At 36.9% G+C, this 570,661-nt stretch overlaps 4 protein-coding genes, 3 long non-coding RNA genes, 1 other non-coding gene and 1 pseudogene across 16 annotated transcripts; 7 read left to right on the top strand and 2 right to left on the bottom strand.

Annotated features, from left to right (window-relative positions):
* The first annotated feature begins 39,981 nt into the window (after positions 1-39,981).
* LOC112926839 (U6 spliceosomal RNA) lies at positions 39,982-40,089 on the top strand. The gene has a single exon (XR_003236414.1). It is a non-coding gene; the product is annotated as a U6 spliceosomal RNA (small nuclear RNA).
* Positions 40,090-41,971: 1,882 nt separating this feature from the next.
* Positions 41,972-71,391, top strand: LOC112932787 (phospholipid scramblase 1-like). Of its 3 annotated transcripts, XM_072727082.1 has the most exons (9): positions 42,031-42,196; positions 46,287-46,312; positions 49,375-49,455; positions 53,772-54,121; positions 55,896-55,938; positions 58,776-58,996; positions 60,455-60,616; positions 66,545-66,706; positions 70,407-71,391. In XM_072727082.1, the coding sequence occupies exons 2-9, from the start codon at positions 46,300-46,302 to the stop codon at positions 70,443-70,445; spliced, it is 1,071 nt and encodes a 356-aa protein (XP_072583183.1). In that variant the 5' UTR covers positions 42,031-42,196; positions 46,287-46,299; the 3' UTR covers positions 70,446-71,391. The 3 variants fall into 3 exon arrangements, with proteins under 3 accessions (XP_072583182.1, XP_072583183.1, XP_072583184.1); XM_072727081.1 differs by lacking the exon at positions 53,772-54,121 and having other exon boundaries at positions 41,972-42,196; XM_072727083.1 differs by lacking the exons at positions 53,772-54,121; positions 55,896-55,938 and having other exon boundaries at positions 42,046-42,196.
* A 23,394-nt stretch (positions 71,392-94,785) lies between these two features.
* LOC112932823 (phospholipid scramblase 1-like) lies at positions 94,786-113,321 on the top strand. Its single transcript, XM_026015790.2, has 6 exons — positions 94,786-94,929; positions 97,345-97,387; positions 100,332-100,552; positions 102,456-102,617; positions 108,817-108,978; positions 113,292-113,321. The coding sequence occupies exons 1-6, from the start codon at positions 94,837-94,839 to the stop codon at positions 113,319-113,321; spliced, it is 711 nt and encodes a 236-aa protein (XP_025871575.2). The 5' UTR covers positions 94,786-94,836.
* Positions 113,322-246,164: 132,843 nt separating this feature from the next.
* Positions 246,165-287,637, top strand: PLSCR4 (phospholipid scramblase 4). 4 transcript variants are annotated; one of them, XM_072727077.1, is made up of 10 exons: positions 246,165-246,229; positions 265,734-265,970; positions 266,681-266,708; positions 267,785-267,895; positions 277,780-278,015; positions 279,571-279,613; positions 280,570-280,796; positions 283,087-283,248; positions 284,580-284,738; positions 285,383-287,637. In XM_072727077.1, the coding sequence occupies exons 3-10, from the start codon at positions 266,702-266,704 to the stop codon at positions 285,428-285,430; spliced, it is 993 nt and encodes a 330-aa protein (XP_072583178.1). In that variant the 5' UTR covers positions 246,165-246,229; positions 265,734-265,970; positions 266,681-266,701; the 3' UTR covers positions 285,431-287,637. The 4 variants fall into 4 exon arrangements, with proteins under 4 accessions (XP_072583178.1, XP_072583177.1, XP_072583179.1 ...); XM_072727076.1 differs by having other exon boundaries at positions 265,731-265,970; XM_072727078.1 differs by lacking the exon at positions 246,165-246,229 and adding an exon at positions 246,837-247,292 and having other exon boundaries at positions 265,731-265,970.
* A 3,590-nt stretch (positions 287,638-291,227) lies between these two features.
* LOC112909457 (uncharacterized) lies at positions 291,228-320,045 on the bottom strand. 3 transcript variants are annotated; one of them, XR_003233121.2, is made up of 3 exons: positions 319,786-320,045; positions 298,797-298,861; positions 291,228-291,856 (listed from the first exon to the last, which is right to left on the bottom strand). It is a non-coding gene; the product is annotated as an uncharacterized lncRNA (long non-coding RNA). The 3 variants fall into 3 exon arrangements; XR_003233120.2 differs by lacking the exon at positions 319,786-320,045 and adding an exon at positions 316,960-317,071 and having other exon boundaries at positions 291,503-291,856; XR_011995299.1 differs by lacking the exon at positions 319,786-320,045 and adding an exon at positions 319,549-319,634 and having other exon boundaries at positions 291,724-291,856.
* Positions 318,874-411,765, top strand: PLOD2 (procollagen-lysine,2-oxoglutarate 5-dioxygenase 2). 2 transcript variants are annotated; one of them, XM_072727075.1, is made up of 20 exons: positions 318,874-319,347; positions 361,326-361,417; positions 365,800-365,936; positions 375,465-375,628; positions 378,693-378,805; positions 381,004-381,067; positions 382,244-382,341; positions 387,411-387,512; positions 390,739-390,864; positions 392,502-392,623; positions 396,253-396,357; positions 399,998-400,123; positions 402,343-402,484; positions 403,629-403,691; positions 404,690-404,803; positions 407,429-407,494; positions 408,541-408,645; positions 409,796-409,942; positions 410,053-410,178; positions 410,341-411,765. In XM_072727075.1, exons 1-20 carry the CDS (start codon positions 319,212-319,214, stop codon positions 410,494-410,496), a joined length of 2,304 nt encoding a protein of 767 aa, XP_072583176.1. In that variant the 5' UTR covers positions 318,874-319,211; the 3' UTR covers positions 410,497-411,765. The 2 variants fall into 2 exon arrangements, with proteins under 2 accessions (XP_072583176.1, XP_072583175.1); XM_072727074.1 differs by lacking the exon at positions 403,629-403,691 and having other exon boundaries at positions 319,073-319,347.
* Positions 411,766-416,107: 4,342 nt separating this feature from the next.
* LOC140594532 (uncharacterized) lies at positions 416,108-455,912 on the bottom strand. The gene is made up of 2 exons (XR_011995395.1): positions 455,486-455,912; positions 416,108-417,181 (listed from the first exon to the last, which is right to left on the bottom strand). It is a non-coding gene; the product is annotated as an uncharacterized lncRNA (long non-coding RNA).
* Positions 455,913-456,059: 147 nt separating this feature from the next.
* Positions 456,060-544,453, top strand: LOC140594533 (uncharacterized). Its single transcript, XR_011995396.1, has 3 exons — positions 456,060-456,127; positions 539,462-539,533; positions 543,566-544,453. It is a non-coding gene; the product is annotated as an uncharacterized lncRNA (long non-coding RNA).
* Positions 544,454-564,843: 20,390 nt separating this feature from the next.
* The window catches only part of LOC112909448 (heat shock cognate 71 kDa protein pseudogene), a 16,557-nt pseudogene continuing 10,739 nt past the window's right edge, over positions 564,844-570,661 (top strand).

Genomic DNA, 570,661 nt, shown 5'->3' with positions numbered 1-570,661 from the left:
CAGTGGTTGAGCCATTGCCTTTGGCTCAGGGTGTGATCCTGGAGTACCGGGATTGGGTCCCACATCAGGCTCCCTGCATGGAGCCTGCTTCTCCCTCTGCCTGTGTCACTGCCTCTGTGTGTGTGTGTGTGTGTGTGTGTGTGTCTCATGAATAAATAAATAAAATCTTTTAAAAATAAATAAATAAATAAATAAATAAATAAATAAATAAATAAATAAAATCTTGAAAAGAAAAAAAAAAGAATGAAGAGGTCCCACAAGTTGAGGTTCACCTAATGAATCGAGGCCCTTCCAGAGAAATGAGGCCACCCTTCCCACTCAGCTGTGCTTGCAGCTGTCCTTCACTGGTATTGCTATATCATGATTCAAAGAATAGCTTCTCCTGGATGTGTTTTGTCTGTACTTGACCAAAGCATCCTCTAATGGCTTTGAAAATTGTTTAGAAACTAGATTGAACAAAACACTGAGTCCAAGTGAACCAACAGGTACTAGAGAAAAACAACAACAACAAAAAAATAAAACAAAACAAAAACCTTGAATATCCTTCCCTATTCATAACATCCTGGAGGAAAGAAATTAAACTCGTTAAATAAGTTACCCATATTTCCCTACAAAAGAGGGATTTTGTTAGGTCATCTGAAGAATCAGAGTATAGCCCAGCAGCATATATAGCAGTTCACTGAAATTCTAATTCATTGAGGTTTACATACATTTGTTTGTTATCAAAATGAGGATAAAACATAGGAAATAACATAAAATAGTAACACTTCACAACATACTCTTATCTTAACATTTTGTCATAGTTTCTTTAATTGATAAAATTAGGGGGAAAAGAACCTATCGTTTATAATATTTTGAGTTCTCAAGTTTAGCAATTTTTCTTTCTTCTAACATTTTGTTTTAGAATCTGTGCATTATCTTAAAAGGCTTTTTAGATAAAAATTCTCTGAATGCAAATGGATTTTTTAAATTTCTTATGCTATGACTTTTCTTTGTCATAAAAACAAGTGAGCATTGTACTTAATGACATGTATTGTCAACTGTTCAGGTGTTTGAGGTTTAAATAATTTAAGTTATGTAATTTAAGGAATCTATCATTCATTTTAAAGAGAAAAAATAAACTATAATCTTGTTAAGGAAAAAAGGATAATCTAGCTTTTGTTGACTGAGTCAGTATTTCTTGACATTCTGCCAAATACTATTATCAAAATAATTGAAAAATACATTTTCTGGGCATTTTCCACTTAATTATAAATATCAAGTTTTTAATGATCAATTACAATATAAATATAAGAGATTTAAAATATGAAAATTTGGTATTTTGCTCAAACAACACTAAACATGATGAAATGATTTGTTTCATGAATATATAAAAGCTAACAAAAAAAAAAAAAAAAAAAAAAGCTAACATTAATGAGCATGTTGTAGATATTATGCTAGACTTCTCACATGCAATTTCCAGTTAACTGCAATGCAACAACACAACAAAATGATTATTATAAGCACAAAGGCACAGGTGGGGAGATCAATGTTTGGAAATGTTAAATAACTTACATTCTTATAAGAAAGTTTCACAGTGCTCTTAACTTTTGTCTAGCTTCTAAGATGAGAATATGAGTGGATAAGAAATGGCAAAAGGACAAATTTTTAAAATACATAGGAAAAGAATTTAGAAACCTAGGAGAGAAATATTCTCATCCCCCTAAGGCCTCAATAAGTAATGTTTTCATCAACACTTGGTGCTATCACTGGGAAAGTAACATATACCCAACAACTCAAAATCTTTCATCCACTGACAATATATCTTTGGTATCCTCTTTGTGGATACCTGTATTACTAATATATATAACAATTAAGAAAGTAATGAATAAACCTGAAAGAAAAAAAATTTGTGAAAAAAAGTTTAAATTTTATTGGAGTGATTTCTATAAAACTTTGCTAAACATAGAAGATTTAGAAAATATTTCCTGGTATCAATGAATCATAAAGACTATTTTAATCTATCATTTATTTTTAAGGATTTTATTTATTTATTCATGAGAGACACAGAGAGAGAGAGAGGCGGAGACATAGGCAGAGGGAGAAGCAGGCTCCATGCAGGGAGCCCGACATAGGACTCAATTCCAGGACCCTGGGATCACGCCCTGGGCCAAAGGCAGGCGCTAAACCGCTGAGCCCCCCAGGCATCCCACTAATCTATCATTTAATTGCTTGTTCAAAATTAATTTCAGAATAATCAATCAAATATAATGTCAATATTCATTTTGGTACCTATATCATGTTCATACACCCTTCAAATGTTTTAAAATACATTACATTTTTAAGTATGTTTAAAGCTAGCAGAAAATACATAGAAAGACTAATAGAGAAATTAAACAGTTCTTACTTTTTTTATAAGCAAGTTGTTCAGAACCCAGTGACACACATATATGGAACATGCCTTTAATAAGTGTTTCATGCTGCAGATGGCAGCAGCACTTCACATTATCAGTTCTGTTTAGCTCTATCACCAGATGTATGGAAAGACCAATTTCTATTGAGTGCTCACTTTCTTCTTTCTGTAATCTTTAGAAAAAATGCACTGATTTTGTATATGGGAGGGTGAAACTTGATGTTATTTTTCTTATCAAACAAGAAATACACTGTTTTCATATATGCATTTTGTGCAACACTAAAGTTTAGTTACTGTTTTTCAAATTTTTTTAAAGATTTTTTTATTTATTTATTCATGAGAGACACACACACAGAGAGAGAGAGAGAGAGAGAGAGGCAGAGACACAGGCAGAGGGAGAAGCAGGCTCCATGCAGGAGCCCAATGTGGGACTCGATCCCAGGTCTCGAGGATCACACCCCAGGCTGAAGGTGATACTAAACCACTAAGCCATCGGGGCTCCCCTAGTTACTGTTTTTCATGAACAGACTGAATACATTTCCAATCAATTCAGTGAATGTATATATTCCTACATTTCCAAGGAAACTGAATAACATTCTCTTGTTAAGTGGTTAAATAAAGGTAACTATGAAGATTAAGCATATAATTGAAAGTAGATTCCTAAATCTGATTTGTTATTTCTGACTTAAAAGCTAAACAATCATTACATAATAATCTAAAATTATTTAGAATCATGCAGGAAACTCTTCACTTTGGTCACTTTAATGATGCATATTGATCATCCTCACAGGAAATGTATAGGCAAAGCCGTGGCACATACATGGAGTCAAATCTCTTCAAGCTTTGGTGATTCCAGATCATCAAGCAAGGGTGAGTAGGTCTGATCAGGGATGCCCCACCACATTTAAATATGCTTTTCAGAAAATAAAATGACAGGAGCACAAAATCTATAAGAATATTCTATCTAAAATAGTGCAAGGAGGGGGCATAGAAGTGGTAAAATGCAATGTAAAATACACAGAAACCAAACTTTATCCTATAAGGATGATTTTCAATCTAGTCTGAATGTACAAATCACATTTTTAAAAATACTAATGTGGAGAGATTTTTAAAGTACCAATGCCCAGGCCTCATTTCAGACCAATTAGATCAAAATCCCTAGGTGTGTCTTCTGGATAATGTATTCTTTATTAAAAATCTGCCCAGTAGTACAAATACACAAGCAGTGTTGCAAACAACTTCCTACTCAAAGCTAACAAAATGGTATAAGCTTTATTTTTATGTTCAAATCCCAAATGTGATATTCAAAATCTTCAGTAATCTGGCTGTGCTTTACTTATTATATGAACCTACCACTAGTCTGAGCCCCTTAGAGTACAGCTGTGTTTCTCTGGAATGTCTGAGCAGATCCCTGGTCTATTGTCTTAAATTCAAGTTTCCAATTCACTGAATGATTGCAAAATCACAATAACAGCAGTAGTACTATCTATATATTGGTAAAATTCTTTAGAGTATTTTAAAGCAATGCCACCCATATAAATGACCTGAACTGGGTCTCACAGGAAAACAGAGGGCTCTAGTGTTACACAACTTTAGAGATGACCAGTACAACTTCTCTATATCAAAATTATAGAAAATTAAAAGTAAAAAAAATTAAATGACTTTCTTCATTTCATGTCCACAAGTCTTTTTATCATACCAGATTTTACCTTAACAGACTATTAATAAATACGTAAAATGCTCAACAGTGATGAATTAATGTATTCTGGTTTGCACATAAAATGGAATTCTCTTTTCTTAAAATTAAGTTGTAAGTCTGATGAATGATAGAATATATAGATATATGGACAGATAGGATAGAAAATCTCTATATTATAGTAGGTGACAAAAAGCAAGTTACTTTGCAAAAGTATGCAGAATTCTGATCATTTTTTGTAAAATAAAAAATAATTATATGTGGGGTGTGTGTGAAAAGACAAAAGAGGGAGCAGTGCAAACGTTCGGTTTGCTATAGCAGAAGCATAGGTGTGCAGTCATAAAAGTCATATAAAATGTTTTTAGCCATTTGTTTAAAAAGCATGACAGCTAGAATGGAGTTCTCTCATATAGAACTATGTTTATTTAAGAATTAATTTTTAATAGTGATTATTTCAGAGTTGGGAGTGGCATAATGAGGGAATTAATTATTTCCTTATATACTTCTGAAATGTTTGAACAAAACTCATTATATGCATCATACACACACTTACCCCCCCCTATACACAAAATGATTAAAGTGCAACTCCCTTTAAAAGAAATTATTCAGGGCAGTCCGGGTGGCTCAGCGGTTTAGTGCCGCCTTCAGCCCAGGTTGTGACCCTGGAGCCCTGGGATCAAGTCCCACGTTGGGCTCCTTGCATGCAGCCTGCTTCTCCCTCCGCCTGTGTCTCTGCCTCTCTCCCTCTCTCTGTCTTGCTCTGTGTCTCTCATGAATAAGTATATAAAATCTTTAAAAATAAATAAGAATGCAAAATTAAAAAAAGAAAGTATTCAGATTTGCCTCATAAAAGAAAATTAGTGACATTTTTGAATTTATGCCACAAAAAAATTAAAGATTAAAATTAAGAGAAATAATGTCTTGCTTTTTTTTCCTTTATGACTACTCCTAATCTTTTCAGTAGTGTTCAAAATGAGTCCACCTTCTATGCATATCTATTTGGTTTTTGCATTGATTTATTTGTCATAATGTCCAACCTATAAATATATATCAGATATCTATGGCACTACCCAACATATTTAAATTCCAGCCTATCAATATTCCCCTTCACATAATTCAATAATAGTCTGACTTGTGATGACATTAATGATGTGAGCACTCAGTATAGGAAAAAATAAATATCCTTGGGTCAAAATATTAAATAGGACAAAACTTACACTCTGAAATAAGTTTGTATCTAATTTATCATTAGTATACATTATAATCTTTTTTGTTACTAGTTTATTTTCCATCCACATAAGAATGCAGTAAGAAGAGAAGTTATAACAGGAAGTTCATCTCTTACTGGATTAGTTTGGAGGTGATTATGGAACATCAAAGTGAAAAATACTGACAGGTATCTGTCAGGAGAAAGCTCTAATTCAAAGGTTTCTGTCTGGGACCAGAAGATGCTTGTGAAGATGGCTAAGTAGAAGGACTCTGAGCTCACCTTGTCCTACATTTATAGCTAGATATCACTCATATCTGAGGAAACAAATTAAAGAGTGATTCCAAGACTGGCAGGACAAACTCCACAACTAAATGTAGAGAAGAAGGTGCCTCAGAGAGTTTAGGAGGAGGAGAAATGGTGGGTGGGAGCTGCCTAAATTGGGGAGGAACTATAGTCATCAAGAGGGGAAAGCATCAGGGAGCCTGCATGGGAAAAATGAATCCCCATAATGTCTGGCCTTGAAAACCAGAGTAGCTGAATTCTGTGAGTTCATATAACATGCTGGACTTGGAACCTGGGGCTTTAAAAATCAGCTGACTCAGCCTTAGGTGAGCCTGGAACACCCTTGATAGCTGGGTCCCCACCCTTAAAGAGACAGCAGCCCAAGAAGAGGCAGCACAGAAGCTACAGCTTGCACAACAGAAGGTATATCTGTTTACACTGACTTCAGAGCACACTGGGGAGTTCTCCAGGAACAAAGGAGCTGGCAGGCGCCATTTCCTCTCCCCACCCCAAACAAAAACAAAAGGGGCACTTTTGCCAGGTAGCACTTGCTTCCTGACCTACTAGCGGTGCACGACACCCAACCAGGAGTTCTCCCCCTGGTCCTGGGCTCAGCACACATATTATTAACCCTACATATACACACACCCTGCATCCACCACACTTGAGGAGATCCAGCTTAGGAATAGTGGCACAGTGCAAATTTTGCAAACACCATCATCCTGCTGACGACCTCCCCTGCAATCCTGTGCCCTCTCAGAGCCAGCTGGCCTGAGTCTCACTAACATGACAGAGAGTGAGCATAGCCCACAACAGGCAGAGAATCTGTGCAGGTATCTAGTCTGAAAGGAAAAGTGACTCAGATATCATAGCTGAATGAAAACAATGCACATAGGGGACTCCCCTAAAGTGCTGGGTTCTGAGAACAGACGACACTGCACTGCAGGGCACCTCAGAACATCTTCTTCATGAAGTCATTATGTTCAAAAGCAGAAGATGTAACTTGTTTCCCTAACACACAGAAATAGACACAGAGAGCTAGAAAAAATGAGATAGAGAAATATGTCCCAAATGAAAGAACAAGACAAACTCACAGCAGGAGATGTAAGTGAAACAGAAATGAGTAATATCCCTGATAGAGAATTTAAAGTAATGATGATAAAGATACTCACTGGAGTTCAGAAAAGGTTGGAAGACACCAGTGAGACCCTTGACAAAGAGATAAAAAAAATAACATATCAGAGATGAAGACCATGATAAATGAAATTAAAGACACAATAGGGGATCCCTGGGTGGCGCAGCGGTTTGGCGCCTGCCTTTGGCCCAGGGTGCGATCCTGGAGACCCGGGATCGAATCCCACATCGGGCTCCCGGTGCATGGAGCCTGCTTCTCCCTCCGCCTGTGTCTCTGCCTCTCTCTCTCTCTCTCTGTGACTATCATAAATAAATAAAAAATTAAAAAAAATAAAATAAAAAAAAATAAAAAAAAATAAAGACACAATAGATGAAATAAATTGTAGGCTATAGGGAGCAGAGGAACCTATCAGTGACCTGAAGGATAGAGTTACAGAATCAAACTGAAAGGATGAGAGACAAACAAATACTGTATAAGGAGAAAGACATGGAAAACTCAGCGATTCCATCAAAGCATAATAACATTCACATTATAGGGATCCCAGAAAGAGAAAAGAGAGAAAGAAGGGCAGAAAATATATTTCAAAAAATAAGAGCTGAAAATTTCTTGAATCTGGGGAGGGAAACAGAGATCCAGACTTATAAGGTACAACAAATTCAACCCAACAAAGTCCACACCAAGACACATAGTAATTACAACAGCAAAGATAAGGGAAGGAAGGAAAGAAGGAAGGAAGGAGAAAGGAGGAAAGAGAAGAAAGAAAGAAAGAAAGAAAGAAAGAAAGAAAGAAAGAAAGAAAGACAAAAACTAGTGATAAAAAAATTTTTTAAGGTTACAAAAGAAGAGAAGACGGATACATAAAGGAAACCCCAAAAGGCTATCAGCTGATTTTTCAGCAGAAACTTTTTAGGCCAGAATGAAGTGCCACAGTATATTCAAAGTTCTGAAAGGGAAAAATCTGGAGTCAATAATATACTATCCAGCAAGGCTATCATTCAGAATAGAAGGAGAATAAGAGTCCCCAGGCAAGCAGATGTTAAAAGAATTCATGACCACTAGGTCCAGATCTATAAGAAATGTTAGGGGGACTCTGTGAGTAGAAAACAAAAGACATAAATAAGAGTAAGAAAAACAGGAAGCACAAAAGCAAAATAAAATTAAGTATATCCATAAAAATCAGTCAAAGGAGCACAAAATAAAAGGATGGAAAATATGATAACCAAATATCTGAAACATGGTGGGAGAGGAGTAAAGAATGAGTTCAAAATTAAGTGACCATTAACTTAATATAGAGTGCTATAATCATAAGATGTTATATATAAACTGAATGGTAACCACAAATCAAAAAACCAATAATAGATATGCAAAAAATAAAGAGTAAGGATCCAAGTATATCACTAATGAAAATCAGCAAACCATGAAAGAAAAAAAAGATCAGAGAAAACCTATAAAACAAGTAAAAAAAAAGGCAATAAATACATGCCCATCAATAATAACTTTGAATTTAAATGGACTAAATGATGCAATCAAAAGACACAGGGTGACAGAGTGGTTAAAAAAAAATAAGACCTGCAGCACCTGGGTGGCTAAGCAGGTTAAGCCTCTGACTTGGGCTCAGGTCATGATTTTGGGGCCCTGGGGATTAAGCCCCACATCAGGCTCTGCACTCAGCAGGGTATCTGATTCTTCCTCTCCCTTCCCTCTGACCTTTCCCCCATTCAGGCTCATGCTTGCTCTCTCTCTGTCTCAGATAAATAAATAAAATCTTTTGAAAAAGAAAAGACCTGTTTGTATGCTGCCTTTAAGAGACTCATTTCAGATGTAAACATAAATGCAGTGAAAGTGAAGGGTTGGAGAAACATTTATCATGCAAATATATGTCAAAAGAAAGCCAGAGTAGCAATACTGATACTGGACAAAATGAACTTTAAAACAAAATCTGCAAAAAGAGACAAAGAAGAACACTGTATAATAAGAAAGGGAGCAAGCCAACAAGAAGATACAGCTATTGTGTGTGGGAGCACCAAAATACATAAAACAGTTGATAATAAACATAAAGGAACTAATTGATAGTAATGCAATAATAGTAGGGGACTTTACATTGATGGACAGATCATCCAAACAAAATCATCAAGGAAACAGTGACTTTGAATGACACACTGGAACAGATATATTTAACAGATATATTCAGAATATTCCATCGTAAAACAGAATACGCATTAATTTTAAGTGCACATGAAACATTTTGCAGAATAGATCACATATTAAGCCACAAAACTAGCCTCAACAAATTCAAAAAGGGCAAAGTCATGCTATGCATCTTTTCTGACCACAACACTGTGAGACTAGAAATCAATCACAAGAAAAAATCTGGAAAGACCACTAATACATGGAGGTTAAACTAATGGGTCAACCAAGAAATCAAAGAATAAATCAAAAAGTACATGGAAACAAACAAAATGAAAACACAATATTTTAAAACCTTTGGGATGCAGCAAAAGTGGTTCAAAGAGGAAAGTTTATAACAATACAGACATATTTTAAGAAGCAAGAAAAATCTCAATCTTGCAGCTAAAGAAGCTAGAGAAAGAATAACAAACAAAACTTAAAACCACCATAAGGAAGGAAATAATAAGGATTAGAACAGAAATAAATGACATAGAAACCTTTCAAAACTGAAGCAATAAATGGCATAGAAACTCTCCAAAACTGAAGCAATTAGAAATGTAATAAGAAATGTAATAAGAATAAGAAATAAGAATAAGAAATGTAATAAGAATAAGAATAAGAAATGTAATAAGAAAATGTGAACAGATTGAAGGCTGGCAAGAAGATTTTATCAGTAATTTAAAAAACTACCAAAAAACACAAGTCCAGGACCAGATAGCTTCACAGGCAAATTCTACCAAACGTTTAGAAATTCATACCTGTTTTACTCAAACCATTCCAAAAATAGAAGTAAAACTTCCAAATTCATTCTATGAGATCAGTATCACCCTGATACCAAACCAAATAAAGACATCACAAAAAAAGAGAAGTACAGGCTGATATCTCTGATGAACATAGATGCAAAAATTTTTGGCAAAACACTAGCAAGCAGAACCCAACAATACATTTAAAAAAATCATTCATCATGATCAGGTGGGATATATTCCTGGGATGCAAGAATGGTTCGATATATGTAACTTGATCAACATGATACATCACATCAATAGGAAAAAAGATAGAAACTATATAATCATTTAATTAGATGCAGAAAAAGCTTTTGATGAATCACAGCATTCAAGATAAAAGCTCTCATCAAAGTAGATTTAGAGGGAAGAAACCTCAACATAATAAAGGCCATATATGAATAAAACACAGCGAACATCATACTCATGGGAAAAAACTGAGACCTTTCCCAGTAAGGTCAGGAATAAAAAAAGGATATTCATTCTCACCACTTTTATTCAACATCATACTGGAAGTCCTAGCCACAGCAATTAGATAAGAAAAAGAAATAAAAGGCATTCAAATTGGTAAGGAAGAAGTAATACTGGCACTATTTGCAGATGACATGATACTATATATAGAAAACTCAAAAAACTCCACCAAAATACCGCTGGAACTGATGAATGAACTTGATAAGGTCATAGTATATAAAATCAACATGCAGAAATTTACTGCATTTCTGTACACCAATAATGAAGCAGTAGAAACTGAAATTAAGGAATCAATCCCATTTACAACTGCACCAAAACCCATAAGATACCTAGGAATAAACCTAACCAAAGAGGTGAAAGACCTGTACCTTGAAAGCTATAAAACACCAATGAAATAAATTGAAGACAACAGAAAGAAATGGAAAGACATTCTATGATCATGGATTAGGAGAATAAATACCATTAAAATGTCAATACTACCCAATTCAATCTACACATTTAATGCAATACCTATCAAAATACTAACAGCATTTTTCACAGAGCTAGAACAAAAAAAAATCCTATAATTTACATGGAACCAAAAAAGACCCCAAATAGCCAAAGTAATCTTGTAAAAGAAAAGCAAAACTGGAGGCATCATAATTCCAGACTTCAATTTATATTACAAAGCTGTAATGATCAAAACAGCATGGTACTGGCACAAAACTAGACGCGTAAATCAATGGAACAGAATAGAAAACCTAGAAATAAACACAAGTATGTGGCCAATTGATTTTTGACAAAACAGGAAAGAATATTAAATGGGAAAAGATAGTCTCCTTAACAAATGGTGCTGGGAAAACTGACAAGCTACGTGCAAAAGAAAGATGGACCACTTTCTTATACTATGCAAAAAATAAACTCAAAATGGGTTGCAGACCTAAATGTGAGACCTGAAGGCATAAAATTCCTAGAAGAGAGAACAACAGGAAGCAATCTCTCTGACATCAGCTATAGCAACATTATTCTACATGTGTCTCCTGAGATAAGGGAAATAAAAGCAAAAATAAACTATTGGGACTATCTCAAAATAAAAAGCTTCTGAATAGTGATGGAAACAATAAAATTAAAAGAGAACCTACAGAATGGGAGAAGATATTTGCTTCAGAAGATATATTACTCAGCCATAAAAAGAATGAAGTCTTGCCATTTTCAACAACACAGACAAGCTATAGAGTATTATGCTAAGTGAAATAAGTCATAGAAAGACAACTTCTATATTATTTCACTTATATATGGAATTTAAGAAACAAAATGAATGGGGTGGGGGAAGAGGCAAACAAAGAAGTACACTTGTAGATTTACAGAACAAACTGATGGTTGCTAGAGGGGAGGTGGGAAGGGGGTGGGTAAAAGGAGTGATAGATATTAAGGAGAGCACTTAATATGATGAGCATTGTATGTAAGTGATAAATCGCTAAATTCTATACCCGAAACTAATATTATACCATACGTTGTATTGTATGTAAGTGATAAATCACTAAATTCTATACCCGAAACTAATATTATACCATATGTTGACTAACTACAATTTAAATCAAAACTTAGAAAAAAATACAATAGCCAAATTATGGAAGCAGTTCAAGTATCCATTGATAGAGAAATGGATAAAACAAGGCAGTATGTATATGTAATGGAATATTATTCAGCCATTAAAAAGAATGAAATCTTGCCATTTGCAATGACATGGATGAAGCTAGCGTATTATGCTAAGTGAAATAAGTCAATCAGAGAAAGACAAATTCCATATGATTTCACTCATGTGGAATTTAAGAAACAAAACAAGCAAAGGGGAAAAAAAGAGACACAAACAAACAAGCCAACTCTTAATGACAGAGAACAAACTGGTGGTTAGCAGAGGAGAGAGGGTAGGGGATGGGTGAAATAGGTGATGGGGATTAAGGAGTGTACTTCTGATGAGCACAGTGTTGTATGGAAGTGTTCAATCACTAAATTGTACACCTGAAACTAATATAATACTGTCTGTTAACTATACTGGAATTAAAATAAAATAGAAACATTATATAATATGTGCAGTCTAAGATTAAACCCCCAACGTTTAACTCTTTAAAAAATAAATTAATTAATTAATTTGGGAACTGAAGCCATGAGTGCATGACTTAACCCACGGAAACTATATTGCATGAAAAGAGGAGAGTGTTAAAAGTAGAGGAAAGCCTTGGGACACAATACTTTAAAACTGTAAAGAAAAGAAGAGACCACAGTGGACAGAGTGGAACTGCCTAGAGACCAGGAGGAAAACAAAAGAGTATGATGCTATAGAAAATCAAAGAGAAGAAATATTCCTATGAGCATGCTCAGTGCTACAGTGAGTTACAAAAACAAAAGACATGGTTTAGATAGTTTCTTTATATCTAATTCTTCAAGTATTATCAGGCCTTAGAGAAAGTAGTATTAAATGAATTCTGTTAAGGATTCTAATTTATGCATTTGGGCATAATGAAAATAAAGGAAGCAGAGAAAATGAGTGAACATTTTTTTAAAATGAAACAAAAGTAATTTAGAAGTTATATAGAGAGCAAATATCAGCAACTATGAGGATCTGGAAGAGGGTGGCAATGTCAGGTCTTTGAGACAGAGAATATTTTATTATAATACAGAAACATTACTGAAAGTAACAATGTAAGCAAAGCCCATAGAATAATACACCAGAAATAATATACCAGAAACAGGTAGATAAACTTCTTATTCTCATAAGAGTGAGGTAGTTCTTCCAGAATCAAAACCATAAATGCTTGAGTAATATGAGTTAAAAAGTTGAGCCCCAGATATTATTTTATGAAATTATAGGAAAAAAAAGATGAGGAGCAGTGAAAAATTAGATGATGGCTTCCTGCTTTTGAATGAATTGCCTCCATACTTTTTACATTTAAATCCAAATATCATAGCTTCATATTAGATTACAGAAAATATAATATATCAATTAAAGTCAGTAGATCAGATTTTAATTACTTAGAATCTAATTTTGATACAGTTAGAAAATAATTCTGGAGAGACATGTTGCCTGGAGTTCTACATATTGTTTTTATATGAAAATTATGTCTACTGGTCATGCAAAAGGAAGAAGTTATTTCTTTGTATGTATTCACAACAGCCAGTCACAAGCTAATTAGTCATGAAATGCTACAAATTCTATCTTCTTTTTACCTTTTACTTCTTTTCATCTCCATTTCTACTGTCACTTCTTTTATCTGAACCGACTTACTTATGTCCCTTATGTCAGCCTTTCCTTCCTACCATTCCTTCTCCATATAATAGATACATTGATTTTTTAAAAATAAGTGTCTCTAAATGTCTCTCTCAGTTCAAAACAACTAAAAATGAGAACTTACCTCTTCTTTCTCCTAAGTGTCTAATAAAATTCCAGCAAATGAAGATACTGGTGGAAAAAGAGAATAAGCAAAAGACAGCTCAGTGTACACATGAACCAGTCTACATGGGGAAAAGCCCATTTCTTACAGAGGTACCTGGCTCAAAGAGTTGTCATGGAAGGTGGGAGTAGAACCCCCTTAAAAAAAGAGCTAACTAAAAAAAAAAAAAAAAAAGAGCTAACTGAAAGTCTGTCTACTGAAATATTATACTAGTCAAGTGCCCCATGCTCGCTTCACTTCTAACCTATCCCTTTTTCCTATGCTCATTGAGCACTGCAGCCCAATATACTTTCGGGCATCCAAAAAACAGCATTCAAATAATTTTAATTAATCATAAGCATATGATTTCTAATATTGCTGTAATGGTTTCCAGTGCCACAAGTAAACTCTTCCTCATTTTAGCTTTCAAAGAGTAGTTTTCCCATCTGCTCACCCTAAGGGTGACAGGCATTATTTCAGATCTGAGCTTCCAATCCTAGTCCTCTAGGTAGGAGAAAGCTAGCAGAGAAACAGGCATACAAGAGCAGAGAAAAATGAAGTCAACAGTCTTCCATTCTTAAATATGAATAAACTAAGACTACTAGATACATAGCAAAACTGAAGACTAAGATAAATAAAAATTGTTGAACAAAGAGGAAACAAATATATGCCAGAAAATGAAGGAGAATTCTAAAACAAAACACCATGTACATTGAGGAATTAGAAAAATTCATATATCCACTAAAAACAGCAGGCTGAGAAAATAGATGAATGCTAAGAATTCTTGGAAAGTAACATTACTGCATTCCTGGCACCCCTGTGATTTAGCATCATAATCTAAAGAAACTCTGAATTTTTCTATTTGAACTAAGTTTTAACTTCCTTTCCAGGAAATATTTACTATAAGTTTTAATTAGGAGCATAATTAGCAAATTTTAAATATTAACTCTTAACTCTCAGATGAAGATAAATAACATCAATAATTATATCATTAGCCAAAGGGAAAAAAAGATAAGCAAAGGCATACAATGACTTGCTGAATTTTTTGTTTATATATGCTTAATAAATGTACCATTCTCTGTGCACTTTGGCACAAGACTTAGGAGCCACATTTGTGTATTTAAAAAAAATGGCTTAAGTGTTTTTCTGCATTATTTCATAGCATTAGAAAATAAGAAATTATAAATATATAATTATATGAATTATCCATATAATTAACAGACTTATTCTTTTCTTAGATTTTAATATTGCTATTTCTGAAAAAATGAAAAATTCTAATAAGTATATTATAAATGTTTTTAGTCTACAGAAAATTAATAAGTTCTTACCTACTTTTAAGAATCATTATGAATGAACTATGCAACTGTTACATGAGTCAAAAATGTAAAAACATTATCATATTGCTTTACATTATAATTAACATACATTTTTTACAACAGTGAATAGCAGGAATAAAGTATAATGTATAAAAATTGTGGATTAGGGACACCTGGGTGGCTCAGCAGTTGAATGTCTGCCTTCAGCTCTGGGCATGATCCCGGGTGTCCTGGGATCGAGTCCTACATCAGGCTCCCTACATGGAGCCTGCTTTTCCCTCTGCCTATGTCTCTTCTCTGCCTCTCTCTCTGTATCTCTCATGGATAAATGAATAAAATCTTAAAAAAAGAAAGAATAAATAAATAAATAAAATCTTTTTAAAAATTGTGAATTAATTAAAAAAAGAGATATGGGGGGGATCCCTGGGTGGCGCAGCGGTTTAGCGCCTGCCTTTGGCCCAGGGCGCGATCCTGGAGACCCGGGATCGAATCCCACATCGGGCTCCCAGTGCATGGAGCCTGCTTCTCCCTCTGCCTGTGTCTCTGCCTCTCTCTCTCTCTCTCTCTCTCTCTCTCTGTGACTATCATAAATAAATTTTAAAAAATAAAAAAAATAAATTAAAAAAAAGAGATATGGTGAATGACTCTCAAAGTAAATTCTATTCTACAAAATCTTATGACTTCATTGTGGGAAGTAAAACATATTCTCATTCTTGATATATACGTAATAATTCTATCCCTTTATTCTAATAAAGTAAGTTTGCTGCTTGCATGCATGCATCACTCACTGGTTTATGCCTCTTGTAGCCTCCAGAGTATGCCAAAATGTAAATCCTTTTGCATAATGGAATATTTCAATTCTCAAACAACAAATTGGGCAGTAGTGAAGGCAGAGGAAGCATCAAACATCACCACATTGGTGGCAGACTTTGATTTCTGCACTTCATACAGTTGTGGATAGTTACAAAAAACAAAAACACATAGCTTCACAAGGGAGGAAGGCAGTAAAATCTCATTGCTAAGAAGTTAAAACATTATTATGATGTTTTGATTATGTTGTATTTGATGTATTTGATATGTTCAAATTATGATTTGAAATTCTTCAAATTTAATTTTAGAGCAAAAAGAATAAAAATATAGATTTTACATAATCTTAGGCTGATGCCTTAAATTAAAATGTAGCCATGCTTGAAGCACTTCTATTTCCCTACATTTATTTATACTTTTCTCTCACTATGGCACATTTTCATATTTTTCTGTCTATCCAGTCACTCTTCATTTTTGAATATCATATTGTTTCTGTCTCAAGATATCTAATTTTTGCTGTTTACTTTTTCTATTCTCTTCATGTCAAGATATAATGGTAATATTATTATGCAAGTTAGCACTTTCTACTGTAAATATTAGGTATTTGTCTTCTGTTTATGATTCATATTATTTCCTAGAATACAAGCTCTGCTTGTGAACCATTCATGGCAGGCTCTGCTTTTGAACCATTTTTTGTATCTATTCTTGATGACACAAAAAACACTGTGCCTTGTATATAATTAATTTTAAAAAATTATTTTCTTATTTAGGGATAAATGAACATCTTAAACAGAAACATGTAATGGGTCAGACTTAATAAAAGTCCTCAAGAATTCAAAATGGATGGGATGGCTGGCTGGCTCAGTGGTTGAGCATCTGCCTTTGGCTCAGATCATGATCCCTGGGTCCTGGGATTGAGTCCTGCATTGGGCTCCCAGTGAGGAGCCTGCTTCTCCCTCTGCCTGTGTCTCTGCCTCTGTGTGTGTGTGTGTGTGTGTGTCTTGTAAATAAATAAAATCTTAAAAGAAAAGAATTCAAAATGGAGGTTGTATTAGCATTTCATATAAAAAATAATATTAAATACAAGCTCAAGTAACTTTTAAAAAGCCAAAGTTTTTAAAGATGAATTGATAGAAATATAATGTCCATAACAAAAGTGGTAGCTCTGGCATTATGTGGTGATAATCCTCTATCCTGGATACTATGAACACTATACTAACAGATTCCAAACTTTAAGAACACTGCAAATTTGGAGGACATCTGGAGAAGAATGATTAAAAAGATTAAGATTGAGGAGTTATGGTTCAAGATGATGACATAGGAGGCTCCTAAATTCACTTTCACCTACAAACATACCAAATCTACAGCTATATATGGAACAATTCCCTCTGAAAGAAATCCAGAAGATCATCGGGTGACTCCTACACATGAGAAACACACACACACACACACACACACACACTGGAACAGGTAAGAGGCTGAGACAGTCTTACCATAAACTCCATTCCAAGTGCAGGGACCAAAAAAAAACAAACAAACAAAAAAAAAAAAACCAGGAGGGAACTCCCAACTCCCAACTTTCCCCTGAGAAGTGAAGAGTTTGGACCCCACATCTAGCACTAAAACTTTTAATAGTTCTACCTCAAATATGGGACCCAAAACATCTAGTTTTAAAAGACAGTAGGAAGGGCAACAGGTAGTGCAGTGGGTTGTGACCAACTCTTGGTTTTGGCTCAGGGCGTGATCTCAGCGTCACAAGATTGAGCCCTGTCTCCAGCTCTGTGCTCAGCATAGAGTCTGATTAAGACTCTCTCTCCCTCTCCTTTTAGTTCTCTCTCTCTCTCTCTCTCTGAAATAATCTTTACAAAAATAAAAATAAAACCAGTAGGGCTTGCAGCCATGAAGCTCACAAGGCTGTAGTGAACTCAGAGACAATTGTTAAAAGGCTTCAATGACTCATCATGGCTAACTCCCCAGGGCATAGTGCAGAGAAAACAGACTGAAACTTGCCCAGTATTTCCACGAAAGAGAACAATTAACTTATCATAATAGCTGGGGTGAAAGGAGCAGGCTTCTATTTTAACACAGATCAAGAGGCAAACTGCAATGCTCTCCAGAGAGAGAGAGAGAGGCAGCAGGTGCCATTTTTAGGCTCTCCCTCTGCCTCACTCCAAGCCACCAGCATCCCATAAAGGAGTTTGTGCATATGTCTGACAACTCAGTTTTTGTCTATGCCCACATCAGACAAAATAGACTTCAAGACAAAGACTGCAGTGAGAGACAAAGAAAGCCATTATATAATGGCAAGGGAGTCAATTCAACAAGAAGATAAAATATTTGTAAATATTAATGTATCCAAAATAGAAGCAACTAAATATATACAGCAAATGTTAATAGACATAAAAGGAAAAGCATCAACACAATAAGAGTAGGGGACTTCAATACCCCACTTTCATCAATGGATAGACAATCAAGACAAAAAAATCAATAAGGAAATGTTGGACTGAGATCCCATATTAAACAAGATGAATTTAACAGATCTTTACAGACTATTCCATCCAAAATCAGCAGAATAAACATTTCTAAAGTGCATATGGAATATTCTCCAGGACAAAGCAAATGTTAGACTACAAAATAACTATTAATGAATTTAAGAAGGCTGAAATCATACCAAGCATCTTTTCTGACCATAATAGTATGAAATAGAAATCAATTACAAGAAAAAAATTGGAAAATCCACAAATACATAAACATTACACAATATGCTACTGAACAACCAATGGACCAAAGAAGAAATCAAAAGAGAAATTAAAAAAAAACCTTGAAACAAGTGAAAATAGAAATACAACGTACCTTATACATCATGAAAAAAAAATACAGCATACCAAAACTCATTGGATATAGCAAAACAGTTAAAAGAGGGGATTTCATGGCAATTCAGAAATAAGAAAGAACTCAAATAAATAACCTAAGTTTACACCTCAAGGAACTGGAAAAGGAAGAATACATTCATCCCCACATTAATATAAGGAAAGAAATTACAAAGATCAGCGTGAAAATAAATGAAACAGAAAGTACAAAAACAAAAGATCAGTGAAACAAAGAGCTAGTTCTTTGAAAACATAAACAAACTTAAATCTTTAACTAGACTAACCAAGAGAAAAAGAGAGGACTTAAATAAAATTGGAAATGAAAGATGAGACATTACAACTGATAGCACAAAAAAAAAACCCTGATAGCACAGATATACAAAAGATCATAAGAGACTACTGTGAACAATTATATTCCAACAAGATAAACAAACAACCTAGAAGAAATGGATAAATACCGAGAAGCATACAGCCTACCAGGATCGAATCATAATGAAATAGAAAATCCAAACAGACCAATTACTAGTAAAGAGATTCAATCAGCACTCAAAACTTCCCAAAAAACAAAAGTCCGGGACAGGATGGCTTCACTGGTAAATTCTACCAAACATTCAAAATATGAATATCAATCTTCTCATTCTCATTCAAAACAGAAGAGGAAGGAACTCTTCCAAACTCATTTTATGAGCCAGAATTATCCTTATACCACAACTAAACAAGGATGCTACAAGAAAATTATAGACTAATATACCTGATGAACATAGATGTAAACATCCCCAACAAAATATTAGCAAACTGAATTCAGTAATACACATAATGGATCATATACCATGACCAAGTGGGATTTATTTTAGTGAAGCAAGGATAGTTCAACATCCATAAAGCAATGTGATACACCACATTAGCAAAATTAAGGATAAAAATGTCATTATCTAAACAGATGTGCAAAAAGCAGTTGACAAAATTCAACATCAATTTATAACAAAACTCAAAATAAAGTGGGTGTAGAGGGAATACATCAAGAAACATGATATATGTTATACAGCTAACATCATACACAATGTTGATAAACTCAAAGCTTTTCCTTTAAGATCAGAAAGAAGACAAAGATGCCTACTATCACCACTTTTATTCTACATCATATTAGAAGTTCTAGCCAGAGAAATTAGGCAAGAAAAAGAAATAACAAGTATCTGAACTGGAATGGAAGAAGTAAAAGTGTCATTTGCAAATGACATGATATTATATAGAGAGAACCCTAAGGACTCCCTCAAGACATTATTAGAACTGACAAATTCAGTAAAGTCACAGGATACAAATCAGTATATAAACACCTATTGCATTTATATACACCAATAAGGAAACAGCAGGAAAAAAAGAAACCATCGAAAAGAAAAATTAAGAAAACAGTTCCATTTGCACGTGCATCAAAAAGAATAAAATACCTAAGAATAAATTTAACTAAGGAGATGAAAGATCTATATATGGAAACTACATCAGTGAAAAAAATTGAAGACACAAATAAATGGAAAGATATTCCATGCTCATGGATAAAAATAATCAATATTGTTAAAATTTCCATACTATTCAAAGCAATCTACAGATGCAGTACAGTCCCTTTCAAAATTCCAATGTCAATTTTCACCAAAAGAGAAAAATAATACCAAAATTTGTATGGAACCAGAAAAGAACTCAAATATCCAAGGTAGTTTTGAGTAAACAACAAACTTGTAGGCATCATGCTTACTGCCTTCCAACTATATTAATTAAAACAGTATGTTATTTGAAAAAACAGTATGGTATTGACATAAAAATAGACACATAGATCAATTGAATAGAATAGAGAGCCCAGAAATAAAGCCATGCATATAAAGCCAACTAATTTACAACAAAAGAGCCAAGAATCTGCATTGGGGAAAGAACAATCTCTTCAATAAACGGTCTTGAGAAAACTGGACAGTCACATACACAAGAATAAAACTCAACCATAAAAAAAAAAACTCAACCATTATTTTTGGCCATAAGCAAAAATTAATTCAAAATGGATTAATATGGGATCCCTGGGTGGCGCAGCGGTTTGGCGCCTGCCTTTGGCCCAGGGCGCGATCCTGGAGACCCGGGATCGAATCCCACATCGGGCTTCCGGTGCATGGAGCCTGCTTCTCCCTCTGCCTGTGTCTCTGCCTCTCTCTCTCTCTCCCTGTGTGACTATCATAAATAAATTAAAAAAAAAATTAAAAAAAAAAACAAAATGGATTAATAAGTTGAATGTAAAACCTAAAATTATGAAACTTTTTAAAAAATATTTATTTATTTATTTATTTATTTATTTATTTATTTATTCATTCATTCATTCATTCAAAAGACAGAGAGAGAGAAGAGGGGAAGAGGGGAAAGGAGAGAATTCTCAAACAGACTCCCCACTGAGTGCAGAACCCAGCACGGGCTCATCCCAGGACTCTTGAGATTAGGAACTGAGCCAAAATCAAGAGTCAGATGCTTAAGCAATTAAGCTATCCGGGGACCCTCTTTTTTTTTCAGATTTAAAATGATAAAGCTTTTAGGGAAAAAAAAAGCATAAGGAGTAAGTAAGCTCTTTGGGATAGGTTTTGGGTAATTTTTGAATCTGACAGCAAAAGCAAAAGCCACAAGAGCAAAAATAAATAAGTGGGACTACATCAAATTAAAAAGTTTCTGCACAAAAAAAGGAAACAATCAACAAAATGAAAAGGCAATAATCCTACTGAATGGAAGAAAATATTTGTAAGTTATATATCTGATAAGGGGTTAATTTCCAAAAATATAAAAAACTCATATAACTCAATAACAAAAAAAATCAAACAATCTGATTAAAAAGTTGAGCAAAGAATCTAAACAGACATTTTCCCAAAGAAGACAACCAACAGGTAGATGAAAAGTGTTCAACATCACTAGTCACTAGTGAAATGCAAATCAAAACCACAATGAAATATCCACTCACACCTGTAAGGTGGATTTTATAAAAATGACAAGAAATAACAAGTGTTGACAAGGATGGAGAGAAAAGGATTCCTTATGCACTATTAATGGAGATGTAAATTGGTGCAGGCACTATGGAAAAGAGTCTGGAGTTTCCTCAAAAAATTAAAAACTAGAACTACCATGTAATGCAGAAATTCTACTTTGAGTATTTATCTGAAGAGAACAAAAACATTAACTCAAAAAGATACATGCACACCCATGTTTATTGTGGCATTTTTTGTAATACCCAAGAAATGGAAACAACCTAAGTGTCTATTAATGAATGAATGGATAAAGACATTTGGTATATATATGTACAAGAGAACACTATTCAGCCATAAAAAAATGAAATCTTGCCATGTGCAACATGGACAGATCTCAAGGGAATTATGGTAAGCGAAATAAATCAGACATAGAGACACAAATACCATATGATCTCTCTTATGTGGAACCTAAAACAAACAATAACAAATAAGAAAACCAAGCTCAGAGATACAGAAAACAGATTTCTGGTTGTCAGAGTCAGGTGGTGGCGGTAGGGAAAGAAATAGGTGAAAGGAGTAAGAAGAAAAAAAGAAAGAAATTTTTAAAGAGAAAAAAAAGACAATGCTACTACTTGCTTGGTAAGTAAGGAACTTAATTGGAATGGAATTTTATTGAATGGATGTGCTGACTCTTGTCATGTATGTAGAGGAGTGTTAAACTACACGTAAGAGATTAATTCTCAGAGTGTTTCATGCTTGACACTAGAGAACAGTGTTATATCAGTGAACAGAAGTACTTCCCCTTGCATATATCTCTAAATGTGCTTCTTTCTTATCATGCTTAGAAAAGTGATATTTCACTGAATGGATGTGCTGATGATACTATAAAGCACACAGAAGAGTGTTTAAAGACATTTAATTAACATATTTCTAAGAATGTTACTAGCGACACAAGCTAAGACAAATGTTATTGTAGTGAACGGGATGACTTGTTCTGCATTTTATGTATTTAAGTGTTGAGGACCTGGACATACATATTCCAAAGAAGATATACAACCTAACACCTGGTATGTAAAAAGGTGTTCAATATCACTAATGATCAGGGAAATGCTAATCAAAACCACAAAGTGATATTATTTCACACCTGTTAGAATGACTATTATAAATAGACATTAAAACGAGCGCTGGTGAGGATGTGGAGAAAAGGAAGCAATAGCCACTAATGAAAATATTATAAACATTCCTCAAAATATTAAAAATATTACTGCCATCTGATCCAGAAATTCCTCTCCTGAGTATATATCCAAAGGAAATGAAATCACTATTTCAAAGAGATATCTCCACCCTCATATTCACTGCAGCAGTATTCATAATGCCAAGACCATGGAAACTACCATGGAAACTACCAAAGTGTCTGTTAAGTATGAATGAATAAAGAAAATGCAAAATACACACACACACACACAAACAAACACTCACACGGGAATATCATTCAGCCATGAAAAGATGGAAATTCTCTAGGTATGTCTATCCTGCATGGTGATGTCCTCATCATTATTCAGATGTGACTACACTGATCAGTCATGTCTTCCTGTTTCCCTAAATTTGTCTAATCTGATCTCAGAAAATAATGGAAAATGGTCACAGAGGAACAGAGAGGTTAAATAACCTCTTTAATGTCATGCTACAGAGCCAGGTAGCCTGGCTCTAGAATGGGGGCTCTTAACCACCTCAATATGTAGGTAACTTATTCTCTATACTTTTCCTATGTTTGAAATAGTTTATAATTGTTATTTTAAAGGATTAGAAGTAAATATGGCAAAATACTATAAGAAAGATTATCAAAGTATAATGGCCCACAAATGTCAAATATTTAATATATCTCTACCTGTAATTAATCCTGATTAAATACATTACATGATGCATGATTCATAATGTTCATATATATGAACATATACAATATGCAGTCTAATATATAAAGAATAGAATTTTAAAAAAAAGAATAGAATTTTTTTAAAACTACAAAGATTCCAAATCTAAGTAATGTGGATTAAACACAATGCATCATGTCTTTCCTACTTAATATCACTATAAAACCTGGATTGGACACAGAGCAGCTATTAAGGCCTCTGAAAATTTAACAATAGAAGGCAAATTCAGTGAAGATCCCAAAGAGCTTTCGATTATGTGGGTTTTATCCAGTGACATTTACCAGAATTAGAAATTAAAACAGAAACTGTTAAAAAAAAAAAAAAGCACAAGTTTACATTCCATTAGCTGTCAGAGTGGTGATGTTATCACCACATATCACAACCCCTGGAAATTTCCACTGTATAATCCTATGAGAGAGAGCGAAAAAGTAAAATAACATCTTAGTGATAGAGGAAATAGTTTTGACCACATTTTAAGAACTGCTGCCTATGTGCAACAAATAAAGAATAAATATTGTTTTGAAGCACACATGAAATATTCATCAAATTGTAACAAAAAGCATCTGGACAAATATTTTAAAAATTAATTTCATACTGAAAATAAGACATAAATGAGGGATGAGTGTTGGAATACCTTAACAAAAAAGTTAGAAAAATGTTTAGAATTTAAAAAGATGTTTCTAGGTAATACAGACACGTGTTTCTGGTGCCCTGGTTCCCAGCATTTACTTATTTAAGGCTCTCCGTTCACATAGGATCATGGCAGAGTTAAGAAGGATACCAAATTCATGCTCTACCACTACTTTTCTACACTTGCGCTTACAATGCCATTGAAAAGGAATTCATTTTAATACGTTGGGTATTTATATTAAAGAGACTCTCTACATCAAGCTCTCTTAATTTTTGGACCAAATTCAGTAATAGCAAGGCCGTTTTAGGAGTAGTGGAGTTGACCAATATCAGTACTCAAATATCCTTGAGAAGTCTCAACTCTTTAGTGTTCCAGAGAGAAAGCCTCTCTATTAAATCCCTTGCTATACAAGAAATACCCCAAATAAGGTAAATGTTCAGCATTCACCAAAGAACATCAATGAGAAGTTATCACATATTATACCTATTAAAAATGTTAGGCTTATGATGACCTATCTGAAAACTTTTGAAATCTGTAGGAAGGAAGAATGTTAGGTAGATTACTTTTGATTTTATAAGGTAGCATTAATTTCCAATATTTAAAAGACTTTCAGTAAAAATAATTTTCCTTACTTGGCTTTAAGAATGTCAGGGGTTAGGAAAAAGATTTGTTTTTTTCAAAGAAATTTTTACTTCAATAGAAAAATATTTAAACTGTGATTTTAGAATCTTAGAAAATATAAATAAACACAACACATGACAAACATAAAATGGGTCTGGGCAATATTAAAATGTGAATTTTAAGTGTGACTTAAAAATATCTTAAGATATTTTAGGCCTGACCATGAATTCTGGCACCAAGGGATAGGATAGTCTCTTTATAAATGATGTTGGGAAAACTGAACAGCTATATGGAAAATAATCAAGTTGGACCTTTATATTATACTACACAAAAATCAAGTCAAAATTGATAAAAAGAGTTAAATGTAAGACTCCAAACCATAAACCTCCTAGAGTAGAACATAAGGGAAAATCTTCTTGAGGCTAGTCTTAGGAATTATTTCTTAGATATGACATCAAAATCATAAGTAACAAGAGCAAAAATACGTAAGTAGGACTACATCAAACTACAACGCTTCTACACAGCAAAGGAAACTATCAACAAAACGAAAAGACAGCCTATATAGGAAAATATTTGCAAAATATATATCTGGTAAGGGGTTAATATCCAAGGTATATAAAGAACACATACAACTCAGTAGAAAAAAATCCAATTTAAAAATGAGTGAAGAAACTAAATAGATATTTTTCCAAAGAAGACATACAAGTGGCCAACCCACACATGAAAAGATGTTCAACATCACTAATCATCAGGGAAATGCAAACCAAAACTACAATAAGATATCATCTCACACCAATCAAGATGGTTACTATCAAAAAAAAAAAAGAGAGAAGAAAGAAAGAAAGAAAGAAAGAAAGAAAGAAAGAAAGGAAGAAAGAAAGAAAGAAAGAAAGAAAGAAAGAAAGAAAGAAAGAAAAGAAAAGAAAGCAAATGTTGGCCAGGATGTAGAGAGAAGAGAATTCTTGTACACTATTGATGGGAATGTAAATTGGTGCAGCCACTATGGAAAAAGTATGGAAAATCTTCAGGAAAAAATACATATATATTTATTATGTGACCCAGAAATCTCATTTCTGAAATATACCAAAGGAGCTGAAATCAGGATCTCAAAAATATATCATCACTCCCATGTTCAATGAAGCATTAACCACAATGGCTAAGACTTAGAAGCAACCTAAATGTCCACCGATGGATGAGATTGATAAAGAAACTGTGGTTTATGCATACAATGGAAAAATATTCAGCCTTAAAGAGAGGGAATTCCTGTTATTAGTGACAATGTGGATGAACCTATAGGACATTACAGTAAGTGAAATACGCTAGACACAGACGGATAAATACCATTTGACACCACTTACATGAGAAATCTAAACCTATAGAAGCACAAAATAGAACGATGGTTGCCAGAGCCTGAAAAGGGGGAAATGGGAAGTTATCAGTCAAAGGGTACAAGTTTCAGCAATACATGATGGATAAAAGTTCAGTACATCATAATGCCTATAGTTAACAATACTGTATTATATACTTAAAAACTGCTGAGGGAGTAGATCTTAAGTGTTCTTATAAAAAGTTATAAATAAAGAAGGCAGGAAGAAACTTTTGGAGGTGATAGATTTGTTTATGGCATTGATTGTGGTGATGGTTTCATGGATGTACACTTATGCCCAAACTCACCCAGCTAAATACATTTAATATGTACAGCTTTTTGCATTTCAATTATACCTCAATATATAAAAGTTTTCTTTTAAAAAATCTATTTTAACTACTCAGGTTTGTTTCTACTCCAGCAGATAATATGTTATTAGTACACCGTCATGTGGGAGGACTAAATGGTATGTACTCACTGATTTGGTGACATTTCCAAACGACAAGAAAAAATTTGGTAATATGTCTAGGGCTCTATTCTGACAAATAGGTAAATAATGGAGAAAAGAATGAAAACCCACCTACATTTCTTATCTTTGTTATTTTCACTGTCTTCAGTAAAGTAAGTCATATCCCTTTTGGTAACTTTTCTCCCATTTGTTAGTAACAATTGCCATAAAGCCAAATGCAGATAACCCTCAACATAATCTATTTTGCAATAAACCATTTTAGCTTGAATAAGGACCAAGACTGTCATGAGAAACTCTTTGGTCCATAATTTTTTATTTTCAGTAATATGATAAAATTATGACATTTCTAATTTCATTATATGTAGTTAAGATAGAATGTCTGGATGCCTGTTAAGACCAGTTAGCACTAGTGGAAGTAGTCAGAAAAAAAATAGTAGTAGCAGAAACAGGAGTCTTAATAGAAGTAGCAATTTAATTGTTGCCCTTTCACAAATCTACAGACTTAAATCATTATCTCTTTCACTCTCCAGTTAGCCGTGTCAAAGCACTGGAGTCTGAGGCAGGTCTTTTAAAGTGGGGAGAGGCATGTGTTTTCCTTATACTCAGAGGAAGATTTCTTAGGAATATGCAGGACAGAGGGAAGGCATTTGTGGGATGACAGCTCTCTAAAAATTTTACTGTGCAGGAGATGTTGGAGAGAGTCTGTTAGATAACCCTGGACCTGCTAAATGTCTGATAAAGGCTCATACTGGAGATACTTACATGTCCTAGAAAATGGGAGAATTTCATTTGTGGCTGCTCAGGATGAAGCACTCTGCGACTGAGGGTGTGTTCCTTGGTGGCTTTGTTTGGCTATGATTTCAATGATCAGAACCTATGGAGAAGTTAGTTTTTAGCCACTTTTTACTGTTACCTGCAGAAAGAGGTTAGTACCCTCTGAATTAGGTAGCCTAGTCTGTCAGTGAGTCCAAACCTGGTTGCAGTGGTTACTTCTTTTAATGAATGAGGTAAACCTGTGGTCCTCTCCTAACAGGATATCCAAATTCACTTTTCTCTTTCCTTTCCCTTCTTTCTTCCTCAGACTCTTCTCTCCTTTATATGATACATAATTTGGGCCTTCTAAATAGCTTTTCTCATCCAGGATGCAAGAAAGCTATAATAGTTTCACAATATGCAGATGGTCACAAAATTGTCAAAGGGTCAAAAAAAAAAAAAAAAAAAGAAAGAAAGAAAGAAAGAAAGAAAGAAAGAAAGAAAGAAAGAAACCAGACTTGGAGGGCACTTGAAAGAAAAAAAAATTGCAGCTTTCTACTCATTTGCCATTGCCATGCAGTGAAGCAAAGCAATCAGCAAGGCCTGCTGCTGAAATCTGTTATTTTACTCCCTCTGGTATGCATACAAGTGGGCTATCTAAATATCACCAGATATGTGGCGAGGGCCTCAGACAAGAGGGATAAAAACAAACAAAAGGAAAAGCAACACTTGGAAGAAACAGACACATTGCTGAAAAAAATAGCCAAAAAACCCCCACTTCAAACCCCAGAATTAATATCCTCTTAGACATAAAAAAAAAATCTACAAAACAAAAATAGAAAACTATAATAAGTAAGGACATTGTGGGGGCGAGGAGGATGTCAAGAGTTGAAAACACAATAGCAAAAGTGTAAATTAGGCTGGGGTATAAAAGATCAATTGAGAAAAATCCCAGAAATCTTAACAAACAAAAAATAAGGAGAAGGAAATAGGCAGAGAGGATGGAGGGAGAGAAAGAAAGAATCCAAATAAGAGAAAGGTGAATCTGAATACCCTATTAGGAGAGGGACACAGGTGTACCTTGGCCATTAAAAAGAGGAATAACATTTGCAACTGGTATTGGACTCATGGAAAAGGCTACTCCTGTCCAGAGGAAATTAATCTGAGCGGTTGTTCATTTCATTTTCCAAGAAGGGAGGAAGGGTAGAGGGCAGAGGTAACTGAAGCCTGTTTCCTGAATCTATGTGTTCCGTTTCACAATTTCACGAGTCCTCTTTTTTACATAAAATGATTCATCCCTTCTGCAAAGGATAATTTCAATTTGTCCTTGAAGTGTTACTTGCAAAGAATGGCTCAGCTTTAATTACAAACGGAGAGGAGCACCTGGGTGGCTCAATCAGGTAAGCGTCCGACACTCTTATTTCAGCTCAGGTTATGAGCTCAGGGTCTGGCCCAGCTGGAGTTGGGCTCTGCACTAAGTGGGAAGTCCGCTTGCTTGAGATTCTCTCTCTCTCTCTCTCAGGCGAAGGAGAAGATAATGCTCTTATTTTCAGAGATCTCTCTGTATCCCAAGCCCACTGAATTGATTTTATGGTTATTGAAGCCTCAGACTTCTCTGAAGACTGGATTCTGAATTTTCACTCTAATCAAAAGTAGGTCTTTCCACAGCACATCATACTGAGGCCTACTGCCGTCTCATTTGGAGCTAAAGCAAACCTGTACTTTTTATTGTCTGTGAGCCCAAGGATAAGTACCAAATAAACAAGCAGGTTTTCCCCAAATTATTTTCATAGGCATGACAGATGGTAATGTTTAGCTTGACTTATCCCTGAGAGGCTGTCCCCTCGGAGAGGGATTCAGCCTTGCGGAACCCCCGGTAGAGGTCCGATGGGAAATCAGGACTGGTCCACATGATAAAACAGCTGTAACTGCAGGGTTTGGACCCCAATATCCAGTCATGCAGGGGAATAGCTGGTGCTCCCTCAACCGGTAATAGTGGAGGAAGAGGGCTGACAGCCAAGGTTCTGACATAGTTCACTGTTATTAGCGTTAGATCGTATTCGGGAATTAAAACCAAAAGTATAATTGGCATGGCATGGGGTCTAAGCAATCCGAATAGCTGCTGGGGCCGATGGAATTCTAAAGATCTTTCCCCCAGTTTTCCATCTTCTGGTTACGTGATCAAACACTAGTCAAGGTACTGCTGTGCAGGTTATTAAGGTTACTGACCAGCTGACCTTAAGATGGAGATAGTCTCCGGGATTATCTGGGTGGGTCCAATGTAATCACACAAAGCCTAAAAAGTAGAAGAGGGAGACAGAAGAGGCAGTAAGAAAGGTGCAGCCGAGATGGAGGTCAAACAGATTCCAAGCATGAGGGGAGTTCAAGGAACAGTCGCTAGCTCTGAGGTATAGGGACCCCAGGGGAGGTGAGGGCAGGCCCGGAGCTGATAGCCAACAGGAAGCTGAAATCTGTCTATGGCCACAATGGATTCTGCCAAAAATTTGAATGAATTTGAAAGCGGATTATTTCCAGAACTTCCAGTTAAGAGCCCAGTTGGCAAAGACCTTGATTCAACCTTGTAAGACCCAGATCAGAGAACCCGGACAAGCCAACCCAGACTGCTGCCCTGCAGAACTCTGAGATCACAAAGCTTTGTTATTTTAAGCTGATAAATTTGTGGCAATTTGTTACAGCAGCAATAAAAATCTAATATGAATTCCCAACCTCTTAGTACAACTTGCATGCAGTCAAGTAACCACTGTCAGCACTGGCTATGCCATATGATGTTTTACCTGAAACTAGTGTTACTAGTTGAACTAATTGCTGAAATACAGAAAGTTGTGTGGTGCATATTTTCTCCTACACTGTATCTACAATTAGACAATGCAAACCTAAATGCCCAAATATTTTTTTTCTCCAGGCAGATTAGTCCCATTTCATACACATACTTATTACCAAGGACAACTAGCATTGCTACCTAATAATTTTAGATCTAGGATTGTAAGCATTCTGGAGGTTCACATGTTTGATTTAGGACATTGCTCACAGCATTACATATGTTAATGATAAATTATGGCACAATTATTACACGAAATATTATGCAACCCTTCCATAGATTTTTGAAGGAAAGCATTACTATATAGTAAATGAAAAGATACTAAATTTTATCAACTGAGTCTAATTTTATTATAAACACAAAATACCTGCACTACAAAAAGGCTAGAAACAAATATGTAAAGTTATAGTGCTCATTAGTGTGTGGTAGCTATTAGTAATTTTTACACATTTTTATATTTTTATAAAATGTCTACATATTGTTTATAATTTGACTTTTTAAAAGCAAACATTAATCTGTAGAATCGGTTTGCTATGTATACACATATTCCACTAATTCTATATATTGCTTTGCCAAATTAACCTTTTAGCATTTTGGTTTCCTCGTTTTCCAAAATAAATGGACCCAAAGGACCTAACATCTCTTTGAATACAAAACTTCTAAGAATATCTAAATATAGGGGTGTTAGGAAGACTCTAGGTTTATAAAATACCTCCCTAGAGCCATCACTTGGATTTGGTACTTTGCTGTTTTTCTCCTTCATGTCACTGTTGCATACATTCCTCATGAGCATTTTCTGAACACTGAGCATGTCATCTCTCTTTTTTTTTTTTTAAAGATTTTATTTATTTATTCATAAGAGACACACAGAGAGAGGCAGTGACACAGGCAGAGGGAGAAGCAGGCTCCATGCAAGGAGCCTGACTCAGGACTTGATCCTGGGAATCCAGATCAGGCCCTGAGCCAAAGGCAGACACTCAACCGCTGAGCGCCACCCCAACCCCACCCCCGATGTCTCTGAGCATGTCATCTCTTAAATCACAACAGATAATGTTTCTGTTTTTCATCTTACCACTATATAAGTTTTAAAGACAGTTGAGGTGGGAAAAACAAGAACACGAATCATTGGGAAATTGCTATCTTAATTTCTCTTTAGATTATTTTAAGTAGTATTCTTATGTAAATGACAACCATATAGAATGCTTTCTGGCTTTTCTTTTCAAAACATTTATGCTTTTATCATTGCCTTATAGTAACATTTAACATAACAAAATAAGGTTTGTAAGAAAGAATTTTTAATTGTATTCATTATTTTAATGATTATAGAGAGGGGCTACATTTATCAAAACTATTTTTATTTTTTTAAAGATCCTATTTATTTATTTGAGAGAGAGAGAGAGAGCAAATGGGAGGATGCTGGATGTCAGCAGGTGGGGCAGGGGTAAAGGGACAACAGACTCTCTGCTGAGCACAAAGCCCAAAATGGGGCTTGGTCCCAAGGCCCTGAGATCATGACTTGAGCTGAAATCAAGGGTTGTATGCTTAACCAATTGAGCTACTCAGGTGCCCTTATCAAAATTATTCTATATGATTAAAATTATATTTTAGCCTCTAACTTAAAGCTTAATAAACACTATGCATATCAGTTTTAACTTAGAAAATCTATTTTTTTAAAAAAATTTCATTCTGTAAATAAAAATAAAAATAAATGTTTAAACGAAACCAAATTTGGTACAACTCTTTTGGGAAGCTTTTTAGCAAGATATAAAAAGAATTAAAATGATCAAGCCTGTCGACCCTGAAATTTACCTAGTAATTTAACCTCGTAAAATGATTTAAAAGAGAAAGGGATAAATGAGTATGTAACTCCATTTTAAAAATTGTCTTTGAATATTAGTTTTAAAAAATCTAGCATCTATCCTAGATTGTTTGAATTGGTCACCTACACAACCCAGATCAAAACTAACTGCTAAAGCTCTAATGTACATTAACCCTGCAAGTCTATAAAATGAATTAGAAATTCAGTACTCAGTGAAGGAATGGCTTGGCATCTCATTACCAGCTTAGTAAGTACAAATTACATCCCTTAAAATATCCCTATAGTTAAGTTATCGCATATGGTTATGGAGATTTTTTCTTCACTATTATCTCCTTAAAGAGGAATATATGACTAAATAAATAAATACAATTCCTGCTCTGGCATGAATTTAAAAGATCACATTGCAAATGAATTTAGTTCACCATCCGAATTTACAAACCTAAACTGAGCGTCAAATAACAAGCAATTTCTTTTTTCCACAAAAGATATAACATCGTATTATTACTGGAAAGATCAAGTTTAAAGTGTTCTTCTGTTTAAAAGGTAGTTAAAATGTTGAATTACCACCAGTACTGAGCTAGTGAAAGCAGAACTAATCTCTAACAAAACCATGATCCAAAAAAAAAAAAAAAAAAAAAACCATGATACATCTTGGTTGCCATGCTGCTACTTGCTCTTAATGCTCATTCCACTGGCAACTTGATCGTAGGTGGGTGGTACATTTAAGTAGTAAAGTGACTGAAGAGAAAGTAAGCAGAAGGCAAACATGATACAGTGTAGTTAAGCAATTGAGGTTTTATCCGTTGACCTTTTTAAATATATAACCTATAATGCTGAATTCAGGCTGACAAAGAACATACCATAATGACTTACTGAGGAACTGAAGCCATTGTTGACCTTCTATGGGGTTTCTGTTTGTAATGTTTTACTTTGTTTTATTTACATTTGACACTCATAAAAAAGTATGACATGCAAGCTCTACCTCTGACTCAGTAACCAAATACTTGTACTTCATAAGCATGAACCCTTATAATCTGAATATTAAATTCTTCCATTAACAGGGTTTCAAATTGTTCCTAGAGTTTTGTAGAAGTGTCTCTTCTCTTGCTTTTGCTCGTGATACATCCAAAAAAGTTGATGCTTTCAAGTAACAAAGGTTTAGTCCAATGAACTTGATTCTCCTTCGGGTCTCATCATATCCTTGTTGTAAATAATCTTGATATTTGCTCATAATTACTTTTAAACATGGTTAGCAGTAATTGTAGTTTTTGTTATTTAAATCCTAAACTTACTGTTTATATTTTATTGCCTTCCTTTTTATTCTGCAAACCACTGAAATATGGTTTCCACCCTTACAGTTCCAATGAAGCTGCCCTTGCTAAGAATGGAAATGGCCTTTTAATTTTTAGACTCTATGAAAACTATTAAATTTTTAACTGAAAGCCAAAACAAACGTATATTTTAAAAACCTCTTTTGTGGTTAGATTTTCTGGCTTTTCCTCCTAAACGTAATAATAATTCTTGCTTTAGACAGCCATTTGATATTGGCTAAGTAAGTAGAAACTTTTAGGCCCTAAATGCAACCAATTTGTTTTGTTGGTTTGGAATTTAAGTAAAAATTGTTTGATGTGTGCAAAGTAAGAACTAAAATGGATACGCTTATCAGGTAGTGACTGATAAACCATAGCTACAACTGGTAAACCCTGTGAAAAGCTTCAGCTCTGTGAACCTCCCAGGGCAACCTGATACTGTGAACATGGTCACTCTCATTCTGCGGATTACAACACGGGGATCCCAACCCCCATCCCCACTCTCTGTCTCTGTCTGGTTTTTGCCTGAAAAAGGATGAGAACTACTACAATAGAAGGACCTGGAACCACAGGGTGAGATCCTACTTTCTTTCCACTCTGATTATATCCACCCATGAGGCTTCAGATTATGGCATAAGATTATGGGATGCTTTCTGTTTAGTGATCTTACTTTCCATTTAGAACTCGAGAGGTGGAAGGCACAATTATACATTGTGTTTAACCAGAAGGTATGTTTGCGCACTCCTTGTCATCATTGGTTATAAACCAAAGGTCATTATCTTATGACCTACATAGAGCACTTGGCCACAATAGCTGCAACGTCTTTTCCTTCCTGTAGCTTTTGACACCATTGACTACTTCCTTATTAAAAGTATCTTCCACTTCAGTTTTAGAAATGTTTAGAAATATTCTGGGTTTTTAAAAAATATTTTATTTATTTATTCATAAGAGACAGATACAGAGAGAGAGGCAGAGACACAGGCAGAGGGAGAAGTAGGCTCCATACAGGGAGCCTGACATGGGACTCGATCCGCAGTCTTTAGGATCACGCCCTGGGCTGAAGGTGGCACTAAACTGCTGAGCCACCCAGGCTGTCCAGAAATATTCTGTTTTACACATCCCTCTTTATCTACCCTTTTTTTCTTTTGCCAGGCAAAGGATTAAAAAAAAATGTTCTTTAAATATTGTGTCACTTATCTCCATTCCTGACCCATTCCTCATGCTGCAATTTCAATGGTGTGAGTCTACCTGTTTTGATAATTTGATTACTGTGCATATTTTGGTTTTTCTCAACAGGTAACTAGGGATATTTAAGTGGTCTCTATCCTAATCTCATTCTGTGATCCCTATCTATATGTGTGCACTACCATCTATCCAGTCATTCAAGATGAAAACAGTCTTGGTGTTTTTTTGTTTTTTTTTTTTTTAAGATTTATTTAGTTATTTGAGAAAGAGGGAGAGAGAGAGAGAGAATGCTGGGGAGAGGTGCAGAGGGAGAGGGTGGGAGAGTCTTTAGCAGACTCCATGCTGAGCACAGAGCTGGACATGACACTTGAGGCTGGATTTCACAACCCTGAGATCACAAACTAAGCTGAAACCATGAGTCAGATGCTTAACCAACTGTACCACCCAGGCAGCACGAAAACCTTCTTAAAGTAAATCTCTTCCCTTTCCCTACCCAAAATGTTACCATGTAGAATGTATTCTTTCTTTTTTTCACTTCTTTCTATCCCTGGAATACATTCCCTCCTTTCTAATTTCACTATATTTTTCAGTATTGTGATATTTTGTTTCTAGAATTGTTGCTAACGTGCTATCCTTATTTCTCTTATCCTACAAATCCACACTAATTTAGTTTTTCTAAAGCAGGAACCTAATATCGCCCTTTTCATACTTAAAATTAAGTCATCAACCCACCCCCCAATATCACATCCAATCTCTAGCATAGCGTATGAGCTTTTACCTGTGGTCTCTTCCTACCCTCTCCAGGATTGATTAGTTTAGATAATTATAACTGCTATAACACATTTCAATGGCTTTTCTTAATACAAGGCAATTTCTGGCTTACTTATCAAGGTGGGAGTTTCTAGTCTGTGGGTAGCTTTTATTCACATGGTGTTTCAGGGCCACAAGATCTTTCTGTTTTGTAGCTCCACCATTTCACAAGGTCTCATCAACTTCTACATCAAGAGGGAGGGAGGGAGGGAAAGAGCATAGTGAAGGCTCACCTACTTCTTAAGAACCTTGGCTTGCAGAACATGAGAGACTCCTAACTCTGGGAAATGAACTAGGGGTGGGGGAAGGGGAGGTGCCGGGGGATGGGGGTGACTAGGTGACAGGCACTGAGCGGGGCACTTGATGGGATGAGCACTGGGTGTTATTCTAAATGTTGGCAAATTGAACACCAATAAAAAATAAATTTATAATAAATAAATAAATAAATAATATTAAATCTAGGATAAGATTAAATTACTTTCATATTCTGTGGTTCCATTTTCGTGATAAAGTTCCAATCAAAACCTTTCAAAGAAAAAAAAAAAGGACCTTGGCTTGGAAATAATACATTTGTTCCCTTTCACATCTATTGGTTGCAATCCACCACATGGCCGCATGTTAGCTGAGTAATTACCAGCAACAATTCTATACTAAGAAAAAGAAAACACAAATTTTGTTGAACAGGTCATTGTCTTTGAATCAACATCAAGAGTTCAACTTCCTACCCCACCCCTTCTTACACCGTAGCATACTTAACCACTTATATTCCTGAAAGACACTCACTCATAGGCCTCACTTTGCCTATGTCCCGGCCTTGTGCTCATGGCTATCCTCTACTCTTCTTTCAAAATTTAGCTGAAAAATCTTTTTGGATAGAAAACCATTACAGAACTCTTATTTCTGGATAAGTATTCTCTCTATATGTTCTATATATTCCTGTTATAAGAGGTGCTTGGAAAAATCTTGATAGGCTCAGTTACATACATTTTTACTTTAAAAATACCCATTTTTCTTCTCAGGGGGACTGAAAAATAGCAGTATGGAAAATGAAACCTGACTCATTTGGAGTGAATCTTAGTACCAATTCCTGAAAATATTTTTGGTAAGGTAACACAATTTAAGATTTTATAAACAGTTGTGACCATACGTCTGACAACAAATAGTTTGTTAAAGAGGAACTTTTGGTTTGTTTTTATCTTTAGGAAAAACTTGTAGAAAATGATACAAAACTCTTTTGCTTAATAACAAATTCATTTCCTTATTTTTATAAGAAGACACCAGACAGCATCTCCCAGCTTGCTTCACATTTCAGTGTGGCCATTTAACTAAGTTCAAACCAAGGAAATGTTACAAGAAATGAGGTGTGTCAATTCCAGGAGTGGCCCATAAAAACCTCCCATCTACAACCAACTTCTTTCTTTTCTCTGCAGACTCAGTGTCAGAGTCCAGAAAAATCTTGGAAGCCATATACTAAAGATGTCAGTGCTTCCATTAGCCTGGGCCCTGTAGTCATGCTGTAAAACAGAGCTCCCACCCTACCAAAGGGGAACACTTCTATTTGGTTGTTCCATCGTATAAAAAGAAAAAAACTTTCTGTTGTGTCAGTAAAGTTTGGAGGGAGAGGTTGAAAATGCCACCAGCATTATCCCAAATAATATGACCCATTGTTGACAACTAAAGTATTTGTGTTTGGGAATCTAATTGGAAAATTAAAAACCTTTGCTAAGGTTAATATTTCAATACAAAAAGTTTTATCCTAATACAAATAACTTGAAGCACCCAGATGTCAAGACCTTCTTTTGCTGCTTCCACTGTATCAGTTCCACCTGGGAGCTGCGGGAGCTAATGTCTATAGCATTTAGGCAAGAAAAGAGAGATAAGAGCAACAAGGAGAATTTTAGAAAGAATACATTTAAGATCCGTAGTAGTATAATGCTTCTGACTAAAAATAACCTTAAATAGCTTAAATAAAAAGACTGAATCACAAAGAGCTACAACCAAGGTGTAATATTTTAAAATCCTACACACCACCATGCAGAAGAGGACAGCAGTGAAGAGGCTTGCTTATTTTGAGTATAAAATTGGACACAAAGCAAAAATAAGTATCCTTGGAGAGTCCATAACGACAAGCCAGCCTTCAGAGAACAAGTCATCTGGAGCTATAATAAGTCCAGGATCAGTGTTACAGGTCATCAGTGCCATCAAGTCCTTGAACTCTTTCCATGTTTCTATCATCCTCAAGACTTGTCCTCACATAGTCTCAAGACGGCTGTCACAATTCCACATAATCATTGTCATATATAGAGGAGAAGGAGGCATACACATACCTATATGTACATATGTGTGTGTACACGTACACATATTTATGTGTATAGAGTATGCGTATATGTGTACATATATGTATGTGTACGTGTGTTTACATACATATATGTACACATGCAAACATACATAAAGTTAAGCAGAAAGCACATTTTTAGAAGTCTTCTAGAAGATTTTCCCTTAGCCAAATCTGTGTAATATGCCCACATGTAAACCAATCACAAGGAAAGGAACTGATTTTCTAGTAATGAAAAATCATCCTTTGCTTTAGGACCCTCTTTCAATAAACATACTGTTCTCCAATACCTTATAAAAAGTAGGATTCCTTTCAGGTCCATTATTAACCAACTGATTCAGAAAAACTGAAGGCAGAGGGGATCCCTGGGTGGCTCAGTGGTTTGGCGCCTGCCTTTGGCCCAGGGCGTGATCCTGGAGTCCCGGGATCGGGTCCCGCGTCCCGCATCCGGCTCCCGGCATGGGGCCTGCTTCTCCCTCCTCCTGTGTCTCTGCCTCTCTTTCTCTCTATGTCTATCATAAATAAATAAATAAATCTTTAAAAAAAGAAAAGAAAAGAAAAACTGAAGGCAGACACTCACAAATTGAATTTTAGGAGAATTTCAGGTAGTTCTATTGCATGCTAAAATCTGAGAACTACTACTTGACCATGTAAAAGCAAATAGTAAGTTTTGGATAGACAACTCTTAGTTTATACCCTAGTTAAATATTTTCTAATTAAAGATGGTACTCTTCTTCAAAGACCATAATAAAATTAAATTGAAAACAGTTAAAACAAAAAGCACAAAAGCTGCAAAAACCACAAGGATTACAAAAAGATGATAATGTACAGGGGGAATAAGATTTCAATTAATTTAAGAAAATGGAAATAAGAGTCACATGTGGTAACTCTTTTATAAGATACAGGAAGTTATAAAATGTGTAAAGAAGGATGTAAGAATAAGGAGACTCAACTTACCTCCATAGAATCCCAGAGAGCCTGAGCACTTAGTGAAGCCAAATAAAGGGGAGGATAAAGTTGAAAATTAGAAATTAAAGTGAGGAATGCTTGAAAGCCTATATTCAGAAGCCATTCATCCATCCTTCTCCCCATTGAGAGAATGTGGAAATGATATGTACCAACCTAAGCAAGGTGTAGGAGACTTCTGCTTAAAACAGAATGGGGGGCAGCAGCCTGGTTGGCCCAGCAGTTTTAGTGCCGCCTTCAGCCCAGGGTGTGATCCTGGAGACCTGGGATCGAGTCTCATGTCGGGCTCCCTGCATGGAGCCTGCTTCTCCCTCTGCCTGCGTCTCTGCCTCTCTCTCTCTCTCTCTCCCTCTCTGTGTCCCTCATGAATAAATAAATAAAATCTTTAAAAAAAAAAAACAGAATGGGAATATCTAGGGATTCAAGAAAAATAATCATATAGGAAGAAAGTTTGAAAAATAACATTGAAAATGTAATCTAGTAGATTTCTACAGTTTTCCTGCCCCATCTATAGGAGAAGCTCAACAGTCAGGAAACTAAACTGTAAACAGATGCTTCTACAAGCCCTGGACTCTGGGCATCTACTCTGGCTACCATAAAAGTGTTAAAACCAAAGACATATTTAAGGCCAATTCAGGTGAATTCCCTACACCAAGAAGGCGGAAAGAACTAAGAGCCCCAGTAAAACCTGGGTTCGTAGAATTAGCACCTTAAAACATGACAGAGATGTAAACCCCACCATGTAGGAGGGAAGGGCACAGAGAAAACTTACCCTCTTGACCTTGGTGCTAGATATGAGAAAGATGTATCTATCCGTCATCGTAAAGTTCTCAAGTTATAATAACATCATTGATTTCAGACAAAATAGACTTTGAAGGAAAACTGTTACTAGAAATAAAGAGAAACACTTCATTATTGATAAAGGTTCAATTCACCAGGATAATATAACTACTTTTAGTTTTTGCTGATCATATAAGCATAAAATATTAGGAAAAAAGTCAGACAAGAAGAAATAGACAAATCTATCAATATGGTGAGAGATTTTAATATTCCTCTGAATAATTAGTAGAATAAGCAAAGTACCAGCTAAAGTAACAGCATAATTAAGAAATTGATCTAATACAAAAAAATATAATACCATATTCAACAATTGAAGAGTACACCTATTTTTCAAGTGTATTTAAAATATGTAAAAAAAATCTCAAATGGATGAAACCATTTATAGCATGTTCTTGGACCACAATACCATTATAAATAATAACTAGAGAATTCTAGCTTCTTCATAAGACATCAAGAAGGAATCATAATGGATGTCCTGGTGTACAGTAGGCTTTTTAAAATAAAATGTGAAGGCCAGAGATCAGAGGTGAAAACACAGGTGCTCACTTTGGTGGCACATAAATTAAATTGGAATGATAAAAAATATAAATAAATAAATAAATAAATAAATAAATAGGAATGATACTGAGAATATTAGCATGGCCACTGCGCAAGGATGGCACACAAATTCGTGAAGTGTCCCACATTTTTTTTAAAAAGATAAAAACACAGTAGAAGATGATTAAAAATGAAAGAGTTGTGAAAGCAACTTTAAATAGGATAAAATCCAGAGACCCACTAAACTAAAAAAAAACTCCCTCATTTAAAAAATGAGGGATTCAATCCACGAAATTAAAGAGCACAACAAATCAGCAACAGAAAACTCTGTACGAAATATTAGACCTATCATAGAGCATGGTAAAATATTCAGTAATTCTATGAAAGATTATTCTATATTACTTACAATCTGAATTAACATAAACAATAATAAGGTCATATGTACCAATCAGAATAGCAAACATTTAGAATTGATCCTCAAGAAGTGAAGACATGTAATGGGTGACAGGCACTGAGGGGGACACTTTACGGGATGAGCACTGGGTGTTTTTCTGTATGTTGGTAAATTGAACACCAATAAAAATTAATTTATTTAAAAAGAAAAAGAAGTGAGACATGTGATAAAACAAGCATTTCCATACTTTATTGACAGAAGAACAGAATGACGGGGTTTCTATAGTGTATACACACATAAGGATATGTGCAAGGTTGATGACTGTAGCATAATTTGTAATTATAGAACAGGAAATAAACTGCACCCAGATGATTAGATCGAGACCATTCTGTATCAGAGGCAAGGGGATTTCTAAGATGCGTCCTAAAGGAGAAAAAAACGTGCCCCAGATAACAGTCTGCATGAAACAATCTTCTTTATGTAAAGAAACACTACGTACATGTGTGTATATATGTTTGTATATATAATGATATTTATTCAGCGCTTACTCCTTAGCAGGCATCACTCTAAACTTCTTGCATATATTAACTTCTTCAATCCTCATAAAAATATTATGAGACGGATACTACTACTACCCTCACTTTACAGATCAAAAAAGAGGCACAGAGATTGTAATTTGCACAAAGTCACGGAGAATGAGAAGGGATTCAGATCTAAGTGGCAGGTCTCCCCCCTCCTTTTTACTTCTTTTCTCAATTTCATTTTCTATTGCTCTCCCTTCCCACCCCCTCTTCCTTCCTCCCGCCTACTTCCTCCCTTACTCTTCAAGTATCTGTTGCCAGGGTCGTGGGAAGAAAAGGAGAGGAGAGCTGCCCGAGACGCCTTTCGCTTTATTTATCCATATTCAGCTTTATTGTTTGGAAGATCCTGTATTACTTTTGTAAATAAAACACTTTAAGGAAAAAAAGAATCAATGAATCCTTCAGTTTAAGCAATATGAGTTCGTTTGTTTGTTTTGTTTTGTTTTTTTTCCAATATGAGTTTATTGAGCCTGTTTGCCAGTGGCGGGGGTGGGGGTAGATGGCAGAAAAATTAAACACTCTAAACACATCTAGTCAGTTGGACTCTTAAAAGTTAGCAGCCTTGGGGACCCCTGGGGGGCTCAGCGGTTTAGCATCTGCCTGCAGCCCAGGGCCTGATCCTGGGGTCCCGGGATAGAGTCCCACGTTGGGGTCCCTGCAGGGAGCCTGCTTCCCCCTCTGCCTGTGTCTCTGCCTCTCTCTCTCTCTCTCTCTCGAATAAATAAATAAAATCTTTAAAAAAAAAAAGTCAATGTGTAGTTTATAATAAATAAATAAATAAATGATAGATAGATAGATAGATAGATAAATAAATAAATAAAAGTTAGCGGCCTTTGGTGGAGAATGAGGGATGGCGGACAGAGGGAAAGACAGACAGACCGCGAGCCAAGACGGAGAGAGCTAACGAGCAGAAGCCCCATGAAGAAGAGCGAGCTCGACCCGGGCCGTCTGCACCGAAGCGGCGCTCCAGGCTCCGGGCCGCGGATCTCCCGGGAGGCCCGCCCCGCCCCCCCCGGCGGCCCCGCCCCCTCCGTGACTCCCGCGGCCCGGCTGCCCCCGCCTCCCAGCGCCTCCCTGCCCGGGGCCCCGGAACAGACGTCAGGGCCCGCAGGGCGCGGGGGGCGCGGGGGGCCCACGGCGAGCGCGCGCTCGGGCACCGGCAGGGGCGGGGACGCCGCCACCGGGAAACGAAACGGTCAGACCTCGGCGGCGCAGAGGTCGCTCCGAGGTTCCGGGGCCTCGCCCTTGGCAGCATCCGGGCAGCATCCGCAGGCGGCGGCCGCAGGTGGGCGGGCGGCGGGCTCCCCGCCAGGTGCACGGAGGGGGGCGGGGGGCTGTACCTGTGCGGGGCGCGCGGGCACAGGCTGGGGGCCGGGGTCTTGGAGCATCCGCACGCGGCGGCCACAGGTGGGCGGGCGGCGGGCTCCCCGCCAGGTGCGCGGGGGGGGGGGGAGCGGGGGGGGCTGTACCTGTGCGGGGCGCGCGGGCACAGGCTGGGGGCCGGGGTCTTGGAGCATCCGCACGCGGCGGCCACAGGTGGGCGGGCGGCGGGCTCCCCGCCAGGTGCGCGCGGGGGGGGGGTGGGGGGGCTGTACCTGTGCGGGGCGCGCGGGCACAGGCTGGAGGCCGGGGTCCTGGCGGCCCGGGGAGCGACCCCCGAGCAGCGACCCGCCTGCGGCCCCCACCCACCCCCCGGCCCGCCCCAGGGCTCAGGTGTGCCCGCGCCCCGTGGGTGCTGAAACACCTGTCCGCGGCGCTGACAGTCTGAGCTGCGGCTGCTGGCAGCAGTGGGGGGGTTAGAAGGGCGATTCGCAGGCCCCTCGGAGGTGCCGTTTAACGTGAGTATTCACCCGGGGGGGGGCTGGCCCCAAACTGTGCGAGCCACCTGGAGCTCCGCGCGCGTGGGCGGGAGGGAGGGAGGTGCTTTGCCGCCCACAGGCGGACCCTAGACCCGAGGCTCCCGAGTCCGTCCACCTGCCGGGGTGCACCCCCGCCTCGCTACTTAATTCCTGCGGACTCCGAACCCGTTTCTTCATCTCTGGGCCTTGCTGGCTCCATCTCTGAAATTGCGTCAAGGTCAAAAATGAGTTCCGAGAGTGAAGAGTAGGATACTTAACTAGTGTAAAAGCTGTTGTCGGAGCTGTGTCCCGCGCTGCAGAGAGTTCTCATTAGGGTTAGCTTTGGGTATTTTTTTTTTAAGATTTTATTTATTTATTCATGAGAGAGAGAGAGACAGAAGCAGGCGCCCTGCAAGGAGCCCCATGCGGGTCTCGATCCCGGATCCTGGGGTCACGCCCTGAGCCGAAGGCAGACGCTCCACTGCTGAGCCACTCAGGTGTCCCGCTTTTAGCATTTTTAATAGTCAAGTCCCTGCTTCTCCGAGATTATTATCTGGCTCCCGGGTGGTTTTATTTAGACAGCGATTCCTGGAAGTGGTAAAATAGCTACTAGGCAGCTCCAGGAACAGGCAGGTATTGTTTCTCCTGGTTTAGCAATTTGAGAAACAGGATTAGTACAAGTTTCACTTCCGTAGAGGAAATTGTCAAACGATTTATGATTCCCTTTATCATCCTTGAACTTTCTTAATAGCAGAACTTTCTCTTAATACCATGCTCGCCAGCCGGACAACTGCAGGGCTTTGAACACTGAATAAACGCAAGGAATGAAAATTAAGGAAAAGGGAAATGAGTGGATTTCTGCAGTTGGATAGAAAAGGTGCATGTAAAATAAATAAGTGGCTGAATCTGAGACAAAGCAGCCTTCACATTTGTACGGGAGCTGTTCTTTATGGGAAAGGAGGGAAATAAAACCCTACACATCTTGTTCAGTCAGCAAGCACCAGTTAAGTGCCTTGTCCTGCACAAGACAGTCCATACTCTGGCCTTTGAGAGCATAGAACGCAGGTAGAGAGAAACTACGTTAGAACTGTCCTACACTTCTCTATTCTTTTTTCTGATCTCTCGCCCTCTTTTTTTTTTTTTCCTGTAATCCACAAACCTTTCATTTCCTTGAATTAGTCAATCTCCCTCTAGCCACAGGACTTGTGCCAGTTGCCTCCGCAATGCTTCACTTCCCCAACCCCCATCCATGGCCTAGTTGATTTTAGACAGCCTTTGGCTCTCAGATTCAAAGCAGGTTAGGGACAAAGAGTTCTGTCATTGTCTTTATTTGCTAAAATAATTCAGAACATATATCCACATCGTGGGCCTCAGAAAAATGTTAACTGATTTGTTGTTAAACAATTAAGAAGTAAACATGGATCGATGATTCAAATATAGGTTATGCCTGGTTTATGTCTTAGGAGCTATCAAAACTAGGGATGCTTCCTTTGGGTTCCAGATTGTACATTAATATTTTTTTGAAAGCAATAAGAGAAACTTCAGGACCCCCAAGAGATGGGTCAAGGATTTCACTGTAATATGAGTTCTGGAGCCATGATTGATGTCACCTGCATTATTTCTCTTCCCTGATGGAAGACGTTTATAATTTTCAAAGAGCCCAGAGCAGCAATGGGTCTTATGGTATCTGATGGAATAATTTCACCAGAAATATACTTACATGAATATAGTATATGATGCACTAATCTCTCATTTAACTGAATTAGGAAGAAGGGTATAGGGCAGCCCAGGTGGCTCAGCAGTTTAGTGCCTTCAGCCCAGGGCGTGATCCTGGACACTCAGGATTGAGTCCCATGTCGGGCTCCCTGCATGGAGCCTGCTTCTCCCTCTGCCTGTGTCTCTGCCTCTCTCTCTCTCTCTCTCTTGTGAATAAATAAATAAAATCTTTTTTAAATAAAGGAAGAAGGGTATAGTATTCAGATTATAGTTTGAATTTATATATTTGTCCTGAAGTAATTAAGATTCCAGTGGTACAATATATATGACTTTCTTAGATTTTTTTTTTTTTAGTATAGTATAAATATGATGTTCTTTTCCTTGGAAGTTTTTCTAGGACTTGTTTCTTATTAAAAGTCGTGGGGGCATTATTAAAAAGTTATCATGCTAATTAATTAATTCACCCAGGACTCCGCCTTACTCATTTCCAAAACTGAGTGACATTACCTCTTGTTAATAGACCCTTAAGTTTGACAAAATCAAAAGATCTCTGAAACAGCAAACAAGACTAGACAGGGTGACATGGTGAGTATCATCTTTATTCTACAGGCACAAATACAGGCACGACTGTCCCTTAACATTTTGTACCAGAACTTAGGCTTAATTTTTTGCTTAATTGCAAAAATTCTAAAACCTACAGCACAGTGAGGACCCAGATTTTGTTCTGCAGCAGTTTTGCCACGAGGGAATCATTCTCACAAATCTATACTTTAAGATTCAAAATAATATGACCACATAGGAAAGAAAAGAGCACAGCAGGACAAACAAGCTCTGTGTTAGAGTCTGTTGTGTTTCCTTTCCTTGGATCTCTAGACAAGAAGTTTTGCCCGGGTTAAATGTAATTAGTAGGCATAAAGGGGGTTGGGATTTTTTTTTAAGATTTTATTTATTTATTCATGACAGACAGAGAGAGAGAGGCAGAGACACAGGCAGAGGGAGAACCAGGCTCCATGCAGGGAGCCCGACGTGGGACTCGATCCCGGGTCTCCAGGATCAGATCTTCCATCTCAGTCTTCCCGGGCTGAAGGCAGCGCCAAACCGCTGGGCCACCGGGGCTGCCCAGGGGTTGGGATTTAAAGTGGAGAAATCAGGGAAAAGGGGATCAAGGAACTGGAAGGTAGAAATACTGAGAGCATTTTTTTTAATTGTTATTTTCTGTAGAAATAACCAAACACAAAGTTTTGGTTGGATTGTCATGGCGCTACAACTATGCAACACCTGAGAGTGGGTTCTCTGGCTAAAAGTATATCTTGAAACATAGAACAAAGGATCAGGCCTTTTAAGATTTACTGCTCAAATTGGGAAGGATATACCCACAGAACCTGGAATCCAGAGCCATTTGCAGTAGTGTGATCTGATAGCTAACTTCACGTCTAGAGTCCAGCCCTAAGGCTGGGTGCTGGATCACACACTTCTTTTGTGGAGATTGGAAGGCTCCAGTTCTTAACTGAGTTGCAATGTGTCGTCTTAAGATCACAGTGTTTTCCTTTTGGCTTTATGCCTCATAGGACCCTCTCCTCCCAAAGGTTTGTAGGAAATGTCCATGATCCTGGGGGGACCCACAACTTTGTAAGCTGTACTCAAAACCACATCAGCGGGGAATGGGATCAAGGTCAAAGGGTTTAAATGAATGTTTCTGGTAGATTAGATGAATAGAAGAATATCCGATGTGTATGTATAGTTTCAGAATATCTTGTTTCAACAGTCATATTTAACCTATAAGTTTTAGACAATGTAGTAATATCAGGTCTTCTTTTTCAGAACTCTTTAAACCATGGAAAAACAAAGTAAGTGATTTAAGTGTTTACTTTCATTTTATAATGTTAAATTGTTGTTAATATGTTCTTTGTCATAATGTTTTATTCAGTTTCAAAGGATATAATTTGCTTTGTTTTGTTTATGCTCCAGAACCCAAATTCTAGTTCATTGCTTTGACTGTAGAGACAAAGTACACATATATCCACTACTACTAATTTTTTCTGTAAAAATAAAAAGTCTTAGGTAAGCCTAAGGAATTTTAGTCTTGCTGGGAAATATGTTATATAATTCGTATTATATTCTACCTATATCAGGTTTTCCCTCTTTATGTGCATTTTCTATACATAAACATTATTCAACTCATTAAATTAACAGATAATAAATTTAATATGTCAGTCCATTGTAATAAATCTTCAGATATAGCCTGCTATATATTTGATAACATACACATGTGAACAGGTTTAAATAAATACTAATCATTATACTCTGGCTTTTTTCTGCCAAGAGAATACTAAGGGCTCCTTGGTGGCACAGTTAGTTAAGCAGCAAACTCTGGATTTTGGCTCAGGTCATGATCTCAGAGTCATCGGATAAGTGGGCTCTGTGCTCAGCATGGAGTCTGCTTGTCCTCCTCCCTCTGCTGTCCCCACCCCCCCCTTTCACTCTATCTCTAAAATAAATAAATAAATAAATAAATAAATAAATAAATAAATAAATAAAAATATTTAAAAAAAAATTCTAAAGCAGATGGGCATTGACCAAGCATATAATAAAAGACTTTGTCTTTTTTTAAAATATAAAGTTCTGAAGAGTAAAACAATACATATAGGGAATGATATGAAGAAAAAAATGCTGTTTTGTGAGAAGATTTATATTCTTTTTATTTTTGTTTAGATACAAAAGAGACATTTGTCTTTCACCACAGTGTCAGCCTTGCTACATATATTAGATACTTTGTACAACTAGAAACCTCAGCTTTCCTTCATGAAGTTTCATGATCTTCTCTTAATGTTTGCTATATTAATTTACTTACAAAACTCAGGCTTTTTAAATGCAAATTGATACAATATTGCACTGTTATATTTGCCGCAAGCATTAGGATGCTTCAGATCACTTTAGAAAGGTTCTTTTGGCCAAGGTCACAGTCACCTTTTAACACTTCATCTTCATATATATAATTGTGTGTGTAAATGTATGTAAATAGGAATAAATATATAGAGAAGTAAAAATAAAGTTTCTTTATGATAATATGACAGTCCTATGATATCTATGAATTATTTTAAGTTCTACTTCATAAATGCAGAAATCCATTCATCATTCATATGCTCTTTGGTCTATTTGACCACTCCCCCGTTTGCTTGTTTTCCTTTTATATGAATTCCTGCTGAAATTCCTAAAACTAGGATCATACTCTGGAATCCAAACCCCAGAGATTAGGAGCTTCTAATTTCTTGAATCTATCAGCTCCTAGATAGGTATATGCACTGACTATTGCTCAAACAATAGTACCCAGCAAGAGGTGCCAAAATGTGACATATCATTCAAGAGCAGGTCTGTTAGTCACACTTGCAGTGTGTTTTCTTGAGATCTGGTCAGTGTGATTCAACTCAGGTTGGGAGTGGGGCTGTGGGCAGGGCCTCGAGAGCTAGAGAACTAGGAGATAGGCCCCCCTACTCAAAGCCAACAAACAAAGGAATGGTTGGAATGGAGTGACTTGTATTTCAGAGATCTGTAATAAATCAGGGTATGTTACACTATCTGTTCAGGGAAAAGCCCTGGAGGAAGTAGAGGATTCTTTGTTAATTACCTGAATTTGCAGTCTCCATAGACTCCATTCTGTTGAAGTTATTAGGAAGCCAATTGAATGGAGGAGGAGGGTGGCTCACAATCCAGCTTTCCTACTGAAACCACATGAGTTGAGTGGTCTTTGAAGGCCTATGGTTAAAAAAAAAAAAAAAAGTATATAGAAAATATATCAGATTTTGACTTTTTCTTCTGTATTAATGTCATGCCCTCATCATTCAATAGGAAACTATTTTGAATTTATAGTTAGCAAGCCATAGTGGAACAGAAGAGAAGGTGGTATAAGTGTAGTGTCCACTAGACCATAAATTGCATGAAGACAGAGCCAGTATAGCCTCAGAGCTCAACTCAGAGGCAATATAGGAGGTGCTCAACAAATATTTATTGTCTGACTGGGGTAGCTACTATATGAGTGACTAGAAAGCACAAATATGAAGAACTAGAAGGTCATTGAATATTAAAAATATTCAACAAAGTTTAATATGCTAGTTTATTGTAATTCAGTCAGTTATGATTTTTGTAGGTCATAATTAGTCAAATATTAGGAATTTCCTATGGTTCAACTTTATTGGGGTAGTTGCAGAGTAAGCATAAAAAGGACATTTAAATACTGAAATGTATGCATTATATTACATATTTTTTAACTATATTACATATTTTAAAAATAATTCTTCTAGCAATAATTATAGATATCTTTGAAATTATCCGTAACCTTTCCATTATGATCTCTACATCTTTCTTCACAGTCTGTATGTGGTTTTAAAACACTGTTTTCCGGGGATCCCTGGGTGGCTCAGTGGTTTGGCGCCTGCCTTTGGCCCACGGCACGATCCTGGAGTCCCGGCATGGAGCCTGCTTCTCCTCCTCCTGTGTCTCTGCCTCTTTCTCTCTCTCTCTCTCTCTGTCTATCATAAATATAAATAAATAAATATATCTTTTAAATAAATAAATAAATAAAACACTGTTTTCCTAATACCAACAGAATCAAAATATAGAAGTAAACATTAATCAGGCATATTAGAAAACTAGAAATTCAGTCCCAGTAACTCAGCTCATTTTATCTGAAAAAGAATTTCTTTGAAACAGGATTCTACTAAAAATTAAGTCTGAAAGCAAGCATAGCTTGTGTTGAGTGAAGAATTCACTTTATCAGTTTTAGTCAGCACAAGATCGTGTAAATGAAAATTATCTAGAGACAATGTATTTTTCTTTCTAAGGATAATGTAATTTTCTTTCTGATATATATTTTATTAAAGTAGATAGATGTTTACCCGCCCCTGTATTGCAGATGGGCAAATGGATGCTCCTCATCCAGGAACAAATCTACCATCTGGACATCCCCCTGAATATCCTTCAGCAGCATTCCAAGGTAAAATATTTATTTAAAGAATAAAATCCCCCAAATTTTAAATTATTGTTATTCCCCTAAAGTGTACGTATGTGTGTGTCTGCCTGTCTCTGTGTGTGTTTTGGTAGTGTCTCTTACTAAAAGTGCAATAATGAAATTGGAAGCCTATTGTTGATTTTTTTGGCTTGACTATGTATTACCATAAATATCATAAAAGTAATTTTTACTTATACAGGATAGTAAAGATGTAGAGTCAATAAAAATTTAGCAAATAAAGTTTGCACATAAACCCCAAAATAGACATTTTAAATAAAAGATTTAATTGATTCTCCACCTGTTCTGAAACACATTTAGGACATTTATCCCCAGTATTTTTGAGTCAGATATTAGCCAAGGGTAATTGTGTATAGTGAGAGTCACAGAAAAGAGATGACTACTTAAAACTGGAAACCCTAAGTAATAAAAATGTAGCTTCCTGGGTATCATTTTCATTTTCATTCCATAACATATATGAGAGCTTTGCATTTATATACATCCTAACTCATGCCTTCATCTAAGAAAAGCAGTTGAGTCATATCACTCCATACAAGGCAGTACCTTTTTTCCCTTTGAACCAATGAATAGGAGACTTCAGAGATTTTTATTTAGTCAAATGCAGTTATCAAAATAACTGGAACTTTTCTAAATGGCAAAGTTCATGGTGCACCCAGATTTGCAGGTAGTCCAACTACTCCCACCTTGAGAGACCATTCTGAAGATTTAGTTAGGACCAAAAGGAATCCGGTTTGGGCAGCAGGGCATATCCATTTTGTTTTCTGCTCTGAGCAAATAAATCTGCTTGAGAATTGAATTGTCTAGACAGAAATTTCCCAGTAGGGCCTGGATCTCATTCAGATGTTTGCAGTTAGTTATAAGGATGTGAACTAGAAAATCTCTAAGGTTATAGTTCTCAAGGGGGCCTGCACTGAAATATTATGTGGATGTTCTTAAAAACACTGTACCAGGGCATCATCCCAGAAAAATTTAAAAAGCTCAGGTAGTAGGACCCAGGGATTAGTAATATTTTTAATTCCCCAGGTAATTCTAATGTGCAACCACCAGAGCTAAGAACTACTGCTCTGAATTCTTATATGATGATTGTTTGAAAAATCATTAGCAAGCTGCAATATTCATCCAAGGCACTTGGAGAATGATTTAATCCACCTCACAGCTAATTAAAAGTAGGTGATACATAATTAAATTCAGTTATAATCAGACTTGGAAGCTTATGAGAAAAATAGCTTAATTTTATTTCTCAAGTCCAAGGCCACATATATAGTACAGGTCTTAATATGATAATGATGTAGTGATAGTTTAAAAATGAGACTTTACTGTGCATCATGTGTGATAACTCATTTAATTCTCAAGCTTATGAGGCAAATACTATCAATTATCCCCATTATTCAGGTGGGAAAAAGCATAGAGAGGCTGTATCAGGCTTTGGGTTATGGCTTCTGTACTTGATAGTTGTCCGATGGTTCAAATAAGTTGCTGTACCTCCAAGCCTCTGTTCTTATCTATAAAATGGGGATAATATTTTCCAATTCAGTTTTGTTTGGAGATTAAATGAAAACATATGTAAAATGCCTAGTACAATGATTTACAAATAATAAGTGACAAATATTTGTTGACTATTCTACTAATAATGCATTAAATCGATTGGACTTTATACAAATAAAAATATTTGTATTTTTACAAATTTCAGGTAGTTCTGTATGCTTAATCCATTAACTTGGGAAATAATCAACTATCCACTCTCTAGGAGTCTTGAGAAGATTGAAATAATGCTAATAACGTAACCTATTAACTCATATATCCCCATTGATTTGCTTGTGGTCTGATCTTTGCATTGTACCCAGTGATCTTTAAAAATGCTTACCTGTTCATATTACAGATAGCATTCAATGTGTACATCATTGGCTTTTCCTTGCTTTTAGGATAAAGACCAAAATGCTTATTTTGGTTCACTAGACCTGAAGGCTCCCGTGCATTCTCTTTAACTGTCTCTTAAGCCTGAGTCTCCGCTATTCAAGTCCATGTGCCTTTCTAAAGATTAGTAGACACCCTATTACTAACCCAGGGCTTCTCTCTGAAACATTTTCCTTGTGCCCCCTGGTCTACTCAACTCCTCCGCATCCTTTACATCTCAGCTGAAAGGAGGTCCTCAGGGAAGCTGTCCTAACTCTTCCTTTTCTCTCTCCCCATCCCAACACCTTCCTTTGGCATTTATAGTCATAAAAATCTGGGCCCTTCTTTCAAAGAGCTTGTCTTCAACCATAGTTAATAAATTGGTCATAATGGTGTTGTGGCTCCCTGGAGTAAAAGGATAAAGTATAAAGTTATCTTCCCCACAAGGCAATGAGGGCAGGGATTCCATCTGCATTTCTCATTTTAAATCCCAGTGCTCAGCACTCCTATAAACTTTGTAAGATATAAATCAGATTATGGAGCTCACTTGTCTGCTTAAAATCCTCAAAGGCCTATCCATCACACTTGGAATAAAATCTAAACTCCTTATGAAGTTCCTCGATGAGCTGCTGTTTCTTCACTGACCACAGTTTCTACTCTTCCTCTCTCCCTTATGAGGTTTTTCTTTTTCTCAAACATGCCAAATTCATTCCTAAGTAGAAGAGTTTTGCATTTGGTTTTCCTTCCTCCTGAACATTTCTTGCCGGATCTTTACACAGAGCTTTTCTGTTCTCATATTTTAGATCTCAACAGAAATTTTTTTTCTATCTAATGTAACGAATTGATACCTTTCCCTCTCCACCATGCATTTTCTCTATGAGTTCAATCTGAAATCTTTTAAATCAAAGAATTTATTTTCCCTTTCCCAAAAGTTGCCTGTAAGCTTCCTGAGGACAGGTTGCCTTATTGATAGCTGTGTCCTCTGATTCTAGAACAGAGCCAGTCACATTGTAGAATGTTGGTAAATATTTATTGTAAGAAGGAATGAATTATAAAAACTATATTTAAAATATGTTAGTATGAGATTTAGTCTCTTCTAAATCTTTTTAATGGTCTCTTCTAAATCTTTTTAATCTCTTTAAGATTTAAAATCTTTTTTAATCTTTTAGCTATTAAAATATTTGGAAGAGACTAAATCTCATACTAACATCTTTTAAATATAGTTTTTATAAAAAAAGTATTTTGCCTCAGTGATTTTTTAAGTACTTATAAATTACATAATCTAAGTATTAAATTTTATATAGCCTTTCCTGTTAAAATATTATGGAACACATTCCTTTGAAATTATATTCCGTTCCTGTGGGATTGCTACTCTGTGGACTACTCATTGAAGCTTATGAAGTTTCATTGCAATCACAAATTCACATGGAATACAGAATATACGCTTATTAAATTTCTTCCTCTCCTGTGCTTCTTAAATACTTAAGAGAAGATTGCCTATTGTAACTTTTTATCTTCCTTAGTTCTCAAATTATATTTTTCAGAGTGCTGTAAATTATAAAATTTAAATTTGTAATCATCATACTGGATGATTTTTTCATGTAGGAGGTTTTAGGATAGGAATGTACCATGCCTGAAAATTTCAGGCTGATTGTTCACCCAGATAAGCATCTGGACAATATTGGAAGTAACGACATGCTTTTACCTTTATGCCAAGGTTTCTCAACGGCAGCACTATAATATTTGGGGATGAATAGCTCTTTTTATTTTTCAGGGTACTATTCTAGCATTTCAGGAAGTATTTAGCAGCATCACTGGCCTCTGTTTACCAGATGCCAGTATCACCCTCCATTCCAGCTGAAACAACCAAAAATATACCCAAAATTTGCCACATATTCTTTGAGGGGGCAAAACCACCCCTAGTTCTATACATAAAGGAGATACTGTTTCCTACAGTTCCAGAATTATCATATTTTTATACAATACTTTGGTTTCAGAAATGCTGATTCCAAGCCTTTTTGGGCCTTTTACTCCGTGCCATCTCTCTTTTCTCTTAGGGCATTCCAGAATCTTTATGTAGGTGACTCTCGATCATTGTTGATTTCCTGTCACTTTCCTAGTTTTCAAGACTATTTTCAACTGAGTTTTGAGTGGTGGATAAGGCTTGGGCCAATCCTACTCCCAGCCCCGAGCCGTATAGGAGTGGATATGAAACCACAAATATTTCATTGAAAAATCGCTGAAAGATAAAAACACAACCTTTAAGCTTCATAAAAACGGGATTTCTGAGTTGAAATTTTAGTTTGTAGAGTTTTAGGAGTAATCCCAAAAGAATTCATGTTTCAAATTTTCTGTGCAGTTACAAATTATTTTACTTGTTTATATTTCAGGGCCTCCAGGACATATGGGCTACCCTGGCCCTCAGGTTGGCTATCCTGGCCCTCAGGTTGGCTATCCTGGCCCTCAGGTTGGCTATCCCGGCCCCCAGCCTGGCTATCCTGGCCCTCAGGCTGGCTATCCCGGCCCTCAGGCTGGCTATCTCGGCCCCCAGCCTGGCTATCCTGGCCCTCAGGCTGGCTACTCAATTCCACCAGCTGATTATTTAGGTGCTGGCCCAGTAGGCTTTCCTGTCCAACACCAGCCAGTGTATAATCAGCCAGGTGGACCTGCAGGGGTACCATGGATGCCAGCACCACCACCTCCATTAGACTGTCCACCTGGATTGGAATATTTAAGTCAGGTAATTCTAAATAAGTGAAACACTCATAAAAAATAAAATTGTGCATATCATTTGCTTAATGAAATTAACAAATGACTAATTCAGAATAGTCTGAAATGGTAAAACATTTTACACTAACAAATTACTACATCTTCTAGGTCAAGTTTACTTTCAAAGCAAAATATAAATGTCTCATGAAATTGTGTTTTCTATGATTTTGAATATACTCTGTGGCAATGGTCAATAGCAAACTTTAAGCACTATTTTCCAGTTTGTTCCTAAGTATAACACACGCATTAACTTATCTAATCCTTTAGAAGCTCTATGATACATAAGTGCTATAATTATCATCATTTTACAGAAGAGGAAACTGAGGTCCAGAGAGATTATATAATTGACTCAGGGTCAGAACATTAAGGAATGGCTTCTTAATTCTGGAAACTTGGTTCTAGATCTCGTTCTTTAATCTCAACACCGAATAACTTCCTGAGAGGTAAATAGAAACATTAAACTAAATTTAGTGCTGAGTGTCAAGGTGTCTGGGTGGCTCAGTTGGTTAAGTGTCTGCCTTCTGCTCAGGTCATTATCCCAGGTTCCTGGGATTGAACCCAGAGTCAAACTCCCTGCTCAGCAGAGTCTGCTTCTCCTTTCTCTGCCCCTCCCTCCAGCTTGTGCACTCTCTCTCTCATAAATAAACAAAAAAAAATCTTTTTAAAAAATTTAGTGTTGATATCAATAAGTGGTACCAAAAACTGAGAGTTAATATTTTCTGTATAACATGATTCACTTTTTATTATAATTAATAAAACTATATTTTATGATGCTTTGTCCTTTGGAAGAACCAATTTTATTAACACCACCAGTGAGGGAAAAAAAATCCTTTTTTTATCCTTGTCCATATCCTAGCAATGTGAAGGTTAGTATTTGCTTAGTGTTGGAAATCTGGTATGAAAACTGGGAATATGAAATTATTTGTGTCTAATCTATAAACAACTATTCCTGCAATAACTAATCAGTTTTAAGTAAATGAATTGGCTCTCTTTTACTCTCTGTACTAATTTAATTTCCCCCAATGCACTTGGGTGTTGTAAGATCTATTAGTAGTTCATACAATCCAAGAAATACCTTAAACAGATTCTTTTTAAAAATCAAGGCCTTACAAAATATATAGGGGAAGTTATTACCTGCTCCAAAAGATGATATCAAGCACACTTCAAATTTGTTTTTTAAATTTGGAAAGAAGCTCTTTAAATGGATAAGGAGTCTTAATATTTCTTAAGTCTTTTCAAGAAGGAACTTTTTTTTTTAATTTTTAGAGGGATTACAGTGTAAGTCAATTTTATTTGACCTGAATTTGCCCACATTAAGAGTGAACACATTCAATAGGTTGTTTTTCTTTTTCTTTTTTAAAGATTTTATTTGAGAAACAGAGAGCATGCATGCATGTGCATTCACGCAAAAACGGCAGGGATGGGTGGAGGAAAAGGGAGAAGCAGACTCCCCACTGAGTCAGGAGCCCAACTCCTGGCTGATCCCAGGACCCTGAGATCATGACCTGAGCCAAAACCAGCCACTTAACCAATTGAGCCACCCAGGTACCCCAGTAGATTGTTTTTAATTAAAGATCTATTAACTTTAATTTTATACCTTTAGGTATAAAAGTTTAGAAGTAAGACATGATATTAAATATTGATAAATATTGACTATTATATATGTTCCTTAAAATAGAAAACACAAATATTAATTTTGTTGGTGTAAAAAGAATGAAAATATTGTCTTTTTTTTACTATAATAGATAGATCAGATACTGATTCATCAGCAAATTGAGCTTCTGGAAGGTATGTATTCATTTTATTGACCATATTTCTAGAAAGAGAAGATGTTCTTACAGATAAAAGCATATCAGCAATCACAAATATAACACTTTCACTGATGTGGAACAGTTAAATCTGATTATTTACAAATGTCTTTCTTCATGATAATGAAATGATGGCAATTATCAGTGGCACATTTCTGGAAATTAGAAGTCAACTTGTAAAACACCATTATTCTGAGCATCCATCCTCATGCCAACTTAGAAGGAAGCCCATCAAAAGTTACTTTTGCTCCCACTTCTCTCTAGAAATCATTTCAGCTGTTTTCTCCAGCCTGGCATGATCTTGATGCTGACACAGAACCATATGCACTAGTTCAGTTACCTTGGTACATTTCTAAAGCCAGGAAAGTCCTTCAGTTTTGATGGGTATGTTTTGGAAAATGTATTCTTGCCAATAATTTTTATCAGGAGTTCATATGAACCTTGTAAGACCTTTGTTCTGTGGGCTGTGGATTATCACCTTGGGTGCAGGGCTAATGCATTGTTGGAGGATGCTGATCAGTAGGCTTGGAGGCCTGGCTTCTTAAAAGAGCACTCCTGCTCATGTGAATGGCAAATAAATATTTCCTTGGGTACAGCACTCCTGAGGTGCAAGGTAAACTTAAGAAGCCACCAGATGCTTCAAGACTCTTACCAAGGGAAAGAGAACCTAGATGGATTCATGAACCATGGTGTCTTTCTTCTAGATATAAAGACTAATGAACGCTCAGCTAGAGTTTATAATATATCTGTTAAGTCCTTCATCTCTCTGCAAAGTTCGTTTCCAATGGTAGAAATTATAACTATGAATAGTAAGAGCAGAATAATAGATTTAGTTTTGCCTGTTTTATTTAAATTGCTTATAATGAAAAAAAAGGAAAAAGTAATAAATTGCTTATAATGTACATTGTTAGATATTTATAATGTGCGTGTTTTTAGTTTGTTAATACTAAGTTTTCCCTGGAAAGGCGTTCTTTGTTGCTTGATAATTAGTACTTTGAATTTTTTAATGTTTTAAGAAATTTATTTTTGATGTCATAAAATCAAACCAAACCAGACACTGTACATCATACAGCACTCCATTTATAGTTATTAAATGTGTAAGTTTTATACATCTCATGAAAGGTAAAGTAAGTTCAAAATTTGTAGTTATTCTTCAGTTTTCTAATAGTGATGTCTTCAATTTTCTTCTTTTCTCTTCACCTCAATGAAAGTATATATTGTAAACATGATAGTATAAAGAGATGGAGATTATTCCATTTATTTTTACCATCTGAGTGTATGACAAGCACTTACACACTTCCCAATTCAAAACTTTATAGACAGTAATGATGACCATAGAAGTCTTATTTCATTCTCATTTTGTAACTAGAAGGTAACTTAGAGATTGTGTAAACCCATTCATCTCATTTTACAGATAAACTAGCTGAAGAATTTGAGATTAAGCTAGTTAATGAAACATTTAGATAACAGATTCCATGTTACGAATCAGTTTAATTTTTTTCTTACACGACACTTGACTGGCAGATGTTGAGGTCAAGGGTGGTTCTTTTAAAAATCCAAAGGCTGGCTGAAGCCAGCCAGAGCTAATATACTTAAGAGAGGCCATGATCATAGAATTTATGAAGGACATCTATATCTGACTAAGTCTATCCACACAGATATTAGAGAGTATTTTTTGTCTCCATACATATCTCTCTATCATTCATTATATATTGGTGGCTTTCTGGCATCTCATGACCCACGTTAATGAGGACTGTAGACTAGTAGGACTGTTAATGTTCCCCTGGCTCTAAGCAAGGAGAGGTTTGCAATGTGTGATTCAGTATAGGAGCCCATTGGTAAGATATCACATGGACATCAGCATTTAGCATACCTCTGTCCCCTTGTGAAAAGATTAGCCTCCTCCAGAGTACAGAATTTACGTAGGATGCCAGTGGTCTAGATATCCTATTGAGTTGCAGCCTTGGTTGCCAAGCACCTCTTCCCATTGTCTAATACCCATCACCCACTTCTGAACAACTACCGCTAAGCTAAACCATTTTTTTTTCCATTTTGGCAGCATTGCTACTCATATTTGGAAATTGCACCACTGATCAGAGCTGTGTTCCTTCATCCAACCCACTATTTTTAAAAAGGTTTAAGAAAAGAGTTCCTTAACAATTTAGACATTTTTCATAAATATGGAGATTTAAAAATGTGCAAAAAGGCCAGTAGAGCAAATCTTAAACCAGGGTGCTCTGGGCCCAATGTGATGCTCTAATTCACCCTCCATTTTAACCCCCTCCCTTTCTTAATGCACAAGTGTGCTTTAAGAGTAAGCCCTGTCATTACTTACCGTCACACAGTGCAAAAACATAAGCCATGAATATTATATATAAAAAAACTCAAGCCAATTTATTCAACAGAATATTTCATAGAGTATAAACATAGCAACCATCCTATATTCCCTTATATAATTGAATATTAGAAAACTATACCAAGCAAGTGGATATTTTCTGCATGCACAAAGCAAGCCAAGACCATCTACAGCACTGTACCATCCCTCAGAAGCAGTCTGTCTTTCTGACATGAGACTATGGAATTAAGAAGATAGGAGTTTTCTTTTCCCTGTCTTATACAGAGACTTTAATTTCTCTGTTCCTTAATACCTTCTCCTTCTTTTTTCCCTTTATCTTTTATCCTCTATCTAGATCATCTCTAAACACCTTTCCTTTTTGTTAAAGTATGATCTACAAATGGTAGGATATAGTATCTTAGGATAGATTCGATATTCTTTTAGTATAATGGTCATAATGATTCCCTCTCTTATGTTTTTAGTCATAACAGGTTTTGAAACTAATAACAAATATGAAATTAAGAACAGCTTTGGACAGAGGATTTACTTTGCAGCAGAGGATACGGATTTCTGTACCCGAAATTGCTGTGGGGCTTCTAGGCCTTTTACCATAAGGATTCTTGATAATATGGGCCAAGAAGTTATAACTCTGGAGAGACCACTAAGGTGTGGCAGCTGTTGTTGCCCTTGCTGCCTTCAGGAGGTCAGTGAGTAGTTCAGCAAGAATTGTTACCCTTTTATTGAATCTATGTAATCAAATGAGATTTAAAGGAAAATTGATCCATAAGCTTATTGGTTTATACTTGAGAATAAATTGTCCAAGAAGAAAGGCAGGTGAAAAACAATGAGCAGTTAGCCTCATGGCCATGAGTAGTGTGTCTCATGGGGTTGAGATCAGAGATCTGAGACCAGGCTTCTTGATCTTCATGGAGATCTGAGAAGGTAGGGCACCTTGGTCAAATCCCTTACCTAAAATAAATGTGAAAAGCCTAGCCAAAGCCAGAGCAGTGACAACCTAGAGAATATTCTAGAATATCCTACATGTGTTCATCTTACAATTTGGGCCAACCTATTATAGAATGAACCTAGGAGAGGCCCCACATCTGAAAAAACTTCAATGCCTGTGTTTTTATATATCCTTAAAAATTATTAATGTATTTGGGCCTCCTGTAAGAGGTATATACCAGCTATGTGTATACCATTAGCTCCATAAAGACCAGACTGTTTCATATTACTTGGCAGCCCACTAAGAGAGAATATATATTTCAGGGGAAATGCTGGGGCACAGAGAGTTTATAGGGAAGTTGATGTTTGCCTGTATCTTCATTGGCCTGAGACCAGCCCTGCCAGGGTCACTCAGTCACTCCATAGAGGTGGCTGTTCTAGCATGACAGACGCAGTTACAAGCACATGAATATTTGAAATCTAATACTGTATGTATTTTTTAAAAGATAACTGAAATCGTTCATAGTGAACTATTTTATTTTCATATCATTTAAGTTAGATATAGTAATATTTATCCAGGAATATCTAAGGGAAAACTGAGAGTTTGATGGAATATGCTCTACAATATAATGATGATACTACAACTATATATTATGCTAGTTGATGGTAAAAAATGGACCTAGGAAGTCATTTACTGATGAGCACACTGAGGCTCTTTAAAGGTCACCTAGCTAAGTAGCAGAGCCAAGATTCCACACTTCATTTTTTTTTTTTCCATTTTGGCAGCAGTGCTACTCATATTTGGAAATTGCACCACTGATCAGAGCTGTGTTCCTTCATCCAACCCACTATTTTTAAAAAGGTTTAAGAAAAGAGTTCCTTAACAATTTAGACATTTTTCATAAATATGGAGATTAAAAAATGTACAAAGGCCAGTAGAGCAAATCTTAATAGTGAAGACTATGCATGCAGCCTGCCCAAGTTTATACCTCATCTTTTCTACTTTGTAGTTAGGAATCTGCTGTAAGTTAATTAACATCTCTGCTCCTCAGTTACTTTCTCTATAAGTAGGCATAATTGTACCAAACTTGTAGGGATATGTTATGAATTAAGTGGTGCTTAAAATAGTGTCTGACACTTAGAAAGTATTCAATAAATGAGTTATTACTAGACATTATAATTATTATGATTTATATATATTCTTTTGTCTTTGTAGATAGAAATCCATGCTCCTCCTGGTGTACCTGTAGGTTATGTTAATCAGACCTGGCATCCATGCCTGCCAAAGTTTACAATTCAAAATGAGAGGAGAGAGGATGTGCTAAAAATTACTGGTCCGTGTCTTGTATGCAGCTGTTGTGCAGATGTTGATTTTGAGGTAAGAGATGTGATAATGTTTACAGGTCTTGCTTTCCTCATACAAGAATAATATAATTTGGTAGGATGTTACAAATAGAATACATTTGTGTGTCCTGATATTTCAAGAGGAAGACAGTGTGCTTATATATTTAACTTTGGTCAGGGAGGTGGTTAATGCTCTGATTAAGCATCAGGGTTGATTATACTTTTTAAAAAAGGAAAAGCAGAGCATTGTAGTCGAATAATAAGCAAAACATCCAACATTTGAACATGGTGGTTTCTGTGTGGACACTCCATATATTATCCATTTAAAATAAAATGTGAACCTCATCATCTAAGTCTGATTGCTAAAGCATATGAATTCTTCCTTAGTCCGAAGTACAGGTTGCCAGTGCTCTAGATCCTCTTCAGAAGTTATGACATTTTTGAATTCCTGCAAAAAGCTCACTTATGCAAAGGGAGTTTTAAGAAAGATACTGTAAGATGTACTTCCCAACTATGCTTCTCTTTATCCTTGTGTTAAATTTATTGACTGGAAACCATACTATATCTGTGTATTTACTACATGAAGGAATTTCATTATAGCAGTTTTCCCATAGATGGCCTAGCCTTGTAGCCCAAATTATTGAGTTGTAAATGTGTAAAAATAGGGAGATTTTATAACTTAATCTCATGGAAAATCATAAAATTTGTTAAGATGGACCAACATTTCCACAACAGGGGCAAAAATCTAAAACTAAGCAGGGCTGCCCCCTTATGATAAGATGTTTGAAGTCTGCCGCTGTCCCTTACTTCCTACAGTTTCCATTGTCCAGCTCCATTATTTTATACTATCTGCCTGACTTCTCTAATCATATGATTTTCAATTCCTTTGTTAGACCTGGTTATATAAAAATGAATCCTTCCTCCCCTCAGTGACTTCAGAGTCGAAGGAGAAAGGTAGGCAATTCTACGAAGATAGATAAAATAGAAACTTATAAAGACTCTTACAAAGGCATATACATAGCGTAAGGGGGAATTGAGGTGATGTATACTCTGCATGTGTAAAGACTTTATAGGTTTTTGTATAATAATAAGTTCTCTATAGAGAGGTCATCATTCCAGGAAAGACCCAAAGGACTGAGGGGTAATTGTTCTCTCAGGGAATATTAATAGAACTTTTGCTGACATATACTTTATTTGCAGAAATTAAGTACTGGTGTAACAAGTCAAGCTGGATTGCAAAACTTTTATATTTAATGCTAAGGAATTTAGAAATCTCCCAGCAACCTTTCTCAGTGAATACCTTAAAAGCATCTGTTATATGTTAATGAGTTAACTCTTCTCCTGTGCATCCAGAATGGTCTAACTAGGTAACAAACTCTTTGAGGGAACTAAGAAAGTAGTCCCTTGAATCATTTTCTGTAGGCTATAATGGAAAGTTTGAAAGCAGGAATTATCAGTACAAGGAACCACTATGGACATGGACTCCATCATAGTGTTAATGGTATGGAAACTTAGTAGAAAAGAGATAATGGCCTAAAACAGCAGGAGCCATTCTAAAGGAAGAAATAAGAGACATTTGATAAGCATGCCAAGTGGAATTTATTCATGGCTTTGATGTCAGTTGAGCATGAAAGAAAATTTGGAGATGATTCTGATGTCATACTGTTCTAATAACTGATGTTTAAGAAACTCAGTGAGGGGCACCTGAGTAACTCAGTTAAAGTGTCTAACTCTTGATTTCAGATCAGATCCTGATATCAGGGTTGTGAGATCAAGCCCCATAATGGGGGTTCCACACTTCAGATGGAGCCCACTTAAGATTCTCTCCCTTTCTCTCTGCCCTCTCTGTCCCTACTCTTTCAATCCCTCTCTCTCTCAAAAAAAAAAAAAAGAAAAAGAAAAAAGAAAAAAGAAAAAAAAAAACTGAATGAATAATGATGTCATTAGCCAGTTAGCCAAGTTAACAATCTTGGAGAAGAAACAATTGATTTGTGAGAACCTCTTAATTTATATTTGAGTTATGTTGGAATTTTAGTATGTAGAGAAAAAGTTTGGGATGTTTTCAGCATAAAGATCGTAGTTGAAGTCGTCAGATTATCCCAAGGGTAGTAGAAGAAAGACAAGTGTGGAGATGATAAGGAAATCTGTCTCCTTCCAGAATTTTTGGTAGGAGGAAAAAACATGAAGGTCTTTTTTTTTTTAAACATGAAGGTCTTAACGCATTATAGTCCCCTTTATGAGTCCAAAGTCTAAATTCATACCACTGTTATGGATCAAAACCTCATAACATAAAAATTGGTTCTGAGTGGTGATACAGATGACAGAATCGAATGCAAAAGCACACTAGAATATCACCAAAAATTGATCACCAAACCTTTTCTGTTCCTATAGAATAAGCTGATCTTCACATGAACCGATCAAAAATGACAAAATGTTCTAGGAATTAATCCACCACCAACAAACTGCATAAAACAGAACAGTCTGCAATCAGTCATATAAGAAATATTTAAATAAACATTAAAGAGGCTAAAGAAGAAACAAAGAAGGTCATAAGAGAAGAATAAGACTATTAAAGAAAGGACAGGAGAATCTGAAAACAAACCAAATAGAAATTCCAGAAATAAGGAACGCTCATTGATGAAACCTCATTGGAAGGTTGAGCTGAAAATTAGATGTAGGTGAGGAGGGAATTGATGAATTGGATGATCTATTTGAGAAAAATAAATGTGAAAGGGGAAAAGATAAATTTGAGGGGACCAAAAAAGTGTAAAGGGATGTGAAAGCTAGAATAAAATACTCTTGCATATGCCAAAGAGCAGTTACAGGGGTGGGGGGTAGGGGGGAAACGAATGCAGAGAATGTGCTGAGATAATATTCAAAGAGATAAATGGATAAGAATCATGCAGACTTGATGCCATGGATTCTCAGATTAAAAAAGGACAAGGAGTCCTGAGTAAGAAGAAATGACTCCCAGATACAACTTAAACTGCAAACTTCAAACTAAAAAGGAAATCTAAAATCAGCAAGTGGGTGGTGGGGGGGAAGGTTCTGTCTACTATGTAATTCCCTAACCATTAGGAATTATGAACATTTTACTCTGAGTTTACTAGCTACCTGTGTTTGCTCTCTTTGAATTGTCTATTCATTGCCTGTATTTTTATTGGGTTATTTTTTTCTTGTCAATTTATAAATGTAATTTGTATGTTGGAGATATTGACCCTGCATGCGTCCTCTGATCTGCAAATAGTTTCCACAAATCTGCTCTTTCTTTGCGGACCTTATATATTTATGTGTGTGTGTGTGTGTGTGTGTGTGTGTATAAATATATGTATGCATATGTATACATTTTTATTTGTTACATATAGTCACATATATCTATTTTAATATCTTCTGGTTCACCTGTCCTGATTATGATGAAGTTACCCCGTTATATTGTATTTACTCCTTTTTCAATCTTTTTATACTTCAATCTTTAACTAACCAGGAATTTTATTTGCACAAGATAGGATCAAACATTTTTTTCTTTCAGATGACTAGATGGCTATAACATCACAATTTATTGGATAAATTAGTCATTCCTTGCTGAACTGAAATACCATACATTAAATTCCCACAAATAATGGGATATATTTCTAGATTCTCCTATTTCACTGATAGAATAATCTGTTTTACAACAGTGCCTTATGATTCAATTATGGCAACTTAATGGTGTATTCTATAGCTAGTCAGAGCCAAACAGCCACTTAGTAATCTTCTTTATCATTTTTTGCTGTTATCAGATTTTCCTTTCCTGTGAATATTAAGGCTAAAAATGATTTAATCCTATTTACTTTTCAGTTGTAAATCATTATTCACATTTCTGAGCCTTTTTAAGACAAACTATATGTTCTACTTCTCCCATAAATTTTGGTAAATTTTTTATTTCTTATATAGGAATAAAAAGGAGAAATACCAGTATTTGTTAAATCTAGTGGTAGGATTGTGGTGGCTAAATTATCTGTTGTATATTTCATTTAAAAAACTGTAGAAATTAAAAATGACTAAATTTTTAAATATAAGGTTTTTATTATTAGCTTCAAATGCTGATGACAGCTATTAATATATAAAACACAGGTATGCAGAGCACCTAGGTGGTGCAGTCAGTTAAGCTTCCAACTCTTGTTTCAGCTCAGGCCATGATCTCAAGGTCCTGGGATCCAGCCTTGTGTCCATGCTCAGCATAGAATCTTCTTGAGATTTTCTCTCCTTCTCCTTCTGCCCCTCCTGCTCATGCTCTCTCTCTCAAATAAATAAATCTTTAAAAACAAACAAAAAATACAGGTATCCAAGAGGGATTTGTAGTAGTCTATTTAGCCACAATAGTATTGCATAACAACCCCTAAAGCTCAGTGGATTAAAACTACAGGGATTTATTCTCATGTGAATAGATATGCAAGTCAGTTGTGTCTCAGGGAATATATCCAAGCTTCACTAGATGGCTCTGATTTGAGCTGTAAGTTGGTCTCAGGTCTACTCCAGGTATGTTCATTCTGGAATGGTAGCAAATACAGCTATCTGGATCATGCATTTCTAGTCTGATCACTGGAGAGCAACAACTAGACCAAAGCACTTAGCCATGTTTTAGGCCTCTACTCATGTCACATCTCTTAACATTCCATTGGTCAATCAAGTCACATGGCCAACCCTACCTATCAATGAACAGGGGCATATACAAGACCTACAATTGATTGGGGAGGGTAGTGCATGAATATTTGCTGAACCGTAATCTTTGCTATCATAGTTATATTAGAAGTTAATTTCAGATTTTTAAACAACCCATCCACCCACACCAAAAGAAAATGAGTCAACTGTTTTCCGTTTCCCCACATTTTTAAAAAAATATTTTATTTATTTATTTGACAGAGGGAGAGCGTGAGAGCGCACAAGCGGGGCGGGGGGCAGCAGAGGGAGAGAGAGAAGCAGACCCCCTGCTGAGCAGGGAGCCTGACATGGGGCTCGTTTCTAGGACGCGGGGATCATGACCTGGGCCAAAAGCAGATGCTTAACTGACTGAGCCACCCAGATGCCCCCAGTTAATTCACATTTATTTTGCTCTCCTCAACCTGAGCTAGGGCTTAAGTAGTTGTTGCTAGGACTTGTGGTACCTTGTGCACATTTGAAAAGGATTCATCTCTTCCTGGTTTAACATACATAACTCTACATGCATGTACCAGGGTAAGTGTGGGCTGCATTCATCCCCACACATGCCTACTTGGTGAGGTGCATTTGTCCAGTCACCGTCTGTTCAACATTTTAAGATGGCTCTGGGCTTTCCTCAAGCAGAACTGTAAAATCAGAAAAAATTTACTTTGGAGCTCTTTTTATCATACATGCTTCTTTGTTGTTGACTGTCCATCCACCCTACTGTCTAGTGTTACCCCAACCCTTGACCTGGGGCACCCCATCAAGTTGCTTATTAGCTATTTTCTTGTACTCAATACTGCCAGTCTTCTTTTCCAGGCTCTTCACATTTCATATTTTCCTACTGATGGTAGTAATAAACCCTCCCATCATATTTAAACACTTAGCTTATATAAACCCTCTGTGCATCTCTTATAGAATGGGGTATTAGTTTAGTATCTTCCTCATGGCTTCTAGAGATTTCACCAAAGAAACAGATTTGTATCTTTTCCTACTTAAAGTTTATTTTAGGTCATTTGTTACTATCTTAATGTAGACTAGAAAATGTTAAATTTTTAGGCAAAACTACTTTCATGTAAGTTCACTGTAACAAAGAAACAGATATATTTTTTCATGCATCTAAAAGTAGATACAGGAATCTATATACATTTAATGAGTGATATTATGTGTTTATAGTTAAGTATTCCATGTAATTTTGATAGGGTATTTCATTTTATTTCAACTTTTAGTGTGTTACTAGTTTTCTAGAATTCTTTAAAAACGTATTTTTTTTTCATTTTAGATTAAATCTCTTGATGAAGAAAATGTGGTTGGCAAGATTTCCAAGCAGTGGACTGGTTTGGTGAGAGAGGCATTTACAGATACTGATAACTTTGGCATCCAGTTCCCTTTAGATCTTGATGTGAAAATGAAAGCTGTGATGCTCGGTGCATGTTTCCTCATCGTGAGTCTATTCTTGCTAATCTTGGGTTTAGAGGCTTTATGTAGTGTCATTCTGAAATGATTTAGTAAATTGTACATTTTTAAATGACCTTGTTAAATTTATAGGTTTTATTCCAAGGGGCTGCATTTAATTCTAGCTCCGAAATTTCATTTTCTCCTGGTATTCTGGGTTCACATGTGACTAATTTCTCTGGGAAGTCTATGCAGTTTCTTATGGTAACAAAAGGACCTCATATGTTACGGAGGAGTCCTGGTCTTTGGGGTTTTTATTTCAAAGTTGAAATCAGTGCTTTGGAAAAGAGTTTGAATTTGGGCTTACATGGATTAGACTCAGTAAAACTAGATTTTCATCCTGATTCAGTATTAAATCATCTAACACAGGAGTGTAAATTCCAATAAGAGTAAATAAACAACCAATTAAGCCATTAGGTAGAATTGCCATTTGAGAGGAATTACATGTAATAGAACAGTGGTTCCGAACTTATCTTCACATTAAATCAGCTAGGAAACTTTAAAAAAACCCAAGTATCAGGCTGTACCCCAATTTAACTAAATTAGAAGGTCAGAATTAGAAGTTTGGATAGCTCCCCAGGTAACTCCATATGCAGCCAAAGCCAATGACTCGTGGGACAGAGTAATAGTTTTCAACCCTAGCTGCAATAGAAATACCTGGATACCTTTCAAACTCCTTATGTCAGGACTACATCCAGAAAGTAAATCAAAATCTCTGCAGTTGGGACCAAGCCTGCAAGCTGTCAGGTGATTCCAATGTGCAAGCAAGGTTTGGAACCACTGGATGAAAATCTTAAACACTGACATGGTGATGCAGTTCCAAAATGAGAGAATACACAGAAAAAAGATCCAGTTACTTCAACAAATAAATGTCAGGAAATCTTTTTAAGATAAAAATAATGGAAAAAAAAGAGATACATCAACTTATTGCAGTTTGTAGACCATATTTAGATACTAATTGCAGAAATATAAAAAGACATTTAGAAGGAATTCAAAAAAAATTGAACATTGGCTATTGATGATATTAATAATTATTACTTTTTAAAAATGTTAGTAATACTGGGCTTATATAAAAGCAAAAGAGTCCAAATTTTTAGGGGCACACACTGAAGTGTTTCAGAATAAAATGGTATAATATCATAGATTTACTTTTCAATAATGAGGGTGAGGGCAGGGGAATCGAGGGGGTTAAGTAGTTAATGAACCAAGATTAGCCATGTTAATAATTATTAAAGCTCAATGAGTGGTCATTGGGATTTTATTTTGTTATTCTGTCTAATTTGGTTTAGGCTCAATATTTTCTATATAAAGTTTTTAATATAACCACAGTTCTGTTTAAAAACTGTGTTTTCACTGTTTATTTCACGTGAAAACTAAAATTAAACTTAACCTTAGGAGACTGTTTGACCAGAGGTACCACACACTATAAGCAAAGGCATATAAATGGAAGAGAAGATAGTCTGGGATGGTTGGATATATGAGAAATGGGATTGAGAGTTGTGGTAGGGTTATTAGGAAATTACTTGGGGTAGATTGGGCCTCTTCTAAAGGACTTTTAAAGATTGGACAACTTCTTGTAGATGTTGGGAAGATACTGAAAATTGTTTAATTGGTTGGCTTTAAACTAGGTATAAATAAAATACTAATAAATCCAAATCTCAGAAAGATAAATCCTGGTGACTATATGAGAAATGGATTGATGAGAGGTAAAATTACACTAATGCAACTGCAAGGGAATGATGATAAGAATTAAATTATTTCTTTGTGAACAAATAAAGGAAAATGATAGAAGTGAGAGAAAATCCATAAGATTTGATGAAAGTCATAGGGAAGAGGGTCTGGTTAGGCACTGATATAGTGAAGCAAGTTGGGAACACAGTGGACAAGTTTGAGACAGAAATCATAAAACTGAGCCAAAAAACAGGAAAGACTATCCAATGAAAAAAAGACAGTCTCTTCAATAAATGGTGCTGGAAAAACTAGCCACATGTAGAATGAAACTGGACCATCTTCTTGCATGATATACAAAGATAAAATACATGAAAGACCTAAATGTGAGACAGAAATCCATCAAAACCCTAGAAGAGAACACAGATAGCAACCTCTTCCACCCTAGGTGCAGCAACTTCTTGCTGGACATATCTCCAAAGGCAAGAGAAACAAAAGCAAAAATGAACTATTGGAACTTCATCAAGATAAAAGGCTTCTGCACAGTAAAACAATCAATCAATAAAACTAAAAGGCAACCTACAGAATAGGAGAAGATATTTGCAAATGACATATCAGAAAAATGGCTAGAATCCAGGATCTATAAAGAACTTAATAAACTGAACACCCAAAAAATAAATAATCCAATCAAGAAATGGGCAGAAGAAAAAAAAAAAAAAAAGAAATGAGCAGAAGACATTAACAGACTTTTCTCCAAAGAAGACATCCAAGTGGCCAACAGACACATGGAAAAATGCTCCACATTGCTTGCTATCCGGGAAATACAAACCAAAACCATAATGAGATACCACTTTACACCAGTGTGAATGGATAAAAATAACAAAACAGAAAATAAAAAATGTTGTCAAGGATGTGGGGAAAGGGGAACCCTCTTACACTGTTGATGGGAACACAAGCTAGCGTAGCCACTCTGGAAAACAGTCTGGAGGTTCCTCAAGAAGGTAAAAATGGTACTACCCTATGATCCAGCAATTGTACTACTAGGTATTTACCCCAAAGATACAAATGTAGTGAACCGAAGAGGCACCCGCACCCCAATGTTTATAGCAGCAATGTCCAGAATAGCCAAACTGTGGGAAGAGCCCAGATAGCCATCAACAGTTGAATGGATAAAGAAGATGTGGTGTATGTATACAATGGAATATTACTCAGCCATCAGAAAATACAAATACTTACCCTTTACATTGATGTGAATAGAACTGGAGAGTATTATGCTGAGTGAAATAAGTCAGAGAAAGACAATTATGATATGGTTTCACTCATTTGTGGAATATAAGAAATAGTACAGAGTATAATAGGTAAGGGAGGGAAAACTGAATGGGAAGTCATTAGAGAGGGAGAAAGACCATAAGAGACTCTTAACTATAGGAAACAAACTGAGGATTCAAGGAGGGGAGGTGGGTGGGGGAGATGGAGTAACTGGGTGATGGGCCTTAAGGAGGGCACGTGATGTAATGAGCACTGGGTGTTGTATGCAATTGGTAAATCATTGAACATTACATCTTAAACTAAGTATGTACTTTATGTTGGCTAATTGAATTTAAATAATAAAAAAACTGGCCAAAAATAATCTAAGATGGATGCTACCTATAAGACGCTGTCATTCTCCTGAAAAAAAAAATCTGAAAGTTGTACTTTGAATTCCAGTCTCAAAGAAGCTGTATTACTAGAGAAAGAGTACAAAAAGTTAAGGAAAAACAAAAAGAAACATTTTGAGTGGAAAAATTACAAAAAGTGATATTTAGAGAAATCACCAGATAATTAAATTCATGAAGGTAATCAGTAAGTGAATAAAATTACAGGATTTACTTGCTATTAAATTGGAAAGCTGCCAACTTTTCCCAGATCTACTTATTTTGTCTTTTTTTTCCTTAGCAGTTATATTATTGTTTCATCAGACCCCTTAACACTTATGATACCTGTTGCTGAAAACACATTTCTGTACTTCTGTTTTTATCTAGGACTTCATGTTTTTTGAAAAGAGTGGAAATAACGAATAAAAAGGAATGTGGCAGTGGATTAATGAAAGTCTCCTCAGAATGCATGAAGTCTGTATATTGATTGGGACTATGTAAAAGAAAAGCTCACTTTTTTCCTTTATTGAAATGAGTTATAGCACATGTGAATTATACTGTGATGCCTGAAGCTCTTGTTATATGACATGACTTTTCAAATTATGAATTGATTTTCTGTATCACTTACTGATAAATGTTTTTATGCATTTTCTTTTATTTCATACATGTTCTTTTTCTTTGTGCATTTTGGAGAAAGGACATGGGAATTTTTACATTTAATCATGAAACCGCTCATGGTAAATTGTTTTGAATTATGATCTCTTTTATTTTCATTTTTTGTAGAAAATTAAAGCCTTATTAAAGTAATTTTAATATAAAAGGTTACATTTTATTAAATATAGTTCCAATTTACTTCACGGGTATAACAACTAATGTTATTTTGCAAATACTGTATATTCACATAAGTTATAAATCAATATAATTTCAGTTTCCTTTAAAATTATGTTAAAATAATAATATTCATATTATCAAGGAACATAAAATGTATATTTGTGTTTTCAACAAATTACAGTATATTTAATTTCTAAGTTAATCTTCTACTATAAAAAGATTTTCATATTAACAAGACAATAAATTACTGACATTTCAGTGATTTCCAAGGAAAAAGATATATCCTTGAGAAGAACATATTTAAAGACTCACTATAAAACTGGAACATTGGGCAGCCCAGGTGGCTCAGCGGTTTAGCACCACCTTCAGCCCGGGGTGTGATCCTGGAGAACGGGATCGAGTCCCATGTCAGGCTCCCTGCATGGAGCCTGCTTCTCCCTCTGCCTGTGTCTGTGCCTCTCAATCTCTCTCTCTCTCTCTCTCTCTCTCTCTCTCTGTGTGTGTGTGTCATGAATAAATAAATAAAATCTTTTTAAAAAAACTAGAACATTTTTATAATTTTTGAAGTAATTATTAACACATTATATATCCTGTATTCATTTTCATTCACAGAGCATAATAGTTATGAGATCATTCAGGTATTAAATAGAATATATGTTCACCTGAGTAGAAACTTCAGTAATGGTCTGTTAGATTATTTATACCAACAATCAAATAACTGATTTAAATATTGATATATTTCGTTGCATATTTTATTTTTATTTTTAAACAAGCTGTGCATAATCCATTTAGATGGTATCCTGAACCTTACACATTCACCATCTTTTCCCTTTTGGATCACCTTTCAAAGGAGCAAAAGCATATAATGATCTTTATTAAATCCATACCAGTGGTGTAAAATAAGATTTCTACCTGTCAGAAACTTAAAGGCATTTTCATACTCTGTTTTATAGAAAAGACTGGATCGAGCAAGAGACGTCTAACCCACAGTTTAACTCATTAGCCTAAACAACTCCCCCATGCCAGATTCTAATAATTCAGGGTAACCAAAACACTCATGTGCAGTTTACGGTTGGCACAGACAGCATGCCAGGTCAAGCGAAGGTACTTGCATGGCTGTTTCCTAGTGGCTTTACTTATGCCAGGTCAAGAAAGGGAGGGCTTCCCTACTAGCTATCAGATAACACAACCAACCCCAAATGACGCTAGAGGTACTGGCATTATTCCTGGGACAGCTACATCTTACTTTCATTTTCCCTCTTCTCTCCCACTCCTCCCAGTTCTCCGCATAGAATGAGGGATCTCTGGTCAAGCAAAGTAAAACGACACACGATCTAAACAGTCCTTCCCTTCTCCAAGAAAGTGCAAGGAAGAGTTGAGCAGAAACTCACACGCTATCTGTAGAACCCATTTAAGTGCAAATACTAGAAAAATATGTTACCATGAAACATTAATAGAAAAATCATCACATGTGAAAAGTTAGAAATTTAAATGAGAAAATTGCTAGTTATTACAACAAATGTCCTGACATTTGTACACAAATTTATAACTTCGAGGAGATTTGAGGGAATGCTGCAGGTTTATTTCTGGAAAAGGCAGGAGAGAAAAATGAACATTCTTGTGAGACAAAATTTTAATGTTGAAAAATTTGACGACCACATTTTAAAGTATGACGGAGACACTAGGTTGCATAAAGTAGAAGGATAACGTGATAAAGTAAAAGAGATTTTTAGAAAGTCCAGGAAGTCAGATAAACTGAAAGGACAGAAAAGGTGATTCCTAGTAACAAATATACCGATTTTAATTGATACACAACAGGAATTTCAGAAGCAGAAATCAGATGAGGTCAAGAGAATACTATAAAAGTATAAGAAAATATATTTGCAATCAAAATGGACTGTAGTCTCTAGGTGTTTGGATTTACCACACAGCAGACAAAATTTATGGAAATAACATGATTATTCATAAAACAATTATTGTATGCCTGCACTATGGCAAGCATTGTTAGACTGTAGTAGAATGAATTCTGTGGCCTAACTTCTATGATATTCCCAGTCTTCTATATTCCCAGTATTCTTTAATTACAGCATTTTTAAAAAATATTTCACTCATTTATTTGACACAGAGCATAAGCAGAGGGATCAGCAGGCAGAGGGAGAAGGAGAAGCAGGCTTCCCACTAAGCAGGGAGCCCAATGTGGGGCTTGATCCTAGGAGCTTGAGATCATGACCTGAGCGGAAGTCAAACACTCAACCAGCTGAGCCACCCAGGTATCCCAAACACAAGCATTTTTAAAGGAACAAAGGATATGGGACAAAAAAGGTAAATCTTCTAAGGGTATTTGTGGCCTTGTCCTGTTTCCCTATGCCTGCCTTAGAGTGGAGACTATACCACTTCAGCGACTCTTTCCCTCAGAATACTGTGACCTATGGAGATATAGTGTCATGCACTCATTCAGAACAGGGGTTCTCGTTGCCTGTCTTTTACCCGGAAGAGAACAAAGGAAAAGTGTCACATCTCAGGTTTTCATTCTGTCGGCCAAGTTCTAAATTTGGCTTCTAAATACACTCTCCACTTGAACTGGGCTCTTTAAGAAATGGTTGATCCTAGAGTTGTGTCAGGGAAAAGAACAAGACAAACCTCAAACAACTTCTAGAAAAAGCAAGGAGGTGCTTGATGGGGCATGTCTAAAAGATAAAAGAACCACCTTGAAAGGACTCCTACCAACAAAATTAAAGACAATTTGAGCATCAAAATATTAATAGCAAGGCATTATTACTTAGTAAAATAGGATACCACACATTCCTGCAGATATACTTAGACATACATGTGTAAATTAAAAGTTTGATGAGAACTAAAAGACCTATAGTTTCAAGTCACTAGCCCACAAAATATTTTTAATTTTAACAGGGGAAGAGTAATTTTACAGCAAAGCCTAGCAGCCCCTACCAAAATCAAGTGATTGACACGATCATCATCAGAGATGGGGGGACCAAATGCAACTGAGTACCACCTGGCCAGATGCAGTAAGATGCAGCATCACAGGATCTATGTTGTATGGGAGAGCTCACAGTGATGGAAATTTTGTAATGCTCAGTGAGCTCACATTGGGTTGTGGTATGCCAGTTATCCAGTACTTGTGTTTATCTGGTCACAAACTGGGCTAAGTTTGCAGTTTGTTGTTATGCTTACTCTCAGGACACCTCCAGCTTCAAAGTCTTCCGGTATTCAAGATGTGAGTTAGTTTGCTAGAGGGTTTTACTAAATGTCTGCTCCTCAGAATCTGTCACTTGCAGCATTACCAGCTGTAATTCACTGTTCTTTTCACTTGGTGATTGTTAGCCTGGGAGTGGGGAATGGGGGACAGAATGTTCTCTGATGTTCAGTTTAATTGTCAATTTTCAGCAAATACTGTAAGTCTCCTGAGGCCATACCCCATACCCCAATTCCATGTAGTCTGAATTCATAAACTGTGGGGACTTGGCCAATTTATCTCTTTAATCATGTCATCATGCAGCAAGCACTCACAGAGAACCCAGGACTGGCTAGAAATCTCAGAGCTGTGTCTGGGTGTATTTATGGGAGGGGAGTTATTGCGTGATGGGGTGTCAGGGAGGAGTATTGATAAATTTTTTAAAGATTTTATTTATTTGAGAGAGAGCACAGGCAGGGAGGAGAAGGAGAAGCAGGCTCCCCACAAGTAGGGAGCCCAACGTAGGGCTCCATCCCAGGACCCTGGGACCATGACCTGAGCTGAAGGCAGATGCTCAACCAACTGAGTCACACAGGTGCCCTGAGTTGATAACATCTTTCAGTCAAAAGTACTCAAGTAGACAAACCTAATGATTCTAGTTAGAAACAGAATAAGGAATGTCATCCTAGTAAGTCAAGCTCAGTTAGCGTGTCTATCTTGATTCCCTTTGATAATTAATTAATCTGACAATGAAAACAATAATATGACCCCAGTAGCTAGAATAATAAGGCACTTTTTAAATATGATTCAACGCTCCCCAAGAACTATTATGCTCCAAAAAAAAAAAAAAGAAGGGAAGAGAAAGAAGGAAGGAAGGTTACTGTTTGCAGTAGAAGCCAACTAAAAAAAAAAAATGTACAAGAAATGATGGAATTAGAAAAATCACTATTTGCCAATTATCATCATAATTTGATTCCAGCAAGAAAACATTAATGGCTGCTAAAATCGGTGGTAAAAGTTTGAGGTACCCCTATATTACTATATCAGTAACACTGTATTACGCTGTCCCAAAGCAGCTGCCTATAAGATACCTATTAATTTAAAAAGAATAAGGTAGTGACTATAAAATTACTAGAGGATACAGTTCAGCTAAGCTTCTGATATTATCTAACAAATACCTTTTTCCTCTAGTTTCCAATGTTCTTCATTTTCATCTGGCCCTCACCTTAAATCCATATTTCTACCATCAGTCTATTCATGATGACGTAGATGTTCTCTAAAACAGCACATATTTTCCCTACCACGTTCCTCACTTCCTTCTGGGTACTGACAGCAGAGTCACTTATATCCATATTTCTGTGAACAGTTTACTTAAGGCAATCATAGCTTTTTCTATCATGCTCCTTAAAATTCTTCCAGTTTCTACCTATTCCCAAATCCCAAAACTACTTCTACATTTTTTTTAAAAGATTTTATTTATTTATTCATGAGAGACACAGAGAAAGAGAGAGAAGCAGAGACATAGGCAGAGAGAGAAGCAGGCTCCATGCAGGGAGCCCAATGTGGGACTCGATCCCGGAACTCGATCCTGGGACTCCAGGATCACACCCTGGGCTGAAGGCAGATGCTTAACCGCTGAGCCACCCAGGCATCCCTACTTCTACATTTTTAGGTATTGGTAGCACCCGACTCCCAGATCCCAAAATCTCTACCAGTTTACTAATGCTGCTATAACAAACCACTACAAACTTAGTGGCTTTAAACAATACAAATTTACTATTCCATAGTTCTGGAGGTCAAATGTCCTAAATGACTCCTACTAGGCATCATTAATTGAATATTTGTGTTTCCACAGAATCCATATGATGAACCCCTAACACCAAAGTAATTTAATTACTCTAAGGAAGCAAATAAGCTTAAATGAATATAAAGGGTGTAGCCCTTCCAATAGGGTTAGAGTCCTCTCTTCATGCACACAAACCAAGGAAAGGCCTATGAGGACGTACAAAAGGGGGCATCTACAAGTCAGAAATGGAGCTCTCATCTGACTGTGAGAATAAATTTCTGTGTTTAAGCCTTCTAGTCTGTGATATTTTGTTATGGTACTCTAAGCAGACTAATATACCAGATTAAAATAAAAATATTGAAAGAGTCTCATTCTTCCTTGGAGGCACTAGAGTACAATCCTTTCCCCTGACTTTTCCATCTTCACAGGCCACCTATGTTCCTTGACTTACAGCTTCTTTTCATCGCTAAAGCCAGCAAATGCTTCCACTGTAACATTTCTATCTCTGACTCCAATTCTGCTTTCTCTCCCACATTCAGAGGACCCTGGGGATTTATATTGAGCCATCCTGGATAATCAGGGATAATGTCTCTATTTTAAGTTTACCTGATTAGCAACTTTAATTCTATCTGCCACTTAATTCACCCTTGCTATGTAACATAACACAGGGTTTAGAATATGGATATTTTGCAGCCACTCTGGAAAACTGGGTGGAGGTTCCTCAAAGAGTTAAAAATAAACCTGCCCTACGACCCAGCAATTGCACTATTGGGGATTTACCCCAAAGATACAGATGCAGTGAAACACCGGGACACCTGCACCCCGATGTTTCTAGCAGCAATGGCCACAATAGCCAAACTGTGGAAGGAGCCTCGGTGTCCATCGAAAGATGAATGGATAAAGAAGATGTGGTTTATGTATACAATGGAATATTACTCAGCAATTAGAAATGACAAATACCCACCATTTGCTTCGATGTGGATGGAACTGGAGGGTATTATGCTGAGTGAAATAAGTCAGTCAGAGAAGGACAAACATTGTATGTTCTCATTCATTTGGGGAATATAAATAATAGTGAAAGGGAGTATAAGGGAAGGGAGAAGAAATGTGTGGGAAAGATCAGAAAGGGAGACAGAACATAAAGACTCCTAACTGTGGGAAACGAACTAGGGGTGGTGGAAGGGGAGGAGGGCAGGGGGTGGGGGTGAATGGGTGACAGGCACTGAGGGGGGCACTTGACGGGATGAGCACTGGGTGTTGTTCTGTATGTTGGCAAATTGAACACCAATAAAAAATAAATTTATTATAAAAAAAAGAATATGGATATTTTTGTGAGGCCATTATTCTTCCCATTGTATGTGTGGCTATCTATATAAACGTGTGTGTGTGTGTATAGTACATACATATATATTTTTCCATATGAATATCCATAAATAATATATAGTATTACATTTCATTTGCTTTAATAGTATATCAATAGCATCATACTATATATAGCTTCTGTAAATGTTTCATTTACTATTTATTATTTTGTACCTGTCTATGTTGATATTTGTGTCTCTAGTTTGCACATTTTTACAGTTATATATAGTACCCTTTCTTTATGACCATAGTACCATGTATTTACCTATTCTGTTCTGGATGGACATTTTCGTTGTTGCTAACTATGCTAGTTAATATGTTAATGTGGGTAGGCCTAGGTGCCCAGATATTTGGTCACATATTATCCTACATGATTCTTGTCTAAAAAATAGACAAGATTAACATTTAAAGTAGACTTTGACTAAAGCCAGTGACCCTCCATAATATTGGTGGGCCACATCCAACCAGTTGAAAACCTTAATTAAAAATGATTGACCTCCCTCAAAGAAAAGAGAAGTCTGCCAAATAGTGCTTTCACACTCAGACTGCAGCATCCTCTCTTCCCTGGTCTCCAATCTGTTGGCCTACCCTACAGATTTTGGACTTGCCAGCCTCTACAATCATGTGAGCTAATACCCTTAAAATCTCTCCTTTTTCCCCACTCTGACCCTCCCTTTTGCCTTTCCCCTCCATCATTCTATTTTTCTGGAGAATCCTAATACACTAATCTTTCTCTATAGTCAATATTCTAGATATTTCTGTGCATGATTCCTTATATGCATATAGAAGAGGTTCTCTGAAGCTATTTCTATAATTGGAATTGGTAGTTCTAAAAGTATTAGCATTTTCAATATCATGAGATATTGTAACATTGCTCTCCAAATCAGTTATACTAATTTATAGTTTCAACAGTAGCATATGAGCATTGCTATTGCTTTATATACCCACCACATCTTGATATGGTCAGTTTTGGTCAACTGATATTTTTAAAGGAATCTCATTGTTCTAATTTGCATTTCTGAGATTTCTAGGGAGGTTGAACATATTTTGATTTCTTTGTTGGTTGTTCCTATTTCCTCTAATACGAATTACCTTTTTACAAACTTGAATCTTTCTTTTTCTTTTGGTTTGCTTATCTCTTTACCCATCCATTTGCAGTTCTTTTTCAGGATACCAATCTTTTATAAATTATATGCATTGCAAATATTTTCTCCCAGATTGTGGCTTTTCTTTCATATTGTTTGTGATGTCTTTTTTTGTGCAGAATTTATTTTTTTGTTAAAAATCTTATTTATTTATTTATTTATTTATTTATTTAAGAGAGAGAAAGAGAGAAAGAGAGAGAGTAAGAGCAGGGGGAGGGGCAGTCAGAGAGGGAAAAGCAGACTCCCTGTTGAGCAGGGAGCCAGCAGGGCTGGACCCCAGGACCCTGAGATCATGACCTGAGCTGAAGGCAGAGGCTTAACAGACTGAGCCACCCAGGTGCCCATGTACAGAAACTTAAATACCCATATTTATCTATTCTTTTTCAGGATCTGAATTTTTGAGGTGTTTGTTTTTGTTTTGCAGGTTTGTGTTTCATAAGTCATTAATCCACTTGGAATTGATTTCTTTCTTTTTTTTTTTTTTTTTTTTTGGTATAGTGTGAGAGACACCTAATTTTATTTTACATAAATAAGCACTCTAATATCAATAAATTCTTTTCTTTTCCTAGGTGTGCAATGCTTACCTATACCAGAATCAACCTTCACAGATTTTTTTTACCTGTTTCTTGGCCTTCTCTCCTGATCCATATATATGTGAAAAAATGCTCAATATTTTTATATTAGTAATTCCCTTCAAATTTCCTTGACAGTGTATTTTCTCTTAAATATTATTTTGATTTGGTCCCTTTAAATATCTGCCTTTGAACCATGGACCATAGAGCAGGCAATGGAGAAGGGCATGCCACAGCAGGACATTTAATGGCTTATTAAAATGAATTAGTCTCTAGTAGTTTACCAGTTATCAATTATTTATCTTAGGTTTTTTCTTGGTTTTATTTCGGAAGTAAGTAAGCTAAATCATAGTAAGAAAGATACATTGTAGTAAAAATAAAACTCTAGAAGTTCGTCAAATTTTGTCATTTAAATAGGTTGCTTCAACATTATTTATTTTATATAAAATATTTTAGGATACACAATGTATATTTTTAAATTATTGAATATTACATCTTTTTATTAGAAAAAAATGATGGAAAGTAGAAGTTTTGAGGCTGAAGTATTTGTTGTGTGGACCTGATCAATGATGGCTATATGATTTGTAGAATAGTTTCATTTAATACTTACACCTCATGTAAGAGGAACCTAATTAAGTAATGTTTTGTTCTTTTTTAAATTAGTAATGTTTTAGAGATAGTATTAATGCAAGTGGTACTATGTGGATTATAAAATATGACATTGTATAAAACTAGGGATAGCTATTTTACTTACCAGTAAATTATTAAACTAATTAACCTAAGTTAATATTAAGTTCATTATGCATGAAAATGGATAATCATTAGCCAGAGAGTGAAGCAGAACAAGGAGAGAAAGGAGGCATAGCCCAAGAATGTTTGCAGCAGGGGTGTTAGAATGTAGTGAGAATCTAGCCATACTGGGGTCAGGTCTCATTCACACTGAATCTATATAAGCTTCACTCCCCCTGCTCCCCCCCCCCCCCCCCCCCCCCCCCCGCCGACCCTGGCAGTGGGGCACTCACCACATTATGTAACAGTGGCATTATGGTCAAGGAAACCCAAGTATTTAGAGGTATAGTCACCTGTGGACTTATTGGTATCCTACTAGAGGAGTCTTGGGAGAAAATTGTTTCAGAAATTAAAGGAGAAATAAAGAAAGTATCTGAAGTATGCAAAGTGCCTTGACTTGCAGGCCCACAAGTTTCTAAGCATCTCAAGCCTCTTGTTTCCCCTGCTGACTCAGGTCAGAATCAGTGTAGTTAACAAATCATGTACCGCATGACTGTTTGGGACTGTTCCAATAAACAGGGACTTGTTATCTAGTTTGTTCTACCAAAGGGAAAAACCCAGGCCTGGGTGTATATTTCCTGATGGCTGTGATAAGAGCAGTCACAGCAAGCTTTAATTAAATTGCTGCCCTTGTCCTTCTGTAATTACCAGGAGTTTCAGCCCCCTCTGGGTTTGGTGGGTGGAGAAGAGGAAGTCTCAGTGTAAATACTTAAAAAAGAATGGGGGGTGGGAGGAACATCCAACGGACATCATGGTAACTCTAGTTAACAATTCTGTCCTGTACACTTGAAAATTGTTGAGAGTAGATCTTAAATGTTATCACACACACACACACACACACACACACACACACACTAAATGGTAACTGTGAGGTGATGGATGTTTAAGTAGCCATATTATTGTAATCACTTAGATAGATATAGATCACATTGCACATCATTAACTTACACAATGTTATTTGTCAATTATATCTCAATAAAGCTGCAGAATAAAGAAACTAAAGAAGAAAACAAATATTAATTAATAAATACTCACTTACCCATCACCAAAAACAAACGAACAAAAATGCTTGTGATTTGCATCAGCTATGTTCACTGACTCATTCTTCAACCTGTGACTCAAAATAGAAAATACATACCCTGGAGACTTGAATGTTCAAGCAGCTTCTGCTGATTCCCATTTGTTTTCTTGCTCATTATTACTCATACCAGACCCCACTTAGGCATCCAGGGTGAAGAGAATGAAATTTCCACAGAGAAACTCCTCATGTGGACAGAGGTTACACCCAAACAAAGTAGCCTTCATCCCAGATGATGAATAAAGAGCAAACATTCCATCATTTGAGCTTGTGACTTTGAGAGGAGCTTTGTTTTAGGATTCAATTGACTAATCAATCAACCGAACCTCTCATTATTCAAATGCCTGCTAGTTCCAAGCAAGTAAGATAAATTCAAGGGGCTACAGATATAAGGCATCAAGGAGTAATGTAATGCAGGGGAATGGGGGAATTGGCAATACAGTCCAGCCAAAAATTTCTCAAATTAAACTACTTTCTGGTCAAATCCTCACCTGCAAGCTGAACTGATTAGTTCCAAATGCCCCCATTTGTACTGACCTACAAATAGGGTTGTCTCACCTATGCACTGCTTTTCAGAAGCAAATAGTCTATAAATAAAATTTAGGTACCTAACACAACTTATTACAAACATCAGCATTTTCTCATGATTAAAGGTGAGAAATGGGGCACCCAAGTGGCTCAGTTGGCTAAGCACCTGACTCTTCATCTCAGCTCAGGTCTTGATCTCAGGGTCATGAGTTCAAGCCCCACATTGGGCTCCATGCTGTGCATGGAGCCTACTTAAAAAAAAAAGTGAGAATATGGCAATATGCAATTAGAGGTAGTATCCCATGTCTGATGCTTGTTTACTCTGTGACTTGTTTTCTTCTATCACTTCTGTATTTTGGACAAATCATATAACCTTTCCATGTCTCAGTGTCTCCTATGTCCCAGTGAGCATATTAATAGGGGGAATCAGTTCATTCACTTGTGGCTACACCTCAAAATACTCTCAGTACACACCAGTGGATTGTTATGATGATTCAATAGGTTATTATATGGAAAGTTCCTAGAACCATGCCTGGCACATTGAGAGAAGAATCACAATGGTGTTACCTATTATTATGTTACCTTTTAAAGTGAGATACTATTTTTGGTTTGATATCTGAGACTGTTTATCATACTTACATAGTTCAGTTTTTCTGATTCAATTGCTTTGCTTTTAAAAAAATACTTAAAAATATAATTTCTAGTTCACGTTGGAACAAGCATACCCATTCTGCCTAACTTATCAGCTAAGGATCTTGTAACACAGTGATTGTCAAACATTAGCATGCATAAAAATTACCTAGAAAGTTTGATGAAATACAAATTGCTGGGCCCATTCTCAGAATTTCTGACTGGTGGAGCTCAGGCACTACCTGAGATTTGCATTCTAACACTTTCTAATGTGATATTGATGGTCTTCATCTGGGAACCAGACTTGAGAACCATAGCCTTAGCAAATGAAATGTAATATTTCATGGGGAAAGAAATTTGAAAATGTAAATAGTAAATTTACTTCTCTCTGTGTATATAGATAACTACACACATATAATTAACAGATATATAAGACTTATATAGGATTATAAGATGTTCAACATTTATTTAACATTTCTACCATTGTTTAGTTGACATTATTAGAATGTGTTTTAAATATATTATTTCATAAACATGGAGTTTTTATTTTCTCAAAATGACTAACCAATCAACTTGTCCTTATCGGATAAATCTTCACTGCTCATTCAGGGCAAGAAAGTATCCTAAATGTCCTTTTTGCCCATTTTCCCTTTTCTCAGTACATCTCCAATTAAAATAAATAAAAATTAAAAATACTTTTTCTTGCCTCCAAATATGATTTGTATTTGTACGTATGAGATTCTCCGAGATTTTCCTTCAAAAAGTGGTATTCCTTTTGAAAAAGTGTAATTATGAAGTGTGTTAAGCTATGTGATGTTGAATTCTCAATAAATATTGGTTGCATAATAGTAATAAATAATTTAAGGAAGAACAAGGCCAATTGAAACAATAGTGGGCTTGTATTTTATAAATGAATTTTGCCTATTTAAATTTGTGTCTATGTTAACAGGATAACACTGAAAAAAATTGCTCAGCCAGCTGTTATAAAAGTGGCTGTAGGTACTCATATGCAGGATACTGACTCTAATTTTACCATACCTGACATATTAGTAACCAGTGTTTATGATGCTTTTTATGAATGTAGGAGGGAAATAAGATTTGAAGTAAGCAAAACTGGATGTTTCCAGCAAAAAGAAACAGATTTAAACTGATAACTGATTTTATTACATTTTCTTATCTTGCTGAAAGGTTAATATATGTTATCACATCCTTAAGAGAAAGACTTTATTCTTATCACTCTTTGTTAATGTATATAGTGTCTAAGACATAAAATGACTTAGGTCTTCTCTCATGGTCAAATTATGGAACATAGCCTTTTGGAATTTTGCCAAAAGATCAGACAATGCTCCCAGCTCAGGTGACAGACTCAAGACTCAAGTCTCAGTCTTAAAGTAACAAAGCTCTGTAAACCCAATTTAGTGAGTAGTCTATTTCTCTCTTTTTTTTTTTTTCATGCTTGGTTTTGGCATTCTTCTGTTTTATTGGCTAGTTTACAAATCTCTATCTGTGATGGGTGGAACTGATGTAATTTTTAACCGAAGAAATTTGCTAGGTTCACCTCCATGCCTCTTCGGTTTTATGACAGTTGATATTTAGAGAATTAGTCGAACTACTTAATCAGTAGAAGTTTCTTAAATAATTGACTTCATGTAGCCTTAAGGAATTAAGAGTAATTGATAGATAATTAAATTCAATCATATGAGCAGGTAAGAAATAGGTAAAAACTATAGCAATTTGCTTATCAAATCAAAATATGATCAGGATTTGATTTCAGCTCCTGAATTTTCTAGCTGTGTGATTTTGGATAAAAATCTTAATGAGACTTCTCTAAACTTTGACTTCTTTATTTGTATAATTAAGTTAAAATTCCTTCTTTTTAAGATTTTTGTTAGGATTAAATAAACATCGTTTACAATCATTGCTATTATGTTTATTGTTAATGCATCATTGATTTGCAACTCAGATGATGTTACACCATAAGCATTTTTTATGACTTTCAGATATTGCAGAAGGTTATCTGAGAGACCTTTTTTTTTTTAAGAGTAATGTTATTCATCCCAGCATTGGGTATAGCTAGTGTTTTCCACACTGAGGAAATAAGTGCTCTCCTAAACTACACTGAATATTTGTGACAAAGTGTAGGTTTTGATATATGATTCAAACAATAATAATTATATGTGTGTGTATATTTACTAAATAACTTACACACTCCATAGTTTTGTTTTCCGATTTTTGTTTTCCAAATTTTAGTTTTCTTACAGTTTTATCTTAAATTGTGAACTCAATTTTAATTCAGCTTGATTTCTACATATCAGACATACTTGAATTTCCTTTAGTGTTCAAAAAGAAGTATTTGAGAATATATGTAGGAACTGGAAAACTGTATAACTAGATGAAACCTGAAAATATATTTTATAGGTAAGGAAATTGAGACTCTGTTTTTAATATGTTTAAGATACAGCTCATGGTATGAATATAACCCTTTAACAATTCTGGTTTTTGAGGTTTCTATATACCTTTTAATTTTGCATGAGTAGGAAACATAACTTGTTTTCAATGACTGAAAGAAAAATTAAGAGGGCAACTTTGGATAAAGAGGTTTGTAAAGCTTAACATGTCTCTTTCAAAACTCTGGAAATACTAGAATTTAAGTGAGACATGCTGTCTCTATATTTATTTTAATAGTTTATTCATTTCTATTTTTTGCAACTAATGACACAAGGTTACTAGAGCCAACAGGGTAGAGTTCTGGGATGACTCATTTGAACCTTCCTGATCCAGAAAATGAGGAGGTTTTTAATGTGCTAATCTGGATGAAGGCTTATGAAGGGGGGCTTCTCAAGAACACACCTTTGCACAAGGTGCAAAAAAGTAAACTAATATTGGGAGTGTAGGAGCCATATTGCAAGAGAATCATAGTTTTATATCCTAGTATACATGGAAGTATTCATAGAACTAATTTAGCTTCAAAGTTCTGAATGGAATGTTTCTTTGTCATGGCTGCTTGGGTATCCTAACTCTTCGTCATAACAACTTTGAGAGGCTGTGGATGTGGGCCAGATAGAGGATCAAGCCTCTCCTAATTCACCTTCCAGGTAACCATTTCACATGGAGCTTCCAGAGACTGATGTGTTCCAACTCTGAGTCACCATAAATGACTTCTGCCCTTTTTTATGTCTATGGTCCTCTTTGTGGCCTTTCTGATGGAGATTTTATAACTTTTATTAGGAAACTATAGTGTTTAGGCAAAAAGATCTATAAATTTGCAGAGGCTTTATTACTTCTATTCTGATATAAGTGATAAGCTGGCTGCCTTTTTGGAGAGGATGCCTGGGTTCCTGGATTTAGGACAAATCTCTGGGATCCCACTGAGCTTTCAGTAGCCAAAGGAGGAAGCAGTCATTGTCTCCAGCTGGAGACTACCTATTCCATGCCTTGATCCAATCCCTCTTTTCAGCAAACCTGGTTTCTCTTTCTAGCTCCTCTATTTATAAATCTAAATGACAACAAAACACTTCGAGGCTCTTTTTTTTTTTTTCTGTAAAACTGCAGAGTAACACCGTTAAGTGACAAAACTGGAGTATTCTACTAAATTCTTCCCCAAAGAAGACTGATTTTGACAGTCATCTCTACATGAGAGTGCCTTTGTGAAGTTCAGCAGTGCAGCAGAGATAGTCTAGCACACCTCTGGAGCAAAACATTATCAGAGAGTGTACACATTGAAGAGGGTGAGAGAAACAGCTTCACTTTACCTGCATCACCCTCCCCCAGGGCCGCAGAGCTCATTGCCAAGAGACACCTTTTTTGGTTCATGATTTCTGCACAGGAGAATGTTGAGCATGTAGGTGAGAGGCCAGCTTCCCCAGGTATGCAAAAGAGACCCACTTTTTTCTCACTCTATCCTGAATACTGAGTAGAACAAGGAGTAGCTTGGAGAATGGATGAAGGGCTCTGGGAGGGCATCAAAGGACGTGGATCCCACCAGCTCCGTCACAAACTCCATCTATAGCCCAGCCTATCTCTCCTGTAGATCCTCCCAACCGGCCCACAGGCACCCACAACACTCCATGTGCCTCACACAACACACATTCCTTCCTCATCACCATCTCCCTGTTCACACTCCCCAAAGTGGCAAAAGCTTTTTCAGATAGCTAGTGAGCACGAAGAAAGCAGGCCCAACTATGTGGAACTTGAAAAAAATCAAGCAAACTTGTGCAATCAGCACTGACCGAGGGAAAGCAAACAAGAGACTATCAGCATGTGGCCTAGCTTTGCAGCACCAAGAGAAGGCATACAACCTTAAGGATTACTACCAAGAAGGAAAAAGAAATGTGGAGCGGGTACAACCACAGAAAAGGTCTGAGAAAACCTCAGAATCTCCAACAGTGCTGACAGAAGTATAAGAAAGGAAGAAGAGGGCATAATACTTATTTAAAGTAATAATGGCCAAGAACTTCCCAAATCCAAGGATAGATTTGGACATCAGGTTCATAAAGCTCATCGGTTTCCCTAAAATTTTAATTCCAAATATTTTCTGCAAGACACATTACAATAAAACTGTCAAAAAAAATTAAGATAATAATAAAAATCACACACAAAAAAATCCTTCATTTACACGGGAACCCCCATATAAAGCTATCAGCAGCTTTTTCTGAAGAAACTTTGCAAGCCAGGAGAGAGTGGATGATATATTCAAAATGCAGAAAGAAAAAACTGCTAACCTAAAATATTTTACCTGGAAAAGTTGTCCTTCAAAAATGAAGGAGAAATAAAGACCTTCTCAAATAAATAAAAGCTAAGGGAGTTCATCACCAGTAGGCCTGTCTTTCAAGAAATGCTGAAAGGAGTTCTTCAAACTGAAATGAAAGAACACTAATTAGTAACATGAAAACTTATGAAAATATAAAACACATTGGTAAAAGTAAGTATATAATAAAATTCACAATATTCTCATACTGTAATATGATAGTGTGCTAATCACTTTAGTATAAAAATAAAGACAAAAAGATTAAAAATTACTATAATTTACTAATGAATACACAATATAAGCAGAGGTAAATTGTGATTTCAAAAACATAAAATGTGAGGGAGAGAAAAGTTTGGAGTTTTTGTATGCAATTTAAGTGGTTATCAGTTCTAAATGGACTGGTGTAGCTATAAGATGTTTTATGTAAGCCTCCTGGTAACAACAAAGCAAAAACCTATAGTAGATAGAGAAAAGATAAAGAAAAGGGAATAAAAGCATAGCACTATGGAAAATCATCAATTACAAAGGAAGATAGCAAGAGAAATATAAAATAGCCAGAAAACAATAAGATGGCATTAGAAATTCCTTGCCCGTCAATAATCAGTATAAATGTAAATGATTAAGGTGTCCAATCAAAAAGCATCCAGTGGCTAAATGGACAAAAATAAAACTCAACTATATGCTGCCTAAAAATAATTCACTTCAACTTTAAGGACAAGCCAGGACTCAGTGAAGGACTAGAAAAAGATATTCCATGAAAATGGAAAGCAGAGATAGCAATTACTCATATTAACAAAATAGATTTTAAGTAAAAAATGATAAACAAGAGACAGTAATTATATGACAAAAGGTTCTATTAATGAAGAAGGTAAAAACAATCATAAATATATATATATATGAACCCAACATCAGAGCAGCTATATATACATCAAACAAGTACAAACAACTCTGAGGGGAGAAATACAATACTAACAGGAGACATCAATACTCCATTTTTACCATTGAATAGGTCATCCAGATATAAAATCAAAAAGGAAACACTGAACTTGAACTATAATCAAACGACTCTAACGAACATATAGAAAACATTCTATCTAACAGCAGCAGAATACACATTCTTTGCAAGTACATATGGAACATTCTCCAAGATGGATCAAATTCTTAGCAAATTTAGGAAGACTGAACCTATACCAAATATCTCTTCTGATGACAATAGTATGAAAATAGAAATCAATAACAGGAGGAAAACTAGAAATTTTACAAATATATGAAAATTAAGCAAAACATTCCATTATAATCAAAGGGTCAAAAAACTAAGAGAGTTCAATAATATTTTAAAATAAATGAAATTGGGGATGCCTGGGTGGCTCAGCCGTTTAACGCCTGCCTTCAGCCCAGGGCGTGATCCTGGAGTCCCAGATCTAGTCCCACATCGGGCTCCCTGCATGGAGGCTGCCCCCCCCCCCTGCCTGTGTCTCTGCCTCTCTGTGTCTCTCATGAGTAAATAAATAAAATCTTTTTTTTAAAGATAAAAAATAAATGAAATGAAATTGTAAATACAACATACTAAAATTTATGAGATGCAGCAAAGCAGTTCTAATAGGGAGGTTATAGCAATAAGTAGCTACATTAAAAAGAAGGAAAATCTCAAACATCCTCACCATACACATAAATTAATAAAAAAGAAACTAAGCCCAAAGTTAGAAGAAGGAAATAAATAACAAAGATCAATGAGAAAAAAAAAAGATCAATAAGAAATAAGTAAAATAGAGAGCAGAAAAAAGAAATATCAACAAAACTGGGCTGATATTTTGAAAGGATAAACAAAATCAACAAACCTTTAGCTAAACTAAGAAAAAAAGTGAAGATAAATACATCAAATTAGAAATGAAGGAGACATTATAATTGACACCAGAGAATTATGAGACTACCATGAATGATGATATGCCATCAGTTAGATAACCTAAAATGGATAAATTCCTAGAAACATGCAACCTACCAAGACTGAATCATGATGAAATAGAAAATTTGAATTAGCCAATTCCTTGTAAGGAGATTGAGTCAGTAATCAAACAAATTTCAAAAAAGAAAAGCTCAGAATCAGATGGTTTCACTGGTAAATTCTGCCAAACATTTAAAAACTTAATGAAAATCCTTCTCAAACTTCCAAAAATTTGAAGAGCAGGGAACACTCCCAAACTCATTTTATAAGATAAGCATTATCTTGATACCAAAACCAGGCCAAGGACACTACAAAGAAAATTATAGGTCAATATCCGAGATGAATACAGATGCAAAAATCCTTAACAAGATATTAGCAAACCAAATTAAACAACATATTAAAATAATCATACACCACGATCAAATGAAATTCATCCCAGAGATGCAAGGGTGTTTCAACATGAGCAAATCAATAAATGTGATATGACCCTTTAGTAAAATAAAAATGAAAAATCATATGATCATGTCAATAGATGTAGAAAAGGTATTTGACAAAATCTGATATACTTTCATGATAAAAACTCTCAAGTAATTGGGTATAGAAGGAATGTATCTGGATGTTTTAAAAGCCATTTATGACGAGACCACAGCTAAGACATCATACTCAACAATGAACAGTTGAAAGCTTTTCCTCTAAGATCAGGAATAAGACAAGAGAGCCCAGTTTCACCAGTCCTATTCAACATAGTATTTGAACTAGTAACTACAGTAGTTAGGCAGGAAAAAGAGGTAAAAGGCATTCATACTGGAAACAGCAACAACAAGTAAAACTGTCTCTGTAAATGACATAATCTTATATATAAAAGATTTTAAAGACTCCTATAAAAAACTGTTAGAACTAATCAACAAATTCAGTAAAGCTGCAGAATATAAAATCAACATATAAAAACTAGTTCTGGGGGCACCTGGGTGGCTCAGCGGTTGAGCTCTGGCTTTCGCTCAGATCACGATCCCAGGGTCCTGGGATCAAGTTCCGCATCAGGCTTCCCATGGGAGCCTGCTTCTCCCTCTACCTATGTCTCCCTCTCTCCATGTCTCTCATGAATAAATAAATAAAATCTTTATACATAAATAAATAAAATTAGTTCTGTTTCTATACACTAACAAGGAACTATCTGAAAGAGAAATTAAGAGTGCAATTTCATTTACAATGGCATCAAGAAAAATAAAATACTCAAGAATAAATTTAACTGAGGAGGTGAAAAACCTTTACACTGAACACTGTAAGAGATTGATGAAAGAGATTGAAGAAGACAAAATAAATGGAAATATATCCCATATTCTTGGGTCAGATGAATTAATACTGTTAAATGTCCAGAATACCAAAGGCCATCTATAGATGCAATGCAACGCCTATAAAACATCAAAAACAACTTTCCACAAAGTTTTCAAAATCCTAAAATTCAAACTGAACCACAAAAAGACCCCTGATAGCCAAAGCAATCCTAAGAGAGAAAAACAAAAAAGAGAGGCATACTGGTTTTAAACTATACACAAAACCACACTAATCAAAACAATATGATATTGGAATAAAGGCAGACACATAGATGGAAAAGTATAAAGAGCCCAGAAATAAACCCATATATGCATATTTCGTCAATTAATTTTCAAGAAAGAAGAATGTATAATGGTACATGATAGTCTTTTCAATAAATGGTGCCAGGAAAAACTGGTAGTCACATGCAAAGGAATGAAACTGGACCATTATCTAACGTCATACATAAAATCAACTCAAAATCAATGAAAGACTTGAATGTAAAACCTTAAAAATCCTAAAAGAAAGCAAAGGGTTAAGCTTCTTAGCATTGGTCTTGGAAATGATTTTTTTGATTTGACACCAAAAGCAAAGGCAATCAAAGGAATAATCAACAAGTGGGATTACATGGAACTAAAAAGCTTCTGCCTGGCATAGGAAACCATCAGTAAAATGAAAAGGCAACCTACTGAATGGTAGAAAATAGAAAATATTTGGAAACCACACATCTGATAAAAGTTAACAACCAAAATATATAACAAACTCATACAACTCTATAACAGGAAAGAAAATCCCATTTTAAAAAGAACAGAGGAATTGAATAGATATTTTTTTTCCAAAGAAGAAATACAAATGGCCAACAAGTACATGAAAAGGTGCTCAACATGACTAATCATCAGGGAAATGCAAATCAAAACCAAAATGAGATACCATCTCACATCTGTTAGAACAGCTATTCTGAAATAAAAGATAACAAGTGCTGGAGAGGATGTGGAGGAGAGAACATTTATGTACTCTTTGTGGGAAGGTAAATGTATGCAAATAGTATGAAAAACAGGATAGTAGTTTCTCAAGAAATTAAAAATAGGACTACCATATGGTCCAGCAATCTTCCTTTTCGGTATGTATCCAAAGGAAATGAAACCATGACGTTGAAGACTCCCACATTAATTCCAGCATTATTCACAGCAGCCAAGGTATAGAAGCAACCTCTCTGTCAATGAATGATTGGGTCAAGAAAATATGGTATACACAAAAGAATTCTATTCAGTCTTAAAAATGAAGAAAATCCTGCCATTTTTAACAACATGCATAAACCTAGAGGGTAGTTATACTAAGTGAAATAAGCCAGACATAGGCAAATATTGCATGGTATACCTGTGTGCAGGATCTTAAAAAAAAAAGTTACATTCATAAGACATAGGGTAACAAAATAGTGGTTGCCAGGGCCTGGAGAGTAGGGAAAATAAAGGTAGTTTGGTAAAAGGGTATCAACTTCCTGTTATAAGACTAACAATTTCTGAGACTCTAATGTATAATGTGTAACTATAGTTGATAACATTGTATTATATAATTTAAATTTGATAAGAGAATAGAACTTAAATGTTCTCATTGGAAAAGCAAGTAAATATACAGGTGACAAGTGTATTAACTAATTGAAAGGAAGGAATCTTTTCACAATGTATACATATATCAAATCCTCACATTGTATACCTTAAATATCTTACATTTTTGTCAACTGTACCTCAAAAAAACAGTATGGTGAGGGCATAAAAACAGACACATAGGCAAATGGAACATAATTGAGAGCCCAGAAGTAAATCCAGATAAGATGAACTAATTTTTGATAAGGGAGCCATTAATACTCAGTGGTGAAAGGATAATCTGTATAGGCATATCTTGGAGATATTACAGGTTCCACTCTAGAACACTACAATAAAACTAATATCACAATAAAGTAAGGCAAATAAGGTTTTGATTTCCCAGTGCATATAAAAGCTTTCTTTACACTATACTCTGTTAGGTGTGTAATAGCATTATGTCTAAAAAACAATGTACCTATATTAATTTAAAAATACTTTATTGGGGATCCCTGGGTGGCGCAGCGGTTTAGCGCCTGCCTTTGGCCCAGGGCGCGATCCTGGAGACCTGGGATCGAATCCCACGTCGGGCTCCCGGTGCATGGAGCCTGCTTCTCCCTCTGCCAATGTCTGCCTCTCTCTCTCGCTCGCTCGCTCTCTCTCTCTCTCTCTGTGACTATCATAAATAAATAAAAATTAAAAAAAAATACTTTATTGCTAAAAAATGCCAATTTTCTGACCTTTCTAGTGAATCATGATCTTTTTGCTCGTGTATGGTCTTGCCTCAATGCTGACAAGTGCTAACTAATCAGGGTGGTACTTGCTGAAGGTTGGGATGGCTGGATGTGGCAATTTCTTAAAATGAGACATTAGGTTGCTGTAACAACCAACTCTTCCATTCATGAAGGCAGAATAAGAAAATAATTATAATACCATCAAAAAGAATAAAATATAATAAATTTTACAAGATGCACGAAATTCTGAAAATCAGAAAATATTGTTGAAAGACATTAAAGAAAATCTAAATAAATTTTGTAGATCCTTGTGAATTTGAAGTCTTGATATTTGTTAAGATGGCAATACTACCTAATGTGATCTACAGATTCAATTAATATCTATCAGAATTACAGGTAGTATTTTTGTAGAAACTTAAGTGACCCTAAAATTTGTTTGGAAACATAACGTGAAAACCAAAATATTCAAAACAATCTTGAAAAAAAATAACGTTGGAGGACTCACTCTTCTCTCTTTCTAAACTTTTTTTTAAAAGATTTATTTATTTATTTATGATAGACATAGAGAAAGAGAGAGAGAGAGAGAGAGGCAGAGACGCAGACAGAGGGAGAAGCAGGCCCATGCCGGGACCCCGACGCGGGACTCAATCCCAGGACTCCAGGATCGCGCCCTGGGCCAAAGGCAGGCGCCAAACCACTGAGCCACCAAGGATCCCCTCTTTCTACACTTCTACAAACTAAAGATGCTGTGGGCTTAGGAAAGATAGACCTATACAACGATGAAATAGAATGAGTCCAGAAATACACCTTTATATTTAAAGCCAATTGATTTTCAACAAGGGTGCCAAAATAACTCAATGAAAAAAAAAAAAAAAAACACACAATCTCTTCAACAAATGGTACTGGAATATCCACTGTATATCCACATGCAAAAGAGTAAAGTTGGGCCCTACCTCACAGTATATACAAAAATTAAAAGGGATCAAAGGCCTGAATATAATACCAGAACATTAACACTATTAGGAAAATCAGAAGAATAAGTCATTGTGACCTTGGATGAAGGAATGGTTTCTTAGATGTGACACAGCACAAAGGTAACAAAAATAGATAAATTGGACTACATCAAAAATTTAAACTTTTGTGTTTCCATGGCCATCATCAAGAAAGTAGAAAGACAATCCCCATAATGGAAGAAAAATATTTACACATCTTATAATGGGGCTTAATCCAAAACGTATAAAATCTCTCATAATTCATCAGTAAAAAAGACGAATAATAGATCAAAATGGGCAAAGGATTTAAAGACAGTGTTCTCCAAAAAAAATATATATATATATATGGTCAATAACACATAAAAAAGCTATTCATTAAAACTAGCCATTAGGGAAATGTAAATCAAAACTACTATAAGATATGTCTTCACACCCATTAGGGTATCCATAATTAAAAAGACTGACAATAAAAAGTGTTGACAAGAATGTTGAGAAATTAGAACTCTCATACATTGCCAGAGGTAATGTAAAATGCATTAGCCAGTTTGGAAAATATTTTTCAATTCCTTTAAAATTTAATCATAAAAATTCAAATAAACAGCTAAACTAAAAAGAAAAAAATCTCTTCAGTTTGCGTTTTTCTCTCTTCTGCTACCATCCTTTCTTCATTTCTCTTTATCTCAGCTCTCATGTCATAATATGATCATATGGAATGCAATCTATTTAAAACTCACTCTTGTATTCCCTAGCAAATATTTTTCCAAAACACATCCTTGTCTAATTATGATTGATGCTCATCTCTTGCATTTATGTTATCATTTCTTGTTTTTTTATTTTAATGTATCTGAATGACAGTAAATCTTACAATATTTGCCTCAAAACAATGTAATAAATTCCGTAATATTTTAAATGTGTTTATAAGCATGCAGAATCATCCTCCCAAATTTTGAGTTGGAAGCATGGATTTGTGCCTTTATTTCCTAAGTTTAATTCTAACACAACCTGAGGAAGATACAGAGAATAATGAGAATTTACTCAGGGCCAAAAAGAAAATTTTGATTCTATATGTATTTGTTCTGAGTTTGTTAGAATCAAGGCAATAGAGACAGGTAGTTCCCCAAATCTCAATTTTAAAATTTTTTATCTGCTCTTTATCCAGAACAAAATGTTGTCATATCCACAATAACACATCCTCAACATTGGAGGGAAAGAATCCATCTAGTCATTGTCAAATGGTTCAGAACCTAAAGATGTAAATGTATTTAAATAGATGAAGGGCCATGTAGGAATGTGTATAACAATTTACACAGTTTATGATACTGGCATTAACTGAGACTTCTTTATTTCTGTGTTTCCCTTTTGGTTTTAGTGAGAGTCAGTCTCCATAAATAAAACCTTCAATATTTCAGTTGAAAACAATTTAAAAATAGGTATGGATGATGGTTTATACCATTAAATAAAGAAAAATAGACCTGAAGTCTCCTGTCTCTAGCCAGGTTAATGTTTCTTTCATGTTAGATTTTACAGATACAAAAAGAAATCTCTTCAATCTGTCACATTCTTGAGAATTTATGTAATCTTGATTGCTTGATTGATGGCTTTTTCTAATCTTCAACCCACCATACATGAGATGAGAGCGCCAGGGACAATACCCAACTGTCCACCTGGACTGGAATATTTGAGTCAGGTATGGTAATGTTTCTTAACTTATTCAAGTGGTAATAATATGAATTTGATAGTCTCAAAATACAGTTTGTGTTATACGAAAAAATTCTAACTAGATTAAAATACTATCCCTATAACATTAAGATTTTTACATTTAATTTTAATTTTTGATTGTAAATAATATAACATTGTGGTTTACAAATGTATTTCCTGGGAAGTCCATTTTTAAATTAGGAAATTGGGGGCACCTGGGTGGCTCAGTCAGTTAATCATCTAACTCTTGCTCAGAGTTATCAGGTCATGATCCCAGGGTCCTGGGATGGAGCCCCATGTTAGGCTTCCTGCTCAGTGGGGAGTCTGCTTCTTCCTCTCCCTCTGCCCCTCACCCTCCCTATCACAGGCAGCCCCAGAAACTCTTTGTCAATTCAGTGTTTGCAGAGAAATGCAATTAAACTCTGGTAGTGTGGTATTTCTCACTCCTTCACACACTCACACCTCTCCCAGTGTTCAGGAAAAAGCTAGAAAACCAACAGTAAAACTAGAAAGGAACCAAAAGCTTTGAGGCCAATAGCCTCAATTTAGAAGATGCCTTTGACTCCATACCCATTGTATTCAATACAAAAAATATTTAAACTCTTCATGCACATATAATACCTGCTCCTGCTTCCATTGTTTTAGCTCATTTGTCTTTATGGTAGTCACGTTTGTCTTTGATAGCTACATGCTAAAAAGGCACTTTTATCAATAAGGTTTCTCAGAACATTTACAAAACTAGCTTTGAGGAAATCTAGATAGTTCTTTGCAGCAGCATTTGGATTAGTCATTGTCTTTTCTCACTATGATGTTGGTCTGTGTAAATAACCAATGAAGAAATTCTTCAGTTCATCATTTTTTTGTTTTGTTTTGTTTTTAGTATAGTTGATACACAATGTTATATGGATTTCAGATGTATAACTTAGTGATTTGACGAAGTTGTACATTGTGCTATGTTCACCCAAGTGTAGCTATCATTTGTCCTATTACAACCACTGCTATTATTATGTCATTGACTATATTCCTTATGCTGTGCCTTTTATTCCTGTGACTTATTCATTACATAACTGGAAGCCTGTATCTCCCATGCCCTTTTATGCATTTTTTAAAAGATTTTATTTATCTATTCATGAGAGAGAGAGAGAGGCAGAGACACAGGCAGAGGGAGAAGCAGGCTCCATGTAGGGAGTCCAATGCGAGACTCGATCCCAGGTCTCCAGGATCATGCCCTGGGCCGAAGGGCGACGCTAAACCACTGAGCCACCGGGCTGCCCTCCTTTTATGCATTTTGCCCAACTTCCCACACCCTACTCCTGTCAGGCAACCAATACAGTTCTCTGTATCTATAGGTCTGATTCTGCTTTTCATTTGTTTATTCATTTGTTTGGGGTTTTTTTTAGATTCCACTTATGAGTCAAATCATATGGTATTTGTCTTCCTCAGTCTGACTTATTTCACTTAGTAGAGAACCCTGTAGGTCCATCCATGTTGTCTCAAATGGCACAATTCCATCTTTTTTATGGCTGCATAATATTTCATTGTATATACAGATATATATCACATTTTCTTTACCCATTTGTCTATTGATGGACACTTAGGTTGCTTCCATATCTTGGCTATTATAAATAATGCTGCAATATGCATAAGGGTGCATATATATTGTTTTTATTTTTAGTCTCTGTGATCCACCAGTGGCAGAGGGTTCTAATCCCTCTCTTTTCTTTTTTCATTTCTCTATTCATAGGATTACCAAATAAAATACAGGACACTTAGTTACATATGAATTTCAAGTAAACAAATACTTTTTAGATTAAGCATGTTTCATGCATTATTTGACATATTTATAGGAATAATTATTCATTATTTAACTGAAATTCAAATTTAACTGAGCATTCTGGGCTTTTTGCTTTGTTTTGTTTTACTAAATGTGGCAACCTTATCAATTTGGTCACAGAAAATCACTTACAGCATGTAAGTTCTTCTAGTCTTCACTATCTTTCACATGGAATGGAAGACTGTTTTTCCCTCATTCTTTACTTTCCAAAAGAGAGCCTCAAAGAACTTTATCTGTTTGCCCATGAAAGGCTTGGATTTCTATTTAAGACATCTATATAATTATATTTAACCTATAGTTTTTCTTTGGCTAAATGTCTAACAGCACTTGTAATTGTTTAATATTACATAAAAATATTTTTAGAGTATACTGTGTATGGATAGCTTAAAAAACACTTCACACTTAAGACTAGTATATGACATTTGACAGGAGAAAAATAAGAGATGTTGATAATGGATCAATTATTTCAAATATCCTAAATATAGGCATCAATATATATGTGTATTGGTAGGTGCTTTAAGTTTAGTTTAACTACTTCATACCACCTATCTTTATTTTCTACTCTATTAGATAAATCAGTTACTAGTGTGTCAACGTTTTGATCTTCTGGAAGGTATGTGCCAAACACACTGATATATTCACTCTTGAATATTTCTTGTGCTATAGTTCAGTCACTCCTTATAAATTAAAGTGCTTCATGTGTCTGGGTAAAAATAAACCTTGAACTATGAACAGAATATATAGATACGTAGAATATATGACTCATAGTTGATGACAGGATAAATGCAATAATAATCTTCTCGTGGAAAAAGACAAAGATAATGGCTCCGGATCACTCTTGAAAATGTTATTCTGCATTTTTGTTTTGCTAAACAGTAGGTCTATTTCCTGAAAGGGTTTTCCCATCCTAAATTCCTCATATACAGGTATTTCAGAGAAGCAGTGGTTCCATATCCTTCAGGAATTCTGCTAGTAGAAGAATGCAAGTAAGTTTCTGGGCAGTCCAATTTCACTACCATTCTTTAGAATGCAACTGTTTACCTCTATCTCCTCAGTTTAATACAAGTATTTCTTTCATGTATATAAAGCTATAATACATGTAAATGAAATGAAATCAGAGTTTAGTTAAAAAATTGTTATCTCTATTGTGACATTGTATATATGCATTAGAAGATCTGAGACTAAAATAGACATTCATGGTTTGATTTAATTCATAAAAGCTTTTAACTTTAAGCATATTATAAATGAATGTTTTCTTCAGGTTTTTCCTGCTGCCCTACACTGAATTATTTATTTTATGAATAACCAGAATCCCCACTGAGTACCTATAATGGACAAGACATATGCTAGCAATTTTGAGAAAATCAAAGAATAATCAGACCTGGGCTTTCCCTGAAATAGAAGTGAATATACTTAAATAAACACACAGCATGAAGTCATAAAAGTCGTGGGAGAAGGAAAATAGCAAAAATATTGAGAAAAATCTAACTATCCATGTTATAGGGAACTAATTCTCCAAACCAGTTATTCTCAACGTATGGTTGCCAGACTGCCAGCATGAACATCACCTGGGAACATGTTGGAAATCAAATCCCAGGCTTCATCACAGACCCACTAAATCACAAAATCCAGAGGTGGAGTTCAACTATCCGTGTTTTATCAAGTCCTCCAGATGGTTCTGATGCAGGCTAAAAATTTAAGAACTACTGCTCCAAGTATTACTTTCACATAATTTAACATTGTGCATTTATTTAATAGAATGAGACAGCTCTGTAGAATTGTCAGGAACTCCAAGATATATTGCTAAGTATAAAAAGCAATTACAGAGTAGTACATATAAAAGTGGGTTTCTTTATATGTTTGTATATAATACATTCAGGCTTTGCATATGTTTGAGATATCTAGAGATATGTATCTAGAAGGATACATATAAAATTGAAGAAGAGAAAAATAGAGTAGGCCAGGAAGAAATAATTATTTTTAATTTTATACCTTCTTTTGCATTTTTTTAAAGATTTTATTTATTTACTCATGAGAGACACAGAGAGAAAGGCAGATACTTAGGCAGAGGGAGAAGCAGGCTCCCTGCGGGGAACCTGATGTGGGACTCAATCCCAGGACCCTGGGATCAGGACCTGAGCCAAAGGCAGACGCTCAACCGCTGAGCCACCCAGGTGCCCCTTCTTTTGCATTTTTAAATCTGTGTCATGTATACATGATTTCTACTCAAAAAAATGAATTAAGTTTAAAAGACAAAATATTTTTTCATAAATCTTGAATCATGGTTTATCTTTGAATATTAAATAAAAATGAATATCTTTCAGGGTATTGGGGTGGTTCAGTCGGTTAAGAGGCCAACTCTGGATTTCGGGTCAGGTCATGATCTTGAGTTCATGAGATAAAGCCATGAGTTGACCTCTGTGCTCAGTGGGGTGTCTGCTTGAGATTCTCTCTTTCCCTCTGCTCCTCTTGTCCTGCACGCACACACATTGTCTCTCTCTCAAATAAATAAGTCTTAAAAAATGAGTATCTTTCAAATATGTTTATATAATACAAAAACATAATTATGTTTATTGCCAAAAAATCATTAAAAATGAGGAAAGTCTGTAACTGTTTCAAAGGTTAACATTAAAACAAAATGGTAAATGTTATTACAGTAACATATTCATTAAACATACTCATTCAAGAACACCTAAAATTTTAAAAGAGTAGGAGAAAAATATCATCCATGTACAACTACCGATGCATTTCCTTTGAAAACATTTTTTAAAATATTTTTTGATGAATTTTTAAAAATCACTTTTAATCATTGTCCACACAATTTTTTATATTTATTCTCTTAATGTTTTTGTCATTTTTGTTATTTTTATTTATCTTAAACTGAATGTTTTAAATAGCAACACAATAATCCTCAAGGGGATACTACATATTGCTACTTTTTGGGTATTTACTTTGCTTCCAGTTTACTTTTTCTTTTCTAAGTAGTGCAGTAATGAATATAGGGTGTAGAAAACACCTTTTTAAAAAAAATTAGGACTAGTTTGTTTATATGATCACAGAAATAAAATTATTAAGATAAAATATATTTCCATTTGCTTGTAAAAGAGATGAATCTGATCATTATCTAATGTGGATAATATATGAGTGCTTATTGTCTCCCTCAATTTAGCATCAGTAAAATATTTTTTCTTGGTTTTTACTATCCAGATTAAATACCTAATGTCTTTTTCATGTCCTGAGGAAGAGAAAGATGAAGAAGAGGACTAAAATTTAACAAAACTCAAAACATTAATAGTAAATTGGGTTAATAACTCAGAAATTCAAAACTGATTCCAAAAACAGCTATGCATAGAATTTTAGCAATAAAAGGAACTAGAGAGTAACTAGCACATCTATTTTATTTTTTCCATAATGAGAAACTAGGATACCAGTGAAGATAAATGTCTTAAACCCAAGCAGTTTATTATCAAATGTACATTCCAAATTTGAAGATAACTTGATAGGCAATTTATATGTCTCACACCATTAATAGATGACCACTTTGTTTCATTCTTTAGTTCTCAGTTGTTTTGAAACTAGTAAGAAATATGAAGTCATGAACAACCAAGGACAGAGAATTTATTTTGCAGAAGACAGAAGTAATTGTTTCCTCAGATACCTCTGTGGACCTTCAAGATCTTTTACCATTACAATTTATGATAACATAGGCCGTGATGTCATAACTGTGCATAAAGCTCTAAGATGTAGCTGTTGCTGGAGAAACTGCTACCTACAAAAGGTCAGTAAATATTATTTCTACATGATTTAGAATGTATTTGAGTTCCTTCAAAAAAGCCTCAAAATTGTGCAGTATATTAAAATATTGGGCTTGCCAACAAAGAATTTTCTGGAATGAAATATGTTAGAGAGGAAATTATAATTTGTACCACATACCTGCAGAGTAAGAATACACAACACTGTAAATATTTTTCAGGTAATGAAGATCACAAGATCTTTGGAGTTTTAGAAGTTTTCTATCTGAAATATTGTGTTTTACATTTGCACTTGTCTGCAAGCGCTTCATAGCTGTCTGATGGAGTGCCAACAAACTAGAGGCTGTGAAGTCCCATCCCATTTTAAGCTGTGTTTCTCAGACTGGTCCTTTGAGCTTTCACTGAGTAGGATCCCTTTCTTTTCTTTCTTGTTAGTGATATCTGGATTCCCTGGATCTCAGGAATTTGTTGTTGTCATTTATTTCATTACACCTGCTTGTAGTTTGAAAAATGGAGCTATAATTTTTCCATCTACTTTTGATAATAAATTTGATAGTGGTTTTGTTTTATTTAGCTATCATACTTGTTCTGTCCTTTTTCATGAGAGTTTGGGGAAGATTCACAAACTGCATTACAACTGCCACCTGCTTAATTTCATAGTCTTCATTTATATTTTAAATGAACAATATAAATAAATAAATAAATAAATAAATAAATAAATAAATAAAATATGATGGAAAGAAGAAAGGAAGGTAAGAGGGGAAAAAGAAAGGAAAAAAGAGTGAGAAAGAAAGAAAAATATAGGAGAAACAGTGCCCCTCAAACTCTTGTTTCTTCGGCCTCCTAATATTCCTCTGCAGATGGAACTACTTTCATGAGTTTAAATATTCTCCCAGAATTATTCTACGAGTAGTTGTGTAATGCATACATATGTATGAAATACATGTGTCTTATAAACACAATTGGCAGATAATCTTTTACAATTTTTTTGGAGGGAAGGGGCAAAGGGAGAGGAGAGAGAGAATCTTAAACTGGGCTTAGAGCCTGACTCAGGGCTTGATCTCACAACTCTGAGATCATGGCTTGAGTTGAAACCACGCTTAACCAAATGAGAGCCACCCAGGTGCCCAGTTCTACCATTTTTTAACATATGCAATACAACTTGAAGATTAGATCAGTATGTCTTGGGCTTCTTCCATTCTTACAAACGGCTGGATAATAATCCATCATGTTTATGGTAGACTGTAATTTAAACAATCAATATCTGAACTAGGTTTTAAATCAAAAGTATTTCAGTGAAATCATATTTACATTTGCATAGAGGGACAAAACTTCCTGGCATATTGGTAATAAAATAATTGTTGGTAGGATCCCTGGGTGGCTCAGCGGTTTAGCACCTGCCTTTAGCCAGGGCGTGATCCTGGAGACCTGGGATCAAGTCCCACATCAGGCTCGCTGCATGGAGCCTGCTTCTCCCTCTGCCTGTCTCTGTTTCTCTCTCTCTTTCTCTGTATTTATCATAAATAAATAAATAAAATCTTTAAAAAAAATAAAAATAAAATAATTGTTGGTATGACTATAGTTTAAGGCATGTTTTATGGGCATAGCAATTTAAAAAATAATCTTCATAAGCACCTAAAAATATTATTATCCCCCATTTGCAAATATACAATGAATTTCAGAGGTTTAGTGATATGCCCACATTTCCTGTAGTTAGTGAGGAGCAGCATCAGGTCTCACCTCAGGGGTTTCAGTACCTAAATCCTGTGTGTTTTCATTTCCATGTCTACTCCTAAATATAGGGCATGCCTTAAACACAGAAAGTTCCATTCATATATGTACAAAAAGCTAATAGGTAACAACTAATTTGTTGCTCACAAATCAAACAGATCTCATTTGATCAATACTGCATTTCTCTATCTTTTGTAGCTAAAAGTTGAGGCTCCTCCTGGTGAAAAAATTGGATATGTGTACCAATACTTTCACCCATTTTGGCCAATGTTTAAAATTAAAAATGCAAATAAGGAGGATATAATGAAAATCAAAGGACCATGTGTGGTTTCCAGCTGTCTCAAGGCTCTAAATTTTAATGTGAGTAGTTATGTTTTAAGATAATCATGCTAAAAAAAAGATAATCATGCTCAAATTTGTTATTTGGTTATTTTGCAATACATTATTAACTTTGATTAAGATAAAATAAAAACATGTTATCATGATGTTATAAGTGTTTGACTACTTTTTAAATTGAATATCTAATATAGTATCCTTGCAACATTGAGTCCTACATGTTTATGCCACTTATAAGACATCTTTTTAAGCTATATTTCAAGTATATAGTCACCAAATAACAAATTTGGTATTTAATATTTCAAGGAATATTGAAAGAGAAAATGAAACTTTATTGCAGTGAACAATGACATACTTGGGCATTAATTATAAATATTAATGTTAATTTTTATAAAATCCTGAAACTTATGATACAATCTTATTAGATTATTTTTTAAATATTTTGTTTATTTATTTGAGAGAGAGCACATGCATGTACAAGTAGGAGGGAGAGAGGTAGACAGAGAGGGAGATGCAGACTCCCCACTGAGCAGGGACCCTGACTCAGGGCTTGATTCCAGGACCCTGAGATCATGACCCAAGCCAAAGGCAGACACTTAACCAATTAAGCCACTCAGGTGTCCCCAATTTTGTTATATTTTTATGTGCTTACTGACATAATTCTCAAATTATGGCCAATATTCAGATAATGATTTGGGAGATTAACTACTAAAAGTACTAAATATAGTTAATAAAACTAAACAAACCACTACACTTAGTTAAATATGGATTCCTCAGCAGCAGAGACTATTGTCTCAGTTTGATAAGATATTTGATTTGGAAAAAGTACTGTTTCTCAATCTTTTATTAAGAATGTGTTTGCTTTTTTTTTTTAATACCTGAAATGATTACCTGATTTTTTTCCTTCGCTAAAGCTATATTAATTCAGTTTTGTGATACTGATTCTGATTGGCACCTGCATGTACAATTAAGTAAAATATATTTAAGCAAATGAATTATGGCAATAATATAGTTAGTTTGAAAAAACTTGAATAAAACGAGCACACAAGACTACTCTTCTGTATTTGAAGCTGGAAACCAATGGAAGAGAGTGGCCTATGCATAAAACTCTGCTCGCCAAAGCTATCTTGGTTCATTATTAATGATATCAAAAAATAAAATGCTTTCTGTGTATTGTTTTATATCTCACATCATAATAAATCCTACTTTATTCAAAAATCTTCAGAACTTTCTCTGAGGTGTATAAAATACTTCCTATTCTAAGTTTGAAGCAAAGTCATTTCACAGCTGGCATTTTTGAGGAAGCTCTAAGAATGAGGAACAAAGGGAGCTAACAGTTCTGTGAAAAAGTCATCTTATGTCTGAATGTGGGCAACCCTTGCAATATTTTTGCTAATAAGGAAAGGGATAAAGCAGTAACTTGTTACAGGCAAACTATGGTAAAGGAAATAAACCATTCATCACAGGAACAAAATTTAAGAAAGCACAAAAAAACTTAATAATTAAGATAAATGATACTTGAATGTAATCTTTTTATTTATTTATTTATTTATTTATTTATTTATTTATTTATTTATTTTAGATATATACAGACTGGTGATCCAGTCTACCCCATCCAGAGGGTTAATTTTATTTTTTTTATAAATTAATTTTTTATTGGTGTTCAATTTACCAACATACAGAATAACACCCAGTGCTCATCCCGTCGTGTCCCCCTCAGTGCCCGTCACCCATTCACCCCCACCCCCCGCCTTCCTCTCCTTCCACCACCTCTAGTTCATTTCCCAGAGTTAGGAGTCTTTATGTTCTGTCTCCCTTTCTGATATTTCCCACACATTTCTTCTCCCTTCCCTTATATTCCCTTTCACTATTATTTATATTCCCCAAATGAATGAGAACATAGACTGTTTGTCCTTCTCCGGTTGACTTACTTCACTCAGCATAATACCCTCCAGTTCCATCCACGTTGAAGCAAATGGTGGGTATTTGTCATTTCTAATGGCTGAGGAATATCCCATTGTATACATAAACCACATCTTCTTTATCAATTCATCTTTCGATGGACACCGAGGCTCCTTCCACAGTTTGGCTATTGTGGACATTGCTGCTAGAAACATCGGGGTGCAGGTGTCCCGGCGTTTCATTGCATCTGAATCTTTGGGGTAAATCCCCAACAGTGCAATTGCAGGGTTGTAGGGTCAACCAGGAAATTAAGGAAGAATTAAAAAGATTCATGGAAACTAATGAGAATGAAGATACAACTGTTCAAAATCTTTGGGATGCAGCAAAAGCAGTCCTGAGGGGGAAATACATTGCAATACAAGCATCCATTCAAAAACTGGAAAGAACTCAAATACAAAAACTAACCTTACACATAAAGGAGCTAGAGAAAAAAACAGCAAATGGACCCTACGCCCAGCAGAAGAAGAGAGTTAATTAAAATTTGAGCAGAACTCAACGAAATCAAGACCAGAAGAACTGTGGAACAGATCAACAAAACCAGGAGTTGGTTCTTTTAAAGAATTAATAAGATAGATGAACCATTAGCCAGCCTTATTAAAAAGAAGAGAGAGAAGACTCAAATTAATAAAATCATGCATGAGAAAGGAGAGATCACCAAGGAAATACAATGATTTTAAAAACATATTATGAGCAGCTATACACCAATAAATTAGGCAATCTAGAAGAAATGGACACATTCCTGGAAAGCCACAAACTACCAAAACTGGAACACGAAGAAACAGAAAACCTGAACAGGTCAATAACCAGGGAGGAAATTGAAGCAGTCATCAAAAACCTCCCAAGACACAAGAGTCCAGGGCCAGATGGCTTCCCAGGGGAATTCTATCAAATGTTTAAAGAAGAAATCATACCTATTCTACTAAAGCTGTTTGGAAAGATAGAAAGAGATGGAGTACTTCCAAATTCGTTCTATGAGGCCAGCATCACCTTAATTCCAAAACCAGACAAAGACCCCACCAAAAAGGAGAATTACAGACCAATATCCCTGATGAACACAGTTGCAAAAATTCTCAACAAGATACTAGCCAATAGGATCCAACAACACATTAAGAAAATTATTCACCATGACCAAGTAGGATTTATCCCTGGGACACAAGGCTGGTTCAACACTCGTAAAACCATCAATGTGATTCATCATATCAGCAAGAGAAAAACCAAGAACCATATGATACTCTCATTAGATGCAGAAAAAGCATTTGACAAAATAGAGCATCCATTCCTGATCAAAACTCTTCAGAGTGTAGGGATAGAGGGAACTTTCCTCGACATCTTAAAAGCCATCTACGAAAAGCCCACAGCAAATATCATTCTCAATGGGGAAGCACTGGGAGCCTTTCCCCTAAGATCAGGAACAAGACAGGGATGTCCACTCTCACCACTGCTGTTCAACATAGTTCTGGAAGTCCTCGCCTCAGCAATCAGACAACAAAAAGACATTAAAGGCATTGAAATTGACAAAGAAGAAGTCAAACTCTCCCTCTTCGCCGATGACATGATGCTCTACATAGAAAACCCAAAAGCCTCCACCCCAAGATTGCTAGAACTCATACAGCAATTTGGTAGCGTGGCAGGATACAAAATCAATGCCCAGAAATCAATGGCATTTCTATACACTAACAATGAGACTGAAGAAAGAGAAATTAAGGAGTCAATCCCATTTACAATTGCACCCAAAAGCATAAGATACCTAGGAATGAACCTAACTAAAGAGGTAAAGGATCTATACCCTAAAAACTATAGAACACTTCTGAAAGAAATTGAGGAAGACACAAAGAGATGGAAAAATATTCCATGCTCATGGATTGGCAGAATTAATATTGTGAAAATGTCAATGTTACCCAGGGCAATTTACACGTTTAATGCAATCCCTATCAAAATACCATGGACTTTCTTCAGAGAGTTAGAACAAATTATTTTAAGATTTGTGTGGAATCAGAAGAGACCCCGAATAGCCAGAGGAATATTAAAAAAGAAAACCAGAGCTGGGGACATCACAATGCCAGATTTCAGGTTGTACTACAAAGCTGTGGTCATCAAGACAGTGTGGTACTCGCACAAAAACAGACACATAGATCAATGGAACAGAATAGAGAACCCAGAAGTGGACCCTGAACTTTATGGTCAACTAATATTCGATAAAGGAGGAAAGACTATCCATTGGAAGAAAGACAGTCTCTTCAATAAATGGTGCTGGGAAAATTGGACATCCACATGCAGAAGAATGAAACTAGACCACTCTCTTTCACAATACACAAAGAAGGTAATCTTTTTAAATCAAAACTAATGCAAATCCATTATGAACAGAATTTATTAAAAAAAATTTAAGTGAAGATAGAAACTAACTTTACACTTGTATGACTTGCCTCATTGTTTTACCCTACCCCTCTTCCTGGCTGAATGGGGCCACAGGTATTAAAAGATATTTTTATGAAATGTATGTTCTTAGTATGTTTTGATTTTAAATGAAAGGGGCCAAATGGGAGGGAAAATGTAGAGAAACTGCAGATGTCAAATATTTGATGAATCCTGTCTCTTGCTTGGTATGGGATTAACGCACATGTAGGAAATAACCTTCATATGAGTGCAGAAATAGTCCATTCATCATTAACAGGAAGGAAGTAGGAAGTGTTGGCATGGATACAACAGTATATACACATACACTAATATGTGTATTTTTTCAATAAATATACATACACTAATGTAAATACATTTTCTCTTATGACTTTGTTAACATGTTCTTTTCTCTCACTTCCTTTATTGTAAAAATATAGTATATGGTTCATATAACATACAAAATATGTGTTGATTGACTGTTTATGTTATTAAATACAATGACTTTCTAGGGTTAGCTTCTGGGATTTTAGCAAATTCCTGTCCAAGAGCTTCTATTATCTCTGCAATGTAAAATATAGGATCTTTTCCTAAGGATGAGGGAAAATGGTGTTGTCAGGTAAACACTGGAGAAATTTTGACAAAGTTACACAAAAGTACTTTCCCCAAATTCCTTAACACTATTTCCAAGGCTATGTATAATACATCACTGCATACCTCTCTCTTCTCACTCATTTTATGCCACTAGCTCCTTCCCTCACTTTGTTCCAGCTAAGTTCCTCCCAACTCAGGGCCTTTTCACATGTTGCTGACTCTCTCTAGGATGCTTTCACTCTCCCTACTCCTGTGGCCACTAATTCCTACTGATCCTCTAAGTCTCAGCTTAAATAGTGCTTTGCCCAAGAGGTTTCCTCTAAAATCATCCCACCTGTTTCTTTTGGTCTATTATCTCCCTATTGTATTCCATTATATCACCTAACTTTACCCTCATGGCATTTATTACCAGACAAGTGGTAGGATTTATCACAGGTTTGTGTCTTCTACCTACATGGGTATCTCCTATGTTGAGAAATAAATATTAGTTAGTAAGAGAAGTAACTAACTTAATATTAGTTAGTAAGGGAATTTAGATGAGTAGGGAGAAAATGAAAATTTCTTAAGAAAGAGTTTACTGTGTAAAAGAGCTGAAAAGCTAGTGGTTTTCATTTGTAATTAGGTTGATTTTCAGATCAAATTTAAGCAAATTATATTTATTAAGCATATATGTTATCATAATTTATATTTTATCATATATAAAATACCATATATGTAATATACAGTTGACCTTTGAACAAGTTTGAACTACACAGATCAACTTACATGCAGATTTTTTTCCAATAAGTATATATACAGCACTATAAAGATATTTTCTCTTCCTTGTGATTTTCTTAATAACATTTTCTTTACTCTAGCTTACTTTATTGTAAGAATATAGTACATAACACATATAATATATATCTATTAACTGACTATGTTATCAGTAAGACATTCTGGTCAACAGTGTGCTATTAGTGGTTAAGTTTGGGGGGAATCAACAGCTTTACACAGATTTTCAACTGCCCAGGGCTGTCAGCACTCCTAACCCCTGTGTTATTCAAGGGTGAACTGAATAATCAGTTGTATACCATCAATTTGAAAATCTCCTTTCAGGTAGATATTGTCTATAGGTGTTTTTCCAAGCTATTATGTGTCCATATTGCACATTCAATTTATTGCAGGATATAATCAGCATGATTATAATTCATATGTGTCATATTTAATTACTAAAATTGATATAGGAATACCTATTTTTCAGAGATTTTTCTCTAAGGTTATTATTTTTTTCTTTTAGTTATTGTCTCTGGATGAAGAAATAGTTATTGGTAAGATTTCAAATACATGGGCTGGATTTATTAGGGAACTATCTACCAATGCTGATAAATTTGGAGTCCAGTTTCCACTTGATCTTGATGTTAAGATAAAAGCACTGATGCTTGGAGCAAGTTTCCTCATTGTGAGTCTGTTTTTATTCTAGTTAGCATAAAATGGCATTTTCTGAGATTGCCATTGAACCTTTGCTGATATTTTTCCTAAAATCATCTACATTGACTGCAAATTGTGCTTTTTGGGTCTAGTTCTAAGCCCCCAAGATCATATCACAGTGTTCACATTGCAAAGGATGTAAAAACTAGAGTGTCCTGTAAATGTGATCACTAAAGTTGAAATCTTTTGCCTTGATGAAAAACAAGACTAAATTGCTGAAAAAAAAGAACAAAATGGTTTGTTCATTGTAACCTACTGTTATTTCCTACAATTTAAAATTTTATAAGTTTTTTTTTTTGCACATTTCACTTAAAAAGTAATCATCATTAATTTGGAAACTATGGCTAGGTAGACATTGTGAAAAGGAAAATATTACTCTTGATTATAATTGGGTTTTAGGGGAAAAAATGAACATAAGAATTACTTTCATTCTGTAAATATTATTAAATTACAGAAAATGGTAATAGATATATGCAGGGCTAGGTCAAACACTGTCTTGTAAATAGTATTAAAAATTTGGAGAAACAAAAATAAACAGATTAAATAGTAGATTGGAAATAGCTGAAGAAAAAGTAAACGAAGAGTTACAATTGAAAAAAAATGATTCATAATGTAGTAGAGACAGACAAAACAATATAAAAATCAAGAGTTCCAATACGATAGGATAGAGAACAGATAACTGCTAAAAAAAATTTCAGAGCCAAGAAATATGAATTCAATGGTGGTAAAGGACAAGTACCCTAAGAAATGCAATAAAAATTAACATCCATATAAATCAGAGTGAAACAGAATAGCAAAGGAACATAAGTAACCAGAAGGGAAAAGACAGATCACACATGAGTAATGAGACTGACAATTGATTTCTCAATAGAAACAGTAGAAGCCAGAAAACAAGATAGCTAAATCCTTCAAAATACTTATTAAAAAATAATCTTAACTCTTGAATTCTATTTTCTTCAAGACTATACCTTAAAGATAATAATAAAATAAACAAATTTGCATTTTAAGAAACCCACACTTTTACAATACATAGATTGTTGTAAAGTGTTTATAACACTTCAGGAAGAAGGAACATGGTCTGAGAAGGATCATCTGAGATTCAATAATATCAATGATATTATGAAATAAATATCTGAAATAAAATAAAATAAAATGCTAACCATATTTGTGAATGTAAACACATTCTAAAAAAATAAAATAATAGTAAATGTCTAATTTGTAAAGTCAAAAAAAGCAAAACAAAAATATTAGGAAACTTATTAGAATTAAAATATTCTAAGGTCTTTTTATTGTTCAGGAGATGAGTTAAGTTTAATGTGCATGTTAAAATGTCAATAGATAACAACTGAAATAACAAAAAGACTGTAAATTTCAAACTAATACAGAGGAAAAATGGGAATGAAAGACAAACATCACATAAACAAAAAAAAAAAAAAGGAGAAAAAAATCAGAAGAAGTGAGGCAAACAGAAATAGAAAATTAAAATGGTAGAAAGGATCCCTGGGTAGTTCAGTCAGTTAAGCATCCAATTGATTTGGTTTCAGTTTAGGTCATGATCTCATGGATCGTGGGATTGAGCCTTACATCAGGCCCTGCACTTAGCAGTTTGCTTGAGATTTTCTCCCTCTGCCCCTCCCCCCACTAGCATTTTCTCTCTCTCTCTCTCTCTTTCTCTCTAAAATGAATAGACCTTAAAAAAATAAAATAGTATAAAATATCAATTCAGTTGTATCAAGAAGTATCAAGAGGACTTTTTACAAAAAAAAAAAAAAGAGAGGACTTTTTACAATAACCACAATAAATGTAAATGAGAAAAACTTGCAAGTTAAAAAAAATGTTAAATTAGATTTTTAAATTACCTATAGGCTCTTAATAGGAAATAAATCCAAAATAATAACAAAAACTTGAAAGAAAGAAAAGATTGGTAAAAGTATAACAGAAAAATACTAACAATAAAAGCTAGTAAAGCTAAGTTGATACCAAAAAACATCAATTTTAAGTAAAAAAAAAAATTAGTAGGGACAGAGATAGAGAAGGTAACTACATGATGATAAAAATTCTATTCAGGGGCAGCCCAGGTGGCTCAGTGGTTTAGCACCGCCTTCAGTCCAGGGTGTGATCCTGGAGACCCAGCATCAAGTCCCAGGTCGGGCTCCCTGCATGGACCTGCTTCTCCTCTGCCTCTCTCCCTCTCTGTATCTCTCATGAATAAATAAATAAAATCTTCAAAAAATTCTATACAAAAGAAAATAGTAATTCTTGACTTGTGCGTACCTAAGATCAACCTAAAAATACAGAGAAAAATGTTACATAGTTAGAAAGTGGTAAACTCATTATCATAGTGGGAAATTTATGCACCCCTTTCAATTTTTTTCCTGTTGTAGGAGACAGAACCTTAGTAAAATTATTCAAAATTTGAACAAAAAAGTTAACAAGCTTGATTTAATGGATACATGTGGAACATTGCATTAAACAAGTAGATAATATAAGTTGTTCTCAAACAAAGGTTTTTACGAGACCTATTCCAATAATCGATCCAAGAAACAAGTCTCAATGAATATCAGGAATTGGTATCACTTGGACCTTGGTATCAGGGCAAATAACGTTATATTAGAAATTGATAAGGATAATTATTTTTAAATATTTTGTATATGTGGAAATGGATATATAATTCAGGGATAAAAAGTGCACAATAAAATTTTAAAATATATGTAATTGCATAATAACTAAAATATATCAAAGCTTTTGGAATGCAAGTAAAGTTAAACATCAATGTATAACTATAAATACTGATGAAAAGAAGAAAAGTGGAAAATTAATAAGCAAAATATTTATCTCTAGAAAGTTAGTAAAAAAAAAACAGAATAAACCCAAAGGAAGTATAAGGAAGGAGATACTGAATTATTAACCAAAGAGAAATGAAAAAACAGCATCCACCCCTAGTCTCTAGATGAAGAAGAACTTTTAAAGTAAGTAAATCACAAAGTAATAGGCTACTAAATTAGAATATTTTAAACTTCTTGTACCTTAAAAAAAAATAATATTAAATATTCAATAGTAAACAATAAAAGTAAGGAAATATATGCTTCAGATTTGGCCAAGGAATAATATCCTTGTATTAATATAAATTTTTTTAAGTGAGAAGAAAAATATCAAATTCCCAACCAAAATGTAAAATGAATATAAAAAAAGTAATTCATACATCCACAAAAGAGAGAATACAAATAACCCATAACAATAAGAAAACATTTTCAAAAACATATGAAGAAAAGAAAAAAAGAAAAAAATGGAATATCCCTTTTCATTTTTCCAATGACAAACTCACAATGCTCATGAGAGTTTAGGAAATCAGACAGACATGAGGTACAGGTACAATTTGGGAGGAACAAACTGAAAATATCCATTAAAGTTTTTAATGTTCATATTATTTCAGATGCATTACTTTCTTCTGAAAAACTGATACAGATGCAGACATATAATTAGGTTTACCCTAGTAAATAGCAATGTATACTCTATGTAGCAAATATCACTCTAATAAATTTTAAAAAGCTAAAACAACCTAAAATTTGAAGTATGAGATTAAACACTTTAGGACACAGTTCTAAAACAGAACATTAAAGACTCAAACTATATGTCACAAAAAATGAGGTTTTTTTTTTAAGATTTTATTTATTTATTCATGAGAGACACACAGAGAGAGAGGCAGAGACACAGGCAGAGGGAGAAGCAGGCTCCCTGCAGGGAGCCCGACGTGGGGCTCAATCCCAGGTCTCCAGGATCAGGCTCTGGGCTGAAGGCGGCGCTAAACCACTGAGCCACCCAGGCTGCCCAATAAATGAGCTTTAATGGCATGAATACCTCCGATATATTATGCAGTGAAAAGATTAGGATATAAGCATATTATAATACTAACTGTGTGTGTCTAGAAAGAATGCGAGTCAAATTATTAATGGTAGATTCTATGTGGATTGAAAATATAACTTTTTCCCTTCTCTATTCTTACACTTTTTTATATTGAGTATATATGATGAAAAATATATAAATAAAATGAAGTAGAATTAGCGGGTGTTCTCTAAGGGCCTTTATATTCCAATTTTTTATTTTAGTGTGTTTGAAAGTAGTCACACACAACCGATGGGGTTCCTCATAGGTCTGATCTTCAGCATTCTGCTTTAATATGTTTTATAAACATGTTATTATAATACAGGACCCCAAAATCATTCTCATGTCTTAGATCTACTATTAAACCAACCTAATTACATTTATTTTTCATTTTTATTCTAGGACTACATGTACTTTGAACTCTGGTCATGAGTTTCGCCAGCTTTCAGCAAAATTAAACAACTTTCACTGAGAATATTTAAATGAAGTTTTATTTCACTAAAATTATTTGTATAATTTTTTCTGAATAAACCACACCAAAATTTAGGAACTTAGAGTAATATTGTTTTTATCCTAGGATTCTGCTGTACAGTTCTCCATGGATCATACTCTTCCATGTGCAGTCAGTTAACAGATTGGCTGGGAACTGTATCATCCCAGATGGCCTACCTGTTGTCAGAGGCGATAGGAGCAACAAGTCACATATTTTTCATCATCTAGGAGGCTAGCCAAAGCTTCTACACATAACTATGTTACAAAGCATCAAGAAAACAAACTTACGTGTTCATTTCAAGCCTATGGTTCAGTTATACTCACTAATGTCCCACTGGCCAAAGCAAGTCACATAGCCAAGTCCAGATTCAATAATGGAAAAATAGACTCAACTTCTTTATGGACATCACTGCAAAATACTATGGCCTTTTTCAAATCTCCTCCCAATTGAACATTGGATAATGTCACAATTAATGTGACCATTAATAGTAATTGTCACAATTATTTCATCCTCTCCACATGCCAAATATCCTCTTGGGACTCCCAAAGGTCTCTTTCAATTATGGCATCAGACTTAAGTCCAGTATCAGATGATCTGCATCTTCTGTGAATCCAGGTGAGGTATATGCATCAGCTCCTCTTGATTCAAAGACTTAAAACTAAAAAGATACACCTACCATTCAATAGTGAGCCAAGATCAAAATAACCACAATAAAAAATGGAATTCTTATTCATAGCAGTCACTGGTCAAAAGCAACTTTAGCATTCAAATGGACATGAGTTGCCAGTTCCCCTTACTGTAGAGACAGAACATTCTGCCCTTTAGACAGTGGCTTTCTAATTTCTAGTTCATCGTTCTCCAAGGCTGTGTCCTCCGGGATTTTGGCTCTGTCTTCTGAGACATTTTTTTCCAAATGAAATGGCCATGTTTTTTTGTTTTTAAATTTTATTTATTTATTCATGAGAGACAGAGAGAGAGGCAGAGACACAGGCAGAGGGAGAAGCAGGCTCCATCCAGGGAGCCTGATGTGGAACTCAATCCCAGGACTCCAGGATCACACCGTGGGCTGAAGACAGGCACTTAACCACTGAGCCACCCAGCTGTCCCAAATGGCCATGTTTTTAACTGAGTAGAATTTGCAGCCTTTTGCCTACCTACAGAAAGTTGGAGACAGAAGTGTCTTTTCATTTTAAACTGTCTCAATCTCTTCTAGACTATACTTGTCCTACTCTCTTAAAAATTGTGTGGCTTTTCACATATAAGATCCCATCCATTTCACTGGAAAAAGCCACATCTACTTTTCTTTTTAAGAGAGGCCTCTGTGTCTTATTCATGGCTAGTCTAACTTCTTTAAATGATGGATGAGTTTCAAAAGTAGCCAGAGAACACATTCTTATGCACAAGCACTTTCCAAGCCTCTCATTGTAATGAGATTGTTAGCATCCCATTGGTTAATTTAAGACACACGGCTTAATCCACATTCAAAGGATGTTGAAAGAGATTTCACTCCTTAATGGAAGGTGCTGTGGACATTTCTTTACAATCTTCCACATTATTTGACAGGTGATTTTTCTTGATTTATGTTTGCTATAAACTGTTTGTGTCCCCCAAAATTCATATATTGAAACCTAATACCCAGTGTGACAACAGTATTTGAAGGTGGCCTTTGGGAAGTGATTAGGTCATGAGAGTGGAGCTCTCATGAAGGGCACTGGCACCCTTTCACAAGAGGCACCAGAGAGCTCCCTGGTCCTTTCACAGTGTAAAATTGTTGCAAGAAAACAGCCAAGTATGAATGAGGAAGTGATTCAGGCACTTCCTCACCAAGCACCGAAACTGCCAGTACCTTTCTCTTAGACTCGCCAGCCTTCAGAACTGTGAGATATACATCCCTGTTGCTCATATGCCACTCAGTTCATAGTATCTAACACCCTATACTAAGGCAGTGTTACCTATGAAACAGCTTTTCACATGTGATCTTATTTTTCAATTCTATCTCATTGTGTAATTAAGTAATCACTATTTATGATGCCTTTTAGATATGGCTGGTTTCAATGACAGCCAAGTTCCAAAGAACAGGCCATCCTACACCAGAACTACACAGATACTGTCCTAAGGGAAGCAAAAGAGATAAAGACTCAGTGAAATGTAATAAAATATGAGGCCTATTTCCATTCAAAGGTTACTTTTCTTCCTTACAAAAGTGTCTGAATAAAAAAAAAAAGTGTCTGAATAGAACAGCCCTTGTCACAAGGGCTTGCCATTTTATGTTATGGATAAATCCTATCCTAGTAATAAAGATCTCCGCCTGCAGAAGAAAATAGCAGGTTTTCATTCACAAAAGCCCATGCTTAGAGTGGCTGTTGAGTAGATCGTTCTAGAAAGATAGAATAAAAAATTTGAACAAGTCAGCAGTGGCTCATCTTGAGAGTCATGTACTGACTGCCCTTCAGTGATGCAGAGGTAAATAGACCCACGTGTACTCCTAAAGATGTATATTGGGTAACATCTGTGTAAAAGAGATTAACATATCAAACACCGTATTCTCCTGCCTTCCAGAGAACTACAGGATCTTAACCTGCGAACTTCTTCAGTTTTCTTTTCTTTTCTTTTTAAGATTTTATGTATTAGGGAGAGAGAGAGAGAGAGAGAGAGAGCATGAGCTGAGCCTGAGACTGACCCAGGGTTGAATCCCAGGACCCAAGGATCATGACCTGAGGCAAAGGCAGCCTCTTAACAGACTCAGCTACCCAGATACCACCCCTCCCCCCCCACCCCTAATTTTCTATACTTTGTTACATTCCCCAGGAATCTTAACAAACTTTCAGTAGGCGAATGGCCCACACATCCTCAGGTTAAAAAAAAAATGGTGAGGAAAGACTGGGAACCAAGTTAATTTAAAGAAGAAAATTAACATGATTTTTCACTCCCAAATTTTGTGGAGCAATTTCAATTACAAATTCTCTGTCTCATCCACAGTTCCTTCTGTGAAACTTATCAGTCTACAGCCCCTGGAAGACACACCGACTTTTCTCTCTCCATCCAGGTCTGATTGGATTAGGCTTTGACATCACTGGGGCAAGGTACTCAGCCCCTCTAAAGTTTATATGTGGTAAAACTACCTGTATGTTAAAAGTACCTGCTTAAAACACAGTTTGGAACATAAAATTAGGGAATTTTAGCACAATGCATGGTACATACTAAATGCTTAGTATATTAGACAGCACTATTACAGACACATTTAATCAAATGTTGATAGTTCATATAGTCACATATCCACAACGTAACATTAGTATATGGAGAATATTAATACACTATTCACAAACTGATATCATGTTTGTTTGACTCTGTTTATAGAGATATAAACTTTTTTTTGCACTTTCTTAGAGTTGTTAAGAGGATGTTAAAAGTGAGTATTTCTGCTTTTGTTTTGGTCAGGCTTCCAAAGTCTAAGCAAGTTCCTAAACTATTTAGATAGGATATGTTCCATTCCACTACAAGGTTCTAAACTATTTAGATAGGATATGTTGGAAAAAATAAACTTGTCTTCCGCTCACAACGTAACAAATGCATCTCATGCAATTAAACAGTTATAAGAGAAAGAAGATTAAGTATAAGCTATAGTATCTCTTTCTAGTTTTTTCTCCTTTATGCTTTGGGGGGTCAGAAGCTAAGAAGACACCACATGGGCATTTTGACACAGGTAAAATGGTTTCAGGGACAAAGTACAGCTCTATTTTTATAGATGATATGATGCTCTTCCAGCACCCTGAGGATTGGGAGTTCTGACAGCACCTACACCCAGTGTCTTTGGTATGAACATCAACATTCCCATAAAAGGTCATGGTATAGTTGAGGGTTCAGATGATTTTAGAGATAGAAATGAAGACAAGGGCACAAGAATCAGAGAAGAGCATACAATGGGGAAACTAACAGGGATAAATTAAATTGCCTTTTGAAAATACACAGAGTACCTCTAGGATATACTGTCTGGTGTGACTTGATGACATTATGAGGACTGACTGGGAGAGTAGTGATAGCCTGCTCACACCTGGTAGGAAGCTACTGAGCTAGCAGGTATTTGAGTTAAGTATTATTATAATTGTTATTGATACCCTAAAGAGTATTTGATTTCTATCAGTTATTGAAGCTACATGAACTGGAGTGGTTTGTTGTTGTATTTGTTTTCTGAATGTGAAGCTGCCAAGAAGCAGCATTAACTGGGTGCCTCATTTTTTTTTTCAATTATTGAGTTTGTGAATATCTGGGATCCACATATGCTCACAAAATTATCAGCCAGTGAATACATTTGATAGGGAGCAAATGAGATGTTCTAATTGCCTTACAGAACCAATCCAAAAGAGTTTTAGAACAAGCTGACAGGAATTTAAACATGTTCTTCAAAATAAGATGTTATTGTGTATAAAAATATATTACCTGTTAGTCTCACCAACTATGCATGTGGATATGACACCCTATCACTTTCTGAGAAAAGTAGATTATGTCAGAAGATATTTTCTAAGTCATCTACCAAAATAATCACTACAGATGAGTGCTGCCATTTTTGGGAAACCCCAGTGCTCCTGGCTGTTATGCTTCTGGCCATCCACTACAATAGTGGTCCTCAAACTTTAGCATGCATCAAAATCATCTGGAGGGATTATTATAACTCAGACCACTGCACCCCAGCCACAAAGTATCTGATTCTGTAAGTCTTGGTAATAATTTGCATTTCTAAGTTCCCAGGTGAAACTACGGATACTGCTGAGGGGAACTTTAAGAACTTTTTCAGTAGAATAAATTTCAGCTAGAATTCTGAGTTGCTAAAGGGACCAATTTGAGCAGATCATGAAGGCCTATTGTCCATTTTTAGAGCACCACTGGAATCATCCAAATGGCCCTATCTTTAAACATCATGGTTGGAGATCTTCAGGTATGTCCTATAGAATGCATCACTGATTTAATAAAATCATAACAATTATGTCAGCTCACAGGAACCAGCACTGGAAACTTTCCCATCTCTACCAAGAACTTCAGTATTTATTGCCTTTGAATGTGCATGTGAGATGTCAACTTTCCTGGCCCTTTCCATCACTGAATGACTGTGTTCTCAGAACTGTCTCACAACCATCATGTAGGAATCATCATTCCTAGCAATGTAATTGGATCAGTTGGCATCTGTTCCACAAGCAAATTTTACAGGATAATTTTGGACAATTATTAGTATTCAAACTACAAGATGACTAGAGAAGTTTGGGGTTTGGATTTGTTTGGGCTTGCATGGATTCCACTGGTTTATAACCAAAAGCTATTGAATGACCGTCATTTGTCTAAGCATTTTTGTGCAGATATTGGACACATTGGTAGTATAGCACTGCTTTCATGGTTTCTATGTGAAAAACAAATGCCAGAGTTAATATGGTTACACTTGTACATACTTCTTGAGCTAATATGTCCTGATTACATACATCAATGTAACCTAGATATTGTCCAGAACTTAATTTTGACACATCAGAAATTGCTGATGTCACTGCATGACTATGTACCTGTCAGGTAAATGTGACCATTCTATACCACTAGTACTAGCCTAAAATGCTTGAAGTCATCAAAGCAGACCTTCCTTAACTTCCCACTAATCCATCAACAAATTTATTTAAATCCATGTTCATACTTTCTTTTTTTCTCCTTGTCACAAAAGAAGAGGCACCTACCTCTCTTCCCATCAAAAAGGCAACCAAACTACCGGTGCTCCAGATGCTTTCACCCTCCCAAAGCATCTTGCCCACTTAATTACTCCTTTCTCTCTCTTATCTTCAATCATCCTCCCTAGAGCAGACTGACTGTTACTCAAAGTGCCATCTTTGAATGGCAACATTAACACAATCTGGGAGTCTTTTAAAAAGATAAATTCATGGGTCCCACCCTAGACTCCTGTTTTAACAAATTCTCACTTGAGAATTTGTTGTGAGAATTCTCACTTGACAAATTTTGTCACTCAAGTATGAGAAGCATTATAATAGTGCAATGGCCCTCAGACTTATCTACACCTTGAAATCACCTGGAAGCTTAAAAAAAACTACTGATGCTTTGGACTCACCCCCAGTGATTTATCTCATTCATCTAAAATACAGGCGGGGCACTGGATTTTTTAACAGATTTTTTTGAAGAGTAATTTTAGGTTCACAGCATAGAAATTTCCCGTGTGCCTTTTGCCCCCACATACTCACAGGAATTCTGAAAAGCTCTCCAGGTGATTCTCGTGTGCAGTCAAGTTTAGTAACTACTCTCAAAAATATTTTTCTTATCAGTATTTAAATAGAATTTTCTTATTTTCCTCAAATTCCCCTCAGTCATGTATCTACCTCTAAAATTCTTGTTCTTTCATATATAGACTTGAATTTTCTCTCTCTCTCTCCACTTCCTCATCTCCTATTTACCATCCAGTTCACAGTGATTTCTCCTGCATTTTCTCCATTCTCTTGTTTTCAGCAAAAGATATTTCTAGACCTTCCCTTACTTGACTTCTCTGGGCATTTAATGCTGACTCTTCCTTTTCATTGGTTTCCAGACAACCCAATCACTGGGGTTGATTCCCCACTTCTCACTCATTCTCAGTCTCTTAGATTTCCTCCTGTGCATATCCCTTAAATGCCAACATTCCCCAAGTTTACATCTCAGGCTATCTTCTGGACTTTATAGCTGTCGCAGAGCAGGAAGATTGGGAGCATGTGGAGTATTTTTTAATTAAATTTTAATGTATTAATGAATAATATGTGAAAAGTCTAAAACGCCAAACATAGCTGAAGACTTAGAGGTTTCTGTCTACTTTGCATTTTCCACAAAAACAAACAAAAATAACTTGATGGGATTTTTGTTTGGAATTTCATTGAATCTACAGATCAATTTGAGGAGAAATGATACTTTAACAATATTAAAACATCCAATCTGAAAACATGATATATTTCTCTTTTACATAGGTCTTTAATTTTTCAAGTGGGTTTTATAGTTACCAGAATAGAGATTTTACTCTTTTATCATTACCTTGTTTTATAAGATATTTGATATTTTGGTACTGTCACACATGACATCTTTTAAATTATATTTTCCAATTTTTGTTTCTAGTATATGGAAATATATATCATTTTGTTTATGTTGATTTGCACACTATCACCTTACTAAATTTGCTTATTAGTTCAAATAGTTTCTTTGTAGGGTCTTTTGAGTTTTTTTATACACACAATTGCCCCTGGCAAATAAAAATAATTATACTTCACAGTTCCAAATCTTTATGGATTTGCTTTTTTTTCTTGCTTTTTTGAATTAGATAGGCCTCCCAATATTATGTGAATAAAAGTATTCACCAGACATTCACCAGCAGAAGACATCTTTGCTTTGTTCCCAACTTTCTCTAAGGGAAATGTTTTTTGATATTTCATTCACATATGTTGTTAGTTCTAGGTTTTTGGTAGCTGCTCTTAGCCAGATTGAGAAAGTTTAACTCTATTTCTATATTGCAGAGATTTTTACCAACTTAAATTTAATTTTATGACTTTTATGCATCTGGTGATAAGGTAATATTTTTTTTTCCTTATTCTGATAGGCTATGAAACCGCATTATTGATTTTGGATGACATCAATCTAACATTTTGTTTTTGCTGAGTTGCATTTGCTGAGTTGATATTCTGTTAAAGATATTTACGTTTATGTTCATGAGTGATTTTAGTCTTTAATTTTCTTTTGTAATACTCCTGTTATAGAATCAAGATCAGAATCAGCAGTGTTCTGCTGATAGATGTCAAATCATCGGCTTTCCAGGGAAATAAAAGGCCTTAGTTTACAGTGATTGAAGATGACCTTGGTGAACATATTCCCACAACAGCTGATTTCAATCTATCAATATGATGTCACTGAATGCAGAGATGGGAAGAGATGCTCACAATTGTCTCTTGTTAGCCTATGCAAGCTGGCTCCCACATACCATTGTTCTGACCTAAAAAATAATAAGTTGGGAATTGTTCCATCATGCTTTATACTTTGAAGTAATTGGTATAATATTGGTATTTCTATGTCTGCCTTAAATTTTTGTTAGTGATAACAAGGTTTTGAGTAATTCATTTGATCTTATGACTCCTGAAATATATATTTTTTCCTTTTTCTTAATGTAAAAAATGCTCTTTTCTACAAAAAGCATATCCTCAGTTGCACTGTGTCTTTGAAAAGAAGCTCATATTTAGTATATAAATACCATATTGCCATATTCCAGGAAAAAGAAAATCAAATGAAGAAAAAGTAAAAAAGAGACTTTATAAGCCTACTACCTGACAAGTACATCTGTTGGCTAAATAATTGGCAGCGGATTTTGTCAAATGCTTTTGGAGAAAGATTTATGTTAATAATGATTCACTTTGTCTTATGCTAGGACACTAGTCTAATCAGTGGCTCACTCTCCCTTTAGCTGAAACATTAGCTGAATCACACTGGGAAAATAAAAGCCAGAGGTGGAAATTAATTGGAAACATGGCTTTTAGGTAATGAAGCACTTATGTATCCAATTGGAGAATTCATTAACTTTTAGTCTGGGGAAGTTTCCCCTCATCTAAAAAATGCATAATTGAGATTATGTGATTGAGACATACAATTGCCAAAATAGGACTACGAAGGAAATTTGGCTTTCATCACATCAAATATTCCATCAAAATTTGACTAAATTTTAAGGGTCCAAAAATAAAAAAGATGAACAACACTGTATTCCATCACTTAAGAAGCCTAGTAAGGGACAAACACATTTAAGCCAAAAGAACTCTAACAGGTGATAAGAGCAATTCACGAGATTTAAATAAAGTGCTATAGGAACACAAGGAGAGGTGGAGGAGGGCAAGAGGGCGGAAGAGTAGGGTCCCCAAGTCACCTGGCCCCACCAACTTACCTAGAGAACTTTCAAATCATCCTGAACACCTACGAATTCGGCCTGAGATTTAAAGAGAGAACAGCTGGAGTGCTACAGAGAGAAGAGTTCACGCTTCTATCAAGATAGGAAGACGGAAAAAAATAAAGAAATAGAAAAGCATCCAAGGGGGAGGGGCCCCAGGAGGAGCCGGGCTGAGGGGGGAGGTGAGAGCCCCCAGGACAGGAGAGCCCCCCCACCTTCGGAGAAGCAGGAGCTTCACCAACCTTCCCGGGGGGTGGGCAGCGCTGGCAGGGAGCTGGGGCAGGAGCCCAGGAGGGGCGGGGGTGCCCTCAGGCTCCCGGGGGCACGAACAGGGGGTGGGGGGAGCACCACACCCCGTGGCCGAGCTCCCTAAAGGGCTGTAGCGTGCCGGGCTGGGCCCGGGAGCAGCTCAGGCGGCAGCTCCACGGGGAGGGGGCTGCACAGCCCCAGGAGCAGCTCGGGAGGTGCAGGCCCCAGCGTAGGCCCCTCCAGTTTGGATTGCATCTCATTTAATTGATTTTTAATCTTGGCCTGATTAGATCTAAATTCCGCAGTCATGAAGTCTCTTGAATCCTTTACGCTTTTTTTTCCAGAGCTGCCAGTAGCTTTATAATTGTGCTTCTGAATTGGCTTTCTGACATCGAACTGTAATCCAAATTTACAGGATTTGGGGCCACAGCCCAAGATCCGGGGCTCCCCCAGAACAGGCAGAGCCGGGAGGACACAGGGCAGCAAGGATGCTCCTGGCCCCGGGCACCCCTGAGCTGTGCAGATCGGCACCCCCTGCCCTGGGAGCATCCAGGCCCCTGCACACTGGAAGCTGCGGTAGTTACTGTGGGAGCTGACTTCAGGGCTGGAGAGCTGGCCGCTGCCGCTGTCATTGTTCCGCCTGGCGTCACCTTGTACCTGGGACTGAGCAGGGGCCTCACAGGATAAACAGCTCCCACTGAGCTATACACCTGGCAGGGGGCTGGGCAGCTCCCCCAGGTGCACACACCTGAGAATCAAAACAGCAGACCCCTCCCTCAGAAGACGAGCTAAAAGGACAGGGGAAGAGCAAGTTCTTGACCAAGAAGCCCTGGAAAGTTCCAGGAGAAGTCTAGGGACTTACAGTATATAGAATCAGAGGATACCCTTCCTTGTTTTCTGTTTTCTATTCGTCCCCCCCCCCTTTTATGTCTCTCTCTCTTTTTCTCCTTTTTCCAGTACAACTTGTTTTTAGCCACTCTGCACTGAGTAAAATGACTAGAAAGAAGAACTCACCACAAAAGAAAGAATCAGAAACAGTACTCTCTCCCACAGAGTTACAGAATTTGGATTACAGTTCGATGTCAGAAAGCCAATTCAGAAGCACAATTACAAAGCTACTGGTAGCTATGGAAAAAAAGCGTAAAGGATTCAAGAGACTTCATGACTGCAGAATTTAGATCTAATCAGGCCAAGATTAAAAATCAATTAAATGATGCAATCCAAACTGGAGGTCCTAATGATGAGGTTTAATGAGGTGGAAGAAACAGTGAGTGATATTGAAGACAAGTTGATGGCAAGGAAGGAAGCTGAGGAAAAAAGAGAAAAACAATTAAAATACCATGAGGATAGGTTAAGGGAAATAAATGACAGCCTCAGAAGGAAAAAAATCTATGTTTAATTGGGGTTCCAGAGGGCATCTAAAGGGACAGAGGACCAGAAAGTGTATTTGAACAAATCATAGCTGAGAACTTCCCTAACCTGGGGAGGGAAACAGGCATTCAGATCCAGGAGACAGAGAGATCCCCCCTAAAATCAATAAAAACCATTCAACTTGAAACTTGCAAATTCCAAAGATAAAGAGAAGATCTTTAAAGCAGCAAGAGACAAGAGATCCCTAACTTATATGGGGAGAAGCATTAGGTTAACAGCAGACCTCTCCACAGAGACCTGGCAGGCCAGAAAGGGCTGGCAGGATATATTCAGGGTCCTAAATGAGAAGAACCTGCAGCCAAAAATACTTTATCCTGCAAGGCTCTCATTCAGAATAGGAGAGATAAAGAGCTTCCAAGATAGGCAGAAACTGAAAGAATATGTGACCACCAAACCAGCTCTGCAAGAAATATTAAGGGGGACTCTGTAAGAGAAAGAGGAAGTCCAAGGAAACAATCCACAAAAACGGGGACTAAATAGGTATCATGATGACACTAAATTCATATCTTTCAATAGTAACTCTGAATGTAAATGGGCTTAATGATCCCATCAAAAGGAACAGGGTTTCAGACCCATCTATTTGCTGTCTTCAAGAAACTCATTTTAGACGTAAGGACACCTACAACCTGAAAATAAAAGGTTGGAGAACCATTTACCATTCAAATGGTCCTCAAAAGAAAGCAGGGGTAGCAATCCCCATATCAGATAAATTGAAGTTTATTCCAAAGACTGTAGTAAGAGATGAAGAGGGACACTATATCATACTTAAAGGATCTATCCAACAAAAGGACCTAACAATCATGAATATTTATGCCCTGAATGTGGGAGTTGCCAAGTATATCAATCAATTAATAACCAAAGTTAAGACATACTTAGATAATAATGCACTTACTTGGAGATTTGAACACAGTGCTGTCTATAATCGATAGATCTTCTAAGCACAACATTTACAAAGAAACAAGAGCTTTAAATGATACACTGGACCAGATGGATTTCACAGATATTTACAGAACTTTACATCCAAATGCAAGTGAATACACATTCTTCTCAAGTGCACATGGAACTTTCTCCAGAATAGACCATATACTGGGTCACAAATCAGGTCTTAACTGATACTAAAAGATTGGGATCGTCCCCTGCATATTTTCAGACCATAATGCTTTGAAACTAGAACTAAACCGCAAGAAGTCTGGAAGGATTTCAAACATGTGGAGGTTAAGGACCATCCTGTTAAAAGATGAAAGGGTCAACCAGGAAATTAGAGAAGAATTAAAAAGATCATAGAAACTAATGAGAATGAAGAAACAACTGTTCAAAATCTTTGGGATACAGCAAAAGCAGTCCTGAGGGGAAAATACATCGCAATACAAGCATCCATCCCAAAACTGGAAAGATCTCAAATACAAAAGCTAACCTTGCACCTAAAGGAGCTGGAGAAGATAAAAAATAATAATAATACAATAAAAAATAAAAAATAAATTAAAAATAAAAAATAAAAAATGAGCTGGAGAAGAAACAGCAAATGAAACCCTCACCCAGCAGAAGAAGACAGTTAAAAAAGATTCGAGCAGAACTCAATGAAACAGAGACCAGAAGAACTGTGGAACAGATCAACAAAACCAGGAGTTGGTTCTTCTAAAGAATTAATAAGATAGATAAACCATCAGCTAGCCTTATTAAAAAGAAGAGAAAAAAGACTCAAATTAATAAAATCATGAATGAGAAAGGAGAGATCACCACCTTTACCAAGGAAATACAAACGATTTTAAAAACTTATTATGAGCAGCTATACGCCAATAAACTAGGCAATATAGAAGAAATTGACGCATTTCTGGAAAACCAGAAACTACCAAAACTGGAGCAGGAAGAAACAGAAAACCTGAACAGGCCAATAACCAGGGAGAAAATTGAAGCAGTCATCAAAAACCTCCCAAGACACAAGAGTCCAGGGCCAGATGGCTTCCCAGGGGAACTCTATCAAACGTATAAAGAAGAAACTATACCTATTCTACTAAAGCTGTTTGGAAAGATAGAAAGAGATGGAGTACTTCCAAACTCATTCTATGAGGCCACCATCACCTTAATTCCAAAACCAGACAAAGACCCCACTAAAAAGGAGAATTATAGACCATTATCCCTGATGAACACAGTTGCAAAAATTCTCAACAAGATACTAGCCAATAGGATCCAACAATACATTAAGAAGATTATTCACCATGACCAAGTGGGATTTATAACCGGGATGCAAGGCTGGTTCAATACTCATAAAGCAATCAATGTGATTGATCATATCAACAAGAGAAAAAATAAGAACCATATGATCCTCTCAAGAGATGCAGAGAAAGCATTTGACAAAATAGAGCATGCATTCCTGATCAAAACTCTTCAGAGTATAGGGATAGAGGGAACATTCCTCAGCATCTTAAAAGCCATCTATGAAAAGCCCACAGCAAATATCATTCTCAATGGGGAAACATGGGAGCCTTTCCCCTAAGGTCAGGAACAAGACAGGGATGTCCACTCTCACCACTGCTATTCAACATAGTACTGGAAGTCCTCGCCTCAGCAATCAGACAACAAAAAGAAATAAAAGGCATTCAAATTGGCCGAGAAGTCAAACTCTCCCTCTTTGCAGATGACATGATACTGTACATAGAAAACCCAAAAGACTCCACCCCAAGATTGCTAAAACTCATATAGCAATTTGACAGTGTGGCAGGATACAAAATCAATGCCCAGAAATCAGTGGCATTTCTATACACTAACAATGAGACTGAAGAAAGAGAAATTAAGGAGTTAATCCCATTTACAATTGCACACAAAAGCATAAGATACCTAGGAATAAACCTAACCAAAGAGGTAAAGGATCTTTACCCTAAAAACTACAGAACACTTCTGAAAGAAATTGAGGAAGACACAAAGAGATGGAAAAATATTCCATGCTCATGGATTGGCAGAATTAATATTGTGAAAATGTCAATGTTACCCAGGGCAATTTACACATTTAATGCAATCCCTATCAGAGAGTTGGAACGAATCATCTTAAGATTTGTGTGGAATCAGAAGAGACCCCGAATAGCCAGGGGAATATTAAAAAAGAAAACCAGAGCTGGGGGCATCACAATGCCAGATTTCAGGTTGTACTACAAAGCTGTGGTCATCAAGACAGTGTGGTACTGGCACAAAAACAGACACATAGATCAATGGAACAGAATAGAGAATCCAGAAGTAGACCCTCAACTTTATGGTCAACTAATATTCGACAAAGGAGGAAAGACTATCCATTGGAAGAAAGACAATCTCTTCAATAAATGGTGCTGGGAAAATTGGACAGCCACATGCAGAAGAATGAAACTAGACCACTCTCTTTTACCATGCACAAAGATAAACCCAAAATGGATGAAAGATCTAGATGTGAGACAAGATTCCATCAAAACCCTAGAGGAGAACAGAGGCAACACCCTTTTTGAACTTGGCCACAGTAACTTCTTGCAGGATACATCCATGAAGGCAAGAGAAACAAAAGCAAACATGAACTATTGGGACTTCATCAAGATAAGAAGCTTTTGCACAGCAAAGGATACAGTCAACAAAACTAAAAGACAACCTACAGAATGGGAGAAGATATTTGCAAATGACATATCAGATAAAGGGCTAATTTCCAAGATCTATAAAGAACTTATTAAACTCAACACCAAAGAAACAAACAATCCAATCATGAAGTGGGCAAAAGACATGAAGAGAAATCTCACAGAGGAAGACATGGACATGGCCAACAAGCACATGAGAAAATGCTCTGCATCACTTGCCATCAGGGAAATCAAAATCAAAACCACAATGAGATACCGCCTCACACCAGTGAGAATGGGGAAAATTAACAAGACAGGAAACAACAAACAACAAATGTTGGAGAGGATGCGGAGAAAGGGGAACCCTCTTACACTGTTGGTGGGAATGTGAGCTGGTGCAGCCACTCTGGAAAACTGTGTGGAGGTTCCTCAGAGTTAAAGATAGACCTGCCCTACGACCCAGCAATTGCACTGTTGGGGATTTACCCCAAAGACACAGATGCAGTGAAACACCAGGACACCTGCACCCCAATGTTTCTAGCAGCAATGTCCACAGTAGCCAAACTGTGGAAGGAGCCTCGGTGTCCATCAAAAGATGCATAGATAAAGAAGATGTGGCCTACGTATACAATGGAATATTCCTCAGCCATTAGAAACGACAAATACCCACCATTTGCTTCCACGTGGATGGAACTGGAGGGTGTTATGCTGAGTGAAATAAGTCAATCGGAAAAGGCCAAACATTATATGGTCTCATTCATTTGGGGAATATAAAAATTAGTGAAAGGAAATAAAGGGAAAGGAGAGAGGATGAGTGAAAATATCAGTGAGGGTGACAAAACATGAGAGACACCTAACTCTGGGAAACGAACAAGGGGTAGTGGAAGGGGAGATGGGCGGGGGATTGGGGTGACTGGGTGATGGGCACTGAGGGGGACACTTGGCGGGATGAGCACTGGGTGTTATACTAAATGTTGGCAAATTGAACTCCAACAAAAACTAAAAAAATAAAAAAACTAGGGTGGAAACTTCTGTGTATGATAATAGTGAGCTATGTATTGGAAGGAATGTTTAATTCAACTCTCTCTGTACCTGAGGTTAAAACACACACACAGGGATCCCTGGGTGGCGCAGCGGCTTGGCGCCTGCCTTTGGCCCAGGGCGCGATCCTGGAGACCCGGGATCGAATCCCACGTCGGGCTCCTGGTGCATGGAGCCTGCTTCTCCCTCTGCCTGTGTCTCTGCCTCTCTCTCTCTCTCTGTGTGTGACTATCATAAATAAATAAAAGTTTAAAATAAATAAATAAAACACACACACAGCCCTCTCTCCTTGCACAAGCTTACAATACAGTGAAGATTGGAGGTATCAATCTACTGTGATGAGGGCCATGGTAAGAGAAAGCATGGGGTAGCACAAGAACCCAGAAGAGAGACAGGTTAGCTGGCAAGTTCACAAAGGGATTCTGGAGGATAGGAGTGTTGGCAGGCAGGATAATTTAGAGTTTAAGTTTGGGACCTGAGGAGCACCTGGGTGGCTCAGTTGATTAAGCATCCAACTCTTGATTTTGGTTCAGGTCCGAGCTCAGTGGGGAGTCTGCTCAAGATTCTCCCTCTCCACCCCACCAACCCCCCTGACTAAAAATAAATAAATAAATAAATCTTTTTAAAATTTTTTTTTAAAAGGAACACAAGGAGAGAGCAATACATTCTCTCTAGGTGGCAAAGTCTATCGACAGTTATTGTCTATCTCTTGCTCTCTCCCCTATTGCCCCCATCCACAGATTTAGCATTTTGAAAATTAATTTTAAAAGGTGTCAAAGTATCCCTTCAGTAAACCAGAGGAAGTCACTTGTTCCAAGTACTATGGTTCACTAAGAAGTTTGCTCAAGTCAAATGAAGGGCATTCATTCCCAGTAGGATATCTTCCTTTGGAGAACTCCAGAAGCATCACCATTGGTGAAGAGCACTTCAGCAACAAGTGGACACAGCACATTCAGGGTAAATGAGTATCATTCTCATAGGAAAGAGAAAACAGATGTCTGAGAGGTGATGAGAGGAAATGAATCAGTCTCAAAATTGTCCAAAGAGATCTTGCTTATTGATTAGGGCAGGTTTTATTGTATCTTTAAACATGAAGAGTGTTAAGAGCTGAGATATCTCCCAGGAGCAGAACCAGCTACATGATCTACAAACTAAAAATGCAGAGTCACTTATTCAAATGCCAGTAAAATTTCAACATGGCAATAGCAGCATATTAAACCCAGCATGAGGCCTTTTATTGTTGCGTAGTTCCCAGGCCCATGAAGCCAGTCCTGACCAGAGGGCAGTATCACTTTATACACTGGAGCAAGCTAAATCTTTGTCATTTGGTCTAGAATGGGAAAACATAAGCTTTGAAATGTAGTAAATGAAGGTATGAATACCACTTCTACCACATTTTACCTACTGGATAGTGTACAAGTTACAAAATTTCCCATGTTCCTCACTACAATGTGGCCATACAAATTAAAACTTCCATTGCAAGTTCCAATAATATACATGACTATACATGTACATTTTCCTCTAGTGAGTTTACAAATAGTTAAAAGTATTTTTAAAAATAGTTTGTGCAAATTAGTGGCTTTACAATATTGTTGTTGGTATTAGAATTATAATAATGTTAAATTAATACAATCTATTCTTTTTTTTAATTTCTGTGTCCATTGATGACATCCTTTTAGTTGTGAGCTACCAATCACAAGTTAAATCACTATAAAAATCATTTTAAGATCAGATTATCGAGGGAAGGGAGGCAAGATGGTAGAAGAATAGGGGCTCTTTCCTTGTTACATCTGGTGCCCTAAACTTACCTAGATAACTTTCAAACCATTTTGAACACCTATGAATTCAACCTGAGGTGTAAAGAGATGTAGCTGGAATGTTACAGAGAAAAAAATGATTGCTTCTTACAAGGTAGGAGGGTGGAGAAGAGGAAGGGAGGGCATATAATGGGAGATAAATGGAGGGGAGGGCCTGGAAAGCCGCTCCAGGAAAGTGGCACAGCATACTTTTGGGAACTTTAGAAATCTGCTCCTGAGAGTCTTCCCCAACCAAAAAGTGCTCAGTGGGGAAACAGGACAGAATCACAGGAGGATTAGTGAAGTCTCAATATTCCCAGAGACACAGTAAGAATAAGGATGCCTGGGAGAAAACTCAACTGGTGCCATAAACCGAAACTGCTGTGGGATGGTGGTAAAGGACTGGAACCCAGTGACACCTCCCCCTGGGGCATCTGAGAGAGGTGAGTGGGTGTGTAGTCCAGCAGCTGAGCACTCTCTATCCCAGGACATGGCAGCAAAGAGAAGCAGGCTATCCTCCATTCCCTCCAGGACAGCAGAACCAGGGATCTGGCCGTTGCCATTTTTTTTTTCTTCTTTTACGTGGGAGAGGCTTAGCCTCTAAGGAGCAAAGGCCTCAAGGACAAACAGCTCTACAGGGAGCCTAGGCACCTGGCAAGGGGCAGGGCAACTCCACCTAGGCATAGACACCTGAGAATCAGTGCAGCAGGCCCCTCTCCTGGAAGAACAGGGGAAGAGCAAGTTTACTGAATAAGCAGCACTGGAAACCGCCAGGACTGAGGGAAAATAGTATATAGAATTCAAGTGTTTTTCTGTATGATTCATTTATCTTTCAGGTTAAAATTTTTCCAATATTTTTTTTCCTGCCTTAACTACAGTATCTTATCTACTCTTTGTTTTTAATTTTTTTCCTTTTTGACTTTCATAATTACATATCATAGATATAATTCTTCATTTTTGGATTCCTTTCAACATATTCAATTTAATTTCTGTTGATATATAAGTTATGGGTTTGTTAGTTTGTTTGTTTTGCCTTGTTTGGTTTTACAATTTTGGAATTTAGTACCTTCTAACATACAGACCAAAATACATTCAGAACCAAGTGGAGCACTGTGTTGGTCCACTATGTGAGATTATATTCTCTCCTCCTTCCCATTCTGCCCCCCTCTTTTCTCTTGTTTCTGTTTCTGTGTTTGCTGTTGTTTGTATAAGTTTTTTCTGGTTCATATAAATTTGGAATTTAGCACCCTCTAACATACAGAACAAAATATACTCAGAACCAAGAAGATCACCCTCTTAGTCCACTCTGTGAGACTATATTCTCTCTCCCCTACCTCTTCCTCTCCACCATTTTTAAAATTTTTTACTATTTTTTTAATTTGTTTTTCACTTTCACGGTCTTTTTTTTTCTTTCCTTTCTCTTTTCTTTTCTGCTCTCTGACCTCTTCAGAATTGTCTAGGGTGCATTTTACTTAGATTGTGGTTGATATATTTGTCTCTGCTTGTTCATACAACCATTTTGCACTGGACAAAATTACTAGAAGGAAGAATTCACGACAAAAGAAAGAACCAGAAGTAATATTCTCTGCCACAGATGTAGTGGATATGGATTTAAGTAGCATGTCAGAGATACGATTCAGGGTTACAATTATAAAATTACTGGTAGCTCTTGAAAAAAGTATACAGAACTCTAGATATTCTCTTACTATAGAACTGAGATTAAAAAAAAGAACTGAGATCTAACCAGGCCAAAATTAAAAATACTTTAATTGAGATGCAGTCTAAACTGGACACTCTGACTGCTATGGTTAATGAAGTGGAAGAGAGAATGAGTGACACAGAAGACAAGTTGATGGAAAGGAAGGAAGCTGAGGTAAAAAGAACTCACAAGGAAAGGCTTCAGGAAGTAAATGATAGCTTGAGAAGGAAAAATATTTCTATAGGATCAGAACACAACAGAGATGCCCACACTCACCACTGCTATTCAACATAGTACTAGAAGTCCTGGCCTCAGCAATCAGACAACAAAAAGAGATAAAAAGCATTCCAATTGGCAAAGAAGTAGTCAATCTCTCCGTCTTCACAGATGACATGATACTGTACACAGAAAACCCAAAAGACTCCACCCCAAGATTGCTAGAACTCATAACAGCAATTCGGCAATGTGGCAGGATATAAAATCAATGCAAAGAAATCAGTTGCATTTCTATCTACTAACAATGAGACTGAAGAAAGAGAAATTAAAGAATCAATCCCATTTACAATTGCACACAAAACCATAAGATACCTAGGAATAAACCTAACCAAAGAGGTAAAGGATCTATACACTAAAAACTACAGAACACTTATGAAAGAAATTAAGGAAGACACAACGAGATGGAAAAACATTTCATGCTTATGGATTAGAAGAATAAATATTGTGAAAATATCCATGCTACCCAGAGCAATTTACACATTCAATGAAATCCCTATCAAAATACCAGCACTATCTTCACAGAGTTGGAACAAATAATCTTAGGATTTGTATGGAACCAGAAAAGACCCCAAATACCCAGAGAAATGTTAAAAAAGAAAAACAAAGCTAGGGGCATCACAATGCCCGATTTCAAGCTGTATTACAAAGCTGTGATCATCAAGATAGTAAGTTACTGGCACAAAAACAAACACATAGATCAATGGAACAGAATAGAGAACCCAGAAATGGACCCTCAACTCTATGGTCAATTCATCTTCAACAAAGCAGGAAAGAAGGACACTGGAAATAAGACTGTCTCCTTAATAAATGGTGTTGGGAAAATTGGACAGCCACATCCAGAAGAATTAAACTGGACCATTCTCTTACACCATATACAAAGATAAACTGAAAATGGTTGAAAGATCTAAATGTGAGACAAGATTCCATCAAAATCCTAGAGGAGAACACAGGCGACACCCTTTTTTAATTTGGCCAAAGCAACTTCTTGCAAGACGCATCTATGAAGGCAAGGGAAACAAAAGCAAAAATGAACTATTGGGACTTCATCAAAATTAAACCTTCTACACAACAAAGGAAAGAGTCAACAAAACTAACAGACAACCTACAGAATGGGAGAAGATATTTGCAAATTACATATCAGATAAAGGGCTGGTATCCAAGATCTATAAAGAACTTATCAAACTCAACACCCAAGAAACAAGAAAACCCAGTCATGAAATGGGCAGAAGACATGAACAGATATTTCTCCAAAGAAGACATATACATGGCCCAGAAGCACATAAAAAATGTTCCACATCACTTGCCATCAGGATACAAATCAAAACCATAAGGAGATACCACCTTACACCAGTGAGAATGGCTAAAATTAACAAGACAGGAAACAACAAGTGTTGGCAAGGATGTGGCGAAAAGGGAACCCTCTTGCACTGTTGGTGGGAATGCAAGCTGGTACAGCCACTCTAGAAAACAGTGTGGAGGTTTCTGAAGAAGTTAAAAATAGAACTACCCTCTGACCCAGCAATTGCACTACTGGGATTTACCCCAAAGATACAGATGTAGCGAAACGATGGGACATCTGCACCCCAAAGTTTATAGCAGCAATGTCGACAATAACCAAACTGTGGAAGGAGCCACAATGTCCTTCGACAGATGAATGGATAAAGAAGATGTGGTGTATATATACAATGGAATATTACTCAGCCATTAGAAAGGAGGGATACCTACCATTTGCTTCAACGTGGATGGAAGTAGAGGGTATTATGCTGAATGAAATAAGTCACTCAGAGAAAGACAATTATGATATGGTTTCACTCACTTGTGGAATATAAGAAAGAGTGAAAGGGCTTATAATGGAAAAGAGGGAAACTGAGTAGGGAAAAATTAGAGAGGAAGACAAACCATGAGAGACTCCTAACTCAGGGAAACAAACAAAGGGTTACAGAAGGGGCGGTGGGTGGGGGGATTGGGTAAATGGTTGATGGGCACTAAGGAGGGCACTTGATGAGATGAGCATTGGGTGTTATACTATATGTCGGCAAATTGAATTTAAATAAAATATTTTTAATTAAAAAATAAAAATAACAAAATAATAAAATCAGTAAAATATGTTGAATTGATCAAAAAAGATCAGATTTTCAAATATTTGACTTAAATTACAGTTAGGATTTGAACATAATAGCATGTGAATCATATATATATTCTGCATATTACATTTATTATAACATTTCACCATTATTTTGGGTATCCATAGATTCATTTAATTTACACTGTATTCGACAGTGTATTTTTTTATTTGTTTTTAAAGATTTTATTTATTCATGAGAGTCATAGGGAGGCAGAGACATAAGCAGGGGGAGAAGCAGGCTTCCTGTGGGAAGGCTGATGCAAAACTTGATCCCAGAATCCCTGGATCAAGATTTGAGGCAAAGGCAGATCCTCAATCAGTGAGCTACCCAGGTGCCCCTGTATTCAACAATTTTAAAAAATCACTTAGTAAAACAGTATGGTACTGGCATAAAAGAGACACATAGTTCAATGGAACAGAATATAGAGCCCAGAAATAAATTCACACAAATAATGTCAATTAATTCAAGACAAAGAAACCAAGAATAAGCAATGGACAGTTTCTGCAATAAATGATGCTGGAAAAACTGGCCAGTTACATGAAAAAGAATAAAACTGGACCACTACCTTATACCAAACACAAAAACTAAATGAAGTTAAATTAATGACCTGAATATAAGACCTGAAACTGTAAAACTCCTGGAAGAAAACATTAGTGGTAAACTCTTTGACATTGATCTTGGTGTTGATTTTTTTTGGATTTGACACTGCAATAAAAAGCAAAAACAAACAAACAAAAAGAAACAAGTGGGACTGTATCAAACTACAAAGCTTCTTCATAGCAAAGGAAACCATCAACAAAATGAAAAAGCAACCTACCGAATGGGAGAAAATATTTACAAATCCTATATCTGATAAGAAATTAGATAGAAAGGGGGCAAAATAAGCCCTAGGGCAAGCAGAAATAAGAGGATGAAAAGGTGCAGACTGGGAGAAAGTATTTGCAAACCACGTATTCAACAAAAAACCACAGAATATATAGTCTCAAAACTCAACAGTAAAAAAAAAATAGAAAATGATAAGACATGAACCGATATTTCATTGAAGAAGATATACAGATGGCAAGTAAGTTTATAAAAAGACAGATGTGGGGCAGCCCGGGTGGCTCAGTGGTTTAGCACTGCCTTTGGCCCAGGGCCTGATCCTGGAGACCCAGGATCGAGTCCCACGTGGGGCTCCCTGCATGGAGCCTGCTTCTCCCTCTGCCTGTGTCTCTGCCTCTCTCTCTCTCTCTCTCTCTTTCTCTGTCTCTCATGAATAAATAAATAAAATCTTTTAAAAAAAGAAAAGACAGATGTTCAACATCATTAGCCATTGGGAAATGCAAATTAAAACTACCATGAGATTATTACTATATATCTATCAGAATGAAAACATCAAAATGGTTACCACATGAAATGTTGGAAAAGATCCACAGAAAATATATCGTTGATACATTTATAACACATGTAAAATGATATAGACACCCTGGAAAAATTTGGCAGGTTCTCATAAAACAAACCATGCAACTACAACAGTATCTCAAAAATCATAGCAGCTTTATTCATAACAGCCAAAAACTGAAAATAACTCAGATGTCCTTCAATATATGTGTAGTTAAGAGCAAACTGTGTGGTACATGCACAACATGTAATACTACTCAGCACTAAAAAGTACAAGCTATGGATGCATGTGCCTCTGATGGATTTCCAGGGAATTACATTGAGTAAAAACAAACAAACCCCAAAGGTCACATACTGCATGATTTCATTTACACAACACTTTCCAAATAACAAAGTTTTAGAAATGGAAGTCTGATTCCTGGCTTCTAGTGTCAGTGAGGGGGCAAAGGTATTGGCGCCACTGGACGGAGGTGAGCATGGTTATACAAGGCAATATGAGGGATACTTGTGAGAATGGCATGTTCAGTATCATGACTGTGGCACTGGATATACAAACCTACAATGGTGATAAAAGTATATACAACTAAGTCCCTCCCAACACACACACACACATACACACACACACACCAGTGTAAGGAAAGCTGGAGAAACCTAAGTAAGATCAACTGTATCAATGTCAAAAAAAAAATTTTTATTGTATTAATGTCAATATCCTGTATGTGGTATTATACTAGTTTTACAAAATGACTAGTAGGGGAACTGGGTGACACAATTAAGGATTTCTCTAAATTACTTTTTTACAACTGCGTGTGAATCTATTATTGCCTCAATAAAATTCATTTAAAATGAAAAAAAATTAAAAAATAAAAATGATTCATATAAATATTTCTCCTAGAATCTACTCCCGGAACCCTGAGATCAGCTTGGGCATCACATGGCTGCTAGAGAAATACTGTATAAAAAGTCTCACAGCCCAGTGCTACCTTCTAGCCACATTCAGTAACCCAACTAAACTGGGTTAAAACAATCTTATGAAAAACCATAACACCACTCTTAGGTGCAAGAGTTGAGATTCAGAAACATTATGCAGCTTTCCCCATGTTGCACAGTGATAGAGTTGAAATCTGAACTTGGCATCATCTAAACACAAAATCTAGGTTATCAAACTACACAATACTGCATTCTTATATAAGCAGCAGTAACATCACTCTGGATTTCACAGGGACAAACATTGTTTACAATTCTCCAGTAATTTTCTTAATTAGTTTTTAGTAGAGGAAGACTGTGGAAAAAAATTGTGTGCCTTACAATTAAATGCTTCAAATCCAGTTAATGTTTCTTAAATAAAGAGGTGTGTGTGTGTGTGTGTGTGTGTGTGTGTGTGTGTGAGTGAATGGGCTCATAATGGTGGTGTAATTCTCTTAGTTTAACAGTAGTCCCAAATTATGATATTTAGACCCATTATTAGTCAAGGTGTGTCAGATTCCCAAAAAGTTTCAGTGCACTGAAGTTGTCTACAAAGGGCTGCAGCTCTAACCGGCATGCACTGTTTATCATAGCAAAAATCTAGTGGTTTTGAGAAGTACAGACATTGTAGGAAGTGCTAATTTCCTGTGACGTGGCGACTTTTACTATGAATCGGCACAGACCAAACTGAAGTCAAAATGAGCTCTTTTTCCAATGCTTTTTGAAGAGACAGTGACAAAACCCTCCTCTCCTTTGACAAAAGGAGAGGTGATAAATCCAGAGATATGGGGGATAAAACACACCTGTTAACAACCAACCAACCAACCCCTCCCCCGCCAGAACATTACATTTGTTTGGTTTTTTTCCCTAACCGGTCGATTTGTAGCTTCAGAAGCTTTGAAAAGCTAAACACGAATACATTTTTGATGATGAGGAGAAAGTCAGAAATGACTAGTTTCAAGAATAGAAGGAAGCAGGTGATTACACTTAAAATCTGAGAAGCATCAACATCAAAGGTGATGAAATTCCTGCTTAACAATCAGTGAGTCTATTCTTAGAGAAGCTCTATGGCTCTTGTAGTTCTCTACCAGGTCATCAAGAAAAAAAAAAAAAACATGGTTCCATCACATTCACCTACCAATACTCCTGTACCTTCTCTTCCCTATCCTTTACCGCTCAGCCCCTTCCATCAGATAAACCGAGGTTCAAGAACATGACGGTTGCCACCAAGTGGCAGATACATACATCTGCACAAAAGAAGAAAAAAGTCTGTTCATTAAAACTAATAAACAGAGAATCGAGTCAATTTAAAGGAAAAACAATTTCATTATTAAAGTGAAAACATTCAATCACAAATATTACTTAAAAATGTAGTTAGAGAAGTTGTGTTGCAATGTCCTATTTCATGTGTCAGCATGGAAAAGAGAGGTAAGAGCCCTAGGTAATCCCTCTATAACTGGATGCTATAAGAATACCTGCTCCAGGCCCCTTTTTTCTAGAAACTGCATATCTATTCATGGACATGGACCACATTTCATCTAGAAGTTACTACAGAAGGAACCAGGCTTTTTTATAAGATGATCACCCCCTCACTCCATAGTCAGTTGGTTCAGGGACCATTTTCTGCCGGGTAAACTCAGGCAGAAAAAGCCAGCCTGTAATTAGAAAACAAATACCATTCAAAGAGGCAGGAGAGAGATGGGCAGAGGAGATATACTGATTCCATCAATATACTATAACTAGAAGCAGGAATTAATTTCTGGGCCCTACACCAGAATAATTAAGTCAGTCTCCTTGGGTAGAACACAGATTTTTGAAATTTCCCATCAGACTAAGGAAAGGGGCCGCTAGGTTTGAGAATCATGATTCTAAATAGATGTTGAGGCTCAAATGCACTTCCCACGTGGAGCTTGGAATATATCCCAGTATCCATCCAATAAATTACTTTTAACTAATTCAATTTCTTTGCCAAAATTTAAGAGTATATCATGAGTGCTGCAGAGAGAGATAGCATAGCAAAGAGCAAATATATACCTTTTTTTTTAATGAGCCAGCCAGCTCACCCTTAAAGGTATTTTTTTAATATTTTATTTATTTATTCATGAGAGACACAGAGAGAGAGAGGCACAGGCACAGGCAGAGGGAGAAGCAGGCTCCATGCAGGGAGCCCAACGTGGGACTTGATCCCGTGACTCCAGATCATGCCCTCGGCCGAAGGTAGGCGCTAAACCGCTGAGCCACCCAGGGATCCCCAAATATATACCATTTTAATGTAATGTTACATTTTAATAGCACTTATTAAAATGCTTTGTTACAAATGTAACAAAAAAGAAATTTGTCATACACCTATAGGATGATTCTTTGAACCAGAGGTTTTAAAAAATGAGAAAAAAGATCTTGTAGTCTTCGTTTTTATAAACAAAACCTTGCTTACAGAGTGTACGTTAATGGCAGAGTCCTAACAAAAACCCTTTTTACCATACTGGGCTGTTGTCAAATAAGTAGTTGGGGAAAGTGTTACATTATTTTTCACCTACATTTTTATCTGCCTTTTTATTCACTATACACATTATCTTAGAGATAATATTAAATGAGGAAAGAAAGAACTAAGAGGGGAATAAAAGAGAAATTAACATTTTCTTTGGTCCTTATTAGCTCAACAGAGAATTCAGCTTCAGATTACACTATGAAGAGTCCAAATTTATCTTGGCTCAATATATCTCCAAAATACCTTCACACATACTATTTTATTTGATCCAAATGCTTTAATAACGAAGTGTTTGTATCCCTCTTCCCTCTTCATTTAAATATATTTACAATATCTGGGATCCTAAATCTATTTTTCTTTCATCCCCCACCCTTTGCATCCATCCTTGTCTAGCTACAGAAATATTTTTCTCATTCCCTCTGAGCATCTGTTGCCAAGAAATTTCAACATAGATAACAAAGTTTGAGACTCTTCCCCTAATAACTTATTTCTGCTTTCTCCATGAGCATAAGACAATACATTTTCCAGGCTTCCTTCTCTAGAGACCAATGCCAACAGCTGCTTCTTAAGTGTGATTAGCTTTTCCCAGATGTTGATATGAAGCTCATGTTGTCACCAAATGTACCTATCCTATGTATGGGAACCAGGTGCACTCTCTTACGGTACACTTTAGTGGAAAATGAACATCAAAAATTTATTTTTAAGTGAACATTTTTTTTCTGAAAAGAATTATCTTCCAAGCTTTGACTTTGTTAGACCTACTTGAAAATTTCTTTTGGCTTATTTTTTCCCCTTTCAAGCCTTAGGCCAAATTTTTATCTTTTTCATTCCTTGACAAGCTTCTTATATTTCTTCTGGCATTTGCAGCAGTTTTTTGATAAACACTAGAGGATTTAATCAGTTTTGACAGGGTTTTTTTAACCTTATTTTTATACACTCCTTCTATTTAACTTGTTCCAGAATTCTCTACATCCAAAGTAGGAAGACACAGTATTGGATCACTCAGCTTTGTTATACACAGCTTCTCTTTTTCCCCTGCTGAAGCAGAATTATAGTCATACATTCAAAAGGCATCTTCACATAGTTCAAATTGTGCCTATGTCCACCAATTTGCTTGGTCAGGAAGATAATCATAGTGTTTAAAATCAATCTAACATTTTTTTAATACAAGCAATAAAACATATCACCATGCCTATATTCTTTAATGAATTTGCTAATTTTTCTCATGTTAAAGAAAGAAACCAGTTACTTTCTCCTTCAAGATCCTCTCTGTGTATCTATCTGTGCATCTACATGACTTAACAACTTTCACTAGACATGTTGGACCTTGAAATCAGAATCATCGCAATCGGTGGTTCTTTCTTAAAATATGGTTGTTGTACATTTTGTTTAGTTGGTTACTCTTTTTTTACAGCACATTTCAATTCTCTTGAATTTGCCATGAAGAACAGCAAAGGAAACTTTTTCTCTCAGTTCTCAAAGTTGCTTAGAACTCTTTAATGGCCTCATGCACCACGTTACTTTTCTTTTTTTTTTTTTTTTTCACCACGTTACTTTTCTTGTGAAAAATTCTCTAGCATACACCGCCTAAGGTTTTTGGTTTTGCTATTATTTAGTTTCATTGCCTCATTCTAATGGTTTATACCCTAAAAGGAATATCATTTTTTTCTGTCTTGTTTTTCCAACAGTTGAAATTTCTCTTTTGATGAAATTTTAATGTGTCAGCGGCTTTATGGTTTTCTGCAAACCTTTATTTGTTTATTTTCCAAGACCTTGGGAAGTAAACATTGACAGGTGGGGAATTCTTTCATCTTCTTATAGACAGATTCACTGTTTTCAAATAGCCTAGAATTTGCCCAAAATTTGTAGACAAGGAAAATTTTTAGTGTACTCTTCTTATACTGGAGGTAAAGTGCTTTGTTGATGTTACAAATTGTTGATTCTATTAGCTCAGAAATGATCACCAGGTAATCTAAGCAAAAGACAGAAGTAATCAAACTAGCAAGCTAGAAAAAATCAAAAAAAGAAAAGTGTTCTTTCCAATGTTACTTTAAAAAGCCTTTATTCAAATGACTATTCAATTGTGAAATATTCACTAAGTGCTTATTAATCATCTACTGTGCCAGAACTGTACTCATGGGACTTATAGCCCTTTCTCTTTTAATCTTCACAAAGATTCTCTGAAACATTAAAGTTGGCATTATTAGGCCAATAATACATAAGAATAATGTATTATGTATTAAGATTCAATATCTTGTCCATGGCCAAACTAGAACTCAAACCTCCATGTTCCTTTTGGAGCCTTTTTCTATATAAAAATGCAATTTTAATGTCATTTTTTAAAAGTCATCCTAGCAAGATATTAAGAATAAACCAAGAAAGAAAATAAAAGAAATGGAAACATTTGTTTTGTTTCCTTTCACTTGGATAATTTATACTCTGAATTAATATAACTCAATTGATTATTTCACAGCAATCTCTTCTCCAAGCAAAATATCCATTATTTCCCATTTAGATTCATCCTTTCATTCTTCAAATTAATTTAGTGCCCAATATGTACCATATAATATGCTTGGCTTCACTCCAACTTCTTCTAGGATAATAAAAGAATCAGCACAGACTTTCTGGAACCCAGTTAGATATTCTTCCCATTAAATCCTTTCCATTTTCATCTCGGTGCATCTGACAGTTACACTCCATCCAAACTAACCTGCACGTCATGAACTCCATTGGGTTTGCCTTTCCAAAGCTGTAGTGCTTCTAGTTCTGTGGCATTATCAACCTGCTTCTCAAGCATTAGGTCATATCTTCATTCTTTGGCCCAATATATCCTCTCCCTTGCAATTCCCTTGCAGAATTTTTACCCATCCACTTCAAAGCATCTTTCACATAATGTAATGAACACGTCAAAATATGAACCTGAGACTAATTTTCATGAAACTGAGTTCCATATTTACATTTTTGTGAACTGAATTACTCTTTACCTTCCAAGATATTTTAAGAGTCATAATGAAAGGATTAGATTTCCTAATTAGAATGCACCTATTACATTGCTATGGGTCCTATAGACACACAGAACAGGTCTGTATTGCCAGATGAACTTAATATTTTCAAACTAACCTGTCTTACATTGCGTCTTCATTCCTGACCTTCTCCCTTCCTTCTGTACCCTCAACATCTGGCAAGACTGAGAAGTGGTTGAAAAAAATGGATGGTAATCACAATCACAATTCTTTTATTTTCCCTTTCATATGTCAAGAATTTCCATCCTTTTGTTCCATACATGGTGGATTCATCCTGCACCTCAGTATGTGGGAAGCAAAGTAATAATGTGGAAGAGATGTGAAACTGGAAACTGATGGTGAGAGTAAAAGCTCCCAGAATATCAAGATGCAGTGGTGACAAACTCTCTCTTTGACCAAACCCTAGCCAGGCTCTTCTAAGTCCTCTTCTTGACTAGGCTGCAACCTTTACTTACAAAGAACAAAACACTAACATAGTTTCTAACAGCGTAAGACTATATACCTAGAATGCTCCTCACCCCCCTTAAAGTAACTGCCTGAGAAAACTCAAGGCTGCCAAAAGAATTAACTGTTTGTTCTAGCCAAGATCGGAAGATGGGGCTTTCCAGTTTCTGTGGGAGAGTAGAAGCCTAACTTCACAGGCACAGGTTACCAAACCCAAAGGAGTTTTACTGGACCAATCCCCTATCCCATTTTTTGTAATTTTTACTTCCCTGACTCACTGAGGCCCCACTCATTCTCTACCCTGTTTCCTCCTACTCCCTTTGAATCACTCAGTCACCTCTATACAAATTGAAGCTGAGTTAAAATCATGCTGAATTCTTTTTTCCCTGTTACAATAGTATATTACTAATAAAAATCTGATCTTATCATTTAAATTCTTTTTTTAAGATTTATTTATTTATTTCAGAGAGAGAGAGAGACAGTGAGTGAGTGAGTGAGTGAGTGCACACGTAGAGGGAAAGAGCAGAGGAGGATGGAGAAGGGGAAATCTTAAGAGGACTCCTGCCTGAGCATGGAGCCCAAAAGAGGGCTCAATTTCACAACCCTGAGATCATGACCTGAGCCAAAATTAAGAGCCTGATGCTTACCCAATTGAGCCACCCAAGTGCCCTTAATCTTACCATTTAAAGTAGTGTCCAGCTTTGTTTATCTTTAACAATGGGAAGCAGGTGATGGCTATCAGGGAGGTGGGTCAGCAACTATAGCTTATAGAATGTGTATCACTTGTACCCACCCAGAGCCTCCATTACTTAGATCTTCACACACGTAAGAGAGAGACCACATGCTACTGAGTCAGTTTTTGTTACTCACTTTTTTCAGATTCAAAATAAAAAAATTTTTTAAGCTTGTGCTTTCAAAAAGAACCTCTATTCACTATTCATCCTCACTGTGATGTCTAAGAAACCTAAACAGATGGCTCATAGTAGACATTTTTAAATATCTGGTGAATGAAATTATAATAGGTATTTGATATGCTTCAATGTCCTTATTCCATTTGAGCTCTAATTGCTGAATGTATCAACTATTCAAATTCTAAGATCTAGCTAATACTCTTAACTGTATGAATTCACTTTTGAGCTTTCCACAACTTTGGTTTCTTGTTCTAGATTCTTCCTCTTTGCAAAATACCCTACATACACATATCTTGTCCCCTGCTACAAAGTAATAGGTTTATATTGTATATAGTATAGTATTTAAGAACATACATAAGTGAAATATAAAATGTACATGAAATAAAGGATTCCAGGCTCAATTTAAAATCCAACTCTAGGGTGACTGGGTGACGGACACTGAGGGGAGCACTTGACAGGCTGAGCACTGGGTGTCATACTATATGTTGGCAAATCAAACTCCAATAAAAAAATATACCAAAAAAAGAAAGAAAATTTAAAAACTAAAATAAATAAAATCTGACTCTAAATACCACATTCAGAAAAGCAATCTGCAGAACAGATTTTAGGAATCACTTTAGGAATATCTAAGCCCACACTTTATTCTGAGGATAAACAAAAGATTAGGAGAGCACTAGCCTGGAGCTGCTGGGGAAAAGCCTAAAAATGGAATAAATTTGTCAAGTAAAGTATAAAGTAATAAAAATGTAAACCACAACTACAGTGAAATATAACATTTGCTTTTGCTGTCTTATCACCATAACCTATTATTTCACATAGTTATGGCCTAGCTGAAACCCAAACCAAACAAGACCTGTTTCACTTTACAGGGAATAAGTGATGATTATATAGTTAACCCTTGAACAGTTGAGGAATTAGGGACACCAACCTCCCACACAGCTGAAAATCCACATATAATTTTGACTCTCTCAAAACATAACTACTAATAGCCTACTCTTGACCAAAAGTCCTACCAAACACTCAATTAACATATATTTTATATGTATTATATATTGTATTCTTATGATAAAGTAAGCTAGAGAAAGGAAAATGTAAAAAATCATAAGAAAAATACATTTATAGTAACTGTATTTTGAAAAATACATATATAAGTAGACTCACACAGTTCAAACCCATCTTGTTTTAAGTTCAACTCTATTATTCAACTTTTAAGCCTTCTAATAGATTCCTGAGACATCTTCTAGTTCAAGAAATTGAAAAAGAAAATGGAAGGAAGAATAAAAATTATAAGAAAATGAAAGAAAATGTTTCTATAACTTTTTCACAGAAGACTTCGTTTTGAGAAATTGTTCACAAAGTAAGTTAGAAATGTGATTTAAAATCAGTTACTACCCAAGTCCATGAAAAAGTGCTGGAAATATTTGAAACACATGCTTCAAAGAAAGGCCACATTTTTTGCCTGCCCAGAGTAACCTACTGGGTTGCCTCCATTTCTGCCCCTAGATAAACCAAATAATGACAAAACTACACTAATAAAGATAAATGTTGAAGTTCATTTCTGATATATTTAAGTTGCCATTATGTGGACATATGAATGTGAAAGATGAATTAAATTATAAGTCAATATAACTGCATTTTGTTCAACTCTCTGAAACTTATCCAATTTCTATTAGTCAGGGTTCTCCAGAGAAATACAACCAACAATATATGTTAGAGATAGAAAAAGAGATAGAGAAAAAGATAGAGATAGAGGAAGAGAGTAGAGAGAGAGAGAGATTTATTCTGAGTCGCATGATTATGGAGGCTGAGAAGTACTATAATCTGCTGTCTACAAACTGGAGGCCCAGAAAAACTGGTGATGGATGTAATTCCACCCGAATACAAAGGCCTGAGAATGAAGTGAGCTGACTGAATAAATCCTAGTCTGAGGACAAAAAAGATGAAATGATATGTTCCAGCTCAAGTAATGAGGCAGGGGAAGAAAGGGGGGGAAATTCTCTTTGTTTTATTCAAGCCCTCAAAGGATTCGATGACACCCATTGAGGAGGACAATTTACCAAGGCCACCAATTTAACTCTAGTCTCATCTGGAAACATTCTCACAAACACACTCAGAAACATTTAATCTGGGCACCAGGGCTAGTCAAGCTGACACATATTATTAACCATAACACTTATATCCACACATCTTGATGAAAGATACATGCGTGCAAATATTCATTGCAATGTTCAGCTTTTAGTGTTCAGAGGCTTGCTGAGTTCCATGTGTTAGCAATTAAAGCTCACTGATCATCACCTTAAATATAATTACAAAACCACTGTACTATTTGGGTTTCAATAATGCATTTCTTTTTAAAAAAAGTAATACATGCAAGTGGTAGAAAATAAGGATGTCCATTCTTGTCACTTTTATTTAACAGAGTAGTGGGAATCCTTGCCAGAGCAATTAAACAAGAAAAGAAATAAAGGACATCCATATTAAGGAAGAAGCAAACTATCACTCTTTATGGATAAGATGATCATATGGAGAGAGAACTGTAAAAACTCCACCAAAAAAAAAAAAAACCTGGTTGAGCTATTAAAAAATTAGAAAAGTTACAGAGTACAAAATCAATATACAAAAATGTATTGCATTTTTATACACTAACAACAAACTATCAGAAAGAGAATTTCAGGAAACAACCCAATTATAGTTGAATTAAAAAAATAAAATATAGAGTCATAAATTTAACCAAGAGTGTCAAAGACCTATACTCTGAAAATTGTAAGACACTGATGAAAGAAATTGAAGATGAAAATAAGTAAAATCATATACTATGTTCATAAATTGGAAGAATTAATATTGTTAAAATGTCCATACCACCCTGAGCAATATACAGATTCAATGTAATCCCTATCAAAATTCCAGTGGCATTTTTCACAGAAATAGAACAAACAATCTGAAAATGTATTTGGAACCTAAAAATCCCAAATAACCTAAGCAATCTTGAGAAAGAAGAATAAAGCTGGAAGCATCACATTCCCTGATTTAAACTGTTTTACAAAACTATAGTATTCAAAATAGTGTGGTATTGGCATAAAAACAAACACATGGATCCATAGAACAGACAGAAAGTCCAAAAAAAAAAAAAAAACCCCAGAAAGTCCAGAAATCAACCTGAGTATATGTGGTCAATTAATTTATGACAGAGAGGCAAGAATATACAATGGGGGAAGAGAAAGTCTCTTCAATAAATGGTATAGAGAAAACTGGCATCCACATGCAAAAGAATGAAACTAGATCACTATCTTACAGAAAATACACAAAAAATTAATCCCAAATGTATTAAACGATATAAGACCAGAAACCATAAAACTGGATGAAAACATCTTACCTCTCTTGGTGGTGTGTGTGTTTTATAGGATCTAACACCACCAAAGGCAACAGTAACAAAAACAAAACAAAACAAAACAAAACAAAACCCACAAATGAGACTACGTGAAACTAAAAAGCTTCTGCACAGCAAAGGAAACCATTGACAAATTAAAAAGGTAATTTACCGGCTGGGAGAAGATATTTACAAATCATATAACTGTTAAGGGATTAATACCCAAATAACTTACACAACTCAACAACAACAACTCCAATCACAAAATGAACAGAGGATGTAAATTTAAATTCTATATTCAGTAAAGATGACCTTTAAAAACGAAGGCAAAATAAATATGTTTTCGGATTAATAAAAGCTGAAAGAATTTATTGCCAGCAAATCTGCACTTGAAGATTTCCAAAAGGAAACTCTTCACTCCGAGAGGAGGTGACGCTATGTAAAACTCAAATATCCAAGAAAGAATGAAATGCATGTGGAATGGTGCAAATAAGGGTAAATATAAAAGCTATCTAAATAAATGAATGAATGAATGAATGAATGAATAAATAAATAAATAAATAAATAAAAGCTATCTTCCCCCTTTTTAAAACATCTGTAAAAGAGTAACTCTGTGAGCCAAAATTCAAATAGTGTATACGGAATTTGTATCTTATAAATGTGTGAAGAGTGACACAAAGGATCGGGGAAACTGAAAAGTACTACTGCAGATTTCTTAATTTTGTACTAAGGTAATATAATGTGGATCACTTCAAGTGATTGTGACTTCAAGCGGATTGTGGCAATCTAAAAGCGATCAGTTACAAATAATAACAAATACAGGAAGATGTAGCTGAAAAGCATCAAGACAAGTCAAATATTTGTAAAAGCAATGCGGTTGTCACTGCCTGACTTCCTCACGTTGGAACATCAATGTGCCCTGCCTTTGAGATTTGAGTTTGGATCGCCAGAGCTTTGGCAGTTATTTCTTAGTGTCATCCTTTAACATGCTATTTCCCCCATTTGGGAAATGTCCTGTGCTAATGATACATACAATGGGATTCTTAAAATTCATTCTCGCACACATACTAGCAAACAGCAGGCCACGAAACTTGGCACTCCGCTGCCATATGCCTCCCCGGGGCCAAACTTCCCCCATGCTGGAGCGCCGCCAAGTACTCTTCAGAGCTTAACCTAATTTACTTCGGTCCAGTGTCTGATTTTTTTAAATTATTATTTTATTTATTCATGAGAGACACGGAGAGAGAGAAAGAGAGAGAGAGAGAGGCAGAGACGCAGAAAGAGGGAGAAGCAGGCCCCGTGCAGGGAGCCCCACGTGGGACTCGATCCCGGGACTCCAGGATCACGCCCTGGGCCCGAGGCGGCGCTGAACCTCTGAGCCCCCCAGGGATCCCCCAGTTCTGATTTTTTTATACCGTCGGGGGCCTTTAGACGCCCCGAGCTCCAGTCAGGGGATTGAGCTGCTCCCCAGGGCCCACCAGAGACCTGAACCCCAGGAGCTTGGAAAAGGCATTGGTGCCCAACAATGGCAATTAGCTAATGACCTTTCCTGTCCCCAGGTCAGCGACCTGGGCACCCCCGCTCTCCGCCCCGCTCTCCTGGGCTCCCTCCCGCCTGCATCCCAGGGGCCTCCAGCGACCAGCGGGGCGGGGGCACCCAATGGGCCTGGGCTCGCGCCTGTTGCCCGCTGGCCTGGCACGGCCGAGGCCAGTTCTCCAAGCCAAGGCGCGGGGGGGGGCGGGGCGCGGAGGGGGCGGGCAGAGGCAACTGCATCGGGCTCCTGCACAGGGCGGTTTCTCCCGGTCCTTCCCGCTCGGGCGTCTCCGGCAGCGGGTCGCCTCCCCCGTGCACCCCTCACCTGTCTCTGCCCTCGCGCTAGAGCCGCGGCACCTCGGCCCCCGCACCCCGGGCCCCGCCGCCCAGGCCCGCAGCCCCGCGCCCCCCGGGACCGCAGAGAGCCAGGCGCGGGGGGCGGGGCCCGAGGCCCAGGACACGCCCCCGGGCCCGCGATGCCCCGCCCCTCCGGGCGTGGATTGGCCATGCCTGCGGGAGGCCCGCCTCCGCCCGCCCTGCCACGCCCCCTGCCCCGCCCCCTGCCACGCCCCCCTGGGGCCGCTGTCGCCGCGTCCATCTGCAGGTGGGGACCATCTGAGCAGACTCCTCTTACAGGTGGGAATGAAAATTTAACTTGATAGCTCTTATTCTTCAGGATTGAGGAGACACGGTGAAAGCAACAATGGCTGAAATTTGACTACACGAAATCAAAATATTGCGTGGCAAATTTTAAGAAGTAAAGACCAACGGCACATGTCAAAAATATTTCAAGATATAATAAAGTTCTGCTGACCTTCTTTTTTTTTTTTTTAAGATTTTATTTATTTGTTCATGAGAGAACCAGAGAGAGAGAGACAGAGGCAGAGACACAGGCAGAGGGAGAAGTAGGCTCCATGCAGGGAGCTCGATGCAGGACTCGATCCCAGGTCTCCAGGAATCAGGCCCTGGGCTGAAGGCAGGTGCTCAGCCGCTGAGCCCCCCAGGTGCCCCTAAAAGTTTTATTTTATAGAAACAATGCAAATACATCCCTAATAAGTTATCTTTTTAAAAATATATATTTTATTTATTCATGAGAGACCCAGAGAGAGAGAAAGAGAAGCAGAGACACAGCAGAGGGAGAAGGAGAAGCAGACTCCATGCGGGGAGCCCGATGCGGGACTCGATCCCAGAACCTTGGGGTCATGACCTGAGCCAAAGGCAGCCGCTCAACCACTGAGCCACCCAGGCGTCCCCTCTGCTGACATTCCTATAAGGAATTCAAATTGAAAAGAAGAGAGGCTAACAGATAAAAATGGACAAATGGCAGTTTGTAAAAAAAAAAAAAAAAAAAAAAAAAAAAAAAAAAAAAAAGGAGATACAAATCACTTTCAAACACTAAGTTACTCAAACTCGTCAGTGAAAAGTAAAACAGTAAAACTACAAGTTTTCTTTGTGACACTGACAATGACAAAATTTTGATAAAAACTCTGGTAGGAAGCATATACATTACTGCATTACTGTCAGGATGATTTTTCTTTTTTGTTCTGTAATTCAACTACAGGTATTGAAATAAAAAGCATGAGACTTTGATGCAGCTGTTCTGCTTCCAGGAGTATATCCCGCAGAAATAAGTAGGTGTATATTTATTTGCACATTTTTTTGAAATAGCAGAAAGTTTGAAAGAATTTAAATTTCCATAAAGCGGCCTGTTCAAGAAAATATGTTGCAGTCATTAAAAAGGACAAGGTTTAAAAAAAAAAAAAAAAAAAAAAAAAAAAGGACAAGGTTTATATGAATTGAAATGTGATGAATGTGAAGACTTAAGTTTAAAAACAGGCACACAGACACCTATGGAAGACTGCCATTTGTATTATAAGGTGCTATAGATAATGTTTGTGTCCTTTCAGAATTGGTATGTTGAGTCCTATGCCCAATGTGATAATGTTGGGTGGTGGAACCTTTGGGAGGTGCTGAGTTCATGGGGATGATGCCCTAATGAATGGGATTAGTGCCCTTACAGAAGAGGCCAGGGAAAGATCCCATTGCGCTTCCATTATGTGAGATTACAATAAATCTGCATCTGGGCAGAAGGCCTTCACCACATCAGGCTGGAACCCTGATCTTGGATTTCTAGTCTCCAGAACTGTGAAAAATAAATGTTTGTTGTTTATGAGCCATTCAATTTATGGCATTTTTGTTATAGCAGTACAGATAGACTGAGACACAAGATGTACATATTACCTTGATTTTAGAATGTCTCCTGGAAAAAAAATCTGGTATCAGTGGGTACCTTTAAAGATCAAAAATGGGCTTTGAGGCAGAAGGAATCCTTACTTTTCATGATATGAGTACTCCATGACTGCTTGAATATTTTGTTATTGTGTTTGTTGGCAGATGACACCAATTCAAAAGAAGCCTATTTTTATAAATGTAAGATTTCTTGTCAAAATGATTTAATCATGGGCCACATGCTCTCCTGCTTTATTATAGTTTTCAATACCAGAAGACTAGACAGGTAATGATATAATAAGACATTACCTGTTAATAGTTCAGATATAATTTACATGATAATATTTCCTTGAATATATTCTATAAACCCATGAGAATATTGTTCTTCCAATATTTTTATACTCCAAAGTGACAAAAACAATTTTCCCAAAAGCTAAAATTGAGAGAGACCTGATAGTGTCTCTAAACTATTTAACCTGATTTAATAAAATTTATGGATTCACTATAGTTATCAGCTTGCTTCCATTCAGTTGCATGCTTCTATTTTAAAATAAAGCCAAAAGCTGACCTTTACAATCCCTAGCATTTGCTGAAAAGAAGAAAATATTCCTTCATATATCATTTGTTTGGAAGGTCATAGCATGAATAAAATAAGTATATTCATGCAGATGACAAAAATGATAATATAAAATCAATTAGATTTTGCCAAAATATCATTTGTTCATAGTGAAAAGCCTTCACTTCTCAAGTTTTTTGTATGATTGATTCCATGTTAATACATAATTAAATGTATACACTACATTTACAACTCTAATAATAAAAGATACCGTGAAAGTATGGATATCTGTGTATTTATGTTATCCCATAGTAATACATTTTTGCTTATCTTATTAATGCAAAGCATGTGTAGTGACTTGTGGGATAGGTTTTCTAATCCCAGCACATGAGACAGCAAACTATAAAAGTGCCAACCTGCTGAATAGGGGTGACTGAATCCATCATGGTAATTGGATTTGAATTCATATTGTGCCCACACAACTGTCCAGATCCAGATCAAGAAACTAATGAAACTAGTCAACATAGTATACTACAAGAGCCAATAATTAAAACCTACTAAGAGACTTAAATTTGGAAAAGTGTGCATAAACTATCTGGTGAAGCGAGAAGATCTTTTTACCTACAAATTCACTACAAAAGAGGACTTTGTCAGTTCTGGGTTTTTTTCCCCCTGGATTAATTAATATTCAATTTTTCAAGATCATCATAACATACACATTATTTTATGTTTTCATTTAGTGGAATTGAGAGTCTTTAAATAGGGGTATTTGCTGCTACTATAGATGACTTCAAATTACACTGATTCTTGGCTTCTTTTTTTTCTTCTCTTTGTTATATAACAAAATTTACCACTTTAACCATTTTTAAGTGTGTGATGCAGTGGCAGTTCTATTTTTATTATTTTTCAACTTATTCAGATTATTAAAATCTATTATGCATTTATTATAGAAAAGTTGAAGAGGAAATATTGCTTACATTTTAGTATCTCTGTAGGTTTTTTAGACTTTTAAAAAAGAAAATTATCCACATTATAATTATTCATATTATATTATAAACATTTAATGATTTTTACAAAAGTGTTTGTAACCATACTTCCTAAAGGTGGCAGTAAGATTGTATCAGGAGGTTTCATTATAGTGTGTTTACTGAACCGTTATGAAATATTTGCATTATTTTTCGTGTTTTAACATGATGAAAAATACACAGTGTTCGTACTATCGCAGAACAAACTCAACTATAATTATTTAAAAATATATTTAGCTATTTTATTTTTCTGAAATATTTTGGATAATATTTAAATGCTTGAGAAGGTAGGGAAGTGAACTAAACACCTTGGAGATATTTTCATTAAATTGATAAAAAGTTTAGGAGGGTGCACCCCAGGTGGCTCAGTCAGTTGAGTGTCTGCTTTCTGTTCAGATCATGACCCCAGGGTCCTGGGATCAAGCCCTGCATCAGGCTCCATGCTCAGGGGGAACTCGGCTTCTCCCTCTTCCTCTCCCTCTATCATCTCTCTCACTCTCACTCTCTCTTCAATAAATAAAATCTTAAAAAAAAAAAAGAATTTGGGGAGATAAGTCAGTCGCTTGTAGGAACACCGTATAGCCTGTTAATCATCCATTTAAAAAATATCTACTGGGCAGCCTGGGTGGCTCAGCGGTTTAGTGCTGCCTTCAGCCCAGGGCCTGATCCTGGAGACCTGGGATCGAGTCCCACATCAGGCTCTCTGCATGGAGCCTGCTTCTCCCTCTGCCTGTGTCTCTGCCTCCCTCTCTCTGTGTGTCTCTCATGAATAAAAATAAAAAAATAAAAATAAAAAAGTAAATAAATAAGTAAATATCTACTATTTCAGATACCCCAGAATAGCATTTTAACTACAGTTTAAAAATAAATCAATGTTATAATTTAAGAATATATATTTACTTAAAAAATCTTCAGCAACTTGATCTAATATAAAAATCACAATAAAGTTCCCCTTTTAAATTTTGCTATAGAAGGCTTTAATTTGTATTTCAATTTTATTCTCAATTATTTTTGTATTATTTTAATGTCAAAGATCTATATAGTTGTAAGTTTTTCAAAAAGTGCCCAGTAGAAAAGAAGTGATATTAAACTTGAACATGTCTTAGGGTGTTGGGATCATTTCCTTAGGTCATAATTGCTTGACTAAATGCTGTATGATTCTGTAATTGATTAATTACATGTACACAATAAAAAAGGTACTAATTCTTTTGTTAAAAACACAAGTTATACTTTTGTCTTAGGTTGGATTTTGATAGCAAATACAGGCTTTTGTCCAAGGAAGGAATGATAGGTATATTTGAACAAATGATGGCTTTAAAGGTGACAGAGGTAGGGTTTGGGGTGCCTACCATTGTTCATGGCATAGTTTGTTTTGTGATACATGTGCAGAGGCCTTAAGACCATCTATACAGTGTTTTTGCAGCACAATATATATTGTCTTGAGAAGATTTGATGCCATTATGACCTAGTATAAGGCCATTGTCAATAGCTAAATTTCATCCCAGCTAGGTATTCAACCCTGAATTAGATAAATTTACAATGGTATAATTTCATTTTAAAGAAAAAAAGGGAAACTTTCTGTTTATATTTTAAGGGTTCTTTAAATATAGATAGAAAATGTAAATCAGTTTGCAAGTAGAGAATAGAGTGTTGTCAGTGAGTATTTCAGTACTACCAGGAAGTTATTTTTATTGTAATTGGAGTATACCTATATAACATGAGGTCATTTTCAGGGATACTGCTGCATGAACGCCGCTGAATTGCTAAGATCTTTGAAAAATATACATACTCCTGGAGAATTCACCATAATTAAGACCTGTTATTTTTACCCATTTAAAAACATTGTCTAGTTCCCCGTGGATTATTTAGAAATACGTTATTTTATTTCTAAGTTTTTGGAGGTTTTTCAGTCATCCATGAGTTAGTGGTTCCTAGTTTAATTCCATTATGGTCAGAGAACAAACTTTGTGTAATAAAATATACATATTTAGTAATCAATATTCAAAAATCGAAACCCAAATAAACTAAAATTCATGAGCATTGGGGTATTAAATGATCAGCACGTAACTGCTACAGCTTTCTAACCACTCCTTATAAATATACTGTAAACTTGTGAAAAAAAGTATTTCAATCTTTCCCTTTTAAAAATCCTAATTTCTTTGTTCTTGTCACTGAAGTTAGTTTTAGCTTAATATTTAACAACAGCTATCTTTCAAGAATTTTGAAATATGACTGTTTTACCTACATTTTCCAGCCTTGTGGTTTGATATTGTAAATAATTTAATATATTTGGTTAACTCTACGTAGCAGTAGCATGCAGTAGATGCTGGTGTATAGGCAAGCAAATTATATTTGTAATTTGTCAAATATATATTTTGACAGAATAATATACTGTAATATAGATGAATGTAGTAGTGACAGAAATATGCTAAATTCAAGGTAACCATCCCCCACCTAAAGTAACTAATGATCCAAAAGCTCCTAAATAAAGAAATTTAAAAAGTATACAACCTCCTTTTCTCAGAGTAACTGATACACACAACCTGCATAAATCCTGTGGTCCATCGTGATCCAGGATCTGTGTAGAGTCATTTTCAAGGGAAACACAAATCTACCCCACAGACATGAAAGAATAATGCAAGTATTTGTGTAGGTTTTCTTAAAGAATGTAGCATAAGGCTTTACATAGCATACTTCCTTCTATATATGTTTATTGAGTACAAACCATGCACAGGCATATACAGTGTGAATACAGGAGTGGAAAAAATCTTAAAAATCTCTTCCCTCAGTAGTTTACATTCTAGTAAGGCCTGCCATGGTTTGCATGTTTGTGATTCCTCAAAAATCATATTGAAATCCTATCCACAAGGTGATTTTAGAAAGTGGGGCTTTTGGGAAATGATTAGGTCGTAGGACAGAGCCTGCATTGAAGGGACTGGTGAACATATCAAAGAGACCCCAAAGAAAATTCCTACTCCTTCCACCACGTGATGGTACAGTGAAAAGACAGTTGCCTATAAGCCAGGAAGTGGGCTCTCATCAGACACAAAATTTGCTGTTGCCTTAATCTTGGACTTCCCAGACTCCAGAATTATTGAGGAATAAATTTCTGTTGCTTATAAGCTATCTAGTTTCTGGTATTTTGTTAGAGCAGCCCAGGTGGACTAAGATAGGTGATTCCACCAAAATGTAATCATTTTTAAGACTCTTGCCTTTTCAAAAAATGTTTACTCTTGTAAACTTACCTACCTAAATTTACCTACTTTTGCCGCTGCTAATTCTCTTCCTGTTCTCTCTGACAAAGGCCCATTATCAGCAAGCTGTATCCCTTGCTTCCCCCACCTTCTTTCTTGCTGCTCCGTACAATACCACTTCCCAGCCAGAAAGGGGCAGATGTGTTTTCTTTTTGATCCAGCAAGTCTGTTGGACCATAGTAGAATGGCAGATCCCAGCACTTCCTTTCATAAACATGATTTCTCCTTGTTCAGTCTCTCTGGAAGGAAAGTTGGGGGAGAGTGTGAAAAGTATCTTCTTCATGAAATGTGTTTATGTCATGAGAATTCTTGCTGCAGAATTTTTTGTGAATTATTTGCTTACTTCATTGTTTTTATTAAAATATTAAACTGACTCAAGTTTAAAACTAGAGCTAACATTTTTAATATTCATGGTAATGTCACACATGAATTAGCCCCTCTATAATTCACAAAACTTTTGCTGAGCAAAAATACATGAAATAAAGGAAACACGTGTGAGATGATGGTGTAGGAAGACCCTGAGCTCACTTCTCACAGACACAACAAATCTACAGTTACGTATGGAAATATTTCCTCTAAAAGGGACTAGGAACTGGACAGAGCCTCTACAGCCAAAGATAGCCTGAGATGGGTAAAAGAGGCAGAGATATATTCTTGGTAAGGAAAAAAACACATCCCAAGTGTGGCCTTTCATTGTCAGAAGGGGTCACAAAGCTACAGAACTTCTTTCTGAAGAGCAGATTCAAGTTCCACATCAGGATCCCATCCCTTAGATTTTGCAGAGGAAAGATGAGCCCCCAAAACACCTGGCTTTGAAAACCAACAGAGAGTACATCCAAAAAAAAACTATAGAACTATATGGAAAGATAAATCTTCTCTTAAAGGGCTCAGGCACAGACTCACATAATCTGGTAACCAGTACAAAAAGGCCAGATCAAAAAGCACATAGACCATAGGTAAAGGAGCCCACCCATTAATCTTGGAGCACCTCCCAGAGAGGCAAGAGGTATCTGGGCCTCTCCCCAGGGACTGAGACATTAATGACAGACATTTCTGCTATCTTGTTCAGTGCTGATCCTGGTGCTTGCAGGCACCATTTTGGAATTCTCCCTCTAGCCTGCCAATGCCAGAATGCATTCCCCACTAAGAACCATATACAACCTGGCACCTTGAGTAGGCCTCATAGCCATCATGATGTTAGCCCTACTTATAAGTGGGCCCACAGCCGTCATGGCCAGGCATAGCAGCCAACTGGGCTAGTCCCAGCCCTGCCACAATAGGAGGGACCATACAGCCCACATAGGGGACATCTCTAGAGCACCTGGCTCTGGTTGCCAGGGTAAGTGTGCTTCTGGATTCCATGGGACATCTCCTATATAAGGCTACTCCTTAAAGGACTGGAAGACATGCCTAAAATGTAACTAATACATATAAAGAAACACAGAGAGCCAGGCAAAATGAATATGGCTCCTAACAAAAGAATATGTTCCTAACAAAAGAACAAGATAAAGCCCTCAGAAACAAACCTAAAGGAAAAGGAGATAACCAATGTACCCAATAAAATGTTCAAAGTAAGGGTCATTAATATCTTTACAAATTCCAGGAGAAGAACTTATGAACATAGAATGTCAATAAAGAGATAGAAAATATAAATAAGAAAGTATCAATCAAAGCTGAAGCATGCAATAATAGAAATGAAAAATACATTCGAGGGAATAAACAGGTTAGAGGATGCAGAAGAGATCTGAGAGACAATAGTGGAAATCACCCAAACTGAGCAGAAGAAAAAGAAAGAATTTAAGAAAATATAGTTGGTTAATTAATCTCTAAATATTCTTCTGGAAAACATGTATAAATCTGATTGATCGTATTTTTATAGGTAAAAAAACTCCAGACTTCAGATAAATATATATTTTTTTCAGTGTGCTTGCATGAGTGTTCTACTGGCATTTCAGAAAACAGAAGATGGAACTTAAAGTGAGTATACATACTCATCTCCACAAAAAATGTTTACATTGAAATTTGTTTTTTATCATGCTAATGTCATATATTTTTCAGCATGGAATGAAATAATTATAAATGTAAAAGAAAAATTAGGATAGTTTAAAAGGCCTCTTGGACAACATCAAGCATGCTAACATTTGCATTTCAGAGGTTCCAGAAAAAAAAGAGAGAAAGAATGAGGCAGAAAATTTATTTGAAGAAATAATAGCTGAAAACTTTTCTAACCTGGGGAAGAAAACAGACATCCAGGTCAAGGAAGCGTAGACATTCCCAAATGAGATGACCCAAAGATATCTACACCAAGACACATTATAATTTAAGTGTCAAATATTAAAGAGAACATCTTAAAACCAACAAGGGAAAAACAATATGTAATGAAACTCCTGTAAGATTATGATTTTTCAGCATAAACTTTGCAGGCCAGAAGGGAGTGGCATGATATATTCAAGGTGCTTAAAGGGGAAAAAAATGCAACCACAACTACCTGACAAGGTTATCATTCAGTATTAAAGGGGAGATAAAGAGTTTTCCAGAGGAGCACCTGGGTGGCTCAGTTGGTTAAGAGTCTACCTTTGGCTAAGGTCATGATCCCAGGGTCCTGGGATCAAGCCCCACATTGGGCTTCCTGTTCAGTGGGAAGCCTGTTTCTCCCTCTCCTGTTCCCCTTGCTTGTGCTCTCTCTCTCTCTCTCTCTCTCAAATAAATAAAATCTTTAAAAAATGTTTTCCAGACAAGCAAAAGATAAAGGTGTTCATGACCACTAACCTAGCTTTACTAGAAATATTAAAGAAATTTCTTTAAGCATAAAGGCCAATACTAGGAAAAAATATGAAGGAAAAATCTCACTGGAAAAGTAATATAGTAAAAGTAGTGGGTCAACCACTTATTAAGCTAGTATGAAAGTTAAAAGACAAAAGTAGTAAAATTAGTTAAGAGATACATAAAAAATACATAAATTATGGCATCAAAAACATAAAATAGGTGAGAAAAAATGTAGTACTTTTAGAATGCATTCGAACTTAAGCAACTATCAACCTAAATAGAGTGCATACAAAGGTAGATACATATGAACTTCATGGTAAACATAAACCAAAACCTTGTAATAGATACACCAAAAATAAAGAAAAAGGAATCCAAACACATTAAGTAACATCATCAAATCACAGGGGAAGAGAGCAAGAGAAGAAAGGAACAGAGAACTACAAAAGCAACCAGAGGGGGGAAAAATGAACAAAATGGCAATAAAAACACACCTATCAACAATTACTTTAAATGTAAAGGGACTAAATGCTCAAATCAAAAGATACAAGGTGGCTGAAAGGATAAAATAACAAGACCCATCTATATGCTGCCTAAAAGAGACTCACTTCAGCTTTAAAGACACACAGACTGAAAGTGAAGGGATGGAAAAAACATATTCCATGGAAATGGAAATGAAAAGAAACCTGTGGTAGCAATACATCAGAAAAAAATAGAACTTTAAGACAAAACCTGTAAAGAAACAAAGAAGGACATTGCATGAGAGAATCAAACCAACAAGAAGGTATAAAACTTGTAAATATTTATGCACATAACATAGAGGCACCTAAATATATAAAGCAAATATTAACATATCACAAAGGGAGAAATTGACAGAAATACAATAGTAGTAGGGAACTTTAACACCCTACTATCCATATCAATGGATCTATCAACCAGAAAACTAATAAAGAAGCATTGGCTTTAAATGGTATATTAGACCAAATGGATTTAACCAGATAAATACAGTATATTCCAACTGAAAAAAGAATACAGTTTCTTTTTCAAAGGTATATGGATCATTTTCCAGGATATATCATCTTAGGCCACAAAAAAATCTTAATACTTAAGATTGAAATTATATTCATTTTTCCCAACCACAATGGTACAAAATTAGAAATAAGTTAGAAGAAGAAAACTGGAAGAAACACAGATGTGAAGGCTAAACAACGTGCTGCTAAACAACCTGTGGGTCATTGAAAAAATTAAAAAGGAAATGAAAAAATACATATTGAGATAAATGAAAATGAAAACACAATGCTCCAAAATCTATGGAATGTAGCAAAAGCAGCTCAAGAGAAGTTTGTAGCAATATAGGCCTACGAAAGAAACAAGAGAAAGTTCAAATAAACAATCTCAATTTATACCTAACAGAACTAGAAAAAGAAGAACAAACAAAGCCCAGTTAGCAGAAGGAAGAAAATAATGACAGAAAGAAAATAAATTAAATTGATATACAATACACACACACAAAAGAAAAGATCAGTGAAACTAAGAGCTGGTTCTTTGCAAAGATAAACAAAGTTGGTAAACCTTTAGCCAGACTCCTCAAGAAAAAAGAGTGGGCTCAAATAAATAAAATCAGAAATGAAAGAAGTTAGAACTGACACCCGAGAAATACAGGGATCAAAAAAACCACTGTGAACAATTATATGCCAACAAATTGGACAACCTAGAAGAAATGGATGAATTCCTAAAAACATACAATTCTTCCAAGACTGAATTAGGAAGAAACAAAATCTGAACAGACCAAATACTAGTAAAGAAATTTAATCCGAAATTTAAAAAACTGCTAACAGAGTTCAGGGTTAGATGGCTTCACAGGCAAATTCTACCAAACATTTTAAAAAGAGTCAAAGGATACAAGGGATACCTGGGTGGCTCAGTGATTGAGCGTCTGCCTTCAGCCCAGGGCATGATCTGAGGCTCAGGGGATTGAGTCCCACATCCGGCTCCGTGCATGGAGCCTGCTTCTCCCTCTGCCTAGGTCACTGCCTCTCTGTGTGTCTCTCATGAATAAATAAATAAATAAATAAAATATTTTTAAAAATAAAAAAGAGTCAATACTTATCTTCTCAGTTATTACACAAAAAATTGAAGAGGAAGGAACATTTCCAAACTCATTTCATGAGGCTAGGATTACCCTAATATCAAAACCAGACAAAACACTACAAAAAAAAAAGAAAAGAAAGAAAAGAAAAGAAAGGAAGAAAAGAAAAGAAAAGAAAAGAAAAAAGAAAACTTAAGCCAATATCCCTGATGAACATAGGTGCAAAAATCCTTAACAAAATATTAGCAAACCAAATTCAACAATATATTAAAAGGATCATACACCATGATCAGGTGGTATTTATTCCAAGGATGCAAAGATGGTTGCAAATCAGTGTGACACAACACATTAACAAAATAAAAGATGAATATTATATGATTATCCCAATAGATGGAGAAAAAGCATTTGACAAAATTGAGAAAAACCATGCATTGATGATAAAAATTTTCAGCTAAGTGGGTAGAGTGAATGGACCACATTCTTATTTACATATAAAAATAAACTCAAAACTGATTAAAGATTTAAATGTAAGACCTGAAATCATACAAGTCCTAGAAGAAAACAAAGGTAATAAGCTTTTGACAAGAGTCTTAGTGATACTTTTGCATCAGTCTCAGCAGACAGGGACAACAAAAGCTAAAATAAGCAAATGGGACTAAATCAAACTGAAAAGCTTTTGCACAGTTGAGGAAACCACCAACAAAATGAAAAGACAACCTACTGAATGGTAGAAGATATTTGCAGTGACAGACCTGGAAAGGGGTTAACAACCAAACCATGAAGAACTCCTATAACTCAATATGAAAAAAAAAAATCTGACTAAAAACTGGGCAGAGGATACAAGGAGACATTTTTCTAGAGAACACATACAGATGGCCAACTGGCCCATGAAAAGATGTACAGTATCACTAACATCTGGAAAATGCGAATCAAAACTGCAATGAGGTATTACTTCACACCTGTCAGAATGGCTGTCACTGGAAAAGATCAGGAATAACAAGTATTTATGAGGATGTGAAGGAAAGAGAAGTCCTTGTGCACTGTTGGGGGTATAAATTGTTTTAGTCACTATTAAAACGGTATGGACTGAGAAGGAACAGAGTCTATATTTCTGGACATCCCTATCTAATCTGATTTATTTTTTTTAAGATTTTATTTATTTATTCATGAGAGAAAGAGACAGAGAGAAGCAGAGACACAGGCAGAGGGAGAAGCAGGCTCCATGCAGGGAGCCCGATGTGGGACTCGATCCAGGGACTCCAGGATCATGCGCTGGGCTGAAGGCAGGCACTAAACTGCTAAGCCACCCAGGGATGCCCTCTAATCTGATTTAAATCATTCCTTGTTACCAACTTCACTGTACCTGCACTGGAAAATGTATGATTCTTTTGATTCCTTCTCTTACAGAATGCTAGTAACTCAACTATGTTAATGTTCAATACAGAAATCCACAGGCTAGCTAAATGGAAATACATTGCATTTGTTATTTTTAACTTCCACTTGGGGAGACTGCTTATGTAGGGACCTATTACATTTCTATTTGTCCTTGTCTTGCCTCATTTGAAGAAATTAATAAAAAGCTATGTAGTTTTCAACTAGCAATAGATTAAAGTGTCCCTTACAAAAGAAAGAATCAGATCCTTTTGAATGTAAGATTAAAGTTACATACAGAGAGACTCCTAACTCTGGGAAACGAACAAGGGGTAGTGGAAGGGGAGGTGGGCAGGAGGTTGGGGTGACTGGGTGATGGGCACTAAGGGGGGCACTTGACAGAATGAGCACTGGGTGTTATACTATATGTTGGCAAATTGAACTCCAATTAAAAAATACAAAAAAAAAAGTCACATACAGTACTGGATACCTATTATTCTGCATTTTGTTTTTTTTTTAATTTATTAGGCAATATAAGTTAAATATTCTGTTTTAAGCAGTGTGTAACTAGTATTTTCTGTATTAGAAGGAATTAATTCTATTTAATGTTGTTGTAAAACAATAGCCATAATTTTCATGTAATAAATTGGCAATGAATAAGGGAAAATAATATTCAGTGCTAAGATATTCATCCATATATGATTTGGGCTTAAACAGAAACACCCTTACCAGAAAGAAAATGTATAGACAAAACATTTCCAAATTGTGAAAACTTTGACCTGTAAACCCAAAATCTTAACATAAATTATTTTGTACTAATGCAATAGACAATAACCATATGTACATACAAACACATGTAAAAGGATATGTTATAGTATTAATAAAAATACAAAAAAGATTGAAGTAATAATAATGTAATAGTTTGAATAAGTTAAGGCACAGCCATTAAAAGGTTGCTTTGTAGTCACTAAAGTTGATTTTAAAAAGATTTCTTACGTCCAAAATATATTCATTAATCATGTATGACTATAATCGGATCTTAACTTTATTATAATATATAATTCATTCCTCATACATACACATGGAAATTCACATACACACAAATGGATTGTGCCAACATTTTAAGGATGGTTACTTTGGGAAAGTAGGAACAAGGATGTAGCTCATTTCTTTTTTATGACTTTTTGCATTTCTTGATTTTCTATAGATAGCTTGTTACCCTGATGATTTTTTTAAAAAATGTGGTGTTGTATGTGTATGTTATTGTAATATTTAGATTGTTTAGATTATTTAGATTGTTTAGATTATTGTAATAATCTAAAATTTTCAGCATGCTAATGTTGGAAGAGGTCATCAAGAACATGTGACCACCAATTGACCTGTGAGCTGGACCCCAGCAATTGCAGCTCCTCAACCCCTCCCCTGTCCTTGGAATGTGCATTCTGCCTGCCTTCACCCAAGGACAGAGCCTTGTGATAGTATTACTGTGTTGAAACCTTATGGATGGTGTATGTGACAGCCTAGGTGAGGTCTCTGTATAAACGTTAAGATTCTGGTGGTGGATGTGGAGATCTACTCACAGCCTGCAGCCACCAAGACAAGCCTTGTAAGTTCCCTTGTTTATTAATCTTGCCATCTACCAACCAGGAGAGGTCTGCCTCTTTGTATGGTTTCCCCCTGTCATCTCTGTAAAGAGGCTAGTTTCAGATACACTTGGGAAGCTACTGGGTTGTGAACTAACATCTAATTTACCTATAACAACTAAAGTGGAATAGCCATCTACAGATATAGAAAAAAAAAACATCCTTTTACTGCAAAGACTAATAAATGATTCATTTTTAAGCACAGCATATTTACGTAGTTAGGATTATTAGCACATTAACTTGATGAACCCAGCCTGTATCCCTGTTGTGAAATATGAGGTTTATGAAATTTGAACAATGCAAAAGTATTGTTCCTATCTACTAAGAGCTTTATCAAGGCTCTCACATAAACAAACATAATTGTATAAATTATTATCACATGTTATACTGTAAAGCACTAGGGTAACATAGAGTGAAAATACTGTTTTTCATATTGCAGGGTTGCAGAAAAAAGACCTCAATATTTATATGTTAAGGATTTAAAGGATATTATATTTTCTGAATTTTCAGATGTTTTTAACACCATTTGCATTACCTGCTCTAAGTGTGTTGCTAAATAAATCCTTTCATCTGAATGATAGGACATGATGAAACTATCCTGAGCTAAAAGCAAAACCTACAGTCACTTAAGCTGTACTCTATCTCCTTTGTCTTTCATTTAGCTAGAAATGTCTTCATTTTAGTCCATTCCAGGGTTAAGTATAGTATAGACAATGATCATGAAACCCGACCTACAAGAATCATAAACAGTGGAGGTGAGGAAGAAGTTAGTGACGTCAGCTGGAAGCACAGCATAACATCTTACACGTGGGTGCTCAGTAATACATGTTAAATGGCTAAAAGGCTAACACTTTTTTTAATACTATACTTGAATGTAGACATTTATTCTTGGTCTCTTCATTAGTGTTTGTATGGTTTCTCTATTGAAATAATAGTAACACTGAAAATTTATTGAGGACTTGCTCTGTGCCAGGCACCATTTTAAATGCTTTCTAAATGGGATAGTTTTAATCTTTACAACAAGAGTTCTGTGAGGTGGATCCAAGGATGATCATACTCATGTTATACAGGATAACCCAAAACGATGAGGTCACCTGATTCAACCCCCATTAAGGACATCTCTGGAATTTGAACCCATACTCTGGACCACTGTCCATGCTGTCTGAAATGTGCCAGCAGCTGCTGTTTACCAGCCACCAACTCTCCTGTCCTCCTTCACGTATCCCATCTACTTTTCAAAGGATAGCATCCTCTAACACTTTCAAGTTAAACCCATAAACGAGGGGCACTTGGGTGGCTTAGTGGTTGAGCATCTGCTTTTGGCTCAGGGTGTGATTCCAGGGTCCTGGGATCGAGTCTCTCTTCAGTCCCCACAGGGAGCCTGCTTCTCCCTCTGTCTGTGTCTCTCATGAATAAATAAATAAAATCTTTTTTTTTTAAATCTATCCTTGCTAGGTAAAAAACAAAAGAAAACAAAACAAAACAACAACAACAAAAAAAAAACATAAAGGAGATGAGGGATTTTAGTAGCTGCAAAAGATTTGCAGAAATTATTTCTCCTGCCCCTGGGAAATACGACTTGGAAGGAATTGTCCAGACAATGACCTCCTGCTTTCTTTTCTCTCTTCTCACAGTTGAAAGCCCTGTGGAGACAGGCAGGACCCAGGGTTTTAGATTGCAATTGCAGGTTTCCAAACCTTGTGCCTTGAGAATTCTGAGGTTCCACAGGTCCAGCAGCTCCTAGGCCTAGAGGATAGGACACCTTTCCAGTACATACACAGCTGCAAAGGGCTGACCATTCTTCTAGTTTTGGGATTGAAGTTTTAGACGTCCGTGATGTGGGCTTGAGAGCTTGTGGTTTTATTGAGCTCTCCTACACGTCATGGTTTACCAAGGTGGAATTGAAGAGCAAGATACAGCGCAGCTGAGTGTTGGATGCAGCAAAGGTATCCATGTAAATGCTGCCTTGCTGTGGGATGCCATTTATGCTGTTGGGTCTGCCTTGCAAAGCAGCAAACCACAGCCTCACCAGCCTTGTCTTATGCAGCCCATGTCTCTTTTCCTTCTTTATTAGGTTCCAGTTGGCTTAGGTTCCCCTGTATGCAGCCTAAGCCGTGCCTGAAAATGCGGAAGACCTCTGCAATGAAGAGCTCTGGGGACCATATAAAGCAAACGTGTTATGAAATACAGCTTAGTTTTCTTTTAAAAAAAAGATTTCATTTATTTATTCATGAGAGAGGCAGAGACATAGAGAGAGAAGCAGGCTCCCCGTGGGAAGCCCAGTGTGGGACTCCATCCCAGGACCCGGGATCACGACCTGAGCCAAAGGCAGACACTCAGTTGAGCCACCCAGGCACCCAACAGCTTAGTTTTCTAATCTGAATTCCATCTCATGTAAAGCTAAAATTCAGTCTCTTTTCAATCTATGGTACTTTTTGTTATTACATTTATTTTATTTCTTGTAGGTTTAGGTTTTCATTTAAATTCCAGTTAGTTGACAGAGAGTATAGTATTAGTTTCAGAAATGGATTTGAGTGATTCATCACTTACATACAACATGTAATTTAACATGAAATTTCATGACAGTAAGTGCCTTCCTTAATACCTATCACCTCTTTTCCAGCAACCCTCTATAGTTGAGTCTGCTTTATGGTTTGCCTCTTTCTTTTTCCCCCTATGTTCATTCGTCTTTCTCTGACTTACTTCAGTTAGTATAATATACTCTAGCTCCATCTGTGTCATTGCAAATGGCAAGGTTTTATTCTTTTTATGCCTAATATTCCATTATATATATATACATATATTCCATTTTATTTATTTATTTAATTTCTTCCATACACACACACACACACACACACACACTACATTTTTTTTATCTATTCATCAGTCAGTGGACATTTGGGCTTTTTCCATAATTTGGCTATTATTGATAATGGTCCTATAAACATTGTGATGTATGTATCCCTTTGAATCAGAAGTTTTATATCCTTTGGGTAAATACCTAGTAGTGCAATTAATAGATCATAGGGTGTTCTATTTTTAACTTTTTGAAGAACCTCCAAACTGTTTTCTGGAATGGCTACACTAGTTTGCACACCCACCAACAGCATAAGAGGGTTCCCCTTCTCTGTATCCTCACCAACATCTGTTGTTTCTTGTGTCAATTTTAGCCATTCTGAAAGGTATGAGGTGATATCTCATTGTGGTTTTGATTATTTGTATTTCCCTAATGATGAGTGATGTTGAGCATCATTTCATGTGTCCATCAGCCATCTGAATGTCTCCTTTGAAAAAATGCCTATTCACATCTTCTGCCCATTTCTTAACTGGATTATTTGGGGGTTTTTTGGGTGTTGAATTTGGTAAGTTCTTTATAAATTTTAGATACTAATCCTTTATCAGATATGTCATTTGCAAGTGTCTTCTCCCATTCTCCTTTAGTTTTTTTTAAGATTTATTTATTTATTGATTGATTGATTGATTATTTCCTTTGCTGTGCAGAAGCTTTTTATCTTGATGAAGTCCTAGTAGTTCATTTTTATTTTTATTTACTTGCTTCATGATATATATTTAGTAAGAAGTTACTACAGCTGATATCAAAGATATTACTGCCTGTGTTCTCCTCTAGGATTTTGATGGTTTTCTGTCTCACATTTAGGTCTTTTATATATTTTGAATTTATTTTTGTGTATGGTGTAAGACAGTTTCATTCTTTTGCATTTTGATGTCCAGTTTTCTCAGTACCATTTGTTGAAGAGATATTATTTTTCCCATTGGATATTCTCTCCTGCTTTGTCGAAGATTAGTTGACCGTACAGTTGTGGGTCCATTTCTGGATTTTCTATTCTGTTCCATTGATCTGTTTGTCTGTTTTTGTACAGGACCATACTATCTTGATCACTATAGCTTTGTAATATAACTTGAAGTCTAGAATTGTGATGCCTTTAACTTTGCTTTCATTTTTCAAGATTGCTTTGACTATTTGGGATCCTTTATGGTTTCATACAAATTTTAGATAGTTTGTTCTAGCTCTGTGAAAATGCTGTTAGCATTTTGATAGGGACTGCATTAAATGTGTAGATTGCTTTGGGTAGTATAGACCTTTTTACAACATTTGCTCTTCCAATCCATAAGCATGAGATGTTTTTCCAGTACCTTGTGTCATCTTCAATTTCTTTCATAAATGTGCTATAGTTTTCAGAGTACAGCTCTTTTGCCTCTTTGGTTAGGTTTTTCCCTAGGTTATCATATGGTTTTTGGTGCAATTATAAATGGGATTGATTCATTGATTTCTCTTTCTGATACTTCATTATTGGTGAATAGAAATGCAACAGATTTCTGTACATTGATTTTGTATCTTGTGACTTTACTGAATTTGTGTGTCAGTTCTAGCAATTATTTGGTGTTCTTTTGGGTTTTCTTTGAAGAGAGTATCTTCCCCTGCAAAAAAGTGAAAGTTTGTCTTCTTCCTTGCAGAATTGGATGCCTTTTTTTTCTTTTGTTGTCTGATTGCTGAGACTAGGACTTCTAGTACTGTGTTAAATAATGGTGGTGAGTGCAGACATCCCTGTGTTGTTCCTGATTGTAGAGAATGAGCTCTCAGTTTTTCCCCATTGAGGGTGATATTAGCTGTGAGTCTTCCACAGATGGCCTTTATGATGTTGAGGTACATTCCCTCTATCTCTAATTTGTTGAGGATTTTTTTCACAATTGGATGCTGTACTTTGTCAAATTCGTTTTCTGCATCCATTGAGAGGAACTATGAGTTCATATCCTTTCTTTTATTAATATGGTTTATCATGTTGATTGATTTACAAATATTGAACCACCCTTGCAACATAGGAATAAATCCCACTTAATTATGGTGAATGATTCTTTTAATGAGCTGGTTGAATTTGATTTGCTAGTATTTTGTTGAGAATTTTTTGCATCCATGTATATCAAGCCTATAATTCTCTTTTTTAGGGTTCTTTTGTTTGGTTTTGGAATCAAGGTAATGCTGACCTCATAGAATGAATTTGGAAGTTCTCCTTCCATTTCTATTTTTTGGAACAGTTTAAGAAGAAGAGGTATCAACTCTTATTTAAATGTTTGGTAGATTTCCCCTGGGAAGCCATCTGGCCCTGGACTTTTGTTTGTGGGGACAGTTTTGATTACTGATTCAGTTTCTTTGCTGGCTATCGGTCTGTTCAAGTTTTCTATTTCTTTCTGTTTCAGTTTTGATAGTTTATATGTTCCTAGGAATTTACCCATCTCTTCCATATTGCCCAGATCATTGTGAAACAATCTTCCAGATTGTTGGCATATAGTTTTTCATAATATTCTCTTATAATTATTTGTATTTCTGTGGTATTGGTTGTGATCTCTCCTCTGTCAGTCATGATTTTATTTATTTGAGTCATTTCTCTTTTCATTGGGATAAGTCTAGCTAGGGGCCTATCAATTTTATTAATTTTTTCAAAGAACCAGGTCCTGATTTAATTGTTCTGTTCTATTGGGGATTTGTTTGTTTTATATCATTTATTTCTACTCTAATCTTTATTATTTCACTTCTTCTGCTGACTGTAGGATTCATTTGCTGTTCTTGTTCTAGGTCCTTTAGGTGTAAGATTAGGTTGCATATTTGAGATTTTTCTTGCTTCTTGAGGTAGGCCTATATTGCTATCTGTTTCCTTCTTATGACCACTTTTGTTGCATCCCAAAAGTTTTGGGCCACTATGGTTTCATTTTCATTTGCTTCCATGTATTTTTAATTTCTCCTTTAATTTCCTGGTTGACCCAGTCATTCTTTAGTAGGATATTCTTTAACCTCCATGCATTTGTGGTCTTTCCGAATTTTTTTTTTCTTGTAGGTGCCTTCAGTTTTCATAGTATTCTGATCAGAAAAGATGCATGGTATTATATCAGTCTTTTTTGTACTTGTTAAGGCCTGATTTGTGACCCAGTATGTGATCTATTCTGGAGAATATTCCACATGCACTCAAAAAGAATCTGTATTCTACATTCTAGGACAAAATGTTCTGAATGTATCTGTTAAGTCCATTTGGTCCAGTGTGTCATTCAAAGCCATTCTTTCCTTGGTGAGTTTTTGCTTAAATGATCTGTTCATTGCTATAAGTGGAGTGTTAAAGTCCCCTATTGTTATTTTATTATTATCAGTGAGTTTATGTTTGTTATTAACTGATTTATATAGTTAGGTGCTCCCAAGTAGGGCATAAATACTTATAATGGTTAGATCTTCTTGTTGGATAGACCCCTTTACTATGATATAGTGTCCTTCTTCATCTCTTGTTGCAGTATTTCAGCTTGCTTTTGATGCCCATTTGCATGATAAATGGTTCTCCAATCCCTCACACTCAATCTGCAGGTATCTTTAGGTGTAAAATGAGTCTCTCGTAGGCAGCATATAGAGGAGTCATTTTTTTATCCCTTCTGATACCCTGTATCTTTTGATTGAAGCATTTAGTTCATTTATATTAAGAGTAATTATTAATAGATATTAATTTAGTACCATTTTGTTACTTGTTTTGTCATTTTTTTTTAGAGATTTTCTCTGTTCCTTTCTAGTCTTTGTTGCTTGTGGTCTTTCTGTCCCACTCAAAGAGACCCCTTTAATATTTCTTGCAGGACTGATTTAATAGTCACAAACTTCTTTAGTTTTTATTTGTCTTAGAATCTCTGTATCTCTTCTTCTATTCTGAGTGATAGCCTTGCTGGATAGAGTATTCTTGGCTGCATACTTTTTCCATTAATCACATTGAATATCTCATACCACTCTTATCTGGTCTGCCAAGTTTCTAGGGAAAAATCTGCTGCTAATCTTATTTGTCTTCCTTTGTAAGTTAGGGACTTTCCTCTTTCTGCTTTTAGATTTTTTCCTTATCTCTATATTTCACAAATTTATCTACGCTGTCTTGTTGGCCGGCTTTTATTGATTTTGATGGGAATTCTCTGTGCCTCCAGGATTTGGATGTCTGTTTCCTTCCCAGGCTAGGGGAATTTTCAGCCATAATTTCCTCAAATAAACTCTCTTTTCCCTCTCTTCTTCTGGAACTCTTATATATTATATGAATGTTGTTATGCTTTATGGAGTCACTCTATTTCCTAAGTCTACATTTGTGATCCAGTATTTTTCTTTCCCTCTTATTTTAAGCATGTTTTTTATAATTTTATCTTCTATAACACATGTTCCTCTGCTTCTTCCATCCGTGTGGTCATTACATCTAGTCAGTTTCAAATCTCAGTTACTGCATTTTTCATTTTAGCCTGACTAATTTTTAGGTCTTTTATCTCTGTGGTAAGGATCATCCTGGTATCTTCTATGGTTTTCTCAAACCCAGCTAGTATCCTTATTATTGTTACTTTAAATTCTGAATCAAGCATATTACTTATATCTGTTTTGATTAGATTCCTGGATGTGACCTTTTCTTGTTGTTTCTTTTGAGATTGATTACTCCACCTTGGCATTTTGCCTACATTTCTGGTTTTTTTGTTGTTTTGTTTTTGTTTTTGTTTTTGTTTTTGTTTTTGTTTTCTGTGTGCTGGGAAAGCCTGTTTGTTTCCTGCTCCTGAGAGTAATTGTTTTATGAAGAAAAGGACATATACTTCCCAGGGCATGATGCTTCAGAAAGTATTTCTGGTGTATGCCATGTGCACTCTGCTGTTGTGTTTTAGCTACTCTTTCCCTCAGGTCAGTCCTTTGCAATTTCTCCTTGCCTGCAGTGGGGAGTGTTTGGACATTGGTCAAGTGTGGCAGGTTTTAACTAGATGTGCTCTAGTCTGCTTGTTAAAAGAGATCTGATGCTCTTCCCACTAGAGCTGAAGCTCTGCAGCACTCTATGGCCAAAGACATGGTGTGAGTGGGGGATTTGTACTGGTCTTCTGGTGAAGGGCCCCATTGCTCTCATTCTCAGACACACTTACCTAAGGAAAGCAACACTAGCAGAGCTCAGGGGGGTGGGGATTGTTGTAAGTGGTTTAGGCCACCACTGTTGGCACAGTGCTGCTTACTGAAGTTAGTTGATGCTAAGGGATGGGGGAGGAAAATGGCACCAGCCACCTCTCTAGTCCCTAGGGAGAGGAGAGTTCACACCTGCTGCTGTTCTGGAAGCCCTCCCAGAAGAGTGAACAATCTCCCCTCATGTGAACAGGGAACCCTTAGATTGCTACCTTCACCCTATCTGTGTCTGAGCCATGTCCCTACCCAGCAGCACAGTATACCCATGTTCTATCCCAGGGAGGCTGGTTCAGTTTTAAAACTCCAAACTTTGGGGACCTGGTGTGGTGGGAACATATACTGGTTCTCTGGGGGAGGGTCTCCCCATACTGAGATGAATACCAGTTGTCCTAGAAGGGTAGTCACACCAAAGTGCAGGGCCATGGAGTTTGGAGTAAAGCACAGCAAAGAGCCAGTGTCCATATTAGCTGCCCTCAGTATCTGTGCCTGTCCTGAGGGGTACGGGATGGAAATGGTGCCCACTGGCTCTTTTGTCCCAGGAGAGGCAGTGCCACCTTTCCCAGATGTGCTCCAAGAAAGGGGACTCTCTCTCCCAGTGCATCCCAGGGATCCTCAGATTGTGTTACCTGTCCCTGACTCTCTGCCCTCCTCCACAGAAGCACTGCAGCACCCTCAGGGATCATACTCATGCACCTCTAAATCTCGTTTTTAAGCCCTGCTGGTTGCAAATACTTAAGAAAGTCAGCCCCTGGGGGATATCTGGGTGGCTCAGCAGTTTAGCACCTTCCTTTGGCCCAGGGCGTGATCCTGGAGACCCAGGATGGAATCCCACGTCAAGCTCCCTTCACGGAGCCTGCTTCTCCCTCTGCCTATGTCTCTGCCTGTCTCTCTCTCTCTCTCTCTCTGTCTCATAAATAAATAAATAAATAAATAAATAAATAAATAAATAAATAAAATCTTTTAAAAAATCTTTCTTAAAAAAAAAAAAAAGAAAAGAAAAAGAAAGCCCCTCTCGTTTTTCCAGTCAATGGCTTTGGGGAAGTTTTTTTCCTTGTATAACCCCCAGTGCACTCCTCTCCCTATCTCTGCCTCTGTCTCTGCCTCTGTGACCAGGGCTCCCTCCCCTCCACTGTCCCCATGATCTATTTCTCCCCTAAACCAGGTCTCCACACCTCCTACCTTCCATGATATGGCCTCTTCTCTCCATCTCATTGTGCAATCTGTTCTGTCGGTCCTCAGATTGATTTCTTGGGTATTCAGAATGATTAGATATTTATCTAGCTGTGCTTGAGGGATGAGGCAAGCCTGCTGCCCTCCTGCTATTCCATCATTTTAGTTCCTCCATCTCTTTTCAACCTATGGCACTTTTTGCCCTTGCTGAATGATTGGGAATTCTGAAAACAATCCGCTGAATGTTAAAGAACAATTATGTTAACAATATTCTTACTTATATCAACTGGAAATTATTCAGCCTCATATAACATGCTAACTAAACAAAGATGTGTTGTTATAATTAGAGATAATATGCAAACTCCTAGATTACAAAAGAAAGAAATAGTGCATAAAAAAGAAATGAGGACACTGGGTGGTGGGGGAAAATTAGCATCTCAAAGGAGGGGCAAGTTAAAAAAATGAGCATTTGTAGCATATAAGGCAGTGGATTTAGGTATATTTTACTTTGTTTAAATTCATTGATACTAATTACTTTTTAAAACATCCTTATAGATTGATTTATTTTTCACTTGAATCAGATTTAAATTCTTATTTCTGACTGATATAATTAAGAGCTATTAATTTATGAGAACTATTACTTTTCTTTATCAGTCTCAAGCCTGATTAGAAGAATCATGTGGGTCTTTTATTAAAAGTACAGATTTCTGGGCTCATCCCCAGAGATACTACCTAAGGGGTAGAATACAGTACTCTGTCTTTTTTCTTAATATTTATTTTGAAAATTTTTTCAATCTGTATCTTTGTCTAGATTTACCAGTCGCTGGAATAATGGCAAATTACTGGGTATATGAATGGATGGATAGATAGAAATAGGCCCTAATAAGCTGTTGTAATAAATTTCATTATAAATTCCTAGCAGTTTGAAATTCCCAGACTTAATCTAGAGAGTAACAACAAACGTTTAGTTAGAAAACATTACTCTGAACATGTAGTTGCCAAATAGTTCTTGTTCCATGTGAAGTAATGTCATATATTTGAAAGTGTGTGTTTAAACATATACATATAATTTAAAGAGTAAAACTCCATCTTCCCTGTCCTTAAGCATTAGAATTTTAGCAGGAGGGATGCCTGGGTGGCTTTTTTGAAGGTCAGCCTTTAACTCAGGCTGTGATCTCGGAGTCTGGGGATCAAGTCTTGCATTGGGCTCCCTGCAAGGAGCCTGCTTCTTTCTCCCTCTGCCTATGTCTCTGCCTCTCTCTCTGTGTCTCTCATGAATAAATAAATAAAGTCTTAAAAAGAGAGAGAGAGAGAGAAGAATTTTAGCAGGAAATTAGTCCCTTTTTCCTCATCATTCCCCCACAGGTAATCATTGACTGGATATTGTGTTATTAATTCCCTAGTTTTCCTTTTGAGTTTTACTTTTATGTATGTATATATATATGAAAAAAATATTTAGTTTTCCTGCCTTTGTTTTTTTAAAGATTTTATTATCCATTAGTGGTAGACTAAATAAATTGTGGTTTAATCATACAACAGTACACTGCAGCTGAAACAAATCAGAAGAACCACAACGATCATCACAGATGAATCTAAAAATTCAATATTGGGGGCAAAAAATATAAGTCACTTTGGGCACCTGGGCAGCCTAGTGGGTGAAGCATCTGACTCTTGATTTCAGCTTAGGTCGTGATCTCATGAGTTGTGAGGTTAAGCACCACCTTGGGCTCCTCACTCAGCAGGGAGTCTGCTTAAAGTTTTTCTCCCTCAGTCTCTACCCCTACTTGTGTTTTCTCTCTCTCTCTCTCTCTCCAAGATAAATAAATAAATCTCAAAAAAGTCACTGAAAAGTATAGTATGATTTTATTTTTATGTTCAAAGGCAAGAAAACAGGGCACTTGGCTCAGTGGCTGAGCATCTGGCTTCAGCTCCAGTCACAGCTGAGGTCCTGGGATCGAGTCCCACATCAGACTCCCCACAGGGAGCCTGATTCTCCCTCTGCCTGTGTAGATGTTTGTGGCAACCCTGTGTTGAGCAAGTCTATTTGCGTCATTTTTCCAACAGTATTTGTTCACTTTATGTCTCTGTGCCACATTTTGGTAATTCTCATAATATTTCTTTTTTTTCATAATTATTTTATTTGAATTGCTGCAATCTCATGGTAAGATTTTAACAGATTAGGAGTTACTTCTTATGAAAGAGCAAAGAAACTGGTTCCTTAAGATGGAATCTACTTTTGATGAAGATGCTATGAAGACTGCTGAAATGACAAAGGATTAAAATATTACATAGGGTGCCTGGCTGCCTCAGTTGGTAGAGCATTCAGCTCTTAATCTCATGGTCATGAGTTCAAGCCCCATGTTGGGTATAGAGATTACTTAAAAATAAATAAATAAATAAATAAATAAATAAATAAATAAACAAACAAACTTTAAAAAATAAAATATAACTTAGTTGGTAAAGCAGTGGCAGGATTTGAGAGGATTGACGCTAATTTTGAAAGAAATTCTACTGTGGGTAAAATGCTATCACGCGGAATCATATGGTATAGAGAAATCATGTGTCAAAGGAAGAATCAATCGTTGGGTCAAACTTCATTATCTTAAGAAATTGCCACAGCCTCCTCAACCTTTAGCAACAGCCACCCTAATCAGTCAGCAGCCAACAGCAGCAAGCAAGGACCCTCCACCCGCAAAAATATTATGTTGGTCTTAATTTGTGAAGATGACTGACAACATGGAGAGGTTAATGCCTTTGAAAGGAAAGTAATGGTATGGCTCCCCTAGAAGTGAGAGGCATGGCACACAACGCAGGGCCACAGGAGGACAATACCACGTTTTGATAAGAAAGAAACAAAAGCTACAAGAGCCCTTAGGTCATGGCTTTTATTGGGGCTCACAGGGGCCATGGTGAAGGGGTGAAGGCAAGCCAGGGCAGGGCAAACAACTGAGGACTGGCTGGTTTGAATAATTTTGGCATGCTCTAAGCCATGGGAATACTTCCTAATTAACTGGTACCTGGCCCGGGGACGATTAAGGCAAAGAAATATTTCCTTGTATCTGGTGTATAGGCCAGATAAAGGAAGAGGTAGGGCTCCAGAGCAATTAGTTTGCATATCAAAGTCCTGCTTCTGTCAGAGCCCTTCCCTGTTTCTAAGAACTGACTAGCCCTGAGATGGGTTAGGTCTTTCCCCAGCCAGAAAAGTTTGTTTTTAAGATACAACGACATTTTTCATAATAAAAAATTAATAAATACACACAAACACAAACAATGTATTTTCTGTCAATTATTTATCTTCTTTTCACCTCTTCTTAAACAAAACATGCCTATTTTGAACTTTTGATCCCTACCTCCCCAGTCGCCACCATTTCCCCACCATCTTCCCCTCTACTTCAGTTAATGGCATTGTCATCAACGCCAGTACCCTGGCCTGAAAAGTGACACTCATCCTTGACTCGTCTCTTTTCCTTTGTCCATCAGCAGCTCCTGTAGGTTCTGTTCCTGACCACACGTCACCCTCCACAGGGTTACCTCCCCGGTCTAAGCCAGCATCAGTCCCACCTGGATTACTGCTGCTATGCCATCCTCACTGCCTACTGCCACTCTTGCCCCCTCGGGAGAAAGTATAAACCAGCTCTCATCACTCCACTGATTAAAGTCCTCCAAAGACTGCCCAACTGCAATTACGACAAATCCCAAACATTTTGCCTCGGTCTTCAGGTATGATCAGACTTCTCTCTATCTCTTCAGTCCTTGTGTCCCAGACATACCTGACCTCTTTCTCACCCTTGAGCACCCCAAGCCCAGCGCCATCTCAAGGCCTTTGCACGTATTTCCTGTTTTCCTAGAACTCCCTTCCTGCATTTGTAGTGTAATGCCTCCTTTCCTAGTTCAAACAGCTCAAAGGTTCCCTCCTGAGAGAGGCTTTCCCAGAACCTCTTCGAATTCCCATCCCTGTTTTTCCTAAACTTTTGACTTTGTTTTCTTTATAACTATACTATCTAGATTTAGTCTTAAATATTTGTTAATGTGTTTTTAATCTCATGATGCTAAAATATAATCTCCATCATGATGGGCACCAGAAAATACCGTATTTTTAACAGTGCAAAAGCCCCTACAAAAGAGGAGCTCAGTAAATATTTGTTGAACTAATAACAGTATGAATGAAATATAAGTAGAGACCAAAAATAATTAAAATTGTTACAGGTATCACTAAGTAATAATAATATAAATAACATATATATAAATTTGTATAAATATATTAGAGCATGAAAACATTTTATTTTTTAGTATTCATTAGAATTCCTCAAAACTGTCAGCAGGTCTTTTGTGAACAAATTTTATTATGCTTCATTCTAAGTGTGAATTATATGACTATTTTCTTTAATAATCATTTGAGTTTACTTCAGTTGGAAATTGTTTTTATCGTTGTTTAGCATTTGGATAATATAAATATATCCATTCATTTATAATGTAAGCATTCCTGCCTTCCTATATTTGTCATGTAGAGGACTAAAGGAGACATATTGGTTGCATCTAAAGAAAGATAATTAAAATACACGAGAAAAATGAAGTATAGAAAAGTAAGGGTAGGAAAGTAACAAAAGAGGTGATAATGATAAAAAGCTTTCCTTGATAGAGAAGGTCTGAAAAGTGGGCCCTGAGTTTTCCTGCAACTGATACAAGAAGAGAAATACCACATTTATGGAACTTATGTTTTCTTTGAGATAAAAGTCAACCAGTTCTATCAGGAACACTGAACTGTTCCTCATACTGAGGTCAGGGAAAATGTCTCCAGTCTCAGTGAAAGGGCAGGTATAACATGAAATGTGACCTCAACACCTTCCTTTCGGTAATCCAGTGACTTAAGTTGTTTTAGGAAGAATAAGTCAAAATAGGGGTCACTAGGTAAGTGAACTAAATCACCTCTAAGTGAGTTGTGTGTGGCACACTGTTTTTAAACCATTAAGCATTTATGATGTTTTGTTTCTTAAGATTTTATTTATTTATTCATGAGAGACACACAGAGAGAGGCAGAGACATAGACACAGGGAGAACAGACTCCCTACGTAGACCCCGATTGCAGGACTTGATCCTAGGACCCCAGGATCATGACCTGAGCCAAAGGCAGATGTTCAACCACTGAGCCACCCAAGTGCCGTATATTGTTTTGTTTTGAGTTTACTTTGACACAGCCACTTTTCAAAAAGTGTATGGAGAGGAAAAATCAGATTCATCCCATATATGCCAGTTTCTCCATACTAGATAATAGGACAAAGAATTTCTACTATCTTGAAAGAAATTTATCTCTATAAATAAGAGTCAGTATCAGATGAGCTGAACCATTAGCCTGAGAGTTCATTGCTTTAATTACAAGCACAGTATAATTGCTGGGCTTTAGTTTTTTACTCTATGTTCAGCTTTACAGTTTACCATGTATATGCCTAATATATCATATATCAATGCCTAATATATCATATGTATGTATTATGTGTGTCATAAGAAATACAGTAGTGTATTTCATAATGATTACATACACGGATTTGCAGCAAATAAGAAAAAAATTAGTATCTTCAGTAATAAATCATTCCATTTCTCAATTGTGAACCTCTCTTTATTCTAATGCTTGTCCCCACAAGCGCCAATCAACCTATGGATGAAATTGAAAATAAACAAAGTCCTTAGACCCAATGCTTGATGTTCCTCTTGACTACAGCTGCCATTTAAAAGTTCACTAGAAAAAAATAATAATAAAAATTTTTTTAAATAAAAAATAAAAATAAATAAAAGTTCACTAGATCCAAAACTGATGACCCTACCAGAATATAATTCCCATTTTATACCTGGTAAACTACATCGTCAGAAAGAATCTTTTCACCTCTACATCCAATGACACTAAGAGTTAAGCTGCTCATTAAATTAACTAATTATTGTTTCAATAAGTAAATATTGAGTGCCTACTGGATGCCAAATAGTTTACTGAGTCAAGTAGAAGATTATTTCCCTCAAAGAATTTACAGTCTCCTGGAGTAGGAAGTTAAATGAATATATAAAGAGAATGCTGTAAGGACACAGAAGGCAGAGTAACTGACTGTAGGATTAAAGGGAAAGGCCAACTGAGGAAGACAAGTTTTGTTGGCATGATAAGGATTTCCTCAATCAGAGAATGGGTAGGGAAGGGAAAATATCTAGAAGAAGACATGTCCTATAACACCAGGTCATGAACATCTGGTGGTATGAAGGACTTAGATTTGATGAAGGCCTGCTTGGGTCAAAAGGCAGAAGTGCAGAGCAACGGAGGTAACAGGTCTTGTACTTATTAGGGAGTTTGCATCTTATTCTGGATCCTGTGAGACCCTATAAATGCTTTTTGGCAGGATGTCAACACTTCAAAGCAGATACTTGAATTTGTCTTTCATCACTTTCTTCTTAGCTTCTGGCACAGAGTCTGTTACATAAAGGGTGCTTAGTAAATGTCCAGTGAGTAACTTGTTGGATGTCTAATAAGATACTCTCAGTCGGTTAAGTGTCCGCCTTGGGCTCAGGTCATGACTTCAGAGTCCTGGGATCAAGCCCTGGGCTCCCTGCTCAACAGGGAGTCTGCTTCTCCCTCTGCCTCTCGCCCCTGCTCATGCATGAGCTTGTTCTCTTTCTCTCCCTCTCAAATAAGTAAAAAAAAAAAAATCTTTAAAAAAAAAATAGCTCTTGGGCCAGTATGAAGGAATCACTGGAACAGAGAGAAAGCAAGAAGAGGGAAGCTAGTTACGAAGTTACTGCAGTAGTCCCATCTGGATGAGGCTGAGTAATAGTGAGTATAAAGAAGAGGCAAAAGCTCACAGTTTGGAAAAAAAATTACGAGATGATTCCAGAGATGTTATTTCATTCTAGAAATAAAATCCATGGAGTTCAGGTAGTCTCCACCTCTGTAGTTTTGTTTCTGAAAACAGTAGAGCTTCCTTTTCCTTTTTCCTCCATATGTATGTTGTACGGATAGGATCCAGTATAACCCCTCAATACAGGCTCAAAGCCTACTAAATCCAGGGTCTAGACACTCTTGTATTATGGCCAAGTTCTATCTAGCCATTTCTCAGTATTTTACTTCATTCAGTGTCTTACCTCAGTGACTTTCAGGGGATTGGTGTATTCTTTTAATGGAGGTATAACTCACATACTAAAATTCACCATTTGAAAGTGTATAATTCAGTAGTTTTTAGTATATCCACATGATTGTATAACCAAATCACTACTATTTTTCTCTAGGATCACTTTGTTTTTTCAATTAAAAAAGTTATAATGCAGAGATGTGAAAATTCAAAGGGACCTTGGAAATTCTCCAGTCCTTATAAGCAATGTTACTAGATCACAATCTTGTGTATGCTTTGGAGCCACTTTAAACTTAATCCCTGATCTGAGATTCTTCAGAAAATCCTAATATGAAGTTTGGCTGCAAACCCATGCCATCACTACTATTTAACACCAGTGAGAATCTAGAACATTTTTATGACTTCCCAAATAAGTCATATCCATTGGCAGTCACTCCACATTTTGTTCTTCCCCTAGCTCCTGGCAACCACTAATCTATTTACATCTGTATAGTTTCACCTATTTTGGATATTTCATATAAGTAAAATCATAACACGTACACCCTTTTGGATCTTCTTTCACTCAGCGGGGTTTATCAATGTTGGAGCATGTGTTTCTACATTATTCCTTTTTATGGCTGAATCATATTTTTTATGTAAACACCTTGTTTATGCAGTTAGCACCTCATAGACATTTGAATTCTTTCCACTTTTTAACTATTATGAATAGTGCTGCTATATACATTGACTTCTGATGGAAGATTATATTTTAAGTTTTAGAAAAAATTCTAACATATTAGTTCTTAAAGTATAGCTTAATACACTAAGTCCATCAAAATAATATGGGTATCTTCTGATAGTAAAAAAAAAAAAAAAATGCAGATCCTGACCACCTATTGAATCAGAAACTCCAAGACACATCTTAAAAAAGAAAAATACCTATTTTGTGGAGTCTTCTCAATAGCTAAGCCTGAGAAACACTTTTAATATTGTGTTTTCCAAACTGCAGATCCATGAGTAGGCTGTAAAGCTAATTTAGTAACTCATAATCAATAAGTTTTTGAAAAAAAATAATAAGAATATTCAAAATAAGAAAACACAAATACAATCAAGGCCTCAGCCAGTTTTACAGGTCAGGTCTCAGCTGGACTCCTCTGCTAACTTAGAGTCAGTTTTATTTAATTTCAGCTAAAATAGATCTGTAATGAAATCTGAAAAATAAATTGGCCTTATCTCATTTATTTATTTTTCAACCGCAGTACTTTTTTTAAAAACTTCATTTCTGGGATCAGGAGGAGAGGATCTTTTTTGCTCTAGGCTTTGCTTTTCTCTGCATTTGATAAGGCCTTTCCTAGAAGTTCAGAGAAAGGCAACTGGGGTTTTCCCTCTCACATGATTTCAGGTAAACTTTCCAATGCTAGGAATAACTTAAGGGTTTATCAGACACCCCCTTGTAGTCAACCAGGACCCAGTTGCATATGTAAACAAAACAAAGAAAGTAAAATAAAACACACCAAATTTGGTGAGAAAAGTATTCAGATTTTATTTTTTGATTTTTGTTTTTTTTAACACTATAGCTATATCTCAGCAGTATGGACAGTCTGTTAATTCTCCAAATTTTTAGCAATCCCTGTGAAATCCCTGTTTCTCCAGTGGATGGCGGAAAGGAAGTGAAGTGCTCCTTGTTACTGCTAGGCAGGAGTTTAGACTCCTTACCAGGCCTGTACTGATCCATCCTGGTTGAGAGAGGAGAGGGGAAGGAGGGAAATGGTATTACTGCTTCTTTTGAGAAACATTTGATGAAAGAGGCAAAACCTAAAGTCATACATTAGTGGTATGTATACCCATACTTCTTCATGACTTTGAGTGCTGCTCTTCTTAAATATTGGAATTCTTTAAAGAAATTTGGTTTCCTTGATGTGATCTTACTTACATGCACCAAGTGAAAATTAAACTGACCCCTGGTTGGAAGAGAGCAGTGTGAGAACCAGATGATAAGGCCATAAAGAAGTGATTGGGTTAACAGCAATATAGCAATTGTTATATTGAATAACAATATTCCTATCACCATTTTGAAGGTAAGATGTGATTTCAAATCCCAGTGTTACCACTTGCTATCTATGTAAACTTAGCAATAGTGTAAAGAATATAAAAACAGAAATTTGCATAATGCTAAATTTATTCTAGGCCCCATGCTAACCCTGCAGCAGCCTTATGAGATGGACATAAAGAGAATATCAAATTATTACATCTCCTCAACCTTAGTTTTTGCACTTGTGAAGTGAGCGTAACTATTTTCCTAAGGTTTAAGAGGATGAAATAAGTTAATAATCTGGAAAACCCTCTACTACATTTTTGATGTGTGGTGTGCCCTTCCCTTAGAAAATGGTACCTCTATTTCTAAGAAGCTGTCATGTGACCCATATAATTTCCATGTAAAATTTCATGCTAAGTTTCAACATATTGTGGTTTCAGTCAAGTTTCTTTTCATTTGTTTTTTTTTTTCTAAGTGAGGTATCTTGTTTTTTTTTTCTTTTAATTTTTATTTATTTATGATAGTCACACACACAGAGAGAGAGAGAGACAGGCAGAGACACAGGCAGAGGGAGAAAGCAGGCTCCATGCACCGGGAGCCCGACGTGGGATTCGATCCTGGGTCTCCAGGGTCACGCCCTGGGCCAAAGACAGGCGCCAAACCAATGCGCCACCCAGGGATCCCTTTTCATTTGTTTTTGAGTCCTCAGGACCTACTGTCCTTCCACTTGCATACTACCCAGGAGGCTTGGATATGGGACACTACTGTCTACATCAGCTTAGTACCTTCCCCTTGTACCATGCAACCCGTGACACTCATCCTAGATAGTACCAGCCTGGCAGGTATCCAATGTTAAATCAGTCTGCTCCGACAGTGTGGATGCCAGAGCCAAACTACACCCTCCTGGTACTCGACACAAATCCAAAAGGTTTTCTCATGAAATATGACCTTGGGGATCCAACAAAAAGAGACACAAGCTAGATACATTGGATCAAGGTGGGTCAGTGATGACAGAGGTCCAGTTTGTGAGACTTTAGGAGTGATGTACTGATTTCAGATATGCGAAAGGAGAGCAAAAGTATAGGGATACTTTTAGTGGGAAGAGAATGGTTTTCATAAAGGATTCAGACCGAGTTGTAAGATAATCAAGATGTCCCCTCAAAGGAAACTAGAAAAATAGGAATAGGAAAAAAAAAAAAAAAACCATAGATGCCAGTTGGAGTATCATTAACTTGGAAGTAAGAGTAAACATCAAGAAAGACAACATGAGGCACTGGGTAGCTCAGTCGATTAGGCTTAGGTCATGATCTCAGGGTGGTGAGAAGGAGCCCCAAATGGGGCTCCACACTCAGCGTGAAGTCTGCTTGCCCCTCTCCTTCTGCTCCTTCCCCTGCTCTCTCTTTCTCTCTCTCTCAAAAATAAATAAAATCTTTTCTAAAAAAGACAAAATGAACAGAACACTTAGCAACAAACTCATCAGGTGCCTTGACCTCTTGCTTTCCCTCACCACCCATAATTTCATCAACTACTCTAGTTCTCATAAAAACCTATTACTAAGTAAGTATAAGGTGCCTACCAAGCACACATAGCTTCAGGCCAAGTCCATGAGGCCCCCTCCCAAAAAGTGGTAGTCCCCCAAATCCCTTCTGTATAAAAATTATGAAGCCACTCTGAAACCCAAGTCATAAAGTTAAGGGATAAGCAGATTTGGTTATAAACTCAAAATTTTTACCTACTGAAACTGAGATATGACTAGTACTAGAAATTGTTCTGTAATCGTGGCTGTTTTTGTCTTGGAAACAGAAAGTATTTAAGTTAATTATAAGCAAGGGACTCTAATTCAATATTTCTCTCCCCACATAATCAATAAAATATTCCTTGAAGTTGACAAGTTCCTCTTTGAAATTCAATATATTATTACTCTTGTGCATTGAAAACTATTGGCTATGGAGAAATGCAGTAAAGTTGGATGAAGTAATTGGAATTTGTAGGAGCCAAAAACTTTAATAAACTGTACCTTTGTAGTAACATAACTGTAAAATACACATGAAGTTATTGAAGTGCTAGAGCAAACCCCTTCATTATTTTAGAAGCTCATAAGATGCTTTTAGTTAATAAACTTTAGAAAATCATATTTATGCTTGAGCAATAATAATTTGTCTTGTAAGTCTGGGGACTCCTAGACCATTTCCCTATCTTTTGAGATTGTACAGCTTTAAAATTGTTTTTTTTTTAATTTTTTTTTAATTTTTTTTTTTTTATGATAGTCACAGAGAGAGAGAGAGAGGCAGAGACATAAGCAGAGTGAGAAGCAGGCTCCATGCACTGGGAGCCTGATGTGGGATTCGATCCTGGATCTCCAGGATCGCACCCTGGGCCAAAGGCAGGCGCCAAACCGCTGCGCCACCCAGGGATCCCTAAAATTGTTTTTTAAGGTAAAAAAAAAAATTTGCTCAGCTTCTTCCATGATCCTGACAGAGGTTAAATGATAGATATGATGGGTTTACTTTTCCTTTTCAGAAATGGATGAATTAAGAAACAAGACCAGAAACAAAAAATAAAACCGAGTTTAGAGCTGGATAATGTTGTTTTTAATTATGTCTTTATTTCCTACTAGTTCCACAACCTTGAACAAATTTCTTAACTATTTGATGTTTCAATTTCTTCATCTACAAAATAGGACGAACTATCCCTGCCCTATTGGGCAGTTCTGAGAATTGTCAACGTATCATGTAATTCCTGGCAGATAAGAACCACTGAATGGATGAGATACTGTAATTATGCTGCTTAGTTGAAATGCCTTCTTGGAAGTGAGTAGAAGGCACATATCCAATAACTTTCTTCTATATTCTCTAGACTTTTTGAGATTTCATATGAAGGACGTCAGGACTCCCTAGAGCAATTCTGTCCTTTACACTACCCACCCCTGTCCGCACCTTCCCACATATAAAGAAAGGATAGCCCAGAAAGATGAAATGCCTGATGAGGGTGTTAAGCTCCTCTGAATGTTGGAACTAGAGAGCAGATGTTGTGAGTGACAGCTGGGTTCCTCTTCTACAAACTGTGGGACTCCAGAAAGGTTGTTTGCTGCAGGGAGAAGAAGCAGCTTTACAGAGAGGTCCACCAGAATTTGAAATTCTAGAAATGCCACCTGCTTAAATTGTGCAATTCACTTAACTTCTTTGGGCCTCAGTGCTCTTGTACATAAAATAGGCACAACAAGGTTGCCTATGTGGTACATAGGGTTACTGGGATATTTAAAAGATGTATTAAGTGCCAGCACGCGCTAAATGTTAATTTATTTGCGATCCTCTCTGTGTTTTGTTTTCCTATAAAATGGAGATGATAATAGTACCTATCACACAGGATTGCTTTGGAATTAAATAGTAAATAAATGTTAACTGTTCATTACAGTACCTGGCAGATACTACAGTGCTCAGAGAATGTTAATTGTTGTTCCCAGGTGTCTCATCCATCTCTCATTGCTGTTTTTGTACTAATAGCCTGATATTTGAGATGAATCTTCACCTTTAATCCTTAATCCTTTTGGATTCATAGTCATGGGTTGAGTTTTCTTCTTAAATCCTGTAAATGCAGTCTTCCACAATTAAAGTAAGCCATGATGTAGTAAAACTAATCAAAATTACAAATGTACTCAATTTATGGAGCAGTTATCCCCTCATAGATTTTTTTTCTCATTTCTCATTTCTATATAAAGAAATATTTGTATTTCTCTGTGTGTCTATTCAGTTCTATGGGTAGATTTTTTTTCTCATTTCTCTAATTTTATTTGTATTTCTCTGTGTGTCTATTCAGTTCTATGGATAGATTTTTTTTCTCATTTCTCTAATTTTATTTGTATTTCTCTGTGTGTGTATTCAGTTCTATGAGGTTTGATCACCTGGGTAGATTCCTGTGTCCACCACACAATGCAGATACCCAACAATTCCATCACCACAAAAATCTCCTTTACAACCACACCCATCATAGAATTAGAAAAGGAACTGGCTGTTTCATAGCAAGTGACAATCAATCCTCCCCTCTGTCCTGAAGAAAAATATTTCATCCCTCAAGGTTGCTCCCTGTAATGGTAATTCTGAGAAGTGGCCAAGGGTAAGAGTGGTCAGGGCCTTGCATAGTTGGCACACACAGCGGGTTTAGAAATGTGAGAGGTCCATGGAGGACTCTCTCTCTCTCAACAATTTCCTTAGTTATTAAAGGACTTAAGAGCACATCTAGTGGTGTTACGTGATACATATAAGTGTAGCTTCCTCCCCTCTATCACTTCTTCATTTGCAGCTGGAGGTACAGTGTCCATCTGGTGTCACCCTGGCTTTGTTGTAGAACACTGGAACATACGCAGAGCAGTTTACAGGATCCAAAATGAGACGAAAGAAAACGTGATGGGCATGTGTGGGCTGTGTTCAACCTACGGCTGTGGTTCAGGTTCTGTCTTTAAGGTAACTTAATGTTAAAATAATGTTTTTCAAGTTTTTTCTACATGGACTAACCAATTGCAGAATGATCCTATTTCAGTGCACTTTTCCATGTAAGTGAAATGAGGTTTACAACATCACTTATAAGCTAAATATAGCATCATCAGTATGATGAAATACTTGTAAGATACTGTGCTAGATATTTAAGGAAGCTTAAAGATGTACAGAATAGTACTCTATCTTTGAGCAGTAAACCTAATAAATATTTAAATAAATATTTAAATATTATAAAGATAAATAAATATATATAAGTGAATATATAATTATAGTATAAAGCTCAACACAAATTATTGATATAAAATAAATGCAAATTTATCAGTTGGCACCTATGTATCACATGGTTCTCACTACCACATCATGAGACAAGTGTCAGTCTTATTTTTCAGAGACAAATCTGTAATTCTTTTGGAGTTAATAGTAAGGAGACAGGGTGCTGAGGAATTTCTTCCCTCTGATGTAATTGTAATGAAGGGAGTTGGAAAGAAAGGGAGAGACCTGTGAGCTCCTGGAAGAGGGGAAGCAGAACAGATGGAAGTAGCTGACACAGCAGCTTGTAGAGCTGATGAGTCTGAAAGGCCCAGCAGAAGCCTGGTGAGGCAGCCTTCTGTCCTAACCCTGTTCTCCCAGTTTCCCAAGTAGGCTGGTGGTCAGTCTCCACTGGTGTGTGTGGCAGGAGTGGGGGAAAGTGCTAGGGCTGAGATGACCATGATGCATCCATGCTCAAGGTAAAAGCTGTCTTCAGATTACTCAACCATGTGTGTGTGTTTGAGGATTTTTCCATGTAAAATTCTCTGGATAATGAGGAACCAAAATATGTGTATGTGAACGTAACTTTTTTAAGGCAGATGATTTACATTGGAAATCTATATAGAAGTATGGTTTTAAAAAGAAACAATAAAGAGCAAGTTCTAAACACATGTTCTATCATTAGAGAGCATAATGGTTGCCCATTAAATTTTCTTGCAGTTCTCAGTTCTGCTACTTCTCAACCAAGAAACCAGTCATGTGAAATCATATACTTCTGTTGCTTTTAGTTGCTAGGTTTACTTCAAGATTTAAGTCTAGGCCAGAAGGATATGCATCTGGGTAAATTTGGAGAAGAATCATCCTAACCATGGAAGAGGTGGGATAATGTGGTCAATGACCTCAACTGTGGTGATGCTAATGATGATGAAAGCAGCTGTTCTTTTCAGTGTTCCCTATCTTATAGACATGGCTCGAGTCCTACTTCTCCCATATTAACTCATTTAATTCTTATAAGCATCCTGTAAGATAGATGCTGTGATAATTCCCCTTTTAGAGATGAGAAAACTGCAGTTAGTTAGATATCTTGTCCAAAGTTACTCACAAAGTCATTATTTGAAAGCAGCTGCAGAGGCTATGCCCTAAATCACTATGCCCTGTACTCCTTTCATATTGTGATATTTAGTTTCTTTATTTGTTAACATAGAAAAGAAACAGAGTGAAATGGTGGTGGGTTACTTCATGTGCCCTCAAGTTTAGGATCATGGCTGAGAAGCCCAGGAGGCCCTGAGGACATCTCGTCTGCAGGTGTGCTCTCCTGAGAGGCTTGCTTTTGCTTCTGCCAGTGTCCCAATGATGTAACAAAGAGAATGACATTTTTTATATTATTCAGTTAATTTGGTGTTTCCCAAGTCATATGTGTATCTTAAATATGAACCCCTAAATGATGAGTACAAATCTTGATTTTGAATTCTCAGTGGACAAGATTTTCCCTACCTCTAGGACAGGTCCAAGCAGTCAAAGTTTCTTTTAAATCCTTGTTGTCTAGTCTACCCTTAGACAACAAAGGGAGACTAGGTTGTCTCCCTTTGAGGGTTTCCACCTTATTGGGGATCTATAATATAATACACTCATTGCTCAGGTCTAGGGCTCCACCACTGTCTTGCTGCGATTGGGGACATCAAATTCCCTTGCTAAGGAAGATTGACACCCCTCAGAAGCCAAAAAAAAAAAAGTGTCAGTGTCTGTGTAACACTCAGGATTTTCAGATTTTCCCCTTTTTCCCTACAGATTTTTCTTTCTTAGATGCTTGGCTTTGCATGTAAATAGGTTTTAATTTATTACTTTAGTCAGGACTTTTAGGTTTTCACATTATCTACTTTGCAACGTTGACAAAAATGAAAGTGACAAAATGGTTAAAAGAGTACATAGAGGGATCCCTGGGTGGCGCAGCGGTTTGGCGCCTGCCTTTGGCCCAGGGCGCGATCCTGGAGACCCGGGATCGAATCCCACATCGGGCTCCTGGTGCATGGAGCCTGCTTCTCTCTCTGCCTCTCTCTCTCTCTCTCTCTCTGTGACTATCATAAATAAAAAAAAAAAAACAAAAAAAAAACTTCTCTTTAAAAAAATAAAAGTGTACATAGATTTTTAGGGTCAAGAACATAAGAGAAACTGTTCAAACATCAATATAACAATTAAAATAGGGGTGCCTGGGTGGCTCAGTTAGTTAAGCCTTTGCCTTTGGCTTAGGTCGAGATCTCATGGTCATGAGATGGAGCCCCACCTCTGGCTCCCTACTCAGTGGGGAGTCTGCTGCTCCCTCTGACCCTCCCCTAAATCCCTGTTCATGCTCTCTTGCATGCACTCTCTCTCTCTCTCTCTCAAATAAATAAATTAAATCTTTAAAAAATAATAATTTTCTTTAAATTATTAATGGTTTTCTATTTAAGATGACATCTATAATGTTTTTGCCATGTGGAATTCATTTGTAATTCCAGATCCTCTGAAAGTTTGTTTTATTAGGGAAAACATCATTCAATTAATATTATAGTAACTGTTTTACAATCCAAGGTACCGAAAAATTTATCTTGGAAAAAATGCTGAAATCATGGTTTTTTTTCATGAAGGTTTCAAGAACATGTTTGCTCAGTTGTCTTAGGTAACATATATGAATGCTGTTTGCTCTCTTCTGTTAAAAATAAAAGATTTAGAAAATAAGCAATTTTAGAAACTCTTGTTTATGAAAGGATAGGGAGATATGAGGGAAGCTGTAGAGAATAATTAAAGTGACAAAATACTTACCTAGTTTTGTAAATTTATTGCTGCTGGCTGCCTTTTACTGTCCTCACCATAAAACTGAATAAAACAAGCCTGAAAAGGGGGGCAGTACTAGCTTATAGCTTTCTTTAGCTTTTCTTTATTGAAATGTACTCATTTCTTAGCTAAATTTGTGCCATCACTAATCCATATGTTTTAAGGAATACAACCAAAGGATTTTAGAGTCAGAAGGAACACAAACAACCCTCTGCTCTATAATTGTTAAAAGCCTAATTCATGTATGCAAAGCTATACTAGAAATCCAGAACTGTAATTACATATCTATCCCCTTTTTGTCCAGTATTCTTGCAACCACACCTCAAAGTTAACAGATTTAAAACATTTCAGTGTACTCACTGTCTTTTCATAAAAATGACACTTTGATTCAAAAAACTTCTATGTTTTTTAAAGATTTTATTTATTTACTCATGAGACACACACACACACAGAGAGAGAGAGAGAGAGAGAGAGAGAGAGAGAAATGCAGAGACACAGGCAGAGGGAAAAGCAGGCCCCACGCAGGGAACCCGACATGGGACCCGATCCCGGGACCCCAGGATCACGATCTGGGCCGAAGGCAGGTGCTAAACCACTGAGCCACCCAGGGATCCCCCTTTAAAAAAACTTTTAAATCCTGTTTCAATATATTTAAATTCATGCTAACAGAGTTCATCTCAGTAATCCAGACTGATTTCACAGCAGTCTTCTAACCATGAAGGAAGAACTAAATTACCATGTTACAAAAACAAAAACATTTAAATTGTCTAAATCATGGATGACATAGAGGTTTATTTTATTTCAAACATTGAAATACTGTTCTTTTCATAGCGGTCATTCACATCTACGTTTAATTTCTCATTGTATTTATTTTTAGACTTTTTTGGTAAAGTGTACTCAGCATTTGATAGTTTCACTTTCATTGAGGAAATTTAATTGCTGGTGGCACAAGGAATGTCAAATGAACATAGGCAGAACCCAATCATTGCCTTGATTTAGGGACAGGATATATGTCTAATGGGCAGTTGGATATAGTTCTCCCAGATATGACCTGGCCTGATTGTTGTCTTGGCAGAAGACACATCCAGAGACGGAATATTTTATTCAGGGGTCTAGCAGATTCTGGATACTGCTCCTTAATTTCCCATTTCCTTGAGTTTATTTTGCCACCAATTACATTTCCACTTCTCTCTCTGTTTTCTGTGATAACCTGAGATACATGTTATCTCATGTATTTCTACCTACATGTAATTTGTGCCACTTTTTTGAGATATATCCATGGGACCTCCCTGGACATGGAAATCAGGGCGAGACTGTGCCATTTTCTTCACTGGTAGCTTTATAGCTTTCTGAGAAAAAAATGTGTTCGTATTTTTGGCATTTTGAGAGACCACTTTATAATATTGCTGTTCTTTACCTGTGAATGAAATCAACAGAGATAGAGACAGAAGTGAGAAACACACCATTCTGATACCGACAGAGCTATCTGGAGGACGTGGCTACACTGGCAACAATAGCTTTGCAAAAAAGGCACAGATTGAGAGTTACTTTCCCTGTCGCAGGCAGAGGCAAACAAACACAGTCCTTCCTTGTGGAGGGCTGACCCACTACAAACTACTCTGTAGAGGGGATAGGAATGTGCTTTCTGCAGAGAGGCTGCCTCTCCAAAGAGTCAAAGACAAAGGAAGCTGATTACTCAGACCTAGTTTCTTCTTTCCAGCTCACCAGGCCAATAATTCATCCCTGCCCTCTGAGGCATGCAAATAAGGGGGCAGAGAAAGGTCAGGTGTGTCTTCAAAAGCCAATGTCCCTCCCTGGACATTTCAGGAGTAGAGAGTAATTGTGGTAGAAGTGAGGTAGTCCCTTAAGTCTCTCCTTTTCTTCTTCCACAATATTATAACCTGGGTTTTCACTGATTCCACATGAAACCTGGAAAAAAGAGAATATTTCCTACCTCCCCGCGCAGCTAGGTATGGTATAATGTGGCAAAGTTTTGGCCTATTAGAAGTGAACTGTAGGAACTACTTTAAAAGACAATTTGTACACGCTATTTGCCTCTTCTTCATTCTCTCTTCGTTCCAAGTGGATAGAATGTAGGGGGAGCACCTCTCCTGGGACATAAGTGGATTTGGGGAATGAAAACAATGGATAGGAGAGCAAAAGGCAGGAAAATGTCTGGGTTCTTAAATTCTCCCTAGAGCTAATAGAGCTAGCATAGAGATATCTTATGATTTCTAGACTGCCCAATGGTAGACTTCTGTGTAAGAGAGAGAGAAAAATTCTTACAGGTCCCTTTTCCCTTGCACCTAAGCATAACATGAAATGATGTCTTAACACACTTTTTAAAAATATATAAATCATAAATCAAACTATTATTTTTAAATATGTTTGAGTTCATGAACTTAACTGAACAATTTATTTAAAAAAGAATGACCTAATTGATTTTCTAGAGGATATTCTTGTCAGAGTATAAGCTGACTAGGTTACTTGCAAATGGCTTCTTCCTATAATGTAGCATGTTATTATACTTGACTATCAGTAGGAAGGAATGTCTTTTACACTGGTAGCTCCCAACCCTCATCTCTCTCTCTCTCTCTCTCTCTCTCTCTCTCTTTTTAAGATTCTATTTATTTATTCATGAGAGACACAGAGAGAAACAGAGAGGCAGAGACACAGGCAGAGGGAGAAGCAGGCTCCATGCAGGGAGCCCGACTTGGGACTCAATCCCGGGCCGAAGGTGGCGCTAAACCACTGAGCCACCCAGGCTGCCCTCTCCCTCTCTTGATTCTTAAACACAGCCAGTATTCTACTGTTACTATTATATTCCAAAATGTAAGAAACCCTCCTAAGCACTGTGATCAAAACTTAACAAATTAAAAGGTGTGGAATTTTTTTTAACTGGCTTAAAAGACATTGATGAAAAGACTCCATTACTTAAAGTTCATTTATCTGAATCCAATAGGATTTTCAGTTTTCCATATGTCCCCAGCAAAACAAAATTTTATCCTGAGTGAAGAACACATTGTCACATCTAAACTAAAAATTTTATAGAGTCAGGAACAAGTCAAGATGTCCCCCCTTATCACTGCTTTTCAGCATTGTCATGGAAGGCCTAGCTAATGCAACAAGACAGGAAAAAAAAGTAATACAGATTGAGAAGGAAAAATAAAGCTCTCTTTTCACAGGTGACTATGTAGAAAACTTGAAAGAACAACAACAAAAACTCTTACAATTAATATGCAATTATAGCAAAGCTGTAGGATACAAGGTTAATATACAGAAGTCAATCATTTTTCAATGAATAAGTGGAATTTTAAATTAAAAGCTCATTACCATTTATATTAACATCCCCCCAAAATGAAATAATTAGGTATCAATATAAACAAATATGTACAAGACCTATGTGAGGAAAACTACAAAACTCTAATGAAGGAAATCAAAGAAATAAATAAACAAAGCTATTTCCAAAGTTCATAGATAGCAAGACTCAATAGTGTCAAGATGTCACTTTTTCCGAACTTGTCTATAGAGTCAATGCACCAACCAAAATCCCAGCAAATATTGGTTTTGGGTTTTTTGTGGACACAAACTAATTCTAAAGTTAATGTGAAGAGGCAAAAGACCCAGAATACCCAAAAGAATATTGAAGAAGAATAAACAAAGCTGGAGGACGGACACTACTCAACTCAAGACTACTGCAAAGCTACAATAGTCAAGACAGTGTGGTATTGGGAAAAGAGTAGACAGATCAGTGGAATAGAATAGAGAGCCCAGAAATAGACAAGCATGAATATACCAGGGACTGATGCAAACTGGAGACTACAGATGGCATCGGCAGATTGAGTCATTGGAGTAAGGTTTAGATGGACAGACTGCCAGCCAGGGTAGGCCAGGTTAAGCTGTGATGACAACCCAAAAGTCTTAGTGGCTTAAGAAAAAAAAAAATGTTTGTTCCTTACTTACCCTATGTGTCAAGTGCAAGTTATTAGAACACCTCTGTTCATCATAGTCTCTCAAGGACCCATGCTAGTAAGGACTCCCTCTTGACCCAATCTTACATAGGTGCTAAGGCATAGGGAAGTACACATGGCAACTCACAGACTGGTTCTTTTTTTAAGATTTTATTTATGTATTCATGAGAGACACAAAAAGAGAGACATAAGCAGAAGGAGAAGCAGGCTGCCTGTGGGGAGCCTGATACGGGACTTGATCCCAGAACGCCGGGATCAGCACCTGAGCTGGAGGCAGACACTCAACCACTGAGCTACCCAGGTGCCCCTCGCAGACTGGTTCTTCAATTTTCTGCCCAGAAGTGAAACATCTCACTTGCAGTCACAATTCATTGGTCAGTACAAGCCATATAAACACAACCAACTTCAAATGAGCAGAAAATGCAATCTTATATTTTTGGAAGGACAGAAAGGGTTTTTAAATAGCACTAATGACTACCTCACACATATTCCATTTTTTGTTTTCTTTTTCTTCAAAATACCGAATGTTATGTGAAATTGACTGATACACAAATGTGGGCAACTAGTCACATTTTTATTTTTATTTTATTTTTATTTTTTTTTAAATTTATTTATTTATGATAGTTACAGAGAGAGAAAGAGAGAGGCAGAGACACAGGCAGAGGGAGAAGCAGGCTCCATGCACCGGGAGCCCGATGTGGGATTCGATCCCGGGTCTCCAGGATCGCGGCCCGGGCCAAAGGCAGGCGCCAAACCGCTGTGCCCCCCAGGGATCCCTAGTCACATTTTTAAAACAGCATCTATAGGTCAATGATGTTTGTTGACTCCTCTTTTATTAGCTAACATCTTAGTAGAAATTAAGGTAAATCTGGCAGCTTAGTAAAGGCAGTGAAAGGCCTTAGGAAAAAGGGAAATGGAAGACATGCAGAGCAGTTGCTTGATTAGACATAGGTATGGGTATCAAAGATATACTTTTACCTACCTCAAAATTTTCCTGCCCTGAATGGTTGAAATTAAAAAGAATGACAAAACCAAGTGTTGGTCAGAGTGTGGAGCAACTGGAATTCTCAAAAATTGTTTCAACCACTTTAGAAAGCCATTTGTAAGTATCTAATAAAACTAGATATGTAATTACACTGTGTTTAACTTTTAAATATGAGAAAAGTAAGGACAAATGTTTACCAAAGATCAAGTACAACAGTGTTTCTAGCAGCTATATTCACAGCCCCAAATGCAAAGATCCCAAAATGTGCATCAATAGGAGAATAGATAAAATATAATATTCACACAATGGAAGGCCACACAGTGATAAAAAGGAGAAACTAGTGATGTACAATACAACATAGATGATGAATAAATCTCAGACATTATCTGTATTTGGGCTCTCCAGAGAAACAAAAAATATGTATGGAGACTGAGAAGTCCGCAGTCTGCAGTTGGCAAAGTAGACCGAGAGGAGCTGATGGTATATAGTTCCAGTCCAAGTCCAAGTCTGAATGCCGCAGAAGACTAATGTCCCAGCTCAGAGAGGCAGAGAGAAAAAAATTTCCCCTTCCTCTACCTTTTTGGTTCTATTCTGGCATCCAGCTGATTGGATGAAGACCAACAACATTGGGAGGGGCAATCTGTTTTACTCCATCTACCAATTCAAATAATAATCTCATCCAGAAACACTTTCACAGACATATCCAGAATGTTTAACCAAATATCTGGGTATCCTATGAGCATTCAAGTTGACACATAAAATTAACCACTGCAAGTCCACTCCTTGTCAACTTGGCACCCATACACACCTCTTTAAACTGTATTTAATCTCCAAATATAGATAACAAGGTCATAATGTCACCTAACATGATACAACTATACTACTTACCATTGAAAATGCAACCCATTCCCCAGATAAAGAAGAGATAAAGTCCTTAAGTGATGATTACTCTTCTCCTGATATCCTGAAACTTAAATACTATGACATAAAATTAACAATACTTAAATATATGGTAATAAGCATCTTATGTTATAAGGGAATAGGATAGGAGAACAAAGATATTTGCTATACACATCCACGCAACATATAACAAAGTAAGAAGGAATTCTCATAACAATTACAGTTCTTGTCTTTGTAATGTGGTCATAGCTGACATTTATAATTGCCTCTTCCACTACTTACCTGTATTACTTTTGCCTCATTTGGCTGTGGTTCTTTACCTAGTGGAATTATCCAAACATCCATTCCTAAACAGTGTGGGACATGAGTAGTCATGTCTGGCCTGGGTTCTTTTGGTTTTCCATTGACTTTAACATAGGTGTGATAATACTAAGAGATGCCCTAAGGGATCTCCTGTATTCCAAACCTACTCTTCCTTATCTCCATTATTGTCAGTCTAATTTCTCCTTGGTAGCCAGGATCAGTCACCCCAGCTGACACAAGAATTCCTTTCTTTGCCTGTTGATTTAAAGGCATGAGAGGGATGCCTGGGTGGTTCAGTGGTGGGGCATCTGCTTTTGGCTCAGGGCATGATCCCGGAGTCCCCGGACATGCCCTGAGCCAAAGGCATGATCCCAGAGTCCCCGGATCGAGTCCTGCATCAGGCTTCCAGCATGGTGCCTCCTTCTCCCTCTGCCTATGTCTCTGCCTCTGTGTATGTGTGTGTGTGTGTGTGTGTGTGTGTGTGTGTGTGTGTGTGCCTCTCATAAATAAATAAATAGCATCTTAAAAGAAAATGAAGGCACAAAGCATTCAAAGTGCTAGGGTAGCAGTCTTAACTTCCAGTTCAATTCAGTCATTACTTGTCTCCTGGTGTAAGCAATTCCTCACTGTGGTACTAAGGCTCCTAGGCCAGCAGAGCCAAAGGTTGCAGGAATGAAGCAGAAATTTTGCTAATGGGTCACTATGGGTAATATTCAGTGGCGCCACTCCCATTTCCACCCCTTAATTCCTGAAGTAAAGAATCCTTGCTGTAGGAGAAACTGGATGCTGATTCTGAGCATGTATAGCCTACTGGAGAACCTTGGCCCAGCCTTACAGGCCACTTAGGTGGTACTGTAACCGAAAGGCCACTCTGTCATTTTATCAAGCCAGTTGCTTTAGAATGGTGAGGAACATGGTAACACTAGTGAATTCCATGAACAAGGGCCCACTGTGTCATTTCTTTTGCTAAAATATGTTTTCCTTCATCCGAAGCAGTGCTGTGTGATGCAAGCATTTCATTGATGATGAATAAGGCATTCTATGAGTCCACAGATGATAGTTTTGGCAGAAGCATTACTTGCAAAGAAGGCAAATTCGTATCACAGTAAAGGTCTATTCCAGTAAGAACAAAATGCTGCCTTTTCCATGATGGGTATAATGAAATCAACCTGCCACAAGGCTGATCACCCTGGGGAATAGTCTCATATGAAGGGACTCATTGTTGGTCTTACCACTGGCAGATTGGGTACTCAGTAGTGGCCATAGGCAGGTTGGTCTTGGTGAGTGGAAGTCTGTATATCTGAGTCCATAGATAACCTTTATCACTACTACCATGGCCACTTCTTTCATGAACCCAATGAGCAATGGGACTCTGGATTTTAGAGACAACATATTCCTTATTTGAGTCTGTCACTCCAGCCCATTACCAAGTGACCTGAAATGCTGCTAGTTTTGTGTGGGCCCAGAACAAGAGAAGGCTCTGTAACATGTGTCCAGGCTACTATAAAAGCTACTCTGCCACTTGAGTCATATGATCCACAGTGGTGGGTCAGTGTCCAATTAGACATTGTGCACTCTTTTGTTGTTGTAGGAGAGGCCAGATGCAACAAGTTATCTTTCACCTTTGAAGGGATATCTCAATATGCCCTCTACCACTGAACCACTAGAAATTTCACGGAGGTAAAAGACCCCTGAGTGTCTGTTGGATTTATTTCCTCTCCTCTGATAACCAAATGTCTTACCAATAAGTGTAGAATAGTTGCTACTTCTTGCTCACTGGGTTCAATCAACATGGTATCATCAATGTAATGGACCAGTGTGATGTCTTATGGAAGGAAAACGTGATAAAGGTCCCTGTGAACTAAATTATGACACAGGGCTAGAAAGTTGATATACCCCTGAGGTAGTACAATGAAGCTGTATTGCTGACCTTGCCAACTGAAAGCAAACTGCTTATGGTGGACTTTTTGGACAGGGATAGAGAAAAAGACATTTGCCATATCAATAGCTGCGTAGATGGGTTGATTTGCTCAAGCAATGAAACCACATCTGGTACAGCAGCTGCAACTGGAGTTACCACCTGGTTAAGCTTATGATAGATAATCCACTGTCATCTCCAAGGTTCATCTGTCTTCTGTACAGGCCAGATATGTGAGTTTAATGGGGTTGTGGTGAGAATCCCCACTCTAGCCTCTTTTAAGATCTTGAGGGTGGTACTAATCTCTGTGATACTTCCAGAAATGGAGTCTTGCTTTTGGTTTGCTATTTTGCATGTAGGGGAGGCCATAGTAGCTTCAACTTAGCCTTTTCCACCATAGTAGTCTTCATTCCACAGTTCAGGGAACCAATGTGGAACTGTGCCAGCAGCTGAATAGATCTTCCAATTGTGCATTCTGGAGCTAGGAAATAACCATAGGACAGACTCGGGGCCCCTTGGTCCCATTGTGAAACACGCCTGAGTTGAAATTCCATTGATTACCTGACCTTTTAAGCCCCTGCTCTGACTGGTGGCCCCAGTGACATTTTGGGTCTCTTGGAATTAGTTCAAGGGCAGTAGTCCCAGAAAGGTCTGATTATTTCCTTTTCCTCAATGCACAGTTATACTGATAAAAGGCCATAGGTCCCTTCAGGGAAAGCTGAGAGAAATATTAATGGTAAAAATTTTTGGTAATGTCTCAGGGTTCTTCCTCAAGGGGAACTGGTCCCCTCTTTATTCAAGGGTTTTTGAGTATATCAACTGGCTTAAATCTGGGAATTGACTGAGGAATTGTGACCCCCTGTTTTTATGATTCAGATTTGACTCTTGCTTACTTGATCCAGAACTTTTGTGGTACAAGTGTAAGACATCAGAGAATGAAAGAAGGGATTGCAACCCGATCTAATGTCTCAAAATAAAATATGAATAAACAAATAGGCAAACTACTTTGCTGGCCAAATCCTATCTTGCAGATTGATCTAATTAGGCCCAAAGGTCTCCATTTTTACCCATCCACAAATAGTATCTTTATACCTATGCACTATTTTTCAGAAATAAATAAATGGTCTATTAATAAAAAAGTAAGTACTTAATTTATTATAAGCTTGTAATAAATTTCCTTATAATAAATTTCCTCATAATTAAGATTAGGAGTTATGGAAGCATCCAATTAGAATTAGCATCCCAGCTCTGCTGCTTGTTACTCTGTGCCTCACTTTCCTCTTACCAGGTCCATGCTTTGGCCCAGTCATATTTATCCTCTCCATGTCCTCCGTGCCTTGGTATCTTTACCTGTAAAATGAGCAGAATAATACTACTTACCTATATGAGCTGTTTTGAGGATTAATTGTCTTATGATATATAAAGTGCTAGGACCTTGCCTGACACCCAGGTAGTAAGCACTGCAAAGGCATTAGCTATTACTTTGTTGCTTTTTAAAGAAAACCTTGTCATTAGCTGGATAGCTGACATTTCTATCACATTTGCATAGTTCAGTTGTTTAGAAGTTATTTAATTGCTTTCCCTATTTAAAGATACTTAAAAATATTTTTTTCTCAATTGTGGGTGAACAGAATTAAAAGAACTACATTCATTACAAGTAACCCTTAAGCTAATAATCTCTCAGAGCAGTGGTTCTCAAACTTAATAGCACAGACAAATCACCTTGAGGCCTTGTTAAATTGCAGATTGCTGGGCCCATCTCCACAGCTTCTCATTCAGTAGGTTTAGGGTAGAATCTGAAGTTTTGCTTATCAAAGTATTTTCAGTGTGATGCTGATGCTGCTGATCTGGGGACCACACTTGAGAACTGTTATCTTAGTGAATGAAATCTATTGTGTGTGGGAGAATGAATTCTGAAAATTTATATAGGAAAATTATTCTATTTCTGTGTATATACATATGCATATCTATAGACGGAGTAACTATGTAAAAGATATATGAAATTGTTAATATATCATTTTTATATAGTTAAAAAGGTAAATCTCATCAAATAAAAATCATGTAAAAATGAACATTTAGGAAGTTTATGTGGCATTTCTAGTTAAGTTGCCATTTTTGGAATATTTTGTTTCATAGCTATGGCATTTTTCTCGCTAAGAATTAATTTTTTCAAAACAACTAGTTACTCATTCTTTTATTGTCTGAGAGATTTCTACATGATTACTGCTTATTTAAGGCAAGAAGACTTCTCGTAGAGCACCGGGATGGCGCATTTAGGCAGTTGACTCTTACTTCCAGCTTAGGTCATGATCTCAGGATCCTGGAATTGAGCCCCACAGGCTCCGCACTAAACACAGAGTCTGTTTAAGACTTTTACTGTCTCTCCCTCTGCCCCTCCTTCATACAAATTAATAAAATCTAAAAAAAAGTTAAAAAATACTTTTCACATGTTCTTTACGTCATCAACCTCAAGGTAAAGCTCTGATAAAAAATAAGCGAATCTTTTCTTGCATTTGATGTGTGTGTGTGTGTGTGTGTGTGTGTGTGTGTGAGGAAAGGGAGGTGGGCAGGGGGTTGGGGTGACTGGGCGATGGGCACGGAGGGGGGCACTTGACAGGATGAGCACTCGGTGTTATGCTATATGTTGGCAAATTGAACTCCAATAAAAAGAAATAATAAATAATGAAATAAATTAAAAATAAATTTAAAAAACAGTGAGCTTGGGGGCACATGGGTGGTTCAGTCCACTGTTAATTTCGGCTCAGGTTGTGATTTCAAGGTGGTGAGATAGAGCCCCACTTTGGGCTCTGAATTCAGCTCAGAGTCCTCTTGAGATCCTCTCATTCTGCCCCTTCCCCTGTTCACTTACTCACTCGCTCATTCTCTCAAAATAAACAAGCCTTAAAAAAAAATACCAAGCTTGTATTTTATATTTTGAGTTTTTCTAAGTTGTGCCTAAATGAAAATGCAGGACAATATATACAAGTTCTTGTATATATTTGTTCTCTCTGTTATAAAATCACTATCCAGGGACAGAGTCTCCAGTTTTATCATACATGATATTTTTATGAATAATACTTAACACACTGTTTAACAATGTAGGAAGGAAATAGGATTGGCAGATTGGAAAAATGGAAGCTTCGTGCAATAGGAACACAGATTTGAACCAATAATAATTTATTACATTGTCTTATCTTACTGAAAATGTGGATGTGTACTGGTTAAGCAAGTACTTCCTTAAGAGAAAGAATTGTCCTTTCTTACTCTTGATTAATGTATACAGTGTCTCAGAGCTTCTTGTTTGGTCAAATTGTGGAAAAAATCTTCTAGAATCAGGCAGATTGTGTTCTAGACCAGGTGGGACACCAAGACTGTTGATACTAGGTGAGAGCACAGGGTCTCCATCTTAAAGGAACATATATCTGTGAAAACAGTTTACCTAAAGGGTAGCTACCTTTTTGTTCCTGTCTTGGTTCCAGGGGCCATCCTGCTTTATTGTATAGCTAACCCTGTTGTACGGTGAACCCACACCAGACATGAAGAGTGGAACGAATGTAGATTTTCCAAATGAGGAAATAAGTGCCAAGTTTACATTCATGCCCCTAAGTGTTATAGGAGTCAGTATTTTGAGAATTATTAGCAAAACCTCTCTTCAAGTAGTGGTTTGATTTAATCCATTCTTTGGGAATTAGGAATAAGCATAAATAATTAAATTTAATCATATTATTAGATGTAGGAATGTGTAAAATCATACCATTTTGCTTCAGAAATCCAGATATGACCTGGGTTTGATTGCCTGGCTCTGTCCTTTTTGTACAAACCTCCCTAAGCATCGGTAAGGAATTGTAAGGGAATTATTATCCCTCTCTCTTTAGGGTTTTGTAATGATTAGATAAATATGTTTTACCATTACTATCGTTACTTATATTATTAATGCTGCATCCCTGATTCTCAACTCTACTTAGATAGATGACACTACACTGTAAATATTGTTTACATCTCTCAGATAATGCATAACTGCTCTAAGTGGGAAATAAATGTCTTAGAAGAATAATGAGAAAGTAAAGTTTTATTACTTCTGGGCACTAGATACATTTATTCTAGCATTTTCCACACTGAACAGATATATGCTCTTCTATAATACTAGTGAATATCTGTGACAGGCTTCTAGTTGTTGATATCTGATTCAGATAATAACTATAATTCTTTATGTGTGCATTTATGTAAACAAACCGCATATTCTCCAGTTGTGTATTCCAGCATTATTTTCCCCAATATTAGTTTTCTTGAAGACTTGTTTTAACTTGAAAATCCATAAATCAGGGATCCCTGGGTGGCTCAGTGGTTTGGTGCCTGCCTTTGACCCAGGGGGCGATCCTGGGGTCCTGGGATCGAGTCCCACGTCGGGCTCCCAGCGTGGAGCCTGCTTCTCCCTCCTCCCGTGTCTCTGCCCCTCTCTCTCTCTCTCTGTGTCTATCATAATAAATAAATAATAAATAAATAAATAAATAAATAAATAAATAAATCTTTTTTTTAAAAAAAAAAGAAAATCCATAAATCAAGTTCTCCATCTCTAAATATGTGACAAACTTGTTTCAGAGTACATTAGGGATATTTAAGAGCATTTACACAATCATAGAATTTTATTGTTAGAAGATACTTTAGTATTATTTTATAGATAAAATATTGTTTTACAAATAGTATTATTTTATATTATTTATTTTATTCATAAGAAAACTAAGGTCCCAAGTATTCATTAATTAATGGTCATTGGCATCATGGGCAAGTATGACATTCTCTTCTTATACCCACAGTCTTTCACAGTATGCCCTGGTCCTTTCCCTCCTTTCAAAGCAATCTAAAAATATTCAGGAAGATTGCATTTTTCATAGGTCTATGCATAAAGTTGGCAAAGGGGCTTATGCACGAGGGCAGCCCATCCATGGAATCCCTACTATTCATGTATTCATGGTTTCTCTATTTCTCCTTTTATTTGCATATCATTTTCACTCCTGTTTTGAATCAATACAGTCTTCCTTTTTCTTTTACCCAAAGTTTGCACAAAAGATGTTCTGATTCATATTCCAGGTAGTCTATCTCTCTCATGTATGTGTTTCAGGCCAATACTTATCAGTAATTGCCATCACACAAAGTGCAAAAAAAGTGAACCAGTACAACAGACAAGAGTTTGCAACGCTCTTAAACCATTTTATGAGCCATATTGTGATTCTTTATTGTCTCACACATAATCTTACCATCAAGCTAGGTAATTATATAATTTTACTGAATAAATTCTAGCACATTGAAATTACATCAGTTAATGACAACACTTATCACAGCTTGAGGATAGGCAGGACCCATGATTTGCTTCTAAAATAGGATATGAAAATGAGATGACATATCTCCCCTTTGGTTAAGTTGCATTATATAACAAGGGTTATGGGATGTCTACTGCTGACTTGATGAGTAAGCTGCTACATTGTATGTGAACCTAGAGAGAGGTCCGGGTGGCAGAGGACTACAGATAGTCTTCAGCTGACAATAAGCAATAAGATAGAAACTTCAGTAATACAGCACCCAGAAAGTGAATTATGTCGACAAGCTGAAAAAACTTGGAAACAGATTCATCCACAGTCAAGCCTCTAGAGGATAGTGCAGTCTAACACCGTAACTGCAGCCTTGTAGGACCCTGAGCCAAGGACTCAGCTAAGCTATGCCCAGACTCCTGATTCACAGAAATTATGAAATAATAACTGTATGTTGTTTTAAGCTGCCAAATTTGTGACAATTTGTGGGAAAGCAAGACTTCAGGGGGTAAAAGAAACAATAAGAACAGGAATACCCATAAATGGCATCAACTTTATGCATGTGGCAAAAGCCAAACATCCCTGCCATTGGTTAATACTGAACACAGTTTATGCTAAAAACAGCAATAATGGTGGATATATAGCCAGGCCTGCTAAGGTCAGTTTTCCCATCCTCTAAAGCCCCCCAGACCCATGCAGATAGTCACATGTGCAGTTCCCCGATGCCCTCCATGTGATTGGTTTCTTTTTTTTTTTTTAAGATTTTATTTATTTATTCCATGATAGTGACACAGAGAGAGAGAGAGAGAGGCAGAGACACAGGCAGAGGGAGAAGCAGGCTCCATGCAGGGAGCCCGACGTGGGATTCAATCCCGGGTCTCCAGGATTGCGCCCTGGGCCAAAGGCAGGCGCTAAACCGCTGCGCCACCCAGGGATCCCGTGATTGGTTTCTTGAGTTGTTTTTCCTTCCTTATTTCCACATACTTTACATTCTGTGATAATAAAACTGAGAGCCAACCCAGACTCTGGGCTTCACCTCAGCACCTTCACTTCTTGGTGGTCCCTGATGGCGTAGCTCCTCTGGGCCTCTCTTTATTCCAAGATATTGGACTCTTGAGTAATCGTTTCATCTCTCATCGGATTGGCCATGCGGCAATAATTAATTACATGGTAACAGAATAGTAATAAAATCAGCAAAGTCAAATTGCAATCATCTGAGCTTACTTTATCATTTTCTATATTGCTATTTCATTAACAGTCACAATTTGATTTGTTAATTTTTTAAGTAATAAAATATTTTATTTCTCTTGATTTGAGGATCATTGGTGCATTTTTCAGGTTTTTTTTAATTTGCAATTTGTATAGTTTGTGATTTCTTTTACAAATCTAAAGCAATATTCACTTTCATAACTGATTTTGTACTATGTTTCTTAAAGAGAGCTTGCAAAATTTTATCTGCTTTGGCCTTAAAAATTGAGATTCATCCCAGGTACTAACCTCACTCTCTGGTCCTTAGACAATTTTCTTGAAATGAATGGAAAAGTAGAAAATAGCGCAGAAATAGAAGGACCCAAGAAATGATGGAGCCAAATACAGTAACAGAAATTTTAAAACAAACAGAAAAACATACTACATGGTTTCCATAGTAGAGTGGAGATGACAGAGGATAAAACCAGTGAACTTGTGGGGCGCCTAGGTGGCTCACTCAGTTGGATTCACTCACCTGTTGATTTCGGCTCTGGTCATCATCTCAGGGTCCTAGAATCGAGTCCCCTGTCAGGTTCCATGCTCAATAGGGAGTCTGCTTGAGATTCTCTCTCTCCCTCTCCTTCTCCCTCTCTCCCCACTGGACTCTCTCTCTCTAAAATAATGTCTTTTTTAAAAAAAAAGTCAGTGAACTTGTAGTTGACCAAATCCCAACAACAAAGAGAAAATAGACTTATGGAAAGAAAATGAACAGAACTCAAGGATCTTTGGGACGATAACAAAGAACCTGAAGTTTGTGTCATCAGAGAGTAAAAAGAAGGGGGGGGGTTGAAGGCGTATTCAAAAATAATAATAATGGCTAAAAACTTTCCAAATTTGACGAAAGATATAAATCCACATATTCAAGAAGTTGGATGTATGTCCACATGAAAAATCCCAATAAATCTATATGCCAAATAAAACACGTGGGACTAATAACTGAGTTCAGCAAGGTCACATGACATAGATCAAGATATAAAAATCAATAGTATTTCTATATACTAAAAACAAACATGTAGAAAACAAAATTAGAAATACAACACCATTTACAATTGCTCCAAAGAAAATAGGACTTAGGTAGTCTTTACCAGGTCTTGATTTTAGATAGAATGATTATCTACATTTTATTCATAAGCCTAATAAACATGTAAGGGATCTATATGCTGAAAGTTACAAAATTCTAATGAAAGAAATCAAAGATATAAAAAATGGAAAGATATGCTGTTTTATTATACTGGAAGAGTCAACATAGTAAAGGCAACACTGCCCAAATTGATGTATGGTTCTAACATAATGCTTGTTAGGATTCCAAAAACAACTTTTTTGTAGACAAGTTTATTCTAAAATTTGTATATAATGGTGCAGACTCTAGAACAGAAAAAACACACATGAAAAAGAACAAAGAGTTAGAAAACTCTCTACCCAATATTAAGGCCTAATACATTGCTACAATAAGGACTGTGTTGTATTGGCGGACGCATAGTCACATAGATCAATGAAATAGAATGCAGAGTCCAAAATAGAGCCACACAAGTTTGTTCAAATGACTTTTTACAAAGGTGCAAAAAGATTCAATTAAAAAAGGATGCTTGGGATCCCTGGGTGGCGCAGCAGTTTGGCGCCTGCCTTTGGCCCAGGGCGCGATCCTGGAGACCCGGGATCGAATCCCACGTCGGGCTCCTGGTGCATGGAGCCTGCTTCTCCCTCTGCCTGTGTCTCTGCCTCTCTCTCTCTCTCTCTCTCTCTCTCTCTGTGTGTGTGTAACTATCATAAATAAAAATTTAAAAATAAATAAATAAATAAATAAATAAATAAATAAAATAAAAAATGAAAAAGGATGCTTTTTCAACAAATGGTGCTGGAGCAATTGGACGAACACAAGCAAAACTACAAATCTCAACCAAAACTTCATATTTTGCACAAAAATACCTCAACATGCATCAGCTTTTTTAAATGTAAAATGAACTATAAAATTTTTATGAAAATGAATAAAATCTTTAGGATCTAGGACTAGGCAAAGAATTCTTAGACTTGACAACAATGTCACAAAAGAAAAAAAAATTTGGTAAATTGGATGTCATCAAAATTGAAAACTATTGCTCTGTGAAAGATGCTAAGAATAGAGTAAAAAGGCAAGCTACAGATTGGGAGAAAACTTTGCTAATTGCATATCCTAACTGTCTACAATATACAAAGGACTTTCAAAACTTAGCAGTGAAAGATAAATTGTTGACCTAGAATTCTATGTCAAATGAAAATATGCTTCAAAAATAAAGGTGACATTAAGATATTTTAAAGTAAAGTAAAATTCATCACCACCTTACCTGGATACAAGACATGATGAGGAAAGTTTTATAGGCTACAGGGAAATTACACCAGCTAAAAACTTGTATAACCATAAAGAATCAAGTTCATTTAATTGGAAAATTGAAAGACTTTTTTTCTCTTAATTCTTTCAGATACTGACAGTGATTAAACCAAAAATTATAGCCCCAATGGAGTTTATAACATAGAAGAGATGTTACATGTGACAACTATAGCAATAAGGATAAGAGTAAATGGATCCACATGTTTTCAGTGTTTCGACATTAGACAAAGTGGTATAATATTAGCTCTACTAGGCTATGAAAAGTTAAGGATATGTACTATAATCCAGGAGAAAAAAAACACTAAAAACCATGTAAGTGATTTTAACTAAAGATCCAATAGATTTATTAAAAGCCAGAAATTTTTGGTATGGGTAAAAAACTAAAACCTCATTATATACTACATATAGGTATTACACTAAAAAAAAATAAACAACAGAGGGGCACCTGAGAGGCACAGTCAGTTAAGTGTCCAACTCTTGGTTTCAGCTCAAGTCGTGATCTCACGGTTCAGGAGATCAAGCCCCATGTCAGGCTCCATACTGAGCATGGAGTCTGCTTAATATTCTCTCTCTCTCTCTCCCTTTGCCCCTATCCCCCACCTCTCAAATAAATAAATAAATCTTTTTAAAAATAATTTTTTTAAGTAAAGAAGCAGAAGCCACAAGAGACCCTGAAAAGCCAAAGCAACCTTTAAAAAGAAAAGCAAAGCTGGTGGCATCCCAATTCCAGACTTCAAGTTATATTACAAAGCTGTGGTGATCAATACAATATGGTACTGACACAAAAACAGATACATAGATCAATGGAACAGAAAACCCAGAAATGAATCCACAACTCTATGGTCCATTAATCTTCAACCAAGCAAGAAAGAAAATCCAATGGGAAAAAGAATGTCTCTTCGACAAATGGTGTTGGGAAAACTGGACAGCAACATGCAAAAAAAATAAAACTGGATCACTTTCTTACACCATACACAAAAATAAATTCAAAATAAAAATATGTGAGACCCGAAACCATAAAAATCTAGAAAAGAACACAGGCAGTAGTTTCTTTGACATTATCTCTAGCAACTTCTTTCTAGTTATGCTTCCTGAGGCAAGGGAAACAAAAGCAAACAAACTATTGGGATTGCATCAAAAGAAAAAGGCTCAACACAGCAAAGGAAACAATCAACAAAACTTAAAGGCATCTACAGAAGGGAGATAATTTTTGCAAATGATATATCTGATAAAGGTTTAGTATCCAGAATACATGAAGAACTCCTAAAACACAACACCCAAAAAACAGCCACAAATAATCCAATTTTTAAAATGGGCAAAAGACATGAACAGACATTTCTTCAAAGAAGACATATAGCTGGCCCACAGACACATGAAAAGATGCTCAACAATGCTCATCATCAGAGAAATGCAAATCAAAACTACAATGACACGTCATCTCATATCTGCCAGAATGGCTAACACCAACAACACAAGAAACAACAGGCGCTGGAAAGGATATGAAGAAAGAGGAACCCTCTTACATTGTTGGTGGAAATGTAAACTGGTACAGCCACTGTGGAAAACAGTATGGACTTTCCTCAAAAAGTTAAAAATAGAACTACCCTATGGCCCAGCAATGGCACTACTAGGTATTTACCCAGAGAATACAAAAATACTAATTCAAAGGGATATGTGCACCCCAATGTTTATAGTGTTATCTGCAACAGTCAAATTATGAAAACAGCCGAAGTGTTTATGCACTGATGAATAGGTAAAGAAGTATTATATGAATATGATGGAATCCGAGTCATAAAAAGAATGAAATTTTGTCATTTTCAACGACATGGATGAAACTAGAGAGTATTATGCTAAGCAAAACAAGTTAGTGAGAGAAAGACAAATATCATGATTTCACTCATATGTAGAATTTAAGAAACAAAACAAATGAGCAAAGGGAAAAAAGAAAAAGAGAGAGGCAAACCAATAAATAGACTCTTAACTCTAGAGAACAAACTAATGGTTACCAGAGAGAGATGGGTGGGGGGATGGGCGATGAATATTAAGGAATGCACTTGTGATGAGCACCAGGTGATGAATGGACGTGTTGAATCACTATAGTGTACATCTGAAACTGTTATTACACTCTATGTTATCTAACTGCAATTTAAGTAAAACCTTAAAGATACAGAAAGACTGAAACTAATGGATGGAAATATATACCAAGCAAACAGTAAACATTAGAAGTCTGGGGAAGCAATATCAATATCATATAAAGTTTTTTTCAAGAAAAAGACATTATCAAAGATAAATAAGGACATTTCATAATGAAATATTTCACTTTATCTTGAATAAAGATATAAATATAAAATATAGCAATCTTCCATATATAAAAACAGAGCTTCCTATTCAAGAAAAAACTTGAAAGAATTCAAAGAAATTGACAATTCCAAAATCATAGTTGAAGACTACAGAAACCTCTCAGCAACTGATAGAACAATGAGAACAATAAAAGAGAGATGATAGATGATAGATGATTAGATAGATAGACAGATAGATAGCCAAGATCTGAACAATACTATTAACTAACTTAACCTAATTGATATTTATAGAACATTACACCCAAGAACAACAGAATGCGCCCTTTTCAATTACAAATGATACATTGACTAAGATATACCATATGCTGGGCTATAAAACAAGTCTCAATGAATTTAGAAGAATTGAAATCACACAAAGTATACCCTCTGACCACTATTGGATTATATTATAAATTAGTAATAAAATATCTTTACATTGGCAATATTTGAAAATTTAAACTTTTCTAAATAATCTATGGATAAAAGAAGAAATCAACAGGGAAATTATAATGAATGATAACAATACAACATATCAAAATTTGTACAGTGCACCTAAAGTACTGCTTTCATGAAAATTTGTATTTTAAACTATTTTTAATGGAAAAATTTCTTTAGAGGGAATCCTTTAAGATCCCATATAAGGAAGTAAAAACACAAAGTACACATAAGGAAGAAAATAAATATATCAGAACTCAATGAAATCTAAACATCAATGGAAACCATCAACAAAATTAATAAACCTACCTAGACTTACCACAAAGAAAAAGAAATAAATAAATTATGATGATCAGGAATTGAACAAACAAGACAAAATAGATAAATATCTTGAAAATACAACTAAGCAACATACCAAAACTAATGCAAGATAAAATGGAAAATGTATATGGTCCTGTATGTAACACAGGAGTTGAATTTCTTATTGAAATCCTTCCACAAGGAGGTCTCCAGATTAAGTCCACCAATGTAATTCTCAGGGCATGATCCCAGGGTCCAGGGAGCCTGCTTCTCCCTCTGCCTATGTCTCTGCTTCTCTGTGTGTGTGTCTCTCATGAATAAATAAATTAAATCCTTAAAAAAAGACAAAGCCAATATGATTATTTCAGCAGATTATAAAAAGGCATTTGACAAAATTCAGTATTCATGGCAATTCTCAGCAAACTAGGAATAGTAAAACTTTCTCAACCTTGCAGATGGCATCAAAGAAGCTTCTTAATGCTGAAATATTTAATGTTTTTCCACTATCATCTAAGAAAAGTCAGAATGCCCACTTCCACACATTTCTACTGAACCTTGTACTAGACATCCTGATTGTTATAAGGAGATAAAATATTTAAGAAGCCTAAAATTCAAAAATAAATAAATTTGCCTCTATCTGAATATTTTCAGATAATTTTTAATGTAGAAAATAAAATAAGGAAACTACAGTTAAGATACCAAAAATAATAAATGAGATAGCAAGATCACAGGATACAATTAAGTCAATTGCATGCATATACACTAATAACAAAAAAAAATGGAAAATGAAATTACAAAAATAATTCTATTTATAATGGAATCAAAAACAAAGTATTTGGAAATAAATTCATCAAAATCTCTTACACTTTTTCTCTTTGATTAAATTTATCTTCAAGATTGTGTTCAGCTTTATTAATGAAATGAATTTTGCAAATAATAACTAATAAGGCAAATGCACTGGCTTTTCCTGATGTTTAATCTTAAAATTTATCAAATATACAGAAAAGTTGAAATATATTGCAATAAACACCTATATGTCCATTATTTATTTAAGTTTTACAATGGAAATTTTACTGTAGTTACTTCATCATATACCCATCCATCCCTCTACCATTAATCAAAGCTTCTTAATATTTTTATGCATTTCATAGTAAGGTGAAAACACCAATACACTTCGACTAGATACTTCAGCATGCCTGTGACTAACTATTGTCCAATATTTGTATTGGGTCCCTTTTTTTCTTAAAGGGTAAAATTTCCAGATGGTAAAATATCTCAATCTTAAGTGTACCATGTGATGAGTTCTTATAAATATATTCACTTGCATGACCTAAAAAAAAAAAAAAAAAAACACTTTGCATGACCTAGACCATTATCAAGCTACTAAAGATTAGCCGCAGTGCTGAACGCTTCCTCATGCCCCTTCTAAGTAAAGTCTTACCCCACCCTTTACAGACACCACAAATGTTCTGATTTTTTTCTTACTATAGAAAATTTTTGCCTCCTTATTGATTCTATAAGTAGAACCATACAATATATGCTATAGGTAGGAAGCTTTTTTCCATTCAGCAGGGTACTTTTGAGATTAGTCCATGCCATTATATGTGCCAGGAGCGCATTCTTTTTATTACTATGGAGTGTTCCATTGTATGAATACAGTTCAGTTTCTTGATCCATTGTCCTCTCCTGGAACCCCAAACTATTTCCAGGCTTTAGCTATTAAGAATAAAGCTCTATAAACATTTTTGTGCAAGTGTTTATGTGGACATATGTTTTCATTTCGCCTTGGCAAATACTTAGGAATTGAATTACTGTGTCAAAAAATAAACATATGCTTAGTGTCATAAAATGTTGCCAGAGCTTTTTCCAATGTGGTTGTACCATATTACATTCCCATCAGTAATGTGTGAGAGTTACAAGTACTCCACATTCTCTCCAACGGTTAGGTCATTAGGTAAGTCATTCTTTTTTGTTGTTTTAACCTCTCTGATGCAATGTGTGGGTATCTTTTCACGATTTTAATAGAGATTTCCTATCACAAGCAATACAGAACATTTTTTATGTGCTTATTGGCCACTTGTACCTCTTCCTTTGCCAAATGTCTTTTGAAATATTTTGCTCACTTTAATCAATTTTTTTGTCTTTCGATTAAGTTTTAAGTTTTTTTAATGTATTGTGGATAGCAGTCTTCTGTCGGATACAGGTTTGTAAATATTTCTCTCTTTGAGTCACCTATTCATTTTTTAAAATGTCTTTTGATGGCAGAAGTTTTTACTTTTTTGTGGAGTCCAGTTTGTCATTTTTTACCTTTGTGGTTATTGCCTTCTTAGTTCTGTCTTAAAAAAAAAAAAAAAAAAAAAAAAAAAAACTTGCTTGGCCCCAAATTACAAAGATATTATACTATGCTTATGTTTTAAGCTTTACAGGTTTAACCAATAATTATTCTCATATGGATATCTAGTTGTTCCAGACCATTTGTTGAAAAAATTTTCCTAACCCCTTTGGATTCCTTTGGCACCTTTGTCAAAACTTAATTTACCATAATAGATAATTGTATTTCTGGACTCTCCATTCTGTTGGATTGATCTGTTTATTAATCCTATGCTAGTTCCACATTGTTTATCATAGCTTTACAGTAAGTCTTGAAGTCAGCAAATTTAAGTCCTCCAAATTTGTTCTTTTTAGAGATTGCTGTAGATATTCTAAGTCATTTGTGCTTCTATATAAACATTAAAATCAATTTTGAATTATTTAGGTGTCTTTTATTAACTTTCTTTAGTCTATTATAGTTTTCAGTGTGAATGCCTTTTATATACAAGGGTCCATGTGAGGGGAAGGGACCAGGGATCCCCAAACTGTGGAAAGACACAGAGGAGGCATCTCTCCAGTGGTTGACCCATTGGTTATTGACCAAGCCCAGTACTGGGGCTTGAACCTTGCTTTGGGGAATCAGCCAACCCCCGGTGATTGTTATGATTTCTGAATTTTTTATATTTTACTGATAGATATTCATGCAACATTTGTTGGCATTATTATTTATTTATTTTTATTTTTCTACAATGGTGATTATTGTACATTATTATGGATTCAGGATCTTAGATGCTGCTGAGTGGTAGTGGTTGATGATTTTGATGGTGTCAGTACTCCCACTGAAGTAGATTTTAAGTCACTGAATTCAGAGCTGGGAAGAGATGCTCACAGTTGGTCCTGTGAGTCTGTGCAAGCTGTCTCCAATATACCTCTGTTCTGACTTCATCAAATAAGGATTATTATGGACCAAATTATGCCCGTAAAAAACTCATATGTTAAAGTCCTAACATCCCATGTGACTGTGTTTGGAGATAGAGTCTTTATAAAGGTAATTATGGTTAAAGAAGTCATAAGGGTAGGGCCCTAATCCAATACGACTGGTGTGTCCTTGTATGAAAAAAGAGATACATGGAGATCTGTCTCTACATGCGCACAGAAGAAAGCCCAGGTGAGGACACAAGGAGAAAGCAGCCATCTGTAAGCCAGGAAAAAAGTTCTCACCAAAACCCAACCCTGAGAACATCCTGATCTTGGAATTCTAGCCTCCAGTGTAAGAAAATAAGTTTCTGTTGTTTAAACCACCAGACAGCAGATGGTTTTGGTATTTTGTTATGTCAGCTCTAGCAGAGGAATACAGAAATCATGCTTTATTCCCTGAGAGAATGCTCTAAGATTGGTATCACTATTTCCTCTTAAAATTTTTAAGTATTCACAGGATTTTGAATGATGAGTTTGGAGCCTCATCCTATCACTTTTGAAAATTGCGTATCTCATCTAGAAAAATCTTCCTCTTCTATAAGGAAGGTGGTCTTAATCATATTGTCTTTTCAAGAGACACTCTTACTTAATATGTAAGTGCCATATTTCAACTGTAGTTGGAAAATATCGATATCTGTAGTTGGCTAGATAATTAGTAGTACTTTTTGTCAAATGCTATTGAAGAAGGATTTATGCTAATAGTGCATCACTTTGTCTTACGCTAAGACATTAATTTAATCAGTGACTCATTTTTTTTCTTTAGCTAAAACATTAGCTAAATCACATTGGGAAAATAAAACCCAGAGGCAGAAACTAATTGGAAACATTGCTTTTAGGTAATGAACCACTTACACATCCACTTTGGAGATTCATTAAGTTTTATTTGGAGGAAGTTTTCACATAACTCACCTGAAAAACAAATTATTGGGATTGCAATATATCACTGCCAAAGTCATGGAATATGGAGCAGGGATGGGGGGTGGACTTTGGCAATTCATTTCATTTCACCAAACATTTCATGAAAATATTTTTAAATATTGGTCCTCCAAAGATATAAAAAAAATGGACAAGGTAATATTTATCGCTTAAAGTGGTCTAGTGGAGGAGAAACATATTTAAACCTTTCTAGGTGATAAGAGCAATTGAAAGGCATCTATTCAAACACCCGTGCCCCCCCCCCCCGCCCCGCCCCAAGACTAGCTTATAGACCAAACTCACAAGTGTCTGCACTTGGTCCTAACTCTTTGTTTTCCTAGGTTATGGGGCCCTGCATTCTTAGTAAATAGACCCTAATTACAAAACATATCTTTCTCTGGGGCACCTCGGTAGCTCAAGTCATGCTCCCAGGATCCTAGGATGGAGCCCTGCTCAGGCTCCATGTTCAGCAGAGAATGTGCTTCTCCCTCCCCTCAGCCCCTCCCCCCCATCCCACTCCTGCTGCTCCTGCATGCTCATTCTCTCCCTTTCTCTCTCTCTCCTCTCTCTCAAAAATAAATGAATAAAATTAAAAAAAAATTCTTCTCCTAGCCTGACCACAACCAACATTCCAGAAGAGCCCCTAGAAAAACCTGCCACCTCCTGCTCTACCAGGCTAAGAGTTGACCCCCTCCTCCCAAAGCCCCCTCCACCATGGACACAACAGCAACCCTCTCACATCCTTCAAAAACCCCTTAAAAGGCCCAGCCTAACAGAAACTCAGAGCAACATTTCTCTAGAATATCTGGCCCCTCTCCTCCCTTGGAGAGTTGAACAAACTCTGTCCTGTTTATTGCTCCACTCTTTGTGTAATTCTTTGCCTCTGGCCTCACAGGCCACCCTAACATTTTGGGGGCCCTACCTATGGGGACTATCACCTGCTGAAAAGGATTTATCTCAACTAGATCTCCTTGTCAACTAACCTTGGGTAGGTTAAAATATTCCTTTTTCAGGAGGGTTTTTCTAGATCTTGAGCACTGGGAACAATTACCAGGTGTTGGCCCATTCCCCGCAGCAAGGCTCAAGCCCCAGTACTGGGCCTGGTCAACAATCAGTGGATTAACCACTGGAAAGACACCTCCTTTGTGTCTTTCTGCAGTTTGGGGATCCTCAATCCCTTCCCCTTACATGGACCCTTAAGTTTGAGGGGTGTTTCTTTCTCTTGGGCTCTGCAAGGAAAGGATTTCAGGATTTCATCTTCTTCTCAGGATGCTGAGTCAAGATGTCTCCCCTCATCATTTTTCCCTTTGCTCACAGACCTTAGTCTCCCTTCTCCTTTTCCTAGATTTCTGATGGGCCAATACATTGTCCAGCCCTCCCAAGGACTCCCTTCTGGGATGCCTACTTACAAATGTCAAAAACTTCCAGTTGGAACAAGACATTTGGCCTAAATGTCTTATTTTCTCCTATAATACAACTTGACCCCAATATAAATTGGATGACCAGGAGGTCTGGCCAGGGAACGGCTCTCTTAACCACAGTATCTTCTCCACTTGAGTTTATATTGTCATCACCTGGGTAAATGATGTGACGTTCCTTATGTCAAAGCTTGCTTTATACTTGCTCATCATCCTGACCTTCACACTGCTTGCCATATGCTCCTATCTCCCCAAAGGCCCTGCTCCCTCTCCCCAATTCTCCCAACTCAGCCTTCCACCTTTCCACTAACCTGCAGTCAATCTTCCGTTGGCACCTCCACAACCACCCTTCCTCTCCTTCCCCTCAAGACTAGCCAGCATCCCTATGTTCCCTTCAGCTCTTGCCTCTATATCCCGATCCTTCTCCCATGCACATTTGTTCCGTCCACCCTTACCAACCTCCCAATTCTCCTGCCACCCAATTCCCTCTTCACAAAGTGGCTAGAACAGAGGGCATTATTCGCATCCACATTCCCTACTCCATGCCAGATCTTTCTCATATAAAATCTAAGTGTGGCTCTTTCTCAACTGATCCCTCCTAGTTCCCTAAGGAACTTTAATATCTCACCCTTTCCTATGATTTTTCCTGGAGTGACCTATATGTTATTCTCTGAACCTGTACCACCCCAGAGGAAAAGACCAGAATTTGGTTCAAGGCTACTAACTATGCTAATTTAAATCCCAGACAGCCTGCTCGGTATGTTCCTAGCAATGCAGCACTTCCTTTAGTCAAGCCCAGTTGGAATTACCAACTTTTCCCTGGAGACAAGGTCAAATGCCACCATATGGTTACCTACCTTGTAGAAGGCATAAAGCTGGCAGCTTCTCAACAGGTCAATCATGAGAAGTTAAGGGAGATCACCCAGAGATCAAATGAAAACCCTGCCCTTTTTCTCACTCACCTGACTGAGGCTCTCAAAAAATTCACCAACCTTGATCCCACTTCTCACAATAGGAAATCAAACCTGGCTATGCATTCCATCTCCCAGTCAGCCCCAGACATTAGAAAGAAACTTTAAAAACTTGATAAAAACCCTGAAACCCCTCAATCTGAACTACTAGACCCGGCTGTCAAGGTCTTCAACAACAAAGAGAAGGAAATTAAAAAGGAAAGAAGACAAAGAGATCAAAAACAATCTAAGGCTTATCAGCTCCTGGCTACTGCCCTTACTGGAGCTATTCTGGAAAAGTCTTGTTACACCCTTAGTGAGCCTGGCCACTGGTCAAAACAGTGTGTCAATGAAACAAAAAGCAAGCAAACAAACATTACAAAACAATCCACCAACCAAAACCCCTTGCCCTGCCTGTAAGCAGGTTGACTAATGAAAGAGTAACTTCTCCACCCTCAAAGGTGGGGGGCACCTCCCAAAACCTATCTTTGGGCCCAAATGGGAGGAATTAGCCATATTTCCAGTGGTGGATCTCTTGGGACTTCTTCAAGACATACTGACACATCCCAGATTGGCAAAGGCTCCCATGCAGGTCCTCTCCACAGCGAAGCCCAGGATAATAACTCTCTCCATAAGTGGTAAGGACATTTCATTTCTTCTATACACGGGAGCAACCTATAGCACTTTCCCCAAATTTTGAGGATCCTCTTCCTCCCTCAGCTCTGTCTGTTGTGAGGGTTGATGGCATTCTTTCTCACCCTTTAGGTACCTGGCTCTTGTCCTGCACCCTGAGAGATCAAATCTTTAGCCATTCCTTTCTTGTTCTGCCATTCTGTCCTGTCCCCCTCCTAAAACAAAACACCATGACCAAACCAGGGACTTGCCTTCATCTGCATCCCATACACCCCCAATCTCAGTTCTTGGGACTTGTTACTGAACCTACACAACCTGCTCCCACTTCACTCTCTCCAGCTATGACTTCAGTTCCCTCATCTGTATGGAACACCTGCCAACCAGTTAAGACTACTCACCTCACCTCCATTACCATATGCCTCAAGGATCCTACTTTTTTCCCTTCAAAACCCAAATATCTTCTCAAACCTGAGGACTCTCAAGGCATACAGTCCCTGATTTCCAAATCCCTTTCCTCAAATATATTAAAACCTACTAACCTTATAATACTCTAATCCTTCCAGTCAAAAAGCCAAATGTTTCTTATGGACTAATTCAGGACCTCAGAATTATCAATGAAGCAGTTGTCCCCACCCACCCAATCATGCTCAATCTATACATACACCCTTCTCTCCACCATTCCACCCTCCACAATGTATTTCACTGTCTTAGATCTTAAGGACATGTTTTTTACTATTTCCATCTCCCAAATCCCAAGATCTTTTTGCCCTCACCCAGACTGACCCCAATACTGACACCCCCAACAGTTAAATTGGACAATTCTCGGGCAGCCCCGGTGGCGCAGCGGTTTAGTGCCACCTGCAGCCTGGGGTGTGATCCTGGAGACCCAGGATCGAGTCCCACATCAGGCTTCCTGCATGGGGCCTGCTTCTCCCTCTGCCTGTGTCTCTGCCTCTCTCTCGCTCTCTCTGAATGAATAAATAAATAAATCTTTAAAAAAAATAAAAATAAATTGGACAATTCTCTGATAGGGCTTTAGGGATAACCCCCCACTTCTTTGGTCAAGCCTTGTCATCAGATCTCTAACCTCTCCCTTCTAGTTAGTACCCTTATACCATACGTAGATGACCTTTTCCTCTGTAGCCCTTCTTGGCCCACTTCTATTCTGACACCATCACTCTCCTCACCTTCCTAAAAAACAAAGGTTATAGAGTCTCCCTCTCCAAAGCCCAATTTAATCAACAATCTGTCATGAACCTAGGACTTTTGTTTACACTGGGATAACTCACCATATCACCCTGCATGGAGCCCAACTCTCACACCTATTTTCTCTGTGCAACACAGGTCTTCCTCTGCTTACTCCCCACCTGTGCATTCATATATAATTCTTGACCTACACTTTCTGCAGCTCACCAGTCCTCATACCCCTGACACAGACTGTATTAGGCACTCAAGTAAAAATTGGTCTTTCTTATCCCACCCCCCACAGAACTAAGCCAACATCTATCTGCATCGTCCTCGATATCCTTACAGGAATTGGGTTAGGCACAGGAGAAATAGCTTGTTCTTTCCATACATGGGAGCTCTCTCTTTCCTTGAGTCAGCAAGTAGCTGACACTTGGCTTCCATACTCCATGCAATGCAGAGACAGATTAATTCCCTGGCAGGTAAGTTCTTCAAAATTGTTAGGCTTTAGACCTGCTGACTACTAATGGGAGGTTGGGAGATGATTTATGCTTTACTACAGGAAAACTGTTGCTTCTATGTAAATGAGTCAGGCCAGGTCTTAAGACAACCTTGATAAAATCATCAAAACAGCTAGAGACAATCAGGAAAAGAAAACCAGGGGGCTGATTGGTTTTTCTGGAAACTAGATATCTGGTCTTGGTTCTCATAGCTCACTCCTTTCCTGGAACCTTTGGTAGTTATTGGACTAGGCCTTATATTTGGGCCCTGTGTCCTAAAATATCTAATCTCTTTCAGCTAGGACTGAATCTCAGCTCTTGGTGGTTCTCTACAACAATCTCACACTCAAGCCCATGCTTTCATAACAGTCCTCTACAAACATTTCCCTCACTCTCATCACTCTCGTAGCTCCATAGGGATAGCTCTATTCCTCTATTCAGCAAGAAGTAGTTACAAAAGAATGACCTTCTACCATTTTCCCCAATCAAAATTAACTTTAAATCAAGGGAGGAGGAAATGAAAGAGATCTATTCAAAGCCCCCTCTTCTCCCCACTCCCCACCACCCGACCCAGGCAAGCTTATAGATCAAAAACTTACAGGTGTCTGCACTTGGCCCTAACTCTTTGTTTTCCTAGGTCACGGGGCTCTACATTCTCAGAAAATAGACTGCAACTACAAAACATGTTCTTCTCTTAGCCTGACCACAACCCACATCCCAGCAGAGCCCTTGGAAAAACTTGCCATCTCCTGTTCTGCCTGGCCAAGAGCCCACCTCACAAGCACCCCACAACCATGGGTGCACCAGCAACCCTCTCAACCTTCAAAACCCCTCAAAAGGCCCAATCTAACAGAAACTCAGGGCAACATTTCTCTAGAATTTCTGCCCCCTCTCCTCTCTTAGGCAGTGAATAAACTGTCCTGCTTGTTGCTCTTTGCCGCCCTCATCACTGACCACCCTAACAGTAATTAATAAAGTTTATATCAGGTGCTATAGGAACACAATGAGAGATCAATATACTTTTTCTAGGTAAAAGCTCCAAAACTGTTATAGATTTGCTCTCTTCCCATCTCTCAACTGTTGTATTTTGAAGAATAACTGCTGAGAAGGGTAAAAATACCCCCTCAGAAAACTACAGGACATTACATTTGACCCAAGTCCTGTGGTTTGCTCAAGCCCAAAGAAGGCCATTGTAGGTAACTATAGAAGGAACCAGGAGTGGGGGGTACCTTCCTTTGGAGAATTCCAAAAGCATCCCCATCGGTGGAAAACACTCCAGCAACAAATGAGCACATTCAGGGTCAGTGAGTAAGTACCATTCTCAGAAGGAGAAAAAACTGATGTCTGAGAGGTGAAGCTGTTTTACCAAAATGAAAAGAAATGAACCAGTCCCAAAGATGTCCAGGAACAATCTTGTAGTTGGTAAGTCTAGATTTTAGGATATTCATTACAAACATGAAGACTCTTTTTAAAAACTGTGCAGAGGGATCCCTGGGTGGCGCAGCGGTTTGGCGCCTGCCTTTGGCCCAGGGCGCGATCCTGGAGACCCGGGATCGAATCCCACATCAGGCTCCCAGTGCATGGAGCCTGCTTCTCCCTCTGCCTGTGTCTCTGCCTCTCTCTCTCTCTCTCTCTGTGACTATCATAAATAAATAAAAATTTAAAAAAAAAAAAAACACTGTGCAGAACTTTTCCAGAAGCAGGGCCAGCTACATAATTCTGGGCCCAGGGCAAACCAGAAGTGCTAAGTCCCATGTTAAAAAACTATTAAGAATTTCAAGGAGGCAACAGCAGACATTAAGTCATATGTGATACCCTGTGCAATTATACTTACTCTAGGGCCCCGGAAGCCAGTCCTGGCCAGAGGGCAGTTATCACTTAAAATACTGAATCAAGCTAAGTATTTCCCATTTCTGTCTCATATAGAAGATCACAAGCTTCAGAATGTAATAAGTGCAGATCTGAGTCCTGGCTTCACTGTTTATCAACTTTTAGATCTGGGGCAAGTTATTTTCAGTTTCCTCATTGAAATGTAGCCGTGCAAATTAAACTTCCGTTGCAAGTCCCAGTATCACATCACATGAATTACATGTATGAATTTTATTCTGGTGAATTTACAAATAACTGCATGTATTACTAAGTAAGAATTATAAAATTAGTGATTTGTAAATCTTGCTATAAGCTTTAGAACAAGAATTACACTAATTAAAACAATTTTTTGCTTTTTAAAAAATTTTTCCTCTTTCTTAAACATCAGTTTCATTTCTCATCCCAGTTGTGAGCTGCCAGTCACGAGTTTGATTAACCATAAAGATCATTTTAAGATCAGAAATATTTATTACTTAAATAAAGTTTATATATTTAAGATTAAAAAACATAATGTCATGGATATTGCATATTCCACATATTGTATTCTTCATAGTAATCTTTCACCATTACTTTTTGGTATTCAAAGATAAATTAATTTAATGTACATAGGGCTTAACAATTCTAAAAATTCATTTACTTACTTTTATCTATCAATCCTGTATAGAAAAATAGTACTAGTTCCTGCCTGTGAACCTCTCTCTCTGGTAGCATGGCAATTCCTTCATTGTCTCCAAGTACTAGAAAGCTGGATCTTATGGTGCATCATTAAAAAACTGGTACCAAGGCTCAAAGTATCTACTTTCTGAGCAAGATCACTGTTATGTCCTCTCCATTAAAAAGAGAGAGCAGCAGAAGTTGGAGTACCTCTTCCAGTACCCGGCCCTACCATCCAAGCCTACCTCTTTAGGAAATTCCAAAATTGGAAGACTCGTGCTCCTGCTGAACTCTGTGAATTCCCACATGCATTATGTCATACTCGCTGCTGTGTGCCCCCAAACTTTATAAGATAACCCTTAATTCATTGTTGGATTACAGGGGCATGAATTATTCACCTCATTTTACCAATGAGAAACACAAAGTCAGAAGGATGAAGTGAGATGCCCAAAGTCACAAATCTAATAATCATAATTGATGTGGCATTTCGCCTTCCTATTCCAGGATAACTCATCAGTGACACAGGCTCCTGAATAACAACAGTTAACATATTACTTTGTACTGGATCCTCTCACAAGCAATTTGTATTTATTTTTTTAATGTTTTATTTATTTATTCATGAGAGACAAAGAGAGGCAGAGACACAGGCAGAGAGAGGAGAAGCAGGCTCCATGCAAGGAGCCCAATGTGAGACTCGATTCCTGGAATCCAGGATCATGCCCTGAGCCAAATGCAGATGCTCAACCACTGAGCCACTCAGGTGTCCCCAGCAGTTTGTATTTATTGACACATTTAATCCTATAACATATCTCTAGGATAGGTACCAATTTTACCCATTTTTTATGAGGAAGAAACTGAGGCAAGAGGATGTTTTGTGATTTCCTTGAGGTCTCACTGTTAGTAAGTTGCAAAGCTGGAGTTCAGACCTAGGTGATCTGGGTCCAGAGTCCATGCTCTTACTCTCTAGCTGTGCTTAAAGTCACTTGCTAGCTCAGGGGGATGCTCCAAAGCTATTTCTAGGCTACATAACCAGTTTATTCTGAGGGAAAGGTAAAGAGGATCTCCCCATCAGGACTCAGGTTGATCTTTAGGGCATCTCCAAGAGGGCAGGGCAGCGTCTATGGCCCAAGTCACTGGTTAGGACAATGTATGAGGCCAAAGGCAGTAGAATTGCAAAGAGCTAATGGGATAAGTCAGCGTTCTCCAATCTACCCAATTCAACGTTTGATTCATTTGATAATTAAACACATATTTTTTAACACATTTGATTCATTTGATAATTAAAAACATATTTTTTATGTACACCATTAGGCATTTGAAGTCATTCAGGACAGCAACAAACATTCTTCTTTTTTTTAAGAGTTACTTTTTAGGGAGTGCCTGGGTGGCTCAGTGGTTGAGTATCTGCCTTCAGCTCAGGATGTGATCCTGGGGTTATGGGATTAATTCCCCCCCCCCCACATCGGGCTCCCCGCAGGGTGCCTGCTTCTCCCTCTGCCTATGTCTCTGCCTCTCTCTGTGTCTCTCATTAATGAACAAATAAAATCTTAAAAAAAAAAAAAGATTTACTTTCTTATTTTAGAGAGAGAGTGTGTGTGTGTGTGCGTGTGTGTGAGTTAGGGGAGGAGCAAAGTGAGAGAATCTTCAAGTGGGCTTCCTTCTGACTGCAAAGCCTGACGCAGGGCTCCATCTCACAACCTATGAGACCATGACCTGAGCCAAAACCAAGAGTCAGATGCTTAACTAACTAAGCCACCCAGGTACCCTACCAACAAACTTTCTCTGTGCAGGACTGCCCTATGCATTGCAGGAGGTCTGGCATTTCTGCCCCTGTCCTTTCAATGTTCCTATCAAAGTGACAACCATGAATGCTCCTGAAATGCCCTCTCCCTGTTTCCAATATGAACTCTGAGACATGATTCATTCATTTTGTGCTAAGAGTCATCAGCCTTGAGGGATAATCTAAAATTAGGACCCACAGGCAATTTATCTCTGCCTCACTTAGGTATACCTCATATCTTTATGTGCTTGGTTGTGAAACAATTCCCACTTCTGAAGATACGCCCTAAATTTCTCCTAAACAAGATCCCTATTTTTCCTTCACCTCTTGATTCACAAGCCGTGTATGAGAGATCCCAAGCTCATTCATGTTGTCATAGCTTCATCAAGGGCTAAATCTCAAGAAACAAAACTTGGAAGCAATATGTTTGAATGACCATCTTATGGGAAACAATTAACAGTCTGGAGTGGTTGGGGTGGGTTGTATGCATGGATAGATTTTTATGGAACAGGTAAGGCAGGAGAACTCCCAGGAGTAACTGGTGAGAGAGAGCTGGAAGCAATTCTAAGTCAAAGTCCTTAATGACTGTCAGAAATCAGAGACAAAATACAAATGCCAAGTCTCCAGGGCAGAAGCAAGTGTTAAATGAGAAAAAGGATCAAAGGTCAGGAAACAGATGGTGATGGAATTTAAGAGTTAGTAAGCCAAGAGGGATGGTCTGGGATGACAGCCAGAATGTTGTGTGTTTGGAGCTTATTATTACTGCTCAGTGGTGATGGTTGCACAACTCTCTGACTATACCAAAAACCACTGAATAATACACTTTGGAAAGTGTAAAACCTACCTAAATAAGTCTATTTTTTAAAGAATGTATATTGGAATAGATAAAAAAAAAAATCAAGGACTGTGGCAGGAACCTGTGTATATAGTAATCCTGAAATCCTTAGGTGTTAACACAGTATTTATGTAGATATACAGAACTGAAAGTGAAATTGAATCTCCCAACCGTGGCTTCCAGCATAGTCACAAATCATGATATTATCAAGACACCATAGATCCAAGAAAACAGTAGAGGGATTACATTAGTTTTCTTGACCTGAAAAGCACGTTAGTGCCCACCAGAATGAGAAAGTGAGGAGTTTATTTTCTAGTCCGAGGTATTCAGAGTTATCAGGAATATCAAAAACATCTTCCAAAAAATCATATTTTTCTTAATTTAATGATAGGATTTATATAAAATGATTTCTTTAAATCATCATCTAGAACATTTTTGTTCTACGATTATTTTTAAAGACATTTGAGATGTAGTTGACAGTATGTTTCCTTTTTTTTTTTCCTTACCCATATGAAACTCAGTCATGACTCAACTTACTCAAGCCAATCATTTGAGCAACTTATTTCAGACTTGGCTCAGGTCTAGCGGAGCACAGATAAATATTAAAATTAAAATAAACATGTAATGGATATTATTAGATAATGTCCAGCTCATAGCTAATTTTGTGGTACATTGTATCATAGTTATATGTCCAAGAACATTCTAAGTTTGTTGAAAACCTCTGCAAGGTAAAGTAACAAGAATGCGTAAACATGGTTAAATAAAACAATGGTTTAAAAAATAAAAAAATTAAAAAAACAATAGTTTTATCCTCTTCTTTGGATTTGTACCAAAGTAATGAAGGAAAAATTACCACTCCAACTGACATACAAACATTTAATTTAACAAATATGTACTCAGTGTATTGTTAATTCACTTTCAGTGTATTGTTAATTGGTTTTCAGAACATTTTCAAATGTTCTTAGATCTCAGTATAATTGAAAAGAGGTGAAAATCAGAAAAATGGAACAAAGAGTATGTCCTTGGCCACAATGCCTATGCTACTTTCCATTTAGTTGGCACTCACTAAGTGACTATTCAAGAAATCATGTATTTGTCCATTCAAGATATGTATTGTATCCATGTGCCAATCATATGGAATTATACAAGTGTCAACTTGGACAGTCTGCCCATATACCTACAAACCTAATTGTACATACTGTGTGAGGATAGTCATAAGGAGAGGCACCGTAGAATCCATAAAAAGAATATTTAATCCAATGGAATGAAGGAAGAATAGCAAAGACAAGAGTTGAAACAGCTTTGGGAGTAAGACCTGAGCCAAGTCTTATATAGGAGTTACCCAGGTTAGGGGAAGAAAGAGAAGATGGATGAGTAGAAGATCCAGAACAAGGGGCTGATATGAAAAGAGGAACAGGAATGACAAATAGCATAATATATGGGGATTTTGCTAGCAACTGGGTTCTGATGAACAAAGCATTGAGAAGTGATGGGAGAGGGGATTACAGAGAGGCAGAGGAGCCATGTATGCATTCTAAGAGGAGGTTGGGCTTTATTCTACATGTGTCAATGATGCTCTGAAGGGTTTAAATAGGGGACTAATGTGGTTTGAACTGCATTTTGTTTGCATCATTAGGACTATGTACAGAATGGAGATAGTTTGAATACCTTTATGGTATTAAAAAAAAGAGAGAAAGCATTTGAGAGGCAAGATCTGCACACATAGAGCAGTTGATTAGAAGTGAGTTAGTGGGATGTCTGAGTGGCTCAGTCAGTTGAGCGTCCAACTCTTGATTTTGGCTCAGTTCATGATTTCAGGGTCGTGGGATTGAGCCCCACATCAGGCTTCCACACTGTGCATGGAGTCTGCTTGAGAGTCTTTCTCTCCCTCTGCCCCTCACACTCTTGAGCTCTCAAAATAAATAAATGAAATCTAAAAAGAAGAAAGAAGAAGAAGAAGGTGGTGGAGGAGGAGGAGGAGGAGGAGAAGTGAGTTAGCGGAAGATAAAGAAGTTTCAAGGAAAACTCTTGATTTCTAGCCAAGTACATTATAGTACCATCAGTCAAAGCAGGGAATGTACAAAAAGCATGCCTGGGATAAAATCAATTTTATTTTGAATCTGATAAATATGGAATGCTGGGATGCCTGGATGGCTCAGCAGTTGAGTGTCTGCCTTTGGCCCAGGATGTGATCCCGGGATCCGGGATAGAGTCCCACATCGGGCTCCCTGCATGGAGCCTATTTCTCGCTCTGCCTGTGTCTCTGCCTCTCTCAATCTGTGTCTCTCATGAATAAATAAATAAAATATTGTTAAAAATATGGAATGCTATTGTCAGGTCCAGATAAAAATGTCCAGTAAACAGCTGGATATGTGAATCTATAGCTGAGGACAGAACTGGAATCAAGAGGTTTGGGAATTTCAATACCTAGATATTCATCAAAGTTATTTTTTAAAATGAGATTATCCAATAAGGATTTTTCAAGTAATGTATCCTAGAGAACATGGACATTTAGGGGTTATGTGGGGAAAAAAGTAGTGAAAGAGGCAAAGAACTGCAAAAGTATGAGAACCAGGAGGGTGTGATGTCAGGGAGCAGAGAGGCATGAAGGGTCAGTAAATAAAGACTTAATTGTTTCCATTGAATTTAGAAATACAGAGGTCACTGGTGAACTATGCCAAAATCATTTCCATGGAGAATTAAGAAAGCAGTCCAGATTGCAAGCAGTTGACAAATAAATGGAAAATAAGATAGAAATGCTTTTCAGTTAAGAGGAGGAGAGAAGCGTTTCTATGGTGTATAGGGAGAACTGGAAACAAGAGTTGACATTTTTTTTTTTTTTTTTTTTTGGATCAGAGGGATGAGCCTAAATTTTGGCTAAGCAGAAGAAAGAAAAAAATAAAGAAGTTAAAGATACCAGAGGTGCTCATTTCAAAGGGCTAGGAGTGGAAAGAAGAGAAGAAAGATAAGAGGAAAATAGATGGTGTCTGGTGCATGTTCTTAATCCAAAAAGGAAATATCTATAGGCCCAGGGTCCAGAGGTCGACATATAAATTGGAACAGGTGGGTTAATTGAAATGGAGTCAACTAGACCAGGCTGCCACATCTGAATTTCACATATCTCCAGTCTGAACTTATTTGTTTTGTATGTAGTAAATACATCCTTGAAATTAAGAATGACTTGAATCTCTCTTCTGTCCTGCACTCATGTGTCTTTGAATGTGTTTTCATCTCAGACCAGCTGTCTTTTCTGTGTTGTTTCAATCATTATAATATGTATGGGTCATTTTCACAATAAGAAAAATATTGAAAATATTTCCATTATGAACCTAATAAGAATCAATGGACTGGAGACATAGAAGTTGAAGAAAAACATCTGACTAAATTCAGTAGGTGGGAAATGGACAGTTTCTTTCTTGTAATATTAACTTTGAAGTCATTAAATCCACTTAAACAGGAAAAATATATAGAAACATTGACAGCAAACAAATTCTACATATTCACTGGAAATAACCAGACATTTTTTGTAACATTAAATGCTCTATTATTTTTGCATTATTTATTTTTAAAGCCCATAAACAAACCTGGTAGTTTGTAGTCTTATGTCTGGTATTCTTATGCCCCCCAGATTTAAAACTCATCACAGTATAATTATGATAGGAAGAAATATATTATGAGGACTGAGCAAAAGCAGAGTAGGAAATAGATTAACAAACTTTTAATAATTGTCATATATTTATGAGTATATATATAATTGAGTTGCTTACAAAGAAATTTGACTTTGTTTTTTGGGGTTCTTTTTAGAAATTTGATTTTGAAAGCTAAAAGACATGGTTTATAAAATAATATTTTGTTGAATCATTGTAAAAAATATTCAATAGCTCTATCACTGTAAACTATTAAATTAAATTTCCAACATTTTCCCTGGCTATTCTTGGGCATTTAGCAATTTCTCATATAATTGAAGATCATTTTAGTCAATTTTTTAAAGGTTAGGAGTTTTTTGTGTTAAATTGATATATTAATTTTGAATGTATTGATTTTTAAAGACTTGAGTCTTCTCATTCAAAAGAATTGCTTACATTTCCTGTATTTTATAATAATCACTGAGATTTCAGTCTTCCTCTTCATGAAGGCTCTACGTGTCTTGTTAACTTTATTGTCAGCTTCCAGAGTTGTCTTTATTGTGCATGGAATTTTATTTATTTTTTTATTCTTTCCTTTTCTAGGACTGATAAAGATAATATGGCTTGGGAGAAGCAGAAAATAAATTAAACAAATGCATTCCTAAATATAATAATTTAAAATAAATATATTACATAGTAGTTGAGAAAGACGGAGGGTGTAATAATTGCAAAGATTTTGGGTTGAGAGTGTGACTCTGATATTTAAGGGTCAAAAGAAGCTAGTATGACTGAGGTGAAAGCAAGTGAGTGAGAGATGAAAGGGAGATGAGACCAGAATTGCTGGATCACATGGGTCATTGTGAGGTCTGCGGCTTCTACTCTGAGAAGACTGGTAAAATAAAAGCAAGCAAGCCAACCTCTCTTTACTGAAGCACCTCAAGAATACCTCTCGATGACCCATTCTATTCCTATTCTCCTCCACAAAAAGCAGGATTCAGTTTCTTTTTGGCTTTATTATATAAATCCTGGCTTCATGGACTTCTCCGGTGCAAGAGTTCATGATTGTGCCTTAGCCGTCCACACCATGGCCACCGTGGAGCACAACGCTTCACTGGCACATAGACTCACGTGACATTAGCATCCATGTGACTCAGGAGGAATTTGACATGGAGGATTTGATGGTAGAGAGCAGGGAGCTCTTTTCCAGTCCTCATCTTCCCAGAATCACCTGCTTCAGAACACAAAACTGTATTTATCTTGGCCCAATGCCACGTTGTCTCTTCATTCACACCTTCCCATATTTCAAAGAAAGTAATAAAATTAAAAACTACATTTTAACATGGATCTATTTGTGTATCCTGATACATAGCATTTATTATAAGTATTTTTTAAGATTTTATTTATTTATTCATGAGAGACACAGAGAGAGAGGCAGAGACATAGGCAGAGGGAGAAGCAGGCTTCCCATGAGGGAGCTCCCCATGGGGAACCTGCTATGGGACTCCATCCCAGGACCCCGGCCAGGATCATGACCTGAGCCAAAGGCAGACGCTCAACCACTGAGCCACCCGGGCATCCCTATTTTAAGTATTTGTTAGATTTTTTACATTGCCTTTTGTATAACAGATGTTATAATTCAACAAATCCTACTTTATTGTAAGCAACAGGCAAAAAGTCTTAGCTATGTACAACAAAGCTGTAGTTGGACTCTTCACAGAACTATCCATGACTGTGGAATCATGCTTGCTTGAAACAACGAGTATAAATATAATTAACATAACTAATATCTTTTCAGTATTTATTATCTGTTATATATTATGCTAAATCCTTTATGCATATGATTACCTCGATCCTCCAAACAAGCCAGTGTGGTAGGCACTACTGATATTTTGGTGTTACAAGGAAGGACATGTATAGAGGCACACACATGTCAAGTAGCAGAACTGATCTTGTCTGACTTCAAATCCAGGGAACCTAACATCTATTCACTGTTTACAAAACTACCCGAAAGGATGGAAGTACTCAAACTTAAGGACACAGAACATTTGCAAAGACGTCAAGCTTTATTACGAAATCCTCAGTTCCAGCTGACCTGTTGAGACAGCGAAGCAGAGCAGTTCAAGACTTGTTCTGGTGAGAATCACACAGCTTTCAACAGAGAGCAGTGTGCAGGAGGAGCAAGCTGTCTGCTCTAATCCCTGCCAGCATACTGCAGGCCACGAATTACATTTTTAGCTCGAGGGCACTCTCTCTCTTGGAGATGTAGTCCTAAATCGAGGGCATTAATTAAGCCTCTGCTTTTCAGTCTGTCTCCTGAACATCAAGGGGTATTACTTTGAAAAAAAAAAAAAAAAAAGAATGATGATAAAGAGCGAGTGAGTAAATGTGCTATAATCAGCTTCTCAAAAATGAAAAAAGCATGATTGGTATAATTTACTATCATCAATAGCAGCAGCTGCTGCATTATTATAATTATCATTGTATTTGTTGACAAATTCTTTCCATAGTGGAAGTGTTGGGTATGATCTCTTGCACTAAGAAGTGAGCCTCTCTTAGTCTTTTCTTCTCAGGTTAAACTGCTTGGGACTGGGTGGAAACCATGCAGGTCTGGAGTCTTCTGTACAATGGACTGGCCAGGCTCCCTTTGTAACTGCCCATGAGGTGGTCCTTTAAAGCTTCTGGAGAGCTGTAACGATTAGGAAGTGATACATTAAGTGAAAATCATTTGTCCTTCTTGAAAAATTCTATTCCTTGTTTTTGGCTCAAACCCTTTGAGACGCAAAGTTACTTCAGTGTTGTTCAAATACTTCAGAACGAGTGGCCCACTCTTCCTTCTTCCTAAATCTTTATTTTTCTGTACTAAATATTTCCAGTTTTAGCTGCTTTTCAATTTAGCTATATGCAGATGCACTCTCACTCTGCTGACTCTTTAAGACACTTTCAATTCTGTAAGTCTATTTGAGATGAGGCTCCAGGAACTAAATGAGATTTCAGACCCGTTCTTCACATTGCAGAGGACAGTAAAACTCTGTGTGATTTTTTTTTTTTTAACTTGGACACTGGATATCTGCTAATGTAGATCAAGTTCTCGTCCACCCACTTGAGATGACTGAATCATACTGAGCAGAGTCTACTTAATCATTTAGATTTTTGTTTATTTTGCATGAATGTTGGCAGCTTACTAATTAGGGTTTTGTTTGTTTTTAAATTGAGGTCACGTGATATAGTAACACGGGCGCTGGACTTGAAGTCAGAGTATTTGGACTGAATCCCTGCAACAACATTCATGAACTCATTCAATAACATACAACAGACTCAACAATTTATTATTATTTTACCTTCCCATTTGTTTTCTCATATTTAAATTGAGCTTGATAAAGTATGCAAAGAGATTTGTAAAGACATGTGTGATCATTGAGTATTGCTTTTTTAAAACTTAAAATGAGAGCCTTCTCATTAATCCCTTTTGATTCCATCATGTGATTTATGCCCAACCATTTCATTGCTAAAGACTTTTGACAAGAGATAGTGTTAGCAATTATATTAAAGGTATACAAAACAGTTGGACTGTACTGAGAAGTAACTGGTGTTTTGTTTATCAAGTTTTTGCAAACTGTCATGATATCATTTATTTCAATCTCAGTTGGGGAAGAGTACAATTATCCTGATTTGGGGGAAAGATGAGTGCCTGACTTTTTAAACAGAAATGCTTCAAGATCAGTTAATGTTCCTTAGGCAAAGATGGGGAGAGGGAAGAATGGGCAATGCTCTTAGTCTGAATCAGTTGCTTCATATTATAATTATTGGACTTGACAGTCAAAGAATTCAGACTCCCTTAAGGTCTGTGCAGTTGTCTTCAAAGGGCTGCAGTTCTTCTTACCAGTGCATATTGCTTATCATAGCAAAACCAAGTTGTTTTGAGAACAGCTCCATGTAGGGACTTGTTGGGGGTGCTAATCTGTGATACGATGGCTACTGCTATGGCTTGGCACAGGCCAAAATGAAGCCAAGATGAGTACTTTTCTAAAGTTCATGGAAGGCTGTGATTGTGTCAAGGACACTGCCAAAACCCCTCCTTGCTTTGCCATAGCCCATTAGCAGAGGAATAAAGGCAGATGTGTAGGCTAAAGTACTCGTGGTAGTAAAGAAAACCAGATTATGTTTCACTCTAACTGGACAAGCTGTAGTTTCAGAAGCCTTGAAACGCCAAACAAATGCTCTTCTGATGGTAGATTACAAAGTAAGGAAGGTCTAGCTTCAGGAACATAATGCAGGAGGGGATTTTATTTTGGTCTGAGAGGCGTCAAGGATAACGAAGATGACAAAACTGTTGCTCAAAGATTACCAGATCGACTCTTAGACCTTAGAAAAAGCTTTGGGTTTATTTCTATGAGGTAGTCAAAAAAGAAAACTCGTGTTCCTTCATTATCACCTAACATTCTCACATTCCTTATTTCCCATTCCTTCTCCCTCTCACTACCCCTCCGTAAGGCTAATGAGCAATCTGAAATCCAGGAACATGATGGCTGCCACTGAGTGGTAGCTTGTATTTGCACAGCAGAAGAAACAAGTCTATTCATGAAAACTAATTAAGAGAATTTCACTGGGGCACTTGGGTGGCTCAGTTGATTCAGCTCAGGTCATGATCTCAAAGTACTGAGATCCAGCCTCACACTGGGCTCCACGCTCAACAGGGAGTCTGCTTGTCTCTCTCCCTCTGCCTCTCTCCCCCTGCTTCTACATGCTCTCTCTCTTTCTCTCAAATAAATAAATAAATATTTTTAAAAGGAATTTCACTTAAAGGAAACATAATTATTTTATTAACAAAAATTCATTTTACTTATGAATTTGGAAATACTTCTTTTTTTCAAAACATTATAAGAAGATTTAGTTACAGAAGTTTTGTTGGAATGTCCATTTCACATGTCAACATAGGAAGAAGAGTTATAGATCCAAGGTAAATTCTCTATAACTGGACAGTCTTATATTACCTGCTTTAGGCTTTTTTTTTTTTTTTTAATTAAGCTGGTCACCCACCGTACTCTGCAGCTTTATCTATACTTACTGGTAAAGCACTCATGCTTTCATAAGATGACCACCCTTTCTATCATAGATGATTGATTCCGGGACTGTTTTCTGTCACATGAACTTAGAAGCAGAGAAAGACAGACCTTAATATAAAACAACAACAACAACAACAACAAAATGAACAACAATAAAAAAATGTGGCATAGAGAGGCAAGAGAGGGAGAGAGAGTTTACCTGTTTCCCACAAAATATTAGAGCTAGATGTTGCTCTTAGTTTCTGGGCTCCACACTATACACTTTAATCAGAATCTTTGTGGGTAGAGAGCCCAAACCCTGGTATTTTCACAAATCTTGCTAGGTTAGTCTATGGGGCAGCCAGCTTTGAGAACCATGGTTCTGCACAGTTGCTGAGGCCCAAATGTATCTACGGTGTGATGCTTGAAAGACACCCCAGTATCTGTTCAATAAACAATTTTTAGTTAATGTACTTCGCCAGAATTTAAAAATACATCATTGGTGCCTTATTTCATTAAAATACATTTTAATGCTATGTTACATTTTGATCAGTTGGATCAAAGAGAAATTTATAGCACATTTCTGAATTGCTATTCCTTTGACTAGAGGTTTAAAAAGAAAGTGAAGGCCTACAGTTTCAGTGTTAAAAACAAAATATATCTTATTATGTTGGTTTAGTAGGATTCTCACTTTCATGCCTTTCAACACTGAGATAAATGCTGACAGTTACTTCTTAAGTATTATCAACTTTTGCAGATGTTCATGAAAATAATGTTTCCACCATCTCTATCTGCCTTTTAAGTAGGAAACATGTTTCTCTATAGAAAAAAGGACCAGAAAAAAAAGAGGACCAGAAATTAACTTCGTTTTTTTTTTTTACATGAAAAGTACAACCCTCAAAGTATTGATTTTGTCAGATTTTCTTAAAAACTTCTTCGGACCTCTGTTTTCCCCCTTTCAAGCCTTGGGCCAAATTTTTTCACTTTTCTCATTCTTTGATGAGCTTTTGACATATTTCTTCTGGTGTTTGCTCTAGATTCTTGATATACACTTCATGTGCTGGAAGATTCAATCTGGTTTGGACAAAATTTTGATTTAATTTCATTTCTATAAACTTATCCTCTTTAACTTGGTACCTAATTCTCCATATCCAAATTAAGAAGAGGCAATGTTTGCATCACTCAGCTTTGTTACCTTCCTATACAAAAACAACTAACCAAACAAACTAATATAATATACAAAAGCAATACTTCAGGCAGAGAACAACTAACTGATGGAAACCACTCTGACTCCTAGGGAATGTTGGTCAGCCATGCGGATGGCCAGATACACGGTCACAGTGGGCCTCGAAGGAAGTAAGGTAACCAGTTTTTCTTAATCTATTGCTGAGGGAGATAATAGATTTATGTTTGTAAAAGGCATCTTCACATAATTTAGATTCTGCCTTTAATGCTCAGCAATTTGCTTAGTCATAAAGGTAACATAAGTATTGTGAATCCAAACATTTTTCTTTAATGCAAACAAAAAAAAAAATCACCGTGTTTGTTTTTCTCATGTTCATATACAGGGATGCGTTACCTTACTTCCTTCGAGGCCCACTGTGACCGTGTATCTGGCCATCCTCATGGCTGACCAACATTCCCTAGGAGTCAGAGTGGTTTCCATCAGTTGGTGGTTCTGGGCCTGAAGTATTGCTTTTGCACATTGTATTCATTTGTTTGATTGGTAGTTGTTATTGTACAGTCTATTTCAATTCCCTGGAATCGGCCTTACAATAAAACAATCAAAATTTGTTCACTAAGTTCTCAAGATTTTTTTTAGAACTCAACAAGTGGGCTCATACCAAATTTTACTTTTCACCAAAACGTTCTTTTAGCATACCTGCCTTTTGCTTTTGTTATCACGCATCCTAATTGTTCCTACCCCAGAATTGTTCACATTTTCTCTTCCCTCTCTCTTAACTATGTCTTGCTCTTCTATTGGCTGAAACTTCTCTTTTGGTGCCATTCAATGAGTAAAACATTTAGGGTTATCTGCAAACCCTTCATTGTTTAATTTCCAAACAGCCTAGGAGAGGAACATACCCAAAGTATATAGCAAGGAATGTCTTAATGTACTCTCCCACTGGGAAGAAATATTGTTTTGTAAATTTGGCAGACACGATTTATTCTATCAGCTCAGAAATGATGGCCAGGTAATCTGAAAAAGTAAAACACAGAATTAATCCAACTGGCAAGCAGTGTTGCTAAAAAGTCCCACTGAATTACTATTCGATTGTGAAATGTTCAGCAAGTACTTATTAACTGGCTGCTGTGCCAGGGCTGTATTAATTCTTGGAGATTCAGAAGAAACTGTGCTAATGGACCTGCTCTCTTATCTCTTTAAATCACTGAAAGATTCTTTGATATAGGAGGGTTGGCATTATGTCAATAATAAATAAGAATAAAGATTTAATGGCTTGTCACAGATCAAACTGAAATGTAAATATCCATATGCCTCCCCCCCAAATATAATAATGTAATTTTGTTCTAATTTAAAAAAAAAAAAACTATTATCAAGACGGTAAATAAAATTTAAAGCAGGAAAGGAACATTTTTAACTGATACTATTTAGATTCTGCTCTTTTTAGCTTGAATAATTTACAGTTTAAATGAATATAATTTGGTTGCTTATTCCATAAACCCTTCCCTAAGCAAGAAACATACATCTTAGCTATGGGTACTCTTCCTTACTTCCATAGATGGATTCATTCCTTTGTTCTGTGAATAATTTAGTGCTAGTTATGTGTCCGCTATGCTTGGCTTTGCTCAGACTTCTTCAAAATTAATGAAAGAATCAGTACAGATTTTCTGCAGCCCAGTTGCATGTTCTTGCCACCAAAACTGCTGAATTTGTTTTGATTTTCTGGTATATCTGACAGGTATACTCCATACAAATTAAACTGAAAGTCATGAGATCTGTTGGATCTACTTTTATGAAGCTATGCTGTTCCTTCTTTTGTGGGGTTGTTCAACGTACTTCTCATGCATTAGGAAATCTTGATTCTTAGGCCCAATATGCATGGATTATCTCCCCTCCACTGTAAAATTATGGACTACTCCTTCCAAAGTCTTTCTGATACAATCCAAAGAACACATCAATGTACTAATTTCATGAGACTTGCTTCCTTCAAATTGTATTGCAGGTTTTCAATTTTATTGAAACATGGGCCCTGTAGACACTTTACAATTATATACTGTGGGACAGACATTATTTAGCCTATCTTGTGTCCCATTGCGTCTCACTTCCCTACCCTTTGACCTTCTCTACCAGAAAGTGTAGTAAGATTGAGATATTGTTGAAAATGAAAGATAACAGTAATTCAGTAATTTCTTTATTTTTTCCTTTTACAGGTCAAGGATTTCTTTTTTTATTCTTTTTATTTGTAGATATGGCATGTTCACCTAATCCCTGAAGCTTGGTAGAGCGGTGGAAAAGTATTAATACGGAAGAGATGTGAAACTAGGAACTGATAATGAGAGTAAATAGCATCTCATAATACAGAAGTATAATGGGAGCAGGTGGTGGCTACTTGGGAAGCAGGCAGTAATTATTGCATTATTAGAGTCACGAGGTGAATTTCTATCAACTGTACCCAATGCAGAGTCTTTTTTACCCATGCCTTCCTAGACGTAAGACAGAGATCACGTTTCCAAATCAGTTTTGTTATTCCTGTTTTGCTATACATTCAAAAATTTTTCTTTTCTTAAGTTTGATGCTTTAAGTGGAGGCATTATTCCATTTGTCCCTTACCTTGATTCCCAAGGAACCCAAACAGATGGCTCTGGATATATACTTTTAAAATATCTGTTGAATGAAATGATAACAGAATAACAATTTGATGTGTGCTCCAACTCTCTTGTTTCATTAGAGCTCTAAAGGCTGAATTTATTAGCTTTGCAAATCATCTATGAATATGGGCTTATATTCCTCATATAAATTCAACTTCAAATCTTCTGCAACATTTTTAGTTTTCTGGTTCTAGATTCTTCCTTCTTGCAAAACACCCTGCAGACTCAGTTGGAATTATGGCATATTTTATAATGGTATCGTGTGCACTGCTATGTGTAATAAAGATAACATTTTAGACTACATCTGATTGAAATATGTAACAAGTATAAAACATTACATATTCACATCTATAGACCATAATAATAAAAGAAATGCAGAATACAGTATCATTTTTAGAATTCTAATGTTGATAATTTGTTCTATGCTAAACAGGAAGCACAGACCTAAATGTAAATGGAAAACACTATAAAACTCCGAGAAGACATAGGAAGAAACATAGGAAAAAACCTAAACGAGTTGATGTCTTTTATTTTTATATATATTTTTTTAAAGATTTTATTTATTCATTCATGAGAGACAGAGAGACAGAGAGAGAGGCAGAGACACAGGCAGAGGGAGAAGCAGGCTCCATGCAGGGAGCCCTATGCGGGACTCGATCCCAGGTCTCCAAGACCAGGCCCTGGGCTGAAGGCGACGCTAAACCACTGAGCCACCCAGGCTGCCCAGTTGATGTCTTTTTAGATACAAGATTAAAACATAATCCATGAAGAAATCATTGATAAGCCAAGCTTCATTAGATGAAAAACTTCTGCTCTGTGAAAGATAATGTCAAGAGAATGAGGAGACAAGCCACAGACTGGGAGAAAATCTTTGAAAAAGAAGTCTGATAAAGGACTGTTATGTAAAATATACAAAGAACTCTTAAAATTCAATAATAATTTTTAAAAAAGCAAAAAATGGGCCAAAGACCTTTACAGGTACCTCACCAAAAAAAGATAGACAGATGGCAAATAGGCACATGAAAAGATGTGTGTCATATGCCATGAGAAATGCAAATTTAAAAAGATACCACTTTTAAGATACCACTACACACTTACTATAATGGCCAAACACCAGGACACAAAAATTTTTGACAATGATGAAGAGCAACAGAAGCTCTTATACATTGCTGGTGGGAATGGAAAATAGTACAGGCACTTTGGAAAACAGTCCGTGGTTTCTTACAAAACTAAACATACTCTTAGGACTCATCAGGTGGGCTCCTTGATGTTTACACAAATGAGTTGAAAAATTATGCCTGTAAAACAACCTGCACCCAGATGTTTATAGTAGCTTTACTCATAATTGCCAAAACTTGAAAGCAACCAAGATGTTCTTCAGTAAGTAGACAAACTGTGATACATCCAGACCATGCAATTATTCAATGAGAAAAAGAAATGAGTTGTCAGGCCATGAAAAGACAGGGAGAAATCCTAAATGCCTGTTAGTAAGTGAAAGAAGCCAATCTGAAAAAGCTACATACTGCAGGATTTTAACTCTGTAACATTCTGGAAAAGGCAAAACTCTGGAGAGTGTAGAAACATCAGTGGTTGCCTGGGGCAGGGTCTGGGGCAAGAGGAGATGAGAATAAGCAGAGTACAGAGGAGTCTTTAGAGCAGTAACAATACTCTATAATGATGGACACGTGTCCAAACTGAATAGAAGGTACACCAAGAGTGACCCTAAAGGAAACCATGAATTTGGGTGATTATAATGTGTCAATGTACATTTATCCTTGGTAAAAAGAAATGTATCAATCTGGTGAGTCACATTGACAATGGGGAGCCTACACACCTGTGGGCTCGGAGGAACTATGGGAAATCTCTGTCCCTCCCTCTCAATTTTGTTGTAAACCTTACACTGCTTTTTTTTTTTTTTTAAAAAGTCTTATTTTTCGGGATCCCTGGGTGGCGCAGTGGTTTGGGCCTGCCTTTAGCCCAGGGCGCGATCCTGGGGACCCGGGATCGAATCCCACTTTGAGCTCCCGGTGCATGGAGCCTGCTTCTCCCTCCGCCTGTGTCTCTGCCTCTCTCTCTCTCTGTGACTATCATAAATAAATAAAAATTAAAAAAAAAAAAAAGTCTTATTTTTCAAAAAATGTCTGTGCCTTACCCTAAAAATTCACATTTCTGAATGTATTTGTAAAAAGTCAGGATCTCTGATTCAGCAAAAAATGTTTAAATCAGTAAATAAAAAAAAATCAGTAAATAGTTCATTTTGCATACAAATACTATACAAAAAAAAGATGCTCTGTCAGTAAGTTAATGAATTATCTACCTTTAAGGACAATGGCCAATTCTTAGGTCTTTAGTCACAACATAAACACTCATTTCATTGAGTCTAAAACCTTGATGTCATAACTGCAGATTGTGACATTTGAGACTGCCATGTGTAAAAATTGAATTTGAAATACCCTTCTCACTCACGTATAGTTAAGTATTTGCTTGACTTCAAGAAATATTCCCTTTTATCCTTTTTGCTTTTGGGAATGCTGACTTCTGAAATTTCCTAGTTCCTTACATTTTTCCTGAAGTGCTTTGGGCATTTTGGATTTTGCAAACATGCATAAATATGATCACATGGCCTAGTTGATAAGTGTCTAAGAAAGTATACTTTAATTTAAAATATTTGTATATATTTCATAGAGACACACATATACATAGGAATCAGTCTAAAGTGAACCTAAGATTTAAAAAAATTATTAGGGCAGCCCGGGTGGCTAGCGGTTTAGCGCCGCCTTCAGTCCAGGGCATGACCCTGGAGACCCGAGATGGAGTCCCACGTTGGACTTCCGGCATGGAGCCTGCTTCTCCCTCTGCCTGTGTCTCTGCCTCTCTCTCTCTCTCTCTCTCTCTCTCTGTCTTTCATGAATAAATAAATAAAATCTTTTAAAAAATAAGTAAATAAAAAATTATTAGATAAAAAAGTAAGAGTAAGTTTTAAATATACCCATGTGAATGGACAGAAAAGTTATTTAATATATTCTATGAAAGGAAAAATAAGAAAATGTAATGTAATTAAATTTCAAGAACAGAATACACCTTTTTTAAAAAAGATTTTATTTATTTTCCTGAGAGAGAGAGCAGAGCAAGGAGAGAAAGCACAAGTAGTGGGGAGGGGCAGAGGGAGATGGAGCAGACTCCCTCCTGAGCAGAGAGCTTATGCAGGCCTGGATCCCAGGACCCTGGGGTCATGACCTGAGCAGACGGCAGAGGCTTAACCAGCTGAGCCACCCAAGCATCTGCAGAACACACCTTTTTAAAAAAGATTATTCCATTGTCCCTTTCTGCATCGAAGTGAATATCATAATATTTAGATCAAAGTGTATGACAATTGTCTTAAAATTCAATAGACTTTGGTTCAGATCTCAGTCCCATTATCTGCTGGGCCAGCTACTTTGTCCTCCCTAAGTCACAGTTTTCTCACTCTTTCCATCTTTCCACCAATGCCACATCCTAGTTAGCCCATGTTTTTGTTTTTTTAAATATTTTATTTATTTATTCATGAGAGACACACAGAGAGAGGCAGAAACATAGGCAGAGGGAGAAGCAGGCTCCCTATGGGAGCTTGATGCGGAACTCGATCTCAGGACCCTGAGATCATGACCTAAGCCGCAGGCAGATGCTCAACCGCTGAGCCATCCAGGTGCCCCAGACAGCCTATGCTTATAACAATTTGTTGTCCTTCCATTTTTTCTCCATACTCATAAATCATATCTGAGCACATCTAGGGTGCATGGTGTATATATTCATGTCCATATGGATGCATGTATATGAAGTAACTTTTTAGCAAAAAATCACCTCATGTTTTTTAGTATAATTTTACTTCCAAAAGAATTACGTTCTCTTTTTCTTCTTGGTCAGTCATTTCTATTTGTGCCTCCTTGAGATGATATTGAAATCATTTTGATTAGGGTTCCATGTGTTTTCCAAACCCTCAGTCACTCTTTTCCATTCTTCATTGCTACATTTTTGGAGATTCAACACACTTTCCACTTCATGCATCAAAGACAATTTGATCCAGATGGTATAAGTGAGTTTAAGCTTTTAAAATCATATAAACTACATCCATGGGCACAAAATAACATAAAAATGTATCTTTGAAACCACTCCAATTATATTTTCAACATCATAGAATGTGTGAAGATTCAGAAAACTAGTGAAAGGCAAACTCTCTCAATTTCCATAGAGAAAAAAGCAATAGTGACTTGTAGAGCTAATACACACGCACATACATACACACACATCCTATTTTATTTTTTCATGGTTCTTAAAAAATTACCACAAATAACAGAATTATATTCTGTAACAATTCTGGAGGCTAGAAATCTGAAGAGAAGGTGTTATCAGGATTGACTCATTATTGTGAACTCAGAGGAAGCCTCTCTCCTAGCTTCTGGTGGTTGCTAGTAATTCTTGGTGCTCCTTGGCTTTAGAGAAACATCATTCCAATCTATGCCTGCATTGTACATGGTACTCTCCTTCGTCTTTGTTTCCAATTTCTCTCTTCTTATAAGACACTAATCATTGGATTAGGACCAGCCCAATTTAGTATATGGTCTCATCTTAATTTGATTACATCTGTAAAGACCCTATGTCCAAATAAGATCACATGTACAGGTACCAAGGGTTAGGGTACTAACTAATTTTTTAGAGGGATACAATTCAACCCACAATACACTGCAATGTCAATTTTAGGCAAATTTATGGGGCTTTTTTTGAATAATAGTATGGGAGCACTTTGCAAAAGGAGTGGTGAACAACACTAACAATTTTCTGTTCTCAAATATCAAAACTCATAAAATGGACACATTTCCTTTCCTGCTTGTCACTATAGAAAGATCATGAGAGCACCATGATTAACATTGTTTCCGACATACATGTAGCAGAAATCTTCACTTTAATTGCTTTGGGCAAGAAAAATAGGGGGATTACATAACAGGATAGTCTAAGTGGATTTTTAGCTGGTAAAATAATTATAGAAAGTATTGTCACTGAATTTCTGTCATCCTGAGATCAGCCTCTAATAGGGACTTAACAGATTATTTATTCCAGCATTTGTATCAATGATATGAATGTAGACATAAAAAAGTGGACATAAAAGAGTCAAATTTATATGACAAAACCTAAGAAAAAGCTAACGTGCTATGTTAACAGAATACAGATTCAAATTAACCTCAATAGGCTACATCTAATTTTCGTCATGAGGCTGAGGAGCTTCAACCCACAAAATGGGTTGAATGAAGAAGATGAAATTATATAGGCAAAATAGGAGTTTCTGTTTCTAAAATAAAAAGTCAGTTTGCTCATGTAGACACAGTATCTATAGCCTTAAAGAGCTAGTTTGATGATATCCCCTATAAATGGCTAACCAGATTATGTTTCTTTAATTACCATTAAATGAGTTTCAGGGTGAGGCCTCACTAAATGAGCCCAAAATCAGCAGGTAAGAGAGAAAAAAAAAAAAAAAAAAAAAACCTTCCATTGCATGTGCTCTGGAGAGAAACCATTTCATTACAAGGATTTCTGTTTTGACTGACTTTTCCTGGTTAATGTGCCAGAGAAGTTAGCTTGAAACACATTTGTGTCAAGTCCATCCATAAGGAGAAATCTGACAATGGGAAACTTTACCCCCAAAGCATATTGTTGCTGGCATCCTGCTCATGTCACATCATGCTGCATGAAATAGAAATATTTCCCATTGTCCAATACTCTATTGTTGCTGGCATCCTGTTCATATCTAATGCTGCATAAAATGGAAATATTTCCCATTGTCCAAATACTCTCCTTGCACTGATTAGTTGGAAGGAAAGTTTATTTTCCTGGTCAATGTTATAATGTATGAACACTGTGGGAGCCATGAGGTACTTTGGACTCCAAAAATGTTGAGAGCAGCAAGGAGGATTATCATTGAGAACTGGGCAATCTGCCATAGATTGTTTGCTGGCAAAACCATCAAGCTATTACTTTAATTGCTAGGAAGAACCCTCCTCCCACCATGCTCATCTCCCTCCACCCCCAACTTCAGTCTCCTCTCATTTCTTGTTATCTTTGTTTCCTCTTTCATCAAAATTCTTTAGGTTCCATTTCCCTTATTCCTTATATGCAGACCTAATTGGACTAAAGAACTGAGGTCAGGAAATACAAGGTCATCTACCAGATACCAATAAGTAAAATTTCTCTAGTATACAATGAAAAGACAGACTCCAGGGTAATTAATGTTGGGGTTTAATCACCACAAATATACTAGAAACGGTTAATATGCCAATAAAGCTAATGTAATTGGACCTCACTAATAGAGCCCTACTGATATTTCATTGTGTTCCGTAAGTATCAGACCAATTACTAGAAAACAATTAATAACTCTAAGGAAAGTAATCTCAATGTAAGGAATCTGCAATCATGACAAATATAAATAGCAAAAAGAAAGCTGTTCAATCTTAGGAAGAAAATATTTAAGGAAAAGTGTATAGCAACTTAATCACTTAAGGGGCTAATGAATTAAAGTAAGAAACATTCTCTTTTGGAACAAAAAATAGAATCAAGAAAAAACAAAGAATGTCTTGTGGATATAGATTTTGTTTAATAAAAAGAGCTTTCTGGGGTGTCTGGGTGGCTCAGTCAGTTAAGCACCTGCCTTCAGCCCAGGTGTGTGATCCCAGAGTCCTGGGATAGAGTCCTTCATCAGGCTCCCTAATCAGTGGGGAGCCTGCCCCTCCTCTCACATTCTCTCTCTCTCTCTCTCTCTCTCTCTCTCTCTCTGCTGTCTCTCTCAAATAAACAGAGAAAATCTTTAAAAAATTAAAAAAGTTTTCTAACAGTTTGGTTTATCTAGCAATAAACTGCTTGAAAATGTTGTGAATTTGTGAGTTAAAATTTCAATAATAAGATAGCTTGTACAGGGATAACTCTCCCATTGATATTGATAATAAACCTGAAAGAATTTAAAAACAACTATTTGAAGACATTGGAGAGCTGTCAAAAGCAGACCAAAACTGTAGGGGATTTGACCAGTAAAAGAGGGTATTATATAACTAAGTGAGACCTATGTTTATACAGCCTTTTCCCTGCAGACATTTCCCAGTCTTCAAGTGCAGGACATCTAGAACACCAGTAGAATGCTTCAGGTTTAGTGACTTGTGATGTCAGTGAAGAGATCTCAGGCTCCACATTGAGAGTAATATAAGAGAGTAAGGTGACACAGAGGGAAGAACATTAATATCTGCTCATAAAAAGCCCTAAAATCCTTGGCTGACTGCTAAACTTTACATGTGCTAGAGAGACTCCAGTGATGCCAGCAGAAAGTAGCAGCCAAAAGGACTGAATAGAGATTTCAGTTGCTGTTCACTGCAAGGAAATAGAGTTTAGAATATGAGTACTGCTAAGGGCATAGAGTAGCTTGGTAATACTTTCAGGCATTTGATAGACTGGCCTTAATATAGTATAAACCAAATGCTCCAGAAGTTAAAGATGATTTACCTTCAATTGCACGTCAGAGAATAATTAATTCTTTTCAGAGGAAGAAGACAAAAATCAAAAGTACTACATTATCTATAATATCTTATACACCATAAAATATTCATATACATCCCAAGAAACAGAAAATTGTGGCTCTGTCAAAAAAATAAAAAATTAAAAGCAACTTATAGAAACAGATCCCAAGGTGAATCACATATTGGAATAGTGAACAGGTATTGTAAATATGTTTAATAATTTAAAGAAAATGGGGATCCCTGGGTGGCACAGCGGTTTAGCGCCTGCCTTTGGCCCAGGGCGCGATCCTGGAGACCCGGGATCGAATCCCACATCGGGCTCCCGGTGCATGGAGCCTGCTTCTCCCTCTGCCTGTGTCTCTGCCTCTCTCTCTCTCTCTCTCTCTCTGTGTGACTATCATAAATAAATAAAAATTAAAAAAAAATAATTTAAAGAAAATGATGGTCAAAATGAAGGAACAGGTATGCAGTCTCACTAGGTACACAGAAACTGTGAAAAAGAACCAAACAGAAATACTAGAACTGAAAAATGTAATATCCATAATAGGCTTAACAGCAGATTGAAAGAAGGCCAGAATATTATGAAGAGTTATCCATAGAAGTTATTCAATTTAAGGAGAAAAAAATTGGAAAAAAAAAGTAAATGTCTTGGTGACCTATGAGGCAACATTAAGTGGTCTAACATAATTGAATTCACAGAGGGAAAGGAAAGAGCAACAATAGATTAGGAAAGTAATTTAAAGAAATAATGGTTGAAAGTTTACCATTATCAATCTACATATCTATGACACTCAGAGGACACTAAGTAGGATAAATGCAAGGAAAACCACATATCATAAACTGTAGAAAACTAAAACTAAACAATTTCAGCTCAAAACAATATGAACCCTAGCCGATAAAAATGGAAGTTAAAACTATAGGAGAAGGGGAAAAAAATCTGGTCACTCAAAATTCTATACTCAGTGAAGATACCATTAAGATGCATATGAGATAAAAACATTTTTAGATTTAAAAAGGTGAGAGAATTTGTTTGTAGCTGTTCTGAACTACAAGAAATACCTAAGGAAATTCTCCAGCCTAAAGGAAAGTGAGATAAGTCTTTACAAGAAAAAATGAAAAGCAAAAGTTATCTGTATGTGGATAAATATAAAAGTTATCTTTTTCTTCTCTCAATATCTGTAAACCACAACCAACTGCTTTATCAAAAGAAAACATTTTATTAAGTAGTTTATAATTTGTGTGTATGTAAAGCCTAAAGAGCAATGGCCCATAGCATTCAGGAACCACAAAGTCTTGTTGGGAATTTCTTAATCTCATTAAAATGACGAAGTACAATATTAACTTTAAGCAGACTGTGGTAATGTAAGAACAACTAGTAAAAAGAAAATAATACAAAGTGTAGCCGGGAAGCAGGGCAACTAAAATAGAATCAATACAAAAAATAATGAACTTGCTATCCCTTGAAGTATTCAAGTAGAAATGTCATCAGATCAGGAATTTTAGAAAGACATGGGTTTGAATCCTTTTTATTCCCCTAAAAATTTCTGATTTGGGCATACGACACACTTCCAATTATTTTTTTTTACCACTACCCCCTCCCACCGTCAAAGGAGTGTGTTTTTTTCACAAAACATGTTTTGCTTTTGAACTTTTTCATGTGGCCATTGGGGATGGCCATTGCTCAATTTCTCATCACTGTCAAGAATTTAGAACAAAGCTAGTGAATAGTATTCTGTTTTGCTGTAGTTTTGGCACCAGTGTGTTTTGTGCTTTCCATATAAATTTACTTCTGTGTTTCTGTAACGTCTTGTGCAATTATTACTGAGAAATACAAGACGATTTTTTTTAAAAATCTAACTCTCACATGCATATTAACAAGGTGCATACAAAGGAAAATGGGAAATTCCAGAACTCCCATATGCCTTCCCCGGTCCAAACTTCCCCCATGCTGGAGCGCCGCCAAGTACTCTTCAGAGCTTAACCTAATTTACTTCGGTCCAGTGTCTGATTTTTTTTTTTTTTATACCGTCGGGGGCCTTTAGACGCCCCGAGCTCCAGTCAGGGGATTGAGCTGCTCCCCAGGGCCCACCAGAGACCTGAACCCCAGGAAATGCCCTTGGAAAAGGCACTGGTGCCCAACAATGCCAATTAGCAAATGACCTTTCCTGTCCCCAGGTCAGCGACCTGGGCACCCACCCCCCCCCCCGGCTCTCCGCCCCGCTCTCCTGGGCTCCCTCCCGCCCGCATCCCAGGGGCCTCCAGCGACCAGCGGGGCGGGGGCACCCAACGGGCCTGGGCTCGCGCCTGTTGCCCGCTGGCCTGGCACGGCCGAGGCCAGTTCTCCAAGCCAAGGGGGGGCGGAGGGGGCGGGCTGAGGCAACTGCACCGGGCTCCTGCACAAGGGCGGTTTCTCCCGGTCCTTCCCGCTCGGGCGTCCCCGTGCACGCCTCACCTGTCTCTGCCCTTGCGCTAGAGCCGCGGCACCGCGGCACCTCGGCCCCGCACCCCGGCCCCCGCCGCCCAGGCCCGCAGCCCCGCGCCCCCCGGGACCGCCGAGCGCCAGGCGCGGGGGGCGGGGCCCGAGGCCCAGGACACGCCCCCGGGCCCGCGATGCCCCGCCCCTCCGGGCGCGGATTGGCCGTGCCTGCGGGAGGCCCGCCTCCGCCCGCCCTGCCACGCCCCCTGCCACGCCCCCTCTCGCCGCGCCGCGGGGACTGGGACCCCGGGCGGGGCGTCGCGGGCGAGCGGCGGACGGCGGGCGGCGGTGAGCGGGGCCGGCGCGGGGGCGGCGGCGGCCGGGCTGGGAGTGCGCGCGGCGCCGTCGGAGCTGCGGGGCCTCGGGGCGCGAGGCGGGGCTGCGGGGACGCGGGGGGCCGGGCCGGAGGGGGCGCTCTGGGACGGCGGCCGCTCCCGCCCCGGGGCCTCCGGGCGCCTCCTGGGGCCTCCGGGCGCCTTGGGCCGCTGTCGCCGCGCGGGTCTCGGTCGCGCAGCCCCGGTCCTAGCTCCCGGCCCTCCCCCCCGCCCCGGCCTCGCAGGCCTCCGCGGGCGCCGCGCTCGCCGTCGGCTCGGGATCCGCGGGGAGAAGGTTTGCGCCGACTTCTCAGCGCTCCTGGCGGCGGCGGGCGGGGAAGGAGGAGACTTTCCTCTGCATAGGAAGCGGGGACCGGGGGAGTGACCCTGGAGACCCGGGATCGAGGCCCGCGCGGGCTCCGGCGTGGAGCCTGCCTCTGCCTCCGCCTCTGCCTGGGTCTCTGCCTCTCTCTCTCTCTCTCTCTCCCTCCCTCGGTCTCTCATGAATATCTAGACACGTAAAAGTTTAAAATGTAAAACGTTTGGGGATCCCTGGGTGGCTCAGTGCTTTAGCGCCGCCTTCAGCCCAGGGCGTGATCCTGGGGTCCCGGGATCGAGTCCCGCGTCGGGCTCCCTGCTTGGAGCCTGCTTCTCCCCCTGCCTCTGCCTCTGCTTCTCTCTCTCTCTCTCTCTCGAATAAATAAATAAAATCTTCAAAAAAATAAAAAATAAAACGTTTATGTGTCAAGACAAATTTTTCTTTCATTTATTTTCTTGTCTTTTTATCCTAGGATATACAATTCAGGTGAGTTGTGGTTTTTTTTTTTTCTAAGATTTTGTTTATTTATACATGAGAGACACAGAGAAATAGAGAGAGAGAGAGAGAGAGAGAGAGAGAGAGGCAGAGACCCAGGCATAGAAAGAAGCAGGCCCCACGCAGGGAGCCCGACGTCGGACTCGATCCTGGGTCTCCAGGATCACGCCCTGAGCTGAAGGCAGACGCTCAACCACTGAGCCACCCAGGCGTCCCAATTCAGGTGAGTTTTTAACTTTTTATTGCATGTTTGAAATATAGCTACCAAAAAAAGTACAGATGAAGATATTAGGCATTAACGTTGATTTCCCAACTACTTAGATTTAATATTTTACTCACTTGTCTTGGTTAATCTTGAAAGACCAGCCTGGTTTCCATTAGACTTGGGAAAGCCAAGGAAGCTCATCAAGACACTCAGTGAAGTTGTTGTGAATTCCATGGGCCAGTGACCTTAGGCAAGAGAGCACATTAACTTTCTGATTAGGAAAAAGACACAAAATTATTATTATTTTTTTTACATATGATGTGATTGTGTGTTTTGAATGTCTATAGGAAACAACTGGAAATATCAGAAAAAAAATTTAATAGTGTCCAATTGCATCCAACCATAACTAATAGATATATCAATGGATGTTCCATACATAAAAAAAAAAAGGAACATAATAAACCATTCAAGTTAGCATGGAATAACATGTAACTGAAAAACCTATTAAAAAGTTAACCTCTTTCAGATGTGAGAATACATTGAATGTACAGGTAAAAATGCAATAAAATACATAACATTTTCCTAAAGGTATAATTTCTCTAAGAGAATATATATATTAAATAGCTTTCTAACTGAATTTTTTTGTATCTAAGTCAGCTGTTTGTTTAGTTTATGTAGAAAGACAGTATATATATTTTACTACATAATAAATAGGCATATCAAGCTATAGTGATTAAAAGACAGTGGAATACGGAATAGACCAGGCAAATCAATGAAATTAAGGAGACAGATTTTAGAATAAAAGGAATGCTGCCTTTTTTGTAAACGTGCATTTTAAATCAGGTAGTGGGGAAGAAATGACATGTAATTGATCATGCTTAAATAATCAGGTATTTATTTTGGAAAACTAATAATAAAACTGGAACTCTCTCTCACTCTTAGCACATGAATGTGATCTAGATGACTTATTAATTTAAATCTAAATGTAAGAAACCTAAAAGTAAAGAAGAAAACCTGGAAGAGTTTGTGAGCATGGCCTGTGGGTAAAGTGTTTTTGAAATTGATACAAAAAACTACAGCCTATTTAAGCACCGGACTCCTACTAACATTTGTATGCAGAAAACATACAAAGAGAGGAATGGTTAACAGGAAAAGAGCTAATTATAGTAATATGCCTAGAACTCTTATTAATGACTTTTAAAATCAGCAATCCAATTTGAGGATACAAAGAGTCCATTCAAAGCAAGAGAAATGCAAATGAGAAGCAGAAGACTCAGCCAGGCTAATTATCTGAAAAATGCAATTAAAGTAAGAGTTTTTGCATGTTTTACTAATTTTGAAAGTCGGATAATACTCAGTATTGTTGATAATGTGATGAGAGAAATACAGTATAACAAACTCTTTGTAAAAATGTATTGGTAAAACTTTTTTATGGTGATACCAAGCTATTACATTTTTCGAATTTCATTCACTTACTGGAATTTGTCATTCTCCTAAGCGTGCAAATAAAAATCTGTGTCGAAGATATTCACAGTAGTACTGTTTGTAATACAGAAAACTTGGAAATGGTTTCATAACCATTGATTGGGATTTGGTTACATAATTTATGGTACATCCAAAGGGGGGGGATAATGTAAAGTTTAAAACATTTGATAGCTCTAGATTTTGTAAAGTGGAAATGTGTCCAAAGTATAAGAACACAAAAAAACAAGTTGAAACACAGTATATATATATATATATATATATATATATATATATATATATATATACATATATATATATAATATGTATACAGTAACATTTTTGTAAATAGTTTTGAACATAGACTGAATTATGTGTGTTCATGTTCTCTTAGTTGTATGAGGAAAAAGTTATGTTTTTATAATAGGAAAAATAATAAAGAACTTGAAAGTGTAACTAGTAATTTATATAGAATAACTTCTTTCTGGGCATATTAGTTATCATTTAATGTAGAAAGACATTTTCTTTCATACAGCTTTCCAGGTTGTTCTCTTCATTTACTTTGGTTTTGAATGTCCTCTTTCAACTTCTTCCTTTGAAAATCCCTTCCTTTACTTGCTTTCTTAATATTAGTGCTAGGATGTTTCTTAGAGGCACACAACTGAACTTTTGCCTGAGGGATTTCACAGCCTGTTAACACTTTTATAAACAAAAAAAATGCAGGAATGTTCATGCTCTTTATGTATTTCAGCAGCATTGTACTTAAATTAAAATTAACCTTTACAGTACTTCAGAATGAGAGAGCGATGCTTAAAAAAGAAAAATACAATTAGACTACAAAAGCAAAAAAGAATGTATGGCAAAAATGCAGAAAAAATAAATGGCAAATTTGGGGGGAAATTCTTAAATTCTAATAGTATTTGTATAAATAACAGAAAATCTCAAAAAATAGACAAACAGAAAAATGGACAAATGATAGTTCACAGAAATGGAGATGCAAATGTCAGCCCCGTTTGGGGGGAGGAGGGGGGCGGAGCAGAGGAAGAGGGAGAAGTAGATTCCCTGATGAGCAAGCAGATGGGCAGAGAGCCCACCTGGGGGCTCAATCCCAGGCACCCTGACTTGAGTGGAAGGCAGCCGCTTAATGGACTGAGCTACCCAGGTGCCCCAACAAATTATTTTAAACATAATAAAAACTCAACTTCCTAATTAGATATGGAGCATAAAAATGTACCTTTCAGATTGTTAGTTACAAAAATGTTGATAAACATATTAGTAATCTAAGACATTTTTGTCTCACATGAATCTATTCAAATTCTTTGGAGTAGTTTGATAATTATGTCAGAATACAAATGCACAAAAGCTTGAAACAGCAATTCTCCCCCCAGTAATTTAATACAGAGGTACACAAAATATGTTTAAGTATATATAAGTATTTTGGTATGTTTTTAATTGCATGTATTAGGAAACAGTTTAAATTTTCATCATTAATAGGCCAATTAAAACTGACAGTTGAATGGGGGGATGAGAAAGGTGATGGGGATTAAGGAGTGCATTTGTGATGAGCACAGGGTGTTGTATGGAAGCGTTCAATCAATATATTGTATACCTGAAACTAATGTGATAGTGGATGTTAACTAACTGGAATTTAAATAAAAGCTTTAAAAAAATAGGCCAGTTAAAGAAACTGGTTACAGCCGTTCAAAAGAGGAAGATTATATGAATTGTAGTCAACATCCATACATTTTAGCAAATGAAGAAACAAAATACAGAAAGGTTCATAGAAGATTGTCGTTTGTATTAAAAGGCATATGTATTAGTATATAATTAGAAAATCTCTTAGAAGATAAAAATTCTACCTACGATTGCCTTTTGAAATGGGAAATGAGGATCTAGATAGGAGGGACTTTTACTTTTCATGGGTATGGATATATGTACTCATTGGCTGCTTGACTAATTCTACTGTTTGTTTGCAGATAATGCCTATTTTAAAATACATTCTTATAAATGTAAGGTTTCTTATTGAAATGATTTAATTGTAGGTCCGTATGCCAGCCTGATCTGTTGTAGTTTTTGATACTAGAAGACTAGCCAGAAAATGATGAAATAAGGCATTTTCCTGTAATCTCCCAGGTATCATAATTGTCATGATAATGGTTCCTTAAATGTATGGTATAAATACTGTGATAATAATACTCTTCTGATATTTTTTGTACTCCAAGTAACAAAAATACTCCCCCCACACACACTTTTTTAAAGATTTTATTTACTTATTCATAAGAGACACACAGAGAGAGGCAGAGACACAGGCAGAGGGAGAAGCAGGCTCCATGCAGGGAGCCTAATGCCGGACTCGATCCCAGGACCCCAACATCGCAACCTGAACCAAAGCCAGATGCTCAACCACTGAGCGACCCAGGCACCCCAATATTTCCCCCTTTAAAGCCAGAATGGAAAGGCCTAATACTCCTTTTAAACAATTTAATTTAATATGTTTAATAAAAGCTATTTATGAACTGTGGCTATCACTTTGCTTCCATTTAATCTCATTCATTCATTTGAAAAGAAAGCTAAATCACCAACCTCTAAGATTCTTCTCTGGTAAAAAGAAGGAATGGTTTAGAAGGAATCATGGTGTGACGAAGATAAATATGTTTATATGTTATGAAAACATAAATTGGTTAGATTTTGCCAATGTGTTTATTTGTTCCTAGTGAAAATCACAGTTTCTATGAAGTTTTTCGCAGGGCCGATTTCATGTAAAGATATAATTAAATAAATAGATGTTCTACAAATAGTCTTAATGAGAGACTCTGTGCATCTTTGGGACATTTCTACTACTTATTTCATCACAAAGTAACAAGCCTAGGTTTATCTTGTTAGTGCAAGCCTCTGTAATTGCTTTTTGAATAGGACAGTTTCTTAATTCTTGCTATGTGCCAGCAACCTATTAAGTTGCCAAGGTGTGGAACAGGAAATGACTGAATTCTTCACAGTCATTGAACTTCAAATCCATTCATATTGGGTCCACTCTCTATCCAGTTTCCTCATAATCAAGAAACCCATAAAACTAATCAACACGATTACATATACTTCCAGGAGCCAAGATTTTGGCTTAAAGTCTATAGAGAATTGTACTTGGAAGTGTGTATAAAACATTTCATCTTTGGTGAACTTGAGATCTAACTAGTTACAGACACACTATAGAGAATATATTGTTCAATTTTATTTTTTTTTCAATTCAGGTTATAAAATCTATTCGATTATATTCCTTCTACGAGAATGAGAATGTATCACTTAAAACTTTTGCAGCATATTTTGGATTTCTTTTGAACTTCAGAAGAAATTTTTTTGGGTTTACAGATGAGGTTTGAGGAAAATTTTGGATAAATATTGCATTAGTGAATTGAAGATTTAATTGAGTTTATTAAGATATGATTCCTTTCAAAGATGGATTTTTACTTGGAAAAGGGTGTTGTAGATCTGTAATTGTGGATGGTGTGTGTGTGTGTGTGTGTGTTGAGAGGTATATCAGAATCACCTGGGAAATGGTTTCAAACCTCATACACTTAGAGAAAGAAGTGCCCTAGATTTGCGTTTCTCAAAGTGTGATCCTAAATCTGCAGTGTCAGCATCACCTGGTCTCATATGTTCTGTGACATATTTGGAAGAGTTACAAATTTCTTTTATACACCTGCTCCTTCCTTGAGAATTACTGTATTTGCTGAGGTATAGAATTTTTGTAGGAAAGAATTTTGAAATTGATTTGTTCAGACTTTCATGTCTTTAGGCCTAACATACTTGTCTATGTGTGTTCAAGAAGCTCTCTTTATGAAATATTTGCATAGTTTTTTTCAATTTCAGTGTGACGAAAATTTTGGAATTTTTACAGTCACAAGAACAAAATGGACCATAGTATTTAATAACGTATTCAGCAGTGGGGGGCACTTGACGGGATGAGCACTGGGTGTTATGCTATATGTTGGCAAATCGAACTCCAATAAAAAAAATTACAAAAAAATCGAACTCCAATAAAAAATATACAAAAAAATAACATATTCAGCAAATTTGACTTTCTTAAATATTCTTAATATTGAATTAAGGCAAAGAAATGTCTACATTTATTTTCTAAATGTTAACATCAAATGGTGAGTTAATTTCTGGAAAATTTTTATAGGAAAGTTGCATATCCTATTAATCTTTTAAAAATTTCTATGTAGAAATTGAATAGCATTTTAGCAAAAGTTTTTTTAAAAAACTTTAATATCATAATCTAAAAATATTTATTTACTTTTGAAACATTCTAAAAAAATACTGTATCTTTCTAGGCTGTGTATTTTGGATAGTTGCTATAAAAGGAATCATACAGTATGTGGTCTCTTGTGACTGACTTCTTTCACTCAGTTAATGTTTTCAAGGTTTATTCAAGTTATACTATGTATTATACTTTATTACCATTTATGACTGAACAATATCCCATTATAGGGATATATCAGTTTTCAGAGTTTATTCATCTGTTGGTAGACATATGAGTTGTTTCTTTCTTGGCTATTTTGAATAATGGTGCTATGTACATGTTTTTGTGAAAATGTTTTTCTTTCTCTTGAGTATGTACCTACAGATAGAATTGCCGGGTCATGTGTTTATGTTTAATCTTTCACACTGTTTTCTAGAACAGCTGCACCATTTTACATTTCCATAAGCAGTGAATGAGGGTTTCCAGTATCTCCTCATATTTGCTAACACTTTTTATCATCTGCCTTTTTGATTATAGCTATCTTAGTAGATGTGAAGAGTTCATTGTAGTTTTGATCTGCATACCTTTGATGACTGATGATGTTGAGAATCGTTTTATGTCCTCATTGGCATTCATATATCTTCCTTAGAAAAGTATCCAAATTCTTTTGGCTATTTTTCAGTTAGGTTGTCTTTATTACTGAATTCTGAGTGTTCTCTCTGTGTTCCAGAAAGAAGTCCCTTACCAGGTATATGATACATAAATATTTTCTCTCATTCTGTGGACTTTTTTTTTTTTCATTTTCTCAATGGTATTTTTGAACCACAAACTTAATAAAACATGATAAAGTCTAATTTATTTCTTTTCTGTTGTTAAGCTGTTGGTGTCATTTGTGAAACTATTTCCAAACCCAAAGTGATGATGATTTATTCCCATTTTTCTTTTAAAATTTCTTAGTTTTACCTTTTACATTTAGGTTTATGGTCCATTTTGACTTATTTTGTATGGTATGTTGTAGGGATCCAAATTCATTCTTTTGTATATGTATATACAGTTTCCTCAATACTATTTGTGGAAAAGACTATTTGTTCTTCATTGAATGGTCTTGGCACCCAAATTGGTATATTTGTCTGTCATAGGCCAGTACCATACTATTCAGATTACTGTAGTTTTGTAGTAAGTTTTTAAAAATTTATTTATTTTCAATTTTTTTTCAAATTCTTATTTAAATTCTAGTTAGTAACATATAGTTAATATTGATTTCAGAAGTTGAATTTAGTGGTTCATCACTTACATATAACACCAGTGCCCAATACAAGTGCCCTCAATGCCCATCACCCATTTAGCCCATCCCCTGCCCGCTTCCCCTCCATCAACCCTATTTGTTCTCTGTAGTTAGGAGTCTCTTATGATTTGTTTCCCTCTCTGTTTTTTTCTCTCTCCCATATGCTCCCTGTTTTGTTTCCTAAATTCCACATGTGAGTGAAATCATTCTGGTATATTGTCTTTCTCTGACTTATTTTGCTTAGTATAATACAGTCTAGCTCCATCCACATCATTGGAAATGGCAAGATTTCATTCTTTTTTGATAGCTGAGTAATATTCCATTGTGTACATATACCACCTCTTCATTCATCAAATCAGTGGACATTTGAGCTCTTTCATAATTTGGCTAGTGTTGATAATGCTTCCGTAAACATTGGGGTGCATGTGCCCCTTGGAATCAGTATTTTTGTATCTTTTGTGTAAATACTTAGTAGTGCAATTACTGGATCATAGGGTGTTCTATTTTTAACTTTTTGAGGAACCTCTGTACTGTTTTCCAGAGTGGCTGCACCAGTTTGCATTCCCACCAACAGTGTAAGAGGGCTTTCCTTTCTCTGTATCCTCACCAATATGTGTTGCTTCCTGTGTTAGTTTTAGCCATTCTGACAGCTGTGAGTTGATATGTCATTGTGGTTTTGGTTTGTATTTCCCCAATGATGAGTGATGTTGAGCAATTGTTTTTACTTGTGTGTTGACCATCTGGATTTCTCTTTGGAAAAACTGGAGTAAGTTTTAAAATCAAGAAGTATGAGTCTTCCACCTTTGTTCTTTGTTTTCAAGATTATTTTAGCTGTTGCAATTTTCTTTTGTTTCTATATGAATTTTATGTTTAGCTTGTCAGTTTCTAAAAAAATTATGGGTTTTTCACCATTTGCTTCAACGTGGATGAAACTGGAGGGTATTATGCTGAGTGAAATAAGTCAATCAGAGAAGGACAAATATTATATGTTCTCATTCATTTGGGGAATATAAATAATAGTGAAAGGGAATATAAGGGAAGGGAGAAGAAATGTGTGGGAAATATCAGGAAGGGAGACAGAACATAAAGACTCCTAACTCTGGGAAACGAACTAGGGGTGGCAGAAGGGGAGGAGGGCGGGGGGTGGGGGGGAATGGGTGACGGGCACTGAGGGGGGGCACTTGACGGGATGAGCACTGGGTGTTATTCTGTATGTTGGCAAATTGAATACCAATAAAAAATAAATTTATTATTAAAAAAAATTATGGGTTTTTTTTAAAGATTTTATTTGCTTATTCATGAGATACACACAGAGAGAGACAGGGACATAGGTAGAGAGAGAAGCAGGCTCCATGCATGAATCCTGATGTGGGACTCGATCCCAGGACCCCGGGATCACACCCTGAGCCGAAGACAGACGCTCAACTGCTGAGCCACCCAGACATCCCTCTAAAAAATTATGTTAAATATATAGAGCAATTTAGGGAGTATTGCCATCTTACCAATATTAAGTTGTCTGATCCATGAACTTGGGATATATATACTTTTATTTATATTGTATTTGATTCATTTCAACATCATTTTTTAGTTTTCAATGCACAAGTGTTACACTTGTTTATTAAATTAATTCCTACATATGTTACTTGATACTATTATAAGTGGAATTTTTTAAATTGTTCATTGCCAGTGTATAGAAGACATTTGATTTTTGTGTATTGATTTTATGTCCAGCCACATTGTTGAACTTCTTTATTAGTTGTAATAGTTTTTAGTGGATTCCTTAGTCTGTGTCCAAGATCTGTCACATTTCTTCATTCCCAATCTGGATGGGTGCCTTTTATTATTTTTTTCTAACCTAATTGCCTTGGCTAAAAGTTCCAGTATAAAAGTGGTGACAGTGGATGTTCTAGTCTTGTTCTCTGGTCTTAGGGGAAGATATTCAGTCTTTCTCCATTGGGTATAATACTAACAGTCGGGCACTTTATATATGCTTTTTATCAGATTGAACAAGTTTCATAACATTTCTAGGTTGTCAACTGTTTTTTTTTTAAAATCATGAAAAGGTATTGAATTCTGTCAAATACTTTTCTGCATCTATTGAGCTGATTGTATTTTTATTTTTTTATTATTAAATCATTCCTTGATTTTTGTATATTAAACCAGTGTCTTATTACTTTATAAATCTCACTTGGTCATGGTGTATAAACCTTTTTTTATTTGTTGCTAGATTCAGTTTCCTAGAGTTGGGGATTTTGTATCTATATTCATAAGGGGTACTAGTGTAACTTTCTTTTCTTGTGATGTGTTTGATTTTGATATCATGGTCATAGTGACTCATAGAATGAGGAGGGATATGTTCACTTATTTTTTAGAAGAGTTTATGAAGGATTAAGCACTTGATAGAATTCAGCAAAGAAATCATCTGTGCTGAGCTTTCTGTGGGAAGTTTTTGATTACTAATTCAGGCTCTTGTTTTGATTCTATTCAAGTTTTCTTTTTCTATCTCAGTTTTGGTAGATTATATGTTTCTAATAGTTTTATCTGTTGTATCTAAGTTTTTGATATATGGTAGTTCTTGTTATTTCTTTATAATTCTTTTTTTCACTGTAAGATTGATAGCATTATGGCTCCTTTTGTTCATGACTCTAGTAATTGAGTCTTCTCTCTTTTTTGATTCATTAGTTCAGTTAAAGGTTTGCCAGTTTTGTTGGTCTTGTCAAAGCAAAAACTTGGTTTTGTTCTTTTCCTTTTTTACTACTTTCTATTTTCTTTCTACCTTAATCTTTACTATTTCTTTCCTTCTGCTTACTTTTGTTTTAATCTGCTATTGTTTTTTTTTATTTTCTTAAGGTGGAAAATTGAGTTTTTGATTTGAGAGACATCTTTGTAAAAACATGTGCTTTGACTGCTATAAATTTGTGTCTACGCATGATGCTAGCTGCATTTCATAAGTCTCTGGCATTTTGTCCTTTCATTCATCTCAAAGCATTTTCTAATTTTCCTTGTGATTTTTTTGCTAATTTATTGCTTACTTAGAAGTGTATTGTTTAATTTCTACATATTGTGAATTTCCCAAATTTTTTGTTATATTTTCCATTTCTAAATTTAATTCCATTGTTTCCAGAGATCATTTTCTATGATTTTAGTCTTTTAAGGTTTATTGAGGTTTGTTTCATGGAATATTGCATGATCTATCTTGAAGAATGTTCTGTATTTATAGGTCTGAATTTATAGGTCTCTATTGTTTTTTAGATTCCACATATGAGTGAAACCATATGGTATTTGTCTTTCTTAGGCTGACTTATTTCATTTAGCATTATACCTTCTAGGTCATTCCATGTTATTGTGAATGGCAAGATCTCATTTTTTATGGCTACATAATATTCCTGTGTGTGTGTTTGTGTGTGTGTGTGTGACATCTCTATACATTCATCTATTGATTGGCGCTCAGCTGCTACTTGTTTTCAATTTGTCTTAGCATTCCATCTTTCTTTCACATGATTACTTGGTATATCTTTTCTATTTTTTCCTCTTTAGTCTACTTTATCATTATGTTTGAAATGAGTTTCTTTTAGAGAACATGTAATTGAGTCATTAAAAAATATCATTTATCTATTTGGATAATGTCTATCTCTTCATTGATAGTTTAGTATATTACATTTAATGTAACTATTAATATATTTAAATTTATACCTGCTTGTTTCCTTTTTCATTCTCCTATGTCTCATTTCCTGTCCTTTTTTTTAGCATTAGTTGAATCTTTTTTTAGTATTTAACTCGTTATTGTGTTCTGAATTACATCTCTCTAAGTAGTGTTTTCAGTAGTGGCTCTCAACCCTTTTGAGTTGAGACTTTTCTGGTTCTTTGTACATGTATACTGTATCCTGGATACTGTATTTTGAATACTATGTTAAAAGGTTCAGAGTCTTATTTAGATGCTATGCAGGAAATTGATTTTCTTAGTTTTGGCAAGCAGTTGACCCATTTGGGTTCAGGCCACGGTTCTACCAGTCTTTTGTGTTGTGATTTGAGTGTTAATTTTCATTTTCAAAGTCTTGGTCATGCTGTTTAGATTTCTTTTGCAATCCAGTGGCCAATCAGACCTGGACTGTGATTTCCCTTCAATTCTCAAAGTTTTTTTTAGGATCAGATCCATGCATGTATCACTCAGGGATGAACCCAGAAATTCATAAATAACTTTACTGGGACACGTTCTCAAGCCTCCTCCCTCTCTACAATCTTACCAGTCTTCTGGGTCTCTCAAGTTTTTAATTATTGAGCCAGAAAAAAAAAATGAAGTTTTATTTACCTTTTTCTGTTGTATACTTCCCACAAATTAACTTGTATTCAAGGCCAAGTTATAGGAGGGCAAAGAAAAAAAAAAGAAACCAAGGGAGGAGTTTCACCCCATCTTCAATCACTCCTTTCTCCACAGTGGGGTTGCCAGGATCTGGGACATAAGAAAGTGGAGAAAAAGAAAAAAATGTATTGTGAAACTTTCTACCTCTTTCTGAACTTTAGGAATTCCCCTTCTCCTTGTTCAAGCTTCTTCTGGAGCTCTTCTGGAGCTCTTCTGGAGCTCTTCTGGAGCTTCTTCTGGAGCTCTCTCTGCACCTGGTGCTACTTCTGCATTACAGACTGCCTTGAAATGTATCAGGCTGGGGATACCATAGAAATATTAGAAACCTGATTCTGGTTTATGGTACTTCCAATTCTGGCCTTCTTCTCCCATGCTCTTGCTTGGTATTTCCAGTCTTCAAATAGCTGCTGCATCATTCTTTCTCAGTTAATTCATTGCATTCAGTGGGAGAGACAGGCTAATACAGGTTTACTGGATCTTACCTAGAACTGAAACCTGTGACCTATTATGAATTTTTTCTTTGGGTTCAGAATTTTTTCCTAAATTATACATATATTCTAAAAACCTTACAAAATAGAAGGTGAAAGGGAGCTTGGTAGGAGGGCATATTTTCATATTATAAGGTATAATAGTGGGAGAGTTGGATAATTTGAAAGCAATGTGAGGATGGTGGGATAGAAGAGAAAGGGCAGCAAGGATACAGAAGGCAGTTTTCAGTGGAGTTTAGAAAAGTAATCTGGCCCCTAAGGAGAACGTTTTATTTAATTTTTTTTTAAAGTAATTTATTTACTCATGAGAGATGCACAGAGAGCTGCAGAGACATAGGCAGAGAGAGAAGCAGGCTCCCCACGGGGAGTCTGATGCAGGTTCGATCCCAGGACCCTAGAATCATGATCTGAGCCAAAGGCAGATGCTCAACCACTAAGCCACCCAGGCGTCTCAGGAAACACATTATTTCAAATATTGAATTAAGAATTCTGTTTAATGGCATGGTAACACAAAAGAAATTTTCCACTAAGTGAATTGGCAAACTTTATTAACACGGAGATGGTCACTCACATGATTTGGGTGTAAACTGTAGGAGCCTTGCTAGAAAGAAAATAATTTGGCAGAATGTTCCCTAAGTTGTAAAAACATTCACCTATACAACACAGATCCTTCTTAAATAATTTAATTATAAGGGAGTAATCAGAAGTTTGTACCAATGTTTAGGTAAATGGAAATTTTATAGCATTAGTCATAATACCGGAAAAAGTTAAGGTAGTTATATTTGTTAGTGCACAGTATTTTTAATGATATTTATTTTTAAAACCCCCATGCATACAGACATGCACACACACAAGATATTTACCAACATTTTAAAAATAGTTATTTTTGGAAGGTTGCTTTAAGAGGTATGTTCATTTCTTTATACTTACTGATGTTTTACAGGTTATAATGTTTTACTTTTGTGATCAGAAATATATATGTGGGGGATCCCTGGGTGGCTCAGCGGTTTGGCGCCTGCCCTTGGCCCGGGGCGTGATCCTGGAGTCCCGGGATCAAGTCCTGCAACGGGCTCCCTGCATGGAGCCTGCTTCTCCCTCTGCCTGTGTCTCTGCCTCCCTCTCTCTATCGTGAATAAATAAATAAAATCTTCAAAAAAAAAAAAGAAATATATATGTGTATGCTTCTATTTGTAATAGGTTAGCAACTTTTCCAAAAATCTCAGCACAGTTCACTGACACTGACCACCCAGAGTTAGCACAAACTCCACAAGTTTAAAGGTACAGTCCCCAATAAGGCTGCCATCATTTATGATACCAGCCCTAAGTTCAGGGGTCCCCAGGTCACCCACACCTCTGAGCCAACTGGCTATAAATTGGGGGGTTGTCATCACCCTCTCACGTGTGATTATTTGCAAGAATGACTTACAGAATTCTAAGTGCGACATTTACAATGCAGGTTTTATTTTGAAGGGTAAAACTAGGACCAGCCAAATAAAGAAACCCATTGGGTGGGGTCTGGTAGGGTTTCACATTTGAAAACTGTCACGCCTCTTTTCCTGTGGAGTCAGAATGCATCCCCTCCCAACATACTGATATGTCTGCCACCCAGAAACTCTCAAGCCTCAGTGGCCAGAGTTTTTATTGGGGTTTCATTATGTCAGCATGGGTACTTGAATCATTGGCCAACTGGTTGAACTAAACCTCCAGTCCCCCGTCTCCCTTGAGGTCAGGAGATCAGTAAAATGTAACCTGGCTCAAATATCACCCTCTTAATCACATGGTGATTCTTCAGCATGATCAGCCCCTATCTCCTTAGCATAAACTGAGGTGTGATCCAAGGGCCTGCCATAATTAATTAGACACGTCCATCACTCAGGAAGCTCCAAGGCTTCAGAAGTTTCTCCTCAGAGCCTGGGACAAAGGCCAGACAAAATCTTTCATACACAACAGCACTAAGTTACATGTAACAACTGAAACTGAGTGCTTATATTTACCAGCCTGGATTCTTGTGACATAGGGTTTATAAAGTGTGAGTGCTTGAAAAATACCAGCGTTTACATTTATTAAGAGTTTCATCAAGGCTTTCGAGTAAATCAAATGTAATATTCTAATCACTTACACATATGTTGTTCCGTTTGAACATATGTCATGAAGTACTACTCCAAAACAGACGCAAATACTCAGTTTTTCATAATGCAAAATAATTTTTAAAATAACCTCAATTTTTGTATCTTGGAGGTGTAGTGAATAGTGTAATTTTTAGAAGATGTCTTTAACTGTCATTGCTGTTTTTAAAGTTCATTGCTGGATAAATCCATTCATCTGAATAATATAATTAATGTCACTATCCTACTATAAACTAAAAGCAAATCCTATAGGCAGATAAAATGTACTCCAACTTTTTTGTCTTTCATTTGGCTACAGATAGGAAAAAGCCCTCCAGCAATGCCTCCATTTTCCTTCTAGTTCTTTCCAGTTTGAAACCCATTTCCAACACTGCTTGTAAAATCATGCCTGCTAGACCCATACTCAGAGTTGTAGACATTAGGGAGTTATTGGTGGCATCTTGAAAAACCCAGGATAAAGTCTTCACTAGGGATGCTCAGTAATGTATGTCAAATGGCTGAATGGCAAACAGCTCTTTTATTTGAAGGCAGACACTTATTCTTGGTCTCTTCACCAGCTGGTTTATTTTACCTAGTGAAATCTTAGTATTAATATATGTTTGCTGAGGATTTGCTATGTGCCAGGCAGTATTTTAAAAGTGCTATTTGAGGGGCACCTGGGTGATTCAGTCAGTTAATCATCTGCCTTCGGCTTGGGTCATGATTCTAGGATCCTGGGATCGAGCCCTGCATTGGGCTCCCCACTCAGCAAGGAGCCTGCTTCTCCCTCTCCCTCTGCCTGCTTGCACACACTCTCATTCTCTCTCGCTCTCTCTCTCTCTCTCAAATAAATAAATGAAATATTTTTAAAAATAAAGTGCTATTGAATGTACCATGTCAATCTTCACATCAGTTAAGTGAGGTGGGTGCTACTTTCATCCTGCCCATGACACAACAGATAACCCAACTTCAGAGCAGCCCCTCAATGTCACATAGCCATTAGGGATACCTGGGATCTGTCTGTCTGTGTGAACCCTGTTTAGACTACCTGAAGTGTGCTGGCATACATGATTTACCAGCCGCCAAGTCTGCCCTCCTCCAAGTAGCCTACCTTTTGTACAAAGGGTATCATCTAGCAGTTACATGCTACACCCAACTGGCCAGTTGTGGTAGATGGACTAGGACTTGGCAGGAACTAGCTATTTTTCCTGCCCTTGCTAAGAAGCAGAGGAGTTGTACAAACAGTGAACTTCTGCTTTCTTTTCTCTCCTCTCGTTTTTGAAGGCACTGGAAACAGAGCCCAAGGTTTTAGTTTTCATATGCAGATCTCCAAGACTTCCATGTAGGGAATTGCAAGATTATCACAGATCCAAAGGCTCCCTGGCCCAGAGGCCAGGACACAGGCCAGCAAATTCTCAACTGCAAAACTGACCATTATTCTCAGTTTTGCAATTGAAGTTTCAAATGTCCATGGTGAGGCTCTAGAGCTTGTGGTTTTATTGAGCTTTGCTCCCAGTTTAGAAAGGTGGAATTGAAGAGCAAGATGCAGCGCAGCTGCAGTGTTGGATGCAGCAAGGATATCCATGTAAAGGATGCCACATGCGCTGTGGAGTCTGCCTTCCAAAGCAGCAAACCATGGCTTCACCAACCTCGTCCTATCCAGCCCATGTTTCCTTTCCCTCTGTATTAGGTTCCAGTTGGCTTAGATTCCTTTGTATGCGGCCTAAACCCTGAAAATGCAGAAGACCTTTGGGATTAAGAGCTCTTGGAACTAAAAAAAAAATCAAAATAAATTAAAAATAATTTTTTTTAAAAAAAGAGCTCTTGGAACCATATCATCCTAACTTGTTACGGAGACGCAGTTCAGTTTTCTAATCTGAATTCCATCTGTCACAAAGCCAGAACTGTCTCTTTTCAACCTACAGTACTTTCTGTCCTTGCTGAGTGATTGGGAAATCTGAAAACAATCTACTGGATGTTAAGAGAGGATTAAGTTACAACATTCATGCTTGTACCAACTGGAAATTATCCTACCTTATGTAATATTTTGGATAAAACTATACGGTACAATTTTATAACAGAGGGAAGAGAGTTTAGGGTGAAAAAGGAAAGGAAACTACATCTCAAAGGAGAGAGGAGGTGAACAAATCCTGTGAACACCTGCAGCTTGTGAGGCAATCATATTTTACTTTGATGTTAGTTGATTTTTAAAACACTTATATATTTTTTTAATTTAAAGATTGGTATATTTTTCAAATTGTTACTCAGTCTCTCAAATCAGATTTGAATTCTACGCTCTGCCTGGCATAGTTGAAAACTGTTGTTTTTCTTTACACAAAATAAACCTCCAACATGCCTGAACACAAGGATCACTTGGGGCTGTGTTAAAAAATACAGATTTTTAGGCCTGGACCCCAGAGGTACTACTTCATATTTAGGGTACAGCATTCTGCATTTTGGGATGCCTGGATGGCTCAGTGGTTGAGCTCTGCTTTCGGCTCAGGGCCTGATCCTGGAGTTTGGGGATTGAGTCCCACATGGGGCTCCCTGGGGGTTGCCTGCTTCTCCCTCTGCCTGTGTCTCTGCCTGTCTCTCTCTGTGTCTCTCATGAATAAATAAATAAAATCTTTTTTAAAAAAGGAATTCTGCATTTCTGTCTTCAAGCTTTGCCTTGAACATAAAAATATTCAAATCTCTATCTTTACCTAAATTCAGCAATTGTTAAAATCTGCATTACATTATACTCTGCCATTTGCCACCATAGATGGCTGAATAGATGATGGATGCATGGATGAATAATTCACTTCCTTTCACTAAGGCACCGAATAATATGTACTAACTCGTTTCCCTCGTGGTTTCTTCATTGTTTTCAATCCTAGGATTAATGTAGAAACGGACAACAGATATTTAGTTAGAAGGTTATGCTCAATGTATAACTGTCAAGAAGTTCTTTTTTATTGTGAAATCACGTCAGGCACATAAATATGCAGATTTAAATATATGTACCTTTTTAGGACTAGTAAGAACCCATGGCCCCTGTTCTAAGCACCTTGTTAGAACCAGAACATTAGGAGGAACTTCAAGCCCCTGTGGGCCATGATGAAACACTTGCCCCACACCGCATCTCCACATGTAACCATTTTTCCTGAATTTCGTGTTATTCCCTAACTTTAAAGTTTCCTCATGTATGCATCTGAAAAAAATCTTCTGTTTCATTTTCCTGCTTTTGGAATTCTTAAATGATATCATATATGTGCTCTCTAGGGATTTGCTTTTATGTTTTTGTTTAGTGTTGTAATTTTGAGATTCATCTCTCTTGATGTGTATGACTCTAAAACTATGGTTTTCACGAAAGTGTACACTCACATCATATGAATGTACCAGAATTTATTTGTCCAATGTACCATTGATGGACATTAGGAATGTTTTTAGTTTCTTTTAATATGACCAGTGTGTCAACATTTTTGTATATATCTTCTGTATACTTGTACAAGAGTCACTTGAGGGTATATTCCTAGGAGTGTCCAGGATTTAAGATTCTAAAAAGATTCAGTTCTAAACACCAGAGATTACCATCATTAAAGGAATAGGATCAATTCCTCGTACCAGTTGGGTTGGCCTGTAATTCGGTCTGACATTTTGATGTGCCCCAAAATACGTTTTTAGCTTTTAAGACACATAGGACTGTGAGCAACTAGCTCCAGTTCCAGAAGTGAGTAAAAATGGTGGGAGACTGTTGGGATTCCGATCCATGCTTGGCAAGACAGTCATTTGAGCTGGAAATCTGTATCCTGGCTTATGTGATGGTGGTGTTCATTGAGTCAACTCAGTATCCATATTGACTACGGTTTTATATGGTGATCTTTGACATCTATACTCAATATTAGTGACTTTCTACTCAGCTTAAACTACACAAATAACCCCCACTTTCATAATCTGATAAACAGGATAAAAAGAAAATCCAAAAGCAGCTTTAAATTTAGAAGTACTTGATTTTAGAAGGGTGGGCCATTAATATATGAGAGAGGTAATTTAATGAAAGATAAGATATGGAAAGTATTCAACCCTTTGTCTGACATTAGATAAGCATTCAGTAAATTATAGCTTTTGTTGATGTGGTACATTGTGATCATCCAGAACTCAGAAATCCTAAAATTCCTTTCTCTGATAATCACTTATTTCAATCTTGAATGAATTCATGAACCCTTGGTTCATGAAGAAGGATTGGGTTCTCCCCAACCCTTGTTTCAAATCTCATCTCAACCTCTAGTTTACTTCTCTTGTGCTGTTCTCATAATGTTTACATATACATACTGTTCATTTAAATAAAATAAACTTCTTTTGGCTTCTTTTAAGCAAAACATGCCTATTTTGAACTTTTGATCCCTACCTCCCCAGTCGCCACCATTTCCCCACCATCTTCCCCTCTACTTCAGTTAATGGCATTGTCATCAACGCCAGTACCCTGGCCTGAAAAGTGACACTCATCCTTGACTCGTCTCTTTTCCTTTGTCCATCAGCAGCTCCTGTAGGTTCTGTTCCTGACCACACGTCACCCTCCACAGGGTTACCTCCCCGGTCTAAGCCAGCATCAGTCCCACCTGGATTACTGCTGCTATGCCATCCTCACTGCCTACTGCCACTCTTGCCCCCTCGGGAGAAAGTATAAACCAGCTCTCATCACTCCACTGATTAAAGTCCTCCAAAGACTGCCCAACTGCAATTACGACAAATCCCAAACATTTTGCCTCGGTCTTCAGGTATGATCAGACTTCTCTCTATCTCTTCCGTCCGTTCTCTTCAGTCCTTGTGTCCCAGACATACCTGACCTCTTTCTCACCCTTGAGCACCCCAAGCCCAGCGCCATCTCAAGGCCTTTGCACGTATTTCCTGTTTTCCTAGAACCCCCTTCCTACCTTTGTAGTGTAATGCCTCCTTTCCTAGTTCAAACAGCTCAAAGGTTCCCTCCTGAGAGAGGCTTTCCCAGAACCTCTTCGAATTCCCATCCCTGTTTTTCCTAAACTTTTGACTTCATTTTCTTTATAACTATACTACCTAGATTTAGTCTTAAATATTTGTTAATGTGTTTTTAACCTCATGGCACGCAAATATGCATTCCAGCATGATAGGTACCTGTTTTTCTGGTTTCTTACTGTATTTTCAATATCTATATCAGTGTCTGATACATATAGGTGCTCAGCAAGTGTTAGTTGAATTAATGAAGGAATGAATAAAAGATAACTAGCAGGGGCACCTGGGTGGCTCAGTGGTTGAGCGTCTGCCTTAGGGTCAGGTTATGATCCCTGGGTCCTGGGATCGAGTCCTACGTCAGACTCCCCACAGGGAGCCTACTTCTCCCTCTGCCTATGTCTCTGCTTTTCTCTGTCTGTGTCTCTTGTGAATAAATAAAATCATAAATAAATAAATAAATAAATAAATAAATAAATAAATAAAATGTTTCATTTTTCAGGACTAAGTGGAATTCTTCAAAATGTCAGGTAAGATTTTATGAATAAATTTAATATACTTTATTCTCAAATGTGGATTATGTGATATTTTCCTTAAAATTGGAATTTATTTCCTTGAAGTTTTCTATTATTGTTTAGCATTTGGAGAATACATCTTTTATATACATATGAACATTTCTATCTATCTTTGACAGAAAAGGATTTAAATGGATTTATATTGGCACATATGTACTGAAAGATCTCTAAAGTATGTGGGGAAAATTAAGTAAAGGACAAAGTAAGAAATTAAGTCTGCAAAGAGAAGCAGTAATAACAAGCCTGTGATGACAGCCTGCCCATATAGAGAAAGGCTCAGAATCAGGTCTTGCATTTTCAAGCAAATGCAGGAGACAATGGAAGGAGAGAAATACCACATTTATGGGATTTGTGTTTTTCATGAGATAAAAACCAGTCAGTTAAGAGAATAAGAATTTTTCCTTGTAGAGAATACAGGCAGACATTTCTCTGATTGCAGCAAGGGGACAAGATAGCATCATGGAAAGTGAGTTCACTCCCTCTCTTGCAGCAGTGACCAAGGTCACTTTCACTGGAGAGGTATATTAAACCACCTCTAACTGAGTTGTGTGTGGCACTGCTGTGTTTTAAGGCATTACGTGTTTATCATGTGATGTTTTGAATTTATTAAAACACAGTTATTTTCCAAAAAGGATTGGGGAAAAAATAAGATTCACTCTATATATTACTGTATTCTCCATATTATGTAGTGAGGAAAAGAATTTTTGCTAATGTGTCAGGAGTTCATGTAGGTAGGCATCAGCATGAAGTGAGCTGAACCACTAGCATGAAAGTGTGTTGCTTTGGTCAGAGCACAATATGAATAATTGCTTTATTTTTAAAAAAAAATCTATATTTAGCCTGAAAATTCATCAATTCGGGTTAATACAGGTTATTACAGGTTAATATGTAATTTACATAATGAATTATGTGTCTTTTGAAAATATGAGTATATTTCATATTATTTACTTTCACTGATAAGAAAAATGAACATATTCTCTTATCACATTATCACTTCCATTGTAAATCATGTCCCCTCTACCTCTCCCAAGGTGTGGTCCCCACAGCCCCTGAGCAACCTACAGATGAAGTAGAGAATCAAGTAAAGTCTCCTGATCCAAGGCCTGATGCACCTCCTGACTACAATTCCCATTTGGTACTAGGTGGGTTAAATAACCAGAAAGATTCTTTTCACCTCTCCAAAAAAACCATACTAATAGTTAAGATTGCTTTTAAGAGTAATTAAGTAATTAAGGCAGCCCCGGTGGCTTAGTGGTTTAGCGCCGCCTTCAGCCCGGGGTGTGATCCTGGAAACCTGGGATCGAGTCCCACATCAGGCTCCCTGCATGGAGCCTGCTTCTCGCTCTGCCTGTGTCTCTGCCTCTCTCACTCTCTCTCTCTCTCTCTGTCTGTCATGAATAAATAAATCTTTATAAATAAATAAATAAATAAATAAATAAATGTAATTAAGTAATTGAATGATTCAATAAATAAGTATTCTCATATATTTATGTAAGTATATCATGCCTCCAAAGTGCCAAGTAGTTTACGGGATGTCTATTAGAATACATTTGTAGGCACCTGAGGAAGGAATTTGTATAAAACACTGATGGCAATCTCTCTACTCTGTTATGAAAATATGAAGAAGATGTTCTAAGGCCAAGATGACAGTAACTGATTTTAGCAGAGATTAACAGAAGACGTAACTGAGGAAGTCAGATTTTTCTGGCTTGATAAGGAGTTTCTCATTCAAAGAAAAGGAAGAAAGGACTTCTTTCTGGCAGAAAGAACTATATGTACAAAAGCACAAGGTCATGAAAGTTTGGTATGAGACATGCAATGGACAAATGCAAGAGAAATGAGGGTGAATGGCCTTGAGTGCTGATTAAGGAATTATACAAATAATTTTGTAACTCTGAATGCACTTCTGGTGGTGACTCAGTGAAATAGATACTCCTAATGCTAATGGGTATTTGAGGTATTGTAGTCTTTTTAGAAAGTAATTGGCAATGTGTGAAATTTTTAAAATTAGAAATGTACTTACTTTTGAAGTAAGTAAGGAAATAATCAGGATTGTATACAAATACATTTTAATGATTTAGAAAATGATAGATAAAGTGTAGCAGTGTTTCTCTAAATGTATATTTAAGTGTACATTTAGAAGTATAAACCATTGAGTTAGTCTGTGAAAGAAGAGAAGAAACCCCAGGATCCACAGGATAATGGTTTTGGCCCTACCCATAATATCTATGGGTATTTACCCAAAGGATACCAATATAGTGATCCGAAGGGGCACCTGCACCCCAATGTTTATAGCAGCAGTGTCCACAATAGCCAAATATGGATAGAGATGTCCATTAACAGATGAATGGTAAAGAAGATACAGAATATATATAGTGGAATATTACTCAGCTATCTTATGCTAAATGAAATAAGTCTATCAGAGAAAGATAATTATATGATTTCACTCATGTGGAATTTAAAAAACAAAACAGGGATCCCTGGGTGGCACAGCGGTTTGGCGCCTGCCTTTGGCCCAGGGCACGATCCTGGAGACCCGGGATCGAATCCCACGTCAGGCTCCCAGTGCATGGAGCCTGCTTCTCCCTCTGCCTGTGTCTCTGCCTCTCTCTCTCTCTCTGTGACTATCATAAATAAATAAAAATTAAAAAAAAATAAAAATAAAAAAAATAAAAAAATAAAAAACAAAACAGAGGGTCATAGGGGAAGAGAAGGAAAAATAAAATAAGGTAAAATCAGAGAGAGAGACAAACCATAAAAGACCCTTAACTATCGGAAACTGAGGGTTGCTGGAAAGGAGGTGGGGGGGGTTTGGGGTAACTGGGTGATGGGCATTTAATTAATGGGGGCACTTGATGAAATAAGCACTGAATATTGTATGCAACTGATTAATCATTAAATTCTACCTCTGAAACTAATAATACACTATATATTAATTAATTGAATTTAAATAAAATAATCATTGGTAACTATGTACTTAAAAAAAAGAGAGAGACCATGGGGCTCAGTTAACTTCTGCTTTCTCAGTGTTTTCTGAAAACAGCAGGGCTTCCTTTTCACCTTTCCCTTGTACGTATGCATATCTGGTCCGATATAACCCCTCATTACTGGCTCAACTCCTGCTAAATCCAAGGTCTTGACAGTCCTAAATTATAATCATACTATATCTGACCATTTCTCCAAATTTACTTCACTGACTGTCAACATGATCTAACTTATATTCATAGATCACTATATCCAAGAACCTAGATTCGTTTAGAACAAAGGCTCTCTCATTTCTAAGTAACATTGGTTATAAGTCATGTACTGTTCGTTTGGGAAAGTGTGTATTCCTCTCTGTATAAAAAAATTAGCCAGAGCATCAGATATATCATGCAAATCAAATGACTAGATAAGTTGGAAAACATCATGGTGCAGAGCATAGAACTGAATTTTCAGTTATGAAATTAACAAAAATTCACTGTGACCGCCACCTAGTGGCTGAACTCTGTACTTATTTATGATGACTGATGCAAAATATGGCCCTGTAATTCACAGGAAGGAACTTGAAATACTATAAAAGTATTCGGCTTTAATTAATTTCTTTAAATTCAATTATTTAATTTCTATTTGCATTATAGTACTGGACATGTATTCCCACTGAAAATAACTTTGTCCCGAATATGTTTAAAAAATAGTTAATACATTTTTTATATGTAGTCTATTTAAAGAAAGGAAATGATATAATTTCTTGAAATAAAAAAGGATGATAATATGCAAAATAACTGAGAAGATACAAATCCCATAAAGCGGTATTTTTCACACTAGTATTGATAGGACAATGCTCCACAACAGAGTTGTTTATTTAAATAAATATAGTATATTACAGTTATACAAAATTAACCGTTTTGTTTTGCTTTGCTTCCCTACAACCAGTCAGAATCTTTAATGGCAATTGCAGAGTTCAAAGGGGAATATAGTATGATGTTTACCATACATACTTGGATCATGTTTTTCCTTCTGTTCTTTTAACATCTGTGAATAATACATATAACAAATCTTTTGATTACATAAATATGTACTTAATTTTTCTTAGAAACATAATCTATACAGAATAGCCCCATAATCTAAATTACAATTTTCTAATTTGTTGATCCTCAAATTTTATTACATGAGGTTACTTTTATGTTGAAATAACGTGGTTGTGGGGATCCCTGGGTGACTTAGCGGTTTAGCACCTGCCTTCAGTCCAGGGCGTGATCCTGGAGTCCCAGGATCGAGTCCCACGTTGGGCTCCCTGCATGGAACCTGCTTCTCCCTCTGCCTGTGTGTCTGCCTCTCTGTCTCTCTCTGTGTCTCTCATGAATAAATAAAATAAGATAAAATCATAATAAATAAATAAAATAAAATCACATTGTGAATATTATAAGAATTAAGCAACTCACTGAAGTGATAAAACAGTATTAAGATAGTTTATGTGACTTTTAGTTGCATTGTTTTTAATGGTTTTGAAAAAGAGGGTAGGGATATCTGATTTCCAGGAAGTCTAATTTGCTTACTCTTAAACACAGTTCTTAAAGGATATATTCTTCATGACAAAATGAAACCTGTAATTTCTTCCATTTGTTCTAAAGACACTAGAGTTTTGTTTTGTTTTGTCATGTAGCTTTAATTTGACATTGTTTCTAGTTACTATTACTTTTCCTCTAGTCTCTCCTGATTCTCAGTCTCTATCAAGACTGGTATGTCTCCTGTCCTTCAAAGCTGGTATTCCCCAGAGTTGGTCCACTCCCCTGCCCTGCCTTGTCTCCCTCTTTCACCTTTCCCATTCACCCAACCTTTTACACAGTCTCCTGAGTGATCTTGGTAATTCGTGTGTCTTTAGCCACTTAAGAATCCCTTAGCCCCACCCATATCAATCTCCTGTGCTCTGAACTTGCATTTCCCACTGCCTATAAGCTGCTTCCCCTGGAAGGAACCTGGATCTCAAACTCACAGGTCTGCGATTCAACTTTGGCATCTTGCTCCAGAACACATACCCTCCAATCTTTCCCTCCTCTGGAGGCTGCAGGGACCCACATCAGAACTTGAGAATCTTTCCTCATATCCAGCCTGTTACTGAGACAGGATTGTCTCTTCTGTGTTGCTTATTATTCCTCCATCTTCTACTCCTTACATTACAAACTAACTTGCTGTCCATCTGCACTTCTGCAAGCACCTCCTGCCTAATTGAACCTCTTCCATTGGTTCTAAATGTCAGTCCAATTACCTCACTTTCTATTTTATTGGCGTATAGTTTAGGTTCTTTGTGCAGAGTATAGGTCTTTCATAATCTTCACTCCCTCTCCACCTTCCTTTCAAGCCTATCTGCTTAATCTCCAGATTAAGATGGAGTCTTGCCCCCTGTAATACTTAGCTTCCCTTGTGCACCTGTTCATTTTGTACCGACTCTCCTTGTAAAACCTTTGCCCATTGTGGAGGTGTTGGCTGGGTCTAACATGTCAGCACTAACATCATAGGGTACCTCCTCTGCCTAGGTTAGGCACCTCTCCTCTCTAATCTCTTCACACACTATGAATCTACCTGTGATCCCACAAGTTAACTTGTTTCATGATAACCATTCACTTAATTTTTTAATCTGTGTATTTTCGGCAGGACTGAATGTCCTCCAAAACAGACGTGTTGGTGGCGGGGGGGTGGGGCAAGATGGTGGAGGAGTAGGGTCCCCAAGCCACCTGGCCCCACCAACTTACCTAGATAACTTTCAAACCATTCTGAAAACCTACGAATTCGGCCTGAGATTTAAAGAGAGAACAGCTGGAATGGTACAGAGAGAAGAGTTTGTGCTTCAAACAAGTACAACTCGTTTTTAGCCACTCCACGCTGAGCAAAATGACTAGAAAGAAGAACTCACCATAAAAGAAAGAATCAAAAACAGTACTCTCTGCCACAGAGTTATAAAATCTGGATTACAATTCAGTGTCAGAAAGCCAATTCAGAAGCACAATTATAAAGCTACTGGTGGCTCTGGAAAAAAGCATAAAGGATTCAAGAGACTTCATGACTGCAGAATTTAGATCTAATCAGGCCAAGATTAAAAATCAATTAAATGAGATGCAATCCAAACTGGAGGTCCTAACGATGAGGGTTAATGAGGTGGAAGAAAGAGTGAGTGATATTGAAGACAAGTTGATGGCAAGGAAGGAAGCTGAGGAAAAAAGAGAAAAACAATTAAAATATCATGAGGATAGGTTAAGGGAAATAAATGACAGCATCAGAAGGAAAAATCTACGTTTACTTGGGGTTCCAGAGGGCACCTAAAGGGACAGAGGACCAGAAAGCATATTTGAACAAATCATAGCAGAGAACTTCCCTAACTTGGGGAGGGAAACAGGCATTCAGATCCAGGAGATAGAGAGGTCCTCCCCTAAAATCAGCAAAATAGACGTGTCTTTCTACATCATTCTGTTTCTCACAGCAAGCACAGCTGCTCATCCTTGAAATGGGCCTGTGGAACGTTTCCCAAATAAAGGAATGTTTGATTTATTTCATGGCTTTTTTGTCAGACAGTATTAGAAGAAATAGTTCCACAATTCATGATGCTCATGAGTGGGATTCTTACAAGTAACCAGAGTATCCCAGACTTCAGGAGCTTCAAAAGCTACTCTTCCCTTTAATGCCCAAATCACCGGGATCTGATCCTCTGTCCAATTTACCTTATTCATAATCTTATAGGAAGTACTGTCTTTATTTCTCATCCCAAACCACTTCTGGAAGACTCGGGGAATGTCCCTTCTTAGTGGTGGACGGTTTCCTCAACATTGGCTGACTCTAGACCATTGCTTTGCCTCTATCCTGGTCACCCCTTACTCATTCTGAAACCGGCTTTCAGCCCACTAAGCTTTTTTTCCTATACTGTGACATCCTGTAGAAGGTGTGCGTGTGTGCTCATGCGTGTGTGCACATGAAAAATTTAAGACTTAAAAATACACCTATCAGCTAGAGTTACTTTTCTGGTCTGTAGTTCCTGGGCCATCCGTAGAATCCTATTTTGGATGTTCCTAACCCTTTTCCTAACCTCCGATCTAAAGGGAATATTAGCATAATTTAATTAAGGGTGCCTCTGCCATCAGAATGTTTGAGTTTTAATTCTGCCTCTGTCACATATTGACACTATTGATTCTTTAGCAAATTACTTAGCCACTTTATGCCTCAGTTTCTTCCTCTGTAAAGGATACTAATAGTCTCTACTACAGAAGGTTGATGCTAAGATTACAAGATTTAATACATGTAAAGTAGTTAGAACAGTGCCTGAAGCATAATAAGAGCTCAGTAAATATTATCTTTTTTTTTAATAGTAAACATAGCTTCTTCTACTAGGAGTTCCCTCCTGGAATGTATGGTGTCCAGGACCCACTTCTTTGGGTTCTCTGAGAGAGAGCACAGTCTCCACCTTACCCCACTCTCTCAGATCTTTTTCATTTTGCAGGAGTGGTCTTTTCAAAGAATAGCTACCAGGGGTACCAAGGTGTCTCAGTTGGTTGGGTGTCTGACTCTTGATTTCGGCTCAGGTCATGAGCTCAAGGTTGTGGGATTGAGCCCCAGGCTGGGTTCCTCGCTCAGTAGGGAATCTGCTTGAGATTCTCTCTCTCCCTCTCCACTGCCTCTCCCCACTGTGCTCTCTTTCTCAAATAAATTAGTAAATCTTAAAAAAAAAAAAAAAAAAAAAGCTACCAGTGGACCATTCACATTTTTCAGGAAATATCACTCCTTGCTCTACACAGCTGTGGCATTGCTTTTTGATTACAAAAAAGATACCAGACTCCCCAGTCTATAGACCTTCAGTGCCCAGAGCCTGGGTTACTTTGGAAAATATGATGTCATTTGTGGAGCTTCAACGTCATAGCCCAAAATTCAACTATCCCAGTCTTGTTCCATTTAGCACACTTACTTAGACATGAGGTGAATCTTAGCTTCTAACACTCCTTGCTGTCTTCTGGACCAACATCCCAATAATTTTTGAGCAGATATATAAGAAAACACAGATCTATGCACATACATCATAAACAGTAATTTTAAAAACAGAGCAATTTTCAGAGAGAAGCTCAATTTTGCCTATATTTACGTAAAATTTGTTTTTTTTTTTTACTGTTCAAGGAACAGATCCACAAAACTTTTCCCAACCATGATGAAAACAAACTCCCATATGATTATGCTTCACAGTTTTGCAGCATATCTCCATCTTTTCAATAGAATCCTTTCTTTCTTTACATTGGTTAAACAAAAGGGTCTTTAAATCACTGGTTTTTAAACATTCTTTTTAAAAAGTTTCTTCTTTTTTTTTTGAGAAATCTCTACACCCAGTGTGGGGCTCAAACTCATAACCCCAAGATCAAGAGCCACATGCTCTGCTGACCAAGACAGCCAGGAACCCCCTCAAACATTCTTTTTTTCCCTCATATTTATTTATTTTATTTTATTTTATTTTATTTTATTTTATTTTATTTTATTTTATTTTATTTTATTTATTAGAGACACACAGAGAGAGATTGAGAGAGAGAGAGAGAGAGAGAGAGAGAGGCAGAGACACAGGCAGAGGGAGAAGCAGGTTCCATATAGGGAGCCTGGGGGACTCAATCCTGGGTCTCCAGGATCACACCCTGGGCTGAAGGTGGCGCTAAACCACTGAGCCACCAGGGCTGCCCCCCTCAAACATTCTTGATGACAATCTACTATGACCCACAGTAAACAATACATATATGTTTTTATTTATATATAACTATTTATATGTATTTGTTATATATATGCTACATATAAAATTTCACCAAGCAATTCTTAATACAGTGAGTATACAGTATATGGGCAATATACTTTGATTTTTTTTCTATTTTATTTTTTCTAGTGTACTAAATTTTATTTTTAAAAATTGTAGTTGTGAATCATTAAATTGATTTCACAGCCACTAATATACGTACAGATTGTAAAACACTGTATTAGAACAATGTTTCTCAAACTTAATTATTGATAATTAATGAAACAGCTATACTTAGACAAAATATTCCTTAAGACAAAAATTGTTATTAGAGATAAAGAACTTTTTACAATATTAGGAGTGTCAATCTATCAAGAAGATATAACATTTATATATATATATATATATACATCTAAAAAACAGTGCTTCAAAATATATGAACCCAAAAATGACAGCACAAAATACTAGTAATGTAGTAACAAAATCCAGCAATATATAATAAGGATTATATGCTATGACCAAATGCAGTTTATCTTGAGTATGAGAGGTTGGTTTATCACATGAAAATCAGTCAATGTATGTACCATGTGAACGGAACATAGGACAAAAATCATATTATATCAATAGAGAAAAAGCATTTGACAAAATAATGAGAAACCTCCTGCATGATGAAAACATTCCACAAACTAGGAATAGGAGGGAACTTGCTCAATCTAATAAAAGGCATCAATGAAAAACCCACAGCTTAATTAACATCATGCTTAATAGCAAAAGCTGAAAGCATCCCCCCCGCCAAAGTCAAGAGCAAGACAGGGTATCTCTTCATTCTACTTCTATTCAACATTGTACTAGAAGTTTTAGCCAGGGCAATTTGGCAAAGAAAGATAATAAAAGCCATCCAGATTGGAAAGGAAAAAGCAAAACTATCTCTATATGCAGATAACGTAAAAAAATCCTAAGGAATACACCCGTATACACACAGGGCGCTAATAAATGAGTTCAGCAGTAGGGAGTATAAAACAGTGAATCCACTTTAGAAAACAGTTTGGCATTTCCTCAAAAGTTAAGGCTAATTCCACTCCTAGGTATATACTTGAGAATTGAAAACTTATGTTCACATCAAAACTCGCACGCTCACTTCACAGCAGTGTTATTTATAGTAGCCAAAAAGTGGAAACGATGTGATAATGTCCATGCAATGTAGCATTGCCAGGCCACAGAAAGGAATGAAGTACTACTAGCCTGTGCTATAATGGGCAAACCTTGAAAACATTATTCTAAGTGAAAGAAACCAGACAGGATGTCTGTATGTTGCATGACTTCATTTATATGATATCATATAGGTTAGGCAAATCTGTAGTGGTAGTGGTTTCCAGGGCCTGGGGCAGAAGCTAGGGAAGGACTGCTGATGGGTATGTGCTTTCTTTCCGGCGTGATGAAACTGTTCTGGAATGATATACCCATCTTTAAAAGCCCCCCCACCCCCTTGAGGTTACTGTATTTGTGACCTTAGACAGTCATAACAATAAATATAATAGCATAGATGTGCACTGCTAATTATGTGCTAGGTCTTGTGGTCATCCCACTATAACCTAGTGGAAGTAGACATATTATTATTATCTCCAAAGGAGGCACCTAATACAGAGAGAGGCCAACATGTTACTTGATGTTTCTTTCTTTTTTTTTTTTTTTTTTTGAAGATTTTATTTATTTATTCATGATAGAGAGACAGAGAGGCAGAGACACAGGCAGAGGGAGAAGCAGGCTCCATGCAGGGAGCCCAACGCAGGACTCAATCCCGGGTCTCCAGGATCACAGCCCTGGCCAAAGGCAGGCGCCAAACCTTGGAATCCCCTTACTTGATGTTTCAAATCTTATTCCAAACTTCTGTGTGGAATAATTATCTTACAAGGTTTAAGAGGATTAAATGAGTTAGTATGTAAAGCCCCTTAGTACATTGTTGGTACAAGGTACACATTAAGAAAATGAATCATGTTTTATTTTTTTAATAAAGCTTTTATTTATTTATTCATGAGAGACACAGAGAGAAAGGCAGAGGGAGAAACAGGCTCACCAGGGGGAGACTGGCATGGGACTTGATCCCAGGACTCTAGGATCATTCCCTAAGCCAAAGGCAGATGCTCAACTGCTGAGCCTTCCAGGCATCCCAGTCATGTTTTATTAAGTGGATAATGCATGCTGCATATCTTTTTCATGTAAAAAAATAGGTCGTTCTAACTTCTAATGTGTTATAGTGTTAGTAGTATCTAACATTTTCATTTGTTGTGGATACAGGACCCCCTGGACCAGCTATCCCTCCATCTGCAGGCCACGCAGGAAGCTTGCCTATGGGGCTCTACAGTCCACCTCAGCCCCATAACTTCCCCTTGTACCAGCCAGCTGGTGGTACCCATCCTATCCAGTACCAGCCTGGCAAATATCCTATGCCAAATCAGCCTGTTCCGGTAACATGGATGCCAACGCCTGCTCATATGCCAAACTGCCCTCCTGGTCTGGAATATTTAACCCAGGTACTCCACACAAATCCAAATGATTTTCTTATGAAGTATGACTGGGGACCTGACCAGAAGAGCTACAAAGCTGGACAGAGTGGATGAAGGTGATGGGTCAGTGATGACCGAGGTCCAGTTTGTGAGACTGTAGGAGTGGTGGTCCTCCTGATTTCAGAAACGTGAAGGGGAAATGAGCAGTACAGCCATGTATTTGGCAGGATCAGTACTGTTTTCTAAAGGATGTATGTTGAATTTTAAGGTACACAAGGTGTCCTGTTGGAGGTGGTTTAAAAAACAGGAACAGAGGAAAAACTATCAAAGATGCTATTTGAGGTGTCATTTACATAGAAGTAAAGAGTTTTAACACCAAGAAAAACATGCAACAGAACAAAAAGACCATGAGTGAATCAATGAGTGCCTTAGCCCTCCCCTTTTTCTCATTACCCATAATTTTCATTAGCCACCTTAGTTACCAGTTTTGGTGTAAGACCTGTTGAGGCCCCCTCACCTGACTGTGTTTTCATACAAAAAAAAGTTTTTAATAAAGGAAGGATTGTATCCTCTCCCTACCATCCTGTTATCAATTATACCACCAAACATTTATGTCTAGTTATTTTTCACTTTCTTTAATACCACATTCATGTATTTTTTATTAGTTAATGTATTCAATGAATATCTGGTGAAATATGACATTTCAGGCAATATTCTGGGCTCAGGGATTGGGAATGATCTATATTATCTAAAATTATATAAATATGATTTCTCTGTCCTCAAAGAGATTTCTTTTCTGCTAGAATATTCTCAAATATATCAGGTGATGAGCCCATCACACTGTCTTTAGAGTGATTCCTAAGTGAAGTTAAGGTAGAAATTTAAGTAGTGGTGTTCCCAAATCCCTTCTCAAGAGATCGCATCCCAGACTGTTTCCTCCCCTTTGCCCTAATCCCAATCACACGCTTCCAGCCCTGTGGACCCTCTCCTCCTTGAATTATGCCTCTAGGGAGGGCAGTGGCATTAGTAGTGCAAATAAATGGAAATCAGTGTGTTAACATCCTCCACAGGCACCTGTGAAAATAATAGAGAACTGAATGCTCCTGTGTGAGGTCCCTGGCTGACCTGCTTCCTATAAGCCACTGAGAAAATAGCTTTCTCTGTGGCTGGTCCATGTTAAAGCATCCTGAACTTCTGAGCAACTCCAGTCTGTGAGTGACATGTCAGTGACACCAGGGAGGAGGGCCTGAGCTAGAAACAATCTGCGTCAACACAGCTTCTTCTAGGTGCCGGCACTGTAGCAAGAAGATGCTCTTCTGATGTAGCGGGCAACTGTTTTATCTTTTAAAGTAGAAGGGAAGAAAAGTGGTTTCCCTATCTGGACCAGGTTCTCTGCTGACCGGGTACAGATAGGCCAGTTTCACTTGATAATTTTTTTTTTATTCTGTTCGGTTTCAAAAAGATACTTTGGTATCAGTTGATACACATTTTCATAACTATCTTATCCGTTTCTTTTCTAACACTGATTTCATTTCCTTCCATTATTTCTGTTTTTCCTAATTGCTTTGTTCTCTCCCAACAGTTGGACATCATACACGTCCTTCAGCATTTCGAGCCTCTGGAAAGTATGTATAATTTTGTCGTGTTCACCAATGTTTGAATCAGGTAGAAATTTGTATCATCCAGTATCTAGTTCCTTATTTATGTTGATGATTTTTAAGTGGTTCAAAGAGAAAAGATTATCTTCTTTTACACCCTTTCTTCAAGAAAGTAATAAAGGGAATTATTTTGTATGATTTTATCTATTTATGTATCATAAGTTCTTAGGTTTGAAAAAGACATTCATTTTATCTGGTCAACTTCCCTCACCTTATGAATATCTTTCCTGGAAGAGGAAAAGGAGGAGCCAAGAGGTTAAATGAATTAGCCAGGGACACCGCAGTCACCTAATCAGTGGTAGAGCAGGAAATAGAATCTAAACCTGCTACGTTCTAGTCCAGTGCCCTTACCTTGGAAGTAAAAATAAATCACAATAAACATGCTTGATCTCAGTTTATCCTCACTAGATTACTGACCTTCACTTTACTCTCATATCTACACGTTCATTTGACCACCACATAGAGCCTCAGAGTTTCCTGGGTATATTTTCGTATTTGCAGTTAGTTAATGACCCTAATCATTTCAGTATATTTCATGAGCTGATTAATTGATGGTAAATGTATAATTTCACTTAAATGGTTTTACAATTAAAGTTTTCTGCATGCAGGTATTCCAGGAATATAGTTTCAGTCTTTACATTTATGTGGAAAAGTTTTTAAAATCATTTTATACTGACCTTCTCTTAAAAAGATGTTTTAAATTTTCAAAATTACTAAATATTTATTGGGCATTTGTATTTTTTTTTTGGTGTCCCAATCAATTGGATATATTTCACTTTAAACTTTAAAAAGCTCTTTTGAAAATAAAAATAAAAATAAAAATCTATTTTGCTTTAAGCCCTTAAGAAATACTTTTAAAAGACTTCTTGGTGCCCATTTTAACTGCTTCTAATTTAAAGTGGCTTTCTCATTTTATTTTTTAGTGATGACGTCTTTTGAAACTAATAATAGATATGACATTAAAAACAACCTGGACCAGATGGTTTACGTTGTAACTGAAGACACAGACGATTATACCAGAAATGCTTATCGGACACTAAGGCCCTTCATCCTCCGGGTCACTGACTATATGGGCCGAGAAATCATGACAATGCAGAGACCTTTCAGATGCAGCTGCTGTTGCTTCTGTTGTCCCTCCACCAGGCAAGAGGTCAGAGAACATAGGTCTAATCCAACTGATCCAACTCTTCACAGAATGGTTGTGCTCCTTCCAGAATAACACATGGGACTTTCACTGGCTTCGCTGGTCAGAATGAATGAAGAGAGTGGGGAAGAAGGCAGCCAGATTGTCTCACCTAAGGGAAATCACCTTGTGGGTTCTTGTCTTCTGGTGCTATTTGGTGGGTCAGGCACAAATTAGGGTTATTTATTCAGTGACCACAGTGCTGTCAGTTGTGTCTACTGAATTAGAAATGTACCTATGACCTAGAATAGAAGTCACACACATTTGTCTAAATGTACCTACATATCCCCAGATAAGCTGTCCTTAGACATCATCATATCCTTTTAGATTGGAAGACTACACTAGTCATCCCAGACTTTGGAAAACTTTGCGTTACCCATCCCAGACATTAAATGAAGATTGGAAAAGTTTGGATAACTTTACACTACCCATCTATCTTGCCACAGATAAAGAAAAGTTAGTTCAGAAAGATGAAGTGCCTGATGAGGGTGTTACACTCCCCTGAATGCTAGAACTAGGGAGTAGGTATTCTGAGTGACAGCTGGGTTCCTCTTCTATAACCTGTGGGACTCTAAAAAGGTTGTTTGAAGCGATTTGAGAGAGAGAGGTCAGCAAGAATTTAGAATTCTAGATATGCCATCTACTTAAATTTTTGCAATTTATTTATTAAGAACCTCACTGCTCTTGTACATAAATATTCATAATATTCCATAGGATTACTGGGATATTTCAAAGACTTAAGTACCAGCACTTACTAAATGTTAATTTACTTATAATCTTCTCTGAGTTTTGATTTCCTATAAGATGAAAATAATAATAGTACCTATCACACAGGATTGCGTTGAGGATTAAATAGTAAATAAATGAAAAAAAAATAAAAAATAAAAAATAAATAAATAGTAAATAAATGTTAACTATTCGTTACAGTACCTGGCAGATAGGAAGTGCTCAGAGAATGTTAGTTGTTATTTGCAGGAATCTTACTTCTCTCTCATTACTATTTTTGTAATAACAGTCTAATATTTGAGATGAATCTTCATCTTTAATCCTCAATTTTTTGGATATACTAGGAATTCTTCATATTCATGACTTGGATTTTCTTCTCAAGTGAATTTTTTCAAGTAATTTACTTGTATACAGTTTTTATTTTTTTTATCTCTAAGCCTAAACTTACATGAGATCTTAATCCTAGGAAGCTGTTGAATTTACATGCTTATGCATATGTGTCAATCTATATATATGAACAATAATATCTTTTTATTTTTTTAAAGATTTTATTTATTTATTCACGAGAGAGAGAGAGAGAGAGAGAGGCAGAGACACAGGCAGAGGGAGAAGCAGGCTCCATGCAGGGAGCCCGATGTGGGACTCGATCCCGGGACTCCAGGACCACACCCTGGGCTGAAGGCAGGCGCTAAACCACTGAGCCACCCAGGGATCCCCTATCCTTTTAAAATAATATCTTGATTTGACAGTTCATGAAGCTGTACAGTCTTACACCATAAATAATGAAACCCAGTGGACTCAAAATTCTTAGAAAAGTATACGATACCAGAAAAACCACCAGTAGAACTTTAACTCTGGGCTTTTACTAAATAATTTAATTTTATGACTGGTTATTATTAAATATGAAGATCTTAGTTCTTCACAAAGGAATACTATAAAGATAAATAGCTAAAACAGGGTAGCGGACAATCTTAAAACTTTTAAGAATGGCTTTATATATTCATATACAGATTCTGTTGTTTTCACAATACAGTTTTCAGAATTCCTCTTTTCTCTCTGTTTTCTATTACAATTGTCATTGTCTGAGATTTAAACCTAAGAAGTTACCTTGTTGCTTTTTCATGGATTGTGCCAGAAGACATGAGACACCTAGAGCAGAGACCAAGAACTCTATCACAGTACAGTAAACAGCATGAGCATCATGAGCAGCATTTTGGTGTAGGTCCCCTCGCCTTCATGTTCTGCAGGGTTGACTCAGAGGAGCCCAGGCAGAGGCTGCATACAACACTGAGCTTAGAGAACTGGCCATTTTATAAGAAGCAGTAACTTTGTTCCAAAGAGAAATGTGATCTCATCTCTCAAGGCTGTTCACTAACATAACAACCCTAAGAAATAGCCTGGTTAAAATAGAAGACTCCCTACCAGTAATGATTTTTCTCGTCCTTGAATGACTTAAGAGCACGTCCAGGTGGTAAGTACATGTAATGGGTAAGTATGTAGCATCCTTCTCTCTGTTACTGCTTCTTTGCAGCTGGAGGTGCAGTGTCCTCCTGGTGTCACCATTGGCTTTGTTGCAGAACACTGGAACCTGTGCAGGGCAGTTTACAGCATCCAGAATGCGAAGAAAGAAAATGTGATGAGAGTGCGTGGGCCATGTTCAACCTATGGCTGTGGTTCAGATTCTGTTTTTGAGGTAAACAAATGTAAAAATAACATTTTGACTATTTTTTTTCTGCACACACTAACATCTTAGAATTCTTTGGTTTTAGATTATTTTTTATGTGAATGGATAAAGTAGAATGAGGAAATAGTCATTGGTTGACATCAAATCATTTTCAAATTATGGTTAGTGGATTGCTGAATGTTTTTCAAAATGTGAGCTACTTTTTTTTTTATTATTTCAGTCTTAAAGGTAAGAAGTACCCATTTAAAACACTAAACCTGAAAGTAAATAGCTCGACTGAATCCATTTATTTTATTCTTGGTTGTATTTAATTAACCATTTTTACCAAAGATTTGCAGGAATGGGATACAGATCCTGAGTAATGAAAGTGCCCAACATATCACAGAACATATGAAGCACCCCAGGATTGTGCAAATTGTTTATTTGCATGGTAGAAATTTATCTGTGCCCTTAAGAGATAGGATAATATAGATAACATGGGAAAAAAAACTCATAGTAGATGAAAACATTTTCTCAGGAAAATAAAAAATCCTCTTGTTTTGCCTTTATCTCAGTTACTATGAAACAATTGCTTTCTATCCTATGAATCTGACAAAGGAGATTCCTAGAAATGTTTCTTGAATTTCTTAGAGAATCCTTGAATGCCTGGCAGTTCAGCAAGGCTTATTATCTAAAGTTGGTGATTCAGATATTTCCTATGACACCGAATAAACTTTTTTAGTTCTTCAAGCATTGCTTATGTATTAAAAGGCCATTGTAGAGAAATGGAAAATGTAAACAAGCCAGTTTTAGGGGCAGGAGGTATATGATCATTCTGATCTCCAAAGGTTAGCATTTCACTATTTTTCCTCTGGCAAGTGCCTGAGTTCCCCCTTTAGAAGTTATGGCTCCTTGGGATTCTGGCATACTTTAAGAAGACAGGGTGGATTTCGCCCACAAAAACTTGAGTGATTATATGAAGTCTGTAAAGTACATACAGCTGTGCTTCCTTTTGCTCATGTGTTTCTCTAGACTGTAGAGATCCCCTCCCAGCCTCCAATTCCAATCCTTTATTATATGAGAAATAATTTCTGAATCAGTTCATGTCATATGTCCCTAATAACTCATTTGAGGATGAAGAAAGAGCCCTGGCTTGAGAACTGTTAGCCCAACTCAGTTATGAACCAGTGGCGAGGCACTTAACCCTTCATGGCCATAATTCCTTATTTGAAATTACATTATTACTATATTAATTTTATATATTGTATTTATGCTATCTCAGTATAAAGTAGAAGTAGAAGAATGAAATATATACAACAAAACTTTTCATACATCATAAAGTCACATTCTTATCTTTGTAGGTCAAATCCCTTGATGGCACAACAGACACCGGCAGCATTATTAGGAAATGGAATGGTCTGTTATCAGCAATGAGCGATGCTGACCACTTTGAAATTCAGTTCCCATTAGACTTGGATGTGAAGATGAAAGCCATGATTTTTGGAGCTTGCTTCCTCATTGTAAGCCTTTTGCTTTTGAGTTGTTTTGAGAGAATTATTTTCACCATGAGATGCAGTATAGTGCAATATAGGAAGGTAATAACCTTTGAACCCAGGCCAATGTCTGTCTCTGCCACTTACTAGTTACATGTTTTGCAGTGTTTAGCACTTCCAGGCCTCATTCTCCTTAAAATGGAGATAATTATCCATTCTCTGTAAAATGGAGATAAAAATACTTATATTTTTTAGGGTGATGAGCATTAACTATCATATGAATAAAGGGGCCAGAAGAGTGCTTGGAGTATATTAGGCATCCAGTGGGTGTAATTATCATTGCATGTTGTCTTTCTCATTACTTAAGGATGCCTATCATATGACTTCTTAATGAAATAAAATAACTCTAAAGTTATTGGCTATCAGCAGTTCCAAGTTTGTAATTGCTGCTGTTCATATTAGGTCCTCTTCGTAAAGATTTCATTTGATTCATTTATTCTTAACTAGAATGAGGACCACCTGATAAATTATAAAGGATAATATTTTATGCATTGCATCTAATTAGTATGTATCTTTATACATACAGTTCTCTCTCTCTCTCTCTCTCTCTCTCTATATATATATATATATATATATAATATATATATGTTTAATTCTTTTTCTAATTTCAGGACTTCATGTATTTTGAAAGATCTCCAACACGACGTTCATCAAGATAGATGGACACAGCAAATCAGCAATCATGGTTAATTAAAAACGATTAGAAAAGTTGGGCCTAGAATCCTCTCAATCATTTGCAAATATATCTGCTTTTGCAGATTATTTTTACTGGTTATTAGCTCTCATTCTTATTAGGTAGGCTAAGAGTGTAAGGGCAAGAATACAATCTAAACATGTGTTTTAATTGATTATCTGTCTTGTCCACTTGGTAGACTAGGAGTTAATCTTGAAAAGGCTATGACTCATTAACCAAGTAGACACATTACAATGAACTTCAAAACACTTTACCATGAAATAAGGGAAAATGAATCCTAGAGCTCTCACATTAATAGGTCATGAAATGGTGAGCTTTTTAGAGTTATCTTTGAGATAGAGTAAGATGGCTTTTATACCTACCACTCCTACCTCTTGTCCTGTTACTGAAGACAGATTTGATTCCAGGTGAAAAGAATGATACTTTTGATATTAAAAAACAAAAAGGAAGGCAGATAGAAATACTATGTTTTATTGTACAAGGAAAAATGTATTTGTGCGTATGTATCAAAATTTTGTTTTGCAAGTTTATGAGTTTCAATGGAAATTTTTATTTTATTACCAAATAAAACATTTTTTAATCATAAAATTTATAGGTTTATATTTTCCATGCATATTTTCTCATTCGCTAGCATGGTCAGTCAGGACCTGCCTGTGTATGGAGTCAGGATCAGACTATCAGGAAAAGAGGTGAGTAGGGCCACAGCCAGTCTAGATCTCTGAGCAACTTAGAGACATCAGTGCCCTTATAAGGAGCTTGCATTTAGTCCAAGAGGTTTAAAACATATTTTAAATATGTTTGGCCAAATCTTTAAGATTGCCTATTGAACTTTTGTATCTTTTTGATGTGACACAGAAAAGATAGTTGTATTTTTTCTTTCAAGAAGATCCCTGATAATCACCATGTTTTTCTAATGGCAAGAGTTAGAGTTTTGTCTCTGTCAAATATGACATTCTGTGTAGCACTTTGTAAAAGCAAAAACTACAAATCTTAACATTGTTTAATATTTCTTAACTTAGAGATAGATAAATCTATATCTATGCAAGGAAAATAATAAAACACAGCAAACATGCTGCTACTTTGTGAACTATAGCTTAACAGTAAAATTATGTAGGATGACATAAAGTATAAACGTACTTGTTTTATAAGCTAGTTAAAAGTATAGTGTAATAGTGAATAGACTGATGAATCAGCCTGCCTCTTTTGCACTCTACCTTCCTATCAGGACCTGGACTGTGTTCTTTCAACACAGCCAGTATGTATGTAGAATGAAATATATTTTTCTCCTTGTTAAAGAAAACAAGCCTGAGTGTTCTCTGATGGGATTATTCAGAGATGAGGGCCTTTGCCCACAGTTCCTATTGAAGTCAAAGAAAGGTGCTTTGTCTTTAAATTATATTTATCTTTTCATGGTAAAGTTGTTTTACTCGGTGTCTTGTAATTTTTATTTCTGGGTGCTACTACCAGCTTGTTAAAAAAAAATGTAAAACTGCTGCTTTTTTAAAAACTAATTATCTTATATTTGAAAATATAATTAGACATTTAGTCTTAGACATTTATATTATTTCTTAAAATGTCTGACATTTTATATATGAAATCAAATAGTATTGAGAAAGTTTATTTCTATAAACGTCCTTTTTTACTTGCCTATGTCCCTACATCCCAAGACCTGCTGTATAATACTAAGAAAAGAGTTACTTTTAACATACGACATTTTAATTTCTGCTTAAAATTTTTGTGGTATTAAGTTGTCTCTTACAGTTATTATTTCACTTTTCTTAAAAGTAATACTATGTGTCTTATATTTTTATATTATGGTTCATATTACAATCTCATATTTCTTAATAGTGTTTCATTGTGGGCAGCCTGGTTGGCTCAGCGGTTGAGCACCGCCTTCCGCCCAGGGTGTGATCCTGGGGACCCAGGATCGAGTCCCACGTTGGGCTCCCTGCATGGAGCCTGTTTCTCCTTCTGCCTGTGTCTCTGTCTCTGTCTCTGTCTCTCTGTTTCTCATGAATGAAAAATAAAATCTTTTAAAAAAATAGTGTTTCATTGTGTAAAATTGACCAGATTCAACTAAAAAAAAAAGCTACTCTCTGAAATTTGTGTGTTTTCATGCTTCATCATATTGTTTTTGGCTTTTAAATAAATATAATATGGTTTATAGCAAAATACTATTTTATTTTTTTGGCTTTTGATTGAGTCTCTGCTATAGACTGAATGTTTGTGTCCTTCCCCTCCCCCCCCCCAAATTATGTATTATCCCAATGTAGTGATATTTGGAGGTGGAGCCTTCATGAACAGGATTAGTGTCCTTATAATCCAGTACCTTACTCTTGAATTTCCCAGCTTCCAGAACTGTGAAAGATAAATATTTCTTAAGCCAGCTAGCCTATGGTATATTTGTACAGTTGTCCAAATGGATTAAGACAGAAATTGGTACTGCGAAGTAGGGGTGCTGCTATAACAAATACCTAAAAATGTGGAAGCAGCATTAGAAGTGGGTAATAGATAGAACCTGGAAGTGTTTTGAGATGCATTCTAGAAGTCTAGATATTTTAACAGAACTTTAAAGGTGATTCTGGTGAGAGCTCAGAAAGAAAAAAGAGCTGTAGAGAAAGCCTTGACTTTCTTCGAAAATAGCTATGTAATCCTGAACAGAATGTTAGTAGAAACATGAATGATAAAGGCCATACTAATGAGGCCTCAGATGGAAATGAGGAGCATGTTATCAGAAACTTGAGGAGAGGCCCTCTTTATAATAAAGTGGCAAAGAACTTGGCTGAATTGTGTTCATGTTCTGGTGTTTTGTAGAACACAGAACTTGCAAGTGATAAAACTAGATGTTTAGTTAGAGGTGCAGTTAGACTTCCTCTGACTTCTTATAGTAAAATGCAAGGAGTGAGAAATGACTTAAAGACAGAATTGTTAAGCAAAAGGAAGCAGAACGTAAACACTTAGAAATTTTTCAGCCTATCCACACAGTGAAAGATGAGAACATTGAGTATATGGCCAAGGAGATTAGTGTGGATGAGCCTTCTGAGCAGAAGCCAGGAAACTATTCTCCAAGACAATGGAGCAATGACCTTGAAGGTGATTTAGTAGTTAACAGAGCTACCACTCCCGTTACGGCCCCTATTGCAAGGGCTTGGGGCTGATTGGTTCAAAGGAGGGGATTTCAATATCTGTTGGACCTCTTTACACACTACCTGGTGCTACCGCGCATGGGGGCTCTGCTCTCTACACTCTCCTGCCATGCTCCTCTGCTACCCCAGATGTGGCTCTGGTGGGCCCTAGAGTCATAACTTGAGTCTGATTTAGATGCAACTTTGGACTTTCAGACTTTTGAGTTGGTGCTGGAAGAAGTTAAGACTTTTTCTTAAGGCAGTTAGGATGAGTGAATGTATTTTTCTTGTGAAAAGGACATAAATTTTGTCCAGACCAGGGGTAGAATGCCATGGACTGAATGTCTGTGTCCCCCCAAATTCATATGTTGAAATTTAATGCCTTAATGTGATATATTTGGAGGTGAGACTTTGGTGGATGATCAGAACAGGAGGATGGTGCCCTTATGAGTGGATTAGTACCTCTATAAAACCTCTATAAAAGAGAAGGCAAGGAGCTCCCTTGACCCATCTGCGTGAGGACACAGTGAGAAAATAGCCACCTATGAATCAGGAAATGGGCTCTTACCAGACAGTATCCACTAGAGCCTTGATCTTAGACTTTTAGAACTATGAGAAATAAATGTGTTGTTAAGGAGCCACCCGGTCTATGTATGGTATTTTTGTTATAGCAGCCAAAATGGACTAAGATAGGTTTGTTGGGTTTTTTAAAATATTTTATTTATTAATGAGAGACAGAGAGGCAGAGACACAGGCAGAGGGAGAAGCAGGCTCCCCAAAAGATAGTTTTTAATTTATTATCAGGTTCGTTCAGGGTCCTTGTTTTCTTACATAAGCTTACTTCTCATAAAGTCATTGTAGTGGTTTGTAGTAGTAACTAGCTTTCCAACATAATCAAGTTATTTATAAATGCTTATTTCTAATCGACTTATGGCACATTTAAATTTTAAGTGTGAGGGCAGCCCCGGTGGCTCAGCGGTGTGATCCTGGAGACCCAGGATCGAGTCCCACATCAGGCTCCCTGCATGGAGCCTGCTTCTCCCTCTGCCTGTGTCTCTGCTTCTCTTTTTCCTCTCTGTGTATTCTCATGAATAAATAAATAAAATCTTTTAAAAAAAATGTTTAACTGTGATTTCTATAGCATTATATCATGTAGGAAAGCTGATAGAATTTATGACTGTCAGTGAAGGATGCATTTTAAAACAATTTTAATGACCAGATTTCCCAAAAATTATACAAAAAAGCTGGGTGCCAGACTAATTTAGTAGTTGAATTTCTCCACCAACTAGATGTTCAATTAAGTTCAAGTATAAAATAAGCAGTGATTCCAGGGAATGGCATCCTGCTCTGCTGGGACAGCTGGCTACTTTTCAGTATCCGTTGCCCACTACCCCAGTGTTTAAGGCTTAATTTAACATATGTTGAAAGATGCACACTTGGAAAATCCATAGGCCTGGATTTAATAAACTAGTACCAAATTTAACTTTTTGGCTAGTGAATGGATCTTTCCCATAATTTGGTTGACCTTCACAGAATCTGTTTCCCATTTGCTTCTAGACATCTTAAATTGTAAATCCCAGAAAGGAGAAAAACAGCATGATGCATTCCAAGTGTAGTCAGAGTGAGCTAGCATAATATTATACTTGGTGACACTTAACATGGCTACTAATAGCACCTAGTAGGCTTTCACTCAGTATCTGCCTAATGAATCATAATGCAATCAGTGGATATATTTTTGGAATATTTATCATAGTACCAGTAAAAAGTTTTACCGTTCAAAAAACATACCCTTCTCTCCACTATTTCATTTTATTAATAATTACTTTATTGAGCCTCTACTAAATTCAAGCCTAGAACTATATCTGAAGGTAGAGTGAAATACAAAGGTAAAAAATACATAATTACTACCCTCAGGGGTTCACAGGCTAATGGATGAGACAGACTTTTAAACACAAAATTTACATATCTGAGGGCCATGCTGGCAGGTGTTCAGTGAGATGTTGGCACAGTTGGTAGAGGCCTTGTCACTAGCACCATCTCAGGTGCTATATATTTCTATCCCATTTAATCATAGTTTAGGCTGGTTGTGTCATTAGCCCAGGTGCGCTTCCTGGCACTGGTGGAGGTGAATGAGATGCATTTTACAGTTTTATCTGCGAGCTGAATACATGGTAAATACAATCAAAGAGGTCAATTCAGGGATCCCTGGGTGGCGCAGCGGCTTGGCGCCTGCCTTTGGCCCAGGGCGCGATCCTGGAGACCCGGGATCGAGTCCCACGTCAGGCTCCCGGTGCATGGAGCCTGCTTCTCCCTCTGCCTGTGTCTCTGCCTCTCTCTCTCTCTCTCTGTGACTATCATAAATAAATAAAAAATTAAAAAAAAAAAAAGAGGTCAATTCAGCAAATTTCCATCAAGCAAAGCAGGGATTGGTGGTTACAGTAAACACAGAGCCTGTGAGAGTGGGACAATTGAGATGCTCAACAAATATTTGTTGAATGAGTGAACACAGTTCTAATGTGCGCATGACAGTGTGTTAGGTGTTCAAGGAGACAGTCCTCTATCTAGCAAAGGTAGTCCTCTATCCCTCAGCAAGGATACAGCAGGGAAGTATGCAATTGCAGCACAAATTTAAATAATTATTGCATAAAATAATCATTTTATTTCAAAATATAGATTACCCGATTCTCACAACTTCATCATGAGACAAACATCAACACCATTTTTCAGAGGAAGAAACAAACTTCATCACGAGATGACAGAAGAAGATGGAGCTAGGAAATCCCCCTCCCACCCTACAGTAAATGAAGGAAAATGGAAATGTTGGATGAAAGGGGAGAAACATGACCCCTCCTGGAAGAGGAAGGGAGGGAGAGCACAGCAGGTGAACTTGAGCGAAGTTGGGAGCTTGTAGAGTTGCCCAGTGTCAAGGTCCAACTAGAAATCAACCAGGGGGGGAAAAATAGAAATCAAGCAGGGGGTGAATGTGCACTGGTGAGTATGGCAGAGGTGGGGTCGGGGCTGAGGTCGGGGTGGCGGAGGCACCTCTTACGGTGCCTCTTCACATAATATATAAACAAAAAGTAAAGAGCCAACTCTAAAAGCCTTCTGTAATTAGCCAGCTCAACGATGGCCCATGACATTTTCTTGCAGCTCTTCGTTCTGCTGCTTATCCGCCTGGAGGCCAGCCGTAGGAACTCCGACAATTTTGAGATGTGTGGTTGCTGGGTTTGCCTCCAGATTCAGTTCCAGGGTAGATGAATATGCATCTGGGCACATAGAGAGGGAAACCAGTGCAATCATGAGACAGGTGGTATAATGTGGTCAACTAACTAGATAGAGAACTACGGTGACCATGATGATGAGGACGAGAGCAGCTACTCTTTCTGGTGCTTCTACTGGGCACCATTCTGCTTGTATGGATTTTCTATGTACTAACTCATTCCATTCTCATAACCCTATGAGATAAGATGACTATAATAATCCCCATTTTATAGACGAGGAAATGGAGATTTAGGTATCCTGCACAAAGGAAGCCAGCTAGCTCATGTCCACAGAACCATTAGTTGAAGGGGGCTCCGGAGGCTGCGTTCTAAACCACTGGACCTTGTGCTTCTTTAGCCTCTGTGCTGTGTGGTTTATCATTGTGTGATAACTCAGAAATATAGGGAGATAGAAATAGAGGAAGATGGTGGCATGTCAGCCCATGGGGTCTCTGAAGTTTAGGATTATGGCTGGGAAGCTCATGAGGCTCCGAGGGGTTTTATCCGGGGGGATGTTCTCTCCTACAGGTGTGCTTTGGTTTCTGCTGATAACCCAGTGGTGTTCCCAACTGAAGATCACTTTTATGCCATTCCATCAGTTTGGTGCTTCCCAATGCATGTATGCATTTTAAATATGAAAACAAAAAAAAATGAGGATAATCTTAGTTACAAATTCTCAGCGAACAATTTTTTCTGTACCTATAGCACAAGCCAAAACAGTCCAACTTTCTCTTGATCGCAGTTTCCCAGTGGGTGAATTTTTTTTCAAGTTCACCCTTTACACTGGAGTGTGTGTCTCTGAAAGTTCTTATTTCAGGGGCCTCCAGGGTCCTGGGCTGGAGCCCTGCATTGGGCTCCCTGCTCAGGGGGGCAGACTGCTTTTCCCTCTTTCTCTGCTTCTCCCCTCCACTTGTGCTCTCTCCCTCCTTCTCTCAAATGAAAAATAAAATCTTTAAAAAAAGAAAGTTCCCATTTTATTGGTAGTGTCTATTCCAACACTACGCCTTTGCTTAAGCCCATGGCTCATCTCCTGTCTCATCTTAGTAGGTGAAGTCTAAGCCACTGGCCAATAAAGATTGGTAACTCCGCTCTGGGATGCCAGAGAAAGAGTCAGCATCGGTTTAATAGTCAGAGATTTCAGATTGTGCCTGATTTTGACCTCTACTAAATTCTCCTACATTCTTAGGAGCTACATTTTGCATTTACATAACTTTTGGTTACACTTTAGCCAGACTTTTTATGTATGCTATAGCAAAAGGGCTTTAAGATGCTCTTTGCAACATTGCCAGCAATGGAACTGATCTATTTTTTTTAACAGCACAAAATTCTATTATAAAATAAAATATTCAGGGGACAATGCTTTAACAGAAATACAAAATTCAAAACAATTTTGAACTTTTATATTATTTGTTAGACCTAATTTACAACTAAATTTTTTATTTTCAATTTGAAACAATGTATATTATCCCTCTATCATATTATTGAATTCCAGATTCTCTTAAAATGTGTTTAATGTGTCTAATGCTATTGTTAAATAAAAAGGCTTCATCTAAAATAGTGTCAGCTCTTCTGCAATCCAGGCTCAGATAAATTTATTTATTTCTTTAATTTATTTTTTTAATTGCAGAAACAAACCATTCCTTGGGTAGTTTTGACATGTTTGCTCGAATTGTCTTAGCTAGTAATTATTAAACATAATTTATTTGCGTTTTAATTTCTTTCATTATAACTGATGGAAACAAACAAATTACTTTTTAAAGCTCTTGATTGTGCTGGAATAGGCCCCTAGAGAGGGACTGAAAGAAGCAATTTAAATGACAAAGTATTTATCTAGTTTGCAGCCCCCCCTGGCCAGTCTACTATAGGGGGCAGCACCAGCTCATGAGCTCTTCAATAAAGTGTGCTGGTTTTTTCTTTTCCTCAGTCAAGAATATATTGGTACTAATCTAGAAGTTTTCATGAATATAATCAAAGGATTTTAGAGTTAGAAGGGGCACTAAGGACTATCTGCTCTACATTCTATTATATAAATGAAATTGAGAGAGGCTCAGATAGTGCCCAAAGTTACACCGGGAATTCAGAGTGAGAACCAGAAGTAAAAATACAGATCTCCATTTATTATCCCAATTTCCTTCCACCACACCAAAAATGTAACAGTGATTTAAAACACTGTGATGCAACATCTTTCACAACATTGGAATTTTAAGCAATAGGGGAAAAAAAAAAACTGTTTCAAAGTTCTGATGTTCTCAATTGTCTTTTTAAAGTTGATTTTCTTAATACATTCGCTCTCCCCTCCAAACTTTCTCCCCCAGATAAATATCCCCTCAGTTGAAGGCTGGGGAGCAGGGTCTTAGGGCCAGGCCCCTGGTGTTAGGAGCCCCCCCCCCCCCCCAGGCTGAGGCTGTAGTGGAATTTCAGTACTTCCAGCGGGTGCGGCCGGCCTGCCCCCGGGCCTCGGGGGTGGGGTTGCAGCGCGAGGCCTGTGCAAATGCTGGGGCTGTCACTGTGCCGTGTGAGCCAGCAAATGTGTTTATGCTGGAGCCGAGACAGTGAGGTCAGACACCCTCGAAGGCTCCTCGGACTCGCTCATCCCTTCCATCCCCCCATCCCCCAGTGTTTGGTAGTCGGTCTGGCGGTCTGGGGGGTGTCTAGGGGCAGGGGCTGGCTCCAGGTGATGGCTGGGTGGGGCCAAGCCCCTCCCCTGCAGCCCTGCTCCAGGCTGCGAGCGGGAAGGCAGTGCCAGCACCGGGGCCAGGCTCGGCCTCCTCCCCTGGCCACCCTCCCCCGGGATGGGCCACAGCCGGAAGGAGGCTCACACCGAGTCGGGGAAGCCGCGCGGTGCGTGCGCCTGTGGACTCAGCCTTCCAGGAGCTGCCCCGAGGGCACCTGCTGCTGAGCCCAGGCGCCCAGGGCCCAGCTTCGTCCCAGCGCGGGGAGCTGCGGGAGCAGCGAGGAGCAGCCGGGGGAGCAGCTGGGGGAGGAGCGGGAGGAGCAGGGGGGGAGCAGGGGAAGAAGCAGCAGGGGGAGCAGCGGGGGGAGGGGCGGGAGGAGCAGGGGGGGAGCAGGGGGAGGAGCAGCAGGGGGAGCAGCAGGGGGAGCAGCCGGGGGAGCAGCTGGGGGAGGAGCGGGAGGAGCAGGGGGGGAGCAGCCGGGGGAGCAGCGGGGGGAGGAGTGGGAGGAGCAGGGGGGGAGCAGGGGGAGGAGCAGCAGGGAGAGCAGCTGGGGGAGGAGCGGGAGGAGGAGCAACAGGGGGAGCAGCGGGAGGAGCAGGGGGGGAGCAGGGAGGGAGCAGGGGGAGGAGCAGCGGGGGGAGGAGCGGGAGGAGCAGGGGGGAGCAGGGGGAGGAGCAGCAGGGGGAGCAGGGGGAGGAGCAGCAGGGGAAGCAGCGGGTGGAAGAGTGGGAGGAGCAGCAGGAGGAGCAGGGGGAGGAGCGGGGGGAGCAGCGGGGGGAGCAGGGGGAGGAGCAGGGGGAGGAGCAGTGTGGGGAGCAACAGGGGGAGGAGCAGCGGGGTTGCAGCAGGGGGAGCAGCCGGAGGAGCAGGGGGAGGAGCAGCGGGGGGTGCAGCAGGGGAAGCAGGGAGAGGTGCAGCGGGGGCGGGGGGTGGGGGGTAGCAGCGGGAGGAGCACACAGTGCGGATCCGGTGGCCGCTGCCCTCTGTGTTCTAATGCCCTAACTGGGGCATTCCTGGGTGGCTCCGCGATTTAGTACCGCCTTCAGCCCGGGGTGTGATCCTGGAGACCCAGGATCGAGTCCCACATCAGGCTCCCTGCGTGGAGCCTGCTTCTCCCTCTGCCTGTGTCTCTGCCTCTGTGTGTGTGTGTGTGTGTGTGTCTCATGAATAAATAAATAAAATCTTTAAAAAAAGATAATGCCCTAACTCATTTTTACGCCATATCTATTGTCTACTTCAATAAACCAGAGTAATTTCACGGAAGTCTTCCAACTTTAGAGACAAAACGAAATTACTAGGCTACAACAGCAACAAAAGCATTTAAAATGTTTATTCATGGGTGATAGAAGTTTATTCATTCAGCCGTTGATATAATGCTGTCTTGTCTAGTCACCACTCGCATCCAAGTTCAATTCATTTATTATATATATATGTATATACGTACTTGTAAAAGGCTATTATTTGTTGTTTGCTAGATTTTCCTGCCTTGAAGAAATGTAATTGTCAGTTTAAAAGGAATATCAGTTCCGCAAAGACGATCAGGCCACTACCCTAACAGGGAGAGCTAATACAGCTAATGCTCAATGGAGCCCAACTCTTGCCCAGATGTGACCTAATCTGCCTGTTGACCTGACAGGTAACATACAGATGACATGGCTGGATGCAAAATATTTTATTCAGGAATCAGGAGTATAGGATGTCAGCAGTCTCCCTGGCAACTCTCAGCATCTATTTTTATCCTGTTCAATTGCTTTCCTATTATTTTCTCTACTAGTAAAAAAAAAAATTCTATTTTTCTCTGCATTCCGTATGCTTGCATATCTCTCCTTATCCCATTTGCCTTTGTGACTTTCTGTGTTATAACATGTTCATGGCACTTGTTTGAGGTGTAGTCACAGGAACTGCCTTGATGTAGAAATCCCAGAGAACTTACACTATTTTCTTCCCCGACAGCTCTATAACTCTCAAAGGGAAACTATATTTACGTTGCTGGTGTTTTGAGAGATTACTTTGTGAGTGAAACCATTTGCAAGAGAGACACAGGAAAGAAATACAAATTATTTTTATTCTGATAAAGCTATTTTTAAGGACATGTGGTGTTCTCTGGCAATAAAATGTCTACAGAATGGGGTAGAGGCAGAATTACCCTCTCCGTCCCTGGCAGAGCTGGAAAACCAGAGAGATCCCTGGTAGAGGCTTGTCCCTATAAGACCTACCCCACAGATGAGCTAGGAAGGTGTGCTCTCTGCGGACAAGCTGCCTCCCCAGAGAGACACAAAAGGAGTGGACTGAGCTGCTTATGCCCAGGGCCTTTTGCAGACTCACTGGCTGGGTAAGTTATTTCTGCTCCCTGCAGCAAGTGTGTGAGGGGACAGGGAATGGCCAGGGGTGCTCTCTGGGGCCACTGCCATTACATCAGGATGTCAGCACAGGAATATGATCCTAGTAGAGGTTGCTTGTCCTCTCCAATCTCTCCTCCCCGTCTCCCCTTCTATAATACAGCTTCTGATTTCACTGATTCACGGTGAAGCCTGGACTAAACACAGTATTTCCCTGAAGTGGTGACATGAAGAAAGTTCTGTTCCATTGAAAGTGAAGTGTGGCATTTTCTTTAAAAGATAACTGACAGGTATCATTTATTTGCTTCTCATTGATTCATTCTCTCCTCTTCCCTGTATACATGGCCCAGGAATAAGATCAAGGCTTTGACAGTGGATACCTCTGGAAAGTAGAATTGGGGGATTCATCTTAATTTTAGATGCTACTTTATTGGTTGAATGTCTTATAATAAATATTAATTTCATAATTTAAAAGAGTAAAGATAAACTTTTAAGTTTCCTATAGATGGCCTTCCCTTAGGATGCCGTATTTTAGGCTGCATTTTAGGACTTCCTAACTTAGCATTCATTAGGAGCTTTTCCTAAATTGCAGTGTAGGGGGCCGGCCCCTCTTCCCGCCCCACCGCCCACCCCAATGATTTATTTGCTCTAGGGTGGGATCTGGGTATGAGTACTTTCCAAAAGTCTCTTAGGTCTTTGTTTCGTGTAGCGCAGGATTAGACATCAGTCTAATGTGACATTGGACATCAGTCACCAGTTCCTCACTAGGGAAACACATTAGTGTCAACCTGGAATGCTTCGAAAAATCCCACAGCCTGCCTGAATTTCAGAGCAACACCACCAGAATCTGGAGCTCCTCAGGTGGTTCCAAGGTGCAGTCTAGTTTGGGAATAGCTGTTACTGCCCCCAAAACCTCCAATTTGCAAGTAACCTGGGAAAATAAACTTTTTTTGTTTAAGCGATGTCTTAGCCAGAAGAATAGGGTTGCTAGATGAAATACAAGATGCCTGGTTAAATTCAAATTGCAAGTATCAATTTTTAGTAGAAGATTGTCCCAATGCAATATTTGAGACTTGGACATATAAAAAATATGCATGGCTTATATGAAAATCACATTTAATTGGGCTTCCTGTATTTTTACTTGTGAAATCTGTCAACCCTACAAACAAAATGCAAACAGTACTCCAAAAATCACTGAAGAGTATTATATCTTCTCTGTATGTAAAGGAGCTCTAAGAAGATTGAATACTTGAGGAAGAAGCAAACAGAGACCACCATGCTAATGCCCAGTAAAACGATTTAAAAGTTTTCATTACTGGATCCCTGGGTGGCTCAGCAGTTTGGTGCCTGTCTTTGGCCCAGGTCGTGATCCTGGGGACCCGGGATCAAGTCTCACGTCGGGCTCCCTGCATGGAGCCTGCTTCTCCCTCTGCCTATGTCTCTGCCTCTCTCTCTCTCAGTCTGTGTATCTCATGAATAAATAAATAAAATCTTTAAAAAAATAATGAAAATAAAAATAAATAAATAAATAAATAAATAAATAAATGTTTTCATTACTTATCTCTCTTCCCCAGTATTTCTAGATTTTACATCCACTGGCTCAATTCCTTTCCTGGTTTCCCCTACCCAGCTTAATAAATAAATAACTCTCCAACCCCACATGGATCTCCCCCACCCCACCCTTAATCCTTCCTTCCTTCAGCCAACTAAACCAACCTACTTGAGGATTTTGCTCATCTTTTTTTTCTGAACCACGCAGAAAAGACACTAAACCAAGGAAATGCACAGCTGGATTGGCTTGTTGTGTGAGTGTGAGTGTGCATGACCTTTTTTTTTTTTTTTTTAAGGTATCATCCTGCTTTTATTCATGTGGAAATGTAACCTTCAGGGTATATCCCGTCAGCATTAAACTAGGAATTTAGAAAAACATACCTCCTAACTGCTGCCTTCAGTATCAGTTTCGAACATAAGCCACAGAGTCTCCTTCAGTATATGGTCTATTGAAAAGAAAGAAGTATTATTATCTGTGCCAATCTGAAAACTATTGCCTAGAATTATTTATTAACCAGACAAGTCACCACTATCAGTAACAAATATATGATAAGGGAACACCAGACACCCTGGGACAGTGTCCAATATTCATTTAGGGGTGGGGCAGCACATAACTAGCAAGTTTGGGGTGTTTTCTGGAGAGACATGGGGTGTATCAGAGTGTACAAGAATTTTGGGGGGCCCAGACTTTGCATTGAGTTCAGCAGCTGCTCTTGCTAATTAAATGATCTTAGGCTACAAAGGAAGCTATTGTGCTCCTCCACTTTTGCATCTGTAATATTAAAATCATAATGCTTGACTTGTTTTGATAAATTTCTTTTTCTGATAAGTGTTTTTGTGAGACTTCCAATGAGATAATTATGTGGATAGGACTGGACTACTCCAAATATTAGCATGTTTACTAGTAAAAGAAAAGAAGGAAGAGTAGGAACAGGGTTTGTTTTGCTCTGTACAAAGAAATCTAGCTGGGCTCTTGTAGAGTCTTTTATGTGCTATCAAAGCATACTGACCCAGAAATACCCTCAAGGGATAAAAGAAATGCCAGTTAGCAGGCCAACTGTAAGCATTGGTTTTTCTAAGGAAAAAGAAAAGATGAAAAGTGCCAAGCCACAAGATTAGCCCCCTTAGAGGCTCCTGGCATCCTGAGTGGGGATCGTGGATTTCTTAAATAATCATGTTCCCTTCTCTTGGTTAGATGGAAGCATTAAGTCATCTGACCCAAGGATGAATCACAGACAAACTTACGGGAAGATTCCCAAAGTCTGAGTGGTAAAGTAAGTGAAATGGAAAAAAAATGTGTATGGATGCCATGTTTCCATACGTCTAGATAGATTAATTTAAGTTCCCTTTATGAACCAGAACCCAGTTCTGTTTTTAGGGTACAAGGAGACTGCATAATGTTGGGCTCTTCTAAGTTTGAATATGCATTCATTTAGACAAGCTCTAGATTCAAGTGTACTATTACAGTTTTCACGAAACATTTTTTAAAAATCAAACATCATGGGGGGGTATGGGTGGCTCAATTGGTTGAGCATCTGACTCTTGCTTTAGACTCAGGTCGTGATCTCAAGGCTGTGAGATAGAACCCCCAAGGGGCTTCCTGCCTATCATGGAGTTTGCTTGAAAGTCTATCCCTCTGCTCCCCCCACTCATGTACCCACGCCCGTGCTCTTTCTCTAAATAAATAAGTAAAACCTTAAAAAAAAAAAATCAAATAGCATATTTAACCCTCCTAAAAAGAAGCAACATAATCTACCTGTTACCTACCTATATATAACTATCTATATATATTTCACGCATATTATCTACCTATATATATTTCATATGTTCAATTCTTAGACACATTCGATTCTTTACGAACTTAACTGCCCTTGTATACACACCCATTGTTAACAAGATGTTTATTTTTCATAAGGACTTAGGGCAAGGCCAATGTAGAGAATCTTCTAAGGTCTCTGTTGCTAACAACAGTTTTGGAAATCATGCTTTAAAAATGACTCCCCAAACTACAAAACTCAGTCTGTACCATAAGTTCTATGACTCAGTTGAATCACTCACCACATTCACCCACTTATCTCAAATCTATTCTCAAAGATTAACCAAATTAAGTTACACCCTTTTGAAACTCCTCCAGTAGCTTTCCATTTACCCATATGCTGTGAAGTAAACTCAGTTTTCTCCCAGGGTCCTGGGTCATCCTTCATAGATCCTAAAGTAGCTTATTCCTTTTTTTCACAGTTCACTTGCTCAGAAAGGCATGCCCTGACTCCTCTGTCTAAAATATTCCATCTCCGAAATCACTCTCTCCTTCTTGTCAGCACTTAACACCATCAGAAATATTATGTTTATTTGTTTATAAGAGTTCCAGAGATGGCAAGGATTTTGTGTTTCGTGTTTACCATTATATCTTCACTGCATACAATAGTGTCTAGCAGGAAAAGAGACTAAATAAAAGTTAGCTAAATGCACTGAGTATAGGCAAAATAATATGGCCTCTATAAAAATAATTCCAAAAAGATGAATTTAAAAAGGTATGGATGAGAATAGCATCATTAGAATAATTGTGTCCCTAGCCACTGTGGCTACTTTGAAGGAGACACTACTCGGAAATATTCATTGATCATAAGGAAAAAAAAAATCTTTAAAAATATAACACATTGTATATATTCAGCTTGACTCCCTACTTTTATAATCTTCTAAGCCTTTTGGCAAGAGATATTTGAATTTTATGTTGATATATTGATTTTCCTGGGATATAAATCCAGGAATAATTTTATCCTCACCAATTTGTTTTGCAAGAGAGTGTTCCTGTCTAGGCCCTATCTTGTCTCTAGGGTTAGGAATCCAACAGATGCCTCAGAAGTAAGCATGGGAGCCTGGGAGATGTTAGTCAGACTCATTTCTATCTCAGAGCAACTGGTTGCTAGTAGATGAAGCTACTAGTTGAGGAGATGGAAGTTTACACTATTGTTTTAGACATTTGTTACAAGGAGAAAACAAGGACACTCCAGTTGGTCAAATGATCAACCTGAAGCTATGTCAGAAGTTTCTGGAAGGGAGGAGTGATGGCTGTTGGTAGCAATATTTTTTAAAACTTCTTTGCTATTGTTATCAGGAGTGGCACATTAATGAAAGATAACAGGGACTTGTTTATAGGGCAGCAGGTTTCTTGTATCTGAGCCTTGACTTTTATGTTTATACATAGGAGTAATTAGTGACTTTATTCATTTCTAGATTGGGAAGATGTCTTCAAACTGGTAAATACTTAAAAAACAGCAATAACAACTAAAGCTCAGTGTCAGGCTATTGGCACTGGGCACAGAAATCCAGGCACTAGGGAACTCTATCAAGGCTAACTTAGAGACTCAGCAGAAGTGAATAAAGCTGAAATATAAATCTGTTTAGAGCAGGATGTCAGTGAGAAACGAACCTTGGGTTGAGGGCTTATATTCAAGAGGTGAGGAGTAGTGTCAAAGAATTTGTGGCCACATTTTAAACTGCCTGAGTTCCAGACAAGGAAACTGTTCTCTGGAGCTTAAGATAAAGAACAGTCCTACCCCACGAGCTTAGTCTCAGTGATAAAGAATGAATAGGAAAAGCAACAAGAGGCTTCAGAGCCCAGTGAGTCAGAGATAGACTTGGATAGTTTGGGGCCTGGCTGGACTGAGTTTGAGAAGGATTAAGGTTTCTTTGGTAGCAGAGCTAAGTATGAAGAGATTGAACGAGAAAGCTTGGCAAGGAAAATGGGAAAATAAAGTAGAAATAAAGAAAATAAAATCACTCATAATTCAACCACCCAGAAGTAACCAGAGTTTACGTTTTGATGCATTTCTTTCAGTGTTGTGTCTCCATGCATGGGAGTGAGAATTTCACAATTTAAATGAGTTTGTGTGTCTGTATATGCACATGTGCACATCTGTGTGTGTGTGAACATGTATGTGAAACATTTTTATCACACTACATAAGTCTTGTGACAGTTGTTTCAACAAATTTAGTATGGTGAGAATGATACAATGTGACTTAGAAAGCTAGGTCATGAAAGGCAAGGCAATTTCTAACTTATTTTCTGGAATACTCACACTTGGAGCCCTAAACCACCATGTAACTTCTGACTACCTTAAAGCTGCCATATTATGAGTTAACCTCAGCCCCATGGATAGACTGTGTGTAGGTGCTGACCCCCCACAATGGGAGTGGATGAGCCTTCAGATGATTTTAGCTCTGTAGACTTTCCCCTAGCCTTCAGATCTTCCCAGCTGTGGCCCTTGACGAGGAGAAGCAGAGCCATGCTGTTCATACTGTGCCTGTCTGAATTTCTGATGGTAGACTCTGTGAGCTTAATAAAATAGTTGTTTTAAACGACACTGCCATTTGGGGTAACTTGTTACACAGCAATAGTAACCAAAACAGGAAACTTGAACCCAAGTTGAGTCAGAGGTCTGACAAAGAGCTGAAGTCAGCTACTTTTTCCATGGCCTAGGAGCCAAATGCAACCATTCTTCTTAGGTTGACATAATGCTTTTTCCAATTGTTCCATCAACTCAAGCAGCCTGAAGGAGAAGCTCTGCTTCCTATTACAGAGATGGTCAAGGAAGCCCTAGGAATAGACTCCTCTTAGTAAATCATATCCTTTCCTTAATGAGGAAATATCCCTAATAAATTATATCCTTTACCTGTGCAGCTTTTGAATCCTTAGAATTTAAAGACCCACTTTCTTTACCTCTTAAAATTCTAGAAATTTTCTCTCTTTCTAAAAAAAAATATGCATTTGCCTGTCTCCCTGCCTTCCAGTTTGGATTTAGCCAAAGATTCTAATCTCTGACAATTTTTTTCAGGTTTGACCTGGGTCACATATACCTTGAATATCAGAAGTGAGAGGAGGAAATGAAGTCAAAGTAAATAACACAGATACAAACTAGAAGCACAGGATAAAATTAGGAACCAAAGGAAATATAAAAAGAACTGTCATTCTTGCTCAGTGACTGTGCACCAGTACCTACATGTATTATGGTGTTTCAATATAACAGCAATCCTAATGATTAAGGTATTTTTATTAGTCCTATAAATAGTGGATGCACAGATTTTTCCCCATATGGCTGATAATCAAACCAAGGAGTCTGTCAGGAGTCTGACGCCAGATCCTGTTCTCTTAACCACTACTGTACAGTCTAGAAATAGTCAAAGCCATTTTCATAATAATATTGAGTTTATTTGACTTTTTTCACTCTTATTATCTCGAGTGTGTATTTGGAAGATCTGCATAACTCAATGAGCCAATGTACTTCACATTTTTAGTGCACACTGTTACAACATAATACATAAAAATCCATTCAAAGTGCAAAACAGACCAATGAATTTTAATGTAACAGAATACCAAACATTCTTTGACATGATTCACTTTGCAACTAACCTTTCAGACGCAAATTTGGTTGTGGCATCAAAGGATATCCACAATTATCTAAAAAGGCTTTCATAATAATCTTGTCTTTTTTTGTCTATGTATTTGTACGAGACAAGATATTCTTTTTGTACTTCAACCAAAAAGCAAAAAGTCACAACCAACTGAATGCAGAAGATATGAAAATCCAACTGTTTTCTATTAAGCAAAATATTTTTAAAATTTACCATTCTTCAAAAAAAATTTACCATTCTTCTTATGGAAATATATTTTCCATAAAATATATTATTTGTGTTAACACATAGTTAACATGTAGTGAATAAATTATTTAAGAGTCTGTTTTAATTTTGAATATAGTAAATATCAATGAATATAATCCACATAAACAGAATATCTTTGGAACCTGTCCTAGGCAGGTGAGGCTGCCCTAACACAATATCTTAGACTGGGTGGCTTAACCAGCAAATATTTGTTTCTCTCAGTTTTGAAGGCTGGGAAGACCAAGATCAAGATTCAGCAATGGGAATAGGGAAAGAAGGTACTTCAAACCATTTATACTGACGGCTTCCACTTTTCTATTAAGCAGAAGACAAATGATTCTTTTAAGATTGAGATTGTTAGGTGGATCTTGAGGGAGGAAGCAAAGAACCCTACAAACCATTACAGGAATAGCAGAGAAAACTTTCCAGGAGCATTTAGTTTTATGCTTACAAATGATCACAGATAAATTGTTGAATTCCTGAAACTTCCCATGGAAGAACAACACATTTTTTGTTGTTACTGAATATTGTTCATTTGTTCATTCATATTATTGCTTAGCTCATGTGAAGAATGAAAAATGACAATAATAATGACTCAGATATTTTAGGTAATTCTTACTAAACTGAGCAGCAAATTAAATTAAAGGCTTTTATTTCTCTCTTTTAGAAAAACCTCTCTCCATATTCTTCTTGCATGTCCACTATAGAGTAAAAAGCAATATGACTATTGCAGATTTAGTTTGTGGCTTTAAAGGATAGAGCAAGAGTTATTCTATTTATGAGGTTGGAAATGCACACTTGATCAAAAATCTCTCCCTTGAACTAGCACCCAAAGTTCTGTAGCATGGAATTGCATTATCAATATAATTAATATAATCTTAAAAGTTAATTTAAAAATTTAATATAATCTTTAAAATATTTAGTAAATTCTACCTTGTTTCATTCATAATTCATGGTGACATATCTACCTCTCAAGCAAATCTATGAAAATATTTTTTAAAAATGCTACATCAACTAAATTCATCTTTTAGAATGATTAAATGTGTTTACATGGGGAAGTTTAATGTGCAGGCTGCAAGGCAAGTAGAAAGCCTTGGTGTAACTCTGGGCCTGCCATGTGTCAGGGCCTGGGAGGGGAGTGAAGGCAATTCTCGTGAGACGGCACAGCAGAAGCAAAAGATCATAAGGTACAAAAGGTCACCTTGCACATCATCATGACATATCCCATTTCTAATATCATACTTTTTATAATCCCTCTGAGAGGCAAACGTTTTGTTGCTTAACTGCACAAGGAGATTAGTGACACTATCAGTGATGTGAAATTGCATTAGCAGAGCTTTGCGATGACTCGAGGAAATGTTCAATCTATGTCTCAATTTCAAGGAACTCTTCACACTGTCATGTGACCAAAAGCAAATTTTCTTCAAACGATGCAGTGGAAAGACACAAGGATTCCTTTTATAGATGGAAATATGAAAGTCTCAGCAACAATTGACAAGAAGGGGACAATATCAGTTGGAATTGTCTTGACAGTGACCGAAGACCAAAGGCCAAATCTTCACCTTAGCCTTCAATATGCGGCGTTTAGTGTCCTGCCACCAGCATGACACATAGTAGATGCCAGCCTTCAGGTTTTGGAAACAAATAAGGGGGAAAGAAATGGTTTAAAAATACAAGAAATATTGTTAATTTAAAAATTATTTCTTAAATACATTTTATTCTTTCAAATTTCATCCAACAAACAATACTGTACTGATTTTTTTTTTTTTAGTTTCTAGCCCTATGATTGCAATTAATTAGATTATCATATATATATAAAGATCGGTGGAGTTACACCAAGATGTACTTCTCTACACAACAGGAAAGCAGACATATGATTAAATAAATTCACATGGCCTCACATTAAATTTTATTTAGTCCCACAGGGCCCCTGGGTGACTTCAGTAGGTTTAGCATCTGCCTTCAACTCAGGTCATGATCCCCGGGTCCTGGGATGGAGTCTGACATCAGGCTTCCTGCTCAGTGGGGAGCTTCTGCTTCTCCCTTCCCCTCTGCTTGTCACTCTTTCTACTTGTGCTCTCTCCTCTTTCTCTGTCAAATAAATAAATAAAATCTTATAGTTTTAAAAAAATTTAGTCCCTCAAAACTCTTATTGTATTTTAAAAATTCCATAGTTAACCATCTTGGAGAAATGGCAAATACTTTATAGTAAACAGCTGATATAAAATGAATATTTTCTGAGGGAATCAATGTAACATCATGTTATTAATGATGTCCAGTCTTGATTGACTGACTTTACAAAATATTGGTATATAGATTTTTTTTCAAAATCAGAAAAGTTTTGGGGCACCTGAGTGTCTCAGTTGATTAAGTATCTGACTCAATTTCTGCTCAGGTCATGATCTCAGGGTCATGGGATGGAGTCTGTGTTGGGCTCCATGGGCTCCATGCTAGGCATGGAGCTGCTTAAGATTCTCTCCCTCTCTCTCTCTCTCTCTCCCTCTGCTCACCCCCTACCGTGCCCCTCTTGCACATATATTCTCTCTCTTAAAAAAAAATCACAATAAGAACATCAGAAAAGATTTTATTAACCAGTTACAGTTTTCTTATGTTGTCTGTAAATGGCCTCTTGTTTTCCTTTTGATTTCTGATGAGAGAGGTACTTCTATAGAAAACATTTTGTTCTTATCACATATTATTATTTCACATCTGATAATACATCACACTTGTTTTTGAATATTTTTATTTTTATTTTTTTTAAGATTTTATTTATTTATTCATGATAGACACACAGAAGGGGAGAGAGGCAGGGACACAGGCAAGAGGGAGAAGCAGGCTCCACGCAGGGAGCCTAAAGTGGGACTCGATCCCCGGTCTCCAGGATCTGGCCCTGGGCTGAAGGTGGCGCTTAAACCGCTGAGCCACCCGGGCTGCCCAGTTTTTGAATATTTTTAAATGCCAGTTTTCTGATAAATTCTGATAAGATTCACAAGTCACAATATAAGACAGCAAACTAACATTACTTTTCAATGACGATGAAACTTTGCCATTATGGCTCAACCGAACATTGGTCATTGGACTGAAAAGGTACAATGTTCAGTAGTCCCTCTTCCCAAACTCGTTGCACATGATGGTAAGCTTAACACCAGGTTCCTAACATCTGAATCAAAAAGAAGTGGAGATTCAGGTATAATGATGCAAAAAGAGTGAAGTAATTAAAGACAGAGAAGTACAACTATAATAGCTTATAGAGTGGGGGGCAGTATACAATAACAGGAGTCAATATCCTGCTTTATTAATCTCAGTATAGTAAGTAATATAAGTATATATCAATTACTGAAATACTAGTTAGAAAAAGAAAACAATGAATTCGGTCTTTATGTATGATGGGGAGGGGGGAGTAAAGACACTCTCATTCATTCATGAGATATATACGGCATGCCTACAATTTTAAAGTTTGGGGAATACAAACATGAATCAGGTATAGCCCTGCCTCAAAGGAAAATACAACCCATATGCGAGGAAGTAATACACTCTCAGATGCAAATGTGATGAAGGATACAGGCGGAATGCCAGGCAGGGCAGAGAAGGAGGGGGCACTTGGTGCTGCATGGATCATAGAAGCCCTTTGGTGATAAAATGATTAGCTGCTTCCTTTTTTTAATGGAATGTTCAGACACCATTAAATTTATTCTTAGTGATGAGCTCCATCTTGGTGATAGAGTTTTTAAAGAATATACCTCTAATATGTGGATCACTTGGACTTTATGTAGCCTGTACTGAAAATGATTTCTATCAGACAACACTATGGAGGTCCCTAAGGTTTTGAGAAACCAAAGTTCGAGTATTAGAAATATTAGAAATATTTATAAATCCATTTTTAAGTCTCACCCACCTCTTGTCTAAATCATCTTATTGAAACCAATAGTTTCCCATAGGAAACGACTGCAAAAAAATATCATTATTTGTAACCACAATAAAGAGATAATTATTTGCTGGGATGCAACAACGGGAGGTCATTAATATGTACCAGTGACAATGGGTTCTCTAAGTTTCTATTTTGATGATTTCAGCCCAGTAGGCCTACATGTCTTTATCTATGAAATGCATGATTGTAACTACAAAGATGTTATCTTTATTTAATTAATAGGTTATTGAATGCAAGTTTGAAAAATTCAATTTAATTAGAAAAATATGTATTAATCAATAATAAACAGAACAGCAACATTTCTATTCTTATGGAATTTTTAATATAAAATAGAATTGAACATACTTTCCTGTGCATTATTTATTTCATTATAAATGTTATATTTGTTTTAATACTTTGCTCCTTTAATTGATCAACCATACCATGAGATAGGAACTGTTAACATTCTCATTTTATTGATGGGGAAATTGAGGCTTAATGTAGTTAAACAGATACCTAGTTAAATATAATAGATTAAACACATGCATTTCTGTCTACTTTCTCCAAGAATCCAGGTAAAAGGTAGGGGAAAGAACAAAAAGTAAGTAGGCAAAGACAAAAGGTAATAAGAGTAGGATGAGAGTAAATGATACCAGTAAATCATGGGTACGCGTAAAGCAGATAGATCCCTAGCAACTCCCTTAGCAGAGTGGAGAAAGCTGAAACCCAAGTGCCTACAGAGGAGAAATGAAACAGTTCTTGCTAGAGAAAAGGCTCCTAATTTGGAGCTGCCAAATACCTTGGAATGTGAGATGGAGTGGTACAAACAAAAGAATTGGTTTAGGTAATGACCATGGGACCTAATTCTGGCTGATGACACCAAGGGAAGTCTTTTGACATGTTTTTTGGGGGGCAGTTACTGGGCAAAGACATGAAAAATGGCAGTTCCTTTTCATGTTCAGGATATCTTCATGTCAGTGTAATTCCTAGAACCCCTGCACACATGTTCTTACCAGTCCAAGAGCAAGGGCATGGCAGGCCAAGAGTATCAGAAAGAATCAGACCCAACAGACCTATGATTGGAGACCTCCCTACTTTTGGACACGGTTGTATAATAGTAGATTTTCTTTAATTTCAATCAGTTCAAGGGGTCAAGAAATCAGGTCAAAATTTCACAGATATGGAATGGTAAAATTAGGATTGGGATCCAGGTTGACCTGAGTCAAAGATTTGAGATAAACATGATGCCATATTGCCATTAATGAAATACCTTCAGCGTATACATTAAAAGTATATTTAGCATATACTTTGTATACTCACAAAACTGGTTTTGTGACAGAAAAAAATTAGGATGTATGAAATTTAGCTGATATTTGATATTGGTCATGAGTAAAGACTACATTAAAACTTTAATAGCTTACCTTCCAACACTTTATTTTTGCAATAAAAATGACATTTTTTTTGTAATTTATTTTTTTTATGTAACTAAAGCATCAAAATCAATTATTTCCTAGGTGTGCTCTATACTTTCAAAAAAGACTGATACTGAGAATTGACCTGGAGAATTGACATGGATAACAATAAAAAGAAATGAAAGAACATAATGTTTCTTACTTCTGTTATTTAACTATGTGCCCAAATCAGTAGACAACAAATGCTATGCTTAACCTTATAAACAAGAAATGACAAAAAATATTATCTTGAGAGGATAATTCAAATTATTATTTTATCTGGGACATCAAGGTATACCTCTCATATTCTGTTATCCAAAATTCAGAACATTTTTAGCGTAATAAAAGTTTATTTAGATATATTATAAACTAAAGAAATACGTATGATTTAATTTACTATTTAGCACAGTGATTTAAACATGCATGAATATATCCAAAGTGAGAGAAGTGTCTAACTCATTTTGAAATCCTGAGGACAAAGTAGTGTCTGGAATATGGTGCCTGCACAGTAACTATTTGTTGACTGAATAATGAACTACTGTGCACCTACTTTAAGGAAAACATGGGTGGAATAAAGAGAAAAAGGAATTTTCCACTTTGGTGATTGTTTCGGGGCAATTTTGCTGTGTGAATACTAGTTGTCACATTTATTTGTTTTAATTTAGGCAATAAATAATAATTATTGAAAAACTGAAAACATCAAAGGGTGGTACTTACATAACTGATCTGATAATATTTTTCATTGTAAGAGATTTTTAAATTTTTAAGAAAAAATATTCTTGTTTAAAAACTTGTTCTTTACATGATTATTTGCCTTTTATAGTCTATACCTGAAACATTTTTTTTCAACTGACAATCCTTTACACCTAAATAGTGTTTCCACTTTAGGTTAAAATTTTTTAAGAATCATATTAATAGCTGGAAAAAAAAATAAAAGGAGGGCCACACATTAACTAAGTAACATGAGGACAGTAATTAAGAAAAACACTGTGATTGAAGGTAAAGATAAATTAGAGGGCAGTCACCAAATGGCTGCCTTCAGATACCGGAGTGGTGTCAGGGATAATGTCAGAGGCCTTTGCAAAATATGATGCCTGCAGGGAGTTCACTGAACGTTTCACATATGATACAAAGAGGCTCACCAGCAGTCAGCAAGTGGGCTGCATGATCATTACAACTATCTTCAAAGGTATGAAGGTACTCTGTGAATTGTGATGTGTCTATAATAGACAAAATTACATCTGACACAAACCATCTCTTTTGGAAACCTGTAATGAAAAATGCTCTAAAGAAGACTACACTTATAATTCTGGGTGCTGCATTCAGAATGGGCATGGCATGGCATGCTGACCAATGCCATACTTTTCTCTCTCTCTCCTCTCTTTCTTTTTTAAAGATTTTATTTATTTATTTGAGAGCGAGAGCCAGAGAGGGAGAGCAAAAGTGAGGTGAGGGGCAGAGGGAGAAGTAGGTTCCCCACTGAGCAGGGAGCCCAATGCAGGCTCCATCCTGGGACTTGGGGATCATGACCTGAGCTGAATGCAGTCACTTAACCAACTGAGCCACCCAGGCACCTCTCACGCTTTTCTCTACTGGCACATCCTTTAAAGTAAATCCTTCTTCCTTTCAGTTCAATTGAAAAAATATTTCCTTTAATGTATGTCACAAAATTCATTTTCCAGATTTCAGGAATGATGAATTAAAGATACTACTAGTACTTTGATGGCATATTTTTAAATAATATCCATTTCTCTGGGGCCAAAGCTTTATAATTTTCTATGATTTTATTCTCTGTTCTTTTTATAACATCTAATATTAGAGTTACTTATATCTGTTTGATTGCATATTGGATCTAGGTATTTCTTAGTTAGGCTATGCTTCATTTCCATTTAATATCATTGGAGATCTCACCAAGTGAAATTATGATACAATCATCTTACTCATAATATTCTGGCTGAATCAAACATTCATAATCAATGTATGCTAAGTTCAACGCGGCCTTAATCAGCTCTGTCGATTAAGGATGTTCAGAATCCGACCAGCCAGTCATGGGGCAGAGCACATAAGGAGCCACCCAATAGCAGGTGGCAAGATAGTGCCAGCAACAGACTTGGAGGAGGGTCAGAGGTTGGCAAAGCTAGAGGCAGGCCTCCATTCTCTGAAGATTTATGAAGAGCCAAGGAAAGCTCTCGGTCTGAGATGAACTAGGCTATCGGACAGGGATCCAAGATAATAAGTAAATACATGAGCTAAGGCATGCAAAGAAGAGCTCAGTCACACGGGAATATGGTAACAATAACATTTTTGGAAACTGGGCCCAGTATAAGATTAGAGTTGACTCAGGAAGGTCCAACTCCAAGCTGATCAGGAATTACTGATTATAGATTCCTTATATTCTCAGTATGTATGGAAAGAGTTGGGTCTAGATTTAGAGTTAGGACAAGGAATAGATGAAGGTTTAATGGGGCCTCAAGTGTATATCATTTTAGGCATTTTTAAGAAGAAAAAGGCTATAGTGTTACAAATTCAAAATAAGATAAAGAATGGGTACTTATTTAGGAAAAGAAAAGTAAACCTAACAGTTGATGGAATCCTTGGGGGTTCGGTTTCAAGATCTCTTCTGGCAGTTTCTGTGAAATGCTTTTTTAGTAACTGTTCCTGATTATAACCTTGCTTCCTTCTCAACATAAGATTTTATACAATTCCCAGACACTCCCCATACGCCCAGAGACTCTTGCTAGTGAAGTCTCTGATGCTTATACACTCCGTTAGCTTCAGGGCAAATGTGCCTCTAGGTAGAGATGTTTCCACAGAAAGGAGTTAAATAAATGGTCCTGAGAAGAAGCAAGTCCAGGAGAATGAGGGATCAGAAAAGCTAGCCTCAGACATCATTAGAAACTACCATTGAACAAGAAATTTTTGACACTGTATTGTGGTTAAATTAATGTCATTCTGATGTCACTTATGTCAGCAAATATGTCATAGCTTTGGTATGGAACTTTGGTAAAATTGTTTGGGAGACCGAATTCAGAAGCCACACATTTCTTCTGCTGACCTTGTAGGGTGACTCATGGCTCAGACAGCTCTGTCTCAGTCAGTGAGAACAGTCACAAAACATCTGTTAGGATCATCTTTGGAGTACTTGTGTGCTCTCTGGCTCTCTTTACCACCCTGGCCCGCTCTTCTTACTTTGAATCTGCCTAAGTTTAGCTTTATGTCTGACATCATGTTGTTAGGTAGGAGGGTTTCACGATTCCTATCTACCTAGGGAAGATTCTATACAGTCATGCTCAGAGGCCTAAATCATATAATGAAGCTTAAAAACATGGCTGGGAGTGGGGCACCTGGGTGGCTCGGTGGTTGAGCCTTTGGCTCAGGTCATGATCCCAGGGTCCTGGAATCGAGTCCCACATCCGACTCCTGCATCAGGCTACCTGCAGGGAGTACTTCTCCCTCTGCCTATGTCTCTGCCTCTCTCTGTGTGTCTCTCATGACTAAATAAATAAAGTCTTAAAAAAAAAAAAAAAACTTGGGTGGAATGCTGAATGGGAACTTGACTCTATAAAGGGCTTCTATCTTTTCCTGGAGACAAAAAGGAACCAGTGAAGTAAAAAACTTCAGAAAACAGCCCATGCACATTTCCCCTATGATAAATAAATGTTTTTGTTGGGCGAAGAGAGCTATTTTGCTTACTGTATGTTAAGCCTATGTTTATTTTCTCATACTGGTCTTGTTTGGATATCCAACTCCTGAAAAAGTCACGTTGGAAATCATTCCCTTCAAATTGCAAGCTTAAAGAATTTAAAAAGAAAGCAGCTGGGGCCCACAGAGTATGCCACGAGACTCAATTGTAGAAGGCACCTGCAGCTTGGTGGCAACTTGCTCGCCCTAAATTTAGAAAGGCTGCCCCCTGACATCTGCAGGAGAGGCTGATTTAGGCTAGCGTTACACCCCAAAAGTTGTTTTTTTTAAGATTTTATTTATTTATTTATTTATTTATTTATTTATTGGAGTCACAGAGACAGGGGCAGAGACATAGGCAGAGGGAGAAGCAGGCTCCCTGTGGGGAGCCCAACGTGGAACTCAGTCCCAGGGCCCGAGGATCACACCCTGAGCCGAAGGCAGACTCTCAACCACTGAGCCACCCAGGCATCGCCAGCCTGAAAGTGCTGCTGCACACTGTCCTCCACACCCTCATCTCCAGTTTATATGTTACATTCACTGTGGTCTCTGCTCCCATCTAAGATTTTGAGCTTAAACTCATGTCCATAGTGCTAAAAGCACCGACCGTTTCCCAGGCTTTTTTCTCTTTCCCAAGTCTCTCTTCTGCAGAATTTTTGCTATTTCTCTTACTTTATCAGTCTCCTGTGCTGACTCCTCCTCTTCCCCTCAAAGCATTTGTCTTCTCCAAGTTTCAGCTCTTGGCTGTCTGGTTGTTTTTCCTTCTCATCTATTTCATTTAACCTCTCCCTCCCTCTCCACCCCCAGGGCTATTTCATGTGTTCCCAAGGTTTGACTTCTCATTCATTCAACAAATATTCATTGAATAAATATCCTGGTCTCCTTTTTTGCTCTCACACCTACATTCAAACCATTTGATTGTTGGCTCTACAATCAAAGTCTATTTAGAAGCTGACATGCTTTTACTGCAGCCAACCAGGCCGAAAGCACCGTCACCTCCTTGACCACTGTATTACCTTCCAAACTGGTCTCCAGGCTTTGTACTTCACCTTCCTGTGTCCCTCAGTCTAACCATGTATCTGGATTCTGTGAACCTTCTCGAACCCTACACCAGACCATGTCACTACTATGCGTGCAACCATCCGAATGGCGTTCTCTCTCTTTTCTCACTTGTAGTGAGAACACTTACCATGAGATCGACCCCCTTAATGGATTTTTAAATGTACAGGAGAGTTTTGTTATCTATGGATGCAATGTTGTTTTGTAGATCTCTAGAACATATTCATCTTGAATAACTGAAATTTTACACCCACTGATTAGCATCTCCCCTTTTCCCCCTCCCCTAGCCCCCAGCAACTACCATTCTGTTCTTAGTTTCTGTGAGTTTGACTATTTTAGACTGAAGCGACTTATCTTACTTAGCATAAAGTCCTTAAGGCCAAAGATATTATCAGGCTCTATGACTGACTTTGTCCAAATGCCTACTTAACTTTGCCCTCCTTGCTACCTCTTGAGGCTACACTACATCTACTGGTGTTACTCACGGTCACGGAACTCCTGCTCTTTGCTACCTTGCTTGCCTTATTTACCACTCCAGTTATGTTATGGCCTCAGAATCTTTGTTTAAAAAATATTTTATTTATTTATTCAAGAGAGACAGAGAGAGAGAGAGAGAGAGAGGCAGAGAGAGGCTCTGAGGGGAGCCTGATGCGGGACTCAATCCCAGGACCCTGGGATCACGACCTGAGCCGAAGGCAGACGTTCAACCACTGAGCCACCCAGGTGTCCCAATTATCTCTTTCTTTATGTAAGAGCAAATGCATAGGGATGTTTGTTTTCTCACTAATATATTTGTTTTACCAGCATCTAGAACAGTGCCTAGACAGAGAAGGTAAATAGCCAATGTTTTCTGAGTGAATATGTGGATGAAGGAATACATGTTACTATGTGCCAGTTACTTAGTATGCAGTGATGAAGAATTGGATCTTGCTCTCAAAAAACAAGCTGCCTAATAAAAAAAACTGTCGCAAATGACAGAGATTTGTTTAAAGAGTTAGAAAGCCTGGAATAAGGATGCCAAACTGGTCTGAGGTAGGATGAGGCACCAATGTTGGGCTTCCTGTAGGAGGCAGCACCGGAGCCCGACAAAAGTTAGCCCAATGAAAGGAGTTATGAGAGGTTTGGAGAGGAGCTTTTGATTACTTATTTATTTATTTATTTTTATTTTTAAGATTTTATTTATGAGAGAGAGTCTGAGACATAGGCAGAGGGAGAAGCAGGCTCCCTGTAGGGAACCTGATGCGAGACTTGATCCCGGGACCCCAGGATCATGACCTGAGCCAAAGGCAGATGCTCAATCATTAAGCCACCCAGGAGCACCTGGAAAGGAGCTTTTTGGATGGAGGAACGTGATCAACAGAGGCATGGTGGCTGAGCAGATGGTGTTAGTGTTCCTCTCATTCCTCTTCTTTCTCCTCAAAGCTTTTTACCATTTCCGGATATGCCAACCTGACTTATGGCTAAGAGCTGCATCATGACTGGGAGCCTGCTCTGCCTATGAGCACAAGCAGGCTGGAATGCCTGAGAATTAACAAGTGCCTCTCAGCTCTTAATGACTAATGAGTGTTGGGGTATAGATACCCCCATTCTCTCGCCCCTTGGCCAGGCTATTTCTGAGGGGTTAGGTACAGCAATTGTGTGGAACTGAACTCTATTCAATTACTGTTGTTGATTTAATAAATGCACCCATTATCAACTGAATTCTCTTTCCTGAGTCATTTCACCTCCAACTACCCCTTTTCTCTGAAACTCCCAACAAACTGTTGATCCTTGAATCTTGGCTCAGGGTTGACCTCTGGAAAAACTCAAACGAAGACAGTGATTTTTATCCAAACTCTAGAGAATAAAAATGACAAAGTCTTTGGTCTGCTTTGGGGGATAATAAAGCAAACCATGTTGGTTGTTTATAGGTTATAGGGAGAGGTGATTTGGTTTGATAGTAAAGGAATTTGAATTCAATGTTAAAGGATTTGGACTATTTCCAGATTCCTTAAGAAATCTTTGAGTTTGGGGATAAAGTAATCAAAAGAATATCTTTTTTTTTTTTTTTAAGATTTATTTATTTATTCATTAGAGAGAGAGAGACTCAGAGACACAGGCAGAGAGAGAAGCAGGCTCCTCACAGGGAGCCCGATGTGGGACTCGATCCCTGGACCCGGGGTCATGCCCTGAGCCAAAGGCAGACGCTCAACCGCTGAGTCACCCAGGCGTCCCTCAAAAGAATATCTGAGAATGATGAATCTAGCTGGGGTATATTGTGGCATCCTACTAGGGGCAGGAAACGTCTGTAGTTAGGAAACAGTTCATGGAACACAGGGCATATTCAGAAGTGCATTAGTGAGGTGGCATTGAGAATGGAAAGCAATAGATGAAGAGAACATGTCAGGGGAAAAAATGACAGGATTTGGAATCGAGTTGTGTGTGTTGTGGGGGTAGGAGGAGAAGAGCAGAGAATGTCTGAGGCTATGCGAGTTAGAGAGCAGAAGTATCATTAACAGAGATGAGGAAGCTGTGAGTGGGATCTGGATTTGATGAGTTAAAGACCTTTAGGGTTTGTGCCAGTGGAATGTCCAAGCAGAAATGTTCAGCAGACAGCTGGAAATATAAGGCGGCAGGAAGGATTTGGTTTCAGAATTGGGGGCTCTTTTAGACAACGATAAATGTGCCTGGCTATTTGAAAAATCCCAAAGCAATACTTGCTTTATACAAGTCTGATAGTCTTGACTCTTACTAGAGGAGAAATTTCATAGGAACCTGCAGTCATTGGTGGACTTTGCAATTGAAATACCTGCTTTTGATGTGGAGAGGCTAGCAGTGTGTACGGAGGCAAAAGGGGGAGAGACAGGGCAGAGAGCTAGGCTCCAACCAGGTGAATTCTCGAAGATACTGGCCAACCCGGGAAGCAAGAAGTCCGATTCAAGGAGTTTGGCGGAGTTCAGGTGCAGTAGACAGGTTCTGGAGTTCTGGAGACGGAGATTTGGCCAAAAGACCAGCCATTCCGTTCAGAGTCTTCAGACTCAGAAGACTGATGTTGTTTGTTTTCTGCCTGATTTTATGGAGTGGAGCTGGCCGCACACCGAAAGATGTTATTAAGGAGTCCATCCCTCAGCTTTTTTCTTCTCCAGGCTACGTAAACCTTATTTCATTCTTCTCACAGGTCATACTTTCCATTTCTTTAATTATTTGTTACTCTTCTCTGAACTTTCTCCAATTTTCCTTTTAAAACCCCGAGACCAAACCTTCAAAACAGTAACAACTGGCTTAGTTCAGGGCACAGGAAATGATTTTCTAAAATGTCACACCCAGGCAACATTTCTTTGCAGGTTTTTCCACCTGCTTTAAATGAGACCACTTGTTACTCGTCTAGATATGATGCTAATTTTAGACACAATGTGATCACAAGGGGATATCTTTTTCAATAATTTTGTTTTAACCTCCAAAGGCTCACAGTTGGAAAGGGTATTGGCTCAAATATATATATATATGAAATAATACATATATATGTATATATATACACACATATATATGTATGTATACATATATATATATATTTTTTGTTTTAGGAAAATAGAGGTAGAAGATTACAGAAAATATGTATATATACATATATTTTTTTTTGTTTTAGGAAAATAGAGGTAGAAGATTACAGAAAACTAGGGTATTACATCTGATTCTTTCTCTCCCATAAGATAGCTCATGCCATGAAATATATGAAGCAAAGCTGTCCCGCTGGTACTTTTGCCCCTGCTCATCCTAGCAGACTGAACACGGGGCTAGCTAAAATGTGAGGAGGTGTCATTCAGAAAAAGGGAATTTACTTAGACAGGAGTCAACACTGGAAGCAGGGGAGGATGTGCCAGGCCCCGGAGAGATGGCTCAGGCAACTCTGGGAGTAATTTTCCATGTGGACTGAAGGAAGATCTTGTAAGGCACAGCCCCAGGTTACACAGGCGGGACTCCAATTACACAGGATTTACAAGCCATTACTGGAGAGAGTCTGTGGCTCTCCTGGCGCAGGCGGAGGAGCAAGAAATGTTCACTGGGCGGTAAAAGAATTTCGGTGTACGGGGTAAAAGAACAACCGGGCCTGCCTTGTACAGAGTGCAGAAACTTGCCCCCACCCCCCCCCACTCCCCCGAGTGAGGATTGAGGGTGGAGGCATGGGGGGGGGGGCGAGCCATTTCCACGACTTAAGAGTCAGGCGAGGGGGATGCCTGGGTGGCTCAGCGGTTGAGCATCTGCCTTTGGCTCAGGGCGTGATCCTGGGGTCCTGGGATCGAGTCCCGCGTCGGGCTCCCTGCCTGGAGCCTGCTTCTCCCTCTGCCTGTGTCTCTGCATCTCTCTGCGTGTCTCTCATGAATAAATAAATAAAACCTTTAAAAAAAAAAATAAAGAGTCAGGCGAGGTCTCCGAGCTGAGACGGCTGAGGATGCGCAGCCACCTCTGATGAGCGCAGCCTCCCAATGCGGGGGTGGGGGGCACAGTTGCACCCTCGGGGCGCTGGGAGGCGTCTGGTGCTGAGGCAGCGGGGAGGAAGGGGGCCACCTGCCGGGCTGCGCCTGCGCCCCCTGCGCCCCTGCGCCCCCTGCGCCCCTGCGCCCCTGCACCCCCCTGCACCCCCGCCCCAGGCCCACTCCCTACCGCGGTGCACGCCCGGCGTGAGCCTCCACACGTAGCCGCAGGCCGCTCCTTAAATAGGTCGGGGCTGAGCAAACCCTCCCAGACGAGCGACGGCGAGCGGGGCGACCGCACGGCGCGGCGGGTCAGGGGCGGCCAATAGCCGGGTGCGGCCCGCCCAGTCGCCTCCCCCGTCGGGGAGCCTATAAGTCGCCCGCGGCGCCGGGGGGCGCCCGCCCTCGCGCCCTCGCGCCCTCGCGCCCTCGCGCCCGCCCGCGTCCCGCCGCGGCTCCGCTGCGCGCACTCGGCCCCGCCGCCGCCGCCGCCGCCGCCCCGGGCTCCGGGGTCCCCGCGCTCTCGCGAGAAGTGCGCCGCTGCAGGGCGGCGGGGGCGCCGGAGCCGCGGGCCCTGCGGAGGCCGGAGATGGGCTGCAGCGGCGCCCCGAAGCCGCCGCCGCCCCCGCCGCTGCCGCTGCTGCTGCTGCTGCTGGCGCTCGCCTCGCAGCTCTGCAGCCCCGGCGTCGGGGCCGACTCGGAGAAGCCCCGCAGCATCCCCACAGGTGAGTCGCCCCGCGGCTCCCGGGTCGGTCATTCATCCGCCGGCCCCTCGCGCGGGGCCCGCAGGTGAGGAGGCGGGAGCCCGCCCGCCCGCGAGGTGAGTGACGCCGCCCCCGCCGCCCCCGGGCCGCTGAGCGCGCAGCGCCCTCCCGCACCACGGGGCTCGGCGTCGGGCCTTGCGGGCCTGGGCTGGGCGCGCGCACCTTTGGGGCGACCTCCTTCTCCTCCTCTCCTGGAACCGGCGTGAAGGCCTCGTGGTGGAGGAGGCAGCAGGCCCGCTGCGCCCGAAGCTCGGGGCTCGCCGTGACACGTGCCCCCGAGCGCCCCAGGACGCCCCGGTGGCACGTGACCTCCTGCCCGGGGGCCGCGGGCCGCCCTCACCTGCAGGCGGCAGCTCCCCCCCCCCCCCGGGGACCCCAGGGGCGGCTCCGGGCACACACCTCCCGTAGCCTTTTCCCTAAACCTGGTGTCTTGCTTCCAGAAGCTGCGGCTGCAGCGGAGTCCAGGCCCGCGCCTGCAGCGCCGAGCGCTTCACGTTTCCCGAGAGTCCAGGAGCCTCCCCGCGGGGCTTGCGCGCGGTTTGGTGCCACCGGTGCGCGGGCGGATCCTTGGAGCTTGGCGCTTTGTGCTCGGACTCTGCGCTCGACTCTCTGAAACTAGATCTTGCGCCTAAATGTCCCTGTGCTGCTGCACTGCTGCTTTTTTTAAATCAGGATCATTTTGTCCTTTTTCCTTTCCTTTTTTTTTTTTTTTTGCTCGAACTTAAGCACAAGGACAAATTTCTGTTTCAGGGTTACAGTCAGAAGATGCCATTTGGTGTAGAACCCAGCTGGTCCATCTAAGCAGTAGTTTGTCTTCATTTTTAAGTGCTCCAGGAGGTTCCAGGGAGCTAACATGCCCATCACTCTGCATTCCTGCCAAACAGTACTTGCTTTGTCAGCTTGAGAAACTTCAGCGTGCAGATGGATTTTTGTCCGTTGCATGATGCTTTTCTTTCTCCCAGATAAATTTGGTGGTTTGGTAATGGATTTCTGAACCCTGTGTGGTTCCTTTAGATTTGAACTGAGTTTTTTTTTTTTTTTCTTCTTTCTTCAAATTCTTAGTGTAACACCTAGAAAATAGACAAGTAAGTGCCTTCAGCAAACTTGGAAATGGAGACATTAAAAAAAAAAAAAAATCCCCAGAAAAATGACTTTCTTTGTTGGAGCACCCAAGGCAACCTTACTAGGAAATAAAATAATCTCCAAGGGCTTTGCTGCTTTTAGAGGGACTTCTCCGGCCTTTGTATATTTTATTTCAGGGCATTACCATCACCTCCCTCCCCTTTTTATAGAAGGCATCTCTTTGTAGCTTCCTCTAGGTTTATAGTCCAAAGCATCTTGCTTTCCCACTCTGGCTTTTAAGTTTCATGGAACTGGACAGTAAAGTTTTAATGGACTGTAACATAAGGGAAAGAGAATTTTAGATATGAATGTTTTCCTCAGAAACTGGCCGCAGAAAACCCACTTCTGAAATCTGAGGTCTGGTTGATTTTGGTGGGTAGGCATGGGGAATTCAGTTGGCACCTAAATGCGGGAAAATATTAATTTGTAATACCTGGAGGCAGCGGTAGTCAGTTTGATTATGAATCTTTGTGTAGGTAAATGAGATGAGATGATAAATATAGACAGTACACTGCTCGATAACACCGCCAGAATCATGGACTATGTTCCAGTTTCTCCCTAAAATATTATAACCGAAAATTGCTAACTTGGACCCTTTCATTTATCTGTCAAGTGAACTTCAGAACTCTAACTTGTCTCACTTCATAGGAGGTCTTTAAGAAAAGTACTTACCGTCTCTATCCATCTGTATTTGTCACCGGGCCCCAATTAGCCATGAAGAAGTAGATTAGACCAGGCTTTCTAGGCCCAATTGACATTTTGTGCCAGATAATTATTTATTGGGGTGGGGGTACTGTCCAGTGCATTGTGCTATGTTTAGCAACATCCTTGGCCCCTACCCACTAGATACCAATAGCACCCTCCTCCACATGTGAGAATGGAAAATGGCTCAGATTGAAAAATGTCCAAATGTCTCCTGAAGGGCAAAATTTCCCAGGGTTGAAAACCCCTGGATTAGAAAAATCAGTGTGTATCTGGAGCAATGAGGCATCATAGTGTTACTGGAATGATACTAGCAACTCCTTTTTGAAAGCAAATGTTTATAGTGATTTTCCATTTTTCCACTGTAGTAGGGAATGTGCTATTTGAATCACATTAATCAAGTTTTGGAATATGTTTTTCCCTAGCTTTCTTTGATGCTGTGTGTTGACCAGGATTGAGAACACTGGTTTTACTTATACCTTTCAGAGGCTTTTGCCGTGTACTGTGTTCATTCCTGTTTGGTTGCAACTTTGTTTTTAGCACGGAAAGAATCTAAATAAGATTTTGGTTAAAAACAATTATTTTCTCCTAGAATTACTTATAGGTATTTTCCCTTAAAATTTTATCTGTCTGGAGCCTTCAAGGCAAAAGCCTCCTAATGAGTGTCCACAAATCAGGTTAATACCATAATTTATCTTTCCTATACTTTTCTGCTTTCTGGATGAGAGGAGAAGAGTGGATGTATATCTGTCCAGTGTTTACAACCAAGTCTCCAGTCTTGGATCAAAACTTTTTTGTGTTTTCTAAGGTATCTTGGCTATTTCATGATCTAAATTGGGCAGAAACCAAGTTTTGGGCAAAAATGTAGGAAATGGTTTCAGATGTTTCTGTCAAGACCAGTATTTTTCAACCATGTTCATTTATGAACTCTTTAATTTACTCTGGCACATTCAGGGAGGAAAGGAAAGGTTTGTCCCATCTGCTGATGCAAACTGGCAATTTTTGGGGTGGAGAGGGAAAGACCAAGGTCCTGCAGAAACCTCTGGAAGGGAGAGAGAGATCCTTGTCTTCTGCGTACTTTCTGTGCCTGGGCTGTAGCCACAGAACGACTCATGCTTAAGCAGACTATGCCTTTTATTTCATAATATAAAAAGGGTCCTATGAAACACCTATGGAGAATGTGAGGATAGCAAGTTAAATTGAGATACCTTTTTCTACCCATCACATTGATTAAAGCATTTTTTTTAACTTTTTTAAAATTTATTTATGATAGTCACACAGAGAGAGAGAGAGAGAGGCAGAGACACAGGCAGAGGGAGAAGCAGGCTCCATGCACCGGGAGCCCGACATGGGATTCCATCCCGGGTCTCCAGGATCTCGCCCTGGGCCAAAAGGCAGGCGCTAAACCGCTGCGCCACCCAGGGATCCCTGATTAAAGCATTTTAAAAATAAACTCTGATCATAGTAGCTGTTGTAAGGATGGGAACCCACAGACTGTTAATAGAAGCACATCATCTTTGGAGAACAGTTTAGTAATGTCTGGTGGAATTGTTAATCCACATACCCTACTATTCTAGATACATACGTATACAGTATTCTCAAATTTCTATGTCTGTCGGTTCTCCTCAAATTCTATTCATTGTTAAAACTAACTCTCAGGAAATTCTTCCCCTTACTATCTTTTTTTTTTTTTTTTTAAGATTTATTTATTTATTTGAGTGGGGGAGAGGGAGATACAGAATCTCACAGACTCCCTGCTGAATGTGGAGCCTGACACATGGGGTTGGGTGTGGGGCTCTCACTCTTAGGACCCTGAAATCATGACCTGAGCTGAAATCAAGTCGGATGCTCCCCGGACTGAGCCACCGAGGCGCTCCATCCCTTACTAGCTTTTGTTCGGCTCACTTTCTAACTTTGTAACGTGGTTGGTTTATATCAATCATACCTCTGGGTTGGAGTCGGGGATCTCAGCTGAGGGCAGGAGAGGCCCGCAGGGCTGAGTCCAAAGTGCTTGCCCCTGGGGCACCTAGATGGCGCTGTTGGTTGGGCCTCCAACTCTTGGTTTCAGCTCAAGCCCTGGTCCCAGGCTTGTGAGATCAAGCCCGAGTCAGGCTCCCTGCTCAGCACAGAGTCTGCTTAAGACTCTCTACCCTCCCTGCCCAGTAAAATAAATAAGTAAAAAAAAAAAAGTGCACACCCCTGGAAACACACTCCTCTTTCATTCTGGGTCATTACTACCTCGAGGAGGAGAGCCTTTATGGTGAGGGGTGCCAGCGGGTGCATCCCCCTGCTGTAATGTGCTCCTGCTAGTAGCCCCGAGACTGGGGACACAGTGAGGGGCAGTGTGCCCTGCTTACGAAGTGAGGGGGGGAGCAGGTGACCTGCATCAGAAGGGTTGTCTGGGCAAACAGCTAAACTAAAGTTTTCAGTGTGTAAAAGCGTCACACACACAAAAAAAATGTATGTTAGATTTTTTTGTTTATTTTTTTTGTTGTTTAATAAATTATAAATTCTTTGAAGTGAGGGACTAAGTTATTCATTTTTGTGGTCCTCACAGTACCTTTCCTGTTGTAACATGAAGATTCTCAGTGTCTGGCCCACTTGTAGAATTTTGAAAAGTGACATGCATGCAGTCAGTGAGATTGCATTTTTCCAGGATTTTAACTATTTTCACTGAACTTTTCTCTACTTGTGGACCCATACACTATCATGATCTAGCAATTTATTAATGAAGTATCTAGCAAGGCCTTATTTCTGAAATGTGGTTTAGCAGCTCTTCTCCCAGGTTATATTTTTCTGTTCTACTTACCTTACTCAGTGTAAAGTCACACCTTCAGAAATACTCTCAGGTGATTGGATACCATGATTTTTTTTTTTTTTAATTTTATGAATGGTGAAGTGGAGACTTGGAATGGTTATGTAACTTGCAGAGGATCACATAGCTGGAAAGCAACACAGGTGGAGCTTGTGTCCTTTCTCCAGGCTGTGCTCTTCGTCGACTTTCTTATTGTTCTGTTGGACTTTTGGGACTTATGGGAAACAATAGAGCCTAGACGTTAGAGACCTAAAGAAGCAAAAAGAATGCTTTGCTAAAAGGAAAGCACATATTTGTAGGTTTATGTAAATGGAGGAGAAAGGGATTGGCACAGGCTGAAGGAAAACTGGGCCCTAGGCCAGGGTGGCAAACTGTGGCCCGGAAGCCAAATCTGGCAGGCCACAGCTGTCTGTTTTTGTATGGCTGGTGAGTTAACAATAGTTTTTCTATATTTGTTTGTTTTTCTATTCTATTTATTTATTCATGAGAGACACACAGAGAGAGGCAGAGGCTTCTTGCAGGGAACCCGATGCAGGACTCGATCCCTGATCCCCAAGACCCCGGGATCACGCCCTGAGCCGAAGGCAGACGCTCAACCGCTGAGCCACCCAGGCATCCCAAGTTTTCCTATTTTTAAATGATTGAAAATATCAAATGAAAAGTAGTATATCGTGACATGTGAAAGTTCTATGAAACTCAACAGTCAGGGTCTATCAAGTTTTATTGGCAGACAGGCACGCTTATTTATGTACATATTGTTTGTGGCTGCTTTGGTGCTGTAAGGCAGAGTCAAATAGTTGCCACTGAGACTGTATGGCTTGCAAAATATAGATTATTTACTATCTGGTCCTGTAAAGAAAAAGTTTGTGGATCCTTGCCTTAGGACATGACATTTCCATTTAAGCTGTGGCTCATGCAGATCTGTTGCTCTCTTGGAAGGAGCTGGATTCTGGACAGTAGCAGCTGATTCTGGGCATTTGAAAGGTCTGTTTTTCATTTTAGACTTTCCAGTGATTTCTGTGGTGTTTTTAATTCAAAGATACAGCTTCTCTGTTACGACTTTTAAAACATGGCACTCGATGCTAACTAGACACGTGCTGTGGTGTAAATAGTGTACTCATGATCAAAAAGGAATAAAACATTGATGATTGATGGAAAAGGAGATGCATATTTCTTCTTCATAGCTTGTGGGTGTTCTAGAATTTTGGTGTAGAAACTTGGTTATGAATTTGTGGCTCAGTTCCTGGGAGAAAATGATTAGCACATTTATCAGTGAGTACCTTTATTTTTCTTTAGCAGTTGCTATGAATTAGGTTAAACTGAGAAATAGGTGGCTCTCAAAGTGACAGATATTTTTCTTTTACATTTTACCAGTTTGCATTTGCAGTGATCTGCTTGCCTCACTGAATTAACCTTAAATAACAGAACTAATTTTTAGAGCTATCGAGATTATAGTTAGCCAAGAAATAGTCATCCTGAGTAGTAGAATAATAGAGTGTGTTATGATGTGTTATCTTATACTGCTCACTAGCTATACAGCCTTACTGTTGCCGCCTGTGTTTGGAAATGCCGTTACTGAGAGTAGTCTAACAGCACAGAAGTTATTACTACCCTATTTGTGTCATAAGAATGCCCCTTCAAAAACTGTTGCTTATCGTTAAAAAATAACTTTCAATATCTCCCACTCAGGATAACTGTATTTTAAAACAAAATTCAAAGAGTAGAGGTATGTTATTTTTATACACAGAGGAAAGATTTCCGTTATGTATTTTCTTTTGTACTTTAAGAGAGGGAAATTGATTTATGTTAATAACTTCACTTAATTTTTATTTTATTTTTAAAAATATTTTATTTATTCATTCATGAAAGACACAGAGAGAAAAGCAGAGACATAGGTAGAGGGAGAAGCAGGTTCCCTGCAGGGAGCCCGCTGTGGGACTGGAACAGGGACGCCAGTTATATTGATTGTTATGTTGATTTTCGTAATTGCTTTCATTATTTTGGGTTCATAAGACATCCCGGTGTGTATTATATTTACTGGTCATCTATTCATTTTCTTTAGGATTACATTCTCAAATTTGTAGAAAGGATTCTCCTATTTATTTTCTAGTTACTATTTATCTGTTTTAAAGTTCCTTCAAAGACAAAGAGTAAAGGTTTTCCTTTGATTTAAGTGCTAATGTGGTTCTACTCCTCTATTATGTTGACATCACAAGGTAAAGGTTCTTATGGCATGAAGGAACTTTCAAGCACATGCATTTTTTTTTTAAGATTTTATTTATTTATTCATGAGAGACACTGAGAGAGAGAGGCAGAGGGAGAAGCAGGCTCCATGCAGGGAGCCCGACATGGGACTCGATCCCTGGTCTCCAGGTTCACACCCCGGGCTGAAGGCGGCGCTAAACCGCTGAGCCACCAGGCTGCCCAAGCACATGCAATTTTTATCTCTTTCATCACCATCTACAGTCAGCCTCAGATACTCAAGTACAGCAAGTTGAGTATGCATCATGCCACACAGCTTCACCCTCCTGCAGGCACAGCAGCAAGTGGAAGATGTTCATAGAAGCCCGGAAGTCTTGGGTTCCTGATTCTGGGCATTGTTCATAAAAAACTCCAGAAGCTATGTTTTTTTAATTCCAGTGGCCACAGAGTCTCAGCACAGAGCCATTGTCCCATTAACTAGGCTCTGTCATTGACTAGTCTGTTTCATTAGTTCGGAACCACAGCTTTCATGGGGCCTTAGGGTGCTAATTACTTACAGGTACTACACACAGGGCTAAGAAGGTAGCCAGTTACTTTTAGATATTTTAAATGTATTCTCCAACTGGTTCTTTAAACATTTAATCCTTTTCTTCCTGTTTCTATCAGGATGATAAACACTAGCAGCTATTTCAATACCTCAAAAAAAAAAAATCAGCAAATATAGAATTTAAATCACTTCTTAAAAAAAAAGAAAGAAAAAGAAGAAGCCGGCAGATATTTTGCAGGCAGACTAAAATGACCTCTCTAATTCAATCATCTAGGGAAGTCTCACAGAGCTGTTATGCAGTGAGCAAACTGGTCCTTTGATGGGATTTTCCAGTCATGCCCAAGCCAGCTCTGAGGCCCCTTGTCTTCAGAGGTCCCACGTCTCCTGCTCTAGCCATGCTAAGGTCTTTCCTGGCCTCCAGCTGGCACCACAACTGTGACCAGAGTGCTCTGCTTGTCCAGACCCTCCGAAATTCTTGTCGGCCACATCGAGAGAAGGACAATTCTCCTTTTCTTCTTAGTTTAGTTTAAACAGGGTTGGAATTTTTTAAACAGTGACTTTACTAGGTAACCAAGGGCAAAACAAAACATAACTCCAAACTGGAAAACCACCAAAGCAAAGAAATCAACAGACTTACAAAGTAGAGACTCAGAGTTCTTACTCTATTCTGACTTAAGTATAATTAGAGACCTGCATACCTGGAATAGTTTGGGGGGTTCCTAGGTTCTGTGTCCTTGCTCAGCTTTTCTTTCTCTACTTTTCTATCCCATTTCTATTTCTTCCTACCACGTTCCTTTCTACAGAGAGTTTTTTCTTCTCCTGGGTTGCAGTCCATAAAATCATGGACTTTTTAAGTTTGTAAGTGTTAATAGGTTATGAAATAATAAGAAATATATATTTTGATCTCTGCTCATGGTCCCTGATAATATTTGGTCTTTGAGCCTGGTTCTTGCTACATAGCTTCTAAAACCCTTGTAATTTTCAAGTGATAGGAGTTTGTCATATAACTATTAAATCCCTTAGAATTTCCTGGGTGAAAAGAACATCTTTTGTTCTAATGAGGTGATTCTTGATGGGCTCTTGAATGGGGGCTGATCACCAGAAAGATTAAGCCATGATTAGAAGCTTGAAGTTTTCAGGGGCACCTGAGTGGTTCAGTCAGTTAAGACTCTTGGTTTTCGCTCAACTTATGATCTTGGAGTCATGAGTTGAGCCCCACGTGGGGCTCTGCACTCAGTGGGAGTCTGCTTGAGATTCTGTTTCCCTCTCCCTCTGATCCTTCCCCAGTGCATGCACACACTCTCTCTCTAAAATAAATAACTCTTAAAAAACAAAAAAGAGGGATCCCTGGGTGGCGCAGCGGTTTGGCGCCTGCCTTTGGCCCAGGGTGCGATTCTGGAGACCCAGGATCGAATCCCACGTCGGGCTCCCGGTTCATGGAGCCTGCTTCTCCCTCTGCCTGTGTCTCTGCCCCTCTCTCTCTCTCTCTCTCTCTCTCTCTCTGTGACTATCATAAAAAACAGAAACAAACAAACAAACAAACAAACAAACTTGAAGCTTTCAGCCCTAAAAATATCAAATGAAATATCAAATATCCTTCTGTAAAGGAAGAGGGGTTAGAAAATAAGTCAATAATTGACTATGCCTACATGGTGAAGCCTTTACAAAAAGCATGGGGTTTGGAGAGCCTCTGGGTTGGTGATTGCATCTATATGCGAGAAGGGTGGTATACCCCAAATCAATAGGGACACATGGGCTTCTTTCATATAGCTGTTCATTCTAAAATATCCTTTGTAGTAAATTTGCAATAGTCAACTGTTTTCCTGGGTTCTGTGGGCTGCTCTAGTAAATTATCAAACCTGAGGAGGGGGTGTTGGGAACTTCTGATTTGTAGTCAAGTCAGACAGAAGTTGTGGGTAACCTGGGGACCTACTACTTGTGATTGGCATCTAAAATGGGAGCATTCTTGTGGGACTGAACCTTAACCTATAGGGTCTGTGCTAATTCTAGTTGAATCGAATTAAATTGCAGGACACATGCCTGGTGTGGGAAAATTGGCCAGTGTGGGGAAAACAAAAATCTACATATTTGGTATCAGAAGTATTGTGTGTGAATAGTATAGGAGAAATATGACTGTTTTCCCTAGACGTAGGTATACTAGTATCTTTATAGTTTCATAGGACATATCAACATAACCCTAGCCATTAGACAAACTATTTTCTTCTGTGTGAGTGAAAGTTTTTATGCATTTTTTTCCCCTATAGCTCTGTTGGCATTGCTTTAATTCTTGGTTTTGAGTAGCTATTTACATTTGCTTTTATGAGTCTACATACTTTAATAAATCTCTATTTATTTAATTAACTAAACTTTAAAAATTCTCCCAGAATACATTTTTTCTAGAAGTAACTAACATGTTGTAACTTCTTAGATACAAAATATGCTAAGAATAATTCCCTTGGTGGAATTCTCTGAATATCACAATTAATATCTCAAAATTTAATTCAGCAAGTATTTATTCAGTGATTAGTCTGTGTTGTGTTGCCTTATGTAAAGGGAAAATAGAAACATGAAACAAGCAAAAAACATACCAGGCTCAGTTCCTGCTCCACACTAAAATTTTAAGATACTTATGGGAGAAGCAATGCATATATATAAAACTGAACAAATGGAAGGAGCACTTAAGGTGAAGTGGCCTGGCCTACGGGGGAAGAGCACTGACATCCGGGCCTCAGGAAACCATGATCTAAGTTCTAACCCTTTTATTCACCAACCTTGAGCCAATTGCCTTGCTTCTCCAGATTTCCTTTGTAATTTATGATCTTTATACCTCTGTTTATTTGATGTCTCCTGAATCCTAAGAGTCAGGATGTGGAGTAGAGGCAGAGGCTGCTGGAATCAGAAAACAGGCCTGAAGGAAACTTACTATTAACACATTGGTTATGCCAAAGGAAGCATAGATACAAAGTTGTTTTGTACTTTAATATTCTAGTTAGTCTCCCAGGAGCTGGACTTGGACGGGCCTCGATATTGCTTTTTTTCCTAATTAACTTTTGATTGAGAGGTAACAAAGTCCATCTAAGAATAACTCTAATTATATTTACATTTAAAAATATTCCAAGTGTTTTAATGTGAGAAAGGAAAATAGTCTGGTGTTTATATGAAGCTATTTTCTGGCTTCTGAAAGGAATCATATATTCTTCAGTACATTTAAGTACTGTAAGCTGGTTTTGTTTTGTTTTGTTTTGTTTTTTTTAGAGATTTTTATTTATTCATAGAGACAGAGAGAGGCAGGGACACAGGCAGAGGGAGAAGCAGGCTCCATGCAGGGAGCCCGGCGTGGTACTCTATCCCGGGTCTCCAGGATCACACCCTGGTCTGAAGGCGGTGCTAAACCGCTGAGCTACCTGGGCTGCCCTGTAAGCTGTTTTTAAAAATAACTATATTCTTCTGCTTCAGTATTGACTGTTTAAGTCCTGCCGGTTAACAAAAATGCTAGCAATTCTTTAAAATTAGAAAAAGATTTTTTTCTTTTTGAAAGATTTTATTTATTTATTTATAAGTGACACTGAGAGAGGGGCAGAGGGAGAGGCAGTCTCCCTGAGGGGAGCCTGATGTGGGACTCAATCCCAGAACCCTGGGATCATGACCTGAGCAAAAGGCAGAGACGTTCAACCACTGAGCCACCCAGGCTCCCCTAGAAAAAAATTTTGATGAAATGTACTGTTTAAAAATTGGAGACCCTCTTCCAAACTGTTCCTGGAAAGTTGAAGTCACTTTCCCCATTCCTCTGATTTATTCTTTTTTTTTTTTTAAGATTTGATTTATTTATTCATGAGAGAGAGAGAGAAGCAGAGACATAGGCAGACCACAGTTAATTTTTAGATTCACTAAATATCTGTAAAATATGACTGCATTTATAAACTAGGAACATGGTAAATGAGAAGAAAATCAGTTTATGGGAGAAAAGAATTTGTGAGTATCTGTCTCCGTATGCATGCATGTGTCTCTAGTCATGGAGATTTACTGTTAATCCTTAAGAATGGAGTAGAAAGTTGGAATGCCTTTTGATCTGGAATTTTCTTTGGTATCCTGCTCGAGCATTGTCATAGTAGCATTTATTCTACTTATGTTTGCACCCGAAGAATGGAACATATCTTGTGAGTGGCATCATCTTAGACCCAATCTTAGGGGGAGATGGTAGTGCCCAGTGCTTTTTCTCTTTTCTTGGCTCCCCCCCCTTGCTGTTTACAGAGGGATTTTGTGTAAATTGAAGGAAGCAGTTCAAATAAAACAATTGCAGGGGGAAGAGGGTAGCTTAATTTTGAAAATATATACAGTTGTTACTTTTTCAAGCATAAGATTACCAAAAATCACAGAACCATTTAGCCTGGATGTTGTTTTTGGAGATTAACTGTGATTTCTTGAATAAGCAAGTAAGCATTAGCAGATGTTTTTCCCATAAAGTAGGTAAGGTTAAAGAAATAAAGAAAGATCTATTTTAAAAAATGATAAACTAACTTTTGTATTGTTATTTAACATAAAGTGGTTGGTATTTTTATATCCCACAAGTGTAAGCATAGGGTTTTTTCATAGGGTATAAAATCCTAAACAGTGAGCCCCCTTTTCTCTCTAGCAAGTCCCTGAATGGCGCTATTGCACCAGTATCAGCAGTGCCATCATGGGCTACTCTTTATGGATGAGTGGATAGGTAAGATTTTATGAAAGATGCCACGTGGGAGACAATGGTAAGGTAATGGTTAAGGGGATGAGGTTTTGGAATCAGAGAGCCTAAATTTAAATCCCCCTCTACCACTTATTTGCTGATTATCCTTGGAGCAAGTTACTTAACCTCGCTGAATCATAGTTTCTTTGTAATGATAATTGCGGATTAAATGTGATAATGCCTGTAAAAGGCTTTAGCACAGGGTCTGTGAACAGAAATTACTCCATAACTGCCACTAACTAAAGTTATTATTTTATTTTTTTATTTTTAAAGATTTTATTTATTTATTCATGAGAGACACAGAGAGAGCAGAATCAGAGACACAGGTAGAGGGAAAAGCAGGCTCCATGCAGGGAGCCTGATGTGGGACTTGATCCCGGGTCTCCAGGATCACTCCCTGGACTGAAGGCGGCGCTTAAACCGCTGAGCCACCAGGGCTGCCCTAAAGTTATTTTAAACAGTAGAATTCTGATTACCCTTATTCTAAAGTGGAACCTAGAATTAAGGTATAGAATTAATTCATTTATTCTGATTGGTAATGAGAGAAAAGTAGAGGTTGTCAATAAATTCTAGAAAATAAGTTTTAACAAGTTGAGATATAAAGATAGTTTTTTTTTCCAGGGGAACACACAGGAAATAAACAATAAATTTAGTGGTGTAGTCTCTTTGGTGATGTTCTTTATTTACTCAAATTCAAATCCTTGAAGTCACTTTCCCCATTCCTCTGATTTATTCTTTTTTTTTTTTTAAGATTTGATTTATTTATTCATGAGAGAGAGAGAGAAGCAGAGACATAGGCAGAGGGAGAAGCAGGCTCCATGCAGGGAGCCCGATGTGGGACTCTATCCTGGGACTCGGGGATCATGCCCTGAGCCAAAGGCAGACACCCAACCGCTGAGCCACCCAGGCATCCCTGATTTATTCTTGATAGTCAAATATGTTGAGTTCCAACCATTATTTTCTCTTGCTGTTTTTTAAAAATCTGTAATGGAAAGCATATCCATATATAACATATAACTAAGTATCTCAAACATCTTTTTTTAAAACATAATCTTAATACCATTATCACACTCAGTAGCAATTTCTTCATTTCATCTAATGCCTATTTAAGTTCATTTTTCCACCTTTTCTCAAAAGTGTCTTTTTAGAGTTGGTTTGTTTGATCAGTCTATCAGGATCCATTAATTTTTCCTCCTAAATACCCTCCAAGCTATCGGCACCTTAGTCCAGGCTGCAGATCTTGGGCAGCTTGAGGGTTAAACCCAGCCTATTTATTGGTTTCCCGAAAGCTTGAACTAAGTCCTATGTTTTTAAAATCAGGAGATTTTACTTAAAAGTCTGGAATTTATTTCTCTTGGAAGGGGAGGTGGGGAAGGAAGACCTGGAAGCATGGATTTGCCTTCCCATGTCAACAACAGCTGGCTGATACTGAGAAGAGCTCACCACAGCTTCCACCTGGCCTCTTCACTATTGTGTGTTTGCAACTCTTGCTCTGCGCACATATCACAGAATGAGATAGTTATAATTGCTTCTTTAATTATTACTCTCTCATCTTTTCATATTAATCTTTCTAGAGTCCAGTAGCTCTTAATCAGGAGTGATTTTGCCCCGAGGGGATATTTGGTAACATTTGGAGACATTTTTAAGTGCCATGAGTGGTGGGTGCTACTGGCATTCTGTGGGTGGTGGTCAGGGATGCTGCTAAAACATCCTACAATGCACAGCACATCCGCCATGAGAAAGAATTAACTGGCTCCAAATGTTTCTAATTTCACTGCCCTGTTCAGAAGCTTCCAGTACCTTCCCCATGTATTTATTATTTCCCAGTTTTCACTCTGTATTCATACCATACTTCTCACTGTCCAGCCATACTTTTGCCTTTCTTAAATCATACCTGTTTTTCCAGTTCCCTCCCACTGTCAGAATCCCTCTTGTCCTTTTTAAGACCTCCATGTTTCCCATTCATGAAGCTGTTTTTGATGTCGCTTATCAGAGTGTTCTCCAAAAATCATTTTATTGCAGCTGGAAACTTTCCTAAAGATGACTGATTTTAATATTCTCTTTTACTACTGTTCCTATTTCTCTAATCCAAGAAACGGAATCTAGAGGTATTAAGTGATGTATTCTATAAATGGTTCTTTATCCTCCCCCCCCCCTTGCTAACATATAATCTATTGCTTAATTAGGTGTTTAATATGTTATTACCCTTCTTTCCATGTGAATTAACTTTATATTCTCTGTTGGATTTACCTGTAAGAGGACAACAGTGTCTCTTATTGTGGGTATCAAGTCTGTGAATTGCTAGGCCTTAGAACCACAAGCCTCTGTAAGTTTCTTTGTCTATGGATCCTACAGGGGTCTGGTAACCCATGGCTCACCTCAGTCCCAACTACCAAGAGGGATGGGCACCTATGCCTGTCAGAGTTCCATTCAGAAAAGAGAAGCTATTTTAGATATTTTGAGCAGAAAGAGATTTAACAAGTTTAACAAATTGGCTTACACAATTATGGGAAAGGCTGGAAGGTCAGGCTTTAGGCTGAACCCTCAGCCTTGATACTTAGAACAGGGAAGTTCTAGGAAGCAGGAAGTTACTACCTGATTACAGTTTGAGGGTAGGTCTGTTGAGTTATGAATGCATTGCCGTAGCTATAATTCAGGGGTCAGGAAGCTATCTCCACTGACTTCTTACTCACATGAAGCTGGTGACTAGACTCTAGACTCTAGGAAGTAGAATTCAGCTGCTGCCTCAACAGCATGTCTGTCTGCCTATGTGTCTCCCTCCCTGTCCCTTTTCTCCCTTTCTTCTTCTCTTCCTGCACAAAATGGAAGACTGGAACACTGATGTAGAGTAACTCCACATTTTGTGAAAACATGCTTACTAGTGGAAATAGCCAGAAGTCAGGGAGAGAAGACCATCTGTCTTCCACATCTCATACACATGAATCTGAAAGATGGAGCATGATTTTCATCTGGAACTTAGCTCCAAAGGAGTTAGAGAAATGTAGCTTCAACATTTATTTTTTTTATGACTTTTTTTCAGTAATTGTTCTTGAAGCTTGACAGATCACTCAGTAATTTCAGAATTTTATGTCTTTGACAGTGGGGATGCAAGCATGGAGTCAGCATTACATGAAACACATGCTCTACTTACTAACATGAAAGTCTGTTATAAAGTTCTAAGATTTTTTAATGCTTTCTCGAGTTTCAAGACCAACTGCTGAAGAAAGTCATAAGAAAAATAAAACTATAAAATAGAGGCAGCTAAGTAATAGGAATTTATTTCCCCTTATCCTCCTTTTTTTTTTAAGTGGATCATAACTTATGTGGAGGACAGTGTAGTGCAAATTATTTCTAATTACAATTTTATAGTGTTTGTTTGACTTTCAGCTATTCATTCATTTTCTTGTTTTCTAGTGCTTTCATCTCACCCAACACCCTATTAGTTTTCAGTAATTACTTAGCTGACTAAAGTCACTTTTCTGAGATGAAACAACTGGGGCTTATTTAAGGCTTCTGGAATTTGAGAAGGTTAAGAGATAACAGAAAAAATTCTGGCTCATTTAGGAAGGAAGGATTTACTTTGACTCCACTTAAGTATTCATGAAAGTGAAAGTACAAGAGCAAACTTTGTGCATCATCATAACTTCACAATCACAGATTTACTTTTAATGATTTTTATTTGAAAGTTTGGTTTTCATGTAATCTTTTTTATAACTTTTGTAGTTTCTTTGCCCATAGCAGAAAGTATAAATAAGCTTGTGGCTGAGCAAATATGCAGTAGTATCTTGCATTATAATTAGAATGTTGGGCTTCCTTGAAATTATTTGGAGTTAGGACATACAATGCTTTGTTTTACTTATCTAGGTACGTTTTTTTTTTTTTTTTTTTTTTTTTTTACTTATCTAAGTTTTACTTTACTTATCTAAGTTCTTCGCCAACTACACATGCCATTTATTTTTTTTTAAACTCACTTGTTTAGCTTATTTTTGATAATTTTTGACAATTCCAAATGGTAAGTATATATACTTCAAAGTTAAAATGAATAAACAAACAAAACTAGGTTGGAAATGGATGGGTTAGATTAATAAATGCTAATACAGCATTTTAAGCTCTTGGTTTTATGTGTGTATGTTTAAAACGATAAATCTCAAATACTTTTGCTCTCCTTTTGATGAAGATAAAAATAAATCTTTGGTGAATCCAGATGTATTTTGATGACATGTGCCCCAATAAGCAGTTTAACCCTTTCTAATCATATTTTTCATCTGTAAATCATTCTGAAAACTAGTAAAAAGTGACAAATCTATTGTAAGAAATGTTGAAGCACCAGTGGGAGTCAGTAAGAACTAAGATACAACAGACTTAATGAAGATGGTATAACTTCATTTAAAAATTGTATTTTGGTTATAATGAAAATAAATGCATATAAATGAAAACAAAGACATTTAAGAAGAATAAATTTGTCCGTATTGCCACTATCATTAGTAAACAATGTAAAACATTTGGTATTTTTTCCCCTTTTTTTTGGTTCACATTTCTTCATATGTTTTCATTATAAAATCAAGATACATACACATATTGACAAGTGTAAAGAGATAATTTTACATTCTATCATATTCACAAAACACTACATTGTAAGTATCTTCTTATATGGCTTTTTTTTTTTTTTTAGGATTTTATTTATTTATGAGAGACACAGAGAGAGAGAGAGAGAGAGAGAGAGAGAGAAGAGGCAGAAGGAGAAGCAGGCTCCATGCAGGGAGCCCAACGTGGGACTCAATCCTGGGTCCCCAGGATCATGCCCCAAACTGAAGGCCTCACCAAACCGCTGAGCCACCCGGGCTGCCCCTTCTTATGGCTTTAAATACTGTCCAATCATGATTTTTAAGTAATATTTTGATATCTGTTATGGGGTTATGCCATAATTTGTATAACCATTATTCTATTATTAGATACAGTATTTCTTTCTTTTTTTTTTTTAAGATTTTTAACTTCTTTATTTAGGAGAGACACACAGAGAGAGGCAGAGACGTAGGCAGAGGGAGAAGCAGGCTCCTCACAGGGAGCCCGATGTGGGACTTGATCCTGGAACCCTGGTGCTCAACCACTGAGCCACCCAGGCATCCCATGATTTCTTTTCTGTTTTGTAGTAACCAAAATAATTATTGTAGGGATACTCTTGAAAATGCATTTTGGTTTCCATTTTTGCAAGATAGGTCCAAGAAACAAAATTTTTGAAATCAAAAGGTATGAATTCTTTTATCTCTTGTTGCATGTTATCGAATTGCTTTTCAGAGGTTATATGGTCATTTCAACCAGCACGTACCAAATGGTCTGTTATGTGGAATTCTCAGCAGCATTATTTTTAAAAGATGTTTTTATAGTTTTTTTGGGGAAATAAGAGTGTGATTCTCAAATTTATAATGATTTCCTTCTTTACTTGACAAAATAAAACCATTTTTCCCCTGCTCTTTCTTCTATGAGTTGCATATTTATGTCAGAAGTACTAAAATAGAGTAAAAAAAGATAATAAACAGTTGTATCACGTAGATATAAGTACCACAAAGAAAAATAAAATGGGATGAGGGCTAAGAGTGCTGAAGTTGGCAATGCCATTTTAGGTACTGTTTTCATACTGGTTGCATTTGAACAGACATGAAAAGAGGAATTTTTGCTGGAAGAAGAGCATTACAGGCAGAAGGAATCACAAGTACCAATGCTTGATGTGTCCCTGGAACAGCAAGTTTTCCCATGTGTCTGCAGTTAGGGGCAGGGAGAGGCTAGTGGTAGAAGAGGAGATCAGAATGACAGGACCAGATCCATTAGGGACTCAGAGATTATGGTAAGGAGTTGGGATTTTATTGAGTACAACTGCTCAACTATACACTGAAGCCCTCGGCTGATAGAGTTGTATAGATGTATCATTCTAGGGACAGTGTAAGGAATAGGATGAAGTGGACAGGGATAAATGCAGGGAGATCCTTCTGGAAGCCATTTCAGTAGTCCAGGGAAGAGATGATGGTGCCCAGATTTAGACCACTCACGGAGGTGGTGGTGAAGTAAGGCTGGATTCTTAGTGCTGATAGAATTTGCAGATAGATTGGATGGGAAGTGTCAGCAGAACAGAGGAGTTAAAGTTTTGTATGTTAGATGTTTAAATTTGTTCCCAGGATCAGGGATCTAGTGGGAGGGTTGTAACATATCCCCCACCGATAAGCAGAGGGACTACCGTATATGTTGATCAAATCATCATGCTGTACACCGTAAACATACACAATGGTGTATGTCAATTATTTCTCAGTAAAACTAGAAAAAAGCTTATATTTGCCTAAATTTATGTCAATATAGTCTAGTTGCCATTTTTATTTCTCACTTTTGTTTGCATGGATTGGAACTTCCTTGAGACACTTTGGTAACTATTTTATAGTTATTTTAATAATCACTATTGTTAAAATTCATAGTCTGTTTTTTGTCTATGATATTGTTATCCAAGTGTTTATTCAGTAAAGTGCTGGTACTAAAAAACAGACCCCCTACATCAGAAATTTTGCAAGGAAAGTCAGAGTGTTAAACTCTAGGAAGAAGGCCAAAACAGCTGCTATGATTCACTGAACTCTGAATTTGGGAGGGAACACTGCAAAAATGATAGTTAAAGCGCTGAAAAATTACAGAGCAGCTTGCAGCAGATTTTTAAGTTTATAGAAATTGCCATATAACCAAAGCAAGGAAGATGAGAACAAATGGGGGAAGGTCAGCCAGTGCTCCCGCAGTCCCTGAATCAGCTGTGGTCTGCACCAAGGCATCTGTGAGTTTGATTTGACCGGAGATTGGAATGTGCTGATGATACTTTTCTCTTCTCATTTGATGCAATGTATTAATTAAAAAGCTTTGTTTGAATACAGCTTTTATTGTTTGTTATTTATCATGCTTAATATGTTTAAAGGCAAGCACTAGGAGATTTATGTATTGGGAAAATACTCCCCTCATTTACTTTCCATTCAGTTCAACGGCAAAATAAATAGTGTAGTATGAGAGGTTTGGATTTTGCAGTATTTTCACCGACCATCCTTTGCATAAAACATGTAGCTACCCTGTAGTTGGAAAAAGGTCCCCAGTGCTTCTGATATGTGCCACTGTTAGTTTTCAGAAGGAGATGGGGGGAGAAAAACTGGAAAAAGACACTGAAAGTGAATAAGCAAAGAGAGGAGAAAAAAAACAGTACTGAGAGAAAAATCTGGAGGTAATAGTTTGATACAGCTGGCTGGTTGGCAGTAAACTTTTTTTTGCTAATTGAATCAAACAAGGAAACTTGCTGGATTGCATCATTTTCTATTTACTGAAAAAAAAAAAAAGAAAATGCCATACACATATTGATTTAGGTATATGGTATTTAGACAATATTAGTATCTTTTAATGAAGGAAATAGAATAGTAGATAGTAGCTTCAGTTGCGATTTATAGTTACTTTCAATACTAGATAGCCTCAGTTGTGGTTTTTAGTTACTTTCGATAGGAGGTTTATAGTTACTTTGCTATTGTGTTAAAGTGTAACTTAGTAATCACTTTTCATATAGGAGTGTTTGGTAAATGATACAGTAAGAGACATTGTTACAAATTCCTCTAACCCTCTAGGGACAGAAATGAAAAAAAAAATAGCTGGCTTTTAAAGAGGGGACTCCTGAGAAGTCAATATTGCTAGATTATAGTCATTTCCACTCCCTATACAAACAGCACACGTTTTAACATGAACTCATCGTTCCTCCAGGCCTTAGTTTTAGTATGAATTCCTGAGAGTTCTTCCTTAACCCCCCAATTTAAAACAACTTCTGTTATTAAAAGCTCTCATCTTATTCTTGCTTTGAGTTCATTCTTAGCATTCACCAAAATGTCCACGTATACATAGTTTGCAATTATTTGCTTACCATCTGTCACCCCACTGCGTGTTATATTGTAAAATCCATGAAGGCAGTGATGGATTCTTCCAAGAATATTTACTGAGTGCCTACTATGTGTCAACACAGCTCCTAAAGTTTACGTTGTCATCAATTCTGATGGTTGCTTGTATCTCTAACATTTAAGTGCCCAGCTCACAGATATTCATCAAGAACTATTTGTTGAAAGGATGGAGATGAAGCCATTGATGATTATTTGCAGGGCTCAAAGGTAGAGTGGAGTCAAGGTTTACATCTGTACTTCGAGAATATAAATTGATGCTGAGGCTGGGACCTTTTTCCTCTATCAGGGGCTGAAATTTCCAAGTGCTCCTGCTTAAGTGGTATTCCTTTGATGAACAAGGGGTTCTCTCTGACCACAGTGATCTACCTCTCTGAAAATGGAAATAAGAATAATCCAGAGATACTGAATGATTAATTGGTCTGAGGTGGGTCTGGGGCATACTTTTTTTTTTTTTTTTTAAAGCTCTTTAGGTGTTTGTGTTATGCATACCAAGCCCAAAATTACTATCCTAAAGGAAGAGGAGTATGGAGTTTATGTCTAGAGGGTTCTCTTTTCTTTGAATACTGCTTGTTTTATTTTGGCAGAACAGTTTTTAGGTAGGGTGTGTGCGTGTATGGTTGTACATTTTTTCCCCAGAGGGAGTTTTGAATTTTTTCCATGCCATTCTAATAATTATCAAAGCAACACAAAATTTCACCAAATACCATGGAAGCCTGAGATACTTTTTACTGCTTCAGCCTGAGAATGTTTAAGGTCAGCGTGACTATTTTTTACAATAAAAACTAGAACCTCCCTAATGTTAGATATTATCTTGTAATTGCATTTGGGGAGTTTAAGTAAGTTGGAAGATACATCTCTAAAGATTTAATGTGGTAGTGATCGCTAGATGAACATTTGTGAAATACAAAAATTTTGATTTTAATATAGTTAACTTTGTATTCTTGGGATATAAGCATCATAGCTTTCTCTTTATATTAATGATAATTAAAGATAGGAAAACCATTTATTGACTTTAATACATAGTATGAACAAATGAGTTTTCTTCCTCTCAGTACATGTTATAAAGATTATAAAAGGGCAATAACAGGAAAAAAAATATTGTGTTGTTGACAGAAGCAGGCATACTACTAACATCTAGATATCAAAATGGAGACCAAGAAATTAGAGGTAAGAAATAGCATGTGAAAAACTTATCATGGGGATAAATAACTATAGAATTAGATGTGTTTTGGGGAATTCCTCTATCATGAGAAGATATAGTAAGGAATGTTCATGAAACATCAGGAAGAGATTATACTTGGTATTCTCTGCTTAATTATAGAATTTTATAGAATGATTTCTATTAAGTGTTTAGAGGAAGGTCAAAGGCCCGATGGCTTAACTGACTGGAATGCTCAATGACTAAAAATGCTAACAGAGTAATTTGTGACTTTGAGAAAATATTTTCTATTCTTATTTAAAGCCATATTGTATATTTCTGGAAAATGACACATAAATAGGATAGTTTAATCTGGAATCTCTAATATAAACAATTACTAATTTATGAAATCATTGTGAATTTTCTCCACTCTGAGAAATTCCAGAATTAAGAGCAAGTGAAGAGTGCTGGAGAGGTCTTCGATGCAAAGAAATACTGATACTTACCCCTGCTCCTAGGTCGCGGTGAAATCAGACTGCACTGGGGAGCTGTTCTCTGATGAGTAATGTCAGGAACCCTTTCAGCAGTGGGAATGTCTCCTTGTTTTACTCTTGAGAACTTGGAGTTTGGGGAATTCCTCACATCAGTGGGTCCTGTGTGACACTGTGACTGAAATGCTGACTCAGGTACAACCTGACCCAGTCTCCAAGAGTACCCTGCTCTGGATGGATTGATACTCCTAAGATTAGACTGCATTCAAAAGAGAGCTATTTTATAAACATCTGCTTTAAATATGTACGATTACTTAATGCCTTGCTATGTTTTTGTTCTTTTTGAAGAACCAGTTAACTATTGATTTCTAATATGTTGCAGCTAGGAATTAATAGAATATGATTATAAAAGAGACGGGGAAGAGAGAAAGAGAGAGATCAGCTTTTTCACAGTGACCATCCTCTAACAATGCTCTTTGCCAATAGCTGATATTTCTTTTCCCTAGTTGCTTTTCAACATACATGTTCTAATCCTTGTAACACATTTCTTACTAATGACTCAAAGTGATGAAATTTATACGGGAATGTGCAACTATGCCTTGCTAATTCTACAAATAGTTTTTTTTATGAGTTTTTTATTTATTTGAGAGAGAGAGAGAGAGAGCACAAGATGGGGAGTAGCAAGCAGAGGGAGAGAGAAGTAGGCTCTCCACTGAGCAGGGAGCCAGTTGTGGAACTTGATCCCAGGACCCCAGGATCATGACCTGAGCCAAAGACAGATACCCAACCAACTGAGCCACCCAGATGCCCCTACATATAGTTCCTTTTTTTTTTTTTTTAAAGAAAACCTCTTTTGATTTCTGCCTAAAACCAATGAAAATCTAAATAAAATATTATAAAGTACAGGAAAGCTTCACATTTTAGGATTGGTTCAGTTATTATTCTGCTTTATGCGTTCTAATAGGACACTTAATCTACATTTAGGTTGTCTGATAGTTGGTGTCCATAATTCTTTCAGGAGCAAACAAATGACAAAGGAAAAGTTATAGGGACTGTATCCCCTTCAGGATAGGGAATATGGCATTTAGATATTTTTATTATCGGGGCATATGGGTGGCTCAGTGGTTGAGCATCTATCTTTGGCTCAGGTCATGATCCTGGGATATTGGGATTGAGTCCCGCATCAGGCTTGCTTCTCCCTCGGCCTACGTCTTTGCCTCTCTCTGTGTGTCTGTCATGAATAGATAAATAAAATCTTATATATTTTTATGATCTAGAGGGACACAGTAAATACTTTTAATTTAAACATTTTCTTACCTCTTTACCCACACAGCAGACTAAACTTTTAAGGTTAGTCTTCTTAAACAATTGGGAGTTCTTCTCTACTCCTTTTTTCTCAAATCTCACATTTAATCTGTCCATCAGTTTTGTTTAATTTACCTTCAAAATATATCCAAACTGATCACTTTTTATCTTCTTTACTACTACTCCTTGATCTGTATCAGCATGGCCTCTACCCTAGATTATCGTAAACACTCTTCCAATCTGGCTTCCTGATTTTATCCTTGACTTCTTTCAGTCATAGCAACCAGAGTAATCCTGTTAAACTTCAGTCTGGTTATGGGACACGTTTTTTTTTGTTTTTGTTTTTGTTTTTAAGATTTTATTTATTTGGGCAGCCCCGGTGGCGCAGCGGTTTAGCGCCGCCTGCAGCCCAGGGTATGATCCTGGAGACCCGGGATCGAGTCCCATGTCAGGCTCCCTGCATGGAGCCTGCTTCTCCCTCTGCCTGTGTCTCTGCCTCTCTCTCTCTTTCTCTCTCTCTCTCTCTGTCGCTCATGAATAAATAAATAAAATATTAAAAAAAAGAAAAAAGATTTTATTTATTTATTCATGAGGGACACGAAGGGAGAGGCAAGGATATAGGCAGAAGGAGAAGCAGGCTCCCTGTGGGGAGCCCAATGCAGGACTCAATCCCAGGACCCTGGATCACGACCTGAGCCAAAGGCAGACTCTCAACCACTGAGCCACCCAGGCATCCTGGGACACAGTATTGTATAGCAGTTATGAGACAGACTTTGGAGCCAGGTTATCAAGGTTCAAATCTTGGTCCTGTCATTTATAGTCTGTTTATTTTGGACCAACATATTTAAACATAACATTGGAATAGTTGTATCTTTTTTGGATTTCTGGACGCAATGCCTATGGTGGTAGTTTCTCCAGTAATACCAAGTGATTCTCAGACACCAGCCGAGTGTCTGAGAATTCAACTCAATTCTGACACCATCTACTCTGGAGATAGCATCAGATTCCTCAGGTTAAGGGCTCAGTCCTATAAGACTGTCCCCCACCCCCCACTTTGGACACTAGTTGCTAAACAACATGTTCTTCTGACCAAATGGCTATAGACGGGAGGTTCCAATGAATGTCTCCTTAGGTTCCTTTAATTTTCCAGAGTGGCTCGCAAAATTCAGGGAAACACTAACATACTTCTACCAGTTTATTAAAGGACATGGTAAAGTATATGTATCAATATCCAGATGGAGGAGATGCCGAAGGCATGGTATAGGGAGAAGGTGCAGAGAGCTTCCATGCCCTATCCAGGCATGCTATTCTCCTGTAATCTCGATGTGTTTACCAACCCAGAGGCTCTTTGAACCCAGTGGTCTTGGATTTTTATGGAAGCTTCATTGCATTGTCATGAATGACTAAGTCATTGGCCATTGTCTGATTCAACCTCCCACCCCTTTCCCCTCTCCAGAGGTCAGGATGTGGGACTGAAGGTTCCAACCCTCTAATTACATGGTTGATCCTCCTGACAACCAACCCCCACCCTTGGGTGAGGTTCAAAAGTCACTTACATTAATAACAAGATACCCATTTCACCTTTATGGCTCTGAATTATGGATGGAGGAATTGTGGATGAAGACCAAATTATATCTAAGGAATTGTGGATGAAGATTCCTAGGAATCTAAATTCCTAGGAATCTAGGAATTGTGGATGAAGACCAAATTATATCTAAGAAATATATATTTAGTCATTCCAGTGACCAAATCATTATATCACATTGTGGTACTTGGATTAAATTAGTTAATAGTATCTACATGGTAGACACTGCTATTAACAGTAGTAGTAGTAGAAGTAGTAGTAGTAGTATTCAGCAACTGTTAGGTCATCCTTTCACTCAAAATCCTCTAATAGCTTCCCATTGCATTTGGAGCAAAAGGAAAATCTTTACAATGACCTAGTAGGCCCTGCACAATCTATTCACTCTGATTTCTGAACTCATTTCATTTTCTCTTGCTTAGTCTCTTCTGCTTATTCTGGTGCCTGTAGTGTCCTCTCCTCACTATCCCAAGGACATGTGAGGACTGAACCTATCTAAGTCTGATTCTTTGTATTCTTTGTTTCCTTTTACTGGAAAGCTTTTCCTGAGGTATCTGCCTGACTAGCTCACTTCATATATTTCATGTTACCCTCTCAGTAAAACTGGGTTATGCTATCCAAAACTGTAGCACATTCAAGATTCTCTATACTACCCCCTTCTCTTTAGCCCTATAAGTTAGATGAAATATTTTGTTTGGTTTTTGTCTACCATGTTGCATGTAAACTGCATGATGGCAGTCATATCCCATCTTTGAGGCTGCTGTCCTTCAAGCCTTCTAAGCTCCATGTTGAGGTACATGCTTACCCATACCATACCATCCCCACATCATGGAATTTGCCTATATCTGAGACTGTATGTAGTGCAGGGATTCTGATGCATCATGGCTGATGTGATTGAGGCTCTACTGAGTGGATGGCTGTCTCAAGGTTGTGAGGTTAATTGGACACAGGCTGGACTTGGCTGACAATGACTTGTCAGAGAGAATCATCCATATATGTATTTGAACATATGACTTGGTTCACAATTCAAGTAAGTCACTACCCAAATTTGAAAGAAGAAATAAAAGGGAGGAAAAACAGGCACTTAGGCAACAGGGAGCTGATTGGGACAGGTAATTACACCATAGGTGTATTTTTGTCAGTGGCAGATGGGAGCACATAGAGAACCTTCTATATAGAGCTTTATATCCAGTCAAAATAGTGTTAGAAAGCCAATTTTACTTAGAAAAAAACCTTTATGAACCAGTGTTATCTTCCTGTTATTTTTAGTGTTTTGTGGATTTGTATACTTTGAAATATATCAACTACCTTTTAGGTTATTCTGTCTTTAAAACAATCACAGATCACTTTCTTGTCTTAGTTGAAATAAGTAATATTTTTCATAAAGCATTATTGTGTTAATTCATCATAAGTTTTGGTAATTCAGAATGGAATCTAACAGCTTCCTTGTTTGGAATACTATGAGAGAAAATCTCATCAGATTCAGCCATTTGTTCAACAGTAGCTATATGATAAAAGAAAGAAATGTGAAAAAATGAAATTATGAAAGTACTAGAAGAAAATACTATACTATACTGTTGTATAACTGTAACGGGTAGAAAGCCTTTCTAAAACCTAGAAAACATGAGTTAATGTCTGATAAAAACAATGCTATAAAAAAAGAAATTCTGCTTGGCAAAAATCATACAATCAAAACAAAGTCAAAAGATAAATGGTAAATGGGAGGAAAATGTTTGACCCAGAAATTCTTTTTTTGGTTTATTTTACAGATACAATCTTATATGTAACAAATACTTAAATAAATCATTTTCCATTACAGATTTTTTTTTTAGTACTGCATTGGATTGGAAACAATGTAAATAACTGTCACTACCATAGTGTTTAATTAAATTGTAGTTTATCTATATGATGGAATACAGTGTAGCTGGATTACATTTGAAAATATCTCAAAGATATGTAGATTTTAAAGAGATGCAAAAAATTTTTGAACTACAAAATAGCCAGAAAACTATTAACAAAATGGCAATAAACACATACCTATCTATAATTCCATTAAATATCACTGAACTAAATTTTCCAGTCAAAAGACATGGAGTGGCAGAATGAATTAAAAAAAAAAGACCCATTTTTATGCTGTCTATAGGAGACTAATTTTAGATGAAGGACACACAGAGATGGGAAGTGAAGGCATGGGAAAACATATTCCATGCAAATGGAAAGTAAAGGAAAGCTGGGGTAGCTATACTTATATCAGAAAAAGTAGACTTTAAAACAAAGACTGTAATGAGTTACAAAAAAGGATGTTACATAATGTTAAAGGGCTCTCCGAGAAGAAGTAGCATTTGTAAATATTTATGCACCTAACATATGTAAATAAATATATAAAGCAAATATTGACAGATCTAAAGGGAGAAGTAGCAACAAATAACAGTAGGTGAGTTTAACAGTAGGTGATCCACTTTCATCAATGGATAAATCATCCAAACAGAAAATCAGTTTAAAAGCATCAATCTTAAAAGATACATTAGACCAGATACACTTAACAGAACATTCCACCTAAAGCAACAGAATATACGTTCGTCTCAGTAACACATGGAACATTTTCCAAGATAGACCATATGGTTAGTCCACAAAACAAGTCTTAATAAATTTAAGCAGATTGAAATAATATCAAGCATCTTTTTTGACTGCAATGATGTGAATCCAGAAATTAATTATATGAAGAAAACTGGAAAATTCACAAGTCTATAGAAATTAAACTACATACTACTAAACACCTAATGGATCAAAGAAGAAATCAAAGGGAAATTAAAATATCTTGAGACAAATGAAAATGGAGATATAATATATCAAAATTTATGAGATGCAGCAAAAGCAATTCTAGGAAAGAGGTTCATAGCAATAAATGCCTACCTCAAGAAACAAGAAAAGTCTCAGACAACTAATTTTATATCTCAAGGAACTAGAAAAAGAAGGAACAGATGAAGCCTAAAGTTAATAAAAGGAAAAAACGAAAGATTAGAATAGAAGTAAATGATATAGAGACTAAAAAGACAATAGAGAATATCATTGAAACTAAGAGCTGGTTCTTTGAAAAGATACAATTAACAAACCATTAGCTAGTTTCACAGAAAAATAAAAGAAAAAAGTAACAATGAGGTCTCAAAAAAATCAGAAATGAAATAAAAGTTACAACTGATATCACAGAAATATATAGATCTATCTAAGTAATCTCTATACCCAATGTGGGGCTCAAATTCATGACCCGAAGATGTCAGATGCTTTTCCAACTGAGCAACCAGGTGCCCAAACATCACAAATAAAAAGGATCATAAATATTATTATGAATAACTATTTGTTAACAAATTGGACAAATGGGAAAAATGGATAAATTCTTAGAACTATACAACTATCACCACTGAATCATGAAGAAATAGAAAATCTGAACAGACTGATTACTGGAAAGAAGATCAAATCAGTAATCAAAAGCCAGGTCCAAGATCGGGCTTCACTGGTGAATTCTACCAAACATTCTAAGAAGAATTAATACCACTCCTTCTCATTCTCTTCCAAAAAGTAAAAAAGGAGGGAACTCTTTGAAACTCATTGTAAAAGGCCCAGCATTACCCTGATAGCAAAACTAGACAAGGGTCCCTGACTGCAAGGATGTCTTTCTGGAAAAGAAAATTACAGGCCAATTCCCCTGATGAACATAGATGTGAAAATCATCAACAGAATATTAGCAAATTGAATTCAGCAATGATTGAAAGGATCATGCACCATGATCAAGCAGGATTTATTCCAGGGATGCAGGAATGAATCAACATCCACAAATTATTCAATATGATATACCACATTAACAAAATGAAGGATAATAATTATATGATCATCTCAATAGAGGCAGAAAGATAATTTGAGAAAATTCAACATCCATTTATGATAAAACCCCACAACAAAGTGGGCATAGAGGGAATCCACTTCAACATAATAAGGCTAACATAGTAATAAAAAGCTAAAAGCTTTTACTTGGGATCCCTGGGTGGCGCAGCGGTTTTGCACCTGCCTTTGGCCTGGGGTGCGATCCTGGAGACCTGGGATCGAATCCCACATCGGGCTCCCGGTGCATGGAGCCTGCTTCTCCCTCTGCGTGTGTCTCTGACTCTCTCTCTCTCTCTCTCTCTGTGACTATCATAAATAAATAAAAATTTTTAAAAAATTAAAAAAAAATGAAAGCTTTTACTTTAAGATCTAGAGTAAAACAAGGATGCCCATTCTTGTCACTTTTGTTCAACGTAGTATTGGAAGTCCAAGCCAGAGAAATTGGCAAGAAAAAGCTAAAGGACATTCAAATTGGAAAGAAAGAAGAGAAACTGTCACTATTTGCTGATGACATGGTATTATATAGAGAGAATCAGAATTTCATCAAAAAACTGTTGGAACATAAATGAATTTAGTAAAGTTGTAGGCTTTATGCAAAATTCTATTGTGTTTCTATACACTAATGAACTATCAGAAGGAGAAATTAAGAAAACAATCCCTCTTGCAGTTGCATAAAAAATACCTGGTAATAAATTTAAGGAAGCGAAAGACCTATATGTTGAAAATTATGATACTATTGAAAGAAAGTGAAGGACACATAAATAAGTGGAAAGATATTCTATGCTCATGAATTGGAAGAGTTAATATTGCTATAATGTCCATACTACTCAAAGCAATCTGCAAAATTAATGCAATCCCTATCCAAATTCCAAAGGTATTATTCACAGAAATAGAACAAACAATTCTGGAATTTTTATGGAACCATAAAAGACCTTGAATAGCCAAAGCAAACTTGAGAAAGAAGAACAGGCTGGAGGCATCACATTCTATGATTCAAACTATATTACAAAGCTGTAGTAGTTAAATAGTATGGTATTAGCATGGAAACAGACATACAGATCAATGGAACAGAATAGAAAACCCAGAAATAAACTCACATGTGGTCAATTAATTTATCATAAAGGAACCAAGAATATGCAATGAGGAAACGACAGTCTCTCTTCAACCAGTTGAGTTTGGAAAACTGGGCAGCCACACTCAAAAGAATGAAACTGGACCACTACCTTACACTATATTCAAAAGTTGATCAAAGTGGATTAAAGACTTGAATGTAAGACCTGAACCATAGAACTCCTAGAAGAAAATATAGGTGATAAACTCCCTGGCATTGGTCTTGACAACGATTTTTTGAATCTGACCCCCAAAACAAAAGTATCAAAAGCAACAAAATAAACAAAAGCTTTTTAGTTAGCTTCTTTTTTTAAAAAAAAATATTCATTCATGAGAGACTCAGAAAGGCAGAGGGAGGAGAAGCAGGCTCCATGCAAGGAGCCCATTGCGGGACTTGATCCCAGGCATCTGGGATCACACCCTGAACTCAACCGCTGAGCCACTCAGGTGTCCCAAACTATAAAGCTTCTTAACAGCAAAGGACACCATCAACAAAATGAAAAGACAATCTACTGAAAGGGAAAAAAAAATTGCAAACCATACTTCTGGTAAGGGGGTAATATCCAAAATTTATTATAAAGAACTCATACAACTCAACAACAATAAAACAATTGATTAAAAAATAGGTAGAGGGTCTGAATAGACATTTTCCAATGAAGAAATACAGATGGTCAGCAGACACATAAGATGCTTAACAAGATTAGTCATCAGGGAAATGCAGATCAAAAACACAATGAGATCACCACATACTAGAATGGCTGTTGTCAAAAAGTTAAACAATAACAAGTGTTGACAAGGATGGGGGAAAATGGGGAACCCTTGTGTTCTCTTGATGGGAATATAAATTGGTCCAATGGGGAAAGCACTGTGGAGATTCCTCAAAAAATTAAAAATAGAAATTCCATATAATTCAGGAATTCCATTTCTGGGTATTTGAAAACATGAAAATGCTAATTCCAAAGTTATATATGTACTCTCGTGTCCATTGTAGTATTATTTACATTATCGAGATCTGAAAACAAACTGTCTGTTGATGGCTAAATCGGTAAAGAAATGCAGTGCATATATATATATATATATATATATATACACAATGGAATATTACTCAGCCATAAAAAGGAATGAATCTTGCCATTTGTGACAACATGGATGGACCATGAGGGCATTATGCTAGGTGAAATAAGTCAAAGACAAATACCATATGATCACTCTTATATGCGCAATCTAAAATATATATAAACCAAACTCATAGATACAGAGAATAGGTTGGTGGTTGCCAGAGGTCAACTACCAATGGTTGATTGGGGGTTGGAGGGGGCAGATAGGAGAAATGGGTGAAAGTTTTTTGCTTTTTTGTTTCAAATAAATTGAATAATAAAAAAGTTAAAATAGGCAAAATTGGAGTGTAGGATATACATTGACAACTTTTGAAGCATGCATAAGAACAACATTATTGGTATCTCCTGAGGGAAAGTTAGCTAGAGGTCTGAGAGAAAGGACTGAGAAGGAATAGCACTTCCTACTTTATCACTTAGTCCAAAAAAGTAAATTATTAATTTGAGTGGCTGAGGAAGGAAAAATCAGTCATCTATATATATAAACATTTTTCAAATCTCTAACTTGGCACTGGGAATGATAGAATGTTTCTTATAATTTCTAGCCATACTTTCCAAAAAAAATAGGATATTTCTCTTACATAAAGATGAAAGTTTATGACCATTTACAACACAAACAATAAAGCTCCTTGGGGGTTTTTTTTTGGAGTCTTATAGTAATTTCATAGAAGGTATCTATAGTTGTAGAAATCAAATCGTCTACACTTAATTTTACGTTCCCCAAATATCATATATACAGATTCAATTTTCTAGTAATCTCTTATATGGCAAGTTCAATTTGTTGAACAATATGGAGAACTAGCAAGTTTTTGGGGGAGGATTCTGAGCGGCCAAAATAGATGCCATAAAACTTTCCAAACAATGTGAAGATGGACTCCTGCTCAGATTAAATGTACTCATTTTGTGCAAGATGGATACAATGGAAAATGCCTTTCTTTAAAAAAAATGTTTTTGTAATGTGTTCGTGGCAATGTAGAGTAGAAGCAGCAAACGTTTATACTTGAAGATGAGGAGTGAAAGTTGACTTTTTTCTGTTTCTATTTTAGCCACTCCCTACTTTATCAGGTGTGCTTTTAATTTTGCATTCCAGATTCATTTATTTTTATTCCTTCAGGTTAGGCAGACTTCATAATGAATTTTCTTTTCCCATTATGGAGGAGTAAGGTCATTTTGGTTCAGACACCTCATCCTTAACAACTTTCTCTTAGAGCATGGCTTGCTTGGCCACAAGTCCATTTCAGCTTGGCCTCTGCCCAAGGGCAACAGTTCTTTTCATTTGTACTTGAATTAGCAAGAATATATTATCTCAGCTTCTGCTGCTTTGTACTGGTTGTTAACTTTACTATTGATGCCCTTTACTTATGAGTCTGGGAAATATTTTTAGTGCCTATGTAAAAGATGGAATAAACAGCAATAAATCACATTTGTCTGAACAAACTACATAACCTTGGGACCAGATTTTTGGCAGTCAATTTATAGTCTCTGCTAAAGCATTTGGCTAGCAGATGGGTTACCCTGTCCCACTCAAAGGAGGTTCTCATTATTGGTACATCTTTCTATTTTGGAGCTTGCCGTAACCTTTGAACCCTTGGAATTCTTACAAATCAAAATCTATTTGTGAAAGGAGCAGCACCTTTTCCCTATGACATTAAAATGATAATCAAGGTATATTTTGAATGGATCAAGTGTGCCCTCCAGGTCATAAATCCTGGAAAATGGATCTATCCTCTTTGTATTAATGGTGATAAAGTAGGAAATACTACTTTTCTAACATAGTCTGTTCATCCTGGATGCTTTTTTTTTTTTAATTTTTATTTATTTATGATAGTCACACACACACACAGAGAGAGAGAGAGAGGCAGAGACACAGGCAGAGGGAGAAGCAGGCTCCATGCACTGGGAGCCCGATGTGGGACTCGATCCCGGGTCTCCAGGATCGCGCCCTGGGCCAAAGGCAGGTGCCAAACCGCTGCGCCAGCCAGGGATCCCCCATCCTGGATGCTTTTAATTGTACTTTGTATTTGCTGTGATCTGAACGTTTGTATCCCTTCCATATTGATATCTTGAAAACTTAACTCCCAAGGGTGATGGTATTAGAAGGTAGGGTCTTGGGGAGGTGCTTAAGTCACAAGGGTAGAGACCTCATGAATATGGTTAGTGCTCTTATAAAAGAGGCTCCAAAGAGATCCCAGCCCTTTTCACCATGTGAAGACAGATGGAGAAGGTGCTGGCTGTGAACCAGGAAAATGGCCCTCACCATGCTGGTGGTGTAATCTTGGACTTTCAGCCTCAAAAAGTTGTGAGAAATAAATTCCTGTTGTTTATAGGCTATCGGCTGTATGGTATTTTACTACAGCAGCCTGATAATACTGATATAAAATCTGCCATCTCTCCATTAATTCTTCCCTAGCCAGTTATCTTCTTTAAAATAAGATAGAGGAGATCTGTTTGTTTGTTTTTTTTTTCTTCTTCTTCTCAAATATAATGAGGCAGGGAGGTGTTGAATCTTTTTTTCAGGTAGAAAAATTCTCAATCCCTCGACTATTCAATATGTGAAATAATTGCCAGACCTTCAACTGTGCTTGGTCAGTCTCTATGTTTGTCAAAATTTTCCTCAATGTAGCATGCCAAACATCTCATAATTTTCCATGGATGGGCTGCACTGGTTACAGAGGGATCATCACCTCTCTTGTTAAGGTAGTTTTTTTGTTTGTTTTGGCTAGCTGTCTCACATATTGACTCATATTTGAGTTTATATTCAGGTAAAGCCCTTAGGACACTTTTTATTCTTTATTTTTTTGAATCATGTTTTACTTACCCTGATTAAAGTCTCCCTTCTCATCATCATTCTTGGTGTTTAAATTTTACTCCAGACACAATTTGGTGGACCTCACTGTATGGTTTTTGGCAGTAATCAATTCCTTGCATTTTTATCTCCATGTTGCTGGGAGAGGCATGTTGCTGGATGTAGAGGCCAAGTGGATTGCCTTTAGTTTTTTTTTTTTTTTTTTTTTTAAGATTTTATTTATTCACGAGAGAGAGAGAGAGAGAGAGAAAGAGAGAGAGAGGCAGAGACACAGGCAGAGGGAGAAGCAGGCTCCATGCAGGGAGCCTGACATGGGACTCGATCCCGGGTCTCCAGGATCAGGCCCTGGGCTGAAGGCGGCGCTAAACCGCTGAGCCACCCAGGCTGCCCTCCTTTAGTTTTTTTCTTGTCAATCAACCTTTAGGTTGAGTTCTTAAAATTTAGGTCATGCATAGGGATGTGAGGGATGGTGGGGTATGGTGGGGTATTACCAAAGAGAGTTATTGAATTGGAGTTCTGAATAAAGTTTGTTCTTTTCTTTTTACACAGTTTGAATAGATTCATATGTATATATTCTTATATGTATACTCATGGTCATATGTATATGTTAATGTTTTTCTAAAATGTGTTAATACTTTTGTGATTAGGTGAATATAAATTTATTCAAACATAAATCTACTTAAATTTATTAAGTATGTATTTAAATCAAGGTTTTCCTCCATCTATGATTACTATGATTAATATAGTTATGAAGGGCCCACACACCTCACTCTAAAATTCTGATGTTATCGTAGTTATTCAAGTTTTACTGACTACAGAGATACCAATTTTAATGTTTTTTGCAATATAATTATCTGTTTGTATGCTATTCTTAAATGCCTTTGAGCTTTCATAGCACTGTGAAAGCAACTAGCTGCTAGGAATTTTTGGGCATAATGTAAATATCTCTTTTGACCGTGTCTTGAAATTTATCTTCTAGTCAATACTAGGTTACCTAGTAGACTAAACATGGATATATATATATATATATATATATATATATATATATATGCATATATAGGAAACATGGGAAACCCAAAAAGAAAATCAGAAAACCTTTTGAAAAAGGCAATTATAATTTTAGTGTATGTACAATTTTTTATTTAAAAAAAGTTTAAAAATGCATATTATGGTTTGAAATACTTATGAGTGATAGAGGTGGTCTTTTTCTACTTTGACCTTTTGGTGCCTAAGACCTTTGGTGGTCTAAGTCTGGTCCTGTTTCACTTGGTATGTGGTCTTGGTTGGACTTCTGGCTCTAGGAAGAGTTTATCCTTAACTTAATGCCTCCCTACCATTTGGCTCCTGGACCATCTGTCATCCAGTCTTTTCTACATAATTGGCAATAGTCACCTTCTCTAATCCTACTGCACATGTTGCTACAGTGACCAAATTGTCCTGATTTGCTCAGGAGATTCCAAGTTTAAAAACTGAAATCTCTGTGCTCTGAGAACCTCCTGATTGCTGGGCAGCCTGGGGTGGTTGGTCATCCTGCATACTACCCTTTCCGGTACTACCTCATGGCACATCTCTTGATTACTGTGTATCTGTGCACTGTCCAGAGTGGGCAGTGGAAGCTCAAGCACCCCTCTGAATGCTAATGTGGGAAGCTGTTCCCTGTGTAGCATTAGTGATTGGAAGGGTTTTTTTTTTTCTTTTATATATTACCTTTTCTCTCCTCTTTACTACACAAATCCTAAGGAATTCTTTGATGTCTCTTTGGCACATCCGTTTTAGGTTTTATCTTTGTTGAAATTTTTGGCATTAATTGTTCTTAAGGAATTTTTGTTTTGAATTACTATTTTCTTTTTAACAATTCCAGAAAATGAAATTTGTTTTCTTGGTACCTACACACTGTAATTTGGTTTAATTGTCATAGTGTTTGGGTGACTCAGTACTTCAGAAAGCAAAAAAATTGTTCAATAAAACCTAGGAATACCATGCTTTTAATAATTGAGAAACTTGAGTTCCAGTCCTAGATTGGTTATCACTGAGTTGCAGGATCCCAGACAAGTCTTGTTTTCTCTTTAGGTCTTGGTTTCCCCCTTTGTAAAAGAAGTGGGCTTTGCTACATTATTCATGAGTTCACAATTTACATTAATATAAAATGACTAGGCTACCTGGGTGGCTCTGGCAGTTAAGCTTCTACCTTGAGCTCAGGTAATGATCCCAGGGTCCTGGAATCAAGCCCCACATCGGGTTCCCCACTGAACAGGGAATCTACCTCTTCTCCCTCTGCTCCCTCCCCACTACTTGTGCATTGTCTCTCTCTCTCTCTCTTTCTCTCTTTCTCTCTCTCTCTCTCTCTCTTTCTGTCAAATAAATAAAATCTTTAAAAAAATGAAATGACTCTCGGGGGGATGGGGGTGGGAACAGAGTACAATTGGTTTGTGTATCAAATACTTCTTCTCTGGAGCCTGTTTGGAGTCTTTTCTCTCTCTCTGTAACTAGCCCTTTATCAGACACATAACTAGTTAGGCCCATAATGTCTTATTCAGATGAAGATTTGCTGCCTATAACTAGAAGCATTTTGGGTCTGGTATCCTCAAGGCCATCCATCACCAGATTCAACCATTCATTAGGAGGACTAAGAGGATTTATCATGTAAGTCATACTCATTGTTGTGATTTATTATAGTGAAAGGATATTAAGCAAAATCAGCAAAGGGAAAAGGTACCTAGCCAATCCAGGGAAATCAGACACAGCTTCCAGTAGTCTTTCCCAGTGGAGTCCCACAGGGTTTGTTTAATTCCCCTACCAACTAACTGTGACAACACATGTTTTATTAGGAAAGCTCATTAGAGACTCAGTGCTCATGGTTTTTAGTGGGGGCTGGTCACATATGCCTCTGTATCAAAATTCCAAACTTATAGAAGGAAAGCAGCTGTTCAGCTTAAGTACATTGTTTCTCGATTTTAGGGACAGTGAACCATTCTTATTGGGAATGATGGGAACCCTCCCCAAATCCAATTTTCCAGATGACAGCCAAGGACCTTCCCTGCATATAAGTCTTTCTAAGGATAGAAGTTTCAGGCTTGCTATGTTATCTCTTTTCTACACATATAGTAAAACTCAGAGTTTACATCTAGTCTCTTGACTTCTCACTAGCAAGTAAGTCCACATGAATCATCATAAAGAAATGAATTTTGAGAAATAGCTGAAGGTCTATTTCTGGCTTTGCTAATAACAGATTGAGTGACTTTAGTGAAATTGTTTAATTTATTTAAACCTTACTTTTGGGCAGCCCAGGTGGCTCAGCGGTTTAGTGCCACCTTCAACCCAGGGCGTGATCCTGGAGACCTGGGATGGAGTCCCACATCGGGCTCCCTGCATGGCGCCTGCTTCTCCTTCTGCCGGCGTCTCTGCCTCTGTCTCTCTCTCTCTCTGTCTCTCATGAATAAATAAATAAAATCTTTAAAAAATAATAAACCTTACTTTCTTCATCTATGAATTGGAGATAATAAAGCTAATGACATAGGGATTTTGTTGAGAACAAATTATTTTACACACACATTCACATGAAGCATAGCATTACTTGTTCCCAAATCTACTCATTCAACAAATGTTTAGTAAGAACCTGCTATATGTTAAACACTGATACAGTTTGGAGGTGTAGTGTTGAGAAAAAGACATCCTGTAAGACATTTAGGATGTCTTAGCTGGTGGGAGAGACTTTAATCTCAAGTAATAATCGTGAATGTTGATATATAATTTGTGGTAAGTGCCCTGAAAGAGAGGTAGTCAGGGACAGTCTCCTGAAGGAAATGGCCTATTGGAAGAATCTGAAATTTCAATAGCCAGTGACTCCATCAAGAGTTCAGAAGGAGAATTAAATAATGATGTTGTATAGGCCCTTCTCTTTGAATGGGAAGGAGCAGATGCTGTTGGAGAATCAAAAAAGGCCAGGCCATTGGAGCAGAGAGAACAAAGGAGGGAGAGGTAATGGGTGACACTGAAGAGGGGCACAGTTAAGGACCACATTGAGGTGAAGGAGCTTGGGTACCATCCTAAGGGCAACGCAAAGCCATTTAAGGGTATTTAGCAGTGGAATGACATGTTCGGATATCTAAGAGTTTTGAAAAGATCAGTCTGCTTTGTAGAGCTATGAGTGGAGTGGGTTAAATGGGTTTAGGGGGCTGTTGCATATCTGCATTTTCTTGCTAAATTATTTGAATAAATAGCTTCAACCTGAACTGTTTTTACATAGTTTGGGTTTGTATGTGTGTGTTTCAGTCATTACTAGCATCATAAAATCTTGAGAGTTGGAAGAGAAATCAGATTCTTGAGTATATAACTCTGGTAGAGAAAAAGAGTTATAACCTGCTGAGATTTGTACAACTATTGCCTACCTCATCCATGGATTTGTTGAGTAGAAATAAGAAGATACTATTTATGTAGATATATGTAGACCTTAAAATGTGTCAGCCGCTTAGCATATATTAATCGATTTAATTCTTACAGCAAACCTATCGGGCAGGTGTTATTTTACATACATATTATAGATGAGATATTTATGAAACACACATAGCTGACCAATTTCTAACAAATAAATGGTAGAGCTGGGATTTGAACCCAACTACTTGTCTTCAGATTCATATGGCCACCTACAGTAGCAAACCATGACTCCTAGGCCTAATCTGACTCACTGTTTTTGTAGAGAAAGACCAGAAAATTGATAATCCTTTTTTTTTAGTGTTTAAAAAATGAAAAGAGTCAAGACAGACATTATATGTGGTCCACAAAGTCTAACATATTTACTATTGGGACTCCTGGGTGGGCTTGGCTGTTGAGCCCCTGCCTTTGGCTTGGGGAGAGATCCCCTGTTTGGTCCGAGGATCAGGGATTGAGTCCCACATCGGGCTCCCTGTGGGGACCCTGCTTCTCCCTCAATCTGTGTCTCTGCCTCTCTCTCTCTCTCTCTGTGTGTCTCTCATGAATAAATAAATAAAATCTTTAAAAAAATAAAATATTTACTGTTTGTTCTTTTACAGTGAAAGTTTACTAGCCTCTGCCTCTATGCTAACCATTACTAGGAAGATGCAATATGTTCCTTTAGTAGAAAATTGAGAGTTGCTGATCTTTATAGATAAAGGACATATCTGGTTATAAAATGAGTTAGGTGAAAAGTGAGAATAGTATATTTGTAGCTCCTATTTTAGAATTTTTTTCTTGATATTTGCAAATTTAAAATTGAGTACTTGTTTGTGAAGAAATTTTCTTGGAAAAATGAGAGATTTATCCTTCAGTAATGGGTTCAAAGGCAGCTAGTGCTAAGTTACTTAATGTAGTGACTGTCCTTAAGACAAGGACTTTCAGATGAATTTTATGTGCAGCTTTAGCATTTGCAGATGGTATATTAACAAAAATTTTCTATTTTAAGTCCCTGTTTTGCTTTTGAAAAGAAACCTTAGGTCAGCACTAAATATTGATACATTAGGTTAGCACTAAATATTGATAAATTCTGCTCTTATGTCAACAACTATTTGGAGAAAAAAATGACTCTTTAACAATGCGTTCTTTCTGCCCCCAGAACTGTATTAATAAGAGAGAATTTAATAGTGTATTTTGGTTTTTCTAAATAAATTGACTTCTTAGTTTTTAGAGGAATTCTGATATTCACCTGAATTTTTATAGAGAGCTATATATTTAGCCACTTCAGCATATGTTAAATCTTACTATAATGATAGGCATTTGAGGGGATTGTAAAAACAGAAGTTTTTATTTTTTGCCATGGTGTGAATTTTCAGTAATAAATGGTTGTTCTAATCTACCATACTCTATAGATGCATTACATGCTTCTTGTTCATACAAATCATATTAATCTATTTATAATAGGGTCAGATAGTGGCATCAGAAGTTACATTCGGTCACAGTTGAGTTTCTATTTGCCTTTTCTTTGACACTGTTATAGATTGGTTTTGGTAATGGTTGATGGATGCCACTTACTCAAGCCCATTTCCTTTCTCTGTCATCTCACATTATCATTTTGATTGTGGTGGGTGCATTGAGTGAAAAACTAATAATAGTTGTTTAAATTACAATTTTTTTGGTTTGAATATTTCTGCTATTTCATTATTTTTAGATTTGTTTAGACTGTTAAAAGTTTTATATTGAGTATTTTTCTGATTGGAAGTTTAGGGATTGTGCATATAGATTTTTAATTGTAGGAATTTCCAAACATATACAAAAGGAATTCAGTTTTAACAGTGATCACATATAGCCAATCTTAGTTAATCTTTATCCTCCTCCTTCATTGCCTCCGTCAACCTCGGGATAATTTTAAAACAAACTGTAAATACTGTATATTATTTTATTGGGTAAATAGTTAAATATGTGTTTCTAAATTATAAGGACTCTTTGAGGCACGTGGGTGGCTCAGTCTTTTAAGCGGCTACTTGCTGCTCAGGTCATGATCAAGCTCCTGAGATCAAGCCTTGCAGAGGGCTCCCTGCTCAGTGGAAGCCCTCCGCCCACTTGTGCTCTCTAGCTCATTCTCTTTCAAATAAATAAATAAAATCTTTTTAAAAATCAAATTACAAGGACTCTTCAAAAAAAATCAATGCCATTAACACAGTAAAAAAGTTAGCAGTAATTTCTTATATCAACAAACGTCTAATTAGTGTTCAAAATTCCCTAATTTTCTCAGAAATACCTTTCTGCCATTAGTTTTTCAGATCAGGACTCAACTAAACTCCATAGCTTATATTTGGTTGAATTATCTCTTAATTCTGTTAATATACTATATTGGTTTCCCTCCCATTGTTTTTCCTCTTTGCCACTGATTCTATAGGTCAATTGTGAAATCAAGTATGTATCAAATTTAGGTTAAAATTTTAACAAGAATACTTCATAAATAGTGAGCAAGTTAGACTCTTGAATTGATTGGTGAGAACTTGTGAGTAGTACATGTCAATGCTTTTTTTATTGCCCCCAATTAAGATTTATTTAGCATCATAGTAATGATACTGAATAGCATGTAAGAGGAAGCAGATGTTTACATATAATGCTATTAAACATACTTTTCCTTAATAAGATTATTTATTCATCATTTGGTTGTTTTTTTTTGTTTTGTTTTGTTTTGCTTTTTGTAATTAGCAATAATAGTAAGACAACGGGAGTCCTTATTTGGCATAAGATTGCCAGACATAGTCAGACTACACATTTTAAATTTTGCCTTCTGAGTCATTGGATTAGGTAACATTTTTGTCTACTCACTGGTCTGGCCAACATTACTTTTCCTATTAAGGATGTTGAAATCTTTGCTGTTAGTTTTATACTGAAAATGGTAAGTGTCAAAATCCATCTAGTTAAAATCTAAACTTGTAGGTAATTCTTATGATTTATGTAGAAAATATTTATTAAAAATCTGGTGTTCTCTTTCAGAATTTATTGTGAATGGTAATATATCACATTTTCTTATAATTAGTTAAGCCTTGTTTAAAATTCTACAAATGAAGTTTTGTTTTTAAAAAAAGAATAGTTAATTTAAAAAGTACTCTTAAAATATATTTATGTAGAGCCTGAAAACTTTATGAAAGTAACTTAATTTTCCTTGAGTATTACTTCTCATAATGGTGAAAATTATATGAGAAATATCTTTCTCCAAAAAAAACCAAAACCAAAAACCTAAGAATGTTATTTATCTCTATGGAAATGTTTTCCTATTTTTGGTTGACATGAATGTTTGAATCTGTTATTCCTTCATGTGTATTGCACCTACATATTTTATTGTTTTAATTATTTTCAAATTTGGTGGAAAAATACTTTGATTTATATGAAATTGTTTTTAATTCAATTCTATGAGCAGTAATGCTATTTCCAATAATTGCCTATTGCTTAGTTGACTGTTATGAATTGGTGAATTTTTTGTTATTGGTAACAGGCAAGTAAGTCAAATGATATAGCTTAGTGCCTAGAATGTTGAAAAGATGTTAACTTTTGTTTTCTAAGTCTATGGGTTCTCTTATGTCTCAGATTGAAAGAAATGTCCCAGCACTTTTGGTATCTGCTAATGTACTTGTTTCCTTTATACATTTTCCAACATACCTTTTCCTAATAAGGATTGTCCTTAATAGCTTTTATGGATATTTTGAAATGATTGCTTAAATCTACCTCCTCCTACTAATAAGTGGTTTTATGTTGGATAGAAAATAATCATCCATTATGAAATGGTGACTAAAAGCTGTGTATTTTCTAGGGCAGTGCTGATTTTGGTTCCTTTATTTGTTAAAAAAAAAAAAAGGCACTGACAGTGATGTAAGTGTTGTGGCTTTTAGGACTTCATTACACAAATTAATAGGCGGTAGATGGGTAGATTTAATGAGGACTTGAATCACTATTGGGTTGTAAAGTGGGAGCATTTAACCTCTAGGAAAACCATCTTATGTTTGTTCCTTCTGTCTTTGCAGATAAATTATTAGTCATAACTGTAGCAACAAAAGAAAGTGATGGATTCCATCGATTTATGCAGTCGGCTAGATACTTCAATTATACTGTGAAGGTACAGTATATCTTCTAATTCATGGAGATATTAAAATATGTGACTAAACTACATTTTCCATGACAATAACAACGCCACCACCACAATCCACAATCCACACAAGGAAGTTGAAATTTGGTTACATAGTCGCTGAGTTTGTAATTAAAACAAATGGTTGATTGTTTTAAGAGTACATTTTGACCTTATTAATACTATGCCACTTAGACAATAATTTCTTCATACTTGCTAATGCTTTGTATAAACACATTCTGTAAAACAACAGAAAAAATATATTTGTATATATTTATGTTTCTTTTGAGGGGTCATGTACAAGCACAGTGTAACAGATTTGACAGTAATTTTTTTCATTTACTTTGAAGAGTTTTTTTCTGTAATGGATGTGTTTGTCATAGTCTGTTTCTTTGCTTACAGAGAATTGGAAACATGATGGTGAAAGGGATCCCTTTTCTGTCCCATTATTGAGAGTTGCTTTTCCTGTTGTTTGTTTCAGAGGGGTTTGTGAACATTGTAAAAATAGTTTACAAAAATGCTTTTTATTTTAATTTTTAATTCTTTTAAAGATTTTATTTACTTTTTTATTAGAGACAGAGAGAGAGAGAGGCAGAGATACAGGCAGAGGGAGAGAAGCAGGCTCCATGCAGGGAGCCCAGTGTGGGACTCAATCCCACATCCTGGAATCACACCCTGAGCTGGCAGGCAGATGCCTAATCCTTGAGCCAACCAGGTGTCCCACAAAAAGGCTTTTTAGAAGACTGACCTCCAGGAGAATATCTCATTGATAAATAATCAGAGGAAACCTGGGGACTTTGATATAACTAGTGAACTGATTGTGAAGGGCCTTCCTTTTTTATTTACTTCTCTTTTTTTAATAGAGGTCAACCAAGTCTTTTCCACAAATAAGCGGTGGATGGGGGGGTATCCCAAGCAGGAAAACAAACAAACCAACAAACAAAGTGAACATATTTACAAAAAAAAAAACCAAAAATTAAAAACAAAACAAAACAATAAAAACTAACCAACCAAACAAAACACAACTTAAAAACAAAAAGGGAGTAAGATTATTTTGCTTAGAGAAAAACTGAGCTGTTGTAGTATGTAATGTAGAAAAAAAGGTAGTATTTCTTTATTTTTATTTTTATTTTTATTTTTTTAATTCATGATAGACATAGAGAGAGAGAGGCAGAGACACAGGCAGAGGGAGAAGCAGGCTCCATGCCAGGAGCCTGACGTAGGACTCAATCCCCGGACTCCAGGATAGCGCCCTGGGCCAAAGGCAGGCGCTAAACTGCTGAGTCACCCAGGGATCCCCGGTAGTATTCCTTTACATGACCCCTGGGAGACTAGGTACAGATGTTAATATAGAGCAGCTATTAAGGAGGCTAAACACTGCTGGAAAAGAGATCTAGTGTTAAGAACCAGATGTTTAATGCAGGATAAATGATAAACATGTTAGAAGTTTGTTAGGATGGAACGCCTGGGTGGCTAAGTGGTTGAGCACTTGCTTTTGGCACAGGGTGTGATCCGGGAGTCCCAGGATTGAGTCCCACGTCAAGGCTCCATGCAGGGAGCCTGCTTCTCCTTCTGCCTGTGTCTCTGCCTCTCTCTCTCTCTCTCTCTCTCTCTCTCTCTCTCTCTTTCTCTCTCTCTGTGTCTCTCATGAATAAATAAATAAAATCTTTAAAAAAAAGTTTGTTAGGATCGTGGAAAAATATAGTGGTATGTACTGATAGGCATATGGAAGTAACAGAGAAATCAGGGTAAATTAATGCTGAATAATGCTGAAATCCAATAAGGGGGATCTTCAGAGTTTGGACTGGGGAGAGTGTGGGATGTTCCTTATATGTGAAGCACTGTTTGAAGCTTTATATGTTGTATACTGTTGAAACCATGTATATATGTTAGATATAACTTTGTTTCTAGGTAAGGAAAAGGTGCCGCAGGGTACATAGCTATGAAATGTCAGATCTTGGACCCAGCCCATTTGAGTGACTTTTGCTGTCTTCCCAATTATGAAACATAATAGTTCTAAAAGTGTAGACCTTAGACCACCAACATCGGCATCATCTGGGAAATTGTTAGAAAGGAGTTTTTTTTTTTAAAGATTTTGTTTATTCATGACAGACACAAGAGAGAGAGTCAGAGACACAGGCAGAGGGAGAAGCGGGCTCCATGCAGGAAGCCCGATGTGGGACTCAATCCCAGGACTGCAGAATCATGCCCTGAGCCAAAGGCATAGATGCTCAACTGCTGAGCCACCCAGGCATCCCTAGAAAGGAGATTCTTAAGCTTGACATGAGACCTACTAAATTACAAACGCTGGCTATAGGACCCTGCTAGACACAGTAGGACCCTGTATTTTTTTATTATTATTATTATTATTATTATTTTATTATTATTTTAAAATTTGAGAGAGAGAGAACACACACATGAGCAGGAGGGACAACAGGGGAGAGAATCTCAAGCAGACTCCTCACTTTGTGCACAGCCTGATGTGGGGCTCGATATCACGACCCTAAGATCAGGACCTGAGTTGAAACCAAGAGTCAGACAGCTAACAGACAGTGCCACCCAGGTGCCCCAATGCAGTCTGTGTTTTAACAGACCTTCTACATGATTCTGATGCATACTAAAGTCTGACACACTGATGGAGTGGAAAGAAAGTAGAGAATAGAACTTAGCATGGAGTGTTGCACAGACTAGGCTCTTGAATGTGGCTGGTCTGGTATTACTGTGATATTGGAAAAATCCAGAAGGGTTTTGGAGTGGAAGTGTAACAAGTCATAGCGCCAGTGGAGGCCAGTTTTGGGGCAAAAACTAATAATTCTTCTAGGCTAATAATTCTTTTAGACTAGCCCCAATATGAATCCAGATCCACATCAGTTTTGACTTTTGTTAGTCTCTATCCATATTTTATGTTTGGAGAATATGAAAAATTCTTTTCTGTAAGTATCTGAACAGTCATTTCAGGTCATCTTAGATATTCTTCTTTGATACTACACCAAAACTTGTTAAGTGACAGTAACCTGCAATAAAGGTGGTAATGAAGTAATAACTAGAGATCTGAGGCTAATAGGAGCCCCATGGGCTTTGCCAGACAGGTTTATATTTGGTTCAGTGTTTAGTGATATTGGAGCTAATAATATTTATTTTCTAATAAGCAGCAAAACTAAAAGGCAACCTACTAAATGGTAGAAGGTATCTGTAAATGATACATCCAATAAAAGGTTAGGTATCCAAAATATATAAAGAACTAATACAACTCAATATCTCCCCAATAATCCAATTTAAAAAATAGGCAGAAGACGTGAACAGACATTTCTCCAAAGAAGGCATCCAGATAGCCAACACATATATGAAAAGATGCTTAACATCACTCATTATCAGGAAAATGGAAATCAAAACTACAATAAGATACCATCTCACACCAGTCAGAATTCTAAAATAAAAAACAAGGGAACAGTAAGTGTTAGCAAGGATGTGGAGAAAAAGGAACCCTCTCGCACTATTGATGGGAATGCAAAGTGGTGCAGCCACTCTAGAAGATAGTAGGGAGGTTCCTCAAAATATTAAAAATAGAACTACCCTACAACCCAGTAATTGCACTACTGGGTTTTTACCCCCCAAAATACAAACACTAATTCAAAGGGATACATGTCCCTCTATGTTTATAGCAGCATTATTTATAATCACCAAACTATGGAAGCAGCCCAGAGTTTCCATCCACTTCTAATGTGGGAGGCATTAGGTAAACGTCTAAGGCAAGTGAGGAGAACAGCTACAAGTTTAGCTTTGGTTAATGGTGCTTAGGCAATTTCTTACATTGGCAAATTATTATTAAGCTTTTGAGGATAATGTAAGTTTAAGGCTTATAAAGTAAAAAAGGTGACATTTGACCTAATGCCTTCTTTCTTTGAACAACCCATTTGATTCAGTAGGTAAATCACCTAAGGGTCCTGTCCAGAGGTTACTGAGCTTCAGGGACTCTCAGTGTTCATCATACAGATTTTCTGCCAGATTGAAAAGTGTTATGGACAGTTTCTGTATTTTTTAAATTTTATCTGAACAAATAGAAATAAGATATGAGAACTATTATCTGTGCCCCGCCCCCCAAACCACCCTTTGACCTCCTTGGATTAGACTCTGCTTTTGAAATGGTAAAATTGGGAACGATATTTTATGGGGTGAGTAGATAACATTGAAGAATCATGACCTGACTTCTGCATCAAGTGTTTTTCTCTGTAGCACCATGATTCAGTGATTTAGTGAAATGTTTAAAGAGTAGATACTGTGTAATATTGTACAAGCTCCTAATGACTTCTAGCTTTTATGATACTGTGATAACTTGAGTTTTGCTCAGTGATGAATGTTGATTTCATTTATAGGTCCTGGGTCAAGGAGAAGAGTGGAGAGGTGGTGATGGAATTAATAGTATTGGAGGTGGCCAAAAAGTGAGATTAATGAAAGAAGTCATGGAACATTATGCCGATCAAGAGGATTTGGTTGTTTTGTTTACTGAATGGTAAGAGAAATAATCTATAGATTTTTAAGTATACATTAAATTATTTTTAAAAAGTATCAAAATTCAAATTTGGGGATTATAGATTAAATTATTTCATTCATAAGGAATCATTGTTTTAAAAAGTAGGTTTTACTTATAAAGCCGTGGTCTGACATCATTATGTAATCGGTTCACTCTGATGAGACAATGAGAAAACATGGCAGAGTTAGCATTTTTGTGAAATTCATGTTTTAATCCTAACTTGAGATGGAAGAAAGATCATGTTGAGCTTTTCTATTGAGGAGAGTAACTCAGTGGTTTCTGGTCAACCAGGAGGAAACAGATCATGAAAAGTTAAAAGTGAGAAATCAGTGGATTATGGTCAACCAGGAGGAAACAGATCATGAAAAGTTAAAAGTGAGAAATGAGAAAGCCTATTTTTTTTTTTTTTAAAAGAAAAGCCTTTCTAACGTGTGAATATCTTTTGTATATTGTCTTACTTTCCTTCTTGGTTTCGAGTGTCTACTGTCCTTCTTTACCTTCATTCTACAAGTTTTTATATCAAGTTGTCATGAGTCATTACTAGTTGCTACCTTTTTTTTTTTTCCCATTGTTTTTTCTACCTTTTTATTTTTTGGTCATTGATTGCTCATTTCAAATCCCCACGCATTTCCCCCTATAACTTAGGAAAATCTATTTATAACTCTCCCTTATTTTGAAAATCCCAAACCATAAATTATAACAGATAAAAGAAAGAGTAATACTTTTTATGCAAATATAAAAATAAGAAAGGCATAATTTTTGAAATGAAAATAGACATAAAGAAGCCCTAGTGCCATCAACCATTAAAAGTGGGGAGGGTCTGTACACTTGCTTCTTTAGAATTTCCCTAATGTCTCTTAGGAAAGAAATAAAGTTCTGCTTATAGCTAACCTGTTCTTGCAACATGAAATGTGGGATAGCTGGTGTGAGCTTGTGTACTAGGAATTTTATGCAGACTCTATTATTATATATATATATATATATATATATATTTATCCTTAGAAAAAGAGAAGGAAGTTCATAATAACTGTTTAGATTAAATATTGAGTATGTTTTGGTTTAAAATTACTGTGGATTTCAAACAACCATTTTGGTCAGCTTGAATTTACCACATGTACATTTTGATTTTGACTTTGAGGTAAATTCTCCTTGTAAAAGTTGCCACTTATGTGCCGGTAATGGTTTTAGATCCCCAAACCTCCTTTTGTGTTTTCAGAAGAACCTCTGAACCTCTACCTTTACTCTCCTGCTCCATTCCACCTCCTCCCACCCTCCCAGTCTAAGATTTAGCCTTGGAAGTAACTGATTTAATAAGGTGCCAGTCGTTTGTCTTAAGAAAGGGACACTTTGAGGTATCTGAAAACTGCTTGAGATTGTGTTTATTTAGATGATATGTTAAAACCCAGCTTGACAAAAAAGGCAACAGTAGGATTTATTTATTTGAGAAAGGTGGGGGAGGGGTCGAGGGAGAGGAAGAGAGAATCTTTTTTTTCTTAAGATTATATTTATTGGGATCCCTGGGTGGCACAGTGGTTTGGCGCCTGCCTTTGGCCTAGGGCGCGATCCTGGAGACCCGGTATCGAATCCCACGTCGGGCTCTCGGTGCATGGAGCCTGCTTCTCCCTCTGCCTGTTTCTCTGCCTCTCTCTCTCTCTCTGTATGACTATCATAAATAAATAAATAAAAAATTAAAAAAAAAGATTTTATTTATTTATTTGAGGGTGAGTGAGAGAGCACAAGCAGAGGGGCGAGGAGGGGCAGAGGGAGAGGGAGAGGCAGGCTCCCCCTGAGCAGGGAGCACGATGCTGATGCTAGGCTTGTTTCTAGGACCCTGAAATCATGACCTGAGCCGAAGGCAGTTGCTTAACCAACTGAGCCACCCAGGTGTTCCGAGAGAGAGAATCTTAAACAAGTTACTAGACGTGGGGCTCAATCTCACAACCCTGAGATCATGACCTGAGCTGAAATCAAGAGTCAGATGCTCAACTGACTAAGCCACCCAGGTGCCCTTTAGAATACCTCCAAATACTCCCTTGTGCTCTTTAGATAGGTTTTTGTGAATTAATTTGGAAACAATTTTATAACATTGCTTCCATGGGAATATGTATTCTAAACTGACTTTTGGATGAACATTTAAAATGAGAGAGTAGGGAAGCCTGGGTGGCTCTGCAGGTGAGCATCTGCCTTTTGGCCCAGGGTGTGATCCGGGATCGAGTCCCACATCAGGCTCCTTGCAGGGAGCCTGCTTCTTTCTTAGCCTACATCTCTGCCTCTCTCTCTCGCCTCTCTCTCTGTGTCTCTCATGAATAAATAAATAAAAACCTTTTAAAAAATAAAATAATAAAATAAAATTAGAGATTGGATGTTTATAAATGTATTCTATAAGGTAGCATTTATAATATTTAATTTAGATAAAACCAAATATTTGGCAAAGATTTTGGTTCTTAAAATGAAAACTGAAACTATCCATATGAGAGTGTACCACAAATTTTTTCAAGTTATTTCATACTGTAGTATGTATATGTGTATGTAAATATAATTTAAAAAAAACTTGGGAATTAAAAAAACCTCGCATGTTGGCATAATCTTTTTAGAATCATTTACTTAGAAAATTGTCAAAAATTATGTTTTATTGGGTCATTTTGTTAACTGTTTATAAAAATATTTTTATGATTTTGTTGTTACTAAGTATAATTTATATGGGTACATTCTGTAGATGTGACCAGATACTATCTTATTTTATTCCAAGAAGTAAATATTTTATACCTTTTATAGTTAAGATTATGTACACAGTATGCTTGCATTTTATATTGACTTACATAGTTTATGCAGAAGACAGAATAAAAATTTTCTGAAAGCAATGCTTTTCAAGTATGATGGCTATAATTTTAATCAACTATGGCAGGTTTATTTGATGGGCTCCTCCTTCCTGGCAGTGATGACAATTTAAGTGTGCAGACACAAAGAACCTAGTCATTAGCAATGGACAACATTTCATTATATTAGTATGAAGGAAGGCCAAAATACATGAGTTTTTAGTTTCAGTATTGCTTTTTTCTTTTTTTCCTTTTTTGAAAGAAAGGTTGAAATCATTAGCTGTCACTTAAATATATTGTACTGCCATCTGGCTTATCCAGAATAGTCTGAAATATGTTTAGGAATTATGTAGGAAATGAGTGTCTTGTTTTTTTCAAGTTGCTCAAATGTTCTTATTAATATTTACTGAGTATATTAGTGGATATGTTGGAATGAGGAAGAATTAAATTTTATGCAAAAACAGCATTGGATGTTTATATATGTTATCTATCTATTTATCTATCTGTAAATTGATATATGATACTCTTATATGGCATTAATTTGCCTGACTGTATCTGTGTGTACATGTACAAATATTTATTGTGTGTATAATACACACATATATATATATACACATATAATTTTTTCCAAATGAGATTGCCAACTCCTTGAGTTTGTTTTTTTGAGTAAATGTGTATCAAGTATCTGCTATGTGCCAAATATAGTGCTGGCCACTGTGGTTGGAAATGGAGTCAGACAAGGAGGCTGAGTAATACAGAAATCTTGCCCCCGGATATGTTTTTCTATCCACAGCTCTGTACATGTTGTATTTGGCATATCGTAGCTGCATAATAATAAATTTTGGGAATTTTTTAAAGTTTTTTTTAGATTCCCTTATTAATTTAGTGAATACTTACTGTGTGTGTACTAAATATGTGTTAGATTTGAAAGTTCTCATGTTGCAGAGATAAACTTAATTATACAAGCAGAGGGGACTTTTTATTTATTTTAATATTTAATAATTAATATTATTTAATTTTCATTTATTTATTATAATAGTGAAACTTTTCTTTCACTATTTATTTTACCAATAAGGAGACTGACCCTGAAACAACAAATCGTGGTGATTTGGGGCTGCACAGGTAGCTAACAGCTTGAGCGGTTTGATGTCTTGCCAGCATTCCCACCTTGGCTGCCTTCTTTGTTAGGTGTTACTCCAGCACTAGCTACTCAGTCGGGAGGAGGTGACTCTCCAGCCCGACATTGTTTTCATTGACTCCTACCTCTGCTCAGCCTCAGTAAGAATTCTGTATAGGAAATGAAAGTATATACCATTTGGAGGAAAAAGGCTCTCAGTAATAATTTAGTTTTTAAAATAGTACCCACTTTTTAAGAGCTGATTCCTACCCCTTCCTTCAAAACTCTTACAGTAAATGTATTTATCATTCTGTACTATGATTTTGTTGTAATTTATGTTGCAAGTTTAACTGGGCTGTTGTTGTTAGAAAATATTTATTTCTTCTTTTTAAGTAAGCTCCACACCCAACGTGAGGTTCAAACTCGTGACCCTGAGATCAAGAGTTGCATGCTTTACCTTGACTGAGCCAGCCAGGTGTCCCCTGGTTGATAGTTTTGTTTTGTTTTAGTTTTTTTTAAAGATTTTATTTATTTATTTGAGGGAGTGAGTGTGAGCAAGTGAGAGAGAAGGAGCAGAGTGAGAGGGAGAAGCAGACTCCTCGCTGAGCAGGGAGCCCAATATGGGGCTTGATCCTGGGACTCTGGGATCATGACCTGTGCAGAAGGCAGACACTTAACCAACTGAACCACCCAGGCACCCCTGGTTCACAATTTTAGCTGCCCTTTTTTGGAGGGGGGAGAGGGAGTGGTTTCATAGTATTTGGTTTGTGGTATTATCTATGGAAATACAGATATATATTTACAGCAAGAGCATAATTAAGGACAAGAAATATCAGGTATGTTGCTACTTGTGTGATTCAGTTTCATTAGACTTTTAAGTTTTTAACCACTAGCTGCTAATAGTTGGATGATTATAGCTTTTGGATTAGGTTTACATCAGTGATGATGAAGAAAGTGTTGGATTGTGGAGGAACAAATAAATAAAATTAGGGAACTCTTCTGTTGCTTTCTGTTCTGGCTACCCATTAGCCTTTGCTTCTTGTTAAGACTGGGATGACTCATTAATTAATTAATTAATTCATTCATTCAACAAATATTTATTGACTATCCTCAAAATACAAGGCTAGGGGGACTACACATGTGAGTAAAGATGTTAATCTGACATATGAAGGAAGAACAGGCAGTCTAGTATACGGTAGGTATCCCCAGCATGAAAAGCAAGAAATCAAATGTTGCATGAAAGGAGAGAGGAACAGAGCTATGGTAGTTAGAAGGAAGGAAATGCTCTTTTCCATTTAGGTGATCAAGTAGATGAGTTTTTAGGGGGAGGTAAGATTTGAAATAGATCTCGAGTGAATGGTGTGGACCCAGTTGAGAAACGATGTGCTAAGCAGATGGAACATCATGAGTAAACAGATGACAGATCAAATAATTCAGTTTAGTTTCAGAACAGGTTACTTAATAGAAAGTTATTATTGTATTGCTGATTCATTTAGATGTTATTCCAAGGTCAGAGATTGATAAACCGTGGTCCAGCCCACTGCTTGTTTTTATAAATAATTTTTTTGGAACACAGCTATGTTCATTGCTTCTGGCTACTTTTTGCATCACAACTGTAGAATTATGTCCTTGCAATGTAGAAAATACTATCCTCAAAGCCAAAAGTATTTTCTGTAAAAGGCTAGATAGTAAATATTGGCAGAGTACTGCTTTAAACCTAGTTCAGAACCACTGATACAGTCTGGAGGCTGGAATCGTTTTTAGGAGAGTTTGTTAGATAATCCTTATCAGAAGTGAGAAGGAGATAGGTAATGTGGGGGCTGATAGGGTTTTTAAATTAATCTAGTCCAGTGACTTCTAGAAAAGTGGAGAGGATTTGAATGCTGAATAGATTAAGTAGATGGAATCAATAGGATTTGGCGAAATAGTTGATGAAAGAGGCTGTAGAAAGGGAGGAGGCAAGGCTGGAAGAAAGATTTTCACCCTGGGTGACTGGGTGGTTGATGGTGCCACAGAAACAGGAAACACAGAAGGACAAACGCTTGTAAAAGTTTTGAATGACCTGTTGGAGATAGAACGCTGACATGTCTGTTAGAGAACTCAATATGACCACATAAGGTGGGACCTTATGGTTTTTGCAGGACGCAGGAGTATTTACCAGAGTTAACTATGGAAAATTTTATTTTATTCTTCATATTTAAATGGACGAAATTCCCGTGAGAATTATTTTTGTGAGCGTTGTGCATTTTTTTAAAATTTGATTATTTGGGTTACAGTAGCCAAAGTAATTTTAAGTAGAAAAACTTGCTTGCCCTTTGAAAAGTTTCAAATCAATTCAGAAAACTTTTCTAAAGTACTTAAAAAAATGACAATGCCACTAAAATAAGATGGGGAAATTTTAGCAGCCTTAAATTTTTATTCAGTCTTACTTGAATTATGTGAACATAATTTTTGCCTTTACATTTTACTTTAAAATAATTGTTTTTTGTTATGAAGGTAGTACATGCTTATAAACTACTAAATCATAAAAGTAAAAGTTGCCACAAATCCTCCTTTTCAAGTTACTAGCTTTTGCTAATAGTTTGAGATACACAGTATAGATACTGTATCCTTCACTAGGGCTATAAAGACAGAAAATATTCACTTTCCAAATGTGCATTTTTACTTTTAAAGACAAAATGCTGCCTGCAAAATTTCTGAATCACTTGGCCTAAGTCTCCAAACATGTGATTCTCTGACATGGTAAGCCTTATTTTTCATCTCCAGACAGTGTGTTAGGGTGGTTCTGCAACTTAGAGGACAGTCTCTGTCCCAGAGGTTTGATTTATTTGCCTTGCCTCTCATGGCTCAATTACCCATGACATTGGTCTTCTCTCCTAATCCCCTAATATTAAAAAAAAAATATGTCAACAACTAGGAGTCTTCAGGAAAATAACCCTGTTTGAAAAGACAGGATTATCCTAGTGGGCAGAAATCTGAAGTGCTCATACTGAAGAACTAAGTTGTACATATTTATAAGAAAAAGAGGCAATTGATACATTTTTATAAATATTATTTTGTGTAGTCAGATTAATTCAGTTTTTAAATCAACAGAGAAAAGTCAGTTTGAGGTTTTAGTCAGAACACATTTATTCTGATTTAAAATTTATCTTAACATGTGTATATAAAAATAAAATTATTTTTTTAAAGATTTTATTTATTTATTCACGAGAGACAGAGAGAAAGGGAGGCAGAGACAGAAGGAGAAGCAGGGGTCCCCATGGAGGAGGCATCCCGATGTGGGATCCCAGGATCCTGGGATCACAGCCTGAGCCCAAGGCAGATGCCTAATGGACTGAGCCACCCAGGTCCCCCCAAATAAAATTATTTTAAACTACAGATTGGAGGGCACCCCTGGTGGCTCAGTGGTTTAGCGCCTCCTTTAGCCCAGGGCCTGATCCTGGAGACTCAGGATCGAGTCCCACATCGGGCTCCCTGCATGGAGCCTGTGTCTCCCTCTGCCTGTGTCTCTGCCTCTCTCTCTCTCCCTCTCTGTGTCTCTCATGAATAAATAAATAAAATCTTTAAAAATAAATAAAAAAATAAACTACAGATTGGTATAAACTTAAAAGTGAGTTTTTACCTCCTGCCTCTCCTATGACTGGAGTCTCTTTCTTCTAGTAACAATAATGTTAATTTCTAACCTCATTGAATGCTTATAATGTGCCTGATATTCTTAATTTTTATTTTTTTCAAAAAATTTTTTTTTATTTTTTTCAATAACTTGATGAGATAGGTGCTGCCTTCCCCCATTTTCTTCATGAAGAAACTGAAGCATAAAGAGTTTAAGTAACTGGGTTAAGGTAACAGCACATGACAGAGCTGAAATTTAGAAACCCAACTAACGGACTTCAAATTGTATTCTCTGAGTCCCTTTATGAATATGTTATTACTAGTATTAACTGAAGCTTGTCTATTGGTTCCGGAAGAAAGAGAAAACTATGTATCAAAATATGTTTGTATAGATATGTTTTATTTTTGAGATCATATTTTCTGTAACTGAAGAAAAAAAATCATAAAATTAAAATCCTCCAGAACAATATAAAATGAAAAGAAATAGTCTATCTCTCTGATTCCAACCATATTTTTACTTTAAAAAAAAATGGCTGGGCACAATTACTAAATTTAGTTACACATCAGTAACATTTTAACTCTCTTATTTTTTGTTTTGTTTTGCTTTAAGATTCAGAAGTAGACTATATGATGAAGGTGCATGTATGTCAGGTATTTTTTACTTGTAAAGTATAGTTCACCATGAAAGGGAAAGAAAAAGAGGGAAGGAGGAGAGGGGCCGACCTGGAGTTTTTAGAAGCACACCAGTTCCGCTCACATTCCACTGCACAGACTTAGGCATGTGGCCATATCTAGCTTCAGGGTCATCTTTAGCAGGATTCCTGTGGGGTCAGTTAGCATCTCTGCCACAAGTATAAGCTTATACTATTCTTGCTGAAGTATGAAGTAATTTTAAAACTTCATGGGGTTCTTACTTTCATAGAGATGAGCGATAATGTGTTTTATTTTGATAAAATAATTCATATATAGAAAGTCATTAAACGTTGCCTGATGTGTTACCACTATCCTGGCATATTAACAAGCTCTTTGAGAGCGAGTCTGGCTGGGCAAGGCATGTGGAACAGCCGGCCTCCTTACTCCTCCACTCACATATCACAGCAGTGCATCTGGACTATCTGTTGACTCTTGGGAAGACTTGGTGCTGAATTCATGAATGTTAGTTTATTCTTATTGTTTGCTACCTGGGATGTTAGGTCATTAAATTATCATCTTTAGAAACTTTTGGCCAGAGGTTTTCACTCTGATGTGAAAATAATAAAGGATGCAAAAGTATTTGTGATTGTGATAAGAATAAAGAATTTATTGCAGACGGGAAGCATATCAAGCAGTGGCTTTTTACACTTCATATTTTGTTAAGTCATTGTCATTCTGTGAATAATGTCTCCGGAAAAATCAGTGAAACCATAGATATTAAAATAGTGTCAACTTCTAGACAATTTTTTTCAAATTTATTGAGCTTTAAAAAGATGTACTTGTCTGAACACTTTTAAGATTTGAGGCTAAATAGTGATTCAAATATAAATTTATAAAGGTGACACATTTTGTGAAAGATAATCAAATCTTCAGAAATTATAATGAATGGGTACAAAGTAAATTGAAACATCAGGCAGTTGTAATGGCTGCTCTCTCAATGACTGTGTCTATATCATTAAGTTCTATAGCGAGTTATTGACTTTTTAACCTTTCAACACTGATTTAGCATTTGGATTTTGGGGAATACTAAGACGAGTACTAAAAAAATTGTTATTTGGACTTCATTTGCCAACATATGTAAACATTAATAATTTAGTTTAATCTATTTAGTTTAAATTGAGGGAAAATTGGAGGATTCTGTAAATAGTTGGTATTAATCTTCTCTGTTGGATTCTAAATTCTAACTTTATTAGTGATTATTTTTTGGTTTACGTGCCTAAATTCTGATAAGTGTATTTTAAAACTTTTTTTCCCTCCCTCATTAAACAGCTTTAATGTCATATTTGCTGGTGGTCCAGAAGAGGTTCTAAAAAAGTTCCAAAAGTCAAACCACAAAGTGGTCTTTGCAGCAGATGGAATTCTGTGGCCAGATAAAAGACTAGCAGACAAGTATCCCATTGTGCACATTGGGAAACGCTACCTGAATTCGGGAGGTGGGTAAGCTGCTGGCAGAGAAGTTTAATGCTAGTGATTGAAAATTATAAATATTGATGAAACAATCTTTTTTGTATATGTAACTATAGACAATGAAACTTTAAAACACTATTATCTTCTTATTACTATGAAAAATTATATCAATTTAGAATCCATTGTGTAATTTGTGGTTGACAAAAAATTTTCCACATATTGTAGCATGTGATGCTCCTAACAAAATCAAGCAGTGTAAATGTTATCATTTCAAGATTATAAGTGGGAAAACCCATGTTCCCCAAATTTGAATGATTTCTCCTAAAGACATTCAGTTCAAGGAAACACTATAATCTTCTGCTTACAGTTTGAGATTTATCTGGCTCTAGCATAATGGATGTAGTAAGTTCCTTTACTTAGGAAAAAGTTCCTTTACTACAATCATGTGTCTGAAAAAATGGGCATTACTTAATTTTATCTATATTTTAAATTATATCAGAGTAAATGAGTGATTTGTTTTGAAATCCCTAGTCAAAAAGGTTCAGCATTGAATGTTTGGGTATAAAGTGCTGCATTAGCTACTCCACCATGGATTAAAGGAACAAAATTTTCTCTCTCCTTTCAAAAAATAAAATAAAACTTGACTTTGGACATTATTACGACTCCAAAATGTTTTCCTTAGACTGAGATTAATATAAACATATGACCAGAAGACATAACCAAATAGGATGGGGAACATGTTGAACAAGTTGGGTGGAATTTACAAGCCACATTGGGAAAACAGATTTTTTTTTTTGGTGACTTACATGTACATAACTGATACTATTCAGTCTAGTTCAAGTGAGTACTGTTTGAAGTAGCAGCATTTTTGGATTCTAGGCTCTGCTTAAGCCACTTTTGGCAAGGAAATCTTTAGCAAGTAATATAGTTTCTCTGGGATGACTCTATTCCAGCTCTCCTTACTTGCAAAATATTTTAGCAACCCATTCCTGTAGATGTACCTTGGAAGTTTGTCAGCCCATTGTAAATACTGCCCTTGTGAAACCTTAAATTCCAGTTTGTATTGCGTAGTTTCAACTTACTTTTTCTCTCCATCTCAGTACAACCAAAGTTTTTTGTTTGGGGATCTCTTGACCATTTTATATTTCTCCCAATCTATCTACCACTTTTGGATTTTACTTCTATATTCAAGTCAGAACCTAGATTTTCTCAGGTTGGTCACTCCGACCCCATCACCTTAGCTAGCAGTCTTTTCCTCTTACATTTACTCACTGACAAAGGTTCTCCCTAGATTGTTCCCCACTCTTGATGTCTCTGTCTGAACCCTTGGTTATGGATTAGTGCCACTTCTACCTCCAGACTGTCAGGCTCTCAGTAACACATGGCTAGCTTTTAACTTATCCGAAGTCCTGGATAGTTTAAAAGGCATTTAGCTATAGACCTCTGGGAGAAGTTTTATTTCATATCTACTAATTTTTCTAAACATGACATATGTAGTAAATTATCATATGTAAATTCATCTAGATGGTGAAATATCTCTTTAGGAATCTAAATTTCAGACAGATGCACAGTACTATGAAAACAGCAGAAAACCAGCAAGTGAGTGCCTTTGTGAACAAGTATAATCAAGGGAAAGGTGCTTTTAAGTGGGAAAGAGATCATATAAGGACGTCGAAACATGATTTTTATGCTATCTGTAGTCATAATAATTAAAGTGATTCTAAATATATTCAACAAAAGATTATATAATTTCATAAAAGGTATATTGAGAGTTATTTAAGGGATAGAGTTTGTTTATGGTTATATAAACTTATGGAAAGAAAATGTATTTATCAGGAAAATTTCAGAATATTATAAACTTTATTAGTTTTGAAATAATATGGCAGTTTTTAATTAAAAATATAAATCATGAAATCTCACATACTGTGAAAATGGAATTTCTTTTCAATATTGAAGTAGATTTATAAAAAGGATAAGGAAATGTAATTTTTGAAAAACAGTAATATAAGCTATTGGAAAATGTCATATGCTACTACTTGGACATATTTTCATCACAGTAGATTGGTTATAAGAATTAAGAATGCCCTATTTTTCAGTGTTTTATGATCTTTTAGTTTGATGAAAATAACAAAAATGAGCAACCAGTGATTGGTTTAAGCATGTTTTCATTTTGTCTTCTCTAGGTAATACTAATATCGCCAGACTTCTTTCTTTTCATTCTTTTATTCCTATGAGGAAATTTTAAATTTGAGAGTAAAAAAATAAGTTTTCTTTCAGTTCACAGGAGTAACATTGGTTCCTTTTAAAAAGTATTGCATGTCAATGAAACATAGCAGTTTGGCTGCATTTCTGAAATGCAGAGGAAAATTCAAACAGGGGAAAAATGATCCTGTTGTCTGTGTCTTTTATAGACAACTGTTACTGGCAAATTTAATGCTTATGCTTGAAGGCCAAGGAGAACAATCCAATTTTAGACTTCCTTTCTCCAGAGTATGACACATAAAATCTAGCCAGAAAATGGTTTAGCAGGTACAATAATGACTAGTTCAAGGAAAGGAAAAATTCCCAAAATGTCCTAGATATAGAATTTCTTTGAGATGTTTGCAGTCAGTGACATTTCCAACATTCCTTTGATTTTGCTAGTATCACTGGCACTGACACTGAAACCACTGTAGTAGAGATTTTTTTTTTTCCAGAAACAGTGAATCCTCTCCAAAGGATCCAAGAAAGAACATTTTAGAAGGTCAGGAAGAAAATTCTTGTCTTATTCTGTTCTTTTCCTAGTAATTTTTTCCCTTAGGAGCCTTGGAAAACATTAATCCTTCTCTTGTGTCCATTAATTTTGAGGATGTGTTTATTCAAAAAGAGTCTTTGATTTGCAGTTGGTGGTAAAAACTCACTCTATTATAGTTTATATATAAAATAGAGGATGTTCAATAACTTATTTCTTTCATGGTGAACTGTAAAATTCCAACCTAAAGATTAGGCCTAATGGCTTTACAACTCTGTGCAACTGGTCAATGGAATTAATACACACAAGTTTTGGTTTTTAACTACTTGATTCTCTAATCTCTCTCTGTTATATTGCAGGATTTATTGGTTATGCTCCGAATATCAACCAGATAGTTCAACAGTGGAATCTCCAGGATAATGATGATGACCAGCTATTTTACACCAAAATTTACATTGATCCACTGAAGAGGGTATGTAACAGCTTCCATATTCAGTGTAATCTATTTTTTAAGGTTTAAGATGGCTACTGTAGCTCCACCATGCATCCATATTCTAGGCAGTTATCAGATAGAATAGCAAATAAAGAGCCATCTCAGATGTGTCAACTCTCTTTAAATAACATTTCTAGAAAAAAAAATTCTCTTTTCTTGGACCAAAACATATCTATGTGGCTATGAACAATATGCAAAGAAAATGTCCTCTGTTTTAAGCAAAAATCGCCTATTGAAAATCTGAGTTCTATTAATAGGAGGGGAATGGAGGGAACAATAACTGTGTGTTATCAGCCCTTGAAAGAATATTCCTGAGATTGAATTAAATGAAACTTTGGAGAAAAAGTAAAACCAAAGTTCTCTAATTTGAGAATATTTTTAATATATTTACATAATGTAAGTTAATGTTGCATAAATTCACTGGGTAACTGATATAGTTCTAAAATTTACTGAATTATATAATTTGTGGGTGCTGTTATTGGAAACATGTTTTTTTAAGTATATTTTATGGTGAGTTTGCAACTCTAGCTGCTTCTGTTTCTTAGATAAATATTTCAGTCATCTAAGTATTTTCATTAGACACTTAATACTTAAGAAACTTTATTCTTAAAATGTTTATTTTTCTTCATCTCCATTTTTTTTGCTCTTATGTGCCTGACACAGCAAGCCTGAGGACTTGCTCTTTCATCTGGGAGGAGAAACCTACTCTTGGCATAAGTACTAGTCCATGCAGCATGATGGTTGTCTTTCTCGGTGTAATTCAACTGTGAAAGTACTTTGAGTCTTATTTAGTTTTTTCTGCTTCAGGATGCTTTCTCTGAAATCTCACTGTTGAGTTTGTAGTATTTTTAGTTGTATAAATCATGTTTAAGATTCTCTCTAAGCATAAAATTTTATCTGGTTAGCATGTGTCCTAGTATACTTAGTTTGTCATAACAAAATATCATAGACTGGGTGACTTAAACAATAGAACTGCATTTTTCAGAGTTCTGGAGGCTGTGAGTCCTAGATCAGGGCTCCAGCATCGTTGGTTTCTGGTGAAGACTCTTTCTGGTTTGTAGACCATAGCCACCTTCTTGCCATGTCCTCACATGCTGAAGAGAGAGACACACAGAGACACAAAGACACACACACACACACACACACACACACACACACAGACACACACACACACACACAGAGTGTTCAAGCTCTTTGGTGTCTCTTCTTCTATAGGCACTAATTCTGTCATGAGAGTACTGCTCTGATGGCCTCAGTTTAACCCTAATTACCTCCCAAAGGCCCTGTCTCCAAATATCGTCACATATGAGTTAGGACTTTATATGAATTTTGAGGCGATGCAAACATTCAATCTCTAACAATATACAAAGTCAATTTTAGGAATAATATTACTACAGAAATGTAGCTGAAAAACTGGTCCATTGAGAATCATAAAGTTTGAAGCAGATTAATCCGTATGATTATGTTGATTAATTATATACCTATTGTAGCAGTCAGATAGGGGATTATGCTGCAATAATAACCCCAACCTTAAGAGCTTAACACAGCAGAGGTCTGTTTCTCCTGCTATGTGTCCATTCTAGGTCAGCAGAGGGTTTCTGCTTATGTTGTCATTTGGGGATTCAAGCTGTTGGAGCAGCTGTCTTAGTCTTACCAGTTCATGTGCCAAAGGGCATACTTAGGGTTTCAAACCGGAAGCTCCATGCTCCAGGTTAGAAGTGATTCATTTAACTTCTGCTAAAAATTCACTGGTCAGAATTAGTCATAAGGTAGAGAAGTGGAACTGTTTGGAGAATAGCATGAATCCTTTGCCGTTCCCTTTATCCTTTAATTCAACTATAAAATTACAGTCTTTCTTTCTGAAGAGTATTGCTGGAATAATTTACAAACAGTATCTTTAGGGGTCACCTGGGTGGCTTAGAGGTTGAGCAACTGCCTTTGGCTTTGGTGGTGATCCCAGGGTCCTGGGATCGAGTCCCACATCGGGCTCCCCGCAGGGAGCCTGCTTCTCCCTCTGCCTGTGTCTCTGCTTCTCTGTGTCTCTCATGAATAAATAAGTAAAAACTTAAAAAAAATCATATCTTTAGATTCTGCAAGAGAATAAATTATATTAATATGATAGTATTGTTTATATTTTTGTTGTCATTTTCAATGGTATCTGTATTGTCACTTTTTAGGAAGCTATTAACATCACATTGGATCACAAATGCAAAATTTTCCAGACTTTAAATGGAGCTGTAGGTATGCTTCCTAATACTGAATTGCTTATGTATACAAATGAACACCTGTGTTTTCAACTGTCTGTCCTTTGTTATATCCATTTTGGGAGTATGATTAAGGTTTACTGTTACAGATACTACAACTTTTAAGAAATAATGGACTTGAGCTTAGCTTGATATAGGTGAAATACATTTACTTAAAATCATGTCCTAAGACTAGTGCAAAAAAAGATAAGCTTCTAGCTTTAGGTAATTTAGAATTTAATGTCTCATCATCTATCTGGAGACTGTAGATATATTTTTAAATTAATTATACCTTATTATTACAAACTTTTCAGTATATGTTTCAGTAGTATGTTCAGTATATTAGAGTACTGTACATAGTTGAAGGTAACTGGTAATGGACTGTGGAATGTGTGTGTCTATGTGTCTGTGTTTTTGTGTGCATATGCATGTATGCCTGTGTGTATTTTCCTAGATAGACAAATATCTTGGCAAAAATATCCTAATACAGTAATTAATATATTAAAAATAAAAATATATTAATTCATTAATGCATTAATGCTTTAAACATTAGAAATACATTGCTGTTCAGTATAACTCTTCAAGGCAGTTCATGCCCTAGAAGCTTTTTAGAATGGAAAGCATTTAGTTCAGAGCGCTTAGGAAATGTGAGGAAAGGAACTGGAAAACAACAACAACAACAAAAAAAACAACTGTTTCTGCTCCCACCTAACTTGTATCTTCCTGGGAATTGCAATAGGCCTGATTTTCAAGAACTGGCAATGCTATCAATGATGGACAATTGTGGAGACCTTGTTTGTGTCTGGCAGTGTTTTGTTCACCATACTTATATTTGAAAGGCAGGCTAGGATTCCTGTTCACAGTTGAATACATTCAGACAGTAATTTATGTGTTCCACCTGGATCACACAGAGTCCCTGGAGACAGGATTGCAAGATGCTTTCCTTGTACTAGACACTCCAGTGGCTTAGCACCTCAGCTTAATAGTGCCGTGTTGGAGTGATTGTGGTGCTCTGCTGATGTAGTGTAGGCAAAAATTTTAAAAGCGCTGTGGCATGTGGAATGGTATTTGTGAGAAATTTTATAACCAAAATATATATGTATACATGTATACGGGTATATGAATACACATGTTTTAAATGACTAAAATCTGTTTTTTTTTCTTTTTAACCCAGATGAAGTTGTTTTGAAATTTGAAAATGGCAAGGCTAGAGCTAAGAATGTTTTTTATGAAACATTACCAGTGGCAGTTAATGGAAATGGACCCACCAAGGTGAGTCACAGTGATTTCCCCTGTTCCTTTATTTTTAAGAGGCAGACTCTTAAAGAGGCTCTGTTTTGGTGCTAGCAATCTACTGGCTTCATCTTTTACATTATAGATTATGTGGTTTCCTTCAGATTCATCAAACTGATGATGTTCCCTGAGCAAAGTGATACCTGCTTATTCTGTTTGTAACACACTTCACTTTAATGTTTAATAGTAACAGTGAATGTGAGAAGGAGCCATATTTCCCTTGTGCAGGATATCCTATCGAATAGGAAATGTGCAGGTCTGTAGGTCACCATTTTTTCAATTAACAACTCTATGAAGATTGAGGTATAACTAAAGGGCTGGAAGCTTCTTCTTGTACTTATATAAAGGTTGATGGGTTATAGTTGCCAAAGATTTAATGTGACTCATGCAATTTTGGATGCTTTTCAAATATATATAATTGAGCTTGCTGAAAATGTTATTGACTGCAAAATTCATAGATAAGTTTAATATCTATTTCATGAAAACTGTGCTTAAAGCAGTATTCTGAGACAATGAGATGCTTAGTTTACTCATAAGTACCTAGAAAAGAGATGAACAGATATGCACTGTGGGAAGAGAGGGAGGGGAGATGTCATCTGCTGTTTCAGAGGATTGAGTAGTCTGGAATTCCAATAAAAGCTATATGGATGGGAAATAAAAAGAGCTATATGGATGGGAAGAAATCCAAGGGAAAGCCCATATTGGCAGCTTTTCCCCATCAGAATGAAAGAAGTAGATTCCTCGTCTCCTCTAATCTTTCCACCCTACTTTTTGTCCCATTTCAGCCCTCCTACAAAGCCATCTTGCTGGATGTACTTCTTTCTCTATTTCGTATCAGGTTTCCCAGCTCTATTCTTTCATACTCTTCAGCATTTTAAAGACTCTCAGGTATTTCCCATCTTAAAAACAAAACTGAGCCAGCACATACTAAAACATCCTCCTCAATCCCCTTGCCTTTTCGCCTGCCTTTTTCCTCCCTTCACAGCCATACTTTTAAAGTAGAGGCAACTTACAACTACCTCAGTTCTTCCCACCACACCAAGAAATGCTCCAGCTGAGGTCTGGTGTGACATCCTCTTCAGCACTCATATTACTTTACCCAAAGATAACATTGGACCATGTTGATCCCACTTGGTCCCACTTGAAATACTCTTTCCTTTGTTTGAGCAATTCTCTGCTGGTTTGCCTACCAATTTTCTAGTCTCTTAAATCTCTTTTTCTCTTTATTTTTTAAGCATACATTTAAAAAAAATCTAACACACTGTGTAGATGGGGTGGTTAGCATTGATCCTTTTTAGTTATAGTTTTAGTTAAGTGTTCTGAGACACCTTCCTTTTTTCTTCTACACAAATGCTTGGTTAATTTGCTTCATTTCTACATCAGCAAATCCTCTCTTAATGTTGATGATTTTCAAGTCCTTGTTCTAGCTCCTGTACCTTCCTTGACCTCCAGCCTGAATATCCAGTTGGTAGATTTTTGTATCATACGAGACCCAGAGCTCAAGACCTTCAGTTCTGCCTCCTTTTTCATCCAGTTGATTAACTGGATATGGAGTTCTGTTTTGGTTCTAGTTGCTTTCCCATTCCCAAACCAAGAGCTATTTTGTTTTGACTCCTGTGCATAGAAGTTGTTACATACATATCATAACAAATATAATTTTCATAACAAAAAAACTTCCAGGACCCTGGAACTAGGGTATTCTGCTGAAGCAGAAGGGCCAGTCCTATCACTCACCTGTATAACGGTGTTTGTGGACTTAGGGGTGAAGATCCAAATTCTCAACTTGCCTTTGAGGCTCTTAAAATTTCACTTTTGGTTTAGTGGTCACCAGTCCCATCGACTCCACCACTCCTGACACTACAAATATCCACACATACATTTCTTAGAATCCCTCATTCTCTCCCCTTGTCTCTCCCTCAACTCCTGCCATACTGAATTACTTTGGACTTTGCAAGTTTCATGTTTTCTCCTTCTGCAAGTCTTCTGTACCTGCATTTCACTCACTCTGGAATCTTCTGCCCCTAATTCCCACTTGCTGTAACCGCCTACTAAATCTTTTTCACCTTTTAGATGTCAGCTTAATCTTCTTTACTCCTCAGGTTTCCTGCATGCTTTTATAATATTTGGAACTTCCTCCATCATAGTACATAATGCCACATGCTGGACGGGGATGGAATTTACTTTTTTTTTTTTTGGTCCCTCTTACTGGGCCTTAGCCTACAAGTTATAGGAATCATAATATAAAAATTGTACTTGTTTAACATAAAAATTTGAGAAGAGATTATATAAACAGTCATTTACTTAATGCTAATATCTTATTTAAAAATATGTTAAAATTAGAAGCACATGAATGTATCACATTTTCCTGTGTTCAGGCTCATGGGGGAAAGAAAGCAGATTATTCTCTAGATACAAACAATTTTTTAACCATCACAAAAGGCAAAATGATATTTTGTATGAATTTTTATAAATTAATTTTACTTATTACTTTATTTAGCAAAGGGTGTTATAATTATAATGTCCGTGGCTTTGAACCATAACATTGACCTAATTGATAATATTTAAGCCATTTTTTCATTTAAAATATATACATAATCTATGAATGATAAATTGTTTTTAATGTGTTTATAGATCAAAGTTATTAAAGTTAGTTGCTTTCTCTGAGTCTTATGCTATTAGTAAAAATGATTTTTACTAATAATTAGAACATAATTTTTCAAATCACTTATAATCCCACTAACCTTTGATATTATTTTGTTCATGATTGCTTTCAGTTTTTATGTCCTTTCGGTCTGTATCTATGAACATTTATACTTTGCATTTATTTTCATAATGATATGTAAACAATTTTGTGTTTTTAAAGTAACATTTTATTTAAAATATGTTTCTGTAATCTACATAACTATTTTCATACTTGGTTAGATACATACAATCTGATATAAATAAATTTTTAGAGAGAAATTGTGATTTCTGGCTGAAGCTTTACTTTTTATTCTTGAAACTCATTTATTGTTAGTAACACAGCATAAGATGCTTACTTTAATATCTACCTTTTCTTTTAAATGTCTAAAAATATCATGTTAAGGTAATCATGAAATTGGTAGTTTTTTTATAGAAGCTAAAATTGAACAGAAGAAGATCAAATTACCTAATTTGAACAAGAAAAGCATTCCTGAAACTAATTTGATTTGCAATAAAAATAGGGATGTTAGTTTTGTACATACAAACACAAATGACTTTGAATAATTGGATGATTTGAGAGAAAGGAAGAAAGAAAGAAAGTAGGAAAGAAAGAAAGATTGGTTGGAAAAGTTTCTCTGCCAATGAAATGACATCATCCCTGGAAACATTTTAATATTGTGAAAGAAGGGTGAGGAAAGTACTACCACCTAGTAGCTGGGGACTGCCTGGAACAGCCTAACTACATAAACAGCTTTCTGCACTTTCCAAAGCTGCCAGCATAAATGTCTGCAGATTTTAATGAAGAAAACAGATGTAAATGGAAGGTGGGGGTGATGGATAACTTCTGCCTGTGTAGTGAGAGATCCAAAAGAGAAAGGTTTCCAGTCAAAAGTAATGTTTTAAAAATATCTTAATTATCTATGAAAATGAAACTGAGGTAAAAAGTAGAAGGTGAAAAGGTTACAAAATGAAGTTTTAATTCTGAAAACTAAAACTAATACCTTTTATGCTCTAACCTTTTAAAATATATTGATCATTTTCATTTCCACAAGGGTCCTAATAGACTGATCAGTAATTCATGAAATAAATATTTAATTTTTATGAGATTTCTGAGATGAGGAAAGTGCCAGTCTTTACACATTGATGAGAATTTTAGATATGGTCAACTATTTGGGGGGATTTTTTTTCTTCAAGAAAATACTCTTTCCCAGGATATTTTAAACAATTCTTTTTCCACTAGCTTTTAAAAAAGTGTTTTAAGGGGATCCCTGGGTTGCTCAGTGGTTTGGCGCCTGCCTTTGGCCCAGGGCGCAATCCTGGAGACCCGGGATCGAGTCCTGCGTCAGGCTCCCAGGGTGGAGCCTGCTTCTCCCTCTGCCTGTGTCTCTGCCTCTCTCTCTCTCTCTCTCTCTCTGTGACTATCATAAAAAAAAAAAAAAAAGTAAATCAACAGAATTTTCTCTAAAATATTTACACTCCAGGAATACTCAGGATTTGTTTGAGGGCTCAGAACATATTTTAGTGTTTGTCTCTACTCTGTCTACCTCTACCTTCCCACACTTTCTTCTCCACCCGAAATATACACAAGGGACTCGGATTTTACAGATGAAATGAGTGCCCATAGATGTCTGAGGAGAGGGGGAGATACCTTACAAAGGAAATGCTCTGAGTGATTTGAAAGAGATACATGGGGAAAGCAGTATTGTTCTTCAGTTTATTGTCAACAGGATTTATGGGATGGCAGTAATTAAGACCTTGTTCTAGATCTCTTTTAATCTGTAGGCTTTCTTTTCCTGAAGTCAGTGCCTCGAACCACTGCCCAGAAGCGTAGTTTATAGTAGGTAGCATAGTTTCCTGGAAGAGTTTAGTGCTTTTTGGTGATAAAGTATATATAATACCTGTTTTGTGTGGTGATGGTTGACAGGAGGTTACGCTGGTGCTACCCCATTTACTGGGTGTCTGCACTACAACTTTGCACATATTCATCTTATTACTAAATTACTATTCACAAGACTGCTCTTATTAGTGTTGTTTTTACTGAGTCTCATTAGCTCAATTAAAACTGTGTGTGTCATTGTCCTATTTCTTTAATTGTCTCCTCTGGTATTTCTTACATAATGGAATAAAATGACCTTTGTGATTTATAATGCGTTTTTTGGCATTTCTAGAAGAAGTTTGCCCTGATTTTATGATTCATTGTCTGGAGAGAACTTAGTTCAGTGTTTATTTCTAGGTGCTAAATATTGGAATTATTAAAGAATATACCTAATGCAGAAAACCTGCTTTGAAGCTAGATGTTTTTAGGATGAAAGCACATTAATGGGAGAGGTTTACTTTTCTTAATACAGTTTTTCTTCATTTACTAGATTCTCCTGAATTATTTTGGAAACTATGTACCTAATGCATGGACACAGGATAATGGCTGCACTCTTTGTGATTTGGATACAATTGACTTATCTACAGTAGATGTGAGTGAAATTGACTATGTGTGAAAAAGCACAGTGTCATGAAATGCAGTGATTTTTTAGAAAAAGCACATTATTTTATAGTTTTGGTAATATGGTAGGTAATGGATTTATAAAGCTGAAACATGACTCCGAAAATTGCTAGATTTGTGTATTATTTCTCAACTGTTTGTGAAAGTAAAACTGGCTAGTAATTGATCTCAATAAAAGGGACTTAGTTGTTAATATTTAATAGCTTGTCATGATGGATGCTTTAGTCTTAGTTAAAGCATTGAGAAAAAAAAACGCTTTAGCATTTGTATTGACTAGTATTATCTGTGCTTGATTTTCAAATTTGATGACAAAAAATAATATACGATTATATAGCTAAAGACTGTTCTAAGTATTTTACATAAAATAACTCAACTAAACTTCACAAAACCTCTTAGGTAGATAGTACTATTGATTCAGTTTTACAAATGAAAAACTGAGGTACACACAAATTAACTTGCTTAAGTTGTGTACTAGGAGCACACAGATTTTTTAGGTGTTGGAGATGGGATTTGAATTTAAGCATTCTGGCTCTAAACCCTGAGCATTGCAATTTTCCTTGGATATCATATACATATTATTTCCCAGGTATGGTGCTTCTTATATGTATGTTTCACAGAGAATTATAACTGTACTTTATCTTTTATACTCTGAGGGTAAAGGAGCAATTAGAGATAATACGTATCTGTAGAACATTTTGATGCATCCTTCTTCTGTCATCAACCAGAGCAATTCTAATGGATATCTTATAGTAACATTTTTCTTCTAAAAAATTGCTCTCATAAATTGGAAGACTGTTATTATGTGTGTGAACAATTGATTCTAAGAATGATTTTGTCATTAAGGCTGATTCTTTTCTTCATTCATCATAGGTTTATTGAGTATCTACAGCATGCCAGATAGGTAGAACCAATCTAAGCAAAAATAAAATTCCAAGTATATAGTCTTGGTAACTCCTGGATCCATGCAAATATAAAATGCTTTCACTGTAAAGAACCAAAGCTCCTGAATTAAATAGTTTCCATGCTTACCACTGTCTGAAAGGAGGACAAATAGTAACTTGTTCACATTTAGGAAATTCTGAATAAAGCTCTACTTTTCTTGAAAATAAGATTTTTTTGGCTGGTCTCTCAAATAACTAACTGAATATTTCCTATCTGGAAAGACTGCTAGAATATTTTTGAATGAAGTAGCACCATGATGTTTAAAAATTAATCCTGATCTTTTTTGCAGAAAGTAGTATTGTCCTTTGGAGGGAGGGTTAATGCTTTTATCTGTTCAGTCTTCTTTTACATAAACTTTCTGGTACAAAGATAGAAAAGTATTTACTTAAAAATTTTTTAGTTATTATGCAATAGGGACATAAAAATTAAAATGATGTGGGTAGTTAAGATCTCAGGCCTACCATATTCTTAGATGTGGGCCATAGGCAAGTTTCTTTCTCTATAAAGAAAGGGAGCGTTAAATGAAACTTTATACATATATGTAAGTATATGTATTATTTTATATGTATAAAGTATATAAACATATGCAGTGCTAAGCCTTCAATCAGTGTCAACTGTTGCATTATTTTTAGTATATAAAACGAACTTAGATGGCTAATGAAAATGTAGCACGTTGAAACCCAGCTCTTTACTTACTAATTATGTATTCTGAGTTGCTTAATTTCTCTAACTCTCATTTTCCTCATGTGTAGATCTGTAATAATAAGTAACTTCTAAGGTTATTATGAAATGTAAATGGAATGTATTATCTCATTTAATAAGGGAGAGTTTTGATCAACTTTTTACTTATTTCTCCTATTAAATCGAGAACTCTTAGAGGGTTGATATTTTGTCTTCAGTTACTATTTTTTATTCAGTAATAAATATTTGGGTGAGTAAATGAATTCATAAAGAAATACAGTGGTGTATATGGTGTAGTTCAATGCAAACAAATATTAAGTTATGATCCAGATAACAAATATATGAGGCATCATGTGTGAAAAGGTGGGAGAGGAGGTACCTAATTGAGCACTTAACTTATATGATACTTCTAAAGATCCTCAATCTTTCAATTCAGGCTTTAAGACATGTTTAACAAAGGCATTATAAAGAAATCTTTCATATAGTTTTGGTAATAACACTATTACATGATATTTACTTATGTTTCTATCTTCTCCAACCATTTCTAAATTTTTCAAGCCAGGAACTCCTTGTCCTAAATGTTGCTTATCCACAAGGACTGACAAGTAAAGTGAACTTTCAAAAGTTCTCATGCAATGAATGAATGATAAACTATCTCTAAAACATACCCAAAAAGGATTTTTTAAAATCTATAAAAATAGATTGAACAAGATTAAACTATTAGTGAAAGAAAATAATTTTCTTATATGTAATAATGAAACAAAATAAAGTACTATCCATAAGATGAGAGTAAAGGAAATATTCAAGAATATTCAAGAATATATGTATTCTTGAATATATTCAAGAATAGGAATAAAGGCTCAAGACCTCCATGGTTGCTTTATCAGAGCTACAAATTAAATGCTGAATTTAGAAGCCTTGGAAAAGCCTTTTGGAAACAAAAAGGGAAACATAATTAACATTCTGACTTCGTAGATGAAAATGTCAAATAGATTCAGATATAGAGGAAATTTCTTTAGAGACTATCATAAAGGAAGTATTGAATGGTAGAGTAGGCAATTTCCTGTATTATATTCATGTAATAAGTAGATAGTGAGATTTTCCTCTTCAAACCTAAGTCAAAATGCCGGGATGTGATTGGGTAAATCACTTTGATGGAGGCTGTAGGAATGTATTTTAAGAGTTAGAGAATTGCCATGGGGCAATTGAAATTTAGCAGATTATGTTGAACTGATTTTCCTAATACATTTATGTTGTATTGATTAAGACTTAAATAGAATTTATTTCTTTATTTTAAATATTTTATTTATTTATTTGAGAGAGAGAAAGTGCAGAGAGAGAGAGGGGGGAGCCCCAAGCATGAGGTGGGGGTTGGGCAGAGGGAGAGGGAGAAGCAGGCTCCCCAATGAGCAGGGAGCCGGAGGTGGGGCTCGATCCCAGGATCCTGGGATCATGACCTGAGTTGAAAGCAAACGCTTAACCGACTGAGCCAGCCAGGTGCAGCAAGACTTAAATAGAATTTAGAGTAAATCCACACTAATAATAATTTGCTTTTATGTTTGCCGTAAACAAAGGTCCATCCAAATGTAACAATAGGAGTTTTTATTGAACAACCAACCCCTTTCCTACCTCGATTTCTGGACATATTGTTGACACTGGATTACCCAAAAGAAGCACTTAAACTTTTTATTCATAACAAAGTAAGTATTTGAGAAATGAATATTTTATGTAAAAATTATTTTGATCTTCTTTGGAGCTATTTGTTATTACTTATCTATGTCTAAAATAATCCATTGGGCTAAATACAGTGGGGAATTTTTGGAGTCATTAACTGCTATGTTTTTTTAGGACCTACGGATTAATAGTCTGGAAACTAGTATCACAATATTGGAATGAGCCACATGAAACTCAATTTCGTAGATCAAAAATGGTGGAATATCAGCTATTTTCATATCTCAACTTAATATATAAGTGAAGAAATGTCAAAAGTCCTCATATTCCTTTGTTTTGGAGTTAATTCTCGGACTTTCTTTTATGGAACTAGTCATTAAATTGTTTGCAGCTTCAGCTAATATTGTAACATCAGAACTTAAAATAGCTTCCAGATATAGTCTTGTTTTGATTAAACACACAATGGCATGCTCTTCCCCAAAGGATTTTGATACTGTCATTTCCTCCAAAAAAATTCAGAACCTCCCTAAAACCTCCCACATATGATCTAGACTTAAGGACATTTTCCCCAATATTTTCCCATTTACTGTCTCTTTCCTGTTAAAATAATTAACACTTAACATAGTGTAGGAAAACACAAGAGCTATGAAGTATGCATTTTTTTCTTTTGTCCTAATGCTTTTTGTTTAACATTTGTACATGTCAGGTTATCATTTGCCTTTTCTCAAAAGTACTTTAAGTTTGCAGAAAACCAACTAAAAATAAGTTGAAAAGGGTGAATCATTGAGAATTTGCTATGTAAAGTGTATTGTAATGTATTTATTTACATTTAAGTGTTTTGTTTTTATATATTGTGTCTTTTATTTATGTCTTCCTCTTTTCATATGACCTTGATGAGAGGGATTTTGTCTTTTCTTTTTTTATATAAAATTAACTCTATGTAGCTTTTATGCTGTAACTAGTTTTAGTTTTAACCAGCTAAAAAGCTTTCAGAAATATTTAGTGAGACTTAATCTTAATACAAAAAAGCTCTGAAATGGTCTAATGTTGTAGATACATAATCTTACCTAAATTTAGAACAGTTGAATCACACTACTATGATTTATATGTTCATGATTTTATGATTCTTTCCTTGTCAATAGGATTTTGTTAAAGTTTATCTTCTTTTTGTAAAAATACAATTTTATGTATGACCATTAGTTTTTCTCTCTGGGTTCATAGAGTATTATAATATTTTCTAAAATGTGACTATATTTATAACTTAGATTAATAGCTATTAGGTTTAATAGACATTTTAATGGATATTTTAAAGCACACATCTAAGATTCTCAGGCTACAAGCCATTTTTCTTTCAGTTCAGAAACACTTTGTAGCACCCAGGATTTAAATTTTTCTTCAAGGACCTGTACAGTAGTAGATGTTAGAAGAATTTTGAAGTATCTTCTGTTTAAAAAATATTGATATGTATCTATTTTAGATTCTCCATGTGATATTTAGGTGAAATTTATAATATATCTGATATAGGTTCTCATTTCATTTGTAATTTAAGTAGTATGTGAATTATGGAATTCACAACTTTGAATTTGATGCCATCTCTACATATGAATACTTCAGTCATCCTATTGTCATTTTTGCACTAATTTTTGGTTTTTAAAATATGTTACAGGAAGTTTATCATGAAAAGGACATCAAAGTATTTTTTGATAAAGCTAAACATGAAATCAATACTATAAAAATAGTAGGACCAGAAGAAAATCTAAGTCAAGCCGAAGCCAGAAACATGGGAATGTATGTTTTAATCAATTTACGTTAACAATTTCTACTAAATAAATTTAAAGAAAAACAACTTTTCTTCAAAATTAGTATCCTAAACTTGGGTGTCTCAACTGTGTGTGTATGTATGCACATGAACTATATATTATATGTCAGACTATATATTTGTATTTACATGTAAAAGACAATGGAAATTATATATATATATATAGAGGGAGAGAGATAGCAATATGTATGTGTATGTGCACATATATATACACACACACACATATATATATAATGGCTAAGAGTCAACATGTTATACGTATATACATATATAATGGTTAAGAGTCAACATATTTAATCAAACTATTAATTGAACTGCAGATCCAGATTTAAAAAAATGCTCAGGGATGCCTGGTTGGCTGAGTCAGAAGAGCATGACTCTTGATCTCTGGGTTGTGAGTTTGAGCCTCATGTTGGGCATAGAGATTACTTGAAATAAGAAAAAAAATTACTCAAATGAATAGTATGACTGATGTAGCAGTGATATAAATGTTTACTCTCTGAAGATTATGTGTGGTGAAAATGTGTGTTTCATATTGTGGAGTGTAAAGGGTATTCCTACTTTGTAGTCACCTACTGATCTAGAAAATACTCAGAAGAAATTTTTAGGTCTTTCAGCAGATTACTAGTAAAATTCTGGTAATAATAAAAACAGTCACTTTTCAGTGAATGTTAATTGAATATGCCAGCAGTGGGTTAAGAGCTGCTGAGAAAAAGGTGAAAAAGTCATGTGACCTTCTCTTCCGGAGATGTTTTCTAGTGTTGCAGAAGCTCAGGGCTCAGAGTAATGGGTCATGCCTGGTGTTGTGAATAAAGGGATAGGCAGGAAAATAGGCCTCGGAAAGACAAAACTAATGATTCCATAATTTATTCATTGGAGAAAATGCCTTGGATCCACATTTGGAACTTATTTTCTCTAATTTGTTTTTTACATGCTCTGTTGTGTCTGGCTTTTTAGGCTCAGTACGTTTTCTTACTCATATCGTTGCAGTTATCAGCAGTTCATTCCTTTCATCACTGACTGATACTTTATCATCTGAATATACCGCAAGTGGATTTTACACCTTCATGTTGATAGACATTAGATCATGTCCAGTTTGGAGCCATTTGAATAAGATTGCTAATGAAGATTCCTTATTATAAGAGTGTGTGTGTGTGTGTGTGTGTGTGTGTGTGTATGTACATATTTTGCTTTAGTGTATTTTAGGAAAATACCAATGAGCAGACTAACCAGGACCTAGGGTTAGAGTAGATGTATGTTTAAATTTATAAGAAACTGCTAAATAGTCCTCCAAAACAGTTGTACCATTGTACACTCCTGACAGCAAGGTAGTAGACCTCAGCTGCTCCACATTTGTCAACAGTTGATATTGCTCATCTTTTTTATTTTAGATACTTTATTAGGTATCAGAAATATCTTAATATGATTGTAATTTAATTCCTTACAGCTAATTCGCTATTTTTGTATTAATAGGCCATTTGTATGTATTCATTTGTGGAGTATCTATTTAAATCTTTTGTGTATTTTTGTTTACATTGGGTTGTCTTTTTTGTTGTTTATTTGTAGGAGTTCATTATGTAATCTGTATACAAGGGATGGTGTGTGTGTGTGTGTGTCTTTGTGTGTGTGTGATTTTTTGTGAATATTTGATCCATTCTGTGGCTTGATATTTTTTACTTTTTTAATCCTGTCTTTGATGAGAAGAAATTTGAATTTCAATGAATTCCATTTCTTTCTTTTTTTTTCTTTTATGCCCTTTGCTTTTTGGATTTATTTTCTTTCTTTCTTTCTTTCTTTCTTTCTTTCTTTCTTTCTTTCTTTCTTTCTTTCTTTTTTTCTTCTTTCTTTTTTTTAGATTTTATTTACTTATTCATGAGAGACAAAGAGAGAAGGAAAGGCAGAGACACAGGCAGAGGGAGAAGCAGGCTCCATTCAGGGAGCCCAATGTGGGACTCGATCCCGGGTCTCCAGGATCACACCCTGGGCTGAAGGTGGCGCTAAACCACTGAGCCACCTGGGCTGCCCTGTTTTCTATTTAAGAAATCTTTCTTGGGAAGCCCGGGTGGTTCAGTGGTTGAGCGCCTGCCTTTGGCCCGGGGCATGATCTGGAGTCCTGGGATCAAGTCCCACATCGGGTTCCCTACATGGAGCCTGCTTTTCCTTCTGCCTATGTCTCAGCCATTTTCTCTCTCTGTGTCTCTCATAAATAAATAAACAAAATCTTAAAAAAAAAAAAAAGAAATCTTTCTTATTCCAATTAATGAAAACATTCTTTGGATTTTTTATTTTATAAGCTTTGTTGTTCTAGCATTTATGTTTAAGATGTTTCAATCTACAACTCATCTTGAATACATTTCTGTGTTTGGAATGAAATAGGAGTCAAGTTTTATTCTTTGCAAATGGAATTCCAGTTGTTTCAACACTCCTTTTTATTTTAAGCCTTTTCTTTTCCTATATAATTGACTTGGCTTTGGTCAAAAATCAATTGACTGAATATTTATGAGTGATGGTGAAATCTCTACCCTGTTTCATTGATCTTAGATCAATGCCATACTTTATTACCAGGGATTTATATTAATCTTAAAATCAAGTGGTATTAATTCCTTCAATTTTTATTCCAAAATTATTTTGGCTATTTTATGTATTTTAATAGAATTATAATTCACATATAACATATTAGCTTTAGATGTACAGCATAATGATTCAGTATTTGTATACATTGTGAAATGATCACCAAAATAAGTCATTACCATCTGCCATCATACGTACTTACAAAAATTTTATAGAATGTTCTAATTTTTTTGCACAATTTTAGTAGTTTCCTGTCTGCTGTCCTATATGACATTTGCTTAGATATAAATGTGTCATAAGACTACATACTGACAATAGACGAAAGTGATAACTAGGATCATCAGTGAGGGCAGGGAGCTCAAAAGAAGAGAGCCCCAAATATAGAAACCATAATCTCTGGAAGCATCTTATGTATTAGAAGTAGTTCATTCCTTGTTGTTCCTGATGATAAGGCTACAGATCTTCTAAGAAAAACATATATCATAGTCTGTGACCCCTGATAAGAAGCAGGAAAGTTTAAAAAGTATTAATAAATAAACAGTTATGGCATTTATACCTCCAAGATTCACTTAAAGCTGAATTGTGGGATAAGCAAGATTTTGTACTGTTTGTGTGTGTGTGTGTCGGTGTGCAAAAAGCATTTTGATTTGTGAAAAAAGTTGTTGATAAATACATTGAGATAAGTTATGTTTCCCTTTCAGAGAGGTCTAAATAATAAACTCTAAATTGCCACTCTGACCAGATATTTTATGCCTTAAACTTTTTAGTGGCTTAGAAAATGTATTTCACTTGACCTAAAATTTTTAGTGTTGATCTCTATATAAATATTTATGTTAAAAAAATATTTATGTTAATAAACTGACCATTTTGAAATTTAAGACAATATTTATCCCTTTGGATATGGTCTTACTATTTTGATTAGAAGACTATGTTAGAGAAATCTTATTTTATATATAAGCTTTATATTGACATCTTTCAACTAGCAAGTATTTGTTTTATCTAATTCTTATTTCTTTTTCAATATTAGGGATTTTTGCCGTCAGGATGAAAACTGTGATTATTATTTTAGTATGGATGCAGATGTTGTTTTGACAAATCCAAGGACTTTAAAAATTTTGATTGAACAAAACAGGTACTACGTAAGATTCATTGTCAATTTATTTTTAAAATGATAATCATTTTCTGTGTCCATGTGGACATATTGTGCTTATATATCTATGTTTAGTGAATTGAGGGAACTCACAGGAAGTTATTTTCTGTGTCTTAGAAACTTTCAATTCTGAATTAGTTTTCTTTTGAAGAAGTCAAATAGAAAACAACCCAATGAAAATTAGAAGTATTTAATATTAGTTATAATCATAAATGAAGTGTTATCAATCATATTTTTCTGTTTAAAGCTCGATGAAATTATGATATATCTGTAAAATTTAGAATTTTAAAATTTTCCATAATACTTTTAAAGTAGAATTTCATAACTTATGACCTAAAAAGTTATTGCAGAGTTCTAAGTTCTTAGAATTTGAAAGAAATTTCAGAGATCTGTGATTTTATTTAGTACTGAACTAATAATTATTACTTGGCAGTACTTATTTTTATTTAATGGAATTGAAGTGTGAAAAAAACATTGTCTATACCACCTTATAATGATATTAATCATTATTTATTACACCTATTGCTACTAGTAGTTTATTAATCTTCCTACGAATAGCTCACCTTTAATGAGTGCTTATTAAGTTCCAGATATTGTTTTTAAGTATGTTTACATATATTAACACAGTTATTTCTCTTAGCAAATAGAATGGTTAGCACTGAAATGTTAGAATTACTGTTTTTATTTTGCTGAGTAAAATATATGAGAAATCCGTTATGCTATACTAACCTCCTCTATATGTAATATGATTTGCCAATTTGAGAATTTAGTTATTACTTCAAAATCTAAGACCTCTTAATATTAATCAGTATATACAGCCCCACTGTATTGAATTTATAGATATAAATTTCAAGTAATTTTTCAAAACATATGAATAAGGTTTTGACCATTTGGCAAGGAAAAGTGGTTAGGCTACCATAGAGATACGGGATAGAGGTGCAGTTTGTAATTCTTAAAACCTAGTGGAATTCAGTAATATTTACTTGAATTTGTAGTGTTAATTGCCCATTAATTTGATTTAAATTTAATATTGCAGTATGCACACTTTTAAATAATATTTATATGTTTCTATTATATGACACTTTTGCAGATAGCTATTATTCTTAAGTGAACTATTTAATGAATTTGTACTATGTATTTAACATATATCCCTTTTAATATTAATCCGATATTTTAAACCTTGTAAAAAATAAAATTCCCTTGTAAGTAACTTAACTGCCATCTGGGGCCATTGCCCTTAAAGGGCTAATAAAACTGAGGCTATTTCTCCAATTCCATAAATTTCTGTTCCTGATCATAGGTTTAGGTTCATATGGTACCTGTGGTTCTTGCTCTTGTATTCAAGCATATAGTTTGCAGAAAGAATTTACATACACCAAAAATGTAAGAAAACAGAAAGAGATGGAAAAAAAGTAAAAAAAGAAAAAATAATAAAAAAAAGAAAAAAATATTGTAAGATGTAGTAGACTTGACTGAAGGTTAGAGGAATAAGGGGTGGGTCATATCTTCAGTCATGTGGCTTTCCAGCATCTCATCAGCTCTCTTTTCCCTCTTTTCCTGTCTCTACAATTTACTGCTTTGCTGCAGATTTTACTCCTTCAGTGATATAGTGTAATTCATCATCCCCCAGCCACTATCCTGATAAAGTAGTTCCCCCTTATCCGCAGGGAATATATTCCAAGAGCTCTAGTGAATGCGTGAAACCACAGATAGTACCAAGCCCTATATATACAATGTTTTTTTTTCTAACATAAAGTTTAATTTCTAAGTTGTGCACATTAAGAGATTAACAGCAGTAATAAAATAGGACAGTTATAATAAAATACTGTCAAAAAAGTTATATGGATGTGATCTCTCAAAAAAATACCTTTTTGTTCTGCATTCACCCTTCTTGTGATGATGTGAGATGATAAAATGTCAACGTGATGAGATGAAGTGAGGTGAATGATGCAGGCAGTGTGAATTAGTGTTAGGCTACTATTGATCTGATGCTTCATCAGAAGAATCATCTCCTCTGGACCATATTTGACCCTGGGTAAATGAAACTATGGAAAGTGAAAGCGTGGATAGGGGGCCTTACTGTAGTTCGGTACTCAGAAACACTGAGGCACACTGCAGATGGATTTTGATTTCCTTTTCATTGCCCAACCTTCTTTGGAAGGCAGCTGAGATTATAAGTTACAAGATTTCTTAAACTATGTATTTGAGCTTGTCAGTTCTCACCATTGAATTATTCCTTAAATTAACATAGTATATAAATTCTAATTTATACTACCATTCCTAATATTATAGACATTCTAAACAAAACAAAATTTAACTGTTTTTGGTTAACATTTCATTTTAATAGGAACCAGGGAAAAGAAACCAAAATCACTATTTTGCATGATGTGTATTTACAGACTATGTTTCACTTTTCTGTGGGTAAGGGAAGGGGCACACATGGTCTTCACAGGACTAGAGTGTTATGAAATAGTTGTTGTTGGTTTTTGTGTGTGTGTGTGTGTGTGTGTGTGTGTGTGTGTGAAAAACACCTGGTTCATAAACTTCCTCATGGAGTTGTGTGAGCTTTTCTTAAAAATTGACACCACTATAATTAATTTCATTTTAAAAGTAATTCTAGAGGTGCCTGGGTGGCTCAGTCTATAAACATCCCTTCAGCTCAGCTCATTATCCTGGGATCCTGGGATTAGCCCCTCTTCTCACGGGGCTCCCTGCTCAGCGGGCAGTCTGCTCTCCCTCTCTCTCTGTCGCTCCCCCTGCTTGTACTCTCTTGCTCTTTGTCAAATAAATAAATAAAATCTTAAAAAAAAAAAAGTAATTCTAGAGGAACCTCAGATTTCGTTACTTCATTTGGGAAGTATTAACACATTTTCTTAGGAAAAGTAGATTTTCCTAAGAAAAAAATCTGACATATTTTGAATTTGTAACGTGTGCTTGTCTCAAAGGGACTACTTTCCTGGTAGGTAGTCAGACAGAGTGCTATGGCAATTACCCTTTATTTTGTTTTTTTAAATAGTTGAAGGACCAGAAGAATGTCCAGTGTTGCCAGGGCTAGCACAACCCATTTTAAAAATTAAAAAAAAAAAAAAAAAAGGAAACATACTTTAAAGTAATTCAGGACTTAACTTTAGGAAAACTGGCTTATTTACAAATATCTCAGCTCATCTTAATTCATTTTTTTATTCAACAGATATTTATTGGATACTTCAATGCACCAGGGATTTTTATGTATTTTCAATGACAATGAAAATATTTGATTTCGTTTTGTATAATTTCTGAAATACTTAAAATAAATAATTAAGGTAGTTTGAGTTATTCGAATATAGTTAGGTACTTTTAAAAGTCATTTTTATACTTTCATTAGCACTTTCAATTATTGTGCCTTTTTTTGTTACTCTTTTTAAGAAACCTCATTGAAAATTAGCAATGTGCTTATTTAAGAAAAAGTAGAAAGAAATTCCTGTTTCTCTTTTATTTTACTTTTAGGATTTTGGATTCACTACATGTGTATTAAATGAACTGTAGTGTTGTATGTGCCATGCTAAGTCCCAAACACATAATTCTGTGGTAATTTAAAAATAAATAATCACGTGGATTTATTTTTCTCTCATTCTGTCTTTAGAAAGATCATTGCTCCTCTTGTAACTCGTCATGGAAAGCTGTGGTCCAACTTCTGGGGAGCCTTAAGTCCTGATGGATACTATGCTCGATCTGAAGATTATGTGGATATTGTTCAAGGGAATAGAGTGTAAGTTCTTTGATCAATCTTGTAATGTAAAGTGCCACATAATCTTATGTGGTCTTATTAACATTACCTTTTCTTCATGATTAATGGAAATCCAAAAACCTGGAGATCACTTGGAATCCTGAAATACTAGTGTAAAACTAATACTACAAAGGTCTGTTTTTGAAGTCCTGAATCTTCTCAGGAACAAACTAACTATTGTGCAAAATACAAGAGATGCTACATGGTAGGTATGTGTAGCCATCAGATGGTTGTCAGAATGCTAATATTTATTTAGTTAAGTTTAGAAAAGGAATTTCGTTTAGCTAATTTAGTGCCTGGGATGAAAGTTGTTTTGATAGCCTTTCAAATTTACAATAAACAAACAAAAACAATAACCAAAGGCTATAACTTTCCAACATTTCCTATTGCAAGAGTTTTCTGTGTGAAATAGCTAATATTCTGCTTCAAGATCAGTTTCTTCACCAATATCTGATTTCCATTTCCAGAGTTTGAAAAGAATATTCTTGCTACAAAGTGTGTACATAATTGATATTTATTTCAGAGATAACAGTTGATATTTTTTTTTAGAATAAAAACTAATCACAATTGATGTAGTGTTTAGGTAGTAATAGAGTAGAATGTTATCCACTTTCTTCATACAGATAATGGAGCAGTGACCGAGATGTTAAATGCTTTTCCTAATTTTGCAGATATATCAGCCCAGTTAAAAAGGGAAAACATTCTCTCATGACTAAAGATATGTGCCCCTAAATTTAGAATAGAAGCCCCACACACTTTTTGTTGAACAGTTGAGTATTAAAAAGGTGTTTTGCTTGTGAAAATAGTAAATTTGAATAATATAAATATGATAAAAGCTACTGTTAGCTGTAATTAAGCATGATAGCTGAGAAAACACTCTTCAGATCATACTCTGTTGTTTCAAAGTACTTTTATTGTCTCTGGGATGATTTGTATAGACCAAATGCCTGATATTGTCTGTGCGTATAGCAGAAATAAGGGTTTCCAGAAGTAGAATAGAAAATTTATGTTTAATTTAAGTTGCTTTAGGCAGTGGTAATATTTTGTACAGCCTCCTGTCAGAGTTGTTTAAAGTGCAAGGAAAAAAATATGTGTGAGGCTTTTGATCTAGTTAATACAAGAATGTACTTCATGTCCAAAAGCTACATGAAGGAATGACATCTTACGACATGTATGTACTCAGGTGTGTACGTGTGTGTTTGTTTCTTCAAAACTGAGACACTCCATACTGCCAGTGATAAATTTCTGAATTCAGATGACACATTGTGTATCTTTTATGGCTATTTCCTTTGAGGTTCATCTAGCAAAACAAAATGAAATCACATTCCTTTTAATATCTAACTACATTTCCTTTGTCAAAATCTTTCCTTTCTGTTCTCTAAAAGCGATAGGCATATGCCTTTAGGCTGAAACCTTACTTGCTATTCTTAGGAAATGAGTCATGTGCAGAGTGAGAGGACAAACGTGGGAAAGGATGAAGGACAAAATAAAGTATCTCCCAATGCTCATGTACTTCTAGCTATTTATTTATTCCTATCTAATCTTTCTCGAGAAATTTGAGTTGACTTAGTGAATTTCAAGAGAACATATTTTAGGGGAATTTTAGGCTGTATGTAGTGGTATGCTGGTAAAGGTCAAACAACTGGATCTTGGGCTTGAGGGACACCCTGATTTGTAGTGTTTACTAATTTTTGTGGTATAAATGCTTCTGCCATGGCTGATTTCAAGCTTCGAATGTGAAGTCACTGAGTATAGACTTGGAAAGTGAAGCTAAGTGCTCTGAGGAGCCAGTGTGAGCTAGTTGTAGTATACTAGGTTGTATGTGACTATTTTTGCTATCAAACTGCTTAATCCTAAATGGAAACACTTTTTGTACAATAGAATATTACACTCTAACTACAATAATGAGATGGAGGATTACCGCCAACATGCTGAGAAGATACCAACCCTATAATAAAGTTTATGTAGGGAGACAGTGATTTATTACACAAAAAGGTAGTGTGTAGCAGGTGATGGTCATATATGTGTGTATAAGTATGTTAAATGTCACTACATGTGTTTGCGTTTGCATGCAATTTGATTCAATGATTTATATATACAAAATTTAAAAACATACAAGGCCTTTGTTTTAAAAACATAAAAATAAACCTTAAAATATTTTTTATTTGTGGTATTTTGGAATGTCTTGTCTTTACTTTCAGAGGGATATGGAATGTCCCATACATGGCTAATGTGTACTTAATTAAGGGAAAGACGCTTCGATCAGAGATGAATGAAAGGAACTATTTTGTTCGTGATAAATTGGATCCTGATATGGCTCTCTGCCGAAATGCTAGAGAAATGGTAGGGTATACAATGATGGCTTGCTTGAATGTTCTTATAAAATGGCTTGCTTTACCAGTGGATGTGTCATTGTGTTTTGATGCCCCTTTTCTTTCTAATTTGTAAGTACTAGCCAATTTTTTTGGTTCTGTATTGAAAAATTGGGAGCAATAATGTGTACATTTACCTGTAGAAACAGTTTGGAAAATGTTAGGTCCATGCTTAGGCTAATTCATAAGCACCAGCAAGATTTCAGTCATAAATATGGATTTGTTACAAATCAGCTTTACATGTTTAATAACTCATCTTCACTTCCACTTGAAATTTTGTAGTGGAAAACTGACCTAATTAAAATTAATTAGATAAAGCCTGGGTGAAAAAATCATTTATACATTTAAGAAGAACACACTTTTGTTCTGAAATCAATGTCCATTATTCTCTTTATCATTATAAACTACACACACTCCTCAAAGCATTTCCTTAGCACTACACTGAGAGAAGGATGGTGATGTGTAGTATGTTTCATGTGTGAAAAGCAATGATTCATTGCTATTCTACAAATGTACTTTCATTATAAAAGTTCAGTAATTGTAGAAAGTAGTGTGTTTTTCAAAATGTGTAAATGTTTTAAAACACATTTACATAGTTTTCTATTTTAAAATGACTAGGTTATTTTACTCAAATTTATATAAGCAAATGTGATTTGGGGAAAATCAGAAAAGTTGGCAAGTATTTTTTTCTAGTGCAATAAGGCATGTATTGTTTGAGTATATTTGTTTTTCCCACAAACCTGTGTGCACTGTTATATTGAGTATCGTCAGTACTCGTGATCGTAATATGTGCTCATGTTCTGCTAATTTGACTCAACAGCGCATCCTGGAATGGCCTCTCTTACACATTTTTTTCCTTTGTCTTAATTTTGTGTCTAATGAAAATTCTACTAAGGAATGAGCTTGGATTTATGTTTGACAAAAAAAAAAAAAAAGAAAGAGCTGGAGTTGTTTCTTTGTGTGCGCTATAAGCTTTGCTTGTTATGCATGTTGTCCATGAAGGACATTTCAGAATGTCAGCTGCTGATCAAGGGCTGCTAATGTTATTTACCTAAGAATACCTGAGAGAGTGTGGGTGTGCAGGTCAACTTACCCAATGCTTCTCTTCATTTTAGACTTTACAAAGGGAAAAAGACTCCCCTACTCCGGAAACATTCCAAATGCTCAGCCCCCCAAAGGTGTTATTTTTATTTATTTTTATTTATTTTTGTTTATTTAATTAATATTAGATACTGTATTTTGCCTAGCAGTAAAATTTCTTTAAGAGTCGTCTTTCCATTTAGCACGGTAAAATGTTGGTATTCATTGGTTCTTAATTTGTGTATGTGTTTGTATGTTTTGTGTGTTGGGGGTGGGCATTATGTGAAATTCAACCCAGTTCTTTGAGCTGATTTACATCATTTGGTGGTTGATGAATGAGAAAGTTAAAGCCAAAACCCTTTCACTAGTTTTTCTAGTTTTGCTTTGTTTAAGGGAGAGAAGAAGTAGGAGTAAATATAATGTACATCTTGATTAAAATGAGATTTGGGTACTCTTCATTATTATAATTTTTTATTAATAACTAACCCTTTTTACCATTAAAACAGGTACAAAAAGAAACAAACTCACCATAGTGGTGTTTGCCATATTTATTTGGTTTGGGCAAGGATATAAGACTGGTTTTCTTTAGCTGCCTTTAATGAACAAGTAATTTCTGTGTTCAGTTTTTAAACATCAAGACAATAAAAATGATACAGTCTGATGAAATAATATTGACATTTGAATTCTTGTTTAAAAATGTGACGTTTTCTTTGAAAGGGAAAGAAGCCAAAAGAGGTACAATTCATTGCACTTTGGTGTCTCAAAAATATTTCTGCTTTCAAACAGGATTTTTTCCCCCTGATGTCTACATCTAGGATCAATGAGAAAGGGACAAAAACAGTCATTCTTCTTCTTTTTTTCAGTTGAGTGTCAGTGCTACCAATTAGTTTTGTTTGCTGTTTGAATACATAATTAATAAAAAATTTATTTCTTTTATGTTAAATCTTGCATGTTTCATATGAAAAATAAAAATGCATGTTCAGGAATAAGATAAAAAAGTTGAAATGAATATCTCCTACATATTTGTCCTATGGTTAAGTGCATTTTCTTGTATTTTCCTCTAGGATTGTTAATACTATTATTTTTTGGCACATAGGGTGTGTTTATGTACATTTCTAATAGACATGAATTTGGAAGACTTTTATCAACTGCTAATTACAATACTTCCCATTATAACAATGACCTCTGGCAGATTTTTGAAAATCCTGTGGTATGTATTTCATACTCATTTATTTCTTTTTTTCCTATAACTGTAAATAGATGTAAATCAAGTGAATTAATAATAGGAAAAAATGTGATAAGAGTCTTTTAAAAAGTTTAAGTTTAAAAAACAGCTTAAGAAATATAATTGTCTTTAAAAAATAATATAATTTAAAATACTATTATTTATATTCTTCTTTAAAAGATATATTTCTTGACCAAGAAATTTTTTTTAAATTAAGACATATATTAGGTGTGGGGAAAGGAATTATAAGTCTATGATTTCTCTCAATATTTCTTTTTATATATTTAAAAGCATATAAAAATTGTAATTATGGTTTGAGAAAAACTGTTTATAAGTAGCTCACCTATGACAATATTATGTTTTAATTTTCAAGAAAAGAATTCACAAAATTAGTTTGGGAAAATACGTTTTATTTTATCATTTTATTTTTTGTATAACAATTTGGTTAAAATACACACCAGAGACACCCAGAAAAGATTACAGAGTAAGTGGATTCAGCATATTTAGAAAGTCTGAAGTTGAAGAAATTATTTTCTTCTAACTCTAAAATTATTTCTTATCTTAAAGATTTGAATCCTACAGGAATTCATTCACTCCTTTTTTGTTTTACTGGAGCCTGTTTCCTCAGTCAACTTAAAACGTATATTCAAGGGAAAATACTCCCTTTAGTAATCATCTCTGTAATGCTACTGTTGGGGTTTTCCCCTCGTCGTTACTAAGAGTTTTAAATTACAAAGATTCAATCCACCTGATCAGAATTGTCCTTTATTTTGTAGGAGTAGTTGACATCCAGGATAGTAAATTTAATGGTCTCTGAATACTCTGTTGGGTAGAAGAAGAATATCTTTTGACATTTTTGTATTTTAAAAGTACTTTCATTTCATTTTAGCTACATATCTTCATCTTTCACAGGAGTATAATTAAAAAGGCTTTTTAAAATGGTGAGGGTGGAATTACATATTTTACTTTGACACTTGAGTCTCTTGGGGTTATTTTGAGGAATAGAATTATTTTGTTTCTTGGGTAATATTAGTTCCTGAAAAAATGTCCTAGATTATATCCTGAATTCTAGACTTCTGTGTCAGAATTCATATCTTTGGAGAATATGAAATGAAAACATGAGAAGTAAGTAGGAACTGCTTTCCTTTCCATGGCTTCGTCTTGTTTTTGGTAAATTAGCCTTATCAGTATGCTTCCTGAGGGATTTCGAGTTGAAATTTAACTAATGACTTTTGATGATTGTCCCATTGTGAGAACTTAGAAATGAGTAAAGTCACAGTTTGTTCAATGATATTTGAAAGGTAGCCTAAAATGAGAAGTTAATGCCTTAATGTAAGATCTTGGGGTTCTTTTTCCTTTTACTTAAAATCAATAATGATAGATAGAAAAAAAAAAAACTTAAAGATTCTGAAATGTTATGAATGACTTTTTTTTTTAAGTTTCCCGCCTTATTTTGGAATCGGAGAACTAATCAATATTGAAGGGATTAATGAGATAATATAGTAATTTGATTCTTATAATTACATACTACATATAAATGAAATTTATTAAAGAATTTGAAGATAACTGGTTCTTCCATATCAAAAATATCTGAGCTACATATAAGCAGAGATGTGCAAAACTGAGAATGGCATTTAAATTACCAAGGCCTCTATGAAATCTGACCTCAAAAGATATATTTCAGACAAATAGTTTCTGAAACATATTTTGTTTGTAATTATTTTAAGTCTATACCTCAGTTCTTCCCTGCTGGCTCCCTATGTTTGTACTTTGTAAAGAGAAAATTAAAAATTTTGTTAAACATGTCTAAATACATTTAAGAATAGATCTTTTTTGATATTAAATCACTCCGTATTTTATATGCCCTCTAAATATGTGGTTTTTAAATAAAACATTTAACCCAGGAAAAGGATTCCTTAGCTGATGTTGACAAAAATTGAGGTATCTTTTTTTTAAAAAAAAATTAAGATATCTTAGTATGTGGTTCATGTATCAGAAATTAGTTAAAGAGAAGAATTAGGTTTCTGAATTAACATGAAGAGAAGCTGTTCCTCAAGGTATGGTTCTATACCTTTCTTTCAATAATTAAAAGAAATGAAAGTGTTAGTAACCCATGATCATTCTTTGACACATATTTAAAACTGAAGTGAAGAGAAAAATTTGAAATAATTCTAAAAAATCAAAATTATTTTGGAGTAATTCACTATTAAAGTATAAATAAGTAAGACCCTAGTTTATTAATTTGCTAATTTTTACTAATATTAGTTGGTAGGATTTTGTTCTTTATCATTAACTTCTAGGCACATATTTACCTATCCCTGTGTATATGCATAGACTATAGCATATAAGATTGCTATAAGATTATTCAAATTTTAAAATCTTGAGGTATAAAACTTCATAAATAAAAATTTGATGTTTCATAGAATGATGTGAGCATATGCAGAATAAGAATATGTATAAAAAAAACTGTGGTTCCTGAAAATTCCTTTTTGTCCAGTACAGAGTCATTTATAAATTGAGCAATTTCTGAAATGCATAAACTTTGGATTTTCTATTATTTATAAAAAGATACTTGCTTTAATCTGTGCAATTGATTTTTTTTTTTGGTAGGACTGGAAGGAAAAATATATAAACCGTGATTATTCAAAGATTTTCACTGAAAATATAGTTGAACAGGTTTGTATTAATAATTACTATGACGTGTAGAGCACTTTTGCCTTGTTTTTCATAAGGGAACAATGTTAATGCAATATTGCTTCAGCAGAGGATGTTGTGAAAGTGGAGAAAACTATCTTTTATGTAAAAATCATGCAGCTTAATTACAAATTTTATAGCCTTAAGTGTTATATAGTTGTAAAAATGTAGAACATGAAGATGAACAATAATTTTAAGAGCATGCCTTTTGTTTTGGCATGCTTCCAAATGTTGTAGCTATCTCAAATCACTAAAAATAAGGAAACTTGCAAATCTTTGGTGTAGGCCTCATTCAATAAAAGCTTATCTCTGAAAGAAATTGAATTTCAAAAATCTTCTCAAAGATTTTTTTTTTAAAAAAACTATTTTAGATTAGTGTTCCAAACTATTACTAATACTTTATTTCAGAGAATGTAAGGCCTCTTTAATTCTGAGATCCTCTGTTATTTTGTGTACTGTGAGAAAAAATAAGAATACTGCCATTTATTTTATACATATTGACAAAGCTATTTTAGACTTCTCAAGGTATCAAGACCTATTATGTTAGCATATGTCATAGAGCACTGTATGCATAATAACTTTCATTTCAATGGCAAATCGTGAAGTAAGTAATTTTAAAAAGGGCAAGTCAGCTCAAGTGCAACACCAAGCTACATGCGTGCGTGTACTTCCGCACACAGAGATATATAGTGTGTGAGGTGAGACACAGAAGGTGAGACAAAGGAAAATTTGCTCAGTATATATACACTGTAGTGTTACAGCTACATCACGGTGGCTGCTTGCTCAAATGTGAGTCTAAAAGATGCCTTGATTTTACAGGTGTTTAAATGCAAAAAAGAAAAAAAGTCTTAGCATTAAAAAAAAGCCATTATTTATAACAATAATGTCAGTAATATTGGGCAAACTTCTTAAAAAGGCATCTAAGCGAGATGAATATTGCATATTCCATCCTGTTACTTTTGAAATGCCATTGGTTAGTTAAAAGACATGGAGTATTATTCTCTTAATGTTGATGCCTTGTTTTATAGCCTTGTCCCGATGTCTTTTGGTTTCCCATCTTTTCTGAAAAAGCCTGTGATGAACTGGTGGAAGAAATGGAGCATTATGGCCAGTGGTCTGGGGGCAAGCATCATGTAAGTTGTAATTTCACACAGAGAACTGTAATGTGTATGTGGGATAGGAGCAGGGATAGATATTTAGAGAATTTAGAAGGGATTTATCTGTTCTTCCTATATCTCTGACTCCTAGACCTAACTACAGGGACTAGCCAGGCTGTCAGGGGGACTCTGGTAGCATTTAATCTATCTGGCCTCATTTTCTCATTTACGTATATAATTACACTGGATGGTTTCCACAGGTCGGTGTCTCCAGGCTGCATGGTAAGGCAATATATGTCCATTTATTTTTTGGTATTGGTCTTCTCCAGGGCCACTTTTTATTCTCTGCATTTTCACAGTGAGCTATAGTGAAAGTACCAAGACAGAGTTTATCTGGTTGACTGCCAAAGTTTTTGTGTGTTTGTAAACTTTGGAAGAAGAAATCTGTTTGAATGCCATTGGTGTAATTAGTTTTGTATTTATATTCAGTGTCAAAGACTTGGCAGGAAGTATTGCTGTTGGCGGTTCAGTGTTTTTCTTTTCCTCTGAGAATCCACATATGCTCCTCCTTAACAATACCAAGGAATTCTAGGGAATACTCTGGAATATTACTGCCTCTGGTCAACTTCATACCCCAGCTAGTTAGCTGACCAGAGAGACGGAAGTTCAAAGTATGAGGAAGAACGTGAAGTCAGCAGCTTGTAGGATAATAAAAAGCAATCATGGAAGGACTTTGGGTATCATAAAATTAAAGTGGGGAACATAGCAGGGAAAGCTTGTTGTCGGTGGGTAGGGGATCCAAAGGGTAGACAAGCAGAATCTTTGTCCATTGGGTAGCAAAGATCGCCTGAAGGGTTACTGTAAAAAACTAATTTTTCAGGAGGCACAGGAAGGCTTTGGAGATGTGTTTTATTTACTTTATAGTCAGAGCTAACATGTATATTAAACAAGTAAGAAAGGAGTCTACTGACTCTACAACACTTTGCTTCATCATTGATAGATTTGCAAAGCCATGTTATCTAAGTTATTTTGATAGTTTTGCAACTGAAGCAGATGGTACACATAATTGAACAACTGTTATTTTTATTGTCTATTATGATCTTGCGGTTGAAAAAAAATTCCAAGGTAATATAAATGTGAATTGCATGTGGACCACACTTTATGACATCATTAATGCTGTTTCTAGGATAGCCGTATATCTGGTGGTTATGAAAATGTCCCAACTGATGATATCCACATGAAGCAAATTGATTTGGAGAATGTATGGCTTCATTTTATCCGGGAGTTTATTGCACCCGTTACGCTGAAGGTCTTTGCAGGTTATTATACGAAGGTAGTTATCCTCCCATTACCCCTGTCTACCTCCTACTAGTTTTTACACAAATGTGCTATTTTATATTTTTATTGATAAGTGAATCCATTGGTTTACTTTGCTTTTTTTAGGGGTTTGCGCTATTGAATTTTGTAGTAAAATATTCCCCTGAAAGACAGCGTTCCCTTCGCCCTCATCATGACGCTTCTACATTTACCATCAACATTGCACTCAATAATGTGGGAGAAGATTTTCAGGTAATTACAGCTTTTATTTTTTACGTTTTGTAAAAGAAATATATCATTATGAAAAGGCCTTTATTTTTTTTGAAGATTCTGCTTAGATGGCATAATTTGAATTTTCCACTGATTAAAATTAAATATTATAAGCGATACATTTATTTGTTCCATCTCTTTTAGGGAGGCGGATGCAAATTTCTAAGGTACAATTGCTCTATTGAATCACCCAGAAAAGGCTGGAGCTTCATGCATCCAGGGAGACTCACACATTTGCATGAAGGACTTCCTGTGAAGAATGGAACGAGATACATTGCAGTATCATTTATAGATCCATAACTTATTTACTTTTCATTGCATTGAATTTTCTTTGGAATGGATGAACATGTCTTTGAAGTTGTGCTTGAGAAGATGAGAGGAATATTTAAATAACTTCAAAAGAACAACTTCACTTTGGGCCAAACATTCGAATAACTTTGTAAAAAAAATTGTTTGATATTTCTTAATGTCTGCTCTGAGCCTTAAAACACAGATCGAAGAAGAAAAGAAAGAAAAAGTAAAAGCAAATATTTATTTCTATGCCTTATTGTCTCTGAGAATAATGACAATTTTCTGAATTTGTGTTTCAATTGATAAAATATTCAGCTACAAATGTACTAGTGACAAGAGACTAGTGATATTTTATTATTTAAAATGCTTAGGAAGAATGTTATTTATCAACATGTCAACAAAATGAGTGTAAGTGAAAATTGACAATTTTTGAAACATTGGAAAACTGGAGCTATGACGGAATTTGTATGCAACTAATTGTGTCGGTACTTTTTCGATGACCTATACAGGTACTTTTTATAGTAATTACTGAAGGAATACAAAGAACAATAAATATCACACAATGTTTTTCCTCAAGAAACTTAGTACAGGATACAACTAAGGTGCGGAGAGCCAGTTGAAAATAGTTTTGTTTAGATCGTTAGATTTTTTGTTACATTTGTATTAGAAATCAAACCCTATATTCCTTCAGATGAGTTTTCCAAGTTGGATTATATTCAGTAGGTATTAGATTTAGGAAAGTTTTTAAGCCTTTCCATTTTGTAAAGTATATCAAATATCAACTTAAGATCAGCAAGTGTCCTTAAGTCAAAACAGACTTTTGATTTTAATTCTAGAAAATAATGAGGAAAAAGAAAATTTCATGAGGTTAGTAGTAGCAATTTACAATTTTTAAAAAACATTGTTAAGTACTTGAATTTTATATCAGGAAAATAAAGTTGGTGAGCCTTTCTTCTTCTCTTTGCCCTTTGTCTCCCTTCTTAGAGAGGAGGGTTATTTACCTTTCTGTCTCTCCAGCATAGTCTGCTTTTTATCCTTCCTACTCTTTTTGTTACCTTTTCTTAATTCCATTTTTTTTTTTAAATTCCCCAGCACAAAAAATTTGTGACTTGATTTTTCACCATTTCTCTGAGTGAGGTTTAAATATACTTATTGTAGCTACTGTTTTTAATTTAAAGGTTAAACTTGAAAAAAAAAGTTCTAAGTCATGGTGCCAAAATTCATTTTTCTAACACTGTGTGTTAGAAGATTATGAAAAATAAAATAATTTAAAATAAATTTCTGTTGGTCTCTTTATTATTGGTGATTTATCTTTAGAAGAGAGTGTATGATGGAGTATCCTAAAGGAATGTCTGGATATAATAGGCTATGATTTTTTTCATTTTGGTTGGTACATTTACTGATATTAGAACTTAATGAAAACTCTACTTATTGATATATGAATTGAATTATGATACTTTCAATCTCATGACTAGGGATTATCTAATTTATTTTACAAGTGAAGAAATGGAGACAAAACATTTCTTCAATATCTATTTTCTATTTATCTATCTGTTAAATATATATTTATCTGTTCAGTGGTGTTTTCCAAGTCCCCACCATGGGCCTTCCACTGTTCCGGGCACTGAGGATGTAGTGATGATCAAGATTATAATTACTGGAAGGTGGATTTAGGAAATAAGGAAGTTGGGTTCTACCTCTTTTCTCTTCCTTGGTGACACTTAATACTTGAAGTAAATTCCTATAGCCCATCAACTTTGTTGAAGAGACATGTTATTCATTATTTCTTAATTCTATTACTATACGTCAGGATGGTATTCTAAATACATAACAGCTGATATGTCACGGATGCCAGCCAGTGCGAGCAGACTCTGGTCGTTTAAAGAGTCTACCAGTGCAAGGCAGCATAATGTCCATGTGATACACTTCAGAGGAAAGACGTCTGCTCGTTGCTCGTTCTTTTCAGTTGTGGTTCACGTGCATGGCAGCCTGTAGTAACTACTTTAATCTTAGGCTGTGTCTTCAGAAACTGGATCAAGGCAGCCAACTGAGCATTTTCTGTCTTCCCTTTTATCCCAGGTTTCATGAAATGATATGAAATGTACTTTTAAAAATAACGGTTCATAGTTATTAGGGAGAGTGTAAACAATTCCCATAGGTAGACTAGCAAATTTAAAAGGTGGCAAATAGGGCAGCTCCGGTGGCGCAGCGGTTTAGCGCCGCCTGGAGCCCGGGGTGTGATCCTGGGGACCCCGGATTGAGTCCCACATCGGGCTCCCTGCATGGAGCCTGCTTCTCCTCTGCCTGTGTCTCTGCCTCTCTCTCAATCTGTGTGTCTCTCATGAATAAATAAATAAAATATTTTAAAAAATAAAAAATAAAAGGTGACAAACAGATAGGATTGGACAGATGGAAATGGTCCCTTGAAGCCACTCAGCTCTGGCAACATCTGATCTGTTCTCTTTCTGTGAGTTCATTTTTTAAGATTGCACATATAAGTGATATGCAGTGTTTGTCTTTCTCTGACCTATTTCACTTAGTGTAATTTCCTCAAGGCTTGTCCATGCAGCCACAAATGGTAGTATTTCCTTTTTAAGATTGCATAATATTCAATATTATATATTATTCAGTACACACACACACACCACATTGTCGTTATCCATTCATCCATCAGGGAACACTTAGGTTGTTTCCATGTCTTGGCTATTATAAATCATGCTGCTAGAGCAAACCTGAGGGTGCAGATTGCTTTTTGAGATCATGATTTTCTTTCAGGTATACTTCCAGGAATGGAATTGCTAGATCACATCACTGCTATTTTTAGTACTTTGTGGAACTGAAATCTTTTGCTATGGATATATATTTGTGTATTAATTGTTTAATATAAAGAAAAAACAGAAAAGGGGAGAATTCCCATAACTAATTTAATTTGAATAAATGGAAGTATATTGATATCAATCATAACTATTTGTGTTTACAGGTATGGGTGTGTGTGTACATATATTCCCAGAGATGTTTAAATCCTCATATGTTGGCTTTTTTCCTAATTCTTTTTTTTTTTTTTGATATTTTATTTTTTTCATGAGAGACACACAGAGAGAGGCAGAGACAGAGAGAGAGAAGCAGGCTCCCTATGGGGAGCCTGATGTGGGACTCGATCCTGGATCCTGGGATCATGCCCTGAGCCAAAGGCAGTCAGTCACTCAACTGCTGAGCCACCCAGGTGCTCCCTAATTCTTAATGTGCATAGGAATCAATGTGAATTTTTTCCTTAATATAGATACTTAATAGTATTTCAGTATGTTATTTTTCTTGATTCCGCCTCATTTTTGAAAATCTGAAAAACACTAATAATTTGCTTGTGTTGGTAACTTACCTAGGAGATCAAACACCCTTCTACAGAATTAAAATAAGGAGAACTATTACCATATAAATGGAGTCCATTCTGTCTATTCTAATGACAGAATCTTTTTATATATTCCCTCACTCCTGTTTTCTTGTCTGTCATCTGCACTTATGAACCTCTCTGCTTGCTAAGCCCTCCAGTCCATCTTGTATGACATTTTTGGGTCCTGTCGTTCATTTGGACTATGGAATGGTCTATTCAACGATCTCTGCAAGTTGCAGGAAAAGCCAAATACAATTTTTAGTCACAGTTGAGAGTCTCAGCAAATAGCCCTCTTTGACTAGATGTTGACTATTTTGGAAAATTAAAGTCTTTAAGACTTCATGAAAGCAGCCTTTGTCAAGCAGCAGTGTTTATCTGTGGTCTTTCAGGATAGCGAGCTACAGACTTATTTTAGAATAACTCTTTATTAAGAAAAAGCCCTGGGGGAGAAAAAAGGGAAAAATGTATAAAACTCTTTAATGATAGCAATAAATTTTGGATTAAATTTGAAGAGAAGTATAAAGAAGTAGTGAAAAGAGTAGAAAACTATATGTAGACATGCTTTAAAAATGCAAAGTATGATATAGCTTAATTATTCTAATAAAAGGAACTAGAAAAATTGGAAAGATGAGTATACATGCTAGGAATGTGTGGACTTTATAAATTTTAACTCTTCCAGCTTTTTAAAAGTGTAAGGATTAAATTACATTTTTGTATCATTGTTAATATATCAAAACAGAAATACACTCCTGTAGGGGCACCTGGGTGGCTCAGTTGGTTAAGCTGCTGCCTTTGGCTGGGGTTGTGATCCCATTGTCCTGGGATAGAGCACCTCATCAGGCTCCTGCTGCTTCTCCCTCTCCCTCTGCTGCTCCCCTTGCTTGTGCTCTCTGTTCATGTGCCCCCTCTCTCTCAAATAAATAAATAAAATCTTAAAATAAGAATACACTTTTGTAAAAAGTAGCTTCTTTGCTGATTTTTGAGATGGTTTTTTTTTTTTTAATAAATCAAGTAACCAATTATTTTGGCATGCTGCCGTGTCTCTACTGAAAAAATGGTTAACTAAGAAATCTGAATCTTTATAATCTTTTGAAAGTTAAAAAGGATTTTTTTGCCTATTTAACACTACATGACACACACATGATCAACTTGAAGTTTACTTAAGTTTTCATAGGTGAACGGATCATGCATGCTATAAATAACAGAAAAGAAAAAAAACAAAATACTGTTTCTTTTTTTTTTTTTTTCAAAATACTGTTTCTTTCCTTTTTTTTTAATACTGTTTCTTTCAAATCATCTTTACCCCAAAGTAAATAGTTGATCCTTGAATAATGCAGAGATTAGGACCACCCTCCCACCCCCATTCCTTGCGTAGTCGAAAACACATGTATAACTTTTGACTCCCCCCAAATTTATTAATTGCCTACTATTTATTGGGAGCCTTACTGATAATATAAAGTATAACACATGTTTTTTTTGTCATATGTATTGTGTATGTATTCTTACAATAGATAAGCTAGAGAAAGGCAAATGTTACTAAGGGAATCACAAGGAAAAAAATACATTTATAGTACTGTATTGAAAAAAACCCCTCACAGATGAGTGTATGCATGTTCAAACATGCTGTTCAAGGGTCAACTGTACTAGATTACAAAAAAAGAAGGAATGGAAAAGGAGAGGAAAAATTTTAGGTAGATGTGTGATGAGGAATTGACACCTCTCTGCTTAATTAGAAAATAATTTTAAAATACTTTTAAAAGACATTTTTCTTAACACTGATTTAAGTTTAGTAACTTTTACAAATGCAAGGTGAAATGGCAGAAAAAATCCTTAAAGAAACCATGTCATTATGTATAATTTTGCATCTACACAGTAGAATTTTGCATTTGAAAAAGCTCAGTGACTTCCAAGTGAGAAATGGACAAATTAAAGTGTAATTTTCTTTTGCTGAACATCAGTGATTAGATAACTGATTAATTGAAAATATATGCATATTTTAAACATGAGATTCTTATTAAACTTTGTTTTATTAAATTGTTTTCATCTGTGTTTACAGTTTCTAAATTTTATAAATCTTGCCAAATTATGACATCACAGCCCCATCTTGTGGTCAATGTAGATAACTAATAGGCTCCAAATTTTAAGCAAAAAGCAGGAATCTTAATTAAAAAAAAATATATGCTTTCAAAATTTTTCTTAAGGGCTAATATGAATGAAAATGATAACATTGGATGATTTTTTCAGGAATTTTTATTTCAGTAACATGATACAATATATATTTTTAAAGATTTTACTTATTTATTCATGATAGAGAGAGAGGCAGAGACACAGGCAGAGGGAAAAGAAGCAGGCTCCATGCAGGGAGCCTCATGTGGGACTCGATCCCAGGACCCCTGAGCCGAATGCAGATGGGTGCTCAACCTCTGAGCTACCCAGGTGTCCCTGATATAATATTTTAAAGAAAAGAATTTGATACCTTTTTCTGAAGGAAGGACAGCTAGCGTTATTTTCAGTTAATACTGAGGAAATAATTTGTTTTCTATTCTGTACCTACTTTGTAAACTGCTAATCTATGTTCACTAGGGCATACGGGCCAGGGCTAATAAGATCAGTGTAGAAGTGATCAGACTCAACTACAACTGATACAGTAGTTGGTTTTGAGTACACAAAATGATTTACGTTAGGACAGTACCAGAGAGTTTCATTGTAAAATATTTTTCAAAACTTTGTGGTAGTCAAAGATAAATCACAATTTTTTTTTCTTCATAATCAGCAAAGGGCTGGTAAGTACAGCAACGAGGACAGGATTCCCGTGGTATGAAAATTGAGTGATTCAAACAAACTATGAAAGTTAACGATCTCTGCTTTAGCTTTTGAGGATTAACAAAATGTGTTCCTGCTGAAGTTGTTGGAAGGGGGTGTACTAAAGTAGGGCTGATTTACTCCAGCTCTCGTATATTCAGGCTTTTTTTTTTTTTTAAGATTTATTTATTTATGATAGACATAGAGGCAGAGACACAGGGGGAGGGAGAAGCAGGCTCCATGCCGGGAGCCCGACGCGGGACTCGATCCAGGGACTCCAGGATTGCGCCCTGGGCCTAAGGCAGGCGCCAAACCGCTGAGCCACCCAGGGATCCCCGTCGTGGATTCAGATGTTGACGACACATCCTCTCCATCTCCTTTCCTTCCACGGGGTCATCTTGGGCTCTGGCTGCTTGCCTGAATTCAGGGGCTCCTCAAACTCGAGAGAGGTTTCATTGATTTTCACATTGTCCCAAGACAGCTTCTCTGTTGATCTTCTGTGAACTAAGAGAAGAGGAAATTTAAAAATATTTATGTATTATTGAAACCTAAATGATGTGGTGCCTGTGATAGCAGGTCTCCAAAGATGGTCATCAATGAGCCATGACTTGCAGGATTCATACCTCTGTCCCACTCCCTCCACCCTGAACCTGGGTGAGTCTTCCATGAAGCAGCTCTGCACATTGTAAGTGGAGTCAAAGCCTTGCGGCCTTGTGGTCTTGGAATACTCGTTCTTAGGACGCTGTCTCTAGAATACGAGTGCCGTTCTGTGGAAAGCCCATGCCACATGGAGAGGCCATGTAACTGGCTACCAGCTGTAGCTGGGTCGCTGTGTGATTTGGCACTTACGTGTGTGAATTATTTGGATATAATGAACCCAGTTGAAACTCCAGATGGCTACTGTCTCCATAGGTGACACATGTGATTCCCTAAGAAAAATCCACCCATTGAGCCAAATCACCCCATAGAACCATGAGAAACAGAGATAACCTTGTTTTAAGTCACCAAGTTCTGTGTAGTTTGTTGCATCACAGTAGATGTAACCGAAACAGGGATAATCGTCTACACTGCCTCTAATCTCAGCCTACTTTTCTGAGCACGTAATATATTGGGTTGATTATTTATCTTTCATTTTCTTTAATAAGCCATCGGCAATTTAGGAGACGGCTTGGGCCATATTTAGTCTTTTCTGTTTTAGACTCTAGCATACAGTGTAGCACAGTATGCACTTATGTGTGAATAAGTAATGGAGAGTTGGGTTTTTTATTATAAATTTATTTTTTATTGGTGTTCAATTTGCCAACATATAGAATAACACCCAGTGCTCATCCCGTCAAGTGCCCACCTCAGTGCCCGTCACCCAGTCACCCCCACCCCCCCGCCCTCCTCCCTTTCCACCACCCCTAGTTCATTTCCCAGAGTTAGGAGTTTCTCATGTTCTGTCTCCCTTTCTGAAGGACAAACATTATATGGTCTCATTCATTTGGGGAATAAAAATAGTGAAAGAGAGTTGGTTTTATGTCAGGTTTCATTGTATTTGAATCAAAATGATTCCTAAAGAGAATAGGAAGGCGTTTTAAATTTAACAGCCCCCAAATAAAAATAAATCTGTTTTGGGATCCCTGGGTGGCTCAGCGGTTGAGCATCTGCCTTCGACTCAGGGCGTGATCCCGGAGACCCAGGATCGAGTCCCACATCGGGCTCCCTGCATGGAGCTTGCTTCTCCCTCTGCCTATGTCTCTGCCTCTCTCTGTGTGTCTCTCATGAATAAATAAATAAATTTTTTTAAAAAATAAATCTGTTTTTAATAATGTGTAATTTGGTTATGATGTGTGAGGTAAAGACTTGAGAGAGATTGTATAGCTTGTTCTTGAATAAAGGAATAAATAGGTGGCCTCAAGTTGGATAGAATGATATACTACGATGTTGTAAAAATAAATTGATAACATTATTATCCTCAGCTTTCTATGCTGAAGGACTGAGACAGAGAGTGATCAATTTATGAGTTACCTGCTTGGTGGCCATATGTGTATTAGACTTTCAGTAAGTATTTTGAATTGTGTGAATTTGGTTTTACCTATCTTAAAACAGTTTTTAACAAAATATTTTAAAGAGCGTGCTTATATGGTGACTAAAAACTGTATTTTATCATCCAACTTTAAACTGAAAAGTAGTTATAAAATGGGAAAATGGAAAACAGTGCATTTTGAAACCAAGGAGGATGTGGCCTTGATGTGCATTTTCATTGGAACTACTGTTGTTACCATGGTTACAGATTGCACAGCTGTTGGGTGTGGCTCGTTGATTTTGACCAAGCACCATTTTTCAACGTCTGTGTGTTCCTAGAAATGTGATGAATAATGGAATTAAAACTTTACAATTTCAGAGTTATTGACCTGTATGAATCTGGTAAAAAAAAAAAAAAATGAATTGTTTAGGAGAATTGTGATGGAGATTATGTCAGAAAAATCCAGAATTTAGAAACTTTTTAACTGCATAACTAATAGATTGAATAAAGTAGACATGGGTAGCAGTATTTTTATACAAAAATGGAGGAGATATTATCTACTTAAAAATTGGTTAAGATTTGGCAGATCTGAGACATTTAAAAGGTCACAGTGAATTCAAGTGCCTAAAGACTTGGGAGACAGCAATGAGATTCAGGAGTTATAATCAATCTAATTATATTTCAAAACAAGAATGTGACATGGGGCGCCAGGTTGGCTCAGTCAGTTGTGTCTGCCTTTGGCTCAGGTCATGGTCCGGGGGTCCTGGGATTGAGCCCGACATCCAGCTCCCTGCTCAGCAGGGAGTCTGCTTCTCCCTCTCCTCTCCACTCCCTATCTCGATCTCTCTCTCTCAAATGAATAGACAAAATCTTTAACAAAACACACACACACACAAAACAAGAATGTGACAAATGGGCATAAACTCACATCTCACTTGCCATTGATTAGATGGATCACATCTACTAATTAGGGACATTTGACCTTAAGATGTCAGATTATTCTATTATTTTTGGAAAGTATGTTGTGTGCACTGTTTTTCAGTTTCATCCTTCAACAGTCTTTCTCACAAATATTTAGTCTGATGTTACATGATTGTTTAAGGTCTAAAATGAGTACAGAACAAGAAGTGCAGAACATGTACTTGTCTATGTGACATGCCTAATTGGTATCCATTCTCAGATGCTTGTAGCCCAGAATCTAAATCTTCAACGATGGTTTACTTTTGTGACAGTTTCATGAGCTTTTCACAGAAAATCCATATGCCTCCCAGATTTCCCACTTACAGGTAGAGCATGTGACTGCTTTGGCCAATGCCTTATGAGCAGAAGCGATGCGGATCACTCCCAAGGCCAACCATGTTAGAACCCCGAATAGGGACCCTTAAAGCATATATATTGAGATGTCTGGGTCCTGAGTCACTATTTGGAAAGGAGTTTGCCTTGACAGGTGTCAGGCCCACAACACACGTGTGGGAGAAAGACTTGCAAGGTAGCTTATTTTTACCCGATAAAACCAATCGCATGTTTGAGAAAATGATACATATTTTGTTTGGAGAAATAGATTTAGGTATGTATTGATTTTAAAATAATAAAAACCAAAAATAAAATAAAATAAAATAAAATAAAATAAAATAAAATAAAATAAAATAATAAAAACCTAGAGTTATTGTAAGGTTTAGTGATTTAATTTGCAATAGAATTTCAGGATTGAAAGTAGTTTTAAAAGCTAGGTCATTCAATCTCTGCTCTGCTCTCACCCTAAATAAATCCCTTTCAAGCTTCCTTGGTTGATGATTATCCAGATTGCACTTGAAAACTTTGTTTAGTGAATGTTTGCTAGGTATCTGTTACATGCCCATCATTTTACCTGAAATTGCAGACTGACTTAAATACTATCCTTTCATTATAATCCCTTGCTAAAATCTGTCTTTTGTAATTTCTGCTTAAAGTTTGTATTTGTGTATTTGGGAATGATATGAAAAAAAAAATGCCTTTTGATACAGGCTTATCTTGCAAATATTTAAATCAGTAATCACCAACATTCCCTCTCTCCTCTCCACCCCCTTCACTTCACCATATTATCTTTTCCACACTTAAAATATATCATGTTCTTTACTAGTCCTTGTATGGCCCCTTTGGGCCTCCTTCCTGCTCAGTGTGGCTTGCTGATTTTACGAAGTGTCACTTACCATCACTGCAGGCACTCTCCTTTCCACTTGGAAAGATCTGTCAATATGTCCATGGACACGTGTCAACATATCCATGGTGGTGCCCAGATCTGAATAGGTGAGGTATTAGTAGTATAGAAACAAAGTGAAGAGGACTCATATTTTAGATTTTTGTTACTACAATTTGATATCAAATTGCATTTGGTGCGGAGTGACAAACTGTATTATACTGCTGACAACTCACAGTCCAGCAAAATTTTGTTTTCCTTCCTGCTGGAAGCTGTTGAGCCATGGTCTCACTTTATACTACTTACTTTCTCGTTTTCATTGAGCCAAGTATAGAATACTATTAAATTTTATTTGTTTTAAGTTCTAGTTTTAGCTGTGCAATCTTTGTGACCGCTGATTCTGTCACAGGAGTTAATTTTGTCATTCTTCTCCTGGCTCTTATCACCCAAAATGATGAGCAAGCTTTCAATAACTCCATCTGGGTAATTTGCAAAACTTTTTAGAAAGTCCACCCCAAACTGGGATGGCCTACCATATTCTGTAAAACTTCCTAAAAAAGAGTGCTGAGTATGGCTACAACTATCCTAATTTATTTTTTTTTTTTAAGCAAACTATATACTTGTTTGTAGTTAAATGAGACTAAGCATAGAATCCGGACATTTTAGAGAAATACCTTAGAGATTAAGTCATTTAGTGGTTCTCCACCTTGGACTCCTATTGGAATCACCTAGGATTTTTAAAAAAGCATTTAATGCTGTGATGCTCACATAGATCTGTTAAATTTCATTCTCTAGGGGTGAAGGGAGTACATCAGTTATTTTTAAAAGCTTCCTAGATGCATCTAATATGCAGCAAAGGTAGGGAAGATGATCTAGCTCAAGCCTTGAAGGTGACAGAGATTCTTGGCCAAACCTCAGTCAGGCTCCTGAACCTTCTCCTAGTCCCATCTGTGCCCTTCCTTGTAAAGGAAGTCCCACCGCCACCCTGCAGTGCTTGATATCTAATCACTCTTGACTCCTGACCAGGATCCTCGTCTTCCACCACCCCCAGGTGATGTTTGATCACTCTGGCCTGCCTTCAGCAAGAATCCTGTGAGGTTGGCTTAGCCAGGAGTCCCCCTTTCCCCTGATGTTACCTCTTAGGTAACCTCCACCTCCAGTTGACCTCCACCCTGCTCCACCAGCTATAAATTCCCACTGCCCAGGCTGTGTTCCAGGCCCTTCACTTGCAACATCCCACTGCAGTGGTGCCTACACCTATTGCAATGGTCCTGAATAAGGCTTGCCTTACTGTGCTTTAATAGTGTCATCAAATAATTTTTCTTTTAGATGTTATTTCTGTCACCACACAATACCTATAACCTATGCTTAGGTTACTGTATGAGGCTTTCAGCTAATTAGTGGAACAGTGTTAAATGAAAAATGTCTCATCAATCATCAAAATGGCAATTTAAATGAAATCTAAAGATTTCTGGATAAGATGAAAATTACCAACTTTTCCCTAGGTTGTTACATCCAGAGACTTGACCAGTGTGCTAAGGCAGCCCTGTTGGACCTAGTGTGATCACACAGAAAAACAGTTCATCATTTTAGACAACTTTGATTCTGGTCAAGTTCCCACAGTCAATTGCTTCTTCTGCTTTAACTCCCAACACATGAGAACACAGTTTGAGAAATTTCATGATGTTCTCTTAGCTTATTAGTACAATGAGAAAGATCTTCACTTAGTCCAACCTCCTTCCCATGTTGATGACAGATCACTTGGCCTCTTCTTGAGAATTTTGCAGGTTGCTCATCTGTGGATGAAATGCTTTTATTATCAGAATTTTCCGTATCTTGAGCTTATACTAGTTACCCTCTTAACCTCTTCCTGTTGGCTCTAGTTCTGCTTTCTGGAGGAACACAGACTAAGTTCAATGCCTTTTCCATGTGTTAGCAATGCAAATAGATTGTAATTTTCCGAAGTCTGCTCTCCAAAATAAACATTTTAGGTTTTCGCAACCATCTCATCATCTTGTCCTCTGTGACTCCCTGCTTCTTTCTCTTAACATCACACTTCCCGGTGTGTCATCTGAGTAGGACATAGACTACACCAGTGGTCTGCTTGCCTCCTTTGGTCTGGTCACTGTACTTCTTGAAAGAACACCAAAGATTTTTATCTGTTTTTATAGGGGTCATATCACAGTGACTTAACAGAAAATACTAGATCAGTGGTTTTCAAACCAGGTTGCAAATTAAAATCAGCTGGTGAAGCTTTTAAAAAAATACTGATGCATGGAGCATCTGGGTGTCTCAATTGGTTAAGCATCCAACTCTTGATTTCAGTTCAGGTCATGATCTCAGGGTTGTGAGATCAAGCCCTGAATCTGGCTCCACACTTGGAGTCCACTGGAGGAGATCCTCTCCCTCCCTCTCCTCTCTTTCTCTCTCTCTCAAATAAACAAATAAATATTTAAAAAGAAATAAAATAAAAAATACTGATGCCTAATGTTCTGGTTCTAACCAAATAAGCCAGAATCTCTGAAGGTAAGGCCCACATACAGGTGTTCTTTAAAAGTGCTTCAGTGATTCTAATATGTAACAAGATGTGTTTTGCTCTTAAATGAGGTTTCTCTCAACCTATGTGCAAATGCAATTTTAAAAATTTGAATGTAAATATCAGATTTTTGTTCTGTTCCAGTGTAATTATCTCTAATAATAGGATTCCCATAATTTCCAAATGTAATTTTATAAAGCCAATCTTCAACTAAATTAGAATATTAAAATTGCTATTGATGACCATAAAATGTTTAGAAAAGTTTGGAAAGGATTTTAAAAAGTATAAAGATTAATTCATTTCAATTTAGTATTTCTTATCTTATTGAATTTATATACAACGTAATTTATATTGTGTATAAAAGCATCCTACCATCATAATGTATGAATAAACTTGGATGATGATCAATAGCAAATGACATGGCCCAGTAAGCGTAGGAGAAAAAAAAATGGTTTTCCAAATTCGAGATCTTTCCAAATAAAACAAGCATTAATGCTATGCTAGTTGGCTCTCTATCTAAAACACTGGGTTGTAAGGCCTATCCAAATTAAACTACTCTTTATTCCTTTGACTTTTGATATCTTTCAGCTGTTAGAAGGAGCGTTCTTTTTAGAAAGTTTGGCAGCAGAAAACTTTCAGTCTGACACATCTGAAATTAACCACAGTATTGAGTAAGAGTGAAGAGGAACAACTGTAATTACTCAAATTTGCATCTCTGGGGCATTCGGCAAAGGCATTTTTTTTTTCAAACTTGTTAAGATTGCCTGAATATTACAGCGTAGTGAATGAGAATTTCACAAAAGTCAACGTTACTGGCCCTTTATTTGAAAAGCAAGGAGCAGCCCTCATGTAGCATCCCCGTTGTTCTGGGTACAGTGGGTACCCCGTTGATGATGATGATGTACAACTTTGAAGGCTTTAGTTCATAGGCTAAAGGGTCATACAGGTATTTATAACATGTCATACCTGTCTGTGAGATGAATTACAGAGACTCCGAAGGGATCCAGTTTTGTTTTGGTTTCGGGTTTTATCTGAAGCAATAGTGTTAACACTTAAATTGAAGATAAGAAAGGTCAGAAAATATTTGTGGGAAGTGCTGAGAAGTTTACAGTAATTACACATAAAACTTATCGTTACGCTCCCTTGATAGCCAAGTCAAGAGAAGAAACACAATGCTTATCTGTGTAGTGGCCTCTTTATATTGCCCATAAAGGCTTTCCTCTCTCCCCAGAGACCCATCCTTTTTTTTTTTTTTTTTTTCTATTTCTGTATTTATTAGGCCTTCACCTAAAGATTCGGTCTTGCTTGATTTTAACTCAATCCTAATCTAATTCTAATGCTTCAGGGGGCCCCAAGTAGATCAAGTAGCAAGTTAACATTGATGCTTATTTTGCTTTGATTTTTTTTTTTTTTCCTTTCAGATCTGTTAACCAAGTTTCATTTTAAGCCTGTGGAGAAATCATACGCTCCATTTGCTAGAACTGGATTTGTCTTGTTCCTTCTGTCTGAGTACCTTCTTAGATATCTTGATTCTCATTTTTCTTACCCTAAGACCAGGATCCTGTCAGGGACTAGGGATCAGTTTGTGCTTTAGAAAGATGCCTGTTAGCCTTTGCCACGCAAAAGATTCATGGATCTGTGAGTCCCCTGGGCCCATTTAATGGGATTTTCTCTACAAATATCTTATTTCCCTCCCAGGCCTAGTGGGCTAATCCCAGCATGTGTTCTTTGTGGCACCCATAGGGGCATAAGAGGGCAAATGGAAACACAGAAGGCCTTTCAGGGTCTAGGTTTCGAACCAGCACATCGTAACCTCTATCTTAGACTTCTGCCAAAGCAAGTCAGTGGCTGAATCCAGACTGAGGGGTGGAGAAATACATGTGGAACCTTTACGAGGAGGAACTGCAAAGTCGTGGCAGAGATTGTTGAAGCTGGTAAAATTGTTGAAAGGTATAAAGTGTTACTTCTATACATCAAAAATTGTGATTTCAGTTTTTCCAATGAATCAATGTATTGCCAAATTACTATTTTGACAGTAGAGTGCTGTTTCACTTATCAATTCATTTCTTTCAACAGATGTTTGAGGGCCCAGTACAAATGCATCTGCTTTTTCTTTTGACTCACCACATAAACGTCACATAATCTTGGGCAACTCAGTTAAAGGTTTGTTGTTGTTTTTTTTAACCTTTTCTGGTTTCGATGTATAATTCTGTAAGTTTTAACATATGTGTAAATTCCTGTAACCACCACCATAATTGGAATATGGAATAGCGGCATCACACCAAACAATTCCCTTTAGTCGCCCTTTTGGACTTAAAACCTCTCCCTGCTTCTAAATGTTGGCACCAACCAATCTCTTTTCCTTTCACGTAGTTTTTGCCTTTTCTAGATTGTTGTGTAAGTGGAATCATACAGCACGTAACCTTTAGAGATTGGCTTCCTTACCTCGGTATAATGCCTTTGGGATTCATCAATAGCGTTTTGTATATAAATAGTTCCTTTTTATTGCTGAGTAGTCATCCCCTGTACGGATGACTTAGAGTTTTTTAACCCATTTGCTTTTCTAAGGTCATTTGGGTTGCTTCTAGTTTTAGGCGACTATGAATAAAACTCCTATAAATATTTATGTACATGTTTTGCATAACTGCAAGTTTACATTTCTCTAGAGTAATAGCTAAGAGTGGGATGGCTACATTATGTGGTAAGTATATAATACGTTTATGGTCAGAGTACATTTTTTTATGATTACTATTCTTTTAAGCCTGTTAAGGTTTGTGCTATGATCCGTGATGTGGTCTCTTAAGGTGAACGTAGGCATGAAAAGAATGAGTGCTCTGCTGTTGCTGGGTGAAGTGTTCTCTTGGCCCAGTTGTTTCATGGTGTCATTCAGTTCTATACCTTATGATTTTTTATCTACTAGTTCTATTAATGATTGAGAACGGAGTTTTGAAATCTCCAAGTACAGTTGTGGTTTCACATGCTTTTTTTGGTCAGTTATACCCATTTTTGCTTCATGTATTTTGAAGCTCGGTTGTTAGTTGCATATATTAAGCATTGTTACGTTTTGCTGATGTATTCACCTTTTTATCATTATGTAAGATCTCATTATTTCTGCAAATTTTCCTAGCTTCAGAGTTTACTTTGATAATATAACCAGTCCAGTTTTCCTCTGATTAGTATATTAGTATCTTATGGCTTTTACTATCCTTTTTTGTTACTTGTATCATTATATTTAAAGTGGGTTTTTTATAGATCTCATATATTTGTTTCCCTCTTCTCAATCTGACAATTCTATGTTTTAATTGGTATATTTAAACCATTTATCTTTAAAGTAGTTATTGATATGTTTAGAGTTAGGTCTACTATTTATTGTTTGTTTTCTTTTGTCCCCTTTGTTTGCACCTTCTTTGGGGTTAATTAAATATTTTAAGTATCTCATTTTAATTTATCAATTAAATTTTGAATATATCCTTTTAAATATTTTTCCAGTCTTGCTCCAAGTATTACAATACTCATGCTTAAGTTTTCAGAGTCTTCTTATAATTAATATTTGACTCTTCCTAGTTGAATGTAGAAATCTTACCACCAAATCTCCCTTTATGTTTTGATTATAATATTCATTAACTTTATGCTTATTGAACAACTTACCAGTGTTATAATTATTTTTAAAGATTTTATTTATTTATTCATAGAGACACAGAGAGAAAGAGGCAGAGACACAGGCAGAGGGAGAAGAAGGCTCCATGCAGGGAGCCCAACATGGGACTTGATCCCTGGTCTCCAGAATCAGGCCCTGGGCCAAAGGCGGCACTAAACTGCTGCCATGGGGGCTACCCCAATGTTACAATTTTTACTTTCAACTATTTAAAGAATGTACACTCTCTTCATGCAGACTTTTGCCATTTGTGTTGCTTTTCTTTTATTCCCAAAGTTCTGTTTCCTTCTGGTATCTTTTTCCTTTCACTTAAAGAAACACCTTTTGCAATTCTTTTATAGCAGGTTTCTGCTGGTAATGAATCTCTTTAGTTTTTCGTTCATTTGATGATGTCTTTATTTCTTTTTATTTTGTGAATAAAAGTTATTTTTACTGGATAGAGAAGTCTAGGTTGACAGATCTTTTAGTACATCATTTTCGCTCAACTGCTTTCTTTGTGATGACAAATCTGCAGCCATTTAAATAGTTACTCCTCTATATGTAATACATTATTTTTCTTTGACTGCTCTCAAGATTTTTCTTTATCTTTGATTTTTGTTACCTGGATTATGAAGTGCGTGAATTTTTAAAAAATATCTATCTATATCTATCTATCTATCTATCTATCTATCTATCTATTATCTATCTATGTATTAGTTTATCCTGTTTGCTAGCTTCTTGACTCTGTAAGTTTATTTCTTTATCCAAATTTGGAAAGTTTTCAGGCATAATTTCTCTAAATATATTTTTTTTCTGCACAGCTACCTTTCTCTTCTTTTTCTAGAACTCTAATGACACAAATGTTAGACCTTTTTATATTGTCCTCAGGTCTTAAGACTGTTCATTTTTTCTTTAAACTTTTCCCTCTCTATTGTCCACACTGGATAATTTCTATTGATCTATCTCCAGGTTCATTAAATTTTTCCTCTATGGTCTCCATTCTGCTGTGTAGTTCATTCAGTGAATTTTTTAAAAAAATTTAGTGGTTATATTTTTCAGTTCTAAAATTTGTTTGGTTCTCCTTTAAAACTTCTATTTCTCTAATACAACTTTCTATCTTTCCATTTATTTTAAGAATGTTGTACATTTTTGAGCATTTTATGAAGGCTTCTTTAGAGTCTTTGATAAGTTATCATACGGATATTAATTGATAGCTGTTGATTTCTTTTCCATTGGTAATGTTTCAGATTTTCTTGATTCTTTTTTAAGTTGAATAATTTGGAGTTGGATGCTAGGCATATTGAATATTAAGTTATGAGGGCCTGGGTCCTTATTAAATTCTATGGAGAATGTTTTGTTGTCTTTTTTTTTTTTTTTTTTTTTTTTTGCTTTAGCAGGTAGTTGAGCCAGTTAGGTACTGGCTACAATGTTTTGAACGCTTATGTGAACTGTGGTTCAAATGTCTATACAGTTTTTAAAACTTTTACTATGTTATTCAGCATTCTCCTGCATGTGTCCCATCTGGAGGCCAATCTGAGGCTTGGGTGGTTGTCTGCCTCTTACTTTAGTTCTCAAGGCTTTTCGTATACTGTTTAGGTCAGATCTACTACTTAGCTCAGGATGGACCCAAAAGGTTCATATGAAAAGTTTTGGGGTCCTTTCCTTTCTACACTGTCTCCCTAGACTGTCTGGCTCCCAGGGTTCTTCCTTCCTGGTCCCCTGCTAGCCTCCTTACACTGAATACATGTCCTGTGCCTGCTTCTGCTTCCAGATGCAAATGGCAGGAAGATGGAAGGTAAAAATGAAGATTTTCCTCCTTGGTCCTTCACACAGTTTCTCTGATTAGAAAGAAGGATTCTCCTCCCTTCAAGTATCTCCCTCGTTTCCATTGCTGCCCTACCACACAGTTGCAGCTTCAGGAGTGGGGCTTGCTGGAGATAAAGCTGAGAGAGAAAGAAAAAAACAGCATTAAATTCCCCCACACTCTCTCCTCCTATTAGAGGCTCCACTTTCCAGTACAAAGACCAAAAAAAAAAAAAAAAAAAAAAAAGGAAGAATTTCTCTTGGAGCTCTTTTTGTCCATGCCTGCTACACTATTCTATTCTGGGACTTGTGCTGACTCAAAGACAAAAGATATGGGTGGAAAAAGAACAAAACAAGGAAACTTTCCACTGATTTCTTGTACTTTGTGTTTTGGTTTTCTTCCCCAAGTCACCTGCTCCTATTTACTTATAATTGTCATAGAGCATTCACTCCACACATTCTTTTTGGTTGTATTCAGTTGGCGAGATAGAGTGGAGTTGCTTACTTCATCTACACCAGACCTGGAACCCTCAGTTAAGTTTTGTAAACTTTAGTTATTTCATCTTCAAGGTGGATGTGATTGATACTTGCCCTTTCTAACGCCTACGATATTTATAGAAATAAAATGAAATGGCATATTTGAAAGTGTCTCGTAAACTGTAAAGTACCTTATGACTGTGATGATGGTGATATACTGACCTTCTAATACTTATATGCAATTTGAAACATTTTATTCTATTTCAACTTTATCACTTTTGGCGATTCCCTAAGCATATATGGCCATGTTAATAAATATTACAGTGCCTGAAAAGTTAGGAACCCATTTTTTAAAAAAGATTTTACTTATTTATTCATGAAAGACATAGAGAGAGGCAGAGACATGGGTAGAGGGAGAAGCAGGCTCCCTGTGGGGAACTGGATGCGGAACATGATCCCAGGGCCCCAGGATCAGAACCTGGGCCAAAGGCAGACGCTTGACCACTGAGCCACCCAGGCATCCCCCGGAACCCATGTTTAACAAAGCTAAACAGGTATCCCTACAGCAGGAGGGACTCTACTAGAGTCTCTGAGAGGTTACTGTACATTTGAACTCCCAAGAAATAATTGAATAGATTATTATTCAGTTATTTTCCTTGCTATAGATCTTTTAAACAGAAATAAATACAGAACTGTATTTATAAGCACATTCTAGAAAACTCTTCTCTATGAGATCTTTAACATGACTAAGAGTGTTATAAGCTTTGGCAAAACCTTTACTCCTCCTTTTAATTACTTATCAAACTGAAAGCCTTCTCAGCGACAGATATGTAGTTATAGAAAGAAAAGATATTTGGGGAAACATGAGGCTTAGACACAAAACAAAACAATGTATATTTGGCTATCTTTCTGAAGTTTCATTCAAGGCTTTATTTTTCAAACTATGGTCTATAATGTGAGAGTAATTAGAAGATCCTCTTAGAATCTGGTCCTGCCATGAAAATCCAGGCTGTGTACTTGTACTATTTTTTATAGTAGAGATAACGCCCAGGTGTTTAGAAAAGTGTAATCTGAATCCTTATGTACAACTCCTGCTTCTTTCAGTTAAAAAGTAATTTTAAGAATTTAGGAACATAACACAATAGTAAGTTTTATGTATGTAACCTCATTTTTCTTGTTGTACTCCTACGTGTTTCCCATCTTTAATGGTCAAAAATGGACACAATTAAAAATCATTTTTCTCTTCCACTTTAAGTTTTTGTGTAAAAGTTTATAGAAACAAAAAATTTAAGCAGAATCAATATTTAAAAAATGAAGACAGTATAGTGTTAGAGGAATTTGATATTTTGAAGTTAAAACATGGATGTTAATTTATGAATCTACTGAAAAATCTCAAATTCACTACAAAGAGATCTAATTCTAGAAAAGGGTCATTAAAATGTCAGTCTGTTGATTTGTATGTACACTTTAAAAGGTAGCCAGTAGAGGAACTTATATTTACTGAAGACCTGAACATCGATCAAGAATCATCTTTTTAAAAGGTAATCATTATGCATTCTATCACATTATAATCCAGCTCTAATTACGGCCCTAATTCACCACTACTTCTCCCTAGAGAAATTTATCAGTCCCAAACACTCGTAGTCTGTGCCACGCAGACAATACTGGGGTTTTCCATGGATGCATTTTGAGAGTACAGACTACCATGACTTACTAGTTTACAAGCCTAGGATAAATAAAGCATAGAGAACAGTAATTCAAACTTAACCACAGCAACAGCAAAGTCACATTTGGGGTCAAGTCTAGCTATATCTAGCATCTGACTAACATCTGGCTTGTGTTATTGAGAGATTGACTGTACTTTCTAAAGAACAGCATTTGATGAACACTATCTTAAGGCACTCTGCAAACACACCACTTTATTTTTATTTAAACAATATACATACTTCATCTTAGTAAGAGCCAAAGCTTTGGGGAGAGGCTATCTGACAAAAGGCTAATGTATTCCATATTCGTATAGAAGAATTTCATTTATAGATTGCAAGTTTTGGCGCCGACTTTGTGTCATCATCAAGCCACCCAGAATGTCAGATCATGAGCAGGTATAAACTTTGGCCGTCTAGGAGCCATTCAAATATCTCATCTCCTGCCACTATCAGAGCTGGAAAGTGGAAATATTCAATTTCTCAACCTTCCCTGGGTGGGACATCATATCAACCCTAGACTACTGACCTCTGGAGGAAAAATGTATATTGTGGGAAAATGGAATTTTAAAAGATTGTGGAGATGCCCTGGATTCCAGTAAAACTGTACCTCTATTTATCATGGAATAAAATATATGGAGTTTTAGTGTCTGAGAATTAGAGTCAGCAAGAAAAGATTGTATTTTCTTTGGGTAGTCAATATAGAGATTTTTTTTTAACAAAATCATTTCGTGACTCTTTTTTAAAATCTCATTTAGTTTTAGTCTGAAATCCTTGTCCGAAAGGTAATCATCTGTGACAGGAGACACAGGCTGTTTCAGAAAGCGGCTGCCTCAGAAAGCCAGGCGTGAGGGGTCGGAGCTGTTATGGTCACTCTCCAGGGCAGCCAAGGAAAAGTGCAGTGTACTTCAAGTCTAGTTTATTCCAGAGGTTTCCTGAGGAATCAGAAATCTGCGTGAGGCTAGGGGGGACTGTACCCTTTTTAGAAAACAGTAGGAAAATCTCAAGGAAATCTCTAATTGGGTGCTATTGACTGAATATTTGTGTGTCCCCAAAATTTGTAGGTTAAAAGCTAACCTCCCGTGTAATATTATTTGTTGGTGGGGCCTTTGCAAGCTGATGAGGTCATTGAGGATGGAGCCTCTGAATGGTATTAGTCCCCTTGCAAAGTGCTGAAGAGACAACAGGGAAGGCACAGGGCAAAGACAGCCGGCTAAGAACCAGGCTCTCAGCAGACACTGAATCTGCTAGCGCCCTGATCTCGGGCTCCCTGTTTCCAGGGCCTTGAGAAATAAATGTTTGTTGCTTATGAGCCACCCGGTTGTTCGTATTTTGTTAGATCAGCCCAAATGGACAAAGACACCGAGGGGAGTGGACTTGGTGAGTTTTCACATGGACAGTGACTGAGGGATCCTGATTATTTTCTGTCAACTTCTGCCAATTGGGAAGGGAAGAGTGGGCTTTTGTGGATTAGAAATATTAATGGAGGCAGAACTTCTGATGTTTAGCAAAAGCATGTGGTTTCCCCAGCTCCTCAGGCCCTCTGCTGCGGAAGGAGGAATTCTGCTTGGACGTTTTTGAAGCTGCGTTCAGCTGCGGTAACCCCTGGACCTGTGAGTCTGGTTTCCTCCACAGCTAACGTGTACCAAGTGGAAGGCTATGAAAGCAACATACTAGTCTAATCAAAGTTCACTAAGATGTTTATTAGTTAAATTGATATATGAGACAGTGATACTAACAACACAGTTGTTTTCTTTTTCTTTTTTTAAAGGTTCTATTTATTTAATCATGAGAGATCCACAGAGCAAGGGAGAGAGGCAGAGACACAGGCAGAGGGAGAAGCAGGCTCCATGCAGGGAGCCCGACGTGGGTGGGACTCGATCCCGGGTCTCCAGGATCTGGCCCTGGGCCGAAGGCGGCACTAAATCGCTGAGCCACCGGGCTGCCCAACACAGTTGTTTTCTTTAAACATTTACTTACTGGGCATTTATGTTTAATTTGGGGCTTGGTAGAGGTAATGGCATTTAGTTAACTGAATAGAATATTTTTCGGTAATACAAAAAGAAGAAGATTTAAATGAAGTAAAATTAATATACAGTGAAATCCATAGATTTAAATATAAAATTTATAGAGCTTAGATATTTACATATACTCACATAGATATAAAACATTTTCATCACCACAGAAATCCTTCCTAGTCAATCGCTGAATACTACCAGCTACTGAAGAGTAGTCTATTGTATGAATACATCATGATTTCTTTATTTTTTTTCATCATGATTTCTTTATTCACAGCTGATGGACATTTGATTATCTACAGTTTTTAGCCACTAAGAATAAAGCTGCTAGAAACATTTTTGTACATTGTTTTGTGGAGATGTATTTTTCATTTTTCTTGGGTAAATACCCAGGAATGGAATTTCTATATCACAGAATAGGTCCATGTTCAATTGTATGAAAAATTGCCAGACTAACTTTCAAACCAATTTACCAATTTATACACTAGTAATGTATGAGCATTTCAGTTTTTCCAAATCCTTACTAATATTTGGTGGTATTAGTCTTCCTTATGTTAGCCATTCTGGTAGATATGTAATACTTTCTCATTGTGACTTTAATTTGCCTTTCTCCAATGACTAAAGATGTTGAACATCTTTTCTTTATGTGTTCTTCGGTCATTTGTATTTCTTTCTTTGTGAAGTTCCTGTAAAAGCCTTTTGCCCATTTTTAAATTGGGTTATATTCTTCTTATTAAGTTAGAGTTACTTATATATAGAGTAAATATTTTCTTTCGATCCGTTACTTTCCTATTTAATTTATTAGTGAATATAACAAATGTGGTAGCCTAATGAGCAGAAATTTAAAATTTTAATGAACAAAATTTTAAAATTTTTATAAGGTATATTGCATTAATTTTTAATGTTTCAATAGTTGATAGTTAAAAATACTCTATTTTAAATAGCTTAGAATCATTTTAGATTCTGCCTAGAAAAGTTTTGCTGAGCCCTAGTTTATGAAAATATTCTCTTATGCTTTCTTCCAGAAACTCCATAATTTTAGTTTTTACATTTCAGTCTATGATTCATCTCAAACTAATTATTCTGTATGGTCTGAGGTATGGGTTGAGGTTTATTTTCTCCCCCCAGACAATACTGATTCTTTTTTTTTTTTTCTTTTCACTATTTATTTTTAAGAAAGAGAATTTCTGGGTTGTCTAAACCCTTTCCTAATATAATGCTAATTAGATCGCTTGCTGAAATGGGGTCTCAGATGAGCATGCAGCCATCCTAGAGCACAGCAGCCACTCAGTGCCAGCCAGCTAATGCAGTGCCAGAAAGCTGTCCCTGTGTGGTTCAATATTATAATTTTTGTTATTTTTTAAAAAACAGAAATCCAAATATAAGTAAAATTTTTTTTCTTTTTCTTTTTTTCAAATATAAGTAAAATTATCTCATTTTTATTAGTTGGTAATTAATTTTCTTTTATCACTCTATAGGCCAACATTGAACAAAGCAAGATCTAGTTTGTGAGGACAGTTTGCAAGCCCCTATCTAGACTTTGCAGTCACTGTGGCCTGAAGGTAATTGTCTCTACTTCATTGTAGTTACAAAGAAGTGATTAGGCTATCACAAGGAGTCTCTGCAAACAAAGCAGAGTCAATCTATCTTGGATACAAGGCCACAGACACCTAGACCTTGAAGAGGTGAAATTTGTCAAGTAAGTAATTCCCCAACTGGTTTGTCCAGTGAAAAAGAGTTGTTTTATCTTATTGATATTGTTTCAGAGTACACTTTTCTGGAGTGAACAATTCCTCATTCCCTATTTACATTGTTTCTTATTAAACAAATGAGATCATAGAATCATTGGTGGTGGCTCAGAAATCACCAAAAATGCCTGAGGCCCTTTACAAATCATGAAACTAGAAATTCATTTATACATTTATTAATCAAATATCAGTTACTTATGGAATGCATACCCCGTACCAAACCCATTTTAAGGATAGGAATTTAGCAGTTAGAAAACAAAAAACAAAAACCAGGTCCCTATCCTTATGTAGGTTAATTTCAGGTTGTGATTAAGCCAGCACAACTACAACTATTCTCAGAAATCCATATGACGTGCTCTCTCATTTTCATGTCTCTACTACTCTGCTGGCTTATCAGAGAAGCTTCCCCTAATTACAATGAATTACAAATTTATTCTTGCTCCAATGTCACTGTATCTTGTTCCTTTTCATGGCACTTACCACCCTCTGACATCTATTTATTTGTTAATAGTTTTCCATTGAAATATAACCCATGAGAAAGAGAACTTGTTTGTTTGGGTTACTACTAAGAGTATCTAGAATAGCTCTTGGAATTTAGTGGACACTCAATAAACCTCTTTTGAATAAAGAAATATATAATTGCATTGGAGTATTATAAGTTTTAAGATAAGGGAAATCTAGTATGCTAGTAAAACACATACAAAATATCAAGGGAAGCTTTCAAGAGAAGTTTTATCTAGGCTGAGTTGTGAAGAATGATAAATTAGATCATTTAGATCAAGGGGAGGGACTGAATGAAGTAGAATGGGGAAAAATAGTTCGAAGGATGCTGAAGACTTGCTAAGGGCAATCACATAGACCTTGTAAGCTATGTATGTCCTAGACTTTACCTTAAGAGCAATGGGGAATTACTGAGGTGTTTCAGCAGATGAGTGAATCCACATTACATTTTTTTTTAATTTTTATTTATGATAGTCACAGAGAGAGAGAGAGGCAGAGACACAGGCAGAGGGAGAAGCAGGCTCCATGCACCGGGAGCCCGATGTGGGATTCGATCCCGGGTCTCCAGGATCGCGCCCTGGGCCAAAGGCAGGCGCCAAACCGCTGCGCCACCCAGGGATCCCCCACATTACATTTTTTAAAGGTCATTCTGCCTACAGAAATGAATTAGTTGTAGGGGGGTTTTAAAAATGGAGAAGCAGATCCCAGTTAAGAAGAAATGGCAACAACCCAGGAAACATATCATGGTTGCCTTCAATATGAATATGTAGAAGGTTTGGCAGATTATAAGCAAATGGGCATGCTGAACAAAAAAAAAAAAATGCATAATTGACTGGATACAGGGAAAACGATGAGAGAGAAGAGCCAATACTTAAAACCAGATTTTTGTCTTGGACAATTAATTGGATGGATGGTTCTGTCTCCTGAGACAAAAGCATGTTTGTATTCAGGGGAAGATAATGAGCTCATTGGGATATGCTGAATTTGAGGTACCTTTAAGGCAGTTAGATATATGAGCCTAAGTTCAAGAGAGAGGCTTTGCCTAAAAAAAAAAAAAATAAATGGAGGAATCTTCAGGATAAAGGTAGTATTTCCCATCATGGGGTTAGATGAGAACCACCGCTCCCCTCTTCTGACCCTAAAAAGATTATTAAATCATGAGATAAAGCAGTCTCCATGGGTTCAGGGTAATGACACAATCCAAGGAATTATGAGATTGGGGATCAAATCTCTCAACTAAGGGGAAGGCCCCATGTTTATAGTTATCCTACCAGGTTCTGTTGCTCCCACATAGCCTGACCCCAGGCCACTCAACAGAAAGGCAAAGAAGAAAGAAAAGACTGCTACAGAGGTATGATAAAAGGTATTCTGAATTTGTAATGCTATTTCTGGAAATGAATTTGATTATTGGAAAGTTATGTCTTTACTAATAGTGGTAGAGAAAAATAATTCAAACCCAAATTACCTTGACCTTTATTTTCCTCCCTTCTTCAATTTTAATGGTAAACACAATGCATCTCCTCCCACCCAAAATGTTTGTTTTGTTGACTAAAGCTGTCAACAATAGCAGACAACTCTGAAGGTTTGGATAAAAGAAATACAAAACACAGGAACTATGTCTTATTAAATTCTATTGGTTGAATGCTCATGAAAGAATTTCCCATTTATGTGTAGCTCTGTATTGCTTTTATCAAAATCTATAGGTCCTTGAAGGAAGGCTTCGAATGACAGTAACCACAGCAGTTACCCAGAGGAAAATAATGCTCTGGGTTCCAGGGATCATCAAGTCTTTTCCATTATTGTAAAATACTGCCTTCCTCAAATCTCTCATACATTAAAATAGTAAACATCTTTGGTATAAAAGAAGAAATGATATAAATATTTATAATTCCTCGTACTTGTGATTCCTAAAATAATCATGATTATGTGAGAATCTCTAGAAATCTACTAAGCTTCTGTGCAGAGCCAATTTTAGAGTGAAAAAAACAGACACATGTGGTGCTGAGTGATTGTAAGAGTGAGTTTTGACAGTGAAGGAGCTATAAGTTGTAGACACTTATTTTACATAATTACTTTTCAAATAGTGCCTTAAAATTTCTTTTTCCTGTATATCATTGAAGTGTATTGAAGGATCTCTTTCCTAAAAAATAGCTTTGGAGTCATATTTATAATTTAATAAAATAATATCACTCCTAATAGCATTAACTTCCTATTCATTCTGAGCAGGCAACTTTTCCCTCTCATGTTTTGTCATCTTTTTGTACCTTTGGGCTTTTATTTATTTTTTTTTTATTTTTATTTTTAAAGATTTATTTATTCATTCATTCAGAGAGAACGAGAGAGAGGCAGAGACACAGGCAGAGGGAGAAGCAGGCTCCATGCAGGAAGCCCGATGTGGGACTCGATCCCGGGTCTCCAGGATCACACCCCGGGCTGCAGGCGGCGCTAAACCGCTGCGCCACCGGGGCTGCCCCCTTTGGGCTTTTATAATCATCATTTTAGGGCAGCCTGGGGGGCCCAGCGGTTTAGTGCGGCCTTCAGCCCAGGGTCTGATCCTGGAGACCCGGGACTGAGTCCTACATCGGGATCCTTGAATGGAGCCTGTTTCTCCCTCTGCCTGTGTCTCTGCCTCTCTGCCTCTCTCTCTCTCTGTCTCTAATAGATAAAATATTTTTAAAAATTATATATATATAAAATCATCATTTTATGTATCATCTTTATGCTTCTGACTACTTAGAACTTTGTTTCTTTCACAGAATCTTTGTCTCCAAAGTTTACCTGCATAAGTCAGAGTCTTTATAAAAAAAAAAACAAACCCTAAACTAAAACTTCTGTTAAATACTTATTCCTGGAATGGCTTTTATATTCATCTCAGCACCAACACACTGGAAATGCTTAGTGGAAGGAAAGAAAAGACATAGATTCCAAAACATTAGGCTCAGCCCAGAGTGAAGGATTCAATTGCACTGACTCTAACTCAGAACCTCCATAAAACATCCGTGTTTAACCTTTTTTTCCAACTTGCCTCCCAGACTAAGAGAAGATTTTCTTGATGGACCAGAGCAACATTGGCTGTGGAGCTGGAGTTTATCTGGAAGCTTTTTAACCAAACTGCTAAGTTAAGGGAAGCACACAAGCAAGGTCACTGCCAAGCTCTGAAGCAACATAAGAATTTCGGTGTGAATTTGTGAAAATATCTGAATCTGTACAGACCAGCCAAACACCGAGCTAGAAAAAAGGAAACCTGCATCCTAAGATAGTCTCTGCTCTTCCAGTAACTATGTGATCTTGACCAAGCTCTTCCCTTCTCGTGGATCAAGCTCTTTATCTCCTTGTCTCGAAACACTGCATGGGATCAGAGCTCTAGTGCCCCATAAATCTAATTTATTTGATTCACCTGGTGCTCTTCCTTCCTCTCTACCTCCCTCCTGCCCACCCTTCCTTCCTTCTTGCTTTTAAGCAAAGATTCTTGAGCATTTATTTTTTAGAAAAGATTTTATTTATTTATTTAGTATTGATTTATTTAGAGAACATGAGGGTGGGGCAGAGAAAGAGGGAGAGAGAGAATCTCAAGCAGGCTCCCCACTGACTGTGGAGCCCGACACGAGGCTCACTCTCATGACCCTGAGATCAGGACCTGAGCTGAAATCAAGAGTTGGACTCTTAACTGACTGAGTCACCCAGGCGTCCCAAAGATTCCTGAGCATTTAAAAAGTCCTCACAACAACAAGGGGATACCTCTATTCACCTACAAGAATGGCCAAAATCCAAAACACTGACAGCACCAAATGCTGTTGAGGATGTGGAGTCACAGGACTTCTCAGTCATTGCTGGTGGGATGCAAATTCACTCAGCCAGTTTGGAAGACAGTTTGGTGGTTCCTCACAAAACTTAATATATTCTTACCATACCATCCAGCAATTGGACTCCTTGGTATTGACCCAAAGGAGTTGAAGACACGTCCACACAAAAACCTACACATAGATATTTAAGCAGCTTTATTTATAATTGCCCACATTTGGAAGCAACCAAGATGCCCTTCAGTAGGTGAATGGATACATAAACTGCAGCCCATCCAGGAAATGAAATATCATTCAGTGCTAAAAAGAAATGAGCTACGAAGCCACGAAAAGACATAGAGGAATCTTAAACACATATTACCAGAGGAAAGAAGCTGATATCTGAAAAGGCTACATACGGTATGTTATGGACATAGATGACATTCTGGAAAAGGCACAACTATGGAGACAATAAAAAGATCAGTGGTTGTCCGGGTTGGAGGGAGGGAAGGATGAATAAATAGAGCATAGGATTTTGTCAGTGAAACTTCTCTGTACGATACTCTACAGTGGGTCATTACGCATCCATCCAAGCCTAGAGAATGCACAACAGGAAGACTGAACCTCAGTGTGAACTGTGGAGTCTGGTGGGTAATGATGAGTTGATGTCAGTTTATCAGTTGTAACAAATGTATCACTCTGGTGGGCCATGTTGGTAGTGAGGGAGGAGGACACACAGAACTCTTACTTTCAACTCCATTTCTGCTCAGTTGCCATTTATCTAAAATTGCTCTAAAAAGTTTATTAATTAAAAAAAGTTGTTGGTGGGCATTTGGAATTGAGAGGTCACTTGCCATATGGGAAAGAACATGGCATTTGGAATCAGACAAACATGATTTGAAGCTATACAGGTGTGGGGAGTATGGGAAATCCCTGTGCCTTCTGTTCAGTTTTGTTGTGGACACAAAACTGCTCTAAAAGCAATCTATTAAAATAAATAAGCAAATACGAAAAGAAAACTAGGGTATTTTACTTATAAATTTCTGTTTCCAGTTTCTCGGGAGAAATGAGAAGATCTGGCCTTGCAGAGCCTGGGTTCTCACATGTCAAAACCAGCTGGAGTTAAATGGTGCGGCCTGTCCCTCCTACTCGGACACACCTTTGGTGCGCGCCACGCTACCCACTGGGCCCCCTTCGTACACTCACACCATGACCTCAGGACACACATCGGTTTGTGACCTACGGGATTTTAGGCTTGTGATCTCTCTGATGCTTTCCTTTCATCTGAGAGAGTCTGTAATTCTCAATGGCAAACCAATAATTACACCTTATTTCTATTGCCATTTCAGCAGCCTGGCAAATAAGCTGGAAAACCTTAGTACAAGACCAGACTTAACGACCATAACCAGAAATTTGTTCTCCAGACTTTCCTTGTGGGTGGCAGACTTTCTATACCATGTATCTTTCCACATCTTTTGAAGACACTGACCTTCTCTTTAACCACCACATCCTCATAACAAGAGGATATACTTTAAAAAAAATTGGCCGCCTCTTTTCTTTAGAATTGATTCTGTTTTTGAACTACAAAGCATGCAACTTTAAAACTTACAATGCCCTAGCCTGAAAACTTAACCAACTCCAGCTCAGGTAGTTCCCCAAATGATCTAATCCTTTAGGGAAATAACAGATCAGTAGGCTTTTTCCTTATTCCATCCTCATTTCTCATCTACTTCTCTTCCTCTGCCCCCAGTTTCTACCCAATATATACTTCCTCCTTTTGTTCCTCATTCTTCCTTTCATCCCCAGTAACGTCTCCACCTTTTCCATGCCCCTTCTCCTCCCTCAGCACTGTCTGCCTCTACCCTCTCCACTTCCCGTCTCCCTGAGTGACGGGGAGGAGAACAAGGAAACAAAGAGGCAAGGCAGGTACTTGGGGCCTGTTTCCGAAAAATTTTCCATGTTTCCTGTTAAGTTTAGGCCCATTGGCATATTTAATTTGTTTCATTTTCTTTTTAACCAGACCATGCATCCCGCAGCATTTATATATCTAATTGAAATTGTGAAGTTATATCAAGTATTATTGAAGACGAAAAGTTTTCTGTTAACTTTTTTCGAATTTGCCTTCTAGAAGGAATCTATCTACATGGCCATGATAGAAAGTTGGTCTCTGGAGGCACATTTAGTGTGTAGGATCACGAATCTTGTGGGAACTTTTAAAATAAATGTGTGGGAGGCTCAAACCTTTTAGTTGGCTTTTCTCTGTTTCTGAATGGTGATACTCTGAGGCATTGTGAAAACTGACCGTTTCCTCTTCTGAGATAGATGACGACTTTCAGTCTTCCTTTTCATTACTATGCAATTCTTACCTTGTGATATCTGGGTACCATCCATTTCCCTTCCCCCTATAATTCAGTCCTTTGCTGATCTTTGAAATAGATGTGTCTTTTTCAAAGCTAACGGGACCTGAATTTTACTATTCTAATTTACTGCCTTGTTTCCTTCTCTGGCAATGTGCTCTCTTCCTGAACCAGACTCTTGATTACAGTTGATTAATCCTCATTACTGTTCAGACATCAATAATTGTCTTTAATAAGAAATTTATATTAACACTGGTTAAGTTTCTGATAGGGTTTCAAGTTCCTCCATGAGAGGCTGGCTCTGAGATCTTCAGGATTTACAAAGGCTGTTTTCTAATGTTAACTCTTTTTCTTTTGAACGAATTTGAGTCTCATTTTATTCTCATTTATGTATGCTATAACTGACCCTAACCTTCTCCTTGTGGAAAGACAGTTCTAAAAATAACAAGTCTGACCCCTGACAAGTCCCATTCCACTTAAGCATTTTGTTAGGGAGACTCATTTTAAAGGTGTTCCAGAACACCTTCCAGGCCAGCTTGATGAGTTTTCCAGCAGCTCATGTAAATTGTTCCATCCCCAAACAAAAGGGTCAACTAAATTAATTACTTTTACATCAGGCACTTACTGAAAGAAAAAAAAGGCCACTGTATTTGGGTGTTCCAAACAAAAAAGAAAATGCCACTAACTATAATCTTTTCATTGTCTTTATCCTAGCATACATTAATTTTAGGGGGCAGGCATTCTTTCCTGTGGAACAAGGATTGATTTCTGTTCCTGCTGAAAGTGATGTCCTTTTGCTGTGGCTCAGGGACATAGAGTTATCTTTTCTTGTCTCAGAGAGATGAGTAGAGTAGATTTGGATCCCAAACAGCATCTCATCAGGCACAATGTAAGGTCATCCAAAACAAGATGGTCTGTGACTCAGGGTCAGGCATTCCATATTGCTCCCACAAAGACTATACCCATCAAGAGAAAACAAACTTTTCAGAAGCCTCTCTCCTCTGAGCAGAAGACATGATTTTTCATTGCCTCATCTCTTGATAAGGTACAAGCCTAATTACATTGGCTTAGAGCTTTACCTCATAGAAGGAGACACATTAAATAAATCTTATTAGGTCTCCTAACTGGTACAAGGATATCTGATTGTAGAGTATCTTGCGAGAAAAAAAAAAAAGTTTAATTATTTAATAATTTCAACAATTTAAAAAGGAAGTTCCAGGGAGTGGTTAAGTGGTAAGCTTCTGGAATTGGACATTTTGATTTGAATATTGGCAATGCCTTTGTTTTCCTTTTAAGAGAAAGTGATAAAGCACACATGTGTGCATGCATGAGTTGGAGGATGGGCACAGAGAGAATCTCAAGTGGGCTTAGCGCTGAGCCTGACTGTGGGCTGGTTCTCAGGACCCTAAGATCATGACCTGAGCCAGAATCAAGAGTCAGACACTTTCCAACTGAACTACCAGGTGCCTGTATCTTTGGTTTTAACATGAGTATACCTACTTAACACATGTGTTATCTTGAGTAAGGAACCTATCCTTTGTGGAACAGTTTCCAAACTTCTAAAATGTGCATAACATATTTCATAGGTTTGCTGTAGTGATTAAATGTGTCAATTCACGTGAAAGACTTAGAACAGTGCCTTAATTAGCAATAATTAAAAACTGACTCTTGTTATTTCAAACCATTTTATGTTTTGGCTTACATTCCCTTTCTGTTTTCTTTGATAGTGTCCTTTTAGATGGTTGATACCAACTAATATTTTGAATTTACCTATGGTGAGTAATGCAAGTAACATACTGGGTTTTCTTTTGCCTCAGAAAACTTACTCAACTCCTTTCTGTGATTGTAGCATAATTAAATAATTGGAACCTATACTTTCCTGGTCTTTGCTTACAGAGAGTATTTGACTTACCTAAACATAATAGATATTAAAGAAGATGCATATGGCATAAATAGTCCTTGGGACCAAGATGATCGGAGCCTGTTAAGTAAAGAAGTCTTTCAAGAATGAGTGGCTGAAGCTTCATATCCTGGCACACCAAAAACACACAGGAAAAATACATAATTTCCAGAAAAGACTCCTGAAAACAAATACTTTGACCTGGAGATGAAAGTTGGACTCATTTCTCCAGCTTCTCTTGCAAACGGCTCCTGCCACTTTTTTTGCAACGCAGATTTGTAAAGGTGATTAGAAGAGATTTGGTAAAAAAAACAAAAAAAAAAAAGAAATTTAGTCAATTATGATCAATTATGGGGGTGGGTTTTCATAATAATGCTTTGGTTAAAGCTTGTGCTCTTGTGAGTTGCATTTGAGATGATGAATCTGTTGCTTGCTCTCATAAGTTCTTTAAAATTTCCCAAGCTAGATTGGCCTCCCTGTTCTCTACTCTGAGGACTCTAAGGAAGCTGTGCCACTGAGTAGTGACTGTAATAATGGTACTATATTTAATAAAATAAAATTAATTGATATATGTAAAGGGGCATGATAAATTCTAAAATATAAGATGACAATTATGAATACTTTTTATTAATCGTCTGCCCTTTATCAAATGGCTACTCTGTACCAATATATGTCCTAAGTGAGGGACTCTGCCTTGTTTATTTCTTATCTATACCCTTATACTTGCAAAATAGGAATGAAAATACTATTTCATAGATGAGAAAACTGAGACTCATAGAGGTTAAAACAACTTATCCTGGACTTACTTGTAATTATTTTATAACGACTTAGGAATATTCCTTTCAATATTCCTTTTTTTGTATAAAAGTGACTGCTGTTGGACCACTTTTTCCAACATCATCTGCATGTGCATAAAACATTTCATTAATGTGGTAATTTCAAAAAAGGAGAGTGTAATTCAATGGTTTTTATTTTAAAAATATCATCTTCCTACCCCCTCCCATTTTTTTTTCTTGATCCAGCTTGATCCCATCTGATGACTCACTGTTTTTTTCTAGCCTACCCAATCACTGGACTCTCTCACTCACACAAATTCAGTCCAGAGGTCCAGTTGAGTTCCTCACAGAATCAGGCTTATTTCTCTTGGACAGCCTAGACTACAAAACTGGCAAGCACTTTTATTCTTATCCTAGTTGGTGGAAAGTATCCTTTATTTTTAAGCTTATCATACCTCCCAGAAATCTATCAGCTTGTATAAACTGTTAGCTTAGAAAATACGTGTACTTGTAGGCAAAATCACCTTGGGATGTCCTTGTAATTGCTGGCCAGATTCAGTGAAATAACTGATTTTTCATTATGTTGCTCATTTCTAATAATTGCCCACCATAAGACCGCACGGTAGTCTAGAGTTGCGAAATCTCTCCAGGGCAGAACTGATCTATGGGAGGAGGAGTTCAAATATGAAATGATCACATTAGTGATGCTGCTGTTGAGATTTCTGAGACTGTTTATTTTAAAACCTGTGCTATAGGAGTATAATTTTCTTATTTCTTTTTTAAATATCCGAGATGCCATATTATGGCTTTTAGTCCATAGGAGGGCAATGTTGAGCTACAGGAAAATCCTTCCAGTTCTATGCAAAAAGAACATATAGAACTGATTAATTTAAAAATTAATGAATTGAAACAAATTAACTAATTTAAACATACTACGAGATGACAGTTATTTAATAATATCCCCACGTCAAATACTGACTGGCTTCATGTTTGTCATCTTGGTGGTTAATTTGTAAACTGATGTAAATTATCCTTGTCACTTAAAGCCATATGATTGCTGTCCCTTTTGAGAAGCCTGGGCTCTCCTTTGTGTAGCTTTTCTTTATTTTAGATGGTGGAAATGCTTAAATTCTTTACAGGTAGAGTGATACCCTTTTATATTTTTATGCATGGTCTGCTGATGATGGCTGTGCTTAAAGTGACAAGAAATCTTGTAAGTTCAGATTTCTCATCTGCTGTAAGAGCTTTCCCTGGTCGAGAATTTGAGGTTGCCTATAGATGCCAACCTAAGGCTCTCAGAGCAAAGAATTAACTAAATGTAATATTTAGAGTGAGTTATAAAGAACAAGACAAAATTAAATTTCACTCAAATTTTAAGATATAAAATCAGATTTTTTTCCATTAGAGAAGTCATGGACCAATACGGCACATTGTCATTTCAACCATATTAAAAGCAAATCTATTTTGAATTTTTGAAGTAAGCATTGTAAAGAGAATTTCCATATAATTAACTATTTGTGTGGGAAAGTAACACATTTTATATTGCTATAAAGCTTTATCTGCCTCTCTCTCCTACATTGAAAAAGCAATTTCTCATCCCCCGAATGGCCATATGTCCCATTTACCAAGCATAATGATAGGGGTCTGGTTGTTGCTGCCTTAAGGCGTCATCTGGCTGCAGGAGTGTGGTGCATCTTGGTGGTGATTTAGTTCCTGAGTCCAAAGAAGCAATTAACAGCAAACCACTGGATCAGTAATAATAGTCAACATGTATTATATGCTTACTATGTATCAAATGCTGTTTCTAATATGTAATATTTAATACCATTATTTATTTTTTTAACCTTCATGAATATCCTGTAAGTTTTATTATTAATATCATTTACCAGAGGAAGAAGCTAAGTTGTAGAGTGAGTAAATAACTTGTTCAAGGGCACAAAGCTTCCCAAGAGACAGAGTCAGGCACATTCCAGGGGCCCTTGCCCCTTATCACCACTTCCAGGTTAAAAATAGAGTGGACCGGAGACTAGGAGAGGTGATACATACAGCACTTCAAAGGAAAGGGGGGAAAGGTATGAATATTAGAAAACATTTTAGATATCCTCAGTATCTTTTGTTTAGTGTGGTACTTCTCTGTAAATATGGGTGGATTGGATGGGTCAAGGGTGCCAATGAGAAATGTCATCGTAACATTTACTCCTTTCAATCTACCTGTATGTCTTCACATTTATGATGGTAGAATTGTGTTTTTATATTATGATAATATGATAATTGAATGATAACTTTCTGTAGAAATTGCATTTTACAATCCTCTGTGTCTTCTATTATACTTAACCCAATAGCATAATATATGCATATGGTAGATTTGGAAAAATAAATAACCAATGACCAAAAAAAAAAAATTGGCAGGGCTAAAGGCACATATCCGTAAAGTCAAATGCAGAAATCATTGACTCACAATCTTTAATCCATAGTTTAGATCTGAGTAATATCTTTGATTTATTTTGCTTATTTACAACCAGGAAGAATTGTTTGGGTCTGAACTAAGGTCTGGATGATTCACTTTAACCTCAAGTGGATTTTATATAATAATCAGTAGGTACGTTTTTCTGACTGGTTATTTTACTGTATTTAATTTTTAAAAAAGATTTTATTTATTTATTCATGAAAGACACAGAGAGAGAGAGGCAGAAAGATAGGCGGAGGGAGAACCAGGCTCCCTCCTGATTCTGGGATCACGCCCTGAGCCAAAGGTAGACAGACACTCAACCACTGAGCCACCCAGGCATCCCTAGTTATTTTACTTTAAGAGAAGATCTCTGATTTGCCATTCTGAACTTTAAGATATATGATAATTTGAACCCCATGAGGTTTTCTAAATGGACATGGTTGGGATATATAGAGAACTATTTGACTAAGTGTTTCTAATTTCTTATCTAGAAATAAGTAGCAGTATATGATTCCTGCAAAACTGTAGTCAAACACTGAATTCTTGCCTTACGGCATATATTTATTCATTTTGTGAGATTTAGGACATTATGTTAGCCAGTATTTTTAAAGAAATTATACACAGGGAGGAGTGAGTAGTTTAGTATAGTAAAGAAACCCTTCACAGGGAGGGGAACATCATTGCACCTCTGGGGTGTGTGTGTATGCATGTGCTTGGTAATGGAAAGGAAAAGAAATGGAGAATACCACAAAGTAAGGGATGTAGAATTTTCTAGAAAGAAGATAAGTAAAGAGAAAAAATTTACAGACTAATTAGGGAAGGCACAGCAAAGGAGGTCTGGATGGATTAAAGCAATTTGCACAGTAATTTTGCCATTTCCCTGTTCATCTTTGGCCCATTAATATGTGCAGTGATAGGGCGCATAGGTCATTTCAATGACTCTGAAGCTGTGTGAATACGCACTGCACGTAATGTTGTCACTGGGCCCTGCATCATGTTGGGTTACAGGAGTATGTCTGCATATCCCATTCCATCCCACCAAGTAGTAGGCATCCAGGCACCTAGGCTTGCCTGGGAACCTCCCATCCTCAGGCTTCTCTCCAGCACATGGAGAACTATGGGAAAAAGTGCCAAAATTGAGAGAGATGGAGAGAGAGAAGGTAAAGGGAAAAATAAAGATAGTAAAAACATTTTTAGATTGAAGTTTGAATTGATTATATGAGAACAAACGGGGATTAAATCTATATATAAATTCCTAACCCATATCGCACTACCACACTCCTGGTTTCCACACTGTATATATGTTATACAAATCAGTTAATAGGGACTTTGAGTGGAATCATTTCCATCATCCAATTTATTCTGAGTCATGGACTGAAACTCATTCCTTAACATAGAAATCAGTAAATTTCTTGTTCAAATTTGATTAAATCCAGGATCACTCAAACCTGAAGGGGTAAACTCAAAGGAAAGGGTGAAAGGAATAGTTTTATCTGTTCAAATTTTGCTAATCTTATTCCTAATTTCTAACAATTCAGGGTTTCAGAGAACATTCAAGCCTAATTAAAATAATTACCAGCGTCATTTCGAACACCAGAAGATCGCACCAGACTGAAGGCTCACATAATCTTCATAAAGGAGGCCTTCCTTACTTGACATAGTCACCCTCTGAGGAAGCTGGTCAGGAAAAATTTCTAGGAGTTTATTCAGGATGTGAAAGACCCAAATCTTGACTCAGCTATCTCACAATTAAAAATTTTTTAAGTGCTTACAAACTTTTTTATATCTAAATAAAATTTTTATTTTAGAAAATTTTAGATTTACTGAAAGTTTGCAAAAACTGCACAAAGATTTTCCAATATATACTACACTGAATTTTCCTATTGTTACTTATACTTCTATTACAGATTGGTCACAACTGATGAACTAATAATGATATATTATTATTAGCTGAACTCCATACTTTATTATTAGTTTTTTCTTTAATGTTCTTTTTCTATTCCCAAGTCCCATCTAGAATGCCAGATTACATTTTGTCCTCATGTCCCCTTAGGCTCCTCTGGGCTGGGGCAGCTCCTCAGATTTTCCTTGCTTTTTTATGACCTTGACAGTTTTGCAGGGTGCTGATCAGATGTTTTGTAGAATGTCCCTCAATTGGGGGTGGGTTATGGTTTTTTGGGAGGAGGACCACAGAGAAGTGCCATTCTCAACATTATAAATGAAAGGTATGTACTATCCATGTGATGTGAACCTTCATCACCTGGAAATGGTTACATCTGCCAGGCTTCTCTACTAAACTGACTTGTTCCTCCCACTGACCATTCCATACTGTATGTGGTATTTGGAAACAAATGACTAAGCCTAGATCACAAGTAAAGGGTGAGGAAACAAGTTTCCCCTCCCTAGGGGAGGGGGGATAGGATAGGTACATAATGACATAACTTATTTGGAATTTACCTGTAGGGTAGATTTGTCCTATATCTCCCATTTATTTATCCATCACTTGTTTATCTCACTATGGATTCTGGATATTTATTTTATATTTCGAGTAATAATGAAATAGTGTGTTATTTCATGCTGCTCCAAATTTTCCAACTTTGACCACTCGGAGCCTTTTCAGTGGGCTCCTGTGTCCTTTGGTCTTTTGCATACTTTTGGGCACTTTGAGATGCTGCAGGCTCATCTTGTCCCAGCCTACAATCAGCTATTTCTTCAACAAGAGATTAGACAGTGGTATTAGAAGACAAGAACTGGGCACAGGCCATAGTGTCATTCTTAAAAGTTATGTTTTACTTGCAAGTGGCTGGTAATTTTCTCTTGGGCACTGTTGGAAACATGGCCACTCATGCTGCCCCCAAATGAAGGAGAGTAAGACACCTGGGTAATGGGTGTTTTTGTCTGTGCTTTCTTTGTGTGTATGTGTGTGTGTGTGTGTGTGTGTGTGTTTTATCACATTAGATAGAAGCATTGGATGTTCTTGGATATCTTTGCTTTCATTTTCCATCTTGGAAATAGTTGAAAGTAAAGTCATTATCCTTTGTGGACATTTAGCGACATTTCTGTGATTTCCAGGTTAATTTTTATTAAAAATTGTTTCAGCACCAATAGTTTTACTTTTTTTTATTTGTAACTAAATTGTACTATTTGTCAGAGACCATCTAAGAAGAATTCTTTTTCCAAGACAAGTTTTATTTTTTAAGTTTATTTTTTAAAGATTTTATTTATTTATTCATGAGAGATACAGAGAGAGAGAGGCAGAGACAGGAAGAGGGAGAAGCTCCCCTGTGGGGAGCCTGATGTGGGACTCGATCCCAGGACTCCAGGATCATGTCTTGAGCCAAAGGCTGATGCTCAACCACTGAGCCACTCAGGTGTCCCCAAGCCAAGTTTTATTCATGAGAGAGAGAGAGAGAGGCCGAGACACAGGCAGAGGGAGAAGCAGGCTCTATGCAGGGAGCCCCACGTGGGACTGGATCCCAGGTCTCCAGGATCACACCCTGGGCTAAAGTCGGTGCTAAACCGCTGAGCCACCAGGGCTGTCCTCCAAGCCAGGTTTTAAATTGTGTGACTAGTCTTATTGGAATACCACTTAACACCTGTATTTTCTAATGGCCTGACAAAAGAAAAGGATAGAATGTGTCACTGTACCAATGTAGACAGTACCTGAGATAGAATAGTATAAATCAAAGTACATTGTAACAAAAATAATAAAACCGTAATACATAATCTTAATTTCTCATAACATAGATGTGCTGATGTTCATCTCATTAGTATATTTGGAAAAACAATAATATTGGACTCATTATCAACAATTATGTAGGAGTTCTTTAAACTATTATTCAGCCCCAAGTCTCAGAGCACCTGCCCTCCAGGCTAGGCTAGGTCAGTGGTTCTGAAAGTGTGCTCCCCAGACCTGCGGCATCTGCAGCCCCTGGGAACTTGTTAGACAAGCCACTCTGTGTTTTTAACAAAGCCCCCAGATGATTGTGATGCAAACTGAAGTTTGGGAAACACTGAACTCCAGGTGTTAGTTCGCAACCCTGGGGCATTTCTGGGTTTGATCTGCAACCAGCCCCTGTACTGCAGACGGAAGAGAAAAGGCAGGCACTGCAGGGTGTAGGTGGCAGATCTCACAAGGGAACTTATGTAGGGGCTCGCCTTGGATAACCACAAGAGGAGTCAATCTCCACACCAGCCCACCATATCTTTAAAGTTTCTACAGGGGCCTTAACTGGGTTCAGTCATGTATGCTTGCCAGGTGGTCTCAGCACCACATCACTAAACCAAGGGCTCTGTCCTTGGGGCAGCTTCTGGGAGCACGAAGCCTGCTGAATGCACATTTCAAGGACAAGAGAGGGAGTAGGTAGTTTCTGATTGCTGAGGTCCAGTTCATGGGTGAACTGGCCGTCATATCCTCTCAGGGACCTCCTAGTACTCTATCCCTTGTGACCAGCTCTTACAATCTCATATGTCCCCCTCTTCCGCAATGTGCCCTAAGTGGTCAGCAAGGGGTTTCACTAGCATGGAGTTGGCTTACATATCGTGACTTCTGAAATGTGACCTCTGATCTGTCTATTCAACAAGGGTATCCATACATGGTACTTGGTTTCTCTAATCCCCTAATGGTGACAGCCTCATTTGCACAGTGACAGGAAAGCTCGGGTGGGCATGGATGCAGTGTTTATGCAGACTAAGGTAAATTTAGAATCCCCAATCAGAGGGAAGGGGCCAATATAATCAATTTGCCAATTCTTCATTGTTTGGGAACTCTGGTGGATAGACCCAGATTCTTTTGGCAGTTACCCTGGACTTTGTTTAGAACATATGGGACATGTTGTTACTGTACTAACCAAGTATGCCAAGGGCAGTCTGGCATCCGCCAATATACCAACCACTGGGGTACAACAATGGACATTCTTTCTATGCACCCCATCCACTGTTCTACAGAAGGGTCAGTTGCTGGAGCTCATATCTGAATGAGGGCAGCAGCTTCTTGATTGCCAGGGGGTGTCAGTTTCTTATGGGCTGGGAAGTGGAAAACAGTGAGGACCACCTCAGACTCTTGCAAGCAGATCTGCTGGTTTCCATATCCTGACCACACAAGGGCTTATTAGTGATCATCCAACCCTTGGCTTCCCATTGTCCAAGTCCTAGGGTTAATCTCCTTAGAAAACCCCAACTTTCAGTGCAAAAGGTTAATGGCCGGGACTTATTAATGATCACTAGCCAAACTCCTCTGAGTTCATCTCAATGTTTGCTCTGGTTTATTCCTTCCTAAGAGGCTCCACATGGAGGAGAGCTGTGAACATTGCCAGGAACTATCTTTCAGAGCTGGAGCCAAAATCCTGGGGGCACTTTCCCCTTCTATTGTCTCTGCCAGATGCTCAACTCTTTCCTTCTGGAGTCATAGACACACCTAAGTCAAATGGCAGCCCTGCTTGGAAGATGCCTAGAGCTTTAATCTGTTTCATGAATATTTTTGCTTTCTTAAAGGTGGCTTTCCGCTCTGATCCCAGTTCCACATGTGCCCTTTCTTTATCAGGTGGTATAAGGGATGGTAGCATTGCCAGGTGGGAATAAAAATCCCCTAAAACCCCAAAGTCGTACAAAGGCTTGCACTTCCTTTATATTCTCGGGGCTTGTATAGGCTTGCATCTTTTTATTTATTTATTTTATCTTTTTAAAGATTTTATTTATTCATAGAGAAAGAGAGAGGCAGAGGGAGAAGCAAGCTCCATGCAGGGAGCCTGACACAGGACTCTATCCCAGGGCTCCAGCATCACACCCCAGGCTGCAGGCAGCACCAAACCGCTGTGCCACCTGGGCTGCCCAGCTTGCATCTTTTTAAACACAGCATCTGGGACAATATAAATCTTGACCAAATGATTCCCAAAACTTGATGGTGGTGCCTGAGCCTTGAATTCTCTGTGGGTTCATTGTCAGTCCTCTCCCTTGCAAATGTTCTGGCCAAGCCTGCAGCAGAGGCAAGTCATCACATGTTAAGATGAACTCATCAATGTAATGGGCCCATTGTATTGATGAGGAAAGGAGAATAGGGATAGGTCTCAAATTACCATCCTATGTCATGTGGTGGGGCTGTGTAGGTAATTTGGGGGAAGCACTCAAAAGGTCCATTGTTGCCCCTCCCATCTATAGATAAATTGATCTTGTGCCTCAGTGCCAGGGGTATATTAAAAAAAGGCATTTGCTAAGTCTGATAGAACATGGTACATTCCTAGGACCATGGCCAAGGTATCTAAGCTGATGGCATTGTTGGGCACAGGTGCACAGATGGGATGTGGGAGGCATCCACCACGATTAGGAACATAACCCTGAGGTCTCTGCTGGTGCAGGTGGGTTATGATAACTACTTGTTATCTGTCTGTATGGCGGTTCATATTTTAAGCTTTCCATAGGCTGACCAACACAGCATGGTAGTGTCCATCTACCTGTTTAAGGTGGGGACCCCACAACAATGATGTCAAACTACATTTACTTCCGGGTAATTTTTACTGGACCCTTATAGGCCGTTGTGCTAGCCTTTCAGCTTTCCAAGCTGCCTCTCTGTCTAGGGCCTTTCCTACAGCCTGTACCGATTCCTGGGACATGTTAGTTTCCTCCAGATCAGCAATAGATTGTTTAACACCACAAATACCTTGTCCCACAACTGAGTTGAGGATGAATATCAGTATCTCATACCAAGTGCTGGATTATCTTAGCTTTTATTCCTGCTGTGAATATGGCCCAGTCAAGACCTTCCAAGACTGGGGTGTAGACTGTCTCATTCCAAATTCCATTAGGATTTGTTGTACATCCTATATACATTTCCTGAGTCTCACATGCCCAAGGACTTCACACTCATGGTGTCAAGCCTCCTTGAAAGATAATGATCTGCAAGGAATGAGTACCTCGAACCCCCTGCGAGAGCTGCAGATGATGCGGGTGGCAAAGAATTGCACCGAGAGTAGAGCAACCAGCAGGGCAGAGTTTGTTCACTCTCCAAGTGAGGAGAGAGGCCAGATAGCAAGAGAGTTGTTGGTTTCTGACTTTCCATTAGGCTAAGTAAGACTTTTAAAGGGTTTTGAAGGATGAGGGTGTTGCAGCTGCACCTAGGGATCTAGGGATGGGGGTTGGCAGGAGAGAGGGTTGACTCTTGACTAGATACAGCAGGAGATGGCAGGTTTTTTGAGGGGCTCTGTCCTGGGCTCATCTGGGATATGGGTTGTGGTCAGGCTGTTGTGCCTGAGATTGCGAATCCGAGATCCACCGAGGAGCTGACACCGATGCAAACACACGAGGGTTTATTTACAAGCTCGAGCCTGGGTCCAAGTATACCCGACACAGCGGAGCAGGGACTTGGACCCCGAGACTAAGAGGCTTAGCAACTTTATAGGGGCCAGTGGCCAATGGGATACGCAGAAAGTTGCACAGTCATGCTGGTCCGGACACTCCCAGGTGGCCGATTGAGTTACATTTTACCCTAAAGTAACCATTTGAACTGGCCTATCACTGAGCCGCATTTCCAGTTAGGGTGTGCCCTGGGCTTGACTAGGGTGGGGCAGTGCCCTAAGCAGGTCGGCAGAGGGCAGGTACAGCACAAAGTGAGAGTCGGTCCTGCTCTGCTTGTCCGGGGGTAGGGGATTTTTGTTAAATTTCCCGGGTCCCACAGTCAGGCTACAGAAGAATATGTTTTGTAGTTGGGGTCTACCTTCCAAGAAAGGAGGGCGCCATCACCTAGAGAAACAGAGGCAGGGCAGCCCGGGGGGCTCAGGGGTTAGCGCTGCCTTCGACCCAGGCGGTGATCCTGGAGTCTCGGGATCGAGTCCCACGTCGGGCTCCCTGCATGAGGCCTGCCTCTCCCTCTGTCTCTCATGAATAAATAAATAAAATCCTTAAAACCACCACAACAAAGACCAACAGAGGTAGGGCCAAGTGCAGACACCTGCGAGTTTGGTCCGCCCGCTCCGCTGGGCGGCGGAGGGGAGGGTGGGGGACTCTGAACAGATTCCTTTCGGCCTCCGGTGCCATGAAGGCGCTGCCAGAGGCAAGGTGTGCGGCGCGCGGTGGCGATGTTTACTTTCTGTGTCTCCTCCGACCCCACGGCCGCCCTCACCACGGCTGCAGAGTTTCCCTGGCCGTTTGCTGGAACCTGGCAGTTCCGCCCGTGAGCCCGGGGGAAGTACATCCTCTCATCAGGAACGTGTTCCGCCCCCCACCCCCACCCCCGAACTGGGGGCCGCCCTGCCGGCTGGGGTGGCCGTTGCGGCGCTTTTGCTTCGCACCGGGCATCAGGTGGCTCGGGGCGTTCGGCCCGTTTCACTGTCAATCACCACAGTATCTCCCTCCCTTTCCCAGGGGCTGCAGCTGTGACCGATCGAGCTTAGTCACAAGCGCCGGAGCTTAATCCACGGCAGCTCGCGCCCTCCCGGCTTTCCCCGCCGCCTGGTCTGCCGGCCCTCAGGGGGTGGTGCAGGCGACACCTGCGCCTCGGTCTCTACCCTCCTCCGCCTGGGCTCCGGGCCCCCCACGTGGCCCCCCACGTGGCCCCCCACGTGGCCCCCCCACGTGGCCCCGCCCCCCGCCGTGCGTCTCCCCGCCCCGCGCAGTGCGCCTGCGCCGCTCCGTAAACCAGCGCGTCAGACCGGCCGGCGTTGGCGTCGCCCGGCGGCCTCCTCGGGCTCCCACGTGCGGCCACGTGGCGTCGCGCAGAGGTCCCCGGCTGACTGACTGGGGACCTCCGCCCCCGACAGCTGCCTCCTGCCCGGGGCCGTCCCTCCCGTCACCCCACCCGGCTGGTTGCCGCTGGCTTGTCCGCAGCCTGGGGAGCCTCGGGTGTCATCCGCCCCGCCGCGACCTCGAAGGCGGGGACAGATGGAAGAGAAAAGACCCCGCCCCCCCCCAGACTGGTAGTTGGCAGGTTCAAAAGTTGGGGGACCTACTGACCTGTCGTACGTAGGTGGCCGCGGGGTGAGTAGACCTGGAAGGCCTATCCAGAGGCCTTAACTGGATTCGGTCGTGCGTTGTGCGCGGACGGTCCACACCGCAGGCTCGCCTCAGGGCCGTGTCCTTGGAGCCGCTTCCGGGAGAGCCGAGGCCGCGGAATGCGCGTTCCCAGGAGCGGGGAGGGGGGAGGGGCCTCCGATTGCGGGAGTCCGGCTCCGCGGTCACCTGGGGGTCGCGTCGTCTTGGTGACCCCGCCCCCCACCAGGTTAGGATGCGCCTCCAGACTCTGGTGGCTTAAAAGGTTCAAAGTTTGTATCTGATCCAAACTCCGCGCTGCAGTGGCCGTGCAGGGGCTCTTTGTCACCAGGCAGCCCGGGAGACACAGGCCTCTTGACAACGTCTGTTTCTGTGGTAACGGCAGCTGGGAAGTAAAACTCACGCGCACTCTTAAAGCCTCCTTCTGGGAAGCGACATTTGCTGCTTCTCGTCACACTTTCCATAATTCTCCTCCTAATTGACCGAGTCAAAGGACGCCTCTCGGCCACACTTCACTTCAGAGAGAGTGAGGGAGTGCTGTCCTGCCCCGCGCCGCGACGGATGGAAGGATGGACCATCAGGCAAACAGGATTATCCACCACAGTAGTATGTGTTAACCTTCCTTTCCAGTAGAAATGTAACGGGATTTACGTATGTGAGGTCACGTTACGTAGTATCCACGTTAGAAAAGCGTGGAGTACGTTACATTGATATATTTTTTAGAAGATTTTATTTATTCATGATAAACACACAGAGAGACACAGGCAGAGGGAGAAGCAGGTTCCACGCAGGGAGCCCGACGTGGGACTCGATCCCGGGACTCCAGGATCACACCCTGGGCCGAAGGTGGCGCTAAACCGCTGAGCCACCCAGGGATCCCTTGTTAAATTAGTATTAAAATATTTTATCAACCCCCGATATGCAAAATATTATCATTTGATATGTAGTGTAAAATTATTAATGAGATATGTTCCTTTCATCTTTCTTTTCATCCTAAATTCTGAAAGCTGGTGTGTATTTTTGTTTAAGCCAGGGTCGTGCAGAGGGAGACAGAGAATCCCAAGTCGGCTCCGCATCCGGTGCAGAGCCCAGTGTGGGGCTCGATCCCACAACCCTGAGATCATGACCTGAGCTGAAATCAAGAGTCAGATGCTTAATTGTGTAAGCCGCCGAGGTGCCCTTAATGGGTATTTTCTACACAGAGTAAATCTTGAGTTTGACCTAGTCGAATTTGAAGTGCTCGAAAAATACATGTGGCTAGAGATTGCCAATTTGGGCAGAATTTGTGCGTGTAAATACCATATCTGCCACACAATAGGCATTCTACAAATATGTACAAAATGTTGAATGACTGTAAGCCTTGAATATTTAAAAAAATAGTTTTACTTTTTTTTAATCGTGCTAATAGTGTTCAGCTCTTGGTTTTTCTGACTTCTCCGGTTCTTCGTTTCTTTAAGACAATCCTACATTTCAGGGATATTTGTGAAAATTAGATTTCAAAACTTTTCTCAGAAAGTCATCGCAAGTGTCTAATTTTCACATATCTGTATCTGTTTGCTGTAGGTGTCTAGTTTTATGTATATACAATTTCTTGTTCTCTGAATAACATTTTTGTGTATTTAGGGACCACAGGGCTTTTCAGCATTATGCCAAAATTTAAGCCGAGCTAATGAAGTTTAAACATGTGGCCTCCACTCAATTTGATGTTAAAATGTGAGGATTAAACGCAAAGGTAATATCTTGGAGAGTATGAATGCTGAATTGTAGCTCTAAGGGCTGGATTTATGTCTACAATTGCTCAATAAAATTGTGTAATATAAAATAGATCTCTATTGCCGTGACACTCTCCTTTTTATCTTGCATTTTTCAGAGTGTAAACAGTCTGCCTATTCTTTGCATATATTTATTTGAAAAAGTTTGACACAACATTTTAAACAAACATACTAAGTGAAAAATTAAAGTTCTGAAATGCCATGGGCCGCAACTAAGGAATATACTTGCAAAAATGTTCTTATTAGACAGTCCTCTGGTTCACCATGTTCAGCGTTGTCTCATTGTGCCAGACATGTAGTCAGAGGTTTGATGACTTATGCAATAAGTCACTTATGCAATAGCCACTCCAGGATATTTCTGAAGGACACATTTCCAAAAATCTTCCTTATATTAAAAAGGGTTTAATTTAATGTGGTGCTCCTTGCTTTTGAGTTATGAAGAAAAATAAAGGCCCAGTGATGTGGTAAATAATGTTTTCTTGTTACTACATGCAATTTATAAGAGTTTGTTTTATTGTAATTCTGACTGGCAATATTAAATAAAGGGCAAAGTGGGACGTCTGGGTGGCTCAGTCTAAGGTTAAGTATCTGTTTTCAGTTCAGGTCATGATCCTGGGGTCCTGGGATTGAGCTCTGCATTGGGTTTCCTGCTTGGCCTGCTGCTTCTCCTCGCCACTCCCCCACCCCCATGCTATCTTTTGCTATCCCTCTCTTTTTCAAAATAAATACCATCTTTAAAAATAGATGAATAGATAAAGGGAAATGTGATCTTAGTATTGAGCAGCCATGAGAATATAGATCCTGCTTCTGCGATTACAGGGGTAAAATTGCTGAGGGCCCTCAGCTACTGAGCTCTGAGCTTCATTCCCTCCTTTGTGTTCTTCCCATGCCTTCTACAGGCTATTTGCATCCAATAACAGCATGGTATGGATGGATACTGAAACAGAAAAATTTCTAGGAGTCACATGATTCCTCTGATAGTCGTCTTTGGCTTGAGGACCCCTTGATGTGTTTGCTGAGTTTTCCTCAGACCATTCCACCCTGATTTTCTCATCTATATATTCACTTGGAGTCAGGTTTATTTGCTCTCTGGTGGCTCTCCCAGGCTTGTCTGGCTGCCTTCCTATTTTTCTCACACAGGCATTTCCTTGAATGAAATTCTTACATATTTCATCCAGTCTTGGCATCTGCTTCTTGGAGGACCTGGGCTAGTTTTAGTGCTTTGGAATCACTTAGCTTTTTGGCTTTTGAATGAAGATAAGCTCTTCTCAGAGGAGGGTGTGGAGGCTGAGCAATGTGAAGAGGGTGCCCTGTGGGGGCGAGTGGCCCTAGTCTGGTTCGAGGTGTTGGAAGCAGAGCAGGGCAAGAAGAGCATTGGCAAAGGAGGGCAGTGTCGCGTGTCAAAATCTAAATGAGCAAGGAGAGGCATTAGAGACAAATGGCATTGGAAGCACTGGGACATTTGTATATAGGGTGAATTGAACCAGAAATACATTAAGAATTATGAGAGACAGGTTTGCCTTTGTCAGAAATGGGAGTTGCAAATACGGAAAGAGTTGCAAATATGAAAAATATAAAAGCTGTGGTTTGGGGTTCAAATGGTATCAGTGAAAACTGATGGATTTTAATGTGTAAACAACTATGTTATAAATGTATGTGTATAAATAATGCATGCTTCCCAGTTCTGAGAAGAACAACGCTCCAATAATAATGAGCATACCTATGTTGATATTGATTTGTATCAAACATTATTCATGAAAAGAACTGGAATTTCATGAGGAAATAAATGACTGCTTCTGGGACTGGAGAGGGAAAGCGTAAGATGAGCTGCGAATATCACTTTGTGTCAGAAAGTAAGGAAGTCTCAAAGAATGATAGGGGTCATCATGGCAAAGGACCCAGAAGTTAGCTTCAAGAGGTTCCCATTGACCAAATTTGGGACAATTTAGGGACAAAATTGATAATGACAGATGATAATCAATGGAATAAAAGAAGAATCAATGGGCCCACACTAATGAAATGAAAATGATTTTTCTTTATATAATGTCAACTAATAGATGTAGAATAATAGAAGTAGAAAAATCACAAAGCAATCATAAGTAATTGAGATAAGAAATATCACTGGATGGTAAAACTGTGGCAGAAAGTTTGATGTGGAAGATTAATATTTACACCTCAAAGTATTAAGAATATGTATTAATGATGAAGGCTAAAAGAACAAACATACCATGGGGGAAAAAAAAGCAGGAGACTCCTTGATCAAGTAATCAAAGTTAAAAATTCAAATAATAGGAAAATCCAAAATCATGTATAACCTAATAGGATGATGAAAACATAACATCTCTCCCATTAAATTCTCCAAAATATCCTATCTGGCTCTCATCATAAGACAACATCAGAAAAATAAAACAAAAAACAAAAAACCCCAAACTTATGTTTAAAAACATACAGAACTGATTAGATCCCAGATATTTTCTTCACACCAAACAACTTGAAAAGAACATTGAAAAAAAGAATAAAATTGTCACAGGCTTAAACTCAAGGACTTGATTTTCCCATGTGCTTTGGAGAAATAAGTGCATTTGTAAGGTTAGGTTCAATGAGTTGAGACAGCCAAGTTTTCCCAGTAATGGGGTGTCCATAGCTGCCCAGAGATTCTTGTTCTTTCCCTATGTCAAGAAGTCAATATATTGGGAACTCTCCCATATTTACAGAAAAGACTCCAACTCTATGTGACTAAATGTCATCCAGGCTTAAATTTATAAGCTTAAAATTATTTGGAACTGACCCATGCAACAGAAATATGTTTTTAATAATTTTTACATTTTTGTTATTTTGAATACTGAAATTCATTAGGTAACAGATTTGAAAACAACTGGAAAATACAGTTTTTAAAAACCTCATACATAAATTTTCTCTCATTTTCCCTCCTATTTGTTATGGGTTTATTTTATAAGAGGAAGAAGAGAGTATGGGGAAGGGGGAAAAGTCAGAAGAAGTAAAAGAGGCAAGAAAATAAGAAAAGGAAGAGGTAAGGGAAGTGGAAGAGGTAGGAGGAGGAGAAAGGAGAGAACGAGGAGGAAAAAATTTATTACGGGTGCTTCGTGCGCAAGAGTGAAACTGACACTTATTAAGTTTATATCATGGGACAGGCATTGTTTTAGATCCTTTTATGTTGTTTAGCAAGGGAGAAAAAAGCTGAGAGTAATTAGGAATCTTGCTCAACAGCTAGTAGATGGTCTGTTTTTCTTTAGAATTTTATCCTAGGTGATGCTGGTAAATAGTTAAATAGCTGCACACTGGTGAAATCAAGGATAGAAATGCTCCACCAGATGTCAGTATCTAGGTGATTTAATGCTTTCTTTCAATACAGTTTCCTTATTTAAAAAAATTGAATAAACAGCCAAAGCAGTCTAAAATGAATTGAATTTTACAGACTTTAAAATATAGCCCATGAAAGTTTTACTGCCTTGGCATATTATCAGAGTGATGTTGATGGTTTTACTAATTTTTTTTCAAAGCTTCTTAGTACAACATCTTAAAAATCTGAGTCAAACAGAATGTTTTGAAATAGTTAATGTATTGTATTAGGTTTGTTAAATAAAGTATTTTAAATTGTATGACTGAAATTTCCTTTTTAATTTTTAAAAAGTCAGGCTATTATTAATATGGGGTAAAATGCTCAACTATTAAGTGAATGGTTCACTTAATGTATACACATTCACTCAAGACACAGAACATTTCCATAAGTAAAAAAAAAAAAAAGTTCTTTTGTGCTCTTTCCTGTTTGTTTTTACCACCCTTGAAGCTAGCAGCAAATGATGATTCTATCATCATAAGTTAGTTTTGCCTGTTCTAGGACTGTATATACATGGAATGTACAGAATGTTCTTTATTTCTGGCTTCTTCCACTCAGCAAAATGTTTTAATGTTCATTCATATTGTTGGATGTATCACCGGTTTGTCCCTTTTGATTGTGAGTAGTATATGTTGTATAAATCTACAACTGTGGTTTGCTTATGTAGTCTCCTGTTGGTGGACATGTAGGCTGATTTTGGTCAGTATGAATCAGTTTGATTGAACATGTTTAAACAAGGGTTTTTGTGGACATATGCTTTCAATTCTCTTGGATTAGAATTATGGGGTCAAGGGGTAGGTGTGTATTCAACTTTTTAATCAGTTGTCAGATAACTTTCCAAACTAGTCATGCCATTTTATACTCCCATAAGCACCGTGTATGAGAATTCTGGTTGTTTCAAATCCTCTCTAGCACTTGGCATTGTTAGCTTTTTCCGTTTTAGGCACACTTTTGGCTGTGTCGTGGTGAATACTTTTAGAAAGATACAATATGAGGGATGCTGTACTAGTCATTAGGGCAGCCACAAATATTTCAGATCTCTTTCTCTTGGTTACATGATGAGATTGCATTTGTCTATATCTAAGCTTTAATATTAGATGTACACAGTAAACTAAAGCCCACCCCTGCCCCCGAGACTTGTGCAGAACATGTAAGAGATGTAGAAATTATCTTTTTTTAAGACTTTGAGATTTTGGTGTCATTTGTTACTATAGCATAATGGAATCTAACCTGAAATGTGGAATGTAGTTCTTAATATTGCTTGCCTCTCAGGATACATTTTAGCTATCAGTAAATTTAGAATAACATGTAAGAGAAGTCAGAATGTATTAGAAGGAAATAATTTGTGTTTTGCAAGTACCACCCATGTGATAGACAGTCTATTAAGTACTGAAGTTATTCCTTTGATAACTTTATTACCTTGAAATATATTTATTTTTTAATTCAAATGAGGAAACTGAGGGTTACTGTCAGTGACAGTATTGGATAATATTGTTTTGGCTGGTACCATCTCTTGCATAGATATGAAAACAAATGTAAAAGTAACACATTTCTTATTTTAAAAGTAGAATAGTTTACAGAATTGTCAAGATGGAAGTTCAGATGGTTGGAGGACACATTTTGTCAGTCATTGTCTGCCAGGAAATATAGCTATAAGCAAAATGGAATTTTGAAGTTCAAATGAGGAATCTATGTCCCAAGGTGCTATCAATGTGTGACTCTGGGAAACTCAGAGATAGAAGTGATAGATCATATATGAAGAATTTCTACTCACTTTTAAAAGGTCAGAGGTGTTACATTGCTGAGTGAGAATAATTTGCATTCATTTTTTTTTTCAAGAATTCCAATTTGCCCAAGTGATAGGAGCACTATAGCATATAGGACCTGTTAAAAGACAGTAATATACATATAGATACACAGAGTACATGCACAGTTTTCAATATGGTTATATTTCTAAGCAATATTTTTTATTTAAAAATATATGAAACAGGTAAAGAGCAAAATATAGAAGATCCCTCTTTATGTCCAACTCTTGAAGTAGAGGGGTGTGATGATTAATTTCTAGATATTTTTGAGACTTCTTTATATTTATTTATACTTTACATTTACTGTCTCTAAAAATTTCTGGGGATTTAAATAATGTAGATCATATCCTCTGACAAAAGTGAAAATAAGCTAGAAATTAACAACAGAAAAGCTGCCAAATAATGGATCAAAAGGAAATCAAAATAGAAACTAGAAAATATTTTGACAATGAAAATACAGTATTTCAGTTTGGGGAGAATGCAACTACAGCAGTGCTTTGGAAGGAAATTAGAATGTGATTGCATGTAATAGAAGATAACAAAGACAATAAATGATCTACACTTCCATTTTCAAGAAGCTATAAAAAACAGTAAATATAACCCAAAGAAATAAGAGAATGCAGGAAATAATGAAAAATAAAGCACATTCTTAACAGAAAATTAATAAACCTAAAAATGTGTTCTTTGAAAAGACTGGAAAAAATGAATAACACTCCAGCAAGACTGATAATCTCAAATTACCCATCTGAGAAATGAAAAAGGCAACATCACTACATCACACAGACTATGAAAATACAATAAAAACATACTATGAGTCTCAGCATCACTAGTAATCAGAAAAAAAACAAATGAAGACCATAATGAGATACCACTCTACAACCACTTGAATGGCTATTTTCTTTTTAAAGGTAATTAACAAGTGCTCATGAAACTGTAGAGAAATTGGAACCCTCATACATTGCTGGTGCAACTGCTTTGGAAAACAGTTGCTGAAAGTTCTCCAAAATATTAAACATAGAGTTACTATGTGACTTAGCAATTCTACTCTTAGGTATATACCCAAGATAACTGAAAACATATTCACACAAAAACTACTACACAGGCCTTCATAGCAACAGCATTCCCGATAACCAAAAAATAGAAATGACCTGAATGTACATGAAATGGTGAATGGATAAACAAAATGTGGTGGATCTATACAATAGAATATTAGTAAGTCACTAAAAGAAATAAAATACTGATACGTGCAACAACATAGATCAGCCTTGAAAACATTACCCTGAGCGAAAGAAACAAAAGGTCACAGACTGTGTGATTCCATTTACATGTGATATCCGAATAGACCAATCTATAGAGACAAAAAGAAAATTAGTGATTGTCAGGAGCTGGAGAAGGGGAATGGAAAGACACTGCTAACAGGAGCTTCTGTTCAGGCTAGTGAAAATGTCCTGGTATCAACTATAGCAGTGATAGTTGCACAAACTTGTAAACATTCTAAAACTAGTGACTTGTATGCTTTAAAATGGTGAATTTATGGTATGTGATTTATAGCTCAAAAACAGAAGAACATATGAACACCCTTATGCTAAGATCTTTGAAAATTTAAATGAAAAAAGTCTGGAAAAGTACACTTGCATTTGGATAAATAAAAAATTTAAATAGCCTTATGTTTGCTAAAATTGAATTCACAATTAAAGCTTTCCAGACACACACAAACACTTCAAGCCTAGGTAACTTCACTGGTGAATTTCTACAGATATTTAAGGATGAAATAGTCTGCATAATATAAATTGTGCACAACCTATTTCAGAAAATAGAAAAAGGAGGGAACAGTTACAACCTGTGTTATGAGACGAGGAGAACCCTGATCCCAAAACTGTACAGTAACTTTGCAAGAAAAAAAAAAAAAACAAAACAAGACTATGCTTAAATTCTTTCCTGAACACAGATGTAAACAATCTAAACAAGATAATACAAGTGAGGTTTATTCCAGGAATGCATGATTGGTTAAAAATTGGTGCATCAATCAATATGCTTCCTCACTTTTATCAAATAAAGAAGAAAATCATGTGATTAACTGCATAGATGCAGAAACATTATTTGATAAAATCCAACATCCATTTAGTATAAAAACATTTGAGAAACTAGGAATAGAAGGGATCATCTTTAATCTAATCAACTGTGTGTAAAACAATGACCACCTATAGCCATCATCCAACATAATGGTAAAATACAGACCATTTTCCTCCTGGAATTGGAAACAAGATGAGGATGTCCACTATTAGCTCTTCTATTTAATATTGTATTGAAGCTTCTAGCTACTTCAATAAAAAAGAAAAATAAATGAAAAATACAGTTTTGACAGTAAGGAGAAAGCTACCATTTGCAGATATAATTATCATTTGTGCAAAAATCTACAAACTACTAGAAGAAATAATGGAATTTAGTAAGGTCACTGGTAACTATGTAAGTTACATTGTATATTTATAAACTAGTAACAATTAGGGAATTAAAACACTTTTTGAAATTTACAATGAAGCATTATATTCATTGAATGGCAGATTCATTTTTGTTAAAATGTCTGCCTATACTCTGTGAAATCTTAATAAAAAGTCCAACAGTCTTTTTTTTTTTGTAGATGTTGGCATGTTGGTTCCAAAACTTAGAAAGAAATGCAAAAGATACTCTATGAAGAAATACAAAGGGCTAGTCAGGGTGGATTATTTAAAACTGTAATAATTAAGATAGTGCTTTATTGGTGCTAGGATAGACAGATTAGCCAAGGGAACTCAGTAGATCTGAGAAACAGAATTACAGTTATGTAATAACTTGATTAAAGCAAAATTCCAATGGCAGTGCAATGATGAAAGAATAGTTGTTTTAATATATGGTGCTGAATAAAAGAGATATCCATATGAAAAGAATAAATCTTGGCCTCTATATACATAAGAGTTATTTTGAGATCAATTTTAGACTGAAAGGTGAAACTAAAGCAATACAGTTTCTAGAGTAAAATATAGGAGAATAGATTCAGGAACAGACGAAAGTTTCTTAAGCAGTATTCCAATAAACCTAGCCAGAGAAGACTGACAAACCATTATGTTGGACTTGATTAAAAACAGTGAGGATAAAACAAACAAAACACAGTGAGGATGAGGAGCAGCTGGAACCTTCACATGTTGCTGGTAGGAGTGTGAATAGGCATGACCATGTTGGGGAGCTGGTGGTATCCACGAAAGCTAAATATACTTATACCTGTGACCCAGCATTGCTACTACTGAGTACATACCAAGCAAAATGAATGTTTATTTCTGTCAAGATGTATCTGTAGTGGTGTTATTCATAGTAGTAGAAATTGAAAGCAGCACAAAAATCTACTACCTATGGTAGAGTACCTACATAAATTGCGATGCATTCACACAATGGAATTCTGCATTGCAATGAAGAACTACTGCTATTTGCAGCATAAATATCACATATAGTAAGATGAATGAAAAAATATTGAAAGAATAGTAAATAATATATGATCCTCTTCATATGAAGTTTAAAACCAGACACGCTATAATATTCAAGGACAGAACAATGGAAAGCCATGATGGGGGTCATCTGCAGGGTGGGAGCACTAAGGAAGTCTGCATTTTATGACATATTCATGCACAATTATTTACCTTTGTTATCTCAAATTTGCACTGCTAAATAATGCAGAAAGTTTTTGTTTTGTTTTGTTTTACAGTTAATTTTGGTTGGTTTAATTTCCCCTGAGAGCTGAATTAAATAGCACAAATCTGTAAGGAGAAAGAATGCTGACATTCTAATAACTCATTATGGAGAATGTTCATGTTTTAAAAAGTAAAACCTTAAATATTTAAGCCTTAATTGTTGTTATTGACATGTTTTGATGTCTCTGTCTGGTACAATAAAAACTCAAACACTAGCTGGCTATCTCTGTCTCCTTGTATGAATTTATTAAAATTCTATCACTCAGAAATGAATGATCATAAAATAACATCATTTAATATTTATATGTGATTGTAAAAACAATTCTTCAAAAATTTACTAAAAAAAATGCCTGCCTGATACCCTAATAGAAGTTTTATCTAAGCACCGTATATCCATAAGAGATGAAATAAAGTAAAATATACGTGTGCGCTTGGGCACATACCATGGACATTGTAGATTTTAAAATGACTTTTCAAGGTTTTAAGTACAAGGTTCTACAGGAATGAATCTCAGAATATGTGATAATTTTTTCAAGCCCCTTCAGCTAGTTTAGCAAAAAAGCTCAGAAGTCAGGCACCATGGCTTAGAAGAAAGCAAAATTTAAATAGCTCATTCAGTTCACATCAGTGATTATTCTCTTTTAATTTTAGTCATCATGGAATTTACCAAATAAACTAATATAATTGGTCCTCACTTTTTTACGGTACCATGTTAATGGAAATGGATGTTGTGGGTACCTTGTCCTCAATGCACGTGGCTCTGTGTAGCTGACGTTGTTTATAGGACAAAGTAAGCTCACAATTTCAATGTGAACAAGTTTTACTTAGTGCAACACTGTGCAAAGCAAGGACTGCCTGTAATAACCTCTATTTTAGTGTGTGAAATTATAAATTAAGGGAGGTGGATAAAATTTTATTTTTTCTACTTTAAAATATATTAGAAAATAGTTCCTTTGTGGTGATACTGAAAATGTGCAAATATCATATACCAATGACTTACAGATATTTTTTTTAAAGGTGATGGTAAATTGTCTTTTTAAAATATCTTGTCAACCACTTAAATATTCTTGTCCTCAGTATACTTGTAAAATTTTCTTTGTAATAAATGATTAAAAGTATGCTTTTTTTTGAGGATGTTGATGTTGTCGTCAAATTTTGGGCTCTGAAAATCAGGTATCTCCAGTGTGGCTGCTTAAAGTTTACTGCTTTTTTGCTTTTTGGTATTTGCGGTTTTATGTTCATGTTAGTAAATTTAGAAGTATAGAAAAGAAGATTATACAAAATGACTTTACCAGGAACATTTAAGTAACTGTTGTCAAACTTTTGGCATAAAATTTTCCAGACAGTTTTCTACTTGGCAACTTGTTTAAAAATGCCATGTAGAGTGATGCTTAGGGAAAAACTCAGGAGAGAGTTATAATGATTTACCCCTAGAAGACTCTCTATTTTCTTAGAAAAGAAAGGTCTAAAAAAAATTTAAATTAGTGATTCAAATGGGTATTGTTATTGATGTAAGTACTATAAGAAACACTCTAGGGATCCCTGGGTGGCGCAGCGGTTTGGCGCCTGCCTTTGGCCCAGGGCGCGATCCTGGAGACCCGGGATCGAGTCCCACGTCGGGCTCCCGGTGCATGGAGCCTGCTTCTCCCTCTGCCTGTGTCTCTGCCTCTCTCTCTATCTCTCTGTGACTATCATAAATAAATAAAAATTAAAAAAAAAAGAAACACTCTAAGTATTAAATATTTACGTTAACTTAAATTCTAAAATCCTCCATGGATTAATTGTTTCTGAAAGAACTCAAGGACCTCAATTATTCACATATGTCTTCACTACAAATATCTTATCAGGTCCTTTGGAAAAAATGTGTAATAGGAGGGAATTTTCATAAATCTTTTGTTCCCTGTCTTCTCAGAGCTACCTGTCAGAGTGACTGCAGAAATAGGCAAACCCATTTCTCTTTAATAAAATTTTTTAAAAGTCCATTTTTTATAATAAAGCCATTTGAAATATACTTGTATATTTCAGATAAGTCAGGAATCAAGCATGTCATTTTCTTTTAATGGAGAGTCAATTGTCTTAATCCCTTTATAGAATAATTAATCTTTTCTCCATGAATTTAGTTGCCATTTTGTGCTGATCTACAATGGCATTAATACACAGGTCCATCCTTTCTGTTATTTTCATTGATCAGTATGTTTACCAAAACCACAGTATAATTAGTATGACATTGTGGTACATTTTGGAATTTGGTTGTATGGTGTTCTTGACCTCAGGCTGTCAAAGGAGATCAAGGTTGATAAATAATCCTTTGTCCAAAAGGGGATTACAAAACCTAAAATTATCTCTTAAAAATAGTGTGAGATCACTATATAACCTCTTTGAACTTATTCACGTGTTAGGATCAGCTAATTAAGTTTCATTTCTTTTCTCTAGACTGTTTACTGATTTTTCCAGCACATTCTCTTTTGCTTCTTGTCCATGTTTATTTTCCTTCTTCACATTAGAAATATTTTTTAATTTCTTTATTAAAATTTCTTTTTTACTGAAATCTAATTCATATACTAAAAAATTCATTTATTTAATGTATACAATCAGTGTTTTTTAGTATATCTACAGAGTTGTGCAAACATAATCAAAACTTAATTTTAGAACATTTTCATTGTACCCATCATCAGTCACTCTCTAAACCTCCACCCAACTCCCCCAGCATCAACAACTGCTGATTTACTGTCTACTTTTCTGATTTACCTTTTCTGTACATTTCATACAAATTGAACTGTACACTTTGACAATTTGTGTCTGACTCCTACTTAGTGTAATGTTTTCAGGATTCATCTATGTTGTGGCAAGTGTCAACATTTCATTATTTTTTTATGGCTGAATATTATTTCACTGTATAGATATATCACATTTGTTTATCTGTTCATCAGTTGTTGGACATTTGGTTGTTTACAGTTTTTGGTTATAATGAAAACTGCTACTGTGAACATTTGTACATGTTTTTGTGTAGGCATGTTTTCAGTTCTCATGGGTATCTACCTATGGGTGGAATTGCTGTGTTGTGTGGTAACTCCATGTTTAACTTTTTGAGGAACTGCCACACTATTTCCCAAAGCAGCTGTACAATTTTGCATTCCCACTAGCAAGGGGGAACAAGAGTCCCAATCTCTACATCCTCACCAAAACTTACTATTTTCTTTTCTTGTTTTGAAAAAATTAGAGTCACCCTAATGGGCTAAAATGGGTGTAAAATAGGATCTCATTGTGATTTGGATTTACATTTCCCTCATGATTAATGATGTTGAACATATTTCATGTGCATATTAGCCAATTGTATATTGTTTTTGTAGAAAGGTCTATATTCAGATTCTTTCACTGTTTTTAATTGGATTGTATTTCTTTACTAATTAATTGTAAGAGTTCTTTTATAATCTTCATACAAGACTCTTATGAAATGGATGTTTGCAAGTATTTCTTCCTACTCTGTGGTTTGTCTTTAATTTCTTGATGGAGTCCATTTATGCTCAAAGATTTTTAGTTTTGATGAAGTCCGATTTATCTATTTTCCTTTTTTTCTTTAATCTTTAGGTATCATAACTAATAAATTACTGTCAATCCAAGGTTATGAAGGTTTACATCAGTTTTCTTCTATGATTTTTATAACTTTAGCACTTATATTTTGTTTAACTCATTTAGGGCTAAGTTTTATATAGGGAAGGGACGCCTGGGTGGCTAAGCAGTTGAGTGTCTGCCTTAGGCCCAGGGCGTGATCCTGGGGTCCAGGATGGAGTCCCACATTGGGCTCCTTGCAGGGAGCCTGCTTCTCCCTCTGCCTGTGTCTCTGCCTCTCTTTCTGTGTCTCTTATGAATAAATAAGGAAAATCTTTAAAAAAAAGTTTTATACAGGGTATGAGGTAGAGATTCAATTTCATTCTTTTATTTACTTTTTAAAAAGATTATTTATTCATGAAAGAGAGAGAGAGAGAGAGGTAGAGACATAGAAAGACAGAGAAGCAGGCTCCTCACAGGGAGCCTGATACAGGACTTGATCCCCTGACCTGGGATCACTCCCTGAGCCCAAGGCAGATGCTTAACTGCTGAGCCAACCAGGTGTCCCAGACTTCATTAAGGTTTAAACATGGTTATCAGTTGTTCCAGCAGCATTCATTGAAAGGACTGTTCTTTCTGCATTGAACTGTTTTGGCACTGTTGTCTTAAGTCAATTGCCATGAAGGTATGACTTATTTCTAGGTTTATTTCTAGACCTCATTTTTATTCCATTGATTCCCATGTCTATGTTTATGCCAGTGTCATACCTCCTAGATTATTGAAAAACTTTGTAGTAAAGTCTAAATTTTTCTTTATCTTGATTGTTTTGGCTGCCAGTGAGGAGTGATGTCCCTCATTTCTGTTTCCTATATCCAACAACAGAACTTCAACATCTATCCATGAACAAAAACTTTTGTTTGGGTTGTGGGATCCAGCACTATACTCTAAGAAATGTGGCAGAAGTCTTGCTCATATATGCATTGGGTAATAGGCAAACAGAACTCAGTCCTGGCTGTGGGCTCTAAAGTGACCCATGAACCAGCTCTAGTCCCTCTCTGCTATTGTCTGGATGTCCGTGGAGAACACTGACTTAGTCACCAATGGACAAGAGAGCCTTTGTGGAAGTACAGGTTTCCAGAGGAGAGATCACAGAAATAGACTAGAGCAAAGACATACGGGTTTTAGAGGTATTGGAGTGGTTAAGATGAACAGCTTGACTTTACTCATGCCTTATTCAACTTGGCACAACGTAGGGCCAAGAAGACACATTTTTGGCCTGTGATTTCTTCCATGGAGGAAGAGAAGTGTGTGAGTGAGCACCTGGCTTCCCCAGCTGGGCAGGACACTGCTGAAGAGGCTCATTTCTCTTTTGTCTTATCCAGAATACTAAACTTTGAGCTCCATGACTTGGGGGAAGGAAGAGTTTGGGAGAATGGCAGACAGGACTCACAGAGGGCATTAAAATAATGTAGATCCTAATAATTGTGCTATGGACTCCCATCAAGAGCCTGCCCATGAGCCACTGGGAAGGGCTCATCATTAGTCCATCCAGTGGTCCACAGGCACCCCCACTACCCTGTGTGTCTCACCCATACCCTTGCTACTTCCCATGGCAGGCGACCTGTATATGTTCCTGAAGGCAATGCTGAAAGCAGGTTTTGGAAGACAGCTAGTGAGCACATATAGAAAGTAGGCTCAAATCCATAGGTCAAGGAGAAACTGTAGTGTCACATATGTAAACACAAAAAAGAGGCTGTGAGCACTTGGCCTGGTACATTGTAGGATCAAGAGAAGGTATATATGTTTTAGAATCCTGCCACAAGAAAAATCTTGTAAAAAGAAAGTGGGGCTATGCACCTGGATGGCTCAGTTGATTGAGCATCTGACTCTTGCTTTGGGCTCAGGTCATGATCTCTGGGTCTTGGGATTGAGCCCCATATTGGGCTCCACATTCAGCAGGGGTCTGCTTGATAGTCTCTCCTGTCCCTCCCCCTGCTTATGCCCCCCCCTCTCAAATAAATAAATAAAATCTTAAAAAAAAAAAAGGAAAATCCTGCCACAAGAAGAAGCAACAGGGATGGAGAAGGTATATCCATAGATTAGCTAAGGGCTGATGAAATGTAGTCTTCCCCAAAGGAATGAATCGCCTTATGTTTTTTTCTTTTTAATATAGGAATTTACAGTTCCACATTTTCCTCTAGGCACTACTTTTGCTGTGTCTCATAAATTTTGGTATGTTGTGTTTTTGTTTTGTTCATCTCAAAGTATTTTATAAATTGTGATTTCTTCTTTGACACAATGGGATGTGTCATTTAATTACCTCATGCTTTAAATTCCCCAAATTTCCTTTAGTTTTCAATTTCTAATTTAATTCCATAGTCATTGTAGAACCTTCTTTAATGATTTCAGTCCTTTTCAGTTCATTGAGGGTTATTTTGTGGCCTAACATATGACCTATTCTAGAGAATGTCCCATGAGTAGAGTGGTATTTTCCTATTTGTTAGGTTTACTTGCTTTATAGTGTTGTTCACGGTCACTAAGTATTAATCTTCTCTCTAGCTATTAAATCCATTATTGAAAGTGAGACATTATTATTGCCTTTTTCAGTTGTCTTTTAAATCATACAGGCAAAAAGAAGTTTTAAATAACAAAAAATGTATTTGTGCTAAAAAAAATATTAGGACCTTTATAGTTAGAATCACTGGTGCTCTTTATTTCTTCATGTGGATGTAAGTCACTATACAGTGTTCTTTCATTAAAGTCTGAAGGTCTCCCTTTTGCATTTTTGTGTGGAGTTCTCTCATTTGTACAAGTTTCTCATTTTCGTTTCTCATTTTATTAAATATGAGAAAGTCTTAATTTCTTTGTCATTTTTGAAGAATGCTTTCTCTGGATATAGAATTCTTTGTCAACATTCTAATTCTTTTTTTTTTTTTTTTCAACATTCTAATTCTTTCAGCACTTGGGATGTTCCATCCAGCTGTCTTCTGGCCTGTGTGGATTCTGATGAAAAATCAGTTGTAGATCATATTGAAAATTATTTGTGTGTTATGAGTTACTTCTCTCTTGCTGATTTAAAAATTCTCCTTTTTCTTGGCTTTCCATATTTAGATTTTAATATGTCTGGGTGTGGTCTTCTTTGGATGTATCTCACTTCTTTGGATGTATCTCAATTTATTAAGCTCTTGGATGTATAGATCAATGTTTTTCATCCAGTTTTGGAAGTTTTCTGCCATTTTGTCTTCAAATATTTTTCTGTTCCTTTCTCTCTTTCCAACTTTTGAGAGCCCCATTGTACATATGTTGGATGTTGGTACATGTGACAGTTTCTTTCAGTCTCTGAAGTTCTGTTCATTTATCTTCATTCTTTTTTTTTTTTTCCTAAACTGGATAATATCAATTGATTTATCTTAATGTTTGCCGATTCCTTCATCTCAAATCTACTGTTGAAAGCCTCTAGTGATTTTTTAAATTTTACTTATTGTACTTTTCAACTATAGAATTTCTCTTTTTTCATAATTTCTCTTTATTAATATTCTGTATCTGTCAAGAAACATTCTCCATTTTCCTTTAATTTTTTAGACATGGTTTTCTTTAGTTCCTTGAACAAAAATTAAATAATTGATTTAAAGTCTTTGTATAGATAAACCAAACATCAGGGACAGTTTCTGTTGTCTGCCTTTTTCATGTATACGGGTCAGGTTTTCTTGTTTCTTTCATGTCTTGAAAATTTTTTTGAAAACTAAATATTTTAAATAATGTAGTTTTATGACACTGGAAATCAGATTCTCCTCTCTTCCCAGGGTTTTCTGCTGTTACTGGTTTTGTTATCTATTTAAATGATTTTTCTGAACTAATTCTATAAGGTCTATACATTCTTCATCATTCATGACCACTGAAGTCCCCGATTGGTAAGATCAGTTAAAACTAAAGATTGAACAAAGATTTCCTTAATGCCTAGGTCCAGTAAGTCTCCCAGTTTTTGCCAAGGCGTTCTGTTTGCTTGTTGGGCATACCTTCAGTACTCACTGTGTTAGCCTTAGTGCTTACTCACTGCTCTCTCAGAGCTTCAAAATGGCCTGAGGTGAGGCTTTAGAGCCTTCTCATGTCTTTCCTGAGCATGTATACAGCCCTGGGCACACTTGCAGTCCTTCTCACATGCATGCGTAGGCTTCTAGATTCCCAAGAATATGTCACTGTTTTTCTAAGCCCTTGTGAACATCTATTCTACAGATTTTTCTTTTAGGCTTTTTGGGTAGCTTATATTTTGCTCTAATTTTTATATGCCACCTCAGGCAGTCACAAAATTAAATGATTGCCTCTAAATGTTTTTGGCAAGCTTCCTTGGGGAAGGCACTTTTTGCATTGAGTGAGTTCACAGGCAGATCAAATAAAGACAGCTTTGCAAGTAGAGTCTTCCAAGGAGCCACAGTTCTTTGACAGTGAGATTTTGAAAGAGTTCCAGTCCAGTTCTGCACCTGCTGGTGGCTACCTAACTGCTAATTTTCACTATGATTGTGAGCTATTGAATTTTAAGGTTATCAGAGTGGGATGGAAATAGGACAAGTTAAAATGCCACAAAGCTTACTTTTTTTACTACTATTCAGACACATTTCTTTTTTAAAAATAATTATTTTAATTTTTATTGAGGCATAGTTGACATACAGTATTATATCAGTTTCAGGTATACATACCTGTAATTGATTCAGCAATTACATACATTATAAAATGCTCACCAAGGTATCTGTCACCATACAAAATTATTACTATATTACTAAATATAGTCCCTATACTATACTGTTAATCCTTGTGACTTATTTATTTTATAATTGGAATTTTGTATCTCTTAATCCCCTTCACCTATTTTGCCTGTCCTCTCACCCTCCTCCCCTCTAGCAAGCACCAGTTTGTTCTCTGTATTTATGAGTATTTATGAGTCTATTTCTGTTTTTTGCTTATGTGTTTTTTTAGAGTCTGTATATAGGTGATATCAGATGGTATTCGCCTTTTTCTGTCTGATTTATTTCACTTAGTATAATTTCCTCTAGGTCCATCAGCGTTGTCACAAGTGGCAAGATCTGATTATTTTCCAACGCTAAGTAGTATTTTAATATATATACATATCACATCTTTATTCATGTATTGATGGATACTTGGTTTGCTTCCATATCTTGCCTATAGTAAATAATGCTGCAGTAAACATAGGGGTGCATATATCTTTCAGTTTAATATTTTTGTTTTCTTTGGGTAAATGCACAGAAGTAGAATTACTGGGTTGTAAAGCATTTATAGTTTTAATTTTTTGAGGGACTTCCATATTGCTTTCCACAGTGGCTATACCAGTTTACAATTCTACCAGCAGTTCATGAGGGTTCCCTTTTCTCCATACCCTCACCAACACTTGTTATTATCTTTTCACTACTAGCCATTCTGACTGATGGGAAGTGATATCTTGTTGTGGTTTTATTGCCATTTCCTTGGTGGTTAGTAATATTGAACATCTTTTGTGTCTTGGCTATCTGCATGTCTTCTTTGGAAAAATGTCTATGTAGGTTCTCTGCCTATTTTTTAATTGGATTATTTATTCAGTCACATTTCTTGAATAAATACCCCCTAGATTGCCACAAGCCTTTGGTTAATATCCAGGGTTCTGATGATTGATTGATTGATTTTGCCAGCTCCTAATTCATTTCATGGTTGGAGAGAATTTTCAGAGGTCTTATACAACTGGTTTTCACGGATTTCATCTCTTTAAAATAAATTTTATGGTAGTATCAATTTTCATTGTTTATAACGTAGAAGTCAAAATGAAAAAGCTAAAAGAGGAACCTGGAACTTAATATGATTAAAGGCATCCAGATATTACCCTAGGGAATAATATCTTAATGGATTTTCTTTAGAAAATCATATATTTTATTACATTCAACAATGTTAGCTCATAATGTATTTTTCAATCTCTTCTTCATCCATGCCTAGACTAGAATCCTTGCACCTAGTGTCATTCCTGGACACAAGTGTTCCTACATGGACCAGGCATGCACAACATCCAGAATGGTCCAGTAGGGAGGCAGGTCCACAAGTGATAGTCTTGGAATTTTATTTTATTTTATTTTATTTTATTTTATTTTATTTTATTTTATTTTATTTTATATTATTTATTTTATTTTATTTATTTTTTATTTCATTTTATTTTATTATTTTTATTATTTTATTTCATTTTATTTTATTTTTTTAGTCTTGGATTTTTTATTTTTTATTTTTATAAGCTTATTTTTTATTGTTCAATTTATTAGTCTTGGAATTTTAAAAGAAATTTTACATGGGTTCTTTTTTGACTTCAATAGTAGAAATTGCTAGGGGTAGGAAATGTATCATGTTATACATCGTGGGTATAAGATGGAGCCCTCCTTTTTCTTCCCCTCTTCCTGCATTGTACATCAGCATGCTTACATCTGCTAAGTTATTTGAATTATTAAATTAAAAAAATGTAGAAAACAAAAACTTTCCATGCCTTTATAAATTTAACAACTTCATTTCTAGCACTTTGTCTAAGGTGTTTGACAGTAGGAGGCAAAAACTGAATTTATTACTCTATGATTTATCTAAACATGCTATGTTACCAGTATGCAAAAATGATTAGGGAGTGTTGTTTTCATATAACTTGAGGTGTGGAAAAGATTTAGAATAGTAAAATAATATTTTGAATAATTTGGCTTGAGAAATTGTTGCATCATAATATTTAATAAATAACATTGCTAATTATATTCTAAGGGCAAAATCAATCTCTAAAAAGTATTCATTGTTTTTTAGCAATGATTTTGACTGTTTTCATACAGCTTTAATGAACAGGAATCATCTAATTTAATTTTGAGTAATTGCAGCATTCCAAATATTGAATATTTGGAAATTTTCTGGAGTCCTTGAAAAGAAACTTTGGTATCTTTTATTTCCAATGCACTTCTGTTAATTTTGACTGTTGCTTGGTTAAATCACTTGTGGACTTCTTTAAAATTAAGGTTAAATTTTTCTAGCAGGTTTTTCTAATGTCTGGATTCATTTTTCAGTATTACATCTGGTACATTATTGGAAAGATTTAACACAGGCTACAAATGCTATCAAGATTTTTCCAGTTTTAAACATTACATACAACTTCTAATATTACCAAGATTTCTTTAGTCACCTGGAGGTCAAGTCAGGATAGGAATCAAGAAAAATAGAGGTTGTAGGATTGTATTGGCCTAGAAAGTGAAAGTCTGAGGATAAACATGAAGTTCCTATTATCACATACAAGGAAAATACACAGTGCTCACTTACGCTGCTTTTCCAGACTTTCTCATCTGAACCACAAACTGTTTGGCCTTCTGGTTTATAGTTTAGTACTTCTAACCAAAGAACAGTATATTTATTTTGAAAGGAGAAAATGTGCTTCACAATGTAGGAAAAAAGAGAGCAACTAAAATGAACTGAGTTCTACTACCATTTTAGGTACTTTCATGTTTCTCATTCCAAAGTGTTCCTGTCCTAGTCTGTTTGGGCTGCTGTAGGAAACACCACAGACTAGGTAGCTTATAAACAACAGAAATTTATTTCTCATAGTTCTGAAGGCTGGAAGTCCGATCACAGTGCCTCCATAGTTGGGTGAGGGTCATCTTCGTTGATAGCCTGTGCCTTTGTGCTGTATTCCTTCATGCTGTATGCCTTCGTGCTGAAGGGGTGGGGAATCTCTGTGGGGTCTGTCTTATAAGAACACTAATTTCATTCAAGAAGACTCTATGTTAATGACTTAAGCACCTCTCAAAAGCTCCATCTTCTAATACCATCAAGTTTTGAGGTTAGGATTTCAATATAGGGGTGTGGGGGGGGGCACATAAACACTCAGACCATTGTATACCAACCTGTTGACTAGCAACCACAGCTATTTAAGAAACACTTTCATCCATGGGAACTATGTTATAGTGGGCAAATAAGAATAAACTTTGGTCTCTGAATATCGGCTTAAATAGACCTTCTAATGAATAGCTTCCTCACAAATGAAATTGAATCTTTATAATATAAGTTCTCCTGTAATTTTAACACAATTGCACAGCACTCCTATAAGATTTTTATTGACATTCATGTCAATTTGACTGCAAATTTCTATTCTTGAAATGTGTTGGTAAATTAGCTCTGTGGGAGAAGAAACCAAATCTGATTTGTAGCATTTGTCAATTTTCATGTTCTCAATATTCCTGACAGAGCTTATTTCAAGCTACCAATGCAGAGTTTGGAGAAAGTACATAATTTGTTATCTGGAGCCAATGTGAGTGAACATTGTTCTATCTTACTGTCTTTCTTTTCAGAGCTCAGTATTATTACAATCTCTCCTGTGAATCTTTGAGAAACCTTGGAACTGACTTGAATCTACAACTTGAAGCTAGATAGGAGTGTCTAAATCGGTGGAGTTCTGGGAACCTTTACATTCTGATTTCCAGAATGCAGTTAGCTAGCCATACTGACTGGCTTACATGAGGAAAGGTAACTATTCATGTCCAGGTAGACATTTTGAATAAATTTATTTTATTTCTTCTTACCTAATAAACCCTCCTTAATACACACCAGTGAAATTCTAATCAACAAAAGTAGAATGTGTATATCTTCATAATGAAACATCATCGTCCGTGGATTAGGTGATCTAAAGTTCTCAGAGAAGAGTGGTAAATCCCCACCATAACCTACACACCCTGGGGTTTATTCGTCAGTAGTTTCTTGAATGTTTTTAGTGTTCTTATCTACATTTGGAAACCTGTTTCCAAATTGCTCACAGATTGTAAAAGCACTAATTGGTAATGCTCCTTGTTTGGTTCATTGACTCCCACATTCTCTGGCAATTGTTGGTATCAGTGAAAATGTGAACCTACTAAAGGTACTGTTTTTAACAAATGTAATTTAAGCAGTGTTTTCTTAATTAGGGAGCCTGTATTAAGCTGTTACAACATCAGTGACTCCTGGTATTAAAACAGCCTATATTAAATTTTACAGCAATTACTGAATTTAACTTTTAGAATAGCAAGCACATGACTAGATGGCTCAGTGAAATGAGGCGAGTTGAAATTGGAACTAAGGAAAACATGTTTCAGAATTAACACTTCCTCTTTGTTATAAATATGCATAGATATGCATAATTGGGTATATACCTGGAATGTGAAATAGAACAACATCCAGGAGTCAGCAAGAGCACTGGATGTAAAATTAGAAGTTATATTTCACTTTTGAATGTTTCCAGGGACATAGATCAGTTATCTGTAATTAAATGGATGTAGTTGTTTGTGTTTCTGTGTTAGAATAAGAAGGTTAAGGGTAGAAGCAAGGTGAATAAAAAAGTCAGAATAGGCTTAATGATCTTCATTTGTAATTCTTTAGTACCTTTAGGTGTTCTTACATTTCTGGCGTGGATGTTTGTGTGAGAATTGTCTCTTCTAAGGTCAAGGGAGATATGGGGAGCTGGAGAAACTGGGAAATTTCTGAAACTGGGGAATAGCCGTAATTTGGAAATAGTACCTAACATACAGTAATATAAATCCTGAAAGGTGAAAGATAAGGGAAATTTTAGCAATTTCCCTAACATAATCTCTTTGAAAAAGTAACTGAAAGGCTTCCATTTTCAAACAAAGAAGGGACACAAAAATTGGAAATTATATCATGCAAGTTATAGTGCAGAACTGTCTAAGGAATGTTTGAAGTAATCATTTATTTTGCACCTGAGTTTTTTTTCCTTAAATAATGCATTTCTTACCAGCTTTTAGGGTTTTTTTCAGTATTGTTACAATGAAAAAGAAATGTTTAATTTTATGTGCTTGGCTATTTCTCATTTTACCCCAGTATTTTGACTTGGAAAAGTCATATACCTACATATACTCCATTTTAATTTGTAATTTGTGTCAAGCTAATTACTTCATATATGTGTTCCCATTTCCCTTCTCTCTTTTCCCTTTAGGTTTCATTGATTTTTGTCATGTTTTATCATGCTCTGGTTTGAAAAATGCATAAGTAAGTTTATTTGTGGAGCTACTAGTCTTTTCCTTCTTCTCTTTCCTTTGACTTACTTTTTTTTTTTAAAGCTAGAAAGGCAACAAATCTGGGAATGTCAGTGTAATCAAGCTAATTGCTTTATGGGAAGTCTTGGATTCTGAATTATAAAATGAGGAGGAAACAGGGAGCAGATTAATTTAGTGCCATTAATTAACCTGCTTTTGACCTAAAAATTTTTGTTATGGCATGATCAGCAAAGGGCAAGGCAGGAGTGTTCTGACTGGAGGAATCTAGCTGGCTTCAAAGATTATTCCTAAAAGGCAATGGTCCTCAACTTTGGATGCAAGTTAAAATCACCTGGGATGCTTTACAATTTTAGTGTCCAGACATTTGTTTTCTCCTTTGGAATATAGAAAGATAGGAACAGTGTGTCACTTACAGTCTTAACCACAAAAATAAATTAACATACTGCAAATTCACAGATTTTCTTGAAACTGTCAGGGTTGAGGCTGTGGGGCAACAAACTACTCCAAAATATAAAAAGAGACAAAAAGGACAGGTGAGTTCAGAGATAGGCAGGACCTGGACATTTGCTTACTTGAGGAGATGTCGTAAGAAGATACAAGTAAGGAAAATTCAGCTAGAATAGGTAACAAATTGGTAGAGGTTGAGTGTAGTTTGGCAAGACATTTGCAGTCCCGGGACCATCAGTATAAGGCACAATATCATTCCATTGTGTATTCTTCACAGATCCCACCAGGTTCAAAAAGATTAGTGAGAGTTCTGATAAAGTATTCCTGATGGTGTAAGCCTGGGGAAAGGGCATAATGGCTGCTGTGTTATGGCACAAAAATTCACCTGGTCTCTTTTCTCCTCTATCTTTTATGGAAAAAAAAGCCTTAATCTGCCTAAGTCACTTCTCCACAGGAGAAGGAGCAAGGTTAGCTGGCAGTGAAACAGGAGCATTGGGAAATCTACAACCCTAAGACCCAGGAACACAGTGCCTTCCTAAGACTGAGTCTTAACCAGAAAAAAATGGAGCTCCACCACCCCTCCCCCCCATTCCCTCTACCACCAGATCAAGGTCAAGTAACAAGCCAGACTGAAATACAGCTGAGAGTATTAAAGAATATAAGGACAGACCCACTCTAAGGCAACACAAAAGGAAGATTTAAGGTGATGGTGGGGAAGATAGTGAAAAACCTTCTGGAAAACCAGCTCTCACCCCCAAGCTATTTCTAGAGAAATTTAAAGCATATGGCTTACTGAGGGTAACTATAACTACAACAAACCTTGAACTGAGATTGACTTTTGATTTGATGAAAGCAGATTCCACACTGAAGGTCTAGTGGAAAGAAGAGGGTGGGGGGTTGTTCATTTCCAGGCATAAAATCTATTTACCTTTATTATCTTTCACAATGGGCTATTTTTTAACAAAAAAATATACAGAAGAATGGCAAGAAGGAAAAACATACTGCCAAGGAGCAAAACAATAAACATACCAATTGTTAAGTATGACACAGATATCGAAACTCTCTGACACAGGGACCCCTGGGTGGCTCAGCAGTTAAGCGGCTGCCTTTTGGCTCAGGGCGTGATCTTGGAGTCCTGGGATCGAGTCACACATCAGGCTCCCTGCATGGAGCCTGCTTCTCCCTCTGTCTTTGTCTTTGCCTTTCTCTGTCTCTGTGTCTCTCATGAAGAAATAAATAAAATCTTAAAAAAAAAAAACAAAACCTCTCTGACACAGAACTTAAAATAATGTGTGCTATATTGAAAACTCCAGTGGAAAAGTTAGACAGTGTGTGTAAGGCCAGATGTAAATTTCAACAGAGAACAAATGAAATTGCTGTTCTGTATGAGACAGTAACATGAAGAATGCTTTGGTTCATCAGTAGACTCAACACAGATGAAGAAAGAATCAATTAACTTGAAGTTAAGCTAACAGAAATGGGTCTAACTGAAACACACAAATAATCAATAGTTGTAGGAGCTGAAGGTTGGGAGAAGGGTTAATCAGGAAAAGACAGCAGGAGGAAATTTTGTGTGTGATGAAGCTGTTCTGTGTCAACTGTGGATGTTGAAACGTGGCCCTATATGTTTGTGAAGACCCATAGAACAATATACCACAAATATTGGGGTTTTCTCTTTGTAAATTAAAAAGAAATTAAAAGGAAAAAATAACCCTGATTCTCAGAATAATTATATCAGCATATCTGAGAATGTGAGCTTGGCTCAACTAAGCAATTTCAGTATAGATAAAAATAGAAAATCTCTGTTAGAGTTTCAATTTCTTATAAGCATTGGTTCCTAAACTTTATTGCCCATTAGTATCATCTGGGGTCTTTAAAAATATTGATGTCTATTTCTCATTCCCAAGCATTCTGATTTAATGTGCAAGACAAAATATGGCTATTGGGAATTTTAAAAGCTTTCCTGGTGATACTATGGGCATCAAAGTTTGGGAACCATTGGTCTAGAGCAGTGATTCTTAAACTTTAGCCTATATCAGAATCATCTGAAAGGCTTGTTAAAACACAGATGATTGGGCAGCCTGGGTGGCTTAGCGGTTTAGCGCCGCCTTCAGCCCAGAGCATGATCCTGGAGACCTGGGATCGAGTTCCACGTCGGGCTCCCTGCATCTCCCTCTGCCTGTGTCTCTGTCCCACCCCCCCGTATCTCATGAATAAAGTCTTTAAACACACACACACACACACACACACACACACACACACACACACACAGATGATTAGGGTCATAGTCCCAGAGATTTTGCTTCAGTAGATTTGGGATGGAGTCTAAGAATTTACATTTCTAATAAATTTTCAGTTAATGCTGATGTTGCAGGCTCTTTGACAACTATTGGTCTTAGACTAATGCTTCTCAGTTGCTACTGTGCATAAAATCACAGTCAAAATTCTAATAAGTTGATCTGGAACAAGGCCTAAGATTCTGTATTTCTAGCAGGCTCCCATATTATGCTGCTGGAGAAAAGACAACACTTTGAATAGCAAAGGTGTCTAGAGTCTTGCATGACTTAACTGAGTAGTACTAGTGGCAGCATCTGGTGATTTCTGTGTATATTTAAAATTTGAGAAGTACCGTTCCAGAGGTCAGTGTGTGTTAAGCATTGTTTTTTGCTCCCTGACTTTCTATTTGACAGCATGCAAAGCTTTGATCAATTGCTCAGAAAAATCAACTTGCTTATCTACGTGCCTGACAATTTATTAATTCACAATGGAAAATACAAGAGTACAGAGGCAAATTAGTTTATCAGGGCCAGCCAGTTTCACTAAGGTATGGAAGCCTACAGAGAGCCAACCTATCAGAAGATGGCTTAATGAGTGAGAAGCACAGTGAAAGAGTTCAGGTGATTTTATGAAGTGCCTGTCAAGATTCTGAATATTTTGTTTCTGTCAAGTACAGTGTGTCATTTTGGGGCATACCATGTCATAGGCCATCCAATAGCCTGTGAGTAACTGGGAGTTAGCCTTCTCTCCCCAGTCCAATCAGTTGTTGTCAAGAGAGAGGTCATCATCTATTAGAGAGCATATTGGTTGTTTACTCCAAAAAGCTGGTGTGGGTGTGGGTAACCAGGCACCATAGGCTCCTCTTCAGGATAAAAAAACCCCAGATAAATACAAATAATATTATCATAAACAGCTTATGATAAGATCAAGTTTTTGGAAGGATAAAGCCCAAAAGTAAATGAAAGAGTGCTTACTCCTAGGATTTTAAAAAAATTAATTTTTAATTTATCATGACGTAGGTAAAGAAAAGAAAAAAAATGACCTGCAAATCTTTCTGTATTTGCATAACCTAATGCATCTTTACTTTCTAAATGAAAAGGAAAGAGAGCTCTGTTTGATATAGAAATCAGCATTTTTTGACCAGCTTAGAGCTTCTATAATTAAACATTTAAAAAGTAAGCAGAACTTTTCTTTTTCTTCTTTTGATGAGGAAATCAGTAGAAGCTTTTCTATGTTTGGGGTCATAGTGACATGCTCTGAGGGAAATGTCTTAGCCACTGGGCCAAATTATTTAGAAAAATTGTGGTAAGGACATTTTAAGCACATTAACAGTTATTAAGTTTAAGGACAGAAACAGTCATGTTGGTGATTGATCTGTGGAATTTACTTCTGCACATGTATTTCAGAGTCAGTTTACATTTTACTTCCATTCTTCTATCAGAATAAACACAACCATGAAATACGATGTTTGATTACCATATAATAAACATATGCAATTCAAGGTACTGCTTTTTGAACAGCCTAATAAGGCTTTTTGGGAGACAAAAGTGTATTATAGAGCTTATTAAGTCTCATTAAATCATACTGTGGAAAGAAACTGGTAGCCTCCCAGTTTACATATTGTTCACAAATATTGATAAAGATTTTCAGCTTGGCTGTACTGTATAATTACCAATCCTGCCCCCTACCCCTCACCTCCATTCTCGGTTTATTAGTCTGCGTAAGGGTTTTATCAGTTTTTTGTTTTGTTTTGTTTTGAATCTTGAAAATGTTCTTCAAATGAGAGGGAAAGAGACTCAGAAAACATTTAAGGAACAATTAACTACTTTGTATGTTTTAACATGCAAAGGATACCCCTGACCCTCCCACCAGTTGTGATTCAGAAGCAATTTAGAACTTAAGTGTGTCCTCATAGTTACATACTGGCATATTTATGAATTTGCAAAGACACATCCCCAGCAATGCCAAGGGACCACCATGGTGGAGCACACATGTAGCAGCAGTGAGGAGGCTTCTAGATATTTGGACTTGGAAAGGGAAGCCCGAGGGAACACATTGAAGGAAATTAGGTAAGATCAGTTGTGCCTATCTATCACATTTGCCTCTCCTTAAGCCTGAAAGTTTTCTTTTGTTATCAAGATTGACTGGTTTACTGATAGTTATGGTGCATTGAGGATAACATACTGTCTAACTTGTGGATACTTGGATCAGGAGAAACTGCCTAAGAGCATTCAGTTCCACCGGAAATCAGGAAATGCTCCCTAAGGTCGAAGTGAAGTTTCAAGGTTCATTGAAGAAACGGCAGAATTGCAATTGTCTGTCGAGAAGCTCCTTTCTTATGTTTCTATGCAATAACAAAATCCTTTGTTTTTTATTCAGTAGTAAAACTCTCTGAGAGGCCCGTTGAATATGAGTACAAAACCAGCTGAACAGAAGCCAGCAGCTACCCACAAACAATCTTCCGATACCTTTCACAGTAATGGAATTGCTTATGTTTCCCTGGAGCACATTTTGCAGATGCAAGATTGTTTCGACGCTGTGATCGACAGTATCTGAGTTATAATAACCAGAAGAGAATAATACTTCACAAGGCAGTGGCAACTTCCATCTGGTTCTGAGTTCCCCAAAGCCTGGTATAAGCAAGAGAAAAACAGGTGTAGCTCCAATTTAATACATAACAGCTTGTGGACTCAGAATTCTCTTATTTTCCGTCGCAGATACATAGAATGTTTTGTGGTGGATGTCTTTAATTTTACAGTTCAAAGACTGGTGTCAGTGGTAGAAGCAGTAATAAAAATACTTGGTAGATGAATTTTTCTTCACATGCTATAAGGAATTCAAAGGAAGGTCATGGAAAATGCAGTGAATTCTGAGTATATGTATGTGTATGCCTGCATGCGCTTATATGATACAATTCTTGGTCTCAGGGTCAGTACTGCTCTGTAAGAATCCCAGCAGGCACAGGAATGTATTTGAGCATTCCAAAATCACCATGAAAACAAGGTAGTCAGACAGCAGCTATATGGGCTTTGGTGGCAGGGTGGCTAATGCGGTGATCTAAAGCACTTCTTCAAATGATACACCAAATCTATGAGCTACAGGAAAGCACCACACAAAGCTTAGGCTGTGACTGTGTCAGGAATGATGGGACCAGTCTGAGGCCTTGAGACAGGAATTTCCTGCAAATAATAGCTATGGTTTCAGATCAAAGAGTAGAAATCTTCCTAGGTACCTAGTATATGATGACACCACTGTCACATGAGAGTTTTTCTGTCCCATTTGCATACAGTTATGTCAGTGATGTTAATACTATCCAAGGGGAATCCAGATTTTGTGCAAGGGAAAGGTTATATGATTTAGGGTGTCTCCTTTTTATTGAAGAATAGTTGACACACAATATTATATTGATTCCAAGTATAAAAGTAGTGATTTGACAACTCTACAAGTTATGCTACTAAGCTCACCACAAGTGCCATCATCAAACATTGCTAGTACAATACCATTGACTATATTTTCCCTGCTGAACCTTTTATCCCTGTGACTTATTCATTCCGTGACTGGATGCCTTCACCCATTTTAGTCATCTCCCCACTCCCTGCCCTCTGGCATTCCTCAGTTCTCTCTGTTTGTGGGTCTATGTTTACTCATTTGTTTGGGTTTTTTAGATTTCACATGTAAGTGAAATCATATGGTATTTGTCTTTCTCTGTTTGACTTATTTCACCTAGCATAATACCCTCTAAATCTTCCATGTTGCTTGGGTGTCTTCTTTTTATTTTATTTAAGATTTACTTATTTAAGAGAGAGAGAGAGAGAAACCATGTGTGCAAGCATGCACACGTGGGTGGGGGAAGGGGGAGAGAATCTTCAAGCTGACTTCCTACTGAGCATGGAGTCTGACGTGGAGTTTGATCTCATGACCCCTAAGATCATGACCTGAGCCAAAACCAAGAGTTGGACACTTAACTGACTGAGCCCACAGGACTCCCAGGTATCTTCTTTTTAAAACCGAACATAGATACTTAGAACTTTTGAAAATTAAAATATTTACTCAGTGAACATATTTTTAGACCCTCCCACAACCTTGGAGGAGCATATAAAACTGAGGGGCTCTGAAATTTAAGTTTTATTGGCTTCACGGTGGTTCTACTTCTGCTACTATGACCTTGGCAAATGACTTACCAACCTTACAGAATCTTAAGCCAAGTAAACTACCTAGATAAAAACTAAGCTTCATTTTAATAAAGCATGAATTTATTTAAAAGTTATTCATTTTTTTTATTTTTTAAAATTTTTAAAAAATTATTTAAAATAAAAGTCATCCATGCCTAGTAGCCTGTAATACTTGGGGAAAAAATATGTTGAATTTTAGTACAGGATACACAGGCTTTGAACTAATAACAGTTTTTAACAATATTCATATATTTGTGTTTACAATAATATTTATACAGTGCTACTACATGCAAAAATGCTGTAAGTTTTTTTGTATGTATATATTCATTTTCATTCTCAAGAAACTATCGGTTCAGCCCTTTTAATACCTCCTATTTTATAGATGAAAATAGAGGAGCACAAAGAACTTAATAAGTTGCCCATGGTTGGATGGTTACTAAGTGGTGGAATGTGAATTCGAACCTAGGTAGTTGGGCTTCAGGCTCTATGCTTTTAACTGCTGCCCTCTGTTCTGCCTTTTCCACCTGTGAGCTGTATTGGTTTGGTGCAGTGTGAGGGCAGCATTTACGTGTGTGTTGTGATGGTCTGGCCGTTTCCCGGTGTCTAATGATGGTCTGGTATCCACCTGGTGTATAATGTCCTGTTGCCAGCACTCGCCAAGTGTCAGGTAGAGGGGTTGGCACAGGACCTGTGAGCCAGCCTGATAGAAGAAGACAAACCATCTAACATACATTGGCCTTTCTTTCCTAATTAGTCATTCAGGGCTTTGAAAGTACTGTTTTTAAGGTCTTTCCAGGCCTTGTGTTCAGACAAAAAATACATATTCTATTTACACCTGTGGTTGTGAATGCCCAGTTTGGCATAGGTGACAATATTCTAAAAGTGCTTTAGGCATTGATGTTTCTAATCGAGTAGGCTCTGCCACCTGAATGGATGGGTTCCTACTTATATTTATTAAAAGTGTCCTATTCCCATAGAATATTTAACTATGCAGAAACTACCAATTCATTTAATTTTACCTAATAGTGATCTTATGAGGTAAATACTATTCTGAACCTTATTTGATAGATAAAGAAACTGAGTCATAGAGAAACTAAGTACTTTTCCTGCAGGAGCCAGCTATGAATGGAGGAGCCAGGATTCAAACCCAAGCTGTCTGTGCTATAGTGCCAGATTGTCTATTCAAACAAGTGGTGTGTTGACAGTGAAAGGAAATTGGAAATGGTTACCAGTTCTGAAAAAGGAGATATTCTGAATGCTGCTGAAAGCTAAGGGTGCTTAATATTTTTATAAAGAGGAAAGCCACACAGGCTAGTGTTGATGGAGGTGCTGCAGGAAAACTGTTTGAAATGTTCAATAAAGAATTCCATAGGGGCACCTGGGTGGCTCAGTGGTTGAACATATGCTCAGGTTGTGATCCTGGGGTACTGGAATTGAGTCCCTCAGAGGGAGACCCTATGCCTATGTCTCTGTGTCTCTCATGAGTAAATGGATGGAATCTTAAAAAAAAAAAAAAGAGGAATTCCATAAAAGGTGGCTGAAAAGGACTAGCAAAGAAATGATAATAAGTGCTGTTGCTGTGAGAATGATATCTAATATCTACTTTGAACTTATATACTAAAAATGGTTGTAAATGCTTTATGTGTAGGAAACTCAACCTCTTCCTCCCAAGCATACTATATGGCAGATACTATTCTGTGTCCTTATTTTTGCCAGTGGGGAAAGTGATATAAAGAGATTAATAGTTTGTCAAAGACAGACCACTTAAGTAGACGTTTTTAGAATTGAAGAAAATATATTTAAATATATTTACCAGAAACTGGTTGCTGTGGTACCTGCTGTAGGTATAGAAATGAGAGTGAAGACATAGAATTCTAGGCAGAAAAGACAGGCAAATGTGTGATTATAGGGTACCTACTAAAAATGTGCGCTTGTTGGTGGGTGAGCCCGATAAAGAGATGACAGCATGAGCAGAGGAACAGAGGCAAGACAGAACTTAGATGTTAGGGGATCAGCGAGTGTGAAGAGTTCGGTTGAGTGGACTGCCTGGAGTTACAGCTGGAGACACAACTGGGGGCTAGCTGATGGAAAGGTTGTGAGCTAGCTGTCATAACACCAATGATTCCTAAAGGCTCTGAGAAGCCGTTGAAGGATTTCGATCAGGGAAAGGCAATATTCAAGATGAACAGTGTTGATACCTAAATAAAGGAAGGATCTTGAGGGGGAAGATGGGAAGAGAGGGGATCAAAAGATATTAAGAGGGTAGTGCTGAATGGACCTCATGGTAAGTTTGATATGGGATAAAATAAGGAATGGTATAAAAGATGAACTGTGATCCTGATTGGATGGGGATGCTGATTGGGAGGGGAAGCAGATGAGTGTCCAGTGTGGAAGGGTTAAGACCAGATGTATTTGGGGGACTCCTAAATGGAAATATCTGCTAGGCAGTTGGCTGTTGAGCTGTAAAATCAGAGTGATTGTTTAAGAGCCATCATTCTACAGGGGAACATGAGAATTGTCAGAATCTGCAGAGTGAGATGGGAAAAAGGATGGAACAAAGAGGGTCCCAGTGATTAAGACGTTGTGTGTGGGGGGGGAAGGTGAAAGAAAAGAATAATAATCTGAAGTGCCAAGAGAGGAGAAAAAGCTGAAACATATCCACTGATTCAGTAATTAATTTTGTACGAAGGTTGGAATGAGATTTATATGAATTGTTAGGTAGAAAAGAAAGTTATTTTGGTCCTTGTTATGTTCATTACCTTTACTCACTAGGTAAGCTAACTTTCCCAAATACTAAGTGTGCGTGTGTGTGTTTAACAAGAAAATGGTGATGAAGACACACCAAAACAGTTCATCCTTGGTATAAAACAAATAGAGAATAATTCCTTTGGTTACTCTCTTTCACTTGTGACTGGCTAAATGTCTGTGGTTTTGTGGAGACAGTTAAAATCATATAATGCGTTTATTGGGTGTTTTCTGCTTTTTCTTTTGTACTGAAGATTTGCCAACTGCTTGGACAAGTATAAGAACACATGCTATTCCTTCATAAAGTCATTTTGGTTATGAATACTCTAGTATTCAGTGAGAAATGGCAGATTATTCCATTCAGTATTTTTCCAGTCATTACTCTAAAGCTGACCTATTTAAAGTTTTCCTGGTAAGTCCTCCCCTCCCCCTGCCTTTTTTTTTTTTTTAATAAGTTGGATTGGATTTGTTTATGGAAGCAATGATACTATACTGTTAGAGTTCAGCCCAAAAGTCATAAATGGTTTTTATTGAGTTTGGATAGGAAATATATTAAGTTTAAAACATGCTTGCAAATATTTCTGATTTGAATGAACTTACACATCCTCCTTTAAATCCTTAAATTCTTATCCTCCTCAGTGTAGTATGTAAATGCTTCTGAAATTAGGGTGTTAGTCTGGCTTTTAGAAGGTTGACAGAAAAGGTATTGGGTTTTTTTCAAGCCTAAATAAATAGCCTAGGATTATAATTCACTGTGCATTTAGTGTCTGAACAGTATCATTAGGAAACAGCCTGGTTTACAGACTTAGCACAGGTGGGCTAGAGACATTAAAATAAATGTAATTATTTTACCCATAATGGCAGCTCTGGAGAGTTCAAGGCAAAAATAGCAAAATGATTTAAAAAGTAGCACTAACAACTGTGTAAGAATGGTGATTCTTCTTTTGTTTGGATAGCCACACAAGAAAAAAAAAAAACTAGGAAAAAAATAGAGATAAATAAACATTGCCTGGTTTTTAGCTGCCTTGGCATTCATTTGGTCTTTTTAACAGCACCCTCACTTTCCCCTTGATAATTGACCTCTTAATTATCACCGTTTGTTAGGACAAACCCAGGGCTCCCCTTTCCCTTGCCATAGCCTGTGCAGATATATTGGCTAGGTCAATCTTCTGCTTCCTCTGTAAGATTTAAATTAAGATCCAAGAAGCCAAGTGGCTGAAGTAGTTGGAGATCCATTTGTTTAAGAGATCTGATTGACTGTTTTTGTACAAGATATTTCCTGTTTCCTAGCCCCCCCAAACCACCTTGTCCTTCAAACTTGGTTTTTCAGAATTTCACTGATTATCTGGAAATTCAGCAAACATACACAAATTTCTCTTTGCAAAATTGAACTAGTTGTTTTCTTTTGCTAGTGTCCAAATACCCTTAACTGATAGGCTATTTTGAATATGATTAAGGTACATGTTCCTTCTACTTCAGGTAACCAATATATAGATACTATAGTTGTTTTGATTTCCTAAATCAAATTAATCACTTCATGGTAAATCTTAACCAAAAAATTCTGATTTCTATTTAATCATCTATAAGTTATTACCTTCCACTAAAGGAAATATTTATATATTTATATATATATAATTTATTTATATATATATGGGGGGAGCATGAGAGAATGCACATGCACGTGAACAAGCATGAGTACACACAAGCTGGAGGGGGGAGAGGGCAGAAGGAGGAGAGAGAGAATCCCAAGCAGGCTCCACACTTAGCGTGAACCAATGTGGGGCTCAATCTCATAATCCTGAGATCATAACCTGAGCTGAAATCAAGAATCCATGTTCAACCAACAAAGCCACTCAGGTGCTCCTGGAGTAAAATAATGTTAATATATCGTAAAATTTTTCAGTTTCCAACCAGTTCAGTCATCTCCTTGGGCTTGGGAGAGGGGAGGTAACATCCATTCTTCCCATTTTGGGGGGCACAGAATTCTCTCCTCCCTTAGAGCATCATTTTTTGAGCCCTGGCATTGGCTGAAAGTAGCCATTAACATACTGTGGGGAATTTTCTTATCTATATGAAACTTTTTTAAAAAAGATTTTATTTATTTATTCATGAGAGATACAGAGAGAGGCAGAGACACAGGCAGAGGGAGAGGCAGGCTCCATGCAGGGAGCCCGACGTGGGACTCGATCCCGGGTCTCCAGGATCATGCCCTGGGCTGACGGCAGTGCTAAACTGCTGAGCCACCCGGGCTGCCCTATATAAAATATTTTATTAGACTTCACCAAATAAGGATTTTAAGGATTGTGTATAGCCCTACATTAACTAGTGAAGCTTTGCTGTAAGTTGCTCATACTAGGAGAGTAGTCTTGAAAAATCTGCAAAGGACTTGGACATGGACTAAATCCTTGGTCAAATATTTGTGTATCTATTATATGGCGATAAAAGAGCTATAATATAACCATTTCATTTCTTAGTAACTATATCTTTAATTTTAAACATGATGTTATAAAATGAGAAAATATGGAAAAAACCAAGGTAGTTTATGAATAAGTGTCTAAAGGACTATTTATGCTATTACACAGTGGATGAAGTCCCACTATATACAAATACCAATGATCTAGCTAACTTTGGATGTGTCACAAAAGCTTTATAACCTTAATTTTAAAGATATTTATTTACTTTTATGAGAGAGAACATGCATGTGAGTGCAAGTTGGGGGAGGGACAGGAGAGAATCTTCAAACTAACTTCCCGCTGAGCTCAAAGCCCGATGCCATGTGGGGCTCAATTTCATGACCTTGAGATCACGACGTGAGCCCAAACCAAGATTTGGCCACTTAACCGACTTGCCACCCAGGTGCCCCGATAACCTTCACTTTAAACTTGAAACAATATTTTCATTTATGAATGACTAAATTTGTGGGACTAGACTCTCTTGCAGTTGTTTTTGTCAGATTTCAGGCATATAGTATCCTGACAGTGGAGAAGGAAACAGTAGTGGTTCATAGCCAATAGAAGTGGGCCTGCTGGGGTGCCTGGGTGGCTCAGTTGGTTAAACATCTGCCTTCGGCTCAGGTCATGATCCCAGAGTCCTGGGATTAGCCCTGCATTGGGCTCTCTGCTGCTCCCCTGCTTGTGCATGCATTCTCTCTCTATTTCTCTCAAATAAATAAATAAATAAAATCTTAAAAAAAAGAAGGGGGCCTGCTGAGAAAGTGGAAATAATAATAAATGATCTTATTGAAAACAGAAACTAATAATAATTAGGCATTAGTACTTTATAGTATTGTTCTCAGATGGTAGCAGAAAGAAAGCACACGATGAATAAATATAATCTCTGGAGTTCTGTTTTATATTGTTCAATCCTGAGAACAATCCTGAGGTATAATTGTACTCATTGCATGGCTGAGGACTTTGAGCCCCTGCACACTTAAATGAGTTTGAAAGGTGGCTCAGTAAGTTAATAAGTAGTACTAGAATTCATACTCTGGCTTTTCTGATCTCAGAATCTGTATTGTGCTATGACATACTTCAAGTATGGGGGACTAAGGGGAACTTGAAGGACAATTGGAATTTAGGAAAATGAGAGAAGACTTCACAGGGGTCTAAACCCACAAAAGATTTTCCACTGACTCACCCTTCCAAGATGCTCTATAAATTCCTGCTGAACTTCTACATCAAAACATGGCATGTATTGGGTTTGCCTTAAAAATGTCAGCCAAATGTGTGAGAACTAGACTCTGAATTTCTAGCATCACAGGAGGGCTGGTAGGACAGGTACTAAATAATCAAATATATCTAACAGTTTTATAAAAATTTCTTTGACAGTTGTCACAATTTCGAACTAGTTGTAATTATTACCATTTAAACATGGCTTAAGTAACATGTATAATTCCTTGCCTTACATCTAATATTACAGAAAATCTATAAATCATTCATTTAGGTAGTCACAATGATCAGTCACCATGCATAAAAAACTTTAATAATTAGGAGGTCTTGAAAGAATGTTTACTGGAAAATAGAATTATTTCCCATCAATTTTGACTTTAAACACAATCCCTGGAAAACTTGTAAAATCCTTTTCTTTTTTTTCTTATTACCATGGTTTTCTGGAGTGAGGGAAGAAGGAGATATTTTTAAGTATAATTTTATTATATCTGTATGAGTCAAGGGAATGTTATATTGAGAGGCTTAACTCTTATGAAAAGATAAATTTTATGAAGCACACCTCATAAAAATGGATAAAATTTGTGATATCTAAAATGAAATGTACATACATAAATCTTGGGCTTTCTCTCTTGACGTTTTCTTGAATATAAACATGTAAGAAGTTAAAGCTTGGAATTCATGAGCAAACATTCTGTTCTCCAGAATTACACTGTTCTTCTAAATTTATAAAAGTTATATCTCCAACATCTCTGAATATTTTCAGGCTTTTTTTTTTTTTGTCTTAACTAATGATATTCCTGGCTGTATTCTCCATAACACTTTGATGCATTAAAACATACCTAACTCGAGGAAAATAATGATCATTTTTCTGATGCTTCAAGTAGAAAATGGGAAATATCCCCATTCCAAAGCATGTCTTACACAACTCCCACAGCTTTTTTGTTCATTTTGAGTTAATAAGTGACAAGGCTATTTGGTTGACTTTTGACTAAGCAGTGGTAATAGGAGTACACAGTTCTTCATCTACTGACTTCTGTTGATGTAAAAACTATTCTCTCAATCTTTGAGGGAAATTTTTTATTTCTGGCAGTAAATTCTAAGTAAACAGAAAAGTTTGTTGATTGAAAGAGATATATTTTGTTCCTCTATTGCTTTTCTTGTGTGCCATTTGCTGCTTGAAGAAGCATAACCATTTTAAAACAGCTGTTGAATTTAAGAAACTTTTGGGGCAGATGTATTTTTTCTCCAATGTAAATTTTTTTCAGTTACTAAAGTTTAATAATAGAGGGTTCTGTGTTACTAAAGAGATGCTCAGAGATGTCATGCAAGAAAACTCAGGTACTATACTCGAAAGAGAACTCACTTTTTCTCGCTAAGTACTTTATTTACTCTTACTTACTCATCAGATAAGCTTGGTTGTCTGGTTTTTCTTACATAATAGGAATCTGGAAGGCTATGATCTGGAGGATCATGATCTAAAATTTAAAGTGAATCCAGAGTGTTCGTGGCCCTGACACCTGGTGTATACAACAATAATGCTTCTATTTACAGAGGAAGAAACCAAGACACATGGAATCAATCTAATTAACCAAATCACACATGAAAATTGTAAGCCTGTCTGAACTTATTAATAACATAGCCTCAAAATATATAAAGCGAAAATTGGCAAAACTGGAAGATGATTAAAATACACTTTTATGTTTGACAACTTTTATGTATTGTTCAAATTAATATAGTAATAGATTAAAACTTGTTAAACTATGATGTAGTCTATATATTTTAATAAGGTTATAATAAATATAAGATATTATCAATAGTATAAATCATTAAACAAGAAGAACATTAACAAACTTAACCTAATGTCAGTATATAGAACAAATATTTACTAAGCATTTACAAAAATTGATATCAGATGGTGGGTCTTACCAGGAGCCTCAATAATTAAGTTCATTGAACAGGTATACAGTTTATCTTGTAGGGATTATTATTACTATTTAGGGGATTGATGAAAGAGTTAAATGAATCACCAAATGCAGGTGCAAGGTAGATATGTAATGTTAATTTTGTGTCCTTCCGTTTCTCTTTCTGCATTAGAAATATTTAAGCTATATTTTGACAAATTCTTTCTCTAGTTTTATTGAGATATAATCAACATACAACATTATGTAAGTTTAAAGTGTACATGTTGATTTGAAACTCTTACGTATTGCTAAATGATTTCCTCCATAGCAAAAACTAACACCTCGTCACATCACCTAATTACCATTCCTTTTTTGTGGTGAGAACGTTTAAGATATACTGTCTTGGGCAGCCCCAGTGGCTCAGCGGTTTAGAGCCGCCTTCAGCCCAGGGCGTGATCCTGGAGACCCAGGATCGAGTCCCACATTAGGCTCCCTGCGTGGAGCCTGCTTCACTCTCTGCCTGTGTCTCTGCCTCTCTCTCTCTCTGTGTCTCTCATGAATAAATAAATAAAAATCTTAAAAAAAAATCTACTCTCTTAATAACTTCCAAGTCTATAATACAATATTATTAACTATAATCACCATACTGCACATTAGATCCCCAGAACTTACTCATAACTGGAAGTTTGCATGCTTTGACCAACATCTCCCCAGCACCCCCATCTTTGGGTGCCTGGTAACCACTGCTCTACTCTTTGTTTCTATGAATTCTGCTTTTTTAGATTCCACATATGTGTGTTATCAAACAGTATTTGTCTTTGTCTCACTTATTTCACTTAGCATAGTATTCTCCAGGTGTATCCATGTTGTTACAATGGCTAGATTCTTTTGTTTCTCATGACTGAATGATATTCCGTTATTTATCTATATCTAAAGATCACATTTTCTTTTTAATTAATTAATTAATTAATTAATTATGATAGTCACAGAGAGAGAGAGAGGCAGAGACACACAGGCAGAGGGAGAAGCAGGCTCCATGCAATGGGAGCCTGATGTGGGATTCGATCCCGGGTTTCCAGGATCGTGCCCTGGGCCAAAGGCAGGCACTAAACCACTGCACCACCCAGGGATCCCGCGCCACCTAGGGATCCCACATTTTCTTTATCCATCTGTTGATGGACACTTGAGTTGTTCCTGTATCCTGACTGTTGTGAATAATACTGCAATAAACATAGGAATGCAGATACCTTTATGAGACAGTGATTTTGTTTCCTTTGGATACATACTCAGAAGTGCAATTGCTGGGTCATATAGTAATTCTATTTTTAATTTTTTGAGGAAACTTCATTGGTGGCCATTCCAATCTACATTTCCACCAGCACTGCATATGTTTTCCTTTTTCTCCACATTCTCACCAACACTGGTTATCTTACATCTTTTTGATGGTAGCCATTTTAACAGGTGTAAAGTGATATCTCATGTGTCTTGATTTGCATTTCCCTTATGATTACAGATGTCACGCACCTTTACCTGTACCTGTTGGCCATTTATATGTCTTCTTTGGGAAAATGTCTATTCAGGACTTTTGCCCATTTTTAAACTTGGACCTTTTCTTTTTAATCCTTCTATTGAATTGTCTGAATTCTTTATATATTTTAGACATTAGCCCCTTATCAGATATATGATTTGCAAATTTTCCCCTCATTTCATAGGTTGCCTTTTCATTTTGTTGATTGTTTCTTTTTGCTATGCTTGATAATTTTTTTTGTTTTCTTATTTGGAAATCACATTTTGTAGCATATTTAGAAATTAAAAACTGAAAGCATTTTAAAATGGGGACAAATAATATAAGCATCTTGACATTATTACCTGTTTAGCAGTAATTTCCTAGAACAGAATATGAAAACAAAAGAATTTTCACTTTTTTTTTAAACAGTTTATTATTTCAGAAGAGAGCAAGCGAGCTCATGCAAGCAGGGAAGGGGCAGTGGGAGAGGAAGAGAGATAAACTTTAAGCAGATTCCCCATTGAGGAGGTTTGGGGATTAATCTTAGAACCCCAAGATCATGACCTGAGCCAAAACCAAGAGTTGGATGCTCAACCAACTGAGCCACCCAGGCACCCCAAGAATTTTTATGTCTGTCATGCCAGTGTTTAGAATAGTTCCTGGAATATATAGCTACCCCAAATCAATGATGTATTTGTGAATTAAAAAAGAGTCCCTGTATATGGTTATGCAACCTTTAAGTTTCCATCTTTATCCTATCTCCCTCCATTCCCATATTTTTGGCAATTCTTGGGCTGAGAGTAGAAAGTATCTTTCTAATCCATTGATACATACTTTTTTTTTCCACCCCTTTATTTCACATATTCCTGTCAAAAGTAACAAGCATATTTCTGTAGAATTCTTCCTGAAATATAGGAGTGATAATTGACTAAGTGTAGGCTTTTAGGTCCAATCTTACTTTAGCATTGAGTCTTTTTCCTTAGCTTTACATTTTCAGAACAACTGAAAGAGGCATTGGATATATTTAATTACCTAAGTGGTGTGATTGGGCAAACAGGACCTATCACATTTTCCTTCTGAAAATCACTCCTTTTTATCTTACCAGATTTGGCTGTTAAGACAGAAAATGAAGATTCCTATATTCAAAAGAAAATGGAAAGAATGCTGAGGCATTCATAGAAAATACATGAGCCATAGTAAAAATTGAAAAGGAGGAAATAAGAAAAATACAAAACTATTGGTATGAGATATACTGAAAGTTAAAATACACTCATCATAAGTTTCCCTGCTTTGACAAGAATACAAGTAAAAATGTAGCCATGTAATTAGAAAACAGACAATATATTCAGTCTTTAAATTCAACTCCAGGCAGCACCAATCTCACCTGGGAAGGTAGAGCTTCCCATTTGTTGTTTGTTTGCACAGCATTAGGAGTTAGGATCAGCAAAAGTTGATTAGTGAGAGAATGTCGGAGTGAGAGAAAACGGAGAATATGTAATGGGTCTCAGGTGTTGGGCAGGGAGAAAGGCCAATATCTGAGATGTGGGGAGGAGGCCCAGAAAATGGAGGGGATGTGGAAATGTACCTTCCCTGTTAAGTACTGAACTTTGTGTCAGCAGGAACCATTTTCTGTTTTGTTCAAAGAATATTGCCAGAAACATTTTAGGGATTCAATAAGTATTTATTGAAAGAGTAAATGGTTATAAGTTTTTGTTGGATATTTGGTCCTGAGATATTAAGTGATTTAACTAAGGTTAAATGATGGTGATGAGTTTCAAATATCAACCAATTTTCCTATTAAGATTCCTCAGTATTTTTTTTGTGTGTGTGTGTGTGTTCATTTCACACACATTACTCTCCAGAGACTCTGGAAGATATCTTTCTTCAGGTAAAGGCACATGCCTTTCCCTACCTCTTCTGGCTCAAGAAAATAATTAGGATGACAGATTTTTCTCTACATGGTATTGAGGAAAAAGGAAATAATGTTCACATTCTAGCCTGGATGCATTTTGTTGGGAGTGAGTTCTCTGGGGGCTGTAGCTGCACAGAACCCTTATAATAAATTCACAGAAGGAAAAGTAGGTGAAGGTTTGGAAAGAGGGTTTGGTCAACTGAGTTTCAGCCTTATGGAGGTTGTTAGTGTCTCTCTGGGAATCATATATTCTTTGACATCTCAATGCTTATATTTTTATCTTTGTGCTATGGTAATATCAAGGCATATTTTACTATTTGTAGGACGGAGGAAGGATTTCAAAATTTGGATGCTACAGTGAAAGTTCACCACCAACTATTTTTGTAAGCAAAGAAAAATAAAGCCCTTCATGAAAAAATTTCTAATGAAATTTCCTTCCCAAATTATGAGAAAATTATCTGCATATATACCTTCCCTAAGGAGAGAAATAATAATATCATTTATATCATACCCTGTTCCAGAAAGGATTAAGACAGCATTATCATGAACTCAGAAGGATCTTTCTATCATGCTTTTAGTATTAGCTGTTGGAAGCCATTTTTGTCAATATTACCACTGCACCTAGATGCCAGGTCTGCAGTGATGAGTCAATAAAGAAGCTTCTAAGAATGGAAGCCTGAAATTCCAAGTTAGTGAGATGAGAGGAGACAAAATTGAATTGGGATCTAAACAGTAGCGTTTTGTATATGAAACACTTCCATTTTACATTATTTGGTTAGTACTATTTAGGCTCTTGTAATGTACCTGGTAATTTATAACTGAATTAAAAGAAGTGAAAGAAATACCAAATAGATTAAACAAAGTCTCTGAGTCATAGAGTTGAAATGGGAACATACAAATGGAATGAAATACTCAAAGGCATTAAATGTGTCTATGACCATAAACAAAGTATTTTGTCTGGCATATATGCCAAAACCTATTCATTCTGATTCTCTTCTGTACACAGTTAAAGAAATTATACATGGGATATATAGGTTAGTTAATGATGGTGATGAAGCAAACACCTGATATTTATCTTGGTTACAAAGACAAATTATACACATTTACTTTGGGAATTATTGAAGATAAAATTCTTAAACTGGGATTCAAACTGGGACATTTATCTTGGAAACTTTATATTCCTCTCCCCATTAGCTTAATATGTAGATGTTACAAGATACATATATTAAGAGAAAAATGATCCTCTATTTACCTTTCTTTTTTTTTCTCTATTTACTTTTCATCTTTTCAATAATTAAATATATTTATTGAAAAACTAGTGTTAGCATCATGGGAATTATAATGAATTATTCAAAATCTTACTATATGTATATACAAAATATACAACATATATAATACAAATACAATATATTTACACAAATCTTAATAAAATATAGAAATGAAATGAGAAAGCAATGGCCAATAAGAGCTGAAAAGTGAGATTAAGTGTCTTGCAGAAGATTAGTACTTTTTATAAACTCTGAAGGATGGATACATGTGTAATATGTGGATAGCAGTTGAGTGGCAGAAAGAGAAAATAAGGAGAAAACACTGGAAAAGGACAAATATCTTTTAGAAATGACAAATGGACATGTTTCAGAGGGAGTCTTCAAATAAGGAGGTAGGGGAGAATTTTGAAAACATTGTGCTGGGTTTGTAAATTAGTTATAACTTGTATTTTTAGAAACACAGCATGTGGTGGCAAAAGTTTACTCAAACAGTATTTTGGGAAGATGATTCCAACTGCAGTATTCTGGATAGATTGGACCAAGTTGAAAAGAGACGCAGGAAGAGCAAGGAGGATGTGGGGACAGTGATGACAGGAGATGGAAAAGGTCTGACAGTCTGTGGGGCTGGCAGTTTAATCAGATAGGGGGCAAAAAACCAGAGTATTGTTAATGGCTTCAAAAGAATTGACCGCACTTGGTGACAAAATGGGTATCTCTGAAGACACAGGTCCTTCAGAGACTTGCTCTTGTATGTTTTGCCAGCTTGAATATTCAAGGGCTTCTTATATATAATGTAGAACACCGAGCATCATCTCTTTGATATAATGATAATTTAGAGACATGAACTCAAAGTAACTATTACAAAACAACACCAATTGTAACAACCACTTTAAATCTTTTTTTAAAAACAACTCTTGTTGAGAAAGTTTCATCATAGTACTTGTGAGGAACAATGGTGTTTTGTTTTGTTTTTCACATGAAGACAAGTACTTCTGGAAGGTTGTTTTCAGAAATGAAGGATTCATGTAGACACATATCTATTATACCCAGACAACATCTGTTCCACTTGAGAAAATTAAAGATGGCAACATAAAAAGACATCTCATTTCCAGAGAAACCACGCATCTGACAAAGGGTGACTTTTGATTCTCCAAATGAATAATTTCACAGAATGTCAGTTTTGAATAAGAAAAAAAAGTTTCATTTACTTAGAATAGCATGGAGAAAAAACAATGATACCAAGCAAATGATTTTGCAAGGGCCTGGGTGAATTATAGCTACATTCTTACAGATTTCAGCTTTGTTTTTGAATTGAAGTTGTTTCTCCATTTTGAACACACTGGAATATTTATGTTAATATGTCTGTGCAGCTCAACTAATTCAGTCCTTTTTCACCATAATAAATTGAGAATAATGCTGAATATCTTACAAATTGATGCCAACAGGTGTGTTAATTATATACAGATCTGTTGAACAAAAATTGAGAGAAAAGGAGTCAAGCAATGCTAAATTTATATAACAAGACCATAATTATTTAATGAAATATTTATTGGCCTCAAAAATAGGTAGCCATTTTACTTATCTTTGTCCTGTAATTTTGTTAGCTTCTCATCCTTTCTATTGCCTGTAGCTTGATTTTCAACTCACGGAATCCTGATGTCAGGAAGAGTGATGGTTTTATTATGAGGAAGCCACAAATCTACAAGCATATCAAGCATTGTTTGTATACTAAAGAAGTAATGTGCCTATTACCTATTTGCCAGATTGTATCACAAATATAGGCAAGTTGGTTGACAATGGCTGAATTTAGAGGCTTGGACTTTAGCTTTAGACCCTTCTCTTCTTTGAGCTCTGCTTCCCTTTCTTCATTGATCTCATTCTTTCTTAGTGCAGAAGACTTTCTTCATATGGCTGTGAAAATGGCAATAGGGGCTTCAGCTTACACTGCCCTTACAGCTGATAATTCCAAAGGAAGTATGCACCTGTCCCAGTTGCTCCAGCAAAAAAAAAAAAAAAAGGAAACGGGGGAAAAAAAGACTCAGAGAGGCGTCTGGTTGACTTCCTTGCTTATTCATGTGATAATTATTGAGGTAGTTGAGTTTGGGATATGTGGCTGGGAGAAATAAGTCAATCTCATTTTTTCCAATGGAAAATAGGGAGGTGAGTTTCCTAACAGAGCAGATACTGTGCAAATAATATATGCATGCTGAGCTGACAGTGATTTCAGATATGAAAAAGGATTTCTAAATTGTGAAAAATTTGGGAACCAGTATTTTGTAGGAAAAGGTTCAAACTTCTTAGTATGGTAGCAATATGGCCCTGATTAGTTTTTTCACTCTTTTCAGTGTGTATTTTTTTTTTAAAACTTTTTTCCTTCCCTTTTCTGTTTCTTCTCATCCCTCAGTGGTCTTATGATCTAGCCACACTGATGGTTTTTGCTGCTGTCTTGATTTATGCTAATTCATTTTCCTATAATTCCTTCCCCTCTTTTATAGATATTCAATCCACCTCACCTTACTGAGATAGTTTTCCACCTTCTCAAGTAAAATCCATTCTTCTCTTCCATAGAGGATCTCATATGTAGATATCCCAAGGAAAAGTCAGTGGAATGGACAAAGCTGACACCTTGCTTTCATGGTATGAGGAAGCTCAAAATCATCTGTAGTTTAACTTAGAAAAAAATCCAGTCTGACATCTTTATGCCCAGTTGTTATGAAGCAAAACCATGTTCCTTACATTGTTTACATGTGATTCTGTGGGTTGTAGGGACTTATCACAGGTAAGAGCATGTGTTCAGTTTTGTATTCCAGTCTGTATTCCAGTTCTGGCAATCATTAGCTGAGCCATTTAGAGTGCAGTAACCTCTGTAAAGGTTTTTTTGTTTGTTTGTTTTCCATCTAATTAAAAGGGATTTTAATAATAGAACCTCCTTCAGCAGATTATGGTGAAGATCATAGGATCAAACTGTCTCATCCTATTATTCAAACCTTCTATATCTTTTTTTTTTTTAAGATTTTATTTATTCATGAGAGACACACACACACACACACACACAGAGAGAGAGAGAGAGAGGGAGGGAGAGGCAGAGACACAGGCAGAGGGAGCAAGCTCCATGCAGGTAACCTGACGTGGGACTCCATACCAGGTTTCCAGGATCACACCCCAGACTGAAGGTGGCGCTAAACCGATGAGCCACTGGGGCTGCCCCAAACCTTCTATATGTTTACTGACTTTTAAGTCTGTTGACTTTATGAGCAAAGTGCAAGAGGCATCTTAAAGTCTCCTGCTCATTTAGCTTCATAAAGGATATTATTTTCATACAAAGTTAACAATGGTGTATGTTTTGTTCTCTTTTTTTCTGACTCTAAAATTTTCTTTGTCATTGTTTTTTTCTTAATCCTATTCTACAAAATGTGCCTAAGTATATCTGTAGGGACACCTGGGTGGCTCAGCAGTTTGGTGCCTGCCTTCGGCCCGAGGCGTGATCCTGGAGACCGGGGATTGGGATTGAGTCCCAGGTCGGGCTCCCTGCATGGAGCCTGCCTCTCCCTCTGCCTGTGTCTCTGCCCCCCTCTCTCTCTCTCTATCTCTCATGAATAAATAAATAAAATATTTAAAAAAAAATAAAGTACATCTGTAATGTTTGTAGCTTATAGTATTTATTAAATCTTTGGCTTGATAATGGTTTTGTCCATTCCATACCTTAAATTCTCTCTACAACTTTTGTTTATATTGTTTGAAATTCAAGAAAAATAATACAAATAGAAACAAATGAATAGGATATCCAGATAATGAAGTTATCAGACAACAATTTTAAAATTATATGTGTCTAAAAACATACGACAAGATTGAGGAGTTTGAGAGGGGATTGAAACATAAAATATTGGAGTTTGGAGTTTCAAGATCTTGAAAACACAATAGCTGAAAGTAACAATGGACTAATAGTAGATCAGAAATATATATAAGGTGAAAAATTGAGAGATTAGAGACTGTCAAGTACTGAAAAAAATGAAAGAAACAAAGAATGAAGTGAACTGGGCTAACATACATATAATCCAACTCCCAAAAATAGTGGACAAAGCTCACTTATTTGATTTTCTCCTCCCAAAGGCAGCCAGGCCTTCCCAGATGTCATTAATGAAGTTACATAGAGATTTGATTTAAAGAGTAGTCTTCAGTTCTTCCCAGAATAAATTTATTTCTTTTATTGCTTATTCCTAAGGGTAGATCTTTGGTATCTCAACCTAGAATCTGCATTTTACCTGGCTTTCTTCCAATCAGCCTGCCCTCAAATCCAGTTCTCATTTTCCTGGGCTGATGACCTATTGAGAGTTCTGTTTCTCAGCCATGTCTACTAGAACTGCCAGATGCCATTGTAGGAGAACTGGCCCCAAATCTGTGTTCATTGCTTTAGGTCACTCTTTTCCCTTGGTCTTAATTCTGTAGTTCTTTCTCTTGTTAATACTCTACTACGCTCAAACATGTTTCTTTTCATCTTTTCTGTTATGCAAAATTTCTAGCCCATTTTTTGGAAATAGAATCATTTCTGAGTGTTTTCCAATTTAGTTGGAAAAAATTCCCCAAAATAATTTTTAGATGAATATATGGGTACTATATAAATTTCTGGTGCATAAAAAGTCTCTATTAAAAACTACAGCCTCTTCTCTTTACTCTGGCCTGACTTGCAAGGAATATCTTTACTCTTCCTCTATAATTTTTTTTTGTCTTTTTTTAGACCATACTGGTTGCCTTATCTTCTTATTACATCAAGTTTTAACAGAAATACCCTCTTAATTGAAGATGAGGTATCCTATATATCTGACATCTGTACTAAAATTAGGAGAGGGAAATTAGAGGCTAGTGGTCCAATAGTTAATGGGTATAAGGATAGCCTTAGTCCTTTTCCCCAGTGACACAAACCAGTTTGTTTTGTCAGTCTAAGAGTACATGCAAAATAGTTTCTGAGCTTAAAAGGCTTCTGGCTCCTTAATCTTGTCTTTATCTGTATTTCTGGCCAGACTTGATAACACAATAATCTTGGACCTTTTCCTCTAGGAGAAGGAGATAGTCAAATGTGTGGGCTTAGGTTTCCATTTTAATCTTGAACTTTATTTCCTGGTTTAATCCAAGTTTCTCAGGAAACAATTCACATTTAGTGTCAATTATTTCACAAGCCCAGTATTTTTGGAAGCTCGACTTTAACTATGAAACCTGGAAAAGAGATAAACTTTGAAGATGAATATATTGAAAGACCAGAAAGATACTAAAAAAACTCAAGGTATGTCTGAGTTGGCATTTTATTTTTGCCCACATTTATATTTATGTCTGTGATATAACTATCTGCAGAAGATCTATTGTCTGATGGCTGAGAGAGTGTCAGCATTTTTGAATCAAATGGAAATTTTTCTAAATGCAATATTGTGAGGAAAGTAAAATTTCTATCTACCCAAGACTAAATTTGAACAATTGATAAATAGCATGTGTAGTCCTATTAATATATACTTTATTACCAAAATAGATGCCTTTTCCCCCAGTATATTCTAGTTGTTTATCAGCTGTTCAAATTTTTGTGTGGAATGTCTGATTCCATTACTGATTTTCTCTATGAAAACTGTATCTGCACATTTGATTGTGATTAGTTAACTAAAAGGCTAATAAATTTTTTTAGAATTTCCCTGGGACTCACTGGCTTTGGACAATTTTACTAATAGCCACATTTTGCTGTTAGGCTGTCCCCATCTGCATCCCTGTACAGTCCTCATGTAGGGCATGGCCAATTATTTCTGGAAAACTACTATGCCTGGATGTCATCAGATAGAGTCTTCTTCATGCTTCCACTGAGGCCTCCTTTTCTGCTGTCTAGAAGTTATTTTGGGTGGAAGGTGTTTCCAGTCCCTGTCACTGGAACTTCTTTTCTAACAATGTTCCTTCTCTATGTAGGTGTCTGGATTTTTGTTGTTGTTCTTGAAAATTCTGTAGCACAAAATATAAGTCACATATAGAAGTACATTCTTTTATATTATTAAGCCTAATTACCTTGCAAAAACTGGAAAAAACACTATTTAATTTTTTTTTTTTTAAGATTTTTATTTATTCATGAGAGACACAGAGAGAAAGAGGTAGAGACACAGGCAGAGGGAGAAACAGGCTCCATGCAGGGAGCCCGATGTGGGACTCCATCTGGGACTCCAGGATCAGGCCCTGGGCCCAACCCTGGATGGAAGGTAGGCGCTAAGCCGCAGAGCCACCCAGGCATCCCAACACTACTTAATCTGTGGGTGACGGACCACAGTAGCTGTGCTTGCTTCTCAGTCTGTCTCCTAGAGTCAGCTTTTCAACATCATCTCCCTAGTGCTCAAAATGAATCCATGGGATTGGTCTAGGGAAGTTTCACCTTTCATTGTCTTGTTCCTCTCATCATAGGCCCATGGCTTCATTTGGCAGGTACAAAATGAAAACAAAGGCAAATATTAAAAACAAGCAAAACAAAACAAACACTCCATAATAAAATTACTTACTTTTACACTTTTATCAATAATTACATTTCTTTTCATCCCTCCCCTCTTCTCTCCTCTCCTCTTCTTTTTTTTTCCCCTTCCCTTCTGCTTTTCCTTCCTTTCTATTAAATCAAGCCAGGGGGATGCTTGGGTGGCTCAGTGAATGAGCGTCTGCCTTTGGCTCAGGGCGTGATCCCGTGGTCCTGGGATCAAGTCCTGCGTCGGGCTCCCTGCAGGGAACCTGCTTCTCCCTCTGCTTATGTCTCTGCCTCTCTCTATGTGTCTTTCATGAATAAATAAATAAAATATTAAAAAATAAATAAACCAAGCCAGAGGTATAACCGATACAAATATTTTTGGTCCTATTTTGACACTGACCAAATTATCTTAGGATTCAGTGGTTTTTATTTTCTTGTCTTTCCATTAGTTTGCCTTTTCTTAGTAATATCTTTTTTTTTTCTTAGTAATATCTTTGAAACTTATTAAGCTTTTTCCTTTGCCAAATGAGTTTGTTCTTAATTACTTTATTAGATTTGTGTTAGACAAAACAGTAAGTTCTTAGCAGCACATAGGAAAGTACTTTGTTAAACTATTATATATCAAATTTTTACATGAAATCTGTTCAGGTGGGTAGTAGTAGTATTTTTTTTTTTCAAAATTCTCTTGGAAATAATATAATTTAAATATATTGAAGTTTTCTTTTAAAGACTGGGTTACAATGAATCCTATGTACTTGGTTTGTGGAATGGATGGCAGAAATATTTGATTAAAAAAACCTGTTTTACAGATTTAATCAGTTCCTCTGAAGCCATTTCACCCACTTTCATGCTCTGAACCATACATTTCATGCTTTTATTGTGTGCAAAGAACTACATTGCCTCCTAAACACTTAAATTTTTTTCAAGATGTTTCTTTGGTCCCTTTTAGAGTCTAATGATATTTGTTACATTTAAAAACTATATTCTTAAAAAAAAAAAAACTATATTCTTAACAGTAAACTATGTGTTTCCACCATAAATTTATGGCTGACCACTTTCCCTGGATGATAGCTCAGGACACATCTTTAGCTGTAGTTTTATGAGGTCAGCTGTTTTCCTTTCCAGTGCTGTCTGTTAAACTAATTCCGTATTCCATGGTTTTCAACTCCACCCATCTTTCTCTCTAAGGAAAGTACCATACTGGGGAAGTATTTTTCTTTCTCAGTGGTAAATCATTGGTGCAATGCATACTTTGTAACTTAGAGTGTTCCCTTTCCATAGCCACAGACCTAGTTTTTTGACACAACCCTGCATGTTCATTCTATTAGTGAATAAGACCTTTTTTGGTCCAAGAATCAGGGACCATTCTGAAAATGGGTTTAAACCAAAAAGGGAGTTTATTGAGTGATGCAATTGGTCATCTTAAACATCAATCTGTATTCAGGCACAGATGTATCAAGGTGCCCTAAAGAAGTCTGTTACTTGTAAGCTATTTCTCCCCATCTCTCAGCTCTTCTCTGTGTTGTCCTTATTCTCAAGCAGGTTCTATTGGTAATTCCAAGCATTACTCAGCTTACATCCTCACAGTCTAGAAAACCCAGCAGAATGAGATTTTCTCTTTTCAGCCATTCCAACAAATTTCCATGTCCTGTCATACTGACCCTGCAAGTCGTAAGAGTTCATCCCTGGCCAAGGGGTGGTAATATATTAATTAGTCAGGCCTGAGACCAATGCCCATACCTGGAGCCTGAAGGATGAAATGAACTCCACATTTATCATGGACCTGTAAGAGCCCAGGAAGGGCAGTTTCTGAAGTAAAATTCAGCTGTTGGTCTTCAAAACAAGAGGGGGCGGATCCCCGGGTGGTGCAGCGGTTTGGCGCCTGCCTTTGGCCCAGGGCGCGATCCTGGAGACCCGGGATCGAGTCCCGCGTCGGGCTCCCAGTGCATGGAGCCTGCTTCTCCCTCTGCCTGTGTCTCTGCCTCTCTCTCTCTCTCTCTCTGTGTGACTATCATAAATAAATAAAAATTAAAAAAAAAAAAAAAAACAAGAGGGGAGGGAAATGTGATCCTTAAAGAAGTGTTCATTGTGGGCTTTTCTTACTAAAATTCTTTCAGTATACCCATTCTTTCAGGAGAGAATTTTACGATTATAACCTATCATTTTTACTTTCTGAAACTTTGGTCCACTTATAGTACTCTAGTCTTATTAATAGCTCCTTTATAAATTAGTTAAATGTTTTCATGATGCCATTGCCGTTATATCTAATACATTCCTTTCTTTTATAAAACTGTTAGGAATCCTCAATCTGTCCCTCAATAATTTATTTAAGTTCTTCCATTTCCAAAACATTTTCATTGGTCATCCTAGTCCATAATATTTATTCTGCCTTTGAACTCCAAGTGGTGTTATTGTTAACAGTGTTTCCAAATATTTTTATTTTTCCATTTGTGTGTATGTGCATATAAATAAGACTTACAAACTACCATTTCTTGTTAGGTATATTTTTAGTACACTTCTTTGAAAAAGAAAATCACAAAAGTGAAAATGCTATGCATTCAATAATGGATTCAAGTGAGATTGCATATTGTTAACTTTAAGAGGATCTAAGTTTATGCTAAAAAAGCATTTTGTACATATATATGCAAGACTTACTTTTTTGGACGGTTGTGTACATAGATTAAAGCATTTCTATCCATAGTGCCCCAGACTTAGTGTTCACTAGATTAAAATTGGATACTATTTGTCTATGCCAGTTTTTCACCTTCCTTGATATATCTATTCCTATAATTTAATTATATATTTATGTTGATACTCTGGAACCCTGCATTAATGTTTGTTTTTATATTTTAGCTTTATGGCTCTTTGTATGACCAGATAAAAGTGTTGGTTGATTAATTAGAATTTTTCCTTTGTGGTTTGATATCTTTATTCCTAAACTGTCTTTCGTTATTCTTAGCACATTCTGAGTTTATGACTTTTTTTTTCTTTTGAGAGGGAGAGGGAGAAAGAATCTTAAGGAGGCTCCACACTCATTGCAGAGCCTGACACAGGCTTGATCTTACAACCCTGAGATCGTGACCTGAGCCAAGATCAAGAGCCAGAGGTTTAAATGACTGAGCTACCCAGGTGCCCCCTGAGTTAATGGCTTTTACTTCATCATGGGTGATATAAATCAACATTGATGTTTTGAAACTTGAAATTTGGGAGCAAATAAAATGAGATTATTTTCTGATAACATTTTACTTTGCAAAAGAGATACTGTTATGGACTGAAACTTATTTTCCCCCAAATTTATATGTCGAAGCCCTAACCCTCCATGTAACTATAGTCAAAGAAAGGGCCTCTTTGTTATTTTTTTTATAATAAATTTATTTTTCATTGGTGTTCAATTTGCCAGCATACAGAATAACACCCAGTGCTCATCCCTTCAAGTGCCCCCCTCAGTGCCCGTCACCCATTCACCCCAACCCCCCCGCCCTCCTCCCCTTCTACCACCCCTAGTTCGTTTCCCAGAGTTAGGAGTCTTTATGTTCTGTCTCCCTTTCTGATATTTCCCACACATTTCTTCTCGAAAGTGCCTCTTTAAAGAGGTAATTATTGAAGTCATGAGGATGGGACCCTATGGACTGATATCCTTAGGAACAATAGGACTGGTGCTCTATATAAGATGAGGAGGGTCACTAGGAGTGCATGCTCACAGAGAAGAGGACTGTGAGGACTTGAGGACACACAAGGTGGTCATCTGTGGCTCGGGAGAACAGCCTCAGGAGAAACCAAACCTGCCAACACCTTGATGTCAGACTTACAGCCTCCAGGAGTATATGCAAAAATAAACTTCTGTTGTTTAAGCCACATAGTCTGTGGGTTTTTTTGTTATGGCAGCCCTAGCAGCCTCTTACAAGTATAATTGGCATTAGATACAGTACAGCATTGGTCTGACTTGGTTTTCAAAATTTTATTAATTTAGCCTATTTTTTTTAACTTCAGTAAGATTATTTGAGTTGAGCCCAAAGGCATAGTGGATTTCAAGTGTGGCCACATTATAGTAATTTATCACTGAGTATGAATTTTTAAGACATAAAGTCAATAAACTCATCCACTATTTCATATTTCCAAGCTTTGAAACTTGCAAATGGTGATGAAGTACCTGTTAAAGCTAGTTCTAGCTTTCTAGGAATAAATCTGGAAACTGTGAAATAGTGTTGTAGATGTTGGCTCTACTGTAACAATATACATTATCTTGTTAGGCAAAGTTGTATTGGGAAAATCTGCACTTTGAATTAGGTATATTCATAATAAATTATAATAAAACTGTATTAGGGGCTTGATGGGGTCTGTATATCTCTCTAGCGTATAATACTTTTAAGTTGGCCGAAGTCCTTTCTGTTCATCAGTGTGCTTACATGATTAGTTTTAGAGAAGACAGATGCTTAGATCTTCTAGGACTCTCAGAAATGCTTATTTGGTATCAAAGGAATCATAAATCTATTGTATGTGATTCAAATAAAGACACGAGTAGACTGATATATAGACTTGAGATTTGGCCATTCACAGCTTTATCTAAGGATTTGCCTACAAGCAGCCAAAAGAGCTATTCAATTTGGTCATGTAAGTTTAAAAATAATAAGTTCGTGACAAATATCAGTTATGCTCTGTGGTGATATAAAAACCAAGATAATATTTGGTTAACTGAATGGTGGTTTTTTTTTTTTTTTTTTTTTACATTTCAGTCATATTTTCTGAGCTGCTGTATATTTTTCATTGCCTGATTCTGAGTTGAGCTGAGATTTGGCAGAAATGTTCAAGAAAGACTGCAGCAAAATTATAGTGACATTAACATTTTAAGCATATTTATAACATTTTGGAATAAGTGAAAAGTGGCATTAATAAAAAAATAATAAACATATCTTTATTAATAAGAGCTGAGCACTATGTATGTGCTAGGTCCTGTATTAAATTGTTAATATATGCTAATCAAATTTAGTTCTTCAAACAACTCTGTGAGGTAGATATTACTTTATAGGTGAATAAACTGAGTCTCAGAGGGTTAAGGAAATCCGTCAAACTGCATAGCTAATAAGGGAGTTGAGCCCAAACTCTCCAGTTCTAGAGCCTCTGGCCTGACCTGGACAACTCCGCAGTGCCTCCGTGTGTTAATGTGAACACCCAGTAGGTAATTTATTCAGGAATGGGTTAAAAAATGTTTGCGGATGTTACTACAACTTTGATGAGAATATAACTTTTGTTAATATCATGTAATTTTCTAGATAATTTTATTAAATCACATTCTGATTTCTCAATGGTTAATAAAATCATGAACATCTGGGGAGAAGAGTCTGGTTTTTTTATTTTAAGGCCTTATTTTTTTTTTAATGAAAGTAAATACAATAACAGTTTCATGGTCTTTTGAATTTCACATAAGGATTTAATTCTTTTCAATTTATTTAAACCTTGAAATAATTGTTTTTGGAAGGGCATCTGTTAATATTATTTCTTTCTACAGATTAGGCAAAGGAAACATTTCAAGTGACATACTTCAGATTTTTTGGTGAGTAGCTTATGGAGTTGTTTTCCCTTTGCTTTTTCACTACAATTCTTTTTTTTTTTTTTTTTAAGATTTTATTTATTTATTCATGAGAGACACACACAGAGAGAGAGGCAGAAACACAGGCAGAGGGAGAAGCAGGCTCCATGCAGGGAGCCTGATGCAGGACTCCATCCAGGGACTCCAGGATCACACCCTGGGCCAAAGGCACTAAACTGCTGAGCCACCCAGGGATCCCCTTCACTAAAATTCTTATGTTCTTGAAAAATGCTATAAATTCACTAGGGTTTATGAAAAAATATTTTCAAAGTAAAGAACCTTGTATTTAAATAATTGATAAGCTTAATTGATAAATAGGCTTAATATACATGCATACATACAAATTTGTATTATAAATAGTTTATATATTTGGTGTATATGATATATGGGTGCATACCATATATATATATATATATTTATATATGTTTGTGACCTGCTTTGAAAGTGCTTTTCCTAGCTCGCTCTCTTTCTCTTTCTCCCTATACCCATACGTACGCACACACTCATATACATATGGATCTCTCAAGGCAAATCTTAGCGTATAGACACTTGAAGATATTTTAGTGATGGGTATAGTGAAATATTATTTGCTAGTTTCATTTAATTACTTTTAGCAATGTTTTAAGGGTCATAATATGGACTATTCTTACTTTCTCATCTTCCTTTCTTGGTTGTGACAAATCGAAAAATTGATCTAAAGAGTGAAGTGTGAGGCAAATTATTTTATCAGCTTTATTGTGCATAAAGTTGGATTGTAGAGTGTAGGTGACCTGAGGCTCTCTTTTAAGACAACAAGCCTGTAGATTTGGGCTGACCTTGTTTATGGAGTGTCAGACACAGAAGGTGAGACAGGGTTGAGGCCTAGATGGGCCTCCTGGGAGAGGTACCTTTTGTACCTATCCAGTGTCTGGGAACTGTGAGAACAAGTGCAACTGCTTGGGCCCAGAAGGCCATAAGCAAGAGGCTGAGTGTAGTCGATATTATTTCTACAGAATTCACTAGTAACAGGAGCCAATTATTACTCAATCTCTTGGGAAGGGGTGAGTTACAGGATAAAGATAAATGTAGACACTTTTCCCAGAATATGGAATTGTTGGTAAAAACAACAACAACAAAACTATCTTCTTAGGGCCTCCTGTATCTCAATTGCTATGTCCTCTTTAGCCACTGCCACATAGAATCTGAGCCCCAAATCCTTTCCCTGTTCTAGTTTTCACAGTAAATTATGCTTAGCTGTACATTCCAAAATATCTTACTAGAGACTATGTAGGTGACCCATGATGGCATAAATACTATGAATACAATGCCAGCAATGCAAAAATCAACATGAAACCTTTCTTTTTGTTGTTTCTGGGTATAAATTAAACCCCACAAATAAAACACTTGAATTATAGTCTAAATATAAAATATTCCATCCTTTACAAATTCGTACCCCAATATTCTTATATAATAAAATTATTTGCAACAATATAAGACTGAGATCTTAAGGCTTTTCTCCCCCCATGTCTGCAGTGGGGGCAAGAGAGTACAGCCCCAATAGGGCATCTCTTCTACAAGTATGAATAACGCTTTCAGGAAATAGTCACTTGTGACAGGTTTGCAAGCCAGTAAGTGGTGTCAGCCCTTTTAAAGTCTGTTATTCCCTGGATGGCTCATGGATTACAACTTAAAGTATAAGCATCCATGAAACTTTTGTACCAAGAAAGTCACTCCCTTTATAGATTCCTGCAGTTTCTAGAATTGCTCTTCCCTATTCAGGTGTGGAATCAATTCATATAAGAATCATCTAAGCTATTTTTAAAATTTACATGTCTATGTCTCACTTCAGATTAATTAAGTCAGTATCTCTAGGGATGAGACACGGGCATCATTATGTTTTAAAGTACCTTGAGTTAAAATCTCCTCTAAGAAAATGGAGGATGACTATTTCATAATAGAATTTCAGTTCCTTACCTCAGAAAGGTGGCGTGTGTTTTCATTTGTTTTTGGCCAATTTCATTCCCAATGTAGCTCAACAATGACTTTACATTCAGGAAAAGAGACCTACAGAAGTTGACAGTCCCAGATATGATGTAGGAACAGGCTTAAGAATCTTCCCCATATCTCAGGTTATGCTTTGCACAACTGATAATCCTATTTTTAATTTTATTATTCCCCAGACTAGTAAGTTGCACTGGTTTGGGTCCGTTTTCTCATTTGAACATCAGTATCCTTAGGAAGCACTCTCCACAACAATCATTACACTCTTGAATAGATCCCCAGTGCTAGGCACCCCTATCTAACCTACCAGTATCCCATGTGTTTTTGTATAGGGCCTGTTCCATATCATTTGATGTACTTTGTTTCCACATTCTGGGAATCTAATGATACTGCTGCTGGAGTCTGAAGAAAGGTAAGTGTGTGTAGCTACTGATTATTTTCTGAAGTGAGTATGATGCTGACTGATATCTCAGCTTAGGCTTCTAGCAGGTCAGCATATCCAGCGTCATAAGCTATCTCTTTTCTGCAACTACTGAAGCTGTATTATCATCTGAGTTCAAGAATCTGTGTTTGAAAACCCGGTAAACATCTATCTAAATTCTTGGGCCACTGATGAGTAGAATCAAGCAAGTAGATAGTAACAAGTGGAATATTTTTTTCTTAAACCTTCTATGTGAACAGAAGCTGTAGTTAATGCTAGAGTTCTCAGCATTCCACAAATATGTGGCACAATGATGCAAAAAGGGACACATCACATCAGCATCAGCTCACTAAGGATGGGCTGTCTATCTATCATCTATCTATCTATCTATCTATCTATCTATCTATCTATCTATCTATCTATCTATCAGCTATATTATACAACAGATGATATCAGTGATTCCCCAGTACTAAGAAAAAATACATCTTCTCTGCCACACAGTGGTACATTATAACAATGACTACCATTCTTCCCTCCTTTCTGAGTTCATGCTCCTTTGCAGTATTATTTTGAAGCATTTCTTAGCTAGAAATGTATTCTATTTCCCTTCCTCTTGAATTTGGGTATTAGTTTGGCTTGTATTCAAGCAGTATGGCTTCAGTAGAAATGTGTGCCAGTCTGAGACTAAAGCCTTAAGAAATCTTGTATGATCCCAGTTGGTCCCTGCGACCCAACCTGTGCCCTATGAACAAGAGCAGGCAAGCTTGCTTTGGATGAGGGACTGCTTCAACCAGACTAATGCCAGTTCAGTTTTCTCAGCAGAGGGCAAATACATATGGAAGAGCCAAGACAGTATTAAAGCCATGCCCCCACATCATAGCTGATGCATGAGAGAGGAAGCCCAGACAAACTAAGAATTGCCCAGTCTAGCTCAACCTAAATTGCTAACATAGAGAATTGTGGCCAAATGGTTGGGTGTTGTTTCAAGTTGACAAACATGTGCTATGGTAAGTAGTAGTAGCTAATGCTGTCATATTTGGGTAATGTTGCCATCTTAGTGTGTGGATCTGGGTTAGGATCTAGGGATGTTCAGGTCCTATTTTTTTTTAAGATTTTATTTTTATTTATTTATGAGAGAGAGAGAGAGAGAGGCAGAGACACAGGCAGAGGGAGAAGCAGGCTCCATGCTGGGAGCCCGACACAGGACTCTATCCCGGGAGTCCAGGATCGGGCCCTGGGCCGAAGGCGGGCGCCAAACCGCTGAGCCACCCAAGGATCCCCTGTTCAGGTCCTATTAAGTTTACTCTGGCACTGGTATTTTTAAGTAAAATGTCTTCACTTGGATCACAGCTCTGCCCTCTCCTAGGACACTTGTCATGCAAAGAAAACCAAAATGCACAAGTTTCTCTCCAACCTCTGTTAAACCTAACTCCTAAAACTTTTATAGTTTCTGTGAGAGGATTGATGTCCTGGTAGTCTCTTGCTAAATGATACCAAGAACTGCCATTGTCCTGGTGGCTTTCTTTTTCCTTATAGCTACAATTTCCCAGATATCAAAGGCATTTAATATAATGTAATGTGTATACACACACACACACACACACACACACACACATTGATAGGACCATTGAAGTTTTTGGAAAACACAGTAATAGCATATGACTATTTCCTGATGGGTCGCTTTGTTGGAAATTTTTAACAAGAGTCACAAATAGAATATGATTATTTAAGAGAAGGAGAAGGAAGAGAGAATTAGGTAGAGAAGGAGGAAGGGGAGGACATCCATGGCAAACAGAACTACATCTGGAATGCTAGTTCCCAGCCCCCAGCTGGCTCACCCACTATTGCACTTGAGATCCCCTCATTTTTTTTTTTTTAATTTTTTATTTATTTATGATAGTCACAGAGAGAGAGAGAGAGGCAGAGACACAGGCGGAGGGAGAAGCAGGCTCCATTCACCGGGAGCCTGATGTGGGATTCGATCCCGGGTCTCCAGGATCGCGCCCTGGGCCAAAGGCAGGCGCCAAACCGCTGCGCCACCCAGGGATCCCCGAGATCCCCTCATTTTTAAGGCAGCTAACATTCTGGCACCAGTTATCCCAGAGGTAGAGGGGAATTAGGGCATTAAAAAGTATTTTAGGCTTTCTCAGTGTGGCTTTTGTGTATTCTAATTATAAGGCTGGATGTCCAACCCAAGTGTCTAATATTCTTGAGGAAGCAAATATAAATAAAACCGAATTTGCTAATCTGCTTATAAATTGACATGGATCTCGGCACATGGGTTGTGATAAAAGGTTATAGAATATTTAGAATTTGCAAAATAAAATCTATATTGAGAGAGTTAGGACATTTTTGAAATATGAACTGCCGGAACCTATTGCCCTATGGTTAACATTTTGAGCAAAATTCAGGGGTATTTAAAATTGTTGCAGTTGGCTGTAGTCCCTAGGAGTTTTCTGTGTCTGTGATGGTAAAAGTGATAAGTAGATTTGCTCACCAATTTGATAAGGCACATAATTTCCCACTTGGAAACTTGTATCCTGTTTCTTATTAGGACTAAAGATAAATGATTGTTACAGTCTTTGCTTTCAGCACAGACACTTAAAGCTCAGTATTATATAGTCTTCTGCTGTAGGAAGAGGGTAGGTAGGCTATGGCTACAAGGGACTTTATAATTGCTGACTCTAACTAACTCGTATCATTGTGACACTATTTAACTGCCTATCTCCTACCCAGCACATTGCAAGAGGAAGGTGACTAATTCTGTCAATAGGTGGGGCAGTGGGAAAACTTCTAAAAATGTCACAGAGAGGGGGTAGCATTTGGACTTCCCTTTGATGGACAAGATTTTTCAAGGCAGAGAATGGGGAAAGGACATTTTAGGTAAAGGTAATAAGGTGTGAGTAAAACTTCAGAAAAAAAAAAAGGTTGTATGACTTGCTCACGGAATCTAATCTGTGCATTTCTAGAATGGGGCATGTTGATGGAGAGTGAGAGGGATCCAAACAGGCAAGTGTGTGTCCCCAGTTTATTTTTTTTTTATTTTTTTTGTGTCCCCAGTTTAAACAAGTCTGCTAGAGATTCACCTTATTTTCTAAAGAATGAGGAACTTTCTTGATTTATAAACAGAGGGGAAGGTAAAAGATAAATACTATGCAGAACAGAGCACAGATGGAAGCTGGCAGAGATATAGTGAAGGCTCAGACTTACTTTCTTAATCTTCGCTTAAAACGAATAGGAAAAAACCCCAAGAGAATAAGTCTATGATATGATCTAAAATTTTAATTTACAGCAATCACAAAATAGGTGACATTTTAGTGTGCGATAGATGAGTGAATAACAATAGCCACTAACAGATTTTTCCTAAGTCCTCCTTTTTTATTATTTTATTTAAAAAAATTTTTTATTAGAGTTCAATTTGCCAACATATAGCTTAATACCCAGTGTTCATCCGCCAAGTGCCCCCCTCAGTGCCCATTACCCAGTCACCCCAACCTCCCGCCCACCTCCCTTTCCACTACCCCTTGTTTGTTTCCCAGAGTTAGGTGTCTGTTATGTTTTGTCACCCTCACTGACATTTTCACTCATTTTCTCTCCTTTGCCCTTTATTCTCTTTTACTAATTTTTATATTCCCTAAATGAATGAGACCATATAATGTTTGTCCTTCTCCAATTGACCTAAGACCTCTTTCGATTTCATGTTTTCTTTACTCTCTTCCTTTCCTTTGCATATGGCATGTGTGTACTTTAAAATCTGTATGTCTTCTTGCTTGTGTCTTACTGCAGTAATTGTGATTTGATATTTAATGACTAATAAATTGCATAGCATCCATTTAATAAAACCTGCATTATAATCATTGTGCACAAATTTTATAATCTGGTTTGAAATTTCTAGGAGAAGTGAATAGAAATGAGTTGAAAATCTGATCATGTTGTGCTAGGTTATCACTGTACTCTTCATACTCAAACCAGGGTCTGCATATGTGACGTAGTAACTGGAATATTTCCTATAGATCACATGAGAGAAGTGTTCATCCCCAATTCATTTAAAACTAATAACATTTCTTTTGATTTAATGTTCTTTGTACTAGTGCATCCTATATCAACTTTCAACTAACTATAGCCTCATTATGAAGAAACGAAATGAGTTCATTTTTAGAAAAATTTTAAAGATGACTGAAAATATAGGCCAGTTAATCAAATTGTCTAATGTGGACAGTAAAGTTGAAATATAGGGTATTGTAATATATCTCTTGTGGATTTGTAATAGTCCAATTAGGGTAGGCTAATCAGATATTTGGAAGGTAATGTACTACCCATTGATTTTCTTTGCTAGAGGAATGGCATCTCACCATTCATATTTCCCCAAACTTGACAGCTAATTATTATCAATTTTGCTTATTTGATCCATATTTTTCCATTACTTTTAATGAAGCAAACTCTATTGAAATATTGATTACTGGTGATAGCCTTTAAGATTGAATTTGAGACATCTGGTTGTTTCCTGGAGCACCTTCATTCTGAAGGGTGAATGCAAATCCCAGATAAAGAGGGCTTATGTGAGCCTTGCCAGAGCTTTGTCAAGTGTTGGATTCAAAGTGCATATGCACGAAGTTGTAGGTAGAATACAAGGTCAGAAATATGGGGCATGGAATTCCAAACAGATTGGGAAAAGGAAAATGAAAATGGTTGAGAAAGAAACTTAAATGTTAAGAGATAACTAGATAGGATGGGCTTAGTGGGCAGGGCCAGGCAGGGGTCACACAAATTACAGAGTCGATTAGCTATAATAGTTAATCTGGGGAAGTGTTCTTGTCCCCTGTCTCTTTTTAAGCCAGCGTGGCCATGATGAGTGATGCTTGATTTCTTCTTTCTTCCTCTGGTTAAAAAGAATAGTTTCTCTACTCTTAGCTTTCATCAACCGCTGCCCAATTTCCAGTCCCCACTGGGAGGACAAGTGTTTTCAGGATACCTGTTGTATTGTCACAGCTTCCTATTGCTAAATCATGAAGAACAGCAGAGCAGTAGGTGATACATTGTGAATGACCATAAAATAATTATAATACTGTTCAGTGTTCAGAAGGCAGGATATAGATCTGCATATTATGATATAATTAGAGCTCGAAATATTATCTTAAAAAAACAGAGCAATCATTTTGTGTATATTATAAACATATAAATTGTAAGTATTACAGATATATGTATAGGTAAATTAATTTACAGAAGATAGCTTAGAGGGGCATACATTAAATATGTCAGTGTGGGTGAGGGAAGAGGAATAATACTTGGGGATGGAGGATGAGGGGAAAATGAAGAAACATGAACAGATAGCTATTCACAGACCAATAATAAAAAGTGCTGTGGAATGAGAAGTAAAACCCCTCAAATCACTTTGTTACAGCTGCTGTCCAAATTGAATGAATGAATAAATGACTGAGTGAATAACATTAAAAGCAATTAATGAAAGTCTGCAGTCTCTGCCTGTTTGTTTTTTCCCCGTGTAATTTGACTAATCAGTGAATTTTATGAAGAGAAACCATTTTTGTTTGGCAAGTTCTCAAATTTATCCAGTATGGTTATCAAAGAGATTTCAGGTAACACTTTGGGTTTGGAATGTTGTTAGCATTGTTTTGAGTGAATTCTCCCTAAAGGACAGAAACCGGCATTTGCACAAGGTAAAGCCTGTGACACAGAAGGGAACTTGTACCATGCTGGGCAACAGCTGGGTAAAAAGCTAGGGTTAACAGTTCACGATTCCTCACTTTTGTTTGGCTGTTTGGCACAGAGAAACCCAGTTCCAAGCAGTAAGAAAATACATATCAGGCCTCTCTGGAGAGAGACTTCTCAATACTTTAAACCACTGACAAAAAAAAAAAATTGACATTGTTTTCTTAGCCTCTGTTAATAATTAAAGACCTCTTATCCACTTACATGACAATGAAGGAAGAATTTTGGCTGAGTTAATTGATAACCTTAAATAATGTAATTACCAGCGTAAAAACCAAAGGAGCAAGAAGCAGTGGATCTGAGAGGTCCTGAGGAGCTGTTCAAAGTTGCTGAACCTGAGGGATTTGGTACTAGTCCCAGCTGTCTATCTTTAAGTCCCTTCCTTAGCAAGGTGGGTATGCTGACACCTTTAGAAGACCCTGGAGGATTATAAGGTCCTGGTTGTTAAGATTAAGTTTCTGAATGGAAACCACGTTTTCTTAGTAGGAAATTGTTAGGGATCTTAGTTTATGCTAAGAGCTAAAGGACTGCAAAGCATATGTCTGTATCTGATTTCTGAGCACACATGCAAAAAATGTACCTGGCGAACTGAAATCTATAAGGTAGGCAGGGGCAGCCCTGGTGGCGTAGCGGTTTAGCGCTGCCTGCAGCCCGGGGCGTGATCCTGGAGACCCTGGATCGATTCCCATGTCAGGCTCTCTGTATGATGCCTGCTTCTCCCTCTGCCTGTGTCTCTGCCTCTCTCTCTCTCTGTCTCTCACGAGTAAATAAAAAAAAAAAAATATATATATATAAGGTAGGCAAACTTTCTGTAAAAAATAGTTTCATAAAATATTATAATGATTGTATTTAAGATAATTACAGCTTTGAAGATTTTTTAATGAAGCTGGAGAAAAAAAATTTATGGGAATACCAGATAGCTATTTTAGTGCTAGATCCAAAAATAATAATGTTACTATTATAAATCTACATTTATTTTATATAATCTTTACTTATGTCATGTTATTTTAACCTTATAATTTTCTGAAGGAAAGTGATTCAGTACTATTCCATTTAGAGACAAAGACACTGAGGTTCTGTGTGGTTTCTTTAAATAGGTCACATCATTCAAAGTGTTTGAAGAACACTGGATTTTTTTCCAGGTCTGACATGGGCCTAAATTTTTTGCATTGTAGAATAACAGGCTTAGTAGTAATAGTTTAGCCCTGTCCTAGTATAAAAACTCCACTATATCCACCCTTGTTTTGAAATGTAAAAGTATTGGGTCCTATTATAACTAGTACAAACCATAGAGAGGTTATGATTTAGTATGATGTGGTCAATACCTGATACATATTCTGTTAGGAGTTTTGGCCATGAGTACTAGAATAAAAAGACTTTAAATCTTTTATAATAGCCTACAAATGTGTACTTCAAAGAATGGGCACTAAAGTATAAACTTGCAAGGACTGCCACTGCACATACACCAATGGAGATAACATTGTCGTGTATCACTGGTATAATAGTTTCTTGTCTAAATGTGTAAAAAAAGTTCTACTCACTGTGTATGATGTAGACAATTTGGGAAATCATGTGAAGTATTTGTTCCCAGGACATATTAACACACCAAAGCATCATTTAATTCTTGATGTGTTTTCCAGATGTGCACAGTATACTCCTTGATACTGTTTTTTTCCCCAACACCAAATGATTGATTTCCTAGTAATAGGAAATTTCCCTAGTAATAGGGAAACTTTTTCTCACCTTGTTTTGGCAAACTTCTGGCAGAACCCAGATCACCAGGCTTCTGCCACAGCTCTAAGCAAGCCATATTGGTCTTGGCCTTGGCCTTGGCCTTCTGGACAGAGGCTGAGTATCAGATATCCTTCAGCTACTATATGTATCTGAACTTTCAGAGAATATAGCACGTTTGGTTATTTCATGGCCTCTATTGATATTATGCTCCACGGTCGGTTTGTTTTGGTATAGACTTTGGACTTCTCTGGTTCATCTGCTCCCTTCTGTTCAAGACTGTATAGATGGCCTTTAGAACTTGACCAGGCCCTCTCTGAATATCCCTATCTTTTTCTCTGTGGGAATTTTGATTAAGGTTCTCAAATTTCAAAATAAAGCTAACTAATCATTTCTGTATGTGAGAATCAGTTCGCATTCTCTTTTAAAATTTTCTTAGCCATCTTTAGATGTTCCTCTCAAAGGTGAAATTAAATAGCATATGTTGACAGAAATAGAGTGAGGAAGAAAATAAATGACTTAAGCAAAATATACCAGAGCACAGAGATAAGAAAAGAAATATAGAAAACAATCTGCTGTTCATTAAAAAAAATTCTATAGCCTTTAGGCTGAGATCTATAGGGAAAAGAAATGCAGAAGAAAAAAGGAGAGTGTAGCTGCAAAATATTTGTCACAGTGTTCATCACTAAACTGAGAAACCTTGTAAAGTTATGATACAAATGTTACTGTGTCAGTTGAGAGTCAAAGTTCTCTTGAGTGTATACTTTTGAAAGCCTGAAACCTCACCACTGAAACCTCCACTGCAAAGTGGCCCCTTGATTCTGATTCTGGGAAGCAGGGATAAAATGACATAGGTAAAAACAGAATCTAGCTCCATGTACTACACCGGACCTAGAACTTGTCTTAATTAAGGCAGTGTCTACTTGGAAGTGGAGCGGAATTGCTTGAGTGCTGCTGTAAGACGACAAAATAGGTGGACAGTACTAGTCACAGATTAGAACAATTGATTCTGACCAAGTATCCGCAATGCATGTTCAATGATGAAAGTAAAAGAAACTTGCAGTTTTCCAGTGGAAAACTTTATGAAAAGCATAAGTTTTTAATATGCTTAGTGCTGGTGAGAAAAAAATGACTTTTTAGATTTGGGGAGAGTTGGCAAATACGAGATATGATTAGATTCTTAGCACACAAATATGTCCATAACAAAGGAAATGTAGTCTCTTGTTATGCACAAAATAATAATGACAAAACTAAAATATATTGAGGTTTTTTTGTTTGTTTTTTTTTAACACCATGTTGCATTATTCTGGGATTTCTTTCCATGCAATTTAATTCTGACATAGGTCTGTAAGTCACCTATTCTTACTGGTCCCATTTTATACATGATAAAACTGAGGCACAAGGTTAGTGGAGGCGTTGTGCCCAAGATAGCGAATCCGAGAAACCACCAAGGAGCTGACACTGATGCAAACACATGAGGGTTTATTTACAAGCTCGAGCTTGGGTCCAAGTGTACCCGACACAGCGGAGCAGGGACTTGGACCCCTAGGTGGGTTTCAGCTTAGTTTTAAGGGCTGGTCTAGGGGACCTCCAGAAGGGGTGGAGGAATTTCTCAAGTTCTGTTTACATTCTGATATGGGGCTTTCAAGGGCGTTAAGCTCTGTTCTTATTCTAATAGGGGCTTCCTGCCCTTGGCTTGGGCTCTGTTCTTTTTCTAATAGGGGGCTTTCTAGGACATTAGCTGTAAGCTGTTTTCTTCCTGTAACTGAAGGAATGTAAATTTCAGCTCTTATTCACAGGGGCCTGGGATGGCGGTACTTGTGCTAATGCTAAACTTGAGGTGGAATGGCCTTGATTTTTCTCGGCCTCCACAGAAGGAGCTAGGATTCAAACCTAAACGCACCAGCTCCAAATTCTCAACTCTTAACCATCATGCTATTGTTAATTGTAAATATAACTAAATATTGAAATACTCTGATCCATAAGATAAAAAGTAATGAACTAAGAAAAAATATGGCAGTAGGAAATAAGCATTTGGATTAGGTCTCTGTGGGAGCATTACAGTCTTAAGAGTAGTTAGACATAAATTGGATCTTTTCAAGAAAAAAATATTTTTTCATTAATGAAAATGAGAGGCTTTTATCTAAAGAAAATTTATGTAAAGAAAACAAATTTTAAGTGGAATACATGAGTGTTGTTCTCAACCTTGGCTGCACATTGGACTCCTCTACGGAACTTTAAAAACTTAACAGATGTCTGGGTTCCACCCCAGATATTCTTACTGAATTGGTGCCAAGTGCAGCCTGGACATAAGGATTTGTGAAAGCTGCCCAGGTGGCATCACTACAAAAATTAAAGTCTTGAGAGTGGCTTCATGGTAAAGCCTAAGCAGTCAGTATGGAATCAGGGTGTCCTGGGGTTGAAATCACATGTGTGATTTTGGGAGATTCACTTTTCCTTTCTGAGATTATCTTCTTATCTATCCAATGGGGATAATAATAGAGCTTAACTTTGAATTTGTAGAATGCACACAAATCTCTTAACAATGCATATCATGGTCACTCAAAGATTGAAGGCAGATCGTAGGTGAGGTTTTTTCCTAAATTATGAGACGACAAGGAAAATCAGTAAAGCAAAGCTTTTTTTACTGAATTTAATGCTTTAATTGATAACCTCTATGAAAACTAAATGATATATATCATATCTATATAATCTATTATCTATCCATCTGTCTATTAATCACTAGCAAACTATGTAGCTTTTTTTGGAGTAGAAGTTCATCTTCATTTGCTCAGCACAATCTTATATTCCCAGACACAGTAGAGAGTCAGAAGATGTGCAGACACAAAGAAGGCAGCTTTATTTATTTTTTATTTTAATTTTTTAATTATTTATTTATGATAGTCATATAGAGAGAGAGAGAGGCAGAGACACAGGCAGAGGGAGAAGCAGGCTCCATGCACTGGGAGCCCGACGTGGGATTCGATCCCGGGTCTCCAGGATCGCGCCCTGGGCCAAAGGCAGGCACCAAACCGCTGCGCCACCCAGGGATCCCAGTAGGCAGCTTTAAACAATGATTTTCCTATCTCTCCCCTTCCCACTCCCCTTAGAGAATCTTCATAACCCCCCATGTCCCAGTCTTCTGGGATTGATCTCTGCCTTACCTCAATCTTGCTTATTGAAATGTCAGTTAGAAAAACCAAAGCCATCCTTTTGACTATCCTGGAGAAAGCATTTAAATTTGGCGACATGTTAGTCACATTGGACATCATTCTAGGAGGCATAGAACCATGAGTCATTCTTTCTGTGAGGTCTTGTACTGACTCCTGACTTAGAGTCAACATCTGCTTTTCTGATTCTGCTTAATTCCCCATTTCCTGCTGCATAACCATGACCATGTGAAAGTTTCAGGTTTTTGACTACCATAAGCTACTGTTTCCAAGTAATGGCAAGATGAGCAAGTGCTTTAGGAGATATCACTCAAGAATACATGCTTGTGAGTTACTGCAAATATCTTGGCTGTTAACCTTCTTCATTGGGCCAGATATATTTAAGAATGTCCTACTTTAAAAAAAAAAAGAAAAAGAATGTCCTACTTTTTCACTGTATCAGAGTTAAGCACGTCTGGTTAATGTGGACATAGGTCTTTTTCCGTTAATTAATATGAAAAGACTAGGGTAAAGATGATGCTTTAGGCTTGGCAATAGAGGAATCTTTTCTTTTTAAAAGTCTAATGTATATATACTTAATTTAAAAACTTATAACTGTTAAGTTCTTTAAAGAAATAATTTAGTTGTTATATATGGCCATCTTCCATGCATTCTACATGTATTAGTTAACATCATGTATGAAGTTGATGCTATACAGCTAAAGAAACCAAGAACATCCAATTAGAAACTGATAGAGGTTAAATTTAAATGTAAGCAGGGCAGCCCTGGTGATGCAGCGGTTTAGTGCTGCCTGCAGCCGGGGGCGTGATCCTGGAGACCCTGGATTGAGTCCCACGTCAGGCTCTCTGCATGGAGTCTGCTTCTCCCTCCCTGTGTCTCTGCCTCTCATTCTCTCTCTCTTTCTCTATGAATAAATAAATAAATAACTTAAAAAAATAAAAATAAAAAATAAATAAATGTAAGCAGTCTGATTCCAGAAAATGAGCTCTAACATTATACCCTATCACCAACAGCAAAGGTTTACAAACACAGTAATGCCTTACAGCATGAAACAAATTCCTTTTATTTTTTCCTAGCATTTTATCAATGTCAAATGATAATAATAGGTTCATTATTTCTTTATTTAACTCTGTTGAGAGATGCCTTGCAAGGAAGTCCCTGATCATGAAGTTATCCATCATGAAAGTTTTCTTTTTAGTTTTCAAAATAGGCAATCTGAAGCAGTGCTCCTCTGATGTATTTCTTTCGGAGCTCCACTTTCTTTCTGAAAGTCATTTCCCTTGGACAAATTTTTTCAATTAGATAATTTTCTAGTAAAACTCTAGTTTTATTTCTCAACTTTTCCAATGGTTACTCAAAATCTGACATTTTTTTTTCTGATTGCCTTTTAAAAGCTAAAATCCCAAATTTCTGTAATTTTTTTTGCAATAAACTACCTAAATTGGAGCTAGTAATAAATACATTTATGAGAAGTTTCTAAAGGCTCCAACTAATTCTCACATAGAAACATCCTAAATAGAGTAACTCCTCCTCAACTTGGAACCCTCTTTGTTGGTAGGTAATTATTACCTAAATATTATGGACAAAAAGGAAATTGCATTAATCTTTGGAGCTCAAATATCTAGTCTTACCAACTGCATATGCAGAAATTTCACACAGATCCCTCTGGTATTTCTGCAGGACCATAGGGGTGCCCTTATGAGAATTCACACACCTGTCTTCTGCAGTACCAGATGGCATCCATCAACTCTTTTTCCTTCCTGTTCTGACTTCTCTGTGAAGCTTCTAGAAGTGTAGCATCAAAATGATTGGTGGCAAAGTGCCCACTGAGAATATTGTAAGAACTTCAAGATGCACATCAAGAGTACTACTCTACAAAGCTGTGTCCAAAGCTGCCCCTCCTTGGGAGATGTGCTGAGTTCTGGATAGCCAAGGAAGAATGACACTCTCTCTAGTTCTGCATTGCCTTGTGTCACCTCAGTATAGAAACAGCAATATTTTTACTCAGTGTCTCTTAGAAATAGCAACCTCTTTTCTGGCCCTATGCCATTTTTCATAAAGGGCTTAAAATTTGTACAAATGATTGGGCAGGGAGCAGATGCCCTATAATAATATCCATTTCTTTTCATCAGTTTTCTCTCCCATGGGCATCCTTATGAAAACTAACATTAAAGCTCCTTTCTTAACCTTCTGTGCAATCCTTATCCCCTTGTCCCTGCACAGAAACTGGAATGGCAGTTATATAACTCCACTCAGCAGAAACATTTATTCCAGGATTTCCTTGTATTTACTTTTCCATGGCTGAGAGCATTTTCCTTCTACCAAATCATGACTCATTTCTGTTGGGAAACAATTAAAAAAGAGAAAAACTGGAAATAGAAATGGGGAATAAAACAGACAACAGAGTTTAAGAGTAGAGGATCTTGTAATTAAACTTGGGAGCTACGAAGGTCAACCAGAGTGTTAGATCTGCAGCCTGAGATTTTTTAGAAATCGATTTTAGGGTGTTCTGTGGAAAAACAGACTACAAACCTTTTGATCTAAAGTGATCCTCAGCTGAGCTGAGATTCTGTAACCCCAAATTTTGGGGAGAGCTGTTGAAAAATATCTTTTAGCATAGCTGGGTATATTACATAAAGAACCGTCATTTTCCCATCTCCAACAAATTACTTGTTTTCAGGACCGTGGAGAGATTACAGAGGATATTTAGTAACACCAAACCAGGTATCAAGCAACTATTAACACTTGGGTGGAATCTCAGATCTGGAAAATGAAAACACTTCTAAGCATATATATTTTCTGCAACCAAGACAAAAAACATAAAAAATCTGCATGAAGCTTTTGGTGGGAGAGAATCTAAGGCCAATCTCTAGTGAACAGAAGGATATTAAATGAATAGGATAGAAATGAATTTTAATGGCTCATTATTAGTAATTTCAGATGTGCAGAACACCTTTTATACTTTAATGAAATCTTTTTATTTTAGTGATTGTAAAAGTCACTTTGACATGTAACTTTGATCTTCCATATTCTATTTCAGTCAGAGGATTTTATGTTTCTTGATGAATAAGAGAGGGTCTGCTTTTTTCTCTTTACAACTCATCTTCATAGGGTGAATGGCTGGCTATGGATTTCATAGAATTTTAAATAATTCATCCTTCTGGATTACAAATGATTATTATTTTTTTGTAAGTTTAATGAACATCCCATTATCATCAAGGAAATGCTTTATTCTTTTAATAGGCCTTATGTTTGTTTTAGAAAAATCTGGAACATTGGTCTCCACCATGCTTGTGTGTGTCATAAGAGAATAGTAATAAAGGAGGCACTCAGTGTCAGGATCACCTATCACCATGTGTTTGTTAGAGGGTATGTGATTATGAGAAGGAGAAAGCATCTTGTTAGATACCTCACCACTCATTCCTGATGGGGAGAAAAAGATCCTTTCACCTAGGGTAGTGGTTTAGATGTTAACAGGTAAAACAGCATATCTGTTTTTCCTGCGAACTTCATTAGCATCCAAATAAGAGTGGAGGGTTTGAATTTGTAAGAGAAAAGACAAGGCCAGTAAAGGGAAGTTTCCCAAGGAAAAGGTTTGGGAAAGGAGTTCAGTAGGCAGCATGGGGAACAGGAGGAATTAAAAAGGGAGAGGAGAGAAATTGAGTGGTGGGAGGGAAGAAGGAGCAAAAGAAAAAAGCCAGTTGCCAAGATCTATAGCCAACCTTTCCATAGTATGTGACCAAAAATTAAGTCAGTGTTAAAATTCCTGCTCTTCTCTATCTACTGCTCTGTGAAGATCCACCAGAGTCTTCCTTATACTCCTATTGTATTTTGGGTGCATGTCTGATATGGAGGAACTAGTGAGGTACAATGCCCTCAGGAACAGTGATGGTAACTGTTCACCTTACAAGGATTCCAGTGGAGACAGTGTTGTGTGCCGTTCCCTTTTCCTCTCACAAACCTAAATAGTTATCCCTGGTTTCCTACGCCAGCGGCTGGAGAAGGCGGAAACTAGAATTCCTGGATAGCAAGGACTATTTAAAAAGACTGAAGGGCAGGTGTTGAAACACCAACAAGTGATAGCAGTCAAGGCGGGAAAGGGCTAGAAGCACTATAAAAAAATGAACGCTAAAGGATGACTAGAGTTAGTCAAAGTGAGGGCTGAAAACCCAACAGAAGTATGAGTTTAATTAAATTTAAGAGAAAATTTACCAGATGTTGAAGGGACAAAAGTATAGAGGATGGTGAAGTAATTATATATATATTTAAGATTTTATTTATTCATGTGAGAGAGAGAGAGAGAGAGAGAGAGAGAGAGAGGCAGAGACACAGGCAGCGGGAGAAGCAGGCTCCATGCAGGGAGCCTGATGTGGGACTCGATCCTGGGTCTCCAGGATTAGGCCCTGGGCTGAAGGTGGCGCTAAACCGCTGAGCCGCCCAGGCTGCCCTAATTATATATTTTTTGAGCTCAGAGGTGGACATAAACCCCTTGGAGATCACAAGCGGATCCAGGTACCATCTGAGGACGTGTGTGGGCATTTTCTCAGAGTTCCATTAAGAGGCAGAGGAGACTTACCATTATAAAAAAGACAGAGGGAACAGAGCTAGTCAGTTTGAGGAAGATCTTCACAATAAAGACCTGAAGTTACAGATGTTGCATGGTCTTTCATCATGCCTTCTGTGGCATGTGGCCGGGCACCCACAACTATTTGAACGAAGGGTGTTACTACTGAAAGAGTGAGTGTAGTTATTTGGCACACCAAGGATTTAAAGCAGCCTTCCTGTCAGTCAGCCCCTCCCTGCTTTGTCCCCAGGCAGTTCCCTCCTGTGAAAATAAGAAACCCTTAGGCTCTTCTCCTGGGACAATAGAGAAAAATGTCGATTTATAGGCAGAATATAGAATCTAAACCCTGAAAGGGATCTTAATGAATTTCTAATGCAATTGTCTCAGAGAAAATATTAGCCCAGAAAAGTAGGTGTTTTTTTTTTTTTTTTAATACATTGTTACTAAGGAGAGAGGGTGAGAATTCATTTTTTATTCCAGTTGTAGGATAATACCCTCTACCCCTGAGAACTTATGAAGTGGAGTGGAAAACCCCTGAACAAAAATGTTTTTAGATTCCTTGTTATTTACATTATTTCTTCTTGGGGAGCCTGGGTGGCTCCGTTGGGTGAGCGTCTGCCTTCTGCTCAGGACAGGATCCCAGGATCCTGGGATGATCAGGCTCCCTGCTCAGAGAAGAGTCTGCTCCTCCCTCTCCCTCTACCTGCCACTCCCCCTGCTTGTGCTCTCTGTCAAATAAATAAAATCTAAAAATATGTAAATAAATAAACGATTTCTTCTTGCTAAGATCCCCATGAGGTATATGTATTTTTAAACTTTAGCATTAAATTCATACTGGATACTGAGAAACAAATACTCCATTAAAAAAAAAAAGAAGCAGGAAATGAACAAATAGAAGTAAGTCTGGGGATCCCTGGGTGGCACAGCGGTTTGTTGATTTCTAATTAACTGACCAGAGACTCAACAGGCTTATATATCAGAGGGTGTAGTTGTGGAAAATGATTTTCCATCTCTAAATATTTTATAGATGCTTTTACCTAATATTATTTCCAGAGATACATATTATAGATATGTAGGCAGTTTGCTAAAAAGTTACTACTTGAGAGTGAAGTCTGTGTGGTCCTCTCACCACTTAACATGAACTGATGTACGTGATTGCATGGTCCTGAAAGAAGCAGGGTATTGTATAATTCTATGTTACTACATATGCTATTCTTAGACCTCCTATTACACTGAGGTCCTCTATAATAATGACAGATGTATGATTCATCAGGTTGTCATAAAAAAGATGAAAAAAGATTTTAGAAAGCAAAAAGAATGTGAACACTGAAAGAATATATATAAATGGAATAAGAAGGAGGCCTCAGAATTTTGTGATTAAATCCATCAAAAAATATTGACTTAGCCTTTTAACCTTTTATTTAACCTTAATTCCACAAATAGCTAGTTTTAAGTGGCTTATCGTTATGTGTATGTGTCTTTATTTTAAATTTAAATTCAGAGCTACCTAATATTGAATTTTATTGAATGGTGATTGTACCCGTCAGTGTTCCAGCATGAAACAATTCCATTCACATGGCTCAGCTGAAATTTACTGAAAGGACTGATTATAGAAGTGTGGCAGTGGTAAGGAAGCCACCCCAGAAAGTGAGAAAGTAAGGTAGGGGGAGCCAAAGATAATCAACAATGAAAAGCTGTTACTACTGCCTGGAAAGTAATATACTAAAGCCTAATAAAGAGAGCCATGGATAAAGTGACCCCTAAACTCTTAGGGATCATAGTCAATGAAGGGATGCAAGCAGTGCCACAAAACATTGAGCTGGCATGTGGAATAGGGAGAGGGGGAATGGAGTAGGAGGGTGATTATAGGGAAAGGAAAAAATTACCCCAGTTCTCCCTTTCTCCTTTCAATCTTTGATCTCTTGCCCATGCCTTCCTTTAGCCAAACCCGCTAGAAACCAGAAAGCAAAAAACCTGGGTAATATATTCTCCAAGAGTCTACTGCTTGGGACACACAGCGAGACAGGAAGATGTGGAGAATGGATCTGAAAAGAGAGAGAATGACCACTATGATCTCAGATGTTAAGAATCACATAGCACTTTCTACTGATCCAAGCCAGCAGAGAGATGATGGGTGAAAGCATGCTTACCTAGTGCAGAAGGAGGGCAGTGAAGGATTCCATTACCAATATGGTCATTCTAGTCAGGAACATGTTCATAAAAAAAAAATGCAGAGAGCAGATATATCTATTTACGTAGTCAAGAGTGCTGAAATTATTTTTTTAAAGAAGATGTAAAAGTGACTTCTTCTAAGGGGAATCACCTCTTCTACATAAAATTCATTCACATTTCCATGAACAAGACATATTTATATTGCTATCAGTTTTCTGCAATTTACAGAGTTGTAAAATAGCTCAAAGATGAAAAGGTGAAGTCAAGATAGCCTGGGGTAAACCCCTGATTTCTTTAGCTATTTCAACACCTTTCATAAGTTAATCAAGATCAGAAAATTAATAAATTACTCATAAGTTACTCTTTGAAATCAGTTCCCATGTTGAAATATTTGTCCCCTTTTTGGTTTTTAGCCCTCAGTACTTAATCAGTTATATTTTTATTGTAACACTTTTTTTACTGAAAGGTTTTAGCAAGAATAATGCATTCGTTTATCTCTACCCCCAGATATGCAGTGGCACCCTATCCCCTATCTCATACTGTTCATGTTTCCTTTCCATCTTCTAGGTTTGTGTTCTATCTTCCAACTCTGTCTCTTGCTTATCCCCAATAATCTTTCAACCTTATAAGCAAGGATAGCCCTTAAGGAGAACTTATGCATTCCATGCTCTCTCTCTGCCTGAGTTCTCAGAAGTTGCTCCCTCTTCCTCCCATCCATCTGGATATTATTATTCAGTCTTCAGGGTAACTGGCTAGTCCTCTTTTCCATCTGACTACTGAATGCTCTAGGTTACTCTTGAACATACTGAATTGGGCTTTTCATTGCTTTCTAATCATCTCTCATATGTTTTCATTTTAGGTTTTTAACTAAATGTGGATCATATTGTGATAGAGCCCGAACTGTGAGTTTGTTTGCCAGTACAACCAATTTAAAATTGAATTTGAACATTTTTTAAAAAAGATTTTATTTATTTATTAATGATAGACCTAGAGAGAGAGAGAGAGAGAGAGAGAGAGAGGCAGAGACACAGGCAGAGGGAGAAGCAGGCTCCATGCCAGGAGCCCGATATGGGATCCGATTCCGGGACCGCAGGATCGTGCCCTGGGCCAAAGGCAGGCGCCAAACCACCGAGCCACCCAGGGATCCCCAAATTTGAACATTTTTAAAAGAATACACTCCCTCCTTCCTTTTCCTGAACTATCTCCATACACTGTCATTATACATCTGGGCATTTTTACTGTTGTGCTCTTTTCCTGGATCCACAGGCATTTGACTTTGGTACCTTGTTACAGAGATTGACGAAACAAGCTATTTGCTATCAGGAGCCTACTTTTATACTGAACTTACTTCCTTTTTGCATCTGTGGCTTAGCTATGTGAGTGTGTGTGTTTGCATATGGATTGATTGTTTTTATAAGTCAATCAGGAATATGCCCTTTGGCTGTGTGAAAAGTTAGTGATAGTAACATGAGTTCACATTTGTATATTCTGAAGCTTTCAAGTATTTGTATATACATTTTCCTATTAAAATCCCGTAATTATCTGATTGTCTCCATTTTACTGATGAGCAAACTGAGTTCCGGATAAATTAAATGCTTTGCTAAAGCTCACACAACTGGTAAGCAATAGGTCTACTTGTTTTTAAATCATGTGAAGAAATTCAAGTAAATGAAAAGTCATGCATGTGCTTTTGTTTCTAATGGAAAGGAAAATTGCATTTAAACAGTGCTATAGGCATTTTAGTAGGTTATTTTACTAGAGCACTGAGAAAATAAAAGTAGGAAAACCTTTAGTTTTGCAAATAATCTGAAAGCTTTTTATCTGTAAACATACTATTTGGTCTGTGAAATGAGCATCACCTCTATCCACATTTATTTATTCTATTCTATTTCCTGATTGCTTTTGCTCATATTCCACTGTTCTTTTTCTCACAAGGTTAAAAAGAACACGTGCAGCTGTCTACACAGAGCAGACTCACACATACACATGAATTTAATTTTAAAAAGGCCAAAAAATCAGAGGACCAACTAAACATGTTAGATTTTCATTAGCTCCACTATTAAGAATTCATTAGATATACTGAAATATTACTTTTAAGGCTGTCCTTATTTCTCAGGATACCATATTAGACATAGAGTATTTATTTTTCATAACTGACATAATCTAAACTTGAAGTATTTCCTAATGATGTAATGTAAAATAGATTACATTAGGGTGTCTGGGTGGCTCTTTCAGTTAAGTATCCGACTCTTGGTTTGGCTCAGGTCATGATTTCAAGGTCCTGAGATCAAGCCCCACATGGGGCTTCAAGCTGGGCGTGGAGCCTGGTTAAGGTCCTCTCTCTTTCCCCCCACACTGCCCTCCCTCCCCAACGTACACACTCTTCTCTCTCTCTCTCTCAAAAAAAAAAAAAAAAAAAAAAGAGAAAAAGAAAAAGATCATATTAAAATTTTGTGTACCCCTGCAAAAGATTGGAAACAAGTTGACTGTTGAATTTATTAGAAATGTAAATGAATTAAGGAAATGGAGGTTCTGAAAAGCATGGAAATCAACGAAACTTTTTCTGAGTATGATTTGATTAATTCATAAAACATTTCTTATTTAGAAATACATTTAATTTAGTCAGCATCACAGGGAAGAAACTACTTTGCCACAATTGAATTTTCTTAATAACTAAAACTTCCTATTTAGAGGACCAACACTTTAATTTTATTATGGATAACAGTATTTCCTAAATATTATCATACTCTATATGACTTCTTAAATAGAGAGCACTTTACACACATCATTATAACATGGCTCATGATTATGAAATTGATGTGTATACTCTGTTATAAACACAGCTTCAAAAAAAACAAAAACAAAAACAAACACAGCTTCCGGAATTATTATGATGTGAAGGGTTATTTATTCCTAAACTAAATGGTCCCAAACTGCTAATATATTTGAATGCCTTCATTTGTCTTTTTAAAATTCCTTTCCCCCCTAAATTTTTAATAAACATTCTAAACATACAACAAAGTTGAAAGAATTTTATGGTAAACACCCATATACCTAAAGCCTAGATTTTACTAATGACATTGTACTATAGAATGTACTCACTTTCTTACAGATCAGTGCATCAATGCATCCCTCTATCCATTCATTCATCCACTTTATTTTTAAAATTCATTTCACAGTAATTACAGATATGTTAGTATGCTTCTTTCTGAAAAATGCAGCATGCATATCATTAATTAATGTTTGATGTAATTTCTTGAGGTAAAATTTATATAACAATGACATAGAAATCTTAGGTATACAATTGCTGAGTTTTGGCAAGTACATATACTCACATAACCTAAACCCTATCAAAATTTAATTTTGTAGTTGTTTTTTTAGTTTTTAAAAATTGTAGTAGATATACAAACTATAAAATTTACCATCTTAGCCATTTTTAAGTGTACAGTTCCGTGGCATTAAATGCATTCATAATGTTATACGACCATAACTACTACCCATCTGCAGAACTTCTACATCTTGAAGAACTGGAAATCTATACAGATTAAACAATAACTCCCCATTCACTCTTCCTCTCAGCCACCATTCTATTTTCTGTTTCTGTGATTTTAACTACTTTCATTACTTCCTATAAGCAGAATTACATAGTATTTGTCTTTTAGTCACTGATTTATTTCATTTAGTGTAATGTCCTCAAGCTTCTTTCATGTTGTAGATTTATGTCAGAATATCCTTCCATTATGTTAACAATAAATATTCTATTATATGTATATACATATTTTGTTTATTCATCTGTTGATGAATATTTGGTTGCTTCCACATTTTAGTTATTCTGAATAATGGTGCAATGAATGTGGGTATATATATATTTCTTTGAGACCCTGCTTTCAGTTCTTTTGGGTATATATCCAGAAGTAGGATTGCTAGATCATATGAAAATTCTATTCTTAAATTTTTGAGGAATTGACCTATTGTTTTCCACTCAGCTGAACCATTTTACATTCTCATCAACAGAGCACAAGAGATCCAGTTACTCCATATCTTTACTAGTATTGTTATTTTCTGATTTTTTTGATGGTGGATATCCTAATGAGTGTGAGGTGGTGTCTCATTGTAGTTTTGGTATGCATTTCCTTATGGTTAATCATATAATCTTTTCATGTGCTTTTTGGTCATTTGTATATCTTCTTTGGACAATGTCTATTCATGGCTTTTTGCTCATTTTTGAATTGGGTTTTTGTGGGATTTTTTTTGAGTTTCAGGAATTCTCTATATATTTTGGATATTAATCTCTTATCAGATATATGATTTGCAATATGATATTGATATGATATCATATATTTGCAATATATGATAGTATTTTATTCCATTCTATGGATTGTCTTTTGATGCACAAAGTTTTAAAATTTTCATGATATCCAGTTTTTTTTTTTTTTTACCACCTGTGTCATTAGTGCCATATCCAAAATATTGTTGTCAAATCCAATGTCATAATTTTTTTTTCCTATATTTTCTTTTAAAATTTTTAGGGTTTTTTAGGTCTTACATTTAGGTCTTTGATACGTTTTGAGATAATTTTTGTATATGGTGTTAGGTAAGTATTCAACTTCATTCCTTTGCATATGGATATCCAGTTTTCCCACCATCATGCGTTGAAAAGACTGTCCTTTCCCCACTGAATGGTCTTGACACCCTTGTTAAAAGTCATTTGACCATTTTGTGAAGGTTTTTTCTGTACTCTCTTTTGTTTGGGTTATTCAAGATTTCTTGATATTCCACATGAATTTTGGATTTCTATTTCTATAAGAATTGTCATTGGGATTTTGATAGAGATTGCATTGAATCTGTACATCACTTTGGTACTGAATATTAGGGATGTGTTTCCATTTGTTTATGTCTTTGTTAATTTCTCTCAACAATATTTTGTAGTTTTCATTGTGTAAGATTTTCATCTCCTTGGTTAATTCCTAAGTATTTTACTCATTATTTGTCTATTAAGATTTCCTATTTCTCCATGGTTTAATCTTGTTAGTCTTGTGATCTAGGAATTTGTCTATTTCATCTAGGTTATCCAATTTGTTGACATACTATTGTTCATAGTACTTTCTTAAAATTATTTTCATTCCTATAGAATCAGCAGTAATGTCCCCACTTTCATTGTCTATGTTACTGTCCTGTTTTGTGTTTAATTTATTTTAGTGAAAAATTTAAATTCCTTTCTGGGAATGCACAGAAATGCATTAGTATCTCATGTTATATAGAAACAAAAAATACAATTATAAACTGTTGTTACAGTGATACTAGCTTTATAATTGGCCATGAATTTACTTTTCTTGAGATCTTTATTTCTTCATATAGCTTCAGGTTACTGTCTAATATCCTTTCATTTCAACCTGCAAGACTCTCTTAGAGATTACTTACAGGGAAGGCCTAATGGTAATAAGTCCTTCAGATTATATCTGATAATTTCTCTAACATTTAGGAAGGTCAGTTTTGCCAGATACAGGATTCTTGGTTGAAAGTTCTTCTTTGAGGCTTTGAACATTTGGTCCATGCCTACTGGCCTCGAAAGTTTCTGATGGGAAATCTGCTGATAATCCTATTGAGGATTTCTTTTATGTGATAACAGTTACTTCTCTCCCTGCTTCAAGATTCTGTTTTTTGAATGATTGAATAAATGTATCTTGTTGTGGGTCTCTGAGTTCATCTTATGTAGAATTCCTTGATCTTCTTAGATGTTTATATTTATGCCTTCATCAAATTTGGAAAGTTTCAGCCATTATTTTTCAGATATTCTCTCATCCCCTCCCTTCATTCACTCTCACTCTTGCTCTTGTTCTTGTTCTTGCTGTCTCTCTCTTTCCTCCTAGGACCCCCACATTCTTTCTTATGGATGAGTAATATTCTATTGTATATATACATATGCCACATCTTCTTTATCTATTTACGTAGCAAAGAAATTTGGGTTGCTTCTATATCTTGGCTATTGTAATTAATGCTACAATAAATATAGGGGTGCATATATCTTTTCAATTTAGTGTTTTTATTTTCTTTGGGTAAATATCCAATAGTGGAATCACTGGATCATATGGTATTTCTGTTGTTAATTTTGGGGGAACTCCATACTGTTTCCCACAGTGTTTGCACTAATTTACATTCCCACTAACAGTACATGAGTGTTCTCTTCTCCATAGCCTCATCAGCATTTGTTATTTCTTGTCTTTTGGATACTAGCCATTCTGACTGATGTGAAGTGATAACTCATTATGGTTTTGATCTTCATTTTTCTGATGATGAGGTTATGGGATATTATTTTTATAAGTATATATAGGTTACATATTTATATAAATATCTATGCCTCTGTGCCAAGGGTCACCTGAGGCATAAATAAGGTTTCTCAAATCTTTTCTGAGCCTGAGCCTTTCTCTGGGCACGCACAGTCACTTTGTAATTTTCTCCATATTTGCAGTTGCTCTTGAATGTCCTAGTTTTTAATGTTCCATTTTCAAAAGGGAAAAAAGAAAAACAAAGTGGGGGTAAAAGGTTGCCAGCTCTTTAAATTTCCAGAAGTCACTTCAGCTGGAGGATGAAGAGTGTGTGTGCAAAAATGACTGCCCATTTTTTTGCACCTTTGTCATCAGGACCAGCAGTCAGAGACAACATCCCTGATGTTTGGAGGACTGGGCACTTTATGTCTACCTTGGCTCCTTCAAGTTGTGTGCGAACTGCTCCAGGAATAATCGTGTGGCTGTCTACCACAGGGTTGGAGAAAAAGGGGCTGGGAAGCTGCTTCTGTGCTGAGATAACATTGACTAAAATTCACTAAAATTTACTGTCCAAACCTTTTCCTGGAAGTTGCTAGCCTTCAGTAAACTCCAGATTTCCAAAATAGTTACACTGGACAGATTTGACAGTGCAATTGTTGTTTAGAAGGGAGACAGATTCCTGGTGCTTCCTATTCTGTTACCTTCCTAGAATCCTCTACCTCCCTTCATTTACTTTTGATAGTATTTCTGACTCTTCCCTTATTTGTCTTTTTGTTCTTTTTTGGGGAAGTCATTCTTAAATATATCCTAAATGGAGCTCAATGCCCCTGACAATGTTTTATGTTCCTTCCTGAGGAAAACTTTTTAAAATTTTCTACTTGGTAAATGTGAATATAAGATTTTCGATTGAAAGAAGAAATCAAGCTAAATAAATGACCTGGAAAAAAACCAAAGTAAATATAAAATATTTTCATAATAGACTTCTAAAAATCTAATACAAAGTTAAAATTTCACAAATAATTAGCAAGTAATTCAGTCTTCCCAAGAAAGTATGAAATGATAAAAAATAACCCCTCCCTTTCCCACTTTTACCACTCAAAAGTTTTTTTCTCCAAAGGTAACTATTGCTATTACAACTTTTCTGAAGTCCTTGAAAAAATATGCATGTAACAGCATATGTATAAAAAAGTAATATACATTACAAATGATAATAGTTATATATAATTTTTAATCTTTACTTGAATGTAGTTATAGTATGCATGTTGTCTGTACTTCTGATATGAGTGTTATTTCCATAATGGTAAATAATGATACTAACATTACATACAACTTAATCTATTTAAGTACTGATTTAAAAATAGACATTTAGATTGTTTCCAGATTACTTTAGCCAATGCATGCATTCACAAAATTACTAACAGCAGTATTACTGGGCCAAAAGTTATTTTTAAAATTAAGAATTGGGATCCCTGGGTGGCTTAGTGGTTTAGCTCCTGCCTTCAGCCCAGGGCATGATCCTGGAGTCCTGGGATCAAGATCCACATCGGGCTCCCTGCATGGAGCCTGCTTCTCCCTCTGCCTGTGTCTCTGCCTCTCTCTCTCCCCCTGTGTCTCTCATGAATAAATAAAATCTTTAAAAAAATAAATAAAATAAAATTATGAATTTACTTTTCTGTGAATAGTGAATAATACTTTGATACTATCTATTAACAGAGGGCCTTCTAAACTTCAAAACTTGGAAAAACCTCAGAGGAGATGAATTAAAATATGACCCTCCCCAACAGTGTAAGTACAAATCAAATTACTATATTATTAAAATTGATTGAGGAAAATATTTGCCCAAAATAAAAATCAATACCTTATAGTATACAGAATCCTGGGGTTATAGTACCCAGTCCTCTCACCTGGCAGGGAATGAGGATTGCAGAGTGAGTGGGACGTCTGAAAGTTTCCTTGGCCACATGGGCTTTGTGGAGCCAAGGGGTGGGCAGGGAGTGTGTTCCTTACTGGAAGATATAGATTTCTTACTGGAAGATAAAATCAAGGGAGCATAGAAAAGAATCAAACTTGAGGAAGAAGGGAAGGTAGTAAGCTATAAAATGTTTCCCCCAAAAGTTACATACATAGGAGAAAACCCAGAGGAAGATAGCTTTAGAGTGTGGAGCCAAGGTAGTAGCTGTATATACTCAGTCTGCTTTAGCAAGATTCTCAAGATAACTAATTAAGTTTAAATAAATGAGGAAGACAGGCAGCTCTTAATTTATTTAAAATTAAGTTTAAATAAATGACGCAGTGGTTTAGCGCCGCCTGCAGCCTGGGGTGTGGTCCTGGAGACCCGGGATCAAGTCCCACGTTGGGCTACCTGCATGGAGCCTGCTTCTCCCTCTGCCTGTGACTCTGCCTCTCTCTCTCTCTCTCTCTCTCTCTCTCTCTCTCTGAATAGATAAATAAAATCTTTAAATAAATAAATAAGGAAGGCAAACACATGTAAACAAATAGACAAAACAACAACAAAATAAAGGACACAAGGAAACACATCACCAAAGAGGTGATGTAATTGGAATTATCATTTGAGAGAAGATTCAGCCTTTGCAAAAATTTAATAAAATACATTGAGATAATGACATGCTTTTATTCATTTTTGCTTGTCAGTTTGTGTTCTTTTCTATCATTTACCTATTGCCTTAATAATTTGTATAACAAACCACTCAAAACTTAGTGGTTTAAGAAAACAACCATTTATTCCTTCTCCCATATAAGTTCTGCCAGCTGGACAGTTGGGCAGTGCTGATTGTCATTATTGACTGTGCTAAATAATTCTGGTTTTGGTTGGGTTTCACTGACAAGTCTAGCAGTTTCCATGCTCTTGACTTGGACGTCCTTGGCTTTCTTCACATGTTTCATACTCCAGCAGGATAGCCTGGTGATTGCATGGATTCAAGAGAGGAAGCAAAAATGCACACTTGCTTTTTTTGCTTTCATTGAGTTTGTTGGTATCCTATTGGGCAAAGCAAGTCACACGGCCAGGTTCAGGGTCAGTATGGAAGGGCACTATCAAAGGGTGTGGTTACAGAGAGGCCTGAAATGTTGGGATTATTAATGCAGTTATTTACCATTTATTCCCTCTTGCTTCTGGGCCTTTCTCCATGACTATATAATTTTATATCATTCTCTACTTTCCCATCCCCTTACCAATAGCTATTTAGCCTTCAGACCTCAGCTTCAGTGTCATTTCTTAGTAGTCTTCTTGCCCCCCTTTTCTCTCCTACCATTGGGTTCAGTGCCAGTACTGTGTGCTATTATAGCATGCTGCACATTTCTTACCATATTTCTTATTGGATTGGATTCTCTTTTAGGATGGGACCCATGGCTTGGTTTTAGAATTGCTAAAGTAATTTCATGTGTATTCTCAGGAAGACTTCAGCTTAGAAAAATTACTACAGTATTTCCTAAGTATATGTAAACAACATTTTCATTTATAAATTAAATGACTAAAAGTAACTTTAAATGTTGTCTTTAATTATTTAAAATGAATATAAAACTTAAAATTCTCAAAATGTAGAGGTGAAATATTACATATCAAATGGGTGCTCAAAGCACATCTTATAGATCAAATATTATTTTGCTGGGGCCGAAGAATCTGTCCTGATCTGTGTTTTTTTTCTCTTCATCTTTAATTTGAATTGTGTTGCAGCATTATTATGAGTAAAGGCGTGAGAATCCTGTTAACGTGACTCTGATGTTTTGGGTAGTAGGAGCACAGAACAGCTGATCCCTGTCATAGGTTTCCAGGTGGAATGGCATAAACTGGCCATGTTGACCGTTATGTGATTAAAATGAAGGTCTCTTGGATGGTTAGTTTGAAAGGGTAGCTGGATTGTTTTATAAACATCTAAGAACTCAGTCTCCCTAAAACACAAGCCTCATATTAGTTCCACAGGAGAGTGAAAGAAATGGATGTGTGAAGAGTTCTTATCTCTTTTTCTTTACATCAGAGAACTCATAGTGAAAACAAACTCCTGGAGACAGTTAAAGATACAAAACTTTTGGAGAAGATTGAAGGATTTAGGTTAACTATAAATATAAAAGCACACTGTTTGAGAGAGAGGTCAATAAACTTCAAATACATTGAAAGGTATTGGTGCAATTTCTTTCCTCGAGGTCCTAAAAAACTGAACAGATATATGTTTTAAATGTGTTTGAGAGTTTCTCAATTGTAAGCCAGGAAAATATATTTTTCAGATCAATTTCCATCATTATTTAGTACCTTAGTTTATCATTTTTTTATCTTTAAGGTTAAGTTTTCTAAAATATACCTGGAATTTATTCCAGTCAGGTATGGTATAATAGCAGAATGAAAATGATTGTCATGGAGGAAGAAGTTCATGCAGGTTCACATGGGAAACACCAGGGATGGTCAGGAGGTGGATTTAGATAAAAATCTTCTGAGCTAGCCCATAAGGGTTTATGAGTTCCCTGATACACATTAAATTCAGTTCAAGATGGGTATCCTCTTGACAGGGATACTGTAGTTCAAAAATTTATGTGGATGATTTGACTATGAGAATAAGTCTCATTTCAGTGTTTTTCAATGAATTAATGTCTTTAGATGACAATGATCCGTCCCAATCTGGATCTATTATAGCATTATGGTTCATCACATTAATTAACACTTGAGAATATATTATGTTGGAATATTCCTTAACTGTTCTATACGTGTAGGCATCATCTTTCCAACCAGATTATAAATTACAGGTTTTAAGAAATCTGTTTCTTGATAGAGATGCACTAAATAAATATTACTTGAATTGAGAAATTGTCACTGAGATCTTTGGCAAAGACTGGGGGAAAACATCACACTAAAAAGTTGATTTCTTAAGTGATGCTGTCACTGTTGATATTTCACCCCTCTTTTATGCTTCTTCAAGGAACACAACCTCTATTAATAAAACCCCCCTCCTTCAAGTAAGTTGCTTGATCCAAGTAGTTGACAAACTTGTGTCTTGGGCTGTTGAACAATATTAAGATAGTCAATTAGCCCAAAGAGTAACATTTTTAACTGTATGTTTTTCTTTGGGTCTTTCAGAGTAAAGATAAGAGTCGTTTAAAGTCATTTAAGTTTGATTTTGTTTTCATTAACTCTCTTTAATTGCAAAAAGCCCTGCTATAGCATTAAAGATGAGTCCCGGATGTGCTGTGTATACTCCAAATGGAGGTATAAATAATAGCTTCAAACACTTATGAATAGTCTCCAGACATAAAAACATGGCCTTGATTTAACTTGAATTATGTAGATGACTACATAAAAATGAATTGATATTTTTCTTTAAGTAATGAGATATAATTTCTGTCATATTTATAAGCTTATTAAATGCCTGCTTGATTTAATTTTGTATTGTTTCCCCCAGCTCCTGACTTTTTAAAAAATGGTTTTAAAATTTATTTTTAACTATAAAAATAACTAACTGAATATTATTTTTCCATTTAAAGATAGTAAACCAAAAGTCTTTGTACTCAGTTAAAAATCCCATCCCTTAAGGTAGCCAACTTATCAGTATTATTTTCTGTATAATTTAGAGACCTATAAATGCATATAGAAAAATGTTTTGTGGTTATTTGCATAATATTGTATATATTTTGCTGTAACTTTCTGCAATTTCTTTGGGAATTGTTGCATATCTCAATATATTTTCATATTACTTTTTACTGTAGCATTGTACTTTACATGACCCTATAGGTTGTTTCGCCTATTCTTACTAATAGAAATTTTGATTATTTATTTATTTTTTAAAAAGATTTATTTATTTATTTATTCAGAGAGAGCGAAAGAGAGGCAGAGACACAGGCAGAGAGAGAAGCAGGCTCCATGCAGGGAGCCCGACGTGGGACTCGATCCTGGGTCTCCAGGATCACACCCTGGGCTGCAGGCGGCGCTAAACCGTTGCGCCACTGGGGCTGCCTGATTATTTTGTTTTTTATTGTATATTCTCCCATTTGCAAATATGTATATAATTATCTGGGATAGATACTACTGTATTTCTCAGTATCCATACCATTTAGTTAGATATTAACAGATTGGTCGATTTGGCTATATTAAATTAAACTTCTACCATCAGGTTATTAGTATATTCTTTACTACATACATCCTCAGAAATATTTGATATTGTCTATTTTATCATTTTTGCCAACCTAGTGGGAAAAAATAGCTCATTATGATCTAATTCATACTTTCTCTTTTGTGAATTTACTTACAATAGAGTATTTATTTGCTGCTTGTCTTTTTGATTGAGTATGTATTCTAGAAATAATTTCTTTATCTGTTTAACATATTTTCTCCTTGTTTTACATTTATCTTTTAACTTTATTTAAGATGTATTTGGCCATGCAGATTTTAAATTTTAGACATAGTTTAAAATTTTTCTGTGTAACTTTGCATTTAATGTTTTGTTTTTGAAGGCTTTCTTGACCTAAAGACATAAACAAATTAACCTATGTTGTAAGTTTAATTTTTCTATAGTTCTTTTCAAATTTTTCTATCTGGAAATTTAATCCATAGAGTTTGTTTTTGTAAATAATAAGATGTTCTAATTTTATTTTTTCCCATATGAATAGCCTGGTTATTAAATGTATTGATTGGCTAGGTTATATTTCTTACTGATATGAAATGTTTTTACTATCTCTTAACTTCAAATAAACAGACAAGTATATTTCTGTGTGTTCTATTGATATATTTGTCTGATACTCATTAAACCAAAATATGTTTAAACTCTTATTATTTTATAGCCTGTTTTATATTTCAGTAGAACAAATCTTTTCTCATTTTTCTCTTCAAAACTTTTGGCTTGGCTTTTCTATTTGGTTTTCTTGGAGTAAAATTGGTAATTAATTTGCCAAGTTTTGTTTAAAAAAATGTTCAGATTCTCACTGAGTTTGCATGGAGAATTGATGTCTTTAAAATGTTGAATATTTTTCCAGAGCATATTCTGTGTCTCCATTTATTCTGTAATATCCTTCATTTGAGTTTTATATTCTTTTTAAAAAATTATTTATTTATTTATTGGAGAGAGAGAGCATACATAGCACACAGGAGCACACACACAAGTGAGGGGTAGGGGCTGGAAGAAACAGACTCCTACTGAGCAGGGAGCCTGAAAGAGCTCCATTTGGAAACCTGGGTCATGACCTGAGCTGAAGGCAGAGGGTTAATCAAGGGAGCCACCCAGGCACCCCTGAGTTATGTGTTCTTATTGAATCTTTCTTCTTAGATGTATTGCTATGAATTTTTTTTAATATATTGTTGCTATTTTATTTTATTTTTTTAATGTGATTTACAACTCAATTCTTAATTTTAAGCTTTTTTTAAATAATAAATTTATTTTTTATTGATGTTCAATTTGCCAACATACAGAATAACACCTAGTGCTCATCCCGTCAAGTGCCCCCCTCAGTGCCCACCACCCAGTCACCCCAACTCCCCGCCCTCCTCCCCTTCCACCACCGCTAGTTCGTTTCCCAGAGTTAGGAGTCTTCCATGTTCTGTCTCCCTTTCTGATATTTCCTACCTATTTCTTCTCCCTTTCCCTCTATTCCCTTTCACTATTATTTATATTCCCCAAATGAATGAGACCATATAATGTCTGTCCTTCTCCGATTGACTTATTTCACTCAGCATAATACCTTCCAGATCCATCCACGTCGAAGCAAATGGTGGGTATTTGTCATTTCTAATGGCTGAGGAATATTCCATTGTATACATAAACCACATCTTCTTTATCCATCATCTTTCGATGGCCACCGAGGCTCCTTCCACAGTTTGGCTATTGTGGACATAGCTGCTAGAAATATCGGGGTGCAGGTGTCCTGGCGTTTCATTGCATCTGTATCTTTGGGGTAAATCCCCAACAGTGCAATTGCTGGGTTGTAGGGCAGGTCTATTTTTAACTCTCTGAGGAACCTCCACACAGTTTTCCAGAGTGGCTGCACCATTTCATATTCCCACCAACAGTGTAAGAGGGTTCCCTTTTCTCCGCATCCTCTCCAACATTTGTGGTTTCCTGCCGATGACATGATACTCTATATAGAAAACCCAAAAGACTCCACCCCAAGATTGCTAGAACTCCTACAGCAATTTGGCAGCGTGGCAGGATACAAAATTAATGCCCAGAAGTCAGTGGCATTTCTATACACTAACAATGAGACGGAAGAAAGAGAAATTAAGGAGTCAATCCCATTTACAATTGCACCCAAAGCATAAGATACCTAGGAATAAACCTAACCAAAGAGGTAAAGGATCCATACCCTAAAAACTATAGATCACTTCTGAAAGAAATTGAGGAAGACACAAAGAGATGGAAAGATATTCCATGCTCATGGATTGGCAGAATTAATATTGTGAAAATGTCAGTGTTACCCAGGGCAATTTACACATTTAATGCAATCCCTATCAAAATACAATGGACTTTATTCAGAGAGAACAAATTATTGTTGCTATTTTAAATGGATTCCTTTTTAGTAATGTATTTATAAATTGATTCTTACTGCATAGGAAATTCACCAATCTTATGTTTTTTTTTTCTGAAGTTACTTACTTGATTGAAATATTACATTAATTCTATTTTGTTTGAAATGCTATTTTCTTAGACTTGTTAAATAGAGTAACAGATTGGAAAAATTATTTCTTTCCACTTTTTCTACCTATGTGTTTTTTGGTTTTTGTTTTTGGTCTTAATGCACTGGCACATATCATAGTGACAAATACCATTTCCTTGAAGGTTTCTCAATTTAGAATAGAAGGTCCTTGGTACCTCTTTTTGTTAGCTTTGAGTCTTTGTTTGTTTTTTTAGCTTTGAATCTTAACAGCACTTCTGGAACTCAGCATATATACTTCTCTAGTCTGGAACAGCTTGCACTATATAGGATATATCTGTTTCTGAAGGCTTAGTAGAACTTGACAGTAGTAACTTATATTTTCATGGGTGGTTTTGAGAGAGTTTATCTTTTTTTTTTTTCCATTGTGAGTAGATTGCTTATTCTTCATGAGACTAATTTTTGATTTTTCTAAAAATTTTGATTTTAGATATAATTTCAAGTTTACATATAAAGATATAGATGGTAATTATATATATATTTTAAAAAATCTATGGATATAGATAGTTCTCCTTATAGTTCCTAAATTGTTATTGAAGGAGGTCATCCAGAGGATGGTGAATAACAGTTGACTTGTGAGCTGTATTCATGGAGGCTGCTCAGCCCTTCCCTGTCTTTGGACTGTACAGTCTGCCCACTCTTGCCATATTGGGAGTCATTTTCAACGTTTCAGCCTTGAGAGAGCAGTGTGTTGCTGAGACCGTCTGGAAGGTATACATGACTGAACCCAGTTAAGGCCTCTATATAAACTTTTGAGATTCTGGAGGACAGATGTGGAGATTTACTTGTATTGCAGCCACACATGGCTTCTCTTGGGTGACTGCAATACAAGTAAATCTCCACATCTGCCCTCCAGAATCTCAAAAGTTTGTATAGAGGCCTTAACTGGGTTCAGTCAGTGCCCTTGCTCATTAAACCTGTCACTAACTTATCTGGAGCAATCTGCCTTTTTCTTTGGTCTCTCCTTGCCCCTCCATGTATGGGGTCCAAGCAAAACCAGCCATTATTCATTTAATTTCTTCTTTTTTAAAAAAATCAAATTTGTTGAAGGTTTATCTCTGTTACCTGGTGGCTACTACAGCCAGCGCCATGTTCTAGAAAATCATGATCACATTATCCATTGCTCTTTCTTCCATGTTCTCTCTTATCCCATTCTCTTTTTACGCCCTTGCCTTCATTTAACCCTCTTCCTTACATTTTTCCTCCTTTATATGTGGGAGTTTGGGATTTAATTGGGTGCAATAACTCCCAAAGTGTTCCCCACACCCCTACTTTAAAATATTTCTAGCAAGTCTTTAGGGTTAAATATATATAGTAGCTTAAAAAGTAGTAAGTATAAAATTGCTTTTATGGTTTATAGAACTTTTTTTTCAAAATTGATGAGGTTGAGAGTTCTTAAAATTGTTCTATGTGAATCACAATAATTGGAATTTTTTAAGTATCCTACAAATAGATATGTAAGTCCTGCTTCTTTCATCATGTTTTCTCATGTTTTGCCGATTATTTTCATTTGTTACAAAGAAATGGCTTCTTGTATTTCTTGGTCTCTAGTCAATATCAATTATTTTTCTATTGGAATTAAGCCTACAAAATAGTTTATTGAGGAGTTAAACTTTGCTAGCACTACCATAATAATTCTTTATTCACATTATTCCCAGATGTCTTGTTTTGTGTCAGATATTTAATAATTTATTCAGAAGAAATCACAAATATTTGGGGAACGTGCTATTGTTAAAGTCCCACCTTTAATCTCCCATGAAACCATCTGTAAAACTCAAATCGATGAATAGAGAAATTATTTCTCTTCCCCCATTATTGGACATTTTAAGTCAAAAGTCTTCAAAATATGCTTTGAATTTTTCAGTCTCTGAATTTGAAACATATTAGATAAAGAAAAGATGTTTATAAATTCTCATAGAGATGTGATGCTTGAGCCACAACATTCAAACATTTTTATGTCTTACTAATGAAATTTAATATTCACTTTTTAAAATTGTTAGCATTATACACAGGAGAGATTTTTGAAAATTTATATTTTTTACTCACCAAGAGCAAAGGAGATCATTTAGTATGATAATGAAATTTTCAAAATAGGCTTTACACAGTTAAGTATGTGTACAAGTTGAGATAATATTCCAGTTTTATCTCAGGTTTTAAGTATCTCAGAAAAGAACTATTAATATCACAGTCTCACATAAAATAACACCTCTTGTGAGAAGCTCTCTTTCTTTTTTGATAAAATTATTTCTAAAATATGTTCTGGGACATTTAACCCTAAGTGTGCTTCATATGTATAAGCATATTGATTCTTCATACCATTTCAAAATTCATTCTTACCACTTTTACATGTTATAGTTCTAACATATCATTTATTAAATATTAAAATGACCTAAGGACATTCAAGAAATGAGACTAAATGGGTTAGCCAATAGCCTTCTTTCTGGAATTACAGCTAGCTTCTCTGCTTTTCTGTTGATTGACCCTTCCTAGCTCTGTAACTGCTTTGTTAAAGTAGATGGTTTTCTCCTCATAAACTCTCCTCAAGTAGTGCTAATATTTTAGTCAGAGAACTTGTAGCCACACACTGGTTCCTAGAACTTTCCTGCTCTGACGAGGTCCCGTGTTTCTTTTTATCTCATATGATCCCACCAGCAAAAAAAGAAATAATGACCAAATGGTAATTTTCATGTTATTATAAATATAGCTGGTAGAACCCTCCACTTTGGTCCAAGAGGAATTAAAAAAAGAAAAGATACTGCTTGAACTTGTGTGAATGAGAGAGAGTAAATACATATTAACAAGGTGGTCCAGTAATCAGGAATGGATAGAAGAAAAGAGATTTCCTGAATTGGAAAAGAATGAGGTAATAGGCATCTTGTTGCCAAACTAGTTCTTCCTTATATTTGGGAATCTAGCCTACAATTCTCAATTTTTATCTTGGTCACCATCGTAATTACTCCACCTTCTTGAGAAATGCTGAAACCGTTGTCCTGTCTCCTTTGGGACAAGTTAATAAACAATGAATTAGAAGTGGAAATATATGGAGAGCTCTTCAGAATTGTGCCAACAGAAGAACATGTTATACTGACAGATAATACAACTTATAATGTCTAGCACAGATAATATAATACTAGATAGAATGTTATGCACAGGAGACATTAGAACCATACTGGCTATGTTGCAATGGCAAATGTGGAGGGTACCTTTTTACTGAAACAAATGCCCAAAGGAATTATTTTCTGGTTTTGTTTCTGCACCATCTCACTCTTTTAAAGACTGAACAATGTTGCCTTAGCAACTGAAGAAAAATATATATTGGACACATCTGCTGTTTATCCTGCATCATTTCAAAATACAATTTGGTTGTGCTGGCACACAAAGTGATCTTTAATTTAATGAATATACACAGTTTTCACAGACTTGCTATATAAAGATCTATTTAAATTAGTTTTCAAGATTGTAGATTGTTAGGTGTGGAAAATAAATATCCACTGTTAATGGAATATATTAACATAATAACTGATTAAAATTGAGATGTTTATATAATGAAATATGACCCACAAAGACAGCAAAATCACACTTCTCACATTTAGCCAACACTATCAATAAAACATTTAAAGGGGTGTATTAGGACATATTTAGTTACTTTAATTATGTATCAAGCTTTATGCCATGTACTTCAGTGACCCAATTAATATATTATAATAGCTTTGTTGCTCTTTAGAGCTAAGTAGATCTAATAATGTAAAGTCACTCTAAAATTAAGGGTATACTTCACTCTAAGCAAATCTGATTATAAAAGAACTTGGCCTTATGTAATATGTTTATCTTACAGGAGAAGAGGGCGAAGCACTACAGTGTGCTAGGTACTATATAAGGGTCCTTACCTAAATGACCTAACTGTCCCTAGAGTCATTAATTCTATGTATGATATTTGCTATTTTAAAGAAAGGAAAGGGAGACATAGAGAAGATGTAATTTTCTCACATGTTTTAACCCTGGGCCCTCTGGTCTACCTCTCACTTTTGTCCAGCTTGCTATGCTGTCTTGTATTGATCTTAACAAGCTTTGTTTTTTAGATGGATTGGAACATTAATTGTTGTTTCCAATATATTTTATTTTAAATATCTTACACTGTTGTTTGCTTTTCGTTTTGTTTGATGTTTTCTTTCTTCTCTCTCTTTTTTTAAAAATTTATTTATTCATGAGAGAGACACAGAGAGAGGCAGAGACATAGGTAGAGGGAGAAGCAGGCTTCTTGTGGGGAGCCTAATGCAGGACTTGATCCCAGGACCCCAGGATCACTACCTGAGCCAAAGGCAGATGCTCAACCGCTGAGCCACCTAGGCGTCCCTTTTCTGTCCTCTCTTCTCTTCTTTTCATCCTAATTTTTTTGCCTTTACTAACTTTGGGATTTCTACAGTTGACCCTGAGCAACACAGGGGCTGAACAATAACATCACTGAACAATCCTTGTTCAGTAAAAAACCTCTAACTTTTGGCTGCCCCAACACTGTACTAGTAGTCTATCATTGAGCAGAAGCCTTGCCAGTAACAGAGTCAACACGTTTTTTGTAGGTTGTATTTATTATATACTATATTCTTAAAATAATGTCTACCTTCTCTTCTTTCTTTTTTCTTTTTTTCTTTTCTTTTTCTTTTCTTTTCTTTTCTCTTCTTTTCTTTCTTTCTTTCTTTCTTTCTTTCTTTCTTTCTTTCTTTCTTTCTTTCTTTCTCTTTTTTTTCTTGTATTTCTAGGCTCTGTAGTTCATCTACAAATTTTTTCAAATTGTCACAAATGTCCCCAAATTTTTCCAATATGTATATTGACAGAAATCCACATATAAGCAGACCTATGCAATTCAAGCCTGTGTTGTTCAAGGATCAATTGTATATGCTTTTATTATTTCTTTACTTATTATCCTAGAAATTGCAACATTTATCCTTTATTACCAAAGCTAATATATTTTGGTACTTTTCTTCCATTTCCAGAAAATAGATCTGTTTCTAGCTTTTGTTACTTTTGATGGTTCTCAATCAAGGTATCTTGTCTTTTCATAAGCCTCATTATTTTGTACTGGATGTCAGACATTGCATTTGAAAAATTGTTTGTAGAGATAAGTTGAGATGTAGAACAGTGTTCTCCTTTTTCAGACCTGTCTTTTGTTTGCTTTGGCCTGACATCTTTAGTTTTTAGGCAACCCAGGGCTGTCTCTTTAATCCAACTTTAATAAGTGAATAACTCAAAGGTGGGATGCAGTCCCTGTGAGGCACCTGGTAGACACCTATTACACAACTTTTCAGCTCCTAGCCATGCATCAGAGTTTAGAAACCTCTTGTCTGCTTTAGATTCACATTTGTCTCCTTTGTCCCCTCTAAGTTTCAGAAAGGAAAGGGAGGCATAGAGAGTCTCCTGCTCAAACTTTCAGCCTCCCTATTGCCCCATTGCCACTGGAATAATTAATATTTTAGAGGAAAGTGGTCTCAAATGCCTAATTCACATCTCTGGATTTTCATTGTCTCCCAAATCTTGGCCCAGTAATTCTGCATGGCCTTGTTAGCTCTTCATTTCCTACAAGCGTATATCTATAATTTTTTAAAATGGTGTTTCTAGTTATCCTCACTGAAAAGGTCTGTCTGAATTATTTAGTCCATGAGTTCAGGACTCCTTTTGGAATTCAAATATGGTTCCAAGTTAAAAAAATATTATTTATTTCAATTTTTCAGAAGCACATCTAGTAAACAAATAGTTATTCCCATATAGTTATAAATCACACACCTTTTCTCTGAAATTGTATGTTTCTAATAGTATAACAAAGAAAGTGCCAGACAATTGACCAATTTCAAAAATATTATTCAGAATAGATTCTGGTTTTGAAATGTATGTGAGCATCTAAAAATATTGTTTCACAAGCAAGTTGGTCAGGGGAAAGAGTTTAAAGATAATATATGTATAAATATATCACAGCTAAGTAGTAGTGTGGAGCTTGAAGTGGGAAGCATGGGCAAAATATCTAGGCTCTGATAAGTGAGTTTGGATTTCCTTTTCATGCAGTGGAAAATGATAAACTTTAAGCACTAGTGAAAAGATCCAACTTATGCTAAAAAATATAAATATGTCTACTGAGTGGAGGATTCATGGTAGGGGGATGGAGGAGGCAAGACTGGATGATGGAGATAAGTTAGTGAGAGTCCCAAAAGTCCCAGTGAAAAGGACGGTGACCTAGATTAGACCCCTGGCAGTGGCTGTGGAAGTGGATACACTGGAAGTATTTTTTTTATGAGGAAATATTTAGCTCATTTCAGTTTTTTCAAGATTCTCCTTGGAATACTTCTCATTCTTGAATGGCAATATGCTTCCTACTCTTCCAACACCTTATAAATTTATCTCCAAATTTATAAGGCTAATACAGTTCATCATTCTGAATGTGCATAGAATTTTATTTATACTTCATTATGGCACTTTCTGTGTGATTTGGTTGTTCTTGTGTATATTAGTGTTCTTCACTATGAGGAAGCTACTCAAGGACAATGTTCATAGATTCATAGTTGCACATCAGGGCTGTTTGGCATAACGGCCAGCACAAAATAGGTACTCACTAAATGTCTTCTAAATGAAAACTTGTGTATTTGTAAATATTTTTTGATGGCTATCTCTTTGGATAGTCTGTGTTAATAGGGTTTATCTATTCTTAGAAGAATAGGATATTTAAAAAAATCAGTGCTTGGCAAGTTCGTATTTAGAAATGTGTTTGTCTTCTGTTACATTTTTAGAAGAAAGTGAATAATGTAGTAGATGTACTGTTAAAGCAAAAGTGAGCATTGATATTAATTTTCCTGTAGTGATTAAGAAGCTAGATTAATTCAGTCTGGTCTTAGAATTCAGGTTCCATTCAGAGCCAGAGCAACTTTGTGCAACACCTGAGTGGAAGAATTGGGAACAACCATGGAAAAACATGTACTTATCTCCAAAATCAAGATACAGTTCTCATGCTTGGTATGTATTTTCATGCTAGAAAAACTAGAAAGAGTTGTGGTTTTTTTATAGTAAACTTAATCTAAGATATTTTAGCTTAGATTTTGTTTTATATTTTTACTGAATTGAAAAATGTCTACATGCATATGCACAGAGTATATATTCATATTTTATTATATATGTGTATATTACATATATACAACATATGCATATATATTTGTCTTTTTAAAAATTTACTTTATTTTTCCTTTTCTTTGACTTATTTGGATCTTACTACCCATGATTTTGAAAACTGCATCCTGAAATATGTTATGTCTTTTTTTTTTCTTGTGTGATAACTTCTGTTTTGTCAACAATGACCCAAATGCCAGCCAGTCAGAGCTGTCAACTAGGATATAAGAATTTGATCCACAATACAGGCTCTACTCCTTATTCCAGGAAGCTACTTGTTCTGAAAGCTGATCTGACTTTAATAATGCCTTATCGCAAGTAAGAAAATCTTCACTCACTGATTGACCTAAATGAGTTTCCTTGCTTGCTTGTTTATTTGTTTGATTGGTTGTTTGTCTTTTATTATTCTCAAGGATCTGACTCATAAAGATTTATCCAATGAAATTGAGCAAAATAAGTTGTTCGGTAGATGCACCTTATGGTCATCTGGTGCCTAGGCTTCTCATTTGGTCTCTAAGATATGATTTTAATGTATGGTAATAGAGCTTTTGTTCTCTCTCAGTCTGTTTCTGGTTTATTTCTGCTTCATGCATTTCTGGATTAGTTTTGTTTTAGGGACCATGTGAGTATGCTGTACCAGCAGATGATAACTGGAACTGTTCTTATTTTGTGTGTATTATATGCTTATAGGACCTGGAGAAATCCTCAGTGTTTGGCTCAACCTCTTTGTAATGTGATTATGGGTATGATTTTAGTTTGGTCTTAGTTATGTTTGAGAACATCTTCATTTGAGGATTTGGTAACTTTATGTGCTTTTGTGCTGACTTGTCATACTTACGAAACATTTTTAAAGTCAAGATCAGAACTTTTCCTCTGAAAAAGCTCACATCCTTGTAATTAGTGTGACATTCTGCTATTTTTATTTCAAAACATTGACAGTCTGTCTATAGGTTTTTTCAAGACTACAGTCATTTTTGTCTTTAGATTTTGACATGATGACTGATCTCTTCTGATGTCATTGATACTGACTTTTCTACTCTCAAGGTACAGGTTTCCAGGTATCAGCTGATGTCATCACCATGAACAGACACTTGTTAGACTCTATCAGGGACTGGATTAGGAAATCCAGGAGACCTTTAGAAACAGATGACTCTGTGAAAGCAGGCTATTAAGCCAAGTCCTGGCTATAAAGAATTAATTATGTAAGATTGACTATAACTGGTATAAAGGAAATTTAATTATATTAATGTTGTATTTTCTAATGAGCATATTAGAAAATAATTTTCTTTTTTTTTAAAGATTTTATCTACTTACTCATGAGACACACACACACACACACACACACACACAGATACAGGGACACAGGCAGAGGGAGAAGCAGGCTCTGTGCAGGGAGCCTCATGTGGGACTTGATCCCGGGACTCCAGGATCACACCCTTGGCCAAAGGCAGGCGCAAAACCGCTGAGCCACCCAGGGATCTCCAAAATAATTTTCTTTTTCCTTGGCTTATTTATAATCCTTCATTTAATGGGCCACATGTGTAAATTGAAATAAAAGTCTCTTTGAAAGGTGTCTGGCCCCAACTAATGTTTCAGAATTTGAAAAAGAAATATCCTATGGAAGATTTTTAATATAGTTTATAATCAAATGGTCATCATCAGAACTTAAGAATGGTTAGGGCATAGAAACTAGTGATTTTATGTTGATTAGCTTTATCTTCAAAACTATGTGAATGGTGAAATATTATAAAAAATACTTTTTTTGTGGCAATGTAGTTATTTTAATAGGTTCAGTTAAAATCTGTTCTTTTTCTCCATCAGAATTTAATTGGATAAACCAAAATTTATAAGCAGGACTATCCTAGAAATGTCACATTTAAAAATAAACTCCTCACAGAAAGGAGTTTAGAAGTTATCAGGGGTTGTGGGGAAAGTGAAATGGGAAGTTATTGCTTAGTGGGTATAGTTTTTGTTTTGGATGATGAAAATGTTTTGGAAATAGGTAGTGCTGATGGTTTTACCACATGATGGTTATAAGTAATGGCACTGAATTGTACACCCAAAGATGGTTAGAATGTCAAGCTTCATGTTATATATATTTTACCACAAGAAAATATTTTTAAAATATCATTAAATTAAGTACAGTAAGACTATGATAAGAAAGAGGACTGTTTTTCACTTTTGGAAACAGTGCCTCAAAGTCCTTCCAGACAACTGGTCTGGTAACTACTGCCAAATGACAAAAAATATAATTTAGTAATGAGTTTGATGTCTTTAATTCAAGGGAATACAATCCGTTGTTTAGAGGAGTACCGTGCCTTACAAGCAGTGTAGGATTTGGGGTGAGAGCAGGTTTTATGGAGCCTTGGAAGCAACAACTTGGAAACAGGGCATAATTGGCTGGAACTTCCGAGATCTCCTGGTAAGACTAACAGGTCCTGTTTCCTGGGGTAAGGTGAACTAGCTAAAGCTGAATTGGAAAATTGTAATTGGTGTATGTTAGGTTTCCTAGACAGCCAGATGTTCCTGTAAGTGTGGGCTGACTTAGTTTAGATTTGTGGCGTGGGCCAGGCCACTGAGGCATCTCCCATTTTGTGGGTCCCTATACGCAAATTTCCTTTATCACTACTCTAGTATTTATGGATTTTATTCCTTAGAAGTGATAAAGAATGTTACTTTCTGGCAGGTGAGGAACATTAGGGATGATAAGAGCTCTCAGAGAAAGACACACATCACAGGCAATGCCTGGTAGAGGAGAATAGATGGTATTTTTGGCACTATAGAAGGAACAATAAAAATGACCATAGTTCTTAGGAAGGCTCCAGATAGAAGTTAACTCTCTATCCTTAATACCTTATCATGCTGTTTTATTAAACATATAATAAGATATATTAACCATAATTTCATGTTGCATCTAAAAAAAATATGAAGGGGCCAAAATAGATCAGAGCACCAAACTAATGACCCTGAATCAAAGAGTCATGAAACAGACTTACTTGGTTAAACATAGGTTCCTGATGCAAGATTCTGACACCAGAGAGACTAGGAACAAGTGAAAGTGACATTTTACAATTAGCTTACCCTCTGAGTTAGAGCACCTATCAGGCCACTGAAAAGATGAGATAATCCACGAATCACATGGCAATTCTAAACCTTTGACATTTTGAGATAAACTAAATTATTAGATTTCTTTGTCAAAGGAATGAAATTTGGTTCTTCATTAAAACAAACCGCAATCAATCAAAAAATTTTGTCTACTCTTGTATATTTTCAGCTATAAATTCAACCTTCGCTTATTATTCAGAGACTATTCTAAAATATAGGATCTCTTGCATAATGCTTTATTACAAACAAAACACAGCAAGACAAACTATAGCTCACAGTGATCAAAAATTTCATTTATTTTTTCACTTTAGGACAGAAAATGCTTGGGATTTGTAGAAACCTATTTCATTTCATACTTGTGAAAGTAAGTTTTGGTTATGCATACTTTATAAAGCATACAAATTGCCCTTTTTGGGTTTCCATAAAACCTGCAAAAATGTAACTTTCTTCCAGACTTTTTTTTTTTTTGTAGCTGGCATCATGTCTTTGTCTTTTTTTTTTTTTCTTTCAGATTTAGACTCTGGGAATATACTAATTTCAGGTGGCCTATTTTATATGAGGTGATATTTTGGCTTCTGTCTTATTCATGACTTTGATCTTGCATTCTTTCTTTTAAAGTAGTCTAATTCATTTGGAATCTGAATATTTTAAAGACTCAAGGTTTCTACAAATACCTTTCCTTTGATTTCAATTTCAGATTTTATTTTCTTTTTTTGTGTGACATAAAGTAGGGGTTTTCAACCTAATGTAGGGTGTTTTTCTTTTTTCCCCCTCTTCCATTTAAGCAAGGTAGTTTTCTGTTTGTTTTTCTGGTCGGAAAGAGTCTGCATTTTCTGTAAAGAAAAAGTCAGCATTATTGGTGATTTTACTTTTATAAACATTCTTCAAAATGATAGAATAATATTCAGAATAGGAAAATTTGAATTATCATAACTTTCATCAGATAATTTATTTCCCTTATATTGGACAACATTGGATTTGATTGTAAAAGTTGAAATGATAAATATAAAATGATTTATAGTATGAAATTTAGCAGACTTAAAAAGACCTGCAATTGAAAAATATGTGAGTCATAAGAATTAGTTGTTATTTGCTTGAATTCTCTTCTGTTCTAAAGTGTTTTTCCCCCTATAATCTCCTGATCACAGTATTACTCCACAATAATTTTATTTTTGGTGGGTATTGTTTATACTTGGAAAATTCTTAGTAAGATAATTTTAATCCATGGCCAATTCTCACACCTAGAAGAAGTAATTTAGAGATAAGTGACTTTAAAATGACTTTAGGCTAGTCTATACCAGGATAGGGGCTTCACTCCACTGACAGGACCTTAGTCCTAGGACCTTGGACTAAGGGTAGAGATAAAACTGAAATGTTGATGGTTTCTCAATTTACTTCTGTGTCTTAGATGTGTATTTTGTTATTTTAATTCCTAGAAGTTTACAGAAGCATGTCAACTTGATTACTTTCTCCTAAAGAGTATAATTCAGGTGACTTACCAGGTTTGAGAAGTTCATCAGTGGTGGTTTACTTCTGACCCCTTTCATCCTTCACCTCCAGTTTACCTCTCTGCTCATAGGAAGCTCAGTCAGCTGTCACCCCATGGGTGGCACCTGTAATAGTTTTCTCTGAGTTGTTGATTGATGATTATGAATTCATTTATAGCTATAAATTGTCCAAGGGCAGTGATGTGTTTCTGCATAAAGATGGTTTATCATTAACGCCACAAACTTTTAGATTAGGTCCTTGTAATCTTTCAGTGGTGTGGCATAGTTACCTCTGAGTTGATACATTTTCTACTCTTCTAGCAAAGGATTTTGGGTCCAAAAAAAAAATGGTTTCTTTGAGTTAGCCTTTTGACAACTAATTAGTCAGGATACTACCAGAGAAAGAAAATCAATAGGAAATGCATATATATGCATAACAAACCTTACTTTTGTTTACCATACTTTTCATAGTCACCTATCCATAACTAGCTTCCCCTATACCCCCATAACTATTTTATTCTCTCCTTGTCTTCAGCTGAAGATGGTTTATAAACCTGAGTTAAGGCCCCCTCTCTCAGTATCTTCCATATATACATGAAGTAGATCTATTAATAAACATCCATTTGTTTTTCTGTTGTTAATCTGTCTTTTGTTGGCAGAGTTCCCAGCTGAGAAGTAGGATAAAGGGGAAACTATTTTTTGATTTCCTAAAACTGGTTACTATAGCCAAGCCAAATTAATACATAAAACTGACCATTATAATAGTCATTTTGCCATATTTGGTCACAGACTATACCAATAATACAAATCCACTGCAGGGCCCAGACCCCTGTGGATGAGGGCCTCAACCAGTGGAACAAACTATTTAATTTTTTTTAAAAATTTATTTATGATAGTCACACACACACACACACACACACACAGAGAGAGAGAGAGAGAGAGAGAGAGAGGCAGAGGGAGAAGCAGGCTCCATGCACCGGGAGCCCGACGTGGGGTTCGATCCTGGGTCTCCAGGATCGCGCCCTGGGCCAAAGGCAGGCGCTAAACCGCTGCGCCACCCAGGGATCCCCAAACTATTTAGAACAAAACATTGACCTTCTTTCAAGCTTCTTTCTTTCTTTAGTTAGCAAAACTTATTTGGTACTCATTATGTGCGAGGTATAGGGGAGGAAAAATAATTTCCCTCTACTGTTCTAGGATCTTGGCTGAGATGTTCCTGTAATAAAAGACAGATTAACAAGCAGAAAACAGGGATCCCTGGGTGGCGCAGTGGTTTGGTGCCTGCCTTTGGCCCAGGGCGCGATCCTGGAGACCCGGGATCGAATCCCACATCGGGCTCCCGGTGCATGGAGCCTGCTTCTCCCTCTGCCTGTGTCTCTGCCTCTCTCTCTCTCTCTGTGACTATCATAAATAAAAATTAAAAAAAAAAAGCAGAAAACAAACAGAAGTTTAAGAACGTACATACCTCATATATACATGGAATATCCCCAGGGGAAACAGGAAAACTGAAATGGCCCAAGTTACCACCTTAAATATCATTTTCAGCTAAGGACAAAAGAAAGATGTTAGAGGGATGGGGGAGCTAAGTGAGGTCATCAGGAAAAGCACAGTACATAAGAGTAAGTTTGTTATGTAGATTTTTTTTTTTAAGATTTTGTTTATTTATGAGAGGCAGAGAGAGAGAGAGAGAGGTGCAGAGATACAGGCAGAGGGAGAAGCAGGCTCCATATAGGGAGCCTGATGTGAGACTCGATCCCAGGACTCCAGGATCATGCCCTGGGCTGAAGCAGGTGCTTAACCACTGAGCCACCCAGGTTTCCCTGTTATGTAGATTTAAGTCCTGCTCCAGTTTTAAGGGTTTCTTATGATTTAGGGTGTTGCCTTCCTGGTATAGAGAGAAAGATGGAAGTAGGAGATTTCCTTTGTTAAGTGTAGATCTTCCTTAGGAAAGGGTAACTTCTACCATGTTTTCAGAGCTTCTCCTCTGTCTGCTGTTTCTTAAAAATAAACAGTTTAAAAATAATCCTTATGCCAAGGAGCATAAGGATTTTGGGATGGTACAGTACCCTCCACAGGCATTTTTCCAAGCACATTGTAATTAGTTAGTTGGCATAGTAATACCTTGAGGTAGGTTCCTTTATTAGTCCCATTACACCTATTGAGGAACAGAGTGGTTAAGCAATTTGCCCAAGAAGCAGAAGCAAGAAGGAATTGAATCCAGTTGCAGGGTGAATCCACTAACCACTGTGGCATGCTGTTCTTGGTGGGTGTTGATAGATTCCAGTTTCTTAAGAAATTGGGTTTCTGTGGAGGGTGAAGAAGTACTAATTTCAAATCATCCATCTTATGAAGAAATTTAAAAATATTTCTTTAATTATTGAACTCACATAGCACAACATAGCTGATTAGAGCATTCTACCTATTTACCTATTTGTAGTTGGGTTTTGGTAATATTTGATTAACCTTCATATTTAGATTTTGGTCAGCAGTTGTCACTTGTTACCATTACTCAAGCAGTCTTATAGTAATGGAAGTTGTGCTCTAGCTTTGGGTCTAACTTTGGTCATTTAACTTAGTTTAATGAGAGTTTTGGCTAGTTACCAAGCCTTAGGTTAACATCCTAGGTAAGAGCTCTCCTTTCTGCTCACACAAAGTTATATATATGTAATGTAGGAAACACCTTTTTTTCTTTTTTTTTTTTTAAGATTTATTTATTTATTCATTCACAGAGAGAGAGAAACGGAGACATAGGCAGAGGGAGAAGCAGGCTCCAATCAGGAAACCTGATGTGGGACTCGATCCTAGATCTGGGGATCATGCCCCGAGCCAAAGGCAGACGCCTAACCGCTGAGCCACCCAGGTGTCCCAGAAACACCTTTTTTCTTACTCAGAAAAGCATTGTGTATGAGTGTGTAATAGAGAGAAACTAATTTTATTATTACTAGTATTCTTACAGAAGAGTACTAGAGTGTAGGATACATGATTTCTACTAGTTTGGTCTTCACTATTATGCATAGACCTAAGCAAGCAAGATCTTTTGTTCACTAATGTATACTTCTTCCAGGGAGACTTCTAATATCCTCATGAAAGCAGACTCCTGGTGCTTTGGTTTCATGGGATGCCAGACATTGAAGTCTGGTACTAAATGATTAGTTTAGCACTAATTATTTACTAAATTCTCAATTTTGAGAGTTTACTATGTCACTTTTTGAGATCATATGATAAATCAATAACTTGGAGACCTGAGAGAGACCAGATCAGAGAATGGTTTCCATGAAGGGGACACATAGAACAAAGGTTTTTATGAACAAAGCAGAGGCAGAAGGGGACACATAGAACAAAGGTTTTATTGCAGCCTTGGGAAGCTTACAAAAACAACAGAAAACAAACAAAAAGTAGGAATTTAAATTGAAAAAGATGGGAGGAAAAATTGGGGGAAATAAGAAAATAAAAAGGAATAAAATATTATTGGTCTAAAATGTTTCAGTGATAGCTACATTAATAAAGGATGTTAGAATGAAAGTCAATGATAAAAAAATATATTTGTGGGGGTGCTTGGGTGGCTCAGTTGGTTAACCATCTAACTTGGTTTCAACTCAGGTCATGATCTCAGGCTATGAGATGAGCCCCACATCTGGGCTCCACACTCAGCAGGAAATCTGCTTAAGATTCCCTTCCTTTCCCCTCTCCCTCACCCTCTGTTCCCTCCCCCACATGTGTTCATGCACACACACACTCTTTCTTGATAAATAGGATCTTTAAGAAAAAAGATATTTGGTTTATGTGAGAAAATAGACAACAGGGAGACTTCTCAGGGAGGGTCTGTGTTGTTATTATTTACTAAATTGTAGGTTTGGGGAGAATTACCGTCAAGTAAAAGAAAATTATCCACAGTTCCACTATACTCAACTTTTAATATTATTTACTTTTATTCTGGAGTTTTTTCATGAATTTTAAAATGTATTTTTTCCTTTAGTGTAAAAAAATGCCATTGATTATGCCAGAAACCTTAATTTAATTATATATTTTCAGAAAACAAAATTTAAAAATTACTTTAAATGTACACAATTGAGGGGCACCTAGCTGGCTCAGTTGGTAGAGCATGTAGCTCTTAACCTTGGGGCTGTGAGTTCACACCCCATCTTGGATGTAGAGATTACTTAAAAATAAATTTTTTAAAGATTATTTACTTATTTGAGAGAGAGAGAGCAAGCATGAACGGGAGGAATGGCAGAGGGACAAGCAACTCCTCACTAAGCAGGGAGCCTGACCTGGGATTTGAACCCAGGGTCCTGAGATTATGACCTGAGCTGAAGTCAGATACTTAACTGACTGAGCCACCTAGATACCTCAAAAATAAAAATCATTAAAAAATGTACGTAAGTGAAAAAATATATTGTGAGGATATGTGATACGTGTACTCATAATTTATCCATAAATTTGAATCCTGTTCAGTTAGCACTCATAGAATAATTTTTTTATAAAGATTTTACCTATTTATTCATGAGAGACACACAGAGAGGCAGAGACATAGACAGAGGGAGGAGCAGGCTCCCTGTGGGGAGCCCAATGTGGAACGTAATCTCAGGACCATGGGATCATGATCAAGCCAAAGGTAGATGCTCAACCACCAAGCCACTCAGGTGCCCCAGAATAATAATTTTTCATGGTAGTATAAACTCATAGTGGGACTTAGTTTAACAGCTGTTCATATTTCCACCTTGTGGATTTACTGTATTTATTTAACCTTCTACCATTTTTAGCTGTAGTTTAATTCCAGGTATAAATAACTCTTCAATGGATATATTTATTCATGAATCATTTTTGTATTTCAGATTATTCTCTCAAAATGGATTTGTGGAAGTAGAATAATTAGGTTGAAGACTAAGAAACATTTATGATATTTGATATCCATTGCCAAATAACTTTCCAGAAGAATTCATGAATTTTATAACAATGTCTAATGGGAGATTTTTTTTTCATGTTAATTTGTTTCTCAAATTGTGTTGGAATCTTGCTAGGAAGATATGATGTGAGAATGCTAAAACTCCCTTAGTAGGTAATATCTTAGAAAAGCTAAATTTAAATCTTAGTTTTGCCACTTCTTTGAAACCTTGAATATCACTGAACATTTTTCCAGTTTTTTTTTTTCATCTGTACCATAGAAATAGTATATATATTTTTTCTGCCTGGTTTAAAGAGTACTATACTAATCAAATATTTGAAAGGATTTTGGAAAATGCCAAGTACTCTAATTATTAATTCAAACCAAATGGCTTTATAATCTAGTATGATATAGATAGAAATTCAGATCTTGAAAAATGAGGGCTTTGGCATTAGATTTATATCATTGGAGACATTTGATTTATTTTTGGCTGTGTCACAATAAAATGTTATCTGAGAACTGTGGGCTGACTCCATTTTCTTGCATAATGCAATTTTTTAAAACTTTTATCTCCATTACTTCAGTATTTTAGCAATCCTAGTATATGGTAAACCAGCTTAGATTAGTACTAGGCAACTCATTTGTGTAGTAGTTATGGAAAGGGGAAGGTCAAGTGCTCCACCTGCCATGGAACTTTTTATTTCTTTTTGAAAAAGAAAAGAATTAAAGCCAGGATATGTGAAAGCCAAAGATGAGTTATATGTGTCAAGTACTAAAATGGTTGTGTGTAATGACTGGTAAGAGGAGGAAGCATTTTATGTGTAAGAAGGAGAGGCAAGTCAGTGTCATGCTGTGTGTTATGTTCTGTTTGCCAAATTGTTGCAAACCACATGATGATAAAGAAATAAAAGGGGTGAATGGGAGAAAGGGCCCATGCAATGGTGAGGGGGTGAGGATGCTAAAGAAACAAGAAATTGAAGAAAACAGGTGACCACAGGGGAGGAGCAACAGGAATACAGCAGGGTCCGGAGCCTTCTTGCTGAGGAGAGGACACAGAATGTTAAGTTCTGAAGAAGAGGCTTCGTCTCAAGTCCCCAGGGGAAGTAAGAAAATGAAGTAGAGAGCCTCTGGAGATGTAATTGAAGAAAAGACCAGCACAATAGGAATAATAGTAGTGTAGGTAGAACCTAAGCAGAGAAGATAAAGTACAAGACAGAGCCAACACAGAAAGTGAATTAGGAGCAAAATAAATGTATTATGATTTAGAGGTGGGGAACATACCATAAAAAATCAAAAGATTGGATATTTAATTATTAAACTTTGAGAGAAAAGAAAAAGTAGAGGGCTTTAATACACGGAAACTAAGACAAGAAAATGGCTGAATATAAAGAAGAAAATTTATTTTTCGTGAAGAGAGAGGATCAGGGGATTTTTTATTTATTGCTAAGGAAAGACCTTACTAGAAGCGAGTCAGAGTTTTCATTAACACATTCTGTACATATTCAAAAGATATGTACCATTAAGGCTGTAAGATATATGTTCATGGAAGTGGAGTCAGGAGGAGATAAACAGATTTATGAGTGCATAGGTCACTCTGTGGAAATTTATGGTAATGCATTTCAGAAAGCAGAGGGAACAGTGAAAGAAAGTATCCCTCTGTGTTTAATTATGGCCTACCAGGAAAGCTTGTTGGTCAAAAGGGAGCCAAAGGAACATGGGGAAAAGAGTGACCATGTAACTTTAGAAATCATAAACCTGATTGGAAAAAGCCAAATAGGTTTGGGCATTAGACAAAGCTACTTAAAAAACTCATTATGAGTGATAGGATGTGTAAAGAAGAAAAAGGGGGATCTTTAACCAAAGGCAAGTCAAATAAAAAGCCTGGCATGAATGTTGATAGAGTGTTTGTGCCAGCCATTAAGCTATTCTCTAAGTTTCAAATCCAGCCTGTAGACTCAGCTTGTGATTCTGGGGCTGGGACTCCGCAAACCACATTTCTTCTCGGCCAGCTGCTCTCTGGCAATGGGGATGCCAAAAAGACACAAGACTGGAGGAAGGAGAAAGGATATTGTCCTTTCTGTGGGGTTGTAGTTATTTCCCATTCCTGTGAGTGTCTTGCCAGCAATGCTTTTCATCCCAGCCAGAGACAGCTCATTTTAGGTACAGCATCTGATCCAGTTTGCAGTTTTTCTATCCCTTGTAGACCTGGCCTCAATGCCGCCCCTCAAAGACACCAGTACCAGCCTGCTAGCACATAACCCACAGAAGTTTGAGTCTCAGCTTCACTTGCCCCTTCTCCAAGTCTCTAGGCTGTAATAATGCCGACTTTCCCCTTTGTTTCCCTACTCCTAGGGATGGTCATTGTTTTCCCATATTTGCCACTTCCATTGAACATTTATGTACCATTTTGATCCTTTCCTAGTTTTAGACCTAGCTAATTCTTAAGCATCTAGTGAGTTCATTTCTGTAAAAAAAAAAAAAATACTGGGTTAATTATTAGGCTTTCTTTGTATTAGTCAGAACATTATATATACTAGGGATTCTGTTAGCTACACTGATTATAATAGATACTGCAGACTTAACATGACAGAAAGGAGAAACCCACAAGCCATTTTATTAAAAAAAAAAAAAAAGGCAACAGGGTGCTGGGTGGCTCAGCAGGTTAAGCAGCTGCCTCCAGCTTAGGTCATGATCCCAGGGTCCTGGGATCTCTCTCTGCCTGCTTGTCACTCCTACTTGTCCTCTTATTGTCTGTCAAATAAATAAATAAATAAAATCTTAAAAAAAATAGCAACAACATCAAACTGAAAGAACAACACAAATATATTAATAAGAGAACTGAAGCTGAAATGGAGGAGACAAAAATAGAAACTCAGAAGTTAGAAACTTAAGAAGTAAGAAACTTCTTACTTTAGATAAGAATACAGTAGTCAAACCAGGGAGAGATGTCATGTTGAAGATCATAAAGTGAGGCAGTAAGTAGTGACATGAGTTTAATGAACACTGGCAAACCAAACAACCTTGATTACCTTCCCCTGCAAATTAGAAGACATATACGATAAACACACACACATAAATCAAAAGTGAAAAAAATATCAGGACAATGTCATAGATATTGCATAAATGGCCTGACAAGCTAACGTGAAAAAGTCTCATGATATCCCTGTGGAGAAAATAAAAAAGAGATAAAAGGAATAATTATATAGTCAGATGGATATGTATTGGGTTAATTACCATGGCCAAAGTTATTGATTAAAGGGATCAATGACAATATTCATCGAAGGCTCCAGTATTGTTTCACAGGCTCTGCCCTTGTCCTGTTTTTGTCCTGTTCCACATTCATTTTAAATCAATGATGTCAATTCTTCCTGCCAAAGACCACTAGCAACATACTTGTAGCTGAAAAAGATGGGTTTGTTACTCATTGCCATTGCAGGAAAATGTTTTTCTGGGGCATTCTATTACAGGATTTGAGTTTTGGTGGAATGATTTTGGAGAGGGCCTAGGGAAATGGGGCTTTAGATGTTATCAGGAAATAGGGATAATTCTGTGATTGGGTTCCTTAATCTTATCTATAAAAAGAACATAGGATAAAGCCATAATTGATTTAAAAAAAAATTAAGCAGTGACCTGTTAGCCAGGGGGGAGGAAGTTTCATATTTTGTGGCTTATACAGTGACCTTGATTTGTCTCTCTTTATCATACTTTTTGAGTGACCTTGTCTGATGTTGCTATTTTGTGAGATGGTTTATGTTCAATAAGAGAACACAGCGTAACTGTAAGCATCAGACCAGAATGTCAAGGGGTTCTTTATTCTTTCTCAATGATTTATTTAGATAAATGTAGAAGGCAACTTAATCAAATTTTTGGATGACATCAAGTTGAAAAAAGATAATTATATGGACTCTAGAGATAAAATGTATGTTAGAGAGTATAAAATACAAGTTAGCCTTTTATAAATCTAGAAACAAAGGCCTAAAGCAATTAATGACTTTATCTAATTGAAAGAGCAAATACAAATTAAGAGACTTAATTCTCCCTGTTGAAAATAAGCAGAGACTTTACCTCCCCTTTTCTTAGAGCATTTAGTTTAGAAAACTAGTGAGTTCTTTCTCTTTTTTTTTCTTTTTCTTTTTTTTAGATTTTCTGTTCATGTAGGAGGGGGAGGGAGGGAGAGAAAATCAGAAGCAGACTGTGCAATGAGCTCAGAGCCTGTTGCAGGGCTCGATTCCACAACCTCAATATCATGACCTAAGCCAAAATCAAGGGTTAGATACCTAATTGACCAAGCAACCCAGGCACCTCTCTGTCTTTTTGAAATATACATGAATCTTACTAAAAGCTAAATAATTAATAAGGCTCTTTCCAGCTGTATGACCCAAGATTGTCTTTCTTAAGGATCTGGGAGACATCTCTTTGGAAGGTAACCATCAAACATCATGACCCTGTTTCTCAGTTTCAGTGGGATGGTAGGAGCCTAACTTTGGCAGCACATACCTCACCCCACGTTACAAAATGTTTCCTATTGTATAGATAAGAATTTGTCTTTCTTCTGAATAAAGTCAATCAGCTAACATAGATGGTCACCCAGTAACTTGGTGAATTTAGGATGAACTGTGTGTGACAAATGGTTCTGTGAAGTCCTCCTTCTTGAGGATTATATCATGTTTATCTTGAGAATATGTGTATAATAAGTTGTATATGATTGTCTCCAGAAGAGGGAGAGATTTCTTTCTGTCTTGGCATTGTCTTTAGTAGATTGCTTGTGATGCATATCACATTCTGGTTTAATGATTATTTAATAATAAACTATTTTCTTTCTCTACTGCCTTCATGGAGAAGTTGCCTGGGATGGGAGGAGATTTTGTTTTTAATTATATTTCCCCAACCCAAAGGTCACAGGGCCCTGGCAAAGATGGAGCAGTAGATATATGTGGTCAACATTTTGACAGTGCATAGGTATTGGACTGGAGCTAGGAGTATTAATAAGGATACAAATAAAATACTGCTCTTTGGTTCAAAGGAAATAGTGACTTTCTTAGTTTACAAATGCATTCATTCATTATTTATTTTAAAAATATTTATTTATTTGGGAGAGCATGAGCAGGGAGAGGAATGCAAGGAGGGGGAGAGGGACAAGAAGACTCCTTGCAAGTGTGGAGCCCAAGATGGGGTTCTAAGCAGGGCTTGATTCCAAGACCCTGAAATCTGACCTGAGCTGAAGTCAGATGCTTAACTGGCCAAACCACCCAGGCACCCCTGCAAATGCATTTAAATGTGTCAGATAGTAAAAAGAAAATGGATTCAAAGTTCTGAGATACATCTCTAGTACTTATTTATCTTATAACTAGAAGTTTGTACTTTTTAAAGATTTATTTATTTATTAGAGCAGGGGGAGAGTCAGAGAGAGAGAGAGAGAGGGGGAGAATGAATCTCAAGCAGACCCCACACTGCGCTCAGGACCCAATTCCATGACCCTGAGATCTGACCTGAGCCAAAATCAAGAGTTGGATGCTTGACTGACTGATAGCCTCCCAGGTGTCCTGAAGTTTATACTTTTTGAACAGTGTCCTCCAATTCCTACTCACCCTATCCTCCATCTCTGGTAACCACAAGTTTGATCACTTTTCTGTGAGGTTTTATTTTTGTTTTTTAGATTCCACATATAAGTGAGATCATACAGTATTTGTCTTTCTTTTTGACTTATTTTCCTTAGGATAATGCCTTCAAGGTCCACTCATGTTGTTTTTTTGGCTGAATAATATTCCTTTATTATTGAATTCCTTAATATACCACAACTTCTTTAACCACTCACCTGTTGAGGGACACTTAGGTTGTTTCCATGTCTTGGTTATTACAAATAATGCTGCTACAAATATGATGGTGCAGACATCTTTTTGAATTAGTGTTCTTGTTTCCTTTGGATTTATTCCCAGAAGTGGCATTACTGGATCATATGGTAGTTTTCATTTTAATTTTTTGAGGAATCTCCATACTGTTTTCTATAGTGATTGCACCAATTTATATCCCATTAAATTGCAGAAAGGTCATATATAACATGATGACTACAGCTCACACTGCTGTGTGATATATAGGAAAGTTGTTAAGAGAGAAATTCCTAACAGTTCTTATCACAAGAAGAAAATATTTTTCTTTCTTTTTATTGTATCCACAGGAAAAGATGGGTATTAGCTGAACCCATTGTAGCAATCATTTTATAATATATATAAATCAAACCACCATGCTGCTGGCCTTAAACTTATACAGTGATGTATATCAGTTATTTTTCAAGAAAACTGGAAAAAAAAGTTCTGAGATTAGAGATAAGACCAGTGCCTATTCTTGCCTGAGTAGTTATGAGTAGAAAGATTCCAGGAGGGGAAAATTTAAGGATACTTCTCAATTTATCATCTCCTCACCATCTTCTTGAGGTGGCTTCTAAATTCCAGGATATTCATGAAATTTTGTAGCATTGGCCACTTGGGTTGGTGTATGGGGAGTGATTTAGGAGAGGATTCTGGTTACTGGCACCATTATGTGTGCCACACATTTGCTCAGCTGTGCGTTGTCTAGTCTTGATCTTGGGTGCAGTGAATCATTGTTGCCAGTACCCACAAGACTGTTCACTTCCCCGGCTGCTCTCCAGTCCAATGATCACTGATACCTCCACTGAGAACTATACCTTTCTTATCACCAGGGACAGTGATAAGTGTCGCTTTTTCTTTCCACGAATTCTTGAGAACTTCTTGAGAGTAACAGAAATAGTTCTGTCGGGAACCCTGGGTGGCTCAGCGGTTTAGCCACCCTGGGTGGCTTCAGCCCAGGGCGTGATCCTGGAGACCTGGGATCAAGTCCCATGTCAGGCTCCACATGAAGGAAGGTTCTGTACACCAGCTGACAAATGGAATCCCTGGACAGAGGACGAGCACCCACAGCTCTTCACTGGGGGAGCCACAGTCAGCCTCGGTATTTGCAGAGATGCTTTGTGCTTTAGAGACCCTGCCATTGAGGGGGAGGCCTGTGGGAAGAGGACGCTTCAGGATGTGGCTTTCCAGTCTCTTGTGCCCTCTTTCCCAGACTGTGCTTGGCTGTTGATGTGCATGGTTGATACACATAGGTGGTGGTAGTGAAACATAGCCATTTGGATATCCATCACCTTCGACCGGGAAGCCCAAGAGGCGAGGTCTCAGCCAGCAGAAAGATCAGCTTAGCTTGCTGGCCAATGAGAAAGGTGGATAAAGACAGTGTCACCTCCTCCTCACTTCTCTGCACCATCAGAAAGTCCTCTTGCTGTGTGTTCTCATCTGCCTTGGGGTAACAGTGAGAACAAGCACTACATTGACATTGTGTCAATGACAGGTCCCCACCCTGCTTCCCCATCCTCTTCAGGGCTGAAGAGGGGCTTAAGGGCCAAATGCCCTTTACCTACACCTCCAGATCTGCACATTTCTCACCACTGCATTACATTTCTGTCATAAGGATATTGGCCATTGCTGAATTTACTGTGTAATGAACATCACATTATTCCAGTTATAATCACTGTGTCCACAGGTAGCGTTAATATGCTGGTGTCTGCTGGACAAAGAGCTCCCTTTAAACCACTCCCATTTCCTCCTCCCCAATATCTCCACCTGCCCTTTCCAA

Source organism: Vulpes vulpes, chromosome 11 (assembly GCF_048418805.1).
Source record: "Vulpes vulpes isolate BD-2025 chromosome 11, VulVul3, whole genome shotgun sequence".
NCBI classification, from domain to species: domain Eukaryota; kingdom Metazoa; phylum Chordata; class Mammalia; order Carnivora; family Canidae; genus Vulpes; species Vulpes vulpes.
This window is presented reverse-complemented; position numbering and strand designations above follow the sequence as displayed.

Bases quoted from the DNA above. Each gene is read 5' to 3' on its own strand.
- LOC112932787 (XM_072727082.1), top strand. The intron at 49,456-53,771 runs GTAAAATATTTA...TTTATATTTCAG, and splicing joins TCCTTCAGCAGCATTCCAAG to GGCCTCCAGGACATATGGGC. The intron at 66,707-70,406 runs GTGAGTCTATTC...GTTTTTATCTAG, and splicing joins TCGGTGCATGTTTCCTCATC to GACTTCATGTTTTTTGAAAA.
- LOC112932823 (XM_026015790.2), top strand. From the start codon at position 94,837: ATGGCTTTTTCTAATCTTCAACCCACCATACATGAGATGAGAGCGCCA. The intron at 97,388-100,331 runs GTATGTGCCAAA...TTCATTCTTTAG, and splicing joins ACGTTTTGATCTTCTGGAAG to TTCTCAGTTGTTTTGAAACT. The intron at 102,618-108,816 runs GTGAGTAGTTAT...TTTTTCTTTTAG, and splicing joins TCAAGGCTCTAAATTTTAAT to TTATTGTCTCTGGATGAAGA.
- PLSCR4 (XM_072727077.1), top strand. The intron at 278,016-279,570 runs GTACTCCACACA...CTCTCCCAACAG, and splicing joins GTCTGGAATATTTAACCCAG to TTGGACATCATACACGTCCT. The intron at 280,797-283,086 runs GTCAGAGAACAT...GCTTCTTTGCAG, and splicing joins GTCCCTCCACCAGGCAAGAG to CTGGAGGTGCAGTGTCCTCC.
- PLOD2 (XM_072727075.1), top strand. From the start codon at position 319,212: ATGGGCTGCAGCGGCGCCCCGAAGCCGCCGCCGCCCCCGCCGCTGCCG. The intron at 390,865-392,501 runs GTAAGTATTTGA...AATATGTTACAG, and splicing joins AACTTTTTATTCATAACAAA to GAAGTTTATCATGAAAAGGA. The intron at 404,804-407,428 runs GTATGTATTTCA...TTTTTTTGGTAG, and splicing joins AGATTTTTGAAAATCCTGTG to GACTGGAAGGAAAAATATAT.